The 564,624-nt window shown below is 39.1% G+C and overlaps 4 protein-coding genes, 3 long non-coding RNA genes and 2 pseudogenes across 92 annotated transcripts, besides 31 other annotated features; 5 read left to right on the top strand and 4 right to left on the bottom strand.

Moving 5' to 3' along the window:
* On the bottom strand, positions 3,218-87,949 carry GLS (glutaminase). 8 transcript variants are annotated; one of them, NM_014905.5, is made up of 18 exons: positions 87,300-87,949; positions 73,522-73,618; positions 73,045-73,166; positions 68,077-68,206; positions 66,744-66,823; positions 63,603-63,766; positions 58,449-58,507; positions 47,714-47,746; positions 47,567-47,625; positions 44,787-44,853; positions 44,177-44,227; positions 41,288-41,464; positions 38,202-38,333; positions 37,133-37,225; positions 15,144-15,205; positions 14,110-14,186; positions 13,952-14,015; positions 3,218-5,940 (listed from the first exon to the last, which is right to left on the bottom strand). In NM_014905.5, the coding sequence occupies exons 1-18, from the start codon at positions 87,683-87,685 to the stop codon at positions 5,784-5,786; spliced, it is 2,010 nt and encodes a 669-aa protein (NP_055720.3). In that variant the 5' UTR covers positions 87,686-87,949; the 3' UTR covers positions 3,218-5,783. The 8 variants fall into 8 exon arrangements, 7 of the variants coding, with proteins under 7 accessions (NP_055720.3, NP_001424211.1, XP_047299913.1 ...); NM_001437282.1 differs by lacking the exon at positions 13,952-14,015; XM_047443957.1 differs by lacking the exons at positions 73,045-73,166; positions 73,522-73,618; positions 87,300-87,949 and adding an exon at positions 69,565-73,038.
* Positions 85,826-87,025: an enhancer, noted in NCBI's record as "P300/CBP strongly-dependent group 1 enhancer chr2:191746471-191747670 (GRCh37/hg19 assembly coordinates)". NCBI's record gives its function as "activates an origin of replication core promoter dependent on BRD2, BRD4, P300/CBP, MED14 and CDK7 cofactors, with strong dependence on P300/CBP, by STARR-seq in HCT116 cells {active_cell/tissue: HCT116}" and the evidence as "EXISTENCE:reporter gene assay evidence [ECO:0000049][PMID:35650434]".
* Positions 86,472-86,661: an enhancer, noted in NCBI's record as "active region_16868". NCBI's record gives its function as "activates an Ori minimal core promoter by ATAC-STARR-seq in GM12878 lymphoblastoid cells {active_cell/tissue: GM12878}" and the evidence as "EXISTENCE:reporter gene assay evidence [ECO:0000049][PMID:35858748]".
* Positions 86,782-92,434, top strand: LOC124906110 (uncharacterized). Its single transcript, XR_007087791.1, has 2 exons — positions 86,782-86,857; positions 87,202-92,434. It is a non-coding gene; the product is annotated as an uncharacterized LOC124906110 (long non-coding RNA).
* Positions 86,982-87,291: a silencer, noted in NCBI's record as "silent region_12189". NCBI's record gives its function as "represses an Ori minimal core promoter by ATAC-STARR-seq in GM12878 lymphoblastoid cells {active_cell/tissue: GM12878}" and the evidence as "EXISTENCE:reporter gene assay evidence [ECO:0000049][PMID:35858748]".
* Positions 87,352-87,441: a silencer, noted in NCBI's record as "silent region_12188". NCBI's record gives its function as "represses an Ori minimal core promoter by ATAC-STARR-seq in GM12878 lymphoblastoid cells {active_cell/tissue: GM12878}" and the evidence as "EXISTENCE:reporter gene assay evidence [ECO:0000049][PMID:35858748]".
* Positions 87,492-87,551: a silencer, noted in NCBI's record as "silent region_12187". NCBI's record gives its function as "represses an Ori minimal core promoter by ATAC-STARR-seq in GM12878 lymphoblastoid cells {active_cell/tissue: GM12878}" and the evidence as "EXISTENCE:reporter gene assay evidence [ECO:0000049][PMID:35858748]".
* Positions 87,892-88,151: a silencer, noted in NCBI's record as "silent region_12186". NCBI's record gives its function as "represses an Ori minimal core promoter by ATAC-STARR-seq in GM12878 lymphoblastoid cells {active_cell/tissue: GM12878}" and the evidence as "EXISTENCE:reporter gene assay evidence [ECO:0000049][PMID:35858748]".
* Positions 88,422-88,561: an enhancer, noted in NCBI's record as "active region_16867". NCBI's record gives its function as "activates an Ori minimal core promoter by ATAC-STARR-seq in GM12878 lymphoblastoid cells {active_cell/tissue: GM12878}" and the evidence as "EXISTENCE:reporter gene assay evidence [ECO:0000049][PMID:35858748]".
* Positions 98,409-98,947: an enhancer, noted in NCBI's record as "OCT4-NANOG-H3K27ac hESC enhancer chr2:191734549-191735087 (GRCh37/hg19 assembly coordinates)". NCBI's record gives its function as "activates a minimal SCP1, AML or CMV promoter by ChIP-STARR-seq in naive H9 embryonic stem cells {active_cell/tissue: H9 hESC(naive)}" and the evidence as "EXISTENCE:reporter gene assay evidence [ECO:0000049][PMID:30033119]".
* Positions 98,948-99,488: an enhancer, noted in NCBI's record as "OCT4-NANOG hESC enhancer chr2:191734008-191734548 (GRCh37/hg19 assembly coordinates)". NCBI's record gives its function as "activates a minimal SCP1, AML or CMV promoter by ChIP-STARR-seq in primed H9 embryonic stem cells {active_cell/tissue: H9 hESC(primed)}" and the evidence as "EXISTENCE:reporter gene assay evidence [ECO:0000049][PMID:30033119]".
* Positions 114,540-114,709: a silencer, noted in NCBI's record as "silent region_12185". NCBI's record gives its function as "represses an Ori minimal core promoter by ATAC-STARR-seq in GM12878 lymphoblastoid cells {active_cell/tissue: GM12878}" and the evidence as "EXISTENCE:reporter gene assay evidence [ECO:0000049][PMID:35858748]".
* Positions 124,246-125,445: an enhancer, noted in NCBI's record as "P300/CBP strongly-dependent group 1 enhancer chr2:191708051-191709250 (GRCh37/hg19 assembly coordinates)". NCBI's record gives its function as "activates an origin of replication core promoter dependent on BRD2, BRD4, P300/CBP, MED14 and CDK7 cofactors, with strong dependence on P300/CBP, by STARR-seq in HCT116 cells {active_cell/tissue: HCT116}" and the evidence as "EXISTENCE:reporter gene assay evidence [ECO:0000049][PMID:35650434]".
* Positions 176,404-177,603: an enhancer, noted in NCBI's record as "P300/CBP strongly-dependent group 1 enhancer chr2:191655893-191657092 (GRCh37/hg19 assembly coordinates)". NCBI's record gives its function as "activates an origin of replication core promoter dependent on BRD2, BRD4, P300/CBP, MED14 and CDK7 cofactors, with strong dependence on P300/CBP, by STARR-seq in HCT116 cells {active_cell/tissue: HCT116}" and the evidence as "EXISTENCE:reporter gene assay evidence [ECO:0000049][PMID:35650434]".
* Positions 186,743-187,106: a transcriptional cis regulatory region, noted in NCBI's record as "candidate enhancer chr2.5899 targeted for multiplex CRISPR interference". NCBI's record gives its function as "positively regulates HIBCH gene expression with high confidence in K562 cells {active_cell/tissue: K562}" and the evidence as "EXISTENCE:mutant phenotype evidence [ECO:0000015][PMID:30612741]".
* Positions 207,762-208,961: an enhancer, noted in NCBI's record as "BRD4-independent group 4 enhancer chr2:191624535-191625734 (GRCh37/hg19 assembly coordinates)". NCBI's record gives its function as "activates an origin of replication core promoter dependent on BRD2, P300/CBP, MED14 and CDK7 cofactors, and independent of BRD4, by STARR-seq in HCT116 cells {active_cell/tissue: HCT116}" and the evidence as "EXISTENCE:reporter gene assay evidence [ECO:0000049][PMID:35650434]".
* LOC124907946 (uncharacterized) lies at positions 208,269-214,953 on the top strand. Its single transcript, XR_007087780.1, has 2 exons — positions 208,269-208,678; positions 213,643-214,953. It is a non-coding gene; the product is annotated as an uncharacterized LOC124907946 (long non-coding RNA).
* Positions 260,780-261,009: an enhancer, noted in NCBI's record as "active region_16866". NCBI's record gives its function as "activates an Ori minimal core promoter by ATAC-STARR-seq in GM12878 lymphoblastoid cells {active_cell/tissue: GM12878}" and the evidence as "EXISTENCE:reporter gene assay evidence [ECO:0000049][PMID:35858748]".
* Positions 263,804-263,873: an enhancer, noted in NCBI's record as "active region_16865". NCBI's record gives its function as "activates an Ori minimal core promoter by ATAC-STARR-seq in GM12878 lymphoblastoid cells {active_cell/tissue: GM12878}" and the evidence as "EXISTENCE:reporter gene assay evidence [ECO:0000049][PMID:35858748]".
* Positions 276,004-319,875, bottom strand: NAB1 (NGFI-A binding protein 1). 48 transcript variants are annotated; one of them, XM_047444447.1, is made up of 10 exons: positions 319,799-319,875; positions 318,788-318,939; positions 312,617-312,793; positions 308,775-309,612; positions 298,311-298,444; positions 295,618-295,669; positions 284,943-285,032; positions 283,132-283,294; positions 281,453-281,569; positions 276,004-278,525 (listed from the first exon to the last, which is right to left on the bottom strand). In XM_047444447.1, the coding sequence occupies exons 4-10, from the start codon at positions 309,591-309,593 to the stop codon at positions 278,437-278,439; spliced, it is 1,464 nt and encodes a 487-aa protein (XP_047300403.1). In that variant the 5' UTR covers positions 309,594-309,612; positions 312,617-312,793; positions 318,788-318,939; positions 319,799-319,875; the 3' UTR covers positions 276,004-278,436. The 48 variants fall into 48 exon arrangements, with proteins under 48 accessions (XP_047300403.1, XP_047300402.1, XP_047300415.1 ...); XM_047444446.1 differs by having other exon boundaries at positions 318,788-318,924; XM_047444459.1 differs by having other exon boundaries at positions 283,132-283,291; positions 318,788-318,924.
* Positions 289,983-290,032: an enhancer, noted in NCBI's record as "active region_16864". NCBI's record gives its function as "activates an Ori minimal core promoter by ATAC-STARR-seq in GM12878 lymphoblastoid cells {active_cell/tissue: GM12878}" and the evidence as "EXISTENCE:reporter gene assay evidence [ECO:0000049][PMID:35858748]".
* Positions 292,886-292,955: an enhancer, noted in NCBI's record as "active region_16863". NCBI's record gives its function as "activates an Ori minimal core promoter by ATAC-STARR-seq in GM12878 lymphoblastoid cells {active_cell/tissue: GM12878}" and the evidence as "EXISTENCE:reporter gene assay evidence [ECO:0000049][PMID:35858748]".
* Positions 319,177-319,776: a silencer, noted in NCBI's record as "silent region_12184". NCBI's record gives its function as "represses an Ori minimal core promoter by ATAC-STARR-seq in GM12878 lymphoblastoid cells {active_cell/tissue: GM12878}" and the evidence as "EXISTENCE:reporter gene assay evidence [ECO:0000049][PMID:35858748]".
* Positions 319,787-320,156: a silencer, noted in NCBI's record as "silent region_12183". NCBI's record gives its function as "represses an Ori minimal core promoter by ATAC-STARR-seq in GM12878 lymphoblastoid cells {active_cell/tissue: GM12878}" and the evidence as "EXISTENCE:reporter gene assay evidence [ECO:0000049][PMID:35858748]".
* Positions 319,985-547,349, top strand: NEMP2 (nuclear envelope integral membrane protein 2). 13 transcript variants are annotated; one of them, XR_007068185.1, is made up of 10 exons: positions 434,048-434,211; positions 443,392-443,507; positions 449,587-449,818; positions 449,962-450,034; positions 451,157-451,250; positions 452,386-452,500; positions 454,092-454,317; positions 458,233-458,409; positions 506,006-510,044; positions 513,199-514,678. XR_007068185.1 is itself a non-coding variant. In XM_047441958.1 (9 exons), the coding sequence occupies exons 2-9, from the start codon at positions 443,502-443,504 to the stop codon at positions 459,579-459,581; spliced, it is 1,047 nt and encodes a 348-aa protein (XP_047297914.1). In that variant the 5' UTR covers positions 319,985-320,550; positions 443,392-443,501; the 3' UTR covers positions 459,582-464,432. The 13 variants fall into 13 exon arrangements, 11 of the variants coding, with proteins under 11 accessions (XP_047297914.1, XP_016858589.1, XP_016858588.1 ...); XM_047441958.1 differs by lacking the exons at positions 434,048-434,211; positions 506,006-510,044; positions 513,199-514,678 and adding exons at positions 319,985-320,550; positions 459,458-464,432; XM_017003100.2 differs by lacking the exons at positions 434,048-434,211; positions 506,006-510,044 and adding an exon at positions 361,644-361,814.
* Positions 320,187-320,236: a silencer, noted in NCBI's record as "silent region_12182". NCBI's record gives its function as "represses an Ori minimal core promoter by ATAC-STARR-seq in GM12878 lymphoblastoid cells {active_cell/tissue: GM12878}" and the evidence as "EXISTENCE:reporter gene assay evidence [ECO:0000049][PMID:35858748]".
* Positions 320,317-320,366: a silencer, noted in NCBI's record as "silent region_12181". NCBI's record gives its function as "represses an Ori minimal core promoter by ATAC-STARR-seq in GM12878 lymphoblastoid cells {active_cell/tissue: GM12878}" and the evidence as "EXISTENCE:reporter gene assay evidence [ECO:0000049][PMID:35858748]".
* Positions 320,377-320,426: a silencer, noted in NCBI's record as "silent region_12180". NCBI's record gives its function as "represses an Ori minimal core promoter by ATAC-STARR-seq in GM12878 lymphoblastoid cells {active_cell/tissue: GM12878}" and the evidence as "EXISTENCE:reporter gene assay evidence [ECO:0000049][PMID:35858748]".
* On the bottom strand, positions 329,242-433,932 carry NEMP2-DT (NEMP2 divergent transcript). 9 transcript variants are annotated; one of them, NR_183903.1, is made up of 5 exons: positions 433,649-433,932; positions 400,495-400,697; positions 395,579-395,661; positions 395,351-395,412; positions 329,242-330,424 (listed from the first exon to the last, which is right to left on the bottom strand). It is a non-coding gene; the product is annotated as an NEMP2 divergent transcript (long non-coding RNA). The 9 variants fall into 9 exon arrangements; NR_183902.1 differs by lacking the exon at positions 395,579-395,661 and having other exon boundaries at positions 400,569-400,697; NR_183904.1 differs by lacking the exons at positions 329,242-330,424; positions 395,579-395,661 and adding an exon at positions 352,283-352,684.
* Positions 330,853-331,587: an enhancer, noted in NCBI's record as "H3K27ac hESC enhancer chr2:191501909-191502643 (GRCh37/hg19 assembly coordinates)". NCBI's record gives its function as "activates a minimal SCP1, AML or CMV promoter by ChIP-STARR-seq in primed H9 embryonic stem cells {active_cell/tissue: H9 hESC(primed)}" and the evidence as "EXISTENCE:reporter gene assay evidence [ECO:0000049][PMID:30033119]".
* Positions 331,248-331,317: an enhancer, noted in NCBI's record as "active region_16862". NCBI's record gives its function as "activates an Ori minimal core promoter by ATAC-STARR-seq in GM12878 lymphoblastoid cells {active_cell/tissue: GM12878}" and the evidence as "EXISTENCE:reporter gene assay evidence [ECO:0000049][PMID:35858748]".
* Positions 359,981-361,180: an enhancer, noted in NCBI's record as "MED14-independent group 3 enhancer chr2:191472316-191473515 (GRCh37/hg19 assembly coordinates)". NCBI's record gives its function as "activates an origin of replication core promoter dependent on BRD2, BRD4, P300/CBP and CDK7 cofactors, and independent of MED14, by STARR-seq in HCT116 cells {active_cell/tissue: HCT116}" and the evidence as "EXISTENCE:reporter gene assay evidence [ECO:0000049][PMID:35650434]".
* Positions 385,361-385,530: an enhancer, noted in NCBI's record as "active region_16861". NCBI's record gives its function as "activates an Ori minimal core promoter by ATAC-STARR-seq in GM12878 lymphoblastoid cells {active_cell/tissue: GM12878}" and the evidence as "EXISTENCE:reporter gene assay evidence [ECO:0000049][PMID:35858748]".
* On the top strand, positions 415,290-415,506 carry RN7SKP179 (RN7SK pseudogene 179; annotated as a pseudogene).
* On the top strand, positions 415,653-415,705 carry LOC124906136 (uncharacterized; annotated as a pseudogene).
* Positions 433,735-434,384: a silencer, noted in NCBI's record as "silent region_12179". NCBI's record gives its function as "represses an Ori minimal core promoter by ATAC-STARR-seq in GM12878 lymphoblastoid cells {active_cell/tissue: GM12878}" and the evidence as "EXISTENCE:reporter gene assay evidence [ECO:0000049][PMID:35858748]".
* MFSD6 (major facilitator superfamily domain containing 6) lies at positions 466,456-561,194 on the bottom strand. Of its 12 annotated transcripts, XM_047444825.1 has the most exons (10): positions 560,267-560,415; positions 553,357-553,478; positions 535,378-535,443; positions 531,209-532,793; positions 498,915-499,012; positions 479,952-480,113; positions 478,904-479,002; positions 471,051-471,331; positions 468,914-468,938; positions 466,456-468,755 (listed from the first exon to the last, which is right to left on the bottom strand). In XM_047444825.1, exons 4-10 carry the CDS (start codon positions 532,738-532,740, stop codon positions 468,745-468,747), a joined length of 2,208 nt encoding a protein of 735 aa, XP_047300781.1. In that variant the 5' UTR covers positions 532,741-532,793; positions 535,378-535,443; positions 553,357-553,478; positions 560,267-560,415; the 3' UTR covers positions 466,456-468,744. The 12 variants fall into 12 exon arrangements, with proteins under 12 accessions (XP_047300781.1, XP_011509670.1, NP_001362921.1 ...); XM_011511368.1 differs by lacking the exon at positions 468,914-468,938; NM_001375992.1 differs by lacking the exon at positions 535,378-535,443.
* Positions 539,748-539,947: a silencer, noted in NCBI's record as "fragment chr2:191293549-191293748 (GRCh37/hg19 assembly coordinates)". NCBI's record gives its function as "represses an EF-1alpha promoter that drives an FKBP-Casp9 reporter gene in an ReSE screen in phorbol 12-myristate 13-acetate-treated (for megakaryocytic differentiation) K562 erythroleukemia cells {active_cell/tissue: K562(+PMA)}" and the evidence as "EXISTENCE:reporter gene assay evidence [ECO:0000049][PMID:32094911]".
* Positions 559,795-560,834: a silencer, noted in NCBI's record as "silent region_12178". NCBI's record gives its function as "represses an Ori minimal core promoter by ATAC-STARR-seq in GM12878 lymphoblastoid cells {active_cell/tissue: GM12878}" and the evidence as "EXISTENCE:reporter gene assay evidence [ECO:0000049][PMID:35858748]".
* Positions 561,095-561,144: an enhancer, noted in NCBI's record as "active region_16860". NCBI's record gives its function as "activates an Ori minimal core promoter by ATAC-STARR-seq in GM12878 lymphoblastoid cells {active_cell/tissue: GM12878}" and the evidence as "EXISTENCE:reporter gene assay evidence [ECO:0000049][PMID:35858748]".

Genomic DNA, 564,624 nt, shown 5'->3' with positions numbered 1-564,624 from the left:
TTTGGTTCTTTGCGACCACAGCTGTCCCCAAATATACAGATGATTCAGCACTTATTTTAAAATGAATCTGGGTATTGCTAATACCCCCAAATTAGCAGTTTTTAATTTTAAAATACATGAGAAATGGGACTTTGTCTTGTCTCCAAAGCAGTCATCTAAAATCTACACCCCCACGATTAGATGAGTTATTACTGAGAAGTTATTGCACCCACAAAAAAGCTGCCATTTTTTTCCAAAGATGTCAAAAGCTAGAAGGCCAGGTCTTCTCAAAGTAAAATACACTGTGTATTGGGGAAAAAAGGGTAAGAGGCATAATTACCAAGTTAGGCATAGTCTGTCAAGTTGTATTTAGCTATTATCATGGAATAGTGTTATTCCCTGATAATGAATGTTGGCATCATAACCAGAATGATTATTCTCATCTCCATATCTTCGTATTTACATCTAGGAAATATAAAGCTTATTTATAGTGAACACTGAGAGTGGTCTCTCTCCAAGGAGTAAAGTAAATATGCCCTGGCTAACTAGTGTAAGTTTGTATTCTACATAATTAACCATTATAAGAAGTCACTGAGTAGATCCTAACTTAAGGGATATTTGTTTGTGTTTGAGTATTTCTCGTGTGGTGTTTCTAAGTTTGAAAAGTGTTTTATAAGCATAGAGCTTATGTGTGCTACTGGGGACAAATGTCTCATTTTAAAGGAAAGAGGGTTTTCTGAGATGGCATGAAATGAGTGAAATCTATTTATTGCCTGAAAGCTAAAGTGGAATATGAAGGCAAGTCTTTCTGAACAGAGCAGTCCTGTCACTGACTAACCCAGGGAAAGGACAGGAAAAAGCTAGAAAGTGTTTTGAAAACTCTTCTGCTTACCTTTTGAATTGGGACATTAACAAAGTAAGGACCATTTATGTGACTGGCTTCCTTTGGTTAGTTATGATTCATTCATTAATTAATTCATCAGATTTATATAGAGCACCTGCCATGAGCCAGGCATTATACTAGATGTTTGGGAAACATTGGTAAACAAAAGCAAAGATCCCTGCTTTTATGGAACTTAAGATATTCTGAGACACTGGATCATACATTCTAGTGCAGTCACCTTATTAAAACTTAAGATTTTGTGATGCAAACAAACAGCCAGAAGCTACAAATAATGTAAATGTTATATTTAAAAAATACAATTTCAAAGAAATGACATTTAAACCAGTTTTAGGAAAGCTGAAGACAATATTGCTTTTAGAGCTTTTTAAGATCAGTTTATATTGCTCTTAAATGATAATCCTCAGCTTCCAAGTTTTTGTGAACTCACTTTGGTTTATGTGTTTGCTACACTCACTGAGAAATTAAACACCTTGCTTGATTTATTGTAAAAAGGAAAAAACAACAGAGCCATACTTAAGCAGTCTTAAACTTATTTATTAACGTTATCTTGAGTCTACAGAGAACAGAAAGCTATCTAAGAGGTAGAAAGCTGTCAAATACCTATTATCAAACTCTGAATTCTCCTATAATATTTCATAAAGCTATTATAACACCTTAATACCTTACTGTCAGTGTCTGTTTGCAGCCTTTCCACATTTCTTCTACATAATTGAAACAGTCTTGATATTCTTTTGCCATTGGGACTGCTTGTCAGACACACTTCATTGCAGCCTTTTATTGGCTATTTGGAAAGGAAGCAAGGGGTACAGTGGGGGCGCACACAGGCCTGGAGTCTGGTTCATTCTCCAGAATAGAAATAAAACCCCCCAGTCTCTGCCTTTAATGCCTTCCATCCAGTTGTTTTGCTGTATCTCATGCCTCCTTTTTAAAAAACTGCCTTAATTTTCTAATCTTTCTCATCCCCAAACACATATAATCTAGTGAATCACATCATTTCCTTGCATAACTATAAAAGATTATCCTTTCCCAAAAAGCCTTTTTATAAGTGCCACCTAACACATTCATGGGCTGCTTCCCTGGGCCATCTGGTATATGATTTATGAATTTACTCATTTTACTATGAGGATTATTAGCAAGTAAAATTAGGAAGGTTATCCCAACTCCTAAAAAAGTTATACAAAAATAAAATGATCTTGTATCAAGAATAAAAATAACTATTCACTATTTAGGATTATTCACACATTTGTTGTGCCTGCACTGATATCCTGCTCCTATCCATGGATGTGTGTGTGTGTGTGTGTGTGTGTGTGTATATATATATATATATGTGTATATGTGTATATATATATATATGTGTATATGTGTATATATATATATGTATATATATAGCTGAAGTTGACTATATGTTGCAGGACTTTCTGTTGTAGCACTTAGGCCTCTGCCTAAAACTCAGCAGAGAAGAGGCCTTAGCTAATAGGAGATAGTGCATATGAATAAGCTAATATGTATATTCTATCCATACTGGGCATAATCAGTGTTGTAGGACGTAGAACAACAGCGCAGGACTAAGAGTTCTGTATCACAGCCCACTCTTGGGTCTCAGCTTCATCTATAAAAGAAGAGTGAGTTAGATTAGAGAATTTCTGATGTCTCTTCTAATCATTGTGGTAACCCCACTTGTCACCTTGCATAGTACCTGGCTCATCACAGTTCTACAATGCCAGTAATGCAGTGACTCTTCTAGCAAAGTAACTTACTTTGTGACAGATAACTTTGATAAATGAAAATGTAACAGTCATGGTGTTCATGTACTTTCTCTATGGTTGGAAAACTATACACTAACCCCTGGCCTGAAAGGAAAGAGTGCTCTGAAGACCAGGGATTTCTGGCATTGGAAGCGAATGCTATTCCCACGCAGAATAAATTAGGAGCTGAGGTGTACTGGCTGGTGACACTCAGATTCTAGTGTGGCAGTACTAGCTTCAACTCTCTAAATAAATTTCAAGGCTTTGTGAAAATAACCTCTCTTCTCATTCAAGGGTATGTTTACTGGTTCCATTCAACAAATATTTACTGAGCACTTCCTAACTGTAAAAGGATAGTGTTTGCATCTAGAGGACTAGAGACATGCCTGCACATCCCTCACCTTCAAAGGTGAACTCTACACAGGATTCTTGTCCTAGTCATTGTGGCAACCCCATCTGACACCTTGTGTAGTACCTAGCTTTATAGCAGGCATTAGAAATGGATTGGAACCTAACCAGAGATGGTCTGTATGCTCAGTGGAGTTCCTGGCTCTTAATTGTTTTAAGAAAATTCATTTTTTCCACACAGTTTTTTTTTTGATACATATATTTATTATGCTGTAAAAAGCAACACTACCTGATTGCATTTAAAATAAATGTTTCCCAATTTCAGAATACTTACAACTTGTAGTTTTAAGATTAGATTCACTTTGGGAGGTTTTAGAAGCAAATACATTCATAGCTGTGTAATCCCCAGGAAGAATCTAAATCTGACATCAGGTCATTCAGTCCCTGCCAGACAGACAACAGCATCAAATGGTCAACAGCTAATCCAGCTCTGCAGCTAAAGGGCAGTGTCGGGCAGCAGTGGGGTATAGCATATTACCAAAGATGAGACCAGCAAAAACAACAATGTGTATAAAGCTTTAAATTAACATGATCATATAGAGCGCTCAGGATACAGAAAAAGCACATATGATACTAAAGCCAAAACAAAAAGATCTTTGGAGTTTACTGACGGCAGCAGTTAATAGCACAGTCAACAGCATTTAAATCAAATATATTATTACCAGCCAACAGCAAACAGCCCGAGCAGGAATCGGCACATAGTCATAAATAACATCAGGGGTAAATAACGGCACATTTAATTAAACAACAAAGATTTTACAGAATGGTTTTGATCTGAAAAAAGATGAAAACTCTCTTTGTTCCCAAATAATGGTTAGAACCTCTTTTTATTATAGAAAAGCCTCAAAATCATTGGTAATCTTCAAGTCACACAATTCAACTGTCTTGTTTCATTTTAGTCACACAAAGCGGGCTGCTCTTTGAATAAAGTTATCTTGATTGATTTCAGTTAAAACGTGTCTACCCTGTAATATCTTTGGGGATAATGCTGCTCCTGTGCAGCATCTTACAAATGCTACCTGTCTCCATGGCTTGCTAGATCCACGGGGTAGGAAACTGCTCACTCAGCATCCTCCCCATGGAAGCTCAAGCATGGGAACAGCTTCGGGCCTGGTGCAGCTAAGGAACATTGGCCGTGGTTTCACCAAAGGAGGTGCCATCTAGGTAATGGGAGGGCAGTGGCAGGAGCCACTGGCTTAGACTGGAAGTGAAAATGAAAGCACCTGGAGGCTGCTGGAGTAAGGTGCCATCAGGCATGTAAAGTTTAGAAGCAGCAGAGTGTGCTCATAGAAAAAGAAAAAAAAAGGAATTTGCTGTATGTGATAACAACTAACATTCATGTACTTGAGCTCATTTCACTAAACACAGCTTCAGAGAAGTCCATTTGTGTGCATGTGTGTGTGTGCTTAATATCAGAACTCCTCACTAACATGCCACTTTATCTCGAGGTATGACAGGATAAAATGTATGTGTAACTCCTAGAAAATCCTGTTCTATCCGTTTTTTGAAGCCCCTTTTACCCACTTTCCAAATGAATCCTGAATTACCAACCCAAGACAAAGAATTATAGGTCACAATTTAAAATGAAATGGCCTTTTTCTTATTATTAAACTACAGAGCCCACCAAGAATTACACAATAGAAAAATCACAAGAAATCTGGAATGATCCAGTGGTCCCCCAAGGAGGACAAATCTCTTGATGCAGACTCTTAATGACAGGCTTGGAAACAAATGTTTGTTAGTTGTAGCAGTTCCCATACTTTCAGAATAACTTTGGTAGCTTAGAGCATTTCTGAATTTATCTTTACCCTAGAAGCTAAAAAAAAAAAACTTCTTAAAGAGCTGCAGTTGCACATCCCTTCGTTTTTTAGACTGATAAACTTGACTAATTTATACTTAGTAATTTTGTCTCTGGTTCGTCTTCTGTAGACAAATGGCAAAGTTCTGATGCCAGAAATAGGAGGCATTTTCTGACTTACTATGGAAAACATAAAAACTGCATAGTATGCCAGCTCTCACTTTCCCAGCTAAAGGAAAGAGGCAGATAGCTAAATGTCTGAGAAGAGAGGCTGGACTAAGGGGATATAGAAAAAGGAAAATTTTTCAAAAGCATTATAACTACATTCACACATACGTTTTGGTCACCAAACATATCTTAAACAGATTCCCTGATAAAGTCTAATCAGAATTGGTCTATCTTACTAACAGTTGTTAACTATTATAGTTTTTTAAGAGTCACATCATGAAGCTAGGGGGTGAGAGAGACATTTTAAACACACAACCGTAAGTGCATATAGTTGTTCAAACACTTAAACTAAATTTGTATTTGAAGTCTTGAAAATCACACTATTTGCTTCTAAAGGCAACCTTGACCCATTTGGACAGACTGTACAACAGAGCTTACTTTATAAATGCATATCAGCAGATCATCACCATAAATTGAAAATTCACAAAACACAAATAAATCATGGAAGACCACACAAGCTAGCATTGGTAACTATTTCTTTTACATCAAATTATACAATGCACGAGGTAATATTGCTCACATTATGGAGGGAGATTGTTTTATTTCTATTTTTTCCCAAAGAGATCAGATTTGTCCTGTGTGCACAATGAAGAAAACTCCAGTAACACTGAAATGACAAATGTAAAATATACATCACTACCAGATAGAAATACACATGTTCTTCATAATCATTTTCCACAATTAAATAGGTAAGTGATTTAAATCTTGGGATTTGAGACCATTACAACAATCCATCAAGATTCTTATGGACGGTTTGATTTTCCTTCCCGTTGTCAGAATCTCCTTGAGGTGTGTACTGGACTTGGTATTCTTGGAGAATTTTAAATACATCATGGTGTCCAAAGTGCAGTGCTTCATCCATGGGAGTGTTATTCCACCTAAACACGTAGCACAGCATGGACAGGGTCATTAGGTAATTTATGTACAAAGATGATCACCCCACATTCCTAGATTTTAAATGCAGGTTAAATGGCCAAATTTAGCTATTTTAGCAATTTTACAAATAAAAATTAATAATAGAAATGCAGAAAGGGATTTATAATTCAAAAAGTAGTCTCCAAGACAAGTTGGGATATGGAGAGGAAGAGAAAAAGATCTGTGAAAGGATCTTGTTTACACATCCAAGTGCTTATGGAGGGAGCTTTTTAAGGAAAGTCCTTGTGGTGACAGATATAATAGACTGCTCTAGGGTTCCAGAATTTTAGTTTCATGAAAAGCCCAAAGTATCTCTTTTAAAATAAAATGTTCAAAGAAAATTCAGGCATATAACATCCATCACTCTAGCCTTTGACAGAAAATTAGTGTTTGTGTCAATTCAAAGCCACAGTAAGTCTCAGAAGTCTAGAAATAACCATGACCTCATTAGGGCTAAAACACACTGGAGGAGCAAGATTGGCCCCAAAGGAATTGACATTTTTATCACCTCTGGTAAGGCTGGGAAGCCATGGACTCAATCGGACCACTACACCAGAAGAGTAACTCCCCTTTCCATACTAATAACTCCCCTTTCCATGCTTCTGGGGCTGTGCTGTTTAGAGTGATGTAGATGAATATTCAAGGATAAGAAGAAATGAAGAGTTGCCAGAAGTGGTTAATCACTTGCCAGAAGTGGTAAGTCTTTTGCAAGAGGAGACAGAACTACATAACTCACAGCCCTAGTCAATGACAGGGTACGATGGGTAGTTCCCTTACACTTTACAAACTGTGAAGCCTGTCTTCCTACCCAATCTCTCTCTCTACTTACATTACAAAATTCTCCATGGCTGATGATCTCTCTTTCTTCATCCATGTGCCACTGGCACCACCTTCCTAGTTTCACTTCTTCCTGTTTCCTTCTTTCCTTTCCATCTCTGTCCTGAACTTTTTACCCGCTTAGTGGAGTCACAATATGGAAACGAAAGGTTTTTAAAACAGTCTCATTTTTTAATATATTTGGATAAATTTTGGTAGCCTGTTTTTAAAATCAGGTAAGTAAAACTTTACATGTATCTTTGTATTTATCAAAAAAAAAAAAAAAACAGCTGAATTAAGTGACTTTGAATAGGCCTTCATTAGTTTAGGAAGTCAGTGGCTTGAAACAGACTTTTGAGTCATCCTCTACAGTATGTAATTATCTGTCTTTCTGGAAAAATGGAATGTCAACTGCGTGTTACCTTTTTTACAATTCTTCTGTGAATTAATGAAAAATATGAACTTTAAAGAATACACTAATTTCAGCCAGATACAGTGATGCCTGTAATCCTATCACTTTGGGAGGCCAAGGTGGGTGCACCACTTGAGGCCAGGAGTTCAAGACCAGAATGACCAACATGGCGAAACCCCTCTCTACTAAAAATACAAAAATTAGCTGGGCGTGGTGGAACACACCTGTAATCCCAGCTACTCAGGTGGCTGAGGCAGGAGAATTGCCTGAACCTGGGAGGCAGAGGTTGCAGTGAACGAGATCACGCCACTGCACTCCAGCCTGGGCAACAGAGCAAGACTCTATCTCAAGAATTCACGAATTCTGTGCAAACCTATTATAATTTAAGGTGACACTGATTCTATGAAATAGAGAAAAAGACTTGTTGAATGCCTAGTTATCAAGTTAGTTACTTAGCTCACTTTTTCTTATCAGGTGGGTACATCTACTTTCACATTCCTAGAGGCCAATTTAGGGCAAAAAAAATTAATACATATACAAAGCACAGTAATATTTCCAACATGTATTACATAGTGTTTTAGTTGGGATTATAAACACAGGAGGAAAATGCTCTTCAATTTTTTGCTTTAGAAACCTGGGGTGGGTATTAAAATTTGGGGAAAGGGAAGAAGACTGTCAACCTAACATGAGGTTTTAGAATACTGCCAATAAAGGAGTTTTTAATCATAGTGCTTTTTTACAACTATAGGAATAAAGTTAGATAACCAAAGTGTTAGCAAACTTACAAAATTGCTAACATTTGTCAGACACTGACATAACTTTTCTGCATTTCTTGCAAGCTAACAGCTGAACCAACAAAACCCAAGCCCTAATTTTAAAAAAGATAGTTGGCCAGGCTCAATGGCTCACACCTGTAATCCCAACACTTTGGGAGGCTGAGATGGGAGGACCGCTTGAGCCCAGGAGTTGGAGACCAGCTTGGGCAACATAGTAAGATTCTGCCTCTACAAAAAATAAAAAATAAATAAATAAATTAGCCAGGCATGGTGGTGTTTGCCTGTGATTGCAGCTACTCAGGAGGTTGAGGTGGGAGGATCGCTTGAGCCTGGGAAGTTAAGGCTGCAGTGAACTATGATCATGCCACTTGCACTTCAGCCTGAGTGGCAAGGCAAGACCCAGTCTCAAAAAAAAAAAAAAAAAAAAAATTGAAGCTTAATAAACAGAAACACAATACAGCTAAAGAGTAATCAACTTGCTCCAAACTTAATACAGCTCCCAGTTCTCAAATGAATCCAAACTCCTAATACATATCAAACCACCATCAAGTATGCGTTTTTTTCCCATTCTAAACTTTTATTCTCATTACTCATTGACTCATATACTCTACTCCAGTACATAATGTCCAAGGATATGAATCTAGAGTTTACTGTACATGTATATGTGTAAGCTGCATTCTTATCCCTTCCCTGACCACTTTGTTGACATCATTTGTTGCAGGATGAATAGCAGTTTGCTATGTCGACCAGGAGAGAGAGGAGAGGAGCAGAATATATTCTAGGCATATTTTTCCCACTATAGATAGAATGCCCTTCTTTTCATTCTGTGCCTTCAGTCTCGTCTCTTCCCTAAAGCACTGATTAAAATTTAACTTCATGAAGCCTTCTGAAACTGATTCCAACCAAATGCAGAAATTTCAACAAACTCCAATATATTCATTTTAGAGTTAACAGTTTTCTTATACATTTTAGCTTGTTTAGAAGCCTTCCCATTTTGTATGTCTCAATATTGTGAGCAAGTTTGTATGCTGATAAAATTCACATTATTATTAAAAACAACATCAGGCTGCATAAATGTCGAATCCCTGCCAGCAATCACTGTCCTCACCAATCACTGGCTTCTTTGCAAATCCTAAGAGAGAACATTCAGTGTTAATTATCATCTTAAAGTTTATGCTTCTCTAAAGGTTTGTCTTGTCTACCCTGGGTTGTTAAAAACTCCACGAGGGGTAACCAGCAACTGCAAAAACATACAAAATTGTAAAGACCATTGACACTATGAAGAAACTGCATCAACTGAAGGACAAAATAACCAGCTAGCATCATAATGACAGGATCAAATTCACACATAACAATATTAACCTTAAATGTAAATGGGCTAAAAGCCCCAATTAAAAGACACAGAATGGCAAATTGGATAGAGTCAAGACCCATTGGTCTGCTGTATTCAGGAGATCCATCTCACGTGCAAAGACACACATAGGCTCAAAATAAAAGGATAGGGGAATATTTACCAAGCAAATGGAAAGCAAAAAAAAAAAAAAAGCAGGGGTTGCAATGCTAGTCTCTGATAAAACAGACTTTAAACCGACAAAGATCAAAAGAGAAAAGGGCATTACATAATGGTAAAGGGATCAATGCAACAAGAAGAGCTAACTATCCTAAATATATATGCACCCAATACAGGAGCACCCAGATTCATAAAGCAAGTTCTTAGAGACCTACAAAGAGACTCAGACTCCCACACAATAATAGTGGGAGACTTTAACACCCCACTGTCAATATTAGACAGATCAACGAGACAGAAAATTAACAAGGATATTCAGGACTTGAACTCAGCTCTGGACCAAGCAGACCTAATAGACATCTACAGAACTCTCCACCCCAAGTCAATAGAATATACATTTTTCTCAGCACCACATCGCACTTATTCTAAAATTGGCCAACCACATAATTGGAAGTAAAACACTCCTCAGCAAATGCAAAAGAACAAAAATCATAACAGTTTTTCAGACCACAGTGCAATCAAATTAGAACTCAGGATTAACAAACTCACTCAAAACTGTACAACTGCATGGAAACTGAACAACCTGCTCCTGAATGACTACTGGGTAAATAACAAAATTAAAGCAGAAATAAATAAGTTCTTTGAAACTAATAAGACAAAAGACAAAACGTACCAGAATCTCTGGGACACAGCTAAAGCAGTGTTTAGAAGGAAATTTATAGTACTAAATGCCCACAAGAGTAAGCAGGAAAGGTCTAAAATTGACACCCTAACATCACAATTAAAACAGCTAGAGAAACAAGAGCAAACAAATTCAAAAGCCAGCAGAAGACAGGAATTAACTAAGAGCAGAACTGAAGGAGACAGAGACATGAAAAACCTTTCAAAAAATCAATGAATCCAGGAGCTGGTTTTTTGAAAACATCAACAAAATAGACCACTAGCAAGACTAATAAGAAGAGAAGAATCAAATAGGTGCAATAAAAAATGATAAAGGGGATATCACCACTGATCCCACAGAAATACAAACTACCATCAGAGAATACTATAAACACCTCTATGCAAATAAACTAGAAAATCTAGAAGAAATTGATAAATTCCTGGACACATACACCCTCCCAAGTCTAAACCAGGAAGAAGTCAAATCCCTGAATAGACCGATAACAAGTTCTGAAATTGAGGCAGTAATTAATAGCCTCTGAAATTGAGGCAGTAATTAATAGCCTACCAACCGAAAAAAGTCTAGGACCAGACGGATTCACAGCCAAATTCTACCAGAGGTACAAAGAGGAGCTGGTACCATTCCTTCTGAATCTATTCCAAACAATAGAAAAAGAAGGAATCCTCCCTAACTCATTTTATGAGGCCAGCATCATCTTGATACCAAAACCTGGCAGAGACACAACAAAAAAAGAAAATTTCAGGCCAGTATCCCTGATGAATATTGATGCGAAAATCCTCAATAAACTACTGGCAAACTGAATCCAGCAGCACATCAAAAAGCTTATCCACCACGATCAAGTCGGCTTCATCCCTGGGATGCAAGGCTGGTTCAACATATGCAAATCGATACACGTAATCCATCACATAAACAGAACCAATGACAAAAACCACAATTATCTCAATAGATGCAGAAAAGGCCTTTGACAAAATCCAACACACCTTCATGCTAAAAACTCTCAATAAACTAGGTATTGATGGAATGTATCTCAAAATAATAAGAGCTATTTATGACAAACCCACAGCCAATATCATACTGAATGGGCAAAAAACTGGAAGCATTCCCTTTGAAAATTGGCACAAGACAAGGATGCCCTCTGTGACCACTCCTATTCAACATAGTATTGGCAGTTCTGGCTAGGACAATCAGGCAAGGGAAAGAAATAAAGGGGCTGGGCACAGTGGCTCATGCCTGTAATCCCAGCACTTTGGGAGGCCAAGGCAGGCAGATTACCTGAGGTCAGGAGTTCGAGAGCAGCCTGGCCAACATGGTGAAACCCCATCTCTACTAAAAATACAAAAATTAGCTGGCTGTGGTGGGCACACGCCTGTAATCCCAGCTACTCGGGAGGCTGAGGCAGGAGAATTGCTTGAGCCTGGGAGACAGAGGTTGCAGTGAGCTGAGGTCTTGCCACTGCACTCCAGCCTGGCTGACAGAGCGAGACTCTTGTCTCAGAAAAGAAAGAAAGAAAGGTATTCAAATAGGAAGAGAGGAAGTCAAATTGTCTCTGTTTGCAGATGACATGATTGTATATTTACAAAACCCCATCATCTCGGCCCAAAATCTCCTTAAGCTGATAAGCAACTTCAGCAAAGTCTCAAGATACAAAATCAATGTGCAAAAATCACAGGCATTCCTATACACCAATAATAGACAAAGAGAGAGCCAAATCATGAGTGAACTCCCATTCACAACTGCTACAAAGAGAATAAAATACCTAGGAATTCAACTTACAAGGGATGTGAAGGACCTCTTCAAGGAGAACTACAAACCACTGCTGAAGGAAATAAAGAGAGGACACAAACAAATGGAAAAACATTCCATGCTCGTGGCTAGAAAGAATCAATATCATGAAAATGGCCATACAACCCAAAGTAATTTATAGGTTCTATGCTATCCCCATAAAGCTACCATTGACTTTCTTCACAGAATTAGAAAAAAAATACCTTAAATTTCATATATAACCAAAAAAGAGCCCACATAGCCAAGACGATCCTAAGCAAAAAGAAGAAAGCTGGAGGCATCACGCTACCTGACTTCAAACTATACTACAAGGCTACAGTAATCAAAACAGTATGGTACTGATACCAAAATAGATACACAGAGCAATGGAAAAGAACTGAGGCCTCAGAAATAACAGCACACATCTACAACCATCTGATCTTTGACAAACCTGACAAAAACAAGCAATGGGGAAAGGTATTGGGAAAACTGGCTAGCCATATGCAGAAAACTGAACCTGGACCCCTTCCTTTCACCTTATACAAAAATTAACTCAAGATGGATTAAAGACTTAAACATAAGACCTAAAACCATAAAAACCCTAGAAGAAAACCTAGGCAATACCATTCAGGACATAGGCATGGGCAAAGACTTCATGACCAAAACACCAAAAGCAATGGCAACAAAAGCCAAAATTGATAAATGGGATCTAATTAAACTAAAGAGCTTCTGCACAGCAAAAGAAACTATCATCAGGGCGAACAGGCAACCTACAGAATGGGAGAAAATTTTTGCGATCTATCCATCTGACAAAGGGCTAATATCCAGAATCTACAAGGAAGTTAAGCAAATTTACAACAACAAAAAAACCCCATCAAAAAGTGGGTGAAGGATGTGAACAGACACTTCTCAAAAGAAGACATTTATGCAGCCAACAAACATGTGAAAAAAATATCATCATCACTGGTCATTAGAGAAATGCAAATCAAAACCACAATGAGATACCATCTCACACCAGTTAGAATGGCGATCACTAAAAAGGAAACAATAGATGCTGGAGAGGATGTGGAGAAATAGGAACGCTTTTACACTGTTAGTGGGAGTGTAAATTAGTTCAACCATTGTGGAAGACAGTGTGGTGATTCCTCAAGGATCTAGAACCAGAAATACCATTTGATCCAGCAATCCCATTACTGGGTATATACCCAAAAGATTATAAATCATTCTACTATAAAGACACATGCACATGTATGTTTATTGTGGCACTGTTCACAATAGAAAAGACTTGGAACTAACCCAAATGACCATCGATAATAGACTGGATAAAGAAAATGTGGCACATATACACCATGGAATACTATGCAATCATAAAAAAGGATGAGTTCATGTCCTTTGCAGGGACATGGGTGAAGCTGGAAACCATCATTCTCAGCAAACTAACACAAGAACAGAAAACCAAACACTTCATGTTCTCCCTCGTAAGTGGGAGTGGAACAGTGAGAACACATGGACACAGGGAGGGGAACATCACACACCAGGGCCTGTTTGGGGGTCAGGGTAAGGGAGGGATCGCATTAGAAGAAATACCTAATGTAGATGATGGGTTGATGGGTGCAGCAAACCACCATGGCACTTATATACCCATGTAACAAACCTGCATGTTCTGCACATGTATCCCAGAACTTAAAGTGTAATTTAAAAATTTTTTTTTTAAAATCCATGAGGATAAAATTCCAATTCTTTCTTCCCAAATGCAAAAAAAAAATTGTTTTGTTCATACAGTGTATTGACTAATGGTCAAATCAACCTGAAAATTTCTAAATAAGACACCATTCTTAGATAAGAAACAGGATATGGGAGACAGAATTACCTATCTAGTAGAAACAAGGTTTATTGCCTTTATAAGATATCATAGCAGGTTCAAGAATGTCTTAGTAGGTTGAAATATTATCATCACTTGAATATTACAGTCCTGCATAATAAAATACTGACATATTTAGAAGGTAACATAAGTGCTCACCTGTCCTTGGGGAAAGGGTTTACTTTGCAGGCTTCCAGCAAAAATTTAACAACTTCAACATGACCTATACCGTCCCACCCCCAAAAAAAGAGCAGATTTTAGTACTAAGTAGAAATTAAATCTGGAAAGAAAATAGATAGGAGTAGTTCCTGTATTACCCTCTGCAGCAGCTACATGGAGTGCTGTTCTAGAATCATAGTCCCGCTGTTCCATGTCCATAGCTGACAAAGCAAATCTGAAAATGTGTAAGCACAGCTATTTATTATATATAAAGCAAATTTAATTCACACTGGTAACATTCACTCCATCAGTTCATTTAAGGCCCTGTCAGGTGCCATCCTTCATCAAGCTCATTAATGGGAACTACCGACCTTATTAACCAGTACACAGGTGTTTTGGGTAGATGCCACTTCACCTCTCTTCCTCAGCTTTGCTTTTTTTTAGGTAAGATTAAATGTTAACCATCTCTCACAGAATTAAACTTTATTACATTATTGTTCGCAACTTAAGAATTATGGCACAACTGTGTACCAAGGTTTATGTCTCATAAGGGCAAGAAACTAATCCCTATAGTAAAGTTGTATGTTTTACTAAGACTCCCATTCTTAAACATTTCACAGTCTACTAGTACTTGTCAGACTTCAAAACAAGGGGGGGAAGCACAGACATTTTTCCACTTTGAAAATCAGTTATTTGAGGTATTAATGGGAGAAAAAAAAAAGAAAATAAGTTACAACTCTACACAAAAGACCTTAGGTATACAGCAGTATATGGCCTTACTAATCCTGATGATCTGCCAGACACCAAACCCCCCAGCTGCTTCACACACACACACACACACACACACACACACACACACACACACACATATCAAAGATTGGGAATGGAGGGTAGACAGGGAGTGAGAAGGCACTGTCCAATTCCAGTAAGCCACTGGTACTAATTAGCCAGATTAGCTGAACAGTTACTACTTGGGGAAACAGAGATATGGTCTTTTTTATAGGAGGCAGAAAAGGACAAGATTGGAAAGCAGGCCTAAGGCACTGGAAGTGCCTATTTAATAAAAATTTTGTTGGGGTCATTTTTATCAAAGGGAAAGAAAAGTGAGACTTTAACCTTAAAATGGCTGCTCGCCCAGAAGCAACTTCATAAATATCTGTAAAGTGCATGCTAATCCATCCTGTAAACATACCTTCGAAGTGCAGACACATCTCCAGTATATGCAGCAAACAAAAGATTTATCACTGACTTTACCTGTGAAGAAAAGAAAGTTTAGGCATCCTTAGGAGAGAGAAAACACATACAACGTCCACCTGTCACTGGCAAGTGATTTCCATGTGCTTTGAACACTTCAGCTGAGTCACGTGCAAAAAGTGATCTCAAGGACACTTCCATAGCCAAAAGAACCCACGTGTGTGATACTTTCTTCTTTTAACAGTGGATTGTGAGGGAAAATTCAATAATAAAGATAAGATACACAAGGGAAGGAATGGAATAATATCACTTGGCAGAAGAGAATGGAATTTTGTGAAACTCATACAGTTGGGGCAACTGAAAATTGTTTAGAAGCCTTCCCATTTTCTATGTCTCAATATTGTGAGGAAGTCTGTATGCTGATAAAATTCACATTATTAAAAATTAAATCATGCTATATAAATGTCTAATCCCTGCCAAGAATCACTATCCTCACCAATCACTGGCTTCTTTGCAAATCTTAAGAGAGAACATTCAGTGTTAACTGTCATCTTAAACTTTACTTCACTGGAAAGACAGCCTTCAGTTCAATGCCCAGGTGGTACAAATTGGGTCATTCTCAGAACTTATGACACTGCTGTGTTTAAAAGTTTCTCAACTCCAAAATATTAAGTCACCTCTATTAAGTGCTCCAAGATTTCAAAGTGTATCTACTTTTGACAGTTACCCACTTTCCTTTTCTTATAGTTAAGAGGAAAAGTCTAGTTATTTGAAAAGCCATTGGATTTTGGTCTGCTTTCATAAAGACTTTATCCATCCCTATCTATGAGAAATTAAACTATTGACCATAGAATATTTGTAAATACTTCATAAATTCCCCATTTTGTCTTACACTTTGCAACTTCAACATTCATATTGATGACTCAACTGATACTGGACTCAATGGTAGAAAACAAGTTTAACTGGGGAATGGAAAGTAACCCAGCTCTCCACCAACAAAGCCACAGCCTGGAACTGTGCTTCAAGATCTTAACCCGGACATTCTCCCTTTCCAGTATGGCTTCCCCCTTCCAAAACCCATGAACCTTCCAAATTAACTGGAACTGATCATTGCTGCAGTTCTCTAATTCATCATTTTCAAAGTGTAATTTGCAGAAACTAGTCCGTAAGATGGCCCATGAAAATAAGGATCCTGTGTTTGTATATGATCTTAAAATATTCAATCCCCCTCTTGGAGATTCATGAGCATATGAAAGACTCTGTAAAGGTCTGCAGTACAGGAACTTAACTAGCTGAGCACACCCCCAAAATACTACTATTACTATTTGTGTTGATACCACTTCAAAAAACTTTCCACTTAGTCCTTTAGCTTCCCTTCCAGCCATCCTTTTCTATTCCTGCCCAGAGTCCAGAACAGTTTTCTTAATGGGGAATGGGGGTGGAACAAAGAACTGAAGAACATCACCCAGAATGTTCTAAAAACATACATAAACATCTCTCCCATTTCTTGTTGTCCTACTCCTACACCTCAATCCGATACATTTTAGGGAAAGGAGGTAAATGCATAGAGTTTGTTGTTTTTTATAGAGATGGGGTCTCACTATGTTGGCCAGGCTGGTCTTGAACTCCGGGCCTTAAGCAATCCTTCTGCCTTGGCCTCCCAAACTGTTGGGATTACAGGCATGAGCCAACATGCTCAGCCCATAATTTTGTTTAAAGTCTCCAGGTGACTTTGATATGCACTTTTCTGGGTTATAAACCACTGTTTCAGGTGTCCTTAATGTCTTTCTTTTTTAATGGGGTCAACTCTGAATTCTCAATTCCCTTTTTGCTCTTGGACCACAGAATACTGACTGGCTATTACAGATTATTCTCCATATTTCCACCTGGTCTCTCATTACTGCTTGACAATTTTTTTTTCTTGTTGGTTCCCGCCATACTTTCTTCAGGCCTTTAATACCAGTGGAGACCCCTAAAAACAGACAGAAGATCCTAACTACAACTTTGCTAAAAAGATAAAAACTGTTTTCATCGCTCAAAGTAAAAAGCTTCCTCATTTTTGAGACTACTTTTTATCTATTCCTTCAAACACTTATCCTCTAGATGCCCTGTTCTTGTTCCCTCACTGATCCCCTTTGTTTCTAGCATCTTTAACTTTTCCTCTTTCATTGGTTCTCTCAGTTTACCTTAAAACAGACACAATTTCATCCTATTTTTAAAAAGCAACACTTGACCCTATTGTTCTCCCTTCAGCGCTTATTTCCTGAAAGTATATTTTTAATTCCCTGAAAATTACCTTCACACTCATTGTTACCTCTAAACAGCGCTCTCCAAAGCTCCAGCAGCTTCCTAAGCCCTGATTCCTTCAGATCCCCCCAGCACCCTCCACCCTCTCACGACTTGCCTTCCATGCTGCTCCATCACCCTAATCTTCCTCCTGTTTGCTGCTTTGCAGATTCATTACCCACTTTCCACTGCCAAATACTACTCCCAAGGCAGTCCAATCTTCTTGTTTTTCAATATAATGTCCCTCAAAGAATTCATCTATTCCTCTGGGCACACTGACTTCCCCATCTTTAATCTAAATCTTTCTCCTAAGCTCCAGTCCTACAGCTCCACTTGATAGTCACTTCAAACTCAAAAACAGCAACAGTCCTGCCGGCTTCTCACCCTGGCTCCAGTTCATAGCCATCTGCCTACTTGACATTGCTTCCAGGACTTTTAATGGGCATCTCAGACTTATACCCAAAATGGAATTTGCTTTGCCCTGTCTTCTGCCACTCACAGTCAGCTCCTCTTCTAGTCTCCCCAGTTTGGGGATGACACTACAATTCACCCACTTGCTCAGGCCACAAACTCAGGAGTCATCCAGTGCTGCTGCATTCACTTATGCAGGTTGAGTCCTTCACAAGGATGCCTGGCCACAGGGCCAACACGGGTTACCAGCCCACGCTCTTCCCACCAAGGTGTCCTAGCACCCAGGTACATGTGCTGGGAGGAAGGGAGCTTCTTTACCCAGTGGTGCTGAGAAGTGCTTCTGCTTCTGGCCAGAGACAGAATTAGCTTTTTCTAATTCAGACAAATTCACCATACAGACCATGGGGGGTAGTCCTTGATTCTATTCTTTCTCTCACAGCCCACATCTAGCTCATCAATAAATCCTCTTTCCTGCAAAATATGTTTGGAATCCTATCACTTCTCACCACCTCTATCACTATTGCCTTAGGCCTCATCTGAACCACCACCTTATCACCTCTGCTGCCATAGGGATCTTTTAAAAACATCAAGGAACTCCCGTGCCTTTCCATCATATCTAAAGGAAAATCAAACTCTTTACCATGGCTTTCAGGACCCTAAAGGCTCTATTCCTGGTTACACTGCACATATCATTCCTACCACTCTTCCCTTTCCAGCTCTACTCCATTCAGAACATCTGGCTGGTCTCAGGCACTCAAGGCCTACAACTGGCTGCTAGAGATGCTCTTTCCCCAGGCTGTCAGGAGGCTCCCTCTCCCCCTCCCTTTGGGTAGGTCTCCATTCAAATGTTCTCTCAAGACTCTAAAACACTCCCCTCTTTTCATCACTCCTTATCCCTTACCTTGCTTTTCCCCTTCATATATATATATATATTGTATTGTTAACTATATCCTTTTTAACTATATTTGTTATATATAACTATATATAAAGTATATATATTTTTATATATACTTGTTTTTTGTCTCTCTCATTAAATATAGGCTCCATGTGGGCAGAGACCACTTGTCTTTCTGTTCCCCACCGTAAACTCAGTGTCTATCACACATAATAGGTGCTCATTAAATATCTATTGACTAAGTGAATATTCTCCCTCAAGGCATCAAATATTCAATTTTGGGTATTAAATTGCAAAATTAATTCCTCTATCGGCCCCCAACCCTGCATTTTATTTTTTTTGAGACAAGGTCTCGCTCTGTCACCCAGGCTGGAGTGCAGTGGCAAGATCTCGGCTCATACAACCTTCGCCTCTCGGGTTCAAGTGATTCTCCCACCTCAGCCTCTGGAGTAGCTGGGATTACAGGCATGTGCCACCACTAATCTAATTTTTGTAGTTTTTGGTAGAGACGGGGTTTCACTAGGTTGGCCAGGCTGGTCCCAAACTCCCGACCTCAAGCGATCTGCCTGCCTCAGCCTCCCAAAGTGTAGGGATTACAGGTGTGAGCCCCTGTGCCCAGCCCATCTACCTTAACTTTTACATCTTTGAATATCATTACAAGATTTATTCAATCATTAACTGATGCCTCTGCTTCTGGTCCTTCTTCCACCCTCCAAAACCTCTCCACATACTTCTAATCATATTCTCAAAACATTGCTCTAATCACTACAGGTTTCTAAGCAGCGGAGTATCAAGAAACCCAAAATCATTCCTGATAACATTTAAGTTCTTCAGCCTTGTATTCAAGGTTCTTCAGTCCAGCTAACTTAATTTTTCTTCTCAACCTCAATAGAGCAAAATTGGTCTTACTGCCCTTGTTTTTGTCTTGGTGTCTATGCTCTTAAGAACACCCAGATTCCTAATCAAATCCTTCCCTTCCCTCAAAGACTAGCCCGAAAGTCCCTTCCTTGCTGTCAGTCTTCCCCAGGCCATCCCAGCCCAGCATTCATTATCTATGTAGCTTATTGCCAGCTGCCCACACAGTGCCCTGTGACAGCATGTGCTAGGGACAGAGTCAATTAGATACCTCCACTCCCACCACAACCCTGGATCTACCTCCTGCTTCCTCCCACAGTGCATACTATTCTCCTGAAATCATTTTTCCCCACCCATTTCTCACTGATATGTTATTCTTACCCATTCCTGTGAACTCTGCTCCAATCTCTTAAATCAAAAGTAATCTCCGTCTACCTTTGCTGCACTATGGCACTATAACACATGACCACATGGAGCATTTGTGTGTCTTACTTCCCCCACCACTAAGAAAAATCCAAATTCCCCTGTATATACCATTAATATATTAATTACCCAGTTATTATTTTTAAAACTATGTTGGTACTTCTAAGCAATAAAGCCTCATCTGTTTCAGTGACTGGATATAAGAACTACACATTCCCCTTTAAAATTTTGAATTTAGACCATGCTCGTTTGAAGAGATTTTATTATAGTATGTGTGTAGCACTTAGTCACTTCATTATTCAACATTTCAAACGTTCTAAAAGTCCATTTCTTATTAATAAGGCCCAAAATAGAAGATTTTAGAATATACTTGGTTTATTCAGAGTATATTGTTATTCAAAAGCATGAGAAAAAAAAATCAGGAAACTTTAATGTACAAAGGCTTTGTAACTAATCAGAAGGGAAAAACACTAGCTCGCCTTAACAAAATTATTAAAGACTAACATGGAAGTTTGGTATTCTTCCCATGAAAACAAAAGGCTAGCTATGGAGCTGGATTTAGTCCAAACCAGAAGATAGGTGCTTGAACACAAAGTGAGTGTAATTCTCTCCAAAACAGAAAAGCACTAGGAGGCAGCCCATGCACAGGCACTATTTAAAAGCAAAACCACAAATTCCTCTTCTTTCTAGCATCAACAGCCCCCTATACTTTTAAGTTTACATAAATTATGAAATGAGCTGTGGGTAGAATGCCACAAAAGAAAATGAAACTAGTTTAACACTTTTGAGACAACAGATGGAGTATTTCATTTAGGGACAGTCTGCTTCCTGGTCTGTTAAAGAGCGCCACGAGTATTTCCAACTAAGCTGACACACCCTCTGGAATGCCTATCATAGCAAACAAACTGAAGGAGAGGGGCACTCTAGAAGATCAGTCATCCACCTCCACACCAATACTTGCAAAGGATGTAGGTGTGCTAACCATTGATCAAAGCTCATTCCCCTATTTCCCCACTGGATACTTGAGTTACATTGATTTTAAAATACCTGTCAAGGAGGCCAAAGTCCAGAAAATAATGGGTTAACAGTAAATGCCAGAGGCATGGAAGCTATGTTTTGATAAATAATTCCTTACTATAAAGAAACAGACTATACACAGCCGCAATAATAGCTATTAAATTAAGGGCTCTGATGTTTAATGTATACCTCCCCATGGCAAAGAGACACTGCACCTGGGCAGAGAGCCATTAAAATTTATAAATTAACTGTTAACAGTTTCCCCTTCATCTTGTAGATTTTCCAGCACTACTGCATTTTTCTTATCAAGTCTCTTTATCAGAATCTGCCCGAACCAGACAATCTTATCTTAGTTTATTTGTACAAAGTCATGACAACAGTGGGACAAAAAATGTTACAGTTCACATGAGTTCACTTAACACTGGCATGCTTGGCATAGCAAATCTCACTTTTTTCCAAAACAGCTAGAAGCAGGTGGGGAGTGTATCAGTTTTACACATCTAAAACATGGCATTCCTAAGTCTTTAATCCTATCATTATCCTACTCAGTTTGAGCTTGTTTAAAGGTTGAGTTGTGTGACTTCTGTAAATGCCCTAATAATTCTGTACTTATGAGTAAGTAGCAATTATTAGAATTATATACTCACATTACTCTGTATTTATATAGTGGATGACCCTAAAACATTCAACATTTTAAACAGTTATAGTTGTTTTTAAAAATCCCTGACAGGCTGGTTATAAAATATGTTGATAGATATATTTTATTTATTACTACCACTGAGATTAAGGACCCTGGCTCAAGGTCACACAGCATATGAATTAGTGATGGAGCTTGAGTAGAACTCAGGTATCTGGATTCCCAATTCTGTACAACTAGACCATGATGATGTGAGTCCTTAATAGATCTCAGATTGTTATCCAAAGCACAGAAGGAAACCAACGGATTAAATATCAATTTAGCTCTAATCCATAAAAGTTCTTTACTCAATATTGGAAGGAAGCCTAGATGGGACCAAAGCGGGAGGGGAGAAAAGGAAGAAAGGGAGAAGATGGAGGGAGGGAGAGACGGAGGAAAAATTGGTTCACTGGTTTTACACTTTACTTCAACTATTTAATTTCTAACTCCATTACCAACTGCCAAACCAAAATTTCCTCTGTTTTTCATCTTTAGTTTCTGTCTTCATATAAACATGAATTCAGCCTGTTTGGAACTGCTATAATGAAAAAAAAAAGCAGGTAACTGAAAAAACATCCTTCTGTTTCTACCACCTCTAGTTTGAGATAAGCTGCTCTCATTTCCAGCTCAGTACAGTATCTGTTGTCATGGAATAGATACTTTTCTTCAACTGTTAAATAAACCATCATGACTCCAGATCCAATTTTGTTTTAAAGGCTTCACTCCAACTTGGCAGATTATAGTCTTTAAATGAAAATAAGCTTTCAGCCTGCTTTTATATTTTCTTAAGGTCAAATTGAGGCATACTACCTATTATACTGTGGCTAAAGAAAAATTTTAAGTTGCCATCATATGTAAATTAATCACCTTGCCCAAGGGTAAAAGTAAACCTGTGTATTGTGTATGTGATTGAAGATATTTCCTCTTTCCTTTACTACTGAGCTTATTTAATATTTTTAAGGATGTGTAAAAAAAAATTATACTACTTTTGTAATTAGACAGTCTGAGTATGAGGCCACATATTCCTAAGCTTTCCAAAGATTTACTGAGACACAGTTATTAATATACTATATATAGACAAAACTAATCCAAACTGATATGATTCGGAGGGTTGGGGAAAAAATCTTTTATAGGAATAGCAATTCAATAAATTCATGCCCATATTTCCAAACTTACACAAATGCAGGAGGTTCTCATATAGTAATTTCAATAGAGAGGAATAAATCAAATAGCAAATTTTACTATAAAGGAAAGAAGCTCTGTTTTACAGAAATTTCACTTTAAAAATACAACCTCAAAATGGTACCTCCAAGAACTGCATTCTGTTCTTGACTTTGCTAAGTAATAAACTCCCTTAAAAGCATACAATTTTCAATTTTTTTTTCTTTTTTTTTTTTGAGACAGGCTCTCGCTCTGTTGCCTAGACTGGAGTGCCGTGCTGCAATCATGGCTCACTGCAGCCTTGACCTCCCAAGCTCAACTGATCCTCCCAACTCAGCCTCCTGAACAGCTGGGACCACAAGCATGTGCCACCAAACCTGGATGATTTCTTTGTTATTTTTTTGTAGAGACGGGGTCTCACTATGTTGCCCAGGCTGGTCTCAAACTACTGGGCTCAAGCAATCCTCCTGACACCCTCCCAAAGTGCTGGGATTACATGTGTGAGCCACCATGCCTAGCCTCAAAATTTTTCAATGACCAGTTTAATCTGAAATAATTTCACTCATTTGTAAACTAAAAAGTCATAATCATGTCAAAAAATCTGACAACCTATGAAGACAAAAAATTAAAGATTATATATTACTTACAACAAAATAGTTAATATGAAGCACCTACTCTCTCGACTCAGCTAAGTGCTCCAAATGTTATTTCTGTTATTAAAGGACAGGAAACATTTAAACAACTTCAGCAAGGTATCAGAGCTGGTAAGTGGAAGAACAAGGGCTCAAACCCAGTCTGGAAGATGCCAGGGCCAGTGCTTGCAACTACTATCTACTGGGTCAAGCAATTTCCTAACAAAACCTGGGACTTCCTCAATAATACAATACCAAGACAGAAATATGTTGTGATAGGAAATCAGAAAATAGCAACAAAGAAACAATTTATAGAAAAATCAGAGATATTAATTTTATATTGAGGTGCTACCCAAAGGTGTTTTTTAAATGAAGGGAAAATAAAAGAACAAAAGAAATAATTCAATTTGATAATATCACAAATGACAAATAGAAAAAGTTATTACCTTTATTCTTTGCATTTAAAACTTTAAAAATGAAATGTGAGTTGGGTGAATGTGAATAAAAGCAAATATGACTGTTACGCTACTGGCAGCAAATAAATAACTTCTTTTCTCAGTGGCATATTATTCCAGTAAACACCAATGAATGGTCTAAAAAGATACCAATGAGGTCATAAGCATCCCTCTTTATATATCCAATTATAAAAGTAGCTAACAATATATCTTTGTGTGGTCTGAAAAACAGCACTCCTAATCAATAAGCCAGAAAGCAGAAGAGAAGAAAAATAGCAATGAGCAAAGACAAAGACAGCTACTCCTCCAAAGAACAAAACTGCAGACCTTAAGCATATCTGTATTGCACAGACAACTATCAAAGTTTCTCATTCACTATCTTTCTGGTCTTCTCCCACTATTATACAAACAAGTTTTTGTAAAAGTTCATGAACATTAGTGAATATTACATTAGTGTGTTAGGATAGAGGACAAGGTTCCACATTTCTGGAATGATAAAGTGCTATATTTAAAAAACAAGTACATAAAACCCAAAAGTCAAAGAACTTAAAAGCGAATTTAAGACAGGAAGAGAAGACATTCATCACCAAATACACATATTAAACAAAAAAAAAAAATCCAGGCCATTGGAATCAAACTATTCTTACAAAGACACCATTTTGTGTAAATTAAAAATAAATAAATACAAACAAGGTCCCTGAAAATAGATGAGGTTCTCTTCCTGCTGTGAAACAACACGGTTTTAGCATTCATACAGGAAGAATTATGGTTTCAATTCAGAGTTTAAGGTCCTATTTCTCTTAGCATGCCTCAAATCCTGCTACTATAACAAAGCCAGGCACATGGACTTGAGTTTTCTATAGTTATTCCAACCCACAATACTAACACAATCTTTACTAATTGCTTTAATGTTAGAAAAGAAATCCCTCATTTTCACTGGTCTCCAGAGCCTTACTTAACTCCCTATATTCTTCAATGTTTATTTCACATTTCTATTGTGAAACGTTCAACATGTGTGCTTTATGGAGCATACTCACAGAAGAGGTGTAATAACAGTATGTTTCTCTAATGCTGTAACTTTTCAAAGCACTTTCATAGCCACTTTATTATTCAAATTACATAGCAGGCTCCTCCAACATATAATACAGAAAATTGCTGGAGAAAAGCATATTTTAAGACACTAAAAAATAAAGCAATTGTTCTATCTAAAAAAAATTTAGAAAGGACATCATGTAAATATAAAACCCTCATCTTACTAAATTATCTATGCTTTCATACAGTTCAATGCTCCAAACTCCTTAAAATACTCTTTCCTTGACTGCTGATATTGCACTATGCTGGATTTTCTCTTCTCTGGCCACCTTTCCCTAGTGGAAGCCTCTCCTACTCTATCTTACCTTTAAAATGATGGTTTCTTAGGGTTCTGTCTTTGATACACTTTCCTTATCACTTTATACTATCACCTTAAGCAATCTCACACACCACCCCAGCTTCAAATACTACTCTTCATACTGACCACTCACAAAATTATAGCTCCAACTTACACTGCTCTAAGTTTTAGGCCTAAATCTGACTGCTTACTCAACATCACTACTTAGATATCTCACAAATATCTCAAACATTAGCTAGCTTCTACATACTGATAGTTGTCTAACCATTATCCACTACCCACCCCTTCCATACTAACAGAACCTCTATTTGTTAAAGGTAGTATTGTGTCCAATTAAAAACACTTTCCCAGATTCCCTTGCAGTTAGTCTGGTCAATGAGCGTCAGGTGAGTTTCCAGTAAAGCTTCTTTCTTTAGATTTAGATATCACTCTTTTCTTTTTCTCCCACTTTGGCCATACAGGTGAGGCTAAAGATGAAACAGCCACCTTGCAACTCTAAGTTGATAGGCGTGATTTCTAAGATCAACACACTTAAGGCTTGTGTAACAGAAGTTTACCTTACTAATGGCACTAGCCCTGGTTGGTTTCCCTGATAGTCCCTGAGACTTTCTGTTATATTAGAAAAATAACCCCCATATGTTTAAAGCACTGTCAATCAACCTCCTGATATCCACAATCAAACAGATCCTTCATTGTTACAATAGCCAAAGTTAAACTAATTTCTTCCCATACTCCCAAGGTTTGCTTTTCCAGTGTTCTCCATCTTAGTTAATGCAGCAGCTTTGGCCCTGTTGCTCATACTAAAAACCTGGTAGTCAGCTTGATATCGCATTCCTTTTCACCCACCAAAAACGATCACCAAGTGCTGCCAATCCTATTTCTTAAACACATCTCTTATTTACCTATTTCTCTCACCTCTAGTCCAAGCCACCAACACATCTCGAGTCCAAAACTTCAACTTTCTCTCTCTTTAATCCATTCTCCGCAGAGCAGTATTTAAAAACCAAATCATTCTCTCCCCTTTTTTAAAGTCTTCAAAGTTTCAGCCGGGTGTGGTGGCTCACGCCTGTAATCCCAGCATTTTGGGAGACCGAGGCGGGCGGATCACGAGGTCAGGAGATCGAGACCATCTTGGCTAACATGGTGAAACCCCGTCTCTACTAAAAAATACAAAAAATTAGCCAGGCGTGGAGGCAGGCCCCTGTAATCCCAGCTACTCGGGAGGCTGAGGCAGGAGAATGGTGTGAACCCGGGAGGCGGAGCTTGCAGTGAGCCAAGATCACTCCACTGCACTCCAGCCTGGGAGACAGAGCAAGACTCCGTCTCAAAAAAAAAAAAAAAAAAAAAAAAAAAAAAGTCTTCAAAGTTTCACACTAAACTCTGAATAAAGTCCAAAATTCTTAATATAGCATATAAGACCTTTCAGAAATGTCTCCCAAACTGTGTCCTGAGGACAACCTACAGCAGAAGCACCTGGGGTGCACATTAAACATTTAGATTTTTGAATCCAACTGTAGGAATGGGCCCCAGGAAGCTAGCTGTATTTTAAAATTAAGACACTCTAACAATTCTGATGTACATCGAAATATGAGAAGGCCCACTCTACATAATATGGCCCCATCTCTTAGGAGTCATCCACAGCCAATCTCCATCCACCTCACCTCACTCTTCTTCAGCGCATTTGCCTTCTTCTTTCCCCTTCTCAAATGTGCTAAACTCCTTCCTGTTCTGGGGCCTTCAAGTCAGACTAGCCTATTAACACTATTCCATATTTCCTCTGACTCCTTCAAAACTTACACACTGTATTACCTTCCAGTGAAAACCAACCATATTTAACCACCCAGACAAAACAAGTTCTTATTGTACCCTCTCCTAGCATTTTTTTACTTTTCTATCATTATCATTATATTTGCTGAAATATTTTTTAAAGAAATGAAACATTAAAGATACAGCTAACCATGCTCTCTGCATCCATTCCATTCCCTCCTGGCAGTAAGCTTTATCTAAAGATTGGTGTTCATGTTCTTATAGTTTTATTAGTAACTACATTGCATATTTGTGTCTCATAAAGTTTATTATAGATGTACAAAAATAGCATCATATGGCATATACCATTTTGTAACTTATTTTGTAACATTTAAAATGAATTAGATCTACATGCATCAGTATTAACAAATCACTTATTACCATTTTAATTATTTTCAGTATTTATTCAGTACCTGTATCCCTGCTTAATTGCAAACACAAGTTGGATCATACTTGTCTCATTAACCACTCACTGCATATCCTAAACACTTCACGGTTTCTGGCACATATTAGGCAAGAAATAAACATTAGTTGAATAAGAACCTATCAGTGAATAATAAAGCACAGGAATAATGCTAAGGTTAATTTATATAGATCTGAATTGCACAATCAAATTTAATTAGCTAAATATCTTGAAATAATTCTGTTTGTGTGCTGTTTGAACAAAAACTAGTGAAATGCTGAGGGGGATGGTAATCTTTTTTAGTTCTTACTTGGTAGAAAAAAAGACCAAAAGAAAATAATTTTAAAGGTTATACATTTTCATTTATATAGAGGGATCTAATCTTGGATATTGGTTGGGTACCAGAAATGAAGAGAAGAAAACAACATGAGGAGAACAAAATTCCTATTTAGAAGGCATTAAAAAAAAAAAAAAGTTTGCTAACTAAGTAAAACAGGGATTGAAAATATTGAAATGGAAACCAGGAAGCCAGAAGAATCCTGGACTTCAGCCACTTTCTTAAGGTCACACAAGTGGGAAAGCAACTTCATAAAAGCAATGAGTTATCTGACTACAAATTTACACTTATTACAAAAGCAATTCTAGAAGAGAAGCAGAGCAACTTAAAGTGGGTACGTCTACAATAAAACTGCTAATTTGCCAGAATAAGGGCATTCAGATAGGTGGAAGTTATTTTTTTGGTTATCCTTTAACAGCAGAATTGTTTCTTCATAGTCCAGTAAAAAGAGACATTAAGGCAGAAATATTTTATTGGTATGATTAAAAAGGATTAATAGTATTAGTCACCATAGAATGTTAACAAAATCACTTGTACTGTAATTTCATCAGATGTCAATGAAGTTTCATTGTGCATTAGATGCAACGTTTATTCATCTCAATTCAAATATTCATCTCAAACAGTATTATTTAGTTCATTCTTTATTTACATTATAAATCTTGTGCATAGACCTGGATCAATGATGCATATACTTCAAGGATCTAAGTAAAATAATAAATAAAGAATAAGCTATATTATACTGAAGAAGAGAAATTTGGACTTTTACATTTCATGTGTGGTTTTCTTTCGAACTTTTTAAAGAAAATTAAACTACAATGGCAAATGTCAACATCAAAAGATTTGGAAGTGAACATATATAAAGATACGGAACTGAAAACCCATTTCCTGAGTAACTTTGATATAATTTTTTAAATTACCTCATTTTGGCCCAAAATAAATTATAATATGAAACAATAAAAAATAGAATATTTGAAATTTAGATAATATATTCTGAGTTTTTCAACTAAAATCTTTAATTTGGAATGACTGTGAGAAAGAACAAAACAACAGAACTTGGGTGGAATTCAATTAATAATTTATACCATGATTTTAGGTATCAATCTCATTTAATAGAAGAAAGTCAAGCCTTAAGGATTAAGCTTTAAGCTGTCCTCTCAAAAGAATCTTTGAAATTGCCCTTTTGTGATGATTTGTGAAATAACACAATATAAAACATATATAAACACATATAACACATATAAAATAACAAAAATTTATAATTCTCATCTAGATCTAAAAAGTTCAGCAAGAGACTGATTATCATAATTGAAAGTTGAATTTTACAATAAAATGGTTCAAATGTGAGTAGTTACATTTGTGTAACTGATACTAATATTTCATCATTTTTATTTTGGAATGCATAATATAAAAGCAAGCAGACTTTATATTGAATGAGTTTATACTGAAACTTGTAGGGAGAAGAGCTACTCAGGCAGTTTAAATTTTCAGAATTAAGAAACCAATACTATAATATTTTGAGAGCAACAATATTTAAGTTTTAACATTTTGTAAGTCAACAAAGCCTTTCAAAAGTTAACATATTTCAAGAACTCAATACACACAGTCCTTCATAAATATTAAAACTCCAGAACTATGAAATGGAGATTGATACTGAAGACAACATGTACTATAGACAGAGTAAATAAACAGACAAATTAGGAAACTTGGGGGCCACTCACAGATCCAAATGTCTAAAATAAACAAGGGAAGTAGCTAGATATTTTGCATGTTTTCCAAGAGCTAACATGCAAAGAAAACAAATTTTTCTTAAGAAACCATTTGTTTAGAACTTGACTAGTCTTCTATTTATTTAAAATCGTTTTACTTATATATTTAATCTAACCTCAAAGGAATTTATTTTAAAAAGCCAGTGATGTAACATTTATTTTTAGATTTACATTTCTGCTACAGTTTTCTTTCAAAGATTGCAGGGTAATGTTTTATTTTTAGAACTACTGTGTAACTTTAACATTTACTTCTAACTTTACTAATTTTTAACAACTGGGACATAAGACTGCTTACTAGAAAAATACAATTAGTTTTAATAAATGCTGATGGTACCATCTGCCAAATAACTTATAGTCACATTAACTACTGCCAATTATGCTTCTCTCATTAAAACTAAACCACAAACAGAAACATCTACAAACAGAAAGTCCATCCTAACAAAACACAAAACAGACCAACCCCCTCAAGAGAAAAAAATCTAAATATGCTAATAGAAAAAGCAAAGTGCTAGGAAACCTGGAAAAGGGGGCTGAGTGGGGTGGGAGTCTGTACCAGGTAACATTTAAGATTACTTTCAAATTCAAATCTGTGATTCTAAAAAATATATAAGATTATGGTAAATAAAAGTACATCAAAATTCTAGAAAGGTTGGACTATGTTTTAAAAACAAAAGAAAGCCTTCGGCTGTTTTACAGAATATAAATTTAATTATAGCTCAGGATTCCAAATATAATTGCTGTGCAGAGGAGATTTTCATTATATAAACATAAATCACCAGAAACATAATATGAAAATAGAAATTTAAAAACTACTTTGGGTAAGAATTTTTTCTTTCAAAAGCTAAGCCTTCCAAATAGATAATTTTAATTATCTGTGGTTTTAAGGCCTGAAAGTGTTTCAGCAAGGTAAATACCTAATGAAAAAATACCATTATTTTTAATCATACTATGTACAGAAAAATCATATCCTCAGATATTGAAATATGGCTTAAAAATAAATACAATGAATTATTCTTTGCCATTGAGATGTGGTATATAATTTTTCTTTAAAAAAATTCCATAATTAGTAAATGAGATTTAGAGTTAAATGTATAGTAAAAATGTTACAAGATTAACCGACAGAAGCAGTTGGCACCAGCTCACCTGTTTCTAACGCTTGCCTTTTGAGGGCAAGATTATAACTTTTGTTTTAAAGCAATACATGATGGTTTTCAATAATAAGTATTCTGTAATTTACTGGTGAATGAAATTTACAAAAAAAAAAAAAAAAACCCACAGATTCCGCCAAAAAAGCAATGCAATCCAAGTGCTAATTAGTATCCTATTCATTTTGGTTAAGGGTTAATGGATCAGGAAGCCATTATAAAGTTTTTTATGAAAACAGGTTTTCTATACATGGCATATTTAAAAAATCTCTATTAGCTACAACTTACAAAAATTACTAAAGTAGATCTACAATCTACAAAATAGAAATGGCAAACAAAGTCAACTTAAATTCTCTTCCTCTCCTATGTTCATAAAATAGAAAACATTTTAAGACCATAGTAACAGAATCACTTTGTTAAATAAGCATTTATAATCAGTCTACTTAACATACTATTTTAAAAATAAGTACCTTTTCTATTACTATTTAAAAAGTTAAGAACTCTACGAAACATCACATTTTGCCCGCTGTTTCATGTTGGATAAATATTGCCTCAGATCCTCTTAGAGTAGTTTTCTAAATTTCTCAAAGTCATGTGCATTTTATGGTATTCAGATTAATAAACTACTAGCTGGAGGTTGGGGTATAAAATAAAAGAACTTCCCCCAACCCAATTAAATTCCTTCCATTTCTAATTAAATTCCTTCCATTTCTAAGCAATGTTAACAAACAAAGGTTTTTAACTTTGTTACAATTTGAAATAAAAGAAAAATAGTTGAACTTGGATATACTTGAGTGTATGTTTATGTATAATTTTGCCCTTGAACTACATGACAGAGAAAAGACCGAGTAAGGTAAAGTCCATTCTCAGTAAGTCTAAATGAAAATCTGAGCATAAGGCCATCATGCATGGTAACAAATTTCCATTTATGCTACATCTCCAACATCTGGTTTTGGTTTTATTACACAATGCAAATACAACATTAAATATAAAATGGTAGAGAAGTAATTGAGAAGAAATCACACGTTAAGTATTCTGATCGTATACCTTTAAAAAATGCTTTCTAGCATTTTCAAGGCCATGTAGGAGAAAAACCAAACTTTTTACAGATGAATAGTAAAACAGATTCTTAAAACTAAAAACTGTACCACAGTAACTAAATAAAACTGTTCCATAAACTGCTCAATATAAGTGCATTACTTCTTTTAAGTCAAAAACAATTTAAAAAATACAATCCTTCCTTATAATACATTTTGGAAAGTGCTTTAAATTCCACATGAAATCTAATATTCTTGGTTTCACTTTTCCAGAGTTCCCCCAATATTGTTAGTTACTCTCTTACCCTGGCAGTCCTGGTAGTGAATGGGAATGGTAACAGAAACCACAAATCTTTAAAGTCAAATTGAAGAAGTAAAGTATGTTATACTTTACCAATTCTAGGGCAGCAAAAATTTTAGGGGTTCTTTTGTGTCAAAGCTTGGAACAGGAATAGATCAATGAATAATTTATACATAGTACACAATGTGAAAAGAACTGCTCATCATTTTCAGAATATGAATGGGTAGATTAAGGTACATAGATAAGGAAATCATATATATGTATGCACAAACGTATATACATATGCACAAACATATGCAACCCACACATTATATATAAATTATCAGGATATAGGCTGACATATCAGTATATTTCAGCAGTTCTTTCCACATAAATATATGCCTATTAAATATACACTGTCAGATCAAGATCACCAGGTATTTTAAGTCTCCTCTCTCTTTACTTCAAATAAATTTTTTAAAAAAATCTTTAAAAGCAAGTAATCATAAACTGTTACATATATTGAATATATCATTATACTGGAACTCCTTATTAACTAATTCTAAAAGAACTTCATTTAAAAATCCCACAGATTAATACAAATTCATGTAAACAACAGTATTTCCCCTTTCAAATAGTTTTAAAACTTCTACAATATATTCAGGAATCTCCAGAATATGAATGGCAGATTTAATTAAACATAAAAATGTAAAGTACTATATTTGACCTACAATACATGGAGCCTCTATAATTTGTACTATAATTTGGATCATGCTGTGGAAATATACAAAATTCCTTCTGAAAATGTAATCCCCTCAGAAACCAGTTAAGGTGAATTTCTGTATCACTGTCATTCTGTTTAATATAAATTCTACTGAGATTAACAGTTTTATTCTAAAGCAATATGATGATACTCTTCATTTGGTTTAGCAATGTTTTTCCTATTATTTAGGCAACAACAGATAAAATGAGAGTTACATAGTGAATAACAACAATATTCCTCCTCAGAAAGCAGAAATAACCTACAAATAGGGTTGCACTTTTTTTAAAGTTACCAAATGGAAAAACCACCAAAAAAATTGAGAGAAAAGTTTTTATTCAAATACTTCTAGTACAACCAATAAGAAAAGTCCTCCTCCCAAAAAAACCACTAATGCTATATTGCATTTTAAAAAATCAAATAAAGCCCTTTTGAATATTTCTAGTTTACTTTGAGGCAGCTTCAGAATAGCAAACACTTTAACAGTATCTTCATAAAGAATAATTTTTTCTAAGTTAAAATCCCAACTGTATTTGTACTTAAAATGTTGAAGTTGCTTTTATAAAAACAAAACAAAACAAAACAAAAAAAACAATAAAATCAGCTTAAAATAAATTTATTGTGCAATACAAAATGTAGGCATACTGGAAAATAAAGGTACATTATTAAATATACAAAGCAAATGAAAGCTAAACAACACAAATGTTTTCATCCAAACACTAAGATAAAATGCACAACATTTATGCTAAAAACAAAGTACTTCAAGAACAATATGCATTTCAAATGAAATGTTAATGATGCCAAAAAAAGAAAGAAAAAAGAAAATCAAATATGCTACATTGTAAATGCTTGAATATCAAGAATCAATAATGGCATAAAACAAACCCAATAATAGTGGGTACTATCAAGAACTTTGTTTAAAAAGGTGTTAAGAATACTGAAAGAATCAAAATATGTCCTTAAAACTGGCAAAGTTTTTTCTTTTTTAAGTTTGAGGGCCTATTCGCAGTATCTTATCTCTTCTTCCGTTTATACTTTTCTATAAAAATTTCTGCTCATTCTTAACATTTTCTAAACACAGTAGCTTAGATAACAGTACTTCATTTTTAAGTATGCATTTAAAGCATTACCAACACAAAAATAGTAAGTGACACAAATTAACAACCTAATTTTGAAATCTATACAGCTATGTATACGATATGAAAACTAAATCTTCATTTAATAAAGTAAAACCAACTTCGGAATGAAATGGTAAAATGTAACAATTTAGATCATAGGGGAAACCACAATGCCTTTTTTCCAATTAAGGCATTCGGTTGCCCAAACTACAAATGGCCCTGGTGCAACTAACATAAATATGCAACACAAATATGCAGTAAGGCCTTGAGAAGCATCCAGTTAGGATATGCATCTGAACATTCAAAGAACATTCAAGTAAGCATAAAATCCTTGGGAAAATCCTCTACAACTTAAAATATAATTATTTAAATATATAAATTTAATACTTAAGTTAGCCCAAAAGGCTTTTTGGCCAGCACCTCTAGAAGGGAATTTCTTTTCTTAATATCACAGTTCCCAAACTTAAGACATTATGATCAAGATTTTCTATCTTTATTTGCACTAGTATCTAAAATACTCAGTGAAATCTTTTTTGCTACACTATATTTACTTTTACAGACTTTCCATTACCACATACATACACCATCATGCTAAGAAACCACCAAGTTTTTCTTCTAATCCCCCACTAAAATTAACAGGTTTCAACAAACTTGAAATTATAGGGGAACTATGGGGAAAACCAGAGAAGTATATGGAAGAAGGAAGAAGTGTGAATAGGTCCTACAGAATTTTACAATCACTTTGCCAAGACAACTATAAATACTATGAATAATTACTTGAAATCAGGTTGTGTAGAATCTATAGTTCTCTTAAAAACAAGTTTTGATTCTCAATATTGCATTTTTATACCAAATAAAAGGATTTAGATCTAACGTATTTTAGTAGCATACTTACTACCTGCAGACTAAATTCATTTCTCAAGTACTCTAAAAAACTTCAAATAGAACAAACTTTATGAGATGCTATAACTTATCACAAAAGAAATATTAGCATTTATAAAATTAAGATAATAAAATGTAAAAGCTAAAAACCAAAATTTGCCATTCATATTTAAATATAACATAGAAAAAGTTATGTGGATAATATGAAAATAAAATTGTTTAGGTGAACAATTCACTTGAAGACACTCACTGTTTCTCCTTCTGAGTAACTAACCATTATAGCTTTTTATTGATGAAACATCATTATCTCACATCTGAAATTCTTTGGCTGGAATGTTTTAGTAACATAAGACACTCCTGTATATAACAACTCTGACAGAACAGAGGAGTTGCAAAATAAAAAAAGTAGGAGTCATATTTTAAAGCATTTGATAAATTTTTAAATAAATTTTTTAAAATGTAAAGCCAATCTATCACCAAAAATGGCATAAATGTAAACACAAGCTAATTTTATAATCCACTGCTATTTTAAATAAAATAATTTGGGGTTCATTATTTTGCCTTTTTAGTTTTGTATTTAGCATAGAAGTACCTTCTATTGCCACTAAAGACATCACATTAGTTTTAAAAATGGAAAAGAAAAAACAAAATGCAACAAAACTTATGAGTTTAATTTGTGAATTTTAGAACTAAGAATTACAATTTTCTGTTACTATTGTAAAATGGGATTATCTGACCACATAGTTAACATTTTAATTACATCAAAAAAAATTTAAATTTTTCCTTTTTGTATTTTTAAAAATAAAGCAAATTTATGTACTTGTAAATACTTTTTAAAGACCAACAAATGCACTTCTTAATCTACTGCCTTTATACAAAGATTAAAAGGAAAAAAAAGCTTTATGGCTCCAGCACCCAAGATTGAGAACAAAAAATACCTCAAATAAATATTTATAACTTGCAAAAAAAAGCTAAAGATGTTTGAAAGATTAAATGAAGAAACATTCTGAAACTAGAACCCATTTCTTTAGCTTTTCTCTCCCAGACTTTCCATTCTATATACTACAGTTGTAGAGATGTCCTCATTTGACTCAGGTGACACTTTTTTCCATACTGTCTCTTTTAAAGCAAGTTCTTGTTGGAGACTTTCATAGTCCAATGGTCCAAAGGAATGCTAGTTGTTCAAGCAACATACATAATTTATTAGTGCACTTGAGTGAAGAAAGGTCCAAGCTATAAAATGGTATTTTTCAATGAGCATTATTAAAATGTTAACATTTTAAACCACCACCTCTGACATTTTGCTTCATGTTACTCAGGTCGACTCCCATGGAAGTTTCTATTCTGTTGGTTTTGCATAATTCTTACATAGTAACAGAAATTAATTTGATAAAAACTAACAAAAATTTAGTTTAGCACTACAGAAAATGTACTTAGTATGTATTAAAAATATTTTCTACTTAGAAGTTCTTCATATTATCTTGAGGTCTAATTAGGTAATTTTACTACAAACATTTTCAATATGGTACGCAAAGAAACTGAATCAAAATTCTCAGCACAAGCCCCTTGGTACAGTGAAAAACTATATAGACCAAAAAAGTTAAGTCCTGACTCTTAATACTACTTCTAAAAAAAGGAATATATGTGTACAATAGTATGAAGCCAAATAAACTCGTAACAAACAAATAGGACCGTAAGATTATTAGGAATATTGCATTAAACACGGTGGAAAAAAATATTTCATCTACAGTGACTTATAAAACTTTTGAGGCTTCATACGGTCTCTCACTAATATGATAATCCTTTTCCATTTACATATCCATCTACACAGTATGCAAGAAGTTAAACTTCAATTTAGGACGAACAAATATTAAAACGATGCTTTCTTTATAGCATGCAGCACATTCCAATGTTTTGTTTTGTTCTTTTTTTAACAGAATCAATTCTAAAAATCTTGCTTAAAATAGCAGAAAATGGAAGGGGAAATCCCTGACACTAGGCTAACTAGTTTCAATTTAAATAACAAAACAGCAATATTTAAATATCTGTATCTATTAACTATCTATTAAACAATCTTTAAGTATTTAATACTGGTGATCCCGGATTTATATGTCAACAATTTGTTTACACTCATTTATGATTAGCAAAGACCCGAGGCCACTAACAAACTAAGATTTTATTTATACAGGCAAATCTCACTTTTTCTCTTCTTAAAAATTTTATATACTTATCTAAATAAGAATTTTGCTTACCCTTTGATCACCACCTTCTCTTCGAGGATCAAGTTTTTTTGCAAAGTGTCTCAAATTATCATAGTTATGGAAATTACACAGAGAAACAAGATCCTGTAAACAGTTATACAGAGCAGGTATAAGAAATTGGCTATTCATTGGTTATATATATCCATATTTTAACAAACTCTGCTTATATCGTCCAGCCTAGAAATCATCACTACATGCTAATAAAGTAGTATAATGCATCAAGAAGAGAACTAAAATCAGAGTAAGATATGGATATAAGTTTTAAGAACACTGCTTACTAACATGATCCTAGGGCTCAGCCAATCAAATCATCTTTCATCTTCTACAAAATAGGGTTTATAACCGGCCCCATGAAAGAATTCTTCTATCAAATAAGTGTAAAGCCACATTAAAATATAAATAAGTACTCTGGTTACAATCTACTATATTTTATATGCACTCCAAGGTCATACTCTAGTTTTTGTAAAATATAAAAGACTGGAAAATAAAACAATTTTAATTGAGTATGGTACTTAATATGAACTCAAGCAAGTAATCAATGTAACTAAAACTAGAAGCTCAAACATTAGCAGGAACTGGGTAACAACAAAATACAGAACTATCAAGAGCAGTAACAGTTTAAAAATGGTTTAATCTTTTTTTAATTTTCAGTGCTTATTTCCTCAAAAAAATGTTTAAAGGTAGTCAATGGATAAAGATATTTAACCATGCAGATTAAAGATATAATAAACCAAAATAATTCTTAAGATATACTGGCTTTTAAATTACTTCTCCAAGTTTAATACCTTTTGTTGAGCTTTTGAAAATTCATACTAATTATAACCATGAAAATTAAAATATTAGCATCTAACAAATATAATCTGTGGGAATAATTAAATGGGAGCTGTCTGACAGAGACAACTTGAAGCTCCTCTGGGAGTATTTCCACGGCTCCCTAGTAACTGGCACACTATAGGCGGAGGGCCAAGAGTTAATGAACTATGGAAAATGGGTTAAAAAAAAGAATCATTGGATGGCTCAACTTGTAACACCATTATTTACATTAAGAAAATATGCTTACGTGACAAAAGTGAATTCCCTTAACACTGTTGCCCATCTTATCCAGAGGAGGAGACCAGCACATCATACCCATAACATTGGGGACAACTAAAAGAATGCCCCCAGCAACTCCAGATTTTGCAGGAAGACCAACCTAAAAATAATTCAGTAAAAGAGTATTCAGGTAAACATTTTAAAATAAGAAATGTTATGTTCAACAATAGGGAAACTGGGGCTGGGCACCATGGCTCACTCCTGTAATCTCAGCACTTTGGGAGGCCAAGGCAAGCAGATCACTTGAGCCCAGGAGTTGGAGGCTAGGCTGGGTAACACAGGGAGATCTCGTCTCTACAAAAAACAGTGAGACATGGAAGTGCACACCAGTAGTCACAGCTACTCTGGAGGATGATGTGGGAGGATTACATGACCTCAGGAGGTCAAGGCTACAGTGAGCCATGATCGCACCACTGCACTCCAGCCTGGATGACAGAGCAAGATCCAGTTTCAAAAAAAAAAAAAACACAATTGGGAAATTGGTTTAAAAATTAAAAATTATCTCCTGACCTTGTGATCCGCCCGCCTCAGCCTCCCAAAGTGCACGCCTGTAGTCCCAACTACTCGGGAGGCTGAGGCAGGAGAAAGGTGAACCCGGGAGGCAGAGATTGCAATGAGCTGAGATCATGCCACTGCACTCCAGCCTGGGCAACAGAGTGAGACTCCCTCTCGAAAAAAAAAATATATATATATACATACCATAGAATTTCAACATTAAAAATATTGTAGATAAATTTTTATCAACATGTTTATAAATAAAGTTATAAGGCCGGGTGCGGTGGCTCATGCCTGTAATCCCAGCACTCTGGGAGGCCGAGGTGGGCAGATCACCTGAGGTCAGGAGTTCAAGACCACCCTGGGCAACATGGCAAAACTCCGTCTCCACAAAAAATACAAAACTTAGCCGCGTGTGGTGGCAGGCACCTGTAATCCCAGCTACTCGGGAGGCTGCGGCAGGAGAATCGCTTGAACCTGGGAGGCAGAGGTTGCAGTGAGCCAAGATCGCACCACTGCACTCCAGCCTGGGTGACGAAGCAAGACTCCATCTCAAAAAAAAAAAAATTATGAAACAGTTTGGGATAGATATGAATATAGAAAAATTGTTTAAAGATACATTCTAAGGAATTATAGCAGTTACATCTAAATTGTGAGGCTATGGATGCTTTTATTCTTCCTGACTATATTTTCTAATTGTTCTAAGATAAACGTATTGTTTTTAAATATAACAAATTATTTTTTAAAAATATTTTACAACTAGAAAACAATAAAAAGTTATATATTCTTAAAAGATTTTCTAAAATGGTAATTTAAATTACTCCTCCTCAAAAAATTTAAGTTACATTAGCAAAACTTGACAAATGATAAAAAAAAAAATTAATGTCATTAGAGCAGTGTTCATTAATTGCTTACTAACATTCAGTCAGTCAGTACCTCTGGATAGGAGAATTGCTAGAACCCAGGCGATGGAGGTTGCAGTGAGCCGAGATCACGCCACTGCACTCCAGCCTGGGCGACACAGTGAGACTCTGTCTCAAAATAAATAAATAAATAAACAAACAAAAATAAAAGAAGTATACCAATAAAGTACTTTTACACAAAACTAAACAAAACAAGCAGACCAAAAAAAAAAAAAAAAAAAAAAAACACACCTGAATTGGATCTACAAATTTATAGGAAATACAAGGGACAATGGAACAGAGGTAATCAGCAATGTAGAGACAGTGGAAAACTGTATAGACTAAATTACCCAGTTTTTCCAACCAAAAATAACAAGAAAAAAAGAGAGACAGGTCAAAAGAAGACCAATAGATTTAAAAAAAAAAAAAAAGGAGACAAAACCCAATCATAATGTATGCACCTCATCTGTATCCTAAGTCAAACAAACTATAAAATAATATAATAGGCCAGGTGCAATGGCTCACACCTGTAATCCCAGCAATTTGGGAGGCTGAGGCAGGTGCATTATTTGAGGTCAGGAGTTCGAGAACAGCCTGGCCAACATGGCAAAACCCCATCTCTACTAAAAATACAAAAATTAGCCAGGTGCAGTGGCAGGCGCCTGTAATCCCAGCTACTCGGGAGGCTGAGGCAGGAGAATCGCTGGAACTCAGGAGGCAGAGGTTGCAGTGAGCCAAGATCGTGCCACTGCACTCCAGTCTGGGCAACAAAGTGAAACTCCGTCTCAAAAAAAAAAAAAAAGAAATAATAATTTACAAGATAATCCAGGAAATCTAAACACTAACTAAATATTTTGATATTCAATTTAATATTGATATTAATAATGATATTAAAGTTTTGATATGTAATATTTAATTTTTATATGTAAAAACTGTATTATTGTTATGTTTTGTTAAGGATCCTTATTTAGAATTACATACTGAAATATGACAAGGATAGGGGAAACAGATGCACATACAGATGAAACAAGATTAGTAATGTATTCATAATTAATGAAGCTGAGTGATGGATAACATTAAATGTATCTCTCTCTCTCTCTCGTTTTACATGTTTGAAAATTTCCAAAATAAAAAAAGCTTTTAGAAGGGCATTATGACTTGACATGAGCAGAATGAAATAAAAAAAGTCTATATACTTTACAAGTGGCAAATGCACAACAGAGCTTAAAGCAGTACATTTTTGTTAAGTTTTAACTTTAATACACTTTTAGTCCTTAAAACAGCTATGGCCGTAACCAAAGATGTGAAACGTCACATCTTTGCAATCTTTCTGAACTTAGAGAATTCTTAAGATACATAATCATAATGCTAAACATTAAAAACAAAAAGTAAAGAAAGACTGTACTAACCTTGTACACTGGATTGCCTTAAAAGCAGAAGGGATGAGGTTCTATAAATCAAACTTCCAAGTTCTTAAGAACATCTGGTAGACCTTATCTCTATTCCTTACTAATCTTGTAACAAATTAACCTTGAAAACAAGCCTCTCTCTCAAAAATTAATATACAGCTTTAGAAGCAAAGTTCAAACTGCATTTTTAAAAGAACCAGTTCAGACTAGTTTCTTGCCAGAGAAAATAAGATTAAACAATTACTTACATGGAAAGCAAACTGCCCTGAGAAGTCATACATGCCACAGGAATGCATCAAACTCAATGTATTTCGAACTGCTTCAGGGCTCAGTACTCTTTCACCAGTAATTGGGCAGAAACCACCATTAGCCAGTGTCGCAGCCATCACACTGGCTGATTCACAAGTCACTTCAATGGAGCACAGCTAACACAAAGAAAAAGCAGAATTCTCATACTACTTTTAATATTACTGTTCACTTTTAAGATAATCTATTTTATTTGGTATTTCATACAGATCTGAAATATTTCTTCCAAAGAGATTACTTTAATATAAACTTGAGGACATTCTGAAGATTTTAGTTGACCGAAGTCCTACCCACTTTTAAGATTTACCCTGATTTGGCCAAAGATACTCAGTCTTTTAATGGCAGAACTAGACTAGGAAGTGCCAGCCTCTAAACACTAAGATTTGTTATTATCCCATGTGATATTCAAATTTGCTTAAATATTAATACTTTCTGTGGAATACACAAGCATAATTACTTTTAACTCAACAGAAAAAAAAAGAGCCATGAAATATTTTTAAGATAAAGCACCATACATGAAGATTATGATAGTGTCTACATGAGAAATCACCATTTTAGAAAAAAATGCTACAGTGCCTGACATTTCACCCATAACAAAGTTCGGCATCCCCATCTATATGGTAACAGGCAAAGGAAAAAGGGGAAGAAAAATATAAAGCAGATCTGTCTCAGATGCTCTGTAAGCCTAAACCAAAATGTTATCCTTTAGACCATTTATTAATATTTATTTGATATTTACTATGGGTGCTAAGAATACCCTCTAGGATAAAATTTTTGCATTTAAATACAATCAAAATAATGAAAATAGTTCACCGTACCAAACCCAAATTTACCCATAAAATGAAAATAAATTTTTCCACATTTTATTTTTAGCTAATAGTAAGCAAAATTGGGATGAGACGGGGTCAAAAAATAAAGTGGATAGGAGAAGAATGAGTTCAACTTATAAATTTTCCTCAGCCATACTCCAAGATCTACAAGAGGCACAAAGGGGTTTGGAAATAGCAAGGAGGAAAACTAAGTACAGTGAATTAGAACATTGTGTGTTTAACTTTGACTACATTGCCTATTTATATAAAAAATCTCTTCCCTATTTCTCAAAAACGACAGAATCGACTTGCAATACTGCCCCAGATAGCAAAGATTTGTGATAAGGTCGACTTAATCATGCAAGGCTTTCTGAATTCCAATGATCATTTCCTAATTTATACTTAACATTAATTGGAATTTTGTTTGTCATAAGGCAGCACATTCTTAATTTGCCAAATGCCAACTCGGGTACTCTCCTGCTAATCTCAATGGCCGTTCAATTTGATGCAGCCCTTCTCCAAAAAAGTCAGTACCACTTCTATGGCTGTTTCTTGATTTTTGCAATGAAGTATAGAAATGTCACATTACAGTAGATTCTATAACAGCCAAATTTAAATATGTATTCCAAAGGAAAAGAAACTTACGGAAAAAATTCATACAGACCAGGGGGAAAAAAAAGGCTAGTTTCAAAGGAATTTCACATATCATCTCATGTTATCTTCCACATAATATGGCAAGGCAGGTGACGCATATACTACACATAAGGAAACTAGGGATCAGTAACTAAAATTAGGTCACATGGCTAATAAGTGGCCAGGCTAGACCTTAAATTTTATATTGATGGTCTGGATTCCCAATTTACGGTTTTTCACATTGGGCCGATGAAAAGCTGCAACCTGGACATCTATCAAAATCTAACTCATTATCAACCTCCCTTATATATTCTCTAAGATTACTGAAAGGTTAAAATTAAGGAACCTTTAATAGTAAAGACAGGCAAATGTAAGGTGAACTAGAAATTAACAATAATGTAGCCTCCTATGTGGCTTCACATTACAGCCCCATCAGTGGCACCAACTGTGTTAAATCTGTAAGAATAAATTGAGCTGAAAATGTGGGTGAAAGAAGAGATCTCCAGGAAGGCTATTCTAAATTGAGTTCTATACCATAGCCCATTGTGCGTAACACGGTCCCTCTCGCTCAACCCCACCCCCTCAATATTGAGAGCTACTCTAACTTACAAGAAAGCCCGACATATGACACTGCAGAAATGAACTAGCACCAGTTAAGCCAGGATAGAGTAGTAACAAAGAAATTACAAGATACCAAGTCAGCTGAGACACTGACACTTTTAAATGCTGAATAAGAGCCCTCTGATTTAAAAAATAAAAAAATAAAAAATAAAGCTTTTCCCAAACAAAATGTAAAAGCTACGAAAAATTTAGAGCCCAGTTTATAATTAAGAGTGCCAATTTCTGGGAGTGTTCATTATTTTTGACAATTCTTAAATATGTTTACAGAAAAAATTGTCCCCATTACATTTTGAGGCATGAATTTTTAGGCAACATGCATGGACATGAGACTGCCTTTTATGAAGACATTTTTGAAAGTCAATGGAAAATGTATTTTCTCATGGCCTAGAACCAAGATTTCTGAGACATCTATATTTTGCATAATGTGACACATCCATTTATTTATTTTGAGACGGAGTCTCACTGTGTCGCCAGGCTGGAATGCAGTGGCGTGATCTCGGCTCACTGCAACCTCGGCCTTCCAGGTTCAAGGGATTCTCCTGCCTCAGCCTCACAAGTAACTGGGACTACAGGCACACACTACCACACCCGAATAATTTTTGTATTTTTAGTAGAGATGGGGTTTCACCATGTTGGCCAGGATGACCTCTATCTCTTGACCTCATGATCCACCTGCCCTGGCCTCCCAAAGTGCTGGGATTACAGGCGTGAGCCACCGTGCCCAGCCGACACATCCATTTATATATACGATTTACATAATTAGATTACCTGGAAGTAGAAGTCTAATATACCAACCATGTCTGTGCCTTCTGGAAAACACTAAAAAAACCAGAAAGGCAATTAAAAATTCAGGCACACAGGAATGCACATAAGTAGAGAAATATATGAAAAATTTCAAATGTACACAAGTGTTTCATTTTAATTAATAAAATAGCATGTAACTTCTAAAAGAGTATAAACATGAAATAAAAAAGCAAAATTTTATCACATCATGTAAGTTTCTAGATACTAGTTTAACTGACAATGATAAAATGATTCATGATTTATAAATCAAGTTACTAGACCAGCCACTTAAAAAAATCAAGAGTAGTTAACAGTAATCAGGCATCATGCTTTTGAAAAAATAGACTAAACCTCAAACAAAATTTGTATTAATAAATAATATGAGTCAAATATTTAAATGCTGCCAGATACAAATCAAATTAACAATAACATTAACAATTTGATAACACTGACTCACGAGCACTCTGCAAAAACTTCTGCACCTTAAATAGTAATAGGTAGTTGCTTAAAGGCTATTGTTGAATTCTTAGCATACATCTTCATGTATTTTATTAAATGAAAGAATAATTTGAAATAGAAACAAAAATTTAAAAACCTTCTTTTCTTTTAAGTAATATCCTATTGCAAAATTTCGATCTCCACTTTCTCTTTCAGACTGAAACCTGGAAGAAGAAAAAAAAACATTTGCTCTATGTACTTTCTTTAAAAGTGTGATTGTTCATAATTTCATTTGCATAGCAATGTACAGCATAAAGAACACTGAACTAAGATTCAGGACTACAGAGTTCCAATCAATTCTGTCAATAGGCTATTTGTGTGACTTTGGACAAGTCATTTAAGTGGTAATTCTTTCAATCTTCATTTTCTTGGCTATAAAATGACTGAAACGAATTCAGGTCCTTTCTAGTCTTCATATTTTGTAAACAAAAATGCTAATTTTAAAATTCTCAAATCTTCTACCATTAAAATACACTGAAAAACTGCAGAATCCTCTGGCTACCCAAAAGTACAATAAGAGTCCATTTTAATTGACATAATCAGGGAACTTGACATAATCATGGAACTTTCACTGAGAGTGGGAAACACAAAATGGATCTTGCAGGACTCAATGGACTAATAGATTTCAGGGTGAGGCCTAGGCACTGGCAAATTCCATGCATCATGAACGGGTTAGAAAAGTATATAGACAGGGCTCCACTGAAGAATGGCAAATATTCTGATGTAACTGGGGAATGGCACATGGAGAGGAGTGGGAAAACATCAAACAAACAAAGGAGACTGGGACCAAATTATCAAAACCAATAGATGCCAAATAATTAATAGCTCCTGACTACCCACAAAACAAAAGCCTGAGGGCTTACAAAGAAGTTACCTAATCAGATCTGCATTTTGGAAAGATAACTCTGACATCAGTTTGAAAAAGGGGAAAAAGAAGTGATGACTGATCTATTAAGAGAATACTGTAATGAGAGCTACAAAAGCCTGAATTTAGGCAGCTGTGATAGGAATGGAAGGAGAGGTATGATCAAATATGCAAGTAGTTGGATAATCTTCCAACCTGATGAGAAAAAGGAGAGGCAGAGTAAAGACTGATACAAAGCCTGAATTTCTAACATAGCCTGAGAGGATAATAATATTAACTGATACAGGGATCTATCTCTAGAGCAAAGAGCAGTTTGGAAAGAAAGAGAATGAGTTTTGATTTAGACAGATTTAATTTGCGGTATATTTGAGAATTGCCCTACAAGTCTAAAAGGGCTGCTGATATTAGAGGAACTGTGGTTAATGTTCTTTATATCACTGAGGTGGACAGCCCCTTCTAATTGCACATTTTAACATTTCAAATTCTTATCAATTTGCCGTACTTTTAAAAAAAACATCAACATAGTTTAGATAAATGACTAACTAGTCAGCAGTTATCACAGTGACTGACACATAGTTCTTCAACACTATCTCAAGTGCCTATTATCTGCCAGATAACAGGGATACAGAAATGAACTGGAAGACACAACATTCCATCTAGGTCTTAAGGAGGGCAGAGTCTAATGGTGGTTATGGGGCAAAGAGAGACATGTAATAAGTTTGATAAAATATGGTAACAGAAGAGCACAGAAAAGAGGCAAGTTGAGATTCATGGAATACTTCCTGGAAAAGATACTTAAGCTGATGAATTAATGTTGGGAAGCCATGCAACCTGAAAATGTTTACCCCTGAAATGCGAAGCAGGAAGTGCAAAATAAGAATAAAATAGTAGTATACATGCTAAAACTGTTTAACATAATAATATTACGATAACGTTTAACATTATAGTGTTTCTAATGACAAGGAACCAGACAAATACAAAATGGGAAACATCCACTATACGGCCTGCTGCCTGTTTTTATAAAGTTTTTTATAACACACCCTCATATTGTCTATGGCTGTTTTCTACTAAACAGCAGAACTGAGAAGTTACAACACAGACCGTATGGTACACAAGCTTAAAATATTTACTGTCTGGTCCTTCAAAGAAAAAGTCAGCAACCCCTGGTCTATAAAACAAGCAGCCTGCACTCTTTAAAAATAAAAGCCATTTAATAAAATTTGTGAAAGCAAGGGCACGGGGACTGTTCTAAGTAAAGAGACAAAACAGACATCGTAATAAATACAATGTAAGAACCTTGATTTGTTCCTGAATCTAAAAAATAATAATAAAAGTTGTAAAAGACATTTGGGGAAGAGATGGGGACATTTACATATTGATTAATGTCATGATATTTTAAAATTAACGTTAACGTTCTTACATGTGTTAATGGTATTGTGGTTATGTAGGAGAATGTCCTTATTCTTAGACTGTATGTGCTTTCTTATCTAAGGGTGAAGTATGATGCCTGCAACTTAATTTGAAATGGTTTAGGGAAAAAAAATCTATGTACATATATATTTACATATTTGTGTTTAGAGGTATACATACATATTTTTTATCTATCTAAAGAGACAGAGATTGAGAAAAAGCAAGTAAGACAAAATATTAGAAAATATAAGTAAAAGATTCCAGATATTTATTTTTTCAACTTTTCTATAGACTCACAAATTTTAAAATAAAAAATTGGGGTAAAAATCCAGATAGCCTGGAACAGAAATAGAAGAGAGGTAAGACAGGTATTACAAGCAAAGATAAAACTGAATAAGCACCAGTAATTTGAGATAAACTTGGGGTCTCTTCTGATTGTATGATTACCTGTAAGAAATTTGTCAAAACTATTTAAAGTATTTTTAAGTGTTTCTGTCAGGTAATTTAGAAATCATTCATTTCCCTCCAATGAAAAGAGAGTGGATCAATTCTAAATACAGTTGTGTGTTTTTACGTAACAAAACAGTATTTAAAACACTCACGTTGCATTACTGAATCCAACATATTCATTACCAGCCATCTTATTCAAAAACTGCATGACCTAGAAACCAAAAGTAGGGAATATTAGTAATCAAAAAACAAATATATAGAGAATGTGGCATGAAAACTGAATGACATGTTGCACTTACATAGTCAAATTTTTCAGCATTATTTACTCCTTGCTGCAAAAAAATAAGAGACATAAATACGTTAATATAGGTACCACTACAGTTAAGTTTCAAGCCAATATCAAAATTTCAAAGCTACTATTATAATATACTGCATTAGTATTTTTAAATCTAGGAAATAGTTCTAAAGTAATTTAACATTTATATAAACTTTTTTTCATGTTATTTAATACCCATATGTTGAGAATGCATTAGAATTACAAAGGGAATGCTTTATTTTAAGTATATCTTTACCCAACCCAAAGTTACAGAATTTTAAATACAAGTTACCATGAATTCCCTTATCTTTCATGACAGCACATAATTTGCTAAAATGTGTTATTTATTTAATCTTATATTTAAAAAAACTTAAAATAAAGTTTCACCCTTCGAAAAGAATTAAGTATATATAAAATATTTCAATTAAGAACAATCTACTTATATTTTATTAAATCCTTAAACTAATATCAGAGTTAGAAAAATGAATTATGTTGCAAAACTAATCTTTTAATTCCAGTATATGCAAACATTCTGGTTGCATTTTACTACTGCAGAGAAAGCTCTATTCTTAATAGCTCTCACTTGCTATAATATACTTGAACTAAAAAAAATTATATTTCACAGTCTCTAAAAAATTAGCTTCTGTTGTATTTAGCATTATGCCAATTCAGAATATGGAAGATGTATTGTTTCATCACTTTCATTTCTGACATGTTATCTACTGCAAATGTCAATAGGAAAAATCTATGTAATGTAGATCAGTTCAAGTAGCCAAATGGTTTCATTTTACCTCGGCGAAGTTTACAAAGCAGTAAGTTGTAGATCTGAAATCAAACGTATTAATTGGTGATATGCACCCAAAAGAAACAATACATCTCTAATTTCTAAAATAGGCTTAAAATAAAATAATTTGACAACTAAAGTTTTTAAAACATATTTTCTTTTACTTTACCCTCAAAAAACCCAAAACATTGTACTTTAAAATATTATGGGAGGAAAACCTGTACCAGAGAATTATTTAATTGAATAAAGCCAGGTTCATTCTTTACAAGAGGATTAGAGTGTGGCTGACAATATGTGAAAACCTACAAATCCACTTTTTTAAGAAAGATGTGCAATCACATATATACAATCAGTAGCTGGAAGGAACACCATACTATTTCATCAAAATTAGGCACTAACAAAACTTCAACAAGATTAAGGATAATTTAATTACAGCCATATTGTAATCACTATCTATGTATTTTCTCTAAAGTATCCTTTGACATAATTTTTTCTTTCCTTATAATATACCAGAAATCAAAATGTAGAAATGTAACTCCAAAGCTGTTCAATGAAAAATAATTAAAAGAAGAAATTACCAACTTCATTGAACTGTTGCAGTTGTCAAAATATTCCATAGATCCTAATGCTGTAAAATATGTAACAACATTTAAACCACAAAAACCTTTGTAACCTTAGAAAAAGCACAAAAAAACAACTCTTTTGGAAATGGATGTCAGCATTTGCATTGGGATGTCATATGGATAATTACTGGTTAAACAATCAATGTAAAATAAACAAGTTATGTTGAACTTCATTCTGTGACCTAAACTGTACCCTATAAAACTCTTACAAGTTTTCTTCATTGGGCTGTCATGTTTAATACACAAAAATAAAAACCATTCAACTCTAGACTATGGTCACATAATTGGTCTATTTTGTGACTTACTAAATTAAAGCACAATTAAGTTTTGCTCTTAACGTTGTTTTTAAGAAACAACTGGTATTTACCAATGTCTAGCATTATACAGTATAACATTTTGGGTACTCAACATTCTCTAGACAGATTATGTAAATAGAGCAAAAGAAAATACAGGCACACCTCATTTTATTGAGCTTCACTTCATTGTGTTTCACAGATAGTGCATTTTTTAAGAAATTGAAGGTTTGTGATAACCCTGCATCAAGTAAGTCTACTGGCACCATTTTTCCAACAGTATGTGCTCATTTTGTGTCTCTGTGTCACATTTTGATAATTATTAGATGTCTTATGGGGATCTGTGATCAGTCATTTTTGCTCTATTACACTTGTTTTGGGGTACCACAAGCCATGTCCATATAAGATGGCCAACTTAACCTATAAATGTTGTATATGTTCTGACTGCTTCACTGATTGTTCATTCCCATCTCTCTCCCTCTCCTTGGGGACCCCTATTCCCTGAGACACAACAATATTGAAAACAGGCCAATTAATAACCCTACTATGGCCTCTAAATGTTCAAGTGAAAGGAAGAGTTGTATATCTCTCACTTTTAAAAAGCTAGAATGATTATTAAGCTTAGTAAGAAAGGCATGTTGAAAGCCAAAACAGACCAAAAGTTGAGCCTCTTGCACCAAAGTTAGCCAAGTTGTAAATGAAGTTTCCTTTGCATTTCTTGAAGTTCTTGAAGGAAATTAAAAATGGAACTTCAATGAACACGCAAATGATGGAAAACAAAACAGCATAACCGGTAACATGGAGAAAATTTGTGTGGTCTAGATAAAAAAAAAATGAAACTAGCTACAATTTCCCTTAGGCCAAGGCCTAATTCAGAACAAGGCCCTAACTCTCTTCAATTCTATAAAGGCTGAGGGAATTGAGGAAGCTGCGGAAAAGGGTTTGCAGCTAGCAGAGGTTGATTCATGAGGTTTAAGGAAAGAAGCCGTCTCCATAACATAAAAGTACAAGGTGAAACAATGGCAAGGGCTGATGCAGAAGGTGCAGCAAGTTACCCAGAAGATCTACCTAACTTCAGTGATGAAGGTGACTACACTAACAACAGGTTTTAAATGTAGATGAAACAGCCTTTTATTGAAAGATGACATCTATGACTTTCATAGCCAAAAGAAGTTAATGTCTGGTTTCAGAGGACAGCCTGACCTGTTAGGGGCTAAGGCAGCTTGTAACCTTAAGTTGAAGCCAATGCTCATTCATCATTCCAAAAACCCTAGAGTCCTTAAGAATTATGCTAAATCTACCCTGCCTGGGCTTATAACAAGCCTAGATAAGACCACATCGGTTTACAACCTTGTTTATTGAATATTTTAAGCCCACTGTTGAAACCTACGGCTCAAAAAGATTTTGTTTTTTAATAGAGATGGGAGTCTCACTATATTGAGCAGACTGGTTTGAACTCCTGGGCTCAAGCAATCCTCTTACCTCAACCTCCCAAAGTGCTGAGATTACAGGTGTGAGCCACCATGACCAGCCAGAAAAAAAAAAAATATTTCTTTCAAAATACTACTGTTCACTAACAACACACCAGTCACCCAAGAGTTCTGATAGAGACGTACAAGGAGCATAATGTTGTTTTCATGCCTGCTAACACAACATCCATTCTGCAGCCCATGGATCAAGGAGTAACTTCAACTTTCAAGTCTTACTATTTAAGAAACACAGTTCATAAGGCAATAGCTGCAATAATAGTGATTTGTCTAATGGATCTGGGCAAAGTAAACTGAAAATCTTCTGGAAAAGATTCACCATTCTAAATATCATTAAGAACTTTCATGATCATAGGTGGTCGAAATATCAATATTAACAGGAGTTCAAATGAAGTTGATTCCAATCCTCATGGATGACTGAGGGGTCCAAGTGGAGGAAGTAACCACACATGTGATGGAAATATCAAGAGAACTAGAATTAAAAGTAGAGCCTGAAGATATGACTGAATTGCTGCAATCTCATGATAAAACTTCAACGGATGAGGAGTTGCTTCTCATGAGTGAACTAAGAAAGTGGTTTCTTGAGATGAAAACTACTTCTGGTAAAGATGCTCTGAAGATCATTGAAATACAACAAAGGAGTTAGAACATTCCATAAACTTAGTTCATAAAGCAGTGGCAGAGTTTTGGAGGACTGACTCCAATTTTTAAAGAAGTTCTACTCTGAGTAAAATGCTGTCAAACAGCATTGCATGCTACAGAGAAATCTTTCATAAAAGTAAGAGTCAATTGATGTGGCAACTTCATTGTCGTCTTATTTTAAGAAATTGCCACAGCCACCGCAATCTTCAGCAACCACCACCATTATCAGTCAGTAGTCATCAACATCAAGACAAGACCTTCCACCAGCAAAAAGATTAGAACTCACTGAAGGCTCCGATGATCCTTAGCATTTCTTACCTATAAAATATTTTTTAATTAAGGTATTCACACTGTTTTTTTTTAGATGCAATACTACTGCACACTTACTATAGTATAAACACAACTTCCGTATGCATTGGTTAACGAAAAAATTGGTATGACTTGCTTTTTTGCAATCTTCACTTTAGTTAGGTGATCTGCAATATCTCTGAGGTATGCCTGTATTGAATAATTGCATTGACTAAAGAATGTTTCTCCCCCATACTTCCTCATTTAAATGTAAAGGCATTTGATTATTGTTTGTTCATATTATTTACCCTGGAAATGGCATTTAACTTAAGTCAATAAACTATATCTGCTTGTGTATCTCTTGGAACGACTCCATGTACCCCAAGGATAGATGAGATCTAATAATCATTAACATGTCATATTAATTCTGAAAAAGTTACAGTAAAAAGTTTATTTGCAAAGCTCTTAGGAAAAGCACATGCCTACATATACAAAAGAGAGTAAACCACCCCCAATGCAAAATCAAAACTAAAAATGATAAAAAATCCATTATCTTTATCATTATGGAGTAGTGGGGTGAGCTGGGTGGAGAAACAGATGTTAACAAAAATAAAAGCTAGGCATGCATAAATGAGAGCTGGTCATACTCGTGTATTTTGTATGTTTGAATTTTTTCACAATAAAAAATTAAAGGAAAAATATTTATTTGCTAATAATTTCCCATACTAATTTGTAAGATTTTCCTTTTGAGTATTTTTCTTTCCCATTTGAAACAGTAATTGATTTTTAGTTCATATATCAGTGGATATCTTCTATTGCTAGAATGAACTCAGGACTAATTCTCTTCCGATTTTTAATTTTTACAGAGGTGTGAATTGCTTATAATAGACAAGTAGATTGAAATTTTAAAAGTTTTATTATAGCAATGTTACTCAGTTCTTTATATGCCTCCAGCTCATTACATGCCAAAAGTCATACAGTACTCTAGCCTCAAAAATTATGCTAATGCTCCTATTGACTGACAACTTAAGATTCCCTTTCGATTTTGCTGAAACCAAAGAACTGGAAACAACCTAGTATATAACAGGACTTATTACCAGTTATTACAATGGTTCACACCCTTAATAACACTGACTCTAATATTTCAAAATGTCCTCTTTTGCTGGTGGGCTGAGGTTTTTACAATGTGAAGCAGTGCACTGTACTAAAATTTGAAAGACATGAGACTATGTCTTTCTTTTGGAAAATAGGAGGACACCTGGACTAAAGGCAGATTAATTTTTTAAAAGGCGCATCTAGAAACAGATTTTGAAACTGACTTATCTTAAAACTGTCAATGCCCCTTTATTCCTTGGAAAGAATTCCAAGTATGGAATCCAAAGATATATTTATCCCAGTTTGAAGATCACTGTACAAGCATTATTAGATACTGTATTATTTTTGAAAAAGCTATAATCATTTGTAGTAAATACAGTAGAAACATTTTTAAAATAAACCAAATTGGAAGAAATATACTTATCAAAATTTCTAATCCACTCACCAAATGATTTTTAAAAAACAAACCCATATGGGTTGTTTGAAAAGGGTAATCAGATTCTGGTACCAGAAAATTATACAAATTTAGGCCGGGCGCGGTGGCTCACGTCTGTAATCCCAGCACTTTGGGAGGCTGAGGGAGGCAGATCATGAGGTCAGGAGATGGAGACCATCCTGGCTAACATGGTGAAACCCTGTCTCTACTAAAAATACAAAAAAAAAAAAAAAATTAGCCAGGCACAGTGGCGGGCGCCTGTAGTCCCAGCTACTCGGGAGGCTGAGGCAGGAGAATGGCGTGAACCTGGGAGGCAGAACTGCACTCCAGCCTGGGCGACAAGCAAGACTTCGTCTCAAAAAAAAAAAGTAAATTATAAAATTTTTCTGTAAATATGCCTGTCAAGTTACAGAATTTACATTCCTTTGAAGAATACTGTATGAATGAAAATTTGATAGAGGCACTGAGTTTTAACATTATCTATTAAAAAATTAATGTAACTATATTGCAATGTTTTATAGTTTTTACAACATATTTATGAATTGATTCATGTATTATACTTTATAACAGGTGAAAAACACTGTTAACAAGGACATCTGCCAATAAATTTAATAATAAAATGGCTCATTTAAAATCAATGCATCAGAGTTATTTTGTAAGTATCGCACTTGATTCCATTCATAAAGTATGGAGGTGCAAGCCAATTAAAAATTAGAGATCATAGAGGAAAAAGGCAAAAAGAGGTAACTAAAAACGATTTTGTGAAATACTCTTAATTTAGTCTTATGATAGAAAATGGTTTAAAGCTAAAGAGTATTAGGAAAATAAAAAATAAGACACTCCAGGTAAAAAAGAATGTTTTTCTAGATCTAGTATTTTCATAGATCAACCCTAAAAATAAAGTAACAGAACAATTTTCAGTTGACAATAAATGCTCTACCTTTCATTAAAAAAAAAAAACTAAAGCATAAACTGATATAAACAAGAAGTAAATAAACCAATATAATCCTGTCTTCTGAATGTTGCAAGTCCAAGGCATCATGCATTACTCTGAGAGTCACAAACTACTTTAAAAACCTGTCTTATAAGCATGCCTAACAGGTTATTGCTAACATAACCAAACTGAACATCACATATACATTAACTAAGCTTGTCTTGATTTTCAATGAGTATGATTACAAATTGTTTAAAGAGAAAGAAAAAAAACCCTAATTTTTAAAATTCAAAAATACTTTTGATTAAAAAGAAAATTGAACTTCTTTAAATGACAAAAACTGGAAACTACCACTAGAATGAGGCATGCCAAGTAGAGTGGCTAATGCCTGTCATCCCAGCATTTTGGGAGGCCAAACTTGGAGGATCACTTTAGGCCAGGAGTTTGGGACCAGCCTGGGCAATATGGCAAGACCCTAGCTTTATAAAGAATTAGCCCTGCATGGTAGCCTGTGCCTGTGGTCTCAGCTACTCTGGAGTCTGAGGTGGCAGGATCACTTGAGCACAGGAGTTTGAGGCTGCAGTGGGTTATGACTGTACCACTGCACTTAGACTGGGCAACAGAGAGAGACCTTGTCTCTAAAAAACAAAAAACAAAAAACTCTGAGAGGTAAAAACATAGAAGACAGTGTAACTTTTACTATTTCTAACATGAAAAAGCATTAAGTGTGGCAATTATTTTGCAGTATGTTGTCCTCATTTTCCTATCCTAACCCTTAAGTTATCACCAGATCTTAACTTTTAAACTAAAACTACGTGAAATTTTTACCAGTGAAAAGAAAACAAATACGTAAGGATACTGCTACATCATATAAAAATAACTGTTCCTTTCAAATTTATTTTTGTTCTTTCCTTTTAATCAAGCAATCACACATTATCACAATCCCAAATAAAACAGATTACAACAAAAAGTATTCCTTTAAAGTTAGTAGCTACCACAGAGAAAAAGAGAGGAAGTATAATACCCTTATGATTTTTAAAAATTATGTGCATTTTAAGTATAAAATTACATTTGTTTTTAAAAAGGTATTTACCTATATAGCTTTGTTTAAAATTTTAAATATTGGAGTTTTCCTATAAGCTTAGTAGTTAAGAATTTATGCAACAGGCTCCTTCTGTCCAAATTCTCCTTTTTTCCACAATCTGCTAATCCTTTTGAACATTTGCTCTGCCTCTTCCCCCATTTCCTGAGGATCACCACCAATCCTACAAGGAAAAAATATCAATACTACAAAATTATGAAATCAAGAGTCTTACTAAAGACTCTACTTAATTTTGGGGTGGGGGGATTAACATGAAGAAAATGATTTTAATGGCACCATGATAAATTCCTGAATTTTGAAAGAAAAAAAAAAATCACAAATAGCCTTAAGGTCATCAATTAAAAGAGCTAAAAACAGAATTCACCTCTAGTAGCCATGGTGAAATATCCGTGGCTTTGGGTACTCAGATGCAAGCATCTTGGAAAAGGGCCTGTTTCTTTACTGACTAATGTCCGAAGAATGACTACGTAACACTTGCTATCAAATGAGATACAACTTTTAAACCAATAAATTGTTATCGTTTGAACCAGTTCAAATTAAGGAAATAGTACTTCTGCATTTGGGGCAATATAACTATGCTAACTAAAATTAAAGATGTCATCAAGAGAAATGGCAAACACCTACGTTAAATATGGCAGAGTGAATTGTAATGAACAGCACATTGAGTATCAGGAGATTTAGTTCAAGTCCAATTCTACTGCTGTTACAACCTTGCCAGGTTCTCAGTTTCCTCCGTTATATAAAGTAAGAGAACTGGGTTTGACAATTTTTAAGGCCTTTTGGCTATGGTTTTATTACCTAAATTTCAAACCAATACCAATTTATAAATATTATGTGATCATACAATTTGCAGAGATCACATTATAGATATTTATATGAATTTAATCCTTTCCCTAAAAGATCCTAAGAAAAATATTACATATTCTGGGGCATTCAATTTTACATAGGGTTATATCAGGCTTTGCTCTCCAAGATTTGTATGAACTTCATAAAAAAAAAAAAAAAAAAAGCACTTGTGAAACACATGCTAAAAACAAAACAAAAACTCAGGAGAAAGTGACCTTAAATATAAACCATATCCTGAAGCCTCATTTCCAACTTTGCCTGTAAATTTAAATTTTTATGAAAATCACTGATCAAATTTGTAGGTACAAGATGACTCAATTAAATTTTTGCACTGTTGAACACTGAACCACACTTATGTTGTATGTATCTTTTAACTTTGTTTATAATCACTCATACTAAAATGCAGCTCAATGTATAGTTTATGACTCATGACTAAACATGGCAAGTGAAACTAATGAAATGATAGTGTGATATGATAACCAGACATGCAATTCCCACATGCAGCATTTCGGTGTAGTCTGTTAAACCCATGAATCATTAAATGAAAGATTTTTAACTGTGTGCAGTGAAGGAAGTCTTCTATTAATTATTTACATAAGCCCTTTTGAGACTATGCGTAGTGTATGTTAATCTCTCTTCAGTTTAAAAGTTCTTAAACTAGGACCCATGGATCAGCCTCGAAGAGTAGTGAACACCTGAAAGTTTATGTAAAATTATGGTATGTGGATATTTTTCTGGGAAGAAACACTTTTGGTGTTTTTGTCATCAAGCATTAACACATACATTATAGTATGTGTTTCCTTATTTCTACTTTAAGTTACTTGTTCAAATCTAAGCAATTATTAATGAGGCTTTTCTCTCATCACAGCATTTATTGAATTTTCTTATAAGGACCCATTTACTTTTGCATATCCCACACTACAAAGTAAGCTACCTAAAGCTAGGACTGTGCCTTGCAAATAATCGCATTTTCAAGTTTCTTTCAGCTCAAACTGACAGCTTTCTCCATATCCTATTACAATTAGTTACATTTTAAAAACACTTGGCTATAACATCTACTTCATTAGAGTTATAAGAATTAAATGGGCCAATACTTTCAAAGAATTTGCCTTGAAGTAACAAGTAAACATATAGATTCTTAAGATACCAGCCTTCTATTTTAAAAGCTTTTTCTCACAGATATAAAACTCTTAAAAGTTAAGAAAGGCTTTCTAGTATACAAGTTAGATGAAATTTTGTGAACTGGGCCAAGGGTATCATTTATACTCAAATATCCTTCATGTAACCAGGGTACCTTATCCACAGTAATGCATTTACAAGGCCATGTAGTTATGCTTTCCTCTAACTTGGAATAGATAGGCACAGATTTACCAAAGAAGTATACAAATGTTCCAAACATAAATAAAATTTATTTAAATATAAATAAAATTTATAATTAGAAATTAAAAATCTGAAACATCTAAAATCGTGTGGTAGATTTAAAAATCTATCACACAGGAACCATTTTCAAATACTTATTTTAAAATACTAGATCTTCCAATTATTAACGCAAACCAAACACTAAAAAAAAAAAAAACCCTTACAATGCAAATTTCAAAGCATAAGAAAATATAACTCCATAATTGGAATAAGCCTTATTTATTTTAATTATGGCATGATTTAAGTAAAACCAAATGAAACAAGTTCCAATAAAAACTGTGATTTCAGCTCATGAGAGTATCAAAGACTTGAGAATATTTGAGGGTAAATGTACTTTGTCTTAAGTACCAGAACATTTGTTCCCACATATACTAATAACAAATATACAGTAAAATGCCTTTAATTCTATTTATAACTGTTCATTCTGGAAGAACCAAAAGGAAACGAAAGGAAAAATATCAAAACTTTAAAAAAAAAAAAAAAGCCTCTATGCCTTTCTTCAGCAGACTTTAAATATTTTCCAGATCTTCAAGTCAAGAGTAAATGACTGTTGGAATTTACAATGAGTCATCTGTTTTAATTTTGCCTTGAAATGACTACATCATTTATTTTGAAATAAAGATCCTAACACTATACCATAAGACAAATTTCTTAACACCAAGAGAAAATTTTTCATAATTCTACATAAATAATCCCAGATTCATCTTTATGCCTTAGCTGTTAAAAAAAAAAAGTTTTACTAGGTTAAAATGAAACATCAACATTTTACCTTTATTAGTGAAGTCACAACAATTGCTCCAGCATTTACCATAGGATTATGTGGTTTATCTGTAAAATATAAAAGCAATACCATTATTTCAAATACTTAAACACTTGAGTAATATTACTATACTAAAAATGACCTTGGAAAAAGCACAGCTAACGTACTCAATTTTGCTTTTTTCTTAGTGCTTTATTTTTATCTTTATATACAAGCACATACACAGAAGGATTTCAAAACACAAACAAGTGATTTACATAGAATAATAAAATTATAAGGGATTTTTTTTTTAAGAGCCAAAGTTTCAGACTGTCGCCCAGGCTGAAGTGCAGTGGCACAATCATGGCTCACTGAAGCCTTGACCTCCCAGGCTTAAGTGATCCTCCAGCCTCAGACTCCAAAGAAGCTGGGACCACAGGCACATACCACACCTGGCTAATGTTTTATTTTCTGTAGAGACAGGATCTCCCTATGTTGCCCAGGCTGGACTCAAACTCCAGGACTCAAGCAATCCTCCCGCCTTGGCCTCCCAAAGTGCTGGGATTATAGGCATGAGCCACCATGCACAGCCTATAGGGGATATTTTTAGGCTTTCTGTATTTCCTGACAATAAAGGTATATTTGTATTTCTTATATAATTTTAAAGTTACTTAAAACTTTACATTAATCCAAACTCCTATTTCTTCTCCTAATTCTTACAATAAATAAGAATTTCAAAACTCAACTGATTATATTCTCATTCACTGCATGACACAAGCACCAAAAATAAAATCTTGGGGACAGTGAAAACATCTATTTACAAGCGAACCTCAACATCTTAATTTATCTACCTGGTGGTTACCAGAAGTGGGGGAGGGGGGAGAAGGGATTGCCAGATGTTGGTCAAAGGACACATAATTTCAGTTACACAGGGGGAATAAGTTCAAGAGATCTATTTTATAACATGATATAATTAATAACAAGTATTATATGTACTTGAAAATTGTTAAGAAAGCATACTTTGTCTTCTCATTACAAATAAATATATGAAGTAATGTATGTTACTTTGATTTAGCCATTCCACAATGCATATATATTTCAAATCACTATGTTGTATACCATATACACAATTTTTATCTGTCAATTAAAAATAAATAAATAAAAAGAAAAATATCCTACATTTTGGGTGTATTCATAATGCCAAGTTTCAAAAGTTAAAATAAAATCTTTGTGTTATATCTGATTATTACAATCAAGATTTGCCTATCCCAAATTAGTTTAAATTAGTTTAAATTAGTATAAATTAGTTTATACTTTTATTTGTATGGATGTTTATTATCTGTCATTTCAGAGCTTTTGACATTATCAGGCTTAGACTCTACAGTCCTAGAAGACTGCTAATCTATGTACTCCAAATGGTATCACATAAATGTGAGTATTAAATATTTTCCAAATGATAAATACTCTGCAAATGCTACATATACTACACTCAAGATGTCTTAAAGAACACTAAATCATTTTAAGGCATGACAGCCCAATTTTCAGATGTATGTAATTGCTCATTCTGCCTTTGGCTCAAAAGCCAGACATCTGAACATCCGGAAACCCGCCAGAGAGAATGTAACACACCACCAGCCTAACTGCAGTATAAAACCTCGGCCTAAGACCTATGACCGTGAAATTTTCTTGCTTCCCTGCTCTGTCTTAAGGTAAGATGGAGTTGATGGGTTTAATTTAGAATTTTTAATTTAAAAAAGTTTTGAATGGCAGAAATAACCTACAACACTAATAAAGGCTATCATTTAAAGTAACGAAATATCAGAGCGTGTTATACTGACAAAATGGACATGGGTGACATCTGAAATTTATGAACATGCTTTAAACTATAATGCAAAAAAAGATCAATTTTAACAAGTATTTATTTTCCCCAAAGGCAATAAAATACACAGCATTCTTTCATATTATATCAAAAGAAGCTTTTCAAGCTGCTAAGCATATGAACCTTACAAGGGTTTTGTTCACAGGTGAGGCTGAGGCAAAGTTTGCTAATACATATACTAAAGAACGAAAAATATTAAAAAGGATTTCCAATTTAATTTGGATATTTATATTTTCGGTATTATATTGGAATTTTACAGTGCCAAATAAAAACTGGAGTTAAGGAAACTCAATTATCTGACATTACACACATTTACAATATATTCTCTAGATATAGAGAAAATATTCTCCATCTGGTTGGGATATATATGGTTACGAAGAATGTGCAGTGCCCATTGAGGATGGTTGGAAAAAATGTGCAGTGCCCTCTCACATTCTTCCCAACCATCCACAATTCATCCTATCAATTCAGTCCTGTCATCCTCATGTAAATTAACTCAACTCCTCTTTTTTCTCAATCCTCCACACATATAATCAGCACATACATTTTGGCACCTGTCAATTACATACTTGTAAGATAATACAACTAACAGTATTCAATGCTTAAGTATGTCTTCTCCCATTATGTATTAGAAATATGTAATTGCCTTCTGTATCCTGTAGTCAGAAAAGTTATTCCAAGAAGCAAGGCCCATGTACCCTCCAGAGCTGTTAACAATACAGACAAGGAAAGCTATATAAATAATTTGTTGATTAACCCGATCACTACAAGGTAGAAAAAGACTTCCCTGGGAGATGGTAGTTTGCAAAACTGACATCTCCATAAAGTAACTTGTTTGCTCACTTATAATGATAAAAAATATCAGCCACCTCCTACCAAAACTTTCTATGTTGCAAACATTTTAAAACTACTGTTATTGCCAGGTGTGGTGGCTCACGCCTGTAATCCCAGCACTTTGGGAGGCTGAGGCAGGCAGATCACCTGAGGTTGGGAGTTCGCGACCAGCCTGACCAACATGGAGAAACCCCGTCTCTACTGAAAATACAAAATTAGCCAGGGTGGTGGCACATGCCTGTAATCCCAGCTACTCGGGAGGCTGAGGCAGGAGAATCGCTTGAACCCGGGAGGCGGAGGTTGCGGTGAGCCGAGATTGCGCCGAGCCGAGATTGCGCCACTGCACTCCAGCCTGGGCAACAAGAGTGAAACCCCGTCTCAAAAAAAAAAAAAAACTACTGTTATTAAAAACTACTGCCGGGTGCAGTGGCTCAAGCCTGTAATCCCAGCACTTTGGGAGGCCGAGGCGGGCAGATCACGAGGTCAGGAGATCGAGACCATCCTGGCTAACACAGTGAAACCCCATCTCTACTAAAAATACAAAAAATTAGCCAGGCGTGCTGGCGGGTGCCTGTAGTCCCAGCTACTCGCTGAGGCAGGGGAATGGCGTGAACCCGGGGGGCAGAGCTTGCAGTAAGCCGAGATCATGCCACTGCACTCCAGCCTGGGGGACAGAGCCAGACACCATCTCAAAAAAAAAAAAAAAACTACTACAATTTCTCTATTTACCATATCCCTATTAGTCTTAATAAATCATCACAATCTTATAAAGCTGGTGTAACAGTAATATATTTATTTTTTAAAAATTTATTATTTTAGATACACACATATATACATACACACACAAAAAGTGTATGGTTTCACCAAAAATCTACCCTTGCAATTTTAAATATGAACGAGATCTTCAAATTGTTTTTGCTGGGCTAAACTAAATCAGGACTCAAGAGCACAGGCTCTAATCAGAATTCAGGAAGGTGTAATATAGTGAAGCCTGTATTTACTGTTACTTTCAAGACTCAGGGTGTTGGCTCAGGCTTAGAAAACGTCTATGAATATCGAGGCAAAATCTCTTGTTAAACTTTATGTTTTATTCTTATTATAAACAATTCTAAATCTCTGATTTGTCATTTTTTCTTATATAGAATACAGTATCAATAATTCATGATTCCTAAAACCATAAATATATATGGCAAAAAAATTCATTACTTATACTGTTAATTTCATTTGCTCCAAGCCCATTTTGTTTTTTTGTTTCTGAAATCCTCTAAACATTCAAATTACTATATTTGTTTTTTCTTAAATATCTCCCTCGAAATCCATCAATTCACTAGACATGTCTATTCTCCTTTGCTGTTCATGGAAAAGTATTAAATTTTTCTTTTAAAATATTTGGTATTTTTAGAATAACAGTATTAATTCTTTCAATATTAAATCTAGATGTCAATGAGCTTAGTAAATAAAGTGCTTCTGCATATGATGTCCTTATTGAAGTTGTTAATTTACAGTAATGTCCATAAAACCAAACGTAGCATCAGAATAAAAAGGTTACGGTAAAATGGGAAAGAAAATGTAACTGCTCTCAAAATAAATAGGATGAGAAGCATAAGAAAATACCAGTCTTATGACTTCATCTTACAAACTAATAAAATAATGAGTATAAGGCACATTTCATTTTTTATACAGCAGAAAAAAAAAGTACAAAAGTGTATCTCTCACAGCCATTACTACAAACTTCGCTCTCACTTTCTTCAATTCTATATCTTAACTCATCAATCAGAAACACAGCATATGCTTAGAAGATTAAAAAACAGAAACCAAACCATGGGACTAGTTTAACTTAGTTTGCACTCAGCTAAATGATGTTTAGACTTAAAATCTCTATCAGATCAAACTAACTACTTTTGTCCTCCCCTTTTCTTTTGAATTCCTGTAAAAAGATTTGTTAACCAAGCATTAAACACAAAGCATTTCTTTCAAATTTTTTAATGTTATAAGGATAAAAAGTAAAAACACTCACTGAAAAATAATAATCCTCACTATCTCAACCAGGGCCACAATAAAACTTTCAACTACTATATACAATATAATAGATAGAATAATATACAAACACCCATGCACCTATCATTTAGCTGCAATAATTACCAACATATAGTAATAATCATACCCAGCACTCCCAGCTGCCTTAACTAAATTATTTTAAAGCAAATCTCATGTATTTTGAGATTTCGCTATATTTCCCTAAAGGTGGTTATGAAGAGAGAAGTTCATGTTCTCCCTAGCCCACTTCCCAGTGGTATGAGATGCCTAAAATAATCATTTTTAAAAGTAGGTGATGAAACTCTCTCAATGGATTATATAGAAATCACATGACAAATACTTTTAATTTTAATCAAAAAATGTTTAAAACGACTTAGATTTACATAGGAAAATGAGACATTTCTTTTTTCAACCAATGTTTATGTAATTCTTACCATCTTCATTCAAAAATAGTTTGTTGAATCTTAGTCCACTCGGCTCTTTTCCAACATATCGATGCACATATTCAGTTCCAAGATCATTAACAGCAATGGCATATTTCAAAGGTTTTACACAGGACTGAAGACAGAAGGGAACTTTGGTATCTCCAGTAGAATGCCTATTTAAAAGGAGATTTTTAAAAAATAACATCAACTGGGAAAAAAATGTAACTGCATAGTTGGAATTATTCTTTTTACATGTTAACAATTCCAACAAAAATTTTCCCATAATTCAACCACAAGTTTATGTCAAAATTACAGAATAAATTTAAGTACAGTCATCCTTTGATATCTGTGGGAGGTGGATTCCAGGAATCCCTGTGATACCAAACTCCATGGACACTCAAGTCCCTTATATACAATGATATAGCATTTGCATATAACCTACACACATCTTCCCATGTGTTTTAAATCATCTCTAGATTACTTATAATACCAAATACAATGTAAATGCCATATAAATAGGTGTACTGTATTATTTAGGGAATAATGACAAGGAAAAAATGTCTGTACATGTTTACTACAGCCACAACTATCCATCTTTTTTGGCTCAAATATTTTCGATCTGTGGTTGGTGGAATCCATGGGTGCAGACCCCATGGATACAGAATTGACCTATGTTTATTTTAAGAGAAATACTGTGAAAAAAAGCAAAAGCATGAAAGTATTCACGTAACAGAATAATGGTTTTAAAGTAGATAATAAATATGTAATGTGGAAATTTTCCTCTGAGGGCAAGAGAGTAAGAGCATGCTCCTCCTTACTCCCACGTGTATTCAATCACATAAAATAAACTAGCCCTTTTAGAAATTATTCACCTTTTTTTCAACTCAGAGCTGTAAGCTGTGACTAAACCATGGTTAAAAAGTTAAACAGAACTCAGTTTAGATTCAATACTATTCTCTGGGACCCTGTCTACAAATGCCTCATATTGCAAGCCACATCCACTCACAATCCTGGGCCCCATTAAAAAAAAAAGCATCCAGTTTTATAAACATGACAGAGCTGGCACTAAGTTCAGTAGGCAGTCATCATTACCATGCAGATAAATAACAGAGCAAAAAGAAAGCTTTATATTACCACCAAACTGAGAAGTACATGAAGTAGAGAAAAGATTTGGGAATGAAAAAGTTCTGGCCAACCCAATTATAATGTAAGCTTCACAAAGGCAGAGATCTTTGATTTACTTACTGATACCTCCCAGGTTCCCTGAACAATGTCCCAACACATCACAAAGCATTCATTCATAGTGAAAGTCATTCATAATGAAACTGGGCACTATATTTTTTTCCTATCAAATTTATTCATGTGTAACTATAATCTTAAACTATATAGTTATACTATATAAGATTGTTACTTCAAACTTGACAATCATTCTAAAAAATGATTAAGAGCTTGTCTTACTACCTTTGGATTTAAAAATACATATGTTCTAGTTCTGAAGTCAACTTTCTGAATTCTCTAGATAAAAAAACTAAGAGACATAGAGAATGTTTAAGAAGAGAAAAATCATATTCAATATTACATGATAATAATTTTCTTCAAATTCAAAGACTTCCATTACTTGATAAATTATTTCCTAAAATGCAAAAACAGGAATACCATTCCCTACCGGAATTTGCTTCAAGGGATAAAGTCACCATGCCTTTTCATTTCATTGTGTCCCTTCATAGCACACAACATTTAATTCAACACATGGTGACTGCTCAGTACATTTTACTGACCCAAATGAGGATAAAGGCATATAATAATGAAAGAAAAAATAGACTAGAAGTTAAGAGACCTAGGTGTTCATTTCACCTTTGCCAATATCATGTCAACTATGGTCCTCAGATTCCTTACTTTCAAAATGAATGGGCTAACCCATATATTTTTTACTGTAAGTACTTGAGGATAATTAGTAAAAAAAAATTAAAATCACCTAAAATGAAGGTCCTTACGAGTCACAGATTTTTGGCTGGGGGGCAGGGGCTCATGCCTATAATCCCAGCACTTTGGGATGCCAAGGCAGGAAGATCACTTGAGGCCAAGAGTTCAAAACTAACCTGGGCAACATAAAAGATCAAATTTTCATAAAAGGAAAAAAGGTTTTTAATTGCAACATTATCTTGAAAAGTAAAATCTAAAATTACTAGGTTAAACGGCTTTTAGTAGTTTTAACGAAATTTAGGTAAAATTACAACTCTGATATAAACTTTTCAAGCTGTGTTCACTTACAAGTTGTACATCTTATGTAAGTTCTATTTTGATAAAACAGAAATACTTTAATAAAAAAACAAAAAACAAAGGAATATATCTCTGAGCTAAGTCTTTAAAAATGAGTGAAAAAAGAATATTGATTTTTCTCTTTGGCGTAATTTTCTAATAAAACCAAATTATAAGATGATAACAATCTTTATGTCTAATTCCCAGCACAATGAACACGGTCATTCTTGAAAAAATATTCTAGAACTTTACCATTTTCCAAGGGCCTCTCTTAATTCTTTGATTTTTAAATCAAATCATTCTTTCTAAAGCGCCCTCACATCACTATCCTTTTTATAATTCTGCAAGTTCCTCATCTGTCAGCAGCTGTGCCTGCAATGTAAGCAATTCCCAAATGCTGCTTTCATGGACTTCATGAAATCCTACATGTTTTGCAACTGACTTTTAACTTTGGGATACGTTATGTTGCACTGTCTTAATTCTCATGCTAATTTTATCAGGAACACAAGGAACAAAGACAACGACAGATGGGTTACCAATGTTAAGTTGAGAAATAGGGACTAATTTTATTAGTAGTCAGTTCATTAGAGAATAGTGTCATGTTTTGACAAGCCTGCTTTTCTGAAACAAATTGGTAACTGCAGGTATTTGAATAATACTCAAAAAACAAGACTACAACTGTGAATAAAATAGATGTCTCATAAAACTTAATATAATGTTACTGTTTGAGTTTTTAAAAATTACATTAAAATTTAAATTTATTTACCTTTTGAAATTATATCCTGTTAGGACTAATTTCCATTATAAAAGATGATCTTCTCCATGTCATTCTCACCATTATACAAAAGTTAAGGCTTAGAGTTGGTTTTCATGAATTTGAAATAAACTTACCTCTGTCCATCTACTGTACAAACAGACACACCCCACAAATCGGGACTGAATTTGGCCAGTTGAGGAATATAATCTGCAACCTATCCAAAAGATTGGAAAGAAATGAATAGATATAATATTGACAAATAATGTATTTTCTTCCACCAACAAATTTCTTATCTCATTTTACCTTCTACCAATGACTAGTTATTCTACAACACTCAGTGGCTTCATAGTCTATCTTCTGTAACAATGCTCATGAAAACTAAAGGCAAAACAGACTTGAGAATTATGAGATCTAAAGTGACTTTTCTCAGTCTCTATTATTTCTTATTTTCCAATGCATTCTTTCTTTCTCATGTTTAGCAGGAGAGTCTAGCAGAGGAACTTGAACTTTTTTTTTTTTTAAGCAGGAAAAAAGTAAATTTATTTAATCAGGGTCATGGGTGCTAGTAGGGTTTCACTAAAACATTAGGAATCAAGTATTTAAAAGTAAGTAGTAAGTATTTACACTGAAGTTGTTATACACTTGAATCTTGAACATGGATTTAAACTTCAAACAGTGCAATTATATGCAGATTCTTTTCTGCTTCCGCCACCCCCAAGACACAAGACCAATCCCTCCTCTTCTTCTTCAGTCTAAACATGAAGATGATGACAATGAAAACTTTCATGGTGATCCACTTCCACTTAATAAACAGTAAATATATTTTCCTTATGATCTCAATACCATTTTTTATCCTCTTTATTGTAAGAATTCGGTATATAATAAATATACAAAATGTGTTAATAGACTATTTATGTTATCGGTAACGCTTATAACAGTAGTTATAAGTAGTTAAGTTTTAAGGGAGTCAAAAGTTATACTCAGATTTTTGACTGCGTGTGGGTTTGGCATCCCTAACCCCTGCTTTGTTCAAGGGCCAACTGGATTATACTAAAGCTACCCAAAGTTAAAACAAAAGAAAATGAAAACTTTCTATATGAAAATCAAATAGTTCCTAGTATTATTTACAGGATTTTAAAAACTAGAAACATTTCGTTTAATACTGAAGGATATCAGATCTGCAGAAATTCTGAATAAGATTTTTTAACTTAAAAATTTAAAATCCATCACCATCATCTGAAAATAAAAAATTCTTACCCTTAGATTTCTCTTTAACCAGAATAACAAAGTTAAATATTTAAAATACCGTAAAAACACTAAATCCAGTGGCTTCACTTAAATTTCTTAAGCGAAGCTAAAGTGTTTTCTTTAGCAAAACACAACTACACAATTTACTCTCTAGACCTCAAATTAAGCTGAATTTATTAAGTGATTCGGTTATGAAAATATGTACATCAAAAGCATTACCTTTCCTCCAGACTGCTTTTTAGCACTTTCATATAACTCATCAATGTGTGAGGTAAAAGACATAAAGTCAGGAATCACAAACTTTCTTCTAAATGCTTGTGTCAACAAAACAATGTTGCTCTGAACACATCTGTAGAATGTAAAAAGATAATTAATAAACTGGGTACATTTCAAATATCAGAACTTGGTAATAACAGTAATAATTAGGACACTATTTAAATAATAGATAAATTTATCATTTTATACAACTAAATTCTATAAATTATGCTTTCTACATTATCTTTCCTTCTAGCAGTCTTTCAAGTAGTTGCTTGTAAGCTGTTGAACGTGTAAGAGATTAATCTGGATGTGCCTAAAATTGTGTCACAAATTAAGACAAGGCGTTCCACCAGGTTTAAGTATTAAGACCATCTGAAACAAGCTTCTTACTCAATCAGAGTTGGTAACATTCAGCATGACGACATCTGGTTAACAAAATTCAGACTGCCAAGGTTGAGATCTTGTTTATTTACCAAGTAATCTCAGAAATACATCTCTTAGTTCTTATATAACTATTACTAGCATTTCATTCAAAAATTAAACATTTTGCATTATAACATATTTTCCTTAATTATATCAACTTTGTTTAGTCAGATTAATTTATGTCTTAAATGAAATGTCTGTTGATATGCTTGTAAAAATAATCTCTAATTTGAAATAAAATTTCATATGAAGTAGTGTAATAATTAATTTTATATTATTTGAGTCACCAAAAATGTTATATTACAATATGCTATTTAATGTAAGATATGTAAATATAATGCAGAATAAAAATGTTTCACTGTTAAAAAAGTATTTTAAAAATATAGTAAACCAAGTGGATGGGAGAGCATGATATTCTGAAATCTAATAATTTGAACTGTATTCTGCTTTTTGCTAAAAAGAATTTAAGCCAGAAAATCAGTATATTAACGTAGCCTTTAAAACGTTTTGCAAATGGATTACAGCCAATTGTATATTCTGAGCTTCTTAAGTCTCTGTAATGCAGTAATAGAATATTTAATTAATATTTAATTAACAAAGGAAGACTTGCTAAACACGGTGTTAAGCCATAATACCAACGATAATAAATCTTAAGAGTAAGATACTCTCAGTATTTCTTGTTTAGTCTGTAATAAATGAGAAATTTTTAAATGTCAATATTTTAATTCAAGTTGTTCTAGATGAAACCAAATTAAAGCTAAAAGCCAGGTTTCACAGTTTAACTATTAATAAGAATTCAGAATAATATATACTCATTTGTTCAATATAAAATTAACAGTTTAAAAATAAAATCCTAATAGAAATGACTATTGTTTCAGTCATAAGGATCCCCCTATTACAACATTAAAAAAATTACAGTCCTAATTTCCATAACTTATATAGTATTGACACCCCAGAGCTAAGAAATATTTACTTCAATAAGCAATCATTTTCAGATAGTTTCAATATTAATCTCAAAAGTATTACCATTATTTTAATATTTTTAATGTTTCAAATAGCTTCTAAAATCCAACTTCCAAGTATCAGAGTTGCAAGAGATGTACATCAAAGAACACCTTTCTCAGAGGAAAGAAAAATAGAATTCCTGATCTTAAACCAGTATTTATATCTACAACAAATCAAATGCACTTCCTCATTTTTCAAGAAGTTATAAATGCAAAAATGAGAGCTGCTGAACAAATTTAAATTATTAACCTACTACCATTTAACTATTTTAATCAGTACCTTTAAAAGAATTTATAATTAGCCAGGCACGGTGGCTCACGCCTATAATCCCAGCACTTTGGGAGGCTGAGGCAGGCAGATCACCTGAGGTCAGGAGTTCGAGACCAGCCTCAACATGGAGAAACCCTGTCTCTACTAAAAATACAAAATTAGCCGGGCGTGGTGGTGCATGCCTGTAATCCCAGCTACTCGGGAGGCTGAGGCAGGAGAATTGCTTGAACCTGGGAGGCGGAGGTTGCGGTGAGCCAAGATCGCGCCATTGCACTCCAGCCTGGGCAACAAGAGCAAAACTCCATCTCAAAAAAAAAGGATTTATAATTAACAAAATTATACACTCAGTGAAACTTTACAAATGTTCTGCTCTAGCAGAAGGTGCTGGTAAAGCTGTTCCAACAGCCTTCACTGGTAATATTAACAGGCTGACAAAGCCAATTTTGCCTCTCAGGAGAGTATCTAACTGCATACCGATCACCATTCCAAACAGTAAGGTTTTTCTTGGGAGTTATTTTAATATAGATACCATGAGTCTAACTAGGAAATGAGAAGTCATATAAAATGAACTCTGAGGAGGTGCTTATGCTTTTCAGCAAGTTATATATATCTCTGTCCTTTGTTCAGTTTTCTTATCTGTAAGCCGGGAATAATCATTTTCTTTCCTTAAGTGTTTATAACTAAAAACTAATGCACAATGATTGACAAAACATTTCTCACAAATAATTTTTCATTTGTAAAATAACATAATAAATATGAAATTTTTAAGAAAATCAAACATACAAATGAAAGGCTACCATTCACTTTCTTGCAAAACAAAAAGATCAAAAAATTATGATCATACAAAGAAAGTTTTAATACCTATAAAGTTAAAAATGCACGAATAAAGAAAGGATTAGTTTTCCACACAAATATTTTTACTTGTATTAGTGTTAAGATTTACTAGCATTAAAAACAATTGACTATCAACCTGGGTACAGGCAGTCTCCAACTTTCGAACAGGTTTTACTCCAAAAAGTATGCTTAGAACGTATTTTCCCAAGTTAAAAAAAGTCACACATAATAGTTTTCTCAGATTACCGAAAAAGTCTAAAAATATTAATCTACAATGTATTTTAGGTAAAATATTAACACACTGCTTCAACCAAACCTACCCACCTTTATAAATTATTTCTCTGGGGAAAAATGAATCCCATGTTTTAACATCTCCTCCCTAGCTGCATGAAAGGGAGAAGTTTATTTCTGGCAACACTAACTAGGTAACTTCTTATATTTGAAAACAGAGAAAAGAACATCTCTGAAGCAATCACCTTTCCAGGTGACTGAAAGCTATTAAAAGGTTAACAGTTGGAGGTTTTGAACCACCTCATTCTAAGAATAAAGAGAAATAATTATGCCCTAGAGACTTGTACTTTTCTACTGGTTGCTCATATAGACCATAAAACATTTGTCAAGTTGGAAACTGCCTGTATTACAAGCATAGATTTTTAAAAATTGGATTAGTGTTTAAAACAATAATTACTATCTCTTAATTGCAGGCAGAAAATTTAATGTTTGCAGTTCCCTGGCTTAATAATCAGAGGATTTAAATTGTTTTTAATTTCATATTTAAACATAACAACATGTTTACAAAACATAAATATTTTTTCAAGTATTAAAACCGTGTAACTTTAGGAGGCCGAGGCGGATGGATTACCTGAGGTCAGGAGTTCGAGACCAGCCTGGACAACGTGGTGAAACCCCGTCTCACTAAAAATACAAAAAAGCCAGGCATGGTGGCAGGCGCCCTTAATCCCAGATACTTGGGAATTTAGGTGGGAGAATCACTTGAACCCGGGAGGCAGAGGTTGTAGTGAGCCAAGATCATGTCACTACACTCCAGCCTGGGCGACAGAATGAGACTCTGTCTCTTAAAAAAAAAAAGTGTAAAATACTGCTTCCACTTAAAATTCCAAAGCAGTTCCCCTACTGATTATCAACAGATCTACCAACCATTACTCTAACAACTTCATTCACAGATACAACAAAATAATGCCCACAGAAAGCACTTTAATCAGAATATTGTGCAGACAGTTCATGAACACGAAAAATAATCCTTACCGCAAAGACACAAATAAATTTAGAAATGATGTTTTTCTGTCTCTTAAAAAGCAGGTTCTGGAAGTCAAAATTCCTAATACCAACTGCAACACGGACCTAAAGTCTACACTTTAAGGTCAGCTAAGTTAACAGAAACAAGAACCTCCTCGTGAAAAGATAAGAAACCCAAGCTGTCAGCAGTGCTTCACAGCATGCCAGGAAACTTCAGAGAACCACAGTTAAATACTTATACCTTCAGATGACTTCATACTCCAGGAGACATCTAGAACAAATCACCCAACCCCCAAAAGAAGATAAAACAAAAGTAAATACAACCATACATAACAAACTTTCAAAGTAGATGCAGAAATTTTTTGGATCCATGTCTGGAAAAAGCCAATGTCTTATAGTAGTATTTACAGTTTTATACTAGTTTCTACTTAAATAGTAGTAGTTTAAAATACTATTTGATTCTTTGGGATCCATTACACACATGTCCATTAAATCTTTAAGTAATCAAACTAATAGAAACACATTAATGAAGATAAATAATAAATATATGCAAATACAGGAACATCAAAGTAAAAATTCTCATTCAACCAAATCAAGGCTTTAATCGCCAAAGTTGCCTTTAGTTCTTTACTGTTTTGAAGAAAATGAAAATAGCCAAAAGCCTATGTATCAATATGTCTGAAGAGAGGAGAGGAGCAGACAATGCAGGTATGTAAATGTGAGGAACACAGGTCTGTCTGAAGCCCTCTCATTTTATGATGTCACCTAAATCACCTTGTGGAAAAGAACTAGAGACCATGCTGAGAAAGCGTGCAAGTCATGCAGATGAATTGGGGATCAATATAAGCAATGACAGGACAAAGGATGTGCTCTACTCAAACTGAATGCAATCTCCAAGTACTGTAAACTGGAAACATCGGTGGCTAAATTTGCTTAGAACAGATTTAAAGAAAGAATACTCTTAGCCCGGTGTATTATAGAACCTAATATGTACCAAGTTCTTCAAACAAATGATGTTTATAAATCCCCTTTTTCCATTACACAGGAAGCAGTGGCCTTCAAAGATGCAATTTTGTTTTAAAAGCAGAATCACCGTATAGCATAGCAAATCACCATTAAAGGTTTGGCAGAAACTTTTACTTTTTAAAAAGATCTTTGTCTAGCATGACACCATCTGATGTTGTTTGAAGAGTTAATCTTAACATATCCATACACTCTTTCAACCTGGGATCAGACGTTCGCAATCCTGTAGATTTGAGTGCCTGTTTTTAAAAAAATAAGAGTTTGTAAATATATAGTGCAAATAATGTATATGCTTATACCAACTATAAGATTTTATTCCTGTATATAAAAACTTCTACCCAACACTTGAACATGAATATGGCATCTTAGTGTCACTATTACCCACTTTCTGGACAAGTTTCTCATTGTTTCTTTCTTTTTCTTTCACTGATTACCTTGAAATGAGCATGACAAAAATTTGAAAACATAATAAGAGAAATATTGTCAGTCAGAATCTACATGTCAGACGACCTTTAAGACTATATTTCAATAATACTGTATATATTTATTATTATTGATTTTTTTAAGTTAAGATAGAAAAATATAAAAACTTACTGTAATAAATTTATGAACAGGTATTTTCTCTTGTCCTTCAGCAATTGTATAGAACAGCAAATCTTCCAAGCTAGGTAACAGACCCTGTTTTATTTTACTAAAGAGGTAGAAAGAACACAAAATTAATCCTTGTATGAACATTCTACTGGATTTTTAACTAAATCCATTGTTAAATAACCACTAAACTAGACTACAGCTGAGCTCATATACTCAAGACTACAGTCATAATAAATGTTGATTTACCAAAATCAAATCAGTACCACTATAAACCACACTGAAAAACAAGTAGAAAAAAAATCATTAACACATTTTTTAATCCCAGGTTTTGAAACCCTGATCATCAACTCTAGTTGTGCTAATGCCCAGCCATCCGTTATGGTGATGCCTTCCTATACACCCCAGTACAATCACCCAATACAAATTATAGAGTTCAGCAAACGTTCCGATAAGACTCAACACTCTGTTCAGTTGTTTTGGGGATTTTCTAAATATGATGACTATATTTACATATTATTCAAATAGTTAACCTGATTATAAAATCTGGGAGAGATAGCAATTAACTACTACACAGTAGTTAAGATCAAGTGCACAAGTTCTTGAATCCTGGCTGTAATACTATAGTTGTGTAACCTTGGGTAAATTAATTAACCTTTCTGTGATCCAGTTTCCTCATCTGAGAAAGGGAATAAAACAGTGCCTCCCTCATAGGGTTGTGGTGAGGATCAGTTGACTCAATACATTCAATATCTTTAGAACATGTCTGGCAGAGAGTAAGACTCCACTGACAGTAGTTGTAGTTATTATTTCTAAAGTGATCTAGGTTTACATATCCTAGTCAGCCCTTTGCATCCATAGATTCAACCAACACGGATAAAAAATATTCAGAAAAAAAATAAAAAAACGTACATTCAAAAGATAGTATAAGACTTATTTACATAGCATTTACATTTTATTAGGTATTATAAGTAATCTAGAGATGATTTAAAATATATGGGAGGATATATGTAGGTTATAGGCAAATATTATGCCATTTTACATAAGAGACTTGAGCTGTGGGGGACCTGGAACCAATCTCTTAACATATACAGAAGGACAAGGCAAGACTGTATACATCAAATTCTACAAATCATAAAGACTATTAAAAGAAAAACGTTACCAATAAGTATGCATTAAAAATCTTAATTAACTAAACTAGTGTAACACTAAAATGCTATGATTAACCAAACTTTTAAATACTGAATGTCACACAAATGTTTTTTAAAAACACATAGCTTTATCATTAAAATATTTAATGACATATCCTGATACATAATTATTCCCTGAAACTGTTTTTGCTCTTAGACAACTTCTAAAAATGCATTTGAAGCTGGGCGTGGCAGCTCACGCCTATAATCCCAGCACTTTGGGAGGCTGAGGCAGGAGGATCACTTGAGGTCAGGAGTTCGAGATCAGCCTGGCCAACACGGTGAAACCCCATCTCTACTAAAAATAGAAAAACTAGCCAGACGTTGTGGCAGGCGCCTGAATCCCGGCTACTTGGGAGGCTGAGGCAGGAGAATAGCTTGAACCCGGGAGGTGGAGGTTGCAGTGAGCCAAGATCGTGCCACCACACTCCAGAGTGGGTAACAGAGCGAGACTCTGTCTCCAAAAAAAATACATTTGGGATGTTTTAGTAATAATAACTACAATATATTGATCACTTACTTATATTCTACACACTGTGCTAAGTGTTTTACATGCATTCTAACTTAATCCTCCAAGGATTTTATGACAGAGGTACTACTGTTATCCAAAACATAGTATGATTTCTGGTACATACTTAGAAGCTCAACAAATTTGTTATTTGTTCAAAAAAATGACTACCTCTGTCCCCATTTCACAGATTAGGAAACAGAGGCTCAGAGGTTAAGAAGCTTTCCAAGGTTACACAATGGCAAAGATGGATTTTTCTGAATCCAAACTACTGCTACATTATACTGGCTCTCTAACTTACTAGCTTGTTATTACTTTTATAAGGTACAAACAAGTTTTCTAGGTCTTATCCTGACCTAATACCATTAAACACAGCTTAACAATACTCACCACCTAATATTCAAAGAAAAAACTGAACCAGCTGTCAAAAAATCAGTGGATAATAACATACCAATTATTTACAGCAAATGGTTGGTCAAATAAACTTCAGATAGTGGTAGTTTGTCACTTTAAAAAACTGCAGAATAAGCTTTCTATGTATTTATCACACAAGTAAATGGTATTTGCTTTGCCTAAAAGCTATGTAAATAACGTAAAATATACACTTTTTTAGCTTATGGCACATAGTGAAAAAAAATTAAAATGACCACGTTATTGCCAAAGCTAGCAAAAAAAGACAAATGTTTACTTGCTTTTAAACAAGAAATTAATTTTTATCTATAGGGGAAAGAATTTAAGCCAGCCCTAAAAAATAAGCTCACAAAATAAGCTGTCAAAACTGATAAAAAGAAATTACTACCTATTTCAGCATTTGAAACCTCAGATTTTGATCTGAGAATGAATTCGCTTCAACAGTCTGGCGAACAAACATACTCAAATATTCTCCTCAAACTTTCCACAAGGCAGAAACTACTCAAGATCATTCATGCCTTAACCCCCCTTTTCTCTCCCTAAATTAATTCTTTCTGGTAATTCTTCACAATAATGTATTTTTCATTAAAATTCAAAAGCTAAAAACTATAGCTTTTGGTAACTATATAGTAACTAGGAAATCCTTGAGAGAAGTATTTAAGTTTTAATGACAAATAGGATTATAGCAATCTTTCAAATCTTATCATCAACAATTATTAATAACCCAAATGAATCCTCCAGATTCCCCTGAAGAGAAAAACATAAAATGGTTATGATATTCAGCAATTCAAATAGGATATAACAGAAGATAATCTGAAGGAAAATCCTTATTTCTCACCTTTTTACTTCTTCTCCAACTTATACTGTCTCTCTCGTTTCCTTTCTAAATGCTGCCTTTAAGATCATCTTACCATCATATTGTTTCTTCTTTTACCCATTCCTTCCCCTACTTTAGCCTTTAACTGTCTTAAAAAATAATTTCTTAATGAAAAAGAAGAAAAATCCCATGCCATGTATGACATCATGTTAGACATCATTTACAGTCTAGAAGAAGTAGGAGACATGTACATAAAATGAGGAATTACAAGAATAGATCTATGACATCCAGACTTTGGAAAACTACTTCACTGTGGTCTAATAAGGTCAAGCTTTTTTTTAGATGAGGTGGAATCTGAGCTAAACCTGAAAGATGGGTAAGAGCTGGAAGCATGGCAACAGAAAAAGATTTCTGGCAAACAGACCAAAGGGATGAAAGTAAGCATTCACTTAGTGTTTATAAAGAACAAAAAACAGCTAGAGCACAGAATGTGTGAATTAAGGTGCCTGTTTCTACCTATAGGCTATTATATGAATACTTAATTTTTTAGTGTTGAGAATATATATATTCTGAATATATATATCTGAGGTAAATGAGGAGACTACCTTCCAAAATCTACATTAAGTTTAAATGCAGGGCCAACTTCTGCAACATGAAAAGAGGAACTGTCTTTGCTTACCCCACTGACCAAATTAGTTTCCCCATACCAAAGGGGGAATTCATACTCCTCAGTCTGGTATGCAGTTCTCTATAAATTAGTTTTACACTATTTATTCCTAACTTAATCCTTATAATTCCCCAATGTAATTGACTAGACTCAATGACCTGTAAATAAGTGCTATCTCATCTTTTTTTTTTTTAACCTATCATGCCTTCTGTGTAAAACCTTCCTCTCCCTAAATCTTAAGCTATCAATGATCATTTCAATTGTTTCACAGGACTTTGCCCCCACCAGATTCTCTATACTCTTTAGCATTCTCTGGTATCACTAAGTTTTGTCCTTTTCTTGTACCACTTATTATATGCCAAGCAATAGCAATAAAGATCCCTAAAGTAAGGTTGTGGTCTAGGAGAAATATGACTAAAGCCATGAGACAAATACTATGGTAGAAGTGTTTTTCAAAAAGTATTTTATTAGCAAGTACAGATGAAGTATTTAATTTTGCCTTAATCGGTAGGGGAAATCAAGAAAGTTTCTAATCTGTAATTAGGAGCAACAAGGCAAACTCATCTTCATCAGTTCAAAAATCTTATAAATAAAAAACTATCAAATGAAAGGAAGAAAATAAAAAAAAAATCCTTACTAAGAACTACAAAATGAACAGAGGAAAATAATTGAAACCAACTGTATGGTCTTATTTTGTTAAATAACATTTCATATTACCTAACCTCCCCAAACTATAAAGCTTCAAGGCTGGGGTCAAGTCTTTCTTATTTTTTTTTTCGCATAACTCTTAAAACACATAGTATAGTATGGTAAACCTATGAGACAATGAAAAACTGTCTTTTCAAGTGGGATTAAAAAAAATGAGGCCTAATAATAACACAATACAAAAGGATTTGCTAGTCTTTATGCCTTCATTTAAGAATAATGATCCTTCAGATGATAATTCAGGGTTGTTTTAAAATCAGTGTATCATTTTGAATTTATAGTGAGCTGACTGATAACAACCGTCTATCAACACCAGCAAACTGGCAGATTAATAAACCTGTTAGATAGAAAGTTGAATTGATGGTGGCTGACCATATAGTAAAATAGCATATGAGAATGAATGTTAAGTCTAACAAATTGACAAATTCTAGTTATCATCCAAGTGATTTTGCCCCAAGGCTAATCATTGGTTGAATTTAAAAATAAAAACTTACATCTTTTAAGGCTTTACTGCTAAAAAAGGACTCTCACTTTCTATCATATTAAAACCCTATGAGGTAAATTAAGGTGGGTTAATTGTCCCCAGTGTACAGATAAAAGAGAGTCCTAGAAGAGTGTGGTGGCATGCACCTACAGTCCCAGCTACTTGGGAGACTGAGGCAAGAGGACTGCTTGAGCCCAGGAGTTCAAGGCTGCAGTGAGCTATAATGGCACCAATGTACTCCAGCCTGGGTGACACAGCAAGATTCCATTTCTAAAAAAAGAAAGAAAATGTTAATTTAAATTTTAAATTTAAAAAAAATTTTGTTTTAAGAGTATCCAAGTCAAGCAGAATGTCCAATGTCACATAAATCTTAAGTGGCTGGACCAGAATTAGTCCTACAAAGCTCATCCTTTGTTCCCAGTTCCAGACTCTTCCTGCTCTGCCACCTCATGCTCTCAGTGGTTAGCACTCTATTTTAGGAATAATATCTGTAATTCTTAAACAATAATAAATTTCTAACCAAAATGCACATAAGAGAACTAAACTGGTCTGCCTTGATAAAACTGCATCCTGTCAAAGCAAAGATGAGATTATATTCAATTAGTGCTGCTGTTTTGACTGGACTTTATAGCACAAATTCATTTAATAGCACACCAAAGTAAAAAGCACAAAAGCCACTTTATGTGAGGAAATGGTCAGGCTGCCCCTGTCAGCTCATGGTAATTTGTCCATACGTTTGCACAACTTCAGAAGTTTGACCCAAAAGGCAGTCTGGCTGTCTCGGGTGGGAAGACTAGGATCTGGGGAGATCAAGTCTATAACATCCAACTCTGTTAGTTTTTCCAATAACTCATTTCTTCAGCCAAGTATCCTTTAATATATCAGTCTAGATGGAATAATACAGATACTATATGAATTCTGTCACTGCAATCACTCTGATACCACTATAGACAACTTGTTCAGAATAACTAACATATATAGGTAGAAGTTAATGAAAAACTTCAGCCACACATAAGGAAAAATGAAACAGCTATGAAAACGGAATGGGCTGCCTTCTAAGGGAGTGAACTCCCTTGTGAAGGCAGTATTCAGGTAGAGATGAATAACAACAACCTATAGGGAGTATGTAACAGAAGAGAAGAAAGCAGCAGCTGGGGAGAAGGGTTTGTAAGATCTCTTATAATCCTCAATCTAAAAAAATTAACTCTATAAATTGAATTAGTTTGCTGCTAATAGATGAAAAATAAAAAATCAAAACAAGTCCTAATACTGTCTGAACTTGTTTAGGTCATTTAATATCTGCGGGCAGCTTATATAATACGTAAAATGAGCTGGAATTAAATGTTCTTTAAAGTTACTTCCAAGCTTAATTCTCAGTTTTTGAGTTGCTAAAAATAGATGTCCTCCAAATCACTACACTAAAGTGAGATCATAAACTTTATTCACTCACAACTTACATACTTTTATTTTACACATTAGCATATTCATCTGGGTTCTAAAACTAACAGAAGTATTTAATGCCACTGAACTAGGGAACTTAAAAATGGTTAAAGTGGTAATTTTTATGTTATGTATATTTAACCACAATTTTTTGAAAAAGCTAAGCAGAACTGGATACAGAAGGTAAGAGTGAAGGAGGATAGCTAAAGTAGAGACATGAAGAACAGTCAACTGATACAAGATACAAAAATCCACAAAAGAACAAACCCACCCTTAAGAGTACTGGTTAAAGCAGAACCAATCAAGGCATGAGAGAACTTACCAATAAATATATTTTAGTGTAGGGCTACGCAAACTACAGCAGGGACCTCCTCTTTTTGTAAATAAAGTTTTATTGGAAGACTGCCACATCTATTTACCTATTGTTTGCAGCTATTTTGCTACCACCACTGAACTGAGAAGTTGTAGTAGTGACTAGAGAACCCCAAAAGCTGAAAATATTTACTATTTGGCCTTTCAGGGAAAGTGTGCCAGCACTTGTCTTACAGCATCACTGTATTACAGTGCAGTATAATAATGCATCCTTAAAATACACATAAGTTGAACAAGAAATGTTAAACTCTATTGATTACAATGTTTTAATATGGCAGAGAAATATGTAACATTTACTAGGGAGATATATCAAGCATAGTTTTAAATTTTTAAAGTTTGATGTTTAAGGGTACCAGTGAATATGATTAGACAATGCTGATAAACAGGAGCTGTGCAAATTCATACATAACCTATTTTCATACTTTTCTTTCAATGTAATGGTGCTTACTGTTCTTATACAACCAGAATCAGGATATTAGAAGAGTAGACAGTAGAGATTTACAAGTTCAAAACTTAACAGATGTGGTTCCTTTGATTTTCAAAACTATGGAATGTTTTTTACTGTTTTAGACGTTTCCCACTTATAATGGGGGGGAAATCTTAAAAGTAACAAAAGGAGGCAGGAAAAACAATGCTCGTTCTCATAAACCACAACTGCTAATGTCATTTTGGCTTATTTCCTTCTATTACTTTTTCTGAGCTTTTTAAATAGCTTGAGATCATACTGCATAGAAAATTCTGTATTCTAACTTTTGGCCGTTATAACATTACCTTATATCCTAAAAAGTACCTGCAAACATTTTAAATGACTAAATAAGAGACCCTCATATGAATGTACCACAATTTACTTAACTATCCCACTAATGTTGAACATGCGTTTTTCTCCATTTTTCTCTAGTATGCATAACACTGTACCAAAAATAATAGGAAATAAATCTTTCTAACACTTCAGTTTATTTTGTGAACTTAGATTCCTAAAAAGGTATGAATACTTTGTAAGTTCCTCATAGAGCTTAAAAATTGCTCTTCAGAAAGTTTACCATCAAGAATTGAAGGACGGGTCTATGTCACTCAAAATATCCTCATCAAGAAGACAATTTTAAAAATCTTTTTTAGAAGCCTGTACCAGAAATAAATAGGCAAAAATATATTTCTTAATCCTGAAAGCTATCAGTTTTATTCATTATGCAACATCTACAGTTCTATGTTTCGAAAGTAATGCTTTTACTATAAACATTTCTTTATAATGAATTTAACATATCAAGCAGAGGACACTCCCAAATGGAAGTCAAGGTACATTAACATTTTGCTTCTACTACGTTGTAGGGGGTCAGAAAATCACTAAGTGCAGTGATGACTCACAAGTAATGTGTTTCATAACCAAAGCAATTTTGCACCTGAGTAGATTTCAGGGTAAAACTGTACTAACAGTATCTCTATGTGAAAGCTATGTACCTCACTGAGAGATATCAGTAATTAATAACTATTTTTATAAATACATCTGTTTACTCACCTTTCTTAAGCATTTCTCTTACTAGCAAATGACTTAAAGGTGAAAAGGCACAGACAGGCAACTATAAAATATAACCTTAATTTATATAGGATTTAACATGATTGAGCTCCCTCACACAAATTCTATAATTAGGCTTTCAGCTTATATGGTCATAATTTTTCTTCATTTCAAATATCACAAGAAGGAAGTAGTACAGCCTTTTACTATTACTTTCTTTTTTTTTTTTTTTTTGAGACAAGAGTCTCGCTCTGTCACCCAGGCTGGAGTGCAGCGGCATGATCTCGGCTCACTGCAACCTCCACCTCCTGGGTTCAAGCGATTCTCCTGCCTCAGCCTCCCGAGTAGCTGGGATTACAGGTGCCCGCCACCACTCCTGGCTAATTTTTGTATTTTTAGTAGAGACAGTGTTTCACCATGTTGGCCAGGCTGGTCTCAAGCTCCTGACCTCAACTGATCCACCTGCTTTGGCCTCCCAAAGTGCTGGGATTACGGGCATGAGCCACCACGCCCAGCCTGATTTCTTTTAAATAACTTTTTAAAACTCAAAGAAACCCACAAATATCTTCAGCAAATTTCTTTCAAAGTGACATTTATCTTTGGACTAAAATAGTGCCCCCCCTCCCTTTTAGCTGGCCTACATATTGCCTCATAAAAAAGGCTGAATTCTATTTGGTAGTCATTTCATGGATTAGCTGACTTTGAGGTAGGTAGACTTCTCTATAAAAGAGTAAGGTCTGGAAATATGCAGCTAAAAGTCCAGGAGACTAAACCCCTCAGAATCTAATTCTTGTTCTTTCAGTGAATTTCATCCAAATATTAATAAAACTATAAATTAACAGCATGAGTTTGTTAATTACAGATCATGGACAAAGTTATCAATGACTGATGCACATTTCAATATAAATATTAGGTCACAAAAATGTTATGACATATAGTTATTGGTACCTTTTTCACTTGCTTTTAAAAAAACAAAACTGGGCTGGGTGCAGTGGCTCACGCCTGTAATCCCAGCAATTTGGGAGGCCGAAGCAGGCGTATCACAAGGTCAGGAGGTCGAGACCATCCTGGCTGACATGGTAAATTCCCATCTTACTAAAAATACAAAAATTAGCCAGGTGTGGTGGCACGTGCCTGTAAGTCCCAGCTACATGGGGGGCTGAGGCAGGAGAACGACTTGAACCCAGGAGGCAGAGGTTGCATTGAGCTGAGATCACACCACTGCACTCCAACCTGGGTGACAGAGTGAGACTCCACCTCAAAAATAAATAAATAAATAAAAATAAAATTTAAAAAAAAAAACTAAAACTCACTGATAATCATCACCTAGAAAAAAATTTTTAATAATGAAGAAATCAAAAATAACTAAGGGGCTGCCTGAGAAGCCCAAAGGAAAAAATTAAACATACTTTCCACCTTGATTTTAGCTTAAGTGAATTGTAAATATGTTAGCTTTTAAAATTAAAACCAAATGCAATACTGAAGGATCATAAAAACATGTGCCCCCATTTTAACAGAGGTTTTGTCATTCAGTTCTAAAACTTAATATTTATATCTGCCAAATACTAACTCAACTTCCTTACTAGTATTGTTCAATCTACCCAATTCAATGTTCGCTGAAATTCATAAGCATTTCATCTTACTTTGAAATTCAATGTTCAGACCAGGTGCGGTGGCTCACGCCTGTAATCCCAGCACTTTGGGTGGCCACAGCGGGCAGATCATCTGAGGTCAGGAGTTCAAGACCAGCCCAGCCAACATGGTGAAACCCCATCTCTACTAAAAACAAAAATTAGCCACGCATGGTGGCGGGTGCCTGTAATCCCAGCTACTCGGGAGGCTGAGGCAGGAGAATGGCTTGAACCCGGGAGGCAGAGGTTGCAGTGAACCGAGATCACACCACTGCACTCCAGCCTGTGTGACAGAGCGAGACTCCATCTCAAAAAAAAAAAATTCAATTTTCAGAGTATACACCTCGATGATTTTCTTTGCCCTTCATTGTCCATAACTATCAAAACATAAAGCTGAACTATCAAAACATAAATCCATACTAACTAAAGCTAGCTGAAATCATTTTTGCTTGCATTTTTACTTTTAAATATAAATATATTTTAAAGCATGCTTATTTGTGTAATTACAAATATTTCTGAATGCCACGACTTCATGTAGATATGCAAACATCCAACTACCACATCACAGCTATGCAGTTTTTAACAGAAACTACCAAACTGCCTAAAGTAACTGAACTAATAATTTATACTTCTACTAGCAATGCTAGAGTTCCTATTTTCCCAATTACTTGATTTAACATCTGCCAATCTGAGAAGGGGAAAGTGACCTCATTGTTGTTTTAACAGAATACTTTCAATATTGCATCCTGTATGAATTATCTATTTTCTAACAACATACATATGCTGGTATTTTTCCAGCCCAATTTCTGTTATGTATCTCTTTTCCTTTCTCATTAAAAAATAAATGTCCAAATAAAAAAACTTAATAATGCCCCTTACCTCTATCCCTCTGACTCTTCCTAGGGACCATTCACTAAGATAGGATACATACTTCTGGACTTTATGGAAATAAGTATAACCAGCTTAACAGAGAAAAGTATGATAAAAATGTCCATATGGGCAAGTGCTGGCATAAACCATAACATAGTTTGTGACTTTAATATAATGCTCATTCCAGATCCTGCTGGTTTTCTGGAAGAGAGTGCTATTTTCAAATTAAAACTCTAAAATTACTCTCATAACAGTACGCAAAATAGGTTGAATTGGAGAAAAGAATGAATATCAGGGTACAGACTTAAAATTTGAAGTCATTGAATATGTGGCGACAAATTTAAGAACAGAGCTTTGGATTAAGAGGTGAAGTATTACCTACACAAAGATGAGAGTCAAAGCTGAAAGAAGGGATACGCTGTTGAGAAGGCAGACAAGTGGGAAAGGGACAAAGGCCTCAGCCTCAGGGTTTTTACCCAGTGAGGAAATTCAAAAAGAACTAGGAAAGAAGAGAGAACAATTTTGAAAACGAAGAGAGGCAAGCAAAGTTGGTTTTCAAGATAACAGAATGAACCATAACAAAATTAAATAAGATCACTAAAGACAAAACTGAGCAAAGATCATTAAATTTTTCTATGTGATATTAAGACGTTCGTATCCTAAACCACACTAAAGTTGCGTGATGGAAACAGCATAGTCTAAAGTGACATTAGTTCAAAGAGTTTGTGAAAAAAAGGTAAAGTAACTTGCTTATATCACGCCTCCTTCCAGAATATAAAGTAAATAAAATATAAACTCAGGACCAAGGAAAGGAGGAAACGCAGATATCCCAGCCATGTGAACTGATGAAATTGGTGTGGTTAAGCATTAAATTTACTCTGAACTTATTTATCAGCAGAGCAAAAGGTAAACAGTGCAACTCACATAGTTTCATATAAGACAGATGTATAGCAATTTCTCAAGATAAACATTTTTGTGGAAACTAAAAAAATTAAAAACCTTCATGTGCAAGCCTGAAATTCCAAGGCCAATCTCTTTAACAGGCTTTACAATAATGAAGAAGCAATGTTTTCTCATTTATTTAATAAATAGTTATGTGTCATTTAACACACGCCAAATATTGTTCTAAGCCTTTTACAAAATGTTAATTTAATTTTCTCATGGTTATTTCTTTTAATAATACTACATAAAATCTGGCACAGTCCTGAGTGAGTGCTAGCATACCAGGTGGACTGCTGACTGAGGGATGACCTATGCTTTGCAGGCTAAGCATTAGAAAGGATAACAGGATCAACTGGGAGCTTACCTCCCAGGATAAGAGAAATGTTTGTCACATAAAGGCAAAATGAAAGGAGCCAAAGAGGGAAAGCTACATTTGGAAACCAGATCATTAAGGAAATAGAAACTTTAACCAAATTAAAAAACTTTCTTCACAACCTTGAGGCCCTTGCTAAAAGGTGATTTTTTATTAAAAAGGCAATGAAACCAGAAACTTCTGGACAAGTGAATCACAGAAGAAGCTCAATTTCCTGTTTGACAAAAGAGGAAAAAAAAGAGAGGCACTAGAGCCACTGCAGAGACACAGACCTGAAGACATAATTTTACTAGAATGCAGTTCCCATCTTGTAGCCTTTAAGATGAACTTTTAAACGGTTGTGACTGCATTTTGCAATTCTGTACCTTGGGCACTTGCATGTAAACTCGTTACTTCCTTGGTAAACCGGATGATGTTAAAGTAAAAGTGAGTCCCAGATGAGATTAAATTATCATTCTAGTCCCTAAAACATGAGAGAAGTACAAATTTAACAGAAGTATAGCTTTTTAGAACTTGAAAGGATTTAAGTCATCTAACCCAAGATATTAAATAACCTGTCCATGGTCAGGACGCTATTTTGTGGCACAAAACCAACATCACAAAATACCACAAATTTCGCCCATCATCAAGTGATTTTTTTCAAATAATCTTTTTCAGTCTGGGAGAAGAACTTTAGAAAAGTTTCTGGAAGGTCCCAACTTCAATTACAGGAAAACATCAAGCAGGCGTGAGATTGAAATTATAACAATGTTCTCACTTTCAGTTTGACTTAAGGAACTCTAGAGCTGGAAATAGCAGCAGAAATAAAAGGGAAGCAAAACAGGTTAGAGTGTCAGCGTACAAAGCCAGAAAAAGAGTAAGGTATAATGAAAGCAGATCCGTAAATTTTTACCCATTTTGGGAAAACAAAGTGGTCCATTTGTATTACACAAGACAAAAATATATAGGAGACTGCTTTGCATATTGTTTAAGAAAAACCAGTTTTGCTTTAAGACTAAACTACTGTGCCGTACACATACAGGATGAGTCAACATCCTATCACAATGAAGTCACAAAACCTACTCAACTCAGATTTTTCACTGAGTTAGTGTATTACGTCACATTTCATCTTGGCTATTTAACTTTTATTTCTAAAAATCTCCCCATCTCACGGAAGACCTGACAAGCCAAAGCTGGTCCCTTATGCAAACAGGTGGTCTATACTGCGTGCCCCATCTTCTCGGCCACATGACCGGATTCCTCCTAATCTCACTTCTGAAACATTGTTTCCGGTGCCCCAGATGGCTCTACACGTGCCTGAGGTAGCCACTCCCGAAATATAAAGAGCTCTCTGTCACATCTGGCTTCCAACCGGATGATGGCAGAAACCAAGGGAGGGCAGGCAGAGCGGAAACGAGCCAGGAAAAGCGACAAGTCAGGAAGGTAAAGGCTCTGCTGAACGCCCAACTCCTAAATGTCACTCGGTGGAGATGTTCGTGCAGCATCGCCCACGAATGGCTGGGGCGGGCGGCCAGGCGCTGCAGCCGCAAGCCAGGGAGCTGAGCACGCAGCGCGGGCAGGGGAGCGGCCTCTCTGGCGCTGGGGACGCCAGGCGAGCCCATCAGGCCCCACCGCGGCCCCACCAGGGCGACCCCCGCCGGGGGCGGAGAAGGGAAGTGGGTGCCTGGCGGAGGGTTGCGGGCGGGGAAGGCGCGGGCGGGGCCGGGCCTAATCACATGGCGCAGACGGCGCAGGCCGCCCGGCACCTCTTTCTTTCTCTTTTCTAGACCCTCGGCTCCTATCCCGCCCCACCGCAGGGCCCCACACAGCCTGAGCCCGGGCCCCGAAAGGAACGAGGCCTCCTGCGCCTCGCGGAGACACTCACTTTTCACCTGAGGCCACCAGCTCTTTGCCCTCGCTGTTGCCAAACGCGTCCGTCTCCCCGGGGCCGTCCTTGGGGCCGGGCGCCGCCGGGGCAGCGGGTGGCGACACCCCGGGCTGCGGATGCGTGCTCCCCTTGCCCAGCTCCTGCAAGATCTCCGAAGGAGAGCTGGACAGGCCCCGCGCGAGGGGCTCCGCCGGCCAGCCGCCCCCGCCCCACCACGGGTGGAGTCGCGCGGCGGCAGCCGGGCCCGCGGCCGGCCGTCCCCCGCCTCGGGGACGCCGGCACAGGGTGACCAAGGGCTGTGCCCGCCGCAGAGTCGCGCTCACGCCGGCGGGCGACCGCAGGAGCAGGTCCCGCAGCATCCCCGAGCCTCGCAGCCGCATCATGCCGCCGGGTCCGTCAGCGCCCGCTCAACAGGGGAGGATGCTCCGGGCGTGGGCGGCCGGTTTCCTCGGGGAACGCGGTCTGTGGTGGGGCGGTGAGATGACAGAAGAGGAAAGGGCAGCTACTTGGGTGTGGTTCCGGCTCGGACTCCCGCAGCGGATGCGGGTGCTGCTGCTGCTGCTGCTGCTGCTGCTGCTGCTGCTGCTGCTGCTGCGCGCTAGGATTGCCGCGACCGGTTCTCTTCGCTCCGCCTAAGGCTCCGCACTGAGGCTAAAGCGCAGGGGAGGGCTAGAGACCTTCAGCGCTCGCCGACGGCCCGCCCCTTTCGCCCGCTGCGATTGGCTCAAATCCTCGACCTCTCTTTTGATTGGCGATTAGGGCAGTCAAATTTCTCTCGGCTCTGGGTGCGCGGAGAGTAGGGCGGGGGATTGGTGGGGGGCGGGGAGAGGAGTCAAACTGACGTGTGAAGCGGGTGAGCCAGGCCCGGCTGCTCAGTAGCCACTTTCTGCACGCCGTGCCAACTCCGAGGCTAGCCTAGTTGGGTACTAGGGGCTCTGGGTTCTCGCATTTATGAAGCAGTGGGCTCCTCCACTCTGGGAATTCGAGCTGTTGGGGAGACTCATGGGCGAGATCCCCCGCAGCCGAGGGCAGTGAGGTCAGCAGGTTTGGCAGGGCTGAGTCTGGCCGAGCTGTCGGAACTCAGCCGATCCCAGCTCGCATCTGGCCCCCAGGTCAGGGCGTCTGGCGACTCCTCCGAGAGCAGCCCCGGACAAGCTTCATCCCTCTCCCAAATGTAACATTTGCTTGAAACTTTCCATGATTGGCTACTACCCAGACGTGAAGTGTTTTGGAAAAAATGAGCAAAATCCTTTCAGCTATGCGACTTAAGCCATGGGAGGGTGGAGGTGGAGGGAGGGCGACGAGTGGCGAGGCGGGGTGGGGGGGTTGCGGAATCCAGAATACGACAGCTTTCTTTTTTAAAAATTATTTTTTTTAAATGTACACCGATACTTCAAAAATAGTTTTGAATAGCAATGATTCCGTTAACGCTATTTGCTTGAAAGCAAAACTGTAGATACTTTTCTATTTTAAAAACTGCTTCACTGTTTTAAAATAGAAGCGTTGGAATACGGGTTCTCTAAGTTATTTCAGCATCACTTTATCCATTTATCCTTTTGGACCTGTGGAAAAACAGCCAAGAACCTGATAAACTGAGTTATTCCCTGAGGCTACATACACATTACATTCCAGGACAAAAAAATGTTTTTAGACTATTTCCTGAAACAATTAGGTTTAAATGGAGTAGATCCACAGAGTTTAATAAGATGTTTTGGGGGTTGGTGTGTTGTTACTGTGTTGTTGTGTGTGTTCGTTTTGAGAAAGGGTCTCACTCTGTCGCCCAGGCTGAAGTGCAGTGGCGCGATCACGGCTTACTGCAGCCTTGAACTCAGGGGCCCCGGTGATCCTCCCACCTCAGCCAGCACCTGCTTTTTTTTTTTTTTTTTTTTGTATTTTTGGTAGAGACGGGGTTTCGCCAGGTTGCCCAGGCTGGTTTCGAGGGATCTGCACCCCCTGGGCCTCCCAAATTGCTGGGATTACAGGCGTGAGCCACCACGCCCGGCCTAATGAGGTGATTTTTATGAAACTAGAAGGGTGTATGTCAGGTGCATCATTAATTGATAACCGGATTTAGTAATCTAGTGAACTGTAAAATATTTCAATAGATTAATAATTAGGAAATCTGGCTGTACCTACAGGTTATGTGACCTTTGGCATGTTACAGCCTTGCCGTGTTTTAAGTTTTTTTTTTCTATCTGCTCTTTAACCAGAAGAACATGGAAAAAACTATCATGTGTAAAACATAGTCACCTTTTTTATTTAAAAAAAAAAAAGCAGGACAATGGGAAAGTACTTAGATAGCTTTTATTACTAATGTTACTTGTCCAAAAATGTTGATGAATCAAAGTAATGATATATTCAGGAATAGAGACATCAAGTTTCAGAGGAAAGGTAACAAATATTACCCCTGCCTAACCCTGACTTGTTAATGACTTGCAGACTTTAATATTGTCCAATATATTAGCTGCAATTAGTTATCAATTTTAACTGCCTCTTTTTTCTCAACAACACAAAGCAACTGACAATCCAGTTACTGTTTTCCTCTCAGTTTCTCCCTTAATTTCTCTGAGTTTCTTATGAAAATTGTTTTAGATATTTAAAGGTTTAAAGGCTTTATAGTTCACTTAACAAATAAGAAAGCTAACCTAGTAACAGATTATTTTCTAGAGTTTCTAGTTTCTAGAGTTTTATTTTCTGGTAGTTTCCAGACTTTCTGCTTTTGGTGAGAATGGATAGATATTACTCCCAAAATTTGGAAGAATTGAGTCCACTGAAATTTAACCCCTTGTTTGAGAAGGCTAATGAAAAGGTTATAGACAGCAAAGAAACTATTATAAATAGAATAAAAATGTGACTCAATACTTTCATTTGATTCTTTTCTTCATCTTATATAATTTTTTAATCTTTAAAGATATTTTTATCTACAACTTTGTAACCATTACACAACTTTGAAGTTTCAGTTATGTTAAATTGAATTATATCATTACATAAACTCATGTAATCATCATGTAAAAAGTATAAAAACATTTGTATACATACAATAAGTAGTCCACCAAAATATCTACAAATAGAAAAATGCTCTCCACATTAACTATGGTTGGGTTGTCAGATCTACTCTTCGACTTCCTTTTTGCTCCTAAGTGCAGCTACACTACAAAGAGTTGCTGTCCCATAGCCATCATCAGGTAATCAGCCATCAAAAGGAATAATTGGAATTTGTGCACTTTGTGTCTGTTCTAACTTGAAGAAAGGTTCCTGTGCTTCTATGTTCCTGAGCTTCTTTGTTCTGTCGAAGATTACAAAAGGCTAATGTTTCAAGATCATAATAAAATCCATATATAGGCCGGGCGCGGTGGACTCACACCTGTAATCCCAGCACTTTGGGAGGCTGAGGCGAGCAGATCACAAGGTCAGGAGATTGAGACCATCCTGGCTAACACGGTTAAACCCCATCTCTACTAAAAATACAACGATTAGCTGGGCGTGGTGGCACACACCTGTAATCCCAGCTACTTGGGAGGCTGAGGCAGGAGAATCACTCAAACCTGGGAGGCCGAGGTTACAGTGAGCCAAGATCGCACCACTGCACTCCAGCCTGGCAACAGAGCGATACTACATCTCAAAAAATAAAATAAAATAAGATAAAATAATATATATATATAGAAATTCCAGATTGCGCCTTCACAAAAACTAGTAGATTATTTGTTGACCTAGAACTAAAAAGAAAGTAATTTTCCTTTGACTAACAGCTTAAAAGAATTGCCTAAGCCTTTTTTTGAAATTCTTCTGTTTGGAGAATAGAGTAAGGTTCAGGAAGCCTCTAAACAAGCTTCTGCTACTACTTCCCTTTCTTCTGTTGGTTTCCTGCTTTAACTGGCCAAATTCCTAGCCTCACTGATAAGCCCTGCCAAACATGGCTTATTTTTCCAATACTGAATATAGATGTGTACCAAAGTAAGTATGGTAAATCCCTCATCTATAAAAAGGGGATAATATGGCCAGGCAAGGTGGCTCACGCCTGTAATCCCAGCACTTTGGGAGGCCGAAGCAGGTGGATCACCTGAGGTCAGGAGTTCAAGACCAGCCTGGCCAACATGGTGAAACCCCATCTCTACTAGAAATTCAAAAAATTAGCCAGGCATGGTGGTGCATGCCTGTAATCCCAGCTACTCGGGAGGCTGAGGCAGGAGAATTGCTTGAACCTGGGAGGCAGAGGTTGCAGTGAGCCGAGATCTAGCCATTGCACTCCAGCCTGGGCTATGAGAGAGCAAGACTCCATCTCAAAAAAACAAAGGGGGGCGGATAATATTGGTACTTATAGGGTTGTTGTGTGGAATAAATAAACAACACATATAAAGCACCCAGAATAATGACAGTAGCACTCTGTAAGTGTTATAGCTGTTATTATCAAACCATAGGTGAATAAATTTTGACATGCAATGTGATCAGTTTTTACACTTATTGTTGAAAAGCCAAACAATTGTTTTAAACCATCTAATAATAAAATACCATTTAAGGGGAACCTAGAGATAATTTACTTACTTCATTTTTAGAAAATAAACCAATAATTTTCAAAGTATCTTAAAATAGAAAAAGATAAAGACAGTCAGATTAAGAAAAGCTGGGCTCAGTGCCCAAAGTAACAGCTATTCACAAATAGCTAAAAAAAAAAAAAAATTCCAGAGAAGGAAGAATCGCTAAGAAAGCAGTCCTTGAATATACATGTCATATACAAATACCTTAACATATAGCAATTAAATCTAAAAATATATCATTTGCCATCTATGTAAATGAAAGTATACCTCTGTTCATTGTGACATCATATAAAATGACAAGAGATATTCATCAAATTTGAGCAGCATATCTGAATGATCTGCCTTAAAATACTAACTATATGAAGTTCTTTTTGAGAGTTTCCTGATGGCCGGAGTGGGGGTTGGGTGGGAATCAGTTATTTTTCTCCACTTAGAGTAATATGATAAAGATTTCAATTAGTGGAGTTTGTAAGGTAATATTGTTTATATTTACACCACCATTATATTTATGGGGCCTCCAAATATTAATTTTTTAAAGTGATTTTAATGCTTATTTTTCTGTGGATTCATATTAAAAATAAATCAGGCTAAACCCCAGCCCAGAGTTAAGAAAGTCTTTCTTGTATATTAGCAAAACCTAAAAAAAACTGATTTTGTATATAGTCCAAAAGTCAGTCAAAAGGATACCTGCTTGAGAATGAAAACAACCTCTGTGGTAGATTATACTACTATTCCCAAATATTTTTGTCCCTCCCACTGGGCAGACTTTACCTCCTCACCTTGGATGGCAGTCTTGGCCTTGATTTGTTCAATGATATGTGACAGGAAGTGGTATGCCACTGCCGAGCATAAACTCACTTGGTTCTGTCATCTCTCTTTTCCCTTTTAAACAAGAATGGCATGTCCCAGAGAGGGGACGCTTCTTTCCCCCCACACCCCACCACAGTTCATTGGTTCTAGTCCAGTCCATGAGGGGATGCTTCTTTACCTGGGTCCCAGAATTATGGAACAAAGCTGACAATGGCTTTGGCTGACAAATAACATCAAGAGAAATAAGCCTTATTTTAAGTCATTTAAACTTGAGGGTTATTACCATAGAATGACTTAGCTTAAGCTGACTGATATATCGTCCAATTTGAATGAAGAAGACGTGGTAGCCAGGATACAAATCTGTATCATGAAGAAGAACATTGGCGAACTCTAAAAGATAGTCAGTCAACCTACAGAGCAGTTGAAAGAGTACCACTAAGTGGGACTGCCTGTCAATAGGCATTCTTTTCCAGGTACAATTAAAACCAAAGCTCAGGTAGGAGACATTTAATTGATAGTTTAGTATGTCATATGCATTTGGACATGTTAAGTGGAGAAAATTAGCAGTGATTTGAAGTATGAGCCCTATACAATTATGCTGTGGTTGGTTTTATGCTGTGAAATCTAATGGTGGTTCAGCAGCTAACATTTGTCACATTTTACAAGCCCTGAAAAAGAAAAACGAGCCAGGGCTTTTATCTATTTATGCTCATCCAATGGTAAAATCATATTACCAATTCAGAAACCAATTACTGAACTCCACTGAAATCATTATTTATGGAGCTAAATATAAAATTCAGAGTCTACAATAATGTATTTTGATGTACCAGGTTAAAGAGGAATCAGTATTCATCCTCTGGAAAGCACGGGTTCCTTCAAACTATATTTTCACTTTTCAAGCATCTGACATTTACAGTAAGCATCTGGTTCCCTCTATCCATTTAGAAGGTATTAGAAACAATGCTACAAATCCAAGGGTTGGTTTGTGACCGAGCTGCTTCTCATAGAGATAGCACCAATGTGTGTTCTGAGGCAGAGCTTTATTCACATGTACCCTAGATAGTACAACAAACAGTACAAACAGTACTATATATATATATATTTTTTTTTTTTTTTTTTTTTTTTTTTGAGACAGAGTCTCACTCTGTGGCCAGGCTGGAGTGCAGTGGTGCGATCTCAGCTCACTGCAACCTCTGCCTGCTGGGTTCAAGCGATTCTCGTGCCTCAGCCTCCCAAGTAGTTGGGATTACAGGCACATGCCACCACACCCAGCTAATTTTTGTATTTTTGGTAGAGACAGGGTTTCACCATGTTGGGCAGAATGGTCTCGATCTCCTGACCTCATGATCCGCCCACCTTGGCCTCCCAAAGTGTTGGGATTACAGGCAGGAGCCACCGCGCCCAGCCAGTACAATGTATTTTGAAAACTCTGTAGAAACAACCTAAATGTTTATCAGTAGAAGAATGGATTAACATAACATGGCACACATTATGTAATGCACATTATTTAAAACTAATGATCCCTAGTTTCCTATATTAAGTGAATAAGTCTCAAAAACAATGTCGAAGGGGTAAAAGTTACATATGGGTGTATATATATTATACTACCTTGATTTTTTTTTTTTTTTTTTTGAGACGGAGTCTTGCTCTGTCACCCAGTCTGGAGGGCAATGGTGCAATCTCGGCTCACTGCAACCTCCGCCTCCCAAGTTCAAGCAATTCTCCTGCCTCAGTCTCCCAAGTAGCTGGAACTACAGGTGCCTGCCACCATGCCTGGCTAATTTTTGTATTTTTAGTAGAGACAGTGTTTCACCATGTTGGCCGGGCTGGTCTCGATCTCTTGACCTCGTGATCCACCTGCCTTGGCCTCCCAAAGTGCTGAGATTACAGGCATGAGCCACTGTGCCCGGCCTTATAATACTATGATGTTAAAACATGCAAAACAATATATTATTTATAGATTTATACAGATTTTGTTTAAATGTTTAAAACATGCACAGGAATGGCAAACATCAAATTCAGTATAGTGATTATTGTTTCTAAATATGTAATGGAGAATGGCATTGAAGAGTTGTACACAGAGAGTGAAAACTGTATCTGTAATGATTAACTTCATTTTGTTTGTTTTTTTGTTTGATAGAGTTTCACTGTTGTTGCCCAGGCTGGAGTGCAATGGCATGATCTCGGCTCACCACAACCTCCGCTTCCTGGGTTCAAGTGATTCTCCTGCCTCAGCCTCCCAAGCAGCTGGGATTACAGGCGCATGCCACCATGCCCCACTAATTTTTGTATTTTAGTAGAGATGGGATTTCACCATGTTGGCCAGGCTGATCTCAAATTCCTGACCTTGTGATCCACCCACCTCAGCTTCCCAAAGTGCTGGGATTACAGGCATGAGCCACTGCGCCCGGCATGATTAATTTCTTAATAATTTTAAAAATCTGAAGCAAACAGGCAAATATGGTTTGTTATGTTCCCTTTTCTGTGTATTTGAAATATTTTGTGATAAAAGAAAATAAGCTTGGCCGGGCACAGTGGCTGACGCCTGTCATCCCAACACTTCAGGATGCCAAAGCGGGCAGATCACGAGGTCAGGAGTTTGAGATCAGCCTGACCAACATGGTGAAATCCCGTCTCTACTAAAAATACAAAAATTAGTTGGGTGTGGTGGTGTGCGCCTGTAGTCCCAGGTACTTGGGAGGCTGAGGGAGGAGAATTGCTTGAATCCGGAAGGCGGAGGTTGCAGTGAGCCGAGATTGCGCCGTTGTACTCCAGCCTGGGCAACAGAGCGAGACTCTGTCTCAAAAAAAGAAAATAAGCTTTATTTCAATGTTGAAACCCATTACAGCCCTCTAACAATTATTATATGTGTAGAAAATATTACAAATTCTATGATACATTTTAATGGCTCCTTTTAAACTTAATTTCGCCTAACCAATGCTGACTGATATAACTAGTAAGCAATACAGCTACCCTGTAAATTATTTTTCAAAAGGACAATCAAGAGTTACTACCCCTGAAATAAAGGTTTTATTAAAGATAAGAATGACATATTTGACAGAAAAACATTAAAATTATATTTTTTTACTATCTCAGAGATAAATATGAAAGCAATTACTTTACTAATAACATATGAATAAGAAATATATTCTTCCTTCCTTTGATGTTAAAGAGGCTATTTATGTTTGTAACATTTCTGTTGGAGACAGGTGTTGATATGGTTTGGCTGTGTCCCCACTCAAATCTCATCTTGAATTCCCATGTGTTGTGGGAGGGACCTGGTGGCAAGTAATTGAATCATGGGGGCAGGTTTTTCCTGTGCTGTTCTCCTGATAGTGAATCCGTCTCATGAGATCTGATGGTTTTAAAAAGGGGAATTTCCCCACACAAGCTCTCTTCTCTTGTCTGCTACCATGTGAGATGTGCCTTTTACCTTCCGCCATGATTGTGGGGCCTCCCCAGCCGCGTGGAACTGTAAGTCCATTAAACTTCTTTCTTTTGTAAATTGCCCAGTCTCAGGTATGTCTTTATCAGCAACATGAAAATGGACTAATACAGGTATCAATTGCTAAATGTTATGGCTAGAGATATTATAAGTTAATAAGGTCACATGGCTAATTAATAATAGAGTTGCTGAAAACATACCCTTCAGCTAGATCTGGCACTTATCCTCATTTCTTTTGAACCATCAGTGAAATGCCCACCCAAAGACTCTGCTGTGGCTTGAATGTCCTTGACAAAACTCACATTGCAATTTAATTGGCCAGGCGTGGTGGCTCACACCTGTAATCTCAGCACTTTGGGAGACTGAGGAAGGCAGATCATTTGAGGTCAGGAGTTTGGACCAGCCTGGGCAACATGGTGAAACCTAGTCTCTACTAAAAAAAAAAAAATTAGCCAGGTATGGTGGCACATGCCTGTGGCATGTGGTGTGGTGGCACATGCCTGTAGCATGGTGGTATGGTGGCACATGCCGGTAGCATGTGGTATGGTGGCCTGTAGCATGGTGGTATATGCCAGGTATGGTGGCACATGCCTCCTGAGACCCAGGAGGCTTGAACCCAGGAGGCGGAGGTTGCAGTGAGCTGAGATTGCACCATTACACTCCAGCCTGGGTGACAGAGCAAGACTCTGTCTCAAAAAAAAAAAAAAAAATTAATTGCCATTTTAACAATATTAAGAGGTAGGGCCTTTAGGAGGCGATTAGGTCATGAGGGCTCTGCCCTCATGAATGGATTAATGCCATTATCATAGAAATGGGTTAGTTATTGCAGGAGTGGGCTCCTGATAAAAGATTAAGTTCAACTCCCATTTGTTCTCTCTGACTCACACTCATTTGCCATGTGATGCCTTCCTCCATGAGATGACTCTCATCAATTGCTGACACCATATTCTTGGACATCTTGGCCTCCAGACCATGAGCCAAATAAATCTCTTTTCTTCATAAATTACCCAATCTGTGGTATTTTGTCCCAGCAGCAGAAAATGGCCTGAGAGAGAACATTGTTATTGAGAAGTGGAGCTGTTGCTATAACAAATACCTGAAAATATGGATATGGCTTTGAAACAGGGTAATGGGTAGAGGCTGGAAGAATTTGAGGAGCAAGCTAGCAAAGGCCTAGATTGTCCTAAACAGAGCATTAAGGGTGATTCTGGTGAGGGTTCAGAAAAGAAGAAATGCAGGGAAAGTAGGTGATACGGTTTAGATTTGTGTCCCCGCCCAAATTTCATGTCTGAATTTTAATCCCCAGTATTGGAGGAGGAGCCTGGTGGAGGGGATTGGATCATGGGGACAGACTACCTCCTTGCTGTTCTTGTGATGGTGAGTTCTCATGAGATCTCATTGTTTAAAAGTGTGTAGCACCTCCCCCTGCTCTCTCTTCCTCCTCCTCCGGCCATGTAAGACATGCGTCCTTCCTCTTTGCTTTCCGTCATGATTGTAAGTTTCCTGAATTCTTCCCATCCATGCTTCCTGTACAGCCTGGGGAACTGTGAGTCAATTAAACCTCTTTTCTTTATAAAGTACCCAGTCTCAGGTAGGTCTTTATAGCAATGCAAGAACAGATTAATACAATCTGGCACTTCTTAGAGATTACTTAAGTGCTCACAGCCACAATGTTGGTAGAAATATGAACAGTAAAGGCCATTCTAATGAGGTCTCAGATGGAAATGAAGAAGGTATTAGAAACTGGAGTAAAGACCATCCTTGTTATAAAGTAGCAAAGACCTTAGTTGAATTGTGTCCATGCCCTAGGCTTTATGGTATGCAGAACTTAAGAGCAATGAACTAGGATATCTGGTGGAAAAAATATCTAAGCAGCAATACTTCCAGGCTGCTGGAGCTACCTTTAACTGCATACAGTGAGATGCAAGAGGAAATAAATGACTTAAAAACAGAATTTATTGGAAAACAAAAATAAAATTCTAGCCCCAAACCGACTGAACAGACCTCTTTCTTGACCAAGGAGATTTCAAAGAAACCTGAAAAACTAGTTCAGACCATGCTTCATTATACTCCCTTCCATTTTAAGTTTAGATACAACTAATCAGCATTAACAATAAAGTAGAGATACAGCTGGGTGCAGTAACTTATGCCTGTAATCCCAGCACTTTGGGCAGCTGAGGCTGAGGGGATCACCTGCGGTCAAGAGATTGAGACCATCCTGGCCAACATGGTGAAACCCTGTCTCTACTAAAAATAGAAAAATTAGCTGGGCGTAGTGGCATGTGCCTGTAATCCCAGCTACTCGGGAGGCTGAGGCAGGAGAATCACTTGAACCTGGGAAGCAGAGGTTGCAGTGAGCCGAGATTGCATCACTGCACTCCAGCCTGGCAATAGAGTGAGACTCCATCTCAAAAAATCAAAACAAAACAAAAACACATTAAAATAGAGATACTAAGACTGACCAAACAGAGTTTTTGTAGCACTAAGATACCAACTCCAAACTGACTTTGGTTAACATCATATGACAGATTGGGCCCTAAAGGAAATCAAAGTATTTTACCCCAAAATATATTTCTTTGACATATTTTGGAATGATCCTACAAAGGTGTCTCTTGTAGGGAAAATTTACACTCTGTAGAGATTCCCCTTCCCGTTCCTGATTCAGGGGCAATTTAACTAAGAGTCTGACACCTCTTAAAGTCTCATAAGAGACATTTATCATCTATTCTCTCTGAAGCTTGCTACCTGGGGGCTTCATCTACATAACAAGAACCTTGGCTTCCACAAACACCGTATCTTAAACCCAAGAAACTGCTAATTTATTCCCGCTGACTTCAACGCTTTAGGCAAAGCTTAACTCTTTTAACCACTTGCCAATAAGAAAATCTTTGCATCCACTATGACTTGGAAGCCCCCATTTCAAGATGTCCCACCTTTCTGGTCCAAACTAATGTACGTCTTACATGTATTGATTTATGTCTTTGCCTGTAACTTCTATCTCCCTAAAAATGTATAAAATCAACTGTAACCCAACCACCCTGAACATTTGTTCTCAGGACCTTCTCAGGCTGTATCATGGGTGATGGTCCTCATATTTGGCTGAAAATAAACTTCTTCAAATATTTTACAGAGTTTGGCCTTTTTTTTTGGTCAACATTAAAATTAAAAGAAAGACTACATGGAAAGATTTGAAAAATTTGCAGTCTGGCCATATGAAGAGTGAAAAGTCATATTTAGGAGAACAAAGTGGCCACATGCTAAAGGTATTAGTATAGATGAGAGCCAGATGCTGTTCATCAAGACAATGAAAGACTCAAAAGTCATTTCAGAGCTCTTCTGAGGCTGCCCCTTCCATTGCAGGCTCAGAGCTCTAGGAGGACAGAATGGTTTCTGGGGATGGGCTCAGGGTGCCCTCCACAGGCTCACAGCCCAGGGCCACTTTGGGACTCTATTCCCTGCATTCTGGTCCAGTGCTCCTCAGCTATCCTAGCCGTGACTCAAGCAGGCTCAGGTGTGGCTCAACCTACCATTCTGGAAGGTTCAATCCATAAACTTTGGTAGCATCCATGTGGCACTAATTGTGCAGGTGTGCAGAATGCAAAGAGCTGCGTTGGTGTGGCTTCCTCCACCTAGATTTCAAAGGATGTCGCAGACAGCCTGGGCACCCAGGCAAAGACTTAATCACAGGGGTGGAGCCACTGCAGAGAACCTCTACTGGGGCAATGCCAAGTAGAAATGTGGGATCAAAACTACCACAGAGAGTCCCCACTAGGGCAATGCCTAGTAGAGCCATGAGATTGGGGCTAATCCCAAAACCCAAGAACTGTAAGGCCACCAGCATGCAATTTCAGCCTAGGAGAGCTACAGGCATGTGATCCTAACTTGTGAGAGCTTCTGGGTGGACTGACTCCAGCAAAGCCATGGGGCAAGGGCTGCTGGGTTTTTAGGAGCCCATCTTCCACCCCAGTGTGCCCAAAATTGGGGACATGGAGTCAAAGGAGATTATTCTTCAGCTTTAAGACTTAATGTTGATTAGCCTGTTGGATTTTTTTTTACTTATTTGGGGCCAGTTACCCTTTTCTTCTTGCCTATTTTACCTTTTTGGAAAGGGAATGTCTATCCTATGCCAGCCCTGCCATTGTATTTTGGAAGTAGATAACTTGTTTGATTTTACAGTCTCATGGCTATAGGGAATTTGCCTCAGGATAAATCATGCCTTCAGTCTCACCCATATCTGATTCAGATGCAACTCTGGACTTTGGGCTTTTGAGTTGATGCTGGAACAAGTTAAGACTTTTGGGCTATTGAAATGGAATGAATGAATGTTGTTTGTGAGAAGAATATGAGTTTTAGGGGGCCAGGGGCAGAATGTTATGGTTTGAGCGCCCTCATCAAAACTCATGTTGAAATTTAATTGCCATTGTAACAGTATTAAGAGGTGGGGCCTTTAAGAGGTGATTAGGTCATGAGCGCTTTGCCTTCATAAATGGATTAATACCATTATCACAGGAATGGGTTAGTTATCACAAGAGTGGGTTTCTGATATAAAGATAAGTTCAGCCCCCATTTGTTCACTCTGTCTTGCACTCATTTTCCATGTGATGCCTTCCACCATGAGATGACGTCCACCAGATGCCAGTGCCATGCTCTTGGACTTCCCAGCCTCCAGAACCGTGAGCCAAATAAATCTCTTCTTTATTAATTAACCTGTCTGTAATATTCTGTTATAGCAGCAGAAAACTGCTAACATAGGCTCTTAAAAATTATTCTTTTAGAGTAATTTCCTCAAATGTGGGACTAGGTAAGTAACCCGAGTAAAACAGACCAGGTGTAATACATTAGGGAATTATGAGACTCCAGCACATTGGAATTGGAATGCACCATCTGAAGGGGCAGTAACTAATCCATTCCAGCCAATTTTAGCTAAGTGAGAATGCAGGCAGTTGGCTAGACTTTGAATTCTTCAAGATGACCCAGAAATATGATTTTTAAAAATAAATCTTATGAACTTTCAATGTAAGCATCTCATTCAATTTTTAAAAAATACTATACCAATCAAAGCATCTGCAAGAACAATTACATTTCCTACTTTCCCCTAAACGATCAGATGATGAAAGTAATATAATGTTATTTGAGATTTATTCCCCAGAGCTGATTCTACTCCAGATAACTAGTCCTAGCCAGCCATGAAAAGTTCATTCTCCTTGAAACTGCTTCAACCCTCTTGCTGCTAGGAGGGGAGCCAGCCTTAAGGCAAACATAACACACCAAGGCCAACAGAGTGGAGAGAGAAAAAAATAAACCCTGGAAACTCCATGACATTCTTGAACTACTGACTCAATCAGTTCTGATGCCTGCTCTATTCTGGTGCTCCTTGTTACACATTAAACATTTCTTTATCATTTAAATCATTTCAAGTTCTTGTTTCCATTAAGACGTCTTAACTGATTCAAAGCCACACTATAGAAGTTTCTTTCTGTGTCTGTATCTTTTTATTTGCCCCAAGTACAATTTATTGTATCCTTTTTCTCTCATTGTTTTAACATCACTAAATTGGATAGCTATGTTTTAACCTATTTATACATTATATGACTTCCCAATTGTTGGAAGGGCCGTGTATGATAGCTTTGCATCATTTAAAAATAAAAGGATGGAGTTGGACTTAGAGTTGGAGATAGTAAGCACTAAGAAGCTTACCTCTAGGCCGGGTGCGGTGGCTCACTCCTGTAATCCCAGCACTTTGGGAGGCCGAGGCGGGTGGATCACGAGGTCAGCAATTCAAGACCAGCTTGGCCAAGATGGTGAAACCCCATCTCTACTAAAAATACAAAAAATTAGCTGGGCGCGGTGGCAGGCACCTGTAGTCCCAGCTACTCAGGAGGCTGAGGAAGGAGAATCATCTGAATCCTGAGGGTGGAGTTGCAGTGAGCCAACATCGTGCCACTGCATTCCAGCCTGGGCGACAGAGTGAAACTCCGTCTAAAAAAAAAAAAAAAAAAAAAAAAAAAAAGAAGCTTACCTCTAACCTTCAGTTTGGACTCTGAATGATTTCTATAACTCCAGATTGCTTCCTTTCTCTCCTAACAAAAAATATTGGTTTGGCACAGTGGCTCACACCTCTAATCCCAGAACTTTAGGAGGGTGAGGCAGGAGAATAGCTTGAGCTCAGGAGTTTGAGACTGCAGTGATCTGTGATTGTATCATTGCACTCCAGTGTGGGCAACAGAGTGAGACCCTGTCTCACAAAATATAGACAGACAGACAGACAGATAGATAGATAGATAGAGATAATAGACAGATCCATCCATCCTGAGACAACAAGCTTTGCCCTTCTGCTATAAAGCAGACCTCTATGCTTGTGCCTAATATATTAGTGTTTGAACCTTAATTTGCTTTCCTTCATTTTTGCCAGAATGATCAATTTTCCTTTACCTAACCAACATTCCTCCTTTCCAACTTTCCTCTTTGCTTATGCCATTTTAATCACTTGTGTGACCTAAACCTCTTCTCCACCCTTCAAAATTCCACAGATCATTTAAGATCTCTATCTTATGTCTTCATGATGCTCTCCCATTTCATATCATCTTCATAACAGTCACTTGAGATGGGCAGGTAGGTGCAATCTCATTTTTAGGTGAGGAAATTGACAGAAGCATTAATCTGCTCAATATTTCAGTTACTTGCCTTAAAAGTATCACATATTTCTTGACTCTGGCTTATGCCTTTACCATCACCCACTTACCATTCTCATTTGGATGTACCTTCTCTTTCCCAATCAGTGAACTCAAGTAAACATATTCTATGCTTTTTCTATTGAATGTCATTTCTGACTAGCTGTTTTTATTTCCACAACTAACTCCAAAGTTAAGAAATGTAATTTGAGTCAAGAAAAAGAAGACATCTTCACAACCCATCCTTTCTTTAATCTGATGGTGGCATAGTCACTGACCCATGTGTTCCAGATGGGAAAAAAAGTATCCAGAGGCATCTGCAGCCTCAGTAGATATTGGCTAGACTTAGTATTGAGCACCAGATACTATGACATTTCTCATGCAAGAGGCATGATACAAAGGAGAATACAATTCGGAGTCAGGCAAATTTAGATTTGAATTGCAGCAGACAGTAGTGCCTTCCTAAATTTTACCTCACAGGTAATACTGATTGCATTTTAACAGGGTTTTCAAGAATAAAAAGTCTTAATCCCAGAAAGTGACTGAAACAGGGAGGAGTTGATATCTGGTACTAGGCAAAAACAGGAGACATTTTTGTTGATTAGCACCTGAGCTGTGTTAATATTCTCCTGAGAGAAGGACCTAAGAGAATAGTATAGACAGTATAGGTAAGTTCATGTAGGCAGAGGAGGAAATGAGGCAGGGAAAGCCTAGACATGAGGGTAGTAATAAATTATAAGCATGTAAGGCCAAAGGCCCATGAACAGACTGGGATGCATATCTTTTTTTTTTTGAGACGGAGTTTCAGTCTTGTTGCCCAGTCTGGAGTACAATGGTGCGATCTCGGCTCACCACAACCTCCACCTCCTGGGTTCAAGCAATCCTCCTGCCTCAGCCTCCCGAGTAGCTGGGATTACAGGCATGTGCCACCATGCCCAGCTAATTCAGGCTGGTCTCAAACTCCCAACCTCAGATGATCCACCCGCCTCAGCCTCCCAAAGTGCTGGGATTACAGGCGTGAGCCACCGCGCCCAGCCATAACTTTTAAGTCCAATTCAAAAGAGTAAACTTATGTTTATTTATTTAAAAGTTTAATACTATATGTAGTTCTTTAAAACTTTTCTGAATAGAGAGTTAGGAGACTGGAGTTCTAGCTCTGGCCTGGCTATCACCTAGAACTGGTTGACGTGGGCAAATCCCCTGACTTGTCAATGTCTCCCTTTCCACATTTTTAAGTGGAAGTTTGGCCTGAGTGACCTCAAAGGTGCCTCCTGGGTCTCAACTGTGATTCCAAGCACTGGCTACAGTTGTGGCTTTTATTTGGAGGTTATTAAACACTTACTGATGAAATCTCATGTCTATTTTTTTCCAACAGATACCATGGGAATTCTAAGTGAATTTGGAATACTGGAAATACCAAACAAGGTTAAAGAATGTTTTAAATGCAGTGACTAGACAAAAGCTATAAACAGCTTAGCACATGGCAGTTTTGCAAGAGCAATAAAGAGTACACATTTTTAGATTAATAATCATAGATAATGTTAAGGGATATGTGAGAAAGGGCAGGGGGATACACAGACCAGGGGCCCAACACTATCTTGATAACCTGAGGTCCTGGGCAGGAACTTGTCCCAGGTTGTGGAACAGTGTCTCTGTAGTCTGGTTGGCAAAACTTTAATCTCAGTAGGTTTTCCCTCAGTGGTAGGCATTATCAGAATATAAAGACAACTGTATCCAAGAGTAATTCATACACTGTGCAGCCAGCTAGCACTCATGCTTATGGCAAGAGACTCTTCAGCCACTGCGAGTGCACGTGCTCACTGTCATTAGAGTCAGCTGTTGGCCCTGAAGAGCCCTGGCAGTCAGACTCCTCCAACAGCCTCCAGGATAGTGTTTTGGTGCAAACCTGAGTATGTGCTTTCAGAGTCATTAGAGAAAGGAGATAACCACAAGTAAACAGAAAGCAGGTGGACTGTACAAACAGTGTCGCAAACATAATTTTCAACTCAATTACTATAAGGTTCTCTTTTTATGTTCTTTTTAAGTAGATGGAATATCTAGGCTCCACTTATCTCTAAATAATAAAACTCTTTCACTCCTAGCAACCACTTCCTGGAAAACAACCTGACAAAAAGATGAAAACAGTGAAAAGAGGTCTTTTGCACATTTAACAATGATAAGAGGGATTTTTAAGAGTGAAATCCCATAATAGCTTCAATCATAAATGGCTATATCCAGTATCTCTCAGATGAGCAGCCAGGATCATGAACTTCCTTGTTGCAAAATCATGTATTAACCCTTCCCTGATCACTGCATTCTGGATATGACAATCATCTACCTACAGAATTTTACAACAAAACCATCACTGAGATTTTACTGGGTGTATGGTATGCCCCATGCATTAATTTCACATTAATAGAAGGAATTGTACTCATTTTCTTGCTCCTCCTTATGTTCCTCTGGACAATTTATATAGCCTCAAAGGTCTTCGTTTCCTCACTTATAAAGTGAAGATAATGGTTCACACTTCTCACAACTATTGTGAGAATTAAATGAAGTAATGCATGCATATTGTTCAGGGATAGGCACACACAGAAACTCAACAGATGTTAGCTCCTTGTCCCTTGCAATCCATTTCTATCCAGGAGCTATAGTGATCTTCTTACACATAAATCGGATCATGCTACTCTCCAGCTTAAAACCCATAATGGCTTCCCATTACATTTAGGATAAAATTAAAAATTTGTAATATTCCTACAATACCTCTCTGGCTCTGCCTAAATTTTAGGTACATCTTCAGCCAGTCTACCACTAACATTCTATGCTCCAGCTAAAATTACCTTCTTTTGGATCTTTAAATATGCCAGAACTATATCATGGCCCCTGCATGGTAGCAGCACAAGGGGAGATTTGGGTGTCTTTATTCCTTATGATATGCATGAAGTCCATCCTTTATTTGATATGCAAAATTGATATATTATGAATCTTATATAGAATGCTATGCACAAACAGCTTCTAGCCCACCACTGAGTCAAATTGCTACCTCTAAGGCCCTCCTAAATTGTCATTTGGAAACTGTCACTGTTCTTGCACATGCCATTCGTTCTGCTCAAAAAAGCCCTTATCTTTTCTCTTTGCTACTGGTGAAATCTTACTGACTCATCAAGTCTGAGCTTGAATAATCCTGTGTGTCTATTAAGGTAGAGAAGGGCAAGGATAGTGTGGCTGCTTCTCTTAATGCTGTGGTCTAACATAAAGGGAGGCAGGAAATGCTTGTTGTTGGAACTCAAGGTTTACTAGATTTTTTTTTCTTTTTTTTGAGACTGGGTCAGTGCAGTGGCGCAATCTTGGCTCACTGCAACATCTGCCTCCCAGGTTCAGAGCTCAAGGTTTACTAATTGTATTAGTCTGTTCTCACACTGCTAATAAAGACATACCTGAGACTGGGTAATTTATAAAGGAAAGAGATTTAATTGACTCACTGTTCAGCATGACTGGTGAGGCCTCAGATTGAAACTTACAATCATGATGGAAGGGAAAGCAAACATGTCCTTCTTCACATGGCAGCAGCAAGGAGAAGTGCCAAGCAAAAGTGGGAAAAGCCTCTTATAAAACCATTAGATCTTGTGAGAACTCACTCACTGTCATGAGAACAGCATGAGGGTAACCACTCCTATGACTAAATTACATCCCACTGGGTCTCTCCCATGACACATGGGGATTATGGGAACTACAATTCAAAATGAGATTTGGGTTGGTGACACAGCCAAACTGTATCACTAACCAATAAAGTTTACCTGAATATATATATAGTGAAAGATCTGCCCCTGCACCCATGAAAAACTAGAGCATGTTACACCAGCTAAATCTGATGACAAATTTTGAGTCTGTCTTAAGCCAACATTTAGGAGTCAAAGAGAAAGAAAATGCCTCCATCAAAGACTGTGCCTTTGTATCCTGGCCTTTTCCTACGTCTTTTTTTAATTTTTATTTCTTTTAGACAGAGTCTCGCTCTGTTGCCCAGGCTGGAGTGCACTGGAGTGATCTTGGCTCACTGCAACCTCCGCATCCCAGGTTCAAGCTATTCTCCTGCCCCAGCCTCCCAAGTAGCTGAGATTACAGGCGCCCACCACTACGCCCGGTAATTTTTTGTATTTTTAGTAGAGACGGGGTTTCTCCATGTTGGCCAGGCTGGTCTCAAACTCCTGACCTTGTGATTTGCCGGCCTCAGCCTCCCAAAGTGCTGGGATTACAGGTGTGAGCCACCGTGCCCAGCATCCTTTTCCTACTTCTTTAACTCACTTCCTTTCTACTACCCTGACCACTGCATTTCAACATACACAAATCAATCTGAAGCAGAACTAAATTTTACATAGAAAGAGGGGTTTGAGAAAGGGAAAAGCGAGTGGCAGGACTATGAACAGAAGAAATAAAATGCAAGTACAGCCTCAAGGCATTCTTTCTCCTGGGCTCTCAGCAGGGAAGTTCCTGCCAGGCATATCTTTGTACCACACTTCTAGTCTGTCTTACATTCCTCTGGATCATTTACCAGTGGCCTAAGCTGCCTGCTTTACTTTCCTGTCCTGAATCATGTTTCTGCATTGATCTCTGATAAAAGATCCTTTTCTGTTTGGATCCTCAGTTTGGTCCCATTTGTCTTTTAGTTGTAACAGGGCTAGCTTTTTAATCACCTTTCAACAATTTAGGAAGCTTTTACTAGGAATCCCAGTCTTTCTTCCACAAATATTTATAGAATGTTCCTAAGTACCAGGCACTGTGCTAGGTTCCACCCCTTCTGCATTCTCCGCTTCGGTAGACCATCTGGATTGAGGGTTTCTCTTGAATTTTTTTGTCTACTTTGACTCTCCCTTTCTACTTGGCTTTGATTTTTCTTAAAGGGTCCTCTCCCTAGCCGGGCTTCTCATCCTCCTTTAGAATATCCCTGTTCAGAAATTCACAACTTCTATTTGCATGTGAAAGATAACTCACAGGGAAGTTCTCGGAGAAATTTCCATGTGTGTTTAAACATTTATTTGCTACTTGACAGTCAAATGGAAGCTGCCTCTGAGGGGCGGGGGGGGGGGGTCTGTGGCCATCCCTCTGAAGTAGGAGAACGAAGTGGCATCTGCTTTGTTAGGGGGCTGTTGTCCTTTAGGTTTATTCAGAATTTCTATCCTTCCCTTAGTTGAAGCTGCCACATAATCAGGTCTTTTTCTCTAGAATTCTATTGTGTGTGTTGCCTCTTGAATAAGATAAACAGAATAAGACAGTCGTGGTGCCAAGGACCTATTTTTATATTCCCTAGTTCATTTGCATTCCCCCCTCCAACTTTCTATGGCAATTTTTCCTGTCCACATTAAAAACAGCTTTCTGGAAATTTTTATGGAAATCCTTTATATATGATATTGTGAATTTAAGGAAGCATCTTCCAGGCATCTTAAGTTTTTTTCTTTACAGAATTTGAGGCTTCGTCACTGCTCCTGTCCCTTAACCTCTGCACAATAGTTTCATACAGAAATGTCTTGTTCACATAAAATCTGCCATCTCCACCCATAGTGAGCCCTGCCCTGTTCTGATGTTCCAAATCTTCCCCTTCCATTTTTAAGGCTCACCTCAATCCTCAGGGCACATTCCTTCTCTTCTCCTATTTTCAGAAACTACCCACTTCAGTCCTAATCTTGTAAAACCAAGCAAACTACTCCCAGAAGGTGACAATGAGGAGGGACCATACACTAGAGTGTAGGTTTAGTGAGCAAAGAATAGCTCCAGGAAGGTACCAAAGCTGCTATACTCACATTTTCTACATTTTAGCATAATCTTTCATCTTGGAGGATCTTCAGTAGAGATAGAAAGATGCCAAGAAATCTCTCCTAAATTCCATGGATTCAGATATACTATATTTAATCTTTAAAAAGTGCTGAATCATAGAGTTGCAGAGGTGGAAAGGAATGGACTTTAGAAATCCAGTCCATTTCCTCAATCTGTTTATTAATTTCCTCTATAACATTCCTCAAAACTGGCCATCCAGCCACAGTTTTTTTTTTATTTCTCTTTAAAAAATATTGTTTAAAGAATAATGAGCCTAATTCCAAAGACTTAATCAGTATTTCTTAAAGAATGTTCTGCAGATGACCTGCATCAGAATCACCCGGCATGCTGCCAAAGGGTCCCTGGGATCTACCCTAGATAGACAGAATCCTAGAGCCTAGGGGTGCAGTCCAAGACTCTGCACCTCCAGGTAGTGCTTGCATATACTAAAGTCTGCGACCCTGTATTCTAACAGGGATCAGCCACAGCTGTACGTGGACAGACTTCCTCCCCATATTTAACAGAGCAGGAGAAGGCCATTCGTGCCTTGAGAGGAGCAGTCTACGCTTGCCGGTATTTTTACAGGAATGTGGTAAAACAGCTGCTACAAACCTACCCCCAACATTTTTTTTGGCCACACCATACCCAGAGCAGCCAACAGCATTACTGAAGCTGGCAGATGCATAACTCTCTGCTTCCTGATGAAGATGAGGAAAAGAAGTGCCTTCCTGGATCAGGGAGAGGGAGATGAGCTGAATATTAATATTGCACTTAATACTGGTGAAATCATGATCCAGGCCCTCAGGCAGTATATCTAGGCAACTACACTAAGGGAAAAAGTTTGAACATTAATGAAAATCTGGAGAAACTGATTTATGTGGAAGCCTAAATAAATAATTCTAGACTATAAGGAGCATATAATAATTTGTTAAAAGATAAAAAACTGACGGTGGAAAGATGGACCAGAACATAGGAAGTTGAAAAGGAAAACAATGAAAAGAATTCAGGTACAATTCAAGCTACAATGAAATGAGACTTAATAATAATTTAACCATTTTAACCAAACAGACAGCATATTTTTAGAATCAGGAGGTCTGTGCAATGTTTAGGCAGCCTGTGTAACTCTCCTTTTAAAAGAGGCTCACGTTAAGCATTCCAGAAAACCACGGAGACACTGAGCTCAGTGTACAAGAGTCGACTGTGTTGAAAATGCAAGAGCCAGAAATGACACATACCTAGAAAATGACCAAAAACTAACCAAAGGCAGGACAGAGAAATCCATTCTTCTTTCTCCTACAGAGGAAAAAGTATCCAACTACAGTACACCTCTCTCGACCTCCTTCCCCGTCTTTCCCCCGAAGAAAGAGCTTTACACTGGGAATCAGAAAATCTAGATTTCTAACCCTGGCTCTGCTATGACCTATGTGATTTTAATTACCAAACAAGCTTAATATTCTGACTAGATTTCTTCACCTATATGTAATAGGGTATCTTGCCTGAGGTTGAACTTTAAAACTTGTGAATTTTTTTTCTGTTTTTGGTCTCTTCAAGTGAATATTTATTTATCTTTATTTATTTATTGTTTGTTTGTTTGTTTGTTTGAGACAGAGTCTCACTCTGTCCCCCAGCCTGGAGTGCACTGGCACCATCTTGGCTCACTGCAACCTCTGCCTCCGGGGTTCAAGTGATTCTCGCGCCTCAGCCTCCTGAGTAGCTAGGGTCACAGGCGCCTGCCACAGTGCTCAGCTAATTTTTATTTTTATTTTTTTAGTAGAGATGGGATTTCACCATGTTGGCCAGGCTGGTCTCAAACTCCTGACCTCAAGTGATTTGCTCGCCTCGGCCTCCCAAAGTGTTGGGATTACAAGCATGAGCCCCTATGCCTAGTTTATTCATCTTTAATGTAAATTGTTACTTCATTTTAGGAAAAAAAAACCAAAAAAACAAAAAACCTACCAGAATAGTTTCTGTTATTTACACAAATATAAGGCAAGTACCATTAATATAAATGGGGTATTTTTGTGGTTTAGCAATGGAAATGAATATCTGTGTAGTTTTGGGCCAGACCATCTATCTCCAAGTTCCCTGTGTGTGTGTGAGTGTGTGTGTGTGAGTGCTTGCTTGTATTTTAATAGTAAACAAAGAAAACATTTTTTCTTAGATGTATATAAACAGGAGGTAGAACACACAGAGAACTGTTGTTTCTTATTACTGTTGGGACAAGTTTTTGCTTATAGATGACAAAGAGGAAAGGAAAATCTTGTGAGAACACTAAGTGGTAGCAATGGGGTCTTGGAGTGGAGCCAAGGTGGCTGCAGAGGGGGGCTTTCTACCCATCTCCAGAAACTCAGCGAGGTGAAGGCAACTTAGGCAGAATTAGGGGTGGACATTCTTGGCATGAATGGATGAACTGCTTGCCAGACTTATTTTTAACAGTGGTGGCAGTAGGTTCTTTGAGGGAGCTTCCATTTTAATTGCATTAGACATTGGCAAGAGGGAATCCAAGTAAGAGAGGAGAGACTTGATTGGCCTCTACATGTGAGACGCCCCTTCTGTCACTCTCAGAAATAACAGGGAGAAGCTTTCCCAGTCAGTGGGAGTGCTGTGTGAAGTACACTTATCATACAGGAATTGTATTTGGGACAGTCAAGGTAAAAAATGTGTAGGCTCAGCAACACTGCTCAATATACCCTTGCTGGCCCCCTGAACAGTCATGAGCAGTGTGGAGTTGCCCAAAAATAACTAGGACCTGGGGACACAATTGTTTGACATCCAGATGGGATGGTTTTGCTCACCTTTTATAACTTGCCTGCCTCTGGGAATCCAAAAACACCAATATATAAATTCTATCATTCTCCTATCATCATAGGATTAACAAGATCTCCAAATTCAGATAACTGTTCCTGCTTCCTTAAGTTCTACCAGTTCCTGCCTTGGTACTTCCTCTATTATAGCCCATTTACCATTTAATAGTGATTGGAATAGTGTATACACAGCCCTCTCCCTCACTAGAGGGCAGAAGCTTATCTTATGGAAGTCTCTAACCCTACCTCCTAGCACAGTGTCTCACTCACAATAGGCATTCAACAAATAGACCCAGTTCTTAGAGACCTGGATTTTCATTTCAGTACCGCCTCATCTGGAGCAAATTGCTCACCCCTCTAAGGCTCAGTTTCTTCATCTGAAAATGTTGATACTAATACTTGTGAAGCTACAAATAATAATATTTATGAAGTTGGTTTAATACGTAAATGAAATAATGGCCATAATGTGCCTTACATACAATAAATGCATAATGATGAGAGTTGTTATTGTTAATGACCACAGTGTGTTATGTCAAACATGGTTCATGGAGAGAATCACTAAGGACTGTGGCTGTTGCATTAGCAGAAAGGAGTGAATACTTTCCAACTTACCTACCCTTTCAAGGACCTCCTACATGCTACACATTGTGCTCAGAAATGGGGGCTAGAGAGAGCCATTTCTATATGGCTCCTGCATTCCTGGAACTCCCAGTAGAGTAAGTTTATTTTCCTGAATTGACATCTGACCAACTCATAGGTCATTGGGAAGAAATATAATTGACTTTCTTACCAACATAACTAAAAATTTAACCACCTACAGCATACCTAGTCAGCATCATTATGTACCAAATATTCAATATTTAAAATGAAAGCTGATCTTAATTCTTACTTTGGGAATAAACCTTTGATATTGCTAAAACATACTGATACTCTCAAAAGCCATGACCTTACCTTTATTTACTCAAAGCTTCCACAGATACTGTACATTTTACTTTTTAAATACATTGCTTTAAAAGTTTTCTCCATATTATTTTCCTGTTAATCATGTTCTTTGAGCATTATTTAATAGACTAGCACTGTTGACATTCATTCTTCTACACAAATATCTTTTTTTTGTTTTTTTGAGACGGAGTCTCGCTCTGTTGCCCAGGCTGGAGTGCAGTGGCACGCTCTCAGCTCACTGCAAGCTCTGCCTCTTAGGTTCACGCCATTCTCCTGCCTCAGCCTCCCGAGTAGCTGGGATTACAGGCACCTGCCACCACGCCCGGCTAATTTTTTTTTGTATTTTTTTAGTAGAGACGGGGTTTCACAGTGTTAGCCAGGATGGTCTCAATCTCCTGACCTTGTGATCCACCCGCCTCGGCTTCCCAAAGTGCTGGGATTACAGGCATGAGCCACCGCGCCCGGCCCCACAAATATCTTATCTAAAGGAAAACAAAAGGACTTTACTCCCTGGATGAAACTCTTTATGGCCCCTGAAACTGTGATTTACTCATTATAAACTAGCAATACATTCTGTTATAATGACATGTAGTTTTTCTTCTCACCAGTATCTTAAACACGTTTAATCTCAGGTTCATGAAAAATTAATGAGATTAATGCAAATGGACTCACTAAAATTTGTGTCAAGCAAGAAAAATTTTTTTAAAAAATAAATATTTTAGTGTGTTACCATGGCATGAGAGGAGACAGGATTGTTTGACATCTAGAAGGGATTGTTTTGCTCACCTTGTATAATTTGTCTGCATCTGGGAATCCAGAGAAGGCAACATATAAATTCTATCACGTTCCTATCACCATTGGATTCACATGATCTCCAAATTCAGGTAATTGTTCCTTCCTCCTCAAGTTCTACTGGTGGCTGCCTTGTTACTTTCTCTATTATAGGCTACTTAATAATGAATGTTTGGATGGAATGTTTACATGGCCATCTCTCTCACTAGAGGGCAGAAGGTTATCTTATGGAAATCTCTAACCCTACCTCCTAGTCAGTGCCTCGCTCATAATAGGCACTCAATAAATAGCTGGTAGTGGTACCATTCCAATTTTTCCTTATGTGTGATTCTTTTAAAATGATCTTTGATCATGCGATATAATGTGACTCTAACTTTAGTTAGATGAAAATCTGAAGTCGTGCTATCCTCAAAGGGAATAGCTTCTTTAAGGGATGCTGTCACAATATTAGGAAGATCAATGTCAAACCACCAAACGTTTTCAGTCAGCTGCCATCTGAAGAAAGCCTTTACTTTCAGAAAAAAAGCCCCATTCTTTTAGTCTGCACTTCTGAATCATGGTAAGATTGTAGGCTAGAATTGGTTTATGGATGTTAAAGGGGAGAGTTTATGTCTGCCTTTTTCCACACATGCACTGTATTCCTGAACCTGGTCAGTGGAGATCCAAGGCCACTCAACCTCTTTCAAGTGAGGCTGATGGAACATATGGTGCTTCCTGCAGAGAAAAGGTTCTAACTGGCTCTAAAAGGAATGTCCAATAGTTCTCACCAGGGTTGTTCCACATATTTGGAAATGTGCGGGAGTCATGTTGGTTGTCACAGTGACCAGACAGACAGCAATGAGGGAAGGGAGATGCTATTGGAATTTAGTGGGTTGCAACCAGGGATGCTAAAATGTCCTGCCATGTATAATACCATTATGAGAAACAAAGAATTGTCCTGCTCCATATGTCACTTGCACATCTTTTTTGAGAAACGTTTTTTTCCCTGTTAGGAGTTGTGGAAAACCGGGCTGGGCTTGTTGAAGCAAAGGACCCTGCAAAGGTGTGGACGGACCTACCTACCTCTCCTGGGTTTTGGCAAGCATGATATTAGGAACTCCTCCAAGCAATGAAGATTTAGCCCATTTATTTTCTTCCCCACCCTCAGGACAGGGAGATAATGTTGGCAGCCCTTCAGATGATGTATTTGGGGAACACTGAAAGGCCCATCATGTATGCAGAAATCCCCACCATTAGACTTCTATGCATTAAGACATTGTCTCTAAAAAGACAGTTAAAGTGTAATATGTTACTTGAAGGGATAAAAGTAGAATGTACCTTAGCATGGATTAGTTTACCAGAATAGCTAGCTATCACTTTGGCAACAGGTCTTTAAGAAAATAGATTTAAGCAAGTAATTTTGATATAAGCATAATAAAAGAAGGAAGTGAAAGGAGGAGGACTTTTGGAAGTGAGTCATGAGGGACTCTGAGAGACCAGGAGAGGCTACTGGGTGCCAAAAACAGACGAAAACAGAGAAAGCAGCTACACAAATTTGCTCATATTCTACCCATTTTGTCTCTGCTGTAAGCTTTCTGAAAAGAAAGATTTCAATACCAAAGTAACCTTATCCTTATGAAGGCAGAAACTGTATCTTTTCTTTTATCTGCTTAATTCCACAATGCTTTGCACAATGAATACTCAAATTTTGACAGTTAAGGAATCACAAAAATACTGTATCTTAGATTGCCTTGCTGGAAAGCTGTCAGACTCTAGGTTCAATGAAAGACACACCCGTACAATGGTTTGTTTTGTGTTTTAGGTTCACAGTACAGTTTTTATGAACATGAGTACATAAACTGCTTTATTTCATTTTTTTTCTCTGCCCCATATGATCTGCAGGAATAAGTTGCTTTCTTTTAGCATGAGGGATTCTTCCAGGTGTTTTACAGGAAATTTAACCTGGGTAAAGATGAAGTGGACTTTAAACTCCACATCAGCACTCTGTATTAGAAAAGATTAGGCAGCTTTCTTCTATTTTATGTAGAGCCATAAATTTTAAGACTTGAAACAAGTACATGAGAATAATCTTGTTCAAATAATAAATGATTATGGATCACACTGAAACTTGATGTTTTTCTTGCATAATATGATAATAGTCGGCTGGGCACGGTGGCTCACACCTATAATCCCAGCACTTTGGGAGGCCGCAGCAGGCAGATCACAAGGTCAGGAGATCGAGACCATCCTAGCTAACACAGTGAAATCCCATCTCACTAAAAATACAAAAAATTATCCAGGCATGGTGGCACGCACCTGTAGTCCAGCTACTTGGGAGGCTGAGGCAAGAGAACTGCTTGAACCTGGGAGGCAGAGGTTGCAGTAAGCCAAGATCGCGCCATTGCACTCCAGCCTGGGCGATAGAGCAAGACTCCATCTCAAATAAATAAATAAATAAATAAATAAATAAATAAATAAAATGGATGTGTCACATTATGCAAAATATAGATGTCTCAGAAATCTTGGTTCTAGGCCTTGAGAAAATACATTTTCCATTGACTTTCAAAAATGTCTAAATAAAAGACAGTCTCATGTCCATGTTGCCTAAAAATTCATGCCTCAAAATGTAATAGGGACAATTTTTTCTGTAAACATATTTAAGAATTGTCAAAAATAATGTACTTTTGGATCCAGGGACACAGATATCCTATGCAGTGTTTTTTTGCTAATTGGAAGAAGGTGGTCATTTGTAGAGGCAGATTAAGCCTCCCTCCTGCTCCAGGGCATGAGGTTTGACGAGCGAAGTTGGGTCTGGGCTTCGGTACCTTGGCTGCTCCAGTAGGTGTCTGTGTAATGCTCTCACTAAAAACCTGCCTGTGGCAGCCCCACTGGCATCTCATAGTCGAAATCTTCTCACCTCTAAGGTGGACCTGCGATTTCTACTAATCCATATATTTGCTAAACTCTGGACTCGCTAGCTAGCGTTCTTGTCCTGCCCTCTTTTACTCACTTTCTACACTCTCACCTTCACCCCATCCTGCTTTCTTAGAGAGAGACCTCCTTAGAGCCAGAGGGGACTGACAGGCACTTGTTAGCAGGAACCATGGCATTTCACAGTGGTCTTCCCAGCATCTAGTCAGTAGCCGGCATGTAGAAGAACTATGTAAATGAATGAGTACATTTTAGAACTATGTGTGACTATCTCACTGGTTAAGCCATCCAACTTTATGTCATTTGATTAGGGGCAAATTTGATATCAAAACCTTGAAAAAAAGTAATTTCTATACTATTGTTCTGATAGATTATCTGTGCTTAGTGCTTCCCAGCAATGCAACAAAATATGTTTTGCTATGGTTTTATTTTGAAATCCATAGATTTATGATTACATAGTAAATACAATGTAAGAAAAGTTATATTGGGTCTATATTAGTTGACATTTTAACTAAGAAATATTCTGAATCTGAAAGACTGATTATTCTATTTTTATAATCCTGAACCATTCTCTCTCACATTATAACACCCAAATTTTAAGTTTCATTATGGTTGAGCTGATAGAGATTGTATTCAAAAAGCAATGTTTCTAAGGTTCACGCTCGAGAGAGAATGAAATAGGTAAGAAGTTGAGAAACAGCATCTAAGTAAATTTGTTATGGCAACTGTGCCATTCTTGCTTTTACCTGCAACTAAAGCAATGACCAGATACCTAACTGGTTTGAGTTAACAAAATATACAGCATCTTTAGGAGGGTCCTGACGCCTCCAGAATGTGGATCCAGGATGAATACAGAAATTTCTGTTTCAGTCAGAGGATAAGAACAGAGATAGAATAAGTTGATTTAAAGTAATTAAGCATTAGTGAAAATATATATCAGTATCAAAAGTTCGATCATTTTAAAATACCTTAATCTCATCTTAATGTTTAATGTTTGTATTACTTGATGGTGCAATGTCCTTTTGTTTTGTTTTGTTTTTGTGACGGAGTCTTGCTCTGTTGTCAGGCTGGAATGTAGTGGCAGGATCTCGGCTCACTGCAACCTCTGCCTCCTCAGTTCAAGCGATTCTCCTGCCTCAACCTCCCAAGTAGCTGGGACTGCAGGTGCATGCCACCCCACCCAGCTAATTTTTGTATTTTTAGTAGAGATGGGGTTTCACCATGTTGGCCAGGATGGTCTCCATCTCTTGACCTCGTGATCTGCCTGCCTCAGCCTCCCCAAGTGCTGGGATTAAAGGCATGAGTCACCACACCTGGCCCCATTTTTAAATAACCAAGTTAACATTTTTAAAGAAGTCTAGAAGGTTAATGCAATATAATCTACCTTGTAACCATACTTCTTGCCATAGCCTGATTGGATAAGAGGTTCATCCACTCAAAATGCCACAGAGGCCAGGTAGGTAAACTGAAGGAGGCTGGATGTAAGCACACGAGCATAGATGTACATTGAGTGCTGGAAAGTGCCTGGCTATTTAAGTGGGGCAGCTGGGTTCAGCTATAGCTAATGGTTATCTTGAGGGAATGAAGAGCTAGTAATTGCTAGATCTTCTGATTTTTCAAGAAAGACTGAAAATCCATATTGTTATGTGGGCACTCCTGATTATTAGCTGTTGGCTTAAATTTAAAATGAGCAAGACCATCCTGGCTAACACGGTGAAACCCCGCCTCTACTAAACAAAATACAAAAAAATTAGCCGGGCGTGGTGGCAGGCGCCTGTAGTCCCAGCTACTCGAGAGGCTGAGGCAGAAGAACGGCGTGAACCCGGGAGGCACAGCTTGCAGTGAGCCGAAATCGCACCACTGCACTCCAGCCTGGGCAACAGAGCGAGACTCCGTCTTAAAAAATATAAATAAATAAATAAATAAATAAATAAATAAATAAAGCAAGCCAACAAACCATTTGAATCAAACCAAATATGGCTGCTGGCCACTCATTTATTTCTGGTCTGACCATGTGATATTTATTGCCCCCTGGTGGTGGCTTTCCTCAATTCTAGCTTTAATTTTAAGAGATGTGACAACGAATTTTGGTGTTTGGCTAATTTGTGAAGGGGCATAGTCCTGCTGGGTGGGCGAGTTGCCCACTTCCAACATCCGTGCCAATGCTTTCTTAGATTGGCACAAAAGGCAAAGTGAAAATAAGCTCTCAAATGATAGTTCATGAGTCAAATACCAAAAAGAAATATTCACTAATACAGATATTGTATGATAATAAGTACAATATGGAGGTTTTTGTTTGTTTGTTTGTTTTTGTTTTGTTTGTTTGTTTTGAGACAGAGTCTCGCTCTGTCGCCAGGCTAGAGTGTAGTGGTGCGATCTCCGCTCACTACAACCTCCAACTCCCTGGTACAAGATATTCTCCTGCCTCAGCCTCTCAAGTAGCTGGGATTACAGGCACGCGCCACCACGCCCAGATAATTTTTGTATTTTTAGTAGAGATGGGGTTTCACCAGGTTGGCCAGGATGGTCTCGATCTCCTGATTTCGTGATCTGCCCGCCTCAGCCTCCCAAAGCTCTGGGATTACAGGTATGAGCCACCGCACCTGGCCCCAATATGTAGTTTTTGAAAAGCATATATTATCATATATTCAGGATGCTTTCTGGGCACAGTTAAAGCTAGGGGTGCCAAAAAACATTGGATCATTGTCTTGGGCTCTGTGGCTGCAGGACTGAGCATCTGGACTGTGACTCACTCAGGCAGTTGGCCAGTTCCCCAACTGGTGCTAAAGGAGACCTGAAATACACTTTTCTCATCTGTAAAATATGAGGATAATAATCCTACCTGGCTCGTGGGGTTATAAGACTCACTGTCCTCAATATGTGTTAGGGGGAAAATTCCTACAGATATATTAATATATGCAGTAAGCTCAACCTACTACCCTTGGTCATCAAGACAGGCAGGTAGGACTCTCTTGTCTTCTATGCACACCCTTGGCCCATACTGGGTGTGGTTCTTTTGGGACTTCCTCATTCTCTCCTTTAAGGTTGATTTCTTTTAAACTGATGTTCCCATATAAACATGTTTGAAGCAGAAAATGGTAGATTACAGCATGATTTGGACTGTCTTCCACTCTCACGCCAAGGTCTATCCTGTATTTAGAGCATATGAAAGATGTGTCTGCTTGAAAGTAACTTGAATAGTAATTTGTGGCGGAAAATTACAGGAGCCCATCAGAAGGGGATTATTATAAAGCACCACCTTTCACATGGGAGTTAAGAATGCCTTCATATGGACTTCGTTTGCATTTTTAAAAAATTGGAACACTGAGGCAGCAGAAAAGCCTCTAAGTTTCCAAACAAGTAACTTAAAGCCATGAATTAATGGGCCCAGGAGTTTTTTCTTTTTTAAATATAATACCAGGCCGGGCGCGGTGGCTCACACCTGTAATCCCAGCACTTTGGGAGGCCGAGACGGGCGGATCACGAGGTCAGGAGATCGAGACCATCCTGGCTAACACGGTGAAACCCCGTCTCTACTAAAAATACAAAAATTAGCCGGGCATGGTGGCGCGTGCCTGTAGTCCCAGCTACACAGGAGGCTGAGGCAGGAGAATGGCGTGAACCCGGGAGGCGGAGCTTGCAGTGAGTCGAGATCGCGCCACTGCACTCCAGCCTGGGCGACAGAGCGAAACTCCGTCTCAAAAAAAAAAAAAAAAAAAAAAAAAAAATATATATATATATATATATATATATATATATATATATATATATAACCAGAACTTCCTCTAATTAAAAAAAAACTTTTAGACGTTAACTTCCATATTTTTCATATTTAAATGTGAGAACGTAATGAAGAAAAAGTTGCTGCTGAAAGTTAAAATGTACTTACTTTTGTCATGAGAATTATGAATATTAAAGTGAGAAAGTTTTATTTCAGAGAAGACACAGTATAGCATATTAATACCAAGAATGAAGGAGATGATAAAAAGTGTGCATGGTTGTGTAAGTGAATACTACAGCATATATATTCAAAGGATTCAGCAGAAAAAGTTATGTGCTTGTTTCAATGCTACTGCCATGGTTCAAAAGGCTTTTGGAGTTCCTTTCTTTGAACTATCTTCAAATCCTGTTCACTTTGAAAATTACTCACATTGGTTTATAGTCATGCTTCATATTCAAATCACTTGGGTAATGGTTAGGCTTTGGGTCTGATCATTATACAAACTAATGTAGGGATTGAAGAAGGTTTATCAGGGAAGCAGAGAAATCAGATGGAGACTGAGACTCTTCAAAATCAACGAATCATAGCGTTTAAGGGGCCGGGCATGGTAGCTCATGCCTGTAATCCCAGCACTTTGGGAGGCCAAGGCAGGCGGATCACCTGAGGCCGGGAGTTCGAGACCAGCCTGACCAACATGGAGAAACCCCGTCTCTACTAAAAATAAAAAAAAATTAGCTGGACGTGGTGGTGGATGCATGTAATCCCAGCTACTCGGGAGGCCGAGGCAGGAGAATCGCTTGAACCCGGGAGGCGGAGGTTGTGGTGAGCCAAGATTGCGCCATTGCACTCCAGCCTGGGCAACAAGAGCGAAACTCGGTCTCAAAAAAAAAAAAAATCATAGCATTTAAAAAGATATATAAATTATAAATATTTATATAGCCATAGAGATGTCAGGAAGTCTTTCTTTGTGACAAAATATTTTCTCTATCCTAAAATAGCACTGTAAGCAATATAGCAGAGGGCTCATCCTTCATATAAGTGTGGTATTTTAATAAAAGAGGGAAATGAGAAAAATAGTTGATCTTATGCAGAAACTCCAAAGTCCTCGTTGAGAAATATGGAACAAAGTAGAGCAAGTTAAACTATTAGAGAGAACAGATGGAAGCTTCCTCCTGAGATAATCATGAGCAGAATTCTTAGTACCTTCCTGGAAAATTTTGAATACATCCATCTTCTCAATTTTTTTTTTTGAAGAGGGAAATATTTATGAAATGAGTTTGTACAAGACTGGCTGCAGTTCAAGTTTTGCAGAAACAAGCTGCTTATCTAATTCCTGTCTGAAGGACATTTATTTTTATTAGCAGAAATTGCACCAGCTATCCAATGCCTCCCCTCTTCAATGGGAAAAAAAATCTTGAGAAAGTCCTTTGAGGACTTTTAATTACACCTCAAATAATTCCATATTTGTATTATCAACTGTACACACACACACCCGATTGAGAGAAAATACGTAGATAAAGATATACACACATCTTAATAGAAACAAAAAGGAAAATATATTTGCATATTCATACTAAAGACCTTCTAAGTAGTTCTGTACGAAGAATAATAAATTTATGTTTGAAAAACTTACTTTATTTACAAATAGACATGAAAATGTTGGCTGAAGGTAAATTCCTGCTATAAAACATGGTCCTGAAATTTGGTTTTGAAATTCATGTACCCTGTCCTTCACTGAAAAACAGAATGACTTTAATGAAGATAAAGAACTTTAGTTCAAACATGCATTAATTTAAAAAATTCCAGTAACATATGAACTGTAAATAGGAGCCTTGTTTTGTATGCAAGTTTGTACCTTTCTGAAGCCCATCTTTCCAGAGGATCATGACTGATACCCAGGAGACCACTTCCCTGAGAATTACGTTTGGATTATTTGTCCTGAAAGCATCTGCTCTCTTGTCCTTGAACACTCATCTGCCACTCTTCTGCCCACTCACCCAGCCTGGTGAAATCTTCCTGCAGTTTATTCTATTGACTTGGCATTTTACTAACTGGAAGTTTCGTGTCATATGCCACTTTGGAGATTTCACGCATATGTTCACCTGTGAATCATTTACCAACCTGTTTCATAAGGATGCTTTAGAGCCAATCTCTGATATGCCTCGCTGTTTAAACCTCTTCATTCAAGCGTAATGGAATGTTCAAGTGGAAGTTTTGGCTGATGTCCTAATGTGAAACGTAACGGGTACCCAAGAAAATTGTGAATTTATGAATTTTAGAGTGATACTAGTAAAAGTTACAGTACTCTTAGAGTCCTTACTCACATCAATGGCATGAAAGGGTGTTTTTACTAGGCATTTGTAGAAGTGATATATTTTTTAAAAGGGGACACCCACTTCACAGAATCTCGAACTCACTGTGAAGGGAGTATCACCTCCACTTTTATCTCAAGTCAAGGGAGAATCTTAAAGTGAACCAACAAAGTGAACTCTTAGTATATAAGGGTAAGAAGAAAAGTCAAGTTTCTACAGAGAGGAAGGGGAAAGCAAGACCCACTGAATAAATTTAAGTTAGTGAGGGAAGAGAAAAAAGAAAGTTGTTTTTCTGATTACATTGCACATGTTAGTGCTTGTTCAGTTCACTGACTACACATGCAAGCACCATTTAGCCTATGACCTTATGGTTAGTGTTTTTAGGGCAGTTTTTATCCATTAAGTATTTTTCGTGGTGATTTCTGTTTTATTAAATTGTTTTTAGTACAGAATCCTATCAAACACTTCCAAAAACATTATATCTATTGCTATGCTTAGCAAGACATTTAGTTTTTTTTGTTCTCTAAGAAGTCTAAAATGTTATTTAGACAGGATTTCCCCCGATAAAATAAAATATATTTTCTACCAACATTAAGTGTGTACAAGTTTTCAATGATCTTTTATTCCACAGTAGATGCCATCATTAAACCTTAGAAAGAGATGAGACTGCGCCGCTCCCCTGCCCTTTTAAAAAATCAATAAAAGACAGAATAATAAGCTGAGAAAGAGAAGTCAGAGAGGTAGAACTCTCCAAAAAGCCAGGGGAAGTTTAAAGAAAGAAGGTCAATAGAGTCAAATGATGCAGAGATGTCAAGGATAGAAACAGAAATTATTGTGATTTAGTGAGTCAAAGTGACCTTTTTGTGTCTTTGAATCGAGGGGTGAGATGTAATACAATAGTGCAGAGCGTGGAGGAGTAAATGACAGGTGAGCAAGGGAGGATAAAGAGGAGCAGTGCTTTTTCAACAAGTTTGTGGAGGGAAAACTTTTGTGTTTTTAAAGTAAGGAGACTTATGTCTCCTTGAAGGCTGAGGAAGACAAAACATAGAAAGTGCAGGACTAAAGGGGTGAGCGTGTAAATGGGGTATGGCTGGAACCTGGAGGATAGAAAAGGAGAGGAGGATGGGGTATGTGTGGAAAGAATCACACAGCAGAAAACACGCAAAGATAGAGGTAAATCAAAGGGGAAGACAGAAGCTGAAGGAGTTTGCCACTCTTGGTCTCAGTTTTCTATGTGGGGTAGGTGGTAGTTTTATTTGCTGAGTGGGTATGTGAGTGGAATAAGGTTGCCCCTTCACAAGGGAGAGTGGAAGCTGAAATTCCCAAGGGAACATCTTTTTCTATTTCTTACAAAGGCACCATAAGGAGTAGCTATGGCCTTTGGTAAGAACTTTAATATTAATAAAAGTGGCGAAATATTGGAAAAATATCTGTTTCTAAGGAGTCGTTCTATAAATGGTTAGCTAATTCGTTGTAGATGACCTAAGCATGATCACAATTTGATCTAATTCCTCTAATTTGTTTTTGCAGAAGCAAAATGTGGCTTGGGAATCCCCTGATCCTCCTAAAGCAAGACATTAAATTTGGGCTTATTATATTTCAACTGGACTCTACCATTTAGTGATTTTAGAGTCTTCTAGTATTCATTTTTGAGTCCCTCAAGATACTCAAGTATACTTCTTGAGTTTTTTTTTGACATGTCTAAATTTTAGTTGATACATTTAACACATGTGCTTCTGTGATACCTTCTTACTTTTTGAAAATTGCCTTTCCTTGTATAGCATTGTTCTTTATATTACCAGTCTCATTTAGCCTTTTTTTTTTGGAAGAAACTGATCTGATCTTTTTATTAGTTTTTTTTTCCCCCTGCGGGTTAGGATTCTTTTAATGGTCTATTATTTTAATTTTTTCACTTTTCTCATGGACAATCTCCACATTTTATGTCATTTCTTTTTCTTGAAGTAACTAACCTTGAATGGAAAAATTGGTATTTTTCTTTTCCCACCAGCATGTTGAATCATCCATTTGTCTGGTAACTTGAGACAGCCGGTAGAGGAGTCACAAGAGTAGGTACCTTTCCATGAGCTCACCTCTGTTCCACTCCCATCTCATAAAGGGTGTGACAGATACTTCACAGAAGGCAAGGAGAAAACAGGTCAGAAGTATGTTATTGGGGGCTTAGCACTGATTTTGGTTCTGACAAGCTGGCCACTCAGAGACAGCAGTAGCTATGTCTGTCTCAGTATGTGGTAGACCATGCTGTTGGGCCCATATATATATAGCCTCCATGCCTGCCACTGGGGCTACTTCATTCACGTACCCACTGTGTCAGTTCTGGGATGACTAAAATCAACTGGGTGAGTCATTTTGTCTACTTATCTGTTGAGTACTTTTTTCATGGTAGTTGCTATTTGCTGAACATTAAGGGACAATACAAAAAATCTTCACACTTCATGCCCCCTCCCATGTTTGTTCACAGATTCAGCAATTTGTCTTTTACTTTGGAGGTAATGGCCAGTGGACTCCTAAATATTTCACTGTACTAGCAGGTCCTGAGTCTTTGTAGAGTTCATCTTCCACCCTTTGGAGCATGTATCTAACCAAGGCTTCTAGCATACTGGCCACCTCTTCCTCTTTTGTCCAGTCATCATGATTTTATTGATGTGATGAATCAGGGTGGTGTTCTGAGGGACTCATAGGTGATTCAGACCTTTTCAGACAAAATTATGGCAAAGGGTAAGAGTGTTACCATAGCCCCAAGACAAAATCGGAGATCAATATTATTGTCTATTTCATCTGAATTCAAACCTTTTCTGATCTTCTTTCCTAATTGGAATGGAAAAGAATATGTTGTCCAAATCAATGGCTAAAAACTAGGTACCTGAAGTTTTATTAATCTGCTTAGCACAGTATCACATCTGGCACAGTAACTATAATCATCAGGTTTACTACTTGATTAAGTCTGTAATAGTACACAGTTATTCTCCAGGACCCAGCTGGTTTCTGCACGGACCACATTGGTGAGTTAAACAGAAATGGAGTGATTACTACTCCTGCATCATTTAAGTTTTTAATTGTAGCAATCATTTCTACCATCTCATGGGATATGATAGTATTTGTTTGTTTGTTTGCTTGCTTGTTTGTTTGTTTTGAGACAGAGTCTCGTTCTGTCACCCAGGCTGGTGTGCAGTGGCGCCATCTCAGCTCACTGCAACCTCTGCCTCCCGGGTTCAAGCAGTTCTCCTGCCTCAGCCTCCTGAGTACCTGGGATTACAGGCACGTGCCACCACGCCTGGCTAATTTTTGTATTTTTAGTAGAGAAGAGGTTTCTCCATGTTGGTCAGGCTGGTCTTGAACTCCCGACCTCAGGTGATCCGCCTGCCTCGGCCTCCCAAACTGCTGGGATTACAGGCATGGGACACTGTGCCTGGCGATACTGTTTTTTTAATTTATTATCTTGGCTAGGGTTTGGGGACAGTTTCAGAGGTTTCCACTTAACCTCTTCCCCTATGATAGCCCAAGGACCGAATGTGGGAGTTATTCCAAATGCTAAGCCAATTCCAATGATATTCTCAGGAACTTGGGAAATGACCACTGAGTCGATTCCTGAATCCAGTGGGTGAAATTTTAGCCAACTCGTTTATTACCTGGCCCTGTAGACCACCACACTAGTGGAGGTGGAGGGGACCATAACCATGCTTTGAATCTCTAGATATCAGTATTATCTCTGCTTCTGACTAATAATCCTAAAAATGTTTATTTGTAGGCACCATCCACCCTCCCCATGCATTTTAAATGCCTGCATCATCATATTTGCTACAGCATTTTACTTCACCAGGATATTTTTCCAGGTCATCATGAGTGAAGTCTTGAGCCACTGAGCCACTACCACCTTGTGCCAAATACTATCTGTGCCCTGCCTGCCAACCAGGATGACAACCCTTCACCTGCCAGGTGGTGAGTGAGCCAGTCCCAAATTCCTACTTTGTCACCTGTTTTCTCAGCCCATTTCTCAACATCAGTACCATTGGTGTTGACTTGGGTCCTCCAAGAGTCAGGCTTCAAGATAGGATAGAGGAAAAAGAGGTTTGTTAGGGGCAATGTCTGTGAGAGAAAAATAAGGTAGGTAGGGGGTAGAAAATGAAGGCCAGGAGAACCGTCAGACTGCACAACCCAGGCCTGACCTGGTTGGATGAGTGAAAAAAAGGAAGAGAATTGGGAGAATCACCCTAGACTTCAGTTTAGCTCTAAGAAAGTTTGGCAAATATTGGGAAATCTTAGAGTCAAAGTTGCCTATCAGAGGAGCTCTGTGACTCTCAGAAGCAGGTCTGCCTTAGTATCCCTATATTGCTCAGTCATTGGCTAAAAGCAGCCTGTAGGAAGCACGAATTTGGCTCAAATACAATGATGATTTCAGAGCACAGCAGCCAAGGGTGCCCACAGGCAGAAATCTGAAAGGTGCATTTTCATAGTTACCACAGATCAGAACAGTTGGAGGATCGTGAAGAAGAGCAATAATTATTTTTGTAGGCAAATAATAATAGATAACCGGTATGCAAGAAGAAAAGATGATCTTTCGTGAAACAAGGTACATTCTCTCCTCCTTTGGGTTGACCTGTCAGTTCACTGACATGAATCTATTGGTTGAAAGCTGATTAAGCAGCAAAGGTCTACACACAGTACGAATACCCAGAAAGAGCAAATGTAGATCATTGCAATGTCCTTGAGTGACAAGGGGGTGGAGGCAGAGAGAGAAGCTCTGCTGATTCAGACTAGAGGGAATTTTCCACCCATCACAAAGGTTTGGCTTACATTCTAGAATCTAGACAGTGACTGAGCAACATATGCTAGAAAGTTGGTGCTCTGCTGAAATTGGGCCCCGAGATATTTTTGGAAACTTTGATGCCCATGAGGAGGGAAAACTGCCAATTTGAAGTGAGAAGAGTGTTTTCGTGTCTCTAAATGTAGAGTTTATGGTTTAGTTTTTGAGAAAATTACTATTTCGAAAAATAATCACTGTGTTGGACACTTAAGAGAAATTGAGCAGGACCCAATTTGGAATTCAGACAATTAAGACTTTGAGGAGTTAAACTATGAAAATTTGTCTCCATTGAGGATGGAGATATATTTCTGTGGATTGTGTCCTTTAGGAGAATGTTTCTTTTCTGAACAAGGAGTTAAATTTCATTGTGTCTGAAACTATTCTTGAGTGGTGCTTTTGTGTCATCCTGGGTGAGCCTTCAGAAAGAGGAGGTAAGGAGTGGAGAGCCACTTGGGCAGAAGCGATATGGAGGTATGCATTTATATTATGCTGGAGAAGAGACCCTAAAGGGAGTGGACTGGGTTTGCAAATTCCCATGTTGGACCAAGCTTTTCTGATGTTGTTCTGAATTATGTAACTAAACACCTACTCAGTCTTTATTAGTTTGTTTTAGAAAAATAAACCATTTTATTCAATTGCTCAATTATTATTGAAGTCCTTCTAGGCTCAGGCACTATTTTAGTCACTTGGAGTATGTCAGTGACAAACACAAAAAGCCCCTGCCCTGTGAAGCTTATTTCTTATCCCTTGGATGTTCTATCACTGGAAAAGTTAGTCTTGGGTTGGAAATGGGACAAGGAGAAGTAATTTCTTCTGTCTTGGCCTTGGGCATTAGGGCCTCCGTTCTGGGAAAGGACAATGTGCTCAAGAAAGCGCTCAGTGGAAGAAGTGAGCCAGCCCTGTAACATGTTGGCTGGCTGGCAGCCAAAGTGAGAGACATCCAACTGAGGACTGCTGTGGAGGGTCCTTGGCTTGTGGACTCTGAGAACTACTATATCTGGCATAAGGTTTTAAACTATCAGGGAAGTTCCCTTCTGTTACCTACCAACCCTTCAGGGAAGTCTTGTTAAGGAATACAGCCTGATCTTAGCTACCACTGTGGGGATTTGAATGCCTTTGACCTCCATGGGGGTGAAGTGGTATGAAAGGCCGTTCCAGTGTCTGGCAGTAATGAAATCTGACCCTCAGAACAGAGCAGCAGTCCCGAATCAGCTGATGGGCTGAGGTGGCAAGTCATTGTGCCTTTATCAAACAAGGGAGCCCTTCCTGGGAATTTCCTGAAATACTTGGGAAGTAGATCCTGGTAAAAATTGGACTACCTGAAGTTAAGTTTGGACTATTGTCAAAATCCTAAAGCCAAGTGTGACTTCTAGGCTGGAAAAGCTAGGACTTCTGGGTTACATAGCACCTGAGGGCTTCAGGAAGCACGAAAGATAGGATTTGTGTGCAGGTTCTAAGTTCTAAGGTCAGAGCCTGAATCATGGAGTAAAATGTGAATCAAAGTTTTCAACAAGGATATGTTAAGTAGGGTTTTACATTAAGGCCACTCAAGAATAATTCTGTGTCTAAATTCATCTATACATATTCTTGTCAATAATTGATCTCTGTGTTAGTCATTATTTCTATTGTCTTTTTTTCTGAAACTTCATAGCAAAAGCACATCTAACATTTCAGATCACTTTAAGGATAAGATGGGGTGAAATAATACACCCTCTGGAAAGCTAATTTCTCTGAAAAAATGCACAGACCTTAAGAGAAATTTGCAGGTATGAAAAGTGATCATTGGTAAGTTATGCAGTCTCTGACCTTCATCCATTCTTTCTTACCTCCCAAATAGAGGTTTGTGAGAATAATAACATATCCACATATGTATTGCCACAGAAACAAATATACCAAACATGTAGTCATATACATTAAACAAACTGTGTCACCCAGGTGATAGGAGTAGGAAATGCTCAGAATCTCCTAAGGTGTGTTATTTAGTATTTAGCATTTTACATTTATCTCATTAAAGTTTTGTGCTATATTAGAGCCTATATGGATCAATAAGCACTGCCAAACTGCTGAAGGCGATACAACTATTGAAATGTTTAGCACAAAATTTACAATGCTATAATCTCACATATTATAAAACCTAAATTCTGCAGCAGAGGGACCTGGACTCCTAGACTTCAGCTCTGTTTCTATTGCTCTTTCTATAATTCTTACTATAATTACTATAATTTCTGTTGCTTTTACTATAATTCAAATTTATTGTTTTTGATGTCAGAGTCTTTCCTAGAAGTTACATAAAACTCTGAAATTGGATCAGGCCAGTTGGGGAGTATTATGATAGGCGCTAGAATAGTGAAATTCGACCAAAGTTTGGAAAAGAAAGGACTGAAGAGAAGCGGTCATCTTCTTTCTCCCTTCTCCCTTCCTGTGGTTGATTGCAAAAATGGCTGCAATACTTTGCAGCTCCTTCCAGCAAGAAGTGGAGTCTATTTCCCCACCCCCAAGATCAGGTGGGCTGCTCTTGAAACTTGCTTGGGCCAAGAATGTGATGGAAGTGATAGTTTGTGTGTTTTTTATTTTATTTTTTTATTATACTTTAAGTTTTACGGTACATGTGCACAACATGCAGGTTTGTTACATATGTATACATGTGCCATGTCAGTGTGCTGCACCCATTAACTCGTCATTTAACATTAGGTATATCTCCTAATGCTATCCCTCCCCCTCCCCCCACCCCACAACAGGCCCGGTGTGTGATGTTCCCCTTCCTGTGTCCATGTGTTCTCATTGTTCAATTCCCACCTATGAGTGGGAACATGCGGTGTTTGGTTTTTTGTCCTTGTGATAGTTTGCTGAGAATGATGGTTTCCAGCTTCATCCATGTCCCTACAAAAGACATGAACTCGTCATTTTTTATGGTTGCGTGTGTTTTGAATCCAGGTGTCAAGAGACCTCAGAGCTTTCATTCCTTCTGATCTCAGACTCCTGCCCAACATATCTTGGGCATCAAGGGAGACCGAGAGGGGCAGAAAGCTGCAATAGTTGAACAGTCCTAGACTAACCAGCCCTAGCTAACCCACCAGCTGCCCACGGATACATGAACAAGTCCAGCTGTAAGATCATCTTAGCCTGTACAAAGCCAAACCACCAAGCTGAGCCCAGTCCAAAATGCCAAACTGCAATTTGTTTTGAGTCACAAAGTTTGGGGGCAACTTTATGAAATAGCAAAGTCTGATAGCTCTAACCACATCTATGAGTCACACAGCCTAGAAATGTTATCAAGTAAGTATTTTCCTCAAAGTAAAAGTTTTATAGAGTCACTTAAATCAGTGCTACTAAAAGTGCTGATCCAGAGAGACAAAGAGCTTGCACCAGAATGTCAATCTGTACACTTCTTCCCTCATCAACAAAGTCTTGCTGCAAAAATCGTGTCAGCTGAATTAAATGGTGTGCATAGTTGACATATTTGGTTTATATTCTTGTGCAAACTGAAAATACTCAGATAGTAAGAATTTAGGCTTTTCAGGCCATACAGTAGTTGTCACAATTTTAGGCTTTGTATACCGTACAGTCCCTGTCAACTTTGTCAGTATAGCACAGAAGCAGCCATAGGCAACAAATAAATGAATGGGCATGGCTATGCTTCAATGAAACTAAGAAGCAGACAGCAGTCTGGTTTTGGTTTGTGGGCCATAGCATGCTGAATCCTGAATCCTAAGCCATTTCAGCAGCTCATCCCGTCAAAGCTCATTATCGTGTCTGCTTTTATAATAATGTCAAAAGAATGTAGGCAAGAGCAAAAACAGAATTGGAGATATCTTTCCTTAGAGACCAGAAAACCAAATGCCTGAAATAGTTGTTTCAGATGCCCCAACATGGAGATAGAGGGATAGAATGAAATATGGAAAATTGTACATAATTATTTAAAATGTATATGAGTAATAAAGTGCACAAGTACTGCCAGTCAAGGCCCTGGGCCAAATTTGGAAAAAATAAATATTCTAAGAAGGTTTCATTTCAAAATGTTGATATCTCAACATTACTGCTTAGCAGTAAGGAGTTGGAATATTCCTTCCCTCATTTTTTTTCTTCCTCCTTTTCTGTCTTCCTCATCCTTTCCTTTTTTTCCTTTCTCAACCCAGAGGAAAAAATTTCCAGGCACCATTGAAAACCAGTATTACATTCCTGAAGAGTAGGTTCATAGAGCAGCAGTTAAAACTTGTGGTTTTGCCATTTAATTTTCTTTCAGTGGTTGCCCCATTTGATTTTCTTTCAGTGTAGTTTGGAGACAATACATTTCTGTCTCATTAAAGTATGAGACAACAATGTGTCTTTAGATTCACCCTGACAATGGGCAGGGTGTGCCCCTGTGAGGGAGTGTTAGGAAGAGGCACAAAAAAAAGAGATGCCAACAATCACTGTCTATTTCTCAGAAAGCACACTGGGCAGATTTCCAAATTCCCATTACATTCTGGGATTTTTTTTTAAATACAAAGATGATTAGTTGCTTTGACAAATATACTCCTCCCCAAATAACAACTGCTATCAAAATCATTAGAGTAAAACAAAAATCTCTAGAACTACATGTTCTGTTTATTTTAATGAAATATGAAATCTATATCTTAAGAATCTCAAAGCTTCTTAAGGTCGAGACCTCTTTTAAAAGAAGGTGAAGTTTGGGTTACCTTTTCAAATGGTTTCCCTTTTTTTGTATTTAATATTTTCTCTACCTTTTGATTAAGCCATTGAAAATCCCTGGCGGAATGCAAATGTAGGAAGAATAACCCACTAGGAATCACAGCCATTGTCAGTCACTAACAATTTTTCTCAGACTGGTCAAGCATATTTTCCAGAGAGAATAAACATGGTGTCATGGCTACTAGGGAGGGTTAGGCGAGAATAAGTCCCAGAGAATGGAATGCCAGGATGCCTTGATGGGGTGCCACAGCTGCAGAGAGGGTTGGGGTAATGGGGAAAATTAAGGGGCAATGGGGAAATTAGAGAACTAGAGATGGCAGCAGAGGCTGTAAAAAGACGATATAGATACATGTTAAATTTTGCCTAATTCCCAAATTTCCTTCAGGATGGCCATAGCCAAGAGAGCCAAAAATTACTTGTCATGGCATGAAAAGGTGCTGCTTATTTCAGCAGGGAGAAAAGGCCTAGTGTCAACGGCTGAGCATCCTTCTTCAGCACATCTGTAGGCTGATCTTCATCTGCTAGGATGCCATAAAACCTCCCAGGAGGCTCTTGGTGCTCTCTTCTTGACCACAGATTGATAACTCCTAGGGTCCTCTAAGCATGACTCTCTTATCAGTGCATCACAAACATCATACATATATAGGTCTATGTGTATATATGTATATATATATGATGTTATTTTGTGATGGCATGATATATATATCATTATATATGATATATATATCAAGATATGTATAATGCCGTTTATATATGACTCATCCATTCTGTCTTCTGATGTTTACATTCTCATACCCATGTTCTCCACTACTTCTCTCTTCTTCCTCCCCTCCAATAATCAAATGATATCCTTTCCACTTCCCTATGTCTCCTCTTTTCATCAGTATTAACTAAGTCTTCAGATAGGGCATTGTGAGAGCCAAAAGCTCATTGCAATAACGTTTTACTTTTCTCTTTACTGTTGTAGTCAGTAGTCAATACTTCTTTTTAGTCATCCATAGCAAACTCATCCTCTCAAGGGGACAGATGAAGATCATAGCAAATTGAAAGCTGAGAAGTACTACTTTAGATACAAAAATACTGTCGTCAGTCGCCAAACACTCCATTCTCACCCCCAAAGCTGTCATATGATTATAAGAACTGAATAGAATTATAGAATCTCAATGATTCATAAATTGATTCATTTATTCACCAAATATTTTTTGAGCAACTATTATAGGAAATACTCTTCCAGGTTCTGGTGATACAAAGTTAAGGCATGCTCCTTGCCCTGGAGGAGGTTATCATCTAGTAGGGGAGCCAGATGTGTAAGCAAAAAATTACAATAGAGAGTGATAAGTGCATAATGGAAGTAGCCACAAGGTATCATTTTGTTCAGTTGAGGTAGTCAAGGACTCTGCTGGGTTGGACTAGAAAAACACTTCCCTTAGGAAAAGATTTCGAGCTGAGCGTTGGGAAATAATTTACAATGATAGGGGAAGCAGGACGAGTGACTAGTAAAATTTGCCTTGAGCATCAAGTTCATGTAGAAAATTGGTAGGAGATTTTAGCCCTAGGCAGTGGAGCTAAAAATGATAGTGGATAAATGTGTGAAATGTTGAGGAGGTAAAATGAGAGTTAGAGTTTAATAATATGAATGAAGAGGGAGAAGATGTTATTTTGCCCACTTCTGGCCTGATGCAGAAGTCTGGCCCTAGCATTCCTGAATGGTGGCTCACCAGGCTCTGTTGGGACCCTTCCAGGAGTAGTAGCTGTCTGCCTCACAGTACAGCAGCCTGTTCTAGTCCAGACAGACTGGATTTTAGAGAGAGCTTCTTTATATTGATCTGATATCTGCCTGCCTTTAAATTCCACCCCATCTTATTTCTTTATTCAACAAAGACTAGGTCTGTTTTCTTAGATGTAGATCTGAGACATCAAGATACTTACAAATGGTCATTTTTGTCTCTCCTTGGTCTTTTCCAGTCTTCTTTACTCAAAACATTCCCAAGGATTCAGGAAATTTCTATCACTATCTATCTATCTATCTATCTATCTATCTATCTATCTATCTATCTATCATCTATCATCTCAGCTACTCACATTTCTCCAGAGGTTGGATTTGGTGTCACTAATGTTTAGTGTCATTGCCTTAAAATATGAAACTCAGTGACTGAGGCTGTTATCATATCAGCCTCTTGAGTAGCCACAGTAAAATAATAAAAGGACAAAACAAACATGGGAGAAAGAATAGTATGTCTCAGCCAACTTTGGGCACACTGCCTGTGAGTTAGCCCTGCTCCACGAGGAGCAGCAGAAAGAAAGAAAAAGAAAGAAAGAAAGAAAGAAAGAAAGAAAGAAAGAAAGAAAGAAAGAAAGAAAGAAAGAAAGAAAAAGGAAGGGAAGGGAGAAAGAGACAGAGAGGGATGGAGGGAGGAAGGGAGGGAGAGAGGAAGGGAAGAAGGAAGGAAGGAAGGAGGAAGAAGAAGAGAAAGAAAGAGAAAATAAAGAAAGAAAGAAAGGAAGGAAAAGAGAAAACAAATTACGTTTCCTTAAAATATCATTCACTAAGAGATTGCCACCTCTTCCTGGAGATAAATGTCCACTGCCTTAGTCATTTGAAGTAACCATCTCATTTTGTTACTGTAGAAAAAAATATAGCTCATTGCAAATAAACCCAACATAGAGACTAAGATAATAAAGTAATATAAAGCTAAAAGTGAAGTTTGAGATAATCTTATCTAATCCTTCATTTTACAGAACAGAAACCAGATGATTACTTGGTGATGAAAACAAGTAGTAAAATTACTTGTTAAAGCCATTAGGAAAATAGTTAATTAATAACTCGACAATCTTTTGGCACCAGATTAACACCACATAAATTACTTTCTAATCACAAAGGAAAATATCACTGAACAATGGGGGGATCTAATGGTCATGACACTGAATAAACAGTTATTTCTAAAGGTGGTTCACCAAGGTAATATCTTCTGATGGGATTCAAAGTGGAGTGTCTAACATCACCTATGATGTAATGTGGTCAGAAATATCTAATTAGAATACAGAAAGTTTGACAAACGGTGCTGGAACAAATGGATACCCCCATGCAGAAAAAAGAACTTGAACCTCTTCCTGACACCACATACGGACATTAACTCAAAGTAGATCAAAGACTTAAATATAAGAGCCAAAACTATAAAACTTTTAGAAGGAAGCATAGGTGTAAATCTTCATGACTTTGGATTAAGCAATGGTTTCTTAAATATGACACCACCCAAAGCACAAGCAACCAAAGAAATAAATAGATAAACTGGTCTTCATAAAAAATTTTTTTGCCGGGCGCAGTGGCTCACGCCTGTAATTCCAGCACTTTGGGAGGCTGAGGCGGGCAGATCATGAGGTCAGGAGATCGAGACCATCCTGGCTAACATGGTGAAACCCCGTCTCTACTAAAAATACAAAAAATTAGCCGGGCGTGGTGGCAGGTGCCTGTAGTCCCAGCTACTCGGGAGGCTGAGGCAGGAGAATGGCGTGAACCTGGGAGGCGGAGCTTGCAGTGAGCCGAGATCGCGCCACTGCACTCCGGCCTGGGCGAAAAAGGAAGACTCCGTCTCAAAAAAAAAAAAAAAAATTTTTTTTTGCATGAAAGGTCACTATAAAGAAAGTGAAAAGAAAACTTACAGAATGAGAGAAAATGTTTGCAAATCATATACCTGATAAAACCTTGCATTCAGAATATGTAAAGAAGTGGCTCAATTTAAAAATGGGCAAAGGGCTTGAATAGACATTTCTCCAAAGAAGATACACAAATAGCCAATAAGCACACAAGAATATGTTCAACATCTTTTGTCATTAGGGAAATGCAAATCAAAATCACAATGAGATACCATTTCATACTCACTAGAATGAATATAATTTTAAAAAAAACAAGTATGGGTGAGGATATGGAGAAACAATTTAAAAAAGAAAAATAACAGGTCTGGGTAAGGATGTGGAGAAATTGGAACCCTCATGCATGGCTGGTGGGAATGTAAAATAAGGCAGCTACTGTGCAGAACAATTTGGCAGAACTCTCAAAAAGAGTTTTCATATGACCTTACAATTCCACTCCTAGGTATGTATCCTAGAGAAATAAAAACCTATGTCCAAATAATAACATGTACAGGAATCAGGAATATTTGTTGCAGCACTATTCATAATAGTCAAAGAGTGGAAGTTGGCAACCCAACTTCCACTGATTCCTCCTTGTAGCTGGTATTTAACTGATGAAGGAATAAACACAATGTGGTACAATGGAAAATTATTCAACCATAAAAACTAATAAAGTACTGAATAAACCCTGAAAACATGCTAAGCGAAAGAAGCCCAACACAAAAGACCACATATTATATGATTTCATTTATATGAAATGTTCATGTAAGGTATGGGTCAAGCAAAGAAACCAAGGTACATCCATGCAAACAGAAAGTATATTAGTATTGCCAAAGGATGGAAGAAGGAAGAATTGGGAGATCCAGGGTTTCTTTTTGCTGTGATGGAAGCATTCTGGAATTAGACAGTGGTGATGGTTACACAGCATCGTGAATACACAAAAAACCACTGAATTATACACTTTTAACAATTAAAATGTTGAATTTTATGTTATGTAGATTTTATCTCAATAAACACTTTTTTTTTTTAAAGAATACACAGTTTTAGACACGACTTCTATTTTACAGTTGATTCAAGCAATAGGGAAACAAGTTAAATGATACCAGGTGAAAGCAACCAGACAAACCCAGAAGGTGGACCAATCTATAGGACAACTGGACTGGTCTTTTTAAAAAGACACTAACATAAAAGGCAGATTGTGCTAGCCTTTCAAGTATATGTCAGAATACCCTAAGAGGTATGTACTCTTAGACAGAAAGAATAAGACATTTTAATTGTTTTATTAATTAGTATTTTATTATTTTCCTCCAAGCATATATACTGCTTCTCTAATAATAAAAAGTGTATTATAAGTATTTGCTTAAGGCCATTTAGCTAATTTAGAGAACTAGTAAAAACAATTCAGGAAGACTGAAAACCACCACGTGAGACTTATTCCTTAAATATTGGAGGAGGAAAAAAAAGGAGGAAGTTCCAAACAGCTGGGTTTGAAAGTGGAAATAATATGGATGTGTTGGTATACCATGAAGATTTTCCTGTTTGTCCCTAGATTTCTGTTTTTTTGTTTGTTTGTTTGTTTTTCTTTCTTTCTTTTTCTTTTTTTTTGAGACAGAGTCTCGCTCTGTCGGCAGGCTGGAGTGCAGTGGCACGATCTCGGCTCACTGCAACCTCCGCCTTCGGGGTTCAAGCGATTCTCCTGCCTCAGCCTCCCGAGTAGCTGGGACTACAGACGCCTGCCACCACGCCTGGCTAATTTTTTGTATTTTAGTAGAGACGGGGTTTCACCATGTTGGTCAGGATGGTCTCGCTCTCCTGACCTGGTGATCCACCCGCCTCGGCCTCCCAAAGTGCTGGGATTACAGGTGTGAGCCACCGCGCCCGGCTTTCTTCTTCTTCTTTTTTTTTTTTTTTTTTTGCTCCTTCACCTCCCCCCTACTCTTCATCCTTCATTTTGTCCCGTTTCTATCTTCAGGTGCCCAACTCATGTCCTTCTTGTTTTCTCAGTTTCTTTGGATGGCCCCTCTTTAAGAGTCTGTGCTTCTCTTCCCTGACATGTGTTCTTTACTCAAGGGAAAGCAGTTGTTCTCAGGATCAGATTCTAGTTTGTCTCTGGCACTGTTCACAAAAGTTACTCTTTTCAAGCACAGGCAGTGGAAGCCGGATTCACCCTCCCAGCCTTGAAGCCATCACGTTTGTAAGGGCACAGGCTGTAGGGGGTAGTGGCCAAAACTCCCGGCCCCAAGTATAGTTTAGATGATGGAAGCTTAAACATCCCTGGGAGAAGCGATTGAGGAAATTGGAGAAGGTGGATCCTTCCTGCTTTTTGTTTATTTCAAAATAAGGAGATCTGTGGCCATACAAGTAGAATTGGACTGGGCTAAAGGTTAGCTCCTGTGTTGATTCCGGCATTGTTTAATATCATAATCTCTTTACAACCTGTTCCAGCCTTTGAGAGCCTGTGTTCCAGGTCAGGACTCAGAGATGGAGGTTACAGAGACATGGAAGAACTCAGGAAGATTAATAAACTTTGATAACTTTTTTGGTATTATAAATAAAAACATTTTACAATTAATTATAAGATATATGGAAATTATTATATTAAATTTGTTGACAAATGTGTAAATTTTAAAAAATCTATTTCTTTAGCCACATAACTTGAGTTTCCCAAGGCCTCACCAGCCTATAGTGTATATAAATGAGTTCAAGTCCCCGTGTTCGCTGCAGCATTTTTCACAACAGTCAAGATATGGAAACAACCTAAGTGTCCCTTGAAGAATGAATGGATAGAGCAACAGCAACTGTGGTGTGTGTGGGGGTGTGTATATATATATTTTATATATATGTATGAAATATATATATATTTTAGCCCCAATAAAGAATGAGATCTTATTATTTGCCACAATGTGAATGAATCTAGAGAAGATTATCCTAAGTAATCAGACACAGAAAAATATTGCGTGGTCTCACTTATATGTGGAATCCAATAATAAATAAATACAAATATACAAAGAGAACAAAATAACAGGGGAAGGAACTAGGGAGATGTAGGTCAGAGGATATAAAGTAGCAAATATGTAGGATGAACAAGTCTAGAGCTCGAATGTATAGCATGAGGACTATAGGTCATACTTTTGTGCTGCCTTTGGGGTTCATGCTAAATAAGTAGATTTTAGCTGTTCTTGCCACAAAAAAAGGTAACTGTGTGAGATGAATATGTTCATTTTCTTCACTATAGTGTTGTTCTTACTATCTATATGTTCCCTTATTGGTGCCCTTAACATCATATTGTATACCTTAAATGTACATAATAAAATTTATTTTCGCCTGTAATCCCAGCGCTTTGGGAGGCCCAGGCAGGCGGATCACCTGAGGTCAGGAGTTTGAGACCAGCCCAGCCAACATGGCGAAACCCTGTCTCTACTAAAAATACAAAAATTAGCTGGGCGTGGTGGTGGGTGCCTGTAATCCCAACTACTTGGGAGGCTGAGACAGGAGAATCACTGAGGCAGAGGTTGCAGTCAGCTGAGATCGCACCACTGCACAGCTTGGGTGACAGGATGAAACTCCTCTCAAATAAAAAAAATTTTTTGAAAAAAATATAGATTTGGTATAGTTTGGATATATGTCCCTGTCAAATCTCATATTGAATCATATAATAATCCCCAATGTTGGTGATGGGGCCTGGTGGGAGGTGTTTGGGTCACAGGGGTGGGTCCCTCATGGTTTGGTGCTGTCCTTGTGATAGTGAGTCATGATTCGTGAGATCTGGTTGTTTAAAAGTGTGTGGCACCTCCCCCCACCCTCTTGCTCCTGCTCCTACTCTGTGACAGGCCTGCTCCCCCTTCACCTTCTGCCATGACTGTAAGCTTCCTGAGGCTTCCCCAGAAGCAGATGCCAGCACCATGCTTCCTGTACAGCCTGCAGAACTGTGAGCCAATTAAACCTCTTTTCTTGTAAATTACTGAGTCACAGGTATTTATAGCCACCCAAGAATGGCTGAATACGATATTGTATGTATTTTTTAAAAGTATATTACCAAGATTTACCCCTCTGTAGGACCTTAGATTCCGGAAACATTTGCCCTGAAGTGTTTCTGAGAATCTACAGAGTGTCCAGTCAGCTATAAGACATTCCTCCTGCCGGGTCCTTTCCTGGGCATGAAGGCTGTTTCTGCTAGCCTTGCCTCATCATCTGCCAGGCATAGCTGCCTCCCCGCTAGTCAGCACCACTGCTTCTCCATCACACCATCCTCTCCTAGTCAGCACCTGAGTCTCCTTCCTTGAAGGGCCACACTTATGCTATGGTCTGTGACAAAGTAAGGGAGAAAACCTCTCTTTACCTTAGCCTGTCCCTCTTATGAGAAGGAACTGCTCGTGCTAGAAAGTCATATGGCAGGTTAGTGAAAAACTCTTTTAGCTTTAACATAGGTATCTGAGGGGCTAGGCCAGGGATAAATGGCTTAGAATCACCTATTCCCTTGTTATTCCTCTTTTGCTGATTATATGTGAACATAGTAAAAGCATCAGAGTAATACGGAGAAAGTGAACTAACAATTTGGAGCATTTAAATGTCTATATAACCATGTATCTTTGTAATTTTTAAATAAATGCAATCATCATATTCTATAAACTTTTTCAAATATAAAGATCTACTTTCTAATTTTTGAATGAGGATTCTGTTGTTGGATGTACCATAATTTATTTGACCAAATCCTTTTTAATGGAGTTAATGTTGCTCATCGTCACCTAATTATCAACTAAGCTCCTTGTACACAAACATCCTTGCACATACGTCTATTATTCCTTAGGATAAATTCTTAGAAGATTTGGTGAATCAATGTTGAATAGAGTTACAATTTTGATAAATACAAAAGAGAATGCTTTCCACAGAGTTTGTAGTAGCATGGAGGACAGGTTGGAGGGTCTGAGGCCCTCCCATCAGCTGTGAATAAGGATAATCATTTTCCCTTACCTTCACTAGACTGGATATTATCAATCTTTTTCATTTATGCCCATCTAAAAGCTTTAAAAATTATACTTCATATTTGAATTTAAATTTTTTAAAATTATAGTAAGCATTCCATATTTGTTCATGCTTCTGTATTTTGCCTATATATTAAATATATATATATATATGTATCTATAGGCCATTTAAGTTGTGGTATTCAGTTTTTATTTGATTTATAAAGGCTATTTATATATATAATACTAACATATATGTCAATATTTAATATATACATCTCTACCCTTAATTTTCTTGATGCAGATATGATCTCTTCAAGAAGGTCTCATTCCCTCTGAACGAATATTTAGATCATTCTCAATGACTTAATGGGAGTGCCCATGTATGCCAAAATTTCTGCTGGGATCCTTGCTGGGTTTGAAATGAAAATCATGGTGTTAGAAATTATAGATTGTGGTCTAATGGAAAGGTATTACTTGTTCAAAAGAAGCAGAGAATGAGATATAAGGTAATGGCAGAAACAATATAGAAGAACGGCACATGTGTATAGAAATTTATTAGTCTAATCCTGGAACTTTGGTGGAGAGTCCTTAGATGAGATTTTCAAAAGTAAAAAACCTTGCACAATCTGTAAAGACCTGCCTGGCTCCTAGCCTCTCTAATCCTCCCTTGGTCACAGCTAAGAGTCTTCAACATTTGCCTCTAGTAGTGGTTCTTTAAGTGGCTGTACACTGGAATCACCTGGGGAACTTTAAAAACTACCAATCCCTGAGCACCACTTCAGAAGTTCTGAAGTACTACTGTCCCTCGGTGTCTTCTGGGGATTGGTTCCAGGATGTACCTCCCCATACCCTGTGTGGATACCAAAATCCGAAGATACTCAATTTCCTTACATAAGATGGTATAGTATTTGCATATAATCAGCACACATCCTCCTGTACACTTTAAATCATCTGTAAATTACTTACAATGCCCAATATAATATAAATGCTATATAAAAATTATACCATACTATTTTAACTTGTATTATTTTTATTGTTGTATTGCTATTTTTTCCAAATATTTTAATCCAAAGTGGGTTGAATCTGTGGATACAGAACCAGTAGATACAAAGGGCTGACTGTAATTGGTTTGTGGTTGGGATTTTTTTAGAGCTCCACAGGTGATTCTAACATGCAGCCAGGGTTGCAAGCCACGGACAGAGGGACTAAGCACCAAGACTTTGGGAATAATTTAAACTTAGAATAGAGAGCTATAGTGACCTCTAATTCAGAGCACATTAATCTTGCTTGTTCTCACTTCAGAGTACTAGAATGACAGAAGACAGAGAGAGGAGAAGAAAAATTATTGGAAGAAATGTTAATCTATACGTCCAATAAACTCAACAAACTCCAATTAGGATAAATACAAAGAAATCCACACCTAGACACATTGTAATCAAAATATTAAAAGCCAAAGATAGAGAAACTCTGGAAAGCTTTATGAGAAAACAACTTATCACATGCAAGAGAATCCTAATAAGATAACCAGCTGACTTCCCATTATAAACAATGGAGGCCGGAGGCAAGGAATGACATATTTAAAGTGCTAAAAATAAAAAAATAAAAATTCAATCAAGAATCTTATATCCAGCATGCCTGTCTTTCAAAAATGAAGGCAAAATAAAGATACTCCCAGATAAACAAGTGAATTCATTGCTAGCAGGCTTGCCTTGTGAGAAAGCTAATTAGGTAATTATAATATACAATATAATTGCATATTTCTTCTTCTCTAAATGATTTAAAAATCAATAGTGTGAAACTTAGAAATAGAAACATAAAAATCCTCAATGAAATACCAGCAAATAAAATCCAGTGACATACAAGAAGGATTATACCCCATGACCAAGTGGGTTTTATTTCAGGAATGATTGGGTTAACATTTGAAATCAATTAATGTAATATACTATATCAACAGGATGAAAGACAAAAATCAAACAAGTATCTCAATAGATGCATAAAAAGCATTTGATAAAATCAACATTCTTTAATTATAAAAGCACTCAACAAATTAGGAATAAAAGGGAATTTTTTCAATCTGTTAAAAGGCATCTACAAAAACCCATAGCTCATCATATTAAAATTAGGAAAGATACAAGGGTGTCCACTCTTGCCACTTACATGACATTGTCCTGGAGGTTCTAGTCAAAGGAATTAGGCAAGAAAAAAAAAAAGACAACTGGATTGCAAAGGAAGAGGGGAAACAACCTCTATTTGCAGATCATTTGATCTTTTTTTTTTTTTTAAGATGGAGTCTCACTCTGTCGCCCAGGCTAGAGTGCAGTGGCGTGATCTCGGCTCACTGCAAGCTCCACCTCCCGGGTTCATGCCATTCTCCTGCTTCAGCCTCCCGAGTAGCTGGGACTACAGGTGACTGCCACCACGCCCAGCTAATTTTTTGTATTTTTAGTAGAGACGGGGTTTCACTGTGTTAGCCAGGATGGTCTTGATCTCCTGACCTTGTGATCTGCCCACCTCCACCTCCCAAAGTGCTGGGATCACAGGCATGAGCCACCATGCCCGGCCAATCATTTGCTCTTAAATGTAAAAAATCTTACAGAATCTATTAAAAGAGGATGAGAATTAACAAAGAAGTTTAATAGGTACATCATTCCAGTAATTCCTTATCACAAACTGGGTATCCAACAATTCAATTCAATTCTGACACCAACTACCTGGAATTAGTGCAGACGCTACAAGTTAAGAGCTCAATCCCATAATACTACCTTCATTTTTAGATATTAACCCCAAGTGGGGTCCTAGGGTGCCCAAATTTCTTCCCAGCCAACTACAAATTTGGAGGTTCCTATGACCAGTCTCCCCTCATGCTTGATAATTTGCTAGAACTAGTCACAAAATTCAGGAGTGCTGTACTTACAATTACAGTTTTATTATAAAGGATACAACTCAGGAACAGCCAAATGGAAGAGATGCACAGGACAAGGTATGTGAATGGGAGTATAGGGCTTTCATGTCCTCTCCAGGAGCAAAAGTCTCTTGGTACACCAATGCATTCTCAAATTCAGAAGCTCCCCAAACCTCATTTTTCAAGGTTTTACCGGGGCTTCATTTTGTAGGCATGATTGATTAAATCATTGGCCACATGACTTAATTCAATCTCTAGTGCCCCTCCCCTTCCCAGAGGTTGAAGGGTGGGGCTGAAAGCCCTAACCCTCTAATCATGTCCTGATCAGCCCTTTCCTTGAAACTATCTGAGTGTCCACCATGAGTTACCTTGTTAGCATAAACTCAGGTATAGTTAGGAATAATGAAAGAACTCCTATACCTCAGGAAATCCCAAGGACTTTTGAGCTCTGTACCAGGAACCAGGGGCAAAGACCAAATATATTTTTGTATTATACCACAGGTAAGGAATTCATTAAAAAACTACTAGAATTAATAAACAAATTTAGTAGGGTTGCAGGATACAAGATCAATATACAAAAATCAGTTGTATTTTTATACACTAGCCATGAACGATGTGAAAATAAAATTAAGGAAACGATTTCATTACAATTTCATCAATAACAATAAAATACTTAGGTATAAATTTAACAAAATTAAGTGTATGGCGTGTACACAGAAAACAACAAAATATTGTTGAAAGAAACTAAAGATCCAAATAAATGTAAAGACACTCCACTTTAATGGATCAGAAGACTTATTGTTGTTAAAATGGCAAAACTCTCCAAATTTTCTACAGATTCAATGCAATTCTTATTAATATCCCAACTGGTTTTTTTGCCTACATTGACAAGCTTGTCCTAAAATTCAGAAATTCAAGAGACCCAGAATAGCCAAAGCAATCTTAAGAAGAACAAAGTTGGGATCAGGCATGGTGGCTCATGCCTGTAATTTCAGCACTTTGGGAGGCTGAGGTGGGTGGATCACCTGAGGTCAGGAGTTCGAGACCAACCAGACCAACATGGTGAAACCCCATCTCTACTAAATACAAAAATTAGCCAGGTGTGGTGGCACATGCCTGTAATCCCAGCTACTTGGGAGGCTGAGGCAGGAAAATCACTTGAACCCATGAGGTGGAGGGAGGTTGCAGTGAGCCAAGATTGCGCCATTGCACTCCAGGCTGGGCAACAAGAGCGAAAACTCCATCAAAAAAAAAAAAAGAACAAAGTTGGAGGAGTCACACTTCTTGATTTCAAAACATACCACAAAGCTTCAGTAATCAAGACAGTGTGGCACAAGGATAGAAATATGGATCAGTGGAATAGAAGTGAGAGCCCAGAAATAAACCCTTACATGGTCAATTCATTTTTGACAAGCATACCAAGACAATCCAATGGAGGAAAGAACAGACTTTTCAACAAATGGCATGGAAACAACTAGATATCCAAATGCAAAAGAAAGAAATTGGACTCCTACCTCACACCATATTAATAGCAAGGAATTACCTTGCCTTGATATTTTTGAAAATGCTACGTATGTTGGCAAAAGAAACAATTTGCACCTCAAACACATTTTGTGAATGAGCAATTTTTTTAGTTTTTGGCATCCCTGAGAAGTGCTAACATTATCCAATGTGAGTAACACTGGGCCAATTCTTTGACTTTTTTTTTTTTTTTTGAGACAGTCTCACTCTGTCACTGAGGCTGGAGTGCAGTGGCGCAATCTCGGCTCACTGCAACCTCCGCCTCCCAGGTTCAAGCAATTCTCCTGCCTCAGCCTCCTGAGTAGCTGGGATTACAGGTGCACACCACCATGCCCGGCTAATTTTTTTTGTACTTTTAGTAGAGATGGGGTTTCACCATGTTGGTCAGGCTGTTCTTGAACTCCTGACCTCGTGATCTGCCTGCCTTGGCCTCCCAAAGTGCTGGGATTACAGGCATGAGCCACCGCACCCGGCAATTCTTTGACTTCTATAGACTCTTCATCTTGTGTGTGAATAGAAGTAGGCACCCTAGGTAATCTCTATGATCTCCTCTTGTTCCAAATTGTTGCAACTAGCACCTTTGTATGCTGGTCATCATTCTGATAAATGAGCCAGCAGGAGAACTGGGGGATGTTAGAATCACCTAAGGGAACATCTTAGAAACAGATATACTAGGTCTCACTCCCTCAAATTCTAGTTGGGTGGGTAGGCCTTGGAAATTGGCATTTTAGAGGAGCATGCCACACAGTCAAGAAACACTGTCAGGTCCAGCCAGGCACGGTGGTTCACGTCTGTAATCCCAGCACTTTGGGAGACCGAGGTAGGTGGATCGCGAGGTCAGGAGTTCGAGACCAGCCTGGCCAACATAGTGAAACCCTGTCTCTACTAAAAATACAAAAATTAGCTGGGTGTGGTGGCACGCACCTGTAGTCTCAGCTACTCAAGAGGTTGAAGGCGGGAGAATCGCTTGAACCCAGGAGGCAGAGGTTGCAGTGAGCTGAGACTAGGCCATTGCACTCCAGCCTGGGTGACAGAATGAGACTCCGTCTCAAAAAAAAAAAAAAAAAAAAAAAAAAAGAAAGAAACACTGTCAGACATCCTTGGAAAACAGCCACCCCTAGAAATCAGGGACCCTTTTTCTCTCTTGTGCCTACAAAGGTAAGATAGACCTCCCAATTGGCATCTATTACTTCCATGTCCAACCCGTCTTGGCTAAACCTCTTTCTTTTAATCTTTTTAGAAGTTAGAAGTTAGTTAATATCTCCATCAATTTGCTTCTCTTTATATGCCAAATACATAGAGTGAATGGTTGGAATATTAAAAGATCCTGCTAATTCCACTTAAGCCATATGGGCATTTCTGATCAAAGAATAGCTGCAATTTAACTTTTCACCTCTGAATGGGAGTCACAGGAGATGAGGGAGGTGATCTGATCTGTCACCTAGGTTTACAAATCTGTTATATGACACTGCAGTTCTGTTCCTTCTGGATAGAAATTTGACTCTGAGGAAGCATGGCACTTTGGAAAGAGGTGTCATAAAGAGTTAAAAGGAAGTAAGGAGAGATACCAGTGATAATATTTCCAATGGCTAAAATAGCTTTCAAGCCTTAGGCCAGGTAGCCTTGTTCATAGGTCAGAAAAAGGCCTTACCAGAAGTTACTTACCTTAAAATGAGATTGTTTCATCTGAGCATTCCTCAAATTTGAAGAGAAGGGATTCAAGTTCTTATTGTCCTACTCGTATACCTTAACTGTAACTCACATGTTTACTATGCCCAAGGCACTGTTCTAAGAGCTTTAGCTACACAAAGATGAGAACACTGAGACAGAAAGGCTACCTAGATTATGAAGAGTATAAAGCTGGAAAGGCACTGGATCAGGATGTGAATCCAGGCAACAAGGCACAGAGCCCAGGAAATTTAAACACTAAGCTTCTCAGTCTTGTTCATCAAAGAGTAAACTATGAAACAGAATACAATACACTTCCCATTCCTGGCTTAGCAAAATCCTTAACCACAGCAGGGTAATATCGTTCAAATTTGTCTTTAATGAAAAGAGCTTAAGTATTGGAGAATACTTTAGGAGAACTGGTGAAGCATAATGCTAAATTTGTTCTATTAACTGAAACATTGTTCTCTGCAAAATACAGAGAAAAATAAAGCTCTGTGAGGAGTGAGTGACTTTAAGGAATGTCTTGTAATTGAACATTATTATCATCATTATGTGTTGGGAAGCTTTCCCTACTAAGTATTGATTTCTAGCAGAATGCATGTAACACTAGCCTGAACACTCCTGGTTTGAGTTATCTATCCCTACTCAGGGGCCCAGAGCTTCAGAACTGACCTGATTTCAGAAGGTGAATCCAAAGTGCTAGATATTTGTTTGCATTGAAATTACTACACACCAATTGTAGCAGACATTTTCACCTGGTGCCTTTCATTCAAAGACTGTTAAGAATCAGCAAGGTGCAGCACTAAAGATATAGTCTACCAAAGGAATATGTTACCCACCCATGTTTAATGTCTGAATGAACTCAATCATTCAGCAGGTATTCTTTAAGCAGCAGGTATTTCTTTAAGCAGAAATCAATATGGTAGGCAATATGAGGATATGAAGATTAATCTTGTCCCCAGACGGCTCACAGTCTGCCCAGGGAAATGAGCTTTAAAAAATATGACACATAGTAGGCGATGATAGAAGAGTAATACAACTAGTGACCATGGTTGTTCAGCGGAGGAGAACACAGGTGAGAAAGAAAAGTTTCTGGCTGATGGTCCCATTTGAGACAGCACTGAAGGTAAGATAGGATTTGGACACGTGGATGTGGGGAGGAAGACAAAACTCTTTTAACTGAATCCTCAGAGCAGATCGGAATCTCTGCAATAAGTGATTATAAAGCAGGAGTTTTGTCTTTTCATATTCCTATATCCCCATGCCTGGTGCAGACTGAAATGAAAGAGGAAGGAAGGTTAGAAAAAAAAAAAAGAGAGACAGAGAGAAGCCAGTCACTCTGATTTCTAGGCAAAGAGGACAAAGGTGCCAGCTGACCTGATGGATCACTCTGGTGACCTCACTAGGCCCCGTAGAGTCCCAAGCTCCGCACTTCACACAAAATGAAATACGGTCACATCTGATGAGTGCCAAAAGAATGATGCAAATGGCCAAGAAATCACCTTTTCCAATTGTGAATTGACACCATCCTCAAGTAGAATAGTGTCAGATATGTGTAAGTGTAAAAATTAAACAATAACATTGTCCAATGACAAAAGTTACCATTGTCTTGAAAACTGAATAAATTGTTGAATAATGTTCAAATAATAAGGTGTTGAAAGTAATGGGGAAAATGACAGAAATATTTTACTTAGATTATCTTTAAGTAAATATAAAGCAAAAAGGCTGTGTTCTCATAAAATGCATCTCCCTTTGTTCTTTTTAAAAGACCATAATAGCTAGATTGTGTTCACAGATCTATCCCAGGAGGCCATAAAAGTCCAAGATCCAAATCCAAGATCCAAATCCAGTATGGTTGCCCAAAAGGACAAGACTACACACTGTCTCTTATTCTTCACCCCCAGGCAAAAAGGCAAGAACTCTTCATTGAAAGCACCAAGGGAATTAGAAACTCATCTTTTCTCTTTAGGACACTGCTGTCTTTTTTTTTTTTTTAAAGTTAAAAATGGTAAACACTTTCTTTAAAATTCGATGTCAATTCCCACTAATAACAATACTTTTTTTTTTTAGCTAATAAAACAGTTGCTCCTATATTTTTGTACTATTGTTGCTTGTTTCTCCCAATGCTTTCTCTTGGCCATGTGTAACAAATGTGTTTCCAACCCTCCATACAGACATTTTTCACCTCTCTGCAAGCTGACTTTCTGGTCTCAGCATTTCCAGTGTTAACGTGGAAGCAAAAGGGGTCAGAAGTTTGCTATGAATTTTTTGGGTGGTTTACTATCGAGTAAAATACACACTGAGCGCCATCCTGGAGGCATTCAGGCATTTGTCTGTTAATCTTCTATATCTTTTTCTGAGAGAGAAGCTGTTCACTTGCCAGCATGGACACTCCTGAGTAAAAACAGATGGCCATTCAACAGCTGTGATTTGAGAAACAATGCAATATTCACTCCACCTAAGATTATTTTCCTTGCCAACCTCTTTTACTGCCTGGGATTTTATCCTTATAGACTCATTCCTATGAATTAACAAACATCCAGGCCAATCACCAGAAGAGTTATGACACATTACAGTGGTGTTGGTCATTACTCTTTGGCTTAGCTTAGCTTATTCATGATCTTAGTTCATCCCTGAGAACTCTCAGAGGTGCAGGCAGTTTGGAAATTAGAGGGTTTTTGTTGTTGTTGTTTTTGAGACGGAGTCTTGCTCTGTCGCCAGGCTGGAGTGCAATGGCGTGATCTCGGCTCACTGCAACCTCCGACTCCCTGGTTCCAGCGATTTTCCTGCCTCAGCCTCCTGAGTAGCTGGGATTACAGGCATGAGCCATCATGCCCAGCTAAATTTTTTTGTATTTTTAGTAGAGACAGGGTTTCACCATGTTGGCCAGGATGGTCTCCAACTCCTGACCTCATGATCCACCCGCCTCGGCCTCCCAAAGTGCTGGGATTACAGGCGTGGAAATTAGAGTTTTGATGGGTGGATGCTTCAGACACTGTCCATGACTGCACGTCTGGGTGGGGCATCACAGAAGACACAAGGACACTGGGTGACTAGGAAAACTAGGAGAGAACCTAGAGGGCATGTATTTGTTTTCTAGGGCTGCCATAATAAAATACCACAAACCGGGTGGTTTAGAACAACAAATTTGTCTCACAGTTGTGGAGGCCAGAATCCAAAATCAAGGTGTTACAGGATCACATACCCTCCGATGGCACTTGAGAAGAATCTATTTCAGGCCTCTTTTCTACCTTCTGACAGTCTCAAGTGTTCCTTGGCTTGGAGATGGCTGCCTTCTCCCTGTGTCTCTGCATGTCATCTTCCCTTGACCCCCAAATTTCCAGTTTTTGTGACACGAATCCCATTGGATTAGGGCCTACTCTAAGGATCTCATTTTAACTTACTTCTGTAAGGCTTCTATCTTCAGATAAGATTAAGTTCAGAAGTACTAGGGGTTAGGACCCCAACATATGAATAGGGGCAGGTGTGTTGGTACACATTTTATTCCGTAACAGAGGTGCTTGTGTGTGTGTGTGTGTGTGTGTGTGTGTGTGTTGAGCAAGGGTCTGAGGGAGGATGTATATAAAGATATAAAGGCACTTGAATATAGAACTCATCTAATTCTCATTATGCCTTATGCTGGCCATCCCCATTTAGTGACCTTGTGCAATAAGAAGCCTTGGCTAGTTCAGGTGCATCTTATGGAATCAAGAAATTTGCCTGATCAGGAGGACCAGTTGAATATCAGAACTAAGAGATTCAGGCAATAGTAATGTTCAGGCAAGAGCAAGCAGGAGGCCAGGAATCCAAGCAGATAAGACAGGTGGAAAACAGAGCTTTTAGAAACTATGACTAGGTAAGAGGTCGGATATCCAAAGAAATATTTTTTTCTCAAATTTTATTATAAATTTTTTTATTTTATCATAAAAATTATCAGACATACAGAAAATTTGAAAGAATTGTACAGTGAAGCCAGTTTACCCAACATCTAAATTTTACAATTAACATTTTGCTTTATTTGTTTGATCACGTATCTATCAATCTATCCATTCCTCTATCAGTATTAATCATGACTTTTTATTTTCCATATTTCTAAGGTGTTGGCATCTGGGGCCTTTCCTTGCTGACCTAGAGGGACTGCCCCTCCCAGGACTAACCAACTCCTAAAGATAATAAAAGACTTGCCTGCAATCATGCCTTTCACATGCAGACTAACCAGTCCAGGTCTTATACCCCATGACTTCTTCTATGGGGCTGTCACACTCAAGGCCACTATTCCCCTGTCCTAATCTCCCCACAGCTAGACGTCAGGCAACTAGAGAGGGCCACTACACCCCAGAGCCAACTGAAATTATTCAAAATAACCAATCCTAAACCTGCTTACCTTGCTTCACGTGTTCCTTCCTAGGGAAACCACAATAAGAGCTCTTCTCTATGTTTTCCCCTTGCTCTCTCTGCCTCCTAACCAACCCAGGTGCTTCTCCATGTGGCCCTGCGTGGTGTGGTATGTGCCCTCTCCTCTTGGGAACTGTGAGTAACAAACAGTCATTTCAATGGCAAGCATATCTTGATCTTTTGACCTCACCATACCTGAATAATAATTAAATCTAAATTTTAAAACACTATTTAACAATCTTTTCATTTGACACATTTGCTTGTTTTTTAAAAAATCATCTTCATTAAAGTATAACTTACCTGTAATAGAATTCACCAGTTTTAAGCATACTATTTAGTGAGTTCTATATAGAATATTTATATAGCAAAACTGAAAAAATTTTCTCATTTTCCTCTATAGTCAGTCCCATCCTCTCCACCAGCCTCTGGAATCCATTGAAAAACTTTCTGTCACTATAGTTGTGCCTTTTCTAGACTTTGATATAAATGGTATATCTCTTTGTGTCTCACTTCTTTCACTTAGCACAACATTTTTGAAATTCATCTATGTTGTTGGTTGTATCAGTAGTTCCTTCATTTGTATTACTGTGTAGTATCCCATTGTATGGATATACCACAGCCTACTTCTCCATTCACCTGTTGATAGATATTTGAGTTGTCTCCAGTTTGGTGCTCTTCTGAATAAAGCTATGATGACCATTAAAGTACAGATCTTTGTATGAACATATTTTTTCTTTTCTCTTGAATAGATACCTAGAGTAAGATTGCTGGCTTAAACAGTAGGTATGTGGTTAATCTTATATGAAACTGCCAAACCACTCTGCATCATTGACAAGACTTGGTATTATTTGTCTTTTTAACTTGGCATTCTTATGTATGTGCAATGGTGTCCCACTGTGGTTTTAATTTTCATATCTGTAATGACTACTGATGTTGAGCATCTTTTTATGTACCTATTTTTCATTTGAATATCTTTCTTTGTGAAATCTTTTGTCTATTTCTTAATTAAGTTGTTTGCCTTATTGAGCTATAGGAGTTCTTCATATATCCTGGGTAGAAGTCCTTTATCAAATATTTGTTTTGCAAATATTTCTCCCAGTGGAGAAACAATTTTTAAGTAGGAAATATCTGAGTTCAGGGGAAACAAACCGTCCCAAATTCAGGCAGTAAGTGACTCAGGTCAGTATGTCAGCAATGAGTACTAAAGTATGAATCTTATTCTAAGGCAGAAATGTTAGTCCAGCCATGGTTAGGGAAGAACTACTTGTAGTGCATAGATATATTACAGCCACTGTGCAGAGCTCCAAAGTGTATCTGTCTAGAAAAAATAAGAAATTATATGGAAAGGAAGGCAATGCCAATTCTAGTCACCAGCAAAGAGACAGATACACTTTTATGACATTTGCCACAGGGCATTAAGGGAGCAAGAGGGAAGAGGAAGCAAGTCAGGAGAAAAACGGGGATAGCAAGAAACTTAACAGGAACTTGGTACAAATGGGCATGGTGGCCTACAAGTGGAGAAGGTTTGCTTTCAGAGAGCCAGTCCCAACAAGAGAGTAGTAAATTCAGACTAATTATGAGTAGACATTGGTAATCCAAGGAGAGGCTAAATTCAAGGTTGGCAGGATGGTAAATGATGATGCATGTTCAGAAGTCTAGAGCAGACAGTATGGAAGAGTCAAGCAGCACAGGACATTTCCAAGAAATCTTTGAGAAAACAGGGCAGGAAGACAGGGAAGACCCAGTGCCAAGGGACTACAACGTTGATAAAAATAAGAAATGGGGGCTGGACATGGTAGCTCATGCCTGTAATCCCAGCACTTCGGGAGGTCAAGGTGGGTGGCTGACTTGAGCTCAAGAGTTCAAGACCAACCTGGGCAATATGGTGAGATCCCATCTCTATAAAAAAGAAAAACAGGAATGAAAAATGGAAAAACACATCAGTCAAGAAGAAGTTAAAGAAGAGAGTTCCGCCACTGCACTCCAGCCTGGGCGACAGAGCGAGACTCCGTCTCAAAAAAAAAAAAAAAAAAAAAAAAAAAAAAAAAAAAAAAAGAAGAGAGTTCCTCCTTGAGTACCTGTGACCTTGGGAAAGACAGAGAAACCCCTGGCAGAAGATGCCAGAGAGGTAGCTCATCTTTCTCACAGTGATATTAGGGTAGGTGAGGAAGACTGTTTTTCAATGATCACAGATGAGCGTAATTATTTGCAAACGCCATTGATGTGTGAAATGAAAAAAGATTATTAAGGCAAATGTATTGACTATTTTTTTTAATTCCAGGAGAGAGACAGCAGCAGGCTAACTAGTTGTCTGTTAAGAACATCCAGAGCAGGACCAGAATCTGGGCCAGGAACTGAGAGACAGATTGGGACAACGGAACAAATCTACCAGGGTATGCTGGCCAACTTAGTCTTCTATTATGATCAAGGAAGGATGGCGCCTGAGAGGTCATTACTATGTGACTGGTCTTCATATATTGCTTCTATGTTTGATTCTTCCTCCAGAAATGTTTCAATAGCAAACTCAATGAGTTTACGTAGCCAGAATCTTAGTCAATAACCTACTCTGCAGTATCTTAGGGCTGACTTTGTACATATGGAAGTCAGCCAGATCTCATGAGTGGATCATTAAGCTAGAATTATTTTCTTGGCACACGTTACAGTAAGGTAATATATGACCTAGGCCTAAGGCAGGCCATCAACCTGTCAAGAGTAATGACCCCCAGGGGTAAGGCCTTGCTGTCTCCACCTCAAGGATGGGTCTTCAAAGTGGAGACAATATAGTCCCTATGGTTTCTACATGCTTAATGAGTCTGTTATGTGAATTATAAAGATAATATCTATGGGGACTTTGAGCTCCTACAATAAAAATGTATAAATATAATCCAAGAAATTCTGGTAGACAAACATTGTAATAATGCATATCAGTCTTTGTATCTCCATTTAGTTTTTTTAAAACTTGGCTTGTGTCCAGAAGTATGCACAGATATACATAGCAAATGCTCAGTGCTGAATGTTTAGCTAAATCCTGTGCTTCAAAGCAAGGATGAATAGATTTTCATCAGAGCTCAGGACCTGAACTGTAGGCTTCCCTCACAATGAGAAGTAAAGCTAAGTATAGGTGAATCCTGAGTGGCACATATTCTATGAGAGTTTTATACATAATTTGAATGATTGATATGCTGCATCTTTCATTGAAATGATTGTCAACCAATATTATTTCAAGTGTTATTTCCATGCTATTTCTAGTTCTGTATGTTTTACGTAATTATAAATGGCTTCATATTTTCATGTAACATTGTATGATATGATTTGGGTTCTAACAGGTTATCCTTGACACCAGTATAGAATACCCAGAATTAATTTAAGGTATATTATCAAACCACTAAAATTAGGATGTCCATGAATTCTGAAGGAGAAAATATCATTTAGATTGTGTGTGTGTGTGTGTGTGTGTGCGCGTGTGTGTGTGTCCTCTAAGTTTTAAACATGAGGTGGTTATATAAAGGGGACTTCTAAATTGGGAGAGGATGAAAATGGGCTAAATATTTCAAACAAACTTCAGTGTGAAATCAGTAGTATATTCAGTAGAGGTGACAGGGAAAAAAGCTGTGGAGGAGAAAAGAGAACAAGAAAATCAGGAAGCAGTAAAAATGATGACTGAGGTCAGGTGGTAATGGTAACATCAAGAAACTTGAATCTGATGGAAAAAAACCACGGGTAGCTATAAAAGGGGCATTCGAAATAGGAAATGATGTGAGAGGAGAAGATAATTTTAGTATAGTTAAAGGAGGTAGCAGCTATAGGTGTGAAGAGAACGGATTAATTTTAAATGTGTCCCAGAAGTAAGAGAAATATTTTTTTGAGGAGTGGGGGAGGAACAATGAGATAAACCTGGTTGAGTGTTTTATGGTTATCTCAAGTAAGAGTCCACTTGGAGTATTATGTCCATTTTTGGACACCATACTTTCATAGGCATGTTGATGAACCAGGTCATTCAAGACACCAGGGTAGTGAGAAGTGTGTTAATAGTGCTTCTACCAGAGAGTTAGAGTGACATGGCAGCTGTCCTCATATCTATCGATCTGTCATAAGGAAGAAAGATCACATGCCTCTGCATTGTTTAAAAGAAAGAAACAGACCCAAAGAAAGTCAGGAGGCAGATTTTGCTCAATATAATGATCTAACAATTAGATGTGCCCTGTAACAGAGTGCGCTATTGTAAAGTAATGTTCTCCCATCTTTCCAAGTATTCAAGCAGAGAATAGTCAATAATACAACTAACGACTGGAAGGGTTTCTTTTATTCTAAGGTACTATCAGATGGAGGAACATGTAGTTTGTGGTCAGTGACCTCAGGTTCTCACATTCACGGTGCTGCATCCTGGTTTTCATTTGGGGACTGTTTTCTGGCACTCCCGCCTGTCTGGAGGTGAGATATGCTTGTTATGACAACCCTTCTGTCACAATAAATTGGCTGGTGCATTCAGTGTCATCTATGGCTTTTTACTTCTATTAATTCATTAATTCCGGGCCCCCAAGCGAAAGTTTCCAAAGGCCTTTTTTCTTCTTTGTTAATTATAACATGATATCAATCAGCACCCAAGCAGAAACTAGAAGAGTATTCAAACTAGGTAATTTGAGGAGAGTTTAATAAAGCAACAGCTTACAAAGATGTGGACAGTGGCTTAAGGAAGCCACTAAAGGATGGCACAGTCCTCCAGGCTTGTGATCAGGGGAGTCATTACCATCCCCCAGCCTGAAGATCAAGAGGCTGGAGCTATTTCCAGACCCTGAAGAGGGTGGTTGTATGGAGAGGACTATCTGAAAGAAGAGGCTGTAGCCAACACAAGAAAGCCAGGGAATAAATAATCCATCCTCACTCTCCTGCTGTTGCCTCTCAATGGCCAAACCCAACCATGAGCTGGGCATGAAGGGAGCTAGCTGACAGCTATATGGCTCAGCTTCCTGGGGCCCAGAGCAGAGTGGAGCTGAGAAGAGAGTGAATCTGGAGGGGTTAATGGAAGAAACCACAGAAAGCAAATTCCTCCCTGAGATACAGTTGGTGCTTAGGCAATATTTGTACTGACAGGAATGTGGCCACATATTTTGGAAAAGCTCAGGGACTCAATCCTCTGCTAGCTGCTTTGAGGCCATGTCTGCCGAAGTCACTGTCCTCTACAGGGTTTTTTCCTCATGTTCAGTGTTTAGTCCTTTCCACCTTCACGAAAACGATGCCTACTTAATATACAGAAAGGAGGACATACAGAAATTTTTCATCTTAATTGGATATTACAGTTGCCCCACTTTGGAGCCAAGAAGAGCTGAATAAAGCTGAGAAACACCTAAACAGAAAGGCAAGTTTACCATGAAGTAAGAAACGTAAGCTTTGGACCCCTTAATTGCTTGAGCCTCCGTGAGTATTGGGAGTTGGTGTGGGTTGTAGAATGTTGTCAGTAGAGAGAGAAGTCAGATTGCATTTCTATGTAAATATTTTGGGTAAATTGCTTAGAGACATGTCAGAAGAAAGGGACCTGGACTCTCAAGGCTCCAGTAACTTATTATGAATCCTTTTCTTATCCTTAATAAATATTCTTTTTTGTACCTAACTTTATATTTCTAATTTTATGTTCTTTTTCTTGAGAAGGATCAGCCAAATAATATACGTTTTAGCCCCCACAAAACCTGGATCACTCAACCTACATGGAACTTTAATCATACTCAAACTAGGTCAGCAGTCAGTTTAAAGTGTAGGGGTAGGGGACAGTAAAAGGGACTTTATATGGAAGCCACGGAAAGTTTTCATAGGAGAGAGAAAGAGTGCATGTGCATGTGGTACTAACATGGACTCAAACTTTACTCCTGGCCACTGCTCCATTTCTTTCTTGTATATTTGTGTTCCTTGAACATATACTTTATACTAAATGCATCTACTTCTTAACCACATATAGGACATTGACTTTCTTTAATCAACTTTGTTCTCCTTCCCCTTGTACTTCTTCTATCCCTAGAAGCTGCTACCCTCAACTAGGATATTTCTGGCAACTTCAGGAAAATTGAAAGGACAATTTCTAGTGCCATTATCTTTGCAACCTTTGACTGGATGCCACCAGTTCACCCTTTTCAACTGTAATTATAATGACTTCCTTAAAGTGTTGTCACTAACTCTGGCTTCTATGACTTCATTTGCTATTTTACCACTTTCTGGTATCTACTGGCATTCTTGGGTATAATCTAGGAATTAGTGCCCTTCCATTGCAGTAGGTCCTGCCCATCCTGAGACAACACACATTTCCCTTCAATCTTTTCCCTTGGTCTGTTTTCATGTTGTTAACCTTCTTTTGCTGCTTCTTGCTGCTTTCTTCTCCCTCTAACTCATCTCTCTGTTCAATTCATACAACTGAATCTTCTTCCATCTGGCCTAGTGAAACAAGCTCCTGGTAGGGCCCCCTTTCCCAGATCTAACCTTCTTTCATCATTGCTCAGAGTGACTGTGACACAGGCATCTCAAACCATCCGACATACCCCTCCACTCCTTAGGACTCTATGGTGGCATCCCTTAGCCCCAGGAAGCACAGGAGTCACATCACTTTCTCATTTAAGATTCACTTGCTCAAATCTTCTTTTGTCCAGTTCCACCCTACTTTTTCTAAAGCTGCATGATGCATCTGTAGGCACTCCTTTGTACCACTTACTATGTGTCAGACCTGGTATCTTGATTTGACCTCATTTTGCTTACAGCAACCATGTTTTTGTTTCTTGCAACAACCAAGTTTCTGTTTACTTACGGCAACCAAGTGATTTCTGTTGTTATCTCTATTTCATGGGTGAGGAAATCGAGCATTAGAGAGGGCAAATAAAGTACCCAAAGTTAGAGATTCGGCAAGTCTTTGGGTTCATAATATTTGAACCCAAGCCCTCTGATCCCATAGTCCACATTCTTAACCACTGTACCAGTGCTTCTCAAAGTATAGACCACTGACCGTCGGCACCAGGGTCACTGGGTGCCTGTTAAAGTGCAAATTCCTGGGTCCCATTTTCTATCTACTTACCTGATGAAAAGGGATCTGGTGAAAGAATATTCAAGGCAGAGAAAACAGCAACTGCTGAGGTGGGAATAAGCAAGGATCAGAAAAAGGGTGAGAGAGGCTGGAGCACAATGAGCCCAGGAGGGTGGTATGAGGTCCGGAGGCTTCGGATTTTGGATCTCTTTTCTTCTTTTCCTTTCCTTTTGCCTTTTGCCATTCCTTTTGCCTTTTGCCTTTCCTTTCCTTTCCTTTCCTTTCCTTTCCTTTCCTTTCCTTTCCTTTCCTTTCTCTCTTTTTCTTTCTTTTTTGAGAGGGTTGCACTGTGTCACCCAGGCGGAATGCAGTGACAATCACAGCTCACTGCAGCCTTGACTTCCTGGGCTCAAGCATTTCTCCCACTTCAGTCTCCCAAGTAGCTGGGACTACAAATGCATGCCACCACACCCGACTAACTTTTGTGTTAGGGGGTGGTCTCCCTGTGTTGCCCAGGCTGGTCTCAAACTCCTGGGCTCAAGCAATTCTCCCGCCTCAGCCCCCCAAAGTGCTGGGATTTTAATTTTTTATTTAGTTAGATGGGAAGCTCTTGGACAGTGGTAAGCAGGCGAGCGATAAGACCCACCTCACATTTGAACAGATGGCAGCTGTCACTAAAGAGTTGTAGAGTTGTGGAATTTTGGAGTTGTAGAGTTATAGAATTGTGGAGTTGTGAAGCTGTGAAGTTGTTGTAGGGAAGCAGCTGCCCAGCCAGCGCACTTCCTTGCATCTAGAGATGTCATAGATGAATTCTGGCCATTGGAAGGAGAGCAGAAGTGATTTATGGGTGACTTTTGGGCAGAGGTATTGAAGGAGCAGATATGCCTGCTTCATGTTCTCTCCGCCCTTCTACCAGCTGGGTGTTGATTCCATGTATTAAGATGACTGGGCTCTCCCTCTCCCAGCCTGGCATTGACAAGGAGTCCCCACATGAACTATTCCCTGAGCAATAAAAAATGGAACACAAAATGTGTATTATTCAAATGTGGGGATTTCCTTGTTACAGTAGCTACTATTACCTTAAATGATACATGACTCATGCTTTGCCAACATCATTTTGGCTGCTATGTGGAGGTGGAAGGGGGTGGCAGAGAGACCAAGGTAGAGGCTACTGCAGAAGTTCTAATGGGACTGGGGGCTGGCATAGATTACCTGGGTGGCACTAGAGTGGTGGAAACTGGAGATACTAGATATATTTTGGAAGAATTTTCCCCCAAACCAGCAAGATGTGCCATTAGATTAAATGGGGATGTGACAGGAGAGATAAATCAAAAGTGCAAGGTTTTCAGCTTGAACTCACTGAAAATACAGAGATGCCATTTTCTGAAGTGGGGACTGGAATATTTGAAATCTTCTCCTGCCTGCAGTTCTCTCACTCTGCAATTTGCCCTGAACAACCTCCTAGTTGTGGACCTTAGACCACATGATTCATCCCCTGAGGCCTCCTCCATACCCTACAGACCTCACGTGTACTTCACGTGTTCACGCTGAAAGAAAAATTTGTCCTACACTCTCTCGGCCTGAACAACTGACTACTTGATAAAATAAGATTTGTAAACATAAAAAAAAAAGCAATTATAACCTCAAATGGGTTTAAGTTGCTTTCCCATTCTTACCAGGCCAGAGCACAAATAGAGAAGGAATGTGTCTTTCGTGTTTGCAATTAGGAAGTGAAGGAGATGGTGCTAATCATAGAGTTTCTGTTAGTTCTGGGCTGACCTTGTTTGAAGTATGGTTGCAACACACTTTATGACCCTACCAGCTCAATGGAATTTTTGTTTATTGCTTCCTCTCCTCTCTGTGTCCTCTGACTGTGGGTCTACTCAGTATGACAGTCTCTCCAGGGCAGGATTGTGTCTGTTTACCTTGTTCTGCACTGGACTTCACTTACCATGGTGGCTGTGGCAGAGCTGGGTCATTAGGACTCTTTGGAAGATAATGCCCTGTGAAAGAGGAATGGGGTATAGGAAAAAAGAGGCAATGGGCATGAAAGATGTGAGAATGGATGGGAAAAAAAAGATATAATAATATAAAATAATGTCATATATGAAATAATATAAAAAATAAATTGAGTATTTGTTTTTCAGTTAACCAATGTCAGAATATATATTATTCTAAGACCCTCACTCTACTCTGTTGTCCTAGGAGCTCTGGAGGGAAGCATTAGATATGGCTCTTAACCTCAGGGGGCTTACAGTCCAATCAGGAGACCCAATGCAAATGGAACAATGAATCAAGATACTATCTAACAGGACTAGACCATGCCAGTAAGTGCTGTAGGAGTTTAAAGATGAAGTAGCTCTTTGAGGCTGCAGTAGTCTGTTGATGGTGCTTCTCTCAGGAGGTCCCAGGAGGGGTGACTGTTCTTTCTGGAACATGGTCATGGGAAAATCCCTCATACCTACTTTAAGCCAGTAAAAGAGAATGTCCAGAAAGGCCAGGTATTTGGAATTGGACCTAAGTGACAGGCTTCATATACAAATATGCATTGGTTTACGGACAATTGTATAGTTTTTTTCTTCACTGCCACCTAAACCATCATTATCAGCACTTGAGTCCTCTGTGACCATCACTGCTGTCCATGGGCAGTATGCACAAGTGGAACAAAGCCAACGCCTCAACTGTGAGACAGTTTGTCTCTTAGGGTTAGGGAAGATGAGGGCTAAGGGTGGAGGGAGAAGGTACAGCATGGCGAAGCTCATCATAGATCCCTTGGAACACTATTCCTACTGATTTGTTACTCCCTTTTCTCCCTCCATGCTTTGTCTTTCCCTGTTACACACACACTGTTATTCTTCATCTGTCCGCAGCCCAGTCATTGGAACTTGGATGTAAGTGGCTTCTACAACCAAGTGAGGCAGAGAAATGGGCAGCAGTGATGACTCTATAAAGACTTTTGTCCTTTCATTCATTCAAGGTGGTGTACAACCCAAAGATGAACACATGACCCTTGTCCTCAAGCAGCTCAATCTGTGAAAACTATCATATGAGTTAATGTGGTAACAGAAGCATGCGCACAAAGTACTCTGGAACAACAGGCAGGGACCATTTAGACCTGCTGCAGTGTGTGTGTCTGTGTCTGTTTATCTATGTATTATATGCAGGCAGATTGTGAAAAAAGACAAGTTTCACAGAGGAGATGATACATGATCTTTTCTAATTCACTGAAGCATACAGCTATCAAAGGCCTGAGGACTCTTGAAAGATGAGCAAAATTTCATCATGCAGAGAAGGGAAGTGTAAAGACAGGAAACAGCATGTGAAAGGCATTCTATTCTATTTAAATCTAGGAATACTGTCTTTAGGATGTTCTTGGCTGATTAAATCAGATGCATCATCATATTATACTATCATGATTTACCAATACTGGTTATTGCCTAGATTTTATCCATGGACTCTCCATTGGCATCATTAGTGATGAGAGCTGGAAGCTTGAGCACACCCTGCCATAAAGTTGTTTGTAACAGAAGACATAGTTTGTACTTTGTTTTCTCTGTTTCAGTTTTGGTTTCCACCTCTAATTTGATATATACCAGTTATTAATCTGGTTGATTTGCTACAAATGAAAAGTTTAAAAAATTAATGACAATCTATACAAAACTCACATAAAACCATTTGAGTCTCCCACTAGATGGCACAGGAAGAATATGGCATATCACCTAATTCTCAGGCTAGGCTAGATAGAAAATGTCTATTCCTATGATCACATGACTCTGACTACTTTCTCTTAAAAGTAAATATAAATAACATCTCTGTAATTTTATTTTTTCTTTAACAATAATTTATCTTAAAGTAGACAGAAAAATGCATGTGGTTTAAAATTCATAGTAAATAGGAGAATATTATAAAAGTTTCTTAAGGCCAGGTGCAGTGGCTCATGCCTGTAATCTCAGCACTTTGGGGGTCCGAGGCAGGCGGACCATGAGGTCAGGAGATTGAGACCATCCTGGGCAACATGGTGAAACCTTGTCTCTACTAAAACTACAAAAATTAGCTGGGCGTGGTATGCTCCTGTAGTCCCAGCTACTTGGGAGGCTGAGGGAGGAGAATCGCTTGAACCCGGGAGGTGGAGGTTGCAGTGAGCCGAGGTCGTGCCACTGCACTCCAGCCTGGCAACAGAGTGAGACTCTGTCTCAAAAAAAAAAGTTTCTCAAACCATTTTTAACAGATTAAAACAATTCTTTTTTTATCAAACTATTTTTTTCATTAATTCTTAGTAGTCAATAGTTCTGTTATTGTGACCCTGGAAGACAAGGCACTGTCATCTGTCTCCTACAGATTTTAGAGCAATTAAAAGTGAAGCAATCCATATTCATTGATTAAGAGGGAACTATCATGTAACCTGGGTAAGTCAGTCCATATCACTTTAAGAACGCTAAACAGTATTGCTCAAGGTTAAAAAAAAAAAAAAAGGAGAGAGAGAGAGATCTAACACCATTCTTTAACGCCTGGCCACTAAACTAATGACCATCAATGACAGAACCTGCTTAATCCCCATATAATTATCCAATATATTGAATCCTAATTTTTTTTGCTCTTCACCCCAACCTTGCCCAAGTGCCAGTGTAGCTCTACTTTAAGAATATCAATAGAATGTGATTTTTCACAAGCTGCCATAAGTAAATGGTGGTAAGCCAGAGTTATAATCTGAAAATGCAGCTAGTTTTTTGGGGGGCACATTAGGACTCAAACTTCCTAAAACTCCTACTCCTGAGTTACCTGGAGAAAAGCTACAGCAGATGGGCATCCAGTGCTTGGAAGGGCTGCTTGGTCCTCAATACAGGGCCCAGTAAATATATCTTTCAATTAAACTCCAACCTTTGATGTAACTGGTATCGTGGTGCCACAAGGATTCTGTTCAATATATATTTACTGAATACCTTCTTTGTGCAACACTCTGTGCTGGACCCTGGGCTAGCTTAAACAACCTGATTTGATTCATGGTGGGCAGCAGATAAGAAGGCAGAATTAGTTCACCCTCATAATGGTCTTTTACTGCAGCAATGGCCAATAAACCACCGAGTTTGCAACACCAGAACCCTAAGGGCACACTTAGCTTGAATCAGAGTGTCTCCTGGCAATCATAACTGATATTCAATCAGAGTTCCCACTGAGTATAGATGTACTACTTGACTCCATTCCAATAAGTGCAGCAAGCTGGAGCAGAAAAACTAATCTTTGCTGGGTCTCTCAACGCATGATTTTTCCTACATTGTGCAACCCTTATATGCCTTTCGTCATTCATTCCTATCAGAATCTCCTAGAGTGCTTATTTTAATGCAGATTCCCAGGCCCAATGTAGATCACTGTATCACATCTCTGTGATACAGGAGGCCATAGTGAAAACACAAATGAACCTGTTGCCAGCCATCCATGAGACCACCACGGATGCCCCACACATCGCCAGGGTGATTTGAGGGCCTCAAGATGTGAGTTCCTTAGCATGGTTGGGGGCCAGAGACGCCACAGTTTGAGCTTTGGCATTAATGTGCTCTTCCTTTCTGTTGCTTATCTTAGGTAGGAACCAGTTGACAAGTGTCCTCTCCCAGCACAAGGAACTGACTCTGGGCACTGAGTATAGATTTTACTTAAAAAAATGTACAATTTTACTTACAGAAAGTTACTCAGCTGGGATGTTTCACTTCATCATTAAGGTTTTCTTGTTTTCTTCCTTCCTTCCCTTCCTTCCTTCCTTCCGTCCTTCCTTCCTTCCTTCTTTCCTCCCCTCTCCCTCCCTCCCTCTCTCTTCTTTCTTTTTCTTTCTTTCTTTCTCTTTCCTTCTTCTTTTTCTTTCTTCTTTCCTTTCTTTCTTCCTTCCTCCCTCCCTCCCTGCTTGCTTGCTTTCTTTCTCTCTCTCTCTTTCTTTCTTTCTTTTTTTTGTAAGAAACAGGGGTCTCTCTCCCCAGGCTGGAGTGAAGTGGCACACAATCATAGCTCACTGTGGCCTCAAACTCCTGGACTCAAGAGATCTTCATGCAGTCTTCCCAGTAACTGGGATTACAGGCACGTGCTACTGCACCCAGCTTTCACCGTATAAGTTAATTGTTAACTTCACATAAGTTTTAATACCTGCAAAAATTATGTGACTCTTCCAGATTCCAATCTTTTCTAATTTGCTAAAGCATACAGCCATCAGAAGTCAACATGCAGAGAAGCACTAACACGGAGTCTCTGCATGTCTTGATAAATGTTGCTTTGATGCAGAATTCAGTTTGGGCAACTTGTGTAGAAGGATGGTCAGAAAGTAATTTTCTGTTTGTTGGGGTGTGTGTCTGTGTGTGTGTGTGTATGTATGTATGTATGTATGTATATGTATATGTGTATGTAAAGAACACAGGTTCTGCAATTAGTCCAGTGTTGTTGTTCTGGGAATTTAAATGTTTTCATTCTCAAAGCAGTTCTGCTGAGTAGAAATTTTCACGTTACCCCATTATACAGACTGAAAACCTGAAGCTTGAGTAGTTTGCCCAAGGTCACATAGCAAGGAAGATCACAAGGCAAAGGAAGATCTTGAACCCTCTAAAGTTCACGATGTTTCCATTATGTCATGCTTGTAAAAAACATGAAAAGAAATGTTTATAATAAAAGATATTAAGTGATAAAACTTCCTTAACAATTTTCTCCTTTGCAATATCAGAAACCTCCAGCAGGCTGTACCCCTGAATCAGTTTTCTAATTGAAGCCATTAAACAATGATTTTCTCAGTGCTTCGGTTGTCGTTGGGTTTTTTGGTATATTATTTTAAATTAAATCTACAACAATAATTTACAAACTTTCACAGGTACAACTGAAAGTCAAAAGAAAATATTGTTTTTGATGCATTGTTTTTAGGTACTTAACTGATTTCTTACGTTAAAATACTGCCCTATTACAATTGGTTGTGAAAATTACTGATGCTTCCACAGCTAGGAATAGAGTTTTATTTCATTCTACTATTGTCAAAATCTACGCTTCTTCATTGCAGGCTACCACATAGACTTAACCTGATTTGCAGAAGTGTGATTAGTTTATCAATATGTCTTCAAGTGTAGCCAAGGCACAATTATTTTAGAATTACCTAAGACAGTTGTTGTGAAAGCATGATCCTCAACCAGCATCATCAACATCAGCAGAGTTCTTGTTAGGTAAATTCTCAGGCCCTACTCCAGACCTACTGTAACAGAAACTCTGGGAGTGGGATCCAGCAATCTGTGTTTTAACAAGTCCTCAGGGTAATTCTGATGCACACCAGTGGATAAGACCCACTGACCCAGGATATTTATTAGAAGTATAAATTTCTGATCCTCACCCATATCATATCAGAATCTCTGGGGCCTAGGAAACTATTTTTTACAAATATCAAGATGATTCTTAGGCACATAGAAGTTTGAGAACCACACTGGTCCATGTGGTATGATTTGAGGAGACAAGGAAGGATCCTTCTCTGAACATTTCTCTCCATTTCTTGATCAAAAGTCAGTTAATTTTGTAGAATTAAGCAAGAACGTCCTTATTAATTTTTAAGTTCATTAATTCACAAATATTTTAGGATGATTTATTTTATTAAACAGGTATTTCACTCTCAGGGGAGAACAGAAGAGTGGACAATTAAAAGGGAGGGACATTACAAACACAGACTACAAAGGCCTAATTTACATATTTTACCTTACAGTCACCCAAGATCTGATTTGCATATATTTCACCTCTTTCATTAGGGAGTGTATCATAATTTTACTATAACATGTTGAGTCTAACATCCTTTGGCCAAACCTTTCCCCTTCCAAAGAAGACCTTGTAAAATCTACTTGGCAGTAATCAAGCAATATGCATAGAGTGTAGGTAATAATGTATTGTAGCATTTATTTGTTGTGTGTGGGGTTTTTTTTAGTGTAAATAGAATCTGTATATTCAAGACATGAGTCTCATAGGATAAATAATCTCATTACTTTGCAATATCACTTAAACTTTTTTCAAACAGTATACATCCAGCTTATTGACCAGACTAGACACCAGATAATTTCCTATTGCTTTAAAATAAATACAGATACAACATGGATGAGCCTTGAAAACATGACACTAAGTGAGAGAAACCAGACACGGAAGGACACATGTTGTAAATTCCATTTATGATAAATATAAAAAATAGGCAAATCCAGAGAGGTAGAAAGCAAAGCAGTGGTTAGCAGGGGCTAGGAGGGATACTGTGAAGTGACTACTGCTTAATGAGTGAGTATGAGGTTTTCTTTGGGGGTGATGAAAATGTTGAGGAACTAAATCATGGTGATGGTTGCACAACATTGTGAATGTACTAAATGCCTCTGAATTGTGCACTTTAAAATGGTTAAATTGGTACATTTTATATTGTATTTTGTGTATTGTGTATTTTACCACAATTTTTACAAAACATACATACACAAAATAGAAAATAAAATAGAATAAAATTAAATCTCCTTTCAAATAATGAAGATTGATAGTAGTCAGGATATAGAAAATAATGTGCCTCAGGAATTCTAAAAGATACGCCCCAAAATATTCCAAGAAGTGACACTAAAGTGGGGGATATGTCAGGTTACAATTTTTGAAAGCCAACACTCACTTTAGATATATGCTTTATGTTGCCAGAAAAACAAAGCAACAGCAACAACCCCCCGCCACACACAAAGACACACACACACACACACACACACACACACGCACATGCCAAAAAACAAAACCAAATAAAGCCAAAGATCACTTAAAATCAGACAACCAACCACAGAGCTGCATACATAATTGTGATTGACATATTCACAGTCAGGCCAGTCAGAGTCCCAAGAGATCAACTGGGAGGCGGGGCTTCTGCAGCAGCAGTGCCTGGTTAGGGTCTCACACATCACCACAGAAAGACATGGATTGGGGTCTGTGACTTACCCATATAGCTTGACACCCCCAAAAGCCACCAAGCCCCCAGAGTAGATATGGGTCTCTCCTATGAAGTAATCTAAGATTGGGGATTCATTTTTATACTTGCATTAATTTAATGACTCTCAGTGTCTATATCACTATACATAAAGGCTATTGTTCTCATTTTACTCCTTCAGAGAAGGAGATATGTACAGCTATGATCTCAATTCTTGCCCGTTTCTATTTTCCTTCCCACTATCTAGAAATCAAACTGCCCTCCTAAAAATTCATCATATCCCAACGGGTTAGGTAAAAAACTTTGTGTCCGAAAGCTTCCATAGAAATCCTGGAGATGGTTATGAGCTGCTTTAAAATGAGATAAAATGGTATCTGCTTTGCCTTCTGAAGGGCTGCTCTTTGTGTGGGTGCTTTTGTGAAATTCTGTGTCACCCACGCTACCCATTACAATGCTCACAACATTCACATATTTGATCCGGAGGAAATGTAGCTGGCACTGTTTTTATTCCTGTTACCTCCTGTCTTGAAGCAAAATGCCAGTGCTTCATGCAGCGTGGAGTGGTAAACATCAGCTGGGGAGAAGCCTTTATTTAGGGAATTTATCACAAAATGGCTTTCTGAAGATTAATACTGAGAAAGTGGAAGCACGGTTTAGTAAGTATAGCATTGGTGCAAGCAGATATTTCCAATAGGCAGTTTCCAGTGCATACATGAACATCATCTCTACTGTGGTCTCCTATCTTTGTGTATAACACACAGGTTATTCCGCTTTGTATGCCCACCAATGTATGCATTCATAAAACAGATCTTTATACTATTAAGGAGACACAATATAGGCCGAGGATTTAATATAGTACTCATAAAATTTGAATTTTTTGAAACCTGCCAAATGGATAAGATGTTTGCTCTATATTAGTGACTATCATTTTGATGTGAAACGTACTTTAATGAATACCTGACAAAGAAACCTTTTAAAGAAATGATTATCTTTGACATGAATATATTCAGCTCGTGTTTATGCAGTGAAATCTTAACTAGCTAGTAAAAATGGCACAATATTACGACGAGTATAGAAAATACTACATAAAGAAAATATAAAGGCTGCCTGAAGAGTTAATGACTAATTCTGTTATCTGAATTGGTGCTTCAGTGACGATTGCTCTGAGAAAAGCTTATGTTTAAGGTATTGTGGGTGCAATCTGTACATCTGAATTACACCCAGGGCCTTATTAATGCTATGTGTGAAATTATGGAAATTACCAAAGCAAAAAAGCTTTATGTTTGCATTCTGCTTTCAGATATAAGGCAAGGTAATTATATTTAATAACCCAGTGACTACATTTTATATCTTAAAATTATAAAGTAAGAAAAAAATGGAAAGTGCTTGCATGTGAATGTAATCATACCTTAAAATGATGACCTCAATCTTAAGCAATGCACTTTTATCTTTAGATAACATGTTAAAGCAAAGGCAAATAACTATTCTATCATACAGTGGTCTAATTGTGTTCAGAGAAGAAGAATGACAAATATACAGCAAATGGTTATGAGACGTAGTTTATAATGACAACTTATTTATTATTAACCTGATGAAAAGAAGGCTTAATTGTGAATTTGTGAGCCTTCACAACTAAACAAAAGATCAGTAAGCAAGCAATTCATGTATTGTTCTCCATTTCCACTGAAGACAGCAGCTTAAATTAGTTAAACAAAAGAACATTCTTAACAATATGGCTAAGAATAATAAAAGTAGGAAACACTTCTTGGAGATTTTGGCCATAGAGGGCATGAATCTATAGGTAAAGATTTCTCAGGTGGCTGAAGAATAATTATATACTTCTTGCTGATCATGTGATTCTATGAAAACCTATTGTCTAAATTAATGCAGTAGTGTTTTGTTCCCAGTGAGGGATAATGTCTTTTGCATTTAATGTAAATTCAGTGTTGTCAGCATTGAACTTCACTAATTTAGAAAGTTCCCACTGGTCATTAAGAAAACCCAAATGAGGAACTCTATGTTCTTTGTGACTGCTAGTCAATGATGGAATGGGGTGTTGGGGAGAAACTAGGGGATGTAGATAAAAGGATTGGAAAATGGATAAGAATTAGTGAATAAAATTAAAATAATTTTAATTTTTAAAAGTTAATTAATTAAAAAAATTAAGGACAGTGATTCTCAATCCTGGCTGCAATTAGAATCATGTAGGGATTTTTTTTTTTTAATATCAATCTCCGGTTTTGAAATACCAGTACTGGCCTAGGGTGGATCCCTGGCATAGGTCTTTTTCCAGCCATGTTTGAGAACTGCTATTCTAGGACTTTTAAGGATCTGCAGTGCTCCTAAAATTAAGCAGAGTATGATGGTTAAAAAAACAACTCTACACCAACTATTGCTGCAGAGTATTTTTTTAACATAAGATCCAAATAAATGTTATCAACTGCCCATCAATCCATGGATCTATGAGTGGTGTGACTTAGTAGAAGCATATGTTGTAGTAACAGAAGAGCAATAGATCACTACAGGGAGGTTGTGAAGAATTTTAATAAACTTCTTCAAATAAATGTCTCATTTCTAATCCTTCTAACATCCAAATAAGAGATTCAGCCACCTTAATGAGATAATCTCACATTATCTCATTTAATAATCACAACAACTCCTGAAGTTTATCACAGAATTTCCATTTTATACATATAGAAACCTAAGTTCAAGGTAAGTAATTCAAGTTCACAGATTAGAAATGAAAAAAAAAAAACTGGATTTGAATTCAGGTGTATTGCTTCTAGTCCATTCATTGAGTGAACAGCCACTGAAGTATTAGCTCACAATTTCTCCTATTAAAACTGCAGTCCATTCAACCCATTGTTGAAATACTGAGTCATGTGAAGACAATTACTTGGAAAACAGCCCTATTATTGACTAAAACCATTTTATAAACTGAATTAAAAGTTTTCAGTATCCAAATAAAGACTTGTTTAGGGATTGTGGTTGATTAATTAAATACTATGTCAACTTGTTCTATTCTGAGATATAAAGAAGGGTTGATTGCCTTTAGAAGCCTCAACCACTGAAAAGGCTGTGACGCCTCCCCAACAGCCTCTCATATGTATTTAAAAACAATTTTTGTAATCTGAATTATAAGGCTGGGTGTGGTGGCTCATGCCTGTAATCCCAGCACTTTGAAAGGCTGAGGTAAGGAGGATTGCTTGAGCCCAGGAGTTTGATACCAGCCTGGGCAACATAAAAAGACCCTCATTTCTACCAACAGCAACAAAAAATCAGCCAGGAATGGGGCTCACGCCTGTAGTCCCAGCACTTTGGGAGGCCGAAGTGGGAGGATTGCTTGAGCCCAGGAGGTCAAGACTATTGCACACTGCACTACATAGCCTGGGCAACAGAGTGAGACCCTGTCTCAGAAAACAAAACAAAACAAAAACCCTGAACTATAAAATAAGTGCGATATTGTTCATTAAAGTCTGCTTTTCCCTCTTATAGCTACTTAGGCGGTTTTTGGCTTTTTATGATGCCCTAAGCACATACTTAGTTTGCTCTTTGCTTAGTCTAGTCTGCGATACCAAATGTCCATCTGTAAATTTTCTTTGGCATTGTGCCCTACTTGTATACTTTTCAGTTGATTTGAAAACCAGTCATCAGTTGATACACTAACCTTCTAGATGACAATTGTGATTCGGTTCTCAAGTGGAGAGAGGTTATATTCTCCTGACCTTCAAAGGGAATAATACAAGCTACAGAAGGTTCCCTGCTCCTACCCCAGGTGGGTAGAACAGTTGGTATGGAATGGGATGGGATGGGATGTAACTCATTATGCCACTAGGGTGCATAGAAATCTTGTTCAAAAATTGTGATCTGTGTATTTTGGTAGAGGAAATTTTAATGCTTTTGAAGAGAAAATATTTGAAAGAGTTCTTACTGCCCCTAATAAGCCCAAAGTTAACATTTTTGAAAGAGTGTCCTCACCATTCTGAAACTTAAGCTTTTATTAATTATCTTTAAATCAGTGGTGGAAACTGTGTAATCTTATAATTGTAACCTACCATAAAGTTCGCCACCCTTTTTAAAGAAACATATTACAAGCAACTTGAAATATATAATTAATTAGCAATTAACTAGAAAGGCTGCTAGACACCTAATACTCTGTTGCATAGAAAAACGCAGATAAATCTTGAGTTACAAATTAAGTCTTGTGTTAAATTTCTTTTCTTCCTTGAGGGTACGGGGAAATCAGAACACATAAATATTTTTAAACATCAGAATTATATACTGTGGAGGCAAGGAACACAGATATTTTCCTGACATTGGACATGCAAAATTCGATTTGAAATACTCTGAACTTTGTGGATACCTTTTGTGAAGATAATGTTCTATGGTTTAGTTGTTTTTTGTTTGTTTGTTTGTTTTTGTCTTTTTACTTTCTTTGTCAAAAATCCTAATGACAGGGAAGTAGAGAAGTCATTTGACTTTTGTCTATACCATTTTCTTCACCTATAAAATAGAATCCACATACACACACACACGCGAGATATATGCATATTTCATAGTGATTAAATCTTATACACACACACACATACACACACAGGGATATATGCATATTTCTTTTCTTTTTTTTTTTTTTTGAGCAAGTCTCGCTCTGTTGCCAGGCTGGAGTGCAGTGGTGTGATCTCGGCTCACTGCAACCTCCACCTCCCTGGTTCAAGCGATTGTCCTGCCTCAGCCTCCCGAGTAGCTGAGACTACAGTTGTGTGCCGCCACACTCAGCTAATTTTTGTATTTTTAGTAGAGACGGGGTTTCACCATGTTGGCCAGGATGGTCTCGATCTCTTGACCTCATGATCCATCCACCTTGGCCTCCCAAGATATATGCATATTTCATAGTGATTAAATCTTGAGCTCTGGAGTCAGATAGGTGTGGGCTGCTGTCCTGGCTCTGCCATTTTCTAGCTGTAAAACCTTAGGTAAGTCAATTCTCTAAACTTCAGTTTCTTTTTCTCTAAAACAAGAATAATAATAGTAATACCTACATCTAGGGTTCTGTTAAGAATAAAGTGAGATAATGCAGTTTGAGACATAGCATAGCGCTAGCACCTTGGACATTGTATATATTCAATAAATACAGTTATTTATTTTACAAATTCAGAGTGGAACCATCTGTCAAAAGTGAGATTCAAGTGAGATCTGTCTCTTCCCCCACAATATCAGAAGTCATTGCCCCCCTCCTCAGACTTCCCACACAGCACTTTTTTTTTTTTTTTTTTTTTTGAGACGGACTCTTGCTCTGTCGCCCAGGCTGGAATGCAGTGGCGCGATTTCGGCTCACTGCAAACTCCGCCTCCCGGGTTCACGCCATTCTCCTGCCTCAGCCTCCCGAGTAGCTGGGACTACAGGCCCCCGCCACCGCGCCCGGCTAATTTTTTGTATTTTTGGTAGAGGGGTTTCACCGTGTTAGCCAGGATGGTCTCGATCTCCTGACCTTGCCCACACAGCACTTTATTCACCTTAGAGTTTACCGTCTGACTTCAATAGTCAGAAATGACTATGGATAGAAATGTCTGAGCCTGTCTTTCCCATTGGATTATATATTCTGGTGGGTAAGGTCCATATTATTTTATATAGTCAAATCCCCAGCTGTGATTACTTTGTCTGCAGATGGTTGCATTATCTGCAAAGATAAAATTTTAGTCAACAGTTCATCCTTGCAATCCAGACATGCCACTGAGTTGTACAACTGAAAATCAGGGAAGGAAGCTCTGCTTGACCTGTCTCTAGTCGGGGGCCTAGCCATCCTAGGGTGAATGCTAGTGTGCATGCTCTATAGAGCTGCAGTGGCTTCAGGGTGACAGCCTTCAAGGGGTGGGATGAAGACTTTAGTTATGATGGTCTCTGGGAGGAAAGGGGTAGCTGGGACTCCTTTGTTAATGTGGTTACTGAGATCTTACGTCTTAGAGATGGCCATCATATTCCACTTTTCCTAGTCTCTGTCTGCTCTTTCAAAGGATATTTATGATGGGATTTTGGGCCCTGAAGTTTTGGTTATGAGTACTACTTCCGGGGGTAAATCTTCCCTTCTAAACAGGTTCACACACACACATGTGCACACATAACCACACACACAATCTTCCTCATTCAGTGTTAGTTTTGACCTGAACTATAACTGGGCTCTTTATAATACCACTTTAATAGTGTGAAACTGAATGTAAATAAAACTAGAAAAGCCTGTCATGTGGTGTGTTTACTGTAATGCATAAGTATATCCATTTTAGAAGTGGGTGTTTTTTACATGACTTCTTTGTATTACTTAAGGATAATGATTGCTTGAGTTTTTTTTTTTTTTTTTTTTTTTTTTTTTCTGATTTCTCAATAGTGTTCTGGAGAGAAATTTTAGACTTAAGATTAAGTCATTTAAAGATCTGATCACAATTCAGTCAATTCAATTCAATTCACCAAATCTTTTATGAGCTTCTATTACATACAAAGCATGGAGCTAGGCAACATTGGGAGTACACAAAGGAGTAACAGGACATGGCTCCTGGTCTTTAAGGAGGTTACAATTTCGCATTATTACTATTGTCAAAGTGTATTTCTTAATGATTCCATGATATGTGATATGCTTTATGGGATAGAAAGCTGGTTAAACAAACATCAGAGCATCAAATCCTGTTTTGAAAAAGACAAAGTATATATACGAATAATAATATGCTAGGTCCCAAGACTTCCTCTTGACAACACAAAAATTAATAATTATGAAATATATTCAATTAAAAATTATAGTGAAGCCTAATTTATCCAATATTATCGAAGAACAAAAATGTTAATATCTTCTCATTTTTCTGATCATGGAAACTTGTATTCCTTTTAAAGCATCTAAGCAATTAAAATATTAACCAGTTTGAACTGTATCTTTCTAAAATGTATGATCTATTTTCCCTGCCTATCATGAATCAAATTTAACATTTTCTTAACGATACTAGAACATCATTGTGAGCATCAAATAGTATGCTATATTACAAATACAAAACTTTTCAGGAACAATATTGAGGTGTGCAGGGCTATTTTTCCATACCAAATAACCCAGACTATATTTTTGTATTTTTGACTCATCTGCTTACTTATTGTAAGTATTTTCAAAATCTTGTTCCCTTAATGTTTTCACTGTCTGAGTCATTTACTATTGCTATATAACAAACCACCTCAAACTTAGTGGAATTTTAAAAATTGTATTATGCTCTCAGGTTCTGTGGATCAGGAAAGGGCACATGGGGACAGCTCTTCTCTGCTCTGTGATATCTGGTGCTTCAGCTAGGAAGACAGATAGCTGGGAGTGACTTCAATGGCTGGGTCTGGAACATCTGGGACAGGACAAGCTCCTTCCATAATGTGTTTCATTCACCTGTCTGGTGCCTGGGCTGAAATTGCTAAAGGCTGGGCTTAGCTGGGACTATCAACCAGAATACCTACACATGGCCACTTCACGTGGCTTCAGATTTTCACAGCATGATGACTAAGGTCCAAGATGAAAATCCCCAAGAGGGGCTTTCCAAAGGCAAGTGTTCCAAGAGTAATAGGTGGGAGCTTCGAGACCTTTTCTTGTGACATCAGAAATCATACGGCACCATTCTGTTAGTAACAAGCAAATCATAAGGTCAGTCACAGATTCAAGGGGACAAGATTTAGACTCCACTTCTTGCTGGGGAAGTGATAAGGTTCCTCTGGGGAAGAGCATGTGGGATGGGAGACGTTATTGCGACCATCTTTGGAAAACACAAAACGTCAGCAACCATTTCTTATTGCTATTGACCTGTCTGCCTCCTCTAAGCTTCCCACACACTTACGGTACAGTTTTTGTTTTAAAATAGCAGCACAAATACACTTCCCTCCAAAAATTGAACATAAAACCAAAATATGCAGTCATTTAGGTGAAGCCTAAGGATTTTCTTGTGAAGGAGGTGATTGAGTTTTAAGGCAGAGAGCTTATGGTGGCCATAGTGGCTGCCTTGAGGCTTTTACTCACTCTTTTCCAAATAAAATAGGTGGCTGGATGTTAAAGACAGAATTGTGTTCCCCAGAATTTATATATTGAAGCCCTAACTCCCAACTTCACTGTATTTGGAGATAGAGCCTTTAAGGAGTAATTAAGCTTAAATGAGGTCATACGGTTGAGGTCCTAATTCCAAAGGACTGGTGTCCTCATTAGAGGAGTCAGAGTGCACAGAGGAAAGGCCTTGGGGGGACATGGCAAGAAGGCAGCCACTTACAAGCCAAGAAGAGAGGCTTCAGGAGAAACCAAACCTGCTGACACCTTGATCTTGGGCTTCTAGCATTCAGAACTGTAAGAAAATAAATTCCTATTGGTTAAGCCCCCCATTCTAAGATGTTTTGCTATGTAGTCCTAGCTGACTAATACACTGGACAAATGACTTCTTGGAGGATATGGACTCAGTCCTAATTCTCTACTACTCTTATGTATGCTCACGTTGCAGAAAGTCACATGTTTTTGTGCTGTTGCTGATCCTGTTCGTTCTATCTAGAAAATTATTTTTCTCCTTGTCTAGGCCTATTAACTCATCCCTTAAGTTTCAGTTCAAATGTCGTCTTCTCTGTGTTCTACTTAACCAACCACCCAGGCAGAATTAATCACTCCAACCCTGCACACAAACCTTGATCTTTTCATTTTTCATACTGAATGATAATTAGCCCTCTTTGAGACTTATAGAATGAGGTGGTAGAGGGAAGGCCTGCACCCTGGTCCCCCCAGTTTCTGGCCAGAACCTCACATTTAATAGGTGCTCAATACATGCTTGCAGATTTCATACGTTACACTTAGAAACCCATAAAATTTAAGACCTGGAAACCACCTTAATGATGATCTAATCCAGACTTTCATTTTACAAGTGAAAAAAATGCAGCCTGAAAAGGTTGTTTCAGGCAGATATTCCAAAGGAAATCACCACCGCTCTCCCAGTTAGAACAAAAAGGCATGTTGAAAGGTAGTAATTTTAGAGGATGATTGAACAATTGAAAAGGCATGAGCTCATAGAACTGAGAGGGGGAACATGCCGCAGACACTGGGTGGGGCATCTGAGGTTTGGAGACGGGTGGATGGCTGAGTAGAGCACCGAGCTGGTATGTCCATATCAGGACTTTGGAGCTCATCTTTCTCACATAAAATGAGGCGTTGGGCCTAGTGTATCTCTCTTTCTTTTTTTTTTTTTTTTTTTTGTTTTTTTTGAGACAGAGTCTCACTCTGTTGCCCAGGCTGGAGTGCAGTGGTGCAATCTTGCTCACTGCATCCTCTGCCTCCCAGGTTTAAGCTATTTTCCTGCCTCAGCCTCCCAAGTAGCTGGGATTACAGGTGGGCACCACCACGCCCAGCTAGTCTGTGTATTTTTAGTAGAGATGGGGTTTCGCCATGTTGGCCAGGTTGGTCTCAAACTCCTGGCCTCAAACGATCCACCTGTCTCGGCCTCCCAAAGTGCTGGGACTACAGGCATTGAGCCACCGCGCCTGGCCCAAGTGTATCTCTTTTAACTCTAAGCTTCATAACAAAAGGAAACCCCATCAGTGATCATTTGAACTTGATGTCTTCTTTTCTTTATTTGCATGTTGGGGGTAGCTGTGAGACCTGTATGCAGAATCTTCATGAGATAATAAGGAATGACTTGTCCTGAACATGCGGAGAAATATGTCTTCATACATGGATACCTCCTGACAATATTAGAGTACTTTAAGTAAAAACCACATAGGGGTGGAATGTTTAATGGTGTCTTCATGGCCTGGGCTGGTATCAGTACAACATATCTGTGGGTTGATCAGAGCTAGGATACCTGCAGGTGTCAAATTCTAGAGCCCTCAGCTTCCCATACTTTGTATGCCTAAGAAAAAAGAGAGGCTCTAGGGTTAGCAATTTGAAAGGACTTAATTATAGCATTAAAAAAAAAATCAGGGAGAGTGGAATGTTGAAAGCAGAAATGTCAAACTGTAAGTTGATTGTTTACATTGCCCAGGCCTGGGACTTCCTTTGTCTCTGCCATGGTGGAAACTTCCAAAGTGACTCAGTTTCATCTTATGTATGTTTTAGTGAAAGTGATAGATTTCCAGTTTCTCAAATTCTACTGTCCCCCTAAAGTACACAAGAATTAATGGGTAACTAATGAACACAGATTCTATGGTGCATCAAGCACAAATCATCCTCAGTGATGAGAAGAAAATTAAATTCCATAAGAATTACGGTTTTTCTAAAATTTAAAGGGGATGTAATAAGGAATGAGGAAAAAAGCTTTGGAAAAGCAAGAATGTCCCTCTATAAAGGGCATTGAAGCGAAAAAGGAAATGGCAGTGGGAAAGGAAGGACGGGGGTGGGAGCTGATGATTCAGCCTGAGGGGGCTGGGGTGAGTGCTGTGGGCAGGACTGCCTAAGTGTGAAGTGGGCGGGTGGTTATGACTAGCATTGAATGGGAGATAATTAAGAGCAAGTCGGTACCAGTAACTGCCAGGAAAAGGAAGGGAATATGTCCAGAAAAAGCAACTCTTTATTTCCATGCTGAATTAAAACACCTACCCATTTGGGGCTTGAGAATTTCACTCTGAAATGAAAAAATATTTGCTGTAAACAGAATGCAGATGATTGTGAAATTTTCCATGCTTTCTTCTAATGGTGTGGGGAAAAACAGATTCAAAATGGAAAACTGTGCAGGACGTGCTTTCTTAGAAAGAAATACATATTTTAAAATATCAGTTATTCTATAAAGGAAAAATTATTGCTGTTAAAAGTCATGCGCAACTTATCAAGTTTCAATTTGGGATCAGCTACAGGTACAAATATCTGGATCGTCTGTGAGAGAAAGAACTGAAAATGCACAGCTTCCATCGTCCTTTAAATAGCTTTCTGGATTGAAGAGCATTATAATTAAACCGCATCAAGTGTCACTGCAGAGAAGCATGTAAATTATGGGTCTGAGTGTGGGCAAGAAATGTTATTTGATTGCTTGACAATCAAAACCAGAAGATGTTCACATATGCATAACCCAGATTTGTTGTAATTATATCAGATGCAGAAGAAGTGGGAGGAATAGGTGTAGCTTTGAATTTAATAATCACTTGTTTATCTCTCTTTCAAATAAAAAAACTGTTTATAAATACTATAGGAACGCATATTCACAGAGTGGTTTTGTATAAGAAAAGATATATTAGCAAGCAATCAGTCCTTTCAGTGTATGTCCCAGAAATAGGTTGTGAAAAAAAAAATGGCCATGGATATCCTACAAAGACCCTCAAAATGCAGAAACTAGTTCATTTAACTGTCTGTCAAGTACTTTGCTTCAAACATCATGTCAGAAACGATGTTCACAAGGGCTCTGAAATCTACTTGTTTCAGTATTTTGCACTTCATTTTACCCAGGTCTCGGCTCTCCTGAAACTCCCCTTTCTCTCAAGATGAGAAGGAGTAGGTAGGAGATGCTCTCGGAATACTGCTCAGACAATTGAGAACTTTTCTTGCCTCTTAAAGAGGCCCAGAGGATGCCTCTTGGAAAGAAGCTGAGAATGTAATACCTTTTCAGCACCTCTACAAAGCGTTTGATACCCTCTTAGATAGCACATACAAGAACAAGCATAAACACTTGACTAGGAAACACACAAGCCTGAAAACTGTCAGGTTGAAAATGAAGACAGCACATTTTTTTACAATCCTTCCCCTTGTGAATACTAGGATCATAAATTATATACAATGATACGTGTATTATCTATGTAAATAAAATGATCCCATCTTCTGCAGCCCTCTTGGTTGACCTTTCCCTTAGCATTTAACTAAAAACTAATAGTAGTAGTAAATCTACTTAATAGATTTACTTAGAATAATACATCTTGCTTAATGAGAAATTTTCCTCCAATCCCCAGATTTCTGGAGGTTTTCCTTCCCTTGGGCATGTTTCATTCTAGATGCTTACTCCTGGCTTTGTGTAGCAGTTAACTTTCCTTTTTTTTTTTTCCATGGATCAGTGTGTAAAATATAGAATATATTTCAGAAAACTTAAGTAGTTTAAGAATGGGTTTGAGTGACTTTTCTAAAGTGGGAGATTTCTAGACAAATTTACACAAAGTACATCATCCCATAAAGAGGACCTCTAGATGCCAGTTGTAGAAAGACACTTTTCATCGCAGTTAAGGGGAAGATATTTCTATGGGTCAGAGATATCTAAGGGTGTTGGGATGCAATAAATCTCTCATTTCTGGGGGTGTTCTTAGCCACATGAATTTGAGATCTCCCAGAGGCAGCCCCTGAGATGAAGATTCACATACAAGTAGATTATCTGGCAGCTGATTTCAGGAAAGGCTGCAGGAAATGGGGAAGAGAGATAAGGAAAGGATCCCAGAAGTACAGGATATATGGTCAAAAGAGAGTCCACTGTGGTAACAGGAACCCTAATCCCACTTGAGAATTCTGGGGGCTGGTGTAAAGTACAGTCTTCTCCCTGTGGGTGGAGGGAGCTGGAATATTTATACACAAATTTCCATCAGTTGAGGAAAGCTGCTCTAGGAGGGCCATTTTAATCCCCTGACACTTCCTGCCTCCCCAGTGAGAGTGCACTAAAGCAGGAGCTGAGTGTTCAAGAAATCCTATAGCAAAGAAACGCTATGCTGCTGGCAGTTAGAAGCCAGGCTGGTACCCATTAAACTGGTGAGAGTGGAAAGACATGGGCCAGGGTCTCAGGAGCACCTGTTATAGTAGTGTAGCTGAGCCTTTATTATAAAGAGCATAAGATGTTTGTTTTACTTATTTCCTATCCCCCTTTTCCTTTTCTTCCTCCATGAATGCTTGCTTGTACACAGTCACTTTGGTAGAGGGTAGTCACTAGTAATTGATTAACTTCCTATGCTAATCCCAGGGCTGCCCATGAGATTGATGAGTTTGTTTTTCTTTGTCTTTTTCTTTTTTTCTTTGTTTTTTTTTGAGACGGCTTTTCTCTGTTGCCCAGGCTGGAGTGCAGTGGAGCAATCACAGCTCACTGCAGACTCAACCTCCCAGGCCCAAGTGATACTCCAACCTCAGCCTTCTGAGTAGCTGGGACCACAGACATGCACCACCATGCCTAGCTAATTTTTGTATTTTTTGTAGAGATGGGGGGTCTCATCATGTTGCCCAGGCTGGTCTCAAACTCCCGGACTCAAGTGATTCTCCTGCGTTGGCCTCCTATAGTGCTGGGATTACAGGTGTGAGCCACTGTGCCCGGCCTGTTTTTCTTTTAAAGAAAAATGATTCTTAGGTTATGCAGACCTCCTTGATGGTGTCCTTGGCCTGATCAAATGCAGACAACTTTGAGCATCAGAGATCCCACCTCCCACATACCAACCTTATTCATAAAATACCTCAGTTATGTTCAAGGCAGGTCAGATTTGAGAGACTGCCTCTCCTGCCCTCTCACTTTGGCTAAATCGAGTAAACCTTTCTCTCTGCTCCTAAATGCTGATGTGTCAATGTTAGGCTTACTGTACATCGGGTACACAAACCTAGATTCTAGGCTTCACTAACACTAGCTCAAAACCTGGGAGGACTAACATAGAAAGAGATTTTGGTATGATGACTCAAGGATTGAATCAAGCCCAAATATATGTGTTTATTGATTTTTCACAGCATTTGTCTTTAAATTGAGTTTGAATGACCATAGGCACTGTCACACTGTCTCCAGTTTGCCCCTGGTCCCATCACTTTCCACTGGCCAGCTTTTCGCATTTATCTAGCATGTCTGCTCTGGAGTTTGCCACCAGCAGGGAAATTCAAATCTAAGATGTTGAGCAGGTCTGGATAGTCTTGAAGACCATTGTCAACTGTGAAATTCTATGGCGTGATAACTAAATCATCACTAAAACCTCTTTCAGCAATAAAATACTATGATTTAATTGTATACTGTCTTTGTAATATGTTTGCAAGTTCCTTAAGGACAACAGTATAGGCCTATAAATAGTCTTGATTGATTAAAATGAAATTATGTATTTCTAAATGTTAATAAGTAGAACAATATTAATTTACACATTTACTGTGACTTCTATTATCATTTGCACTGTACAAGTGTAGCTTGAGCCAACACATCAGAATAGATTACAGAGAGAAACTGCTTCGCATTTCACAGGTTTGATTTAGGGTCTACAGTCATACTTCAGTGAATTTGTTAAGACAAGCATGAACATTGGTGCTCATCCATTTTGCCTTAGATTTGAAGGAAAGATGACCTTGGCAGAGAACATTTATACTGAAGCTTTTAAAAATTGGCCTTGCATTATGCGAAGTGCAAGAAGCCAGACACAAAAGGCAATCTACCATATGATTCCATTTATGTGACATTCTGGAAAAGGCGGAACTAGAGAGACAGAAATCCTGTCAGTGGTTTGCAGAAGGTGGGGAGAGGAGTTGACTACAAAAAGGCACAAGGCAGCTTTCTGGGGTGGTGGGAATATTCTATGCCTTCCTTGTGGTGGTGGTTATGTGACTGTATGCATATGTCAAATCTTATCAAACTGTAGACTGAAAAGGGGTAAATTTGCTGTATGTATGTATGTGTGTGTGTATATATATATGTGTATATATATGTGTGTATATATATATGTGTATATATATGTGTGTATATATATATGTGTATATATATGTGTGTATATATATATGTGTATATATATATGTATATATAAAACCTCAGTAAATCTGACTTTTTTTTTTTAAGTTTTTTTTAAGACAAAGTCTCTCTCCATCTCCCAGGCTGGAGTGCAGTGGTGTGATCTCAGCTCACTGCAAACTCCACCTCCCAGGTTCAAGCGATTCTCCTGCCTCAGCCTCCCAAGTAGCTGAGATTACCGGCATGCGTCACCAGGCCCAGCTAATTTTTGTATTTTTAGTAGAGACTGGGTTTCACCATGGTGGCCAGGCTGGCCTCGAACTCCTGACCTCAGGTGATCCACCTGCCTCGGCCTCCCAAAGTGCTGGGATTACAGGTGTGAGCCACTGTGCCTGGCCAATGACATTAAAAAAAAAAATGAAAACAAAACAAAGCAAAATAAAAATGCTCAGCCCTTGGGCAAGCTTCTTAACTGCTGCCACAGGGAAGTTTCCCCCAGCATCCTGGGAAAATCAGGTGAGGTTTAGATGCCCACTGAGATAAGAATGACATTTGGTTCTTCCTGCCTCTCAGTTCCTTCTTTTTAGCCATTATAAACCCTCCCTGCTCCTCAAATATGATTAAACAAGTCAATTGGGTGAAATATGATTCATTCTGTTGTTGCTCTCACCTTCCTTCAATGGTATCTGCCTTAGTCTTTTTACCTCCAGTATTTTTCCCTAGGCCCTATTTCAGAATTCACATTTTATTATTTCAACATATTTGTTCCTTTACTTGTTCAAAGAAGATTTACAGTGGCTTTCTATAATTTCCAAGCAAATTCCTAGGCTGTTAAGAACGATAATCTGATAAGAGAGATGGCATAGTTTCACCAAGCCTGCAGGCTTCCAAGATTCTACTTCAAAACCTGCAGGGCTTGTCTTCCCTGTCAAATTCATTTCTCTTTTCTTGAATTGCCTGTGCACAGCACATTCCTGAAGGACCTTGACCTAGATTCTCCCACCGTAGTTGGTAAGCCACTTTCTGGAAGCAGTAATATCTGAGGCAGCTGCCAAGGGCATGATCTGGGGGAGCAAGGCAGCACGACAGGGTGGCATGTGCCTTTTGCAATGTCCTTAGTTGACAAGAGAGAGCACTCAGGCTGCTCCATCCCCGGGGGTGGGGAGGAGGGGCGGGGGGGGGAGCGGGGGCTGGGGTGGAGGAGGGGAAGCATCGCTGCAGCATGATTATAAAAACCTGGGGCAGGGACGAAGTTCTTTACATCTCCGTCTCCCTGTAGCATCTGGCAGGTGCCCCTACCTCACACCAGGTGCTTGATGGTTGTTGGTTGATTATTGATTGGCCTCTACTCTTCTGTGCCTAGAAACTCCCTCCTCTGCTTCTTCCAAGTAACTCATACGCCTCCCTCATAATTCTGCTCCATATCCTAAACCTCCCAATTCAACCCTTCCCTCCCTACCACCCTGAATGTGTGCGCTAGGTATTCCTGCTTTGAGCTTCCCTAAGACCTTCTGTTTATAACTGTCATAGCCTAACCACTCTATATTTTAGTTGTATCTTGATTTGTCTGCCTTTTCCCTCTCCCATGCTCCATGCTACAGGAGGCTATGAGCCTATAGAAAGCAATAATTTTTTTTTATTTTTGGGAGATTTTTCCCCCTATCTGGAACATTATGTATGCTTTATAAATGTTTGCCAATGAATAAATAAGAATTTGCTCATGCTGCTTTTGGAAGTCTGCTTTATCAGTTGGAAATTATTTTAACTGCAAGTAAAAGAAACGTTTGCTAACTTCATATTGGCTCATACAGGCAGACATTTCTTTTTCTGGCCTAAATAAAAAAGGTTTTGTCAAACTCTACTGTTCACCTAGGCCAGTGACTTTACAGATGAGAATCAGGGAGGTTGCATGATGACTTGCACCTTAGTTTTAAAGGTGCAAGAGGTCAGGGCAGTGGCTTTATGATTCACTTGGCCTTTACTTTATAAGATAGTTTTTTAAGCACCTGACTTTTGAGATTAGGTGGAAAGGAGTTGTATTAGTTGCATTGGTTCTCTATTGCTGTGTAGCAGACTGCCATAAAATATAGCAGTGTAAAACAACATGAATTTACTATCTCACAGTTCTATAAGTCGGGAGCCTGGTCACTGCTTGCCTGAGTTCTCTGCTTAAGAAATCACCAGGCTGCAATCATGGTGTCAGCAGAAGCCGAATGTCATGTGAAGCTCAGGGTCCTCTTTCTTTTTCTTTTCTTTTCTTTTTTTTTTTTTGAGATGGAATCTTGCTCTGTTGCCCAGGCTGGAGTGCAGTGGTGCGATCTTGGCTCACTGCAAGCTCCGCCTCCCGGGTTCACGCCATTCTCCTGCCTCAGCCTCCCAAGTAGCAGGGACTACAGGCGCCCGCCACCATGCCCGGCTAATTTTTTGTATTTTTAGTAGAGACGGGGTTTCACCGTGTTAGCCAGGATGGTCTTGATCTCCTGATCTCGTGATCCGCCCACCACGGCCTCCCAAAGTGCAGGGATTACAGGCCTGAGCCACCGCACCCAGCCTTCAGGGTACTCTTTCAAGCTCACTGGTGGTTGGTAGAATTCAGTTCCTAGGGCTAAGACCCTGAGCTCCTAGAGGCTGCTTCAAGGCAATTGGAAAGATAGCTGCTTGCTTTCTTCCTGGAGGCCAATAGAAAATCATCTCTCTTTTCAAAGGCTCACCAGATTCTGTTAGGCCCACCCAGGATAATTTCCCTTTTGATTGACTCAAAGTCAACTGATTAGTAACCTAATGATGGGGGTGATATCCCATGGTTCTGCCATACTCAAGGGAAGGGGACTATATAGGACACACATACCCGGGGGCCATCTTAGAATTCTGCCAATACAGGAGTGATGACAGCTTCCCAGAATTCTCCTTTATAGAGTTCTGCTTATATCTCATTGGCCAGAATGAGATACATGAGATTACATGGCTGCCACTAGCTGCAAAGAAGGATAGTAAAGTGAATATTCAGCTTTCCCAACTTTTGTAGTGAAGCTGAGGACAGGAGAGGAGCTGGGAATGGGTGTTAAATTAGTCTATCAACAGAGTTTCCCACACAGTCAAATCCTTGAGACACCTTAATTATAGAATGGTAGATCTGAAAGAGGATGTGAAGTACATTTAATATAACTTTTCTATTTTCTAGATGATGAAGCTGAAAAGACCTCATGTGAAGTTCTTGAAATCACATTATTTGCGCTAAGCAAAATCTAGTAACACTAGAATATTCAGCTTCTCTGGTAGTTTAGTTTATCAAACCTCCAAGAGAAAAGGTATAAAAAGGTGTAACACAAATAGTAAGCTAATGAACAAATAATTTCTTTTGAAGTTGATCATGGATCTGTTTTTTTTTAATCATATAAAGCTGGTTTTTACATTCTAATCCTAACTGATGGTGCCATGAGCTTGAACAAGAGGGACAACTGGTAAAGCATAGGTGCAGAAGACAAGTCTGCATGAGTTCCGAGAAAGAAGTCACAACTCCCAGCTCAGGAAACCAGGCAAAATATCAAAGCAGGCCCAGAATTTGAGATAGGCATTAAAGGACAGATCAGATGTGACATAGGAAGATCAGTGGAGGATATTCCAAGTAGATGGAAAAATGGAAACAGAAGTAGATGTATTAAACTACAAAATGCATAAAAGCAGAGATCAACTCCATTCAACCAGGCTGGTTCCAGAGAAATCTCTTAAGGGGCTGCTTTACCAGTCTAGAACAGAGGTAAAGCTGGCTTGCTCTAGGAGGGTGACCATGGAAATGAAAATGATGACAGTGAATGTGGAAAGAAAGTTGTATGTGTTGATTGGACAGGACTTTCCACTGAGTCTGTAAGTACAAGTCTTACTCATCTCATACTCCCAGGCCCATATCCAGTGCCTGCACATATCAGATACTCAATAAATGCTTTGAGTAGAATTTATGGGTGATTTGGTACAGAACACAAAAAAATAGATCAAGGACTCTGAGTTGGAGCTCAAGAGTGAGTACAGAACTGAATAGAGGGTGTGGAGTTCAGTTTTAGACATGTTGAGCTCCAGGTAGCCTCCTGGATTCCAGGGATGATGTCTAGAAGACAATAAGGGAAAGACACCTGAGAAACAGATAGGTATGGAAATGTATATTTGCAGTCTGCAGCTGTGCAGGCAAAAAGAAAAGGCAGTGGAGAGCTTTAGGGAATGCATACATTTAAGAGGGAGGAAGAAAATGAGTAGATGGGGAATTGACTAGAGAAAATGGGCTGTGCGTCCAAGAAAACAAGGGATAGGAGTGTCTAGAAGCTAGTGACCAGCAGTTTCCGAGCACGTGGGCTCAGGAGAGAATGGGGGAAAACAGATTGCAAGAATTTCAGGAGTGAGTTGAGAGGGAGAGCCGACGGTTGGTATCAAGTTCTTTTAAAAGTTTAAGGATGGCTGGGTGTGGTGGCTCAGGCCTGTAATCCCAGCACTTTGGGAGGCTGAGGCGGGCGGATCACAAGGTCAGGAGATCAAGACCATCCTGGCTAACATGGTGAAACCCCGTCTCTAGCAAAAATACAAAAAATTAGCCGGGCGTGGTGGCGAGTGCCTGTAGTCCCAGCTACTTGGGAGGCTGAGGCAGGAGAATGGCGTGAACCTGGGAGGCGAAGCTTCCAGTGAGCGGAGATTGCGCCTTTGCACTCCAGGCTGGGCGACAGAGTGAGACTCCATCTCAAAAAAAAAAAAAAAAAAGAAAAAAAAAAGAAAAGAAAAAAAAAGTTTAAGGATAAGAGAAAAATCAGCAGTGACAGAATCAAGGGAAGGTGGTTTGGAGTATTTGCTTTACAGGATGAGGGTGACAGAGAGTATCTGCCTGGAAGAATTGGTCGGAAGAAAAGGGGAGAGTGAATATAAAAGAGGGAATCCTGCTGAGGGGTGAGGTGACAGGGTCTGAGGTTGCTGGAGGGTGGAGGAGGCACTCATTGTCCTCTGAAGTAAGAGGAGGAAAAGGGGAGAGAGAAGGAGAGGGAGGCTTTCTGCCTTGTGCTTTCTGTCACTAACTGGCTCTGGGGAAGCTTGGGTCATTATGTAACCTCCCTGAATCTCATCTGTAAAGTCATTGGCCTAGGTGAACACTGGAGTTGGACAAACTATTATCTTGCCTCAGACATTTTACTCGAGACTCCCTCCCCTCGCTTGCTGTCCTCATCCAATCAGTTACCTGTAATGGTGATTATAGCAATAATAGCAGAACCATTTATTGCATGTCTCAAAATATCCAATTGGGATGAACCCCCAAAAGCTACATGGTGAAGAAATTGTTCAAATGTAACTTGAAGGATAGTGTGCATGTGTGGTGTGTGTGTGCGCGTGTGTAAAATGTCTTAGTTCAGTTTATCTAAAATCTTATAGGAATGCTTATAATGGCTTTTCTATTCTTTCTTCTATTTCTTTCCTGAGTTCAATCAACTTTTATTTTATTTCTTCTTTTTTTATGTCTGTTTCTGTACCTAGTTTCTGAATGTGTAATTTGAAGTGTTTTTCCATGTTCCCAAGTGCTTGAGGACGTTGAATTCAGTTCAGTGTTGTGTTAGTTTTCTTCCACTTTGCCATTATTTGGGGGAGGAATTTTTCTCAGTTGAATTGCTTGGGTTCTTTTTATTCTGGTGATTTTGCTTAGATGAAGACTTTGATCCGCCTTTCTGTGGACAGGGCTGGAAGGGTTGGGGTGGTTGCAAAATTCCTAGGTCAAGAGCGCCCTCTTCTGTCAGTGTGGCAAAGTATAACTTCTTTTTCTTTCTTTTTTAAAATTGAACTTATTATTATTATTTATTATTATTATTTGGAAGGGGAATGATGGGAGAAGGGGCTGGGCTACCTTCAGTTTTGCAAGGGAAGAGATTCTTGCAGGTTCTTCAATTTCCCTCTCACTGCAAGATTTCCAGAGCTCGCCTCTAAAAGAGGGTCCCTTTGACCCTTTTTACCAGGATGCCTTACTTATCCTTCCAAGACCATCTCCTCTCACAAAAAGTGGGACAAGACCATCTCCTCGCATGCAGCACATATGGTTAAGTCCCTTCCCAGTAGTAAGTAGCCTGATCTACCAGTGTGCTTTTCAGTATTTTCAAACTTAGCGCCGACGTTCTCTCTCTGGTGGTTGTTTCAGATCAATCTAAGGTCCACCACTAGCTTCCCTCTTGTCTACTCTGCACGGATTTTCTCCAGCTGACTTTGTTGGTTCCTGAAGGGCTTGTATTAGGAGTGGAGGAGGCAACTTGCTGGGGTTTGGTGTTTATTTTTCTATTTACAGTTAATTTGAAATTTGGACATTTCATGTCTTCTAGTTATGTAGAAGACATGGGTTTTATGTAGTTTCATTTGATCTTCTTTATTGTTTTGGGAGAGAGTATGTTCAAACTCAGATTTATATCACCACCATTTTCTTGGCTTCTCAGAATTTTTCCATAACATATACTCTAAATTTGTCTAATTTGCCAATAAGATATATAGGAGTTCATTGACTCAAATTATCTCAGGGAGCTCTTTAAGCTCTTACATTAATTAAGAATTGAATTGAGCTACTGGTGAAGGAGATTCCCCTAAACAAATTTGGGGCTTTTCTTGTGTAACAAAAATTTCAGAGGTAGGTGGTAGCGGGCATTGGCTCAGCAGTGAAGACAGACCATGTTGATATCTCCATGACATCTTAACCTCTCCCTCACAGGTGCCTGTGATTACAGGAGGGTTGCTCTACCTCCAGTGTGTCATGGCTATAATCCAGTCAAGAAGAAGGGCAGAGTACAAAGGGTAAAAGGCACTTGTTAACTGTCAGCTCCATTTTAAAGGTCTTTCCTGAAAGCCCCATCCAAAAACTTTTGCTTATACCTGGGTTCAATGACAACCTCTAGCTGCAAAGGAGAATTAGAAATGTAGTTTTTGTTTGTTTGATTTGTAGTAGTTGATTTGTTTTTCCTGAGCACATTATAGCTCCCCCTCAAACACACACACACAAAATGGGGGAGATGTTAGTAAGGATAGGAGAAAAAAGAATATTGGATAGGCACTAAAAATTCCCCTCTGCAACTCTCCAAGTCCAGGAACAGAGAGTTTCTGGTCTCACATCATTGGCTCAGAGACAATATCCAGACCAATGATTACCAAACACCTTTGGGAGGTTCTGAGAGAAGGCTGTGTCACGACAGGTAAGAGAATTACTGGAGACTGACCAGCTGCATGGAAAAGGACTGAAATAAAACAAGGCTAAACACTGCCCCGGGTTGATTTACCCTTACTTTGGGAGTCAGCCTAAAAGCTAATAAATATGTTTTTTTTTTTTAAGCAGCGTATTAGGAATTCCCCAGTTTGTAAACAGGGACACAGTTCTTCTCTTTTCCCTTCTTTCTCTAAATGGAAATAATTCTATAATGAAACAAATTATTTAGGAGTTAAAGCCTAGTGGAAGATCATCTGTTCTCACCATGGAAAACTCTAGTGGATTAATTCATTCCCAAAACACTCAGCCATCTTACCTGCTACACAGACACACACACACACACACACACACACACACACACACACACACACACCTATAGAGACTTCTATATATGATACCCTCATTGATATATATCTGTTATAATTGTTGATAACTGTTAACTCAGCTATGTGAAACTAGTTTTGTAGTTTTGTAGGTACACCAATCCTTTAAGATTCATTTCAGAAAATAGAGAAACAGACACTTAAAAATCTCCATCCTCAAAGACAAGCACTCAAGTTTATAAACACACCAATTTATTTACTCCAGCAGACAGAATCGTGGCATATAATGATTACGTTTTGATCCACAGAAAACTCTCGGGAGATGTGAATGTCTGGCTCTACCCCTAGCTAGCAGTGCTATTTGGGGAAGCAACTTAATCTCTCTGAACATCATTTCCTTGTCTATAGAAGAATGGAATTTGTATGACTGTTTTTGTCAAGTTATAAGATCCTATCATTTTGGAGATTCTTATGTTCAATTAGCCTTTGTTCAGTGTCTGCTATGTGCTAGGCACTAATCTATGTACTATGGACGTCTTATGGGGTAGTAAAGCACAATGGGGAAGATTTCAAGCCAACTCAAAGGAGAAGGTGAATAAAATATCTAGGAAGAAATTTAACCAAGGAGATGTGCAACATGAAAACTATAGTTAATAACAATGTATTGTTTACTTGAAAATCACAAAAGAGTAGATTTTAAGATTTCTCGTTACAAAAGTAATTATAAATAGGTGAGGTAATACATATGCTAATTAGCTAGGTTTAGTCATTCCACAAGGCACACATATTTCAAAATATCATGTTGTACACTGTAAATATATACAATTTTTATTTGTCAATTAAAAACAAGACAAAAAAGTGCTATAAAGCAAAACAAAACAAAAATTTAATCAAGGAGGTAAAAGACTTGTACACTGAAAACTACAAAACATTGCTGAAAGAAATTAAAGAAGACCTAAATGAATGGAAAGGCATCCCATGTTCCTGGGTAGGCCAACTTAACGCTGTTAAGATGCCAATACTACCAAAGCAATCTGGAAAAGCTGATACATATGGAATTATGAGGAACCCTAGATAGGCAAAACAATCTTGAAAATAAATAACAAAGTCAGAGGCTCACACTTCCTGATTTCAAAAGTTACTATAAAGCTACAGTAATCAAAACAGTGTGGTACTGGTATAAAGATAGACACACATAGACCAATGGAGTAGAATTTAGGGTCCAAGTGGAAACCTGTATTTCTATGGCCAAATGATTTTTGACTAGGGTGCCAAGTCCAGTCAATGGAAAAACAGCAGTCTTTTCAGCAAATGGTGTTGGGACAGCTGGATTTTCACATGCAAAAGAATGAAGTGTGACCCCAACCCCACATCGTATAAAAACATTAACTCAAAATGGATCAACAATCTAAATATAAGAGCTGAAACCACGAAAGTCTTAGAAGACAACATAGGGGTAAATCTTCATTACTCTGGATTTGGATATAACCCTGAAAGTATGAGCAACAAAAGAAAAAATAGATAAGTTGGACATTCTCAAAACTAAAATGCTTCTTGCATTAAAGGATGATATCAAGAAATTAAAAAGACAACTTATAGAATTAGAGAAAATATTTATAAATAAAAATATCTGAGTGGGGCGGTTCCAAGATGGCCAAATAGGAACAGCTCCAGTCTACCGCTCCCAGTGTGAGCGACGCAGAAGACGAATGATTTCTGCATTTCCAACTGAGGTACCGGGTTCATCTCACTGGGGACTGTTGGACAGTGGGTGCAGGACAGTGGGTGCAGCACACCGAGTGTGAGCTGAAGCAGGGCGAGGCATCACCTCACCCAGGAAGTGCAAGGGGTCAGGGAATTCCCTTTCCTAGCCAAGGAAAGGGGTGAGAGACGGCACCTGGAAAATCGGGTCACTCCCACCCTAATACTGCGCTTTTCTGACAGTCTTAGCAAACGTCACACCAGGAGATTATATCCTGCGCCTGGCTCGGAGGATCCTACACCCACAGAGCCTTGCTGATTGCTAGCACAGCAGTCTGAGATCAAACTGCAAGGTGGCAGCGAGGCTGGGGGAGGGGCGCCCACCATTGCTGAGGCTTGAGTAGGTAAACAAAGCAGCTGGGAAGCTCGAACTGGGTGGAACCCACCACAGCTCAAGGAGGCCTGCCTGCCTTTGTAGACTCTACCTCTGGGGGCAAGGCATAGGCAAACAAAAGGCAGTAGAAACCTCTGCAGACTTAAATGTCCCTGTCTGACAGCTTTGAAGACAGTAGTGGTTCTCCCAGCACCCAGCTTGAGATCTGAGAACGGACAGACTGCCTCCTCAAGTGGGTCCCTGACCCCTGAGTAGCCTAACTGGGAGGCACCCCCCAGTAGGGGCAGACTGACACCTCACACAGCCGGGTACCCTCTGAGACAAAACTTCCAGAGGAACGATCAGGCAGCAACATTTGCTGTTCACCAATATTCGCTGTTCTGCAGCATCCGCTGCTGATACCCAGGCAAACAGGGTCTGGAGTGGAACTCTGGCAAACTCCAACAGACCTGCAGCTGAGGGTCCTGACTGTTAAAAGGAAAACTAACAACTGTTAGAAGGAAAGGACATCCACACCAAAACCCCATCTGTCCATTACCACCATCAAAGACCAAAGGTAGATAAAACCACAAAGATGGCGAAAAAACAGAGCAGAAAAACTGAAAATTCTAAAAATCAGAGCGCCTCTCCTCCTCTGAAGGAACGCAGCTCCTCACCAGCAACAGACCAAAGCTGGACAGAGAATGACTTTGACGAGTTGAGAGAAGAAGGCTTCAGATGATCAAACTTCTCTGAGCTAAAGAAGGAAGTTCAAACCCATGGCAAAGAAGTTAAAAACCTTGAAAAAATATTAGACGAATGGCTAACTAGAATAACCAATGCAGAGAAGTCCTTAAAGGACCTGACAGAGCTGAAAACCATGGCACGAGAACTATGTGACAAATGCAGAAGCTTCAGTAGCCGATTCAATCAACTGGAAGAAAGGTTATCAGTGATGGAAGATCAAATGAATGAAATGAAGTGAGAAGAGAAGTTTAGAGAAAAAAGAATAAAAAGAAACGAACAAAGCCTCCAAGAAATATGGGACTATGTGAAAAGACCAAATCTCCGTCTGATTGGTGTACCTGAAAGTGATGGGGAGAATGGAACCAAGTTGGAAAACACTCTGCAGGATATTATCCAGGAGAACTTCCCCAATCTACCAAGGCAGGCTAACATTCAAATTCAGGAAATACAGAGAACGCCACAAAGATACTCTTTGAGAAGACCAAAACCAAGACACATAATTGTCAGATTCACCAAAGTTGAAATGAAGGAAAAAATGTTAAGGGCAGCCAGAGAGAAAGGTTGGGTTACCCACAAAGGGAAGCCCATCAGACTAACAGCTGATCTCTTGGCAGAAACTCTACAAGCCAGAAGAGAGTGGGGGCCAATATTCAACATTCTTAAAGAAAGGAATTTTCAACCCAGAATTTCGTATCCAGCCAAACTAAGCTTCATAAGTGAAGGAGATATAAAATACTTTACAGACAAGCAAATGCTGAGAGATTTGTCACCACCAGACCTGCCCTACAAGAGCTCCTGAAGGAAGCACTAAACATGGAAAGGAACAACCGCTACCAGCCATTGCAAAAACATGCCAAATTGTAAAGACCATTGAGGCTAGGAAAAAACTGCATCAACTAACGAGCAAAATAACCAGCTAACATCATAATGACAGGATCTAATTCACACATAACAATATTAACTTTAAATGCAAATGGGCTAAATGCTCCAATTAAAAGACACAGACTGGCAAATTGGATAAAGAGTCAAGAACCATCTGTGTGCTGTATTCAGGAAACTCATCTCATGTGCAGAGACACACATAGGCTCAAAATAAAGGGATGGAGGAAGATCTACCAAGCAAATGGAAAACAAAAAAAAGCAGGGGTTGCAATCCTAGTCTCTGGTAAAACAGACTTTAAACCAACAAAGATCAAAAGAGACAAAGAAGGCCATTACTAATGGTAAAGGGATTAATTCATCAAGAAGAGCTAACTATCCTAAATATATATGCACCCAATACAGGAGCAACCAGATTCATAAAGCAAGTCCTTAGAGACCTACAAAGAGACTTAGACTCCCACACAATAATAATGGGAGACTTTAACACCCCACTGTCAACATTAGACAGATCAACGAGACAGAAAGTTAACAAGGATATCCAGGAACTGAATTCAGCTCTGCACCAAGCGGACCTAATAGACATCTACAGAACTCTCCACCCCAAATCAACAGAATATACATTCTTCTCAGCACCACACCGCACTTATTCTAAAATTGACCACATAGTTGGAAGTAAAGCACTCCTCAGCAAATGTAAAAGAACAGAAATTATAACAAACTGTCTCTCAGACCACAGTGCAATCAAACTGGAACTCAGGATTAAGAAACTCACTCAAAACCACTCAAGTACATGGAAACTGAACAACCTGCTCCTGAATGACTACTAGGTACATAACGAAATGAAGGCAGAAATAAAGATGTTCTTTGAAACCAATGAGAACAAAGACACAACATACCAGAATTTCTGGGACACATTCAAAGCAGTGTGTAGAGGGAAATTTATAGCACTAAATGCCCTCAAGAGAAAGCAGGAAAGATCTAAAATTGACAACCTAACATCACAATTAAAAGAACTAGAGAAGGAAGAGCTGTCACCTTCAAAAAGCTAGCAGAAGGCAAGAAATAACTAAGATCAGAGCAGAACTGAAGGAGATAGAGACACAAAAAACCCTTCAAAAAGTCAATGAATCCAGGAGCTGGTTTTTTGAAAAGATCAACAAAATTGATAGACCACTAGCAGGACTAATAAAGAAGAAAAGAGAGAAGAATCAAATAGACACAATAAAAAATGGTAAAGGGCATATCACCACTGATCCCACAGAAACACAAACTACCATCAGAGAATACTATAAACACCTCTATGCAAATAAACTTGAAAATCTAGAAGAAATGGATAAATTCCTCGACACATACACACTCCCAAGACTAAACCAGGAAGAAGTTGAATCTTTTACTAGACCAATAACAGGCTCTGAAATTGAGGCAATAATTAATAGCTTACCAACCAAAAAAAGTCCAGGACCAGAAGGATTCACAGCCGAATTCCACCAGAGGTCCAAGGAGGAGCTGGTACCATTCCTTCTGAAACTATTCCAATCAATAGGAAAAGAGGGAATCCTCCCTCACTCATTTTATGAGGCCAGCATTATCCTGATATCAAAGCCTGGCACAGACACAACAAAAAAAGAGAATTTTAGACCAATATCCCTGATGAACAGCGATGCAAAAATCCTCAGTAAAATACTGGCAAACCAAATCCAGCAGCACATCAAAATCTTATCCACCATGATCAAGTGGGCTTCATCCCTGGCATGCAAGGCTGGTTCAACATATGCAAATCAATAAACGTAATCCAGCATATAAACAGAACCAAAGACAAAAACCACATGATTATCTCAATAGATGCAGAAAAGGCCTTTGACAAAATTCAACAGCCCTTCACGCTAAAAACTCTCAATAAATTAGGTATTGATGAGGCGTATCTCAAAATAATAAGAGCTATCTATGACAAACCCACAGCCAATATCATACTGAATGGCAAAAACTGGAAGCATTCCCTTTGAAAACTGGCACAAGACAGGGATGCCCTCTCTCACCACTCCTATTCAACATAGTATTGGAAGTTCTGGCCAGGGCAATCAGGTAGGAGAAGGAAATAAAGGGTATTCAATTAGGAAAAGAGGAAGTCAAATTGTCCCTGTTTGCAGATGACATGATTGTATATCTAGAAAACCCCATCGTCTTAGCCCAAAATCTCCTTAAGCTGATAAGCACCTTCAGCAAAGTCTCAGCATACAAAATCAATGTGCAAAACTCACAAGCATTCTTATACACCAATAACAGACAGAGAGCCAAATCATGAGTGAACTCCCATTCACAATTGCTATAAAGAGAATAAAATACCTAGGAATCCAACTTACAAGGGATGTGAAGAACCTCTTCAAGGAGAACTACAAACCACTGCTCAATGAAATAAAAGAGGATACAAACAAATGGAAGAACATTCCATGCTCACAGATAGGAAGAATCAATATCATGAAAATGGCCATACTGCCTAAGGTAATTTATAGATTCAATGCCATCCCCATCAAGCTACCAATGACTTTCTTCACAGAATTGGAAAAAACTACTTTAAAGTTCATATGGAAGGAAAAAAGAGCCCGCATTGCCAAGTCAATCCTAAGACAAAAGAACAAAGCTAGAGGCATCATGCTACCTGACTTCAAACTATACGACAAGGCTACAGTAACCAAAACAGCACGGTACTGGTACCAAAACAGAGATATAGACCAATGGAACAGAACAGAGCCCTCAGAAATAATGCTACATATCTACAACTATCTGATCTTTGGCAAACCTGACAAAAACAAGAAATGGGGAAAGGATTCCCTATTTAATAAATGGTGCTGAGAAAACTGGCTAGCCATATATAGAAAGCTGAAACTGGATCCCTTCCTTACACCTTATACAAAAATTAATTCAAGATGGATTAAAGACTTAAATGTTAGACCTAAAACCATAAAAACCCTAGAAGAAAACCTAGGCAATACCATTCAGGACATAGGCATGGGCAAGGACTGCATGTCTAAGACACCAAAAGCAATGGCATCAAAAGCCAAAATTGACAAATGGGATCTAATTAAACTAAAGAGCTTCTGCACAGCAAAAGAAACTGCCATCAGAGTGAACAGGAAACCTACAGAATGGGAGAAAATTTTTGCAATCTACTCATCTGACAAGGGGCTAATATCCAGAATCTACCAAGAACTCAAACAAATTTACAAGAAAAAAACAAACAACCCCATCAACAAGTGGGTGAAGGATATGAACAGACATTTCTCAAAAGAAGACATTTATGCAGCCAAAAGACATATGAAAAAATGCTCATCATCACTGGCCATCAGAGAAATGCAAATCAAAACCACAATGAGATACCATCTCACACCATTTAGAATGGCAATCATTAAAAAGTCAGGGAACAACAGGTGCTGGAGAGGATGTGGAGAAACAGGAACACTTTTACACTGTTGGTGGGACTGTAAACCAGTTCAACCATTGTGGAAGTCAGTGTGGTGATTCCTCAAGGATCTAGAACTAGAAATACCATTTGACCCAGCAATCCCATTACTGGGTATATACCCGAAGTATTATAAATCATGCTGCTATAAAGACACATGCACACGTATGTTTATTGCAGCACTATTCACAATAGCAAAGACTTGGAACCAACCCAAATGTCCAACAATGATAGACTGGATTAAGAAAATGTGGCACATATACACCACTGAATACTATGCAGCCATAAAAAATGATGAGTTCATGTCTTTTGTAGGGACATGGATGAAGCTGGAAACCATCATTCTCAGCAAACTATCGCAAGGACAAAAAACCAAACACTGCACGTTCTCACTCATAGGTGGGAATTGTACAATGAGAACACATAGACACAGAAAGGGGAACATCACACACCGGGGCCTGTTGTGGGGTGGGGGGAGGGGGGAGGGAAAGCATTAGGAGATATACCTAATGTAAATGACGAGTTAATGGGTGCAGCACACCAACATGGCACATGTATACATATGTAACAAACCTGCACGTTGTGCACATGTACCGTAGAACTTAAAGTATAATCATAAAAAACAAACAAACAAACAAAAAATATCTGACAATGGGTAAATATCCAGCATATATAAAGAACTTAATAAAAAAAAGATAAGCCACCCAATTTTAAAATGGGCAAAGGATTTGAATAGATATTTCTCCAAATAAAATATAAAAATAGCCAATAAGCACATAAAAATGTTCTACAACAATAATCCTCAGGGAAATGTGAATCCAAATCACAATGAGATACCTATTTGCACTTACTAGAGTGGCTATAATAAAATAAAAAGAAAATAAAAGAAGTATTGTGAGAATGTGGTGAAATTGGAACCCTCATACATTACTAATGGCAATGTAAAATGGTGCAACCACTGTTGAAACAGTGTTTTGGTTCCTTAAAAAGCTAAGCCTAGAATTACTCCCTTTCCCAGCAATTCTGTTCTTAGGTATATACCCAAAAGAATTAAAAACAGGGATTGAACAGATACTTGAATGCCAATGTTCATAGCAGCTTTATTTACAACATCCAAAAGATGAAAACAACCCAACTGTCTGTGACCAGATGAATGAAAAAATTGAATGTGATATATATACACAGTGGAATGTTATTCAGCCAAAGAAATGAAGTTATGTACATGTTACAACGTGAATGAACCTTGAAAATATTATGCTAAATGAAATAAACCAGAAACAAAAGGATAAATATTGTATGATTCCACTTACATGATATATCTAGAATGGGTGAATTCATAGAGACAGAGTAGATTAGAGGTTATCAGGGACTTGGGGGAGAGAAGGAGAGGGAGTTATTGCTTAATGGTTTCAGAATTTCTGTTTGGATGTTGAAAAATGCGGGGAACGGTGATTGTTTGCCCAACACTGTGAATGTAATTAATGCTACTAAGTTGTACACTTAAAATCTGTGAAAATAGCCATGCATGGTGGTTCATGCCTGTACTCCCAGCACTTGGGAAGCTGAGGCAGGAGGATCATTTTAGCCCAGGAGTTCAAGACCAGCCTGGGCAACATAGTAATACCTTGTCTCTAAAAAAAAAAAAATTAAAGAAAAGAAAAAATTTGTTAAAAGAACAAACTTCATGTTATACATATTTTGCCACAATAAAATTATTCAGAAAGAAAAAAAGAGTAATATTAATAAGTGGAGCGATTTGGAAGCATACAGTCAAACTTTGTAGGAAGTGATCAGCAGGGCCTTCAGACACACATCCAGGTGTACTCATATGCAGACTCACACACAAACACCACCCAGGTCCCTAAAGCAGAGATACCCAGATCAACACACCTCTTGGCATGTTCATGCCTACATACATGCAATCTGCAGTGTGTATATACAGTGATTGAGTTAAAGCACCGTCAGGATTCAACTGTCCACACAGTAGAGGTACACACACCTACATGTTCCATAATGTAATAGTATAGCCACACAGGTTAACTGAAGAGCCTGCTCACCTATAGAAAAGCCTGTTCCAGATGCAGCAGTGCCTGCATGCTCGAGGGACATCCCATAGATAAGCATCATGCACATCATGCATCATGCTTATCTGTGGGGTAACAGTGAAGAGTTCAAAAGCATGGAAATGGGGTCACTGATTGGCAGGTGGGAGAATCAGGGTAGTGAGCCAAAAGATATGTGCTGGAGGCAGAATTGTATGAAAGGGAGGGATTGGAAGATGGCTGAGGGCTAGTGAGAACATGAGTGGGTGTATAAGAAAACATCAGACAGCTTCTTTGTCAAATAGATTCAAAACAAAATAAGTTTGAGTCGCTAAGTCTTACTCTTTTCTCTTGCCCATTACTGTTTGATCTCTGGTTATCAGAGAGCAAATTGTACACTCAGGTACCTCTACACTTGTGTTAGCCCCTCCCACTGGTCCCTACACGGTTGTAGGGTCGTTTTCAGGTGAGATCAGCAAGCTGCTTTCTCTCTCTGCTTTCTGCTGGTTGCAGCAAACCTGCCCCACACATCTATTTTCAGCCATGGAAAAGCACCATGTCCTCTGGGCAGCCAGCCCCAGGCAGTGGTTGAGGATGAAAGTCCCAGAATAACCAAGGTCTTTTACCAGTGGTTTGATGATGGAACTGAGGAAGTGAGATGCTGGAAATGGTGTGTCGGGAGCAGAGGATGAGCATTTAGAGCTGGCACTCAAGGGTAGTAGCCAAGGATGAGGAGACATAAAGTCTCAGAGAGGAGAAGTAACATTGAGGACTGAGCTCAAGGCTATCCCCAGAAGACACCTTTAGTTGATCCCGGCATCCTTCATGGTGGCAAAGGTATCTTAGCAAGACAGTAGCTTATGGAAACATACAGCCTGAGCCTAACCAGGGAAATGAAGGAGGCAACGGGTCCACCACTAGTCTCTTTCCTAGACCTTTCACCCCAACACTAGCACTTTATTTCGCCTCCCCTCAGGGACTAATTCTCTCTTACCCCCTGTTAAAATTCTGAGCGAGTCAGGTGACTATATGCAGACTCATACACAAACACCACCCAGGTCCCTAAAGCAGAGATACCCAGATCAACACACCTCTTGGCATGTTCATGCCTACATACATGCAATCTGCAGTGTGTATATACAGTGACTGAGTTGAAGCACCGTCAGGATTCAACTGTCCACACAGTAGAGGTGCACACAGTCACCTGTGCACAGTAGAGGTGCACAGCAGAGGTGACACTATAGTCACCAGCACCTATAGTCCCAGCCACTTGGGAGACTGAGTTGGGAGGATTCCTTGAGCCCAGGGGTTTGAGGCCATCCTGAATAACATAGAGGGCTCATCTCTAAAATAAATAAATAAATAAATAAATAAATAAATAAATAAATAAATCCTAAGTGATTATGAGAGTTAACATCTTATCTTCCTCTGTTGGAAGAGAAAATTCTCAACTTACTGCTAATCAATAAAATCAACAAGAGTTGCATATAATTATCAGCATTTCCTCTTTTTCATCCTGTTTGAAAAACCAAAAGGCAACCTAGGCAAGTATAGGGTGTTGAAATGTAGCAAACAAAGTGACATTTTGGTATGTTGTGTTTTGTCTTAGTTTTATAATAATTTTCTGACGAGTATACTGATTTTACACAAGTTGATTTTTTAATAGAGAACCAAGATTGGCTTTGATTTTTTATTGTAGATAATGTCTTTCAAAAAGTACACATCTTTTGCCAGGCATGATGGCATGCACACTTTAGTCCCAGCTACTCAGGAGGCTGAGGTAGGAGGATCACTTGAACCCAAGAGGTTGAGGCTGCAGTGAGCCATGATCGCCCTGTTGCCCTCCAGCCTGGGTGGCAGAGCAAGATCTTGTCTCTAAATAAATAGTACACTTCTTTGAATTAATTTGTGAATGAATATAATTTTAGCAGATGTGAACTTTGTAGCCGGGCGTGGTGGCACACGCCTGTATTCCCAGCACTTTGGGAGGCTGAGGTGGGCGGATCACGAGGTCAGGAGATCGAGACCATCCTGGCTAACACAGTGAAACCCATCTCTACTAAAAATACAAAAAATTAGCCGGGCGTGGTAGCAGGCGCCTGTAGTCTCAGCTACTTGGGAGGCTGAGGCAGGAGAATAGCATGAACCCAGGAGGCAGAGCTTGCAGTGAGCCAAGATCGCGCCATTGCACTCCAGCCTGGGTGACAGTGACACTCTGTCTCAAAAAAAAAAAAGAAAGAAAGAAAGTGTGTGTAGGTGACAGAGATGTGTGATTTTGCTGAGTTAAGTCTACAGTTCATAAAATCACTATTCTTAACACTGAAAGTGATTAAAATTTTGTCCCATCTTTCTGCTATTATAAATCCATATTGCAAGTAATTTGAACTATAAAGAATGTCTATTCTTAGAGGAAAGTATCATGTTCTAGCTCTTCATTTACTTTGAGTTTAACTGTGGTGGAAAAATTATTCTGTCTTTGAAAATAATTTAATTTTTGTAAGCATGCATGCATGGATAACTCCAAAAAGAATAGTGAACTTAAAAGCTGAAACCTCTTCTTACAGTAATTTGACTTATTCTGGGAGAAATTAAGAGAAATATCATAAGTACATGCCCGTTTTTAGGTATCATACTACAGACTTAAGACAAATATTCTTGACTTGGACCATCTGAGAAAGGATTCTGAGTGACTCTGCATGTGATTTGCATGTAACTCACATGCCTACACAAAGTATCACAAGCCAGCTGCCTCTGCAGGTTTCCTACTCAGGGAAAAGAAAGCAGACCATTGTCAGAGTGAGGGAGGTGAGGAATGAACAGCAACTATGCATGGACCCGACAATCTGCTTAAGCCCGGTGCAGAGACAAGGGCCCAGTCAAGAATATGGCATGTAACCCACCCCCACACACCCCACACCCCAATCTAGATTCCTCCAGGTGTTCAGGCAAGGTCCATCTGGAAGAGATGTTTGTTACCCTTTATCCAAGCCAGTGTGGGTAAGCAGGTGGTATTTTGTTTTGTTTTTCCTTTGAGATGTCTATGAGTTAAAACTGTGTTTTTGTTTTAAATATTAAGGGTTTGGGTTTTTTGCTTTAAAATATGAAAGATTTCTTTTTTAGACAACATCACCTGTTTATATGGAAAACACAAGTGAGCAAAAAAGGAAAAAAAAGAAACTCACCCAGATTCAGAATGCCCAGAGAAAAATAATTAGGTAAAAAATCATGCACACACACACACAAACCCCACACACACACACACACACACACACACACACACACACATATATATTCCTGATATGTGTGTGTGTGTGTGTGTGTGTGTGTGTGTAAAATCATCCTTTGAAAAACCAGAATGGGAATATTCCAGACATAGAGATTGTGAACTTGTATTTTCTCTTAATGTATAAGGAATATCATTCAATTTCACTAAATAGACACCTATGGAATCATTCACGGCCACATGATCTTTATTAAAAGTAGCATTATTATTTTACTTCCAATTGTTGGACATTTATGTCATGGAAGTGTTTCACCACTATAAGCAATGCTATGATAAATCCATACATCTGTTTCTATTACCTGCTTATTTCCCCAGGATAAAATTCTGGAAGTAGAACTGGTGACTATAGTCCTTTAAAGGTTTTTGATTCATATACACAAATTTCCCTTCAGTAAGATTATGTCAGTTTATATGCCAACCAGCTAAGTGTTATTATGTTCACCTTTGTATACTCTCAACAAAGCTGGATATTAACATTTTTAAAAGCTGGTTTTAAAAGAAAATGAAATAAACAAGTGAGAGACAATATCTAAGTATAAATGAAGGAAATAAGAACAATGCAATAGAAATAATGTTCTTTTCCTCAGACATATCTAACTGCAGTCAGATTCCTTAGTTCCTCTTCTGAGACTGTCACCAAACCTCTTCTTTTTCCTCCTGTGCACACAGACGACTACAGCTCCCAGGCTCCCTTGAGGTTAAGTGTGATCATGAATTCTGGCCAACAGAATTGTGGGTGGAAATGATATATGCTGCTTCCAAACCTGGCCCCTGATCCTTTTCTTCTTGGGTCTCTCTGCCTGATATAGAGGAACCAGCAGAGGACTCTGAAGGCCTGGGGGATGGCAGAGGAAGGAGGAGCCCATGTCCCTGAATCACCTCATGCAAGGCAGCTCATTGAATAGCCACACTGAACTATTACACGTGCAATTAATAAGTTCTACTGTCTTTTTTTGGTTTTTGATGCAGTGTCTCACTCTGTTACCCAGGCTGGAGTGCAGGGGCATGAACACAGTTTACTGCAACCTCTGTCTCCCAGGCTCAAGGGATCCTCTCACCTCAGCCTCCCGAGTAGCTGGGACTGCAGGCCACAGCGCCCAGCTAATTTTTGTATTTTTTGTAGGGACGGGGTTTCACTATGTTGCCCAGGCTGGTCTCAAATTCCTGAGCTCTCCCAAAGAGCTGGTATTACAGGCATGAGTCACCACACCTGACTTAAATTCTATTGTCTTAAACCCCTGAGATTATAGACAAACTATAACATGCAGATAAACAAAATAAAAAGTACCCAGAATTCTAAAAACCAGAGACAACTAATTGTTACAGAAATTGGCCTGACAAATCCAGGCATGTTGCTATTTTCAGCCAACTCAAATTGGAATTAATGGTTAAAAAAAAAAAGGAGGGCATGGTAATAGGGAGCAGATGCAGCTGCACGATGGCAGAACTTCCATCATCCTGAGTCCTAGAGTGGGGCCCCTCCCATCCATGATGAATATGTAGCATGAGCAAGAAACAAACCTTTCTTGTGTTAAGCCACTGTGGATTCAGATTAATTGGGTAACTGCAACATAAGTCTATCCTGCTCTGACTAGCACAAGGCTCTCACATTCTCTGTATCTTATTCATCCTCCACATTAAGAGCCCCAAACCTAGTGAAGGTTCACGGCTACCATTACTCATCCACACACTGGTTAAGTGGGATTTGACTTCCTAACTGTGACAGGGAAGGAGAGATAAAGAATCAGGACTTTAGAATAGAGGCGAGAACTTCCTTCTTATGAGTGCAGGAGTGATCTTACTAATGCACAAGAAGCAGATGCAATTGTTTTGGATTTTTCCAAGTCTAAAGTAGCTTGTGAAATAAATTTATATTGCGCTTACATTATGTGAAAACTAATAATAGTGCATGGCCATAAAGGGTAGTAGCAACAAAGAGTGAGCCAGGTCTCTGGCCCACTAGGCAAGTACACTGCGTGACCTTTTCTCCTCCAGTTAATGATGAAAAGTGATGTATGCCAAGGAGTGGAGAGGTTCGTTTACAAAGGAGGAATATGTAAGGAAGCCCTGATTCTTTTCTCCTTTTAGTGTCTAATGGCTTTAAGTGAATTTTCCTTACATGAGCAAATGATACTTTTCTATCATATCTGAATTTTTATGAGCGTGCATTATTTTTATAATTAGAAAAAATAGTTCTGCTTTGGAAAAAAATCACCATTGGTAGGTGAAGAATTAATAATTGCATCTTCCATTGACATCTGTGTAATAGCACTTAGTACAAACAGTGTCTATCAGCTTCTTTAACTGTTAATTCAAGGGTTGAGTTTTCTGAGGACAGGTGCAGGGCCGGAATTCTAGAAACAAACACGGGGAGGAGGCACACCAGACTGGCTCAAAACAGCATAGTGAATGATCCCATCTGTGCATATTGATCCATCACCTCTTTCTTTCTGGTGTTATTTGCTTTAGTTTCAGGTGAAATTCTGTGTAGCTTTGTAAACTCTCAACTTGCACATAAATTCAAACTCGCCATCATGGAATTATCAAAAAACAATGAGAATCTGGGAATTTCTTGTTAAATGGCGTTTCTACGCATAGACTCCATGTCATCTACATTATTCTCCCAGGTAAAACCAGGCAAGTAATTATATAGGCAATTCCCACTTTTTACATTTTTGTGTTGCCCAATTACTAGATGCTGGTAAGTGTATCAGAAATCATCTTGTTATCACTGTAGATAAAATTCTGCTTCTCCTATTACCCATTTTAGCTCTTTTTTCTTTGGCAAGTTATTTGCTGTCATTTCTTGGCCTATGAACAGCTGAAGGTCATTTTCTAGATGAGAAATACGCCAATTTATCTCAATTTTCTCATTTAAAAAAATTTTGACTGCTAAGAATGTAAGATAGGGTTTCATTTGTGATAATTACCAAATTTCAAATAAGTGGTAAATGAAAATTGCCTGGTATTGTATAAGGAGGGGTAATTTAAATTCTTTGCAGGAAGCAATTGGTATTTCAGGTAAGTCTGTAGACATTGTTTATCTAAAACTATTTTAAAGGGCTCCATAAAGCTCTATGCCTTTAAATTTATTTTACTATTATAGTCATTTTACTAGCTAGGAACTGCAGCCATCTATCTCTGGCTGTCTCTTTCTGACACCCACAGATGTATACACCCACGCTCTCACCCATGCAAACCTACACTCTGACTCATGTTCAGAAGGATTGTCAAAAAATCCCCACTCCCTGTCTAACTAAAGTGTTCCTTTCAAACACATGCTACGTATTTGATCTATTTCCATATATCTGTGAATCAGCTGGTCTTGTCTGATCTACCTAGTAGACTAGAGCCTACATGTATGTTTTTTTCATATGGGCTTGGTAAACCTGATACATATTCAAGAGTACTGAGAGCATAAAACCCAGGGAACATTTACTATAAATGAATCATTGGTTATCCAAATGCTGGCAATTACTTCTGGTTTAAATATTATTCTAGAACTGGCAGCACATCCAGGTCTATCATCTCAATTAGCCTGGAGAGTGAGAAAAACTCCAGTTCAACATCACATGCATCTACCTGGACCACCAGTGAATACTTTCACAAAGCAGGGAAGAAATGTTGGAAGTATTTTATTAAATGACAGCAGAACATCACTTCCTTTATCTATAACTCTTTTATCCAGTGACATATAATAACTAAAACATAGCTGAGATCCAGATAGAAAGAATAAGATAGAGACCTTCAAATAAATGCATGAAAGCTATATTCTTGGTACACTGCTCACAAGAGTGACCCTTTGGTATTCACTATATGCCCATTTAATTTTATTTTGTTTGCTTCTAAGAAGTTAGTTTATGTGACTTACCAACCACTTAGCTAATTAGGAGCATTAAATTAAAACAAAAAAAAATTCTTGCCAGGCACTGAGGCTCATGCATACAGTCCCAGCTACTTGAGAAGCTGAGGTAGGAGGATTACTCAAACCCAGGAGTTTGAAGCTGCAGTGAGCTGTGCTCATATCACTGAACTACATACAGCTGGGTGACAGAGCCAGCCCCTGTCTCTAAAACAAAATTTTTCTTAAGGGAGGCTGCTAAACACAGGCCAAATTCTGTCCATGTGGAATGACAGCTGACTATCTCACAGCAAAGCAAACAGCAGAAAATTTATGAGAAACAAATAAAAAATTTAAGGAGAGTTAGTGTAGGAATAAACCATTCCATATACTCCAGGACTGTTTGAGGGTGCCATTGCTTTATGGCATAGGGAGGAATTGACTTTTATAATGATGATGGTGAATCATCAAAATAAATCTCATTGTGGCTCTGTTTAGAAAGGCAACTTATATAAGTGTAAGTTTTGCTTACATGCTTATATACTTATACTTATGTAAGTTATGTATATACTTATATAAAAATGGTTTCAAGTAAACTTTTAAAATAGTAAAAGTAATACATATTAACTTAAAATGTATTCATACAGAAGAGCATAGAGAAGTTAAAGCTTCCACTCTTTTGCCCCACCCCCTTCTGCCATACTCCACAGAGATTCTTCCATTTTCTATGGTTATTTTATTTTATTATTTTATTTACATTGTTGTGCTTAATAGGCAAAGCTTCAGAAATCTGGGAAATCCAGTTATCCAGAGAACCTATTTTCTCATGATCTTGACTGAGGAAACAGGGTTGTATCTGTAACCATGGTCCACATAGACTCATCATATTTTTACAACAGAAGTAGATAACACAAGCCCCAACTATGCAGATCCAAAATGACATTATCTCTCCTTGACACTTGCATCTCTTACAGCCACCATCCTAAGTACTTTCCACTGGTTTCTTACATACAAGATAAAATTCTGAAAGAGTACTGCTTCCTACTTCAATGCTGAGTTCAATTATGGATAACTACATGGTTCAATATCCGTTTTAAAACATGCCAACAAACTCAAGATCCCCAGTAGAAGTCACAGAAAAAGGACAGAAAGCTTGGTTTAGCAGGAGGGTTTGCCCCTTGGCCTAATTACCTCCTGAATTTCTGATGCCTTTTCAAATGTGGACCAGATAGAGAAACACTAGCCTTCCACCACCTCCATCATCACCTCCTATTTGAAGACAGCTTCTAACAGGAGCTGACTTACCATAGGCCCCAGATCAGTCTGGGTAAAGGACTCTGGGGTTTCAAATTAGAGCCTGAGAAGTCTAAGCAAGAACCTGGAATGTGCCAAAAGTATGTGTTAGAATTAAAGCAAACAGCCATTCTATATTTACTTGGAGGACAAAGAAAGTCATTTAAAAAAATAGGCAACATCCTGGTGCAGAATTTAAATGTATACTTACATTACTTGAAGATTTCCTCATCAAGAAACAAATTTCCATTTCTAATCGCCCTTTTCTTGTGTCCTCTGTACAGATTGCAATTAAGAGGAATATCTACAGAAAACTTAAAATTGTCATAAGTAGCACATGTATTTTTGATGCATTCAAAATAGAGATAGTCCAGGTGCAGTGGCTTACACCTGTAATCCCAGCATTTTGGGAGGCCGACTCAGGAGGATTGCTTGAGGCCAGGAATTGGAGGCTGCAGTGAGCTATGATCACACCACTGAACCCCAGCCTGGGCAACAGTGCAAGACCTTGTCTTCAAAAAAGGAAAGAAAAACAGGCCGGGCGTGGTGGCTCACGCCTGTAATCCTAGCACTTTGGGCGAGCGGATCACTTGAGGTCAGGAGTTTGAGACCAGCCAGGCCAACATGGCGAAACCCCATCTCTACTAAAAATACAGAAGTTAGCCGGTTATGGTGGCACATGCCTGTAATCCCAGCTACTCGGGAGGCTGAGGCAGGAGAATTGCTTGAACCCAGGAGGCAGAGGTTGCAGTGAGCCGAGATTGCGCCACTGCACTCCAGCCTGGGCAACAGAGCGAGACTCCGTCTCAGGAAAAAAAAAAAAAAAAGGAAAAATAGAGAGAGGCTGAAGTTATCAAAATAGAATGATATCTCAAAATAAGAAGTACTGTTGAGAGGTGACAGTGTGCTGGCAGTTCTCACAGCCCTTGCTCGCTCTCGGCGCCTCCTCTGCCTGGGCTCCCACTTTGGCGGCACTTGAGGAGCCCTTCAGCCCACCGCTGCACTGTGGGAGCTCCGTTCTGGGCTGGCCAAGGCCGGAGCCGGCTCCCTCAGCTTGCAGGGAGGTGTGGAGGGAGAGGCGCGAGCGGGAACCGGGGCTGCGCGCGGCGCTTGCGGGCCAGCTGGAGTTCCGGGTGGGCGTGGGCTTGGCGGGCCCCGCACTCGGAGCAGCCGGCCGGCCCGGCCGGCCCTGCCGGCCCCGGGCAATGAGGGGCTTAGCACCCGGGCCAGCGGCTGCGGAGGGTGTACTGGGTCCCCCAGCAGTGCCGGCCCACCGGCGCTGCACTCGATTTCTCACCGGGCCTTAGCTGCCTTCCCGCGGGGCAGGGCTCGGGACCTGCAGCCCGCCATGCCTGAGCCTCCGACCCCCTCCGTGGGCTCCTGTGCGGCCCGAGCCTCCTTGACGAGCGCCACCCCCTGCTCCATGGCGCCCAGTCCCATCGACCACCCAAGGGCTGAGGAGTGCGGGCGAACAACGCGGGACTGGCAGGCAGCTCCATCTATCTGCAGCCCCGGTGCGGGATCCACGAGGTGAAGCCATCTGGGCTCCTGAGTCTGGTGGGGACGTGGAGAACCTTTATGTCTAGCTCAGGGATTGTAAATACACCAATCAGCACTCTGTATCTAGCTCAAGGTTTGTAAAAACACCAATCAGCACCCTGTGTCTAGCTTAGGGTTTGTGAATGCACCAATCGACACTCTGTATCTAGCTACTCTGGTGAGGCCTTGGAGAACCTTTGTGTCCACACTCTGTATCTAGCTAATCTGGTGTGGACTTAGAGAACCTTTCTGTCTAGCTCAGGGATTGTAAAGGCACCAATCAGCGCCCTGTCAAAACAGACCACTGGGCTCTACCAATCAGCAGGAAGTGGGTGGGGCCAGATAAGAGAATAAAACCAGGCTGCCTGAGCTAGTAGTGGCAACCAGCTTGCGTCCGTTTCCATGTTGTGGGAGATTTGTTCTTTCGCTCTTTGTGGTAAATCTTGCTACTGCTCACTCTTTGAGTCCACACTGCTTTTATGAGCTGTAACACTCACCGGGAAGGTCTGCAGCTTCAATCCTGAAGCCAGCGAGGCCACCAGCCCACCGGGAGGAACGAACAACTCCAGACGCACCGCCTTAAGAGCTGTAACACTCACCGCGAAGGTCTGCAGCTTCACTCCTGAGCCAGCGAGACCACGAACCCACCAGAAGAAAGAAACTCCGAACACATCCGAACACCAGAAGGAACAAACTCCAGACGCGCCAACTGTAACACTCACCGCGAGGATCCGTGGCTTCATTCTTGAAGTCAGTGAGACCAAGAACCCACCAATTCCGGACACACTGTGAGTCAGGATCAGTCTTATTATAGCTAATTAGAGCAACCCCATTGCTAAAGAGTTTAGAGCCTGGGTCAGACTTCATGGTAGCAAAGCAATGTTTTATTGTAATAGTGTAATTAGGAATGTGTGGCAATATTTTAACCCCTCCTCCCAAGAGTTCCACAATGCTTTCTTAACATGTTTATAAATATTTGCTTTTGTGCCATTTTAGGGGAGCTTTCCGTACAAACATTTGGCTTTTAATGAGTCATCCACACTCTGATTCATACCCATAAGCTTCCTGCTTTGTTATCAGTGAATATTGGGCTCAGTAACTGCCTTACTTTTATAATTTACATGAATGAATATGGAAAAGGTGGTGGAGGTAGAAAGACATATTCAGGTAAATATAAAAACACCCTGGTTTCTTTACAAGAGATTGACAAATACGGCCCAATACCCTATCATTTAAAGTAAGTGCCAGAATTGTGATGGATTTGTGTTTGGCCTTAAAAAAAAATAAAAATAAAAATAAAAACAAAAACACTTGGATAATTCTACCTGATGTTACATTTTTCTTTTTTTTTTTCTTTTCTTTTTTTTTTTTTTTTTTTGAGATGGAGTTTTCCTCTGTCACCCAGGCTGGAGTGCAGTGACGTGACCTCAGCTCGCTGCAACCTCTGCCTCCCAGATTCAAGCAATTCTCTCTCAAATTGCTCAGAAGCTGAGCAATTCTGCCTCAGCTTCCCAAATAGCTGGGATTACAGGTGCGTGCCACCAGGCTCAGCTAATTTTTGTATTTTTAGTAGAGATGGGGTTTCACCATGTTGGCCAGGCTGGTCTTGAACTCCCGACCTCAGGTGATACGCCCGCCTCGGCCTCCCAAAGTGCTGGGATTACAGGCATGAGCCACTGCGCCCAGCCTGATGTTCCATTTTTCTAATCACCAAGTGTATTTATTAGCTAAGGGTATCCCAGAAATTAAATTACCAACATAAAATTTTACTTGTGCTATTATAATTTAGCTATTAAATCCTAAAATTATCAACTGAAAGCTACTGGAAAAATAAATACTTCTCTTTCTTTTCTCCATATTGAAAGTAAAGAGAATGAGGATCCTTAGCTAAGATTTTAATTAAATCTTTTCTGAGCCAGAATTGCAAAGCTTTTCTTTGTATAAATAAGGACTCGAGTTATAAAGCATAGAACTAGCAATGAGTCTATCTTGGTCCATTTGGATTGCTATAAAGGAGTACCTGAGGCTGGGTAATTTATAAAGAAAAGACGTTTATTCGACACATGATTCTGCAGGATGTACAAGAAGCATGGCACCAGCATCTGCTCTTGGTGAAAACTTCAGGTGGCTTTGACTCCTGGTGGAAGAAGGGAAGTCTAGCTTGTGCAGAGCTCCCATGGCCAGAGAAGGAAGGGGGGTTTGAGGAGGTGCCAGGCTCTTTGAATAGAGCGAGAACTCACTCATTACCAAGAGAAGGCACCAAGCCATTCATGAGGGATACACCCCTGTGACCCAAACCTTGCCCCCCTTCCAACATTGGGGCTTAAATTTCAATGTGATGTTTAGGGGTACAAACATCCAAACCACAGCAGAGAAATACAGAGTTCTGTATTTCTATTCCCAAAGGGCAAAATTTGGGAGGTGAATGGGTCTATATGTGTGTTGGGGGGAAGAAGTTAATATGAAGAAAAGAAACTAAAGTGCTTTACATAATAATGAGAATTACAGATTAAAAAATCTGTAATCTTTCCCTAAAAAGGGAAAGAAGTACCATGCAAATTATGAGGTAAGTAGACTATATGACTTATTTATTTTTATTAGGTTAGAGCAAGAATTGCAAACTCAAGGTCCTGACTCCTTGAATTGCACTCTATGGACCCAGTCATACTTCATTTGCATATTATATATTAAATGCTTTGGCATGATCTTTGCTCCCCCTTACATCCTCAAAACACTCTTTTTCCATTTTTCTTAAAATATATGTTCCTCTTTGTCTATATTTTATTTTTCCAACTTTGAAAAGGACTTACACATAAAAATGGTATCACTTTCTTCTTAACTGTAAGAAAAATGGTCTCAGCCATACATTGATGAATGGCAGCTGTCATTCAGCCTCAGTGTGAAGGAGACAACAATGAGTGGTGAGGACTGTAATAAAATGGAAAGCACATGCCCATCCAAAAGTGAGCATTCACTTCTAGGAACTAGTAAAAATGGTAATAGCCAGATCTTTCTATTTTTTCACAAGAAGCCTGAAAGTATTTAAATATTTTATGACTAATTCAAATGCTTTAAAAATAAGCAATTTGATTCTAGGAGGCCAAACTAGTTGCTATCTATGATTTAAACCATAGTGTCTTTCAGAATTAATGTATGTCCTTGGCGGGTGTGTGTGTGTGTGTGTGTGTGTGATCCCAAAACACCAATAATTACCAGTGAAAAATTTAGGAGATTAAATATGTGTACTTTAATCCACATTGGGGGAAGAGAGAGATATAAAAGGTGCTGAGAACCTTGAAGTGGTGCCCCTCCTGATCTGCCTTCTACCTCTTCAACATACGTGCTGTGCACCATGAAAGACTTGAAGTGCAATGGCAATCTGTGATCCTTTGTGGAAACCTTTCCCTAATTTGCCCCAGAGTGAATGTTTCACACTTGGATTCACATTTGCTGAGAGAGGCGGAAAAATCTTAGGGACAATTAGAACAATAATAACAACATTCATATTATTATTCAATGACAGCAACATTCATATTCATTCTTTCATTCAGCAAATATTTATTGCACACTTGCTATGTGCTAGAACTATAAAATGGCAATGATGTGTTAGGTAATTTGTAATCATGGGGAAAAAATCAGTTAGGGAAAGACAAAACTGCCTTCCCTTATAGAGATTATATTCATTGAGGAGACAAATAATAAATAAAATGAATAGTGTAACATAGGTTAGATAGTGACAAGTGCTATGGAGAAAAAGAAAGTAGGAAAGGGTCATTTCTCTGGTTTCCTGATGTGTAATTGGAATAGATATCCTTGGTAGCTGGTAGAATCTCTGCAGTGATTCCTTGTACTGTGGGGTAAAAGCTATGTTAGCAGGGGAGACCAAGAGGAATAGCTGAAACAAAATTCACTTTCTCAGTAAGATAGTAAATAAGAAAGTGATATTGCATCCTGGGAAACATGGCCGAGATTAGTGCTTCTCTTTAAGACCTAAAGGATGCAGAGTGATGGCCCTCACTCATCCTCATTTAATTCACCTGTCAGGCCCTTGCAAAAATTGGTCTGATCCTGGGGGATAATAAACTCAACCAAATAGTTGCCCCAATTGCTTTTGTTATGCGAGATATATCTTTGCTAGAACAAACTGATTAACCTGGCCTCAGGTACCTTGCATTGATTGGCAAATGTATTCATTTCTATTCCTGTAAAGAAAGAGAAACAAAAGCACGGGAATGACACAGACTTTTACAGCACTGAGCAGGGCTAATTCTCATGCCCTCTGTCATAATATAACCTAAAGGGACTTGGACTGTCTGGATACTCCGCACATCAACACCATAACCCACTATACTGATGATATCATGTGTGATGGTTTTCAAATATGCACACAAATTTCTGATTCTTCTTTCTTCAAGAGGTGGAGCTTAATTCCCCTTCAATTGAGGGTGAGTCGGGCATAGTGACTTGCTTCTAATTAATAAAATATTGCAGAAGTGATGATGTGGTTTTTCTAAGACACTGCAACTTCCTTTCCTTGCTCTCTCTTGAATAACATGCTCTGAAGGAAATCAGGTACTATGTGATGAGGACATTCAAGCAATCCTAGGGAGAGATTCATGTAGAAAAGAACTAAGGCCTCCTGCCAAAAGCCATTTGAGTCAGCCCTCTTGGAAGTAAACCCTCTACCCCTAGTAAAGCCTTCGGATGACTGCAGCCCTGGGCAGCATCTTGACTGCAAACTCATGAGAGACCCTGAGCCACAATCACCCAGCTAAGCCACTCTTAAATTCCTGTCCTATACTGTGAGATAATAAATGTTTACTGGTTTCAGCTGAAAGGTGACAGAGTGGGAGTCATGTCACCATCTCTGGCTGTACACGGAAGAATTACAGTGAGTGACCTTTAACACAACCCCTTAGTGCTCCTTCGGTACCCAGTAAATGAGGGTTATCATACAACTATGATTATAGAGCAATAGATCTGGCTTATTCATGAGACACTTCTGAGCAGTCATAAATTAAAGCATGCATGCAAAAGCCCAAGATATGCCGTTAACAACACTGGAACCAGACCTCGGTTTTCTCACTTTATTATCTGTTCTCCTCTTCTTTGGTTTCTTTTTATTTTGTTTTTTTCCATCATTGAATGATGGTGAAGTTAATAATGGAAAAGAGGGAGGGAAGAAGAGAAGAAAGGAAGTTGAATATATGAAGGACCAAAGAGAATATTACCTTCCTCCTTCTCGGGTGTGCTTAGACACAAAACCTAACATCCAAATAAACCAAGGTGTCATTTGGATCTCTAATGGAGATTGCCAAGAGTTCTGTATGAGACAGATTCCTATTAAAGTCTCAGAACACGTTCTGTGCAAGATCATCTCTGGAGAGCATATATGTTGGGAAACCCTTTTCCCTCTGCCTTCCCTAAATTTGGTCTGGAACACTGTTTTGGGGTCCACACATATCCTTCAACCCAACACAATCTCAACACAAGAAGAGATCAGGGTAAATGGGGATCAGGAAGGAATATGTATCCTTCTTCCAGTCATGAATGAACTTAGATATCAGGGGGACAAATTTCTGAGTGTTATTTCTCCATGGCTTCCCCTGATGTGGCCTAAGTGGGTGAGGAGGCATTTTTCCCAGCCCTTATCACCCAAGTCTTTCTATTCTGGCCCCTCAGATAGAGACTTGGTAATACATCACTTTTGTTTTGGCTGCCCTGCCTGACCCACCTCTCCTCTTTCTAACAGAAAATAGCTGCTGCCCCACTCCTGTGCCAAAATCTGCTCCAAGGGATCCTATCCTAGTCAGAAGGCTGTACTCTGAATGCTGATATTAGCTACAACACCAAGGCTTCCCACTATACAAACTGGATCCTCAAAGTCATCCACACCAAATGAACTCTCTATTCTTTCTCCCAGTAGCCTGAGAACTGGGTTTACCAGCCTTGGCCCTTCCTTTCCTTCTAGCCTCAAAACAGGATGGGAACAGAGTCTTTGGCTGTGAGAATGGGCTCAATAACAAAATAAAGATGACAGAAGAGTCAGTGACTTCAATGACAGAGCGATAGAAATTACCAATATAAACGGAGAGAAAAGAGATTTTTTAAAAATGAACAAATCCCCAAGGACCTGTGAGACAATAACTGTGTTAGGTTTTCTAAACTTACAAGTGTTTTTATTTATATATGGTAAGCAACTATGCATTATTTGTGTCAGAATTATTTTTTGTATATATTTAAGGTATACAACATGATGTCTCAACATACTTATATGTAGTGAAATGGTTACTACAGTCACCACACTTATTGTCTCACAGGTTATTGTCTTCAGAAGGAGAGTAAAAAGAATGCTGGGTAGAAGAAATACCTGAAGAAATAATGGCCCAACCTCAAATTTGGTGAAAGACATAAACTTACAGATTCAAGAAACTGAGTGTTCCCCAAACAGAATAAACTTTAAAGAATCCACACTCAAACACATCATAATCAAACTTCTGAAAACTAACAACAAAGAAAAACTTAAAATCAGCAAGAGAGAAACCACACATTATCAACTGATGAAAAGTGACTCAAGTGACAGCAGATTTATAATCAGAAACTTGAAGGACAGAAGGAAGAGGCAAAACATTTTGAAAGCCCTAAAAGGAAAGAACTGTCAACCCAGAATTCGACATCCAGTAAAAATATCCGTCAAGAATGAATATGAAGGAAAGCTAAGAATGAATATATCTTCTATTTCTTTGCTAAATTTTTCTACTTTTTCATTTGATGTAAGAGTGTTTATAAGTGCTTATGGAGCATTTTTATGATAGTTGGTTTACAATCCTTGTCTGAGAGTAGCTATGTGAGATGACGTATATAGTAAATGGTGACTGTAGTAACCATTTCACTACATATAAGTATGTCAAAACATGTTGTACACCTTAAATATACACAAAAAATAGCTCTGACACAAAAAATGCATAGTTGTTATTACCATGTATAAATAAAAATACTTGTAAGTTTAGAAAATAAAATCATTGTCTGATAATTATCTAAATAATAAAGTCCATCTGTGTCATCTTGGTGTTGGCATCTATTGATCATTTTTCATTTGACTTGAAGTTTTCCTGATATGGTGAGTCATTTTTGACTGTATCCTGGACTTCTGGGTATTATAAGACTCTAGCTCCTATTTGGAACTCGTATTTTATAAAGTAGTTAACTCTGTCTGTTCAGAATGCACATCCTAGCTGACTTTTGTGGGCTGTGATTCAAATGTTAATTTAGTTTATAAAACTTCTTCTACAGTGCCATTCTGTAGGGGTTTATAGTAGACAAAATAATTCCCCTCAGCCTAGAGTTCTATACATCTTAATCCCTAGAACCTAAGAATCTGTTACCTTACTGGTAAAAGGGACTTTACACATGTGATTAAGATAAGGATCTTCATATGGGAAGGGTATTCAGGTAGGCCCAATGCGATCACAAGTGTCATTATAAGAGAAAAGTAAGACAGTCAATAGAAGAGATGAGATGTGTTTACAGAAGTAGCAGTTGGAATGATGTACTTTGAAGATGGAGGAAGGGGCCATGGGCCAAGGAGTACAGGCAGACTCTGGAAGCTGGAACAGGCAAGAAAATGGATCATCCCCTCAAGACTCCAGAAAAAATGCACCTCTGTGTGCACCTTGATTTTAATCCCATAAGACCCCTTTTGAACTTTGGATCTCCAGAAGTGTAAAATAGTAAATTTTTGTTCTTTTAAGCCACTAATTTTTTGGTAATTTGTTACAATAGCAACAGGAAATTAATAGAGGAGTGAAAGCCAGAGGCCCACGAACCAACTCTACTACAATAGTACTAGTGGAATGAGGGAGGGGCATGGCTTTTTTTCATAGTGTTTGTCTCAAGTACAGGCAAATTACCTTCCAAATTCCCTCACATTGTTGGCAGAATTCATTTCCTTTCAGTTATCAGACTGAAATCCCCATTATCTTGCTAGCTGTCAGATGGGGACCACTCTGCTCTTAGAGGCCACTTTCAGGCCCTTGCCAAATGGACCCTTCTATCTTAGCTCAAGAAAACCTTCTTCATGTCTAATCTCTCTCATTTTGAATCTCCCGACTTCCTCTTCTGCAAGTAGCCAGAGAAAACAGCTTTTAAAGGGCTCATGTGATTAGACCAGGACCACCTGGATAATCTTCCTATCTTAATGTCAACTGTACCATATAGCGTAACCTAATCACAGGAATAAACTCCATCGAATACATCGTTCCAGGTCGAGGCATGTACATCAGTGATGAGAAATCTTAGGAGACACCTTAGACTTTTGCCTGCCAAATATAGTTAAAAGGTTTTTGTCTTGTTGGGCTGTACCTTTCCCAGTATTCTGGCTAGAAAGAGGGGGATTTAAGGGGGATGGGGGAAGGGCTTTTTTTTGTCTGTGCCCATTGTTGTTTCCAGGTTGCAGGCATCTCTTGCACACAGGCCTGTATATCTAGGAGGTGAGAAAACCAAGAAACTCACTGTCAGGTCTCCAGTTCTTGTGTGATATATATATATACAATATGTACATATATATATAATATATATAAAATAAAGGGACTCTTCAAGTCCCTAGTTCCCTAGTGTGAAATAATAAGAAATAAATATATAAATAATATATATATACACACACACATATATAGTATATATATACGCACACATATATATACACACACACACACATATATATATATACTCTCTGCCCCTGGTTTCTGATACTGAATTTTTTTTTTTTTTTTGAGACAGAGTCACACACTGTTGCCCAGGCTGGAGTGCAGTGGCATGATCTCAGCTCACTGCAAACTCCACCTCCCAGGTTCACGCCATTCTCCTGCCTCAGCCTCCCGAGTAGTTGGGACTACAGGTGCCCACCACCACGCCTGGCTAATTTTTTTGTATTTTTACTAGAGACGGAGTTTCAGCATGTTAGCCAGGATGGTCTCGATCTCCTGACCTCGTGATCTGCCTACCTCAGCCTCCCAAAGTGCTGGGATTACAGGCGTGAGCCACCCGCGCCTGGCCCAGTTTTCTGTTCTTGTGTTAGCTTGCTGAGAATGATGGTTTCCGGCTTCATCCATGTCCCTGCAAAGGACATGAACTCATTCTTTTTTTATGGCTGCATAGTATTCTGTGGTGTATATGTGCCACATTTTCTTTATCCAGTCTATCATTGATGGGCATTTGGGTTGGTTCCAAGTCTTTGCTATTGTAAATAGTGCTGCAATAAACATACGTGTGCATGTGTCTTTATAGAATGATTTATAGTCCTTTGGGTATATACCCAGTAACAGGATTGCTGGGTCAAATGGTATTTCTGGTTCTAGATCCTTGAGGAATCACCACACTGTCTTCCACAATGGTTGAACTAATTTACACTCCCACCAAAAGTGTAAAAGCATTCCTATTTCTCCACATACTCTTCAGCATCTGCTGTTTCCTGACTTTTTAATGATCGTCATTCTAACTGGCACGAGATAGTATCTCATTGTGGTTTTGATTTGCATTTCTCTAATGATCAGTAATGATGAGCTTTTTTTCATATGTTTGTTGGCTGCATAAATGTCTTCTTTTGAGAAGTGTCTGTTCATATCCTTTGCCCACTTTTTGGTGGGGTTTGTATTTTTTTTCTTTTTTTCTTTTTTTTGAGACAGTCTTGCTCTATTGGCAGGCTGGAGTGCAGTGGCACGATCTCAGCTCACTGCAACCTCTGCCTCCTGGCTTCAAGCCATTCTCCTGCCTCAGCCTCTCGAGTAGCTGGGACTACAGGTGCGTGCCACCACGCCCAGCTAATTTTTGTGTTTTCAGTAGAGACAGGGTTTCACCATGTTGGCCAGGATGGTCTTGATCTCTTGACCTCGTGATCCACCTGCCTTGGCCTCCCAAAATGCTGGGATTACAGGGGTGAGCCACCACGCCTGGCCTGTTTGTATTTTTTTTCTTGTAAATTTGTTTAAGTCCCTTGTAGATTCTGGATATTAGCCCTTAGTCAGATGGATAGATTGCCAAGATTTTCTCCCATTCTATAGACTGCCTGTTCACTCTGATGATAGTTTCTTTTGCTCTGCAGAACCTCTTTAGTTTAATTAGATCCCATTTGTCAATTTTGGCTTTTGTTGCCATTGCTTTTGGTGTTTTAGTCATGAAGTCTTTGCCCGTGCCTATGCCCTGAATGGTATTACCTAGGTTTTCTTCTAGGGTTTTTATGATTTTACATCTTGCGTTTAAGTCTTTAATCCATCTTGAGTTAATTTTTGTATAGGATATAAGGAAGGGGCCCAGTTTCAGTTTTCTGCATAGGGCTAGCCGGTTTTCCCAACGCCATTTATTAAGCAGGGAATCCTTTCCCCATTGCTTATTTTTGTCAGATTTGTCAAAGATCAGATGGTTGTAGATGTGTGGCATTATTTCTGAGGCCTGTGTTCTTTCCATTGGTCTATATATCTGTTTTGGTACCAGTACCAAGCTGTTTTGGTTACTGTAGCCTTATAGCATAGTTTGAAATCAGGTAGCGTGATGCCTCCAGCTTTGTTCTTTTTGCTTAGGAGTGTCTTGGCTAATGGACTCTTTTTTGGTTCCATATGAAATTTAAAGCATTTTTTTCTAATTCTGTGAAGAAAGTCAATGGTAGCTTGATGGGGATAGCATTGAATCTGTAAATTACTTTGGGCAGTATGGCCATTTTCACAATATTGATTCTTCCTGTCCATGAGCATGGAATGTTTTTCCATTTGTTTGTGTCCTCTCTTATTTCTTGAGCAGTGGTTTATAGTTCTCCTTGAAGAGGTCCTTCACATTCCTTTTAAGTTGTATTCCTAGGTATTTTATTCTCTTTGTAGCAATTGTGAATAGGAGTTCACTCATGATTTGGCTCTCTGTTTGTCTATTATTGGTGTATAGGAATGCTTGTGATTTTTGCACATTGATTTTGTATCCTGAGACTGCTGAAGTTGCTTATCAGCTTAAGGAGATTTTGGGCTGAGACGATGGGGTTTTCTAAGTATACAATCATGTCATCTGCAAACAGAGAAAATTTGACTTCCTGTCTTCCTATTTGAATACCCTTTCTTTCTCTTGCCTGATTGCCCTGGCCAGAACTTCCAATACTATGTTGAATAGGAGTGTTGAGAGATGGCATCCTTGTCTTGCGCTAGTTTTCAAAGGGAATGCTTCCAGCTTTTGCCTATTCAGTGTGATATTGGTTGTGGGTTTGTCATAAATAGCTCTTATTATTTTGAGATACGTTCCATCAATGCCTAGTTTATTGAGAGTTTTTAGCATGAAGGGGTGTTAAATTTTATCAAAGGCCTTTTCTGCATCTATTGAGATAATCATTTGGTTTTTGTCATTGGTTCTATTTATGTGATGAATTACATTTATTGATTTGAGTATATTGAACCAACCTTGCATCCCAGGGATGAAGCTGACTTGATTGTGGTGGATAAGCTTTATGATATGCTGCTGGATTCAGTTTGCCAGTATTTTATAGAGGATTTTCGCATTGATGTTCGTCAGGATATTGGCCTGAAATTTTCTTTTTTTGTTTTCTTACACTGAATTCTTAAAACCCTTATAATTTCCTAAGCAACAGGGGTGCTAGAAGCATCTTTTGTTTTATTGTTTGGTCTTTAACCCTGGTTCCTGATACAGAGCTCCTAAACCCCTTGGAATTTCCTGGTGATAGGAACATCTTTTGTTGTAATGAGGCAATTCAATGTTGCCAGAGAAGTCTCGCCATGGCTTGAAACTTCCCAGCCTCACTCTCATCCTCCAGGAGGGGAGGAACTGGAGATTAAGTTAATCCATCATGCCCTATATAATGAAGCCACCATAAGAATCCCTGAATTATGGGGTTTAGAGAGATTCTGGGTTGGTGAGCACATCCACATGAGGGGAGGGTGACACAGCCTAATTCCACAGGGACAGAAGCTTCTGCTCTTCTGTCTTTACCCTATGTACCTCTTCATCTGGCTGCTCATCTGTGTCCTTTGTAATATCCTTTATAATAAACTGGTAAACATAAATAAGTGTTTCACTGAGTTCCGTGAGCCATTTTACCAAATGATTGAACCCAAGCAGGCTGTTGCAAGAGCCTGATTTATAGCTGGTTGGTCAGAAGTACAGGTCACAACCTGGACTTGTAACTGTTGTCTGAAGTGGGGGCAGTCTTGTGGGAACTGAGCCCTTACCCTGTGGGGTCCGCACTAACTCCAGGTAGTAGTGTCCGATTAAATTATGAGATACCCAGAGGTGTCAGAGAATTGGTTGGTGTGAGAAAAGTACTATGCATTTTGGTAAGCAGAAGTGTTGGGAGTATAGAGAAAAACAGTTCGTACTCAATACAACTTCTTTTATCCACCTTTCAGGATCTTCTGGTAAGTGAGTTTTGTATTTTGTCAAGGGCAGCTGTTGATTTAAAAGGAAAATTAAAATGGGATGCATTTACTCCATCTTATTTGGAACTGGACCCTGCCTTGTACTTCAAAACAAGGTATTAGAAAGATGAATGGAAAGATTAAGGTTAAGAGGAAAGACCAGTGAACTAGAAGGTCAGGAGACCTAGGTTCTGGTTCTGATTCTATAATTAACTAGTACAGTGGTTTTCATATTTGTATGCATGAGCCCCAAAAGTATGTGGTGTTAAATATTAGAACTTCTATTTGTAATTACTTTGGCTTATCCTTTTAAAATTTCAGTTTTGGAGTATGTTTTATAATGCACACATTTTAAAATTTTAGTTTTAGTGTATGTTTTATACATATTATAAAATATATAATAGAATATATTTTATAATAACATATATAATACCTCATATATATGTTAGTGCATACATATATATTAATACATAAATATACATATATTGGTGATGCATGCTCAAAAATGTTTAGGAATTAATGACAATATCAGATATCTAAAATTGAACTGCCCCAGATTTTCTGGGACTCTAACTGCCTTAAACGTGTCATGTCTGAATTGGGACAACTCCCTTCAACATAGAACAGATTGTAAGTATATTTATCAATTAAGATCCTTTTATATGTCTTTGGTTGGAAATATAATTCTTAGCTCAAATAAAGCTTCCTATATTCTTTAGCACTTTTACATGAAGAAACGTTTGAATGAGGGTGAATCATTCCTAGAGAAGTAACATTGAGAATGAAATCAAATAAATAAAATTTAAGTTCATGGTTCTGACATCATAAAATTAGGTGGGCTGAGATTAAGGAAATAGGTGTTTTCTAGAATGCATGTAAGATCCTTCTTAGTCAATCCACTAGTCATCCAGTCTCATTAATCTTCTTGTCTTTAACCTTAACATGGAGAGGCTCATTTACATACAACACTTAAATATAATTCAGGGTCACTTCTATGTTGGTTTTTTACTGGCAATGATGCAGAGAAAATGAGGCAAAGTTTCCTCCAAGGTTCCAATGTCTTTGACTTCACATGGCTGCATGTGACAGAGACTGCTAATTGATCCCCTACCTCCAGTCCCCTAATGTTTCTTTTTTTAGTGGACCTTTCCAGTATCCTAATCTTTCTTTTTGTTAGTGGAATTTTATCTGGCATGTGACTGCCTTGTTAGAGGCATTCCTTGCAGCTTTTTGTAGCCAGTTGACCAAGTTTTCCCCAAGGGGATATAAATAGAAGAGAGTGTGTAACATCTGCATCACATTCTTAAGAGGAAGCTGCTTGCCCTGCATATCTTCCTGCTTCCTTTGGGCTGGAATGCAGTTGTGATGGTGGTCAGCAAGCTTCGATCATGCCCACGAGGAAAACAAGGAGAAGCTGGAATAAAAAGGAAGCTGTGTGATCTACAGAAGCAGAGTGCCTTCCTAACAAGCACTGTCCAGAAGCTCCAGACTGCTTCATGAAAGAGAAAGAAACACCTTGTTTAAGCCATTATTATATTTTGGAGTCTCTTTGTTGCAACAGCTTACTTATAACCTAACTAATATATCTAACACCTGTTTGTTCATCATGCATTAACTTCCTACTGTGTGTTAGATACTGTTCAGATACTGTTCTAAATTCTAGAGATTAAAAAATAATAAATTAGGCATAGACATACTTCCTATTCTGAAGAACTCCCAACCTAAGAAAGGAAAATTTGATTGGAAGGGAAATGGGAAGATAATTCACATTTATTAAACACCTATGTGTTCACACACTGTCTCAGGCTGTTTGGACTGCTATAAGAAAATATCATAGACTGGGTGGCTTATAAACAACAGAAATTTGCTTGTCATAATTCTAGAGACTCGGAAGTCCAAGATCAAGGTGCTGGCAAATTTGGCATTTCTGATGAGGGTCCACTTTCTGGTTCATAGATGGCTGTCATTTTACTGTGTCTTCACATGGCAGAAGGAACTAAGGAGTCTCTCGTGTCTCTTTATTTTTTTATTTTTTTATTTTTTGTGATGAAGTGTTCTGTTGCCCAGGCTGGAGTGCAGTGGTGCAATCTCAGCTCACTGCAACCTCCACCTCCTGGATTCAAGCAATTCTCGTGCCTCAGCCTCCCAAATACCTGGGACCACAGGTGTGCACCACCACACATGGCTAATTTTTTGTATTTTCATTAGAGAAGGGGTTATACCATGTTGGCCAGGCTGGCCTTGAACTCCTTGCCTCCCACAGTGCTAGGATTGCAGTGTGAGCCACCTTGATTTTGTGCCTCAGCCTCCCAAGTAGCTGGGACCACATGTGCGTGCCACCATACCTGGCTAATTTTTATATTTTTAGTAGAGTTGAGGTTTCACCAGGTTGCTGGTCTTGAACTCCTGACTTCAGGTGATCTGCCTGCCTTGGCCCCCCAAAGTGCTGGGATTACAGGCATGAGCCACTGCACCCAGCCCTCGTACTTCTTTTATAAGGGCACTAATCCCAATCATGAGAGCTCCACCCTCATAACCTAATTCCCTCTCAAAGTGCCCACTTCGTAATACCATCACTTTTGGTGTTAGGATTTCAACATATGAATTTTGAGGGGACAAACATTCAGACATTGCACTGGTTTATTAATCCATGCATTGGTTTATTAATGCTCACCAAAAACATTGCATGGTGAGTGGTATAATTGTCATTATACAGCCACTTGATGATTCGGGGGCACATCTGCCTTGTAAATGGTAGATGTACTATGCATTTTTATCAGTGCCTTTAATCTAGGGCTACTGATTTTGATGGAGCCAGTAAAACCATCTCTCTATGGCCACAATTGAGATTCCTCCTATAGTAGGCATATGTGGTTTGTATTCCACAATCCCATCCATTCTCTGTCTCCGCAGCAGCTCTCAATATTCATACTGAGTTTTACTCCTCACCCATTCACTCCTACTCTCAGTCCATTTGATTAAGACTACACTTCTGTCGTCACTCAAAGGCAAAATATATTCCTTAAGCCAGTCAGTCCATCATATTCCCTTAGCCACTGCAATTAACTCAGTGGTAAGTACAAGGCTAAGTCAGTAACTCTGAGATCCTGGGGAAGCTGACTTGCTTTTTCTCGTTTGTCTTGAACCCAAGAGGATGGAAGGACTGGAGCACGACCACAATGACCCTGATACTGAAAACATACAGAAGGTGGAATTATAAGATGGAGAGGAACCCAATTACTGTTGAATTGTTTAGCTTGAGTCCAGTTATGCTTGAAACCTGGGCGCTACAATTAGGCTTTTCAGTTACTTGTGCCATGAAATTTTCTTTTCACATAGTTTTGGTTGGGTTTTCTGCTACTTGTGACCGAAAGTATCCCATTCATCCCCTAGAGTCTTAGCTTGTATCAGAGGTGAGCTCCTTCTACTCATTAGTGGAGAAAGTATACATCATTCTACTCTGTTTTTCATAAGTTTATTGCTTTTAAGAACCTCCAAGATTCTTGATAAACAAAAATTTACCTTATAAAACACAAGATGCTTTGTCAGCAACAGTAATATATAGTAAATTACTGCTGCTTCAGAGAGACTTTATAACACCTATCTTACTCAGTAACTTTGGATTTCCCACAGTTCCTGGCTGGTGTATTTTCAGTAGTAGCATTGATGATTTTTCATATTCATGTACATTAAAAATACAACTTTTGATCTAATTGTATCCTCCTAAGTCTAAATATAGTGCAGAATCAGAAAGACTTTAAGCTCCAAGGCAAAACTTTAGTGAGTTAAATTTAATCTTCCTGCAACATAAAAAAAAATTAAACTGTTATTTCTTCTTTGTAGGACTATTAGAGCTAATTCAATAGCACTGTCTTATATCCTTTTTAAAGAAATCTTTGATTATTGTATTTGCTCGGAAACATTGTGATTAAAAATGGATCAAATTAAACTCTGCATCATAATCTTCACTTTTAATCTCATGAATTTGGCTGGAAAGAAGTGGCTATATTTTCATTAATTCTACTGAAACTAGATTTTTATGAAATAAATTAATACTATTTATTTCACAGGAGGTTTTTTTCCATAGGTTTTGTGTAGTACACCCATTTATACATTATGCATCTGTGCTCCTGACTTTCATTTATCCTTCACGCTGTCTCCCCGAGATGAAGGAGGTAGAACAAATGTGTCAGAGCTCTGTGAGGGGAGATGAGAGGCTGAGAGTGGAGGTGTGAATGTGGGAGTGTGTGTTTAAGACAGCATCTGTTGGTGTGTGGGAGCAAAGGTTCAAAGAGCAAAGATGTGTGTTAGAATTCAGAGGCTGCTTAAAACTGCTGCTCAAATGGCTTTTTTTAATGTCAAGTTTCAATTAAAGCTCTGATTTTTCAGTTTTTGAGAGAGAGAGAGAGAGTACTATAATAGATATCAAATTAACATGAAGCAGAACTCTAATAGAATCCATGAAATTTTAGAAAAGGGCTACATAGACCTTGATGTAAGGTTTCATCTGTCACACTTAAAACGTAACCTGTAACATTTTACATCCATATTACCACTCTTTAATATGTTTATGTTCAAATGACTTATATTTTTCACACATTGGAACTAGAAACTGTCCTTAAAACTATCACATACACATTTGCCCCAACATACCCCTATTCTTATAACAAATTTTTTTCATCTGAATTTTGAAGCTATAATTTTTTGAAAGACTAATTTTATAAATGCAACTGAATTTTTTTAAACTCTGTTTTTGTTTTATGAAAATACAAAATATTGAGGGCACCTGTGTAAGAATTAATATTCTTGGGTTCTACCTCTCGTCTTGGCACTAACCTGGCACAAAATCCTGGGCATATAATCTCAGTGATTCAAGACTCAGACTTCTAATGTAAACTAAGGTGGTTTTATCAGATAATCTCCAAGATCTTTTCAAGGTCCGTAATTCCCTAAAATAGACATGATTTATAAATCACAAATATTACCGTTGTGATTAATAGGAAGGAATATGATGTACTTTTGAAGACTTACTCAGTTATTTAATCGTAATTCTAGATAACAGATTTACATTTTTAGTCAGGAATAAAATTGCTTGAAATTACCCATGAATCTTGTCCTTCTTTTGTCTGAATTTGGGACAGCCTTAGAATACAAAGTATCATAAATAATTATGAAGCAATAAGCTTTGTACAGGAAAGGACTTTGTTTTGTCACTGCTAAATCCCCAGTTCCCAGAGCAATGCTGCACATATGGGGAGACTTAAAACTTGGTAAATGAATAAATAAGAAAGTACTGGGGTACAGGGATTTATAAAACCCAATGGGAAAACAAAGAGTGAAGGCTTTGCAGGAGGGATAATAAATGAGCTGGATCTATAGGGGTGAACTAGAGTTTGCCAAGCAGAGAAGGAGGAAAAGACATTCCGAGCGGAGCAAAGTATACTGTGGCAGATACTGCAAGTCATCTCCCAATAGCCATCCTTCTTCCTTCCCTAGGAACACAATTCCTGGCCCAGGAATGAAGACTATATTTTCTACTTCCTTTATAGCTAAGTGTAGTCACTAACTGACTAGGTTTCAGTCAATGGGGTTAAAGTAGAAGGTATCCCTTTGATGAAGTGTCCTTAATTAGAAGAGGGTGAGATCTTCATTTCCTTCTTCCTTTCCACTGGCTGAACTACAAACATGATGGTGTGTGGTGACTAGATAACATGTCCATTTAGCCAGGCTGAGCCACCTTTTCCAGAGTTCTCTTTCCTGTATGTTTCCACTGAGAGAAGGCCACAGGGAGATTCTTGTAGGAGAGGTAGAGGGCTTCAGCCATTTTGTAGCTCTCACACCTTGTCACTGATCTGCTGACTCACCTCAGTGCTGTGAAGCAGCAACTGCTCCATGTTCCCCTGGATTTTCCTTCAGCTTCTGACTCCTGGGTCATGTGTGTTGTGTTTGGCTGTGACAGTGAGCCTTGGCTTCTGCAAGATACTCATGCTACCATGGTTAGAGGCATTAATAACTGGCACAGGTTTCAGTCTGTCCTCATGGGGCTATTAGTTCATTTTTGTGCTCATGTAACATAATACTACAGACTAAGTAATTTATGATGAACAAAAAGTTATTGGCTCACAAATATGGAGGCTGGAAAGTCTAAGATCAAGGGGCTGGCATCTTGTGAATACCTTGTTGCTGCATCCTCCCATGGCAGAAGGGCAAAGCAGGGAGACAAACCCAATCCTGTGAAAATGAACCCACTCCTGTGATAATGAACCCACTCCTGCAATAACAGCATTAGTCTATTCATAAGAGTTGAGCTTTTATGACCTAAACATCTCTTAAAAGCCCCACTTCCCGATACTGTCACAATGGCAATTAAATTTCACCATGAGTTGCAGAGAGAGCAAACATTCAAATCATAGCAGGCTTCAATCTCATGCTTATAGGTTCTTGTTCTAGATCTTCATTATCCCTTTCTTGTTCTGCTTGCCTTGTGGACTTAAAGCTCCAGCATCAGATGTGAAGACAAGAGACTCATAGATAGTGTTTAACTAGCTCCTGCAATTAAGGACAATCGAAACCCTCCCTGCCCCGTGTGTGTGTGTGTGTGTGTGTGTGTGTGTGTGTGTGTGTGTGTGTAGTATTTCTTCTTCTCTGATTGGACCCTGTGCTGAAATGGAATGCTGCCATAACAAATGCCTAAAAATGTAGAAGTGATTTTGGAACCAAGCAGTGGGTGGAAGCTAGAAGGATTTTGAGAAGAAATGTTACAGAAAAACCTAGATTTCTCTGAATATACTGTTAGTAGAAATCTGGACTTTGAGGATGCTGTTGGTAAAGACTCAAAAGGAAGTGAGGAACCCTGGAGGAATGGAGATCTTTGTTAGCAGTGGCAAAAGTCTTAGCAACACTATTTTCTGCAGTTATGTGAAAAGCAGAGGATATGCTTAATGAACTTGATAATCTATCTAAGGAGATTTCCAAGCAACGTGTTGAAGGTGCAACCTAGTTCTGTCTTGCTGCATATAGTAAGATTTGAAAGAAAAGAGAGAAGTTGAGAGAAAAAATGTTAAGTTGATGGTTTTGAAAACTCTCAGCCTCTCCAGGCAGCAAAAGATGATAAAATTAAGACATGATTTTGAACCAAGTTTAAATCCAGGGCACTGCCAGGAGAGAAAATCTAAAGATGAAGCCAAGAGTATAATTGTAAACTCTTTTGTTAATATCTTCCAAGATAAAAATTGGTTCTTTGGAATACTATTCAGTCACATAATTGGCCCTTTTAAGTAATTAAGAGTAGGTCTCACAGATCCTTTTGATCAAACACTAGGGCCTCAAAGAAATTTAAGAATGTGTCCCTCAGTAGTCTCTGCAGGAGCACAGGGTAGAGAAGAGATTTTGCAGGTGTGGCTTTTGTCTAATGGCATGAACTCCAGAGATTCACAAAAGATCTACGAAGTTTTCAAGAGATTTATTTCTGCTAAGACACTGCCAGTTTGGAATGAAAGAGACAAAAATAGTACAAAATGATGAGGCCATTGGACCCCTGTATTCTACTGGCAGGGAGCATGCTGAAAGACCACTCAGTTGCAAACACATTCTACCTTTCATGATAAATGAGAGATGTCTTTAGAGAATGGTTGCTCTTGGAAGTAGATCCTTTCCTAATTGAGGCTTCAGATGAGAATGTAGCACTGGAGGATTCTTCGATTGTAGCCCTATGTGAGACTTTTAGGCAAAGACACCCAGCTAAGTCATTTCAGGACTCCTGACCTACAGAAACTGTGAGATAATAAATGGATGCTGTCTTAAGTAGTTCAGTTTTTGTTCCACTTCAATAGATAACTAATACATGGTTTGAGCAGCCCGCTTTGATCATTAGTTTAAGTAACAAATTGAGGATGGCAGAGTGACAAGACATAAACAATGTGGGGACCATGGAGTTACCACACCAGGCCTAGACTGCTTAGTTTTGAACTTTACTTACATGAAAGGGAAACATATTTCTATCCTGTTTAAACCATTGTTATTTTGTGTTCCCTTTCATTTGAAGCTGATACTAACTGATAGACAGATACATAAAAGAACAAAAACACAGATGAGAAAGAGGTTTTTCATGGAGAGCCTGAATTAACTAAGTCACTGGTTTAAAGTTTATTTCAATTATAAAACACTTCCTACTAGAAGTAAAATGGGGAAAAGCACAGCAGCCCTGATTATGTATAGTTTTAAATATTCCATTATATGAATAACCAGTTTGTTTGTCCATTCACCCATTGAAAGACATCTTGTTTGCTTCTAGCTTTTGGCAATAATGAATAAAGATGCTATAAACATTTGTGTGCAAGTTTTTGTGAGGTCATACATTTTCTTTTCTTTCTTTTTTTTTTTTTTGAAATGGAGTCTCTCTCTGTTGCCCAGGCTGGAGTGCAGTGGCACGATCTTTGCTCACTGCAAATACATTTTCAGCTCATTTGGGTAAATAACTAGGAGCACAATTGCTGGATTGTATGGTAAGTTTATGTTTAGCTTTGTAGGAAACTGCCAAACTGTCGTCCAACATGACTACCATTTTGCATTCCCACCAGCAATCTATGAGAATTCCAATTTCTCTACATTTTCACCAGCAGTAGGTAATGCCCGTCTTTTATATTTTAGCCATTCTCATAGGTGTATAGTGGTATCTCATCATGGTTTTAATTTGCATTTCTCTAATGGCTAATGATGTTGAAGGTCTTTTTACCTAATTAGTTGCCATCCATATATCCTCTTTGATAAATAATTTTAATTGCGTTGATATTTTCTTATCCTTGAGTTTTTGTGTTTCTCAACATAAAGATCCTGTGCAGGTTTTGTTAGATTTATATCTAACGATTTCATTTTTTTGGAGCTCCTTTCGATGATTTATTTTCTTAAATTATGGTTGTCAATTTTCTGGTACTAGCATATTGGAGTGTGATTGGTTTTTGTGTATTGACCTTGTATTCTGCAACCTTGACCAATTTATTAGCTTTAGAAACTTTTTCTGTAGATTCATTGGAGTTTTTTACATAAACAATCATGTTATATGTGAACAGAAACAGTTTCATTTTTTCTTGTCCACTCTATATGCCATTTATTTGTTTGTTTCCTTATTGTACTTGCTATATTTCCTAGGATGCTCAATAAAGGAATGTAGAAGAATGTTGGGAGAGAAGCATTCTCACCTATTTCTGATCTTAACAGGTAAGCATTCAGTCTTTCATCATTCAGTATGATGTTAGATAGTTAATTTTGTTTTGTAGATACCCTTTATTAGGTTGAAAAAGTTTCCCTCTATTCCTAGTTTTCTGAGACTTTTTATCATGAATGGATGTTAATTTCATTCAAATGTTTTATCTGCTTAAACAGATATGATCATATGATCATGTGGACTTCTTTGGACTGTTATAGTGGTGGATTACATTGATAGATTTTCAAATATTGAGCCAGACTTGCATTTAGGATACATTGCCCTTGGTTGTGATGTATTAATCTTTTTATATATTGTTTAATTAAATTTTCTAATATTTTGTTCAGAGATTTTGCATCTATGTTTATGAGGGATATTGATCTCATGGTTTTGCTCTCAGGGTAAGGATGGGCTAATAAAATGAATTAGAAAGCTTTCCCTCCTCGTCTATGCTCTGGAAGAAATTGTATAGAATTGTTCTTAATTTATTTAAATATATGCTTGAATCTGTCAATCATACATTTGGTTTAAGTGAAGCCACTTCAACCTGGAGATTTCTGCTTTCAAAAAACTTTTAAGCTACAAATTTAATTGCTTTAATACATATAGGACTATTCATATTGTCTATTTCATCTTGGGTGAGATTTGGTAGCTTGGGAATTTTGAGGAATTGATTCCTTTTCTCACAGTTGTCAATTTTTGTGTCTAGAGTTGTTCATAGCATTTTCTTATTATCCTTTCAATGTCTATGGGGTTTATAGTGATATCCCCTTCTTTATTCCTGATATTAGAAATTTTTGTAACTTCCATCTTTTTCTTTTTGTCAGTCTAGCTTGAAGTTTATTAAGTTTATTGACTGTTCCAAAGAACTAGCTTTTGGTTTCATTGAATTTCTCTTTTGTTTTTCTATTTTCTGCTATATTTCATTGATTTCTGCTGTTATTTTTAATATTGCCTTCTTTATCCTTGCTTTAGGTTATTTTACTCTTCTTTTTTAGTTTCTTAAAGTAGAACCTTCAGTTACTGATTTGAGACTTTACTTCATTTTAAAATAAACATTGAATACTATAAATTTCCCTCTAATCATTGCTTTAGTTGTATCCCACAAATTTTTGGTATGTTATGTTTTCATTTATGATCAGTTTGAAATATTTTCTCATTTTTCTTGAAACTGCCTTGTTGATCTTTGGGTTATTTAGAAGTGTGTTGTTTAGGGCCAGGTGCGATGGCTCATGCCTGTAATCCCAGCACTTTGGGAGGCTGAGGCAGGCGGATCACGAGGTCAGGAGATTGAGACCATCCTGGCTAACATGGTGAAAACCCATCTCTACTAAAAATACAAAAAATTAGCCAGGCGTGGTGGCGCACGCCTGTAGTCCCAGCTACTCGGGAGGTTGAGGCAGGAGAATAGCTTAAACCCAGGAGGCGGAGGTTGCAGTGAGCCGAGATCACGCCACTGCATTCCAGTCTGGGTGACAGAGCAAGATTCTGTATCAAAAAAAAAAAAAAAAAAAAAGGGGGTGTTGTTTAATTTCTAAATGTGTGGATATTTTCCTATTATTGATTTCATGCTATAATACTCAGATCACACACTTTGTATGATTTCAGTTCTTTTAAATTTGTTGAGGTTTGTTTTGTGACCTAGGTTATAGTCTATCTTGGTGGTGTTTTATTTGCCCTTGAAGAGAATGTGTGATCTTCTGTTTTGGCATGAGTTGTTTTCTATAAATGTTAATTTGATCCAGTGGGTTGATGATGTGATTCAATTCTATATTCAGAGTCAGCAAACTAAAGCTTACCAGTAAAATCTGGCTTATAGCCTGTTTTTACACTGCCCTTGAGCTAAGAAAAAGTTGTAAAAAAATGGAGAATTTGTGACAGAATATATGTGCCTGGGAAGCCTAATGTGTTCACTCTTTGACCCTTTATAGAAAAATACTTCCCAATCCTACTGTATATACTTGCTGATTTTCTGTCTATTAGTCCTATAGATTACTGAAAGTGATGGTGTTAACATCTGCAGCTATAATTGTGAATTTGGCCATTTCTCCTTTTAATTCTGTTAGTGTTTGCTTCATGTACAATCATGCATCACTTAACAACAGGAATATGTTCTGAGAACTGTGTCCTTAAGGCAATTCTGTCATCATGTGAACATCTTACAGTGTGCTTACACAAACCTAGATGGTATAGCCTACTACACACCTAGGCTATATGGTATAGCCTATTGCTCCTAGGCTACAAACATGTACAGTATGTTACTATACTGAATACTGTAGGCAATTGTAACAAAAGGTAAGTCTTTTTGTATCTAAACAAATCTAAACATAGAAAAGGTACATTAAAATATGGTATTATAGGCTGGGCGCATTGGCTTCCGCCTGTAATCCCAGCATTTTGGGAGGCCAAGGCGGGCGGATCACCTGAGGTCGGGAGTTCGAGACCAGCCTGACCAACATGGAGAAACCCTGTCTCTAGTAAAAATACAAAATTAGCCAGGCGTGGTGGCACATGCCTGTAATCCCAGCTACTTGGGAGGACGAGGCAGGAGAATCTCTTGAACCCGGGATGCGGAGGTTGTGGTGAGCCGAGATTGCGCCATTGCACTCTAGCCTGGGCAACAAGAGTGAAACTCCATCTCAAAAAAAAAAAAAAGATATTATAATCTTATGGGACCACTCCTTTATATGGGGTTGGTTGTTGATGGAGACATTGTTATGCAGTGCATGACTGTACTTTGACCCTCAGTTGTTAGGTAAACACACATTTAGGATTGTTATGACTTCTTGGTGAATTGACCCAATTATCGTTATGACATGTCCTTCTTTAGCCTACTAATTTTCTTTGCACTGAAGTCGATTTCGGTATTAATACAGCCACTCCAGCTCTATTTTGATTTGTGTTTTTGTGGCATAGTTTTTCCATCCTTTTGGCTTTAACTGACTTATATTTCAATTAAGTATATCATAGATAGCATATAGTTAGGTCATGTTTTTGTTTTGTTTTTAATCTATTTTTATGATCTCTTCTTTTAATTGACATCTGTATTAATAGTTTTTCTCCATTTGTCTATGTTAAATGGACTGGCCCATTTTATAATAATTCCATTGCTGGATATGTCACCTAAAACTCAGCGTTCGCCGTCCTCCTTCCGTGTTTTTTTTCATGTGTCATTATCTGTATGGGACCAGCCCACAAAATTGCTTTTGCATTGATTCTTATCTCCATGTTTGCAGGCATTGAAATTGATATTTAGTATTCATTTAATGCATGCACCTAATTATACATATTTTCTGCTTCAATTTCCCAATAACAGACATGACATTATTTTGATAGTACAGTATTAGGTGATATGTCTTCAAAAATACCCAGTACTAATGGTTACTTAAAAAATAACTTACTATGAAAATCAAAATCTAACAAACCAAACCCACTTTATTTATTTTAGTTTAATTTATAAAAAAGGGAATTAACAGTAGTTGCTGTAACAATTAAATGAAAACATTTGTCCAATATAGAACATTTTATATGCAAATAGTATTCAGTGAAGTCCCAAACCACTCTATCCTGACTCCCATACTGAATGTCCTTAATGAGTTCAGGGAGGGTCTGAACTGGGAGTCAAGAAACTTGGATTCCAGGCCTACAGACCAATCAGCACTGTAACTCTGGATATTTCCCTCCTTCTCTCATCCCCAGTTTTCCCACCTGTAAAATAATGATGATCAGTGATAATCAGCCCCAGCCCAGGATCCATTATCTGACTTTGCAATATAGTTTAAAGTGTAATTCCAGAATAAAAAATTATAATGCTGCCTTTTGTAATCTGCTTCATAAGCATACCCATATACAGTCATGCCCTGCATAATGACGTTTCAGTTAATGACAGATCACGTATATGACGGTGGGCCCATAAGATTATGATGAAGCTGCCCTATTCAGTGTATCATTTTTTATATTGTATTTTTGCTGTACCTTTTCTATATTTAGATATGTTTAGATATGCAAATATTTATCATTGTGTTACAGTTGCCTACAGTATTCACTACAGTAACATGATGTACAGGTTTGTAGGGTAGGAACACAAACCCATACCGTATAGCCTAGGTGTGTAATAGACTATTTCATCTAGGTTTGTGTAAGTGCACTCTGATGTTTGCACAGCAGCAAAATTGCCTAAAGATGCATTTCTGAGAATGTATTCCCATTGTTAACCAATGCATGACTGTATTAACATTTTAGTGGCAAAAAAGCCAAGTCATTTGTTTTATTGATGTTTTTCGATTCAGTGAATTGGATAATGTAAGTCCTAAGACTTTACAGTTCTCCATGAGACCTAAATAATTATTTTCCAGTTGGAAGGGGTGAAACTGAAACCTATAAACACATTTATATTTCTTTAATTGGCACTTAAGGTTTTCTCACCTCTGGACTCTCTCTCAATGATGCCTTTGAATTATAACATTGTATGGCTCTATCTGCAACTCTGACTTGAGACTGGGTCATCTTTCCTTATGGTCTCATGCTTCAGGAGCTATTTCTTGCCCCACCTGAATAGTCCCTTTATGCTTAAATACCTTTCTGCACCTCTTCAATTTACTCAAGGTGTCAGAATGCACCTGGGCAATCTGGCTCACATAATGGCTGGGTCATGTTATCATAGCTGAACTAACCCCGCAATGGACCTAAGCCAATAGTTGATTTCAAGGATGAGTAGGTCCACTGGCAATGAGGAGACCCCCTCACTCCTCTTCCTTTCACTACCCAGCACACTTAAGTACATATACTGTGGAAAATGCAAAAAATAAAATAAAATAAAATACCCTTAACTTGTCAGTCCATCATGCAAATTACCAAGTTAACATTGGCCTTCTGTGATTTGTAATACCTTTAAAGAAGCCTTTGGTCATATAGGTATATAATAAAAACTGTTGGCTTTCTGGGGTAATCACTTTGTGATTCTCCCCATGTATACACATTAAATAAATTTGTATGCCTTTTCTCTGATTAAAAAAAGTATTGGCTTTCTGAAGTGGTTTCAGATAGAGGATTAGGACTTATATAAATACAGAGGAGTTATACCATATGCACACTAAATTTAGCTACACATGAGAGAGGAAAAGAGAGAGAGAAAGAACAATTTGCACAGTGAGAACAATTCCTCTCTCCACTTTTCTCCATATGCTTAGGCACCAGAGTGACCATAATGTAAGAAATGATTTGAGCTATGCTTCAGAGTGTCTCTGTTTTCACAAGTTGTTGTAGTGTGGACAAAGCTCAAGTGTAAGCTAAACTAAGTGTGATCCTAGTACTTAAACATACATCTTTCTTGTTTAATATGGCTCCAATACACAACTTCATGAGGTCCCCAATTGGCAATGATCAATGATCCATTCCAAGCCTGGATGATAAACAGACTGTAGACTATATGTTATGGCTATTTTAGGGAATTTTAAAGATAATTCAGACTATTGTGCAAGTTTCTGCTTAATCTATTACTATTAGAAATTACCCCCAATATATATGGGCAAATGACACAGATAACATTTACAACACAATGATCCAAATGAAAATATAATTTGGTGTCTAATTTAGGCAGGAAAATGCCATTTGACATTCCTAAATATGCTTAATTCGTTTTTAAGGTTAGACTTTTTTCATGTCTGTTTTCCACTGCTCCTTGAATCATGGTTGATCTGTTCCCCAGAGAATGATTTCTTTCTTCTCCATTAATATATCTTGAGATTGTCATTCTTCCCAGTTAGTCCAAAACCTCACTTTAACGGGTAGTATATAAGACCTTTGAAGGTGTGATCCGCACCTGATTCATTTTGTGTGCCCAAAACAGAACCCGACAAGGTATCAGTTACACAACACGTGTTTGTTCATTGTTTAGTATAAGAATGGTGACAATGGCTATCAATATGAACCTGACACAATCTCATCAAAACAGCTATCTCATGAATAAGGAATCACCATATTGTTATCTTAGATATTGTGTCAGTGAGGAATTATGTTTGACTGCAAATAATAGAAACCTGAAACAAAGGCTTAAACAAATTAGGAGTTTTTCTGACACATTAAAGAGTCTGGAGGAAGGTAGTTCAGGCTGGGTGATTTAAGATGTTGCCTGAGACCCACAGCCATTCTACTTTTCACCCAGCTTTCACACCGTCCTTACAATGAGACCTTCGTTTTTACACCTTGAGATGATTCCCAAAGCTCTAGCCATCCAGTTTGCACATATTTCAGGAGAAGGAGGACCTGAAAATTGCACCTACCAGTTATACACCAAAATGTTGATAGTGATTGTCTTTAGGAGGGAGGATAATAGGAAATTTAAATTTTATTTGCTTTCTGGGCTGTTCTGTATTTTCCAGTGTTCAAATGACAAATATTACTTTTGTTTTGAGTAGGCAAATGCCTTGAATTTTTTTTTTTTTCCCATGGAGTCTCACTCTGTCACCCAGTCTGGAGTGCAGTGCTCCGATCTCAGCTCACTGCAACTTCTCCGCCTCCTGGGTTCAAGTGATTCTCCCTGCCCCAGCTTCCTGAGTAGCTGAGACTACAGGCACGCACTACCACGCCTGACTAATTTTTGTATTTTTTTTTAGTATAGATGGGGCTTCACCACGTTGTTGGCCAGAGTGGTCTCAAACTCTTAAGCTCAGGTGATCCACCCACCTCAGCCTCCCAAAGTGCTGGGATTACAGGTGCAAGCCACCATGCCCGGCCTAAATGCCTTGAATTTTATTTAAAAATTGTTAGTTCTGTTTCAATAAGGGAGCAGTCTAAGATAAAACCTAGCCATCTTTTTTTGTAGCAAACCAACATGAAGTGCCTGAGTATTTTTTCCTAAGACTGCATTTGTTTGGTTATTTGTCACCAATCTATTGGAAGGCATTTTTATTTATGAATTGTCAAACAGGGTTCTAAGTCTATAAATAAAATAGAAGAAAGAGTCACGTTATGATAGTCACTACTGGTTGCTCTCCTGACTTTCAAACTTGGTGTTCTTCCAGTGGTCTCAAAATTTGTACAATTAATGAGCTACTGGTATACTGTGAGCGGGTATCAAATGCTTTATGAATTTAATTCTGCCCACTGAGGAAAATTAAGTGTATTCATTATCTATTGCTGAATAACAAATTAGCCTAAAACTTGGCAACTTAAAACAGCAAGCTTTATCTCACAACTTCTGTGTCGGGAACCTGGGTATAGCTTTGCTAAGATTCTTTGACTAGGGTTTCCTACAAGGTTGTAATCAAGGTGTCAACTGGGCTGCAGTCATTCCGGCTTCCACTGGAGAAGGATTCAGTTCCTCCCAAGCTTTTGGCCTAAGGATTGCAGTTCTTCTCTGGCTGTTGGCTGGAAACCTCTCTCAGTGTCTTACCATGAAGGCCTCACCATAGGGTAATTCATAACATGACAACTGGCTTCAGTCAGTGAACCAGTGAGAAACCAAGAAAGGGCAAGCAAGTTAGAAGCTAGAGTCCTTTTGTTGCCTAATATTGACTGTGACCTCCCATCACTGTGTGCCATATTCCATTCATTAGAACCAAACCACTAGGATCAACCCACACACAGGAGCACGGATACCAGGAGATGAGGATCACTGGGAGTCACCTCAGAGCTGCCGACCACACTGATCAAAGGATAGTTTTTCAGCAGTCTTACTCAAAGTTGCAATACAAAGTTCTGCTAGAGAGATATAGAATTCTGTTCAGAATTTCTGTCAAGGCACATCTCTGTATAATGAGAATGAATATAGGCTTTTACAAATCAGTGAAAGGAGGTTTTGGGGGAAATTTTTTGTTTGTTTCTTGTTAGCTTTTTTGCCTCAAACTACAGCCTCAAACTTCTGGGCCCAAGTGATCCTCCTGCCTCAGCCTCCTGAGTAGCTAGAACTATAGGCACACACCACCACACCTGGCAAGTTTTTTTTCTTTTTTTTTAGAAATAGGATCTTGCTAGTTGCTCAGGCTGGTTTTGAACTCCTGGCCTCAAGTGATTCTCCTGCTCCAGCCTCCCAAAATGCTAGGATTACAGGCATAGGCCAGTGTGCCTGGCCTGTGAAAGGAGTTTTAAGCAGAACTAGACTCAAATAAACATTTGAAACCCACAGTAGGCAAAATTATATAGTTCTTGCTGGTTTTGAGGGTAGAGCTCCCCAAATTTATAAAGTAATTTATAAAGAAAAGAGGTTTCATTGGCTCACAGTTCCTCAGGCTGTACAGGAAGGGTGGCTGGTGAGGCCTCAGGAAACTTATAATCATGGCCAAAGCAAACGGGAAGCAGACATGTCTTCACATGGCCAGAGCAGGAGGAAGAGAGAGAGGGGGGATGTGCGACATACTTTTAAACAACCAGATCTTGTGATAACTCACTCACTATTTGTGTGCCACAAATGGATGTTATTGTATTGTGAGATACAGATGCCTTAGTGGAATGAGGTGTGATAGTAAGCCCCAAGATACTTGCAGATGGCAAGCAGAGCAAGATCCTTTACCCCTACTCTGCCATGCTGCAAGGATTGCAGTCAAGAAGGTGCTTTACTACCTGGCACCTCTGTCAGCAGGCCACTTAGAGCACACCAACAGGGACTCAACATGAAGAGGGAGTCTGTGTTCTGTTGGGGGAGTTTGTGCTCTGGGTGCCCAATGGGTAGAGAGAGTGGGACTGGGGAGCCTGAGCGAGGACTGCTGACTGTTGTAGCTTCTGACCCAGCATTAGCCCTTAACCTCTACTTTCACATTTATTCAATCTGTCCATCTGTTTGCAGCCAGTGGGTCCTTTTAGGAACACCTAAGCTAGCTGCAGGGTAACTATGCTGACAATGTGTATATGATACAAGCACACTGACTGGATTTGAAAATTTTCACAGAATTTAAAAATCATATCCATCACAAGAAATGTAAACATTATGTTTGTCAAAGAAGAAAAGAAGGGCTGTTCACCTTTAAATACAATTTAAATGGCAGTAAATTTTTAAAGTGTTATTTTTAAAAGATTTTACTTTTTCTACCACCACTTGTAAACCATCTCTCACCCATAGTGACTATGAAGAATTTGAGGAGCTCTTCATTGAAGAACACATAAGAATGATACATAGCCATTCCAAGCACAAATCACAACATAAAAAGTTAGGTTTATGGGAGCAAGCTGAAATTTATCGTTAAAATTTCAAAATATTTTATTTAGAAATTTCAGACAAATTTTATATCAAATGTCTTCCTCTCAGTATTATATTCATTCATCATAGTTATAAATAAAATGCAGTTGATGGTGCTGTAGTTTAAATGATGGTGTCCTCTCCAAAATTCATGTTGAAACTTAATCCTTGATGTAACAGTATTAAGAAGTGGGGCCTTCAGTATGGGATTAAGTCATGAGGGCTCCATCCTCATGAATGGGATTAGCGCTTTTTGAAAAGGGCTTGAGGTTGAAAGGAGCACCCTCCTTCCCTTTGGTCCCTTCTACCATGTGAGAACGTAGCATTGCTCTGCTCTGCAGGATGCAGCAGGAAGATGCCCTCTTGGAAGCACAGACAAGGCCCTCACCAGACACTGAACCTGCTGACACATTGATCTCCAAAATTGTGAGAAATAAATTTCTGTTCTTTATAAATTACCCAGTCTCCGGTATTTTGTTATAGCAGCACAAATAGACTAAGACATATGGTTTTACCAAGCCCCACATTCCTCCCAGCTTATCCCAATTAAAATACATGCTATGACCTAAAAACAAGTTGAGGAAGCTTTGCTTTAGAGCAAATGTCTGACTGTGTTGATTATGTATCTATTGTTTCTCAGCTTTATACTTAACCATTTATAATTTTCTCTATATTGCTTAGGACTGGAAGTCTGCAGATTCCCTTTCTTAGACTCCTTGACAGTGGCTTCCTGTTCATATCTATCAAATCTGTCAATGGCAGGCAGGCATTGGGAAAGATCAGAAAGTTGGAAAAAGGGAAAAACTTTCTATTTCTAAATTCAACCAGAGCTACTGTAGCAGCAGAGGGGCTAGTGTAACTGCAGACACTGGCAGCCCAGGCAGCAGCACAGTCTCTTTCTTGATTACAGCCTGAGCCACGGAAGGACAATTTTGACAGTTCCAGTCCCTGAAGTGCAACATCCATAACTCCCCAGTACCAAGAGTAGGCTCATGAATGCCAGCCTAGGAACATCAGGAGCTTTCTATGTGTATCACCCTTTCTTCCTTTTGCTCCTTCAGCTCTTCCAACACCTTTGTAAACAATTCCCTGTATTAAATCCTTTGTGTTTGAAATACCTACCATGGTTTCAGATTTCCTGACTCAATATAGAATAATATATTGACTTTTATGTGAGGAGGAATTATTTTTCTATTCCCAAAACCCTAACATCCCCTAGGAAAGGAGATGTGTAGATTGGGTTCAACCAGTCTAGGTCCATGGGGAGTGTATCAGTCCATTCTTGCACTGCTATAAAGAAATACCTGAGACTGGGTAATTTATAAAGAAAAGAGGTTTCATTGGCTCACAGTTCCTCAGGCTGTACAGGAAGCAATGCTGGTGAGGCCTCAGGAAACTTACAGTTATGGGGAAGGCAAACAGGAAGCAGACATGTCTTCACATGGCCAGAGCAGAAGGAAGAGAGAGAGGGGAGATGTGCTACATACTTTTAAACAACCAGATCTTGTGATAACTCACTCACTATTCAGAAAAACAGCACAAAAAGGGAAATCTGGCCCCACGATCCAATCACCTCCCACCGGGCCCCCCTTCCAACGCTGGGAATTACAATTTGACATAAGATTTGGGCAGGGACACAGACCCAAACCATATCAGGGAGCATGTGAAGGGGAGCCACTTCCAGGTGGTCCTCTCTTTCCTGAGAAGAAGCCCAGTAAATTATGAAGAGAGGGCACTGAAGATAGAGTGGATGAAGAAAAAAACACAGTAGCAGCAAATGGCTTACAGATCTACTGAGCGGGCCTTTAAATGCCACTGGCAAGTCCTGATTGATTGAATGAGAACTCCTGCTTCAAAATTTACCTTAGTGTCAGAAAAAAATATTCCTTTATTGTCGATCTATTTTAGTTGCATTTTCATCTCTCAGTTACCATCTATACTTCCCTTTGGTCTCTCCTTACTTGGTATTATTAACAGCTTCGCATCCCATTGAAAAATTATTATATCTGAACAGCATACTCAATCCATTTATCCAGACACCTAGCCTAAATTACAAAGATCAAATATTACTATTTCCCTAGAACTAGAGGAAAACTCATAAATCCTCGTATGTCCCTTTTCTTAGCTCACCAGCTATTGAATAAGAGAGGTGCTTTCTGCATCCCATATTTGACCTAAGATAAACAGAAAAAAAGATTAAAGTGCTCACTATACAAAAACAGCTTCTTTTTTAGACACTCCTTCTGTATTAACTGACTAATTGCATTCCAAGATATCTGTACCATTTCCAGGAAAGTCAACTATTGGATAAAATATCCTACAATTTATATTAAATTCTTCAAATAGTGGCAGAAAAGGCAAATAGACCTAAATTAATTACCTGTACAACTTGATGTACATTTGTTTATGTGCACCAAGTTGTTCTGTGTGAGAACACTGCAAACCAGCAGCCTTCCTTGCACCCCCATGCATTGCATCTGCTACATTATCAACTGGAGTGATTGTTAAGAGTTTGACAGGCTTTTCTCCACTTCCTCTCTGCCTCTACCTCCCCGGGAACCGTATGAAAATGGAACAGTGTGCGAGGCAAACACTTATGCCTGGAGAACCCAGGTAGGCATAGACAATACCAGCACCACTGGAGAGAAGATAGCAATTTTATGCCCTTTCTCTCTCTCACTTACTTTGACCTTCATTGAAATAAGTGAAATTTCCCCCTGAAAAGGGTGTATTTTACTTTAAACCTCAAACTGTCCATTCTTAACAGCGGGCTACTGGTTGGGTTTCAAACATGCTACTCAGAGCCAAAATGTGAACTGTAGCCCATCTTAACCTCCATTTGTGTGGGGTGTGTGAAATGGCAATTGGTGCCCAGCTTGCCTTTCGGGGTCATATGGTATCTATCTGTTTTTAATGACTTTCAATGTAGTGGTTTCCAGTAATACTTGTTTGATAAGCTGTGCTGCAGAAGTAGATATTGATATTAATCATAAATATAATTACATGAAAGTCAGTGGGGGAAGGGTTCCAGAGTAATACCCAACAATTTATTGTACGACAACAATTTTCCATCTTTCTGGGCTATCTTTCCTTAATACTTCAACTCAAAGATTTCATTAAATCCAAAGTTGTGCACATGTTCATTTGCAATACGCCTTCTTTCTGTGCCTCATCCTATGTCATATATTCAAGTTTATGCTTGACATTAATAGGCATTTGACCATATTTCCCAAAAACCTTTCTATAGTTATTTTTATATCACCCTCCTTTATATATTTCTTGTATCCTTGTTTTTCTTCTTGATTTGTTCAAGAGTCTGTTGTCACAGCAGAAGTGAGCTGACAGCTTCACATTTTTAAAGGTCATTTCCACTTAAAGTTCTCCATTATCAAGCTGGATCTGTCATTACTTAGGGGAGAAATATTTTGCCTCAACCTGCCTACAGCCCAGAACAGACTTTGAAAAGTCTTCCTAATCATGGAGCATATCAGAGGGTGTGATTTAAACACATAACCACCCAACAACAGCAACAACAACAATCAAAGTCTTTAGGGACTGTCTGAATATCCCAACTTTTTAATAAAAATAAGACTCAGATTCCTTTTGGACGATCTCTGGCTATGAATGGAGCAATTAAACCACAAGGACCTTGCTCGGTTTGTGAAATTCACCTTTCCCTGGAAAAGGATGACCTCTTTTTGCACTCTGGCCACAAAGACGTTAATATTTCCTAGTTTTGCTCATAGCATAACTGAGAAGTCTTTTGCTTTGAGACAGGAAGGTCACAAAGGGGGAAAACTGGATACAGGGTCTTCAAAGTCAGAAGCAGAGTTCTCCACAAAACAGTGCACACACCTCAGTATAAGGGGATTCACTGAGGTGTGGAATGAAAATATTAGAATTTTCTGTATCTATTTTTTATCTCATCCTTTGAAAATTACCATGTATGTATGTGTTCTATAGTGTACCTAAAATGCCAGTATAATGTACATGTATATAATATGTAAATAAATACACATAAAGTTGGAGACTCATGTTCAATTTTTTTAGGGGAACATAACTCAGAACGTTTGAAGACCACTGATCCAGAGTACACAGCTTATAAACTACAGCTGGTTCCCTATCCTATGGGAAGAAAAACTCTTGCCCAAGAATTTCCTTTAGCTCTTGTTTAGACAAATCTTTTGCTCCAGCTGAATGGAGAAAGGAGGGGAAACCTTGTTATTATTTTTAGAGACACACATTCAAAGGGCATAGGAGACACAGTAACCTATTTTTACTGTGGAAGAGTGGAGGCCAAGACTTGAATTCTTCCAGAGATGGAGTGGGAAGCTTTTATAGAAAAGATTTCTCAAAAGAAGTGTGGCATGGAAAGCACTGATAAACTCTTGATAAGAGAAGATGGGAAAGGGACATTTTGAAAAGAAAGAAATAGCATAAATAAAGGAAAAAGGAGGCAAAAATGCAGGGCTTGTATGGTGAATAGTGTGAGGTTCCATATGGCTAAAAGGTATAGTACAATGGGTAGAAGGGAAAAGACAGGCAGAGTGGCTGAGGCCAGTTTATGGAGCCCTTGAATGCCTTGCTAACTTTAACATTATTTAGAAAGCAATGGGGAAAAAAACTGAAGTTTTTGGGTTTGTTTTGGTTTTAAAGCTAGAAACTCACTTTTTCCAAGATTTACACTAGAAAGATTAAATTGGCCGCATTGTGTGTCAGTGTAACTGGGAGAAGAACAGTTGGGGCACTGATGCAATTGTCTAGATGGAAAACACAATGGCCTAAATTATGGCAGTGAGATGGCGAGAATGGAGAGCATGCATTCAGAAGACATCATGGAGACACATTTGGAAGGATTTCTCAATGGGATGGGAAGGTTTTGAGTCTAAGATTCTAAGGTTGGGGGACTGGAAGAATGGTGGCACTATTAATTAAAATTGAGTTGTAAGAAAGACAGTGTTGGGTAAGAGGTGAGGCGGGGAGTGACTTAGGTCAGGTTTTCTGAGATGATGGAGATTTGCATGCAGGCAGTTTGTTGGGGAGTTAGATGATTCTGTAGGAGGACTCAGAGGACTCAGCATATAGTTGTACTCACAGCTATAATTTATTATAGCAAAAGGGTTTTGAGAGAAACAGCAAAGAAATCAAGAGGAAATCAAGCACAAGCTTCCAAGAGTTCTTTCCCACTGGGGTCACCCAGGACATGTGTGACAACATGTATGAAATGCTGTCTATCGGGGAAGCTCAGCCGAGACTCTATGCCCAGGGTTTTTATTCAGGGCTGCCCCTGTAAGTATCCTTGGCCTAGCATGTAACAAAATTCCAGACTCATATAAGAAAAGCAGGTGTTTGCCATAAACCACTTTGTTTTAACAAACAGTTTAGGCACAGTGAGCTGCTTTTATCAATTCTGGGAATGGTATGAACGCTACTGAAATCCACGTTCCTAGATGCCAGCCAAGGGCCAAACTTGTAAGCTTCTGTTTCAAAGAATGGCAGTCCTGGGCAGACGTGCTAACTCTTAGCATGGGCATGCTCCTAGGAACAGTACCTACGTGGAAGAAAGGGAAATAGGACAGGGCCAAGAGAAATTTGCCAAGCACAAAGGAATCTGCCCCACTGCCAAGTAAAGGTAACATCCTATCCTATTTGCAAGTAATTGTGCATACAATGATATTTTGTTTGACACCTTGGTTTTCACATCTCTTTTAAAAATATTAGGTCTTATGATCGCATGGAAACTCCAACGGTATGTGTTAAAATTCTTTTTTAAAAATTTATATTAGATTTATTGTTTTAGAGACATAATCTCACTCTGTCACCCAGGCTGAAGTGGTACAGTCATAGCTCACTGCAGCCTCAAGCTCCTGTGCTCAAGCCATCCTCCTGCCTCAGCCTCCCACATAACTGGGACTACAGACATGCACCATGACACTCAGCTACGTTTTTGAAATTTTTTCTAGAGATGGAGTCTCGCTATGTTGCCCAGGCTGGTCTCAAATTCCTGCCTTAGCCTCCTGCCTTGGCCTCCCAAAGTGCTGGGATTAGAGGCACCACTTCACCTGGCCTAGAATTCTTATAATTGAGAAAATTTAGACTTAGAGGTTACAGGATGAACACAGGGACCCTCTGCCAGTAAGCAGCAGATCCAGGGCTGAGTTCCGGCATCTAATCTCCAGCGTTCTTCCCACTCCCCTACAAACGTATCTCTGAGTCACTGTCAAATCCCTCTCCTAGAAGACAGAATCAGGGCCCTGGGTGTGCTTCAGGGAAACTGGAAATTCTATTTTTTTTTTACTTTAAGGAATTAGTTTTTTTAAAAAAATTCTGTGTTGTTCTATTTGTGACTGAAGTGCCAGAATCACTAGCAAATGAGAGACTAACAGACATAAACTTAATGAACAAGGAGATTATGAAGGTCTGCAAAGAGCAATTCCTGCTTTGGGAATTCAAGTATTCTGCTGTTTGAGAGAGATTCTGTTGATTTTGGAAATACCGTGAATCATTTCCTGAAAGAGCAAAATAATGGAGGCTTTTTATTCCAAGTTTCCAAGAAATGTTGTCTAAAGGCAGAAGACTCTTGGGAATAGCAGGCTATGTGTGTAGAGGCCGTTGTTGTGTCCTGGTCAGGATTGGACCCTTCCTCTTAAACACCGGACAACTATTGGAGAAGCATCTATGCCCCGGCAGGTGCTGCCTCCTGAGTGGTTGTGCAGTTAAGGGAGAAGGCTTATTTCTCTTTGTGCGTTTTAGTAGGTTACATTAGTCGGGAATGCTTACTTTGATGATCAATGAGCGATATCAGAGCCTGGAGACCCAATTTTTAAAACTGCAGTAAGGGTCTTTTCATCAGGGAATTTCCAGTGAAGTCAGCACTTCTGCTGTCTTTCTCATCGAGAAGCCCACAAGAAACTCAAAAGTTCAAGATTCGTGTTTGTATCTGTGAGATTAGTAGAGTAGATGCTTGTCAGCACCGGTAAAGCCAGAAAGCAGTCAGTATTTCCACTCTAAACCTCTCATGTTCCCCCTCAGTCTGTTAGCCCTTTGTAATTCAACCATAAGAATTCACCACAAGTTGAAACTGGCAGCCGATTTTTTTTTTTAAGGCTGGGAACATTTTTCTCAAATGATAGAGTTGACAGCAGTGGACCATCCCCAGGCAGCAGGAGGGAAAGAGTGTGGCGGTGAGACGTAGGACACAATGCAGGATTCTCCAAGACTGAAACTAGGTTGGCATTGTGTCTCTTAGAACTGTCTTTCTGAGTTTTACCCAGAAGATATAAAAAATTATGGAGATTCTGTAGAACCCAGAACAATTTTTTTCCCCAGAACTCCTGGAGCTGCCTAGAAGCAGGTAACAATTGACAAAGACAGTCCTGAAGTGAGTTGTCAAAGACAGTCTCCAGTCTGTCATGTTGCCTTTGCAGATGATCAAAATTTGCCTTTTCAGTTTGAGTCATATTATCTATTTGGTATTTCTATGCTAGCTTCTTGCTGGGGGAGAAGACAAAAGGTTCAGCTGTACTGATTACATTTGGCGGTAGCCCATTTTAAGCAAGTGTCTTAGACAATGTGGGATCCTCATTTCTTTTTGAACAAAAGAACAATGGGCTGAATCATAGGATTAATATGGCAAAAGGTCATGACCTCTACAGTGGAAGTTGTTCAAAGGTAGAACCTAAGTGTTCAGATGTGCTCTAACATGACTATGTTCAGATGTGCCTTTTTATATTGCTGCTCATCTGTGTCTCACTCTGAGTGGCAAGAAACCTCAAACTGCTTTTTCTATTCTCTCCCTCAATAGTAACCATCAACACAGAAGACTTCTATGACCAAATGAGTGGGGGTTTTTACCCCCATACACCAAGTAAGCAATCAATCCCACAGCAGACACCATCCTCCAATTCAATTCTGACACTCTCTACCTGGAAATAACGTCGTATCTCACAGGTGGAGAGCTCAGTACCCAAGACTGTCTCCCACTCAGAAACAGGTCACAAGTCTGAGCCTCCGAAACTTCTGATGACCAACTTCAAGTTGGGGTTCCCACAACTCCCTCTTTGGGTTTGATTAATTTGCTAGAGCTGCTCACAGAAATCAGGGAAACACTGACGTTTACTGATTATTATAAAGGATATTACAAATAATAAAAATGAAGAGATGCATAGGGTGAGGCATAGGGGAAGGGGCGCAGAGCTCCCATGTTCTCCCTGGGCGGCCACCCTCAGGGAACCTCCATGTGTTCAGCTTTCAGGAAGCCCCCTGAACTTTGTCCCCATGGGCTTTCATGGAGACTTCATTTGGAGAGGCATGATTGACAACCTTGTGGAAATGTAATTGGACAAAAGGGGTATGATCCAATACTAATAGGCTGGGAAGGGAAACTTAGCAATGCCTGTCTGTTCAGATTCTTCTTGGCCTCTCTGTGCAGCATTTCTTCCTCCAGGGTATGGCGTAGACCCCATCTGAAATGGGGATCTTGTGACCCACATTCAGACAAAATAGGTCACATAATTTCTTTATGGCCAGCTCCAGGACAGGAAGGAGGGAAAAGACTCCTTCCTTGGGCTGAGAAAAAAGCAGGTGAAAGGAGTGCAGGAAAGGCCGGGAGCAGAGGCTCACACCTGTAATCCCAGCACTTTGGGAGACTGAGGCAGGTGGATCACGAGGTCAGGAGTTCGAGACCAGCCTGACCAACATGGTGAAACCCCGTCTCTACTAAAAATACAATGTCAGAGACAGAGGTTCTATTTTCTGAAGCCTGAATCTGAGGCCAGAAGTACCCAGCATTGTAACGAGGGCTATGGGAGTTAGAAGCCAGGAACTATGGGCGAAAACCAATATATATGGATAATAATACACACACACACACACACACACATAATAATATCACACTCAAGCACCAGGAAGATGTCTAAAGAGAGGATGCATGGGACTAGTGCAAGTGTGTCAAGATTTCTACAAACACTGAAAATGTCTTTGGTGGCTGATAAGGCAGGCTCTCAGAGGCTTCTGACTAAGCTGCTTACCTATATCCTCGAAGCTAACTGGACCTTTGTTTCTTACAAGTGATACATCTCTGAGCTTGACAGTTGCATGCAAACCAGTGAACTGGTCCACAGGGTATTAGAATCACAAATAAATACTCTGTCCACACATCACAAAACTGAAAAGCTTAATTGGCACTATCATAAAAATCACAGGCTTTGATTGTAACACCCTGGCAGTGTATTTGTGAAAAGCTGAGTACAATAGCAACTTTTAATTAGGCAACCTGTTTTTGTATGACACCAAAGCATTTTACAAATCCATTCATTTCAAGAAAAGCCAGGTAATTAATAGAATTATAGATTCTTAGTGTTGAAAGGAAACTATATAGCCTCAAAATGTTGGGACATTCCTCTAATTCCAATGACCCTTAGCACTTGTTCATTTCAGGCAGCATTGCCAGCCATCACTCCATGGATCCTCTCATCTGGAAGTGCTCCACTTCAGAAATCTTAGATTCCAAGATCCACTCTCAGAAAACAACCTCCAGACATTTCTGCCGTCCACACAGTTGCTTCTTCTCCCTCTGGCGCACGGCCACCTGTGCTATCTGCAGCCTCACCGGCATTCCCTGGCCTCGCCCTCTGCACTTCATCCTGACAGGCATGGAGTCTCCTCCTGTCACCCCAGAGCTATGTGGTGTCTTGATTAGGTGACTTTGCCCATGTTGTCATTCAACTTAATATTTATTGATCTATCTCTGTGAGAATCACTTGGCTGGCCCTTTCGTCTGGAGTGTCAGCCTCCTCTCACCTGCCCCCAGGAGGCTTCCTCCTTCTTCTTTTAACTGCTTGCACATCTTTAAGACTCAGCCTTGGAGACACGTCTTTTAAAAAGCCTTGAATGGGCCTGGGAAGTGGCTCACACCTGTAATCCCAGCACCTTCAGAGGCCAAAGTGGGAGGATCACTTGAGGCCAGGAGTTCAAGACTAGCCTGGACAACATGGTGAAAGCCCGTCTCTACTAAAAACACAAAAATTAACCGGGTATGATGGCACACACCTGTAATCCCAGCTACTCAGGAGCCTGAGGCATGAGAATCACTTGAACCTGGGGAGGCTGCAGTGAGCCAAGATTGAACACCACTGCTCTCCAGCCTGGGCAACAGAGCAAGACTCTGTCTCAAGAAAAAAAAAAAAAAAGATACCTTCTCTGACCACTCCCTCTATTCTTCCCTTTCCCATAACACTAAGTCATATGCGCCCAAAACAATTTGTGCACATCTCCATCAGTGAGTGGTTTTCCATGATGGTCATCCTCCCCGACTAGGCTGGTGTATTCTAGTGTGCTCACCTTTGGGGGTCTCTACTACTGATTATTTGCAAGACCTAAGGCAACTTATTTCACTTTGTAAGCTTCTGTTTCCTCAACTACAAAACCAGGTTATTAATAGAAATTGTATGTAAGGAACCTAGCACAATGCTTGATATACAGTAAGTGCAAAGTATGTTAAATGTTTAATAAATTAATGTCATAGGAACACCATTAGAAAACTCCTTAAAAGAAAAATATTTATTTTTTAAGCACTTGTAGGGACAAGGAGCTTGTCCCCTTGTTTGATAATTCTATTTATAGTGTAACTGAAGCCATCGTAGTTTGACTCACACTAGTTTTATTGACAAAAATGAGTGCCCTCTGCCCCTACTCCCAGTGTCCCCTGTTCTGCTAAAGAATCTTGAGACTCTCTCAAGGTGCTCTGTCATGTGTATTCAGAAACTGGTCCCTCTGGGGCAAAGCTGTTCTCAGCTGGTGCCTGTGGCTGCCACCACTGCTGTGGCCTGAGGACAGAAGTCATAACCCTCCTCTGCTTTGCCTCAGGGGTTGGTTGTGGACCTTTCCCCTTAATTCCTCTCAGGACATCAGAAGTCAAAATATTTGAGACACTGATCAGATCACAATAAAGGTTCAGGGACAATGGAAAGGAAACAGAAAACAGAGAATAAGTCAGTGCCAGGCACAGGTCCTTCCCCCTCCAGGAGGAAGTGCCCTGGGGACTCAACAGTCACCTTTCCTGGGAAATCCAGTCAGACTGACTCTAGTCCCAGCATTCTGATTTCCCGCCCCATGACTGACCTCTTCTGAGGACAGCTGGCAGTGAGCAGTTCCAGTCCCTTCAGGGGAAACCCCACCTGCATAATCTCAGGGTGATTCATCGCCAGTGCAATTCCCCAAAGCCCCATCATTCAGTCTTGCCTGTTGCCACTCTGTTGATCATGAAAATCGTGGCTACCACATCTAGTTTACTAAACAATCCTTGTTCGTAGGAAGTACAGGCGTGAAATAATTTATTTTTCTACAGTCACTTGCCTTCAGTTCTGCCATGTTCACGATCTCTCTGCTGAGTTCCCTGACAATATCTTGGTTAGATCTCTAGGGTTCCAGTCACTTTCAAAGATTAACAGCCCGATTCGGTATAGTCTGTGAACGCTGAAGGTCTGAGACAGGGCTCGGTTAATTTAGAAAGTTTATTTTGCCAAGGTTGAGGATGCACCCATGACACAGCCTCAGGAAGTCCTGAAGACATGTGCCCAATGTGGTCGGGGCACAGCTTGGTTTTATACATTTTAGGGAGACATGAGACATCAATCAACATATGTAAGAAGTACATTGGTTCCATCTGGAAAGGCAGGACGACTTGAAGTAAAGGCAGGAAGACTCGAAGCGGGGAGGGAGCTTCCAGGTCACAGATAGCTGATACACAAACGGTTACATTCTTCTGGATTTCTGATTAGCCTTTCCAAAGGAGGCAAGTCAGATATGAATCTATCTCAGTGAGCAGAGGGGAGACTGCGAATAGAATGCGAGACACGTTTGCCCTAAGCAGTTTCCAGCTTGAGTTTTCCTTAGTGATTTTGGAAGCCCAAGATATTTTCCTTTCGCAAGTCCAATTTAAAGCTTCCGTCTGGGTCCAATGCAATGACCAATGTCCACTCCGCCAGCCCTGGCCAGCCCCCACCAGAGGGACTCAGGGTGTGGAGTAGCACACCTGCTCCGGCAGCATCCTCCTCTATTCTGTGCAGTCCTCCCATCTGTGTGGACTAGTGAGGAGGAACAGGAGAGACAGACAAGTGTTTCTCACCTGCCTGGCCAGGGCTGGCAGCTGGTGGCAGACATCCAAATACTGGCTTCCTCACTGATGCTTATGTGAATTTTCCAGAAGCCCCACAGATGCCTCCCACTTCACAGTCTCTACCATCTGCTCCTACCCTTGGTGATTCACCCCACTGGTTTTTATTGTTGTTGTTGTTACCAGGGTCCACTTTCCTGGCAGCCAGTTCTCTTGGGTGGGATATGGGTGAGACAGGCTCAAGGCTGGCTGCTTTCTATGCGTTCCTTTGATCTGTGAAATCACACTTCCATCACCAAATGCTAAATGGTAGGCATGGGAGCTGCAGCACTCTACCCTTTCTCTCTGCCTCCTTCCAATTCTCTTTTCTACTTGTCACATTGGACAGAGGTGGGCCAGGCCGTCTACGTATAAGCAGACATCAAATTGGTGAGTGAGGAGGGAGCAGGAAAAGCACCTCCTCACTCTGCAGCCCCCCCAAGGAAGCAGATGACTCACCAACAGTCTCTCCTCTTGCCCCGATCTGTTTATATGGACTGGAAGCAGGTGGTAGAGATGAAGATTAGGGAAGCAGAGGAAGTTCAGCCACTTCTTAACCAGCCCTGAAAGGGATTCCTGATCCCCATTCATTTACTTTTCTTAATTGTTTGCTCCTTGACACTTCTTTGCCTCAGCTTTGGATTCCAGTTGTCAATTCCAGAGCAACAAGAAAAATGCCGGCCGGGCGCGGTGGCTCACGCCTGTAATCCCAGCACTTTGGGAGGCCGAGGCGGGAGGATCACGAGGTCAGGAGATCGAGACCATCCCGGCTAAAACGGCGAAACCCCGTCTCTACTAAAAATACAAAAAATTAGCCGGGCGTAGTGGCGGGCGCCTGTAGTCCCAGCTACTTGGGAGGCTGAGGCAGGAGAATGGCGTGAACCCGGGAGGCGGAGCTTGCAGTGAGCCGAGATCCCGCCACTGCACTCCAGCCTGGGCGACAGAGCGAGACTCCATCTCAAAAAAAAAAAAAAAAAAAGAAAAATGCCTACCAGTGTTGTGTTGTCACTATGAAACCCTAGACATTGTAGTAGGGCCTTTATACACAGAATCTCTATGTAAGCCTCAAAACCTTATTTTTTGCCCTAATTTTGTTGGTTAGGAAATAGCAACTCGGATAGTTCAAGTACATTTCTCAATCGCACAGTTAATAGTGGTAGGCCCAGGACTTAGACCCAGTGTATTGGACTGTAAAGACCTTCCACCCCTCTCAACTGTCTCTCATAGAAATTTCCTCTTGTGGTTGAGCTGAATTCTGCACCCTTGGAACTTTAAACATCCCAGTCCTAATTCTGTCTCTAGAGTAACACTAAAGAAGTCTAATGTGTTCTACCTGCCAAGAGTTTTGGATATTGTTTGCTCTAGAATCTGGCATGTGGCTGGCATTATTAGGAGATTAGGTCATTCTGGCTTTCCATTCAAATATTGGAAGACAGTTACTGTCCCTATGGTTTCTTTTCCCCAGTTAAGCACCCCTATCTCCTTCATCTGATTTTCTCATGCTTCCAGACCCTAAGCAATATTTTACAAACACCTTTAAAGACAGAGAGAGCCCTTGCCTTTCCATAGCTCTTGCTATTTCCTCATGTTTCCTTTTCCCTTCTCCCTGTCCTACCTTCAGCTCCTATTTTCTTCCTACTCTCTCTATTCAGCTCAGACTTGGTGGCGAAGACCTTGAATGAAATCCTCCTTTCAGGCCTCCAAGCTTTCAGATGGAGCCCAAGATGGAGGTCAGTGGACTACTATTTGGAGGTGAGCATGGAGGGCTTCTCAAATGTTTTCACCATGATTCATTTCTGATCCTTCTTTTCCAGAATGAGTTTGCTGAGCCTACTCATTAACTGGGAATACCACCATACTGGCTCTTCCTTCTCTAGGCCAGTGGCCCACAATCTTTTTTTTAAATAAGATGCCTGGGCTCGCCCCCAAAAGATAATAATTTAATTTGTCTAGGATAGCCCCCCAGGCAGATATAGGTTTGTGAAGCTCCCCAAGTGAATCTAAGATGCAGCCAGCATATCTGAGATACAGCTTTAAATGAAATTCAGCTTGTCTCATCCCACCACACACTCCTGATGAGGGTCTATTCTGAAAGCTTGTGTAGTCTCACCTAATTTCCACAGTGGACCTCAAGCATATTCTACTTCAGCCCCCTCTTGAAATGCCTCCTAGTCTCTGGGTGGAGAGAAATTCTAGTTCTCCATTAATTTTCAGGGCAGTAGTGAGTGGCTTACTCTGAGACCATGGAATAATCAAGTTCTTCCTGACTCCAGCCACCAGCTTTGTTCACTCTCTCAGACTCTCTTTGGCCATCCTTTTAGGCAACCTTCCCCCTGGCCTCTGCCTTTCTGGAAGGGTCTCCCTGAATGTCCTCATTAGTTATAAAACAAACACGTTGGCTGGGTGTGGTAGCCTGTAATCCCTGTAATCCCAGCACTTTGGGAGGCCGAGTTGGGTGGATCACCTGAGGTCAGGAGTTCAAGACCAGCCTGGCCAATATGGTGAAAACCGTCTCTACTAAAAATACAGAAATTAGCTGGGCATGGTGGCAGGTGCCTGTAATCCCAGCTTCTTGGGAGGATGAGGCACAAGAATTGCTTGAAGCCAGGAGGCGGAGGTTGTAGTGAGCCGAGATCACATCAGCCTAGGCAACAGAGTGAGATTCCGTATGTATATATATAAAAATTCTAAAACCCAAGAAGGCCAATTCTCAGTGTCCGCACCTACATACTTCCTTCCCACAATCATGCTAGACAGTACTAATCAATCAGGCACTGGATTGTTCTGAGCCAAGTCATGGCTTTGGCATCCTACTCAACCCAGTGCTCCAGGCAGGCACTATTAGCCAATTAGAAGAGGCCTTGAAAATGAAACGTTAAACACTCAGGGAAAATGGCTGTAATAATATCCAAGAGGGGAATATGAAAAGTGTCCTCCTTAGTAACTCAGATCCTATTTTTACACCATTCTTATAAAGGGGCCCTCAAAACAGAGAGATATAGGGACAACATGATCTGTGATAACTCATGTTTGAATGTGATGTGACTGGTGACTGTTTCTTGTCTTCTATTTTGGACTCACCCAGTTCATTCACTAAACACACAATAACTGCCCTACATTTTACTTGATTAAAAATTTTAGCTTCTTGAGAAAAGTGTGGTTCATTGAATGGCTAGAGAAATGAGCAGGTCTCATCTAAACTGGATTATAAATTCCTTGAGGGTGTATCTTTCCAAGCACACTTTTTGTCATTTTCTGTAATTTTGAAATGAGTAGTACTAAATTTAAAGCCAAGAAATGTACATGAAATGCCTATTCTGCCATAGTGCAATAATTGTACTCTCTGGACAGCTCACATTACCAAAAAATTTATTATAAACGTAATTGTTTCCATGGGTGATGCGGTTAGGATCTGGAGGGTCTCTAACACAATTCTATCACCTTCATTGTTATTATAGACAAAACGCAAAATTGGTATAAGGAAGAGATAAACAAAAGCAATCAGAGTTAAATGAGCAGCCAGCCACACAGCAAAGCAGTGATGTATTCCCAGACTGTGCTAGCCACAGCTTTTTCATTTTTCTTATTTTGGTGTAGTTCTTGATTGGAATTGTTATGATCAAAGATATCTGTGTTATGCAAAACATGCTCCCTAATTAGCCAATTGTCTTTCAAGCAATTCATGTTAAGAAAACTTGTTTTGAGGAAGAATTGTCTGTACTTAATGCCAATAAATGAAAGTGTGGTTCACCTCATTCTAATCTTTTAAGAGGATGCAGCCCATCCTCCCAAGCCCTTCAGAGCCTCTGATTTTGACTGTTCATCCTATTTTGGTTCCCTATCTTGAGCCTCAGTCTCCCCTCAAGCCCCTGGTTAGGCATCCTGATTTCAGACTTAGCACCTCAGAAGCATCTCCAGGAAACAGTCTCAGGTACTCCACCTAGCCTCAAGCATCCTAACCAGGGATGAGAAGAGATCTGTCCCTGAGCACTCGCCACAGCCCCTGAAATCTGCCAGTCTTTGCCCGATTCTCACCTTTTAGGGGAGGGATACTGTGTAGGTGTGACCTGTAAAGAACGCTCACCAGCATTCTCAATTCTTTTCAGACTAATCTGCAAATTACTCATTGATCTGAATGATTAGAACAAGACAGATTCTTGTCCCTCTAGGAGGTTTGATCCAATCTAGTTTAGAAGAAAAGATTTGCACTAGACTAGAATTTCTTCCCATCTGGTGATTCCATAACCTATTCTTATCAGTGCTTGCAACTAGAGAACCAAGTTATTTTGGGTGAGGATTTGTGGTTTACAGCTCAATTCCTTCAGTGTGAACAGCAAGGCTATTTATAGTTATCTCATTTTATTGCTTTAATTTATGTATCTGAAAGAGTCTGCTCTAATTGTGGGTGATTATCAGAAGGGAAATGTGCTCTCATGCACCTCAGGGGATTGTTTGTGGGCCTATGGTTTTAAATAGCCCATTTATTCCCTAGTGGGTAGAAAATCAATTTTATGGATCTTCAAACATATATAATAACCATCATAAATAGAAAAGTTAAATATTAAAGTGATATTAGCATATTGTACATTTGCTTTACTGATTTTTCCTTTTGGTCTGTAAACAGCTACCTATGTTTCTACTATGTATTTCCAAGGGTATTTCTAGTGTAATACAAAACAGAGAGATTTTGCCCCCTCTGTGGATTGCTGGGAGTAGTTGAGATCAGCTAATGGCACTGATGTGGAGACCCAAGGCCTCAAGCAACAAAGAAGAAGACTCCCCAAGGCATAAGAAAAGTAGGGTTGAATTTCTACTTGCTGCAGGTGGCCTTATGGAAATTTGGTATGTCCAAGCAAAGCTCAGCAGCCCTGTCAAGAAGCATTTGATATGTACACCTTTCCAATCTGGTCTTCTCACTGATACTAGAGTTGTATTTCTCAACCAAAATTTAGGTGAGAATATTATTCTGCTCAAAAACTGGAATGCATTTTTGTTCTTAAATTCCTAGCAAGATTCTTTACCCATACTGTTTCCCCAACAGTGCCATATTCTCCAACACTCTAGGCCTTTCTTATGTAATTTCATCTGACCCTAATGTCATTGTCCCCAATCAAAACCCTACTCACACTGAAGGATATTAAATGGCATCACATTCAAGAAACCTTTTCTGATCAAAGTCACCCGTCCCCAATCAAAATCAACTCTCCTCCATCCTCATTTGCAACCTCTTAGTTATTTCATTTTGTACTTCATGACTAGTTGCTGACATACTTACCTTGCTCGTTAGCTTGCATACTTCTGAAATTCAGATTATCTCATTTCTTTGTGTGTGTACCATAAGGTTCACAGGTATCTTCTGCATATAAGTTGTGAAGGAAAAGTTAGTAATTGCTATCTGAGCACAATACTGAGAGGTGGGATGAACTAGAATATCCGTCTCATTGTTCTAACCCTATAAAAGGGAAACTTGGAATTTAAAGCTGATGGAAGCCTGAGCCACCCCTCTCGGACAGCTGGTGTGGTAACCTATTAAAGAAACAAGTTCAACTGGGTGCGGTGGCTCATGCCTATAATCCCAGCACATTGGGAGGCCAAGGCGGGAGGATTGCTTGAACCCAGGAGTTCAAGACCAGCCTGGGCAACCATAGAGAGAGCCTGTTTCTTAAAAAAATAATAATAATAAAATTAAGTAGCTGGTTTTGGTAGCTCACACCTGTAGTCCCAGCTAGTTAGGAGGCAAAGCCAGGGGGATTGCTTGAGCCCAGGAGTTTGAGGCCGCAGTGAGCTATCATCATGCCACTGCATTCCAGCCTCAGCAGCAGAGCAAGACCCTATCTCTAAAAAGAAATAAAAATAAAAAATAAAGAAACAAGTGCTTTTTGACACAACAAACAGTGAGTTCCATTTTTCTCAAAAGGGTAAGAGAAAAGCCAAGTTAACCAAAGAAATAACCTTTTTTAGATGTGAGTTTAGACGGTGTTCTCTTAGGCAAAAAGGTGAGAACTTGTTAGGTAACCAGTGAGGAAATCAACTGTAGCTGTCATGGTGGGGAGACTGAACAGCCACTTTCATCCTCATTCAGGGGCCTGGAGCCCATCCCTCCCTTCCAGAGCTGACTGAATAAATAGCAGTGCCCCAGAGAACAATTTGTCAAAGCCTGAGGACCTCAAGCTTTCAAGACTCAAAAAAGGTTTCTCTGGACAGAGCTTCCTCTTCCTTACGTGGAAGGAATTTCCCCAGTTACAGGATGGGGCCTTTAATGGCAGTGCAGAGAGATGGAGGGAAGAAAGCATGGAAGGATGGATCTCCAGAAGGCATTTTCCTTTTAAAGCCCAGGTCAGGAAGGACCTCTCCTCAGGTGGAACAAAGGAATGTGGATAGAGCCACAGCCAGCACTTCTCACACTGCCTTGAGGACAGATCCTGAGATCTGACCCTCCCTTGGGAAAAAGCAACAAAAACACAAGAGTTCCCACAGTCACTGAGGCTCCATTTCGTTTGGCCAAGTGGAGACTGACAGGCCAAAAGGTTGGGCAGAGACAGAACTGGAGGGAACTTTGCCCCCAAGTGGGTTACCAGAAGGGTCCTACCTGGTAATGGCAGTAATGAGGAGACTCATGGCCCACAGAAGCAGGGAACATGATGAGCCATAGAGATGGCCACGCTGGAGTCCTTGATTGTGCCATGTCAGCAAAGAACAGCCTGAACAATTTAACAGGAGGGGCCTCGTCATTCTCTGGTGAGGAGGACTAGGGATTCCGATTTAGGGTACCACAGTTAGACTATTTGCTGAAATAAATCATTTGTGTAATGAGAGAAAGCAAAAAATATCTATGGGAGGCCATACTGAAGAGAGCACTGCAGACTGTCTGATCCCCCTTTCCAGCCTGCTAGTGCCAGAGCATTGTTCCTCTGCTGTGTTAAGTTTGTCAGGGGATGTCACAGTCTGCACTGTATGAAGCTGGATTCCAAAGGTACCTTTTTAGAAGCCAAGCAGGTGCCCAAAATCACTCTCAATCTGAAGGGGCCAGGAAATAAGAAATCTAGGGATGAGGCGGCTGGGCATAGTGGCTCACACTTGTAATCCCAGCACTTTGGGAGGCGCAGGTGGGTGAATCACCTGAGGTCAGGAGTTCAAGACCAGCCTGGCCAAGATGGTGAAACCCTGTCTCTACTAAAAATACAAAACTTAGCTGGGCACGGTGGCGGGCACCTGTAATCCAAGCTACTCAGGAGGCTGAGGCAGGAGAATCTCTTGAACCCGGGAGGCGGAGGTTGCGGTGAGCCGAGATCACGCCACTGCACTCTAGCCTGGGCGACAGAGCAAGACTCCGTCTCAAAAAAAGAAAAGAAAAGAAAAGAAATTTAGGGATGAGGCAGAATAGGACAGAAGGTTTGAAGTGCCGGATGGGGGATGCTCTGAGCCAAAGCATATACTTTGTTTTTCCGGTGAGCCAGGGGCTCTGGAATCTGGATAGAGAGAAAACTCAGTGGAACTGACTTAGCCTGAAAAAAATGCTGGCCTAGGGAATTTGAATTGTGTTCTATTAGCAGTAGAGAGTTGTTGACATTGCTTGTTGTATTGTGTTTTGTTTTTCTTTGGCAGAGAAAAGTAGTGTTGAGAGAAAATTTTCTAGAAACAATATACAGAATGGAGTGGAAAATAGAAAAAAAGAGAGGTTGAAAATGCATGAGATGAAAGGGACTGAACTAAGGAATGATGATGGGACTAGAAAGAAATAGGAGTGTGTGTGTGTGTGTGTGTGTGTGTGTGTGTGAAAATACAAATGAAGAATTAGCAGGCCTTCATATCTGACTAAGCATGAAGAGAAAGATAAGTTTCAAAGATGACTCAGGGTTCAAGTCTGAGTGAAGACAAAAATCTTGGCACCATTTAGGAGTAAGAGTAGTTGGTGTTTCTATCGTCTCCTCCCTCAAGTTTACCCTAAACATATGTTGGTGGGAACAGCTCATTTTATGAAAGTTGATAAGCTTACAATTTTTGAATCAGACCATTGAAGCAGGAAAAAGGAAAGAATGAAACTTTTTCTTAATTACAAAATTCTTCCAACTAGATAGGGAAGATAATGTAAGTGGAGCCCAACCAAGCTATATATCATCCATTCAAGCCAATATTACTTAAATACTCTTTCATATGTTTAGAGGGAAAAATGAATTTTTATTAACAAAAGTTGTATACTTTTTTATGTTCAAAAGAGTTGATTTATTATTTGAACTGTAGCATAAGATTTTCACATTTCAGTTTTTCCGTCACTCATGTCAATAATATCAATCAAATTTTGTTTCACTGAATCTGTGGCATTTACTTCATTTAGAAAAGAACATTTCCAATTTCAATCAGCTTTCAGTTACACAGTCATAAAAGTAATTATTTGTCCCAACAGATATCCAACACTGCTTTATTTGATTTTTCTATATCATAATCAGGAAATAAAACCTATTTTGTATAGGAAACTTGTTATTTAGACAGAGCCTTGCTCTGTCACCCAAGCTGGAGTACAGTGGCACAATCACGGCTCACTGCAGCATTTAACTCCTGGGCTCAAGTGATCCTCCCAAATAACTGAGACTACAGGCACCTGCCACCACAACCAGCTGATTTTTATTTTTATTTTGTAGAGACAGGATTTTGTCATGTTGCCAAGGCTGGTCTTGAACTGTTGGACTCAATCAGTTTTTCCACCTCAGCCTCCCAAAGCACTGAGATTGCAGGTATGGGCCACCATGCCTGGCCTGTAAAGGAAACTTTTGGAGAAACAGGAAAAAACGCATTCATTTAGTGCTTTACTCCTGTAGCCCAATGTCAAAACTAAAAAAAAAAAAACGGCAAAAATTATCTAATTTTTCTATAGATTTTTTCCTTCTCTTTTTTTTTTTTTTTAGTAGGAAACTTCTTGGGAGTTCTATTACAGGTTTAAATTTTAGACTGAAACAAATTACTTGTTTTGTGTATGTGGCACAGTGTCATAATAGTAGCTGACTGAGACCTCAGAAGACTATCAGCTGATCTCACATGATATGGTTTGGCTCTGTGCCCCAACCCAAACCTCATGTTGTAGCTCCCATAATTCCCAGGTGTTGTGGGAGGGACTCAGTGGGAGATAATTGAATCATGGGGATGGGTCTTTCCCATGCTGTTCTCTGATAGTGAATAAGTCTCATGAGATTGATGGCTTTAAAAATGGGAGTTTCCCTGCACAAGCTCTCTCTCTTTGCCTGCCACCATCCATGTAAGATGTGACTTGCTTCTCCTTGCCTTCTGCCATGATTGTGAGGACTCCCCAGCCACGTGGAACTGTAAGCCCATAAAACTGATTTCTTTTGTAAATTGCTCAGTCTTGGGAATGTCTTTATTAGCAGCGTGAAAATGGACTAATATATCATGATTGAGACCCAACTGATAGTTGCAGTGTGCAACATGCATGTGTATGTTGAAAGATACTCTTCAGAGATTTTTGTTTGGTATTTCTTCTCAAGAACACAAAGGAGCAGGACAGCTAACATTTTTCCCATTATGCAAGGAATTCATTAACTAGCACAATATTCTCAATTTGTTATGGTGTGTCCATATGAATTCTTAAAGACTGGGGTCCCACCAGAGTAAAGAAACTACTTACCTTTTAAACCAGCTCTGAGTTTAAAATAATTTCTTTTGTGGGAAATCCTCAACAATTAAACAGTTAGTTGGTATGTTTCAGAGAACTTTGTTAGGAAATCACATGAAAATGTGGCCAACGCACTACCTATGAGGCCACTGGTCACCAGCTGAGCTGAAGGTGGAGCTTTTTCTTCTGTTCTGTTGCTTTACATGGATAAAACCAGTGTCTTCTCTCTGTCCGTAAGAAACTACATTTGTAACTCAGTGAATCTTTTAGTCCCTGATATTAGGAAATCCATAAAGTACAGAGATCTAGAAAGTTCCTTCAGAAAACAGTGTTCTGGTGAATTAGTTTGCTGAGACTGCTGAAACCAAGTACCACAGATTGGGTGACTTAAACAGAAACTTATTTTCTCACAGTTCTAGAGACCAGAAGTCTGAGATCAAGGCATCAGCAGTGTTGGTTATTTCTGAGAGCTGTGAGGGAAAGGTCTGTTCCAGGTCTCTTTCCTTGGCTTGTAGATGGTCTTCTTGTGTCTTCACATCGCCTTCTCTCTGTATGTATCTATGTCCAAATTGTCTTGTCTTCTAAGGATATCAGTCATATTGGATTGGGGCCCATCCTAATGACCTCATTTTGAATTGATCACCTCCTTAAAGACCCTATCTCCAAATATAGTCACATTCTGAGATCCTTGGAGTTAGGATTTCAATATATGAATTTGGAGAGGGACACAATTGAGCCCATAATATCTGGATACAAAGTTTTGTGGATCTTAAAGATCTACTCACTTTTAGTCCCTGTTTGAGTTACTGCAGGACCTTGTCCTATAGGGCAAAATGAGTCCTAAATGTGTCCCCACACCACAACAGCACTGCCCATCATGCACCGTAACCTTTCTTCTACTTTTACTTCAGCTTCGCTTCGTCCCATCAGCTCCTCACAAGGCTGCTGGGAGAAGAAGGCTTGCTGTAGCCACCAGCCTCCAAGAACTCCAGAGTCCTTGTCCAGGGTGCAGGGCCCATGCCCATGGTTGCTGGTCCTGGGGGTGTCACAGCCGTGCTCCCAACCACACCTGTCACCTGAGCTCCTGAATCAACTTGGCCTGTCCTCAAGCCTCACAAAGTTCTCTGAATAACTCATCCAGCCCCAGGCTCCAAACCCCCACTGCACAGAGGACCCCAAACCTGCCTAGACTTGGAGAAAAGACTCCATTCTGCCCTGTCTAACCTCTCTAACCTCTCCTCCCTCTACTACAGCCTGTCCATCCTACAAAACATCCTCTTTCCTCTCAAGTTCAAGACAGAGACTTTAATCCTGAGCAGTAGAGACAAGCAATTTCCAGTATGTGAATCTATGTCAGGGTGGGGGTGGGAGACAGTGTGGGTGGGTGGGGGCATGCTGTGTGGTGAGGAGGTATGTGGCATGTTTGCAGGTATAAAAGGTAATTTTAGAACAGAATTTGATTTTTCAACACGAACTCCGAACGATCAGCCTGTAGCCATGAAGGGGAGGGAGGCTCCCCCTTAAGTTCCTTTTTGTCTGGGCCTGAGAATTAAATTCACACAAGACAGATCAACTGGAGAAAAGCATACAAATGAATGTAACAGATGTGTTACATGGCACAGGAGCCTTGTAATGAAATGAAGACCCAAGAAGAAATTAGAGTCAATTACTTATATACTGAATTGGCCAAAGATTGGACCAAGCAAGTTTTGAAGAAGCAACTAGAGTTCTGGGAAGACTTAAAAAAATAAGAGTTATTTTAACAAGGTCTGTACAGAATTCTCTTGGTCTCAACTTCTCACCCTTGGTAATAAGAATGTTGCCTTTTCTTCTCATATAGGGAGGGTGTCTTTCACGTGGGAATTTCATCTCCTACTTTTTAAAAACAGAAACAAAGTCAGAATGATCTACTTGCACCTGCTGATTTTCAAGTGCCTTTAATTCAAAATAGTCAACATGTGAGAGTGGCATATTTTTAACTCCTTCATCATCTACAGATATGGTGAAATGAAGAGAATCACAGAATCTGAAATAGTTATAAGAAATCCTAGAGATACTTTTACCAGTATCTTTATAGTTTAAGTAAAGAAACTGGGACACAGAAATATTGTGTCCAAGTTTACATCATAGTTTATAAAAGATTGAATACTCTAAGTCTAAAAGCTAAGACGTGCAATGGTCTGATACTACAGATTAAAACTGTGGAAAGAGTTCCATATGAAATTGTATTGGGGCTGGGCACAGTGGCTCATGCCTGTAATCCCAGCACTTTGGGAGGCCAAGGTGGGTGGATCACTGGAGGCCAGTAGTTTGAGACCAGCCTGGGCAACATGGCAAAACCCACTCTCTCTACAAAAAATATAAAAAATTAGCTGGGCGTGATGGTGCACGTCTGTAGCCCCAGCTACTCAGGAAGCTGAGGTGGGAGGATCACTTGAGCCTGGGAGGTTGAGGCTGCAGTGAGCCATGATTGTGCCATTGTACTCCAGCCTGGGTGACAGAGTGAGACCCTGTCTCAAGAAAAGAAAAGAAACTGTGCACTGGAGTATCTGTCCAGTTCATAGTGTCTTCCTTAAAGTTCCCTCTTCCCATGCCCAAAGTGGATCAATCTCCATTCCACTTTCCACAGTTGGCTGAACTGGACTGGACACCTGACCCAGGATAAGTCAATCAGAGTCCCTTCTCAGGGAATTTGGAATTAGGCTTGGAGATAGACAGTGGCAATTGATGTAGCTAGACCCAGTGACAAGGTCAGATTCGCCGCTGTCCAGTGGTACCCAAGCACGAGGCAGTGGTACTCTTTCGCCACAGCACTAGCCCTGCTCTGGGATGAGGCCCGCCCTCTGTTGGGGAAGGCTTAGGAATGTCCTGCTCTGTTCAAAAGGCTGCTTGTCCACTATGGCCTGAACAGATGGAGATCGCTAAGTCTTGAGTCCAGGAAGCCCTTTTTTTGCTGGCCAAGGGTATGTGCTGGCTGCTGCCTGTGGAAGAACTTGTATAGGTCACAAAGCAACAAAACCCAGATAACTGTGGCACCTTGGCAAAAAGCACCAGGGGCAGTGTGGGCTCACTCCACAGTGCTCCTGGATCTGTAGGTCTGGCTAGGCTCCCCCATGTGGCTCCCAGCCCTGGGGAGTGAGGTACTCACAGTCTCTGGGTGCCAACTCTGCCTCCATCCATACGGCTTCCCTAAGATCCTGTTCCTTTATCCCCAGGGCTCCACTGACCTGACCTCTCCTACCCCCTGGGGAGAGGGTGGTCATAGTCAGGGTCCTCCTGCAGCTTCTTTCTAATGTATTATTGTTAGGACAGAAATTGTATACCTTGTTTCCTTCAAGATCTTCCCTCTCAATTCACAATCCTTTCTTTCTTTCAACAAAACCCACCTCATTCTTCAAATCAAAAGCTTTGGCTTTCAGAGCTATTATTTCTGATAGGTTCTTAGAAAAGAGTCTGTTTTGGCCGTGTGCAGTGGCTCACGCCTGTAAACCCAGCACGTTAGGAGGCCGAGGTGGGTGGATCACTTGAGGTCAGGAGTTTGAGACCAGCCTGGTGAAACCCCGTCTCTACTAAAAATACAAAAATTAGCAAGGCCTGCTGGCCCATGCCGGTAGTCTCAGCTACTCAGGAGGCTGAGGCAGTAGAATCACTTGAACCTGGGAGGCAGAGGTCGCAGTGAGCTGAGATCGCACCACTGCACTCCAGCCTGGGTGACAGAGCGAGACTTCATTTCAGAAAAAAAAAAAAAAAAGCCTATTTTGTAACAGCCCCCCACCACCACCAACAAAAAAGCATTGGCCGTTTCTTTATTTTTGCATACTAGCACTAGCTAACCACTCTAATTCTCTCTTTAAGTCAATGTGGATGGCTCTGGGTGAGCACAAGGAAATGCAAAACAGAAACACACACACACACATTAATATTTTAAGAAATTACTTTGCTATGTGGGTAAACTCACTATTGTTGGCAGTCATATTCCACCTTGTAAATTAGGGAGAGGGTATAAGCCAGTTTGCAGAGATGATCATGAAGCTGACTCACAAAGAGAAACAGAGGAGATGGTGAAGCCAGGAATAGTGGCTCACGCCTATAATCCTAGCACTTTGGAAGGCTGAGGTGGGCGGATTGCTTGAGCTCAGGAGTTCGAGACCTGCCTCGGCAACATGGTGAGTCCCCTGTCTCTACAAAAATAAACAAAAATCTTCTGGGCATGGTGGCATGTACCTGTAGTCCCAGCTACTTGGGAGGCTAAGGTGGGAGGAACCCTTGAGCTGGGGAGGTCGAGGCTGCAGTGAGCTGAGATCATGCCACGACCCTGCAGCCTGAGTGACAGAGTGAGACCCTGTAACAAAACAAAACAAAAACAAACAAACAAGCAAAACCAGAGGAAACAGTGGAAAGAGGACTGTCTGGGTTCCTGACACTTTTTAAATTCCAAGTTTTAGTCTAAATAGAGCTGTCCTTTTTCTCCATATCCTTAAATATCATTCTATTCTTAAAATAAATTTATAATTTTTCTTAAGCTAACTCGAGTTTATACTTTTAGCAACCGGAACAGTGCTAATTAATACAGTTTCATGGTTGCAAAGCTAAGCTACATTTTCCCAACTAACTTTAAAAATCGTTATAGAGATTAACACTAGTAGTTAAATGGTCCTATAACTTTTGTTATAAAAGTTGGTATTATTTATTGCCCCTCTAGTTAACATTTCCCTAATGAAGTTTTCAGAATGTGGTTGCAATTAGTCTCAAATGTTGGTATCCATCTGGAAAGAGATATGACCAACATAGACTCTCTCTGCCCCTCTTGTTAAATGGTAGTTGCTATGCCATGGGCGTCTTCCCCAGGTAAAGACTTCCTCTCTGTGTGTTCGGACCACGGGAGCAAGCATCAGAGGTCCGTGCTTAGCCGGCTGCCGTGACGCTCCTGATGCCATTGACTCTCTCGCTTTGATTAGAGGTCTGCCACATGCTAGGGAGGAAAGTAATTTCCTTCTCTATTATTTTCACTCTGCCCCGATGCTTTCTTTTTAGGGAACCAATACAAGCCTGCTTCTTGGGAATTTTGCTCCCGTGGCTCCTACTAATCGCTAGCAGGCAGTGATGCAGCCAAATTTCTCCCAGCTCACTGAAACGTATTCCTGCCTTAAACTGGAGCAGTCAAATTCTCCCTGCAGATAATTTGGAATTGGGCTTTAGAGACTCCGGTCAGTCTTGATTGGGGTCTGGATAGAAAGTTATTGTCGGGCTGGCCTGGGCAGCCATGAGCATCTTGCAGCAGACATTGCTGGTCTGAGAGAGACAAAGCAAGTGTGCAAAGGGAAGGGAGGATGAGGAAACACTCTGCCTCTCAGAGAGGTATGCAGAGGACCACCTTTTCTTCTGAATTCCCCAGCTTCTTGGACTCCAGTTCCTCCTGAGGCTGGGCTGTACTTCCTGCCCTGGGGTTCCTTAAGATGTCCTTATATTCTTCTCGAAAACTTCCCTGTGCTTAAGCTCATTTGAATGGGCTCTATGCCAGTCAATCACAGAGTCTTGCCAATAGCTCACTATAGGGGTCAGTCATTACATAATTGATAGAGTATGTGACTGTCACTCATTCACGTGATTCCCAAAACAGGTTTCATTAAAGAGAGAAAAAGAACACAATTTAAGTTAATTTCTTCCCTTTCCATTTATCTCTTCAGAGTAGAAAATGGCATCTGGATGTATTGACTTTCCTTTTTAATATGAACAGAGACTTTAGAATTCATTTTACAAAATTGTATTATATGGCCAGGCACAGTGGCTCACGCCTGTAATCTCAGCAATTTGGGAGGCCAAGGCAGGTGGATCATTTGAGGTTAGAAGTTCAAGACCAGCTTGGCCAACAGGGTGAAACCCCGTCTCTACTAAAAATACAAAAATTAGCCAGGTGGTAGTGGCGTGCACCTGTAATTCCAGCTACTAGGGAGGCTGAGGCAGGAGAATCGCTTGAGCTTAGGAGGCTGAGGTTGCCATGAGCTGAGATCACGCTGCTGCACTCCAGCCTGGGCGACAGAGTGAGAAAAAAAAAAGGTAGCATTATGTATTAGTTGTAAGCATAAATGTGAGAACCAAAAAATTATCAGCACTTAATATATGGGATGACAGATTCAGCAGTCCTGATTTTAAATAATATTGAGGCCATCAGATCCTTTCCCTCATAAATGTCAGCTATTTGTGGAGTGACCCTGTGCTTAGTAGTGTTTCAGAAAGCTCCTGACAACTGGAGAAGTTGGGTTGAACTTTAATGAAGAAAAAGCTAACTGAAAATGGAATGTCATCTTTGTCCAAAGTAGATACAGTTTGGCTGTAGCTTTCCTAGACGATTAAAGCTAGAAGAGATCAAATAGGGCCTCTTAACCTCGATTTTATTATGTTTTGGGTGAGGCTGTGGACCCACTGAAATTTATGCAAAAGTTGAGGTTAAGTGCATGCACTGTTATAAGGAAAGGAGTAATGTGTTTCATCAGCTAACCAACAGGGCACATGACACAGGAGTTAACAACCAGTTAAAGCCCAATCCCTTTTTAACAGAAAACTGAGGCACGGCAAAAATGTGATTTGATAAGTCACACATAAATACAATGGTCAAGGCAAAGACTGAAATCCACACATCCGGAACATTATCCAGGGTTCTTCTGCCGCACGACAGTGCCTCCTGAGTGCTCAAATAAAAGCCTCTTTAACGTGGGATTGTAATGAGCAGGCAAAGCATGCTCTTCAACGGCGAGACAAAGGTTGCTGACTCCAAGAATTTGTTTTCCTCAGTAAATATTAGCAATAACTTAAATGTTTATAAGATTCATCTCATGGATTCTTGGGGATATGCATGGAATCAGGTGAGAAAGTACCCCCTAAAAATCTGCACCCCCTAAAAAGGCGGTGACAATTTTATAGCATCTTTATGTCTTGTGTATGCCATGATTTCACCACAATCTCAGGATTTGGAGGGCATCTTTTATGATAACCTCTTACAAATGAGAAAACTGAAGCTCAAAAAGCTTGAATGACTTGCTTACAGGTCTCATCATCTGAAGATAAAACTAGTTGTAAAATGAAGGTTTTTTGACTCCCCGTCCTTTGATCTGTAGCACATGGCTTTGAACTTCCAAAGTGCTCTTCTCTGGATAAGAAAAATGCAGCTATAGATATGGGGATATAAAATGATTTGATGGCAGTCAAATAAATAGTGGATGAGCCAGGACTCAAACTCCTGTTTCCTAAATTATCTCTAACCACTAATAGTAAAAATTTTGTGTTTATATTGTTGTTGTTTGTTAAGTAATAAAAATCTCACCTAGCAGAGAAGAAGGGTGCCGCAGGGAAATGAGACCTGAACTAGGGAAACAGAGACCTGGGGTCTCTGGCTGTGTCACTTGTTCACTGTGTGAGAGCTTTGACAAGTCACTTAACAGCTGGGCCTGGATTTGCTTTGGGAAATGGGACAGGTGACCTCAACATGCTACACTCTTTCAATAGAACAGGCTTTTTTGATTCTTCTGTGTGTGTATCATAGCCCATGTGATAATGTGGCAGAATTCGCATTCTGGTGCCCTATCTGCAGTCAAACAAACAAAATGGACATGCTGTGAGATGTTTTTGAGAGAATGAAGTGAATTTTGAAAGCCATTTTTATTAAGCTAAAAGTAGCAAACTACGAAGGATGGGAACAATTAGTCTAATTTCTTTAACTCAGGAGTCTTTATGAGTTAATTACCTTGCAACTTAGTTCAAGAGTAGTGTATTGTAGGCTACTAAAATTTTAAAATATGATAGCTCTTTACTTCCAATTCCAATTTGAGTTTTAGTGGATATTTTCTTCCCCAAATATGTGGTTGAGCACATATTGTTTTCTAGGATTTCTCGTGTATAAATTCACTCTCTTTGATGGGAGAAGCTAGAAGCAGATGTAGTTTACTTTCAAGGAATTAATGTCATCAAAATTCATCATTTCTGTGAGATCAGGAAGAATATGTTTAGGTTGAACTACTGCTATTAAAGTGTTCTGATCATAAGTCAAAGCTGCTCTTAACAGGAGAAAAATAAATATATTTTAGAGGCTTAAACATATTTCAAGTCCTTTTTTAAAAAATCATTAGTGAATTGTTACTGTTGCCTTCTAAAACTTCTCTTCATGCCTGCTTTTCACTACATATTTTTGAAGCCATAACAACTACAGATAAGCAGTGATAAGATAAGCAAAGTGTTTTAAACCAAAGAAACATGGGCTAGTATATACAGCCAGATGTCAATGAGGGTACCCTGGTATCCTGGGTCAAGAGTCATTAATATATTGCAGTTAAAAAGTCATTTTACTGAAATTTATGGAAAAACAAAGAAAATAAAAAATGTTTTCTTTTACATTAATTTGCTGTGCTGTAAATTTTAGGTGTTGCCTGATTAGTTGTTCTATGGGATTCTTCTTTGACCTTTTTAGGTACAGACAGTGCAAAGGTGGTGTGCCTAGTGAGCTTGGATGTATCAAACAGCTGTAAGAAAATCTCTCCAACCTTCTCTGAATAAAGGAGGAATGTGGTGTTTATTGAGGAACAGGCAACCCTTACATTTGAATAAAAGATGCCATATAGTGAGTCCATTACTCATTTTCATATTCTTCCTGTTTACTTCTGTCAGTATGCTGTGTTTTACTTTAGTAAATTAAACTATTGCATCAATTATTTTTCCCAATTACCCTGTTTGGTAGCACTCTCTTAACGTTCTTAAAGTTAACTGTAGCCTCTTTAATAATCTGCTTCCACAGCCTGTTCTCACCCTGCTTGACTCTTACCTAGTTTGACATTCCCAATACCCTCTATTCTGTGGCTTCCTGCCTGTTCTTCTAGGATGTTTCTTTCTCTCCGTTGTCCTCCCATTTCTCTGACTGCTCTTTCTTGGTATCCTTGGTGGCTTTTGTTGTTGTTCCACCTACCCCATATAGTTAATATTTCCCAGAGATCTAGCCTTACCCATCTCCTCTTTTATTTTCCTGTTGTCTCATTCACTCCCGTGGCTTCAGCGGCCAATTAGGAGACTCCAATGACTATCAAATCTAAGATCCCGGTCTTGACCTGAATTCCAGGCTTTCCTGATCTCCAGACTTTTGTCTCCAAGTAAATCCTAAGTAGCTCCACTGAAATAAACGGAAGGCCTCTCAAACTCCACAGGTCCCAAATAGAATTCATTGTCTCCCTCATTGTGGAAGGCAGTCTCCCGGGTGGCCCCTAGTGGTACTGATTTCCCGGTATGCATTCATGTCCTGGAGTGGGAGCAGAGAATGAGTCTGGGTAGTGGGCAGTTTATAATGCTTTATTACATTCTTTGTATTTGTTCAGGATAATGGTTGTCTGTTTTAGATTACAACTCTTTCAGGCTCAAAAATCATATTTTAATTTGTTCTTATGGTCACCTTGTCCTTAGATGTGCCTAAAAATGTTAATGAGGATAATTTTTTGTTGTGTTTAGGAAACTTGAGTTTTTAAAAACATTTTCCCCATCTTTAAAAAAGACAGTTGGGAGCCATTGTGCCTAATGGCCAGGCACAATGGCTCCCAACTGTAATCCCAGCACTTTGGGAGGTCAAGGTGGGAGGATTGCTTGAGCCCAGGAGTTCAAGGCCAGTCTGGGCAACATAGTGAGATTCCATCTCTAAAGAAAATTCAAAAAATTATCCAGACATGGTGTCATGAGCACCTGCAGTCCCAGCTGTTGAGGTTGGGGTCACAATGAGCCATGGTTACACCACTGCACTCTTCAGCCTGGGTGACAAGTGAGACCCTGTCGCAAAAACAAAACAAAACAAAACAAAACAAAACCAAAAAACCCTCAATTTAAGACACAGGTAAAATATAATACTTACATTTAATTTTGAATTTCTCTCAAGTCATCAGTAGCTATGCTGCTGTGCTGCTGCTTCCTCAGTCCCTGCACAACTGTCTTATTAGGGCCCTCACACTAGCCCACATCAAGGAGCTGGAGAAAACCTATATTTTTAAAATGCACAATCTGATTTTTCCTTCTCATTACAGACAGAAACCAGAGCAAAAATAATACTTATCACCTGCAAACTGATTTCTTCTCTAGGTATCAATGAGTTCCTAAATTTCTTGGTGCAGTTTCTCCTTTATAAGATGAGGATAATAGTGCCAAATTTGTTGGTTTGTGAAACGGATTAATTAGGTCACAACTAATGATAAAGATAGCCTTGCAACCTTTAAATAAAGGTGTTATTTCTAGAATTTTCCACTTAGCGCAAGAAGGGAGAATAGTCTAGAGTTCACTATTGTAAAATTGACTTGTCTCCTTTGTAATTAATAAATAATTTGTGAGTGAAATTTGGAGATGCAAATTAAGTTAAACCATGGTTTGAAACCTAGCTAATTTGTGTCCCTAAAGGGCAGTTCCTAACACTATGCCTGGGCATTTTTAAGCAGGTGGCTTAACAAATGCTTGCTAAATGAATGAATAATTGAATAATTGCATATCCTTCACTCTTGTTCCCCTTGGTCTTTATTGTCACTGCTCAAGTTTGACCACCTGAAGGGTGAACAACCGCAACAGCTTCCTAGTCACTGCCTCCACATAACATAGCCAGAATCAAGCCCTTTGGGGGCGTCTTGGAACAGCTTATAAACCTTAAAATATTAGCTGAGCATGGTAGCGCACACCTGCAGTCCCAGCTATTCAGGAGGCTGAGGTGAGAGGATTGCTTGGGCCCAGGAGGCAGAGGTTACAGCAAGCCAAGATTGCACCACTGCACTCGAGCCTGGGCAAGAGAACAATACCCTGTCTCAAAAAACAAAAACAAACAAAACAACTTCTAATTGCTTCCCAGATTGAATGAGAACTTTGTATGAGTTTCAAAGGATTTCATTTAGTAGGCACTCTTTTCTAGATGTTTTATATCTAATTAAACTTTTATTTGAATTTTCTGCTTTAGTCCATTACATTTTCCAGTGGTATTGGAATGTAGCTTTTCTGCTTCCCAACCTGGGCCTTTCAGACATGCTAATTCCAAAGCCCTGCAATGCCCTTTCACTTCTCCGCTTCAGTAGCTGCCTTCAGAAAGGCTTGATGTTTACTTTCTTTGGGAAGCCTCTGCTGCAGGCTAGACACCACTAACAACCAGCTGATCAGTACTCACATATGGCCTAGTTCTTTCCACATGTGTGTATTCAAGCTTTATCTATAAAGTGTTTACCATGTAAAATGTCTACACATAGTACAGGCCACTCAGTTCAAAGGATATTTGACAGGATCGGGTGCTCATGAACAAGTGACTGGCTTAAGTTCCTACTACTAGTTGTGGAATAACTATTATCTCTTGAGACGTCTGTTTTCTCATCTGCAAAATGGGGGTGATAAGTACCTCCTGGAGTTGCAGAGGATTACATGTAAAGTAGTTGGCCCAGTGCTAGGAAATGGAGGATTTTTTATATGGCACTACCTACCAGATTAAGAATATAAGCCTGAGTTTTAAATCTTTTGCTTTGCAAGGCAGAACTAGATCCTGTCTTTTAAATAAGAAATCATAGAAAAAGTGACTTCCCTTATAAGCCAGCTGTCACATACCTGTGACATGAAATGGAAAAGTCTTGAGAAATGGAATCCTCTCCTCTCACTTTTAAATATTAAAATATATTAAAATTGTTCTCTCTTTGAATAAATTACATAACCTCTAATTAATTTCCCCTTTAATGTTAATTTTTTAAGTGGAAATTGCCTTTTATTATCCTAAGAATTGGAATCAAGTACCTGGCTGTATCTGCGATGTCCCTATCTCACTATACAAATTTTTCTGTTGCCTTCTCACCAATAAAAATCAGAAAGATGTGCTCCAATTTGAAAGTTAGCCAATATATGCAAAAGAAACTCATAAAAGTCAATGTATGAGCATTTTCTGATGATGGAGACATTGGTTGAATTCAAAAAGAAAATGAATGACCTAGTTCATTTTAACTGCTGATGAAAAACATGCTTACATTATGTTGTCAGGGATCTGGGGATGGAAAATACATACTTTTTGGGGGAAAATAATGAAAACAATGAGACTTTGAAGAGCCTACAGTGTAAGAACATGCTACCAAAAAAAATCACTTTGTCTTTTGGGAAGGATAATAGCAGGGTATGGTGGGTGCTAGACCACAGACGTTTGGTTTAACAGTTCACAGTCGAAGACGATAGGTAGTCTCAGAAAATTATAAAATGTCTCTGCTGAAACAGTTACCAGTAAGATGCCACCTACGTATGCACTACTTAACTAGCTTCCTACATACTGCAGCCTAAGTGACCTGCCAACATAGGGTGTCTGTGACAGTTACGAGAGAATGGCCATGCTTGCTTGGGATTATGTGTGGGTGTTGAACATGGCACTTGGAACAAATTTATGAGGTGCAAACTTCTAATGCAAAGATGACTCATAAGGTTTCAGAATGTGTACATATGAAGCACATTCTAATTTATACCATCACTAGTGCTCACCCACAGCAAAACTAGGCTAGGTTGATTACCAAATTGTTTGGACTAACAGGAAATTCACAAAATTTGTCACTCTTAGTAAGTGAGAAAAATTATTGGGTTCATGATTTTAACATGTGTGGCACTACCATCTTGAACCAATGTGATGTACTTAATCTACATTTTGCAACATTATGTTTTGATGTCAACATTGAACTATCACTACTTCTCAGAGACTGAAGAAGCTGATTCTTTTAATAAGTTAGAATGGAAAACTTAAATAGAATTGTATAATAAAGCAAACATTTCAATAGAAACTTCTAAAACTTAAAACTGTATTTAGGTAGGTTTCTCGATTTACATAAATGTAGCATAATGCTCTGTGCAGAGGAAATTTTTTAAACATTTTACTGAAAGTTATTCTTAAGATATTTAATAACTAAATTGACTAAAGTGCACTAAATATAAAGTCAACAAAAATTAGGAGAGGTAATTTCCCACTTCAGTGTCTTGATTGTGGTAATCAGTATACAATGTACTGGTATAAAAAACCATCACACTGTATACTTCAATATCTTTTTGTCAAATATTTTAAAATTAAAAGAATAAAATGGAAAAATAATGGTAACTAAGGATTTCATATGGATGTTGAAATAAGAACTAAGATTACTATTTTATGTGAGTCTGATGTTCCTTGAGGGTTTTACCCCAATTGCTAAAAAAAAAAAAAACTCATTAAAAATTCCTTTAAGATGAAGTGGTAGAAGCCAGACCTTTAACATTATTGGAGCAATACTTTGAAAGTAAATCACTTAGCAGTCAGAATAACAATTTGGAAATTGTGACCAAATAGTCAAACACAGCTGGGAGACCTAGAATTTAACAGGACATCGTTTTAACACTTAAGAATTGTGTGACCTAACAGATGGGAAGACTATAAAAGAGTAAGGCTTAATTAACCAACTTTGTAAACAGAACCAGTTCACAGTTCCCTTAAAAGTGATTACGATTTGCTAAACTTAGAAAGTAAAGATTTGTAAGCTGAACTTAACCTTAAGCACAATACATTTTTGCATTCTAATAAGTTGATTATGAACTTAAAAAATAAATTTCTGATTAGGCTTTTCTGCACAAAAAAAACACCTTTGAGGTGATCACAAAAAAAAAAATGTCATAGGTCAGCAGAAACAGATGCCAAAGATTTTTTTTTTTGAGACGGAGTTTTGCACTGTCGCCCAGGCTGGAGTGCAGTGGCATGATCTCGGCTCACTCCAAGCTCCGCCTCCCGACTTCACGCCATTCTCCTGCCTCACCCTCCCGTGTAGTTGGGACTACGGGCGCCCGCCACCATGCCTGGCTAATTTTTTTCTATTTTTTTTTTTTTAGTAGAGATGGGGTTTCACCGTGTTAGCCAGGATGGTCTCGACCTCCTGACCTCGTGATCTGCCCGCCTCAGCCTCCCAAAGATGTTTTAAAGGTTTAACTGTTGCATACTCAGAAAGTAAGAAAAATCCTAGCTCCAGCATTTTGCTTTTGATCACTTCTACATGAAATAAAAAATTGTCTTACAGGATCACTATGGACATAGTTAACAGTAAGATTTTTGATATTAAATTGTATTTACAATAAAAATGTCAGGCACTGGATCATTCTCTTATTAACTTTGGAGGCCTACTTACAAATTTCATTTATGAGGACACCCACAGATAAGAAGCTTGCATTCCCTGAAACACCACCCATGCACAGCTGGACCATATGGTGGCTTTTAGTAAAAGAGCAACTACTGTATTTGGTCATTCAAGCTGTTACAAACATACAAGGTTTGTTCAATTCTAACTTCAGCTACTTACTAATTGAATTGATTTCCTAAAAGAGGCAGACCTTCTGGCTTCATCAGGTTGGTTAATACCTTGGTTTTCTTTTGAAGACTTGATGTAGTACATTAAGTCACAAGCAAAATGGGCATTGTGTTAATAATACTTAACTATTTTGAGACCCAAGTGGACAGACCATAAGTTAGGAAATTCCCTGCATACTTATTTAGCTTTTAAGTCTTAAATAGTGTCAACTATAGTTGTAAAGGTACACTAGGTGCTAGTAGTCTCATAATTACCAAATCCTAAAGCTTTTACCCAAGTGGTTTCACTAATTAAGGACAGATGAAAAGCACCTTTCCCCGCTGCCTTTTGACAGATTTAGTGGATCGTCAAAGGAATGATTACCCAGGCAAGCAGATCTAACTGCCATGCAGTTTCAAAATAAAATTGCAGTAATTTAACAACAACAACAACAAAAACAACAACAAAAAAGCAGCCTCAAAGTGAAATGTACTGCCACTATGGCTTTTTATCAAACTCCACCTCTGAATGTTGATTTCAGTCCTGACCGATCTCTTCTGAATCTCACTCACTGAATGTGCTTTCTCTCACCTGTGAAGTGCCTGCTACCACAATGTCTGCCTAATACAGAATGCACTTAAATGTCAGCTCCTCATCCCAATATGTAAGGCACTGAAATTTTTATGTGAGTGGTATTAGTTCCTACGCAGCTAGGTTTTGGGCAAGGATCATATATTTCGTTTGTGACCTTTACCTCTTCCCTGGCACCTAGCACAGTGCTTGGCACACTGATGATCTTCATTAATCTATAGAACTCATCAATACTTGCTGAAAGGTTCTTCCTGGTTCTTTACTACAGGTTAGCTCAATTTCATATAATTAACCCATAACACTGAACCCAAATCACATTAATATTATACATATATGTATTATAGATGTTAAATCCTAATGTTCCTTTTATTAATATTTAGAAATGGTGAAGTTTTAAAAACGTCTTCATAAACTTCTACATAAATGAGAATATAAATTGACCTCTCTCTGCCAGACAAGAGTCTACTGAGAACCTGTTTACCAAATCATTTTTTAGAAATGACGGTAGCTGACAATATTTAGTCCCAACCTAAGACGTAAGTTCTTGTCCCTTAATACTGAAACCCAGCTTAAATAAGCAGATAAGCGAGGTAGAGTGGGTTAATATTAGTCACTGGAAAACTTCTATGTAGAAAATGCTATAAACATAAATGTGTGAGGCACAGAAAATCTTTATTGCCACAGGAAGCAAGTGCATTCGTCCCACCTCACCAACAGCTTGAAGAGTCACAAAAACGTGGACATCGCACAATAAAGTGTAAGAGACTCGGGGAGAAATGGTCCCTTGGACTATATTGGCTGTAATACTGAGGTAACCAATTGACCTTGTTCAGTGAAAATACCTCTAACAAAATGAAAAAATCAACTAATTATAACTTCCAATTCACATATACAATTCAAATAAAAATATATATTATTTGCTTTAATGTATAGCAAGTTTAATACATTAGTGTTTACAAAATAAAAACTGTATTCTACTGAAATTTTTCTTGTGCTTCCACCTTATCACTAAGCTTGAAAGACTAGAAACATAAGATAGTTAAGGAAACTTATTATGAATTTAAAGATGCAATCTGTGGGTCCACAACGAATGGATAAATATTGGAAGTTGGAAGATTACTGCATCTTTTAAAATTGTGGCTTATGAAAATCTACAAACTTGACTGTAAGACACAATTAAAAAAAAACAAAATGTTTCAAAATAGATTAGAATACAGGAAACGTTTCATGAAACTACTGAGATATACTAACCAGTGCTATGGCTAATATTAAAAACTGAACAGTCTATTGAAATCGTACTCATACTATTTCTACACACAGTGAACAATACAACCACAATAATCAACCTCAAGCTAGCAACAAAGTTGCAAGGTCCATAAGAAGCTTCTTCAGTGAGCAAAACACTATGGTACAATTAAAACATTTAGGAAGGGGAAAAAAGCCTTTTAACAGTATAAAAGTTGTTTACTGGCGTTTCCTACTGTAAAGTACTTCTACAAATTAAAATGAAGAAGCAATTTATATACGTGACAGTGATCTGAGACTACAGTGCAGACATTTCATCTAACATTTGGCTGACAAATTTTAGTGTAACAGATTATGACTTAATATTTTTTACAATTATGATCTAGAGCAGAACTAAAAACAAAAAAACACATACTCTCTTACACTCAGAGTCAATACACTCTTCTCAGTAATATCTGGGTTTAGATGCATCTGTAGGAAGTAGGTAAAGCTGTCAGTTATCTTCTCTTAAACCAACAGAAAAAACGTATATTGGCAGATGTATGTTGTTTTACCATTATGAATTCCAATGTGAAATTCTCATAAGTATGCAAGTAAATTATTAACATGTAAGCACACTCCCATATATATGCACATGGTCCATTAATTAAATTGGGGGAACTAAAAACATACTGTCAAGTTAAAATAAATTTTAAGAAAAAACTGCATTCATAAATCTCAAAGGTGTAGAAAAATGAAATTGTAAAATAAATAATGAATATAGCTGTCAATTAAACTTCCATAGAAATATGCCTACAGATGTGGATGCAGTGATTGTCCACATTTGTGATGGCTGGGTGGGAAGACATTCCCTAGTGAAAGCATCTAGTCTCTCTGACTTCTCTACATAGAGAAGACTTTCTGGATATAAAATAGTACTTAATCTGTTACAGCCTTTGTTAACAGTCGCCATCTTTATAACATGTAGGGTTAACTTACTGTGTCTTAATCTATTTAACACATTCTGAAATATCAATGTTTAAGTCAAAGCTTTTATACATGGGTCCACTTATTTCAAGTTCTCTGTCCAAGCAATAGCTTCCTATCTTTGAAACATCTTAAGTAGCTATTAATACAATCTAGGTCAACTAGTTTAAGATATATTTTCTACTCTATTGCTCATCTTTTTAACTTTCCTCCACTCAAGTATTTATTGTGTAAACGTGCATTGATAACCAGATGTTATATGACTGAATGCTAAAAATTTCCTGTTAAACAAAATCAGTTTTATCAAATATTAAATCCACAATATTTTCCTTGGCTTAAACTGAGTATTCGCTTTCTATTTTTCCATAATCATTGCAATCTTGCCAATAACTGCATCACTTAAGCTTTCTTTTTCACAACTGCAGGCAGATTCTAAACTCTGACATATATTTACGTTAAACACACAAAGTAGACAACAAAATTTCAAGTAAAATAAACTGTATCCACATCTATTAGACCAAACAGGTCTCAACATCTAGATTTTACTTCTATAAATTACACAAATACATTGTACATTCTTAAATAATGAATGCTTACAATATTGATTTGTAAGCCTTTCCATATAAAATGACTTAACACAGGAATGTGAATGAATCAATATTACTGTTATAGATTGCAACACTCTTGATTTTCTCTTTTGTGGCTGTTGTTTTATCTTCCTGGTTTCCACAGACTACCGTACCAGTCCTTTTGCTTTGGCTATGAAATCTGTTTGAGCTGAATGAGGCAACACTGGTTATTAAGGCTTATTTCTATGATGGAGTATTATCCTTAAATCTGATGCCATTTCCAGAGAACGGTGAGAGAAATCACAGCTATCTTGAATCTTCAGGCTCTGTTTTGATGACTTTCTTTTCTAAGGTAAAAGCTGAATGAGGGTAGTCTTTTAAAATCCCAAGGCTCTCTACATAAAAATGGAAACAAAGTGAGTTGATATTTTAATCAATGGACTACAAAAATCAAACAAAGTTTTAAAACAAACCCCCAAACTCCATATCAAATAGTATCAACTATTCATGATTCTGTAATTCCATGCAAAATTTTTGTTCATAGAGCTGTTAAGAGCTTGGATTCTGGATTTAAATTTCAACTCTGCCAATTACTAGATGTATACATATAGTATACATATATGTATAGATGTATACATCTCTGGGCAAGTTATACACCTCTCTAAGCCTTAATGTCTTCATTTATAAAATAGGAATAGTATCTACATAAAGTGGCACGAAAGTTAAATAATGAAATGCACATAAAACATTTAGCATATAGAATATATTAATTTTTATTTAATGCTTGATCCAACATGATAAATATATAAAAGGAAGCTGATTATTCATAAATAACTGTTACTGGTTAAAATATTTACCATCAATGAAGGAATCAGACTGAAAAATATCTTCATAACCTTGGAACTATTTTTTAAAGTTCTTCCGACAATGACATATTAAGGTAGGGGAAATAGGGATAAAATAATGAACACTATTTTCATGAGAAATCATTCCATGGAGTTCTATGTGTACAGTTATTTCAACCATACACAAACACTACAGAATAACAATCAAATGTAACCTTTATGTAAAGTACAAATACTGGGAGATATGTACACACACATATACATGCAAACATCCACATCACATACACTCACACCTTGGATTCTAGAAAGTAATCAATACTAATAGCTTATCTGAAATTAAATAGCTCAATTTATGAATCCTCTCTATCTAAACAGAAGGGGATTTTAAGTTCCGCGTAAGAGTAGTAAAAAAAAGTAGCTACTATTTATTGAATTCCTGCTGGCTGGAATAGATAGTGTACGATGCAGGTACACTATCTTGTTTAATCCTCCTAACTACCCTACGAGGTAGAAATTACTTCTCTTTTACCAATGAAGCAACTGAAGGACGAGTACTTAAGTAACTCAGTCAGGGTCACTCAGTCAAGTATCGGTGCTAAGATCTGGACCCAGGCTTGCACTGTATGAAACCTGTATTATTCCTATTCAGTTAAAAATAAAGAATAAGGTGGCCGGGCACAGTGGCTCACACCTGTAATCCCAGCACTTTGTGGGGCCGAGGCGGGCGGATCACAAGGTCAGGAGATTGAGACCACGGTAAAACCCCGTCTCTACTAAAAATACAAAAAATTAGCCAGGTGCAGTGGCGGGCACTTGTAGTCCTAGCTACTCGGGAGGCTGAGGCAGGAGAATGGCGTAAACCCGGGAGGAGGAGCTGGAGTGAGCCGAGACTGAGCCACTGCACTCCAGCCTGGGCGAGAAAGCGAGACTCCATCTCAAAAAAAGAAAAGAAAGGAAGAAAAGAAAAGAAAGAAAGGAAAGAAAAGAAAGGAAAGAAAGGAAGGAAAGAAAGGAAAGGAAGAAAGAAAGAAAAAGAGAAAGAAAGACGCTTTTTCAGGCATTTCTTCATTCGGTTCTACCTAAAAACCTAGATCAATTATATCTCTATGTAATATATCTCCATGAAATATGTAAATATGCCCCATGATGAGACACATGATCAATGTAATTGGAGTATTCCTGTTACATAGAGTCTTCTAAGGAATATAAATTGGTAAAAAGTCGTTTTTTGTTCGTTTTTGAAAAAACTTTAAAGATCACTTTTTTTGTGTTATGGAAAACATGAGACCAGGATGTCATCTTTTTAGGATAATTTCAATTTCCCAACCTCCCTTTGACATTATTAAAATGGCTACAATCAAGTATGCAATAGCATGCTTTAAAGTCACAGTACCAGAACATTATTTAGAACTCGTCTTTTTAGCATCTGCTACCAAGAGTATGATCTAAAATTGAAAGACATAAATGCTCTTGATAACACTTTTTTTCTAGTAAATACATAATTCATTCTATCTAGATAACAGATGTAAAGTCAGGTTTAATCCTAATGCTTGTAAAACTACATTTCCCGCTGACTTACAATGCAAATTTGGAGCTATTTATTTGGCTTTAGCTACCTCATCTATAAAATCAGTGACGTTGATTAAGTGACTCCTAAAGTTACTTTAACTCAAAGACTTGAATGATAACAGATTCTTTCAAATTGTGCTGGTCTCTAATGCTTTAACTAGGTCTAACTCACTTTACTTGGATAAAAATATGTAAATATCTAACTATGATAAGGAGCTGCTCATCCTTTTATGGAATTCAGTTTACTTCTGAAATATGAGTATCACCTCCAAAATACATCTGCATGAAAAGTCTAGATTTTGATACACAAGGTTTTCTCACTGTCAAAGCAAACATGTAGTCCATCAATTTCATATTATGTTATTGCCAAAAAAGGTAGTAACACAACTCAAACCAGCTATTTATTATTAAACTTTCATATAAACATCACCATTCATATAATGGCTAATCAAAGTAATCTCAACTTTCATGAGTTTTCCCTGTCATTGTTCGGAATATGAAGTTTGCAAAAAGACTAGTGAGAGCAGCCAGTGTTATGGCAATCTACCACTTCCAAGGGGAGAAAAACTGACAATTGAGCATCCCTTATCCAAAATGCCTGGGACCAGGAAGTGCTATGGATTTTGAGCTTTTTCAGATTTTGGACTATTTGCATTACACCAAAGGTTCAGCATCCCAAATCTGAAATGTTCTAATGCGGGTTTCCTTTGAGTGTCATTCTGACACTCAAAACATTTTGGATCCTGAAGCATTTCGAATTTTCCAGTTAGGGATACTCAACCTGTAGGAACACTGTCAGTAATGACTTTTTTTTTTTTTTTTTTTTTTTTGATGGGGGAGGAAATAGAACAGAATTTAAAGATGCTTTTATTCAAGTGTTACCCTCTCATCATATAGCACGTTCTCACCTGATGAGTGGGACTTTGCCTCACTGGGGTAAAGTCTGCTCAGCTCCCCATCCACCACAAAATGATGGGGTTGTCTGTTCTGTAAATTAGGCATTCGGAGATTCAAAGGTCTTTCTCCTAATGAAAAGAAAAAAGAAATATGCATAATATTAAAAACATACCATGGTTTTTCTTAAAAATAAATTTTGCCTGAACACTCCTTAGGAAAAAAGTGAGGAGAGTCAACGAGCACTGAAGAATTTAAATAAGACTTGGAAAAAACATTTTAAATAATAATTTAAGAGGAAAATGGCAAGTCATTTCATGCCAGTCCCAAGGTTTACAATTCTGCCAGGATATTTTTAAGAGCTAAACAAAAGACTGAGAATTCCTGTGAGCATTCCAGTTTTGGCATATAATACATCTCCTCTATAAGGCATTTTCTTACTAGAACAACCATTTTACCAAGGCATGTCATTAATCATATAATAACAAGTACTAGAAAGACACAGAAGGCTTCAAGCCAATTAAAGATTAAAAAAAAAAAACTACAGCAAAATCCGTGAAAAAACAGATTTAGCACAAATATGGGAAAAAATTATACACCCAATCATGTTGTCATGTACTGAAATCCATCACATTAGCAAATTGTCACCCCACACTGAATTATCCTGGTGTCACAAATTAGAGTCACCAAATCTTTAATAATTGCCTTTGCTTCTTAACTGTTAAGGATAATTGGAGAAGTTAAACAAGACCTCAACTCAGAGGTTCCTGTAATATTTTTAAAAGGAAGAACTTTCTTCTCTTCCAGTACTCTGATGTGTTGACACATGTAATATTTCAGTCCATGGCTGGAGAATCCTTGTTAAGATGGTATCCTTACCTAGGAATCCTTTTATTTTTTTACAATAATAACCACTCTCTAGAAAAGTATAACAATAATATATAAAAAGGAGGCACTATAAAATTATTTTTTTTCTTCAAACACTTATTACTATTTGAAACTAGAGGATATATAACCTGTACATCTCCCTCCACTACATGTAAGCTCCAGGTAAACAGGGATTTGTTCCCTGCTGCATCTTCAGTGCCTAGGAGAGTGCCTGGCACATAGGAATTGCTAAAAAAATAAAATGCCTGTTGGTTGGGTGAATAACAATGACTTGGGATTTTCTTTATGTGAGGATGTGAAAAGAATGAAGTACTTTTTAGAATGGTAAAAACACTCACGAATCACATGGCTTTCTAAACCTGAGCTGTACTCTGTCATAACACTTTAGATGCAGTCACCATATTCTTTTAAGAACCAAATGCTGTAAATTTCACAAACTTGTTTTTGAAGTCTAAAAAAATATGAAGTTTTGGTCATTTAAAAAGGATAAACATCTCTCCCGGAATCTGCTTCTTCGGGGAAAATAATCTGTACTGTTGACATCTCACATTCCCACCAACCCCTACAAAATAATACATGTCAATCTCAGGTGCCAACTGCTTAAAGATTAAAAAATTTACAAATTAAAATTTGCAGGATAAATTATCTTTTTAGAAAAATGAAGAATTCAAAAAATAATTTTGATAAGAGAACCTGTAAAATAATCTCTACAAAATATCATAATTTAAAAATCAGCCACTGTCTTCTGTTTCTCTTTGAAGTGCACATAGTGGCCCTAAAGGCATAGGATATTCTAAAGATGTACCTTGTCCATCTGAGTTATCGGAAGTCAAGCCGTTAGGACTGTGCTCTTCTGAGCTCTGCCTGTAAAGCCCTGCAGACAACCTCCTCTCGGCATGCTGCAGTCTCTCATAGCCAGCTTGGTTGCAAAGGAACTCCATCTGCTTTGCCATCACCTTTTCAGGCTGCTAGTAAGTAAAGCAAAAATCAAATCAGTAACTGAAACATTCTAGATTTTTTAATGGTTTAAAGATGCCAATTTCAGACTCCAGCAAATATATTTAGTATTCATTAAAATTAGTTCACACTTCATGTGGTATACAAATTCCATAAATATGCATAGATGTCTATATCATCATGTTAAAACATAAAAGGCTGGATATTGTACAAAAGATAAAAGCTTTCTTCTCAATTCTTTCAAGAGAATTCCATGTCAGCTCAAAAGCAACATAACCTTAGCTTTGTTTTCCAAGGTACTAAGTCCTTTAAAGGATTTTTTAAAACAGAAATCTAAAAGCAACAGCAACATCTGCTATAAACTACTTCTAACACTTGGGGCGAAATCTTGGCATTTTTATTTTAGGATCTGGCAGTACACAGACTCTGATATGATGACAATATGTTTGGGGGAGAAAAGGTGTAAAACGGCTGTCTAGAAGAACAAGACAAATACACTTCCCACTAAAATTAAACAATGTAAATTATGCAGAAAAACATCAGTGCCAATAAGCATCTTTACCTTCATCATGAAATGAAACTGCAGTATTTCCCAACCAATCATAAAAAGGCATATTTTAAATATACAATTAGTCAACTGACATATAAATTTATCTCTGTATGTGTTTTATAAGTTCCTTTTCAATGCACTGCTCTAAATTACTTATATGTGATATTCAGAGCAGTGTATTTGTGGTATTTTGCCAAGGAGATAATAGTCAAAATGCACAGATATGAATCACTACCATGCTATATAAGAGAGTAGGACAAGAAAGCTGCTATATAAAATTGGTTACAAAATGCCCTGATTCACAATGTAAAAATCAGTAGGTAAAATATATTAATTCACAGAATAAACATGATAAACACACTATTTTTCTGAGTGCATATAAACCAAATCAAAAGTAACTACAACTTCATTTCATTTGAACTTGTTACTAAATTGACAAAATTTAAATAAGCATATCTGAGGTAAAAAATGTATTTTTCATCCTAACATGAAAAAAACAAAACTTAGCAGTACTAAATTTGATCAAAAGCAACTTATTACAAAGAAGCTGTTCAATAGGAATAAAAGTTTACAGTGCTTTCTAAAAGATGATGTTTGCAGAAAGCATTTTAAAATTTTAATTTCAGTATACAGACAAAATTAAATAACTTAATGGCAAAAGCACCTGAAGCCACATATTCATTTAATAGTTTTTCAATAAATATGAATTTAAAAGATTTAACAATAATTACAATGTTGACTATTAATATTTTATTGAGAACTAGTATTATTTTATCTCAGAGTTGCATTACACACAGCCATGGTCAACATGGCTGGTTTTCCTGATTATCAAACTGTTTAAGTTTTCTTGAGCAGAGAATCTGTCTCACTTCCTACAAAACTACAAGAATAAATAAGTAGCACCATATCAGATTCCGTTCATAAACTGAATCAAACCAAGTTGTTATTGCTCTCATGTTGATACAGCTGTGGCTCAGATGACGTTTTAAAAAACAAACGGAAATAAAAAGTCAGGCCTCAGATACTTAAAACTGAAGCTAGTTGAAGTAGTCATTTATTTTTTAACCTTCAGATACTATCATGGAGTAATAACTGGGAGTTTATGTTACCTGTGAACTAAGAGCTGCAAGTTCTTCACTCTTAGCTCTAGCCTGCTGGAAGAGTGTTTGCACAGAATCCTGGAAATCTGGAAACCCATCCTGTGGGTCAAATAAGAAGTCCTTTATATTTAGAGTTTGTAAATAATAAAATATTATCAAAAACTTGAAAATAAAGCAAACTCTTAATCTCACTACCTGAATAATCATGATTAAGATTTTAATGGTTATAAAATATTTCATTTCAGCCTTTTATGAAACATACATTATTTTCTACAGCTGTAACCTCAGTAGAAACATAAATAAGATGAAAAATGTCATCATTCCTATTGTTTTACACTGGAAAGAAGGCTTTATGATCATTGATAATAACGGTTATATAACATTTCACCTAGGCTGGGTGCAGTGGCTCACGCCTGTAATCCCAGCACTTTGGGAGGCCAAGGTGGGCAGATCACCTGAGGTCAGGAGTTCGAGACCAGCCTGTCCAATATGGTAAAGCCCCATCTCTACTAAAAAAAAAAAAAAAAAAAAAAAAAAAATTAGCTGGGAGTGGTAGCACACGCCAGAAATCACAGCTACTAGGGAGGCTGGGCAGCTACTTGGGAGGCTGAAGCATGAGAATCGCTTGAACCCAGGAGGCGGAGGTTGCAGTGAGCCGAGACTGCACCACTGCACTCCAGCCTGGGTGACAAAGGGTGATAAAGTGAGATTCTGTCTCAAAAAAACAAAAACAAAAACAAAACACATAAAAAACATTTAACCTAGTGGGGGGTTTGATTAGCCACTATCCTCGCATTGGACATTTTTTATTCTTTTCCTAATTTTTGGTTTTATGAAAAACACTGCAAAAATATTTTCATGGAGATAGCATTTTCGATAGCTTAGATTATCTACTACAAAAGATTCCCAGAAGCAGAATTACTGCAGAGATGATATTTTTGTGCCTTATGTACTTTCGCTAAACCTATAGAGGGCCTTTACTAGTTTATCATACCACAAGCAATACATGACAATTTCCTTGTCAGCACTAAGAATTCTTGTTTTCTTAATTTATGCCAATTTATCTATACTTTTGATACTCAAAAATCATTTAATTTTTATATGCCTGTTTTATATGCTATAGTTGTACATACTTTTATTTTGTGATTTCAACTGTTGCTATAAAGTTTAGAGAAATTCTGCTTCAGAAATTTGGTTCAGTACTTAAATCTACCCTCTAATTTTTCTAAAAGTTTGATTTGTTTTTTAAATTTAACCCTCTGACCTATCTGAAATTAATTTTGTTACATGAAATGTGGCTAACGATCCAAACTAAATGTTCTTTAAAGTGCTAACCGATAATCCCAACCTGAATTGCTCAAGGATTCCTTCATGTTGGCTTGCGATTTCACCTTTATCATAACCTATGACAGGAAATGGAGCTTTGGAATTCGAAAGGCCTGTCACCACTCACTAGCTATGTGACCACCGGATGAGTAACTTAACCTTTCTGAACTTCAGTTTCCTCACAGGAAAATTGAGGATAGGAGAACCTATCTATTAGGATTGTTGTGAGGACCAAATGAGATAAAGCAAGTGAGATAATGCCTTCAGCATGTAATAATTACTAAATAAGTAAGTATATCAATACATACTAAATTCCCATAATAAATAGGGCCTATCTGGGGGCACTGGATAAAACTTCAACTTAAATTACTTCCATTTTATACTTGGTATTCCACCTACTTTTTTCAAGGTTTTCTTTTTTTGACTGTTTATTGCTCATGATCATTATAACTACAAAATATCATGACAGCATGGTTTTAGTAACTTTAGTGAAACCTCCTAAAGGACTCCTCACAGAAATTAGCATTTACAATTAAACTCCAAAACATTATTTCTCCCCTTCTTTGATAAGCTATATATTTGCAGCAGAGGGCAAATCCTTAAAAACCAAAGTTCTTACAATACACAGCAGAAAAAGATGGAATAATGTAATAATAACAAAATATTTTACCTTATTTGGGATATAAGATAGTGGTTCAAAAATTTTCCCCCATCAGGGTCTTTTCAATAAATTATTTCTCCACTGCAGATTTCTTTCAAATATTTTATCTATCAAAATACATTCCCCAAGTAATAACTAATTTGCTATTTTTAAAATTCAAAGACATGATATAGAGCCAAGAGCTAATAAACTTAACGTCTTAAGATGGTCCTATGTAGCTTTATCATGGGCCAGTATGTAATTAGCACTTTTGAAGTGTTGAAAATAGCCACTCTTCTAGGTTTCCATGTTGGCTCACAGATGTGTATGGAACATAATCATAAAATAAGCTAAAATGAACTTCATATAAGTGTATACAGTCCAAGCTAAATCCAAAGTTCCCTTTTTCTTAGCCATTCCAGTTTTCTTATAAATAAGTTTTCTATTTAGACTGAAAAATCCAACTTTCTCTTTAGCAAACCCCCACCCCACTGGAACTGCTTAAGTTCTCAAGTTCAGTGAGGTAAGCTAGTAGAAGAGTTAGAACAACTTCAATATAAGCGGTTATCATTTTCCAGGGGTCTACAATATACCAGTCCCTATGTTCTATATTTTATGTTCATTATTTCATTTAATCTTCATCACAGACAAGACTGGGTTTCCTTTTTTTTACAGCTACAACGCTAGCTTCAAAGCCTATGCTCAGTCCATAAATTCAGAGTTACTACCTTTATGAAACTCACAAAAACACAGGCATTTCTATAAACAGAAATTATAGCTCTGTTTTTCATAAGCTGGACGGGCTTTAACTATATGACTTGCAGAGTTCAAAACCCAACTCTACTACTTATTTGCTGTGATACTGGGTAGATTATTTCATCTCTCTGTGTCTATTTTCTCATCTATAAAATGGGGATAACAATAGTACTTAACTTGCAGAATCATTTTAAGGAAGCAGAAAATTCATGAAAAATACTTAACACAGTGCCTGGCCCATAGGAATTACTTGATAAATGTTTGTTACTGATATCTGTTAAGTTCATCCAAAAAGCCACCAGATTTAATCAGAGTAAAGCATCATACTGGGGAAAAAAGAGAAATTTTATGGACAATTACAAAGTACAGACATCTTAGAGAAGGAAGAACTCAACATTTAATACTAAAATCAACCAGAGAATATTAAGCACATTCGTGGGGAACTATCTCAGTGAAAAGAACACTGGAAATCTAGAAACATGTGTTTATACATTCAACAAAAATGTCGCATCCACCCAGCTGATTCATACACTGTACTCAATATGGGAATACAACGTCAAACAAGATGGCCATGCCTCAGGCGCTCCTGACAACACAGTCCAGGGAGGGAAATGGACGGAGACCCAGAGCACAGCAGAGGGCGCTGTGGCAGAGCAGGCATCCCAGAGGCCAGGGTGTCTAGGCTGAGAGTTCCAAAAGAAAGCAGCTGGTACAGATGCCTGGAGGCAAAAAGAACAGGGCACACTCTGGGAAGCCGGAAAATATTCAATATACACTGAAAAAGAGGGAGTGGTGAGGGAAGGTGGAAACACAGGGCCAGATTCTGTAAGCCCTTGTAAGCTATGTTAAGAATTTTAGATCTTATCTTAAATACAAAGAGAAGCCATTGAAAGTCTCAGGGAAGAGACTGATCGGATTTGCATTTCAGAAAGCCCATCACATGTGAATGTGATGGGGAGAATGTACGCGGAGGAGGGGAGTTCAGGGTGGTGACAGGGACACTGGTTAGAGGGCTGCTGGTGAAGGCCCAGCCCTGGACAGTGGCAGGTGCCGCAGAAATAAGGCAACTGAGAGTTTGGTTATGACATTCTCTAGAATAAGGAACTCAAGATCACGAGGTCTGGGAGGGGCCAGAACACTGATGAATTCGGTTGAGCTCATTTGCTAGTGAGACCTCCGTGTGTAGATAAGCCAGGTAAGCAGGGGCAGTGAGTTTGGAGCTTGGGGTAAAATCAAGGCTGGAGACCCAGATTAGAGGGTTATCAGTTCATCAGCAGAATCTGAGTGGAGTGCACCAATCAGAATCCCCATGAGCCCCAATGCCTCAATACTGTTTCTGGAAGAACTTGCAGGAGAAAGGTATGATCTAGGCATTTCACATTAGGAACCAGCTGTGTGATCTCAGGCAAAAAAGTAAACCTCATTATTTCCAGTGATCCAAATTTTTAAATTAGGATTACACCACCTGTGTATCTGCCCACTGGAAGTTTGTGGGGATTAAATAAAGTAACGCAAATAAGTGAACCTTGGAAAAGTACACATTGCCATACAAATACCTGGTGGCACTAAAGTCAGGATTATTCAACCATGAGAATACTGAAAAAGCTGGATGGGGGAACCTCAAACTCTACATGTGAAAGTTGCTAGAAAATGGACACTATTCCACCATTAATAAAGATAAATAAAAGCCTAAAATAAGTAATAAATAACAATTATCCAAAGTAATCAGTGATCTCTCTGCAACTGAGCACATTAGTCATTATTTACTCCTACAGTCTTGACAGTTCACTGTGGATGGAAAAACTACAAAATCGAGTAGCTATCACTGCATGTCACATAAAGTAGATTTAAGGTCCCCAAAATATATGACTTAGAAATAAAAGTAAGAACATTCCCAAGAAACTGGTCTCTTTCACATTATGTGTGGTGCACAATTTCGTTATGTCTCGTAAGCTTGTTTCCCAGGCACCAGCTAGCTGCACCATACTATGAGCAATCTATCTCCATGTCATATTTTTGGCTGATGCCATTAATCACAGTGTTTCCTTGCTGACGAGACTCTGGGTCTGATCACTGAGAAAATAAAAGCTATGGGACGGAGGCTGGTGCATGACCTAATTACTCTCATCCCATTGGTCTCCATCCCCATGCCTCCTCATCCTTTCTGCCGAACACTAGCAAGCTGCTTTAAAGCCACTGCTTAGCTGTCTCTAGATGACTTGTTACAGCAGATGTTCTCAACCCCACATGTGCATTTTCCTTTTTTCTAATCACACTTTCTGTATGAATAGCATATTGTAATGCTTCTGTTTTTTCTGATCCAGAGGGGAAGAGTCTACGTCAAATTAGACCAGCTTTCTTTTCAACAAGCTTAGTAGCAGCGTAGGTGGATATTCTGAACCTCTTTCCTCCCCCTTCCTTGCTCTCCCACCCCCACCTTGCTGGAACTGCTAGCAGATGTTTCCTTTAGGTCTTTCTTCTTCAAGCCCCAGTTCTCTGACTTCCTGGGCTCTATTAACAAACCTCATTTCTTTCATCCACTTATCTCTGAATGCTTTGCACCTCTGACTCCCACAGGGTCAAGAATGCTGTCATTTCCCATCTCTGCCCAGTCTCCAGCAATTTCAGCGAATGAAGAAAACTCAAATGAGAAATAGCACTCAGTCCAGTTAGTCAGCTGCCATCACCAGGTCTGAGACTGTAGCTTTATATATCCTTCCTCCCTTCTAAGATGTTACTTATAACATTGGAGTTAATAACAAATTTGTTCATGGAACTGAATGTGTTCTTAATGAAAAAGAAAGGTTACCAATTGAATTCACTTTTAACTAACATTTAAAAAAATTTAGGAGAAGACAAGAGAGCCAGGGACTTTGGCTCTTGATTTTTCATCCCCTTGAATGAGCTGTCAAGCCACCTTAAATATGTTCTTTCATAGGTAGGACATAAGGAAATCAAACTAATTTTTCTGATTTACTCTGTGTATCTTCCCAACACAAGGTTTTTACTCATAAACAATCAGCATATCAAATGAAAATTTCTTATATTTAAATATTTTGTAATTTACATTGTTAAATTTTCTACTCAAAACTTGTAACTGTTTACTACATAACATTTCTTGGATTAGAAAATAATAACTGCCACCATCCACCCTTTTCAAAGACTACCAGTCCTGCACACATTTCGCCCTTCACACGGTACTAGGAGGAAAGGTATAACCCCAATAGTGTTTTTTTCACAGGTAAGATGCTTTGTGAATAATCATTAGCACCTAGGAAGGTGGTACTGCTTTGACATTCAGGAATCAGACATAGATAGGAAGCCCCGGCTCTGCTACTGGATAGCAGTTTGGCAACACAGGTGAAGATACTGAGCCTGTCTGGGTCTCTCCTTGGCTGTAAAATGGAAATCATAAAGCCTCCACATAGGTTAGACAAGAATGTTTGTGATAATGAATTCCAAATGTCTAGTAGGGACTGACACAAAATAAAAGCAATACAAAGTAGCGATTTTTACAATTGCCCCAGAATGAGAAGATTTAATTAGATCTAATTCAAAAGATAAGTAAGAATAAACAAAATCTATTTTCATTTCAGCTGAAAGTGGACTCACAGAGGGCTGTGTTCCAGTGGACATGTTATTCATTCCGTCTAAGCAGAAGGATTCCAACCTCACTTACTAACTAGCTGAAGAAACGTTTCCCTAGAGATTTCATTCCAAATGGTAGGTTCCTTAAGGCACACCTAAGCTAGCAGGCGATCTTTTTCTCCATGTCCATCTCATATATTCTAGGAATTAAAGTTCAAAATCTGTTTTTTAATGTTTAACATACCCTGTAAGGAGGAACACTATTTAAGGACAACAGATTATCTTGATTACTTCTATGCAATGTGTATACTGCTATTTTTTTTTTAAATCAAATAAGTAACTATCCTTTAAGGGGGAACAACCTACTACATAAATAAGAGCTTTCCAGGTAGAAAAATCAGACAAGTCAATGAATTATAACTTCATTCCACCCAAGCCTTCATGTATAGATCAGGAAAACACAGTATTTAGGAACGAAAGATCTTACTGAGCTTGAACACAGCACTACTTGTATTAGTGTACCCTAATGCATTAATAATGACAAGCAAAAAAATGTTTCTCTTTCCTTTACATGTCAAATTATTTTGATGTTATTTTATTTTATCTGCTCAACATTACATTTCTTTTTGTTCCCTGTAAAAATTATGTTTTTAAGATGGAAAAAGCCAGCAATGTGGCACATATGCTTATTGTTATAAAGGATTTTAGAACACTTAAAGATTTGAAAAAAGAGAAAAACTTGTCTCATTAGTTTGGGCCTTGTAATTAGAAATCTGTTACACTATAAAATGGGCTAAGCTTAAGTTTATTTGTACGTTACTTAAAAACTTTTTTTCCTTTGTTTGAGACAAGGTTGTGCTCTGTTGCCCGGGCTGGAGTGCAGTGGGGCAGTGATTCTCCCACCTCAGCCTCCTGATTAGCTGGGACTACAGGCACATGCCATCATGCCTGGCTAATTTTTGTAAGGATGGGGTTTTGCCATGTTGCCCAGGCTGGTCTCAAACTCCTGGACTCAAGCAATCCATCTGCCTCAGCCTCACAAAGTGCTGGGATTACAGTCATAAGCCACCATGCTCAGTCTTGTATATTACTTTCTTTAAATAGAAAATAACAAGCTGAGAATCACAAGAGAAAGACTCAAATGAAATAAGAGAAAAAGTATGTTAAAAGAATTCTAAATTCTTTCTAGTTTTATTTATGAGGTCCTTTGTGTCAATCACATTCCCTAGACAAACTTATTGTTCTCTGAACATGCTTAGTATTTTCTTACCTCTGTCTTTGCCCATGCTAGTCTATCTTTATAATGCCACCCCAATCCCCTCCCCACATCGCTACCTTTTGAAATTCTACCCTTCTTTTAAAAACCCAGCTCAAATTACACCTTCCCAATAGTCTCCCCTGATCTCTTCTCATACCAGAAATTCTCCCTCTCCCCAGAAGCCATATAGAAGGTAGACATAAAGCACCAGTACTTGGTGAAAAGTTTTAAGGGAGTGGTAACTTTATACAGCCAGTACTATCTACCTCATAACAGCTTCCGGAAATAGTTCTGGTATCTCAAATTTGACTTATAGTACAGCACAGACAAGGATTCATACCAATACTATATATTTTGCAAAGGATTACACCATCTACATGTGTAGGTATACATACACACAAGACACACACACGTTCAAGAGATACTGATGACCTGCAATACACAAGTGCTTTTTAAGAAAGAGGAACAGAACAAAATTAAAAACAAACCAACAACAAAAAAGTGAGCCACTGTCCTAAATTCAAAGGTGTAGTTACTACTTATTTCTGGGAAACAAAATCAAAAGTCTAGTGTCTATAAAAGCATTTAAAGAAGCCTGGGGCCGATTGTCGCTTGTCTTATTTAGGAAGGGTTAGAAGAGTTATTCACAGGGAAAAGTAACACTGATTATCTTAATTTTGAATCCAGAGCTGTTCAAGTGGCTTTGTGACCTCCAGTAAACCAATAAACTAACCGTATAGAACTATAACTCAAGTATCTCTAGTGGAGTATATTTAAAGGAACAGAAAGGTCATATCTAATGTTACAGCCCAACACTTTGTGCTTCTAATAAGAAACTGAAAGCACTGTAATGAAATACAAGGCCTCTGAGAGGGTCAGAAAGACTTACCAATAAAACTCATCAAGAAACAACTGCAGCTCAAACAGTCCATGAGATTCATGATCACAAATTTCAATATTTAGTGACCTCTAAAGCTAGACAAGTGTGGCTTAAATGTGAGCAGCCTGAATCATGATCACACTTAGGGCCAATGGTGAGAAATAGATAGAGACATATTTCTAGCCTAGCAACTAATTTTTTGGCCCCTGGGTAGTTTCTGTGCTTTCTTTCCTCTCAATCCTCCAATGGCACATGCCTTCTTAGCAGTTTCTATGTTCACCTGCCTTTCCCTTTCAGTGGCAGTGAGTCATTAACAGCCAAATCCACAAGGACCCTCTGTTACCTGTTATCTGGGGGAGCAAGAGATAAAACATCTCACTAGTTATATCATCTTTCAATGTAGCCTTTTAGATAATTTCAACATTTTCTGAGTTAACCATCTTAAACATTATTCCAGAGCTAACAGTGAGGTAGGTTACAAATATAAGTACTTTTTTGGGGGTAGAGACAGGGTCTCCCCATGTTGCCCAGGCTGGTCTCGACCTCCTGAGCTCAAGCAATCCTTCTGTCTTGGCCTCCCGAAGTGTTGGGATTATAGGTGTGAGCCACCATACCCAGCCCACATTTCTTTTTTTAATGTGGCTTTTTGTTTTTGACAAAATACTTCTCTTCCTTGAGAACCACTGCTTTCAGATAAAGTGTTTATAAGTCAAAGATGCTTATCTGCAGCCATTCATTATTTCATTCTATAGATTTTATTAAGTGCCTATTAGGTGCAAGGCTGTTACAAACTCTAAGTATACAGCAGCAGATTCACAGATAAGAGACCTATTCTCATCTAATGGGGCAGACTGATAATAAATTTAAAACAAGTAACTAACAGTTTCAAATACTGGCGAATGCTATGAAAACAAACCAGGAGAATAAGCCTGAGTGTGATTTTGGGGAGAGGGTGCCCCTTTAGAAAGGGAGGCAGGGAAGTCAGGGGAAACTCGGCTGTGACTTGAAGCCATCTAAAGAAACAGAAGTCTAGGTAGGGGGAAAACAGTGAGTGTTGAGGCATAAATGAGTTTGGCATGTTCAGGAACAGAAAGTCAGTCAGTGCGGCTGGAACACAGTAAGAATGGAGAGTGTGGCAGCAGACAAGGTAGGAGATGCAAGCTGCAGTCAGATCATGTGGGGTCTTAGATCCTTTAAAAAAAAAGTTTAGATTTTATTCCAGGTACAGTAGAAAGCCACTGAAAGGAGTTAAGCAAGAAAGGGATTTATGTTTTTATAAGATAACTCTGGCTTTGATATGAATAAAGGATTACTGCCATATAGATACTCTGTAGATATAACTGATGACAGAAATTTAGGGTGGTCAAGCATAGATTATTTGCTTTAACTTGAAATTAAATAATAGGATGGCTAAGAGAACACTGACCTCCATCCCCTGCCTAAAACAAAAAGAAAGGAAGGAGCCACCTGACCAGATTTCCACTCTGCTGCAAACTAGACTTTTTAAAAAGTATTTGTAAGAAACAATAGTTCTGAAACCATTCTATAGTTCGGAGAGTCCTAAGTATGTTTTTCTTAACTCCCACCTTACCACTTGCAAATCTAAAATCAAAAGAGCAGCCTCAACCGTGACACTCTAAAAGAGGCTTTAGTTACAGTAAAGTCTCTGTAATTTATAGCTACTAAATTATCATTTCCCTTAGATAGTTAATATAAAGAAACGAAAAGTTAGCTCCTCTGTATTTGATGACTAATGATGTAAATACAACTATGAAAGGAATGGTTTAACCCGTGAAGTTTTAAATCTGTAAGAAACACCGATTGCAAATCAACCTTTGATAAATTGACTGGACTAGTCACCACAGTTTTCTTTTAAGAATTTCCTGGGACTAGGCATGGTGGTTCACACCTGTAATCCCAGAATTTTGGGAGGCCAAGGAGGGAGGATCACTTGAGCCCAGGAGTTTGAGTGCAAGACCAGCCTGGGCAACATAGCGAGACCACATCTCTACATGAAAAAAAAGTTTAAAAAAATTTTCCTTGGTCTGCTAATTCAAATTACTGTAAATATTGTATTTCAAGGTAACAAAATTCTATATTTTTAAAAGATTTATTGAAAGCCATTTTTCACTAGTTTATGGGACCATCTTTTTTGTCTGAACTAGTTAAGATTTTGCTTGATCTTAAAACAAAAGCAAACATTATCAGCATAAGAAAATGTAACATATGACCATACCTCCACTTTAATTCTCTTTGGGGATAATTCATCTCTTTCTCCACATTTTGACCTAAGGGAAAGGGGAGAGAAAAAAAAAAAAAAACTTGAGAAAGTAACTGATTTTATTCCAAAGGCATCTCAGCCTATAACCTTCCACCAAAACATATACCCTGAAACTCCAACACCAGAAATGACATATTCATAATGATCATTAAAATAATGAAGAAAAGATCTTTCATCATTTCCAAGTTAACACTAGGGGAAGGTATAGATACAATTATACATTTTAAAAGGCCACTACCTAAGAACTCACCACCTCTGGCTTTGGTATGAAAGCCACTCAATAATTTTTTTTTTTAAAGATGGGGTCTCACTATGTTCAACCCAGACTAGCCACAAACTCCTAGGCTCAAGTGATCCTCCCACCTCAGCCTTCCAAATTGCTGGGATTACAGGCGTGAGCCACTGTGCCCAGCCTAGCACTTAATAAATATTTAATGATCATCACATAATGAAAAAAAAATCAAGGAGGATATCCCTTTATGGTTCAGTAGGAATAATTTAGGATAAAATGACTAAAATGACCACTTAAGATGTATGTTTATGGCTACATGAGATTAAAATGCATTTTGTCTATCTACAGAAACTACAGATGTATTTACCCTGACCCAGCAATTTCTCTGCTGGGAAAACCTATCCCAGTGGTACCTACATATATATATATAAAATGATGCTCCATCAATGGTAAGACACAGAATTATTTCATGTACCACTATGAAATTAATTAAACTATGACAAGCCATCAACTACAAGTTATACTTCAATATAAAAGATTTGTTAAAATGTGAAAAAGTACATCTCAGAATCAACAAAACATATTATGTATGATGTTATTTATTGTGGTTTTACAATAAAAGACTAGACACAACCCCAGTAGCCATCAATAGGGGCTAAATGAATCACAGCACATCCACACAATTCAATACCATGCAGCCGTAAAAAAATAATGAGGGCACCTTAGGAGTCCAAGGTGGCTTCTAAATTATGTAAAAGTGTTAACATATTTTAAGGTACATTTAACTTTAAAGGAAAGGTGAGCCTAGGCACAGTGGCTCACGCCTGTAATCCCAGCACTTTGGGAGGCCAAGGTGGGTGGATTACAAGGTCAAGAGATCGAGACCATCCTGGCCAACATGGTGAAACCTCGTCTCTACTAAAAATACAAAAATTAGCTGGGCATGGTGGTGCACGCCTGTAGTCCCAGCTACTTGGGAGGCTGAGGCAAGAGAATCGCTTGAACCCAGGAGGTGGAGGTTGCAGTGAACCAAGATCGAGCTATTGCACTCCAGCCTGGTGACAGAGCAAGACTCCGTCTCAAAAAAAAAAAAAAAAAAAAAAAAAGGAAAGGTGAAGGTAAATACTAGAGGAAATGGCTAAAAATCGGTGAAGGCAGTTGCCTCTGGAACATGGAACTGAGAAGCGGGAAGGCAGAGCACAGGAACCGTTGAGTTTCATTGTTAGCCTTACATGTTATACAACTTCTTGAACTGTGGACATGTATCACTTTGATTAAAGAAAATTATTTAAATAAAGTACTCAGAAAGAAAATAGTGTATAATACAATGAAGAAAATTAAAAATCAGCGAATCAGCTCTTGATTATCCAACTCCAAAAAAAAAACCTTATAAATAATCCCATAGAATGTTGCTGTATATTCTTACCCTGTTCACTTAGTCTACATGATTTTACTTGTCAGTTATAAATACGTAGGTACTGACGTAGGGCAGAAAATGAAACTGCTGTGAATTAGGAAAAATAATGGTAATGATGGCAAATGCCTATAGTGCTGGTTTTCAAACTTAGGATGCACAAGAATGCTCTGGGATGCTTGTGAAAGTTCAGATTCCAGAGTTCCATCCCCAAAGAATGTGATTGATTAGGGCTGGAAAGGGTGCTCAGAATGTGAATTTTCAACAAAAACTTAGAGTTACTCTAATGCAGTGGTCATCTGCATCCAGAGAAACAGTGGCAGGCACAACACAATGCGGGCTGGAAATCGGGGTCTGTGTGGAATCAAGTGAACAAAATCAAATGGTCCTATCCTGTAGACAATGCTTATGGCTCAAGTAAGGATAGGGTGAAGAAAAATATGCTGTGTTTACATTAAATTTTGAAACCACCATTGCTTTTTAACATCACGTTTTATTTCAAACTTGTGTTCCATAACCCATGTGCTAGTAATAGAAGTATCTTTCAATTTTCCCTTAGATACTAGTCAATAGAGTCGTTTTACATATTCAGCTAATCTCATCAGATTCAAACACCTTGCAAAAAGGACCATTCTATTTCCTCAGAGTTCAACAAGTTCACGTAGTTAGCGGGTGTACAAATACGTCTATAAATGCTGTCTGACTAAATCCCCTCGTCACACTCAAAACCAAAGTGTGTGTATGAGAGAAGAATGTTTAAAACCACTACCAGAACAATGCTATAGTAACTAGAGAATGATGCCTTTCAAAAGAGAACAGTGAGAATTAAACAACAAAAATCACCTTGGCAATGTTTTCAAAATCACTGCATTGTTTAGTTTCATAGAACAATAATCATACTTCCACTTTTTCAGAAATGCTTATATTCTATCAATAGATGATGTTTCGAACTCTACTTCTCTCAAGCAATGCAAAAATAATGACGATTAGTTAAATACTTACTTGGTGGTTCTGTAAGTATATTTATAGGTGACTTCTCGAGAAATCTGTCGAGCCAAGGCAAAAAGCTCATCTCTTCTTGTCAGCAGGGCATTATCCTTCACACAGAGTTGAGCAGCCGCTTCATTAACAGTGAGCTGGATATCCAAAACAGAGTTTCAAAATTAAGAACATTTTAATTTCATCAAAATGCAAAAGGTTTCACTTAAAATATAAGAATGTTACACCATTATATAATGGAATCATTATTCATAAAAATCAGAATGGTATTTATTCCTAATTATTCCTAATGCCGAATTTCAGAAGAAAACCAACTCATCTGCCATCTCACAGAGCCCAAATTAATCATAATAGTCATCTTGATTTTATTTATTTATATCCTTTTTTTGGTTAGATAGGAGAGTTTATAGACGACAAGGAAAATAAAAAGTAAAAAATATTCTGCAACTCGCTTATAAAAAAACCCAAAATATTAGAATACAGGATTTGCTGACACCATTTCTCTAACCAAAAATGAATGTAGATGGTCTGACAGATTTTTTATGAACTGACATGAAAATTCTTAAAAAGGAATCAAGACCATATGATTTTAAACATTTATCAAATCACTTAGTAAAAAACAGAGTTATCATATACTAGGGCTATATTGGAAAATCAAGGTGTTGGACTAATCTCTAAGATCCATCTAATTCTACCACCCTTTCATAATTCAGTAATTATTAAATATTGCCAATATAGAGTTGCTAGTTGACCAAACACTTTGTACTAAAATTTTGTTACCCTAAACACAAAATCTGTAATTGTTTAACAAACTAGAAATTTTTTCACATAATTTTGTCAATAGATATAGGAAACTGTCAAGAGGTATATCAGACTTTTTTAATATGCAAAAGATGTACTTAGCCAAGGCATGATGATTAGCAAAAAGAAAATGGGACGTGATGGCAGACAGACCTGAGGAGAGTCCTGCTTCATCATTTACCAGCTGTGACTCTGGACATGCAAAACTTTTGAGAGGCTTGGTACTTGGTATTCTGAGAGGCAAAATGGGATAATATCACTATCCCAAAAGGCTCTAACAAGATGTAGATGAGGAGACACACCTGGCATAAGGTTGTGGTTAGTGTTAATTCTTGTTTTCTTTTCATAAGAAATCAGGTACGGCAGTACCCCCTTACCCACAGTTTTGCTGTCTGAGGTTTCAGTTACCTGTGGTCAACTGGGACCCAAAAATATTAAATGAAAAATTATACAAATAAACAATTCATAAGTTTTAAACTGTGTGCCATCTCACTCTGTCTCATCCAAGTGATGAATCATCCCTTTGTCCAGTGTATCTACACTGTCTATACTCCTGGCTGTCAGTCACTTGGTGGCCATCTCAGTCAACAGATGGACTCTTCTGATATCTCAGTGCTCATATTCCAGTTACCCTTATTTGACTCAACAATGGCCCCAAAGTGCAAGAGCAGTAATGCTGGCATATTGTTCTAATTGTCCTACTTTATTATTATTAATAGTTATTGTTGTTAATCTCTTGCTGTGCCTAATTTATAAGTTAAACTTTATCATAGGTATGCATGTATAGGGACGAACAGTATATATAAGGTTTGGTACCATTTGCAGTTTCAGGCATCCAACTGGGGGTCTTGGAATGTGTCCCTCACAGATAAGAGGGGACTACTGTAGTCACCCTTTCTCCCTACCCAGGCATCTCATCTTTATTTAGAATAATTTTTCTTACTTAAAATTTTTGAAAACAAAAATAAATAGCATGCAATCATTCCATCCAGAATGACAATATTCTAATATACATTATTCCAATATTTCAGTGTACATATAAACATTAAGTATATATGTACATACAAATTTGTAATCTACTTTTTTCAGTTACATATGCTATATTTTTCATTTCTACCGATGTATTAAGGCAGAGACGTGGCTTGTTTACATTAGCATCTGGCATGGGCTGGAAGTTCAATATATATCTGTTGACTGACGAATGAATTGAAAAATCCTTTATAATATCACTTTTACTACCCACACATACAATATTCCATTGTAGAAAACAACCATATATTATTTAAACTACCTTCACTCTGGACATCAAACTACCTCCAGTTTTCCATAGACTATTTAAAAAAAAGCTGCATAAGAGATTCTTAAATGTGTACCTTTGCACACATATCCAATTATTTCTTTGCAATAAATTCCTACAAATAGACCAGTTAGGTCACAGGGTATACTAAAATTTTAAGAAATTTATACATTCCACCTAACTACCCTCAGAAAAGTTTCTCTAAATCATAATGCTGTCAATAATTACATGATGAGTCCATTTCCTACAATCTTGACCAACACTAGTTATTATCTTTTTAAAACTTTACCAATTTTATATTTCTAAAACAGCATTTGGTTGTAATTTGCATCCCTTTGACTATGAAACTAAAGGTTTTTCTTACATCTTTGACTCATTACAATGTTTCATGTTCTTAGAACTTCAGGAATTCTTTATTAACAGCATTAACTCTTCATCATATGTAATGGGATTTTTTTTTAAGTTTGTCATTAGCCATACAGTTTCTATGCCTTGGGTGACAGGCAAAGAAAATCTCTTCCTACTCTAATAATATATAAATGTTCCATAATTTAGTCTAATCGTTTTACTTTTCCCACCTAAGTATTTAAACCATCTAGAATGTGTTATGGTACATGGTATGATATAGATATTTAACATCCTCCTCCCCAAATTTATAACTGTAATTTATATTAATTTGTTCTGAGACAATTAATTTGGCCACTGACAGCAAGTTATAATAATAAACCCAGGTCTCCTATTTTAAACCCATAGCTGAATATGAAAGCATAATTGAAGGAAGAATTTATTTTCAGCCTTCTCCACTCCTCCTAAAGAGTCATCAATAGATAAATTCCTCCCCTAAGTGCCTTTGAAAGGCACAATGTTATTGGAGTTAAAAGTGAAATGTATACTTTAAATAATGATATTCAAAATAAATCAGTTTCAGCATGGCAGTAGCTAAATGACCTTGAAGAGGATTCTCAAATAGCTTTTTATGTAGCGATTTATTTTTCATATTAATAAATCTAAATTACTAAGGAAACCTCTGATTTTCAGTAAGATGTTTTAACTGACAACATTTCAGAGGTACTAGCTTATGCACAAACACAGAAAATAACTTTTCAACATAAACTGAAAACAATATTCTAGTATTCCTTCTCTTACCTTTCCAGAAACCAAGAAAAATAAACATAATGCATTCATTGTCACTGAATTCAGGCTCCCACAAACCAAAAAAGTAGACTAAACTCCAGGCCCTCAGGGAACCTGGTAAAAAACTGAGGCTGGAGAAGTAACTCTAGCTCACCCCCAAGTTGTAATAAAAAGCTGATTCATGAAGCCTCTCCCTTAAAAACACGTGTTCTGTCAGAGTTACCTAGATTTCATGCTCCCTAGCTGCTAATAATGAACACATCAATAACTATCATGATATAATTACAAAAGAAAAATGAAAATATTCCCAAGCAGTTGGGAAAATATGAAAATATTCCCGTCACTTGCAGCAGCACTGTTAGCTTTTTCTGAATGCCAATACTCTAATTTTGTTAAAAGGATAAAGTAACAAGATATTCTCCCTTACTGGTTTACTTATTTCCTCCATTTCCTCTTTTTGTGGCCCAAAATACCAAAATTCCACCATATCTTTATGTGAAAGATTTCTTAAAGTTCGCTTCCTTTTTCTTTTTTTTTTGAGATGGAGTCTCACTCTGTCTCCCAGGCTGGAATGCAGTGGCGCAACCTCAGCGCCCCGGGTTCAAGCGATTCTCCTGTCTCAGCCTCCCAAGTTACTGGGACTACAGGCATGTGCCACCATGCCCAGCCAATTTTTTTGTATTTTTAGTACAGACGGGGTTTCATCATGTTGGCCAGGCTGGTCTCGAACTCCTGACCTCAAGCAATCCACCCACCTTGGCCTCCCAAAGTGCTGGGATTACAGGCGTGAGCCACCATGCCCGGCCTCTTAAAGTTAGCTATCTTTTATAACCGGACTTAAAAACTGGACTTACTACAGTTATCTTTATCCTTAAGAAGAGTGGTTTACTGATTCCTAAAAAAACTTTCTTTACAGGTTGTTAAAATTATAATCTCCAACAATTAAATGATTGTGACTTTAAGTACTGTTGGCACAAAAACACTGTGAACAACTGTGTGATAGGGAGGCTCAAAAGGCAATCAGGACTTTCATTTCCAGCACTGGGAGGGCTAGGTACCATTACTGGCCCCTCTCAGAAAAAAAAAACTAAAAATGTTAAATAAAATAGGGAGGGGATCATCTTTTAAATGCTCAATGAGCTGATGAGAATAAGGACATTGAGGCCAAAATTAATGAGTACAGTACCTCAAAGAAGTTTAAGTTAGGGACAGTCGCTAAACTTGATGAGCTTGAGTTTCAATCTTCATGGCCTCATGGGGTTGAGGAGAATGGGAAGGAAAAAAGAGGCAAAGCCCACAGCCCATCAGAATTGAAGAGTCTAAGATGCCTCCTCCATAAAGCTGAAACCTCACCACACACACCCAATGTAAGGCTGAATTAGAAATACGTCTGTACCCCCAGGAGAATGCAAAGAAAATTATCTGTCTTGAACCCTAGTAATGACTGGGAGAGAACAGAAGATACTCTCTTAAGATTTCATAACCCCCAATCAACCATAATTCACACTAAGTGGGCTGAGAATTTATTTTCATAGGGTCTTAGATTTGTAATGTCCCCAGATGCCCAGTAAAAAGAAAAAGCAAATAACCTCTAGGGAATTCACTTTCTTCCCGGGACTCCAAATGTTCTCACAGTTAAAGTTCCAAGAAATATGAATTCACATAAATCATAAAACATCAAAAGAAACAAGGCAACAAAAGTGAACACTAGTAGAAACAACAGACAGCAAAATCAGACCCTCAAAGACTTCATTTGAAGAAACAAAGGGATTTGAAAATACGACTAAAAAGCAGTACAGTAAAAATAACCACGAAACTTGAGAATCAGGAGAGGAGAATTGGACAGAAACAAGATTTTAAAAGTACACAATAAATAGCAGAATAACCACTAACTTTTTTTTTTTTTTTGAGATGGAGTCTTGCTCTGTCGCCCAGGCTGGAGTGCAGTGGCATGATCTTGGCTCACTGCAAGCTCCGCCTCCCAGGTTCACGCCATTCTCCTGCCTCAGCCTCCCGAGTAGCTAGGACTACAGGTGCCCGCCACCACGCCCCGCTAATTTACACAAAGGTATCTTTAATTACTAAGGGAAAACCACTAACATTATAGAATTTAATACCCCAAATAAATAGTAATTAAAAATGAGGGCAAAATAAAGATATTTTCCAGTAGGTAGGGAAGGACAGAGTTTGCCACCAGTAGGCCTTCATTAAGAAAATCCTAAAAGAGCTTTCGATAGAAGGAAGCTAATCCCAGATGATAAATCTGTACAGAAAGTATATCAGGGCTAGAGGGGAGATACAAATAAAATAATGGAAAAAAATCCAAAATATTAGTCATATAATAAATGTACATGGACCAAATATTCCAGTTAAAAAACAAAGCATGTCTGACTGGGTTCTTTAAAATCCAACTGATCAGTATTTATAAAAGATATATATAAAACATGGATTCAGAAAGGCTGAAAATAAAAGGATGATATAAAGATATAATAAGGAATAGACCAGGTGTGGTGGCTCACGTCTGTAATCCCAACACTTGGGGAGGCTGAAGCAGATAGATCGCTTGAGCCCAGGAGTTTGAGACCAGCCTGGGCAACGTGGAAACCCTGTCCCTACAAAAAAAAAAAAAAAAAAAAAAAAAAAAGGAAAGAAGAAAGAAAGAGAGGAAGAAAGGAAGGAAGGAAGGAAGGAAGGAAGGAAGGAAAAAAGAAAAGAAAGAAATTAGCTAGGTGTGGTGGCACATGCCTGTGGTCCCAGCTACCCAGGAGGCTGAGTGGGAGAATCACCTAAGCCTGGGAGGTCGAGGATACAGTAAGCTGTGATCTCACCACTGCATTCCAGCTAGGGTGACAAAGTGAACCCTGTCTCCAAAAAAAAAAAAGATATAAAGATGTAATAGGCAATGACTAACAAAAAGAGAGCTCATGTATTTATATCAACATTAAAGAAAATAGCTTTCTAAAGCAAAATACATTATTAAAGGTTAATAAGATTACTGCGTAATACAAAGAGAAACAGACAACACTACAATCAGTAAAATTTTAGTACACAACTCTTTTTACTGACAGAGCAAGCAGACAAAATAATAGTTAAGAATATAAGATTTGAATGACAGAATTAATAAGCTTGTTAGAACAGACACATATAGAACACTCTACTAACAACTGCTTAAGATATCGTTTCCAAACGTAAAAAACACAGACCACAAAATGAATCATAACTAAACTCTCAACAAATTTTAAAGGGTTGGCATCACACAAACCATGTTCTCTTGCCCTCAATGTAATTAAGTCAGAAATCATTAGGAAAAATAAGGAAAAAAAATTACTCATATTTGGAAATAAAGAAACACTTTTAAATAACACATGGTCAGAAATCATAAAAATAATTAAAATTGAAAAATAATAAAATAACCTCATAACAAAACTTTGGGAATAACACTGAATCAATACATAGTGAAAATTTATACTTTAATTGCTCATATTAGAAAAAGAATGACTAAAAATTAATGAACTAAGCACCCAAATTAAGTTAGATAAGAACAATAAAATAACTAAGAGAGGAGACAAATATATACACGTGTACAGCACAAGCAAGAATAGCAACTAAGCCCAGAGTGGCTTCTTCAAAAAGATCAGAGGTTGGCAAGCTTTTTCTGTAAAAGGCCAGAGAGTAAATATTTTAGGCTTTACGGGCCAAACAGCCTGTGTCACAACTACTTAACTCACCATTGTAGCTCAAAATCAGCCACAAACAGTACATAAATAAATAGGCCCAGCTGTGTGCCAATAAAAATTTATTTATAAAAACAGGAGGTGAGTGAGACTGGGCACACAGACCCTAGTTTGCAGATCTCTAAAAAAGAATAAAATTGGCAAACCTTTGGCAAGGTTGGTCAGGAGCTAAGGAGAGATAAGTGTACAATCAATATTAGGTCAATATTAGGTCTTAAAAAACTATAAATAACTTTACGCCACTAAGTTTGAAAACTCAGATGAAATGGATATTCTTAGAAAAATGTAACTTACCAAAATTGACTCAAGAAATAGACTACCATAATTCATTTTTAAAAATCATCAGAAGGAAAAGTCCAGCATTTCAAGTGTTAGATGCTGAAATCTATGAATTCTGAGATTGAGAGTTCAGAATAAAACAAGCTAACTTAATAATGTGACCACGTTTATGCGGTTCTCAGATTCAGCATTCCTCCTCTCTCAAAGGTGAAATTGCTGGCCTCCTCTGAAACACTCAGCCTTGACTTCTCAGCACTATAATGGAAACTGACCTAAGCTTGGCATCACTGTTTATTCTATAGGCCTGGGTCCTTATCTTGGTAACCTGCTCAGCACCCCAATTCCTGCAGAGTTTCTTCTGCTCAGCTTACAGTTACCCGCTGACTACATTCTCCTCTTCTCCTTCCTATCTTTCTAGAGCTCTTTGACTGGAAGCTGCTATCTGCTGACAAATATTCTGTAATGCCAAATTATCTACCTGCTTACATTTCTGAGTATTACAAGTTTCTACATTCTCTATTGCCTTGCTGTTCCCAAGTTTTAGTTGCTCTCTCCTCATCCATTCACTGATTTAACATTAGGGGTACACTGCTTGCCTAGTTTACCACCTACTATCTATTAACACCCCTTATGATAGATGCAACATTGCCTGCTGGCTTTTTTCTGATATCGCCTCTGGGTTTGTCCCTTGGCACCTGCCGAACACCAGCAAGGTGTGTGGTTCTAAGCTTCAGCCCTCACTCTCTTCACAATCTGACACCTATAAAACAGACTGTACTTAGCCAGGCTGTAGGACTATTGCTGATTCTTTAGCTTAAAAAAAAAAAAAAGAGGGGCTTAACAATAAGTCATTCCATAATTCTTTACGGTGTACATTTGGAAACAAATTATGTTATTATAAATATATAAACAAATATTTTCTTCTTCTTACAAGAAAAATAATCTTATGTACTTGAACAGTTGAAAAAAACTTACAGGTATAGATAGCTTCCTGAATTTCATCCACCAGTGACCTACATACAGCTCTATGTCTTGAAAGATTAAGAGAACAGTATCCACACAATTTATATGAAGAAAATCCTCAGAACAGTGAGATTAAGCCAACAATGAATTAAGAGTAAGTCATGTATTCCTTATGTGGAAATTGAGTACAAACTAGCAACATTCTTTAATCTCAGGAACTTAGAACTAAAAAAACTTCTGCTAATTTTAAATAATCAGGAGAAAAAATACAAAATTCTCATAATACCTAAAAGATATACCTAATAGTACCTTCTTTCAATTCCCCCAGGATTCTGTAATTTCTTCCAAGATCTTGGATAGTTACTAGTTTTAAGAAAGCTTCCTGATTCACAAACATTTATCCTAAACTATATTATTGGACCAGATTCACATACTGGAGTACAAGTAACAAGAAGGCCTAAGTTAAGTTTCAAAAACACAAGCCACAACTTCCAAAGCCCCCACCCCCACATTTCAGCCTACTGGCATTCATTTTGAGTATTTCCTTATTTTGTGAAATTCATGGTCTCATCACTTAAATATCATATGTACCTACTTATCTAAAGAGGCAAAGAGCCCCTTAGCAAAAGCTAAGTGTAAAATAATTCTTTTTACATTTTTTAAAAGTAGGGTATGATTTTTTTTTAAGTCAGGTTAACTAGGTTTGTTAATCTTTTAGAAATACTTTTACTTTGATAAAAAACACATGTATTTCGACTCAACTTTGTATTTCATCTGCTATGTTTTAAAAATTATAAGAAAACTAGGTTAAAGCATGAAACTAAAATTGCCAACACATTTTGCCTTTTGTTTTTCTACTAATGACAGCCATATAGCCCTTTTAGTGGATTCCTCTACTGGTTCAAAGGATACTCCCAAAATAGATCAAGTCACAGGCTGGCTATGACTTAAGTAATTCTGCTAACCAATTATCTGATCTCAAGCTCCAACATTCATGTCTAAAATCATTTATTTAAAAAGATCAGGCTAGGTACAGTGGCTCATACCTGTAATTCCAGCACTTTGGGAGGACAAGACAGTTCTATCAGTTGAGCCCAGGAGCTTGAGACCAGCCTGGGCAACAATGGAGAAACTCCCATCTCTATGAAAAACTTAAAAAATTAACTTGGTGTGGTGGCACACACCTGTTGTCCAAGCTACTCAAGAGGCTGAGCAGGGAGGACTGCTTGAACCCTGGAGGTCCAGGCTGCACCCACTGCACTCTAGCTTGCGTGACAGAGTGAGACCCCCATCTCAAAAAAAAAAAAAAAATTAGCTATGACATAGTCTTTTTAACTTTTGAAAACGCATTTATTTTCCAAGCACTTATTGTGTACATTTGACTCTGGGGATATAAAGATGAAGGAGACATTATCTCTGCCTTGAAGAAACCCAGAGTATACTGTGAAGCACAGACCAGTATACAAATAAGTACAATAAGAAGTTAAAGTTATTGTGACAAAAGTATATGTAGGGATAAAAATGGAAAGGAACGGTCATTCTACTTGAAGGAAAAGATTACAGAAAACACAAGCTTATTCTTGGCTGAGTTTTAAAGATATGTGTTGACCAGATAGACAAGAAAAGGAGTAAATGCCAAAGTTTATACACACACGTGAAGTATAATGTTATATGGACAAAATGTTATATCTATACACACATATACACACACATGAACTTAAGCAGACTATGTCTAGAGTACTATAAAGATAAAATAAAAATGTTTAATGCCAAACATCAAACCAAAACAATGTTCAAAGTGAGAATTCTTCCAACATTCATCTAACTGTTTTCTATGCTAGCTGAGAATTGCTTTAAGTTCTTGCTATTTTTATGAAATTTTTTCTTTAAAAAAAGCCTACAAAAATGTTTTTTAAAAGTTATATTTAAAACCTAGTTTTATTTTTTAATTAAAAAACAAACAGCCTTACAAATGCAAAGACTTTACGCTTTCACTGCTTAAATTCTGACATTTTTCTAAAAGTCACCTCGTACTGTAGTTCCAAAGCTCAAACATGTTCAAGTTCAATACAAATATACCCTGAACACAATAAATATGGTCTATTTTCACAAAAGTGCTACATGTTGCTAACACCTCAATGTTTTTAATACTGCTTTCAGGTAGTGTATCACATTTGTGGCAAACTATTACCAAATTTATCTCTAACGACTAGCAACATGCCACATACACACACAGAAGGAACAACGCGGGCTTTGTACCTCATGAAGTGTGAGATGTTTCCCATCCTTCCTCTTTGAGTCAAATCTGCCATATATTGCACTGTATTTCCGAATTTCCTCCTCTTTGTGTGGATCATCATCGTTCATCTCAAAGATGTGACCAATCATTTTGGCCAACTTCTTGTTGGTTTTTAGCAGCTCTTTCACTTCATTCAAGTCACTTTTTGGCAGTGTGGGGGCCATCCGCTCCACACACTCAGCCACAGAGAGCGCAGCAGCAGCATCCAGCGCCTCACTGCTCTCCTTTGGGGACGCGGGGGAGCCCAGGTCTGCTGGGGAGAGGCTGTGCTCGCTCTCAGTGGCATGGTGGCCTTGCCAGAGTCTGGACTCACCAACACTCTGCAGTGCTAGGCTCCCAACCACATCTGACTTCCCCTGTCCCAAGCTCTGCACACAGGTGGTGGCAGCACATTTGGGGATTTTTAAATGAGGTTCCCGGGCATTGCTACTCCTTTCATAACTACTGCAGGATATTCCCAGCCATGTTGGTGATCCCTCTGGTAATTTATAGATGGGTATGCTACTGACAGGAAGGGAAGTCAGTGGCTGATTGAAAAGCCCAGGGTTTGTGACCCAGTCTCTCAAAGCCTTCTGCAGCCTTCTAACATGAAGGGGCTTGCTAGCCATGCCCACGAGTGCCATGATTTCCAAAAACTCCTCTTCTCCTGCTTCACAGAGTTGCTGGACATCATCACCACCTTGTTGGATAAAGGCATCAAAATAAGAAAGTAGATTGGCTTTTTGTAATATTCTATACAGCTGCAACTCCCCCAGGGTCCTGGGTAAGGCCGCAGCCATTACTCTGGATGGGTTTAACCTGCCAAAAAAAAAAAAAAAAGTAAAAACTCATCATACTTGCTTCAAACTCCTTACACCAAATAGGTTACACTACAGGTTTTAAGAACAAAAACGAGAAGCATCTGCATCGTGACTGCCTGTGAAGGCAGCATTCTCTCTACATACTTTATCTCATTCTGAACTCCTAAAAACCTTATAGGTCAGTAACTAAACTGACGTACTTTCCCAAAAGAGAATAAATGGTAAGCAGGAATCTGGAGGTTCAAACCAAGGATCAAACCAAAGGTTCCATGTCCCGTATTTTTGGCTATATACTTTGCTACTGCCAAGGTTTGGACGCAGGTGGAGTGAAAGATAGTCAAATTTAGCAGGAGGTAAGAAGCAGAGTATGCTAACCATTTGCTGAATACTTACTTTGTGCCAGGCAATACAATAAACACTTTACATTACGTATGTCTAATTCTCACAATGGCCCTGTGACACAGGTACAGTTATTCCCATTTTATAGAGAAAAAATGAGCAAGATGAGTCTGGCAGGCAGAGGAAGATAGATTTCAGTATGAATTGGAGGTGAGAAATAGAAGGTGTTAATTTAGGAATCAAGAAAGAAGAGGTAGAGAAAAGTCAAACAAGTAACTGACAAGACTTGGTGATCACTTAGATCTAAGTGAGGAAGGAAGTTACTCTTTATTGACATTTATTGATGAAGAAAACAGTTACCATTTATTGACACTCTGTGGTTTAAGGGAAGAGTTACAGGTGACTACGAGATTACATCTGAGAGTTCAGAATTCTAACAGGCACTGGAGACACAGAAAAATGAGGATGATGGGATTCCCTTTCAAACACATGGCACTCGCACATGGCACAGGGTAGAAGGCTTATGTAGAATGGCCCTGCATGCAAAATAATAGACTAGAATCTAACTACGTATCAGGGAGAGGGCTGTAGGATAAAATAAGGAGGGTGGGTGATCACTCCAAAGCAGCAGCAGAAAGCCTAAGACAGAGCCAAGGAAGAAACATACTTTTTGAGCCCAAGCAAGACAAAGAAGTCTGTTTTTAAAGAGACAGAACAAGACTCAGCAAAGTACTTCTTGACCTCTTAGCAGCCTTTAAAAGTTGTTCACAGTTGCCTGGAGACCTCCCACATACAAAGAGGAGTTGGCCAAGTACTTCCATTTAAGAGAAACAAATAAACTTGTTGTAATCAAATGCACCCTTAGGATTAAAAGTACCCTGTAGCCCTCTATGGAGAAAATAACAGAAGGCTAAAAGAATATGTGCATCAGAGAAAAATGGAAGACCCACTCTCAACTCTGACAGTATGCAGCAATAGTTAACTGGGACGTCCCTGAAAGCCAAGAAGTCACTGAACTTGGGACTTTTGTTTTATGCCACCAATCAGAATGCTACACAAAATTCTAGTCTCAGTCACTCCAAGCCAGGAGAATGGGTGTCCCTACCACTCTAAGCACTGACTACCGGAAGTCCCATCTCCTGGAACCTCTGTGTCATCCACATCTGTTTTGACTTCCGCAAATTTTATGTCTCTTTCTTTGCAAGGGCTAGTATGGGCATAACCAGGTTACCTGATGACTTCCCAAAAGACAACAAAGGCTGAATTAGGGCCCAGTAGCTTCTACTAAAACCCAGGAAATCACCTGGGGTGCTTTTGAAAAATACAGTTTCCCAGGTGCCTGAGATGCATCTCAGGAGACTTCCATGATTAGGCAAATATGACACACTGCACAAGATTCCTACTTAATAAATCCTCCGGGCACCACAAACTCCTACAGGTACTGTGATGACCCAGGTAATTCTTTAGGTCAACCTTCACATTCATGCCACCTCAGTCCTCTGGATAAAAACGTTCTTGCATCTTCTAAATCACCTAAAGGAGGCTCTGCCTGTCCTCCCACTCCAGGGAGAATCTATCATCCACCTGGGCACTAACTCACAAAAACAGAGCTCTCAGGAGTTACAGACCCAAGTTTAGAGCTATATTAAACTACACTATACCAAATAGAAGGGCTGCTATAAAGTGTTGGAGGTGGAAGAAAGGACATTTACTTTCCTATCATACACCTCGTGCAATTCCTCCATAGGCTTTCAACGCAATACAGAAAAAAAAAGTACATGTGTAATGTGTATATACATACACATGATCAAAATAGACTGTGGAAGACACAGAAGCTCCAAGACATGGGGCTTCTCAGTAGTACACACACTATCTTTTTTTAATAAGAGGACTGTAACTTTGCAAGGTTTACAGGGTGATCAATTAACTCAGCATATGTGCTCCTCACATTATGGAATAGAGCAGAGATTACATGAGGAAATCTGGAAAAATACTTTTAAATCTTTTTATGAGCAATAAGAAAAAATATATGTTAGACAAATACAAAAGAGAAACTTAAGAACTAAAAGACTCAAGCTTATATTTTATTCTTCTGAGATAAGGCAATGATTTTAGAAAATAATTTTCAAGTTTTATCCTTTCTCATCTTTACCCACTTAAAAAAAAAATGAAACCCCCTAGTTCTTAAGAGAAAGCCCTCTGCATGGGTAAGAAAGTAGTTATGAATATAATATCTCCATAAAGACTGATAGGACCAAGTCTACATTTGCAAAGCCAAGATAACAGATGCAACATAACTAAGTAACCAATTCGGTCCCTGGAGGCTTTCTAGAGGCCCACACTTACTACTGGAAAAGGAGTTCTCCTCCTAAGCTTTTGCTTTAAGAGAATGTTTCAGTTTCCTTCCAAAGCCGGCTGTGATAATTTAAACACCCACCCCTTCATACATGAACTTGATGTGATTTGAAAGAAAACTTTTACAAGATTTTCTGTTTTCATAAAATCTATAACCATTAATGATTCAACATGAAGGTCAAATAAGTCAAAAGAAAGCTTCTACCTGCCTCTCTCCAATCTGAAGTAAATATAAAATGGGTCCTTAACACGTTATATACAGGTAGCTTAGAGTATTGTAAATCCACTCAGCTGAAAACTACTGTTACCTGGGCTTTTCAAGATATCCTGGAACGACCACTCGGAGTCTGACTTTTCAATGAATTCCACAGTTAAGAGAAACCAGTTAACTGCATTCAAAAGCTAACTCGGAGGCCTTGCTGCCAATGTACAGCAACTTCCACTTCCACTTCCATCAGCTTAAATGTTCCTCCCCCTGCTCAGTCCTATAAAAAGAATCCCAATGATGTTAGGGGAAGAGGAATTAAACAATGCATTAATTTAAGACCATTTGTTGTTGTTATTCACTGATCTTTTAAACGGTAATCATTTGTTCCAAAACTTTTTTTAAAATTCACTTTGGCTCCTTACAGGGTAGCATCAGTCACCTGCCAGATTCCAACTGTGCTAAGTGAAGCAGGGAGCTAGTCTGGCCCACAAAACTACCGGTCAACTCCTGTTTCGCTATGGAAAACAAAATTTCCCTGACAGTCTCCAAGCTGGGATGTGAGGATTTTTTGATAGGACAGAGGGCTTTAATTGTCACTAGAGAAAAGAAGAACCATTCCTTCAAACCTGACTCAGGCCAGCTTGTTTTCTGGGCTCACCATTCTATCAAAACTCTGGGCCTCTCTCTCATTAATCTGTCTGCTGCATGGTATCACTCCTTGAGATGCTCTTCACCTTACTTTGGTAATGCTATATTATTTGTTTTTCCTTCTTTCACCTATTATATTCTAAGAATTCTCCAAATTTTTATATTACATCTCTTTTCTATTGTGTGTCCATAATTTTCTTTTGATGATCTCACCCATTCCCAGGCTTTAATTATCACTATAGGCAGATGACCTCCAAATCTGTATTTGTAGCTTGGACAAGAGCCATGGAGTCACTCCAAGTGTTCTCAAATCCAAATACACACAAAGCACCAACTGCTGAGTGAAAAAGATGCCTCTCACACACGTCTACTTTGCAAATGAAGGTAAATAGACACTTCTGTTATTCAGTAAAACTCACTTAACAGTATAGCTGAATTTTTGTTTTGTCTTTACATGTATTCTCAAAAAACAAATACTAAAAGTAGTCATAAATATTTGCAAGTTTTTATTTAAAAAGCTATCCTCACACCTGAAAAGTTCAGAACCATCAGCCCAAACTGTTCTTCTGAACTGTAATTTGGCATTCCACCTGGGCATTGTCAAAACCTCAAATTTGATGTGTCCAAAATCAAGTACATTCTCTCATTTTCTGCCCTTCTTCCAGATTCCCAAGTCTACTCTTTCCAACTCTCTTAGTTCTTTCAGTTGCACCATTGGTCTTTCAGTTTCCCGGATTTAAGTAAGTTTGGATTCCATTTTTGCTTTTTCTTCTTTCTTCCTCAAATCTACATGTCCTTAGGCTACACCACCACTTCTTTCTCTGCCTCAAAAGCACCAAATTCTAGTGTTCATTGCTTCTTGCCCCAATTTTGAAAAAAGCTCCTTCACCTTCAATAGATCCCACACTGCAATGCCAAGTTTACAGATTTGCGAACTTCTCCACCAGTGCAGAGAAAGAAATCCAAACTACTCATATAGGCATCCCAGACCCAAGCCTATCTTTCCAGCCTTCTCTCTGTTCCTTAACATGCCCATATACTTGTGCCAAGCAGATACACTAGGCATTCCTCAAATATGCCTTCCACTTCCCTGCCCCTGTGCCAGGCATCCTCTCTCCCTCCAACCTTCACAGCCTTTCCCAAAATGTCTTTCCCACTACCCCTGGCTGCAGCTGTCATCTCCCTTCTCTGAACCCCGCAACACTTTGTCTCTCTTACATTTTGAACTTATTCAAATAACACCAACAACTAAGCCAGTTCTGGGGAACAGAGGAAAGACAGTCCTTCATGGAGAGTCAGTTAAGAGCAAGGAGAGACAAGAAGCAGAGACTTAAACAATGTGGTAAATGCTGTGCAGCTGTGAAGGAGTCATGGCACAAGGAAGGCAACCTGCCTGGCTCTGCAGAACAAGTCACTGTTAGGTTATAAGCACCCCAAGGGTAGGAATTAGGTTTCATTACTCTTTTATCCCCATTTATTCCTAGCAAAGTTTCAATGATGAATAACATCTCTGGAAAGGTTGCTGTGCAATGAAACCCAATGTCTGAGTCAGAATCTGATCAGCAACCTTTCATATTCCAAAGGGGAGGCCTTCTGTGTAAACCAGTATCTCAATGAATTGCCAATCCAATAACAGGGCATCCTGTTACTTTACCTACAATCCTTTTCATTCTCTCATCCTTAATACTTCTTCTTTCTTAAAAAGCTATACGGTGCACTCCTATAACATGGCTATTCTCCCAAGAAAGCAAAAGTTCCTGCCAATACAGGAACTACAAGTGGTTAGTGTTATACATCATGCAACGAGTCCGGCCCCAACACCTGCCTTTTAAGAATTCAAGTTCAGTCATGAGATCCTAGGTCTTTTTCTTCTCTGTTCCTATAAATTAAACACGGTGTAAGTTATCATCAAATATCTATCTCATTAATGATCCATACACTCAAAGGGATTTATAATCACTATTCTTGCATCTTCTCCCCTCCATGCTATGGGAATCATTATTAGATACACATACACAAACATATATAGCAATACACATATGAACACACTTCCAGGAGTGGGAAGAAACCACGGGCAAAATCCTAGTAAGGCCTGACTTATTTATGCATAAGACTAGAAATTCCTTCCCCCAACACAGCCTGCAATTTTTACTTTAAAATTATCTGAGTTAATAGCAACCTCTTACAGACTTACAAAAAATGTGAAAAACCTTGGGAAGAGTTAAGAGCTCATGAGTCATTTACAGATAAAGGTAAATTAGTTCCATCAGATTGTTTTCTTCTTAACATCTAGACAAGATCTGATGCACATTAATGAAAGATTGAGATGGGAAATGGGGACAATGAAAATAGGAAATCTGAGGACAGAAAGACTACACTTAGAGCCTCTGAAGTATTCCAAGTTCAGGAGAGTATAGCTTGAAGGTACAGGGGCCTGAGAGAAGGGTGAAATGGGTACACGAGAGGCTGAAACAGAAAAGGTTTATAACAAACAAGAATTTGATTTAGGGAAGGATGAGCCTCTGTGTCAGGGGTGTCCAATCTTTTGGCTTCCCTGAGCCACACTGGAAGAAGAATTGTCTTGGGCCACACAAAAAATACACTAACGATAGCTGATAAGAAAGTTTATGCATTTGTGTTGGGCCGTATTCAAAGCCCTCCTGGGCTGCATGCAACCACAGGCCTCGGGTTGGACAAGCTTGCTCTATGCAATTAATTATTTTCGCTTTTATTCTCATCCTAGACCCAGAACTCAAGCTAAAATGATTAAATATAGTTCAGCTACACTTTATGGGTTACTTAAGATTGTAGGGTTGGCCTAGGTACTAACTCCCATGTATGTGTTTCAAGCTTCCAGTGATTTACCTAGGCACACATATTAGTAAGCATTCAGTGGTGTACCATATAAGTCAAGATACTTCTGGATCTTAGCTATGAATTAAATATATACCTTCTAATGAATTGACTGTAATTTGGGAAACTTAAAATGTTGTCTCTTATTGATTCGTTTCTAAATTCTGAATGGAATGAATGAAGCTGGAAAAAAATTTTAGAGACACCTTAAAATTTTAATAAAAATATTCAGTGTGAGGTTAAATTTACTTGCCAAAATTAGAAAAAACTAAACCAGATTTTGCTAAATGATAACTATGTATTTATTCATTTAACTATAGTAACAATAGGCAAATACTAGCATTTCGTACAATGGCTGGAAATTCTTAACCAACCAACCATCAAGTCATTCAACAAACATTAAGTACCCACTGAGCACAGAGTATGCAGGCAATATTTATAAGTTTTTTTCACCTTTTCAGAAGTTTCTCTGTAAAAATCATTAAATTAATATACCATGCAAATTAATGGGTCACCCCCTAAATACAATGTATTGAGAAATGACAAACTCTTTGAAAGCTTAATGGCATGTTTTAGCTGTGTGAATTCTCACAAGATGAGGATTACTATTTTTTCCAAGCATCAACTTGTCAAATTTCCCACTTGCTCCATTATTAAGTTTAAGGAGTATATTCTACTGTTGTATGAGTTATTGAACATGTCAGATCAGAAAGGGAATTTGCACTTAATATAACAATTGTACCATTCTTCATTCTACTGTTGAAAAGGATAAAAGAAGCAGGTAAGATAAAAATAAATCCAAAGCAAAGGGTCTAGCAATCTTCTATTATGCTCAAGTGGGTATTATTTATGCTATAATATGTTTAGCAAATTCCACAATGAAATATGCATAGACGGGTTGATTATACATTAGCATGATCTTAAACTGTTCAAAACATATTATAAAATGGTCACTTCCATCCAAAACACAGCTTTGCATTTAAAGGTAAATTTTACAAAGATTTCATTTCCAAAAATGTACATAAATAGCACTCACAAAAAACAGCTCCAGGCTTGTTATAATGGAATAAATGAGTCCTAAGTCTTAGGCCAATGAAACCTGACATAACTTCGGAGGCTAAGGTGGGATAATCCCTTGGCCCCAGGAGTTTGAGGCCAACCTGGGCAACACAGCGAGACCCCATGTCTATATTTTCTTTAGAAACTGACATACTTCTGTTTTCATCCAACCTGAACTTTAAATATTTAAAGTTCATTAACAAATTCATCAAAGATGTCCCCCAGTTTATAATTTCTTCTTTCAAAGAAGCATCCACAGTGCAAACCCCCAAAATCTTTAATAAACCAATAGGTTCTTAGCTATACCGTGATGAAAATACCTAATGCTTTCAGTGTTTCTCTAACAAGGAGAATAAACATCTATTAACTTTCTCATACGACAGTGGATGTTATTTGCCACTTACAAAAAAGAGATTACTCAACTGAATAATTTTGAAATAAGATGAGATAAAGTATTTTTTAGATAGATCAAGTTATTTACTAGACATATAAGCTTACTAAATGTCCTTGTAACAACCATAGTAATCCTAAGAATTTCTGTCATTTGAATTACATCCATAATTAGCAGGCAGAATAAAATAAAAATCTACAGTTCCTCAATGTTGTCATTATTACATTATTATTGATACCTTCACAAGTAACAAGAGACCATCAGAGTCGGGAAAAAAACATTTTTAATCTCGAAATGGCATATTAACTTTAGTGCAAAATGGTAAAAATAATAAAATTGAAACAAGAAAGCTTCTTCCAGAAGTTCCTTGAAATTTTCTTTCAAGACCTAATGTTCCAATATCTAATACCCAAATCAGGGATAAAAAAGGCTGACCTAGCCAGTCATCTACAAAGACTCAAGAAAACCCTTATTTGTATGTTAATACCGATGAAAAAATATAATCTTTTAAACTTAAAGATAATATTGTATGTCTTAAATGACACCAATATGGAGAAGAAAAAGCCTTTCATCTAAGAGCCACTTTTACTGGCACTCAGATTAGATCAGAAGCAGCTCTTTCAGGTCTTCAGGAAAAGCTCAATCTCCACCCAAAACAGAAAAAGCAAATCCTATGCATCCTCTCTCCTCATACTTCTTATAACCCACACACAAATTATGAAATATCATAATTCAGTATGTTGTTCAGGGAAAAATTTTCAAAAAAGTGAAAACCTAGGAAGGTAAGTCATTGCGTGAACACTTTTACAACAGCTAAGCATTTCCTACGTGACTAATCTATTTTAAATTCGGCTCCTCTGTTCCTATGCAATCTCATATTATCTATTAAAACTGCCAAAATATTTTTAAACAAGATCTGAGAATTCCTCTTTCAGCTTCTGATCTTTGCACTCTTTGAGTTGGCAGACACGTCACTGGCAAACCAACTGGTAGTGACAAGTTACTCCAAATCGACTCTTTCAGATGAAATTTTAAATTAACAGCCATCCCAAAATTTTCCGTGCCTCCCGAATCTCAGGGAGCGAGGTGTAAGTACATGCAAGTCTACGATTCCTCCCGATCACTCGCTGCAAAGCTTGGTCTGCAGAATCGACAAATGTATATTCCATCTCAACTATCCCTTTCCCCGAGATCCTGCAACATTCAGGCTTAACAGAAGTGTCATTTCCTATCTCAAGCTTTGGAAGCTCTGAGTTTGCAGACCACAAAGATTTGATAGTATTTTCAGTGTTTCTCCATGATAAGGTCACACACACACACCTCTATATCCAACGCTTGTATGTCCCACATGTGTTTCCAAATTCCTCATCGGCCTTAGAGACACAAAGAGTTTCTGGCTTCCCTGCACCTCAGCGCCAAGTTTCTGTAAGCCACTTCCATGTAAAACTCTCCTTCCGCTTTTAAAAAGAAAACTACATTCGGAAAGGGAAGATACCCAAGAAGAAAATCGAGACGGTAAGTGCAGCACTTTTATAAAGTAAACAAACAAAAAGACTGCCCTGACGAAGGTGGCTGCAAAACTCTGGGGCCGGCGCGCACAACCCACATCGCACACCCCCAGAGCGCCGTGTGACGCCCCCAGCCCCGTTAGCAAAACGGACTCGGCACCCCAACCTTTCTCGGAGGGAAAATGCACGAGTCAGGGCCGCGCTCCCCGCCGCCCTGGCACACAGAATGTCTCCGGGAATCGCCCACACGAGCCCGGGGCCGCCCTCTCCTTCCGGCGGCGGCCGCGCGGAGCCCGCTTCCCCCGGACACCGCCCCCAAAGTGCCCGCGTGGCCCCGCGACTCAGCCGCCCCAAGTTCGCCCGTGGCCGCTCAGCCGCGAAAGTGTCCCGCACTTGGCGGACCGGGAGTGGCGACCGTCCGCTCCGGTACGTACTCAGCCAGCGGCTGCAGCGGTCTTGGCGCGCTCTCCCCGAGGACTGCTCAGCCCCAACTCCGAAGCGACGGCCCCCGGCTCTCCCTCCTCTGGCGGCTGCAGGAGCCGGGACGCCCCCGCTCCCATCGAGGGGGGAAGGGAAGGTGGTGGGCGCGCTCTCTCTGCTCCCCCCCACCTCGGGCCCGCCGCTTCTTCCCGCCCACCCGCCCCGACGGCGCTCGCTTGGCCGCGGCGGCGGCGGCGGCTCCTCCAGGCTGCGGCGCGCGGGCGGCGGCGGCGGCGGCAGCGCCTCCCCCGCCGCGCCTTGCCCTCCCCTCCCCTGCCTTCCCCGCGCGCGCTACACCCTCCTCCCCCTCCCCCGCCCGCCTCCGCCGCCTCCACTCCCCCACCCCGCGCTGTCACATTGGGAGATTCCGCTCTTGCTACATTCGCCGCTCCGGCTCCCGCCCACGCGCGGCCGAGTGACGCAGATCCCGGCGTGGGCCGCCGCCGGGCGGGGGCGGGGGCGGCCGCTGGGCCCGGGGCTCGGCCCCTTCCCGCCGCCCCCTCCGCGGAATCCGGAGGACGGCCCATTCACACGGCAGCTGGGAGGAACCAAGTGGGCGCCGGGAGTGGGCGGCTCCCGCGAGTCCCGCTCCGGGCGCGGGGAGGGGACGACAAAGAGGGAGACGGGTGGGGAACGCCGCCTCCGGCCTGCTCTCCAGCTGCGGAGTGAACTGGGAAGGTTTGCAATTAAAAAAAAAAAATTATGTGTGAGGTTCCCGATATAGTATTTCAAAGAGCACACCCGCCAAATCCAACATCCTCTAGGAGGCTGACTTTAAAAAAAAAAAAAAAAAAAAAACAACAGCGCGCCGGGCTCCCCTGGCCCCCGCAGGCTCGGGGCAGAGGCGGGGAGGCAGGTGGTCCAGGTGCGCCCCTGCCCGGGGGGGCGAGGCGTCCGGCGGGAAGGCTGCAGCGACCGCATGGAGGAAGGGGCGGCAGGTGCGCGGCGCTGGAAGAACCGGCGGCTGGGAGAGCATCTCTGCCTCGCCCATCTTGCCCCCTCCCCACCTCCGCTCTGGCGTTGGGACGGGAGGAGGAGGGAGGAATGGAACCAGGGAGTCCGAAGTACAGCTTTGACAACTGTCGCGCTGGCCGGGTAATTTAATTCCAACCTTTTTAACCTCCTGAAAATCTGCCTTTTATTTTACTGTTTAATGTTTTTTGTGTCCATGGTGTAGAAAAACTACGGCGCTAGTATAGTGCTGGTGTGTGCTAAATTAGAGTTCCCAAGGCACAATATAGAATTTTTTGGTTTGCATAAACTTTGCTAACCAAAGTATTAAAGCACCTTCAAAAATGTACTTAGGCTGGCCAGGGCTCACGCCTGTAATGCCAGCACTGTGGGAGGCCGAGGCGGGCGGATCACCTGAGGTCCGGAGTTGGACACCAGCCTGGCTAACGTGGTGAAATCCCGTCTCTACAAAAAATACAAAATTAGCCGGGCGTGGTGGCGCATGCCTGACATCCCAGCTGCTTGGGAGGCTGAGGCGGGAGAATAGCTTGAACCCGGGAGGCGGAGGTTGCAGTGAGCCAAGATCGTGCCATTGCACTCCAGCTTGGGCAACAAGAGCGAAACTCAGTCTCAAAAAAAAAAAAAAAAAAAAAGAAGAAGAAGAAAAATGTACTTAAGCTATTGCCAAAAAAATTTTGGAAGTCTGTTTTTTAAATCTATATTTCAATTCTTTGCAAAAAGTGGAAAAATTAAAGAATTTTAGCATTGTGTTCTTGAAGATTAGAGAGCATTCATTAATATAAAACTACTGCAAAGACAGGTAGAATCCCATTTTAACATACACATAAAAATCAAGTTTTATAGGAGGCCATTCCCACACCCTGGCTGGCCTCCCAGAGTGTGCCTACTTCGCTGATGGGGATACAAGGCATTCTTTGAGATGGGAAATTCTTCAAACCACATCTTTATGTTGCAGCAAGGGATAGGATGATGATGATGATATTGAAAGAAAAAGACTTTAATAAAGTACAGAACCTTTTTTTTTCTTTTTGCGAAATCATGTTATAGAAATGAGTAATGCCGCAATGGAATACATATAATTAAAGTTAAATCTTTTTCTTCAGTATTAGTGACAGGTTTTGTCTGGAGTAGTTGAGTTGATATTTCAAATGAATAAGTCTGCTTAATTCCTGAAATTCTTTAACTGCAGAAATCACTGCTGGAAGTTTCTCTTAGTCTCCCTAATTGTCACGGTTTTTGCAGCTGTGGATCCTGTTCTACTAAAGAGAAAGTTAGATGGTCATGTTAAAGACGATTTAGGCAATTTCTTGGTTGGTGGGGAAGGTAATGTTCAGGCAACGAAATCTGCAAAATTCTCTTCTAATTCCTCTATGGAATCTTGATGTTTTGCAAACACTCTTGGTTCTGAAAGCTAGAAAAAAAGAACTTTTTTCCGTAAAGATGTATAATCACGGATTCATGAGTCACGAAATGAGTGGTCTTACCTGAACTATTGAGCCTTCTAGTGGAATTGTTTCCAGAGTTGGAAGAAACAACATTAAATCCTCTTCCCAAGCTTGTCTGTGTCTGGCTGAACATGATGCTGAAAAGGAAATGTGTCAGGACAGATACTTTTTCTTCTGAGTTGTATCTGGTTTCTACAGTTAAACAGTGGAATCTATCCTTGTTTGTTTTCTGGGCACATTTAGATAGTGTATTCTTCCCACATTAAGAATGGCATTTTTGGCCCACTTTACTTTGCCTTAAATGCCCTGTGGTGCTGGGGGAAGTGGTGGGAGGAAGGAAAATGAAGGAAAGATAAAATTTTAAGCTTTTAAGCATCCAATTCTGTATGTCTGTATGACAACACTGTAGTCAATATGGTAGCTCAAAAAGAACTGAAGCATTCGCCTGTATCTGAGTCAAGTCAGACGATGGATTCTTTTTTTCCACCTTACCAGGTTTTGTCACTCATGCCATCCCTAATACCTCCTCCCGACTCCAGCACACACACAGTCTTCTCCCACTCCCACGCCCTGAGGATTTGTTAGAGGAAAGCAAAGAGATTCACATTCCATCCTGGAAGGTAACAATTATGGTGTCTGATTATCCTCTGAAGGCCCTCTGGAAGAGATCAAACAGTTTCAAGGCTTTAGAGTGTTCTTGGAGGCATCCCAGACAGGTGTAAGAATGTGCTAACACAAATAGTTGCCATTCAGACCACTTTGGATATCTTTTGTTAAACGTCCATGCAATAGTTTTGGTTTCTCCTGGTGTGATTTTATTATAAATACCTGTATATTGAAATTATTCATTTATTCAGTACAGCTTGTTGAGCACCAAGAATGTGCCAGGTTTAGGGCTGGATGCTTGGAACACAAAGACAAGTAAGTCATGGATGGTTCCCTGCCCGCAGGGCTTTGCTATAAAACAGTGAAAATAAGGAGAACAGAAGGAAGTCTAAAAGACAAAGGAAAATGTTTTGTCTCTGTTTATAGTTTTGATTGTCTTTTCATGCACTCTAAAAGATGAATATAAAAACTACTAAGGAATGAGACTATATTATTTTTGTAATACTTCGTCGAATGCAAATAGTAAAATAAAAATAATTTTCTTATACATGGAAAATCACATTTCATGTTACATTTCATTAAGAGCCTAAAGGACATGAGTGTAATTTCCAAGAGGCAGAATTTTTTATTCACTGCTGTATATTCAGTGGCTAGAACATTGGCTGACGCATACTAGTCACTTAATAAATATTTGCTGAATAAATGAAATGGAAAATATGAACTAGCAGAATTTTGTATTTTGTAGATGTTATTAGTATGAATTGTATTTCCTAATAGAAGTGTCTAAAATATGTGATGCCTACTTCTGATTAAATATATAACATTTTCAATAAAATATTAAGAGTTAGAATATGTTTTGAAGCAGTGTGTAAATTGTGAAGTAATTTTAGAATGTTCCTAAAGTAATTCATATTAGATTTTTAGGCACAAAATTTATTTTTAAATAAATTACAAAGGGTTAATAAATACACCAGATTCTGAATTTTTAACACCATTTGGAAAGTGGTATGAGAAATATATCAAATTCTGTTTTTTTATTTATTATTCATGTGTTTATTCTTAACTCTATCTCTTGCAAATATCATCCCAGGCTTATTCCTTATATATAAAAGTAAGGGCAAGACAGAGCTACTTCTGATGTCTTAAATAAATATCACTTGTATGGTTTTAAATTTTGAAAACACTTTTTAAAAAATTTGAAAGCCTTCTTGACTTAGTTTTTGTTTTTACCTGTTAGGAGTAGATTTGGGAGAAGCTTATTTTACAGGCGTGTTCATAATTTTAATCCGTGTTGTAGAGTGTGTCACAGTATACAGCCAAATCACCAGGTTTATTTCCCCTCTCAGAAAACCAGATTTCCTCTCTCAAGTTGTGTGTGTGTGTTTTTTTTAACTTTTATTTTAGGTTCTGGGGCACATGTGGTTTGTTACATAGGTAAACTTGTGTCACTGGGGTTCATTGTACAGATTAATTCATAACCCAGGTATTAAGCCCACTACCCAATAGTTGTCTTTTCTGCCTCTCTCCGTCCTCCCACCCCTCACCCTCAAGTAGACCGCGCTGTCTGTTGTTTCCTTCTTCGTGTCCATGAGTTCTTATCATTTAGCTCCCACTTGTAAGTGAGAGCATGAGGTATTTGATTTTCTGTTCCTGTGTTAGTTTGCTAAGGATAACAACAGCCTCCAGCTCCATCCACGTTCCCACGAAAGACATGAACCTGTTCTTTTTTATGGCTGCTCTCAGGTTTAAAAATTAGAGAAAGAGAATAATTTTTTTTGTGCTTCTGAATGGAAGTTGTAATTCATGGAAAATAGAATATAATGTATGCCACTGACAATATACAGTCAGTATATATGACACACCTTTGAACACAAGACCAGTCAATGGTAAATGAACACTGCTCCTTCACATTGTCTTCTGATGGCTCTGTCAAAGTACAGAAGCATGCTGAGATGATTCGAGATGGAAGATGCACGTTGGCATTAAATAGCAGTAAACCACATACTGAACAAGCTATTCCCTTTTCAATTCTTTCAGTCCTTCGAAGGAGGAAATTTAAATTGGTGCCAGTATGTCTGTAATCCTTCTAATACTTGCTGAATTCTGTTTTTTGTTTTTTTTTTACAATGAGGAAACAGGCTTCAGCTCAGAGCCTTGGCAGGCCTCAGTATATAGCTAGAATTTAATAGCACTGTTTTCCTTGTATTTGTTTTTATGGTTATCTTCCATTGAGGCAAATGAGATTCATTATGCATTTAGAATAACGATCTCAAAATACCTTTTAAATACATTTCCTTGAGCAAAGACCCTTAATTTTAAAATGAGGACTATTAAGTAAACTCTCTTTTTTGTTGTTTTTGTTTTTGAGACAGGGTCTCACTCTGTCACCCAGGCTGGAGTACAGTGGCACAATCATGGCTTTCACTGCAGCCTCAACCTCCCAGGCTCCAGTCATCTTCCCACCTCAGTCTACTAAGCAGCTGAAACTATAGGCGTGCCACCATGCCCGGCTAATTTTTCTATTTTTTATAGAAACAGGATTTCACCATGTTGGCCAGACTGGTCTCGAACTCCTGGGCTGAAGCTCACCTCCCAAGGATAAATGCTATTTTAGTGGTGCAAGAAAATAATAACTAACATGTATCGAGTACCTAATAAGTGCTGGTAGCACTTTATCAGTATTAATTCATCTGATCCTCGCAACAGCGCTATAAAGTATGCACTATTATTCACTTCATTCTCTGGTAGAACTGAGGAAACTGAAATATGGGGTACTAAAATTACCTGTTTAGGTAACATGGGAGAGCCAGGCTTTGAGGCCAAGATCTCTGTCCCACAGCCCATGTCTGGACCATTAAACAGATAGCTCTAAGCAGCCAAGTCAGTGCTGGAGGTTTCAGAAACACTGACACAAGTGTTTCTCCCATCTTTAAAACTCCAGTTTAACTTCCTTGAAGATCACTGTGAGCTCCACTTCCCTCAGTAGCTTCTGCTTTCCCTAACTCCCATTCCACTTCTCTTTGGTACCACATGGAAGGCTTATAGTTATTTATGCATCTTTAGTTACTTAATTATGTTCATCCTAAGTATACAGTAAGCCCCCTTGGAAGGAGCAACTATGTGTTATACTTCTCTTGAATTCAGTGAATATATGTTTAAAAGGGGTTTTAAGAAATTGTTATTAAAACTGCTCAATGATTAGTGCATTATTTTAGCATTTGCAAAAATAAGGGATTCTTTTGACCCAAAAAAAAAAAAAAAAAAAAAACCTTAACCATTTCCACTTTGTGAAACTAAAAAAAAGTTTTCAGTGAAAAAAAAAAAATGTAAGAAGTTGGTAGTGATTTTGACATTTGAATGAAAATTTCACTAAAAGAGCATTAATTTATTATTTTCGGAAAGATTTCTTACTTTAAAATGCTTCAGTAATTCCAAACAAAAGAATAGATTTAAAATGTTCTTAGAGGAGAGGAAGAATAACATTATGGCTTATGACCTACAAGATCTAAGGTATAATATAATTCTCGTCTATTATTGCCTCAGAACAATTCTATACTTAACAAATTTTCCACTCTGTGTGGTGGTAGCCCTACAATTAACTGAGTCATGTAGAATATTCATATTACCAGAAATATAATTAAAATTTCCCTTATTTTGCGATATGAAATTCAAAGCTTTGGAAGTGTATTGTAGACTAAATAAACTTTTAAATGCATGGAAATTTGAGTATTTTTAAATATATAGAGATTATAAACAAGTTTCTTAAAGACAAGTTAATAGGAATATATAATAACTCATAATTTCAAGAGCCACGACTTTAAAAGTAGCTGCTCTTCTGAAAAATAAGCAAACCTTTATCCATTGTATTTTATTACAAGATACTATAGAATTTTAAGGTATAAAGGATTATAAAGTTTACCTAGTTCATCCTCTTTTGTATATTCAAAATATATTCAAATACCTTGCAGAAATTCATCATACAACTAGTTTAGTTTCCAATTGCTTATTTCTTTATAAGTTGGTTATTTTGAACTTATAATGCAATCTCTGTTGTAAGAATAAAACAACAACAACAACAAAAAAAAAACCCGAGATGGTTAGGTTCCCAGGATGAGCTACCAGTGCTTATAAAATACAAGTGAAAATACAAGTGTTACAGACTTTGGGGGGATTAGGTGGGATCCTAGAAATCATCTAATCCAATTGACTTCTACAGATAAGCAAATTTATACTACACATTGCTTATAGAAAGAGCAGAAAAGTATATTAGGCAGTAAGTACAACCAAACATTTAATTGACTGAATAGTAATTGTGGTTAAAATTTGTGTTTAAGACAGAAGAAATGTAAATGGAAACTTTTGAAAAGACTTTCTTAAGAGAATTTCGGGAAATTTTTTAAGGATTAGAGCCTTGTTTTTCTTTCTCTTCTATCCCCTATCTTTGGCAACAGTGGTTAAAACTCCGCAACTCTATCTTCTCTTCCCACTCCTTCCCTTTTCTCCCAGCATCCACTGTGCAGGACTTGTATAGTTAACTGATCTGTAACACTGTTTTAGGTGTCAGCCACACTGGCTACGGTCCACTCATTCCTGGCCATTAATAATTGTCTGTTAACAACACAAGCCAGGGTGGAGAGTAGGTTAAAGTGCTCTGCTCCCCATCTCTGGAATGTATTCAAACCGTCTTCCACTGCACACTGCATTCTTGGCCACCCTGTTCCTCACAGTCCCAGCTTTGGCTTTACCCTTCTCCACCCTGTTTGCTGAGATGAATGTCAAGTCTGTGCCCACTCTCCCAGCTCAGTCTCTGGGCTTCTCTCTTCCTCTAGGTCTACACTGCAGCCAAAGGACCCAGCAGCTGGAGTACCCTCCATCATGAGGGTGGATGGAGGATTTTGTTTGTTTCCTTGACAAAGGTGTGTGACTTGTCAGCCAAGATGTTGGCTTTTTCATGAAAGGAGCAAGGAAATAGGAAGAGAGCATGTTAAGGAAGAGAGCCCTTCTTGAAGCAAATGGGCAAGAATTGGAAGGAAGTGGGGAAAGAGGATGGAGATTACAGAAGATGTGTCTGTACTTATGACAAGTAACTAAAGTAGATATAACTATTTTGGGAGAAGTGAAAAGCCAAAGAAAAAGTACCAAGTACAGGGCTCCCCTAAAAAAAATGGAAAGAAAAGGCAGAGGGGGCAAAGAAGAGATCATCCTCACATAAACTCCTCTAAACCAGCCTCTTGACGTGGGACAGATGGGAGTGTTGGGATGGAGTAGTTGGGACAGATCTGCAGGGAAAAGGGGCAGAGAAACAGCAGCCAGTCTTCTCTCTTCGCTTGGATTGCAAGAGGTAAGTGTCAGGAAAAGGAAAGAAAAGCAGAATGGGTTCAAAAACTACCCCAGCACACCAAATACTTTACTATGCTGATTCAGGTAGAATCCTGAGTTGCCATATCACCCATCTAGCTAAAAAAAAAAAAAAAAAAAAAAAAAAAAAAAAAAAAAAAAAAAAATTGAATGTGTTAATATTGATGAGTTGGCGAATTGTCACAACAAATTACCACAACAAATTACTCAACACTGCCTTCTAGGAGCGGATACTTTGAAAGGACAATGCATATATCCTACAATGAGAGACTTTTAAACTACTGAAATACAGATAAACATAGTTCCGTTTGCATATAACTGCAAAGTTACATCTTTACAGTTTGAATTATATTGTCGTGTACCTGGACTTATACATCATGACTCAGCTTACCCAGGACTGGCAATAATATGTGGTAGTCAAAAACTTTAAAGTTTTCTATCTATTATTGTATTTTCATTCCTTACTATAAGTTTCTCATAGTGGCAGAATAAGGGTTTTTTCCAACTATAAATTATATTCCTTAAATAAACTGTTCCAAATAATCACAGTGTTGCAGAGGTTAGGGGCTCATCATTGCTGGTAAAAAAAATAAACAACCTTTAGAACAGTAGTTTGGCAAGTCGAACCAAGAGTTGCAACATGTCCATATGATTTCAGCCAACAAATTCACTTCTAAGATATTATGCTAAGTTTATACATTTTTATTACAACATTATTTGTGAAATGGAAAAAAATAAAAAATAATGTATTAGTTAAATAAGATATCTATATGATGGAATATATTCAATTAATATTTAATAATATTGAGAAATGCTCATAATGTTATGGGTAAAAATAGAACAGAGCAAAACAACCTGTAATCTCTCTACCTAAATAAACATGGAAGGAAATTTACTAAATGTTAGCAGTAATTATCTCTGGGTGATGGTATTATAGATAGTTTTTATTTTCTTCTTTATGCTTTTTTTCAATTTTCAAAAATTTTGGCCAGGCACAGTGGCTCACGACTGTAATCCTAGCACTTTGGGAGGCCGAGGTGGGCAGATCATGAGGTCAGGAGATCGAGACCATTCTGGCTAACATGGTGAAGCCACGTCTCTACTAAAAATACAAAAAATTAGCTGGGCATGGTGGCATGCACCTGTAGTCCCAGCTCCTCAGGAGGCTGAAGCAGGAGAATCACTTGAACCCGGGAGGCTGAGGTTGCAGTAAGCTGAGATCGTGCCACTGCACTCCAGCCTAGGTGACAGAGTGAGACTCCGTCAAAAAACAAAAACAAAAAACAAAAAAAAAAAACTCAACAATAAACATGCATTACTTTGAAAATCAGGAAAAAAATAAATGTTACTTAACAAAGATCCTGCTTCAAAAGCAGTTTACAAATAAAAATGAAAACCAAATTGTATGTATTTATGCACTTGTTTGCAGAGGGCAACAAAAACCAGGAGGTCAACAAAAACTGCGAGCTAAAAAGTATGTGTCAAGCACTTAATGTCATCTGTCCCAAAATTGTTTTTATCCACTTGTTTGCAGAGGGCAACAAAAACCAGGAGGTCAACAAAATCTGGGAGCTAAAAAGTATGTGTCAAGCACTTTAATGTCATCTGGCCTGTATAACTACATGTCTTGAGGGTCTACCATCTGACACATGGTAGACCCTCAAGGCATAGATACCCCACCACACCAAATTCTTTGACCATGCTGATTCAGATGCCATCCTGAGTTGCCTTATCACCCAACTAGCTACAAAAAAAATTGAATGTGTTAATATTGATTTTATATATATTTATAGATATAGAGCTGGCTTGAACTGCTTTAATCTGATGTCACAAATAGTCTCTTTTCCTTATTAATCATTCAAGCATGTATCTCTTTATATCTTCTTAAGGATCCTCCTGTTCCAGGGACCTATGCAGTCCCAGAGCTTTTGCAGTTCAAAATGTGACGTTCACTGGGCTTTCACACCCAGTGACAGAACTGGCATCTGGGCCACATCTGATGCCCTGTTTGTTTGTTCCGGTCCTTGTTTAGCTGCAGAAAACTGGCCCACCAGGTGCCAAACTGGTCCAGTGCTGCTTGAGACCCATCTGCTGCTCTGGTTCCTTAGGGGAGGAGAGCAGAGCCCACTTTCTCTGAGACTGCAGTTCTTTCTTCATTTTGCAGATGCAAGCATCTCCCAAGTGTGGGCTCCAGACCTGCCTTGATCATCTCCACTCAAAGCTGCCCTCACCCCTTCCCCAGGTATCAAACCACCAGTGATGGCTGTCTTTCAGACCCATACAGTAGAAGGGGCCAAAATTTATTAACTACTTTTTGATTTTAAATTTTGCTTTACAATATCTTTTCCGGCATCAGTAGATTTCAAGTGATGCTCATTTCTGTCCTTCCACCCTCTCAGTTTGCCCAGCAGTCAAGGTTCGTTTTCGTCAGGACTATTGACATTGCTGTGAAGTTTCCTGTGGCAGGCTGCCCAGATGCTTCTGTCCAGATCCTCTGAGCACCAAGCAGTTACACAAGGCCCCTCTGTGTGGCTTATTGTCGCCTTCCACTCCCACTCACATACTGTGGATGGATAGGAGTTTTGATGCTAGGGTCAAAAATAGGCAGGTTACTTACTTAAAAGGTGGCATTTTGCAAGCAGAATGGATACTCAGAGAAGAAGATGGACAATGTGAGGACAATCAGAGGCAGGAAAAGATGTAAGGAATTTGGAACAGTCCAGGCTCCCCATGTAGCACAGTGGTCTGACAACTGGGAGTCCTCTCTGAGAAAGAAGGGAAGGCTCAGTGCTGCCGGGAGCACTCTGATTACTCCTTGCTCTGTAGGCTCTGGCAGCCCTTCAGACAACATCACTAGCTCCCCTGCTCCCGCTCCTGCAGTGTTTCATCCCTCTTTCTTCACTTACTTTCACCTCCCTCTCGGGCACCCAGTGTGTTACTGATGTCTGCATTTGTTTCCTGACAAGGAAGAACGTGATCTGATCCAAATATACCCAGAGGTATTAAGGTTGCAGTGTGCTACTTTTCCTAAGATGTTTATACCTGGAGACTATTTGCTTGTTCAACAATTAAGCACTGACTGAGGGATACACACTAAGCCTATAAGCACAAGAAAATTAAATCTCTGCCCTATTTCCTGGTCTAGAAAGCGGAATACACATGTAAACAAGCACTTGCACACATTATAAGATGTTCTTAGTCACACAAAGAAAGAGTGATGGTTCTGGTTTGGGTAGGGCAGAGGGGTGAAAGTCAGTAGGCCTTGTAAGCAAGCAACAATTGGACAGGTCTGGAAGGATGAAATTAATAGACTCAGGAAGTGCAGGCACTCCCCAGCAAGTACAGAAGCACAGAGGCAGTGAGGCAGCATAAACATGAGCAGTAACTTAGGGAAATTATTGTGAAATGAAGCATAACTGATTCCAAATGACTTGAGAATTACATGTGAAGAGGGCAGAGGCAGAAGATGAAATTGTAGAGACCAAATTGTGCAGGAGCCACCTCTGACACGCTAAGCAGTGTGGACTTTATCTTGTAGCTGTAGTTCTCAGCACCAGTGAGTGCAAGAATCAAGCTGTGAGTGTCAGACATGAGAATAGTAGATACAACTAAGAGAAGAGAGAAATGATTGAAAGGGGAACAAGGGGGCTTCTGAAGTGCTGGCAAGCAAGGCCCTCTTTCTTGTTCTGGACCATGGTTATGTGGATGTTCACTTTGTAATCATTGAACTGCACATTTATGCTTTCTGTACTTACTGTACACTATACTTCTCAATTGTGAAAAAGTATTTTTAAGAAAATCAAGCTGGATTATTTATTGAAAACAGATTCCAGGATCTCCCTGTCAGACATACTGATTAAGTAGGCCTGGGCTGGCACTTGGGAAATCTGTACTTTTTAAATGATTACCTTAGTGAAGGATCTGAAGCCAGAAGGGACCCCTAGACCACACTTGGAGAACACTGCTAGCCCTTTTGGGGAGCCATCGAAAAGATTTAAGCAAGATGCTAAGAACAGAGATTTGTCTGTCTGAATGTTCTGGATAAAGGGGGAGGAAGAAGTTGAGGGTGGCCTCCACCTTATGCCTTATTAGCACTTGCAGGTTCTGTGTCCCATTCCTTTTGTGTTTTTAAGAGATGTGACAAATAAGGTGCTAATGACTTATAAGTACTAAATATGATTTTTGAGATGTGTTTTCTTTTGGAGTTTTCTTAAATATGAAAATTTTGGACTTCAGCACTTTAGTAGCTGAATTTGAGACATGGAACAAGCCCCTGGGGTAGATATTCTGGGGTAGGGAGCAACTTTGTAGAATTTCTTAAATGAGGGCATTCTCAGCCTGTGAGTCATAGTTGTTCCACTACTGACCTACCGTCATTACGACATACGCTTAGTGATGATTGATTTGCATGGATGCAGTTAAATTCATTTTCTTATGCCCCTGTATAATCAGAGGGATATTTTTGAGACTTAAAGCCTCCAATATGGTATTCTTCCAAACTTTAATCCTTCTGAAAAAAATATAACAAGTTTTGTTGCAAAGTTTTTCCTTTGCTGCTGACAGTGATGGAAATAGAAAGAGGAAACCTTACTTGGCCTTAAGCAGAGAATGAGAAAATCCAAAAATCTGACACAAAATTTGCACAGATTTTTTTTCCTCATAATTAAAGTACTAAGGAAATGCCATAAGATGATTCTTTGTGAGCAGAGCTCATCCATTCATCAGATCAGTAAAAATTTTAAAAGTCTGACAGCACAAAGTGTTGGCTAGGATTAAGAACATAGAAACTGCCTTTAATTCCAATATTTTGGGAGGCCAAGGCAGGAGGATCACCTGAGTCCAGGAGTTAGCAACTAGCCTGAGCAATATAATGAGATCCCGTCTCTACAAAAAATAAAAACTTAACCAGGCATGATGGCACACGCCTGTGGTTCCACCTAGTGGGGAGGCTGAAGTAGGAGGATTGCTTAAGCCTGGAGTCCAAGGCTGCCGTGAGCTATAATCATGCCCCTGCACTCCAGCCTGGGCCGCAGAGTGAGAGCCTGTCTCAAAAAACAAACAACATAGGAACTTACTTCTGTTAAGAGTATAAATTGGTACAAACACTTTGGAGAGCAATTTGGTGGTATTTAGTTAAGTTAAAGGTGTGCATACTCTGTGACCCAGAAATTGCACTCCTAGGTGTAGTCTCTGAGAAGCTCTCTTACCTGTGCCCAAGGAGATACATACAAGAATATTCACAGCAGCATAGAAAAAATTGGAAATGATGTATATTAGATCAACAGAAGAATTTATGGGTAAATTGTGAAATATTCAATGAATATAGCTCTGAAAATGAATGAAATAGATATGCATATCTCCCATGGAAGAATCTCACAAACAAGATGTTGATCAAGTTGACCAAAAATCAAGTTGCAAGACCAGACGCAGTGGCTCATGCCTGTAAATTGGGAGCACTTTGGGAGGCCAAGGCAGGAAGACTTCTTGAGGCCAAGAGTTTGAGACCAGCCTGGGCAACACAGCAAGGCCCTGCTCTACAAAAAATAAAATTAGCCAAGCCTTGGTGGCACATGCCCATGGTCCTAGCTACTCAGGAGGCTGAGGTGGGAGGATTCCTTGAGCCCAAGAGTTGTAGGCTGCAGTGAGCTATGACTGCACCAATGCACTCCATTCTGGGTGACAGAGCAAGACTCTTGTCTCTTAAAAAAAAGATTGCAGATGAATGTGTAGAATATATTTCTATCTAGGTTAAAAACTTGCAAATGCTATTGTTGTGTGGGAAACAACAACCATTGTTGCTGCAATGGTAGCCTGTAAGTACACTAACAGGCAAGCTATTCAAGGGATCACAGAACAAGAAAGGCTTATGGACCAAAACAAAATCCTCAAATCACGTGGCTTATTAAATCAATTTAAAACACACCATAAGAAGCTAGGTGAAAGACATGGAGGGGGTTAACACATTTAAGATGTGTCACAGGAGGCAGGGTGGAAAGATGACAACACCTGAATCCTCAGTCCTGTCTCTCCCTGCCACATCAGCCTTCCTAACCAAGTGTTTGCTTGCAAAGATCAGAGTTGAGATTTAACCAAAGCAGCCCAACAGACGGGTGTTTAGGGTCAAAACACACAGTTGCTCTAAAGTCTTGGGAGCAGAGTGGGTCTAGCTGACAGCAGTAGCTCATCAGTTAACCTCATGAACAGCTATGGATTTTATTTATATTTCTTTTGCAGAGGATATGAGGAGCCAACGGTTGGCCAGATTAAAACCTTTTGAATAGGGAATGCCTGATATGCCTTAAGTATCTTCAGTGCGTCATGAAAGTTGGATGATTCAGGGCCTCACATGTATCATGACTATTAGGTGTTTCTTGTTCTTTCCATCTCTTTCTAATTATGTTCATTACGCAAATGCACTACTACATTTTGTAGGAATTTTGCTTGTTTCATAAGCTACTTGCTTCAATTCTTAGTTTCATTTTTTTCTCCCTATGTGTTTGTTTCTCTTATTTTGTATAGCAGAATTGAATATTCTTAAATAATTAAACAAACACACATTATAAATACATATGTAATATGGTTAAAATAAAAATAAATGCTTAGAAAGATTAATCCCCAAGTTCAGGATTTGCCTAACTATGGTAGAGGCATAAAGGGGTGCATTAAGGATGGAATTTACAGGACTTCAGTTATATTGGTAATGTTTTGTTTCTTAATATGGATGCTGGGTATGTGGGTGTTTATTATATTATTATTTATAATTTTATGCATCTGAACTTTTTAAAAATAAATTTAAGAAAAGTTTGAAATAGTAAATACCTGGAGTCTTACAACAGACATTTGATACTTTTCTTTTTTTTAAGACACAGAATCTTGCTTTGTTGCCCAGGCTGGAGTGAAGTGGCACAATCATAGCTCACTGTAACCTCAAACTCCTGGGTTCAAGCGATTTTCCTGCCTCAGCCTCCCGAATAGCTACAACTATAGGCATGTGACCACCATGCCTGGCTAATTTTTTAATTTGTTGTGGAGACAGGGTCTTGCTTTGTTGTTTAGGGTGGTCTTGTATTCCAGGCCTCAGGTGATCCTCCTTTATCAGTCTCCTGAGTCACTGGGATTACAGGTGTGAACCACAGTACCTGGCCTTATCATTTTTTATTTTAATAAAGTTAAAGAATTTGACTAGGCCAAGTTAATTGATATGTTATCTCTCTATTGCTAGGTACACACATGTGTTTTTTAACAAACATTTGCTGAGTACATACTATTTGCAAGGAAGGCATTGTACCAGTTGACATGGGAGATGAAAAGTTGAATATGGGCTGGGCGCAGTGGCTCATGCCTGTAATCCCAGCACTTTGGGTGGCTGAGGCAGGTGGATCACCTGAGGTCAGGAGTTTGAGACCAGCCTGGCCAACATGGTGAAACCCCGTCTCTACTAAAAATACAAAAATTAGCTGGGCATGGTGGTGGGTGCCTGTAATCCCAGCTACTCAGGAGGCTGAGGCGAGAGAATCACTTGAACCCGAGACGCAGAGGCTGCAGTGAGCCAAGATCGCGCCATTGCACTCCAACCTGGGCAACAAGAGCGAAACCCTGTCTCCAAAAAAAAAAAAAAAAAAGGAAAAGTTGAATGCAACAAAATTCTTACTCTCAAGTAGGAATTACTCTCAAACTTTCAGTTTAGTCGTGGAGTTGACACTACTGCAACAATTAGTACAGTTCAAAGGCATGATATATGTGCCTCAAGTAAAGTACAAATTGTGGGTGGTCCGAGTAGGTGGAGCTTCATTCAGAGGGTGCAATCAGAATGCACTTAAGAGGAAAGTGACATTCGATCTGGACCTTAAAAGAAGTAGATTTCAACAGGGAAAAATAGGAAGGCATTGCAGGACAAGGAAATACAATGCACAAAGAAGTAAAGAATGGAGTGTTCAGAGCAGCAACGTGTCTAAATTGTTGGATGGGTATGGAAGAGTACTGCAACGGTGGGTGGGAAGGCAAGTTAGGACAAGAGTCCTCTACAGCATTAACAGGTTATCTGTGGATGGGATTATGAAGGATTTTTATTTTCTTTGTAATATTCTGTATATTCTATAATGACCACATATTACTGCTTGGTCATGGATTTTTTTTTAATTGACATAACAGGATTTCATTTGTCGCCTGCCAAGTCATTCCAGTTGCCCCCCTTAGTTATGGAAATGTTGGGAATAGAGTTTACCCATCCTTCTGGTATTATGCCATTCTCTGAAACCCAGGGTAAACAAAGTTGGTCCCTGATGAAGTGGTTGGATAATATGAGGATGGAGCCCTGACCATCTGGAAAGGCAAGGACACATATTCTACCCTGCTCTTTTCAAGATTGATCAGGGTAACCTGGCCAAGGCCCATTATCAGAGAACAGTAATGAGGACCTGAAATAAAATTATCATTAGGAATCAGCAAACCTAAGTTGACATCCTGGGATAAATTTAAGGGCTTAGGCATTCTTGGAGGAAGCACAGCATGTGGCTAAGTTAGAAGCTTCTTGGGATCCAGCTACTTTGGTCCTATGCTGAGAATACAGGAAATGGTGACTATCATTGACTGAGAGGGACTCCAAGAGACCTATAATTGTAGGACCCCAGGTTGGGGCCCTACATGGCTAGGCAGGGCCAGATGCAGCAAGGGCATTTGCCACAGCATGGACCATGCAGGACCATACTTCCACAGAGCCCTGTGAGGCTGCAAGGAAGGAGAGCACTAGTGAAATGGTCAAGCTTCCCACTTCCCTCTAGACCTAGCAATGGAAACACAACTCACCCTTGTCACTCTTTGGATCCAGTAAGACCATAGTGTCTTTTTCTTTTCTTTTCTTTTCTTTTTTCTTTTTTTGAGACAGAGTCTTACTCCAGTTGCCCAGGCAAGAGTGCAGTGGCGTTATCTCAGTTCACTGCAGGCTCTACCTCCTGAGCTCAGGTGATTCTCCCACCTCAGCCTCCCGAGTAGCTGGAACTACAGATGCGTGCCACCATGCCCAGCTAATTTTTGTATTTTTAGTAGAGATGGGGTTTTGTCATGTTGCCCAGGCTGGTCTCGAACTCCTGGACTCAAGCAACCTGCCTGCCTGGGCTTCCCAAAGTGTTGGGATTACAGGCATGAGCCACCATGCCCAGCCCATGGTATCTTTGGACAATTTGGGGAAAGTCTATATTGGACTGTCTCCTGATAGGGTAAGTGAGGATTTGAGAAATTAATTACAAAAATAAAAGTCATGACTATAACAATAAAGTGGTTTTGTGGATTAGGTTATACAGTATTGATCTATATTATCCAAATATTCTGCAATCAACATGTGTTAATATATAATCTGAAAGAAGTTGCTTTTATAAGTCTTATTCTAAATTACCAAATTAGCTTTAAAATATAACATATGCTCTTTGGTACATATTCAAAATAAAAGTAGTAAAATATTAATATAAAGTTTTTTTTACATTGATCTTATAAAACCACTTGATCTTGTAACTGGTCTCTGACAATGTCTAAGGTTTGTTTCCTTGACCAAAAGGGCTTTGCTGTACTGTCAACACTGAGAGCCTAAATAAAAATGCAACACGATTGTAGCAAAGTTGATGGTGTCCTGTAAGGCCCATTCCACACAACCAGCAAAGTGAAGCTATGTTGTGTGATCATCCTGCTGTTTTCTAATCTATTTCCTTTGGTTGGATATGTAAGCATCTTGGAAACAGTTTCTTCCCCATCTAGAACTCTGCAAGTCTCATACAACATCTTCAAATAATTTAAGTTGGTCATATCTTTACAATTCTTGAGATTTTTGTAGCTGATACGCTTGGCCTGTTGAAATATTAAACAGATAAAATCTGCAAAGTAGTATTATCATTTTTTATATTTGTTTTTCTGCTGTGTGACTCAGATCTTTTTTTTTTTTTAATTAGAAACAGGGTCTCACTATGTTGGCCAGGCTGGTCCCAAACTCCTGGCCTCAAGCAATCCTCCTGCCTCAGCCTCCCAAAGCACTACGACTACAGACATGAGCCACTGTACCTGGCCAATATTATGATTTCTCGAACAACACTGAGATTTAAACTGAGTGAAGTTAAATTAGAAAATTCTGTTACTAGTTCAAAAGGTTCATGAAAAAACGGAATTAAAAGATAAAAATAAAGTATATAAACTTCATTTCTCAACATAAACTCCAACAGGTTCAAGACATTTTTATAAGTGATAATAGCCATTTAGTCCATCCCTAAAGAACTGAGGGTTCTATGAAATTAACCAGGTCAATGTAGTCTTTTTCACATTATTAACTGAAAAAAAAAGATTTAAGGATTTTTTTAGGAAACAAAAAGTCAGAAGGAGCCGTATCAGGACTGTAAGGTGGATGCCTAATCATTTCACATCAAAACTCAAAGTATTGCCCTTGTCTGGCAGGGCAGGGTGTAATCCCAGCACTTTGGGAGGCTGAGGTGGGCAGATCACAAGGTCAGGAGTTTGAGGCTAGCCTGGCCAACATGGTGAAACCCCGTCTCTACTAAAAATACAAAAATTAGCTGGGCGTGGTGGTGCTGGCCTGTAATCCCAGCTACTCGGGAGGCTGAGGCAAGAGAATGGCTTGAACCCAGGAGGCAGAAGTTGCAGTGAGACGAGATTGCTCTGGGCAACAGAGCGAGACTCCATCTTAAAAACAAAAACAAAAATTGCCCTTGTCTGATGAGAGGAATGAATGAGCAGGAGCATTGTTGTGGTGGAGAACTCTTTGGTGAAGCTTTCCTGGGCATTTTTCTGCTAAAGCTTTGGCTTTCTCAAAACATGCTCATAATAAGCAAATGTTACTGTTCTTTGGCCCTCCAGAAAGTCAACAAGCAAAGTGCCTTGAGCATCCGAAAAAATCCTTCACCACGACCTTGGTTCTTGATGGTCTGCTTGTGCTTTGACTGAAGCACATCCCCCTCTTGGTAGCTATTGCTGTGATTGTGTTTTGTCTTTAGGATTGTACTGGCGAAGCCATGTTTTATTTCCTGTTACAGTTCTTTGAAGAAATGCTCTGAAATTGTTGATCCCACTTGTTTTAAAATTTCCGTCAAAAGCTCTCCTTTTGTCTGCAGCTGATCTGGGCACAACGGTTTTGACACGCATCAAGTGGAGAATTTGCTCAACTTTAATTTTTCAGTCAGAATTGTGTAAGTGGAACCAACTGAGATGTCTATGGTGTTGGCTATTGTTTCTGCTGTTAATCATTGGTCCTTTTCAATTAGGGCTCAAACAAGATGAGTTTTAACTCACAAATTGACGTGGATGGTCTGCTGCTCTAGGCTTCAGCTTTAACATTGTCTCACCTCTTCTTAAAATGAATTATTCTATTTATAAACTGCTTAGTTTTGGGGGGCATTGTCCCAATAAACTTTTCATTAAAAGTTAATGATTTCATCATTCTTCCAACCAAGCTTCACCAAAAATTTAATGTTTGTTCTTGCTTCAATTTTAGCAGAATTCACGTTGCTCTGATAAGGGACTCCTTACAAACTGATATCTTAGTGCCTCGAACTAGATCCTTTTCAGACATGTTATAACAAGTTAGTACAAGTTTATTTTGGTGCAAAAAATTTTTGACATCTATGCATAGTTTTTTCATAATACGTATTTCAATGAACTTTTTAAAGACCGCTTGTGTAATGTGTTTTACTTGTCTAAGTTCCCTACTAAATTGAAAGCTCATGGGAATCGGGCTGTGTCATGATGGCTTCCAAAACTTCAGCATTTGACCTGGTGCAGAGCATATAGCAGCTGCAAGATAAATCTGATGAATTGTTTTTTGAGGAGGAGTTAGTGAGCAGGGCCAGGCGCAGCTAGGACTGACGCTCTGCACAATTCTGGACCAAAAACATAGCTTTCACTATTTGGATATGTCATCTGTCTAATTCTGGGTTCTTAATTGAGTTTGAGATTCTTGAGATTTTGGATAGTTAAACTCAATGAAAGAATTATGATTGTGCTTTGTGGTCAGAAGCCTTATGGAGTCAACATCTGAGGAGAGGATTTTTGTTGCATGGAAGAGAAACTAACTTCAGGCCAGGCGAGGAAGTAGCACAATCTCCTGGGGGACTAGAACCAAGAGCCAGGAAGCTTCTGGGAAGCCGGGAAGCTGGCTTTTTCTCATGTCTATTTTTCTCACTGTAGATTTATTTTTCTTTCTCTCTCTCTTTCACTGCCTGCAGGATCAGCAGATCTGTTTTCACTACCTCAAGGTACACAGCCCCAAACACTGCCCATCCCCAGCTCCCCATGCACATCTTTCCTGTTGGAGAAACCAGGAGAGAGATGAGCATTTCTGTTCCAGTTCCGAACTCCCCAGAGAGATTCTGATGGGCCCAGCTTAGGTCAGGGGATAGTCTTCACTCAAGAGTTCCTGAGATAACAGAGACTGGAGTAGCAGGCATTGCAGAACTGATTTTATAAAGGAAGAACGTGTACCATAAATATTGCTAGTTAAGAGCATGTATACTGTTGAGTTCTACCTCCTCAGAAGTCTAAAAGGTTTCCTTCCTTTGAGGGTGAAGAAGCAGTAACAGGCGTCCTCCATCAGACCCCTCTCTGTGGGCACCTAGAACACTTCCCATTGACGTCTGCTTCAAGGGGAGGTCACTAAAAGTGCCCCACATGATGCAGCAGACATTTCGCTGGTCCCAGTGCCCTCCCCAAGACCTTCCAGATGGTGAAGTGTTAAGAGTCTAAAATGGAGTAAATGATCTGCAGAAATTCAGTGGTGTCAGAGGAGCCAGTCCAAAGTCACTCGGCTCTAAACGCTGCGATTCTATTATTTTAATGATGCCCAGGAACACAAAGAGGCACGACAGACCCAGAGGCAAGTGTGCAGCTGCCAGGGGAGCAGCTGGAGGGACTGCGGGGGGCTGCTGGCCGGCCAGTTCCCAGTGGGAGGAGGGACGCGGTAGGCGCGGGAGGAGGAAGAGCGCAGTGCGAGGGCGGAGCCGCGGTGGCCTGCGCGATGCAGTCTGTTGCGCTCAGCTTATTAGCTTGGCACACGGATAGAAAAATGTACGTTTGAATCTATTTCTGGCTTTCAAATGTGTGAAGAAAACACATAACTTTATTATTTTATTTTTGTAAAGTTAGAGACAGATGCCCCTAAAGCATATGCATTCTATAAGAAATTCCTATTCTTTGGTGGCACATCTTTGGAAGCAAAAATCAAGGACAAATAGGTCATCTCTAAGTTTTCTGCAGGAATATTGGCAATAAAAAGAATAGAGTCAACACTGGTAACTAATGGAGATGAGGGAAATACAATCTGGGAAGATGTTAAGGTTTTTTTTTTTTTTCCCTAAGAACTTTTAAAGGAAAAACAATGAAGTAAGTGTTGATGTAATATGAATATGTTATTACTTGTTAAGTGCCAAAAATACTGCAGATATAAATAACCTTTTAAAATGTAGTCAAGAAACATTTGAACACTTATAGAAATTCCCTCACCAGAGGTGTTTGGAAATCTTCAAATCTTAATATCCTTTTGTGAATGGTCAGAGTAAATCAGAAATGAAAGAAATCTGGAAAAATAAAAACACATTATCTGTGCAACAAAAGCATTCCTAGAAGGGGTTGTTATGATAAATAGAACTCCAACTGGAGTGCCATATAGTCAAAGAAAAGTCTTATAAAGCAAAATACTGCAAGATTTATTTATTCAAAAACTGTTGTTGAGCACATTCTATGTGCCAGGCACAGTGCTAAGCTTGGGACAACACGGGAAAATAAAATGGACGTTGTCCCTGCATGCATGTCCCTCCCCAGGCTTTTGGTGTGTAGAGAAAGTACCATAACTGCCAAATAAGTAAATAGTTGAATGGGGCCTTAGAGATCAGTGTGACAAAAAACAAGTGTAGATGTTAATCCATTTCAAAATACTCTTCACAGACTTTCAGTATTCCTATGATTTTCTGGAAATGAGACAGGAAATCAAATAATATTTTTTTGAAGAGCTGAGGTCCAATTTTCAATATGTAATCCAGTTCTTTTCAGGAAGTGTTAATCATGTGATTCCTATTACCATTAAAAACCGTCATCATCCTGTAATACTGACCATCTGTTTCAGATATGGCACGCACACTTGGGAAACCCAGAATAATGGGAACTCAAAACTGTTATTCATTCGAGAGCTCATCAGTCCAAGAAGATGCCACCTTGGTCAGATGTGGATGAGGCATGACTGGACCGACCCTGTGGGCTCGGCACCCACCTGTGCTATAAACTGTTCATGTGAAAACTGTGTGCCCCTGGGTTGTCTGACCTGCAGCTGTACCGCACTTTTAGTACAATGCCTGCCACCCACAGGAGTGTTGTCACAATTGAAGTGAATGCTATAAAGCATTGTGAGCAACTCAAAAGAAGGGTGCTGCTTAACTACCCAAAATTACTATACACCCACAGGTAAAGCTCTCTCTCTCTCTTTCTCTCTCTCTCTCGACACTCTTAATATGGTAATATAAAAGGGCATTCCTCAGGGTACATTTAAATGTCTGTGTGTGTTTCATTCCATTTGTTATTCATTTTAACTTTTAAATTAATTATTATTTTCAGGATGTTATCCTTGCACTAAAGGAAACCTATTAATTTAATGCTTCTATGTCACTACTATGGACTGAATATTTGTGTCCCCCCAAAATTCATATGTTGAAATCCTAACCCTCAATGTGCTGCATTGGGAGGTGTGGCTTTGGGGAGGTGATTATGTCATGACGACAGAGTCCTCATGAATAAGATTAGTGCCCTTATAAAAGAGACCCAGAGAGCTCTTTCACCCCTTTCTGCAATGTAAGGACATAGTCAGAAGACCACAGTCTATAAACTGGTAAGCTGGTCCCTACCAGACACTGAATCTGCATCTTAATCTTGGACTTCCCAGCCTCCAGAACTGTGAGAAGTAAGTGTAGTTTAAGCCACCCAGTCTATAGTATTTTTGTTACAGCTGCCTGAATGGAGTAAGACAGTCACCATGTTTGAAAAAGAGACATATTTGGGTCTCTAGAAGCTGCCTGTCTGTTAATTTATGACTAAAATTAATTTGGTCATGATTTCCTCTCTAAATCTAGATTATTTGGCCATGTGTCAGAAACACATGTTTGGGAATTTATTTGGCTAGATGGCTTGGATTGAAGCCTCAAATTTTAAAAAGAAAGAAAAAAAGCACAACTAAACAGAAGCTAATCAATGTAAATACCTGACAGCATTGAAGCAGCCAGGGACGATGGTGGCCTAAAGCATCATAGATAGCTGTTTAGCTATCTTTTTCTGTATAGCTTGCTTTTACTTTTCCTTTCTTTCTTTTATAAAATAACAGCTTTATTGAGATGTAATTCACATATCAAAAATGCATCCTTTCAACGTGTGCAATTCAGTGTTCTTAGTACATTCACAAAGTTGTGCAACCATTGACACTAGTTCCAGAATATTTTCATTACCCGAAAAAGAAGCCCTATGCTTATTTGCAATTACCCCATTCCCCCTTTCTGAGGCCCCTGGAAACCATTAATCTACTTTCTGTCTCTACAGACTTGCCTCTTCTGGACAGTTTATATAAATGGAATCATACATTATGTGGATTCTTTCATTCAGTATAATACTTTCAAGGTTCATCTATCTTTTTTCCTTTTTATGGCCAAATAATATTCCATCGTATGGCTATAACACACTCTGTTCATCAGCTGATGGACATTTGGGTTGTTTCCACATTTTAGCTACTATTAATCATGTTCTGTGAACATGAGTGTACAAGTTTTTGTGTAGACATGTTTTCAGTGCTCTTGGGTGTATACCTAGCACTGGCATTGCTGGGCCATATGGCAACTCCATGGTTAACTTTTTGAGGAACTGCCAAGCTGTTTTCCAAAGTGACTGCATCATTTGCATTCTCACCAACGATAAATGAGGATTCAGATTTCCCCACATCCTTGTCAACACTTTTTATTGTCTATCTTTTTGATGATAGATGATTTAATGGATGTGAAGTGGTTTCTTGTGGTTTTGGTTTGCATTACCCTAATAACTAATATGGTTGAGAATCTTTTCATGTGATTACTAACCAACCTTTCTTTGTCTCTCCTTCACCCCTACTATTCCCAGCCTCTGGTAACCATGAATCCACTCTCTACCTCCATGAGATCCACATTTAGCTCCCACATATGAATGACAGCATGTGGTATTTGTCTTTCTGTGCTCAGCTTATTTCACTCAACATAATGACCTCCAGATCCATCCAAGTTGCTGTAAATGAAAGCATTGTATTTTTTATGGCTGAATAATATTCCACCGTGTATATGTACCACATTTTCTTTATCCATTTATCCATTGATGGACACATAGGTTGATTCTATATCTTGGCTATTGTGAATAGAGTAATAAATATGAAAATGTGGATACGTCTTCCATATACTGATTTTCTTTCTTTTGGATAAAATGGATTAAAGACTTAAGTCTTTAGCAGTAGGATTGCTAGATTATATGGCAGCTCTATTTATAATTTTTTTGAGGAACTTCTATACTGTTTTATAGTGACTATACTAACATTCCTATCAACAATGTATGGGTATTCCCCTTTCTCCACATCCTCACCACCATCTGTTGTTTTTGTCTTTTTGATAAAAGCCATTTTAATTAGGGTGAGATGATATCTCATTGTGGTTTTGCTTTGCATTTCCCTGATGATTACTGATGTTGACCATTTTTTTAATACCTGTTGGCCATTTGTATGTCTTCTTTTGAGAAATATCTATTTGGGTCTTTTGCCCCCCAACTCCTTTTTGGAGATAGGGTCTCACTATGTTGCTCAGGCTTGTCTCCAACTCCCTGGCTCAAGCAATCTTCCTGCTTCAGCCTCCTAAGTAGCTGGGATTACAGATGAGTGCCATGTGCCTGGCTCTGCCCATTCTTTAATCAGATTGTTTTTTGCTATAGAGTTGAATCTTTCTATATTCTGCTTATTAATTCCTTGTGAGATGGATAGTTTGCAAATATTTTCTCCCGTTCTGTAGGTTGTATCTTCACTTTGCTGATTGTTTCCTTTGCTCTGCAGAGGTTTTGTGTTTTTTTAAAACTTGATATAACCCCATTTGTCTATTTTTGTTTTGGCTGCCTGTGCTTTTGAGGTCTTTTCCAAAAAATCTTTGCCTAGACCAGTGTCCCGAAGCATTTCCCCCAATGTTTTCTTCTAGTTGTTTCATAGTTTTAGGTCTTAGATTTGTCTTTAATCTACTTTGATTTAATTTTTGATATGATGAGATATAGAGGTTAGCTTCATTCTTCTGCATCTGGTTATTCAGTTTTCCCACCACCATTTATTGAAGAGGCCATCTTGTCTCTGATATATGTTCTTGGCACCTATGTTGAAAATGGGTTAGCTGTAAATGCATGGATTTATTTCTGAGTCTCTACTCTGTGCCATTGGTCAGTGTGTCTGTTTTTATGCCAGTAGCCTTTCTATTGGCTACTATAGCTTTGTAGTGTATTTCAAAGTCAGGTAGTGTGATGCCTCCAGCTTTGTTCTTTTTGCTCAGGAATGGTTTGGCTATTTGGGGTCTTGAGTGGTCCCATTAGAATTTTAGGGTTTTTTTTTCTATTTCTGTGATGAATGTCATTGGTATTTTGATAGAGATTGTATTGAATCTGCAGATTGCTTTGGGCGGTATGGTCATTTTAATGATATTAATTCTTCCAATCCATGAGCATGGAACATTTTTCCCTTGTTTTGTCCTCTTCAATTTTTTCATAAGTACTTTATAATTTTCATTGCATAAATCTTTCACTTCTTTGGTTAAATTTATTCATAGGTATTTTGTATAGTAAATAGGATTGCTTTCTTGATTTATTTTTTAGACTGTTCACTGTTGGCATATATAAATGCTACTGGTTTTTGTATGTTGATTTTATATCCTGAAACTTTATTGAATTGGTTTGTCTGTTCTAGTTTTTTGGTGGAATCTTTAGATTTTTCTAAATCTAATATATTGTTTGCAAACATTATAATTTGACATCTTTATTTTTAATTTGGATATTCTTTATTTTTTTTCTAGCTTAATTGCTCTGCTTAGGACTTCCAGTATTATGTTGAATAAAATTCTTTGGCCATTTAAATTGTTTTTTAATTTTTGATCTTATTTTGACTTTTAAGAATTCTTTATATATTCTGATACAAATTCCTTATTAGATAAGGGTCCGTGGTGTGTCTTTCCCTTTATTGAAGCACAAAAGTTTTTTATGGTGATGATGTCCGATTTTTGTTGTCGTGCTTTGGTGTCATATCTAAGAAACCACTGCCCAATCCCAAGTCACAAAGGTTTACTCTAATGTTTTCTTCCAAGAGTTTTATAATTTTTACCCTTACATTTAGGCCTTTGATTTATTTTGAGCTAATTATTCTATAAGATGAAAGGTCAGAATCCAACTTCTTTCTTTTGCATGCAAATATCTAGATGTCTTAGCCTTTAATTTTTTTTTTTTTTAAGAGACTGCACTCTAGCCTTGGTTTTTGTCTGTCACCCAGGCTGGAGTGCTGTGGCATGACTATAGCTCACTGCAACCTCGGCCTCCTGGGCTCAGGAGATCCTCCCACCTCAGCCTCCTGAGTAGCTGAGACTATAAGCTCACACCACCACACCCAGTTAATTTTTTAAATTTTTATTTTCTTGGAGACAGGATCTTGCTATGTTGCCCAGCTGGTCTTGAATTCCTGGCTTCAAGTGATCCCCCAACATCAGCCTTCTGAGTAGCTGAGATTACAGGTATGGGCCACCACACCCAGCTTCTCAGCACTTTATTTATTTATTTTTGAGACAGAGTCTCACTCCCCAGGCTGGAGTGCAGTGGCATGCTCACTACAACATCCACCTCCCAGGCTCAAGTGATTCTCCTGCCTCAGCCTCCCAAGTAACTGGGACTACAGGTGAATGCCACCCTGCCCAGCTAATTTTTATTTTTAGTAGAGACGGGGTTTCACCATGTTGGCCAGGGTGGTCTTGAACCCCTGACCTCGGGTGAGTCACCAGCCTCAGCCTCCCAAAGTGCTGGGATTACAGGCATGAGCCACCATGCCCAGCCCTCAGAAGTATTTATTAAAAAGAATAGTCTTTCTCCTTGAATTGTCTTGACAGGTTCCCTTGTAGAAAATTAATTGACCATCATGTGAAGGTTTCTTTCCAGACTCTCAATTCTATTCCATTGATATTTATGTCTATACTTATGCCACTACTGCACTGTCTTGATTATTGTAGCTTTGTAGTAAATTTTGAAATAGGGACATATGAGCCAATTACTGCAAAAAAAAAAACCCAAAGACAGATGGAATTTTTTATATGTATTGCATTGAATATATAGGTCAATTTGGGGAGTACTATAATCTTAACAATATTAAGTCTTCCAACCCATGAACATAGGATGTCTTCCATTTACAGTCATGTGCCACTATAATGGCATTTTGGTCAATGACAGACCACATATATAATGGTGATCCCATAAGATTATAATACCATATTTTTACTCTACCTTTTCTATGTTTTAATATGTTGAGACGCACAAATGTTTACCATTATGCTATGGTTGCCTACAGTATTCAATGCAGTAACATGCTGTACAAGTTTGTAGCCTAGGAGCAATAGGCTATGCCATATATCTGCAGAGTGTATAGTAGGCTATATACAATCTAGGTTTGTATAAGTACACTCTGTGATGTTCGCATGACAACAAAATCACCTACATCTAACAACACATTTCTCAGAATATAATCCCATCATTAAACAACTTATGACTATATGTAGATCTTCTTTAATTTCTTTCAATGGTATTTTGTATTTGTTGGTGTAGATCTTTTAGATCTTTTACTCATTTTGTTAAATTTATTATTTTATCCTTTTTAGTGCTACTATGAATGAATTTTTGAAATTTCATTTTCATATTGTTCATTGCTAGCATATAGAAGTATATTGATACTTGCATTTTGATCTTGTATCTTGCAACCTTTCTGAATTTAATACTTCCAATAGTTTTTTAATAGATTCCTTAGGATTTTCTGTATACAATATTATGCCATCTGTAAATAAAGATGGTTTCATTTTTTACTCTCCAATATGGATGCTTTTTATTTCTTTTTCTTGTCTAATTGCCTTGTCTAGAGCTTCTTGTACAGTGTTGAATAAAAGTAACAAGAGTGGGCCTTCTTGTCTTTTTCTGGACAAGGAAAATCATCTAGTCTTTCACTATTGTGTATGATGCTAGTTGTGAGGTTTCTGTAGATGACCTTAATCAGTTCATTAAATTCCCTTCTATAACTCTCTTTAAATGCCATTCATGGTCAGGGCTGAATTGTTAAAACAAATGAGATCTGAAAGTTCATTTGGGATTTTATGTCCTTTTCATTATTTGTAATAAGGTATGGAAACAATGCCCACTAGAGACGGATTCTCTGTTTTTTTGTTTGTTTTGTTTTGTTTTGTTTTTGTTTTTTGCTTTTCCTGGAAAAGGCTGGATGTTGCAGAAGAAACTTTTCTCTCTCTTTTCCTTTCCCCTGAGCATTCTTCCATATCTCCCACCACATGAGAGCAAACAACTGATTGGGGTAGGTAAATATAATAGCTTATTTCCATTCTATCCTTATGCTTGTAGTATGCAATATGTTTGTGCATGAATTTTGATAGTGCATATGCCATGCCTGTTATATAAAATAGACAGCAGGAAGTCAGTAAAGGTGTCAACTCTAGAAAACTGTCTCGACAAACTTCTAAGAAGAGAAGACATTATCACATCCAACTGAGAGCTTAGTTCCCCAGGGAAAATTAAGCAAATTAGGACATGGTCTGCATCCTGGAAAAGAATTGCTGATTTGATGACAATGATGATACAGCATCGATTTACAGAATAAGAACCACCAGGTGCTAAGTGGTACCTTTAAGAAGCTGAGACCCAAGAGCCAATGCAGGGCTGGCCACCGAGGTAAAAACAGTCTGAGCCAAGGAAAACACAGTATGGCAGGATTCATTGAATGGCTTTGGAGACCATTCTCCAACTTTCTGTTACTTCATAGCTTGCCATTTTTCTCAGTGGCCTATATTCATCTCCCACTCTCAACTTTTGGCACTTTGCCTTTAGTACTATATAATGTCTAGGGGCCAATAAGTTCTGCCCCTGGCTGCCCCATGAGCCTGTCCCTTAGATAGCAGAATGAAAAATCATGTATCCTGATTTTTGGAACTGACCATGCACATACCCCAGGTTTGACTCTGCTCAGCTTTGCATTATTTGTATATAACAATCACAACTGGAAGAGCAAAGCATAACATTTAAAAAAAATCTTTTAACTTCATCTCATGATTTCAGAGCCAAGTAACAAATGGGTTGCTATGAGTCTTTTTTTTTTAATTTTTTTATTTTTTGAGACAGGGTCTTACTCTGTCACCCAGGCTGGGGCACACTGATGCAATCATAACCCACTGCAACCTCAAACTCCTGGACTCAAGGGATGCTCCCACCTCAGCCTCCCAGGTAGCTGGGACTATAGGCTCACACCACCACATCTGGCTAATTTTTTTTTTTTTTTGTGGAGACAGGTGTCTCCATATGTTGCCCAGGCTGGTCTCCAGTGATCCTTCTGCCTCAGCCCCCAAGCAGCTGGGACTACAGGCATGCACCACCACGCCCAGCTAATTGTTTATTTTTAGTAGACACGAAATCTCACTATGTTGTCCAGGCTGGTCTCAAATTCCTGGGCTCAAGCAATCCTTCCACCTTGGCCTCCCGAGTACTGGGATTATAGGTGTGAGCCACCACATCTGTCCTACTATGAGTCTTAATAGCAAGTCCAATTCTGCTGTATGAGTTGAGAAGTAGCTTTGCTCTCTCTGATAGAAGAGAGATTATTCTCTGCTTATTTCCATTTCACCAACTTCAGCATTTTGGGCAAGAATTACAAGTTTAAAAAAACAATTTTAAAAGAGCAAATAATCTTCTTTCATTTCAGATGACACAATAATGCAATCACAGAGTACGTAAAAAGTTAGGCCGGGTGCTGTGGCTCATGCCTGTAATCCCAGCACTGGGAGGCCAAGGCAGGGAGATCGCTTGAGTCCAGGAGTTCAAGATCAGCATGGGCAACATAGTGAGATCTTGTGCCTATTAAAAATCAAAAACTACTTGGGCTTGGTGAAACGTGCCAGTAGTCCTAGCTACTTGAGGGGCTGAGGCAGAAGGATTGCTCGAGCCCAGGAGATCGAGGCTGCAGTAAGCTATAATCGTGCCACTGTACTCTGGCCTGAAGAACAGAGTGAGACTTGTCTCAATTAAAAATAAAAAAAGGTAGATAATGGGGAATTATCTCCTTTGTCCAAAGATAATATCATCTATCCCTAGCTAATAATTTATCTTTGGTCGAAGAGCGGGAAGGAGGGATGGGAGAAGCAGAAGGGATTGAGATACATGAAAAGTCACAATAGTGCTCTACCTTTTTTAAGTTTTGGTGGGAGAGTTTAGGTGTTTCTCATAAAGTGTCATTGATCCTTGTGAGAGATATACTGTAGTGCTCCATGCTGACCTTGAGAGTCCAGGAACTGCTAGAAACTGACAGTGAGAGGCAAGAAACTGCTTAGAACACCTGGCAAAGGGGAAGAACTGATTGACAAAGGAAGATAAGACTTGATTTGTAACTCGGTCTACACTAAACAAACAATGAGGCAAACAGCCAAAAGGCAGGATGATTTTGCTAAGGCCTTGATGAGTTACCACACTGATAAGCTGCAAGCAAAGTAGAGAACCTGCTCAGGTCTTGGGCTTCTGAGCCAGCTCTGTAATGAGATAGAATACGTTCAGAGGTCTCTCCTACGCCCCTCTAAGAATCCTGGGAGACTGATTTTCCATTTAGCTACTTGATAATAAAATTCAAGTCCTCATTTTCAGGCAGTTTAAAGAATGGGCAGTAGCTAATGTCATAGTAAAAGCCTGAAAAATGGAAACAATTAAGGAAATGATCATGAAACCGTAAAAACCATTTCCAAGATTGAATCATAAAAATGTAGGCTAAATACTTAATAGCAGTAATCGTGGTGATAAGGTTAAAAATGACTACTGCAACCAAAGAAATTTCAATTCCTACATGGATACCCTAAGAAAAATGAGGCTTTAGCCCAAAGGGAATATCAAAACTTGTTTTTAAAATATATAATCTTGTTAAGTTATTTTCTAGAAAATTTGTGGGTTTATTCTGAGTAAATTTCCCCAGAGAAACGTCTGAGGATTTAGACAGTATAAATAGGGTTGGAGCAAGAAATGAAAATGACACTCAAATTAAATAGGGGTCAAATGGAAACTCTCTGCAGGCAAAATCTTTTTCATTCCATTGGATATTCCTAGTTTCTCTGAAAGGAGTAATTTAATTTTGGGCAGGATAATGTGGGAGGTGGAAGGGTAGGGGTGGGAGAAATCCTGGTATTCTTTAATGAGGAGACTAGAAAGGGAAAGGAAGAATATAAAATCCAACTTTTGTTCCTCCATTTTGATTGTCCTAAAGCATTTCCAAATAGATAAGACCTTTTCAAGAATACTTCTCAGAAAAAAAATCACTCAGCCTTCAAATAGACCTTGACTTCAGATGACACAAAAGCTTTGGGAAGACTCTTGGGTAGTGGACTTTAATGAAAACTGAAGTGTAGTAAGTTATCTATGGGGTAGGAATAGAAATTTTCATAAATTCAATGATGTAAGTATTTTTTAGGAAAATTAAAAATTCAATATTTCAAATATTCTTTTTTTTTTTTTGAGACAGAGTCCTGCTCTGTTGCTGAGGCTGGAGTGCGGTGGCGCGATCGGGGCTCACTCCAACCTCAACCTCCCAGGCTCAGGCGATCCAACCCCGTCAGTCCCGCCAAGTAGCTGGGACTACAGGTACGAGCCACCACACCTGCCTTTTTTTTCCTTTTATTTTTCTTTTTAATTTTAGTAGAGATGTTATGTTGCTCTGTTACCCAGGCCAGTCTCAAACTCCTGGGCTCAAGTGATCCTCCTACCTCGGCATCGCAAAGTACTGGGATTATAGACATCAGCCACAACACCTGGCCTAAATATTCTTTTTTTCGGGAAAAAAAAATAGGAAAAAATGTTATAAAACATTACTACAGTATAGCAAGAAGACTATTAAAGAGAAATTTTTATGAGAAACAAGTCTTAGAGTTTAGGTTAGGAACTCAGCATGAGTCCTGTATCTGTGAGCCCCAAGGGAAGAGAGGGATCCAAAGGTATAGTTTCCTTCTATTCAAAAGAGGATACATTGTAGTGAGCATGCCCTCTGATGTTTTGGAGTGTGAGCACATCTCCATGCTGTGTAAGCCACTGTTTATAAAGCTTATTATTTGTTATGTCAGAGTTTACTGTTCTAATCAAATACAACTTGAGAAAAATTTAGTTTTAATACATTTAAGTTTTATTAACACATTATATATAGAAATATACTGCATAATAATTAGACATAAATATTAACTCTACTAATTTTTCTATTCATTTTGTCATTTCTTCAACATCTAAAACCGAGGTCAATTTTTATGATGTCCCTAATTCCAGTACCATTTTACTGTCATCCTTTTTTTTCTTCACTTTCTCATCATATAGGTGCTTCTGGTTCAGGTTTTGCCCCTCAGTATTTGGGCCCATGCCCCTGGGCTGGGGTTTTTCTCTAAGTATTTTATCCCAGCATCCCTCCTCACTCCATCCACACATACTGGAGAATTTGAGCAGCTGCTTTCTCCCTTTGCTGCTGCTCATTGTCTCAGGTGGTGAAGTCTTGAAGTGGCAGGAACTCGGGCCTGAAATTAAACTGCAGACTTTTAACAGAAGGGCAACAGTTACATGACAAAGTTGTAGGTGAGGAAGAGAGCAGCTAGGGAGGCAGAAAGGAAAATGAGGAGGGAAGGAGGGAATGGGCCTGGTGAGAATAGGCTGGAGCTTCCTGGAGACCTTAGATTCTGCTCTAAATTATATTAAAGTGGCAGTGACAGCCCAGCACCAGGAGACCAAAGCAAGCAAGAGGAGATGTGCCATAATAAGAAATAGATATATTTGGTCTCTCCTCCTATTTCCTGGCTCGAGGCTCCTAAAATGCTTGGACTCTCCTAAGTGACAGGTGTCTTTTTGTGTGCTAATGAGATCACTAGGGGGTCCTGGAAAGCTTTGGGATGCTAGCTGGTTGCCACAGGAACCAACCTAGTGATTACAGGTTTGGAAATTTCAACCTCATCCCCTCATCTCTCGGGAGGGGAGAGGATAGGGGCTGAAGGTTGACTCAGTCACTGATGGCCAGTGATTTATCAATCATGCCTGTGTAGTGAAGCCACCATAAAACCTCCAAGGATAGGTTTGGAAGATTTCCAGGTTGCTGAATATGTGGAGGTGCAGGGAGGCCGGCACACCAGAGAAGGTGTGGAAGCTCCGTGCCCTTCACATGTGCCCTGCCCTGGGCATCTCTTCCATCTGGCTGTTCATCTGTATCCTTTGAAATATCCTTTATAATAGACCAGTAAATGCAAGTAAATATCTCCCTGGTAAACTGGTAAACATAAGTCAATTTTTCCCTGAATTATGTGAGCCACTCTAGCAAATGATCAAACCTGAGGAAGGAGTCGTGTGAACCTCTGATCTGTAGCTTCTCGGTCAGGAGCACAGGTGCCAACCCGGAGCTTGTGATTGGCATCTGAATTTGGGGGAAGTCTTGTGGGACTGAGCCCTTAACCTGTAGGACCCAAACTAACTCCAGTTAATGTCAGAATTGAGTTAAATTGTAGGACACCTAATTGGTGTCAGACAATTGGTCAATGTGGAGAAAACCCCACACACATTTTGGTGACTGAAAATGTCCTGTGTGTTGAGAGCATAGTAGGAGAAAACAGTTTGCTTTCCTATTGTTCAAGATACCTCTTTGGAACTGTAATGGATGATGTTATATGTCACCCAGATCTCCTTCACGGCTTAAACCCCATTCCCTCCAGATGCCAGGAGATCAGGAGCAGACTCACTCAAAGGGTGAGTTAACTGGGTTGTATGCTGGGAGCCTATTGTTTTCCTATCTGGCCTTGTTAAGCCATTTGTCTGGTACTGCTAAGGGAAGCCATAGGGCTTGCTCATACACCTGCTTTGCATTTTGGTTAAGATCATGTTTTGAGTTGGTTTTGACTCTGTTTTGCCTAAATGCACTCCCCCTTGTGTTGTTCAAAATTTGCCTCCACTTATTTGTGTATCTGTCTTATTCCCTTTCATATCACGTAAACTTGAAAATGGGAGGTATTGGGTCCATTCCTGTTGAGAGGCCTCTGGGAAGGAAAAATATTTTTTAGAAGCTCAATGATTGAGAGTCAGCTTAACTAAAAGCTAACATCCAAGATATCTTTATGTATGTGTGTATGTGTGCATGTTTGTATTTAAAAGGCCTTCATGTTTTTGTTTTTGTTTTTGTTTTTATTTCTCTCCTAGGATCTTGTCGTTTTGAGCAAAAGTTTTTATTTTTCTTTTCAGTTGACTGAATTGTGTTTTCTTCATTAATAGCTATTACAACAGAAGCTACTCTGGGGTTTTTAAGAAAAAGTGTAATTTAGACACTTAGAAATGACTTTGTTTGGAAAAAAAGGTTTTTTTAAGTGCACTGTAAAAGCACCACATGGTCTAGCCCCATAATAATTCTCCCTTTTTGCAAACCCAGGATTCAGTGTTGGCTCTGCCCAGAGCTCAAAGATCCAGTTAAAAGATAGGGAAAAGGAGGTCTTATGAATCTATAAAATGTACTTCTATTGGCATGCCTAATATGTCTATGTATTTATGTCTTGTGTACACCATGTTTCACTACTGAAAATATATAAAAGAGTTCTAATTAATTGGCTCAAAGAAAAATAAAAGTGCTTAAATACTTCAACAGAAAAAGGAAAGACTAGTCAAATGCTTTCTCAAGTTTATATGACTTAAGTAAAATCTTTAATGAATAAGCTAGCTTTAAAAATTATTGGTGAAGTAATGGCTGGGCACGGTGGCTCACGTCTGTAATCCCAGCACTTTAGGAGGCCGAGGCGGGCAGATCACCTGAAGTCAGGAGTTCAAGAGCAGCCTGGCCAACTTGGTGAAATCCTGTCTCTACTAAAATATTTTAAAAATTAGCCGGGCATGGTGGTGGGCACCTGTAATCCCAGCTACTTGGGAGGCTGAGTAGGAGAATTGCTTGAACCCAGGAGGCGGAGGTTGCAGTGAGCCAAGATCTTGCCACTTGCACTCCAGCCTGGGTGACAGAGTGAGACTCCATCTCAAAAAAAAATAAATTATTGGTGAAGTAATATTAGAAATGTCTTAAGAGTTGCCAGCATACATTTTTGTTTGCATTTATTGATCAAGCAACTTTGTACTTAGCTCTGTCAAATACTATAAGGTGTCAAAATTTGGCGTAGAGGCTACAAAACTATAACTCAGCCCAAAACAGAATGATCTTTGCTGGTTTTTAATAAATAAAATGTTTTTTAAATAAATAAAACATTATTTTATTTATAGCTTGTTTTTAATAAATATAATGTTTTTAATAAAACATTAATATTGGTTTAATGAAGATAGCTACATCTTGAATTATTTAGTAAAATACCCTAATCTTGTGGCCTTAGGCAGTCTATTCCACAGACATAAAGAAAGTTCATCCTGGGAAAGGACTGTTATCATCTCTGTTTCAAAACTAAACTATGACCTTAGTTAATGAATAAGAATAGCTTTAAGGTAAGAAGTAAGATGGAGTCAGTTAGGTCAGATCATTTTCACTCTCTCAGTTATAATTTTGCATTGGTGATTTCATAACTTTTAATGATGACTATCACAGTTTTCATAAATAACATAGGTAAATGATTAAAATAAATAATTAGATAAATGTAATGGGACAAATATTTGCAGAATCCAAAGTTATATTAAATTAAACAACAGATATTTCATTATTTAGGTATTTTCCAATTAAAATATATTGTAGGAAAACATTCATTCTAAAAATTGTGTCCTTTTTAAAGGGTAAATAATTTTTGTCTAATTCAAAGCTTATTTAAAGGTTTTTTATATATAAAACAAGGTAAAAGGAACCAGGAAATAAGAGAGATATAAAGTAAGTTGTAAAAATAAAGAGAGTTTTAAAGTCTATTGGTAAAATAAAAATATCTTCAAAAATGTAAACATTTGGTCTAAATTATGCAGGTCAAATATTAAGTTTGCTAAATGCTTTAGGTCATAAACTTTTTTTGACTTAAAAAATTGTTCAATTTATTTTGGAGTGTTAAATTCTAGATAAGCCCTCAGGACACATGAAATTAGCCATGCCCCTAGCTATGCAAAAAGGTATTAAAGAAAAGATATTTTATATAATGAAGGATCTTGTGTGGTAAATTCTTGTCCTAAAGTAAAATAACTGGTTGTTTAAAAAGAGGGATGTGGCCGGGCGCAGTGGCTCACGCCTGTAATCCCAGCACTTTGGAAGGCTGAGGAGGGCAGATCACGAGGTCAGGAGTTTGAGACCAGCCTGGCCAATATGGTGAAACCCCATCTCTACTAAAAATACCAAAATTAGCTGGGCGTGGTGGCACGCACCTGTGGTCCCAACTACTCAGGAAGCTGAGGCAGAAGAATCGCTTGAACCTGGGAGGCAGAGGTTACAGTGAGCCGAGATCATGCCACTGCACTCCAGCCTGGGTGACAGAGCGAGACTCCATCTCAAAAAAAAAAAAAAAAAAAAAGAGGGATGTTTAGGACAAGTCAGAAAGTCAAGTCAAGGCATGTCATAGCTTGTCTGTGTAGTCATGAAAGAATTTATGAAAGGGAATTTATGAAAGGAAAGAAATGTACAGTTTGAAGGTGATTAGGCCTCCTGAATGTTTTATAAAAATGCCACTAAGACTCTTAGCTGTACAACTTGCCTGGTGTACAGCTAGGTAAGGCCTGGGACACATGGAGTTTGAAACTGGAATAAGTCGGACCTTATCTGCATTTCTGCCTAGGTCCAAGGCTCCACACCTAGTACATAATTAAAATCCCAAACTTACCAAGGTTTTCACCAAAAGTAAAGGTTGCTAAAAGTTAACAGTGTAACATATATTTAAAACTATTGAAGAAACAGTTTACATGCAAGGTGTGTAAGGAAAGCAAAATATACTTCTAGTAAAAAGATTATAAGGAGTCATGAGAATGTGGATTTTTGCCTAGATTAAAAGGTTAAAGGACTGTTTTAAGTTGGATAAAATAAAGAGGAAGATTTAAACAAGTTGTGGAAGGTTGATTATAAAGGAAATTTTGTGTGTAAACATATTGGCCAAAGTTAAAGGGGTATCATCCAGTTTTTCTGTAAATTGAACATTAAAATAAAAGCACAGTGGGTTTCTCTTAAAGCACTAACCTGCTCTTTAACAAAAATTGTAAAGGGTTATAAAAGGTCTATACAAAATCTTACCTTATGGTCAAACATTAAAATTGGGTAAATCTGTCTATAAGGATTTGTTAAGAATTGGGTTTAACATTAATAGCACACTAACGTAAAGGTGAAATTTGGTTTATTTGGTATAAATATTATACAGAAAGCATTGTCAAATATGAAATGGTGTTTGGCTTTCTTTGGGCTATATTTGTATAAGTATGTTATTTGTATGTGTTCCAAAGTTATGGGAGACTCCTATAATTCTGATACATCTTAGTGTATGTTATGAGTAATAATTATAATTGTTGTGTTAAATTATTGTGTGCCACAGAGGTAACAGATATCCTTGTCAATTGTGTGTTTAACTATGGCTACCCTAAAACTTTTTGTCATCCATAATCAATTGTTGTCTTGTTTTGGTCCTCTGTAGAAGGTGATTTTATAATCAGCTATAAAGCTCTAACAGGTGCTCTTGAATGCAGGTTTCTGATAACTTTGGAGATGTGACATCAGAATAGAGGAAAAACGTTCAGGACTCTTGAAGAGTTAAAATATTCATTAGTATCAAGCAGGACAGGAATTAACTGCATGAACTGAACTAATAGGAGACTGAAGTGATCTTTTTGACTTTTTGCTTAAAATGTTGCTAATCCTTTGTTTTGCTTTTCAGAGTCAAGGAGACTTTTGAGCTATTGACAGCTTTTAACAATTAAGTAAAGTATACTCCTATGAACAAAATTTGGAGCATATTTGTTTCTCTCTACCTGATTCCAAAATTTGGAAACTATTTGCGAGTATTCTTAATTTATGGCAATATAGTTATTTGCATAAGTGCAACAAGAATCTGTTTTCTTTCGTAAGAGGACACAGTTGGAAAAACTGGTTATTTTACCAAGGGCTTTGACTGGAATGGTATGCTCTCCTTTAAGGAATCAAACTTGACTTATGGAGCCAATAAAGCCCTTGGAAAACTGGCCTCATATTTTGCATACACAGTCCCTGTACAGGGTTTCTGATCTGTGGTAAGCAAACAATGTCACTTTCCAAGAGGCCAGGAACCCCAAGTTATCTTGGAACCTCAAGAGGAGAGGAATTCACCCAATTCATAGGTATTTGATGGTACAAATCCATGGCTGGGCTTGGCTTTAAAAAGGTCTCATCTTAGATTCCTTCTATGGAACAAAGTTCCATCAAAGCCAATATAAAAGACCTATGTGAAAATAATTATTCTTGCTGCACTTTATACAAATAATCTGGCCAAATATAATAAAGCATACCAGTCCTACCATGAAGAGAGAAAAATTATGTTTCAAAACTATAGTATACCTGTTAAATTCTAGTCTTGCCTGATTTTTTCAGTTTTTATTGTTTTCTACAGTTTGGATTAAATTCTAATTTTTTGGCTACAGGTCTCCAAAATAATGTTTTCAATTTTTCCCTTTTTCTTTTCCTTTTCCCCCATTCTTCCTAATTGGAAATCACTGAAACCTGAGCTGTGCTTTCGTAAAGCCCTGCAAACTTAAGACTAGACAACTTAAACTTTAGAAGAAAACAGCAGCAACCTCTTTATATGTGTTGCTGTTGCATACTATTCTAGGCCCCCGAAATAGAGCCAATAGAGGGAACAAATCAACCACCTCCACTCCAGCACTGCATTCAGTCCCCATAATGATGACCCTCTCTCAGCAGGAAGTAGCCAGAAAGATTATGATGCCCCATATCCCTATGATCTTGTGATAAATAAATATACAAGCATGATAGAAATCATGCACAAATTGACAGTGGTGATTGTGGCAGGCCAGGTCTCACTAATGCAGGCCTGCATTACAACAACTGTCCCAGCTCTGACTGAGTAGCTAGGTTAAACATTAAAAGCTGATTGAGCCAGTGCCCTTATACAAAGGCTGGAATGTAACAAAGAGCCCACCAAGAGTTTTGCCTAGGCTTTTCATGGGCCTTGAAGTTTGACAAGATAATGAAGGAATTCTTAACAGGACCCTTTTAGGATTAAACAAGTTTTATTGGGGGGTCTGAAGAAACTCCTCGGGCCTCCACAAACAAGTTTATTGAGATCTAAAGGAACTCCCCAAACCTCCATGATTTAGCAGGAGACAAGATAAGGGTAATCACCCCAGCACCTAGACCCATTTAGATTAAGTAAACTTACTGAGGCTCTAGAAGGTCTTCAGGACTCAGACCTTAGTTATAGATTAAAAGAAGTTAATCACTTATGTCTTTAGATTAATTCACTCAGTTACACATAGACATATAGCTTAGAAGGTATATAAGCTCTGGAAAACTTTGTAATTTTGAGTTGGTCTGGCAATAATTTCCAGGCCTTCTCCCTGTAACTGGTTACAGAAATACTCTCTTCGTCCCCAGTTCATCTGCATCTCATTATTGGGCCACGAGAAATAGCAGCCCAACCCCCATATTGGTTCAGGAACAATGCCAAGAGCATGCTGTAATCCCCTCTATACAGTAGTCCCCCTTATCTTCATAGAATACATTCCAAGAACTTCAGTGGAGCCTAAAGCTGCAGATAGTACCAGACCCTATATATATTTTCTTTTTATACATACGTACCTCTGATAAAATTTTTTTAATAAGGTTCAGCTAACAGATTAACAATAATAACTAATAATAAAATAGAACAATTATACTACAGTAAAATCATACGCATGTGGTCTCTCTCGCTCCTTCAAAATATCCCATTGTTCTGTATTCCTGTGGCAACAGCTTCTTCATTAGCAGACACAGCCTCTCTAGTAATTTATATATTTTTCAGTCCAAACCTATTCCTGAATCTGTTAACTATCCCTTACTTGCAATAAATGGCTTGGTGTCACTCGTTTCAGGGGATCCCTTGCTGTAGGGATCAATGCTTGTCTTCATACAGGCTCAATGCTTTCTGGTGCAACGTGTTGCCAATCAAAACACATTTCTTTTAATGTCTCCCACCTGCAAACTGAATGCCTTTTTCATCTTAACTAAGCACTTATCATACTCTATGGCCATGACGTTTACAGTTTGAGGTGCTGTAACCAGCACAAATATATTTTTCTTTACAAATTCACGGGTAAAAGATTTGTTCTTATAAATTTTGTTAATTTCAGCAATTTTTTTTTCTTTCCTTGTTAAGTCAAGAACTTTCACCTTTTCACTTAAGTGAAGCACTTTATAGCTTCTCTTTGGCATATACGAATTGCCAGCATCACTACTCTCGCACATTGGGACCATTATTAAGTAAAATAAGGATTACTCGAACACAAGCACTGCGATACTGCAACAATCTGATAGCCAAGATGGCTACAAAGTGACTAACGGATGGGGAACGTGTACGGCGTGGGTACGGGGGACAAAGGGATGATTCACATCCTGGGTGGGACAGAGCAGGACAGCTTGAAAGTTTACACCCTACTGAGAACGTCACACAATTTAAAACTTATTATTTATTTCTGGTGTTTTCTATTTAATATTTTTGGACTGCAGTTTACCATAGATAACTAAAACTGCAGAAAGCAAAAGTACCAATAAGGAGTGACTACTGTACACCAGTCTTCATCTCAGAGTCTGTTTCCAGGGAAGCCCACCCTGAGGGAATGAGTGTTCACATCTATAAAATACAGGGGTTATGCTATCAGAAGCATGAGTCAACAAAAGAAAAATAGATTGTACTTCAAAATGAAAAGCCTTTGTAATTTTACCTGGAAATGGCTGGAGGTGATGATTGCACGGCAACTGACTGTACTTAATGCCACTGAACTGTGCTCTTGAAAATGGATAAAATAGTAAATTTATGTTATGTCTAATTTTACCACAATAAAAATTAATTAATTTTAAAAATACAGGAGTAAGGTTGGATGTGCTTTTGGTTTCCTGCCCATGCTAAAGGTCCACAATTACTCTGAGTTACTTGGCAGCCAAATCTGGGTTGGTGTGATTTCAGGGGCTAGACTGTAGCATTTCTCAATCTTGGCTGTGTATTAGAATCACTTTGGATTTAAAAAAAAATGATGCTTCAGTTCTGCCCATAGTAGTTCCTGTGTAATAGTCTAGGGTCATGGCTTTGGTATTTTTAAAAGCTCCCAGTGATTCCAGTATGCAAACGCAGTTGAGCCTTACTGGGCTAGAAGAACCACAGCCCACTCCTTACCACCCACTTGCTGTTGCCCCTGAGATTTGGCCACCTGCTTATCCTTCCAGCCTCATCTTTCTGACTCCCTCCTACACATACCCAAGCTGCAGCTGAACCAAATGACTTGTCATTTATCCTCTCCTGTCAAACCCTGACTCCTATTCCCTTGCTCATGTTTCCGCTGACAAGATTACATTCCTCTGACTGATTCCAGCCCTCGTGAACCCCTTCTTGGGAAACTTGCCTTCAGCACCCGCCATGGGCTGTTCAGATGCCTCCACTCTGAACCCTGGAAGTGCCTCACATGTCAGCACCTATACTGAGGACTCTGGATCAGCACACCAGAGCAGGGATCAAGTCTTCCTCCCTGCATTCCCGGTACAAGGTAGGAAGCCAGGCACCAAGGAAGCTGCCAGTAGGTCTTATTTGAATAAGATTTCTTTAATAAGAGGTCATTTGCTCCACAATTAAATAGAAATTCTTAAAGTAAATGCATTGGGAAAAATTAGCATATCTGTATAAATAAGGCATTTTTAAAAAAAATTAATTGAGCTATTATTATATGCCTGGGATTGTGCTAATGCTTTACTTGGAGTTTCTTGTTGAATTTTCTTTTCTTTTTTATTTTTTTGAGTCAGCGTCTCACTGTGTCGCCAGGCTGGAGTGCAGTGGCACGATCTTGCTCACTGCAACCTCTGCCTCCCAGGTTCAAGCAATTCTCCTGTCTCAGCCTCCCAAGTAGCTGGGATTACAGTCCTGCCCCACCACACCCGGCTAATTTTTGTATTTTTAGTAGAGACGGGGTTTTGCCATGTTGGCCAGGCTGGTCTTGAACTCCTGACCTCAGGTGATCTGCCTGCCTTGGCCTCCCAAAGTGCTGGGATTACAGGCGTAAGCCACCATGCCTGGCCTCTTGTTGAACTTTCACAGCAACCTTAGGAGGCAGATACGATACTTTTCATGTTCGAAATGAGGAACTAATTTCAGACAAGTGAACTTGGCCAGGATCACAGCTAGTGTGCCGCAGAGCTGGGAGTTTCAGTTGGTACACAAGTGATGTTTCCAGAGCCTTCCTGATTTGGGGAAGAGGACAGGAAAAATTTAGGTCACTGGGAATCTAAAAGGAGGAGAGGGGCTGTAACTAGTAGGAAAAAGGAAGTTAGAAAAAAAGGCCACTGAAAGAAAAGACAAACTGTAATCTTCCCTATTTTGGTCCGGCCTTAGCTTAACTGTGAGTGAGTATTTAAATCACAAGCGCAAGACTGGAAGGTGGACACTGTGAAACTCTTGTTCCTCAGATACATTCCATTGAATTCAACCCAACAACATTTATTCAGGATCTATGGTGTGCCAGAAACAGTGTGAGATGTCTGAATTCCAAGTACAGATAATATAGATCTTTGCCCATAAGGAGTTCTCACTTTAGTGGGGCCAAGAGGTACACTGTCAACAGACACTCCAAGCACAACGGTATGTGTTCTATAATCTAGGTATGTGTTAAGAGCTGTGAAAGTGCAGAGAAGCTAAGTTTCCCAGAGAAATCTGAGAGGGTTTTACAGGAGAACTGACATTTGAATTTGGCTTTGGCACATAGAAGATGGCCATGTGGAACAAGAAATGAAAAGTTGAGCAGCTGCAAAAGCATAGACTCAAAAGACATGGTAGGGCTGGGTGCGATGGCTACACCTGTAATCCCAGCACTTTGGGAGGCCAAGGCAGGCAGATCGCCTGAGGTCAGGAGTTCAAGACCAACCTGGCCAACGTGGTGAAACCCCATCTCTACTAAAAATACAAGAAAATTAGCTGGGTGTGGTGGTGGGGGCCTGTAGTCCCAGCTACTCCAGAGGCTGAGGCAGGAGAATTGCTTGAACCTGGGAGGTGAAGGTTGCAGTGACCTGAGATTGCGCCACTGCACTCCAGCCCAGGTGACAGAGCGAGCGAGACTCCATCTCAAAAAAATAAATAAATAAATAAATAAAAATTAAAAAAATTAAAAAAAGACGTGGTAGATTGGGAACAAGCAAAGGAGTTGGGGTCATGGCAGGGAATAGTGGGGCGGGCAGGGGAGGGTGGGACAAGATTGTGAGGTGTTGGTCCTCTATACCATGCCAAGGAATTCTGACCTTATTCTGTGAATTTATAAGAAAGAGAATGACGTAATTAAATGTGTATCTTAGAAAAAATTACTTTAATGTCAACATGGGGGTTTCAGTGAGAGAAAAGTTAGGATTCTTACAAAATGAAAAATGAGAGTTCAGGGGTAGACGTGCACTGTATATGTATGTGTTTATGTTTATGGATATGTATGTGTGAGAAATAATCTGTAGGACTTGGCAACCAACTGAAACAGGAGAGCATGAAAAAGGGAAAAGTCAAGGGTCCCAGGCTTCTGGTTTAAGCAACTAGGTGACTTAACTGAATTAACAAAAACTGGGAACACAGTTTTACGTTCGGTTTTGGTCACAAGGCATGTGAAGTGCTAAAGGGACATTTTTGTGGAGGCAGAAATGATAAGAAATGATACAGGAGGCATGACAATGTGACCCAAGAAGTCAGGTTAGGGAGAGAGCTGAATAACAATATTATCATTTTTTAAAAAATGAATGCTGGACTGCTGGACAACATTAAAACACATCTGGGAGGCAGAGTGGTGCAGTGGACATGAGCTTTGGAGCTGAAGAAACCCAAGCTTCTTGACTTTGCTACTTAGTGCTGTGACCTTGAGAATGTGACCTACCCTCTCCGAATCTCACATGTGAAATGAAGGCAGTATTAATCTGTCTTCAAGGTTGTGTTCAGCCTAGCAATAATGTATGCAAACTCCCAACGGCACTGGGCTGAGTAGGCACATTGTGGTTTCTGTTGTTCAAGCGCGCAGATGGAAAGGGTTGGGTTAAAGGTGAGGAAGCCGACTCACCTGTGTTCAGTAGAAAGAAGGGAAGAGACTATTTGCCAGAAGTACCTGTAGTAAGGCAAGGTGCTGTTACTATCCCTAAAGAAAGGGATCTTCAGGTCCCAGAAGTAGGTGTTGGGGTAGGAAAAAGTCCATACCACCTTTTCCATTTGATCCCTCTAGTCACCCTCAAACGGATGAAATCATTGTACTGTTCGGGTTGGTTTTCAGGGTAACCCTGTCTATGCCCTTTTCCCACTCACTCTCCAAGAAAGAATAAAGTGGGGGAGAGAAGGAAGGAGGCACCTATCGATGGACACGTAGACCATCCCTAGCTGCTTATTCACAACTAGATTCCCTTTCAGGTGCGACACATTCTTTCATTTTATAATAGAGAAAGAAGTAAATGACATTCATTGATTTCAAATTATAATCAGTTCATTAAGTAAAAATGATTAAAATGAGGTCCTTTCCTACTTTGATTAGAAGAAAGAATGAAAATGGTAGAGGAGATCTGAATATGGAAAATGTATGGATGGTTGGGAGGGTTGTTTTAAAAAGGTGGGGGGTGTAAAGAGTAGGAACACAGAAAACATACTCCAGAGTTTGCCCAGTGTTGGTTTCCAATATTTGACAGACATTAGCTGCATGTAAGATTTTTGTTGTACAAAGCTGCCAACAATGGCAACTGTGCATCTAGAAATTTGTGAAGCTGTTGTTATAATTGTTGTTGACTTTGTTCTAAGAGGCTTTCTTCTCTGAGAATCTACAGAACTATCATAGCACTCTCTACTTTCCTAAATGCCAGAGCTCCCCGGGTGTCAACGTTCAGTGCAATTCAGCACACTCTGATGCATTGCATACTAGATGCCAGACACTGCCCCAGGAGTAGGATGGATAAAAGGGAGCCACTGTCTCAGGGAGCTTCCAGTGTGGAGAGAGTGGAAGCAGCTGTGGGGATAGGAGAAGATGAGGATGAGGGAGGCAGATGAACAATGGCTACGGAAACAAATATATTTATTATTTCCCACAAATGACCCGGGCCTTGACCCATTTGCAACCATTACGTAATCACTGAAACAAGTTCAGCTAAATTATTCAAAAATCTCTGAATGTCAATTCCATTTAATTTTAAATAAGAAGCATCTCTGAGAGGGATGATTTTTGGAAGAATGACTAAGGGAAAATATTTTTCCAGCAGGGTTTTTGCACAGGAAAAAATTCATTGCTTCCATCCCCACTTCCCACACCCCACATTCCATACCCCTTGGTGTAAAAATATTTGTATTTAAATAATTTTAAATGTCATACATTTATAATTAAAAGCAATTCTGTGCTCAGAGGAACAGAAATTACTGACTTTAAATCAATGAGAAAAACTAAATTTTCCTCAAAGGAAAATTTCATGAGATTCAAAGTGGTTTAAATCAAGCTAATGGATATAAGCCCATCAGTTACATATGGTCTCTGGTGACCACTGATGTCACTGCCCACCTCCAGCAGCAGTATATAAGGCATTCCAGCAAGGACTCTTCATTTCTCCCAGTCTCTCCTTGCTCCCTCTTCCTTCCCACCTTTCAGTATTCCAGGGCTGGTTTTGCACAAAATGTTTTTGTTTCCTTCAAAACTATGCTTGCCTACAGCTCCTGATTTTGCCTGCTTGACATCCCTTCTTCTAACACAACAGCCTTTCTCCCCATTCTCTGCCCCAGCCAGAAAACTGCACTCCCTTGGCCACAATGACTGGTTCAGCCATGGGCATGTACAGGAAGACAGGGCAGTCACAGCCTTCACCGAGGAAGAAGTAGAGTGGAAAGATGGGGAGGGGTAGATTCCTGGTGACTGAAGGGCACTCCCTGGGTTCCACTCAACCTGTCGTGGTTAACTCTGAGTGTCAACTTGCATAGGCTGTGAAGCCCAGTTGTTTGGTCAAACACCAGTCTAGATGTTATTGCGAAGGTATTTTTAAAAGATGTGATTAACATTAAAATTAGTAGATGTTGGGTACCCGCCATAATGTGTGTGGGCATCATCCAATCAGTTGAAGGCGTTAAGTACAAAGACTGATATTTCCCAAAGAAGAAGGAATTCTCCTCCAGTCTGCAATACAGAAATGCTGCCTGCGTTTCCAGCCTGATGCCCTGCAGAATTTGGAGTCATGACTGTAACGTTAACTCTTACCTGAATTTCCGGCCTGCCAGCCTGCCCTACAAATTGCCCCCACGATCATATGAGCAAATTCCTTAAAATAAATATCTTTCTTTATGTCTATTTCTCCTTCCTTCTCCGCCTCTCTCCCATCTCCCTATCTCAGTCTCTCCTTCCCTCACTGTCTCCTACTGGTTCTATTTCTCCAGAGAACCCTGACTAATACATTAATAAAATCATATTTTCATCCTCAAATTAGTCAGGGTTTTATCTGTGTGTTCATTTTAGCCAGCTTGAGTTGTATTTCCATCACCTGTAACTAAGAGTCTTCAACAGTCCTCGGTGTAAGTGGATGGAATTCCCTATAGGCTAATAAGTGAAAGATTCTTCCAAAATTCTACCTTTCTTATTATTTACTATGCAGCAAGCTACTTAATGGCAGGGATTGTGTCTGATTTTTTTTATTTCTACTGCCGTTGCTTAGAATTCTTAGTACTTGGTCAGGTTAGTAAACATTGGTTGAGCTGAGTTATAGAAGGAGATGGCCTGGAGTGCTTAGCTCCTGGGATTGCCCTGGTACCTGGAGAAACAGATTCTTTGGCATATAAGAAGCCCAACAGTGACCACAGGTTTTTATCATTTGCGTTAAGTATCATAACAAGTAGTTTCAGCAATCATTATTTTCATGGAGTTGCTCGGAAATTATATTTTTATTTCCTTATATGTATATGTCTATTATCAACTTACATAGGTTTCATTCCAGATGTTTGGATTTGGACAGTACACATTTCTTAGCACCATCAAACCAGCACCCTTCCAGGAGCTTTGAGTCAAGACCAACGTAGGCCTGCCATTGCCACATTGTTACACAGCATTAGTTTCCTAGGGTGGCCATAACAAGGCACCACAAAGCGAGCGGCTTAAACAACAGAAAGCTATGGTCTCATAGCTCTGGATGCCAGAAATCTGAGATCAGGGTGCAGACAGGGCATGCTTCCTCCGAAGGCACTATGGAAGGATCGTTCTGGGCCTTTCTCTTAGCTTCTGGTGGTTCCTTGGCTTGTGGCAGCATAACTCCAATCTTCACACAGTGTTCTCTCTGTATATGTGACTGTCTCCAAATGTTGCTTTTTATAAGGACACCTGTCATATTGGATGACAGGCCCACCTGACTCCAGTATTACCTCATCTTAAACTAATTACACTTGCCATGACCCTATTTCCACATAGGGTCACATTTTGAGGTACTAGGGGTTAGGACTTCAACATGAATTTTAGGGAGATACAATTCAACCCACATCAATTGTTTGTACTTGCTCAGCTTTCTGAGCAGCCTTCTCAGGAAGGTACTAGCACTGTGTGACAAGTGGGCAGGGATGCTGGCCGCCAGGGCTGGGGAACACACCACTAAGACCTGACCACATGTTGGGCCATGGCTGCCACCGCACATTCCTGCACTGTCTGAGTCTGTTTTGTGTTGCTATAACAGAATACCTGAGGCTGAGGTAATTTATAAAGAAAAGAGGCTTATTTGGCTCACAATTTTGATGGCTGGAAGGTTCAAGACTGGGCATCTGCATCTGATGAGGGCCTCAGGCTGCTTCAACTCATGGCAAAAGGTGAAAAGGGGGCTGGCACGTGCAAAGAGATCACATGGCAAGAGAGGAAGCAAAAGAGAAACCAAGGAAGCCAGACTCTCTTTAACAACCCAGTCTCTCAGAAACTAATCCATTCTCCAGGAAAGCAAGGATTCACCCACCCCAAGGAGGGCATTCTTCCCTGCATAAAGAATCCACACCCATGACCCAAACACCTCACACTATGCCACACCTCCCAACAGGGCCACACTGGGGGTTAAATTTCAACATGAGTTTTGGCGAAGACAAATGACATTCAAACAATAGCACACGCCAGACAAATAATTTCTAGTCTGGCAGCACTAGCCTCATTCTAAGACTAACACTGATAACCCTCCCCTTGTACTCTACTCTACTGAGTCCCCTTTCCTCCCCCAGTATCTTCTAGTTGGGTTTTAACCTATTTCTTCCTTCTCCTTGAAGAGCCAATAATCAAGCAATGAGAGTTAGAAACAACAGGAAAAGGAATGAGAGGAAGAGCAAGAGGGAATGTTTGTAAAATACCACTGCTAAGATGGCAAGTGTGTTGTGTACTGTGACATACAGAACTAAGATAAGAAACCTTCGAAAACTAATTTTCTAAGGTTCTAGTTGCTCTGTACCGCTCAGACCAGTGAGAGATGTAGGAAGTGACACACACAGGGGCAGCTAGGATGGCACTGTACAGCAGGAGAGTGTGTGTGAAAGCCGCTGTGCTCCCATAAACTCTTCACAGCAGTGCAGGAAGAGGTCATTGGATCTGACTCTTGCCAAGGATAGTCCTCCCAGGTGAGGGAGAGGGAACATGATTGGGATGGGGGGATGGGGCACTGCAAGGTCGGTGAGTTTGTGAAGATGACTTGCCTAAGGGACAGTGAAAATAGGCCCACGTGCCATCTTTGTCATCCCTGCTATAGGTAACAGACACCTACTCTTGGAAAGCTTCCAGTGTAGTTTCGATGCATAGCGAGCTGTGAACACCTGGCTTATATCATTTGGAAATTTTTACATAACTCCTACACAGCCAAGTAAACCGATTCCTGACTAGGGGCACAGCACCTAAAGTAAAAGACACAGAATCAAAAAGCAAGTAAAAATTATAGTTAAAATTAAAATTTTTAAATGCATTGGCAATATTAATACTATTCCTACTGACTGATACTTAATATATTACTAATCAGTAGCAAATATGGAAAAATACAGTGAACAAATTATAGGCCAGAAAGTATATATTTTGTCCATAACTCATCTGAAGTTATAGACATTTCAAGAGTTTTACCTGTGATGTTCCTCGAGGCCTGCCATCTATCCAGATGAAAATAAAAGTTTAGCCCAAAAGCTTCAGCTTTTTTTCATCTACTTGATGCCAAGTAGTAAATAGTGACAGGAAACAGAATTCTCACCACATCTTTGAGTCATATAAGCTAGATGTGTAGTTTTGTACAAATCTAGCCTGCCTTTTATAGCTTCTCTCTTCTATTTCCTGATTTCTGTCCTCTATTTATAGATGGAGAAACTGATAACTTTTGCAGTAGTTAACCTTCACTAATATCAAAATAATGGAGAATAAATTACAGCATGATTTTAGAAGAAACACATCTGATTTTATGACTAAAATCTGCTTAAAGTTGGCACAAGTCCTGGCCCATACTCCTTGTTTGATAAATGTTGGTTGAAACAAATTGAGAAAAAGGGGCCTAGAGAGCCACTAAAAACAAAACAAAACACCATTTGCAGTGTTTTTCTATTATTTGGAGAAAAATATAAATCAAGATAAGATGTAAATGCTGAATAAGGGAGTACTCTTAAACTTCAGATTAAGGTATATTAACGTTAGTCACTCAAGATATGAGGTTTGGTCATAAGGTTATTTGGCAAGGTTAGTATTATATGCAAAGTACAATTTCACTGGTAGTAAAATATTTTAAGTCTGTGCAGCAACATGGCAACATGGATCTAGGTAACTATTACATTCCAATTTAAAATGGTTGCTTTGCTAGCTAGTAGATAAAATGGGTTCTTAAATTTGAGAATCGCAGTAAAGCCTAACTTATTCCACTAAAATGTATTTTCAGCAATGCCTCAAAGTAGTTTGCAAAGTTTTGGGGATGAAAGCAAAACACGACTTGATGCCATTCCAAGTGGAAGGCTGGCAGCGCCACAAGTTATGAAAACAATGAATGAATCAATAGCATTCTTTAAGACAAAGGCTTATATCCATTAAGAAGTGTAGAAAAGCAATTATAAGTTACAGTTTAAAATAATATTTGTAATATTGGCTTGCCTTGGAATAAGATCAATTTCCTAAAAACACTTGTAAGCATCTTTGAGTAACTTCCATAAGTAGAAGAATTTGGAGAATAAATATCTGAATTCTGGAGGAAGCCCTCATTTTCCTTATTCTCCCAAGAGTCTTCTCTTCCCTCTCACTAAAGGTCTTCATCTCAGCCTTAAACAGTGGTTTTCAACCAGGGGTGATTTTGCTCTCCCCTCCCCAGGAAACATTTGGCAATGTCTGGAAATGTTTTTGTTTGTCCTATGGGGGTTGTCGGTAGGGAGAGAGGGAAGGTGCTACCGGCATCTAGTTGGTGGAGTCAGGGATGCTGCTGAACATCCTACAATACACAGGATGGCCCCACAACGAAGAAGACAATGAAGAGGAATCTGTCCCCAAATATCAATAGTTCAGAGACTGAGAAACACTAGCCTAGAGGTATAAATGGGATAGGTGTGTGTATGGTATTGGAACATAAACAAGTAGAATATTTTCATAACTGAACTCTTAAAGCCCTTTGAAACCCATGTAAACTGGTGGCCTTACAAATCAGCAGTTCCAGTAGAGAAATTCCACTTTCAAATTGGATGAGCAAAGAATGCTCAGAGTTGTTTTTTTTTTAATTCTTTGCTCACCCCATCTCCTCAAATAAAAGTTCTGAAGAAAGCATCGTGATAAATAATCAGAGGCACTGTTTCTTTTATTCCAAGGTTTTAGAACTGTGGCTGTGCCTTAGCCTGGGATTCGCAACTACTGTGTTGGGCACCTCCATCAGTTTGGTTTTTATTCTGTCCTGGAAGTTTTTACTGTACATTTTAACATTGATTGCTACACGGACATTCTTTCTACTACCCCTTTCAGTTAGATGCTCTTTTTGTCTTCTCATTCTCCAGGCCCTCATCAACACAGCAAGTAATTTTCAGGTAACATTTTTTTTCCAAGAAAGTTATTTTGTGGATAGTAATGTAGTCTTTATTATTCACAAGCTCTAAGAGACTTCAGCCAAAAGTACAAAAACTATATTTATACTCAGACTTTTCCAATTCTTTTCCCAGGGCTTTTTTTTTCTCCCCTTTATCTCTTAGCCCAAATTCCTAACTCTTCACACAGTCTATTTTAGAAATTAGAAAGCTTTTTTTTTTTTTGGAGACAGAGTCTTGCTGTTTCCCAGGCTGGCGTGCAGTGACATGATCATGGCTCACTGCAGCCTCAACTCCCCAGGGCCCAAGCGATCCTCTTACTTCAGCCTGCTCAGTAGCTAGGACCACAGGAGCACACCACCACACCCAACTAATTAGAAAAATTTTTTTGTAGAGGTGGGGTGCCCCTATGTTGCCCGGGCTAGTCCTGAACTCCTGGGCTCAAGCTATCTCCCTGCCTCAGCTTCCCAAAGTGCTGGGATACACGTGTGAGCCACTGTGCCTGTCCAGAAAACTTAAAAGAAAATGCAAATAATCCTTTTTAAAAAGTTGTAAACACCCACAACATTTTTATGCTTAGTGACTTGATGCCAAATATATATATTCATGGGTGAATGAGTATGTTGGGATGTATAAATGTCATTTGTATATTTATATGCATTTGTATACCAGATTTCCAAATCTAGTTGTTTTCTCTTACTACCCAGAGACAGCAGCACCCCTGACATCACCATACAATTTCATCAGAAGAGTTGAATTATACACAAATTTATAGTAAAGGTAAAAATATGTATCTTGATAGTTTCCTTCCAATAATATTCACCAACCTTTGCTAGAAGAGATGAAAAGACAAGCGACCAATGTTTTTCTATGGGAAGAAAGAAGATTTAGATCTAAGTAAAAATAAGTAGCATCACAGACTTGACAAACTTTTCTAGAGAATTCATTTTCCCCTGCTCTGCAGAGGGCCCCTGACATGGGGCACAGGTCCAGCTGCTGATAGATATGTCCATGCAAACCTTATTCTGTGCTATAATCACCACCTAAAATATGTAAGTGGTGGTGCATACAACCTAATTTTTAAATTATTATTATACTTTAAGTTCTGGGATGCATGTGCAGAAGATGCAGATTTGTTACATAGGTATACACGTGCCATGGTGGTTTGCTGCACCCGTCAACCTGTCATCTACATTAGGTATTTCTCCTAATGCTATCCCTCCCCTAGCCCCTGACTCCCTGACAGGCCCCAATGTGTGATGTTCCCTTCCCTGTGTCCATGTGTTCTCATTGTTCAACTCCCACTTATGAGTGATAACATGCAGCGTTTGGTTTTCTTGTCCTGTGTCAGTTTGCTGAGAATGATGGTTTCCAGCTTCATTCATGTCCCTACAAAAGACATGAACTCATCCTTTTTTATGGCTGCATAGTATTCCATGGTGTATATGTGCCACATTTTCTTTATCTAGTCTATCATTGATGGACATTTGGGTTGGTTCCAAGTATTTGCTATTGTGAACAGTGCTGCAGTAAACATATGTGTGCATGTGTCTTTATAGTAGAATGATTTATAATCCTTTGGGTTTATACCCACTAATGAGATTGCTGGTTCAAATGATATTTCTGGTTATAGGTCCTTGAGGAATCGCCACACTGTCTTCCACAGTGGTTGAACTAATTTACACTTCCATCAACAGTGTAAAAGCGTTCCTATTTCTCCACATCCTCTCCAGCATCTGTTGTTTCCTGACTTTTTAATGATCACCATTCTAACTGGTGTGAGATGGTATCTCGTTGTGGTTTTGATTTGCGTTTCTCTAATGACCAGTGATGATGAGCTTTTTTTCATGTTTGTTGGCCACATAAATGTCTTCTTTCAAGAAGTATCTGTTTATATCCTTCGCACACTTTTTGATGGGGTTGTTTTTTTCTTGTAAATTTGTTTAAGTTCTTTTTAGATTCTGAATATTAGCCCTTTGTCAGATGGATAGATTACAAAAATTTTTTCCCACTCTGTATGTTGCCTGTTCACTCTGATGATAGTTTCTTTTGCTGTGCAGAAGCTCTTTAGTTTAATTAGATCCCATTTGTCAATTTGGGCTTTTGTTGCCATTGCTTTTAGTGTTTTAGTCATGAAGTCTTTGCCCATGCCTATGTCCTGAATGGTATTGCCTAGGTTTTCTTCTAGGGTTTTTATGGTTTTAGGTTTTACATTTAAGTCTTTAATCCATCTTGAGTTAATTTTTGTATAAGGTGTAAGGAAGGGGTCCATTTTCAGTTTTCTGCATATGGCTAGCCAGTGTTCCCAACACCATTTATTAAATAGGGAATCCTTTCCCCCATTTCTTGTTTTTGTCAGGCTTGTCAAAGATCAGATGACAACCTAATTTATTTTAATGTACATCTCCATACTTTAAAATAAGCATTATTTCTTGGCGAGTGTACTCGGCAAGCTTTCTGTTTAAACTGCATATATGATATGATACCAATTTTTAAAAATTGTATGTGTGGATGCATATAGGAAATAAGTCTATATAAATACTTACCAAGATGTTAATACATTTGTATTTTTATTTGGAAGTGGAACTTTTCTTTATACCTCTCTGTATTTTTTACACAGCTTATTTACTTTAATATTCAGAAAAAGTAGTAATTAAGCACAAAATGTTTATGTAAAGACTTCTCAGATGGTACTCCTTGTCCCTCTGATTTACTGGGATTTGCAGCTAACTCTATTCGTTCAATAAACGTTTATTAGCCGGGTGTACTGGCACACGCCTGTAGTCCCAGCTACTCAGGAGTCTGAGGCTGGAGGCTCTCTTGAGCCCAGGAGTTCAAGGAGCTGTGATCACACCACTGCCCTCCAGCCTGAGCAATAGAGAAAGATACTATCTCTAAAAAGAAAAAAACCATTAAAATATAAATATTTTTTGAATACCTACCATGTGCAAGGCCCTGTGCTAATGGCTGTTAGATAAATAGTTTTGCCATTTTACAGAGATCAAACCTTTCCATTAACAGATATTCACCAAGTGCCTATAATGTGTTTAGAGTTGCTGGGAGTTCTAGATAGAGGGTCAAACAAGACATGTTTCTATACTATAGACATGTAAACCAAATAATAATAATGATCATGATGTATGTTTTAAAGGAGATACTTTTGGGTAACATCATGGATGGTGACGGGGGTGGGTGTGTGGCTGCTTTAGTTATGGTAGCTATGAGAAGTCCTTGCTGAAGAGGTTACCTTGGGGTTGAGGCCTGAATATTAGAAGAAGGCAACTTTGTGAAGATAGGACCTCGAGTAAAAGGGATAGCAAGAGGGAAAGACCCAAGATGAGTTCAAGCTCACTATATTCAGGGAACAAAAGCAATGACAAACAAACGAAAGACAGTGGCAGAGAGCAGAGAAGGAAGAGAAGTAAGCAGAGCCAATAGGGCAGCCTTCAGGCCACGGCAATGAGTTTAGTTTGATTCTCATCACATGAGAAGTCATTGGTGAGTTACAGGTGGAGAAGTGATGTTGCCTAGTTTACATTTAATAAAGATCCCACTGGCTTCTGAGTTAACAGTAGATTTTGGGGAAACAAGAGTATAGGCAGGATGCCAGTTGGGAAGCTGTTGAGGTCACAGCTAGAAGCTACCATGTAAGAAGGATGATAGTGGGAGAGAAATATTAAAAACTTTAAAATTGGAAAAATACCTCCCAACTGGGAACAAAAAAGCAAGGGTGGGGGAAGTTCCAATCTTCCATTATATAGCAACAGTTCTGTTTCAACTTTTGTCTTAGAGGGAGTGGCTGAGATTACTATCTCTCAGTGTCCATTCTTTCCTGACTTTTGTACTAGAACTCTCTGAGTTCTAGCTAGACACATGGCCATTTGGTTATAAAGGAATGATCTTATGCCTAAGCACAGACCATTGGGAAATGAAGACAAGTAATGTATGCAGCTTCTTGGTCATCTCCTGAGGGACACAACCACAAGAGAGAAGACTCTTCACTCTTCCCTCAGGCTGGAACTCAGACATGGCATCAACCCAACTTTAACCAGAAAAATACCCTGGGGCATGGTGAAGAAGATAGAGGCACCTGCTTTTCTGAATGACCGCATGGGACAGAGCCCTCTGGCTGGCCTCCATTGCTCACCTTCAATCTGTATCACATGATAAAATGAACTTTCTTTTTCAAGTCATGCTGTATTCTGGGATCTTTTGGTTAGAATCACTTCTTATGTACACTAAGTAATATGGGAAAGCCAACAGAAGCATCTAAGCAGAGAAGCTAGGGCATGGCAGATGCCTTTGCGGCTGATCGGGAGTTTTACAAACATAAGCAAAAAAAGTCTTCTTTTCAATGTCCTTTTGCCTGAGATAGCATAAGACATAGCCAATTGAGAGAAAAACTATTTTGATACTAATTTTGTCAGGAGCCTTATGGCCATACCCAAGCCTTGGGAGAGTTCTGACCCTCAGCTAAGACTCAGGATGAGTAATAGAGGAACAGTCTGATCGTGAACTCTGAATAACATTAAGTTTGTGAAAAAGAAACTAAAAGATAACAGATTTATTTTCTATACCAGTTATTTTTAAGAAATTTTACATTTTGAATTAATTACTCTTAATACAGAAGTATGTCTTCACTATACAAATGTGGAAAATATACCAAGCTCTAAATCAATCAAGCACATTTATGCTAGGCTTTATTGCTCCATCTGTATTGGGTGGATACAGCCAACTATTCTCATCTGGTTGCAGTATACTGAAATTTGGGAGCCTTTCTAACAAAAAAGAGCCTGTCTCTAGGTTTTGGAGGGTAACATACACAACATAAAATGAATGAAGCCATACAAAATATTATAGTAGGTAAGGAAATTATCATCAAATATGGGGAAAACACTATCTCCCTTATGAAGTTTTTGTGAAGATAAAAAAAGAGAATATATGTAAAGCCCCCAGCAAAAAGTGTTGTTGTTATTACCCTTAGTTTCTTTATTTCCTGTACTCAGTCAATTATTTGGCTTTCACATTCCAAAATACTCAGATCTGCCTTGCATCCCCTTAAAGAGCAATCAGGTGATTATTCCCAGTAAACAGATGACTTGACTTTTCTACATCATTCAATGTAGGGATGAGAGTGAAGTGTAGAGAAGGGAGAACAACATTTATGGAACTACTATACATACACTTTAGATTGGTTATCTCCTTTGATTTCCATAACTCAGTGAGGTGATACCATTTCAACGGTTAAACTGGATTTCAACAGAGGTTAAACTTGGCAGTTACATAACCAGGTCATTGTTAATGGCAGAGCTGAAATTCAAGCCCAGAGCTATGTGTCTCCAAAGCTTACTTTTCCCCCCTGCACCTCTGGGGGAGGGGTCTGAGCCTCACAGTGCATAGAATACAGGACTATATGCAACACTCTTAAACACAGTAGAGGACCCCAAAAGCACTTTGCATTCTCAATTTTCTTTTTTAATTGCAAGAAGAATTAATCATTTCCTCCTCCATATTCCCATTTAACATTTTGTAGTTCTTGGTTTATAGGCCTATTTATGATTGCCCCCACTAGCCTGCTAGTTTTTCATGGGCAAACATTTTAGCATCTGTGTATCTTAGTGTCCAGTAAAATACCTGCAAATAGTAGACACTCAACAAATGCTTATTGAATCATCCACAGATTCCCTAACAACAATAATGTGTTATGTCCAGTTGCTGGCCTGCTGGCCATGGCAATTTTCAGGTCTGTCTGTGGGCTTTCTTTAGTCTCCAGGCCCTAATCCTCACAAGGTTTCCATGAGCAGTAGCTATCGCATGTGTGTGAAGACATGTGAAAAACTGTATATCAGAACTGTCACATATTGACTAGTATGAATAATCACTTTTGGAAGTCATGCTTTATAGTGACCACAGAAACCTTTGTTAACAAATGAGAAAACAGCTCTTTTACTTTACCTGAGTTTGAGTGCATGAAAAGGTTCTGAAGGGCAGCACACACACACACGCACACACACGCAGAGCAAGCTAGCATTATCCCTACAGTACTAGGAACCTTCTGAACTGTAATCTCATTGCATGGAGGTGGAATCACAATAGTAAACATGAGAGGTGCTTTCACAACAAATTCTTTGAACATATTCATAGCTATCAGCAATGATATTAGACTCAATTAGGCAACTCTGATTTGAGCTGCAGACAATCTTTACTGTAATTAGTTTCTTTGTTGTACACATTGTCACCACTGAGGAAGGGTCATTAAGTGGCACACTCTCCTATAAGTCATCACACCCTGGACCCTCTAAGTATGATGGCAACTGGCAAAGAAAACACAAAATTTCTCCCCCTGCATGGCAATACAAGGGGGGAACAAATAGTGCCTGAATCCTACTTATTTCCTTTTTTTGTCAAAATGTTCTTAGTATGATCTTGCTGAGTCCATAAGAGCATATGTCACAAAGTTATCACTGTCAGTTTGGGCACACTAGGCAGAAAGGTAAAAAGCAAGCCTCATTCTGTACAGCTGTGTGCTGTACATGTTTTATAATCCAGGCTGTTCTTCATTGTGGGAATATAGCCAAGAACTATGAAGATCTGATATTTTACCCTACTTGCAAGCTAACAAGTTAGCCTGCCATAGTTTTATGAATTCTGGTAGAAGAAATAAGGAAATAAGAATAAGAATCTGGTTAAGACAAAAGGCTTTATTACTCACAACAGTTAGCAGATGAACCAACCAGACTGGCTTGGAGTTGCCATTAGGAGAAAAATAAAAACATCATGCCCAGGAATATTTGGGCAGAGTCCTGAATTTTTAAAATAAGTCTATATAACTCTCACCTCTTTGCTCCTAATCATTACTCAGGAAGCAACTGAGAGTAAATGATCCCTTCCCAGTAAGACTGGCATTGAATGATCAATTGTCTTACTAAGGTGTGTTGATCAGGAGAAGGTGAGGGAAGAAGAATAGGAGATGTTAATGAGGAGACCATTCCAATGTTCCACAATACCAGATGCCCACAGATGGCTCAGTTGACGAGCATGGAAGGTTCATCAAATAACTTCAACATCAGCACACTGTTGAATGACTTTTGTGATAAAAGGCACACTAGTGTCAGACTTCAGATCATTTAGACAGCCCAAAACATGGCATGGATTAGTTTCAAATGCCATAATGGTGTGGCCAGAATTGGATGATCAACTGGAACAAAAACACCATAATCTGGAAAAGAGTCCACAGCAGTGAGGTCCCATGGACTGTCGTGAGAGGGAATCAAAAGTCAAATGTCAATCTGCCATTGCAGGTGGGTCAATGCCCAATGTGATGTGTCCTCCCTTTGTTGCAACTTTTGGCAGAAGTTCCAAGTCTGGCATGCAGTCATAGCATCTGCATCAGGAGCATAGAGACCTTTACTTTGTGCCCAGTCTGTGACCATGGATGTGTTTCCTTGTCCATTATGGTGATGGACCCAGGCAGCAATGATGGCAATCTGGGCAGAACAGGCTTAATCAGCAACCTGAGTCCTGGTACTCTATCAGAGACTGGATTCTTGTCATAGGCTTCATCCAGACAATTCCTTCAGCAGCCACAATTTATCTCCACAGTTTGCAGCCCTAAATAGGGGTATTTGAATTGGCCAGTCTTTAGTTTCTAAGTGGCAGACCAAACAGGTAGGCCATTGGCAATGGCTCGAATCAGTAAAAAATATAACAGGGTTCTTCAAGGATAGCATTGGCCAGAGCCATGAGAACAGCTTGAGTTCTGTCCATGGAGTGGAGCAACCTCCTTCATTTTTGGTTTTGTGTTGCTGACACTGAGGTTGAACAGCCACAGCAGCCCAGTGAATACCACCAGGTTTTGGCTTAATTGAACCAACCAGGCCCAGGATTCTAGGGAAACTGCTGTGAATTGAAGACCTTGTAGAACCAGTGACATTGCTTCAGTTGGCAGTGTGGATAGAGTATTCCCCCAAAGCAATAGGTACCAATCTTACTGGTAAAGCCTAGATGCTACTGAAGTCATGCTGGTTGTGTTCTTAAATGTGACATTTTCATCACATTTGACTAGTGAAGCTTATTGGGTCCTTCCCCACTTGTCAGTCATTGAATCCAAAAGACTCACCCCAAAATAGGAATATCACGTCAGAAAGGCACAAGGCTTCCAAGGGTCAGGCACTCAGTGTTGACAAGAGCACATAGCAAGCTAATAGCCACTTTTTCAAAAGGGGCATTCCTGGTAGCTGCATCAGGGAGGTGATGAGTCTAAAACCTCAAGGGGGAATCTCTGGGTAGAAATGACCTCCTTTTGCTAGAGGCTCCAGTCAACAAAATCATCAGTCAGAGAGACTTGTAGTCCAGAAGGGTCATTAGGGTGATGGGGCCCCAAAGTACAGAGTGTGTTATAACTTGCAGGATAGCTTCCAATGCAGCTTATTCATTTGGGTCCCACTCAGAAGATGCTGATTTGAAAGTTAGCCCATATAAAGATATTCAAATAGAATTCTCTAGTGAGGTACATACTGTCTCTAATACTTGGTAGTAGGGATCAAAAGAGAGCAGTTTTTCCTTGACTACGAAAGAAATTGAGTGATATGTATCCAACCACATAGTACTGAGAAACTTTTCTTGGTCAACAGGCCCGTGAATTTTGTCAGAGTTTATCAGCCACCTCTGATAAGGGTGACTAAACTGAGGCTTCTGACTTGCCAATCAACAAGCTGTCATCTATATAATGAGGGCTTTGGACAGCTCTTCTCAATTAGGATAATCTCTTTTCTGGCAGTTATGGGACAGGCAAGTACAAGCATCAATTCCTACTTACATTGTGATGTGGAAGCAGCAGTAACAGCACATTGAATTGGCCCAAAGGACCCCATCCACAAGGTCAGGCTAGCTTTCTTTCCCCACTATGAACCCTGCCTAACCCCACTAACTGAATTTGCATGCCTTTTCCTCCCACAGGTCTAGGTAGGTTCTGTATTCAACAGAGTCATAAAAGTTTGATTCTCTCTCCAAGATTCCCCGCCATACTGGGATGAATGTGTATGGTCTTTCATTCCCCTTGAGGACAGGAAGACCTTGGCCCCATCTCTAATCATTTTTCCTTAACCTAGCTTAGGTCAGGGGAAGAAAGAGAAAGAGACAGAAAGATTGAGAGATTATTTTCTCATTATCATCCACCAACATTTTATAATCTAGGCCATTGAAAGCCTGGATCCTAGTCAATGCCTCATCTCTGGTTCCCCACAGGAGTTTTTCTTTTTCAGGAAAATCTTCCAAAATAGGCCAAAGTTCCCTTTTAGCCACCAGGTCCCACTGCAAAAATGTCTGAGACTTTCTACTGCCATCTCCAACTGGATTTAAGATCTGCGTTAGAGATTACAGGAGGTTTTGAGCTATAAAAAAGCCCAACTTTTGCCATTTTTTCTTAATAAGCTTTACTTACCCAAAGCCTCATCTGCTAAGCTAACCAGCCAAAGTTCCAATGATTTGTCTGGGTTTTGCCCACACTGGTAGGTAGATTTTCCTCCTTTCATGCTCAGTGTAGATGTGTGTCTCTAACTTGTCTGAAAGAGAGGAATCTTAGTGCTGGCTGTTACAGTGGGAGAAATTTGAGGTTGACCCCTCGGCTGGTGAGGAAGTTCCCTCACCCAGAGCAAAGTTAGCAACAAGCAGCGCACTATTTGAACAACTATTTCGGAGCCTACTTCCTGATACTCAACCTGCAGTTCCTACAATTACCTTCTCAATTCCTTCTCACTAGCAATAGCAGTAAAGTAGAGGACAATTTATTCCCCAGCTGGCCATACAATTTGGTCAATTCACTACTAAGTCCTATGAACGTCCCCAAATCCTATTAATAGGCTTGTGGACTACTCATCTTTCCTCTTCCAGAAAGCCATGTCTTTGTCAGCATCTCACCATCATTACCAAACTGTGAAGAACTGTGAAGAGTCTGACCTTTGCCCTACTTGCAGACCAAGAAATTAGCCTGCCATAGTTTCATGGAAAACCCAAGATTCCAAGATCAGCGATGAAGAATGGCTTATTACTCACATCAATAGCAATAGCCAGAGTATCCGTGTTTTTGCCTTTGTTCCTCAAGTCCCAATTCCAACAGGTGGCACAGAGGGTCAGGTGACATCATCCCTTGCAGCAGCTTGGGTTACAGGAGGAGAACCTGAGCTTAGGGAAACTGAATCTTTTATAATGGTCAGTAAGTACGCCTGCCCTTTGCTCCAGAGAGAGACACTAGCTCCAGCTTTCAAGGCTCTTCACTATACAAACATCCTTTTACAGGAAGAAAGAGCAAGTTGGTGCTTTGCTCACAGGGTGTGCAAAAATGTGAGAGATCCACAGAAAAGTGTCTCGATCAGGACAGAGAATTATCTAGCAGCAATGTGGGAGTGGCACTTGAACAGCCGGTGACTGGGAATTGAATTAGCATCTCATATCATTGTGTGTACGATGTACATGGAAGTGGTGGGAACTTATGTGATTACATAAATAAATTTTCAACCTTCCACAAGAGATGAAAATGAAAATTCTCACAAGAGGAGAAAGAACCCGAAAATTTCTACCTCAGGAGGGACAATAGAAGTCAAGGCATATATTTTTTAAATAGATTAAATTCAAGCGCTATTGATAATTGTTGAATCAGGATGATAGGTATCTGTTAGTTCCTTTTACTATTTTTAACTCTATTTTTATGTGTTTAAAATTTTTTCTAATAAAATTTTAAAACATTTTTAACTAAACAATTTGAAGTAACAGAATTCTTCATTGAAGAGATGGTGCTTAGGATAAAAACCTCTTAGTTGGGGTTGGTATTGAATGTTTCTCTCCCCGAAAATCTCTACTATAGTAGAAGGAAGAAAAATATGTAAACATTTTATCTACTGATATAACCAAAACTGAAAGTTTTGTTTTAGAAATACTTGATGTATTTTAAATATGGGGACAAAGATCTGAGATGAAAGAATGTTAGACAATCACATTAAATTTCACTAGATGACTAAGTGCTATACTCAACATGCTAAAAGGATCTAATACATGATCCATGTATCACTCAAGTTCCAGTGATCACTGAGAGAACAAGGAGAATGCAGGTCTTGCAAATGTTTACAACAGACTGTTTATATATAAACAAAAAACAAAACCAAAACGAAACTGACTTCGGGGGTACTTAGCCATTCATTCATCATTGAGTATCAATCACATGTCAGACACTGTGCTGGGTGAGTGAATCTAAAAAGAATAGGGTTAGACTTTATTAAAAAAATCATGATCTTCAGTATTTTTTAAAAGTTGTATTGTCCTTATATTATTGCTAGTTATTGTATGATTTAGGCATTGAATATGTTTTTGAAAGGGGAATACAGAACGAATTCTGATAGGTGGCAGTTGGTACAGTTCTGAACTGATGGAGAGAAAATGAAGAAAAACCTCACCAAGCTTAGACAAGGGATAGAAAAGTTTCCAACAACTCTCTGTGTGGGCAATAAGCAAACGGTGTGTCTAGGGGACATTAACCTAAGCTATGATTATAAGATGATCCTCTCTGGGTTATTTGTTTGAAGCTCTACAAATGGAATCCATTATTGACTGGTTCCTCTGGCCCCTGTTTTGTAACTGCCCTAGAGCCCAACAGCCTGATGACTGTCGCTGGATCCAGAGGGTCCCAAGGAGAATGCAGAGTGCCTGGACTGCTCCTCAGCCTGAGCCCCATATCTCGAGGAAGGCAGAGAAGGATCAATAGGATCGAAATTAGGAATCAACAGAAAGACTATGATCCTTTAGGGAGATGATACCTGAGAGAGGATATGACCAAAACTCTATACTCTTTGTAGGACCTCTATGGTGAGGCCTGGCTGCTGTATATGGCTGTACCAGTTGTACTTTGCAAGGGCACCTAGCCAAGGGCATGACATGGGGGTGGGGGACTAGACTGGGGTTGAAATCTAGCCCATGCTCCTCTCACTGAGCCATGCATCTGGCATAAGGCTGTATCTGTCCGAAAGAGGGAGCACCCATTCTAAATTAAGCACCCAGAGTGGGTGCTGTTTCTTATCTGCATAGAGGCCTGTATGGGCTAGAGGCAGCCCTAAAGTGAGAACATATTCAAATCCTGGAATGCTAAAATTCAGGGGCACCCATTGAAATTCTATGTAAGTAGTTTAAAGATAAATAAAAGATGGCATTACTTTATACAGTGGGTAGTAAACATATGGAACTCATTATCCTCAAGATGTTGCATAGTCCACAAATATAAATAGGATAAAGAAAGATTTAGATAAATTCATCCTTGTTAGATTCATATGAGCTGCTAGAGCATTGTTAGAAACACACAGGGAACGTTTCCAAATGCTTTCAGGGAAAATACCATGTTTGTCTTTAAAATGTCCTGCAGTGCCTGTGCCATGGACTGAACACAGCAAATCTCTGGTTATCCAGGTTTCTCAGGGATATCAACATCTACAGTAACCAAGCTTTCCAACTGACTGGAAGTTAAGCTAGTACATTATGTCTCTTTCTTTCTTTCTTTCTTTCTTTCTTTCTTTCTTTCTTTCTTTCTTTCTTTCTTTCTTTCTTTCATTGTTGTTTTTTGTTTGTTTGTTGGATTGAGTCTTACTCTGTCACTTAGGCTGGAGAGCAGTGGTGTAATCATAGCTCACTGTAACCTTGAACTACTGGGCTCAAGCTATTCTCCCACCTCAGCCTCCCAAGTAGCTGAGACCACAGGTGTGTGCCACCACACTTAGCTAATTTTTAAAATTTTTTTTGCAAAGATAGGGCCTTGCTATGTTTCCCAGTCTGGTCTTAAATTCCTGGCCTCAAGTAATCCTCCTGCCTGGGCCTCCCAAAGTGCTGGGATTATAAGCATGAGCCACCATGCCTGGCCATATTTTCTTTATATTAACAAATTGTGTAAAAGTCTTTCTCAGCAGTGGCATGAATTTTTATGTGCTCTTACACAAGTTTGACAAACTTAACATTTTCTTGAGGACTTGGAGCTATCATGATGAACACCCATAATTGTACTGAGTATGATTTCTTAGGAGAAAGTGATTTCTTAGGACCCAGGACATCAGCTGAGATTTGCGGCACTATTTGACCATGACCTGGTTCCAGGGAGCTATGGTGGATTTTTCCTTTGATTTCTTTCAGTGTTTATGCTTGCTTCAAAGAAAATTTTTGGTCTTCCATGTTCTTCAGGCTTCCATATTCCCTATTGTGAATGTGATTGCAGAAAAAAACCTTTCACTCTTAATTTGCCACCCTACCTCTTTGACCTCAGAGGAAAGCATTCTACTTTCCACTTTGTCATGTCATCTCAGTGTGAAACAGACCTTCGCTTACTTCATTCTAGCCCCCAGAGACAAAGTTGCACTTTTAACAAGTTTAACTGAAGGCTGGGGAATAACAGAGGGGAAGCACATTTTTGTACTACTACTGCTAGCTTACTCCTGAACCCAGAGAGGCTGGAACCCACTCTCAGTCCTCAATAGGGATATGCCTGTTTAGTTCCCATCCCTATCAACCCAAACTTGGAAGCAGGCCAAAGATATCCATAACTCCAAGCACAGATCCATGGCCAGGCGCCAAAGAGGGAATGGCCTACTTCTTCACTTATCATTTATTGGCACCAGCATCTTAGTACTTTTCCTAAAATTACAAGACCAGTAAAACCATGAACATGTCCCATGGCACCCATTAGGACAATGCGTGAAAACACAACAGTCCAACATCAATACACTGTAGATGATTCAACCTGATGTGGCTCTCAGACATTGACAGTCCAGGCCTGGTTGAGCTCTACCAAGTCCAGTTCTGCTCTTCTGTGTGGTCTGTCTGATAGCAGGAGATGCAAATCTTGCCTGCACATCCTACATGAAATCGCCAGATTTTGCTTCTAAGTAAGAATATACACAAATCTCCAAATGAATATGTGATACTTTAAGTCCCAGTATAATCCAAATTTACACTTTGAAGACAATCAGTATTTATCTAAGGAAGACGCAACATGCAGAGATACATTCCTGTAGATTACAAAACAGGCGTTTAAAATCTGTTGAGTTAAAATACAGATGTTAGCCACTCAGAGTCACCCTGGCTGAAAATCACCAATTCAGAACAAGGCCTTCATTTATGTTTGAATACCTAAATGACTCATTCTGATTGTTTTCTCAAAATGAAAGAACAATCTTCCCTAAAAGTGATTGCCAGCTGTCATCTCTAGGGATTAAAAAAAAAAAAAAAAGACCTATGACTTTCAAATCACAGAGGTTGCCCTCTCTCCTTCTGCCCATCAAGTTTTTAAAAATCGTTAAGGCTGCATTTCAGTTCAAGCTCCTCTTAGGTAAGTATGACATTTAATAGATTCCAAAACACACTCTATTTTTACATTTCAACATCTCTGACTTCAGGATAGGTCTTATAATCTATGACTTCTCACAATCACATCTAGCCAAGCAGCATTCATGAGATAGTTGCCTCTTAGTTATATGAGAACTTGGTCCATTAAATAACAAGCTTGCTGAAAACGTAGTGACTTGGCTGTTAGTGTCAGGGCCTGACCAGACAGCTGCAAATCTGTAAACAATGGAACTTCTGAGGCCAATTGAGGAAAAAGTGAGGATCTGTTATTGTTAGAAAACCTCCACGAACATCTTCATATGATCGATAAAGCTCCAGAATTAAAACTTGCATACTGTGTGACCATGGTTTAGACAAAAGTCTTAAAGACTATCACAGAGCACTCTTTTAAGAAATGCTTCCTCACCCCTGCTCTTGCTCGTACAGAGTCTGATGCTCTGTAGAAAAGCACATACCAGCAACTCTGAATCAGAAGCCAACCTTCTTCAAATGTGCAGAAGTTTTAAAGAACACTTCAACTAATTTATTTTGATTAATTTACCTTCTTTGGTATGCAAAAAAGAGATAAATGATTTTTTTAAGGTCTATGTCCAAATATCTAATTCTAAGAAAGCCTTACATCATAGTTTAATTGATAGTGGGTTTTTATTCCTTAGAGGCATATAAAATAATGGTGTATATGTAAAAGGAGTATCAGTGGTCTCCCAATATTCCATCTGTTCCCTCATGTGTCCCGGCGCTCTTATAGGTAGGCTGAGCTATGTGATGAGTTCTGGCCAGAGGGATACAGGTGGAAAATGAATTATGTTATTTGTGGGTCAAAGCATAGAAAAACTAGCTCTTGATTCCAGATGTCTTTGCTCACACCACAGTAAACCCTGAAGCCTCTTATAGAGATAATGGAGCCTCTATCAGCTTATGGTTCCCGAGTGACTAAGTAGAACAGAGGCCTCAATTGACTCTCATTGCAGCATAAAATAAACTTTTGTTGTGTAAGCCACTGGTGTTTGGAGGTTATTTTTTATTATAACACACCTCTAGCATATCCTTACTATGATACAGTCCATCCAGCAACCTATGACCTCTTACATTTGATAAAGTATAGGAACACTCAGTGGAATGCTGGTAAATGCCGCACTACCAGCTTTCAGGGAGTTGGAGGGAATCCCCGATTTATAGCATTTGCCTATTTTTGTGGTGTAAATACTCCCATCATGGCCAATTTCAAGTTACCAATATGACTTTTTAGGAATTGCAAAATTCCTAAAACTTTAACAGTCATCTCTTGGGAACCAATATAAATGGGCTCCAGCACGGCACTAGACATGTACTGCAAATATCTCCCCAGTTAACATTTTTCCCATAGAATATTTATTGGTTTTTAATACCCAACTTCATAGAACATATATATCTCTCAACATATCATTTTTTGGCTATGTTTTTATAGGAAAAAATGTATATTTGCATATTTATAACTCAATAGAACATTTTTAACAAAGCAATACATAAGAAAAGAAATATAATTTGTAGAATGTCAGAATCATGTGCACGCACTTTAAAAAGTGTACATTATAAACTAAGGTAAGTTTTTCTGTCACTGGTACTAACAGAGACATCACAGCATATAAAGTAGCTATTAACTGTATCAATCCTTAGATGATCAGCAAACATGGTTTGATCATTTTACATAATAATATGGTAGTTCGTTACTTACATATACACACTTTTCTGTGTTTTAGTTACTTTTTAAGAAATTTGTTGGTTTAAAGCTGATGTGTAACACATTATATTTTTTTCCATTCCAAATAATGGGAAATAGTTTCTGGTCAGCTTTTAAAATGTAGAACATCTGATTTTCAGTAATGGATTACTGCCATTAAGTGGGAAATGTTGATTATATAAATACTAAAACCTTGAGCTCTTATGAGCTTTAGTGCATGAATTTAAAATGACATCTATTTTGCCTACTCAGGGAACTTTTTGCATAATTCCTGGTTTTTAGTTATGTTCCAGATGGACAACACTGCTGGTGAGCTAAGTTGTGGATGGTTGAAGCAAGTAATTCTTATATTCTTAGTATAGTTTAAAATATATGGTACAACATTAGTTACTATCTGTTCTGAGAAGAGAAACAGGGTGGAATCCAATTATTTCTGATTCATTGAAGTAAAATAAATAAGCGTTTGGAGAATGGTTAACAACCTTAGCTACTCCATGTCCTCAAATGTCTTTCCTTTGCACCAATATTTTAATCCTGCAACCTTCTCAATTCTAATCAGTTAGAATGAGATGGAGACCCTTCTTACAATCCTTCCCAACACTGACACTTCTCCCCACTCCTGTTATCCTGGGTAATGTCAGTCTGTGGAGGAATCAGAAAGCTATTTAAGCAAACCCGCCCATCACAATATTTTTCTACCTGTCACAGTTTGGCATTTTGCTGATAGAGCTTTATCCTGTAGTGTCTTGAAAATTTGGAGTCTTAAAGACTTCCATGGGAAAGGCCACACCTTAAATTCCTTCCCATCTGATTCTGTAGAGGAAATTAAGGCAATTTGTTGAGGTCTGTCCTAAAGAAAAGATTACAGTTTCCTCTTAGGAAAAGTCATGTTTTAAGAAGTGTGAGATCAGCAGGGAAGACGGGACCAAAACAAACTTTATCTACTTGACAGCAGAACCTGGAATTTCCAAGAAGTCCCTGACATTTACCCTAACAGACCATATTATCACCACCCTAAGGAGACTCCAGTCCAGCCCACACAGAACTCTTATATTCGCCACTAAAGAGCCAAATGATGGTTTTTAGATGGCATCACAAGGCTTCTCTCCTTTTATACTCTTAATTTTGTGATTCTGTGGATGGGGTAGTATTGATCTCATTCCCTTGATGCATTGTCTGCCCTTGCCCAGGGTACCTAGAGTTTCCTATCTGCTTTCACCTACAGCCTTGCTTCTGTGAGTGGCCTGTGGACACGCATCATCAGCCTCTCTTAGAAGTGCAGAATCTTAGGCCTCGCCCCAGGCCTACTGAATCAGAATCACTTTTTAATAGATCCCCACGTGATTCAAAGTACATTAGACTGAATGAGAACACTAAGACTCAACAAGACTGTTGAGAAGTCTTAACAGCCTTTGGAAAGCTAAGGAAGTTCTGAGGACTCCTCTACCATCTCTCAAACGGAGACCTGGGATATGTCTGAACTGGGTGGTCAACAAACATCTGAAAGTTTTTAATCACTGAAGAAAACACTTCTAGCATTCTTTCAGTACTCCACTAAGTTGGACTGGATCTCTCATAGAAATAGATAGAGGCTATTCAGGAACGACTGATAAGAGTTTCAGCCTGTTTTTATTGAATACTTTTCCCTGCTACACAACATAGCCTTCTTTCTCTATATTTAGTTTGTTTTGGGGTTACTGTGGAAGACTTGGGCCCCAAGTTATTTCTGCATTTATATGCCATACATCTTGGTTGCCCAATAAAGGTGCTAATCATGCAGTGGACATTTTGTTCCTTGGTCATTTTGTGTATTGATTATTTCATATTTATAACACTTAAATATTCAAGATAATTCTGTATTACTTAAGCACACTATAGTCCTAGAATCATAACATCTCAGAGTTTTTGCATAATTCTTCGGGCATCTTAAGTATACTGTTATTTGCTGCTGGAATTCCCCCTAAACACCCTACAACTGGTCATCTTCGCTCCACTTGAATATGTAGAATAATATGACACATATCACATTTTATGCTAACCTCTCCTAGTTTTGAACAATTCTAATTAGTAGAAGTTATTTCTCATACTAGATTAAAATCTGTCACCCATGTGTCTTTAAAATTATGTATTCATTGCAGTTATTAATTCTACACTATATTTCCTTATCTAGCTGATGTTTTCTTTCTTGTTACTAGAAAAATTGGGAACCAAGGCACAGAAGTACTATCGTAGGGTTTCAAAGGCCATCAAAAAGGACACACACACACAAACCAAGACTGGAAAGTATTTATTTCTAACTTACAGTTCTATTCACTAGACTGTCTGCCAAACAATGCTGCCCTGTGACCAACACTATGATAATATATAAGCAAACACATCAGTCCCTGGGAAAGAGCACGCATCAGGGTGTGGTAAAAATCCAGAAACTGTGTCCCTCCCTTCAGGGGTCAAATATCTGGCAAACATCCTGGGGTCAGATCAGAGGCCAGAATCCACTGTGGGGAGCTGATCCGTTCCCACAAAGGAGATTTGACTTGCTGGCAGCTGGCAATTTTCCTTTGTGAAATGGGTGTTCCTGGCACTCCATAAAAGTCCTCCCTCCCTCCGCTTTTTTTTTCCCTCCACCCCTGCACTCCACACCCTGCTGTACACACCCTCCCACTCCTATACCAATAAAACCCCTCCCTAACACACATTCTGCACACACACATGCCCCCACAACTTCCTCTGCAAACACACCCACATATCTCTCAGATACACGCCCAGGCAGTACAGGGCTTTCTGTCTCATGCCCTCAGTCTTCTCCTAGCATCTTAACACCATATATACTACCCCACACTTCCTCTTCTTTTCATTATCACCCGTACTTATTTTATTTTATTTTAATATTCCTTCACCTCATCCCGGCCCACCTGCCTTTGCTCCCTGGGCCTGGGAATGCTGGCACTGTAATCTTGTTCTGCACATTTGTAATCTGGAGCTGTCACAAGCAGGAAAGTCATCAGCCTGCATGTGCCTGCCTGTTCTTCTCCTGCAGCTAGGCTAAGAGGGAGGATGGAAGGAAGCTGGCAGGCAGTTCTATTTCTGGAAACTACAGAAACTCTTGTTTTCCCTCCTTAAATTCCCAAGGGAACCATTCCAGGCTTTGCAATAGTCACCATCATTTCTTCTTTCCTCTAATTCTGTTGCAAGTTTTCCTCTGTCCATTCTTCAGATTTACAATATGGTGTCTGTCTGTGGTAGCATCCCTCACATCCTGTCCATTATGACAAGTTACACAAGCCCAGGAGACCCCACAGAAGATATAAAGGACAATGAAAGAGAAGGATAAGATTGTTTATGTCCAACTGGAAAGTTAGGTAATTTAAATATATGTTAATCCCCTGGGATCTGTCTGTAGACAAAACATTGAAAAAATGCTGTATCAATAAAATATAGAATGTATTGGTTTATAGCATTTCCATGCTCTCCAATACCTGATAGCTTCACTAAGTTTTTTGTTTTTGTTTTTGTTTTTGTTTTTAAGATGGAGTCTCACTCTGTCACCCAGGCTGGAGTGCAGTGGTGCAATCTCGGGTCACTGCAACCTCCACTTCCCAGGCTCAAGCGATTCTCCTGCCTCAGCCTCCTGAGTAGCTGGGACTAAAGGCATGCGCCATCACACCCGGCTTTTTGTATTTTTAGTAGAGGTGGGGTTTCACTATGTTGGCCAGGCCGGTCTTGAACTCCTGACCTCAGGTGATCTGCCCGCCTCAGCCTCCCAAAGTGCTGGGATTACAGGTGTGAGCCACTGCTCCCAGCTTCACTAGGGTTTAAAAGTGATCCTCTTGGGCAAATAATTTGCCACAGTTGCCCAGCTTTCTTGTTATTCCTTGGTGAGGAGGATGATAGTTTAGCTAAATAAATATTAAGAAAAATGAGGGTCCTTTAATCATTCCATAATAAGAACATGTGAATTTTTAAGAACAGCCATTATTTACGTGAACCTAAATATTACACATAATCTATGACATTGCACTGGACATTAAGCGAAATAGATACTGTTTTTGTTCACTGAAAATGTACCATCTAAAAAAAGATACCAATGGGACCAAAAAAATGTGAATAGCCAGAAACAGATTTGATTATTTTCTTTTAATGTTAAAAAAAATTGAGTAAGTCCCCACTTTCCAAATAATAGCATCCTAACATATAAATTTTGCATTCAAAAACCTAACAATCTGGCTCCAATACACCTTTCAACTCTGTATTCCATTTTTCCCCACTAACGCTGTCATCTACACACTGGACTTACTGATTCCCGAACACAGTCTGTGCTTTTCAATGGCATCTTAAGACCAGGGGCCCTGTCTTTCCAAATTGTATCCCTCACAGTTCTCAGCCCAGTGTATTATGCATAATATTGTACCTGGTGAATAAACAGTTGCTGACAGTGAACTTCATGAGAACAAGGCAGTTATAATTAGGGTGGAGTTAGAATTTGCAAAGCTCGTTGCATACAGAAAAGGCATGTCCTCTTTGCCTATAAAGTGCCTACTTACTCCCTATATTAACACTGTTTTTCCGTTGCCATAACTGCCCAACAATGTTAATGTATTTCATGGCTCTAGGACATCCTTATTCAGCCTCACGTGTCCAGGCTTCACATATCTTTGGACTGGGTTTTACCAGAGACTAACAGGTTGCTATCACCACATGTATCCAAAACACATACGAAACAAGTCAGCACAGCACAAGTGGAGAAAAGAACCAGATCCCCCCCCGCCCCACCCCGCTCCATAAACTAGTAAATTCACCCTCAATTCAGTATGTTGCAGAAATACCATCTTCAGGGATACATTAAGATACACATTTCATTAATTTCTTCTCTCCTAGGGAAACTTTTCTCTTTCATTTTCTTAATGCTTAGCTGCATTTTGATGTTTCCCGTTTCATTTAACAAGTTACATTTATTAGCTTAAGTACTCTCTTCCATCAACAAACCTTGAAAGCTGATGCTAGTTCTAGAAATCATTGTTTCCAACCATACGGTTCAGATAATTTAAGAGTCTCATAGTAACAAATACAACCTGATTCAAGTTGTCAGTGATTTTCCACGGCAATAAACATTACAAAAAGTAATGCAGGCAGGGCATGCTGGCTCACTTTTGTAATCCCAGCACTTTGGGAGGCTAAGGCAGAAGGATTGCTTGAGACCAGAAATTCAAGACTAGCTTGGGCAGCATAGCGAGACCCTGTCTCTAGAAAAAAAATTTTAAAATAAGCCAGGTGTGGTGGTGTGCACCTGTGGTCCCAGCTACTCAGGAGGCTGAAGTATTAAGATCACTTGAGCCCAGGAGGTTGAGGCTGCAGTAAACCACGATTGTGCATTCCAGCCTGGGTGACAGAGGGAGACCCTGCCTCAAAAAAAAAAAAAAGTAAACCAGAAACATTTCACAGTACTCATGAATATAGGTCACTAAAATTCACAGATGATCTGTAATGTTCTTTTTAACCATTCATTTCTTTTTTTTTCTTTTTCTTTCTTTCTTTTTTTTGTTGAGATGGAGTCTTGCTTTGTCACCCAGGCTGAAGTGCAGTGACAGAATCTCAGCTCACTGCAACCTCCGCCTCCCTGGTTCAAGGGACTCTCCTGCCTCAGCCTCCCAAGTAGCTGGGATTACAGGCGTGCACCACCATGCCCAACTAATTTTTGTATTTTTTAGTAGAGACGAGGCTTCGCCATGTTGGCCGGGCTGGTCTTGAACTCCTGACCTCAAGTGATCTGCCTGCCTCGGCCTCCTACCTTTCCTTCAAGCAATATCCTTTAAAACCCAGAGTTGTATGTGAGAGCAAATTTAATTTAATCTCATCTATTTGACTACTTTATATTATCAGAAGTACTAACAAGCTGTGAAATGGCTCAAAAGAGAAAATGAAAGAGAGGAAAAGATTTTTTTAAAATGCCACAAACTGGCTAATCAGATCATGAACAGATGAGAGCTTTAAAAAGAACACACTTTTTTTTTAACCTTTAGTATTATACTACAAGGAATTTCTAAGTTTAGCAAAGTAAAAAAAAAAATTAGAAAAAAATAGTCTATTATATCAGATACTTTAGAATTTGAGCTTTGAATTAAAAATAATTGAGCAAAGCTTTGCAGAGTTAGGAGTGGGACTGCAGTGGGAGGGAGGAAGAACCACTTGTTGGGGATGGTGGGAAACTGGCATTCTGGGAGCTCCTGTAAAAAGAAACAGAGTCGGCTGGGCACGGTGGCTCACACCTGTAATCCCAGCACTTTGGGAGGGCGAGGCGGGCAGATCATAAGGTCAGGAGTTCGAGACCAGCCTGGCCAACATAGTGAAACCCCATCTCTACTAAAAATACAAAAAAAGTAGCCGGGCATGGTGGTGGGCACCTGTAATCCCAGCTACTTGGGAGGCTGAGGCAGGAGAATCGCTTGAACCCAGGAGGTGGAGATCGTAGTGAGCTGAGATCGCACCACTGTACTCCAGCCTGGGCGACAGCGTGAGACTCTGTGAAAGCAAAGAAAAGCAAAGAAAAGAAAAGAAAAAGAAGGAAGGAAAGAAAGGGGGGAAGGGAGGGAAGGGAGGGAAGGGAGGGAAGGGAGGGAAGGAGGGAAGGGAGGGAAGGAAGGAAATAGAAAAGAAAGGAAGAGAAAGAAAGGAAAGAAAGAAAGAGAAAGAAAAAAGAAAGAAAGAAAAGGAAGAAAGAAAGGGAAAGAAAGTAATTAGCTACCTAGGGTTGGGGGACAGGTCAGGTGATGAGAAGGTTTGGGAGTGTTGGTTGAGGGATATAGGCTTTTTTTTGAGATGATGAAAATATTCTATAATCAATTGTGATGATGGATACACAACTCTGTGAATATATTAAAAGTCATTAAATTACATACTTTAAATGGGTGACATATGGTATATGAATTATATCTCAATAAATCCATTAAGAAAGAATCTGTAAATATTAGGGCTTGAGAATTTATGGAATCTAGCTCATTCTAACCTGACTCACTCCACTCCAATTGTGAAACACTTTTTTTTTTCCATTCATAAGCACATATATCTTAACTGCTTTCAGGCATATTCAAGCCAAGAAAAATGAAAAAGGTGCTTGAGTTCATGAACTTTCTGGAGCAAGGGATTGAATTGTAAGCTACTGTACCTTTGACTCAATTTATTTCTGTTCATCTTGCAATAAATTTAAGAAAATAGAGGTTTTGTTGCAAGAATAAGTGTGAATTTCATAAACAAATGTTGCAAAGGAATTCACACAATGATGTAAATAGCAATAAAATAAAACAATGACATAAACTTCCAAAGACAAGGAAAAAAGAGAAAGAGGGGAGAAACGCATGAGGTTTGAAAGCCAGCTCTGCAGCTTCCTAGCTGGATGACATTTGGCAGAATGCTAACCATTCCAAGCTTTGTTTTTTCTCCCTTATAAAATGGAGGTTTTTATAATATTTCAAATTTATTCTGAAGATTAGTGATAATGTACACAAATGCCTGGCATATGGAAGGCATTGAATGAATAAATTGTATTAATAATAACTCTGAAACTAATGGCAAAAACCACAATTACTTTTGCACCAACCTAATATTATTGCAAAAGGACCCATAAAAATGCTCTACCATTAGTCCAACATCTTATGCATATTATCTCATTAATCTTGAGAAAACCTGCAGCAGTCAGGGTAGGCTAGGTTACGTTTCAATAACAGACAACCTCAGAGTCTCAGGTGCTTCAAAACACCCAAAGATTTATTTCTTGGTCTATTTACATATCTGTCACACGTTGGCTTGAGGCTCCACTCTGCCATCTTTACTCTAGGACTCAGGTTTAAAGAGCTGGTACTATCTGGAACATTTCCAGTCTATTAAAAGGAAGAAGTGGGAGAAGGGGAGGGAAAAGAGACAAACCAGGCATACGGCAAAGGGAGAAGAGTAGCAAATTACACACAGACTTTTAAAACATATACCTGGAAATTACAGGTTACTTCTGCTTCCATTCCACTGGCTAAAGCAAGTCCCAAGGTCATATCTGTCTTCAAAGAGATAGGAGATTACATTTTTAACGTGCATAGAAGATGGGAAAACAGAGTATTTGTCAACAGCCTTAATGATTAACACACAACTTTATGAGGGAATTACTTGTTTCCTCAACTTTAAAATAAGAAATCAGAGGCATAGGGAGAGTAAGTACTTGCCTGCAGCTATATAGCTAGGAAGTGACAGAGCAAGGGATTCAGACTCAAGTCCTGTGCTGCCTTGTGCTGTTTCTAGCCAGATCCTGAAAAATGAAAACAACCTACCTATAGGGATGTGTGAATGTGTCTTCCACCCACATTTATAAGAAAATGTCCACATTTTCTTTTGGGAACAAATTGGTAACTGTCTTCTCAGAAACCAATTTGGAACAAAAACATTAAGATTCATAAAATGTTTACACACCCTTTGACCTAGTAATCCTAGTTCTGGGAATTCATCCTAAGGGAATTATTCCCAAAAGATAAAATATATACATATATATATATATATATATATATATATATATATATATATATACTCATGAAAAGATCTATTGTGACGTTGTTTGTAATAGTGAAGAACTGGAAAGAATCTATACTTTTGACAACAGGAAGAATTAAATAATTATTGATTATACACTCAACACATCATTACAAAGCCACTACTTTATAATTCTGAAGACCATGTAGTAACATGGGAAAAAAGCTCTTGATATAATGTTAAGTAAAAAGCAAAATAAAATTATCTTACTATATTGCAACTGTGTGATACATTTGTGTGGCAAAAACTGCTAACATGCTCCATATTTGCTCTCCCTTCCTCCTCTTAGTAATAGAGTTCCTACCTACCAGGGATGCCCAGCTATGGACTACATTTTCCAGCCTCCCTTGAATCTAGTTATTGCCACATGACTAATTTCTTGTCAATAGAATATGAGCAGAAGGAATGTGTGTAACTTCCCAGTTTTGCCCAGAAAAAAACTTGTTGAGGCACATGTTCTATAGGCCTTATTTACCCCTACCTCCTAGAAAGGAAAGAGCAATAACTGAAGCAGTTGCCTTAGGTCCAAAGATGAAAGTCACAAGTTAATGGAAAGATACATTTTTTCCTTTTTTTCCTGAGATTTCTTTATTCTAACTTTTATTATTTAAAAAAGCTGAGAAAATATACTAGCTATAGTTTAAATGCAACTAATCATCAAAATTTATCTTAAATATTGCTTTTCTGGAAGGAAAACAGACCTTCTCTATTTGTGGGAACATTTGAGGAAACTTTAAAAAAAACCCCAGAAAATAATAAAGCAGCACATAGAAATGGCTTTTTGAATGGCCCCAATTTGGGCAATTTCATCATTTTGAACAGCTAGAAATGATTAGGGAGCATAACTGAGAAGGGCTCCAGGCAAGGCATGCTGTAGTGCAGGGGATGGGGAGGGGAGAGGTGGAGAGGGTAGAGAGACCAAGAATCTATGCAGCCCTGGGGCAACAGGAAACTCAGACTGTGTGTGTGGAGGGCAGGGAGGTGATCTCATTAGTACAGTCTATTAAAAGGAAGAAGTGGGAGAAGGGGAGGGAAAAGAGACAAACCAGTTATTGTTCAATTTTGCCAATGCCAACTCCTTTCCCTTTCATAATGCTACTATGGGATACAACATTTATTAGCTCAAGTAAAACCCTGTGGTTTGACTCTAGGGATCAGCATATCTACAAATGCAAAGCCAAGAAAATACTGCATACCTGGAAATTCGTAAGAGAGTGAATCTGATTGTCACAGCTACTTATGAGTCTAAAGGAAAAGGTTTATTATTATTATTATTATTATATTTTTTGAGACAGAGTCTCACTCTGTCACCCAGACTGAAGTGCAGTGGCGGGATCTTGGCTCACTGCAACCTCCGTCTCCTGAGTTCGAGCGATTCTCCTGCCTCGGCCTCCAGAGTAGCTGGGATGACAGGCGCCCACCACCACGCCTGGCTAATTTTTGTATTTTTAGTAGAGACAGTGTTTCACCATGTTGGCCAGGCTTGTCTCAAACTCCTGACCTCAGGTGATCCACCTGCCTCAGCCTCCCAAAGTGCTGGGATTACAGGCGTGAGCCACCGTGCCTGGCCAAGGAAAAGGTTTTAATTCAAGAGAAAGATGTATTAGTAGCTAAGTCTATTTTAAGTACTTTACATGTACTGTATTAACTTATGTAATCCTCCAAAATTCTATTAGATGGGTACAATTACTATTATCTCCATCTCACAGAAAATAAAACTAAGGCACAGAGCATTCAAGCAACTTTCCCAAGGTCACACAGCTAATGGATGGAAGCCAGGCAATCAGCTTCAGAATCTGAGTTTTTACCCTCTATCCACAGTGCCTAAATCATTAATAAATCCAACAAAAATATGTAATCGGGACTCCAAACAATAAATTTGCTAACTGGTCTTCCTTAATGCTTATGTTAACCTTTCTAGCAGTATATATAAAATGACTAATGGACAGATTGTTTTTGTTTGAAGTGAATTACATGGCAGTTACTAAAACATGTAAAGACATGGGTGCCTACTGAATATCCCTTTTCCCTCTTCTCTCTCAAACTAATAGTACTGCTATTTTAAGCTGGACATAGCACTACCCCACTAAAAGAACACATTTTGCATCCATGCTTACAGCTTTGTGTGGACATGTGACTAGGGAGACCCAAATGGAAATAGAATGGTGATTTCTGGGAATTCCCCCCTGGAAAAGGGTGCACTGTTCTTCTCCTCCTCCATCCTGTTGCTCCATCCTCCTGCTTCATCCTGTCTTTGGGGTGTGGACATTCTGGCTCCCAGCTCCGAGGAGGAGGCTTAGCTTCCTGCTAAGAAGATTACCTTGGCCATGTAAGAGCAAAAGCTGAAAGGAACCAGGATCCCTGAAGACAACGAGGCCACCATGCTACCCTTGGGCTGGCTTTCTCCAGAGTTCTTTTTACAGGAAGGAATAATGATATAAATTGTTTCAACTATTATATTGGGGTCTCTATTAAGTTACTTGTAGTTGAACTTTATTCAAACTCATTCATAAACCTAATGTTACATGTTTCCACTCAGATTTGGAAACATCAAAAACTCATTTAAAGATATGCAAATTTTCTTATACATTTTGTAAGTAAACAAATGAACAAGACTTTACCTAAATGACTATCAGACTATCAGTCCTTATAAGGGATTTTTATGGCAACTGTTCAAGGCAGTGCTTCCCAACCTTTTTTGTGATATGGCAACCAAAGACAATCATAATTGTACAACACTGGGTAAAACAATTTGGTTGCTCTTGTCCAGAGGCTACTGATCCAGGAGGACTGCCTACCCCAAGAGCTGTGGGGATCAATTTCTCAATTCCCTACTCCTAACCCATTCACCACAGCCCAGCTCTGATGGCATTCCACAATGAGTGGATTGTTTCTAATTACTGTTAAATAAAAATGGAATCTGCTGTAAATAAAAATGGAATCTGGGACTCATTCAAAAATCATTAAAGCTTGAGAAAAGTCATGTGAGTAAATTATTTATTGCACTTTATTGTTGGAGAAAGGGTCTCATTGCAAGACTAGTTGAATTACACAGAGGTAATTTCTTATTTCACATAGGGCATTTTAAAAAATGACTTAATTATTCACATGTACACTAAGTATTCCTTTTATATCCAAGATGTCATGGAAGCACCCTTGTGAGTCTAGGAAAAGAGGTGGGTTTTTCAAAGATTGAGTTTATACTATTGAAAACCAAGTTTTATCTGTAAGAGGAAAGAAGGGAACCTCCCTTAGTTATTTTCAGTCTACCAAGAGCTTCCAAATGTGTTCTCTCATTTACTGCTTATCTCCTGGTATGGAAGATGTTAAAGATTTTTAAAATTGGGAAACTACAAGCAACAAAGCTAAAATTCAAAGTTCTTAAATGTCCTCATGCCTGAATTCCTTCCTGGACTTTCCTTTTTTTATTTAAAATTTGTCTCAAGGTAATGGCCTCACAACTCTATAAAATCAATGGCTTAGTAATAATTACAGTGAAAATCAACTCCTGTCCTGCTCCCCAAAAGAAACCACTCTCAAGCTTTTCTCTTTTTAGCGTTTAGAATGTTTGCCTCCATATCTCAAAAATACATATATTGTCATTTTTCTTTCTAAAATTGTTTATATTTTCCATCTAAGTTATAAATGCACAGAGCTTTAAAAGCCAAATAGCTCCTCAAAGTCTAAAAGACAAAGAGCAGCCCTTTTCCCTGTACAACCTGCATGTTCTAATTCCATTTCCATTCCCAAAAGCAAACTTGCTCAAGTCTTTCAGTGTGAGCCACCACACCTGGCCTCAGCTGTTTCTTTTGGTGTTTATCTCCACATTTTAAACTGCTGTTTCTTGATTTTTTTTTCAGTTCCAGATATTATTATCTATGACTCCCTTCTGTGGGAGATACGGATTTAGTCTCTTACATTCTCTTCTTATTCTTTCAATATAGTTATATTACAGTGTTTTTCTCTGATAATTATTGAGTTTTTTGTTGTTTTGTTTTGTTTTGTTTTGAGATGGAGTTTTGCTCTTGTTGCTCAGGTTGGAGTGCAATGGCGCAATCTCGGCTCACAGCAACCTCCGCCTTCTGGGTTCAAGCGATTCTCCTGCCCCAGCCTCCAGAGTAGCTGGGATTACAGGCATGCGCCACCACGCCCAGCTAATTTTGTATTTTTAGTAGAGACGGGGTTTCTCCATGTTGGTCAGGCTGGTCTCGAACTCCTAACCTCAGGTGATCCACCTGCCTCAGCTTCCCAAAGTGCTGGGATTACAAGCGTAAGCCACTGTGCCCGGCCGATAATTATTCAGTTTTTACATAATTAAAATGACAAATATTATTCAAAACTGAGGCATATATATATAAGATTATATTGACACTTTTGGTACAAATTCCTATTTTCCCAGGAGTTGATTATTATTTTATTTGTTTGCATAATTTTCTACATGCCTATCACAAATTCATTCCCTATTCTTCACCAGAAGTGTAAACCTCCTCTTACTGCATTGATTCATAAAGTATTCTACAACAAATGATTTTAATTTCCTTAGTGACATCCTTACTAGAGCTGTGTGTCCTGTATTAATCTCACTTGTTGCTCTCCAGGTTTCCTGCAGAGCTGCTATGCTCAAATCACCTTCACAAAGATCATGTAGATTCTCTTTTCATCTGTAAGGTGATAGATCCCCCATTTCTTGGATCCAATGTCTTCCTCTTTCTTGTTTTCTTCCCCTTATTTTCTTAGATTATATCCTGCAGTAGCTTCCTGTAAAAGGATACATGAGACATAAGTTTTCTGAATTCCTCTGTTTGAAATTATCTTTATTCTGCTCTCACACTTCATTGATAGTTTAGCTGGGTATTGCATTCTAGGTTTAAAAGAAATTATCCTGGCTGGATGCAGTGGCTCACACCTGTAATCCCAGCACTTTGGGGGACCAAGGCGGGCGAATCGCAAGGTCAAGAGATCGAGACCATCCTGGCCAACATGGTGAAACCCTGTCTCTACTAAAAATACAAAAATTAGCTGGGCATGATGGTGCATGCCTGTAGTCCCAGCTACTTGGGAGGCTGAGGCAGGAGAATAACTTGAACCCAAGAGGCAGAGGTTGCAGTGAGTCGAGATCATGCCACTGCACTGTAGCCTGGTGACAGAGCGAGACTCCATCTCAATAAATAAATAAATAAATGAAATTATCCCTCATAATTCTTAAGGCATCGTTCATTGCTTTCCCTAGTCCAATATTGTAGTTGAGCAAGCAGTCTGATGCATTCTGATACCTACTCTTAGCATAAGACTAATTCTTTTTTCTTCTTCTGAAAGCTTTTGGGATTCTCTCATTATTCCCAATGGTCTGACACATCTCAATGATGTGCCTTGGTGTGGGCCGTTTTTTATTTGTTGTGTTGAGTACTTGGTACCTTCGATTTTTAGACATAGCCTTCAGTTCTGGGAACTTTTCTTGTATACTTTTTCCTCCATTTCTTCTCTTTCTTGAGCTCCTTGTAGTCAGATATTGTTCCTACTAGATGGATAGTCTAAGTCTCATACCTTTCCTTTCTTATTGTTAATCTACTCATCTTTTGGTTCTATTTTCAGCAGACTTCCTCAACTTTATCTCCTACTCCTACTACTGAAGTTTTTAAAATTATATTTTTAGTTTCCAAGAGCTCCTTCCTTTTTTATCTAATTGTTCTTTTATCATCGCATTCTGCTTTTATTTTATAGATACAAATCTCATAATTTTTCAGGCTATAAATTAGCATTTAAACAGTATTTTTCTATTTTCTATAGTTTCCCTTTATATTCCATTTTCTGTTTTTCATGTTTCCTCCTCTCTTTTAGGTTAGAGGTATGATTTACATGCCTCATGGTATTTTTTTGCCGACTTATATTTAAGAATAGAGCACTCAAAAGCTGACGAAGAGCTCTGTGTGGGTAGACGGTGTTTGTAGAGTGATGGGTTTCACTTTTGTATGGTATGGAAAACCTGTTATCTGTTGTATATTTAACTTTTTTGGGGAAAAAACCCCCTATATTTCCTAGGTGAGTGACTTCTGAATCTTTCTTTCCTTCCTTCCTTTCTTTTTTTTTCTTTTCTTTCTTTCCTTCTTTCTTTCTTTTCTTCCCTCCTTCCTCTCTCCTTCCTTCCTTCTTCCTCCCCTTCTCTTCCCTTCCCTTTCCCTCCCCTCCCCTCCCTTCCCTTCCCCTTCCTTTCTTTTTTATTTTCTTTCTTTTCTTTCCCGTTTTAAGACAGAGTCTTACTCCTGTAGCCCAGGCTGGAGTCAGTGTTGCAATCACAGCTCACTGCAGTCTCGACCTCCCATGTTCAGGTGATCTCACACCTCAGCCACCACACCCAGCTAATTTTTTGTACTTCTAGTACAGACAGGATTTTGCCATGCTGCCCAGGCTGGTCTCAAACTCCTGGGCTCAAGTGATCCTCCCACCTCAGCCTCCCAAAGTGCTGGGATTACAGGCATGATCCACTGTGCCCAGTAAACCTGACAGTAAGAAATTCTTTTTCATCAAGTCCCAGTCAACACACTCACATATATTTATAAAGACAAAAATGTTTTGTGAAACAATATTTACTTTCTCTTCATAGAATGCTCTCTGACATTCTCTATCTAGTCTACTGAATTTTATTTTCTTTCATGTTTGTGATGGACCATTATATATCCATTAGATACACTGCAATGAAGGGACTAGTTGCCCCAGACTGTGAGATGGCTGCTGGTGGGGACTCTTCAGTTGTTGGCCTTTTCAGGGATTGCTTCAGTGCAGAGCTGCCTTGCCCAGGGTCATACTTCCTGTGGCCATATCCAGTAAGGGTTGGGGGGTGGGGGGAGATATTAGTTTTCTAGGGCTGCCATAACAAAATGCCACAGATTTAGTGGCTTAAACAACAGAAATTAATTTTCTCACAGTTCTGGTGGCTGGAAGTCTCACTGTTCTTTGTACATGTGGGTGTCCCTGTGTGTCTTTCTCTTCTTATAAGGACACAAATACTCCTGGATTACTGCCCTATCCTAATGGCTTTGTTTTAACTTAATCATCCTTTCAAAGAGCATATTTCCAAATAAGGCTACATTCTGAGGTTCTCTGTGTTGGGACTTCAACATATGAATTTTGGGGAGATGCAATTCAGCCTATGACAGAGAATAAAGTCCTGGACATCTTGGCCTGGTGTGGGACAACTCTGAAAAGCCAGTCTAGCTTCAGTGCTCCTCGTGGGGCTGGGTGAAATAATCATTGGGTCTTGTATCACAGCTCGCATTCTCTTTTTGTCCAATTCTGTATCCTTCCACAGATATTGGTCCCAAGGACAAACCCTAATAAATGTTCTGAACTCTCAACTCCACCTCAAAGTCTGCTTCTCAAGGAACCCAACCCAAGAAAATGTTGGTTATGACCCATTAAACAGATTTTATACTCCACTAATCATAACTGAGTTCATAACCCACAATTTAGAAACATTGGCCTAGGGGTTAGTTCCCTGATTAATAGTGCTTTCATTGTGTAGGAGGGGAGAGAGCACAGATAATCCAACCATTCCCAGTGCAGACTTGCAATTCATTTGATTGTTTAGGTCCTCCTGCCTTCTTTCTTCTATCAGGCTTGGTTTTTCTGATGCTCAGGCCATTCCTACTGGGTGTCTCTTGATTAAAAAAAAAATTCGTATTTCCTCCTGGAGCAGGAGGGAGTAGCTTGGCTGCTGATATTCTGTATCTGGGGCACAAGAGTAGTTGACTGTTCCATACATAAGCTTTGAACTTATCTCAAACTTTGCACTCCGTACCTCACCCCCACTCTCTGCCAAGACTGATGACTCCAAGTCTTGAGCTTCCTTCAGGTCTTCAAGGTGAAATGTCTTATTTATCTTCAGTACACCCCACTGCACACACTTTAGACTATGGCTTTCTCTCCTTTTACATCAGTTAACCTTCCTCCATTCTCTTTCCAACAAATATTTATGAAATGTCTCATCTACTCATCACCCCTCTCCTGTTCTCTATTGAGAGAAGAGATATAAGAGATATGCCTGTGTTCATTCTGCCATCTTTAGCGAGAATCCAGCAACTAGAAACTTAGTGGCAGTTCTATCACCATGTGGCAGTTGAATGAGCCAAGAGGTCCTTACTTGTCTCTTGCTTTTGCACCCAGCTTGCACCTTTTTATATGTGGAGATTTTTACGTGAGAAGCTTTGCTTTAGGTGGGGATACAAAGTTAAATCATATAGATCTGCCTTAAAAGTCCTATGAGCCATTAAGAGCTTTAAGATTAAATATGATTCAAGAGAGAAAGTGATAAAATACATAAGAGGGCATAGCAAATTTTTGTGGAAATTTAAAGGAAAGAGTAGTTGTATTCAAAATCAAGAGTAAAAGACTGGTACATATAAAATTGAATAAAATTGGCCCTAAAGCTTAGTGCTGACAAGATAAAATGCCAGGGATCTGAAGCAAGTTTCCAGCCATGGATTGAGTGCTACTACATGTCAGGCACTGTGCTACACCTTGGAGAGATAAAAGAGAAGGACAAATGGTTCCTGGAGTTCACATTAGTTATGATATTTAAAAAGCAAAAAATAAATAAATAAGTAAACACAAATTCAGTAGTCCACTTCTTAAAATCCACTATTATACACATATTTCCTCTTCAAGATTGGATTCATAATATTGCAGAATAGATTCTGTTCACACCATGTGGCATATGATCTGAGCTCCTTGAAAGGATAAAAATAGTTGCCATGAATGGGAAGAAACTGCAGCAATATCTTTCTAATTCTTCATACTCTAAATACTCAGAGGACTCAGGAGTGACTTTAATTCTGGAACATTAGGATAGCAACATTAGGGTGATTCAGGGAAGCCTTTCTAGTAGCCTTAAAAACATAAACAAGTAGCAGAGGTTGGCCTCCCCGCCTCCCCTGGGGCCAGCCCCACAGAGTAGGGAGGCCTTGGCAGGGCTTTGATGAGTGGGCTGGCCCTTGTTTCTGGTATTGGCTCTGGAATTGCTCTGGCATAATTCACAGCCAATTAATCTTGTCAGGCAGCCTATTGATTCCAGCTATAGCTCAGACACCATCATTACAAATAACCATCCCAATAAGCCATTATCTCATTGGTGCACCCGTTCACTTCAAAATGTGAGTGAAATATTTCAATTTAGACAAAAGATGGGGAGTGTGTTTTCACTGAAACAAGTTACAATGCTCAAAGTGTATACATATACGTTGTGGTAGAGTTTTCAAAAATAGAAAATCCAATTATTGAGTAGAGGAAGTATTGAAAAAATAATCTAAGCATAAAAATGACTGTTTATCAACTACTCATTTGTGGATAAACTTGTTGATCAAGGAAAAAAACATAATGGTCATTAGAAAAAAATTATTCTCCCTCACCCCGCCACTACCGCCCAAAGCACATTCTTGAGCTTTGTCTGCTGAGCAGTGGGAGTGTGAAAACGTCTACCTGCGTGAAGGAGAGAAGATGAGTGGGTGGGTTTGTGGGAGAACAAACAAGAAGGTGGTTGAGTGGGTGCCGGGTCACTGGGCCTGTGTGGGAGGAGGCTGGGCCGCTGAGTCAGCGGGGAGCAGGAGGGCAGGTGCGTGTGGGTGATGAGTGGGTGGCAGGAGAACACAGCACAAAGCCACCTTGCATATGTGAATGTCTCAAGGAAACATTCCACAGGGCTGTATAAAAGAGCATTAGAAAACAATTAATTAGAAATTCTAGTCAGAAGAGGAAGAGCAAAGCTTTGCTGATAATGCTATCATACAGATAGTCATTTTGTGTTTATAAAATTTTGCTTTTCAGAATTATATTTGTGTTTTATAGCCTGATCACTGGAGGAGAACCTGCCACTGACATTGATAATGAATATTTCAGCTTATACATAGTTTTAGGGTGATCTCAGAGTTACCTCTATAAACAAGAGTGGCCCAAAACAGAGCAGGGGAATGAGTTGAAAACTCAAGGTTGAGGTAAACTCAAATTTCCCATCTAAAATAAGCCTTAAGACCCTAGGAAGAAAAGGGTACTTTTCTTTCCCTATGTGTTAGTCGATGGCATTTATAGTTCCTTTTGTAGCTATACATGATATTTAAAAAAATATGCCTTAAAATCTGAAATTGTAGCATAGATTTATATAAAGTTAGGGCAAAAAAGAGTCATAGAGACCATCTTCCCATATTTTACATATTTTCCCATATTTTGCAGAATGAATTAACTGATACTTAGAGAGCTTAAAAGGACTTGTCCAAGGGGTGGGATAGGAAATCTGTAAAGTCTGATCAATCAATTGATCCATCAATAAGCAAACATGGATGGAATGCAAAGGTGCCAGCCCCAACCCATGGCAGCCTCCAGGGAGAGATGTAATGCAGAAACTTGGAGGAAGAAGCTAGGGAGTGCTTAATGCTCCATGGAGAAGTGAGGCACTCTATGGGCTGGCACAGCTGGTTGCAGAATAGAAAGAGCCCCACCGTGGTGCTGCTGTACATATCTATGGGCAGATGGGAGGGACTGGGAACACTTAGCTCACTGTGTAACAGTGTGAGCTTCCTGGCTGGGAAGTCACTTTATCAGACCAGAGCTTAGCTATGGAGTTCACACCCCATTTCTACTGGTCTGTTTTCCCTTTGAGCTAATTCAGATGCTGAGCTTACTTCTTGGTCGACTACCCAAAGAGGGAAAAAACTATTTGGATTTTCTCTTTTCAGTCATCCAGGTCATCCTAAATCAAATATTTCTGGTTGCTCTCTTCCTTTTTACCAAAGTCCTTTAATTACCCTTTGAAAACTAGCTTTTCATTTACATTTCTATGTATTAAGAATATCCAGTCAAGGGCAAGATGAAACAGATGGGCAACAGTAACTACATAGTAAAATAAAAATTAAGATCCTCTTATTTTAAAAAATTTTAAAAGTTGGTAGCCTCTGAGACTCTTCCAGGGGCCATTAAAATAGAAAATCCACCTTTCTACCATGCAATTAAGCAACTGAGCTCATTATGTTATGAGAATAACTGTGACATTAATTGCAGTACTGGTATTTTGGCATTTATTTTGCAGAATATATAAATGCCTGTATTTGATTTTTAAAAAGATAGACATATATGGTGTTATGGACTGAACTCTTCCTACCTCTCCCACCAACCTCCCTCCCCCATCCCCTCTGCTAAAAAGTGTATGTTGAAATCCAAACCCTAGGACTTCTGAATGGGACTATATTTGGAGACAGAGCTTTTATAGAGGTAATTAAGGTAAAATGAGGTCATTAGGGGTGGGCCCTAGTCCAAACTGACTGGTTTCCTTATAATTAGGACATAGACTTGCATAGAAAAAGACCACGTGAAGACAGAAGGGGAAGACAAGTCAAGGAGAGAGGTCTCAGAAGAAAAACCTGCTGACATCCTGATCTTGGACTTCTAGCCTCTGGAAGTGTGAGAAAATAAATTTCCTGTTGTTTAAGCCACCCTTGCTCGAGCAGGCCAATACACATAGTTTTCATTATTTGCTACACATTGTCCCCAGGTGTTCCCTATCTGAGACAGGGTTAAGGTCCAAGACAGGGGTTTCTCTCTCCTACTTCCTGACTCTTCTCAAGTAGGATGATTGGAGAAGAAGGGCCTGTTTGAAATAAATTACTCTAGGAGAGGAGGGAAGGCCACAGAGAATGAGCGGTCCTGATGGGAGCAGACAGCATCAAGCCCCAGCATGGGAAGGTAGTAATGGGGCCTAGGAACCTCCTTCCCACTGCTCCATATCTCTCCTAGTCCTCGAGGAAGAAGCACTGGGCACACCTCTGCTCCACGTGAAATATTAACATAGTGTATAAATTCTCTGAGTATTTCTCAAAACATAAATGGTTTTGATTTCTGATGTTAGATATACTAATCTAATGATATTGTACCAACAAATACAGTATTTTGATATTTAAAAGTAACCTGAGATATAAAAACTGGTATTTGTATTTCTAATTCTACCCAGAGCTCAGCTCATTAAAGCTTACAGTTTACAGGATTGAGTCAAAGTGGCTAATCTTCCTACACACCTTGAGGATGTTATATGAATGAACCAAATGCACAATAAGTCGATGGCACTTCAAACAACAGACTAATTAACATTTTTTGGTTAGAAGTTAATAAATTCCTTGTCCAGAGTAGGCTCTCAATAAATATTTGTTGAGGTAAAAAAGAAGGTATCACCTAAGATCAAGTGGCATATTGGTTCAGATGTACAAAATTTTAATCCAGATGCTCAGTTTGTTTTTAAAAGAAGGTGATCCAAAATAATTAGGACAAATGTCATATTTTCTTTAATTTTACATTATGTATGCTGTTAGAGTATAATTTTAAAAAAGATAAAATGACTAACATGCAAGTAGAAATGAGTAGATATAGAAATTGTATTTAACACACTGAGATGAGAGAACAATGAGATGTTAAAACCGATGAGCATTTGAGAAGCTAGTCATATAGGCAGTTGAATAAAGAAAAAAAGAAGTGTGATCTAGTGATGAACACCAGCCTGGAGACCACTGCATTCATGATTTGCCTCTGCCTACTGCTTTCAACCCTCTGAAGCATTCCTATCCCAGCAGCAAAACTGCTTGACTCCCACCCACGGGCTCCTACCTTAAATCAGTCCTCTTTCCAGGCTGAAGAAATGGAAGTAGTTTTTATCTCTAACACAGCAACTCACCTGGCTTCTCATTTTTGCCCTGATCTTCTGCATCAGTACTTACAAGTGGTCTTCTGCTTTATGTCCTGAGTCTGGCCCACACATTGCACACCAGAGCTGATACCAGCCTAAATCCCTGTGCATCAGCTGCAGGCTTGGAGACCTGACCAGAACTGCCACCCTTTTAGGACTGAGCTTCTGCCTCACTCACCTCCTCCTTTTAGATACTGCCTATCTGCATCTGAATCCCAGAGCAAAGCTTGCAACTCTGCAATGGCTGACAGATTTCCCGGGTGCCAGCTACCTCCCTGGAGCAGCCAAACCTCACCTACTTCTGGACCTGCTGCCAGGGGCCAGGATACTCCTCTCCACTCACCTCCCAGGACATACCTGCTATGTTTACCACCCTTCTCCTCACAACTGCATGCCTAAACCACCACCTCTTTTTGTTGCTAACTCTGAGAATATAATAGCTTCCTAATTGCTAGACCTTGTCTTACCAGACCTTCCTCTAGCATTGGACACTGCTGACTGTTCCCTCCTGAAACGTCCTCTTCTTTGGCTTATGTGACACTCTACTCTCCTGGTTTGCTTGCCCATTTCTGTTGCAGGCTCTTCTTCTTCATCCTCTGAAGTGAAGGTGTTCTTCAGGGTTCTCTCTGTTCTCTCCTTGGCCTTCTCATTTGACTCTCTACACTCACCCTGACAACCTCATCTCTATTCCCTTGGCTTCCATCAGAACTCATACGCTCAAGGGTCCTGAATCTTTCATCTTTCTCTCCCACTCACACCTTCTTCCTGAGCTGCAACTCTCCTATCCAGTTACCTATTAGAGGCTTTCCATATACTTCAAAATCACTTCCAAATGGAAGTCAATTATCTTTCTTTCCAAACTTACATTTTCTGCTTTCCTAGTCTCCAGTAAATAGAATGGCCATTCAATCAAGCCAGAAACCCAACATTATCTTCATGGATAACTGGTAACCAATTCCAGTGGATTTTAGCTCCATCCCACTGCCACTGTCTTGCTTTATATTCTATTATTCTGGCCTATCTTCACTTTGAATGTTCTTGCTATTTCCCTTCTACCATCCTTCTTACATACTGCCACCAAAGTAAGAAAACATTGTGAAGTGCAACCAATTTAGTGAATCACATTAGCTTTTCTAGATGAAATAGATTAAAATGGAAAATGCGAGGGTAAAAAAAGTTTCATCATATTTTCTTTACATATAATATTCATATATACACATATATATATGCTATCCATAATCTGTGTATGAATTAGCATGCAAAGTGTCTTCCTTATTAATAGGTGATGGTGATCAAAGAAGTTCAAAAGCCATTCATCTAAAACACAAATCCTATCAGTTTACTTTATTTTTTGAAATACTTCATCGGCTCCTCTTTTTCCACATAATAAAGCCCAAATGTTTAGCAGAATCTTCAAACTCCTATGATGAGTCTGCAGCCTACTTCTCTTCACTCCTTCTCTTGGCTTCCACTTTAGGGTTACATGGTGGTATGCCAGAAGGTACTAAGAGCCACTGGATAAACCTGTATTATTACCAGCTATAACAATTTTACCTGCTGGCAAGTAGTGCAAAATATTCTTTTAGTATCTAAATAGCACAGATATATTACAAAATAGAATTTAAAGTTGGCATGAATTTTTTTTATTATCCTTTACGTTCTGGGGTACATGTGCACAACGTGCAGGTTTGTTACATAGGTATACATGTGCCATGGTGGTTTGCTGCACCCATCAACCCGTCATCTACATTAGGTATTTCTCCTAATGCTATCCCTCCCCTAGCCCCTAACCCCAAACAGGCCCCGGTGGGTGATATTCCCCTCCCTGTGTCCATGTGTTCTCATTATTCAACTTCCACTTATGAGTGAGAACATGCAGTGTTTGGTTTTCTGTTCTTGTGTTAGTTTGCTGAGAATGATGGTTTCCAGTGTCATCCATGTCCCTGCAAAGGACATAAACTCATCCTTTTTATGGCGTCATAGTATTCCATGGTGTATATGTGCCACATTTTCTTTATCCAGTCTATCATTGATGGGCATTTGGGTTGGTTCCAAGTCTTTGCTATTGTGAACAGTGCTGCAATAAACATATGTGTGCATGTGTCTTTATAGTAGAATGATTTATAATCCTTTGGGTATATACCCAGGAATGGGATTGTTAGGTCACATGGTATTTCTAGTTCTAGGTCCTTCAGGAATCACCACACTGTCTTCCACAATGGTTGAACTAATTTACACTCCCACCAACAGTGTAAAAGCGTTCCTATTTCTCCACATCCTCTCCAGCATCTTTTGTTTCCTGACTTTTTAATGATTGCCATTCTAACTGGCGTGAGATGCTATCTCACTGTGGTTTTGATTTGCATTTCTCTAATGACCAGTGATAATGAGCATTTTTTCATATGTTTGTTGGCCACATAGATGTCTTCTTTTGAGAAGCATCTGTTCATATCCTTTGCCCACTTTTTGATGGGGTTGTTTTTTTTTCCTTGTAAATTTGTTTAAGTTCTTTTTAGATTCTGGATATTAGCCCTTTATCAGATGGATACATTGCAAAAATTGTCTCCCATTTTGTATGTTGCCTGTTCACTCTGATGATAGTTTCTTTTGCTGTGCAGAAGCTCTTTAGTTTAATTAATCCCACTTTCAATTTTGGCTTTTGTTGCCATTGCTTTTGGTGTTTTAGTCATGAAGTCTTTGCCCATGCCTATGTCCTGAATGGTATTGGCTAGGTTTTCTTCTAGGGTTTTTATGGCTTTAGGTCTTACGTTTAAGTCTTTAATCCATCTTGTATTAATTTTTTATAAGGTGTAAGGAAGGGATCCAATTTCAGCTTTCTGCATATGGCTAGCCAGTTTTCCCAATACCATTTATTAAATAGGGAATTGTTTCCCATTGCTTGTTTTTTGTCAGGTTTGTCAAAGATCAGATGGTTGTAGATGTGTGGCATTATTTCTGGGGCCTCTGTTCTGTTCCATTGGTCTACATATCTGTTTTGGTACCAGTACCATGCTGTTTTTATTGCTATAGCCTTGTAGTATAGTCTGAAGACAGGTAGCATGATGCCTCCAGCTTTGTTCTTTTTGCTTAGGATTGTCTTGACTATGTGGGCTCTTTTGTGGTTCCATATGAAATTTAAAGTAATTTTTTCTAGATCTGTGAAGAAAGTCAATGGTAGCTTGATGGGGATAGCATTGAATCTATAAATTACTTTGGGCAGTATGGCCATTTTCATGATATTGATTTTTCCTATCCATGAGCCTGGAATGTTTTTCCATTTGTTTGTGTCCTCTCTTATTTCCTTGAGCAGTGGTTTGTAGTTCTCCTTGAAGAGGTCCTTCACATCCCTTGTAAGTTGTATTCCTAGGTATTTTATTATCTTTGTAGCAATTGTGAATGGGAGTTCACTCATGATTTGGCTGTTTGTCTGCTATTGGTGTATAGGAATGCTTGTGATTTTTGCACATTCATTTTGTATCCTGAGACTTTACTGAAGTTGCTTATCAGCCTAAGGAGATTTTGGGCTGAGACAATGGGGTTTTCTAAAGATACAATCATGTCATCAGCAAACAGAGACAATTTGACTTCCTCTCTTCCTAATCAAATATGCTTTATTTCTTTCTCTTGCCTGATTGCCCTGGCCAGAACTTCCAATACTGTGTTGAATAGGAGTGTTGAGAGAGGGCATCCATGTCTTGTGCCGGTTTTCAAAGGGAATGCTTCCAATTTTTGCTCATTCAGTATGATATTGGCTGTGGGTTTGTCATAAATGGCTCTTATTATTTTGAGATACGTTCCATCAATGCCTAGTTTATTGAGAGTTTTTAGCATGAAGAGCTGTTGAATTTTGTCAAAGGCCTTTTCTGCATCTATTGAGATAATCATGTGGTTTTTGGCATTGGTTCTGTTTTATGTGATGGATCACAATTATTGATTTGTGTTTGTTGAACCAGCCTTGCATCCCAGGGATGAAGCCAACTTGATCATGGTGCATAAGCTTCTTGATGTGCTGCTGGATTTGGGTTGACAGTATTTTATGGAGGATTTTCGCATCAATGTTCATCAGGGATATTGGCCTGAAATTTTCTTTTTTTGTTGTGTCTCTGCCAGGTTTTGGTATCAGGGCGATGCTGGCCTCCTAAAATGAGTTAGGGAGGATTCCCTCTTTTTCTATTGTTTGGAATAGTTTCAGAAGGAATGGTACCAGTTCCTCTTTGTACCTCTGGTAGAATTCAGCTGTGAATCCATCTGGTCCTGGACTTTTTTTGGTTGGTGGGCTATTAATTGCTGCCTCAATTTCTCTGTATTTCCTGAATTTGAATGTTGGCCTGCCTTGCTAGGTTGGGGAAGTTCTCCTGGATAATATCCTGAAGAGTGTTTTCTAACTTGGTTCCAATCTCCCTGTCACTGTCAGGTACAACAATCTAATGTAGAGTTGATCTTTCACAAAGTCCCATATTTCTTGGAGGCTTTGTTTGTTCCTTTTCATTCTTTTTTTTTAGCATGTCTTCTCGCTTTATTTCATTAAGTTGATCTTCAATCTCTGATATCCTTTCTTCTGCTTGATCAATTTGGCTATTGATACTTATGTATGCTTCATGAAGTTCTTGTGCTGTGTTTTTCAGCTCCATCAGGTCATTTGTGTTCTTCTCTAAACTGGTTATTTTAGTTAGCAATTCTTCTAACCTTTTTTCAAGGCTATTCGCTTCCTTGCATTGGGTTAGAACATGCTCCTTTAGCTCGAAGGAGTTTGTTATTACCCACCTTCTGAAGCCTCCTTCTGTCAATTTGTCAAACTCATTCTCTGTCCAGTTTTGTTCTCTTGCTGGCAAGGAGTTGTGATCCTTTGGAGGAGAAGAGGCATTCTGGTTTTTGGAATCTTCAGCTTTTTTGCACTGGTTTTTCCCCATCTTTGTGGATTTATCTACCCTTGGTCTTTGAATTTGGGGACCTTCAAATGGGGTCTCTGAGTGGATGTCCTTTTTGTTGATGTTGATACTATTCCTTTCTGTTTGTTAGTTTTCCTTCTAACAGTCAGGCCCCTCTGCTGCAGGTCTGCTGGAGCTTGCTGGAGCTTGCTGGAGGTCCACTCCAGACCCTGTTCGCCTGGGTATCACCAGCAGAGGCTGCAGAACAGCAAAGATTGCTGCCTGTTCCTTCCTCTGGAAGCTTTGTCCCAGAGGGGCACCCACGAGTTGCCAGCCAGAGCTCTCCTGTATGAGGTGTCTGTCGGCCCCTATTGGGAGGTGTCTCCCAGTCAGGATACCTGGGTGTCAGGGACCCACTTGAGGAGGCACACTGTCCCTTATCGGAGCCTGAACACTGTGCTGTGAGATCCACTGCTCTCTTCAGTGCTGCCAGGCAGGGACGTTTAAGTCTGCTGAAGCTGCCTCCACAACCGCCCCTTCCCCCAGGTGCTCTGTCCCAGGGAAGTGGGGGTTTTATCTATAAGTCCCTGACTGGGACTGTTGCCTTTTTTTCAGAGATGCCCTGCCCAGAGAGGAGGGAACCTGGAGAGGCAATCTGGCTGCAGAGGCCTTGCTGAGCTGCAGTGGGCTCCGCCCAGTTTGAAATTCCTGGTGGCTTTGTTTACACTGTGAGGGTAAAACCACCTACTCAAGCCTCAGCAATGGTGGACACCCTTCCCTCCACCAAGCTCCAGAGTCCCAGGTCGAGCTCAGACTGCTGTGCTGGCAGCAAGAATTTTAAGCCAGTGGATCTTAGCTTGCTAGGCTCTGTGGGGGTGGGACCTGCAGAGCCAGACCACTTGGCTCCCTGGCTTCAGTCTCCTTTCCAGGGGAGTCAACGGTTCTGTCTCCCTGGTGTTCCAGGCGCACTGAGGTATGAAAAAAAAACTCCTGCGGCTAGCTCGGTATCTGCCCAAACAGCTGCCCAGTTTTGTGCTGGAAACCCAGGGCCCTGGTGACGTAGGCACTGGAGGGACTCTCCTGGTCTGTGGGTTGTGAGGACTGTGGGAAAAGCGCAGTATCTGGGCCGGAGTGCATGGTACAGTGCCTAATGACTTCCCTCGGCTAGGAGAGGGAGTTCCCCTGACCCCTTGTGCTTCCCGGATGAGGCGATGCCCCACCCTGCTTCAGCTCGCCCTCCTTGGGCTGCACCCACTGCCCAACCAGTCCCAGTGAGATGAACTGGGTACCTCAGTTGGAAATGCAGATATCACTCGCCTTCTGCATTGATCTCACTGGAAGTTGTAGACCAGAGCTGTTCCTATTCAGCCATCTTGCCAGCAATCTCTCTCAGCATGAATTTTAAGGTAAAAATATTAGAATGTAATAAAAGAGTCCATGGAGATGTAGGACAGGATCCTCCTCTCTGCCTCTCGGAGCACTCAGGAGTAAATGTTTGAGAAATGCTGCCACAATCACCAGAAATGTTCTGACATGGTCCTCTCACACCTATCATGAATCAAAGCTACTCATGTTCAGCAACACGCAGATTTTGTGATGCCACCTGGAGCTGCTCAAGCTACAGGCTCCACAAAGCTCTCTGCTGAAGTGGATGTTAGCTAGCACGAAAAAGCAAACCAGAGGATTTGTAGTCAGAAAACCTCAATTCAAATGCCACTCCTGTCACTTACAGGCTTTAAGGTGCTAGACAAAGCTTTTAGCCAGACCATGAGAGTGATCTGCCTGCAGCACCTGTCACCCTGTGGGTCCTCTGGGAGTATATGACTGATAGAGCTGACTAGGCAGGTTTCTACTTCTTTCCACATGCTACACAGGGATCTCACCAAAGCTGAGCCCTTGGTGGAAAAGTGAACACTTTGCAGGTAGAGGTGGTAAGAGTCCTTCTTGCTACAATCTTAAATCAAGTCATTTGAGTTCTCTAAGTTCAATTTTTTTTTTCTGACGAAGAATGGAATGCATAATAACAGTATCTCCCTAAGAGGACTATTTTGAGGATTAAATGAGGTAGTGTATGTGAAAACACTGTGTAAATAGACCTCTTCCTCTACAATAATAAGAATTGTTGTTTTTTAGTGTTACAGCTCTTTTAGAATTTGTCTAGCAGCTTTTCCAGGAAAACCCCTCACAAAAAAAAAAAAGAAATTGTTATTTTTATAATATTCTGCTTACGAACTGCTTTGTACCAAAGTTTTGTGTAAATTTGGTTTCCATTAATACTTGGAACACTTAATTTTTTTTAACTGGTTCTAGGACACAGATATTTTCTCTCTTTAACCATACCAGCAGTAGACTGAAAAAAATACACTGCTATACAATTCTTAGAGGATTTTATAACATTGAGAACACATTCCCTAAACTGTTGAAGTTACAATTACATTATCAAAGCTTAGAAAGTTAATACCAATTTACCATTTCTGATTCTTGTGAAAATGGGGATTCTACGTAGCAAAGAGAATTTTTTTTTTTTTGAGATAGGTTCTCACTCTATTGCCCAAGCTGGAGTGCAGTGGTGGGATCATAGCTCACTGTAGCCTCGAACTCCTGGAATCAAGCAATCTTTCTGCCTCAGCCTCCCAAGTAGCTGGGATTATAGGTGTGTGCCACCACTCCTGGCTATTTTTCTTTCACTGGTAGAGATGGGGTCTTGGTATGTTACCCAGGCTTGTCTTGAACTCCTGGCCTCCTGCCTTAGCCTCCCAAAGCACTGGGATTACAGCAGGAGCCACCTTGACCAGCCAAAGAAGAGAATATTTTTAATCTATTCAGTGGGTTCTGGGAAGATGACAGTGGCAGCAGTATATTTTAAAATCCAAATCTCAACATAAAAACAGAGTAACTACTTAACAAAATAAAAAACTCAGAGACAATATTTATAATGACTAGTTACCAGGCATCCACACTGATGAATGAAGACGAACCACCAAACAGCCACAAGACCTGAATTATATCAGCATCTGAGCAGGAGGAAGCAAGGGGGGAAGCAATGAAACTTGACAGACTTTGACAGACTTGAGAATGAGGGAAGCCCAAAACAGCAACAGCTATTTACTGGGAAACACGTGGGTAGGTCTTGCCCAACCCACAAGTTGTGAGTGCAAAAGGTCTGCTACAAAGACTGAGAGTGCTTAAGCAATCTAGATCTTACGATTTCTCTCTAGAAACATGACCTGCCCGGGCTCCCTTCCAGGATTCCCTTCCAGGACTGGGTCACACTAAAGAGAAATACCAAGTGGAATCAAAATGGAGCTGGACAGAGACATGGATAGCAGAACAACTGATAAAGGAGGCCCAGATAACGGGAGAGGAGGGAATAGAACCAGGAAATCTTATACGGCAAGCTGACTCTTTTTAATACATAAAAACAACAGAAGAGGGAGTTTGTGTGAAGTTAGAGAAGCTACCCAAAAATCACGAATCAGTCCTACTAACAGTTATGGAAAGACACTTTCATGTAAAAATTTAAAACAGAAAAGTATTGAGGCGAAATCTCTTGCACTTATTCCTAAGGGGAAAAAATGAGCAGAAAAATCCCTACACAAGAAAGACATGCTCACAGAACAAATCTAAACTATAACTTTCTATTTCAAAAGAAGCTAAAATACATTAAGAAAATGATACAAGAAATGAAATGCAAACATTAATCCAAATTTTAAAAACTCAGAATTGAGGTGGCAGAACTCAGGGGACAATTAGAAATAAAATAAAAATTATTTCAGAAATGAAACTATACTAGGAGAAACAGAAGAGCAAAGAAAACAAAACAAACTTTGCCCTAGGAGAAATAGAAAATTGAAAAAAGAAGAAAAAAAAATTAAATGAAAAAGAAATAAAGAAAAAGATTAAAACCATTAGAGAGAAATTGACAAATATTGAAGATGGATGAGAAGATTCAACCACAAATAACCAGAATCTATGAAGAAGAAAAGTAAAACAAGGGGACAAAACAAATATTTAAAACTATAGTTGGAGAAAATTTTCCCTAAACAATAATATGAAACTATATGTTGAAAAAGCACACTATGTAGCTGAGAATATTGACCTACAACAAATAACACCAAGATGTATTTCTAGTAAGATGGATGAACTTAAAAAAAAAAAAAAAAAGTCCATTGGCTATGAAGTCAAAACCAGCAAGTGATTTGTAAGGGTAAGAAGATTAGATTACCATCATATTTTTTACAACAATACTTTATGCCAAAAGAAAACAGAATAACATACTAAAGAGACTCAAGGAATACAATATGAACCAACATTAAAATGCTCAACTATAAAAGCCACTGAACAATATTTACAATGACTAGGTTACCAGGCATCCACACAAACGAGTGAAGACAAAAACTTTGAGAATACTGTTTTTTAGCCCTTCCTAAAGATTCTAGTGAATGAGTTTCAGATCATTAAAAGATATATCAACATGAGGACTGATGGTATACATTAAAGACAGTTACCTGAAACTAATAATAAGTGTGAGTTAAGAGAGAGCATAACATGTAAAGGCTACATTTGTACAAAATGCAGATATAGCACTGCTATTAAAAAATAGAGAAGGGAGATGATATGAAAAAAGTACTTTAAGCTGTATTTTGTTCTTATGCTATTGGTAGTAGTATGTGTATTATTATTCTGATCCTGTTGTGTGTGTAACGTGGAATAAAGTTAATGAGTAATTATGAGATATTCTAATTTCATCGCTATGGTTTGAATGTTTGTGTCCCCCCAAAATTTATATGTTGAAATCTTAACCCCCAAGGTGATAGTATTAGGAGGTAGGGCCTTGTCGGGGGATTAGGTTGTGAGAGCAGAGCCCTCATGAATGGAATTAGTGCCCTTATAAAAGATGCACCAGGTAGCTTGTTCACCCATTCCACCAGGTGGGGACATAGTAAGAAGGAGCCACCTATAAACTGGGAAACAGGCCCTCACCAGACATGGAATCTACCGGTATCTTGATCCTGGACTTCCCAACCTTCAGATTTGTCAAAAATAAATATCTGTTCTTTGTAAGCTATCCAGTTTATAGTATTTTGTTATAGCACCCCAAACAGATTAAGACACTGTCATCTACTGTATACCTGGGAACTAGGAATCTTGATATGGGGAAAAGAGATGCAATGTAGTATAAATAAAGCTATGTAAAAAACCCCATAGTCCTGAACTTTCATTAGAAATATCAGTGTGATCATTAGATATTTTATTTGTAGAGTTATATCAATATGTATACTTATCAGTAGACAGGCTTTCTAGTTCTGCTACTGAAAAGTTGCAGAAACAATAACCAACCAGGTAGAACCAAGCATTAATGCCTGGACTGTAGTCTTGAAATTTTATTTCCCAAACGTTTTGCTTTGAAATCTAATTTCAAATATATCAGGACTTTTTGGAGACATGACGGATTCCATGTCTAGGGAAGGAACCATACAAATGATCCTGGAATATCTGATATCAGATATCAAAGAAACTGGCAAAAATTTACTAGGATATGTCAAAAGGGCTCAGGAGCCAACTTGAAGAGAATCCTATTGGTCGAAGATAGGACAATTTGAGCTTCAGGAAAAAAAAAGTAATAATTGCTATTCATCGAAATCTTATTAAATATATAGAAATCCATGAGTTCATGATAATATTATTCAAAAAAACAAAGAATTGTTCAGCTTCAGAGGATGAAAAGGAACCAATTAATTATCTTGAAAACTGGTAAATTAGGGGAAAAGAACCAATCACTTATCCTGCCTTTTCTACATGAACTGCACCATTGGGTAGCCAAATAGTAGATGAGGAGATCCATTTCCTTATAAAAGTATTCCAACTAATATATGAAAAAGAAATCACGGAATTTGAGTGTCAACATTTTGCAACCTCCAATGAATTAGTGGATCTAGATATCAATAGTTCCTAATGTCACAAAAAGAGAGTCAGTCAGACATTTTATGAAAGAACACACACAAAACCTATAGCCTCACTGAAAGGGATAAAACCCAAGTCTGCGGAAGCCTTTGAATCCAGTTGCCAGTTTTCAGGAACAGAGAACAGAGGCACATGCCAAACTGCACTGTAAGTATGAAAACAGTGATACTCAGCTGTGGGAAACTACATATCAAACAGCTCTAGTTTTTCAATAGATATATCATAAGGAAAAGAGAAAGTGGAGGGGTGAACAGGTGGATATGAGAGACTTAAGGGACAACCAAAACAATTATTAATGGGCAAAAATATAGTGTCTATGGATGTACACTTGGTTCATACAACTATAAACAAACACATGAAAGTGATTATTATAAAAATCAGGATGGTGGATATTTTTGGAGTAGGAAGAGGTTTGAAATTGGGACAAGGCACATGGAGAGCTGGAGTAGCTGGAAAATTCTACTTCTTGATTTGGGTGATGGCTACCAGCATGTCTGCTGTATAATAACCCACTAAGCACACATTTATTTTTGTATAGCTTTCTAAATCTGTTTTACTTCATGATAGATATAAAGATTAAGAGTAACAAAAATCTGTTTAACATAAAAGATCGCTATCACAACAAAGAATTTTAACAAGATTCTCTCATTGGTATTACTCAAGATTGAAAAATAATGAAAAGTACCTATAATATTTCAGTACTTACTATATACAGCAAAAAGTAGAAAGAGGGAAAACTAGGAAAAGGCAAGAATCAGGTGAAACAGTGAAATGGAGGGGAAGGAGTAACCTCTAAATCTTAAAACAAATCCAAGAAAATTAGTATGTTTAGATGAGCTGTTTGCCCTAAAGTGGGCTTAGATTTTACATAGAGGAATACATATTTATGAAGCCCTCATTACTTAGGTCTGGCCCTTTGAAACTCAGGGTATAAAATTTTCCTTGGCCTATTCTAACCTTGCTTTAATTATTGCTGAAATAAGTTAAGAGGCTTAAATTTTAAATGGATTGTTTTAAACATTAGTGTTAGGCAAATTATCTTTAAGTGAAAAGAAAAAAAAAAGGAGTGCCATCAGAATCCTAATGCCAAGATATATGAACATGTAGTTCCAGGGACACAACCACAATGTGGTTAGGAGAGACAAATTCTAACCTGCAGAATGCATGCCTGAAAAAGGAGTCTACATCCTCCCTCTTTCCTTCTATTTGCTCCACTGTCTTAATGGCTTATCCTGCCTGTCATTCCAAGTGGCAAGTGACCTAGTTAACCCAGCTTTCTCACACTGGACCATCTGGATTAGTCACTGCTCTTTCCACCCCACCTCTCCTTTTTTATCTCCTCTTTCTTTTTCTGCCATTCCTATTATCTTTTCCTTACTTTCCTCATGATAACCCATCCTCCTTTATCGAATTTTTCTTATTTTATTATAAGAATAAGAAGTATTTGTGGATGGGCACGGTGGCTCACACCTGTAATCCCAGCACTTTGGGAGGCCAAGGTGGGCGGATCACCTGAGGTCAGGAGTTTGAGACTAGCCTGGCCAACATGATGAAACCCCATCACTACTAAAAAATACAAAAAGAAAAAAAATTAGCTGGGTGTGGTGCAGTGCACCTGTAGTCCCAGCTACTCAGGAGGTTGAAGCACGAGAATCGCTTGAACCCAGGAGGTGGAGGTTGCAGTGAGCCAAGATGGCACCACTGCACTCCAGCCTGGGTGACAGAGCAAAACTCCATCTCAAAAACAAAAGAATAAAAAGTATTTGCAATTTTGCTATTTAGGAAATTGAATGATTTAAAATAAAGATGTTATCTCAATCTACTCAACAGGATTAATAGGGGAAAAATACATAATTGGTGCAGAAGCAACTCCCATTTTGAGTCAGTGTGTATATTTCAAAATAGAAAATACATTTGTCAAAGTTTAGAATAATGAATAAAACTCATTTATTAAGTCACCATAAAGTTTCAGATTACCATTTTCACACATTTATGAAGGCTCTGGGGAGCTGTCAAAAATATCACCATAGTGATTTTCTCCACTGCCTATTACTATTCCAGTTTTTGTCTTCTATGAAACCACTTCCCACTATAAAGTTTAAAAATACCAGACACTCGCTCCACCGCTTTTAGCAAGGGTATAGGCTACCAAAATACATGGGACCAGAAAGTCTGAGGAGTCTGACGAGAAGGTGAAGATGAGAGCTTTCAAGAAAGTCTTTTCTTCCCCATTCAAGAGATGAAAAGGGAGATAGTCCTCCCTATATTTGGTTGTGATTGTGTGAGAACCCAGTGTCAGCAGCAAGGACGGCCTTTTTCAATTATGAAGGCAAAAGCTTAAGGACAAAGTCCAACAAGTGGAGAGTGGTGGAAAGAAGCTGAAAACAGCCTGGGTCCTTGGGAGCATGCTTAAGCTACTGAATCAACTGGCTTTGAGACTTCCGTGCACACAACATAATAAATGTTTTGTTTAAGACACTTTTAGTTATACATTTTGTTACTTGTAGTTGGAAATATCCTAGCTAATATATACCTCAACAATACAGGTAGATTTCTTGACTCTATTGCTAAGGACAGGACCTATAAATCACAGTAAACAGATGTAATAAAATGGGGGTGGGGGTAGGGGAAGTAACTGAAATGTACCAAATAATAATAATTATTCATTTTCATCTAACGTTAGAGACTTTGCATAGTGTAAGCAAAAATATATCTAATTTCAGGTAGATGGACTTTATTGGCAAAATATGATTAACGACATTAGCAAAACTTAGAAGTATAGTCGTCCCTCAGTATCTGTGGGAGACTTATTCCAGGACCTCCCATGATACAAAAATCCAGAGACAGTCAAATCTCTGATATAAAATGTTGCAGTAAGTACTTGTATATAGCCTACATTCATCTTCCCATACACTTTAGATTAGCTCTAGTTTACTTATAATACCTAATACAATGTAAATCCCAAGCAAATTGTTGTTATACTGTATTGTTTAGGGACTAACAAGGGAAAACAGTCTGTATGTGTTCAGTATAGATGCAGCCATCTTTTCTTTTTTAAAAAAAAAAATTTTCTGTCTGTGGTTGAGTAAGGCCATGGATGCGGAACACACAGATATGGAGGGGCTGACTGTGTATTTGTTGAATTATTTATACATTCCACTTTCCACGGTTTCTTTTGAAACATGACTAATCTAGAAATTGTGATTTTGTTATAGAAACAGTGTAGAACAAATAGATTCTATTATGTCAATTTTCTTTGTAAAATAAAATACTAGGAGTATCTAGATTATAAATTTCTTTCCCACACTGGGTTGCGTTTTCTTTGACATTCCACTCCTATGACCAGCAATAATGTGCTAGAAAAATAGGGAGTGAAAGATCTGTATAAAAACTCTGTAACATACTTGAATGTAGCCAGATACGGAGTACAAAGAGACAGCAATAATGAAAACAGAGGCTCTGGAGAACTGACTTTAAAAAAGAAAAAGAAAGAGAGGGAGAGGGAAAGAGAGAGAGAGAACATAGAAGCAGAACAAAATCTGAGACACTGTTATATCTCTGTTCCCCAACCTCCACCCACCCCTTTTTAAAAATATTTGAGTTCTTTCCAAAAACACATGAAAGAAAATAGATTGAAGAATTTTCTGCATAGATTGTGATTGCTGGGGATATTCTGAAGTGCATGATCAAGAACTGAAAGCTAGAAGAGACAATCCCGATGTCTTAACTGAATTGAAAGGTTCCTGAATCATACATAAATCTCTTTCATTATCAAAAAACGACTAAGAAAGGCAGTTAAGTAACTTAAACTAAACGGATATCTGCTGTTTGTAGGTTTCCTTGAAAGAAAATAAACTTTGAAATATAACTCATCTTCTCTCACTGTAAATCATCTTAAAAGAAATTACCCCAGTGGGGGGAAAAAAGAGAACGCTAGATAGTAGAGAATGGCTGATTGAAAAAAATGTTTCCTAATGGTGTGTTAGTTGCAAAGAAAACTTTGGCAGAGGCTCCTTAGGAATCAAGTGAAGTGGAGTTGGTGAGATCGGATGGTGTCAAAGCAAGAGACAAACTAGAGTCCCAATGCTGGGAAATTTTATTTATAGTGTAATCCTAAACCTACTAACTGAAAAATAAATCTTTTTTTTTCTTACTTTTTTGTTTTATTTATTTACTTACTTTTGAGACAGGGTCTTGATTTGTTGCCCAGATTGGAATGCAGTGGCGTAATCATAGCTCACTGTGGCTTGAACTCCTGGCTCAAGTGATCCTCCTACATCAGCCTCCTGAGTAGCTGGGACTACAGGTGTGTGCCACTACACCCAGCTAATTTTTTTTTTTTTTTTTTTTTTTGCGGGGGTAGAGACAGTGTCTCACTATGGTGACTAGGCTAGTCTAGAATTCCTGAGCTCAAGTGATCCTCCTGCCATGGCCTCCCAAAGTGCTGGTATTACAGGCATGAACCACCACACCTGGCTACTTTTTAAAAAAATAATAAATAACTGGTGACCAGTTTCCTGTATCTTAGTTACCTTAAATGTACTCTTAGATGCACTGTATTTGTTCAACTTTGCTTTTTTCAGATTAACTGATTATACTATTTTTCCCATTAATACTATTTTCCAGCCATGATTCAGTAATCACCAATCACTTTTGAGTATTTTTTCTCACCACTAATACAGTATAGTCAAAAGAATATTTGCTTCAGAATCATAAATGTAAATCCCCAAGCTATATATCAGACCTACTGAATAAGAATCTTTAGAGATGGGACTCTCATTCACACCAAAATTTGAGAATCACAACTTAAAAAAATTCCACATCTCTCAACTTACAGGAATTTAACCAATTTTTTTTTACCAAGAGCTTTAGCAATTTATTATAGAGGACATATTACCTTTTTCTTAATAAATTATATTTATTCTAATCCTATACAATATCATTTATTTTTATTGAAATAACCTATTTATTAGTTTTGACATGACTTATTAAAATTACTGAACTAGTATATGGCAAGTCAATTTCAAAATATTTTCTAAATGAAATATGCTAAGAAAAACGTGATACAACAAATCAACTTCTATTTTTATTCTTTTATGGAGAAGTCTCAGATACTCTGTCTTTTAATGAGTAAAATTCTAAAACTGGGGATTTTTGAAAGAAAGAAATGATGACACATAGCCTCTGTAATCTTTATGGCATTGGCTGGTATTATTGCAGTAACAGACTAAATTTTTCTTTATCAAAGAACCTAAAGTAGTAGAACTTTGCCATTTTCTTTTAACTTAATTAAATGTTCTACCTAAAAGCTAAGTGAAAGCTCCTAAATAATTTCTCACATGAGCTGAATTTTACTTCTGATTCATAGTGACTGATTATAGCCCATGACAGTTACTGAAAATTAATTAGTTATAAAGAGCAAGAACCATAGAAATAAAAAAGCAGAGGCTGAAAATTGAATTGTCATCTTTTTCACATCACATGGAAATAGTCTAATGGAATTAAAGAATTTATGAGACTTCTGGTTCCAAAATGGTGGGTTATAAGCAAGCTGGCTTCACTTTTTTTCTACAGAAACCCAAAAACAAATATACAGCCCCTAACATTATCACCAGCAAAATTCCTGAACTCCAATAGGAGGATGAGACAGTTCCTGAAGCCACAGAGAAGTGAAAAAATTACAAGCAGGTGGTAAGAGAATTGAACTTACATATTTACAATGCACCTCTCCTCAATCTGCCTGTCACCAAGTGTGTGGTATTTCAGGCACTGCTGATGCTTCCCAAGGGTTGAGGCAGGAACAGGACTCCTGCCAGGGAACCCAAGATGGTGAGAAAGCTGATTGTCCACCTCAATCTCACTTTTCCAGTGTAAAAACTGTGAGCCAGGGAGAAATATCCTTGAGAACAGCCAGAGACAGGGGCAAAAAGAGAGGACAACCATCCCACCTAAAAACTCTGCTCAGTGACTTGGCCAAAAGAGATATCAAATGAGAGTGACTGTTCATCAGCACTGTGCTGTCGGAGGTTTGTTCCACAGGTACCCTGGGCACAAACTCCTAGCCAGCCTTTTCACAGTAGCAGGCTACCCACTTTGGGACCTCCCTCATTTGGGACAGGTGGCACTCTGGTTATTTATTAGTGCCAGGCAAACTGGGCTTAAGGCACCATCCAGGGCTGAAAAGAAGATAGCAGCCTAGTCACGGGTGGAGGGAAGACTATCAATAAATAAATTACAAAGAATCTGAGCAAACATGTACAGTAAAAACCCAAACAAGCCAGATAGAGAAGACTGGAATAAGTAACTAATTCTTCATTACAAAGACATAGATATAGATTCACAAGAAACTATAGTAAACAGGGAACCATGACCTCTCCAGACACACAAAGCAAAGAACCAGTGACTAAACCTACAAAAACAGTGCTATGTGAACTTTCTGACCAAGAATTCAAAACAGCAGATTTAGGGAAACTTAGTGATCTCTAAGATAACACAGAATAGCAATTCAGAAATTTATCAGAGAAATTTAACAGAGATTAAAATAATTTTAAAAATCAAATAGAAATCTTAGAACTGAGAAACACATTTGCTAAACTGAAAAATTCATTAGTGGTTCTCAACAGCAGAATAGATTCAGCAGAGGAAAGAATCAGTGAGCCTGAAGACAGGCTATTTAAAAAGACACAGCCAGAAGAAAAAAAAAAGTAAAAAAACAATGAAAAGGAAGATCACCTACAAGATATAGAAAGTTACCTCAAAAATCAAATCTCAGGGCTGGACACAGTGGCTCACACCTGTAATCCCAGCACTTTGGGAGGCCAAGGTGGGCAGATCACTTGAGGTCAGGAGTTCAAGACTAGCCGGGCCAACATGGCGAAATTTTGTCTCTACCAAAAATACAAAACTCAGCTGGGTGTGGTGGTGCACTCCTGTAGTCCCAGCTACTAGGGAGGCTGAGGCAAAAGAATTGCTTGAACCTGGGAGGCAGAGGTTGCAGTGAGCCAAGATTGCACCACTGCACTCAAGCCTGGGCAACAGAGCAAGACTCCACCTCAAAAACACAAAACAAATCTAAGAATTATGTGTGTTCAAGAGGGAGTTGGGCAAGAGCAAGAGGTAGAAAGCTTATTCAGAGAAATAATAACAGAAAAATTTCCAAAACAGAAAGAGATAAATATCCAGGTACAGGAAGGTCAGAGAACACCAAACAGATTTAACCTTAGTAAGACTACCCCAAGGCATGTAATAATCAAACTCAGACGACAAAGAGAGGATCCCAAAAGCAGCAAAAAGAAACAAATAACATATGAAGGAGCTCCAATTTTTCTGGCAACAGACTTCTCAACAAAAACCATACAGGCCAGGAGGAAATGGGACATTTTCAAAGTGCTGTTAGAAAAAGAAAAAAAAAAACTGCTATCCAAGAATACTGTATTCTGCAAAGCTATCTTTCAAATATAGAGAAGAGATAAAATCCTTCCCAGAAAAATGTTCACAGAATTCAGCACCAGCCCCATCTTACAGGAAATGCTAAAGGGAGTTCTTCAATCTGAGAGGTAAAAACACTAAGTTGCAAATAGAAAATATTTGAAAGTTTAAAACCCAGTGGTAAAATTAAGTATGTGGGCAAACCCAGAATACTCTAATACTGTAACTGTGGTGTGCAATCTACTAACAGCTTTAATATGAAGCCCAAAAGACATATCTATGAAAAACAATAATAGTTACATCAACCTGTTAAAATTAAACAACTTGCTTCCAAATGACCAATTAAGAAATGAACAAATGAAGAAATTAATGAAACAAGAAATTAAGAAAGAAATGTAAGAATTTCTTGAAACAAATGAAAGTACAAATACAACATACCAAAATCTATAGGATACAGCAATAACAGTAGTAAGAGGAAAGTTTATAGCAATAAACATCTATATCAAAAAGTAGAAAGACTTCAAATAACCTAACAATGCCCCTGAAGGAACTAGAAAGGAACTAGAAGGAACTAGAAAAACAAGAACAAACCAAACCCCAAATTAGTAGAAGAACAGAAGTAGTAAATATCAGAGCAGAACTAAATAAAATGGAGACCAAATATATATATATATACACATATATATAAAATGAAATTGTTTTTTTGAAAAGATAAAATCGACAAACTTTTAGCCAGACTAATTCAGAAGAGAAGACCCAAATAAATAAAATCAGAAATGAAAAGGAGACATAACAACTGAGACCACAGAAATACAAGGAATCATTAGAGACTAATGTGAATGAGTATTCACCAACAAATCAGAAAACCTAGAAGAAATGGAAAAATTCCTGGATACATAAAACATGCCAAGATTGAAGAAATTAAAAACCTCACCAAACCAATGATGAATAATGAGAGTGAAGCCATAATAAAAAATCTCCCATCAAAGAAAGGCCCAGGATCTAATGGATTCACTGCTGAATTCTACCAAACATTGAAAGAAAAACTAATACCAATTCTACTCAAACTCTTTTTAAAAATTGAGGAGGGAATACATCTAAACTCATTCTAAGAGGCCACCATTACCTTGACACCAAAACCAGATAAGGACCCACACACAAAAATGAAAACTACAGGCCAATATCCCTAATAAACCTCAAACCCAAAAATGCTCAACAAAATACTATCAAACTGAATTCAACAACATTTAAAGATCATGCATGCTGGGTATGCATGCTGGCTCATGCCTGTAATCCCAGCAAGTTGGGAGGCCAAGGCAGGAGGATTGCTTGAGCACAGGAGTAACTCAAGGAGCCTGTGTAACATAGTGAGACCCTATCTCTACCAAACATAAAGTAAAATATATTATCTGGGCTTGGTGGCATGCGTCTGTAGTCCCAGCTACTCAGGAGGCTGAGGCGGGAGGATCATTTGAGCCTGGGGGGTTGAGGCTGCAGTGACCCATGATCGTGCCACTGTACTCCAGTATGGGTGATAAAGTGAGGTGCTGTCTCAAAAAAAAAAAAAATCATTCACTATGATCAAGTGGAATTCATCCAAGGAATGCAAGGATGGTTCGACATATGCAAATCAATGAATGTGATACATCACATTAACAGAACCCAGAACAAAAACCATATGATCGTTCCAATACATGCTGGAAAAACATTCAATAAAATATTCATCCCTTTATGAAAAAAACCTTCAACGAACTGAATATAGAAAAAACATCTCAAAATAATAAGGGCCATAGATGAGAAACTCATAGTTAACATTATACTGAATAAGGAGAAATTGAAACCCTTTCCTCTAAGATCTGGAACAAGACAAGGATGTCCACTTTCACTACTTTTAGCCAACATAATACTGGAAGTCCTAGCAAGAGCAATTAGGCAAGAGAAAGAAATAAAGGGCTTCCAAATTGGAAAGGAAGAAGTCAAATTAGCCTTATTTGCAGATAACATGATCTTTTACTTAGAAAAACCTAAAGATTCCACAAAAAAACCTGTTAGAAGTAGTAAATGAATTCAGTAAAGTTGCAGGATACAAAAATCAACATACAAAAATCAGTTGTATTTATATATGCTAAAAGCAAACAATCTGAAAAAGAAATCAAGAAACCAATCCCATTTATAATAGCTACAAAGAGTATAAAATACCTAGGAATCAGTTTAACCAATGAAGTGAAAAATCTATGTAAGTAAACTATAAAACACTGATGAAAGAAATTTAAGATTTCATGGATTGGAATAATTAATATTATTAAAATGTCCATACTGCCCAAAGTGATCTACAAATTCAATACAACCCCTATCAAAATACCAATGACATTCTTCACAGAAATAAAAAAAAATCCTAAAATTTGTATGAAGCCATTCAAGATTCAAAATAGCCAGAGCAATCCTGGGCGAAAAGAACAAAGCTGGAGACATCATACTACTTGATTTCAAAATATATTACAAAGCTATAGTAACCAAAACAGAAGGGTACTGGCATAACAAAAGACACATAGACCAATGGCACAGAATACAGAACCCAGAAATAAATCCACATGTTTAGAGCCAACTCATTTTCAACAGAAGTACCAAGGACATACAATGGGGAGAAGAGAGTCTCTTCAATAAAATGTGCTGGGAAAAATGGATAACCATATGCAGAAGGATGAAGCTAACCTCTATATCTTACCATATAGAAACATCAACTCAAGATGAATTAAAGGCTTAAATCTAAGACCTGAAACTATGAAACTACTAGAAGAAAACGTTTCAGGACATTGATTTGGGCAAAGATTTTTTGGTAAGACCACAAAAGTACAGGGAACCAAAGAAAAAATAGGCAAACAGAATTACATCGAGCTAACAAGCTTCTGCATAGCAAAGGAAATACTCAACAAACGGAAGAGACAACCCATAGAATGAGAGAAAATATTTGCAAACTACTTGTCTGACCGAGATTAATAACCAGAATATATCAGGAACTCAAACAATTGAATAGCAAAAAACCCCAAATAATCCAATTTTAAAATAAGCAAAAGATCTGAATAGACATTTCTCAAAAGAAGACATACAAATAGCTAACAGGTATACGAAAAAATGTTCAACATCCAAAATAATCAGGAAAGTACAAATCAAAATCACAATGAGGTATCTCACTTCAGTTTTTTTTTTAATCAAAAAGACAGGGAATAACATATGCTGGTAAGGATGTGGAGAAAGGGGAATACTTGTGCACTGTTGGTGGAAATGTAAATTAGCACAGCCTCTATGGGAACTATATGGAAGTTTCTCAAAACTAGACCTACCATATGATCCAGAAATTCCACTACTGGGTATATATCCAAAAGAAAGGAAATTAGTATATCAAAGAGATATTTGTATTCTCATGTTTACTGAAGCACTATTCACAATAGACAAAACATGGAATCAACCCAAGTGTCCATCAATGAGATGAATGGATTAAAAAATGTGGCATATATACACAATGGAATATTATTCAGCCATAAAAAAAATGAAATCCTATCATTTGCAGCAACATGGATGGAACTGGAGGTCACTATGCTAAGTGAAATAAGCCAAGCACAGAAAAACAAATATCACATGTTCTCATTTATATGTGGGAGCTAAAAAAAAACTGGATCTTATGAAGATAAAAAGTAGGTTGGTGGTTACCAGAGGTAAGGGGATGGTGGGAGGGGTTGAAGAGAGATTGCCTTTTTTTCCCTGTTTTAGTTTGGAATGCTAGAGTGGATTAGTCACTTTAGACCATCATGAGACAGGTTAGCTTTACCCTACTGTTGATGTGTTGTTGCCATGGTAATCCTGCTCAGTATAAAAGGAACCACAGTTTCAGACATTTGTTGTATGTGCTTGGCTGAGGAGCCAATGGGGTGAAGTTTCCTAGGTGCAGCCCATGATACTATTTTTCCCTCCTAGGCCTCTGAGCCTGTGATGGGAGGGGCTGCTGAGAAGGTCTCCGACATGCCCTGGAGACATTTTCCCCATAGTTTTGTTGATTAACATTCAGCTCCTTGTGACTTATGCAAACTTCTGCAGCTGGGTTGAATTTCTCTCCAGAAAATGGGTTTTCCTTTTCTATTGCATCGTCAGGCTGCAAATTTTCCAAACTTTCATGCTCTGCTTCCTCTTAAATGCTTTGCTGCTTAGAAATTTCTTCCACCAGATACCCTAAATCATCTCTCAAGTTCAAAGTTCCACAGATCCCATAATTTATAAAGGAAAGAGGTTTAATTGACTCACAGTTCTGCATGGCTGGGGAGGCCTCAGGAAACTTACAATCATGGTGGAAGGGGAAGCAAACATGTCCTTCTTCACAAGGCAGCAGGAGAGAAGTGCTGAGTGAAGGGGAAAAGCCCCTTATAAAACCGTCAGATTTCATGAGAACTCACTCACTAGCATAAGAATAACCCCCATGATTCAGTTACCTCCCACTGGGTCCCTCCCACGATGTGTGGGGATTATGGGAACTACAATTCAAATGAGATTTGGGTGGCGAGACAGCCAAACCATATCGACCTATATTCAAATTCACCGGTTCTTTCCTCAGCTATGTCCAGTCTGCTGATAAGCCCATTGAAAGAATTCTTCATTTCTGATACGGTGTTTTTAATTTCTAGCCTTTCCATTTCACTTTTTAAGTAATTTTCCTCTTTCTGCTGAAATTCTCTATATATATTCATGCATATTGTTCACCTTTTCCACTAGCTTTATAAGCATATTAATTCTAGCCCAATATATGGGTCATTTCTGAATCTGGTTCTGTTTTACCTCTTGATTTTTTCTCCTCTCTGCTTTTTTGGGTGTCTTTTAATTTTTGATCAAATGATGGATATCACATGTAGGAGAATAGTAACAACTGAGGTAAATAATATTAATGTCCAGAAATAAACATGCCTCTTCTGTCCAGTCAATAATGTGGGTAGTTGAGTCAATCTAGTCAGGAGTTGTGCTGAATTTGGGTTTTGTTGTTGTTATCCTTGCCTTCACTCTGTACCACAGGCTTCATTCAGATTCCTCTAGCAGGGGGTTACTATTGCATTGTTTTAGTGTGGAACCTAGAGTGCTGGGGAGTTTTTCTCAGTGTCCCTCACTCAGCTTTTAGCAGTGTTTGCATGCCTGTGTTACAGAGAGGTCTCTCCCCACTCTTTTTCCTCCTCACTAGTTGACTGGTGTTGTCACTGGTGCTTGGCTTGTAGTGGGGAAAAGGGGTTTTTCACACTCCTGGTCCTGCCTTGGTTTTAGGCAGGCCCTGTGCACCTGAACCTTAGATGTGGGGCTTTCCCAGTATTCCTGACACTTTCCCATTGCAGCCAAATCCTTCCTTTATCTGTGGTGAGTCTTGAGTGAGAGAGGGTTTCCCAGCAGTAGCCAACTTCAATTTTCTATTGGTTCAGGACACAGAGCCCTAGTGTTTCCTGCTCCTGCTGCTCCCCAAAGGGCAGAAGGTTTGTGCTTCTATCTCTTCTCCAGAAGCAGGGGGTCTTTGCCAGGATCCTGTTGGTGGTAAAGCTTCCTGCCCTTCCCCCAGTGGATAAGGTTTTCATACAGAAGAAAAGTTTGGAGAGGTTAAGTGGAATTTCATGATTGTCCCCCAGTGACAGAACTATCACCTCCTAACATTCTTGTTATCTCCGGAAAAATATTTATTGCTTATAGAGAAAAATGTGGTGTTTCAATATAGCTTCTTTACAGATATTTACTAAGGATCTGTGATATAAATAGCACTTTAAATATTTAGTACATTGCTGCCTGCCCTTTTGTTTCTCCACCAGATATATCTGTAGAAAATACATTCATCATTCAACAACCCACCTGTTTATTTTAGCTACTTTCCATAGTGCCATCCAAAATTAAACCAAATCAAAATGAATGTGGTTAGGTACAAAAGCTGTCTTGCAAGAAGCAAGTGCACACCGCACCTGGGAATACAGGAAAGAATTGGATCAGGGCTCTGCTGTTTCTCTGAAGACAGGCTTCACTCAAGTAATGATGGTTTATTTTTAAAAACCATCCCTCTGAAGAGTCCCTTACAAGGAAATTTCTTAACTTTTTAAAAGCCATACATGGTGTACACATGGTGCCAAGTGCTTAAGGGCAGTTGGTTAAACCTTTCTTTGAGGGCAAGGAAAGCCTAGTCCATCCTACTCAGACTTTTAGGAAAAATGAGGCTTATCTATTTTTAACAGGATAATTTCTGTTACTTTGGGTTCTCTAAGATATCTCACCAAAAGACCAGAATTAGAGAAGACTGTCCTAGTTAAGTATGGAATATTGAGTCAAATTAATGGGTTCCAGGTCCTGTGGAGGGAATGTTCTTTAAAATATATGTATATCTCCTAATTATCAGTATTAAGATCATTCAGGTTATATGTTAATTTAAAAATATATCTATTACATTAAGAAACTTTTTTTTAACATAAGGTAATTTTAAGAGAACCTTGTCATGTTGGTGAAGGAACATTTTACGAGCCCCTCTGTACTCTGAAATGCCGTGTCCGAGATTAGACATACAAGTCAGTGTTACTTAAGCGGCCAAATTTCCAATTTGTTATTGCTTGTTACCAAATGAAAGTAAAAAGATAAACAGAAAGGTAAAATAAAGAAACTGGCTTTTATGTATTTTATTCACAAAAAGGGCGTTTGCCGAAGGACCTTCCCATTCACGGGCTGTCACTCACAGGTGCTCGGAGAATTCAGCCTCCAAATCCGCAGGTCACAGGTCAGCCAAGTTTTAAGAAACACTCCGGGTTAGCGACTCTTCCTCTCTGCAACTCCCACCCCTGCGCCGAGGGCAGCGGGACACGGCCGGGCGGTCCCCAGGGGAAGATGAGGCCCTGGACGCCCCGCGTGCGCTGGAGGCCCGGAGGCCAAGGCCGAGGCCGAGGCCGAGGCCGGGAGCATGCCAGCGGGGTCGCGCCACCGAAAGCTCCTCCGGCCTGGGCCCGCCGTGCCCCGAGGCCGCGGGCGGAGGCTGGAGCAACGAGCCCAACTCTCCCTCCGCCCCGGGGAGGCGGGGTCTCCGCCTTTCCCGCGTTCGGGCCTCACCGCCCCCTCCGCCTTCTCTGAGCCCCCGCGCCACTTCCGCTCCTCGCAGCGGAGCCGGTCCCCTAGGGCTCGGGTCGCACGGAGCTGACCCCTAACGAAATGGGGCCGCGCCAAGGGCGGTGGTGGCTGCTGCTCTGGCTGCCGCCCCTGGCCACACTGCCCGTGCGCGGGGAGGCGGCGGCGGCAGCGTTATCAGGTAACCCGGGACCGGCGGCGGCGGCGCGCGCGTGCGTGCTCGCTCCCCGGCTTCGCGGCTGCCCTGAGGGCGCGCTCTTTGGCCCGGGCGGCACCGCGAGGCCCACTGGGGCGGGCGCTCCCTTTTCTCGCTTTGGGGTCTCCCGGGCAGGCCCCGCCCGCCCTTCCTGTCTTACTGGGCTTCCGTAGTCTCTCGCCTGGCAGTTGGACATTTTGTAATTTTAGAATTAGAAGCAACCGCGCGATCCAGTCGCCCAATTCCCTCGTTTTACAGAAGCAACCGAAACTCAGAGAGGTTTTGATTTGCCCAGGGTCACACAGCTTGTCACTGGCACAGCTGACCCTAGTCTCCAGACTTTCAGCACACGGCCTTTTGTACAGTACATCAATGCGTGTTGAAATCCTTGTTATTTCACTATCTCGCATTCCTTTGGTCTCAAGACTAGAGAAGGTAACAGCTTCAGCTTCAGAATCGGAGCGAAAATTCTTCTGCCCCTGACTGTTGTGACCTTGAGCGAGTAAACATAACGGTCCCACGTGAGCGGCAGGTAATGAGGCCTCACAAGGTTCTTGTGGTGTTCGTGTGCACAATGCCTGGCACACAGGAAGCAAGAACTGGTAGCGGCTGCTAGCTGTAGGGGCTCGCCACGGAGTGGGCTTAAGATGCTGGCACACTGGGGAAGGATCTGGGAAGGACACCTGGGGAAGTCAGAAACCTAGAGTTCCAACTCCAGACCTGCCGCTAACTTACCATGAGCTTCACATTTCTGTTTCTTTTTTTTTTTCCCCTCATAAAATCTTTTAAAAGATTTCCTGGGTGCACTGTCTACCAACTTCCCTTCCTTGCTTTGGCTACCCTGGTTTCAAGGGAGGCTGCCAAGTGTATTCTTTTAGCTGGGCATGGCCCTCCCTCCGGTTATACCGCGGTTTTTTATCTAAGGATGAATGAGAGACTGGATGTTGATGAGGTCATTATCAGATTCTGCCACAGCTCCCAACTGAGGGAATCTTGCAGTGAGTTATATGTTGGGGAAGTGTTGGATTCCAGTTTTCATTGAAGAGAAATTTTTTGAGTGTTCAGTATGTGCTAGGCAGTGTTATAAGTGCTTTAACTGCAGTATCTATCATATTTAATACCCATAGAAGCCCTATGCGGGAAAGCACCATTTTATACCCATTTTACAGATGAGAAAACGAAGGTTTGGTAGTAAGAAATACAACAATTTTATGCTGGTGAAAAAATAAAACACAAATCTGTCTAAGCAGGAAGGTTTCTGGGCATGGCAACAGCGAGAAAATTAGAAGTAGCCTTAGACCAGCACCCAGCACCTTGGGTTCTAGACCACTCATTCCTTCAGCCACAACTTGTGGTATAACCTTGGTCCAGGCACAGAGTCTTTATGGACCGTAGTTTTCTCTTGAGTAAAATGAAGATGTTTTTACTGAAGAGTTTCCAGTATTTTCCTCACCTCAGTGAACCTGGTGTTTTTAAAGTTTTTATGTTACCGCATTTAGTATAATAGTAACAGCCTGCTTCTCTGCTTTGTTAATCAAAGACACACATAAATACTTATTGGAGCTTCTGTTCTGCCTGAGACATGCAGGATGCCCACTGACTTGATAAAACTAGTCCACAGCTAAGAAGAATGGCAACTTTTGTAGCCTTAGAGGGATGCCTGCCATTCCGGTAGGCTTTCCAATACGGACTGTGAAGCGCCCAGCATCTGGTAGTGTGCCAGTGACACTGTTGGCAGCCCTGGATTAGACTAGGCTTAAGAACCATAGCTGCTCTTTAAAAGTCTATGGTTTCTTGAGGACCCTGAGAGGAAACAGCTGGTACTTCCTTTAAGCGAGGGGCTTGGATTAGTGATACCTAAGGTGCCTTCCTGTTCTAAAATTTTGTCTTGAATAACACACACTTCAATGGAATGGAGAACATTCAGACCAACCCCAGCTTTCTGTCACTCTATTTGGAGGAAAGTCAGAGACAGTTGACACAGGAGGAGCAGGTAGTTGTCTGACTGAGAGGAGAAACTTCAAGAGTTTCCCATAATTTTCACCCAGTTAGTGAGGTCCCTAGAAACCATGTGTTGTCCTGAGATGAAGTTCAGGCCCTGTCAGTGGCTTTCCAGGCTTAAACTATAACAGTCCATTTGACACCACAGCTTTAAGATTCATCTGTGAAGATTTGAACTTGAAGTTAAAGACCTGAGTGTGCATGAGTATATACTAATTCCAGTTTCATTCTCATATTCTTGGAGAAAGAAAAAGATGAATATTCAGGTTAAAAAAAACTGAGGTTAAGAGAATAGTTACCTTTATCACTTTGGTGCCTCACGTTAACACCTTTGAAAATGTGTATTTACAAAAAACAAATAGTAAGAAAAATCCTGAGTCCATTTGACTTCTCACAAGTTAAGACTTGTTGGTTTTTTGCTTTTTGTGTTTCCTACTCTTCTCCCTCCCCTTCCTTGTCCCCAAAGAAAAACAGTTATAGGGAAAATGGGGAAATTTGTCATATAAGTTAATAAGTGTTTATATTATGATTCCATTCTAGTTTCATCTGAAGATATTTTTTTTCCCCATATGAGGGCCATGTCAGTTTTCAGGAGGAACATTGGTGAGATATTTTTGTGTTGGGAGTTAGGTTCTGCTAAGATTTGAGGTGTTTGTGCTTTTTATTTTTAGCATATTCTGTAAGTAGGTTTAAGTACTGCCTGCTCTTTTCTGATGTTTTGACTGAGGTTTTTTTTTCCGTATATATGACTCAACTCTTTAACTTAAACATATACTTACATTTAGGAAAACTAATAAATGACAAAAGTACTACAAAGGAGATAATTGAGCTTATAATTAGGTGATATGTAGCTGTCCCTTTTTTATACTAGATATGTAATTCTAAAATTAGATTAATTGAATATTCATAAATTGAGTGGTATTTAAAATGAACTAAGGAATCTATCTCATTGGTTAAGGGAACCCTGACTTTCTGAATCCTTTGGTAATGTAAATAATTAATGCCTCCTGTAACATCTTAGAAATTTGGGCACAACTATCCAGAAATATACTGTTCTCTAGAAGTCAGGTTAATTGAAAGCATCAAAGAGCCTGCTGAGGATTGCAAGAAGTTAAGGAAAATGATGCCCTTCCAGGCTTAGAAACCTGTCTTTCCATAGTAAGGATGGCATTCAGGGTTGATCCCACAGATACTCCTCAGTCCTTGAGGGTTGAGGCAAACCTGGGATAGCCTACACTTCCAGATCTTTCTCCCGATCTGATTCAGGCTTGAGGAAGTGATTACCTAGGTTATGGAGCACCTTCCAGGGTACGGACATATTAAATACCTCAGCCTCAAGTAGAAGCAGTAGCTTTCCCTAGGCAGGTATTGTTCCCTTTTGACCAAATGAATGATTATTGTTAGATTTTTAAAAATTCCTAGAAATTCTGTTTCATTTCCTGGATTGCATTGTAAGGGGATTGTTGTTGTTTTTGTTCTAATTTTTAAATGTTTATTTATTTTTGAGACTGAATTATGATCCTGGCCAATTTTTTATTTTTGGTAAAGACAGGGTTTCACCATATTGCCCAGGCTGGTCTCAAATTCCTGGCCTTAAGGGATCCACCTGCCTTGGCCTCCCAAAGTGCTGGGATTACAGGCATGAGCCTCAGCACCTGGCCCGTTGTTGTTTTGATACATTTGAGTTTGCCTACATCTGCTACCGGAGGTTCTATCCTAGTAGAATTAACCAGCAATAACTGGGGCCTCATGAATAAATGAAACCCGCAGACATGCAGGCAGCTTCATAGCCTTCAGTGTCAGGGCATAATCAGCCATAGAGTTCAAATAAGCAGTCAAACTGGCTCTGTTTCCTGTTTCCATTGGACATGATTGAAACCGAGCAGTGAAATGGCTCTAGAAGAAGATTGCTAAAGGGAGGAGAGACCTAAGAAAGATACAGCCTTTATAATCAATCTAAGATTGGAAGATCTGTTCTCTCTAGAGAGAACAGTGGGCCAGCTGTGATAACAGTCTTGTGACAATCACTGTCTTTTGCCTAGTCCAAATAGCCCGTGGCTTAATGAACTGACTTGAAGCTAGGCTTGTGGCTTCTTATGGCTGAATTTATGGTCCCTTAGATATTTAGGAATTCCTGTGTGGGTTGTTTGAGACTCATTCACCTCGGGAGAGAGGTGATAAGAAAAAAGGGCAGCCAGAGGACACCATGAAGCACTGACACTTTGTGGAATCTCATGGATTGTGTAAATTCCACATCAGCTTCACCTCAAAAGCCAGAGGCCACTCTGGAGAATTCGAGGGAAAACACTGCAACATGCTTTTACTAGCGTGTCTATAGGCATGAACAGTCAGGACAACCTCCTTCCTTCTATGCTGTCCTTAATCTGGTTGAAGACTGAGGGGAAATGCAGAACAAGTTCTTTTCCTCTAACTGGCAGATCCCTTACCCAGAATACACTGATGTATCATATATGAGTCAAACAAAAGAAGCTTAATGCCACCTATTCTTTCTGACCTCCTCTATCCAGTGAGGGGCAAGAAGATGATCCCCAGTCCAGAGGATGTTAAGGGTTACAGTACTCAACCCTCTAGCTATGGATGTATTGGCCATGGGGTAGGGCAAGGGGGAAGTGCAGCCTGTGGCTTCCAGACTGGCCCTCATGCTTTGTCAGTTCTGTAAATGGGATGGCAGTGGCACAGGCTGGCAAGGGCATCCTACTACATCAGGTGGTTTCAAGGGAGGGCCAGAGTGCACCTTCTTTTACGGTGCTGACTATTCCTGGCCAGGCTCTTACAAAGATTGGCTGGACTTCCATTGGTAGGCCACACATGCCTAAATAACCCACTAGTCCTCTTGAACCACAAGCTACACACAAAAGATAAATATTTAAGTTCTGGGGGTTACAGTGATAAACATGCAATGTCCCTGACTTCATGGAGAGACAGAGTATAAGCTAATAAATATATATGTAATATGAAGAAAGAATAAAGCAGGTGGAAGTGGTTGGGGTGTGTTTGTTTAGACAGTGGGGTCAAAGAAGGCCTTTCTGAGAAGGGAGTGTTTGATAGAGTATATCAGTGATTGGAAGGGATGAGCTCTGCCAAGATCTGGGAGAAGAAGGTTGCAGCAGACTGAGGAAACTTTATGTGGGGGCTCGCTGGCATCTTGAGGACAGGAAGGCCAGCTGTGGCTGGAGCAGTGGGCTGGGAGGGAAGGTGGAGGAGGGAAGGTCATAGAGGCACTCAGGTCCCTGGAAGGGAGGGGGATTTTATTAATGGTGTAAAAGGAAACCATTGGAGGGTTTTAAGCAGGTAAATGATGGGTTCCCATTCATGTTTTTGTTTGTTTGTGTTTGTTTTTGTTTTGAGACAGAGTCTCACTCTGTCGCCCAGGCTGGAGTGCAGTGGTGTGATCTCAGCTCACTGCAACCTCGCCTCCCAGGTTCAAGCGAAATTACAGGCATGAGCCATTGTACCCGGGCCCAATTCATGTTTTTAAAAAGATCTATTTGCTAATTGAAAAGTGTGTTGTAGGGGAAAACATGGTAGTTGGGGGGCAGCAATTCTGGAAGCAGGGAGACCAGCCAGATAGAAGGCTATTACATCATCCTAGTGCAAGAGGAATGTGGCTTGGGTAAGAGAGAAGCATTTATTCCTATGTTGAAACTGCAGTATACACTATACTTAAATTGCATCATCTTGCTCTTAAGAGCTCCAGGTTTGGAATGATTTAGGAGACAGTCTTAGGATCAAGTGGAAAGAACCTTATTTGAAGAGAGCATTTGATTGCAAAACTCAGGCCCCACCAAAAGGTTATTTCCTCAGACCATTAACAAAAGGGAACTGTTCTATGAGAGTTGATTTAGCCCTTGAAGTAGCAGCACTCACTAGAAGAATTGCAGTGAGGGACCTTTGGAGGCACCCACAAGAAAAGCCCATCTAGCATTGAGCACATGGGTGGTGAAGAAAGACCTGTCTGGAAGTAAACATTATTATCATAGTTTGGGCTGCTGGGTCCGTGTACCTGAGACTTCATGCTCTTCACCTGCCCTGCTGGAATGCACTCCCTTTCCAACGATAGGTAGGAATCACTTTTGTTTGAGGACTCCCAGTATAAAGTTATTAACTCTAGCCATGCTTAGAGACCCCCCCGAGGAGGCTGTGCAAAGGCAGAACATGACAAGGTGAATCCAGAGATCTGATCCCCACACCTCTGCTGCTTACTAACTGGGAGCATTTAATGTGTTCTCATGTCTTCTCATTGCAGTTGCTCAGGATCTTCCAGGTTATATACTACATTCCTTGACATTCTTCTTTTCTATAGGTAGCTGCCAGCCCTTTGATATCCCTGGGACTGCACTTCCCCCTATGCTGCCCTTGGCCAGAAGTCATTTGCATCTCAGATATATTCAAAAATGTGCCTCAGCATTGGTTGCTTTGTGTATTCATAGCCCTGGTTGTGAATTCTTCTTTTGGCTCTTGTGCATGGACACACCATGCAGGAGCATGTTTTTCATTTTTAGTATCCTGTATTTAACAGAGAGCCTGTAGAACAGCAGTCTTCAACCTTTTAGCAACAGGGACCAGTTTCATGGAAGACAGTTTTTCCACAGGATAGGAGTGGGGTTGGGGTGGTTTTGGGATGAAACTGTTCCACCTCAGATCATCAGGCATTAGTTAGATTATCATAACAAGCATGCAACCTAGATCCCTAGGTTGCTCAGTTCACAGTAAGGTTCACGCTCCTATGATAATCTAATGCCACTGCTGATCTGACAGGAGGTGGAGCTCAGGTGGTAATGATCACTCGCCTCGCGCACCGCTCACCTCCTGCAGCCCTGTTCCTAACAGACCATGGACTGGTATTGGTCCTTGGCCCCAGGGTTGGGGACCTTTGCTCTAGAGGTTCCTTCTTGTGGTTTTTACTGGCTTTTCACCTGGATTCTTGTATTTGCATCTTGGACTCTCAAACTCTGCAAATTTCTTGATATATTTAGAAACATATGCATTTTATCATAATGTGAAGAGTAAAGATGACTGATTTGACTGTCACAGTTGAATACGTTGGGTCCTTGTGTAATTTTGCTGCTTCGTGTGGCCACCGGAAAACCCTCCCTTTTATGGAGTTGTGTTCTGGGAGATGGCGAGCATTCCCAGGATCCTTTCCCCAAGTCTGTCTTCACTTTTCTCCAACTTAATGCTAAGGATATTTCAGGCCAGGACCAGGGCCTTGTGTGAGCATATTCAGTATTATTCCCTACATGGATGTGATTGTTTACTAGTAGTTACTGTTTACTCAGTCCTTCCCCAACTTTGGTGTAGCAAGTTGTTCTAGCTTCATTTCAGGTTTTTCAGGAGGAACAACTGACCACACTTTCCTTAAAGGAGTCAGGGGTTGGATGTAAAGCCCATTTCTTTGTGTACCCATAAGTGTTCCTTGTTCCTGTTTCCTAAAGAACAGATGTGGAGGTGACACTCTATCTTGAATCCGGAAGAACTTACGACTTTCATTCCACTTCATTTCAAATCCAAATACAGCAACGACCACAGAAGAAAATGAACATCATTACTTTCTAGTTTTCTTGTGGCATTTTACATTAGCCCTCTGTAACACAGAGGGTTAATATATATCTCTCTTTCTCTCAGTTATGTTGAGTTGTATTATACATTATATATAGCATACATATATATTTAGGTATCTACATCTGTCTCCAGCCAAATTTCTCCTTGCTGGAGATGTGAAGATCTGTCCATCTTCACAGAATCCCACCAATGAAAACTCAGTATATCCGAAATTGAACTCACCCCCACTTCCCTGTACAAACTTGCTTTTTTTCTAGTATTTCTTATCTGAGTAAAGGGCCTCACTATCTCTCCGCTTATCAGAAACCTTTACATCATCTTCTTGTTTTCCTTGATAAAATGAATCTGTAAAGCCTGCTGATTTAATTTCCTAATCTGTTATTTCTCCCGCCTCTCTTAGTCCATTTCTTGTTTAGATTGCTTCAGTGGCCTCCTTAGTGGTTCTTCTGCTTTCAGTTTTGTTCTTTAATATTGCACACTACTTACAGAATATTCTTTCTAAAATACAAATGTGTTTCTGTCACTTCCTTATTGAGCTGGTATTCCCTGTTTGTTGGTGTAGATCTATTCTCAGCCCTTCTCTTCCCCGCTTAGTGCCTGGAAGCTAACCTCTGTGGACTGCATTATATGGGCTTCATTGCCCTCTGTCTTCCTGTTGGGTTTGGCTGATTCAGGGCACTGAGGGGACAGCAGGAGAGACAGGTTGAGGTACCCATACCTTCACCCTGCATTCCACGGGAGTCCTGGCAGTGACTGCATTCCTTTAGACTACTGTCTTCCCAGTTCCAATGACTCCAGTAACATGGGATCCTCCTTGCCATTTTGGGACTTGGGCTGCTAAAAGCTTCCTGCTCTTGTTGGTGCCTAGGAACTTCATAGTGCCTTATTGTTAGTGCCTTATTGTTAGTGCCTTAACCCTGTCCATATCTTTACTGAACTATTTTCAGTTAAATCCTTTTGAGTGTCAATAGTTTCTTGCTGAGACTGATACTTACCTAAAATCCTCCAATGCTCTGCTTTCAAGATGGAGTCCACATGGTATAGTAGTAGCTATGGTTTACCACTCCAGCTACAGGTGTTCAAATGTCTTCTTGTATCCCTATACCTTCCATCCATGCTCCCTTACCAATATAAGAATCCAATATCTCTAAACTGAATTAATTCCATAATTTATCTCATTTTCATGATTCTGTACATACTTGCTGGTTCTGCCCACCCCCACTCCCACCTCCTAGTTTCTGTCTTATTGCCTCTACCTTGCCCTTCAGCCCTTTACTCATATTTTTGTCTTTTCTGAGAAGGTGCCCATAATTCTGCCTTCTGCTTCAGAATTGAAGAAGTACTTGTTCTCTGTGCTCTTATAGTGCCCTCCAATGTCATAAATATTGACACTTGGGCTATCGTATTTTCTATCTGTCTCCTCCTTGGTTGGAAACACTGAAGGACTATAATTATCATATAGGAGAATTTATTGGCCATAGAACGTTAAAACTGCTACTGTTACCTCCCTGCAAACTTTTTTTAAAAAAGATTCTGGGCAATTAAACAGTTAGAAAATGCATTCCCTTTTCCATCTCTCAGTTCGTAGGTGTAAAGCTTTGAAGGAAAAAGATTTAATTAGAACGTCTGAGTCAGACTGTTACTGCTACAATCAAAATTCCCAAGTGGAGTGGAAATACATATGGTCAACTATGCAGGTAAGGGCCTACTTTTAACTCATGTCTTAGGGACAGAGAATTACCATGTCCTGGGGACAGGAAATGTACCACTTCAGGAATAGAAAGTATTTTTGGTATGACACAGATCTGTGTATCACTATGAAAGCTGACTTGAGGATCACACACAGTGGTTCAATGGGTGAGCAGTGTGAGAAGAGGACACTAACTCCTTCATATTCTCCCTCAGCCCCTCCCAAGCCACTCCCAATGAATATACTATCTAAATGTATACAGCATGCCTGCTGTTCAGGCAGTCTTAAGACAACATGTTCCTCCTACTTTCCACAATTGCTATCCAAAGCCCCTCCAAATAGAAATTCTGGAATAACCACTTATCCCAAATATGGCCAAGATAGCAGTTGCTCTTAATTGCCTAGTACTTTCCTTCATTCAGCATTTAACAAATACTTATTGAGTACCTACCTTATAAGTACCAGGAACTATTTCTAGGCTCCTAGGATACATCAGTGAACAAAATAGATCCCTGCCATTGTGGATATTTACATTATCTAGGGTGGGGAATAGTAAACAATAAATAAAATAGGGATGAAAATGGTAAAACTAGTAAGTACTATGAAAAAAGAAAATGTAGAGTAATATCAGTGGGATGAGAGAAGTGGGAGCAAATTGGCCAGGGTAGTTCTCGTTGAGAAGGTAACATTTGAGGAAGATTTCAGTGGAGTGAGTTAACCAACAAGGTACTGGGGGGAAGGGTGTTCTAGGCTGAGAGAATAGCTGGAACATTGTATCAGCAAGCATTTGATGTCAATTGATACCATTGCTGATAATATGCACCACTTTAATCACATGGTTAAGGTAGTGTTTGTCAGGTTCTTCCACTAAAATTACTGTTTTCTTCCCTTTAATGAGTATTTTGAGGTGATGATTTGAGACTGTGTAGATAACCTCTTCCTCATCAAACTTTCTTCCCTTAGTTTATCATTCATTGATGATGCTTTACTGAATCAATAATCATGATGATATTTATCAAATGTTGATTTTTTATATCTGTCCTGTTTTTTTTGAGACTGGGACTCACTCCAGTTGCCCAAGCTGAAGTGCATTGGTGCGATCTTGGTTCACTGCAGCCTCAACCTCCCGGGCTCAGGTGATTCTCCCACCTCAGCCTTTCAAGTAGCTGGAACTACTTGAAAGGTGTGCACTGTCACATCTGACTTTTTTTTTTTTTTTTAGTATTTTTAGTAGAGATGGGGTTTTGCCATGTTGCCCATGAGTCTACTGAACTCCGGGACTCAAGCAATCTGCCTGCCTCAGCCTCCCAGAATGCTGGGATTACAGGCGCAAGCCACTGCGCCTGGCACCATTATTCCATTTACATTCATTGGCATTCTACTATAAAGAAGAGATTTTCCTCCTCCCATGTATTTATTTATATCCATATAGTCTCACAAATTGCCAGTTATTTCAGGAAACTACAATCCATTACTCTCATTATTTATTTTGATACTCAAATTGTCCTAGATTTAGCCAGTCAGGGCCCCTTCAAACTAGCTCCTGTGTCCTTCTGCCATGTGCCTAGCATTTTTGAGCACTACTTTACTTTCTAACAAACAAGATGTTCTAGGCGTGTGTAATTTCATAGACTTAGCTCTGGAATCATAACATTTTTTTTCCAAGGAACAGTCAACATTAGGTGTGTTCATTGCTACTAGCATATCATCATGTGTGTACAAACACATACACACGCATAGGCCTGCACATACATCTATATCTACCTATTAGAAACCGTGAGTTCTGAGATCTCCAATACCACAGGGTTCATGCTAGTTTTCCAGTTTTCGTATTTGTAATTCCCTTCTCTGATAATGAGAAACTTAGTTCCCATTATCCTCAAATATATTTATTTATTTGCCTAATCCCAGAATACACTAAAAGTAGTTACAGAATTGGTAAGTCATACCATTACAAAAAACAAACCTAGTAACAGGAGTTCAATATTTATTTATAGTGTTTTTTTAAAATCTTTTTCGGAGGTTGTGTATTTTAGGTTAATTCATCCCAATCCACTCCCCCTTCAGTCTGGTTATATTATTCATTCAAAATATAGTTTGTTTTTATTTGTTTCAATTTCAAGGTTTTCCCCCATCATGGTCAATTTTATTATCATTTTTATTTTTATTTTTTTAGTTTGTTGACAAAAAGCCACTCTATAAAATATTTGAAGAGATTTATTCTGAGCCAAATATGAGTGACCAATGGCCTGTGACACATCCCTCAGATTCTGAGAACATGTGCCCAAGGTGGTCAGGGCACAGCTTGGTTTTACATATTTTAGGGAGACATGAGACATTAATCAAATACATTTAAGGTATACATTAGTTAGGTCCAGAAAGGTGGGACAACTTGAAGCAGAGAGGGGTGCAGTGTTCCAGGTTATAGGTAGATTTTTAAATTTTCTGATTGGCAATTGGTTGAAAGAGTTATTATCAATAGAAAGGAATGTCTGGGTTATCATAAGTAATTGCGGAGACCAAAGTTTTATCATGGAGATGAAGCCTCCAGGTAGCAGGCTTTAGAGAGAATAGATTATAAATGCTTCTTATCAGACTTAAGGTCTGTATTGATATTAAATGCTGGTTGGTTTTTCCTGAATTCCAAAAGGGAGGAGGGCATAATGGGGCATGTCCAACCCCTGCTTCCTGGCATAGCCTGAACCAATTTTTCAGGTTAACTTTGGAGTGCCCTGGCCGAGAACAGGGTTTCATTCAGATAGTTGGCGGGGTCGGGGGTGTTAGAATTTTATTTTTGGTTTACAAGTTTTGTTTACCTTTTTATTCTCAGAAAAGATCATAGTGGGTTTTTTAAGTGAGATTTTGTTTTTTTAAAAAAAACCTTCTTAATTTTTAATTTTTTAGATTTGGGGGTACATGTGCAGGTTTGTCACATGGATATATTGTGTAATGCTGGGGTTTGGGCTCTACTGAACCCATCCCCCAACTAGTGACCATAGTACCCAATCAGTAGATTTTCAACCCTTGCCCCTCTCCCAACCACCTTCTGAAGTCCCCAGTTGTCTGTTGTTTCCATCTTTATGTTTGTGTTATTATCATTATTTATAAGTATCTACAACATTAATATGGCTTAAAAGTTAAAACTCTATACAAAGGTATTTTCAGATAAGTGTCACTTTCCCTCCTCCCTCTATTAATTCCTATCCAACCCTTGTAGACAATCAGTTTAAGTAGTTTCTGGTATATCTTTCCTGTGTCTTTTTTTGCAAAGTAATTAGCGATGCATATTTATATAGATGGTGCCTAAAGCCATGAAACTGAGTGAGTTTAGATGGAGAAGAGAAGAGGACCAATGGCTAAGCCTGGGTCAGTCTTATATTAAGAGTTCAGGGAGAAGGAAGGAGCAAGCAGAGGAGAAATAAAAGGAGGGACAATGAAGATGTCCTGGAAGCCCTAGGGAGAAGTATAATAAGGAGAAGGGAATAATCAGCAATGCCAAGTGCTGTTGACAGGTCAAATAAGATGACTGAGAATTAATTGGGCATTTGAGTTAGCAACATGGAAGCACCAGTGACCTTGTCAGGGTGGCCTTTTAGGAATGAAATCCTGATTGAAGTGGATTAAAGGGAGAATGGAAGGAGAGGAACTAGAGACTGCAGGCACAGGCAGCTTTTTAAAGGAATTTTATTGCAACAAGAAGCAAAGAAATGGGTGGTAGTTGGAGGGAAAAGTGGAGTCCACAGAAGGTTGTTTCTTCTTTTTTAAATGTTGTATGCTGAGAGAAATAATCTCGTAGAGAGGGAAGAACTGCTGCTGGGATGTCCTTGAGTAGGCAAACGTGGATAGGATCCCGTGCCCAAGTCGGGACTTACCTTTATGGAGCCTGTAAATTTCCTCTGTGGAAGAAATTTCCTCCCCACAGGCAGGAAGCAGAGCATGTGCCTGCAGGTGCTGACAGGTAGGTGGCTTTGCAGATAGGAGCTGGTGGACATTCACTTCTGATTTCTTCCATTTTCAGTGAAGTAGGAAGGATCAACAGTGGAGAAGAGGATGGGGAGAAGGTGTTGAGTATTGAGGAAGAAGTTGTGAAATCCTTTGTTGCAGAGGGTGGAAGAATGAATGAATAGTAATATGTGGTATGAATGACTGCAACTTTCATGTCCCTCTCTTAAGTTCACAGTCATGGATTTGAAGTGAGACCAGTGTGCACTTCTCTAGCACACTGGTGATGCAAATGCAGGAGTAGAATGCTGGAGAGTTGGATTTTGCAAGTGAGCATGACAAAGCAAGAGGGGTACAAAGGAGTCAAGGGTATGTGCCAGGGAATGGTGTATAATAATTGATCATGGAGTTTAGGTGGCTAAAAAGAGATTGAGGATATTAGGAGGGTAAGGAGCAGGAGAAGGATGTTCAGATCCTTGGTGGGATTGGGGCACTAGATGGGTACACTGGAAAGATAGGAGATGGTGGTCACACAGTGAGATGAATGAAACACAATGTATGGAGGGGCTGCAGTCTGGTACTGACAAGGTCCAGGATATGGCCATGGAGTGATGAGCTGAGGTAGGGAGGACAAGAGCATAAGAGGAAAGGAGTCCCAGGAACTGAGAGGTCAGGATACTGGAAGGATTGGTGTGTATATTGTACATACTGAAATACCTAAGAAGAATGACAGGAAGTGGTATTGAAGAGAGAGCCACAGTGAGCCAGAAGCCAAAGTCAAAGAGAAATGCAGGGGTTGGTAGATAGATAGTGAGTGATATTACCTGATGCCTGAGATTCAAAGCTGGTGCTCTTACTCCCCTTTTCAGGGTTGCCCTACTCTTAGAAAAAGAAGAGGAATAGAGAAAAGGACAGACAAAGGCAGCAGCAAAATTGTCATTTAATGACCACTGGGTTGTCACCATCGGCTTGTAGCTAGTGCTTTGTTCTGTGATGTGAATAGGACCTGAGGTTGGGATCTGGTCCTTTAGCAGGCATGGTGAGAGAAGCCTGAATTACAGATGCTCAGCTGATCCAGAGAAAGGAAGTGCTTTTTCTTAATCATAGTAGAAAATGGTGTAAATATAAACCCTATTTTCAAACTATGCCTACTCATATAGTTTGCCACTGATTACAGGCATACTTCAGAGATAATGTGACTGTGGGTTTGGTTCCAGAACACTTCAATAAATACCCCATAAAGCAAGTCATACAAATTTTTTGGTTTCCTAGTACCTATAAAAGTTATGTTTCTACTATACTGTTAGTCTATTAAGGGTGCAATAGAATTATATCTTTAAAAAAACCCTACATACCTTAATTTAAGAAATACTTTATTGCTAAAACATGCTGACACAAAGACATGAAGTGAGCACATGCTGTTGAAAAAATGGTGCCAGTAGATTTGCCTGACACAGAGTTGCACAAACCTTCCGTTTGTAAGAAATGCACTATCTGCAAAGCACAGTGATGTAAAACAATAAAATGGGTATGCCTGTACATTCTTCTTATCCTTTTTAATGTCTCTTGGCCACAATAACTTGCTAGAAGAGGGACTTAAATCAGCCACAGCTTGGAGGGAGAAGCATTCACTTTCAATAATGTCTGTGGTTCAGCGTGTGTTTGGACTAAATACAGATCTCTTGAGTCCACCTCTGGGATCAGAACATAGAACTCTACCCTGCGCATTTGAGTATTCTTTTTTCAGCTGACTTTGAGTTATCTTTACTCCTCTGCTCATGTTTTTAAGAAGCTTTTAAGAAGTTTTGGCTGGATGCAGTGGCTCATGCCGGTAATCCCAGCACTTTGGGAGGCTGAAGCAGGCAAACAGCTTGAGCCCAGGAGTTCGAGACCAGCCTGGGAAACATGGCGAAACCTCATCTCTACAAAAAATACAAAAATTAGCTGGGCAGGTGGCATGTGCCTGTGGTCCCAGCTACTTGGGAGGCTGAAGTGGGAGGGTCACCTGAGCCCTGGAGGCACAGGTTGCAGTGAGCAGAGATCCTGCCACTGCACTCCATTCTGGGCAACAGAGGGAGACCCTGTCTCCAAAACAAAAAAGAGAAGTTATTCTGTTTATGGATTTGCTTGTTCTTGTTTTACAGGTGAAAATTACCAGTCCAGGCCTGTTCAGAATTGTATATATCGCAGAAAGACATAATTGCCAATATCCAGAAAACATTCTATCTTTTATCAAATGTGTGATTCATAACTTTTGGATACCAAAGGAATCTAACGAAATAACCATAATCATCAATCCATACAGGGAGACTGTGTGCTTCTCTGTGGAGCCTGTCAAGAAGATATTTAACTATATGATACATGTGAATCGAAACAGTAAGTCCGATTTTATTATACTTGACTTTCTGGATTCAGTTTTTCTGGAGTAACTTTTCAATAAATTGACTTTTTTCTTCTTTTACCAACATTACATTGATAAAAAATCTTTGTTATGTGTTTGTGTGTCTTTTTTACTCCAGTCATGGATTTCAAACTCTTCCTTGTGTTTGTGGCAGGAGTTTTTCTTTTCTTTTATGCAAGGACCCTGAGTCAGTAAGTATTCCTTTTTATATTTTTAACTTTGTGAATGAAAAGGGATTTAGATCATTTTTGACCACATGCTAAGTATTTTCACACTATTGTGCATTTGTAGTTCTTACTTTAGGTTTTGCAAACAATAGGTCTGAAGATGGTATTGGAAAGGCCTTTGAAAACAGTAACATTTATTTTTATCGTGTGATATGTATATGTTACAAAGTGCTTTCACATATTTTATGTATTAACATTTTATTAGATCTTGATAACTATGCAAGCTCTGTATTATTGTTCTCATTTTATAGATGAGAAAAGCAACATCCTTCATCACACTACTAGTTCTTATCAGGGCTGGAGATTTGTTCCCTGGTTTTCTGGTCCACACACCTTGCTCTATTACATTAGAGCCACCTACTAGATTTATGACCGTGATACAGAAGGCTGAATATAGCAAATTTCTGACTCTTAGAGAAACATTATCATTTTCTTTTTTATTACTGACAAGTTCTCATCTGAGAAACATATTATTCTGATGTTTTGCTTCTTGGAATTCTCTCATGAGAAAGAAATCTTTTTTTCAATATTTTACTTCTTAGCTTGTAGATTCTAGGTTAGTACCCAACACTCGTCAGCTATTCTTAACATTGTTCATTTTGAAGCTTTTCCTTATAGTATTACCAAGTGTGTTTAATGTCATCCATGAACTTTAGAAACCAGATGATGCATACATAGCATGAAGAATAAAGCCTGGACTCTGACGAGCTGGGCTGTAATCCCAAATCCTCCACTGAGCAGATACTGACTTAGGGAAGATTTTTTAACTTTTTGGTGCCTTAATTTTCTCCTTTCTAAAACCTAGAAAAGTGCCTGCTACATGATAGGTGTTCAGTAATTATTGTCTGATCAGATCCTGAATATGAAAAATACTTCAGACATTCTGTTTTGAGTTAGTGGCAAGCAACTTACCATAAATTTCAAGTACCCATTTTGTTTTTTAAGAGTATAGGATGTAATGAGAGCTGCCATCTGAGTTTTCTGTTCTTAGTGTTATTTATGACTGATGTTGCCAGGTTAAACATGTTTTTCATACTCAAAGTGCTTTTTGGCATTTAAATAGCTTTTATCTGCTTATCTTGACAGAAGCCCTACTTTCTATTACTCCTCGGGAACTGTGCTAGGTGTTCTAATGACATTAGTCTTTGTCTTGCTGTTGGTGAAAAGATTCATTCCGAAGGTAGGCATACTATGTGAAAATGAGTAAAAAATGGAAATCATGATCTTACAGACATGAAAAATTAATCAAAATTAATTCACATTATGATAGGTTCTAATTTAAATTATGTTTCTTCATTATGTAAACTGGCTCTAAAATGTATCTTTTTCTGGAGTTCCTGATTTTATTTATTACTATATGTAGGCTTAGCTGAGTATTAAGTTTTCATGATACTTTTTTTGAGACCCCTTTGCTTTCTCGGTAATGTGTTTTTCTTGAGTGATAGGAAGCTATTTCTATATTGAGTGAAAATTTCTATTATCTTTATAGAGCTGGGAATCTCATGATGCTGAACCATTGGGGCCTTGAATAACAGCACTGCTACATCTGGGAATTTCTTTATTATTATTAGTTCCCCAACCCACCTTCTTTTTTTTTTTTTTTTTTTTTGAGACACAGTCTTGCTCTGTTGCCCAGGCTGGAATTTAGTGACATGATCTTGGCTCACTGCAACCTCTGCCTCCTGGGTTCAAGTGATCCTCCCGCCTCAGCCTGCCCAGTAGCTGGGACTACAGGCACACACCACCATGCCCAGCTAATTTTTGTATTTTTTGTAGAGACAGGATTTCACCATGTTGCCCAGGCTGGTCTTGAACTCCTGAGCTCCAGCGATCTGCCTGCCTTGGCCTCCCAAAGAGCTGCAAATACAGGCGTGAGCCACCGTGCCCGGCTACACCTTCAATAAAATAACACACTGAACTTAGTTGAGGATAAATAATTCATGTTGGTAGTGTTGCAGTTACACTGATTAAAGTTTGCAACAGCAGCATTATTTTAAGATAAATTTACTCTTTATAACAGTGCTTATAACTCCAACTTCAGTGTACATGCAAGCTAGATGGGAATCTTGTTGAAATGCAGGTTCTGATTTAGCAGTCTGCAGTGGGGCCTAGGACTCTGCCATCCCAGCAAGCTCCATGTGATGTCGGTGTTGCTGATTTGTGGACCACACCTTAAGACCCTAGGGAGTTTCTTAAATTGACTTCAAATCAGTTTGATGTAGGAGTTTCTAATACAAAAGGTTTATTTGTTTGCTTTTATTTTTATGAGAGTGAATGAACCAAAAAATGTGTCATTTATTTTCTTCCACACACAGTATAGCACCTTTTGGGCTCTAATGGTTGGTTGTTGGTTTGCCTCAGTTTATATTGTATGCCAGTTGATGGAAGATCTGAAGTGGCTGTGGTATGAAAACAGGATATATGTATTAGGTAGGTAAATAGAAAAACAATATGCTCTGTGATTGGTAAAACTGAGATGTACAACTAGAGGCCTTCTTTTGATAGATGTTTCTCTCCAACATCTAAATTTTCATTTTGAACTAACGAAAGGTGCTACTAAAAATAATATTTTGTTTATCTTATTCCCATTGTTGTTGATTTCAGTTCATTTAGATCTCATTTTAGATGATTTCCCTATGACATGTTTCTTAGTTTTCTGTAGTAATGATCAAAAGAGGAAAAAAAAGTGTTTGTCCCTTTTGAATGCACATGCTTCTGAATTGTGGTTAAGCTCTAACCACATCTAACTGGTAATGTAAAAGCTTCTCTGAAAAGTGGCTGTTTCTTTCTTTCCCGTAAGTATTCATTAGGAAAGGTGAGAAATCCTAACTATAAATTACTAATGAAAACTTGCCTTTTCAGAAACACAGAGGCTAAGAAACCATTTATTTTCCTTGTTTTACATTACAAAATAAATGTTTTTATTGTTTATTTTAACTAGAAAATAATGGACAATGAGAGAATCAATTTTCTCCTAACCTTTAGCACCAAATTTCTCACATAAGTTCACTTCCCTCAAAACAAAAGCAATTAAGTTGTTTTACTTGAAAATTGTATATTTTTAGCTCGTTCTTCTTTTTGTGCTACTTTTAAATTACAGATACCATGGTATGCTCCCCTGAATACTGCACTATTCCTCTCTGAAAAACAAGAGGCTTTTCCTATATAATCAGTTAATTATTATCTGAAAAATAATTACATAAAATCATCTATTACCCAGGCCATGAAAAAATTTCCCATTCTTGATGGCTTATATAAACTAGGATATGGTCCAGAACCACATTTAGTATCTGTTTTGTCCTGTAAATTGCTTTTAATCCGTAGCAGTTCTTTTTTCATCATAGTGATATGCTAAAGAAACCAAGCTTGTCCTGTAGAATCTCCACCTTCTAGATTTATCTGATGACCCCTTTATGATAGAATTTAACATATTCTTCTCTTCTGCGTATTTTCTGTAAACTGGAAATTAGACTTCAAGGCTTGGTTAGATATAAATTAAACACTTAAGATAGAATACCTAAGAGGTGATGGGCACTTCACCTTGGATCATACCCAGAGACACAGAATAGCTTATAGTCTCACCATCGTAATGATGAGACTGAACATTGGATTCAGAGGGTGACTCCCTCCACTGTAAAATTACCTTTTCCTTTCATGACAAGAAGGTAAAAATAAAAAATAGGGTTTGTAGCCAATGGTGACATACAACTGTGACTTCTTCCTGACCAAAGTAACCATGATAACATTTTAGTCCAGCCAGGGTGCTGGACTAAAACACAGACATACTTATGTATCATCATAATAATGAGTGTACATCCCAAATTATTGCGAAAGTCAGCCTAGTATCTCATATGGAAGGAATAACACCCTATGTGCATTTTTCAACCTTACTTTATGGGGTAAAAAACACAAAAATTAAGGTTCTCTAATAGTTTTTACCTTTAAGTCAAGGCTCTGCCAGGTTTTTCACATAATGTCTCAAATTCAAATTTATATTATTTTACCTCTTCCACTTTTCCAGGCTATGTCTTGATAGTTGGATTTTTCAGCTTTGTTGTTTGTTACAAGCATGGGCCCCTTGCAGACGACAGGAGCAGAAGTCTTCTGATGTGGATGCTGCGACTCCTCTCCCTGGTTCTGGTCTATGCTGGTGTGGCCGTGCCTCAGTTTGCCTATGCAGCCATAATCCTCCTCATGTCCTCCTGGAGTCTGCACTACCCACTGAGAGCATGCAGTTATATGAGGTGGTATGTATCATTTTTTTCCCCCAGCAAATTTGACATTTTGAGCTCTAGTTTTATTATTTGGGAGAGTGTTTGCACACATCATGTTAATCTCATAATTACATTTGATCTGGAGATTTCATTCTGAGCAAGATTGGGGGTGTAGGGGTAGAGAGCTCCAAGCATCTGATCCCATCTTCATGGCTAGTCTTCATTAATCGTTGAGAGCTGTACCACCAATTACCAGGTAATTAGAGCTCACTCAGAATTCACTAGAGTCAATGGCAGAAGTACTTGGACTCTGGGTTACCTAAAATATCTTCTTTTATTCAACATTTTCTTTAATTAGAGTCAAAGACTGCTTTAGTGGTATCAGCTGTGCTTATGAGATACGAATTAGGAAACAGAAATGAATCATAAATGACTGAAAGGTATTATTTGTATTTAGGACTTTCTTTTCTCTTAGGTTTTTAGTTAAGGCTTATGGCCTTTGGAGTATAAAAAGAAAAATGAAGTAACCTCTATTGTGACAGCTTTGTTATGTTTCTCCTCAGTCATTGAGTCTGAGCAGCTGTTTTCATGTCAGGTGCACAGATGGAGATGGTTCTTGCCCTTGAGGTATACTTGCTAGACATAGGCATACATTTCTATCTCTTTTAAGTATTAAAATGGAGACTTGCCCAGGAACTAAGGGTATATAGAGAAAGCCAGGAGAGCTTTCCTGGAGAGATATTACTACGCTGAATCTTAAAGAATGAATAAAAATAACCAGACGAATAAATGCGGAGGGCTTTCCTGATGGAGAGAAAGCCCAGTTTGGTACCATCAGGAGATAGGCAGTGCTGTCAGTGCAGCAAGCAAGGTGGGCATGGGCCAGATGCATGGCAGCCATGCTAAGCAATCTAGTCCAGTCCTGTACACAGTGGGGTTTAACCATGAGACATTTTAGTTGGTCCACTCTGACTGCTGCCTCTACAGCAGTTATCAAACCAGTTGCTTAGGACCCAGGCAGATACTATGGTGAGTGATGCTGAGCAGGGGTAAGGCAGCAGTAACCAGGAGGACTGTGGGAAACTCTACAAAGCAACCTCATTGAAAACGGGGCTGTTACCACTCAGCTTGAGCTGATTGCTCATGTGTGGGAATATGAGTCCTGTATTGCCAGATCTGCTGGTTTTCTAGAAAAATTGGAAATGGGAATTACGATTAGAATGTGAAATCTCAGGATTTTTAAATGTTGGCATTTAAAAGTAAAAATAATTAAAAATAAAAATACATTGAACAAACAAAAATCACACCAGAGACCATAAATACTCATTGGCTGGTGGGATGTGGCCCATCTGTCTTCTGGCACAGCAGGTGGATATAAAGGGGAGGCCCCTGTGGCAGGAGAACAGTTATCAGACATCACAGTGGTCCAGGCGAGAGCTGATGAGGGCCTAGGGTAGGACCATGAGACCAAGGCTAGAAGAGGGAGTGAATAAATGTTCAAGAGGTAAAATTGGCTGTGAGGAAGGACACTATGGTGACTGGTAGTTTATGGAACTGGTGACTGTGTGTGTGTGTGGCAATATCACAGGGTTAAAATTGCACCATTGACAGGACAGGGAGCCCGCACAGAAGATGCTGGCGGGGCTGAAAGGCAGCAGGGCAGGGTTGGAGGGTTGATGCTGACTGGGTCTCTCTTTGCCCCATCTGCCCGAGGCAAACAGTGACTCGGAACACCAGAGGTCTTTTGTCAGTGAGGCTGGTCCCCCAACATCTTCCAGGTCCCTGGCCCTTTGCCAGGCTTGTGGCCTGAGGAACTCAGGATAGAGTTCCTTCTTCCTTCCCTTTAACCATCCAGCTCCCTGCCAAGAGCAGAGTGTGTTCTGCACAATGGTTCTTTTGTGCACTAGCTGTGTTCTATAATAATCAAAATGTACTATAACTTCCTCAACTTAAAATTTTGCTAGTGAATAATTATATAAAGAATTAGGGGATGAAACAGGAACTTATAGGTTAAATAACACACCAGAGAAATAATACCTTTATTTTGTATAGTACTTTCTAGTTGCAAAGAGCTGTTTACTTATATTTTAATAGTATATGGTAACTACTCTTTTGATTATCCTTATTGAACACCTACTATAGGCCACTTACAGTGCTAAGAACCCTACACAAAATATCTCATTTAACCTGTACAGTGACCTATGAAGTAGATGAGGGAGATATTATTGCTTTCATTTTAATTTTTTTCATATGAGCAAAGTGAGGCTCTGAACTGTTAAGGAATTCCCCAAGTTCATATAGTGAATAAATCTCAAAGCCAGGACTATGTCCAGGTCTTCTGGCTTAGCATCCAGGGTTTTTCCTTCAGGGAAACCATGCACAGGTATTCAGAAAAGCAGAAGGAGATTATATCACTGTTTCCTTGATCTAGCTCATCAACTATAAGATCTTTAAAAGATAATAGATTTATCAATCCTAACCCTCAAGAAAAAATATATATATACTTAAATATATATTATATAAATATATCCTAATAATTCTGATGCTCATTTATATTTCAAAATCTCTGGTTAAATTTAAAACCACCTCAAAATATTTTTAAAAACTCATTATAAATAAAACAAATGTTTTAGGCCGGGCGCAGTGGCTCATGCCTGTAATCCCAGCAGTTTGGGAGGCTGAGGTGGATGGATCATGAGGTCAAGAGTTTGAGACCAGCCTGACCAACATGGTGAAACCCCATCTCTACTAAAAAATACACAAATTAGCCGGGCGTGGTGGCGTGCGTCTGTAATCCCAGCTACTCAGGAGGGTGAGGCAGGAGAATTGCTTGAATCCCAGAGGTGGACATTGCAGTGAGCTGAGATTGTGCCACGGCACTCCAGCCTGGGCAACAGAGCGAGACTCTGGCTCAAAAAAAAAAAAAAAAAAATTAAATTTAATTTAAAAAATAAATAAAACAAATGTTTTAAAAACCTTATTATTGTTACTATTTTTATGAGAGTCTTAGATTCCTAAATTTTTAGATTCCTACATTTTATGAGATTTAGGATTTTCTTGGTTGGAAAAAGAAAGTTCTAATCATGATCCACTCGTCATGTAATACAGGAAAAATTACTATAAATTTTGTACAATATTTGCTCTTTCTCTCTAGGATTAGAATCACCACCACTAGGTGGAAGTGATATCCCACAAATCCTCCCAGGTTCTTGGTGTGGAGAGTAAATGGTCAGTGTTCTAGAGGGTCTGCATAAAAGGACATCTCAAAAGCTTGCTTCTATTAGTGCCCAAGAAAATCAACAGGCCAAGCATAAAAAAACAAAACAAAACAAGCTTTTAATTGCCTCTGTGATTAGAAATCACCGAGGAAGAAAAATACAATTAACATCTGTATCAGAAATTGATTCTCAAATACCTTAGGACATTATTTATGATAGTCCAGGAAATGGGGAAATACACTATTAGGCCCAAACTACATGTTCTCTATACCTCAGTCATGATAACAGCAATAAAAAAGTATAGATATGATATAGAGGAAGTTAAGAAGTATTATTACTGTTACCATCTAAGAAATGTATTTTTGTAAATCTTTTTTTTTTTTTTTTGAGACGGAGTCTCCCTCTGTCGCCCAGGCTGGAGTGCAGTGGCGCGATCTCGGCTTACTGCAACCTCTGCCTCCCAGGTTCACGCCATTCTCCTGCCTCAGCCTCCCAAGTAGCTGGGACTACAGGCGACCACCACCATGCTCAGCTAATTTTTTATATTTTTAGTAGAGACAGTGTTTCACCTTGTTAGCCAGGACCGTCTCAATCTCCTGACCTCGTGATCCGCCTCCCCAGGCCTCCCAAAATGCTGGATTACAGGCGTGAGCCACCGAGCCTGGCCTATTTTTGTAAATCTTAAGGATTGAATTAGGAAGTAATCCTGCAACCACATGCCATGTTTTAGGAAAATGGAGCAGTGGTTTACATCAAAAGAGCTGGTGGTGAAATATCTTACGGAAGACGAGTACAGGGAGCAAGCTGATGCTGAAACGAACAGTGCTCTGGAGGAGCTACGCCGGGCCTGCCGAAAACCCGACTTTCCCTCATGGCTGGTCGTCTCCAGACTCCACACTCCTAGCAAGTAAGTCCCGCTCTGCTGCTCGGACCATAGTTTAGTTCAGAATGATTTAAAAAATAATATGATGGTTTGGTACAGGCACTTCAGGGTAGAAATAGACTGTTTCCCTGGATAACAGATGATGTGGAAGTTGTCAGAGGTCCCTTTTCTCAGTACTGTGACTTTGCACAGTAGAACTGCTGATGTCAGAATAAATATTTATCTGATGTTTTATAGGGAAGGCTATAAAGATAACTTCCCTATGCGAAGGGAAGGTGGAATAGGATGTGTGACCTGCTTCTCACCCTATTGGTGGGGAAAATCTTTTTTGTTTTGTTTTGTTTTAGATGGAGTCTTGCTCTGTCACCCAGGCTGGAGTGCAATGGTGCAATCTCAGCTCATTGCAACCTCCGCCTGCCAGGTTCAAGCAATTCTCCTGCCTCAGCCACTTGAGTAGCTGGGATTACAAGGCGCGGGCGCCACCATGCCCGGCTAATTTTTGTATTTTCAGTAGAGATGGGGTTTCACCATGTTGGTCAGGCTGGTCTCTAACTCCTGACCTCGTGATCTGCCTGCCTTGGCCTCCCAAAGTGCTGGGATTACAGGCATGAGCCACCGCACCCAGCTGGAAAATCATTTTTAAAGTTCACTAAGAAAGACGTCTGTCCCAAAATTTTTCCTTATTGCTTTCTCTTCCTCATAACTTTATCCAAATAACAGTGCCCTCAAATTAAAGATGGAAGGGGGAAGTATTTGAAACAAAATAATGAATAATAATAAATTCAAACTAATAAAAAATAGAGACAAGAAGGAATTAGAAAACAGGAGTGAGTACATTTGGCTTACTTAGTGCTTATATATCTGCCCTAATTCTCTGCCCTTTCCATGAATAGCTGTTTTTAGAGGGATCACATAAGCCATTCCCATTTTTACACCCACTGTGTAAATGCCACCCTGTATTGATGCAAAGTCAAATTTAATTAAAGGGGATAAATAGCAAGGGAACATGTTATCTTTCAAATAAACCTTCCTGAGATAACATTAACTTTATTTAAAACAAAAAACTTGTTAGATTTGCAGACTTTGTTCTTGGAGGAAGCCACTTGTCACCTGAAGAAATCAGTCTGCATGAAGAGCAGTATGGCCTTGGGGGTGCCTTCTTGGAAGAGCAGCTCTTTAACCCGAGTACTGCCTGACATGCGACCTTCAAGTTGACTTCATTCTGGACAAGGAAGTGGGCAAAGGGCAGGGATTCTATTAAAGTTAGGCAGAACTGTTCTAGTGAACGGTGGCAAAAACATTTGCTGTGGAGAAAAACAAGTCAGTCTGGAAAGGGAAACCAACCCATTTTGAAGATAACTTAGCATTCTTGGTGACTTCTGCTACTTATTGTACTGTAGGTGGATACCAAAATTCTGTGACAGCCACTACCACTTACCTTGAATGAAGGCTTTCATTAGGAACAGGGGAATGGCGTTGTTCTTAAGGGGCTAGTAAGCATGAACAGGTGCTTTGTCGACACCAGGGCACTAAATCTGGTCTTAATCCCCTGAACCTGTGTCAGAAGACTCTGCAATACTCTTCCTATAGTTCGTCAGTATAAGTCCTTAAAGAGACCTGAGACATGCTGGACCAGTGTTTTCCAAAGTACAGCTCACAGGCTACTACCAAGTGTTGGTCAATAAAGGTATTCTGAGGTCAACTAAGATTGATATAAAGTTAAACTAATGTATTTCAGTATCTCTCAGAGGCATTCATAATGCTCGTGTGCACTGTGAATCTCCCAAAGGGGAGAAATTGTGTGCTGCAGTTTCTTGCTTAATTTGACCACAGAACTCTTTTTCATGAGATTAATATTCCTTGGAACACGTTTGGAAAATGCTAATGGTGGTGGAACTGAGCTCATGAGAGGTTAAATAACTTGTGCAAGACCACACTGAGATGCAGCACTGGTAGAAATCCAGCCCTGATGTATCCTTTGACTCAGGTAGACAAGATCTTCAGGTGCAAGCTTAGGAGCCATCTCCCTACAGCCATGGGCCTCACAATGTTGGTGGCTTTACTTTTTATTTTTCAATAATGGCCAACTTGCTATTTAACTGTGATAAAGGGAAATGTTTCTGAAGACATTTTAAAGTTTTTTATACATACGTAAGATTTTTATATACATACGTAAGGATTAGATACTATGATTACTTTTTTTGTATTTTGAAATTGAAGGCACTTAAGCTCTTGTGATATTTTGAATTGACTGATCCATTTAAAAAATTGTTTAGCTATAGGTGTTTGTAACAATTTCTTATAAAATGATTTTTTTTCTTGATTCATGATATTAAACTCCAGATTGAAATGAGGGGCTATGAGCTTTGACCCTGAGGAAAGAAGGCCAAAACATAGATCTGAGGAAAGATTTGAACATGGCAAGACAATCTCAGGGTTAAGATGTTGCTAAGTTGATTCTGAGAATCAAAATCAGGCTTTTTTTCCTGTGATGGGATCATAAAAATAATCTTTTTATCAGGACAAAGGTTATGGGCGAAGGATAGACAGAATTTTGGCACTGCTGCTTTCCTGAGCCAAATTAAGTAGTTTTTCTAAATCATGAAAAAAGAGCATGACTATCCATCTGGAACTTCCTAGATTGATTTTCAAATGATAGTTCCTCTTTGAAGTATTTACAGGTCTGTTTTTGCCAGACATCTTTTCATACTGGGAACTTTTTTTTTTGTAATATCCACTAAAGTTAATCTGCCTTTATATAGACTTGGATTTTTAAAAAACCAAAGGATATATTTTCCATTCAGATTTATGGTAACTATTTTATGAGTAAATAGAAGTTTGAATATTTTTCTTATGGTTTAATCTGTTTTTTTAAATTATATTTATTGGTGATATAAATGTATCAGATGTATCAGTGCCTGTGCTCACCAAGTTCGTCTCCTAAGAAGCAGTTTGTGTGCTACAACGTATGCGTATGAGTAAATAACACATGAACAATCTGCTGGGGCTGCCAGGTACATCCCAGCCAGGACAGCCGCTGGGCCAGGGGGAAGAGGTACTGCTGAGGGAAGGAAGCAGCTCTTCATGGGCAGCTAGCCAGGTGTAACCATCACAGTAAAAACAGCCAAAGAGAGAAGAACAACAGCAGTCCTTGAGGATATTGTTTTCCATGTTTATTTTTAGAGGAAATCATAGGTTTGTCAGTTTCTGCTTTGTGACTACTGTGAGAAGCTAAACAATTAGAAGCATTACTTGTGATATTTTTAGTGTATTTATGTTGTTTTCATTTGATTTGGGGGTGTATTATAGTACTGATCACAATTCTAATCCCCATCAAGCAATGTACAGATAACTCTTCCAAGAAATGTTTCCCTCCTTTCTTTCCTCCCTTCCCTTCTCTTTCTCCCTCACCTCCTGTCTCCTCTCCTCCTCCCTTTTTAAAGGCCTTTGAACAGTTTAAACGACCACTCAATAAAATGGCTCTGCCCTTCACAGGTGGTTGGAAGTTGGCTTTGTGCCTCACACACCATAGGTGTATAATTATGGAGCCTAACAGATCCCTTTGTTATTTTACTGCTTATGCTTGGTGCCTACAAAAGCTTACTGTTGTTAGCAAGTTGAACTCTTTGACACCAGATGTGTGGGTGAGATATAGTGTAGGTGGCTATGCTTAAACAATCGTATCATTCAAGTGTTATTTTTAAAAGGTTTTAAAACACATTTTACATATCACAAAAAATGCTTTGTGAATTAGTTGTATGGTTTGCCAGTAATACCTAGGGCTGAATTACAGGGGAATGTCCATCTGACATGAAGGACAATATTTCAATTTATGACTTTTTAAAAAAATCTGGAAATTTCATATATTTAGATTTTAAGAGGGTTTGGAATAGATGATGGATTACATAAAAATATCTAAATATGTGGAGGAATTAAGATCCTGAAATGATGTCAACTAAAGAAATGCTCTCTTACATTATGCTATGTGTGATTGTTTCCCAGAGTGAGAGATGTACAATTTTATAAATTAGCTTTTCTTGTCCAACTGAAAGCAAGATAGACAACATAATGGATGTGGAAGTTTGAAGACACCTGCAGGAAGACAGAGAGGTACTTTTAGGTGACAACAGGAGCAAGCTGCCTTCTGAGAGAGCCTGCTGGGTGGCATGACATTGAAGAGTGAACTATTTGGGTGTGACTGTTAGCCTTATTGACTTAGAACCCTGCTTTTTGTTATTGCACCATAAGACCTGTCTCTTGTTAGTCAATTCATATAGTTGGTACAGGTAGTGATTCACAACCAAAAATATAACTAGCATAAGGATAAAAACACTTGACTTGATATGACCAGCAGATTCTCTCTCAGAAGACAGATTTACAAGGGGTCAAATTATAATAAGGTGGCTACTTGGTGAACTGAAACAAAACAAAGGGAGCTTGTTATATAATTCACATGGTTAATGTCATGAGGCCAAAGAGTTTGATGCAGATGCCACCCCCCACCCCAGTGGGGCTAGCCTTGTTAATGGGATGAGATACCAGGTCTGTTGACAAAGACCACGCCTTCCTTTATGCAGGTCCTGCCAACTTTTTCCTCTCTGTGACTGCTGTTTTTCTAATCTTCATTATTGACAAACATCCCACCCCCTCTGATGGGCATATTTTTACTCAGATGTGTTAAAATCTTTAGTCTTTCTCTGGCCTAGGAGTTGGATTATCTTTTAAAGGTAACTGTATTTTTTTTGTTATGATCCCTGAATGTGAAACCTTAATAGGTCACCAGAGATTTGAAATGAATACTATACTTATCTAATATAAATCTTGGAAGATACAGTTAGTGGGTAGCTTCTCTATTATTTAAATAATTTGAGGCATCTGTTTTTTTAGATTTGGTCGTTTTTCCAAAAAAGAAAGACTGATTGAAAAGAGAAAGGGAAAGAATACCAACATTGACTAGAGATCCATCAGGCACTATATGAGGCACCTTCGATACCTCTTAATTTGCACCTCATGACCACTCTGTGATATGTTTTGGTATTTTCATTTTACAGATGAGGAAAGACCCAGAGAAGGTAGGAGAAAGTTGCTGAAGGACACATATAGCTAAAGTGGTAGAATCAGAATTCAAGCCCCCATATGTCTGCTTCCAGGGCTCATATTCTACTTCCTTTATTTATTACCATCTTTTTAAGAAAGTGAAGGAAATGACCCCATGGATAAGGCATTCAAGAGGTGACTACATCTGCTGATGTTATACACATACCAGTCATTTGTGCCCCGCAGCAATGGACACTGTAGTCTGCGGCTCTTGTCAGTGCTTCTCAGACTGTCTGGGGTGATGGACCAGTTTCCCTCTAGTTCATCACTAGTAATACTTTTGTAAGATACACTAAATTATTAGAAAAATGAAATAATCTTTGAAAGAAAAGACATACAGAATATAAGCACGATGATCATGTCATGACAATGTCAACTTGCCATACATATTTTGAAATGTCTAATTTCTATGTTGTCACATACCAGCAGTAGTTTGACAGCACCAGTCATTGAGCACACTTTGAGTAGCACTGGTCTACATGTTATTTTTCTAAGATGCCAGTGATCTTTTCAGGAAACAAAAAAAATCCGACCTTTTTTCAAATGTAAGTTTACAATTTAAAAGAATAGCATCCTACACTGACTATTGGAGAGAGTATGGTATATAATTTGTTAAATGATTATAAAATTGTTTACTTTTGTTGACACCTTTAAGAAGAAAAAGAAAAATGAAAATTATGAAACTTATAACCTCTCTCAGCAGACTTTTGCACTTTATGGAATTGTCACCATCATCACTTTTTTCCATCCTCTTCAACTTAAGTTTTGCTTAATTTTGTCTCTTAACTAACTCATATCCCCAACCACTTAATGTTTACAATGCATGTTGGAATTGAATGCCTTACTGTACAGCTTACTAGATATAGGTAAATATGTATAGTATGGCACTGTAGATTGGGAGAATGGAATATGATTATAGATTTAAATGGCAATAAAATAATAGAACTAGACCCTGGTTGGGGAAATGAGACAGCGCTCCTCCTGCCCCGGGCTCTTTGCTGCACAACAATGGCAGTATTTATGGAGCACACACTGTATGTCAGATAACTCATTTTAAACATCAACCTGTTACATACCTACTGTAATCACTTCCGTTTTACAGAGGTGGGTCCTGAGGCCCAGAGATGTTCTATGTGTGTGTAAGTTCTCACTGGCAGAGCTGGGACTCAAATGCAAACAGTGTGACTCCAGGGCGCACACTCCTAACCCCAACATTGTAAGGTCCTTGGGTTGCCATCTAAAAACTGGGACTTTCCTGGAGCCACAGTGGGGGACAAGTGGTCCTATATTAGCTGCTTGAAGCAGATGGCAGCTGGTTGAGAGTTAGGTACACAGCTGGACTGGCACTTAGCCGGACTGGCTCACTTTCCCCCCATGTTAGACATCAGCAAGTTTCCAGTTACTCCCTTATAAGAAGCCACAGTTTGTCCTGGCATAGTGTAAATTACTTTCTGAGATCTGACAAACCACTCCCCCTTTCACCCCTTTTCTGTCCCCACCTAGGCACCAGCCTCTCTCCCAACTGCCCCATGGTTTGGAATTCTTAAGCCAGATATTCTCAAGGCTTTGCTAAACAAGCCCAGGAGTGGTTTGGGGCTTCAGAAGTAGCCTTTGTCTTGTCTCCATGCTCCAAAGGGCTGAAGAACTTCCAAATGGAAAATCACCTCTTTCTTCCCTACAGTCACTGTCAAAGCATACCTTCATTTTCATAGAATCAACATAACCTTAAGCTCTAACCTCTCACACTGAAGCTGAGGAAACAGGCCCAGAGATCTCCCGAAAGGATCTCTTCCTGTATACCCGTGCTGTCCAGTATGGTAGCCTTGAGCCACGTGTGGCTATTTAAAATTAATTAGAAACCTAATTCCCCAGAAAATTAGCCACATGTCAGTTGTTTAATAGCCACATATGGCTTATGGTTACCATCCTGGACAGTGTAAATAGAGAACTTCCCATCTTCCCAGTAAGTCCTACCGGACAGTACAGAGCTGTGGGTGTGTCTGCTTTCCCTTCCTGATTTCCATGGCCCTGGCCAGAGTCCCTACCAACCTCTGGGTTTCCTGTGCAGTTATCAGTCCAGCCAACTCACCTGCAGAGTGTAAAGGGTCTGGTGTACCTACATTTCACAAAGCATCAGGAATTTGAAGCATTTCTAGGAATCTAGGAATATCTAGAAATCCTAAATGGAAATACAACCACACACATACACATATCAGGCATGTATGGTAATGGTTCAGGCTGGGCTGCTTTATGGCTTCCTCTGCCATAACAGATGCAGGGAATGGCCTCCCTGCCTCCTGGGGTGGGGTAAGGTGCTAAGCGGACCAGGGCTTTGACATTAGGAAGATTTGAGTTTGAATCCTGGCTTTGTGACCTTGATCTCATAACTTAAACTGTTAGCTTCAGAATTCTCTTGTTTAAAATGGGGATAGTGATAGGAACACCTCCAGTTTTTGTTAAGGGCAAAATGATAATCTCATCAGCACACTACAAGCACCCAATATCCACGGATGTGGTTCCCTTTTCCTAGATTCCCTGCTGAACTCCAAATTGGCAGAGAGGAATATTGCCTAAGTAATGGTCTCAGTACCTCAGCAGTACTGGAAGGAATTGCCAATTAGAGGGAAGCTATTAGCCAGCTATCCACTTCATGTGACCCATGGCAGGATTAATAAGCCAGTAAAGCAGGGTTGCTCTTCCTGTGAATTCCTTAACACTTTTCATGAGGTTTACTGCCTGCTGGACAATGTATGTATTATAATCTATTCCTAAAACTTGAGGAATAGTTCAATAATTAGCAGTTAACCACTTTGGATCCACACAAGCTCAGCACTCGGTAATTTACTGTTTCTACAACCATAGGAGAAAGAGTAGGAAGTAAGTCATTAAGGCAGTGATTACCAGCCTGGGCTCTGTGACACCCCTGTGTGTGTTGAGGGATCTCAAGAGGGGTTACAAAATCTCAAATCAAAATGTAATTTGAATTCACTTTAATATTTTTTAAGGTAGCATATGGCACTTTGGGGACAGGAAGAAAAAGTCACAAAGTCCACAAACCCATGAAGGTGTCAGCTCACAAGGCTGGAAATGACTGCATTATCGATTCTGCTGTCACAGTAAATGTTCCATAACAAAGGCATGTTGAATTTGGTCTCATTCATTAGAGTATAGGACTTTTGTTTGGTCACATCTTTATCATTTAAGAAACATTTAAAAATGGTATTCATTTTTATTTCAACATGTCAACTGTGCATTTCCAAAACAGCAGGCTTTTCAAAGGAATAAATCAGAACTGTAAACACAAGATACAGTACAAGTTTTTGACTTCCTACAGTCAGTTTCACAAATCCACATACTGTACATTCATAGGTGAGGTTAAGCCTGTCACCCATTTCTTTATTTCTATAATTACACAAGCATAATAAATACATCTGATTTTAAAGGTCACTTAAAATGAGTCATAATTTACAGTACAGTACGTTTCAGTTCAAGTGCAAAAAATAACTATTTGCTGAATTCTATTTCTTTCAGTTATTTTATTTTTAAGCTGTGTTTTATTGTGAAGCGAGACATCCAAGTGTAGAATTTCTTATCCCAAATGCAGTATTGGGCAGAACTATGGTGTCATGGAGAAGCCCTCACTTTACAATTGATCCTGTCTAATCAGGGTCAGAGGGTAAGGTGAGTTGCTCATTTCGACTGTTCTTTTCTTTCCTCTCTCTCCTGTGCTCATCCACAGCTATTATAAATTATATAATTCACCTTTATTCAGCTAAAACAGTTTTCCCTTTTCCACACTCCCCCCAGGTTTCCTGTTAACCTCTGCTTTGATTTTTAGTGGCAAGCTTTACGTGCGATCCACCCAGCCATTGTTCTGGCTGCAGTTGTAACGTTTGCAGTTGCATACATTACATTGTCCAGTGTCTGACTGTGTCTTCATGAGAACGAATATACTGAGATTTTCTTTCTTTAGTCATTGGAAAGTATAGTTGCTACTTATTGCCATCCTTCCCATTCATGGTTTCCTATTTACCACCTTTTCCTCACCAAAAACAAAACAAAACTGACCCAATATGTAATTTCTAAAAATTGTATCCTTCCCCCAGGCACTTAAATCTTATACTGTGATTTGTAACTAGTACTGCTTATTTAAGGAACTCTTAGGAATTCAGTGATTTTTGTGTGTTTCATTCCCTCAGCTAATTAGAGCCTGAATTACTATAAGATAGTAAATAGCGAGAGAGGCTATTTACAGTATCAATATATTTAGTAAACTCTTGTCTATCAAAACACAGGATACTGAGTTGGTTGGTTGATTTGAAATAATCGCTTGTTTCTGTTTTTTTTCTCAAAGCCCATTTAAAACAAAAGGCATTTTTAAGCTCGGCTTAGCTTGCAGTAGTTAATAATAGCTTCTGTTGCTCAAAGAATTATTTCCATTATATGCCATACACATATAAAAATATATTTGCTAAAGATATGTAAAGTTTCTGATGAAACTTTTAACTTCATTTTTTAACTTTAACTTTTAACTTTATTTTTAACAAAAGCACATGTGCTACTTTTATCTGGTTACTTTTTAAATATATCTTGTAATTTTTTAAACGGTTCTCTCCAAGAAAAAAGAAAGTATAGATGAATTCTATCTCTTCCCAGTTTGTGTTAGGAACCAAATAAGAATAAATAATCAGAAGAGGGAAATTATATCCACATTCACCTCGAAACACTTTCATTCCCTCCACTTACTTAGTGTAACTGCCGGTTTCAACTCTTACTGCACTGGCAGAGAAATTCTATCATCCTTAACCTAACCAAGCAAAGAACTGAAAGTCCTCATTGAACTCCATTTCCCTGTTGTAATTCCAATGAGATTACGAAAGTTTACCTTTTCCTGCCAATATGTACTGTAGCTCCTGTGTGTGTGTTTCCATGTTAATGAGTTTAGATATTTAGAAGCATATGCAGTGCTGTGCTCCTCCAGGGGAGGCATATCCTGGCTGGGGGGCCTCACCCTGTGTCCTGGCTGAGGAGCCTGATTCCATGCAGGGTGTGAGATGAGCAGGATGCCCTCAGTGTCCTCCCGCGGCCAGCTGAGCCTGCTGCTCTTCACTCTCCTCTGTGCACGGGTCCACACTGGGGTGAGCGGGGCTGGTCTGCGTCTGAGATGCTGCTGCGTCAGGGGATGGCTGGTTTCTAGATGGGTCAGAGTGAGTCTCACATGGGACAGGCTGGGCTCTACCAGCAGGAGAATTTTCCCTATTCTCATTGGTCCCCTGGAGGTAAAAAACAGGAGATGCCCCATGATCAGTGATAGCAAATAAATCCAACTTTTTATATATGCTTTCAAGTAAGACAGGAAACATGGGGAGATCATCCGGAAGTGCCCATTTCAGGGACCAAGTAATAGAGGAATAAGGATAGAATGTCTTACCTTTCATCTCCTTTCCTATGTGCAACTGCCAGAGCCGCATGAAAAACACAAACACTATAAGCAGACGTGTCTTGTGGAAAAAGGAACATTACTACCAAAATGTCTGTTAGTACTTGGTAAACAGTTTACATCAGCAAATATTTACTGAGCCCCCCAAGCCATGTGGCAAGTCGCTGGGCAAGCACTATGGAATAACTGAAACTCAGGCCGCTTGCTAAGACCACAGAATCCAAGAGCCAGAAGACACTTTGTCTAACAGGAGGTAAATAAGGGGTTCTTATCCTTGGAGGCAGAGCTGGGAAAGAATGTCCTGTAATTAAGAGTCCTGATATATATTTGGTATTTCAAAATGTGCACCAAAAGTTAGATAAGACAGAACATCCACATAAAGAAGTGAATGTAAACAAGCACTTGTGTAACCAACTGTAAATAACCATGAGTAGAACATCACCAGCAGCAATTTCCATAAATGCCATATTGGTTGTACAAATAAAAAAAAATTTAAATGGATTCTCCCCCAAATTAGTACCCATCACTTTTTGGCTGAACACCCAAATAAAAATGTTCATTTCTGTGATTCTACAATGAAAGAAAAAGAAACTTAGTATAATGACTTCTAAGAATAACTACAGCATACCTGCCAGTTTTTATTAATCCTAACATACCAGAAACATTTTATTTATTTATTTATTATTGTTATTATAATTTTGAGACGGAGTCTCACTCTGTCGCCTAGGCCGGAGTGCAGTGGCGTGACCTTGGCTCACTGCAACCTCCTCCTGCTGGGTTCAAGCAATTCTCTGCCTCAGCCTTCCATAGTAGCTGGGATTACAGGCACCCGCCACCATGCCCAGCTAATTTTTATATTTTTAGTAGAGACGGGGTTTCACCATCTTGGCCAGGCTGGTCTTGAACTCCTGACCTCGTGATCCACCCACCTCGGCCTCCCAAAGTGCTTGGATTACAGGCATAAGCCACCATGCCCAGCCCAGAAAAAAATTTATTAATCCTAACATACCAGAAAAAAAGCGCCACATCAAAAATTTTATGTGGCTTCTGTGAAAATGAGGATGAGTACACAAAGTAATGAAAATATTGCTACTCAAGCAGCAGATATTAAAATCATCCTTTCTCCTGTTTAGTCTTCTTGCTTTAAGGTATTAAAATCCTCCATATGCATCTCCCACCACAATATCTGGTTCTTGACTGAGCAGAGTAATGATGTGAGTTTATTATCTTGATAAATTAATAAATAGGATCATGCATGGACTAGCATGCATATGGTTATCAGTAAAGAACCAGATTTGGTTAAAATTTCACAAAGATTTTATGTTAGCTTACAAAGTGAGATTAATTAACAGTTCAACAAATTTTCTGAAAGGGGAATTACTCAAATGACCCTTATTTTTAAATCTTTCCCCTTTATTTTTATGTGTCCTCTGAAGCTACTCCAGACAAAGCTGACGTGACTTATCAAATAAAAGGGAGTGATTATCATGAGATGGGGGAACTGAGCCTATTTCTTTGGCTAAATTGTTTATAGAAGTTACACTCATTTTCCAAAGTCGGGATACACCTGTACAATTATCCACACTTTTATCAACATGCTTTAACTTTACTCAGGAAAGATCACTCCTCTGGGGACAAGAAAAATCACACTTTTAGACTTATTTTTCAGGTGAGGCCACCTGCATAACCATAATTCCACTGAGTTAGGTGTCCTATCAGACCCATACAGTGGCTCAGATTAATTAATTCAACAAATATTTATTGTGGTCCTATAATATAATGCCCCCACTAGAATTTTGGAATTACAGAGACAACCATCAATACTGAAATTTAAAACAAATATACAATGAAAGAATGGATTAATTTATTTTATTTCTTTCAAGAAGTGAAAGAATCATAACCTCTGAAGTTTTCCTGAACTCCATAAGGCAGAATATTCTCTCTATGGGACCTTGTATACACCCTCTTTAACTCAGTGCTCACAGAGTACTGAAATTGTTTGCATGTCTATTTCCCCCACCAGACTTTCAATAAATCTTGTTGAATGAAAAGTGAGTAATTAAAACTGAGCCCAGTTAAGGTATCTTGAGTGACAGGTAATATTGCTAGCCCAGCAAAGGAACTGTACCTGTAAAGGCTGTATCTCAGAAGCACGGTTGTCTCTTGTGAGTTGCATCATCTCTTTAATTTGGTAGAGTGCATAGACAAAGGTCACCCAGGGAGAAGAGCTGACTCCCCAGGCTGGTTTGTTCACATCTTCCTGTTCTTCCTGGTGCTTAGTTTTCTTGGGTGGAAGTCTGGGCTCAATGCGTGGCATGACATCTTCTGTCTGTTGCTGTACCAAGTCGATGGTTGCTATAGGAACGGGACTGGAGGGAACAGGAATTCTTTCTGCCAACATTGTCTTGTCTGGAGAGAAAAGAATGTTTAAACTATTTTTTCAGCATTTTCTACATATTTGAACAAAGGTAAAAATAAATAAATAAACCAAGAATCCCATATACCCATTCCAGAGTGCTTGATAATATTAATAAATTGCTGGTTACCAATGACTTCATTACTTGGTGTAAGTACTGAATCAATGAACATGATGTTTATCTTTGGGTCTCTTTATAGGCCTTAATAGACATTAGCATATATATTTAAGAAATATATTTTTCATTTAACTTAGAACATCAGTGGGGCATAGGTTATAATGAGTGTTGCCTTAGGCCCATTTACAGGATTATGATTAAAAAGACGTCAAAACAGGAAAAGCCACGTGATAGTTATTTTTTAAAAAATGTTTTATTCCCACAGGTTTTTGGGGAACAGGTGGTATTTGGTTACGTAAGTTCTCTAATGGTGATTTGTGAGATTTTGGTGCAACCATCACCCAAGCAGTATACAATGAACCCAATTTGTAGTCTTGTATCCCTCACCCCTTTCCCACCCTTTCCCCTGAGTCCCCAAAGTCCATCATATCATTCTTATGCCTTTGCATCCTCATAGCCTAGCTCCCACTTATGAGTGAGAATATACGATGTTTGGTTTTCCATTCTTGAGTTGCTTCACTTAGAATATGGTCTCCAGTTCCATCCAGGTTGCTGTGAATGCCATTAATTCATTCCTTTTTATGGCTGAGTAGTATTCCATTGTGTATGTATGTATATGTGTGTGTGTGTATATACACACACACATACACACACATATACACATATACATATATATACACACATATACATACATACACACACTACAGTTTCTTTATCCACTCATTGATTGATGGGCATTTGGGCTGGTTCCACATTTTTGCAATTGTGATGCTATAAACATGCATGTACAAGTATCTTTTTCATATAATGACTTCTTTTCCTCTGGGTAGATACCCAGTAGTGGGATTGCTGGATCAAATGGTAGTTCTACTTTTAGTTCTTAAGAAATCTCCACACTGTTTTCCATAGTGTTTGTACAGCTTACATTCCTACCAGCAGTGTAGAAGTGTTTCCTTTTCACTACATCCACACCAACATCAATTATTTTTTGATTATTTGATAATGGCCATTCTTGTGGGAGTAAGGTGGTATCACATTGTGGTTTTGATTTGCATTTCCCTGATCACTAGTGATGTTGACCATTGTTTCATGTTTGTTGGCCATTTGTGTATCTTTGCTTGAGAATTGTTTATGCATGTCCTTAGTCCACTCTTTGGTGTTTTTTTTTTTCTTGCTAATTTGTTTGAGTTCGTCATAGATTCTGGATATTAGTCCTTTGTCGGATATATAGACTGAAGATTTTCTCCCACTCTGTGGGTTGTCTGTTTACTCTGCTGACTGTTCCTTTTGCTGTGCAAAAGCTCTTTAGTTTAATTAAGTCCCATCTATTTATCTTTGTTTTTGTTGCATTTGCTTTTGGGTTCTTGGTCACGAAATCTCTGCCTAAGCCAATGTCTAGAAGGGTTTTTCTGATGTTATCTTCTAGAATTTTAAGTTTCAGGTCTTAGATTTAAGTCCTTGATCCATCTTGAGTTGATTTTTTTATACGGTGAGAAATGAGGATCCAGTTTCATTCTCCTACATGTGGCTTGCCAATTATCCCAGCACCATTTGTTGAATAGAGTATCCTTTCCCCCTTTATGTTTCTGTTTGCTTTGTCAAATATCAGTTGGCTGTATTTGGCTTTATTTATGGGTTTTCTATTCTGTTTCATTGGTCCATGGGCCAGTTTTTATACCAGTACCATGCTGTTTTGGTGACTATGGCCTTATAGTATAGTTTGAAATCAGGTAGTGTGATGCCTCCAGATTTGTTCTTTTTGCTTAGTCTCACTTTGGCTATGCAGGCTCTTTTTTGGCTCCATATGAAATTTAGGATTGTTTTTTCTAGTTCTGTGAAGAATGATGGTGGTATTTGATGGGAATTGCATTGAATTTGTAGATTGCTTTTAGCAGTATGGTCATTTTCACAATATTGATTCTACCCATCCATGAGCATGGGATATGTTTCCATTTGTGTATGTCATGTATGATTTCTTTCAGCAGTGTTTTGTAGTTTTCCTTGTAGAGGTCTTTCAGCTCCTTGGTTAGGTGTATTCCTAAATACTTTATTTTTTGCAGCTATTATAAAAGGTGTTGGGTTCTTGATTTGATTCTCATCTTGGTCACTGTTGGTGTACAGCAGAGCTACTGATTTGTGTACATTAATTTTGTATCCTGAAACTTTGCTGAATTCATTTATCAGTTCTAAGAGCTTTTAGGAGGAGTCTTTAGGGTTTTCTAGGTATACAATCTTATCATCAGCAAACAGCGACAGTTTGACTTCCTCTTTACCTATTTGGATGCCCTTTATTTCCTTCTCTTGTCTGACTGCTCTGGCTAGGACTTCCAGTACTATGTTGAATAGAAGTGGTGAGAGTGGGCATCCTTGTCTTGTTCCAATTTTCAGAGGGAATGCTTCCAACTTCTCCCTGTTCAGTATTATGTTGGCTGTGGGTTTATCACAAATGGCTTTTATTTCACTGTGTTATGTCTCTTGTATGCTGATTTTGCTAAGGGTTTTAATCATAAAGGGATGCTGGATTTCATCAAATGCTTTTTCTGCGTCTACTGAGATGATCATGTGATTTTTGTTTTTAATTCTGTTTATGTGGTGAAAGACATTTATTGGCTTGCATATGTTAAACCATTCCTGCATCCCTGGTATGAAACCCAGTTGATCATGGTGGATTATCTTTTTGACATGCTGTTGGATTCGATTAGCTAGTATTTTGTTAAGGATTTTTGCATTGATGTTCATCAGGGATATTGGTCTGTAGTTTTCTTTTTTTGTTATGTCCTTTCCTGGTTTTGTTATTAGGGTGATACTGGCTTCATAGAATGTTTTAGGGAGGATTCCCTCTTTCTCTATCTTGTGGAATAGTGTCAATAGGATTGGTACCAATTCTTCTTTGAATGCCTGATAGAATTCAGCTGTGACTCCATCTGGTCCTGGACTTTTTTTTGTTGGCAATTTTTTTATTACTGATTCAGTCTCACTACTTAGTTGTCTGTTCAGGGTTTCTAATTCTTCCTGATTTAAGCTAGGAGGGTTGTGTCTTTCAAGGAATTTATCTCCTCTGCGTTTTCCAGTTTATGCATGTAAAGGTGTTAATAGTAGCCTTGAATGATCTTTTGTATTTCTGTGGTGTCAGTTGTAATATTTCCTGTTTTGTTTCTAATTAAGCTTATTTGGATTTTCTCTTTTCTTTTCTTGGTTAATCTTGTTAATGATATATCAATTTTATTTATCTTTTCAAACAACCAGCTTTTTGTTTCATTTATTTTTTGTATTTTTTTTCCTTCAATTTCATTTAGTTATTCTCTCATCTTGGTTATTTCCTTTCTTCTGCTGGGTTTGGTTTGTTCTTGTTTCTCTAGTTCCTTGAGGTGTGACCTTAGATTGTCTATTTGTGTTCTTTCATACTTTTTGATGTAGGCATTTAGGCTATGACCTTTCCCCTTAGCATTGCCTTTGCTGTATCCCAGAGGTTTTGATAGGTTGTGTCACTATTATTGTTCAGTTCAATTTTAAATTTCCATCTTGATTTTGCTGTTGACCCAATGATAATTCAGGAGGTTATTTAATTTCCATTTATTTGCATGGTTTTGAAGGTTCCTTTTGGAGTTGATTTCCAGTTTTATTCCACTGTGGTCTGAGAGAGTACTTGATATAATTTCAATTTTCTTAAATTTATTGAGACTTGTTTTATGGCCTATCATATAGTCTATCTTGGAGAAAGTTCCATGCACTGATGAATATTCTGCAGTTGTTGGGTAGAATGTTCTGTAAATATCTGTTAAGTTCATTTGTTCCAGGGTATAGTTTAAATCCATTGTTTCTTTGTTGACTTTGTCTTGATGTCCTGTCTAGTGCTGTCAGTGGAGTACTGACGTCTCCCACTATTATTGTGTTGCTGTATATCTCATTACTTAGGTCTGGTAGTGATTGTTTTATAAATTTGGGAGCTCCAGTGTTAGGTGTATGTATATTGAAGATTGTGAAATTTTCCTGTTGGGCAAGGCCTTTTATCATTATATAATGTCACCCTTTGTCTTTTTTAACTGCTGTTGCTTTTATGTTTGCTTTGTCTGATGTAAGAATAGCTACTTCTGCTTGCTTTTGGTGTCCATTTGCATGGAATGTCTTTTTCCACCCCTTTACCTTAAATTTATGTGAGTTCCTATGTGTTAGGCGAGTCTCTTGAAGGCAGCAGATACTTGGTTGGTGAATTCTTATCCATTCTGCAATTCTGTATCTTTTAAGTGGAGCATTTAGGCCATTTACATTCAATGTTAGTATTGAAATGTGAGGTACTATTCCAATCATTGTGTTATTTGTTGCCTATATACCTTGCTTTTTTTTTTAATTGTATTTTGTTTTATAGGTCCTGTGAGATTTATGCTTTAAAGAGGTTCTGTTTGGATGTGTTTCCAGGATTTGTTTCAAGATTTAGAGCTCCTTTCAGCTCTTGTAGTGCTGGCTTGGTGGTGAGTGGCAAATTCTTGTAGTTCTGGCTTGGTAGTTCTTGGAGTGCTGGCTTGGTAGTTCTTGGAGTGCTGGCTTGGTAGTGGTGAATTCTCTCAGCATTTGTTTGTCTGAAAAAGACTGTATCTTTCCTTTATTTATGAAGCTTAGTTTCACTGGATACAAAATTCTTGGCTGGTAATTGTTTTGTTTTGTTAGCATTGCCTTTGCTGTATCCCAGAGGTTTTGATAGGTTGTGTCACTATTATTGTTCAGTTCAATTTTAAATTTCCATATTGATTTTGCTGTTGACCCAATGATAATTCAGGAGGTTATTTAATTTCCATTTATTTATGGAAATTAATTATGAGGCTGAACATAGGGCCTCAATCCCTTCTAGCTTGTAGGGTTTCTGCTGAGAAATCTGCTGTTAATCTGAGAGGTTTTCCTTTATAGGTTATCTGGTGCTTTTGCCTCACAGCTCTTAAGATTCTTTCCTTCCTCTTGACTTTAGATAGCCTGATGACAATGTGCCTAGGCAATGATCTCTTTGCAATGAATTTCCCAGGTGTTCTTTGGGATTCTTGTATTTGGATGTTTAGGTCTCTAGCAAGTTTTCCTTGATTATTTCATCAAATGTGTTTTCCATACTTTCAGATGTATCTTCTTCCTCAGGAACTCCAATTATTCTTAGGTTTGTTTATTTAACATAATCCTAAACTTCTTGGAGGCTTTGTTCATTTTTTAAAATTCTTTTTTCTTTGTCTTCGTTGGATTAATTCAAAAACCTTGTCTTTGAGCTCTGAAGTTCTTTCTTCTGCTTCTTCGATTCTGTTGCTGAGACTTTCCAGAACATTTTGCATTTCTGTAAGTGTGTCCTTTATTTCCTGAAGTTGTAACTGTTTCTTATTTATGCTATCTATCTCATTGAAGATTTCTCCCCTCACTTCTTGTATCATTTTTTTGATTTCCTTAAATTGGACTTCACCTTTCTCTAGTGCCTCCTTGATTAACTTAATAATGGACCTTCTGAATTCTTTTTCAGGGAAGTCAGAGATTTCTTCTTGGTTTGGATCTATTGCTGGTGCTAGTGTGATTTTGTTGGGGCAGGTTAAAGAACCTTGTTTTGTCATATTACTAGAATTGTTGTTCTGGTTCCTTCTCATTTGGGTAGGCTATGGCAGAGGGAAGGGCTGGCACTCAAGGCTGCTGTTCAATTCTTTTGTCCCACAGGGTGTTCCCTTGATGTAGTACTCTCCCTGTTTTCTGAGGGATGTGGCTTCCTGACAGCCAGGCTGTAGTGATTGTCATTTCTCTTCTGGATCTAGCCCACCCAGCAGGGCTACCAGGCTCCAGGCTGGTACTGGGGTTGTCTGCATAGAGTCCTGTGATGTGAACCATCTTTAGGTCTCTCAGCTGGATACCAGCCCAATATTTGGCCTGTCTCTCAGGTCCTCCAGGAGCAATATGCTTCCTTCAGAGGGTCTGTGTATTCTCTCAGCTTTCCTGGTATATTCCTGCAGTAGTTCTGGAGCAAAAGCATGATGCAAGTCTCCACATGCTACTCGGTCCACCTGAGTGTGAGCTGCAACCTAATCCTGCCTCCTATCTTGCCATTTTCCCAATAACAGTCTCTCCAGAACACAAGTATTTTAAAAACTAACCCAGTACCATATTCTCACTAATCAAAGATGAGTTAAAATTTGATTGCTTATTTTTATGTTTCTTACATTGAATGTTTAATTAATGATTTTAAATTTTTTTGTGATTAATAGCAAAGATATTCAAGTCCATACATTTTTCTCAAAATACAACTTTAACTACATCTTATAACTTTGGGAGAGCCATGATAGTTATTTTTATTGGTCTTTTACATGAGGCATGGACTGAGGCTGTGTAAGAGAGAGAATCCATTTAGGATTATAAAAGAACAAAAGTAAGAAAAAACAGTATTGCTCTTTCTGAGTAACTCATTGAGATTAAAATCTGTCTCTGAGGCTTCTGTAACAAGCAAGTTTTTCTCTTCACAGAAGCATTTCAGGGGCCTGAGGCTAATGCTCCGCAAAGGATAGGACACCCAAAGAAGATGAGCTCTGTTCTGGGACCAAAAAACTGAGCAAAAATATTTTCATCCTCCTGGTTGACCTTTTTCATAAAAAGTTGAGTCAGCTCATTCTCATCTACATATTAATATTTGATATAACCTCCTTTTGGTAGAACAATCTTAATAAAGGCATCCCTGGTTCAGAGAAAACTTCAGATTTCAGGTCTTGACATTTTTGTCTTTGTTTTTTGTTTTTTTTTTGAGAGGGAGTCTTGCTCGTTCCCCCAGGCTGGACTGCAGTGGTGCTATCTCGGCTCACTGCAAGCTCCACCTCCTGGGTTCACGCCATTCTCCTGCCTCAGCCTCCTGAGTAGCTGGGATTACAGGCGCCCACCACCGTGCCCGGCTAATTTTTTATATTTTTAGTAGAGATGGGGTTTCACCGTGTTAGCCAAGATGGTCTTGATCTCCTAACCTCGTGATCCACCCGCCTCGGCCTCCCAAAGTGTTGGGATTACAGGCGTGAGCCACTGCACCCGGCCATTGTTTTTTTTTTTTTTAACAAATGAAGGTAAGTCATAGAGAAGATTACCACTCACTCCCTATCCCTAGTAGCAAAATGACTGTATAGCCTTATATGTATTTGACTTAAATTTGAAAAACCTTTAGAATACCAGAGAAATTGAAAACTAATACTTCCCTAGTACCTTGTATTATAAAAGAAAACAAACAAACAAAAAACAAGAAAACCCCAAGCTACTTAAAACAATATTTTTTCTGCATAGTAGGTGGATCTCTTTAACAATAGTCCACATGAATTCATCGATACGCCACTCAGAAAATTGAGCCAAACAGACCTGTTGTATACTCTGTACCACTTCTAGGCTTCTCGGGGCATTTGTTGACTTCCCATGGCCTGAACTGTTAGGAATATTAAGAAAGAATGGAAATAATTACCTTCTTCCTCATCTGGCACTGCCAGCCACTGGATCAGGGCAAAGAGCAGTAGGATCACCAAGCAGGCCATGCCAATTCCTCGGAAGGTTGCAGCAGCCCCTATAAAAACAAACAGCACTCTATAGAGTAATTCCAAGAAATGCAGATAGCGCTCATCTAAAACCATCAGTTTTCTAAAGATCAAAGCAAAGGAAGCACAGCTTGAGACAAACCAGAGAAAAGTAGTTGGGTATTAGCTCCACATAATGGAAAAACACAGGGCTGGGTACGTGTCAAGAGACCCAGGGCTGATATTGGATCTGTCATTGATCGATTATAAAACTGCATTTATATAGGATTATCTCTCAGTGCCTTTCACCATGACTCATACAATTCAATGGTGCTCTCCTCTTCATATGAAAAGACCATTTACCCAATTATTAACTAACAGCACTATTAATCTGTAGTTGGAACAGCAGTGCTCAAATAGTGCTATAAATGCACGCATTTCCTGGGGCCCACCTTATATATTAATAGATGACTGAGTAGTTAAGATTCCTGGAGCAGAATAATCTCATTCCTATTTCAGCTCCTATGTTTCTAATAAGGAAGATATGACAAGACAGACAGATATTGTTACCATAAATGTAGTAGCATTACCAAAGCCAGCATATGGTTAGATTCTTCTGGTTCAAAATCTCCTAATGGAATAACAATGATGAATTTTATTTCCTTTAGGGTTATTATCAGCAGGTTTAAGGTACCTTATTTTAGACCAAAAGCACTCATGCTAATTCATTTGTTTGGCTCCTTTGAGGGATCTCTGTAGCATCTCATTAAGCTGATTGTCAGAGGAGTGTGCACAGTTACAGGCTGGCTCAGATCAGCTTAACAACGTAAGCACACTGCTTTACAATTATGACTACCATGAAATCTAGAAAGAGATTATGAATACTGGAATTTAGCTTTGGGCAATCTTCAGTAATAATTGGATTGTTTATTGAGGTATTGCTGGAAAAAATCATGTTTTAATAATAGAAAAGAAAAAAAAGGAGAAAGCCATTCTTACCAAAATAATTGACTAACACGCCTCCGATCATGGCACCACATCCTCTTCCCAAACCCAGGTGAAGGCCCTGCAGGATGCCCTGAGCAGATGTCCTCAGCTCAGGGGGAACGGCTGCACTGAGGTAAGAAATGCATGCTGCCCAGATGGCCGCGTGTGTCACTCCTGGAGAGGAAGAAGAGCAGGAGGGATTAGTTGGTTAGCATTTCTTAGGCTACTCTGTTTTGAAATGTGAATTATTTAACTAGGCACCTATTTTTAAGATTTGTTGTGGGAAAACATACATTAAAAATTTACCATTTTCACATTTTTAAATGTACGGTTCAGTGGCACTGAGTACACTCACAGTGTTGTGCAGCTGTCACCACCATCCATCTCCAGAACTTTTTCACCACCACAACAAAAATTCTGTACCCCTTAAACCATAACTTACACTCACCCCTTGTCCCATCCCCTGACAACCACCATTCTACTTCCTGTCTCTTGAATGTGACTCCCATTCATTTTGTTCATCTTTTCATCTGTGAATAGACATTTGTTGTTTCCTTCTGCTACTTTGATTAATGCTGCTATCAACCTGGTATGCAAGTATCTGAGTCTTTGATTTAAATTCTTTTGAGTGGCTGGGCGCAGTGGCTCACGCCTGTAATCCCAGCACTTTGGGAGGCCGAGGCGGGTGGATCACGAGGTCAGGAGATTGAGACCATCCTGGCCAACATGGTGAAACCCTGTCTCTACTAAAATACAAAAAATTAGCCTGGCGTGGTGGTGCACGCCTATAGTCCCAGCTACTCGGGAGGCTGAGGCAGTGGAATCGTTTGAACCCAGGAGGCAGAGGTTGCAGTGAGCCAAGATCACGCCACTGCACTCCCCAGCCTGGCAACAGAGCAAGATTCTGTCTCAAAAAAGAAAAAAAAATTATTTTGACTAGGTAACTAGAAATGCAATTGTTGGATGATATGGTCACTATATGTTTAACACTTTGAGGAACTACCTTTTTTCCAAAGTAGCTGTACCATTTTACATTCCCACCTGAACTGTATGAGAGATCCAATTTCTCCACCTCCTTGCCAGAACTTATATATATCTTTTTAAAATAGCAATCATAATGAATGTGAAGCAGTTTCTCATGTTGTTGATTTGCTTTCCCCTAATAGCTAGTGATGTCGAGCACCTTTTAGGTGTTTATTGGCCATCTATATCTTCTTTGAAGAAATGTTTATTCAATTCCTTTGCCCATTTTTTAATTGGGTTGGTTTTTGTTATTGAGTTGTAGGAGCTCTTTATATATTCTGGACATTCATCCATTCTAGGGCACCTACTTTGACATTAAGATTATTTCTACTTTTCCCCATTATAATTAGCATCATGGTTAACATTGCTTTTTACATACCTTAGATTATTTACATTGGCTATAATTCCACAAGTGGGGTTAATGATTCAAAGGATATAACAATTTTTATGTTTTGTTTTGTTTTGTTTGAGATGGAGTATTGCTCTGTCACCAGGCTGGAGTGCAGTGGCACGACCTCAGCTCACTGCAACCTCTGCTTCCTGGGTTCAAGCGATCCTCCTGCTTCAGCCTCCCAAGTAGCTGGGACTACAAGTGCCCGCCACCACCCCCAGCTAATTTTTGTATTTTTAGTAGAGACAGGGTTTCACCACGTTGGCCAGGATGGTCTTGATCTCTTGACCTCGTGATCCACCTGCCTCAGCCTCTCAAAGTGCTGGGATTAGTGAGCCACTGCACCCAGCCATGCTTCTTAATATATAGTTCAGTTAAAAAAATGAGTGCAGAAACAATTTACCATGTCCCATTACCAGTTTTATATCTTCACCATTTATGGGAATGAGAGGAAGACAGAGATAACAGGTGGAAAAATGGTCATTATCTTATTATGTAGTAACTGCATTGTCTGAATTAAAACCTTCATTAAGACACTGCTTTAAATGTAAAAACCAGATATTGTCACAACAGGTTTTATAGCTAGACGAGATTAAGAAATCATCTGGTTCCATCCCCTGAGAAATAGTCTCATTTGGAGATAATATCATCAGAGACTCTTAACTCGTATTTTGGAAAATTAAACTAAAAGATCAAAATTCTTTTAAAATTTGATCTGACAGTAGTCTGCCTCTGCCAGAATGGAATAACAGGGACTAAATTTATTCTCCTTCCTCAAGTAACTAAAAAACCGGACAAAACATATGAGACAGTGGTTCCTGAGGGACATCAGCAACAAGGACAGTGATCCCTGAGAGATGGGAAGCAAATGAAAAGCTTTAGTTTACTGACTGATGAGAGTCTGAAATCTGCAGGGCAAAAAAAGAGAACTGCCAAGTTGAAGACTCTAGCCAAGAGTCTAGGGAGCCAAGGTGGCTAGAGTTCCAGGGCAGAATGCCAGAGAGGAGATAGCATCATAGGGAGAAAACTCCAGAGATCTATAGAGGGCTCCCCTAACGTATTCAGCAGAGTACTGATCAGCAAAACATGTGCAGACACTATTCAGAGTGAGGGAATGAACTACCCAAAACCATTTCAGAGAACAATACCCAGAACCCACACAAGGCGGGGAACACTTCTTCCCACCAGCCAAACTGGAACAACTCATGATTCCTAGGATTGGTAGAGTACTCAACAAGGTCTTTTGTTAGTATTATGAAATAATTAGCCGTAGGCTAAACACTGCTCTGGTCTCATCTACATAATCTTAAAAGCAAGACCCAAAGGATCACACTATTTCCAAGTAACTTAGCTGTGACCCAGAACAAAGCTCAAGAATATTTATAGGAAGACAGAAATAGCCAGCACCCAACCAGGTACCATTCACAATATCTGGCATAATAAAAAAATTATCAGGGATGATATTACTTAAGTCAGTCCATAATGGAATAAACACTGTTTTTACTGGGTACATTAGATTGTATGCCTCACAGTTGACTAAGAAACATTAAAATAACTTTCTTAGGTTTTATATATGTTTCAGTCATCATTTTAACTAGGTTTTTTTTTTTTTTAACTAGTAAGATGGACTAGATGATTAGCAGTAGCATACACAGTTAATTTCCTAAGAAGTCAAATAACGTGTTTGCTTTATCTGGCAAAACAATTGCAATACCCTAGATAATGCCAGCTTTCTCAGAATTGAATAATGCCTGGATAGTCTTAATTATGAGTGTTGACACCATAGTACCTAATGGGAATAATTGTAAGTATTTTCATTTCTATTATTAAAGATGATGCTAAGTCCATTTCTTTTCACATATGCAGATTTTTTTTCATTAACCACACTGGGGGAAAAACTCAAAAATATTCCAAGAAATAAATTAATTTATTCAAAATTAATTAGATTCAATAGCAAAATCCAACACAGATTTGGAAATCATTTCTTAAAGATGAATTACCGAAAACCTGAAAACACATCAAATGGTAGTAGGTTAACTTTAATGCTGACGCCAAACCTCTTGTTATGTGTATGTCTAAGCAATCAATTGCAGGATTTACAAGCAACCAAAACATTAAAATATATTTATTATAATTCTAGATAAAAAACAATTCTAGCAGTTATTCTTTTAAGTGTGAAGGCTTGGACACACACAAACTCTTCCAACCACAGGGTTTGTATCTATTTTCCCCCTCTCAGAAATTCTAATCATTTTCTAAAACTTTGAGTGTTCTAAGATAATTAAAGCATTTTCCAGTGGGATGACTTAAGTCAGGATGCTTTTAAACTATTCTTAGAATTTACTGACTAGTATTAAGTGGTAGTTGTAAAAGATTCTCCACAGTTAGACTTCTAGTTTCTATATTGCTTTTGAGACTGATTAGATAATTGGGAATTACATTCTTTAAATTAACTCAGGGAATTAAGTGAAGGAAAAAATAGTAAAGCACAAAAACAAAATTTCTGATACTAAAAGCAGAAGAATGAAAGCCACTCTGCTTGTATGCTCTGATGTTTTCCAGGGCAGATACAGGATTAAAATTGATTTCCCTAAAATAACTTATTTTAAGATATCGTATAAGTGAAGAAGCAATTAAATTCATCTCATTTCTTAGATAGGAAACCAGCAAAATGTAGCAATCCGTAAGAAGGGATTAAATTAGAACATCATCTGTGTATACAAAAGACAGTGGTGGAGCTGCAGTTCTCGTTCATAAACTGGAACATGCAACTTTCTAGTAATCTTAATAATCTGAAGCTCTTGCCAATGTTTTTACTACATTTGTGTTCTGATTCTCTCGTTTTAAAATAACAAAAAAAGCAACCTAGAAACTTGAAAACCCTCCGCCATTTCCCATATTTGTAAGACAAGATTTAGGAAGTCTTAGGAATTGTGCTACCGAAAACGACATTCCTGTAAAGTAGAGGGGACAAAAGATATTATAAACTAGAAAAAGAAAATGCTTCTACTTTCTTAGTTATTAGAGAACTGTGAAAAAGCAGTAGATGATTATTCTTTATGTGATGAAATAAGCACATTTACTCAGTGGCATGGGTAAATGTGTTTACACTAGAATTACAAATTTTTAAACCTTTTTAAGTATGAGATAACAAAGTTGGTAGATCAAACAGTCAAAATACAAGCTATTACTCCCTGACTGACAACAGTAACAAGGGCACAGGAACTGACTCTCCTTGCAATGTGTTAACTCTTCCATGGCTGCTTGTCATAAAACCACTGAGCCTTCAGTGACAATTCAATACCAACTCACATAACAGGTGCTTAAATATATTGATTGAGAATGAATGACTCTCAGAGACCAAGTAGTCCACATAAACTTAGTTTCTCAGTCCTTCCTTACCTTTACTGGGATCCCCCAGGATTGGCTTTGAGGCACAGTAAAAATCAAGAGATATATCCACACTACCTACTGCCAAGACTTTACTTGGGATCCATTACATTTGAATAACCTAGAATCATTAAAAATAATTATGAGTAACATTAATTGTTTTCGTTAACTTTTTTTTTTTTTTTTTTTTTGAAAATGAGTTTCACTCTTGTTGCCCAGGCTGGAGTGCAATGGCGTGATCTCGGCTCACCGCATCCTCTGCCTCCTGGGTTCAAGCAATTCTCCTGCCTCAGCCTTCCGAGTAGCTGGGACTACAGGTGTGTGCCACCACGCCCAGCTAATTTTCGTACCCTTAGTAGAGACAGGGTTTCACCATGTTGGCCAGGATGGTCTTGATCTCTTGACCTCGTGATCTGCCTGCCTCGGCCTCTCAAAGTGCTGGGATTACGGGCGTGAGCCACTGCGCCCAACCCTGTTTTCATTAATATTATCACATCAGCTTACTCTACAAGGAATTGTGCTAAGTGTTTTACACAGATTATTGAATCTATTCCTCCAATAGGTACAGTACTATTTTTTCTTCATTTTCCAAAAAGGAAACCAAGGCACAGAGATATTAGATGCCTTGTCCAGAGTCACACAGAGAAGAGAGTTGTTGAATAGGATTTGAACCCAAGGTGTCCAAGTTCAGAGCTTAGGTGCTTAAATATTACACTATATGTTCTCATAACAATTGTTAGAAGTATTCTATAGTAAATGTAACTATCTACTTTGAGAGATTTTGTTGTTAATATCAAACATACCCCACAAGCTACCAGTTTAAAAGATGATAGTCGGCCGGGCGCGGTGGCTCACGCCTGTAATCCCAGCACTTTGGGAGGCCGAGGCGGGTGGATCACGAGGTCAGGAGATCGAGACCATCCTGGCTAACAAGGTGAAACCCCGTCTCTACTAAAAATACAAAAAAATTAGCCGGGCGCGGTGGCAGGCGCCTGTAGTCCCAGCTACTCGGGAGGCTGAGGCAGGAGAATGGCGTGAACCCGGGAAGCAGAGCTTGCAGTGAGCCGAGATTGCGCCACTGCAGTCCGCAGTCCGGCCTGGGCGACAGAGTGAGACTCCGTCTAAAAAAAAAAAAAAAAAAAAAAAAAAAAAAAAAAAGATGATAGTCTTAATAACTCTTCTCCACCCTTTCTGAAGAGCTGACATGTCATCTATATTGTTTTTTAAATGCCCCAAATACCTTATAACACTCAACACTGGTATCTGATTGTACAACATGCATTTCAAAATTGTTCAGTCTTGGCCCACAAGAATGCTCTACTGAAATAAATGGCATGTATGAGCAGGAAAAAAAGTCCTTTCTTCTTAAGGAGACAGCTGCTCTTTGTAAACTGTTGCTTGGCTTGGGGAAATCACATTATAATGGCTGGGAGGAGTGAGAACTGACACAGTACTAGGGAACTAGGATTGTTTTGTTTTTCTTCCTTCTGCCACTGACTTAAGCTTACTGAACAAAACATAACTATCCCTTTAGCATTGGCACACAGAATCAGCTGTGACAAACCTTTCCCATGAATAGACCAAAGCATACATTTCAATTAGTTCTGGGATTAAAAAAAAAAAAAAAGGAAAGCTTCCGAAAGGTCAACTTGGTGAAAATCAGTAAGAGACTATTCTTCCTAAGGAAAGGCCTCCATTGGGCAGGCAATAAAAGAAAAAGTCTATATTGGAAATCTTAGTGGTTTCACACATTAAATGTTTTCTTTTCTTGCTCACACAAAGTCCAATGAACAGGAGACAGGAGTAGTAGCAGCTCTGCTCCATAGTCATTCAGGGATCCAGGTTACAGAGAATCTGCCATCTGCAATGCCTGGTTACCCTAGGTATCAATATCCAGCTGACAGAGAAGGGAGTGACACACCTCTGCACCTGACCCATACAATTTCCCACGTGCTATCCTTTCCTCCTATCATTTCTGCTTTTATTCCGCTGGCCAGAATTAACCACATGGTCATACCTAACTGCAAGGGAGGCTGGGAAATAGAATCTAGCTGCATGTCCACGAAGAAAAGGAAACAGAGATGGTGAGTAGCAAGCCAGTCTCTCTGTCAGAGTTGGGGCTACTAACAGCAATACACCTTCCACAAATGGCGGAGGATCCTACAAAGAGCAATGGACTTAGCAGCAGCAGCAGCATGGATCTTCTGTGTGCTGCACGAAAGAAAGTTTATATAAGACATGCAACAATTTGTGTTAAAAGCCAACATTCCCACACCTATTGATGTATAGGACTGCAAGAATCCCCTTCATGCATTCAACAGTATTTACTCAGCATCTATATTATGTGCCAGATAGCCTGCTAGGCTTTGAAAATATGACAATATGCAAAATAATGTCCCCAGCCACCAAGGAGCTTACAGTCTGGCAGGTGAAAGGGGGCAGGATTTATCTAAAGGGGACGCAGACTGAGCTCCTTGAGAACAGACATATCCAGCACCCAGCAGAGGGCTGACATGTAACAGCAGCTGAACAAAAGGACATTGAACTGAAACAGGGTAGGCAGTGGTCTACATGTTGGGATATGACGAAGAAAGCATTTATGGATAAAAGGTACCCTGGGTAAGGTTGGAGAAAACTTCCAAATCCCATATATAAGTAAAAGTGGACAGAGGAAATAAAATAGTAGATCTCTTCTATAAGCTCTAGCTTGCAAACTTAAAAAAATATATGAGTTGCTTAAAAAAAGTCTATAACTGATGTAACAATGTTCTAGGGGGCCCTCGTGAATTTTTACATGCTGGCATTATGCCTTTGGCATACCTTTAAGCAGGTTTTAGGAGACTACCACCCAAAACCCAGGGAGTTTAATGTTAAGACTTGGCAACATTATACTACACGCCCAGTGTTTTCCCACCTGAAGCCACACATGAGAACTGCTTTTCTATCAGCCAATAAAGATTTCACTTATCTTCCTCAAAGATAACTTTATTAATAGTGTGCACTGACTAGCCACATTTCCCTTACGCTTTGGTCATTAGGCTTCAGCTTAATTCATAGCCAGGCTTTAATGCATAATTGAAGTTTAACTCCTTAGAATAGGATCTTTTAAATTATATTTTCTCTGATCCTGATTTATATTTATTTATAATTTATTTTACTTTTTTGTATTGTATGTTTTCTAACATTTATTAGAAGCTAACTGTGGGTCAGGTACTGTGCTAAATACTTTGCATGGATTAGTGTATTTAATACTCATGTCAACCTCTCCTATAACTCAAGAGTCTGTGGCTTAGAGAGATTAAGCATTTTGTCCAAAGACACAGAGCTTATAGGTAGGGGAGTTAGAATTCAAACCCAGATAGTCTAATTCAAGCCTTAGCACTTTATGGTTTCCGGATTATTGCATATTTTGGTAATCTGCCTCAGCTAACTTATAGAGTGAGGTGAGGGTATAAGTACTAATTAAAATACATGGGTGATTTTACAGATGTGTTATGGATGGCAAGATGTCATCCTAGGAAGAGCTTTCATAATGAAGGTTCAGCTTTAAATTTAATTTTCAAATTTTCTTCAGATACTTAATAAGTTTTTGAGATAGAATTTCTTATATCATTCAAAAGATATAAAAATTATAAACTACTAACTATAGTACATGATACAGGGGGCTGAAAAATGAATTAAACAACAAGCATTAATAGTGTATCTTCCTATATGTACATCTCTTTGGAGAACTGAAAAAGTATAAGCATGGCCTTTATGTTCAAGGGTTTAAACTAAGTTAGACAATAAAACTAGTATTTCTTCCCCATGCTCTTGCAGAGCATAAGAGGAGGAAAATGTGCTTTGTTTGTTTGTTGTTGTTTTGAGACAGGGTCTCACTGTGTCACCCAGGCTGGAATGCAGTGCTGCAATCACAGGTCACTGCAGCTTCAACCTTTTGGGGTCAAGCAATCCTTCCACCTGAGCCTCCCCAGTAGCTGGGACCACAGGCGCATGCCACCATGCCTAGCTGATTTTTAAATATTTTGTAGAGACAGGGTCTCCCTAGGTTGCCCAGGCTGAAAACATGTTTCTTACTTGGCTGAATAAGCATGCTAAATAAGACAAACAGAATAACGCTTTATAAATGTCAGCTCAAGTCCCCCTAACTGATGACATTAAAAAAAACATCTTTCATCAAAATCTTAACCCGGCTCCCACTGATAGAGCATCCTACAGAGAGAGAGCTGACCCAGACCTCGTTTTCACTCCTCAGTGCTGGAGTCATTAATTCAAGTAACTCAAAAGTACCTCTTTAGTTATAGCAGCCCCTAGGTGAGTTTTACTCTCATCAGATACATTTTAATAGCAAGGATAATTCTGATTCTTGCTCAGAACTAACACTAACACTCATCTCTGAGTTTTGCAAGGATTTGCAACCAACACCCACAGAGGAAGGAGAATAACAAGTTTGGGCTTTATTTTAATCAAATATTTATATTCTTGATCAAAATCATGAATGTTTAATTGTTCTTTGTACAAAACAAAAGGAGAAAATTCCTATGGGTTTTTAAAATGAGGTCTTGAGAAATAAATATAAACTATTCACCACCACCACCATCCAGCAATGCTTTTAGGCACGTAGACTCCCTGTCTCTTTTTTAAATACACTGCAGATTTCTTATAGGTAGGAAATATGTTTTCTGCTTCTTTATATGGTATTACCAGTTGCCTACTGAATAACATGTTTGCTGCAAATGGTAGCTGAATTGCTAAAAAGATATAGCTGCAAGAGAATACTTACTGAACATGAGAAAGATCATGGGAAAGAAATAACCTCACAATTCCAAACAGCATCCAGTAGTCTTACCTTGATCCCCCAATAAAGGCTTGAATAGCCTCCTTCCTATAGGCCTGGGGAAGAGGAAATTTGTTTCTTCACAAACCCATCTGCTAATTATTATGAACATGGCCTGAGAGGACAATCAAGAAACTGCAAGACTGAAGATAACAAGGAATCCTCCACCAGCAGTTACATGCAACCCCAAAGAGGAAGGGCTGGGTAGCGGGGGCTATAGAATGAGGCACATCTTTTGTCTCCTCCCTTTCAGCTACCCTCTAGATAGTACTAGACAGTACTAGTTCTCGTGGTGTTTTGGGGATAAAGCAAGGGTGGTAGGATAAAGAGACAGACTTTGCTTATTTTTTTTTTAAGGAAGACCCTCTTGTATGGTTCTGGCTAGGAACCAAAAAACGGAAGTGCTGATTTTTCAGAGTCAAGATGCCCAATGATGAAAGACAACATCCCATTCCCCAGCCTTCCCCTTCCCCAGACTAGGTCTTTGGCAATCAACAAGTAACATTTCCAGTCAAGGAATTAAGGGCTATATATTGTGAGAGTGGGCTTGTCCTCCAATGAAATCATTCAGTGATTTGTTTTAATCATGTCCTGCCTTACTGCATCCTAAATAGAGTCTCCTTTAAGCACACGGACTTTAAAGCCATTTGGACGAGCCTTGTAAAGGCAGACGAATCCAAACTAGCAAAACAAACCTCTTCAGTCAGAAATGTATTTCTGTGATGCAGGATTTTATTCCACATGAATAATCTACTGTTTTCCATGGGGTGGGCATGGGTCAAACAAAGGCAAGGGATTTTGATTTTGTTGTGCAGTCAAAATACTCAGCACTCACTTCTGCCAGGGAATGAAACCATCTCCTCCAGCATTAGAAACAAAGAGCTCTGTGGAAACTGGCCACAGAGCCCTCTGTTGCACTAGGAGGCTGTATTTACAGATCCTCTTCCCTGGCTTCAGACCAGTAGCTAGGTTTCTACTGGCATAAGGGAGAATAAAATGAAACACAGAAGTATGTATCGTAGCCTGCCCTAGGAAGCAGAATTCCTGTTTAGATTCAGAACATGGCCAGCTCCCTAAATCCTGGGATAATATCCCTGAGGTGCATACAAGTATTATAAAAACATGTCCTGGGTTGGCAGCTTGAGATGATAAATGCTTCAAGCCCTAGCCCCGGCACACCACTTATGCTCCCTGAAGAGGCCATTCTGTTCTCTTCTGTGCCTTCGCACACAGCTCTTCCCCCATGCTGGAATGCCTACTCTCTTTAGACCACCTGGTAGATTCCTATTCGCCCTTCAGAATCTAGCTTATGTGATTTTTGTAGGGAATTTTTCAATACAGTCTTCATCCTCCCACTCCCTGCTTCACAAAGTTAATTATTCTCCTTAGGGTAAGCTCCTTATCTGCTACCTAGCACATTTTTCTATGATTCCATCTAACATGCTGTATAGTTATTATGTGTTTACACATCTGGCTTCCAGAACAGTTGGTGAGACCTTGTGGCCTGAGTTAATATATGTATATATTTTATTACATTCTCAGCACCCAGCATGCTGCCTGGCTCTTAGTCACCATTTAATATATCTTTAATAAATTAACAGGAAAATGCATTTTTAAATTCACACAGCATTTGTTTTTTCCTCTTATAAAATTATTCTGTTGTTCTTTAACCGTTTCATGGATGTTCTCTTTTCTTGGGTCACTTATGGAAACCGTCCTTTTCCACCTAACTCATTTTAAACTAAAAGGATAAAAAAGTTATATGCATGTATTATTATAATATATAGTCATTTCTTTTCTGTAGGTATACAAATCTTTATTTATAGAGTCTGCACACTGTAGCATACCAATAAATAAAGCAATTAAGCCAGGTCAGGATAGAACAGGAACCAGAGGTGGGAAATCCTAAGAACTGTGTTGCATATTACCTTGTTATTGAATCATTCTTACCTGCAGTTCCTGTTTAATGCATTGTTATTATTATTATTATACTTTAAGTTTTAGGGTACATGTGCACAACGTGCAGGTTTGTTACATATGTATACATGTGCCATATTGGTGTGCTGCACCCATTAACTCGTCATTTAACATTAGGTATATCTCCTAATGCTATCCCTCCCCCCTCCCCCCACCCCACAAGAGTCCCCAGTGTGTGATGTTCCCCTTCCTGTGTCCATGTGTTCACATTGTTCAATTCCCACCTATGAGTGAGAACATGCGGTGTTTGGTTTTTTGTCCTTACAATAGTTTGCTGAGAATGATGGTTTCCAGCTTCATCCATGTCCCTACAAAGGACATGAACTCATCATTTTTTATGGCTGCATAGTACTCCATGGTGTATATGTGCCACATTTTCTTAATCCAGTCTATCACTGTTGGACATATGGGTTGGTTCCAAGTCTTTGCTATTGTGAATAGTGCTGCAATAAACATATGTGTGCATGTGTCTTTATAGCAGCATGATTTATAATCCTTTGGGTATATACCCAGTAATGAGATTGCTGGATCAAATGGTATTTCTAGTTCTAGATCCCTGAGGAATCGCCACACTGACTTCCACAATGGTTGAATTAGTTTACAGTCCCACCAACAGTGTAAAAGTGTTCCTATTTCTCCACATCCTCTCCAGCACCTGTTGTTCCCTGACTTTTTAATGATTGCCATTCTAATTGGTATGAGATGGTATCTCATTGTGGTTTTGATTTGCATTTCTCTGATGGCCAGTGATGATGAGCATTTTTTCATGTGTCTGTTGGCTGCATAAATGTCTTCTTTTGAGAAGAGTCTGTTCATATCCTTTGCCCACTTGTTGATGGGGTTGTTTTTTTCTTATAAATTTGTTTGAGTTCTTTGTAGATTCTGGATATTAGCCCTTTGTCAGATGAGTAGATTGCAAAAATTTTCTCCCATTCTGTAGGTTGCCTGTTCACTCTGATGGTAGTTTCTTTTGCTGTGCAGAAGCTCTTTAATTAGATCCCATTTGTCAATTTTGGCTTTTGTTGCCATTGCTTTTGGTGTTTTAGACATGAAGTCCTTGCCCATGCCTATGTCCTGAATGGTATTGCCTAGGTTTTCTTCTAGGGTTTTTATGGTTTTAGGTCTAACATTTAAGTCTTTAATCCATCTTGAATTAATTTCTGTATAAGGTGTAAGGAAGGGATCCAGTTTCAGCTTTCTATATATGGCTAGCCAGTTTTCTCAGCACCATTTATTAAATAGGGAATCCTTTCCCTATTTCTTGTTTTTGTCAGGTTTGTCAAAGATCAGATAGTTGTAGATATGTGGCATTATTTCTGAGGGCTCTGTTCTGTTCCATTGGTCTATATCTCTGTTTTGGTACCAGTACCATGCTGTTTTGGTTACTGTAGGCTTGTAGTATAGTTTGAAGTCAGGTAGTGTGATGCCTCCAGCTTTGTTCTTTTGGCTTAGGATTCACTTGGCAATGCGGGCTCTTTTTTGGTTCCGTATGAACTTTAAAGTAGTTTTTTCCAATTCTGTGAAGAAAGTCATTGGTAGCTTCATGGGGATGGCATTGAATCTATAAATTACCTTGGGCAGTATGGCCATTTTCACGATATTGATTCTTCCTATCCATGAGCATGGAATGTTCTTCCATTTGTTTGTATCCTCTTTTATTTCATTGAGCAGTGGTTTGTAGTTCTCCTTGAAGAGGTCCTTCATATCCCTTATAAGTTGGATTCCTAGGTATTTTATTCTCTTTGAAGCAATTGTGAATGGGAGTTCACTCATGATTTGGGTGTTTGGCTGTTACTGGTATATAAGAATGCTTGTGATTTTTGCACATTGATTTTGTATCCTGAGACTTTGCTGAAGTTGCCTATCAGCTTAAGGAGATTTTGGGCTGAGACGATGGGGTTTTCTAGATATACAATCATGTCATCTGCAAACAGGGATAATTTGACTTCCTCTTTTCCTAATTGAATACCCTTTATTTCCTTCTCCTGCCTGATTGCCCTGGCCAGAACTTCCAACACTATGTTGAATAGGAGTGGTGAGAGAGGGCATCCCTGTCTTGTGTCAGTTTTCAAAGGGAATGCTTCCAGTTTTTGCCCATTCAGTATGATATTGGCTGTGGGTTTGTCATAGATAGCTCTTATTATTTTGAGATATGTCCCATCAATACCTAATTTATTGAGAGTTTTTAGCATGAAGGGTTGTTGAATTTTGCAAAGGCTTTTCTGCATCTATTGAGATAATCATGTGATTTTTGTCTTTGGTTCTGTTTATATGCTGGATTACATTTATTGATTTGCATATGTTGAACCAGCCTTGCATCCCAGGGATGAAGCCCACTTGATCATGGTGGATAAGCTTTTTGATGTGCTGCTGGATTCGGTTTGCCAGTATTTTATTGAGGATTTTTGCATCTATCTTCATCAGGAATATTGGTCTAAAATTCTCTTTTTTGGTTGTGTCTGTGCCAGGCTTTGGTATCAGGATGATGCTGGCCTCATAAAATGAGTTAGGGAGGATTCCCTCTTTTTCTCTTGATTGGAATAGTTTCAGAAGGAATGGTACCAGCTCCTCCTTGTACCTCTGGTCGAATTCAGCTGTGAATCCATCTGGTCCTGGACTTTTTTTGGTTGGTAAGCTATTAATTATTGCCTCAATTTCAGAGCCTTTTATTGGTCTATTCAGAGATTCAACTTCTTCCTGGTTTAGTCTTGGGAGGTTGTTTGTGTCAAGGAATTTATCCATTTCTTCTAGATTTTCTAGTTTATTTGCATAGAGGTGTTTATAGTATTCTCTGATGGTAGTTTGTATTTCTGTGGGATCGGTGGTGATATCCCCTTTATCATTTTTTATTGCGTCTATTTGATTCTTTAATCTTTTCTTCTTTATTAGTCTTGCTAGCGGTCTATCAATTTTGTTGATCTTTTCAAAAAACCAGCTCCTGGATTCATTGATTTTTTGAAGGGTTTTTTGTGTCTCTATTTCCTTCAGTTCTGCTCTGATCTTAGTTATTTCTTGCCTTCTGCTAGCTTTTGAATGTGTTTGCTCTTGCTTCTCTAGTTCTTTTAATTGTGATGTTAGGGCGTCAATTTTGGATCTTTCCTGCTTTCTCTTGTGGGCATTTAGTGCTATAAATTTCCCTCTACACACTGCTTTGACTGTGTCCCAGAGATTCTGGTACATTGTGTCTTTGTTCTCGTTGGTTTCAAAGAGCATCTTTATTTCTGCCTTCATTTCCTTATGTACCCAGTAGTCATTCAGGAGTAGGTTGTTCAGTTTCCATGTACTTGAGCAGTTTTGAGTGAGTTTCTTAATCCTGAGTTCTAGTTTGATTGCACTGTGGTCTGAGAGACAGTTTGTTATAATTTCTGTTCTTTTACATTTGCTGAGGAGTGCTTTACTTCCAACTATGTGGTCAATTTTGGAATAGGTGTGGTGCTGAAAAGAATGTATATTCTGTTGATTTGGGGTGGAGAGTTCTGTAGATGTCTATTAGGTCCACTCAGGAAAGCTGAGTTCAATTCCTGGATATCCTTACTGACTTTCTGTCTCGTTGATCTGTCTAATGTTGACAGTGGGGTGTTAAAGTCTCCAATTATTATTGTGTGGGAGTCTAAGTCTCTTTGTAGGTCTCTAAGGACTTGCTTTATGAATCTGGGTGCTCCTGTATTGGGTGCATATATATTTAGGATAGTTAGCTCTTCTTGTTGAATTGATCCCTTTACCATTATGTAATGGCCTTCTTTGTCTCTTCTGATGTTTGTTTTATCAGAGACCAGGATTGCAACCCCTGCCTTTTTTTGTTTTCCATTTGCTTGGTAGATCTTCCTCCATCCCTTTATTTTGAGCCTATGTGTGTTTCTGCACGTGAGATGGGTTTCCTGAATACAGCACACTGATGGGTTTTGACTCTTTATCCAATTTGCCAGTCTGTGTCTTTTAATTGGAGCATTTAGCCCATTTATATTTAAGGTTAATATTGTTATGTGTGAATTTGATCCTGTCATTATGATGTTAGCTGGTGATTTTGCTTGTTGGTTGATGCAGTTTCTTCCTAGCCTCGATGGTCTTTACAATTTGGCATGTTTTTGCAGTAGCTGGTACCGGTTGTTCCTTTCCATGTTTAGTGCTTCCTTCAGGAGCTCTTTTAGGGCAGGTCTGGTGGTGACAAAATCTCTCAGCATTTGCTTGTCTGTAAAGTATTTTATTTCTCCTTCACTTATAAAGCTTAGTTTGGCTGGATATGAAATTCTGGGTTGAAAATTCTTTCCTTTAAGAATGTTGAATATTGGCCCCCACTCTCTTCTGGCTTGTAGAGTTTCTGCCCAGAGATCACCTGTTAATCTGATGGGCTTCCCTTTGTGGGTAACCCGACCTTTCTCTCTGGCTGCCCTTAACATTTTTTCCTTCATTTCAACTTTGGTGAATCTGACAATTATGTGTCTTGGAGTTGCTCTTCTCGAGGAGTATCTTTGTGGCTTCTCTATATTTCCTGAATTTGAATGTTGGCCTGCCTTGCTAGATTGGGGAAGTTCTCCTGGATAATATCCTGCAGAGTGTTTTCCAACTTGGTTCCATTCTCCCTGTCACTTTCAGGTACACCAATCAGATGTAGATTTGGTCTTTTCACATACTCCCATATTTCTTGGAGGCTTTGTTCGTTTCTTTTTATTCTTTTTTCTCTAAACTTCTTTTCTCACTTCATTTCATTCATTTGATCTTCCATCACTGATACCCTTTCTTCCAGATGATCAAATCAGCTACTAAGGCTTGTGCATTTGTCACCTATTTCTCGTGCCGTGGTTTTCAGCTCCATCAGGTCCTTTAAGGACTTCTCTGCATTGGTTATTGTAGTTAGCCATTCATCTAATCTTTTTTCAAGGTTTTTAACTTCTTTGCCATGGGTTTGAACTTCTTCCTTTAGCTCGGAGTAGTTTGATCGTCTGAAGCCTTCTCTCAACTCATCAAAGTCATTCTCTGTCCAGCTTTGTTCCATTGCTAGTGAGGAGCTGCGTTTCTTTGGAGGAGGAGAGGTGCTCTGATTTTTAGAATTTTCAGTTTTTCTGCTCTGTTTTTTCCCCATCTTTGTGGTTTTAACTACCTTTGGTCTTTGATGATGGTGACGTACAGATGGGGTTTTGGTGTGGATATCCTTTCTGTTTGTTAGTTTTCCTTCTAACAGTCAGGAGCCTCAGCTGCAGGTCTGTTGGAGTTTGCTGGAGGTCCACTCCAGACCCTGTTTGCCTGGGTATCAGCAGTGAAAGCTGCAGAACAGCGGATATTGGTGAACAGCAAATATTGCTGCCTGATCGTTCCTCTGGAAGTTTTGTCTCAGAGGGGTACCCGGCCGTATGAGTTATCAGTCTGCCCCTACTGGGGGGTGCCTCCCAGTTAGGCTACTTGCGGGTCAGGGACCCACTTGAGGAGGCAGTCTGTCTGTTCTCAGATCTCAAGCTGCGTCCTGGGAGAACTACTGTCTTCAAAGCTGTCAGACAGGGACATTTAAGTCTGCAGAGGTTTCTGCTGCCTTTTGTTTGGCTATGCTCTGCCCCCAGAGGTGGAGTTTACTGAGGCAGGCAGGCCTCCTTGAGCTGTGGTGGGCTCCACCCAGTTCAAGCTTCCCAGCCGCTGCTTTGTTTACCTACTCAAGCCTCAGCAATGGCGGGTGCCCCTCCCCCAGCCTCACTGCCGCCTTGCAGTTTGATCTCAGACTGCTGTGCTAGCAATGAGGGAGGCTCCGTGGGCGTAGGACCCTCCAAGCCAGGTGCGGGATATAATCTCCTAGTGTGCCGTTTGCTAAGACTGTTGGAAAAGCACAGTATTAGGGTGGGAGTGACCCAATTTTCCAGGTGCCATCTCTCACCCCTTTCCTCGGCTAGGAAAGGGAATTCCCTGACCCCTTGTGCTTCCTGGGTGAGGTGATGCCTCGCCCTGCTTCAGCTCACGCTCACCGCGCTGCACCCACTATCCTGCACCCACTGCCTGACAATCCCCAGTGAGATGAACCCGGTACCTCAGTTGGAAATGCAGAAATCAGTAGTCTTCTGTGTCACTTACGCTGAGACCTGTAGACTGGAGCTGTTCCTATTCGGCCATCTTGGCTCCACCCTCCTGTTATTCTTAAATGACACAAAACTGAGATGTGTGCCTCCCCTCAAGACCCTTCCAGAGTTCTAATTATTAGAAACAATAATTTCTTATTATTAAAGACCAAGTTTCCATTTTCTATATATTTGTAAACAGAATCTCCTTTTACTAGCTACACCATTGCATCAAATCTGAGAAAAGCATCTTAAAGTATATATATATATACTTGAATTTTATAATTATAATGTGAATATAAATTATATCTCCTTTCAATTAGGATAAGTTCTTTTTTCATTGCTATGATGAATTTGATGAATGAGCTGGCATTTTGTACATTCTGTTTAGATGTATAATTATGAATCTTTCATTTTAAAAGACTGAAATTCTCAATCTTTCATCATGACAATTAATCACATTGATTACACCGCATTTGTCTCCTTAGGGTAAGGGAAAATGATAATGGCAATCTATAAAGCTAATGAAATCGTATATAATCAAATCACAGACTGTTTAGTGCAATTAATGATTTAGTAGCCTGGACCGTCACTCAACTCCAGCGATCTTGTCCTGAACCTTTATTTTAATCATGATGCCAATCAGGACTTTTCAGGATGTGGTCAGTACTATATGAGCTAACATGGCAATGAGCTTTGAATAGTAATCCATTTTTTCAGCACTCTTCAGCTACATGACAAGAGCCTTCTAGAAACTTTTTCAGTTGTGTCTTGATGGGAGACAGTACACTGAAGCAAAGAGAACTCAGGGCAGGACATTTGAGCAGAGATTTTTTAAAGTTCATGGAAAAACAACGGTGTGGCTATAAAACTTTAGTTATAAGTCACCAGATGTGATAAAAATAACTGAAGAGATAAAATAATTATGACAACAATCTTTTTTTCAGTAACTATAGTTAACCTACAAAACTAAAAACACCAAAAACTTTAAAAGATAAATATTTTTATATCTTAAAACCACCCTTGGATGTCCATGTCTAATAGTTGTGCACAGGAGTTTATTCTAGAGTTCCTCTTCCTTTGTTTAATCACAAGGGTGTGGATCAAGTCCAGCTTTGTTTGGCTCAACACAAAGCAGCACTCAGGTAACCAAGGAACCATCCCTCCTGATGTCATCTCTTCCTTAACAACCACTTCAAAATCACATGAAACAGTAGGCCTGCCCTTCCTTTATAGAATCAGATGCTGAAGGCCACTGGGCTTTTAGCCACAGCTCAGGGAAGGCAGAGAAATAATTTCAATCCCAGCTGTTAACTTACCTTGAAGAACTTCCATGGGGAGAACAGTCCAGGCATTCTCCAGGTAGGAAATATAAATATAGCGAGCCGTATTGCAGGCCAGGCCAATGTACAGAACCCTAAAAAAAAATAAAAAATAAAAATAAAATAAAAAAAAGCAAAGGAAAATAAACTGAGTCCCTAATATACAATCTAATATGTGTACAAAACATGCAAATATTACCTACCTTTTCCTTCCCCAAACCACCCATCATCCAGCAGACTCCAAACTCAGGAGTGGGAAAACTGAAGGACAATTACATTTAAGCATGAATTTAGGAATAAGAAGATGGCTTCTAACATATCTGCCCTCAGCCTTTTCAAAATGCTTGTTAATATAAAAGTGAACATCACCCTTCCTGAAACTTAATTTGTAGCAGAGATGATGCTTTTTTAAGATAGTCTGGGCGCACTGCCATCAGTAATGACATTACTGGCTTCCTTCCAGGTGGCTGTAGGAGAACTATGCCTGGGATTGTAACCACTTCACTACAATGGGGGAAGGAAGGATAAAAATGAGAATATGTAAACACGAATGTGGCCTTGCTCATAATACCCAAGATACCAAGCAGTTTCACAAGGAGACTCTGAAGGTCATTGAAAACTATCATTCACTAACTACTATAAACTATTTGGAAATCAAATAGTTTCTCCTATCAGTTCAATGGATACATGTTCATCTTTTAAAAAATTCATGGTATCATATGTTTACAAAACTAATAAATATACACCAACCTCTTGCATTCTCTCACCCCCACCATTACCGCTGCCAAAAGTATAAGTAGAAAGAAAATAAGCAAAGGCCTGAAGTGGTGCACCCAAGCATAAGGTTTCAGTCTCTCGTTCTGAACTGGATGGGCTGGTTTGGAAGCAAAGAGTGGCTACTTCTCTGCACAAAATACACCCTAATGGTAGGGATTTATCTTTCTCCCTTGTTTTCTATTTTCTGTTAATTTTCCTAACCTTAATGCTCTGTTTTCTGAATCCAATTTGATGAAAAGTAAAAGGTAAAAGAAATAAACCAACACGATAATCAGTGGTATTTTCCTAATCTTGCTTTTTATGTTAAAATCATTCCTGACTGAGTGTATTGACTCATGCCTGTAATCTGAGCACCCTGGGAGGCTGAGGCAGGAGGATCACTTGCGCCCAAGAGTTCAAGACCAGCCTGGGCAACATAGTGAGAACCTGTCTCTACCAAAAAAAAAAAAAAAAAAATTAGCCAGGCTTGGTGGCACACACCTATAGTCCCAGCTACTTGGGAGGCTGAGGTAGGAGGACTGCTTGAGCCTGGGAGGTCTAGGCTGCCCTGAGCCATAATCCCACCACTGCACTCCAGCCTGGCAAACAGAGCAAGACCCTGTCTCAAAAAAAAAAAAAAAAATTCATTCCTATAAACACTGTTCCCTTTTTCCCAACACTGAATCAACAAAGGGAAATGCTCTCAGACACCCAGCTATCACTAATCTCACATATGGAAAAGAAAGATGAAGAAAAGACAAAAAAGAAAAAGTTGAAGGGTGTGGATGAAATAGGCAACAGATATTAGAGGGATTTAGCAGATTCTCAGTGAAGTATTACAAAAAGTCTGGGTCATCTTGTTCTATGGACATTATGTTCTTTGTACTTGTGTGTTTGGAGGAGAAAAGTACGTTTCAATCTGCCTTAATGAAACTTTTATTGAACAAACTTGCTACAGATTCATCAGTTTCCCTCTGCTAGGGAAAAAAAAAGCCACAGGAAATTAAAATGCAAAATATACTACATGAACACACAAGTTAAACAAACCTGTGCCTCCTTTTACAAATTCTAAGCCAGCCCTGTGGGTGGCCTCTCTTTACCCTAACTCAGGGGTCAGCAAACACTTTTCTATAAAGGACCACACATTAAACAGTTTAGGCTTCACGAGCTACATGGTCTCTGTTGCAGCTCCTCAGCTCTGCTGCTGTAGCATGAAAGCAGCCACAGGCAATATGTAAATGAATGAGCATGGCCATGTTCCAACAAGAGCTGAATTATGAACACTGAAATGCAAACTTCATAAAATAATTTTCATGTGTCACAAAATCTTATTCTTCTTGTGTTTTTTTTCAACCATTTAAACATGTAGAAACTATTATTCTTAGTTCACGGGCCATATAAAAACAGGCAGCAGGCCAGATTTGGTCAGTGAGCCACAGCTTGCCACTGACCTGGCCTCGCTCCTTAATTCTTTTTCTTTTTTTGAGACAGAGTCTCGCTCTGTTGCCGAGGCTAGAGAGCAGTGGCACGATCTCGGCTCACTGAAACCTCCGCCTCCCAGGTTCAAGCAATTCTCCCGCCTCAGCCTCCTGACTAGCTGGGATTACAGGAATGTGCCACCATGCCTGGCTAATTTTTGTATTTTTAGTAGAGACGAGGTTTTGCCATGTTGGCCAGGCTGGTCTCAAACTCCTGACCTCAGGTAGTCCGCCCACCTCGGCCTCCCAAAATGCTGGAATTACAGGCATGAGCCAGCTCCTTAATTCTTAACCTTGGCTGGACATCAGATTTACCATGGTAACTGTTTACAACTACAGATGCCGAGGCCCACACCTATCTCAATAAAGATCTCTATGGTTGAAACCCAGGCATTTTGAAAGTTCCCCAGGTTGTTCTCTTACTGAGCCAGGGTGGAGAACCAGTGGTCTAACTCATTCCAAGCTGTCCCCAGTAATACTGTAATATAATCCCATCATAAAACAATGTTGGTAATCCACTTTCCTAGTGTTCACAAATTGTCTATCCTGAAGCTGTCTTTTGAGCCCACCTCTGAATCAGGGTTGCCATGACAACTGTAATTCAATCCAGGCCATAGTCCAAAACTCCTGGCTTAAAATAACCCAGTGTCAATTGATCCAGTTTAGGAGGTAGATTGTGCTTTGCCTTCAAACCTCTTCCCAGATGGAATTCAGTCACTGGAGTGACCGGTTCACAACTTCTGGGACCCTTAGGTCTCAGATTGCCATCAACAAGCTGAGTGGCTATGAATTTGATATAGCCTTCCCTTCTTTCCCACATTTCTACTTTCACAATTGATAGTCCTTTAGGAGCAAACAGGTACCCTAAAAAAGAAAACACAAAATAAGAAGTATCCAGGTCAAGGTTATTTCATCTCTCTGAGCCTCAGTTTCCTCATATATCAAGTGGGGATAAAAACATGTATTCTGTAGGTTTGTTGTGAAAATGACGACACAATGACTTGCCCAAAATAAGCACTCAATAAATGATTCATCATCATCATCATCATCTTAAGGAAAAGTATCCAAGTAAATACTCTTTGGTTTCTGACAAAACTTTTATCCCAGAATTCCAAAAGACAAGAGCATTCGCATTCCTTCCTCACCAACCATTTTGAGGAAGCCAGTGGCTTCAAGAAATCAGCAAGGGTAAAATTGTGAGCAGAAAGAAAGACAGCATTTGGATCTATGAAAAGGCAAAGAAGTACACGTATATTTACTGAATAGTCACTGAAAAGTACTTCAGTATCAGAATAGGATATTTAAACTGCCATAGTATGCACTGTTATGACTGAACCATGTGTTCCCCCAGTTCATGTGCTGAAGTCTTAAGTTCTGACCCCCAGTACCTCAAAATGTGATTGTATTTGGAAATATAGCCTTAGAAGAGGTAATTAGGTAAAATGATGTCATATGGATAGGTCCTAATCCAATATAACTGGTGTTTTTCCAAGAGATTAGGACACAAGCAGGCACAAGGGAAGAAATAAAAACTCTGGAAGAAAACCTAAGCCAAAGAGAGAGGCCCTTGGAAGTAACCAACCCTACGGACAATTGATCTCGGACTTTTTGCCTCCAGAACTGTGAAGAAATAAACTTCCGAGTTTTTTTGTTTGTTTTTTGCAATGGCATGATCTTGGTTTGCTGTAACCACCGCCTCCCGGATTCAAGCGATTCTTCTGCCTCAGCCTCCCAAGTAGCTGAGATTACAGGTGCATGCTACCAGGCCCGGCTAATTTTTGTATTTTTAGTAGAGATGGGGTTTCACTATGTTGGCCAGGCTGGTCTTGAACTCCAAACCTAAAGTGATCCACCTGCCTCGGCCTCCCAAAGTGCTGGGATTATAGGCGTGAGCCACCACGCCCGGCCATAAACTTCTGTTTTTTAAGCCACCCAGACCGTGGTACTTTGTGGTAACCCAAGCAAATGAACACATTCACTCTAATACAGTTAGGGATTTGCTAATATAAAGGAATTTAAAGCATATTTTACTGGATCATTTTCTAGACAATCAAATTCTTTTTTATGCTGAATATGAGCATATGTTCAGGGTCCTAGAATTTTTTTACATAAGATTATACATAAGATTACTGATGTATAATCAGTAATCTTATGGGCACTGATGTCTGGAAATACAAGACACTGAAAAAAAAAGTCTCTCCACGAGATATAGATACCTACTGAACACCTATAATGATAAAACTCAAAAACAGCATGACTGTCCTATTTCAGAACAGGAAGTCAGTAGTAATAAAAATAGACAAGAAACAAAGGCAATTTTAGAACAGGTGGTTGGTAAACTGAAGTTATCTATAAAGAGGAACACAATTGATAAGAAGCAAATGATGCAGCAGAAAACACTACCCTGTGGAAAACCCAAATCACCTGCCACTCGTTTTTTATCCTGTATTTGAGCAAACTACAAGAGTAGGAGAAAAAAATTGTTACAGATTCTAATTTCTTATATAAGCACAATTCACAGTATTAGCAGTTTAAGCTGATTTGTGGTTATCTTATAATAAAACTGGTATTTTTTTCAAGAGTGTTCAAGATATAGATACAATGAATTATGAGTCATTCTGTAATTCCTAACAGTGTAGTTAGTTGTGAGACCCTACTTTTCTAAATTTAACCAACTATAATATGGCTAAATCCACCCTCCCCCACCCCCACCAAAAGCCACTAAAAACCACAGTGAACATAAATTTTGCTCAATAAACATTTATTAAGATGCCACTATCTACCATATACTGTGAGGGGAGTAAAAATGAAGAGGAAATCTACTTGGTCTTCAAGGGACTTACAGCCTAGTTGGGAAGACAAACACATAAACAAATAAGTTAAATATAATATACTAAGAGATATCCAAAGAGTGCAATGGGACCACACAGGAGAGACCCTTAGCCAACCCTGGGGGTTGAGGCCACCTGAGTTAGAAGTGGTTGGCCAAAGAGGGCAGAAAGAGCATCACAGGCAGAGGAAACAAAGCGAACAAGGGTTCACCATAGAATCTCAAGCATCTGTGGCCAGACAGGGTGACTGAAAGACACAAGAAGGATTACAGTCTAAGGATTTTTGAAGAAAGAAGTGAACTTTTCCAGTCCAGATACAGTCTGGATATTATTCCAGAAACAACACAGGGTGTGAGCAGCAAAGAAAGACCTAAGTGGAGTTATTCTACAATGCCCAGATCTGAGACGCAAAAGAGCAGCACCACCAGAGAACCCCTATTCACCTAATGACTGATGGCAACAAGCATTTTGCAAAGCCCCTGGCAGAGAAACAAAACTTCCCAAAATAATTATAATAATACACTGGATACAAATGAAAGACCCCAGATGAAGATTGTTTTTTATCACTTGGAAGTTCAGTATTTGCCGTTAGACTGACACTTGTCTACAGTTTGTGTTGCAAGCCCTCACGCAAAGATGCACGCACACCAATGCATACAAGGTTGCTCGAGGCCAGGGTGGGAGATGAAGACAGACCAGCAACAAACCAAGATTCAAAAAGCAATGTTTCAGACAGGTCACAGACCACTTGGGCAATTTCCTCAGCTATACCTGGCTGGAGTTTTTACTAGATTTCCTAATGAAAAGAGCTGGTTGTTGACACCAGATCCCTGGAGCACAGTCTACAGTCTGCCTCATATATAAACTGGATTACGTTTTCTGTATGGTAGACAGTATATGGTGCGCCCTTAGATTGGGCTCCATCATTCTCAGCTTTTTATTTTTATTTTATTTATTTATTTATTTTTGAGACAGGGTCTTGCTCTGTTACCCAGGCTGGAGTGCAGTAGCGTCATCACAGCTCAATGCAGCCTTGACCACCAGAGCCCAGGTGATCCTCCCACCTCAGCCCCCCAAGTAGCTGGGACTACAGGTGTGCACCATCACGCCAAGCTAACTTTTGATTTTTAGTAGACACAAAGTCTCACTATGTTGCCCAGGCTGGTCATGAACTCCTGGGCTCAAGCAATCCTCCTATCTCAGCCTCCCAAAGTTGCTGGGATTATAGGCATGAGCCATCCACCTGGCCCCAGATTATCCTTTTATGGTCTATATAAACTTGTCCCTAAAAAAAATTTTTTTTTCAGAATTGTTATAGATGTCTTCCTAGAGTAGGCAGAGTGGCAGACATCAGCTGCTGATTAGAGTGGAGACTCCTGTGCTCAGCACAAGCACTTGATGTGCCCTCCTCCCCAGGAATGAAGCTTATTTCTACATAATCACTGATTCACACTATTGACCTGAATAAGATGATGTTCTCTATTGTCAGTTTAAGAGAGTAAGAAAATATATATCCAAACTCTTTAGAAAATAACTAAAATATAAAGGATAGGCCTTGAAAGAATTAAATCTTAGTCTAGAAAATTTGTTTTCTCATAACTGTCCCCCTCCTCCCAGCTATCTTCCATGATATGCTACTGTGGATATCTTGCCAGGATTTCTGTGTCCCTCACTAGCAGAATAGGGTTTTGCTGTAACTGTCTGGAATCTCTTGTCTTCTCTCCCCTTTTTTTGTCCTCTCCATGGCATCTCCTGCATCCTGTGTCCCACTCCAGGACTGGCTGGTTTGAAAGAACCACAGCTGGCATTCCTTGGGATTCCCATCCCAAGAAGGTGGCCTGAGTTACATCATGGTACCCTCCTCTAGTGCTAGAATGGTGGTAAGAGTGGCCAGAGAGGAGAGGAGACAAGGCCACAGAATCAGTGACCTGAGCAACAGGCAGGAGCTGCTACAGCTCATGTTCAGACCAAGTGCTTATCTAGAAGTAGCAGGGCTGACAGTATCTCTCTCCCTTTTTCCAAGATATGACTTGGGGCACTGGTACCTCTGATTTTGAGAGTCCCACTGTTGAAAGGAATCATCCCTTCCAAGAAGCCTCCCAAGATGTCTCCAGGTATAATTAGTCCTCCTGTCCCCCGCTGTTCCTCTGCTACACTCTTTGTTTCCATTAGAGGACTCATCACAGTCTGTTGCACACTGAAGACTGAGACCCTGGGAGACAACGGCCATGTCTTCTTCCTCTTTGTACTCAAAAAGAGCCTGCCTTGCTCAGGCACTCCATGAATCCATAACATCATTTAATATAATCTTATGTAAACTGATAAAATATGAGGGCAAAAGGAAGCATTACTCTCATGAAAACAGTATTTCTCAACAAGCTACTGTCATTTTGGATGGTGCAATTCTTTATTGTGTGGGATCCACCATTCACTGTGGGATGTTTAAAATCCCTGACGCTTGGGTGCTAAATGCCAGTGTCTGAAACACTAAAATTTGTCCTGTGCACATTTTTAAATGGCTCCTGTTGAGAACCATGAGGTAAATCTCTTAAAACAATGGTTATTCTGTTCCCATTTCTCCATAAAATGTCTGTATGTGTACTCAATATGGAATCAATTCATATCCATATTCACATTATATTAATACAAAAACAAACCAAGAAGGAGACAGACAGCAAATCACGAACAATGATTATCCTGGAAATCTGCGATGATAGGGCCCTTCATCGCCTAAGGAGTATATTTCTGTAGATTTTGAGTTCGTATAGTGAGTTATGTACTTCCTAATAATCACATAATAATAAAGATTTAAGTGGTAGGGAAAAAAGTACTGTCAAATTAGGCATGGGAAAGGCAACCTTTAAATTTTTAAATTAAAAGACTTCTGCTCTCAGATTGTTCTGAAAGTATATTAAGGTTCATGTTCCACACTAAAAAAAAAATTAAAACTGGTAGAAATCATAGATTGTAGATACTACAGTTTAAATGTCTGTATACCCTCCAAAATTCATATGTTGAAACTAATTCACCAATGTGATGATAGTATGAAGGAGGTGATTAAGTCATGAGAGTGGAGCCCTCATGAGTGGGTAAAAGAGGTGTGAGGGAGCTGTTTCCCCCTTTTGCCCTTCTGCCTTCTGCCATGAGAGAACACAGCATTCAAGGTGCTATCTGGGAGGCAGAGAACGAGGCCTTTACCAGTCACCGAACCTGCCAACACTTTGATCTTGCACTTCCCAGCCTCCAGAACTGTTTGGCATTTAAAGCAAGGTAAAAGACATTGCAGAATATTAAGTATAGTATTGTAATATTTATGTCAGAAAAAGGAAGTGACACATACAGCTACATACTTACATATGAACAGAATATCTCTAAAAGGATACAACACTAGAACCTCATATAATGGATAGTCTCTAAGGAGAGGAATTGGGGGACTGCCCAAGGGGTGGGAGAGAGACTTTACTAAATACCTTTTGAATGTTTTTCCAAGTGCATGTCTACTTTCTCAAAGAATGAACAGACATCAAGTCACTGTGTTTCATGCAGTAGAAACAGACCCATTAAATGATGTGTGATGTCTGACCCATGGTTCTCAACCTGAAGGGATCACTGTCTGGGTTTCTATTTTGGCTTCAAAACCATACAACATTCTAGCTAAGTTCATATTTAAATTATTCCTTTCTTTTGAAACTCTTGGGAGATTGGGTGTGGGTAAACCATCTAGTTGTCCAAAGAGTTAAGAAAGACATAGGAAATAGTGTTGCCATAATCATTTTCTTCCTGGACAAAGAAATGGTGTTCTGTGTCAGACTTAACAAGAGTGCTTGTTTGCTTCAAGAGCTGCATGGATCATCAGAAAGTCTACGTAACACAGTAGGAACATCTGCATCAAAATTGCTGATATGAAGAAGATTCTATTATAAAACATCTTTCCTTGTCACCTTGTCTGGCACAACACTGCCTAGCTCTCAGTCCTCCCACTCGCAGGGATGACAAATGGACTCACTCGGCCACCATCCCCACCTGTCTCTGTGTCTTGATATTCTTCAGCTCTCACCCAGCTCCATCTCATGCCTGGTCCATTCCCTTTAATATGTGATTGCAGCATCACGTGCCTCTCCTCACAACACTTATCTTGGTTGTAACAGTGCACCTACAACCTGACTGCATTCTGCATGCAGGGTGAGGACTTTCATATTATGCTGGCTCATTTTTATCCCCAATGCTTGACACATACCAGGCACTCAGTAAATAGTCCGGAACGGAAGAGAAAATATGAATACTTCAAATAGAATATCAATTAACAAATACTTATTGAACATACTCTATGCTAAGTGCTAGGGATATACACTATGCACATATTATACATGTGTGCATACGCGAGTGTATGTATGATTAAGATATCTGATTATGGTATAGGAATAAGTGATGGGTATGTGAAAGAATGAATGGACTTAAAAAAGAGGCCTAGAAATATATTTAAAAAATAGATGTCTATATTCTGCAACATTTTTGACTAACATTAATAGGCTATGGTTGAAAATAAATATTTTTATTTATGTGGACAAACAATAAATAGCTCAATGAGTAGCTGATTACAGTTTGTTTATTTGGAGCATCCTGACGCACTGTGCAATGGAACTTCAGCACATGCTCTGAGCAGATAACAGGGTTCTGCTCACCACAAGCCTATCTCACCAGAAGAGTAAGAGCTAGGATATAAGCCACAAAGCTCAGAGTCAGTGGTAGTCCCACAGCATAGCTGAAGGGACCACCAAGGAGATCCTGGGAGCCACCAAGCTTCTATCAGCCAGCAGGTATGACTGGCCACTGACCCATCCTTGTAGAACAGAGCATAAGAATCACATTGTATGTCAGAGAGTGAATTAGAAATAATATTTAGCTGTGTATATTTTCTGCAGCTACTAATACTTCCTTCTATTGTTTCTGCTAGAAAGAGAAAAGGTAAAAGTAATTTGGGTCTGAGTCTCTACTAGCTGGAAATCATTTTGTTGTGTTCAGATTCTTCCCTCTAAAATGACTGATAAGCTAAGAGTGTAACTATGGTCACCATCAGCAGGATCACTGTGCTGGTCACTGTGCTGTGACCATGTTTATATCTCTCCATTGTTATTTTAGTTTATCTGTTTTTTTCTTAAGTTGTGTGTATCTCCAGGTAGAAAACTAGAGATGTTTAAAACAAAAGAGAACCTTGATTAATGGAACCCAACCACTTAGAAGACACAATATGCTGTTTTGTTGTTATATTTTTCTGTTTAGTCAAATGACTGAACATATTCACACACACACCCCCTACAATTTTGTTTAAAAATTTCCTAGGATATGGCTTAAGGTATACATATGACACAAACACTATAATTTCCTGAGAAGAATCACTGACATTTGGCATAGCCGTTAATTTTAAAAAGGCCTCAAGAGTTTTACTTGACCCTAAGCTAAATTTGACGAAGCTGAACAAGTTCATCGAAACTCAGGTTGAAGCAATGTCATGACCAAATCAAAAGCAGATACTAATCCTGCTGTTCCTGACTGTGGTGAGACACAGCAGGAATGGGTACAGTTAAGGGCATCACATCTTAAGAGATCACTGACGAAAACAAAAGAGAAAGGAGCCACAATATGGAGGGAGGAAAAAAGGAGTCTTGGATAGGATGTTCTGGGAGAAACCCCTAGGGAGTTGGAGAAGCAAAGCTGCAGGTGAGACTCAAGGATGGGAAGGGCTTTTCTACTGAAGAGGGGATGGACCCACTCTCTACGTCAGACTTGGGAGCAGTCAGTACAACAGATGTTCTTGTTTTACCTTCTGCTAAGCAGAAACTAAGCATGATTCTCTGTTCTCAGCTGAACTTGATCCTAGAGCTGCCTGGGACCTCTGGCGCAGGCCTTATGAGTAAGCCTGCCCAAAAGGAGACAGAGCTAATAGAGGGAGAGATGCAGGTTCTGATCGCGTCATCTGAGACCTGGTTAAAGCTACACCTCTGGTCATTTGCTGGACTTCTCAATTGGACAATACAGTCCCCATTTTACTTAAGCTTCTCTGGGTAAGGATTTTTGCCACTTTCACTGAAAGAGTCTCAAGTGACCTCCACTGCCTTTGGAGACAGCAAGTTCCATATCTCTAGAAACGGTCAAGCAAAGGCTAATAACCATCTGTCAAGCACTCGGGGGGAAGGGAATCTAAAACTGGGGTGAAGCTAGGCCTACAGGACTGTATTAGTTTGCTAAGGCTGCTGTAACAAATACCACAGACTGGGTGGCTTCAACAACAGAAATTTATTTTCTCACAGTTCTGGGAGCCAAAAGTCCAAAATCAAGGTGTTGGCAATGTTGGTTTCTCCAGGGCCCCTCTCGTTGGCTTGCAGACAAGTCATCCTCTCCCTGTGTCATCGCCTATCTTCCCTTGTGCCTATCTGTGGCCCCAATCTCTTCTCACGAGGACACTGCTCATAACAGATGAGGGCTGACCCTAATGACCTGATTTTAATTTCATGACATCCTTAAAGACCCTAACTTTAAATATGGTCACACTCTGAGGTACTGTGGGTTAGGACCTCAACGTATGAATCTTCAGGGGCCACAATTCAGCCCATTAAAATGCCCTTCGAGGTCACTTACAACTCCAACATCAAGCAAACTTGAGTAAAGAATGCCAGTATTTTTTTCCAGAGCCATTTCCTCCCTAGACCAGCAACAGAGTGTGTGACACCGCTGGCAGCTTCCTCGGGCCTCAACAGTCAGAGTGAGGCTGTATCCTTAGAGGAGGACTCTTCGCATTTTGTACAACCTAATCTGACCATATTTACTCATTTACTTTATTTCATGAATTGCTATTTGCTTTTCCAGTGGTTGAGGTCAAATGAAAACCTTTTACAAACAGTGCTAATTAATCTGGTTTTAAAATGGGCAGCATGGCGGGGCATATGCTGCACGCTGGCCAAGGTGGTGGCATCCAGGGCACATGCATAGTTGAGGTGGACTTTCTCAGGAGTGGTCATAACTGCTTTGGTTATACTAGAGTTTTGAAAAGATTAAACAAGCATGTAAAGAAAAACTGCAAAACACTGTGCAAATATGTAAGCTACCATTAAATTAAATGCAAATATTTCAGCAATAACAGCCACATCTTTTACAAATTCTGCCTGAGCCAGTACATGCAGAAGTGTCTGAGATTTGGGGTCCTAACTTCCATTCAGGTCAATTGGCTTCAAGGAAATAAAATTCTCTATGTAGATCCCAGCAACTGCTATCATAAAACACATCCCCTATCACTGGCTAGATGGTCTGTTTGAATGGCTTTGTGCACATTTTTGACTTGTCAGCAAAAAACACGCAAAGTCTGAGTCCTGGGGGTAGGGGGCCAACAGGAAGAAGTGGGGTCTGCTAGGTGGTTTTTTTCACATACTAAAACCAGCCAAAGAAGAAAGTTAGATCATTAGAGTCAGAACTGAAAGGAGCCATAGCATCCAGCTCGCTCTTTTCACAGAGACAAGGAAGGAGAGGGCCACAGGGGTGGACCGGGGCCACAAAGTCGGTTGGCCAGTGGAAGTCAAGGTCCCCATCCCCCTGCCAGACCATGCTCTTTCAGTAGGTAATAGCAATGTGCTATTTTCCACACTCCAAGCTCCCTACATGAAATCAAACCTAGACAAGGGCTTGAGGAAATACCTCTGGATTGGACCATAAGAAACGGACTAGCAGTGTTAGTGTAGATAGACTTCTGGACTTCTGAACTCAGCTGTGCGCGCGGATTAAGGAAGCTGGATGAACGTTTATGTTGGCATCAGAAGACGGTTGACATTTTAAACTTTGACGAGTCATTGGGAAGACTGGGGTAAGAGGAAAGTAGAAAAGCAAATGCCACTCAACAGTTGTCCAATATCCTAGATCAAAGGAGAAAAGCTTACCCAGAAGCAAAATTCTGTGTTATGAGAAGAAATGCGCTGAAAGATCATTTCTGCTGAGGTAGCCACAGAAACTGCAGGTATCGATGCTGAGGCAGGACGAGGGGTGAGCCAAGGTTTCCACCTCTTACCTGCAGCTGGACATGAGCTGTATCAAGCAGGCAGACTTTAAATAATCAGAAGTGGATGCTTGCCTTGTCAGGGATGGGGCACCATACACAGGATTGTGAAAGGAGAGGGGTGTGAACAGGCCACAGAGAGAATGGCAGGGACAGAGCTGTCCAGAGTCTCCCTCTTGGGCTTAGGCCATGCCATCAGCCCTGCAGGTTCCTAGAGCAGCCAGGGAGTTCCCGGAGTGGGGCTCATATCACCAGCGGGTTGAAAGGAGCCCCGATCTTTTCCATTCCTCAATTCCTGATGCGGCTCCACAGATCTCACAACGAAGAGTCTGAGCCAGGCCAGAGGCATCACTGGCTTTAGGGTCATCTCCCTCTCTGTCATTCCTGAACATTCACTAGCACTCAGACTGAAGTCAATGCAGTTCCCACTCACCATGCTAAACACCTTCTCTGTCTGAAGTGAAATTTAAGTCATGGATTTTTCAAGTAAGGAAAAAAGTAGAGCAGGCCAGGCATGGTGGCTCACACCTGTAATCCTAGCACTTTGGGAGGCTGAGGCGGGTAGATCACCTGAGGTCAGGAGTTTGAGACCAGCCTGACCAACATGGTGAAACCCCATCTCTACTAAAAATATAAAAATTAGCTGGGCATGGTGATGCATGCCTGTAATCCCAGCTACAAGAGAGGCTGACACAGGAGAACTGCTTGAACCCAGGAGGCAGAGGTTGCAGTGAGCCGAGATCATGCCGCTGCACTTCAGCCTGGGTGACAGAATGAGACTCAGTCTCAAAAAAAAAAAAAAAAAAAAAAAAGCAGAGTAAATACAATTACAGTAGACTCCTTCCTACCTCAAACCTGTCAACTTGAACTTTTATGGCTAGAAATTTTGCTCTATTCTGTTTTTAAATGAGGAACTGTAACTGATATAGTTTTTTCCAACCACTCATGTCCTTTCTTTTGTGACAGGAATCACAAAAAAAAAAGGAAGGGCATCAGTTCCAGCAATCTCTGAGACCTCCGCACGATGCCCCTGCACCGTGCCCACCCTCCATACTAACAATTCTATAATGTTCTCCAATTTTTAAGCATTTTTTTCCACTTCATATCTCATGTATTTCTGCCCATAATCTTCTGAAACAGGAAGGATAAGCGTTGTTATTAATCCTCTTTTACAGCTGATGAAACCAAGGCCCTGAAAGGTTCACCAAGTTGCCAGGGTCGTGCAGATCAACAAACTGCAGAAGCAAGACTCAACCAGGTCTTCTGCTGTCAAATCCTGTGCCCTTCCCATGGCCAGCAGAGCCTCCCCCAGCTGGATCAGAAACCTTTCAGGGAAATTTAGAAGGTGCTTTCTTTCATACACACAAAAAGTAGTGATCACTTAACCTTAAAATCTTGTTTCACAAAGATGTTGTAATATTATACCTATACTTAAAACGTTAGATTTCTAATAAAATTTAATTAATAGAGCTATGAATAACTTAATAGTAATAATGAAAGTCATAGTAATTAATAGTAACTTAATAAATAGCAATAAAATAGCAATGATACTAGTCTCTATTTTGATGATACCAATATTAGTGTCTAATGTATACAAAAGAGCATGGGATTATAAACTAGACAACCTGGGCTAAAGTCTCCAACTCCACCACTCAGAAGGGACTTTGGGCAAAAAGCAAATCTGTTCCTTTCCAGGCTTGCATGGTGGATCTGCTTACCAACACACATATACATATACATATACATTATACATATACATATACATATACATATACATATACATATACATATACATATACATATACATATACATACAGAAACCAGGAACACATATACATACAGAAAAATACAAGTTTGCCGTTGCCGGACTCACTCCTACCATCATCCCACTATGTTAGGCCATAGGTCCCTATTCTAGTGTCTTCTGACTCTTAGAATCTTTGGGGATCCCATCCCTCTATACCTGCCTCAGGCTCTCCTTACTCTATTTAGACACATTATTAATTTGCTCGGGCTGCCATGACAATATGCCATAAACTGGTGGGTTAAGCAATAGACATTTATTTCTTATAGTTCTGGAGCTGGAAATCTGAGAATAGGATACCAGCATGTCTGGGTTCTGGTGAGGGGTCTCTTCCTGGCTTGTAGATGACCACCTTCTTACAGTGTCCTCATATGGTAGAGGGAGGGCGGCAGAGGGGAAGAGGGAAGGGTAAAGAAAGAGAAAAAGAGTCGTACACAAGCAAGCTCTCTAGCATGTATTCTTGTAAGGGCACTAACCCCATTATGAGGGCCCCACTCTCATGACCTCTAAACTTCATTACCTCCCAAAGATCCCATCTCTAAATAGCATCACATTGGGGGTCAGGACTTGAATATATAAAGGAGGTGGGGGACACCATTCAGTCCATAGAAAAATGCTTCTTATCTCTATCTTTAATACCTTCACTCTCTAACACAATTGGAAACCTCCCCAGGGGCTCCATGAACCGTGGCTGCAGGCTCTCAGGTACTCTATCCCAGGACCACAAGGAGTTAATTTGATATTTCCACCAATGGAGGGTATCAGGCTCTCATTAAGCCATTGTAAAATGGATGTAATAAAACAACTGTTTTCTAAGATTACTGTAACAATAAAAATATTTGTTAAAACTATAAATTGCGAGGCCTACAATAATTTTACTGGTGGTCAGGAAACTAAAACAAGGACTGATTTAGTCTAATTAGGAAATTGAACATAAACATTTTCCCTATAAAAGATACAAGAATCTTCTCTGTGAAATATATTCCAGTTACCAGTAGCATTTCTGAGGTAAGGCAATATAGAACAATGCCACTCTCTGACATGTATGATAATAATTGATTTGTTTGCTGGTCAAGTCTTGTTTTCTTTCTCAGTTTACATTGCACTTACCAGATAAGCCCAAGGCACAGACAGTGACACCTAAGTCATTAGGCTATTTGGGGCAACATATTCTCTTCCGTTCTGTGCTTCTCCAGTCCCACAGAAATGCCCAAAGGGAAAATGGAGGGTCTAGGATAAAAGCCCTTGAGTTTTCAGTGAGTAACATTAAAAGAATATCAGTGATATCTTCATCCAACACTTCAGGTTCTGACATTAGGATGTAATTTTTATGCCCACGTTAGAAGCACTGAATTTGTCTCTTCCCAACAGTCCTGCTCTATGGCACTGCTTCCAGAAGTAACACTGATAACGGCATGTTCCTTCTTTGATGAAGAGTTCCCAAAATGGATTGACCAGGTGAAAATAAGAAAGGGGAATAGAGAGGAGGAAGATGGAGCTGTTCTCTACATGCCAATGTTTCTGAAAGACATCTCCAACTTCATCCTTTCTCTAAATCTGGGCTTATCAATGCAACTTTCCAATGGGCATCCTCCCCATCTCATAGAAATTCCACAAGTTCCAAACTCCAGGATCCTCTTCCCCTACCCAGAGCCCACACCTCTCTTCCTGGGTTCTTCTCCTTGGTGAGTGGCACCAGTACTCATCTGGTACCTAATCTGTAATATAACTCCTCTCCTTCATTCCAGCTATGCAAGGTCCTGCTCAGAAGAACTCTGGCTTTTATTCATTTTATATCCACTCCCAATGTCATAGGCACCAAACCTAACATTTCTGTAGCATCTGACATTTTTCTTTTCTGTTTTACTGTCTTCCACCTCCAACAGAACATGAGCTCCATGACACAGGAATATGTCTGTCATATTCAACACTGCAACCCTAGAACAATCACTGATCATTTAATAAAGTCTCCTTTAAAGAAATATTGAATGAGCACAATATTTAATTGTGAATTAATTCTTCCTAAATGATACGTGGTCATCATTAGAAACATTAGTTTTTGCCACTTATATTCAGTACAAGTTAGTTTAATCACATTACTCTCATCCTAACACTGCTAAGAGGAGCTAACCCTGAAGGAATAAGAGTTTCACTCAGGATAAAAGGAATAATTTGGGGACGTGGGGGCACTTTACAGGGATGGAGATCTCACCAGGAAGAGACATAGGAGGGTGGTTGAAACCATTGAAAAAGTGATACCAGGCATTAGTCATTCAAAGCAGAAATGAGGAAGACTAAGAGGTGAGACTGGGTTGCATAAAGGAACAAAACAGTTGCTAATCTAACCCTGTGCCTATGAAGCTATAAGGTAGCAGCTGAGAACATGACTTTGGGGTTTAAATCCTATGTTCATTATTTACTGGCTGTGTCATCATGGGAAACTTAATCACTCTACAATTCTCATCTCTAAAATGGACATAACAATGCCTAACTCACAAGACTGTTAAAAAGATTAAATAGGGCTTATAGGAAAAGCATTTAGCACGATGCTTTTGTAACTTTTATATGTAATAAGCAATCAAATGGTAGTATAATTACTATTTTTAAAATATTATCCCATAATTATAATTTTTGTTAAGATTAGAGTTTTGTTATTGTTGTTGTTGTTGTGTTATTGTTGTTGTTTTTGAGATGGAGTCTGGCTCTGTCTCTCAGGCTGGAGTGCAGTGGCGCAATCTCGGCTCACTGCAACGTCCACTTCCCAGGTTCAAGCGATTGGAGATTTTTAAACTTATTTTTGTTTTTTACTTTTCATCTAGATTATTTACCTATTCTGATATTTTTGAAGTTGCTGAAAAAAAAAACAAAAAACTTTCATCTGGATTGGTAGAAATCACTAAATCAGCAAAGATAGTACATGAATCATCAGCTGATGACTCAAAAAAACAGCACAGCTTGTAATTTCTCTAAAACTCAGAGAATGAAGAAAAATGGACCTTTGTAAAGTAGGGTGAGATAAATAATAATAAGAAATCCTCTGCCCAAGCAATTGCCTTCAAAAAACATAAAAGCAGAAATCAGTTATATCACCTCCTGCTAAAACTCAGCTTCTCTTAGAAAAACATTCCAATTCTTAGTATGATGCTCAAGCTTCCCAGGATCCTTGTCCAGTGCACTGGTGTCCTTTTATTACCCTCTCCCTGGCCATTCACATGTGTGGTTTTCTCTGTCCCCAAGATCTTCACTGGGGGCTTCCATTCAGGACTCTGCTCAAATGCCACTTCCTCAGGGAAAGTCTCCCAGCCTAACCGAGCTGAAACAATTGCTTCTCCTCAGTCACTCTTAGGACCCTTCACTCTGTCTTACTTTTGCCCTAAATCACCCATCATTATCAGAAGTAAAATCATCTACTTACTGTTCACTGTCTGCCCCAGTAGAATGTGAGTCCCACGAGGACTGACCTTTATCTTTCTTATTACAGATTCCATATATCCCTAGATTATAGCACAGTGCCTGTCACCCAGTGTGTTTAATAAATACTTGTTGGAGGAATGAATTAGTAACAATACTACCTACTGTTCATAGTTGAGGACTTATTATGTGCTTGCTAGCATTATCTCATTTAATCTTAAGGACAATGCTATGAAGTTAGGTATAATTATTGCCCCGTTTTACCAATGAGGAACCTGAGGCTTAACAAAGCTAAAATTACTGACTTATCCAATGTTAGACAGGACTAAGTGTGGGATTTGAATCTAGATCAAATGCACACATGTACATATACACACACATACACTTTTTATAGGCAAATTGGCAAAAAGAAGGAAAAAAGAAAACAGGGTAACTACTACACTACTCAACGATCCTACCAGGGCTTAGGATGATGACTGGAGTCAAGCCTAGACCAACTTGCTCTCTTCTCATTCTCCTCAATGGAATGAAATGCTTGGCCAATGGTTATAACCAAGGACCACTGGCCAACACTGCATCACTGAGGATTCCTCACTGTACTCAGCAACCACAATGCGCAGGAGATGGTCCAAAGGTATAGTACACCTGGACAAATGTAACCGAAAGTTTATTCTTCTTTTCAATAATGTCAGAGCTTCAATCTATATGTTAACTTTTTAAAGGAAAGAAAAACTCAGTGGCTGGGCACAATGGCTCATTGCCTATAAACCCAGCACTTTCGGAGGCTGAGGTGGGCAGATCACTTGAGCTTAGGAGTTTAAGACTAGCCTGGCCAACATGACAAAACCTCGTCTCTACAAAAAATACAAAACTTAGCTGGGCATGGTGGCACATGCCTGTAGTCTGTGCTACTTGGGAGGCTGGGGTGGGGGTATCATCTGAGCCCAAGGTGTTGAGGCTGCAGTGAGCTGAGATTGCATCACTGCATTCCAGCCTGGGAGACAGAGTGAGACCCCTGTCTCAAAAAAAAAAAAAAAAAAAAAGGAAAAAGAGAAAAAGAAAAAGTTAGCAAGTTACTGTTTGTCTATAGACTACTATTTAAAGATGTTTTCAGCAGAAAAAAAGGTAAGAATTGCTCAGTATTTCAGAAATAAGAATGGAATTGTTACTTCTTCAAGTTGGAAAGGCTTTGGAGAGGTATGCTATGAAGTAAGCTTCTGAGAAAATTTATTTTCTTATCCACTCTTCCAGACTATCCTTCAAAATTATATAATTGCAGTCTGCCAGATATTTCCATGTATATGTAGAAATATAATTAGCCCAATTAGTTAAGACTTTTGACTTGTACAATAAAAACGCAGTAAACTGACACTCTATTACTCAAGATAACGAAACAGCTGGTACAAACACTCATACCTGCACTTACTGCCAGTAATAAACTTTATGAGCTTTGGGACATCACTTGGCTTTTTGGTATCTTGATTTCTTTTTCTTTTTTTTAATTTTATTTTATTATTATTATACTTTAAGTTTTAGGGTACACGTGCACAATGTGCAGGTTAGTTACATATGTATACATGTGCCATGCTGGTGTGCTGCACCCATTAACTCGTCATTTAGCATTAGGTATATCTCCTAAAGCTATTCCTCCCCCCTTCCCCCACCCCACAACAGTCCCCAGAGTGTGATGTTCCCCTCCCTGTGTCCATGTGTTCTCATTGTTCAGTTCCCACCTATGAGTGAGAATATGCGGTGTTTGGTTTTTTGTTCTTGCGATAGTTTACTGAGAATGATGATTTCCAATTTCATCCATGTCCCTACAAAGGACATGAACTCATCATTTTTTATGGCTGCATAGTATTTCATGGTTATATGTGCTACATTTTCTTAATCCAGTCTATCATTGTTGGACATTTGGGTTGGTTCCAAGTTTTTGCTATTGTGAATAGTGCCGCAATAAACATATGTGTCATATGTGTGCATGTGTCTTTATAGCAGCATGAATTACTATTCAAATCAAAGTTGTTGGACACAGTTTGATATTAATTTTTTTTTTTTGAGACGAAGTCTTGCTCTGTCACCTAGGCGGGTGTGCAGTGGTGCCATCTCGGCTCACTGCAACCTCCATCTCCCAAGTTCAAGTGATTCTCCTGCCTCAGCCTCCCAAGTAGCTGGGACTACAAGTGCCCGCCACCATGCCCAGCTAATTTTTGTATTTTTAGTAGAGATGGGGTTTCACCATGTTGACCAGGCTGGTCTTGAACTCCTGACCTCAGGTGATCCACCTGCCTCAGCCTGCCAAAGTGCTGGGATTACAGGCATGAGCCACTGCGCCCAGCTAATTCTTAACAACATACTATGCATTTGCACCTGATCTCATTTTAAAGAGAAGAAAATAAGACCTGAAGCCATGGTTGTTATACAAAATAGACTTGTAATCATTTATGCCATTTAGGGCAAAATATAGACAGACAATATGCATATTAGGGACACAAAATCTCAATGTTTACCTGAGGTATTTGGATAAATGTTTCTTTAAAACATATACAGCTATAACTATGCACACACATGCATATGCATATACACATACACACATTTGGCTCTTCTACAGGAGGACGGTTATATTGATCCACTGTAAGGACACATGGGTTTCAAACTATTTCCCAGTAGAAAATACCAAAAAAAGGTAGAGACTGTCTAGCACCAAGAATGGAAAATTATGAATATTTTGCCATTATTTCCTTAAAGAAAAAAATATTACAGATAATGTAGAGGTCCCCTTTGTTCCCCATCCAAGTCCCTTTCTCTTTTTGTCCTGTCCAGAAAGCTAGGGCAACTGTGAATTTAGAGTGTATTATTCCTCTACAAATTTAAATGTCTTTATATATATGTAAATCCATAAAAATATGCTAAACTTTTAAAATTTATCGTTAACATTTGTATAACTGTACTGAATTGTGTATTATTTTGAAACCTGCTTTTTTCCCCAGTCAACATCATAGTGTTGACAGCTTTCCATGTTGGCATATTGATCTAGTCTATTTCTTTTAACCCCTGCATTAACATTTCACCTTATGACTATACCATATTGAATGTATCCATTCCTCAATTGATGGCTATTTAGACTGTTTCTCTTTTTCACTGTAAGAAAGCCACAAGTAAGCAACTAAGCATCCTTGTACACATCTTTCTGCATGTGTATGAGTTTCTCCAGGGAGGTATTTATCTAAAAAATGTAATTTTTAGGCCATAGGGAGTATCTAGCTTGAGGCTGAGCATAGAGTGCTAAATTGGTCTCCACAGTGGTTGTCTAGGTAATGGAATTTGCAGGAACCATCTTTACTCTTGTCTACCATACACTTTGACCATCACCTCAGCCTGTTAGAGGGTGGCAGTCTAAGGGCAGTCTGCAATCACAAAAGGTACAGTACACATGGTGTTTGTCCTGCTCTCTTTAACTCAGCAAGTACCTCAATCAACCCAGCCACTGAAGATGGAAGAGAAAGAAAACCATGTGATGCCAGTAAAAGCCCTGGATCCATTTATACCACTTTGCAACAATGGCCTTTTCTTCTTAACTATGAATAGCTTGATTATAAGTAATGCTGTTATTAATAAGTCAGCCTGGTAGCTATATTACATGGTAAGATATTTCTTTGCAAAGATGTTCTTTTCAAGGGATGATAAAAACCAAATGATTATCTTTCAATTCCTGATCATAAATTCTTCAATTTTTGAGACTCCATAGCTTACAATGTGATAATGAGAACCTGTATTTTAAATAGCTCCAAGGGGCTTTTCCTCCAGAAATGGGTATCAATGTCTTTGGAGGTAAAATGTGAAAGGAATAGGAAAATAGAAATCTACCCACATATAAATAATAGCTGCAATTATAATTTTCATATTGCCAGCTATTATGAAGATAGTAGCTTATAATGCCTAAAACGTGGCACTAAGAAGTATATAAGCAATTTATTTTTTAATGTGGCTTCTTTATATCACTAGGTAGGTCATTTTTTCATATGTGCTATGACACAGACTATATGTATAAGATAGGGCCTATGTGTCCTCCATATATTAGCAGAGGACTTAGCAGTACAGGAATAATCCATAAATGCCATATTTTAACAAATCCAAAGCTCTCTAGTTGGCACAAAATTAAAAATGAAATCCACTGGTGATGGACTCACACTGACCTAACCTCACAGTTTCGCTCAATCACTCATGTCTAACAGAACATTGCCAGCTGTCCTTTTGGCTAAAAGCAAAACAAAACAAAACAAAATTGAAATCACTAACTTTGTGTTCTCTGATTAGAAAAGCTCTAATTAGCTCCATTCTCTAATACTCATTGTGTTAAAATAATTCCATGTCAGACACCTTGAGTGCGCTAATATTTTTATATTTTGTGTGTCAAGACATCCTTTCAAGTTTTTTTTTTTACTGAGCCTATGAATCAGAGAGAGACTGCATATTTTTAGTTTTCTCTGAAACATTTAGGATTGTGCTAAACATGAACTCTCTGGATAAATGTTTGTGGTGATGGCTTGTGACCTGTCCCAGCAGCTGGCCCAGGCCTACCATATTTTCAGAGCAGTGCACTGGGAGAGATCCTCAGAATCCCTAAGTCCCTCACCCCTGAAATTTGGCCTGTTCTAAAATAGAATCAGTACAGTCTTAGATGGCTCTGAAGGAGGTTGACATTTAAGCTCAGCTTTAAAGCCAGGGTATAAATGCAAGGAGACCAGAACCGAGTATTCATCTCTTGTATTCCCACCAGTATGTAGTTTTGGGTTGAGCAGACCCAGAACGAACATCCATAAATGTCTAGCTACTGTAGATTCCCTATCTCTGGCCAACTTGGAATTTCTAGTTCGTAGTCCATGTTTCATTAGCTTCTTTATAAATGAATGTGCCTTCCTAGTTCCTCCCTCTCTCTGATCCCCCAAATTTTAAAAACTTCATGACACTGCCAGATAATTTTTTTCCAACTCAGATCCCAGTGAGTTATTAGGCAGATTTTACTGCTAACACATAGCTCTCCCAGTTTAAACTACTTTTCAGTTGGGTTTTTCAAAAAGCTAGGGAGCTGTAGCAGTTGGAACTATAGGATTTAGCAGAGTAAAGTGCCTGTGCCTTTCTGTCGGACAGAACACTCTGGCAGGCAGTGAAGAGATCTGGGGGAACTTCCCAAACTGTGCAGCCTTGGATACACCCTGCGTCCATCCACCTGGCTTTTATGTTGTGAAAACAGCATACTCTTATAATCTCAAACTCTTTCAGAGTTTGTAATAATTCTATGATTATTAAAACTCAGATAAAGTTCAGCAAGGCTTAATCTCATTTTGGTCTTAGGAAACTAAACCTCACCACAAGACAGGGGAGAATCCTGAAGATCATTTGATGGTGGCAAAATCATTCACTTTTGGAGAGTGCTATTGTTTGGGTAGGATTTTTTAAGCTTAATTCACAAAGACATTTTTTAAATATTAAAATTCATGCCCTTTGATTGATCAAGGAGGAGGCAGGATAATGTATTTTTTTCCCCTCGTACCAGAGTTTAATACAGGCTATATCTCCTTTGGCAAATCACCTATCCCGATAAAAAACAAAACTGTTTTTAAATCTCAGCTCTGTAATCCTTAGAGCTTAAAGATAAAGGAAAAAAAATGACCTTCTTTTTGTCCATTAGTCAATTACAGGAAGCATTATTCTTTCCATATTACCACGTTATGAATCTGATTTCAAAGTAAGTATTCTAATGAAAAGAGAAGCACTTAACTTTTTAAAAAAATTCCAACTGACTCTGCAAATGAAATTTTTAAACCAAGGTACCAGGAGAGGAAAAAGACCTTATGTTCTAAAGCCACCATCATATGAAATAAATTATTCTGTCTTTTATGTATCCGAATGGTAGTAGTTATATGCCATCCTTGGGAGAACTGAAGAAATGGTCACTCAAGTCATTCTGTATGTTTTGTGTTTCTGAGGAGCCCTCACTGAGAAAGGCTGGCAGAGTCAGAAAAAAAAAATTCGTGTTCTTTAAACAGGGTATAGTCGGGGTTTTTTTTTTTGTGATTGGGGCTTTTTAAAAAGAGAGGTACTCTGGAAAAGGAGACAGAACATATTTAAGTCCTACTTTTAGCATGTGAAGGAGCTAGATTCTACATTTTCTTAAATACTCTGATGAGTTAAATGGAACTAACACTCAAATGCCACCAAATCCCCCCACCACTGATAGTTAACAATGACAGCATCTCCGACTGCTTCTTGCATCTTTGCTATCTGCCTGACTCCATTCTGAGTGCTTTGCATCAATTCTCCTGTAATTCTCTTTAATATGAGATAAGTATCCCCAGATTTACAGATGAATAAAACTGAGACTCAGCTCACACAGCAGGCCCAAGATTGTCCAGTTAAATAAGGAGCACAAGCAGGATGGAAGCCAGGCCAGTTCAACTCAAAGGGCCTCACTTAACACCAAGGCCTACTCTGAAGGGTGCAAGACTTCAGGCTTGTATCCTCAGGTGGGCTGTAAAATAAGAGGCCTGGACTACACTAGCTCTAAATTTGTTACCCAGTATGCTACAGTTAATTTACCAAGATACATAGTGCAAAAACAAGGAAAAAGATTAACGTCACTTTTTACTATGATTTTGTATAAAATAATTGGAATTTAAAATAGGGCACAAAACATTATCTTTATGAAACACTTGTTTCTGAATGAAATGGAGGATGGTTTTAGCACCCTAATACTCAGTTTCAAAACTGTAACAATAAAGTTACACAAGATGATATAAATTCTAACCCCTGTAGAAATGTTGGACTGATTATCCAATTTCAGGAGTTACAGTGTGGCTTTATGTTTGTTTTCTTTAGTGCTTTGCCATGGTTTTTATATAATAAATGAAAAACACAAACAAAAAACACAAAACTGAGTTGTGGAGAATGATGACTTCGATGGAACCATAAAATCTCCCCTACACTAAAAAGAAAAGAACACACAGCCACTTTACATCTGCAATCCACCTTCCTCAGACCTTGTGAGTAAACTCCTGTTTCACTGCTACAGAGCACTCATTTATTTCACATTTTAAAAACTGACACTGATATTACAGTAGAACTGATGTTGTGGCTAAACTATATTCTACAGTGCCTATAAGTTGGCTGGCAGGATTCCACATGGAATCTTCGTACCTCTGTGAAAAACTGGGCCATGACCAAGAATACTCATACACTGGGCTTAAAGCCACAGTCAATTACTTGTACTGCTCTGGCAGAGAAAACACAGGCCAAACAGGTCTCATTTCACCAGTGCTAAGAAAAGTTATTACCTTTTATTTCATTAACTAGTCAGATGACATCAAATCAACAGTTTTTTTACACATATCCTACAAAATTGAAAGTATAAAAGTACTTCATTTTCTAGTACTGATTAACTTAATTAGACTACTCATTTTTTCTCCTTTTCTTTTTTGAAACAGGGTCTTGCTCTGTCACCCAGGCTGGAGTGCAGTGGTGTGATCACAGCTCACTGCAGCCTTGACTTCCTTTTGGGCTCAACAGATCCTCCCAGCTCAGGCTCCCAAGTAACTGGGACTACAGGCGTGTGACACCATGCCCAGCTAATGTTATTTTTTGTAGAGACAAGGTCTCACCATGTTGCCCAGGCTGATCTCGAACTCCTGGGCTCAAGACATCCTCCTGCCTCAGCCTCCCAAAGTGCTGGGATTATAGGTGTGAGCCACACCCAGACTAGACTAATCTTTAAGAAGACAACCTTTGTTTATAAGAGCAAAAGATTCTATTATATAAAGGCTGTATCAGGAGTGCACTTCCAATTTGATATAACTCCATTTCATTTGAAAATCTATGGTCATCAGAAATTTGGGGAGAAAAATTTCAATTTGACTAAGATGTTTAAGGGGGAATGTTAGTTATTTTGAAAATCATAAACATCTTGACTTTGCAGGTTTAATCATCTGTACACTTCTGATATTGTACTGTCAACTTGTATTTTTATCAACTTCAATGGGTCTTGTAGTTATAAACAGCATAATATATCAGACTGACAGAAAAAAAGTAAAATAAGCTGAACTCCTAATCTATGCTGGTCATTGTTGAAGCAATTGCCATGTTTTATCTCATCTAGTCTTCATAAAAAACCCTAAGAAGCAGGTACTAATAATATCCCTATTTATAGATAACAATACAGAGATGCAAAAAGTTCTGTAACTTGTCCAAGGCCATATAGTTCCAAGTTGCAGAGCCAGGCAATCTGACTCAGCCTCTGCTCGTAACCACCATACAATCCTTAAAGTCCTGTTCCTTTTATTTTTTTTCTCCCTTGCTTATGTCTTAGGCCCACCTAGGAACACCCACAGAGGGTTCCTGGCTCAGGTGATGATATTGGGGGGTGCTCAGAAAGTCCATTGCTGCTAAAACAATATATAGAAACAGGTTACGGTAATACCATAATGACAGTTCCATATAACACAAAATATTCTCAAGCATAAGGATACTTACTTTAAGCAATAAAGCACAGACCAACATTTCAATAAATCAGAAACTTGAAATACTATCTTGGAGACAATTATAATTGATTTTCCTCAGCCCATTTCTCTTCTTAGACGACAAGATTTCCTTGTTGATCTTATCCACATTCCCGATTTTCACTGCTGCAAATCTGCATCCCGTCCTAACCTCTCCTATAAGCTTCAGACTTACAATATTGTGTCAACTGCCTGCTAGACATCCCCATCTAGATGTTTCAATTTCAAACCAAACAATCACACCCCCACCCCATTCTACATCTCCTTTCTGAATTTCCTATTAGATTTTTGGAATTACCATACCAAGCTGGAAATGTAGGGGTCTCTACCTCACTTCCACATCCAAATAATTCTGTCAATTTTACCTCCCAGATCTATTCCTTCCCTCAATTTCTGTTGCTACTGCTGCAGTTCAGGCCTGTACCGTCTCTTACTTGGACTATTTTAAGAACCTTCTCAGTGGGCTCCTGGCTTCAAAGTTACCCTGCATAGCAACATTCAAAGCAGGGAGGAACATATGAAAATCTATGGTCCTCCCTGCTTTGAACCTTGCTATGGCTACCTACTGCCTCCAGATGAAATTCAGGTTACTGATCCCAGCATCCATCTGGCCTCAGTCTCTCCTGTTTTTTCCAACACGCTTCCCTTTAGTATTCAGCCCCTGCATCTTACTAATCTGAGGCTCTTTGGGCCTAAATAACTGTTCAACTAAATTGAACAAATGTCTAGGATTTTGATTTTTAAGTAATATAGAATAATACTTGGTCCTCTAGAGCATGTAGAATTCATAATTCCAAATTTACTATGAGAATTAAGTCATCTTTTAAAACATTTTTATTGTGGTAAAAACCATTTTTAAAGAAGAATTAATCCTCCCTTAAGGAATCAGAATGGGGAAAAAGTTATTTAAGGTCTACCATCTTTTTGCTTTTTAATCAATAATTGAGTTATTCTATTTGTATTCTGTTTCTTCACAGTATCAATTGCCATCAGGAGTCTTTGTAAGTAGTGAAGAGTGGTGGATCAGGATCTCATCAGAGGCAGGCACCAATCTGACTTAATTCAGGGACTTGGTTAGGTAGGTGACAGAAAAGCTGGGAAGCCAGACCACTGTGAGAACCACAGGCAGCCTCTCCACGGCCTTGGGCAGAAGAATAAAGAGAGGAGAGAATGTTGTTGGAGCTCAGGGCCACCCACAGTGGGTGGGGCATAGGTGAGACGCAGCAGCTCACAGAGGTCTCTAGAGCTGAGGAGACAAGGCTGAGAGTCTGGGAAGCGGGACAGAGTACCCACGTGGAGAAAGCTACAGAGAGAGAGGACTGTAGAGATCTGTAGCTTCCCTAGAGTCTTCAGCTGAGTACTGACCAGCACATGTACATAAGTAAACTACAAGAGGCCAGAGAGAGGACTAGAGGGAACCATCTCCAAATCTTACACAAACATGCTGCATGAGCTGGAAAGAGAAATATAAATGCCCTGCTTTCCCCCCAACCCCCGCCCCTCCTCCTTTCCTGTAATCCTCCCCTTACCTATGCCTCCCATTAGCCTGGTGGTTCTCAACCTTGGCTGCACAAACTAGAATCAACTAGGAAGCTGTAAAAACGTTGAATGCCTCGGTACACCCCTAGAAAGACTGATGTAATTGGTCTGGGTGCAACCTGGGCATTAGGAGCTTTAAAAGCTCTCTTGGTGAGTTGAGAACCAATACATTAGCCGAACCCAAGTAGAAGACACGAGAACAGACCCTGGAAAACATAGCCTACAGAAATCAGCACCCTTTCATACGGGGCAAGGAGAGGATCTGAGAGCCTGTGGGCCTAAGATCAGCAAAGATGGCACAAAGAGATGGGTAGAAATAAGATGATGAGAAGAAGGAGAAAAAAAAGTAGGCATGATCTTCCTTAAACCCTTCAGTGGCCAGCTCACATTGAACACCCGGCTGCAGAGTTTCTTCCCTCTTATAATACTTACTGCTATTCCTCCAGTGACCAGACTATCATGTGCCACCTCCCATGTGTCCTTGGCTGTGCTGAAGCCCAGCATCTTGCTATCTGTTCTGGTTCATCCTGCAGCATCCCATCAGGAAACCCTGGTGTTCCTCCTCTTACTAGCTGCATCAGGTATTTTCTTCTTTCCCAAACTGACTGGCTAGTTCATTTGTATATTTTGCTAATATTAAGTAGTAATTGATGGCTAATAATAGGTAATGTAACCCCCCCGGATAATATTTGCATGGCAAAACAGACCTTGAGTGTAAGAATTTCAGGGCAAAGTCACAGATTGATTGAATAGATTTTTCTGTGTCCCTTAAAATGTAAATAAATTTAAATCAAATAACATAGGGGATGGCCTAACATTGGAAAGTAATGATTTACAAATTTACAAATGATTTACTGCAATGTATTTTGATTATAATCCTACTCATAGCTGCTAAAATGTTAAGCAATGTGAAGATACCTTAAGATACATTTATATCCTGTTAATCATTTATAGCCTAAAAATATACTTGCTGTAAATTCCAAAGTCTTATGATTTTGGATCAAAAGAAATTTATTTTTAAAAGTGGAAATATTTAGCATTATTATCCTATTTGCCTGAGAAAGTCACCTTCCAGAGAAGGACAAAATCCAAGGTCAAAATCAGAAATCAGATACTCTATGTGTGTGTGTTTAGACTGACAGGTCAGTCCCTGAGAAACTGGTTGTATATTGTGAAACTGTTAAAATACTGAGTTCAAAACTGGACATGCTATTTTTAAAAAACTATTTTCTGGTATGAATCTTTCTTATTATTACTCTAGATGAAGAATTTGTGAATCTCCACAAATATATGGTAGTGCCAACTCCTAAAAACAAACTTCCAACAGGACAACCACAAAGTACTGAAATAATATACATGCATGCATAAAGGCCATGGGCAGATCTACTTCTGTGATCCTACAAGCAACACATCAAGGCTCATAATTCAGAGATCATTTCTCTTCACCAACTACTTAATGAATGGTATTCTTCCAGTGGAAAGTTTAAATCCCCAAATCACAACCAATACCACCTGACTGAGCTCCCAAAATTATCACTAAAAGGAACAGATCCATTCTACCTAAGTATGTGGACATATTCTCATTTTAGCTATCAGACTCTTTTAAAAGCACTTGAAATAATTAATACATTTTAATGGACAGAATGAAAATTCAAAACAGGTAAATGACCACATACTGATGGAATTCCCACAGACTCTTGGGAGCAATATGACCATAACAGCCATCTTCTTCCATCACATTATTAAACAAGAAATGGAAGATGCTTTTTGTCCGTAAAAACCAGAAAATTAAGGTTAAGTGAATTTTGAAATGATGAGTAACTAATACTACACAGGAAAGAAACACACAAGTCTAAGCTTACCAAAGGAGTAGTAAACCCACTAGGATTTTATCATGAAAATGCTGCATATGTCTCAGACAAAAGGCAAAGGTAGAAGAGAACCATCTTTTCTTAGCATGTGGAAATAACCTAACAATTCCTTTGAAAATAGAACCTATCTATACACATGCAACAAATCTGCACGTTGTGCACGTGTACCCTAAAACTTAAAGTATAATAAAAAAATAAACAAATAAAACGTGAAAAAAAAGAAAATAGAACCTAAACACATACTCTGTACTGAGTCAGTGTTCAACTCATGCTATTGACTTATTAAATAATGATGTCTAAGAACTCCACGCATTGGTAAGACCTAACTGGGTACCTTTCTGGGAATGAATAACAGTGATTTTAAAGACATTATTAACTGCAGTGAGATTTGCTCATCTGCCCAAGCTGAAGGGAGGCATCTGATTCATCTCGGTCAATTTAAACAGCTCAGATAATCTAAACATGGTGTGGACAAAATTAAAGGGCATTCCGAGTCCTTAATATTATGTGGGCTCTCTTTCAGAATGGTCTTACAAAATGTGCCTCAGGGGTTCTGTGGGTCCAGGAAATATCCACACAGTCCCTGACTTTGGTGGTGACAACAAAGGGATCGAAGATCTGAGAAAGGGAAGGAACAGAACACCACCTCCCGAAGCAAAACCAAACCAACAAGAAAAAATACTCACAATTGCTTAAAGAAATGGTTGATACTAGGTTGAAACTTTAAATTAGAAAATATTTTCTTCAGTTAATAGAAAGGAAATAAAGGATTGTCAAATCTTGTCATTGTCTATTTCTCCTCTTTAATTTCTTATAGAAATAGCAGATTTAAATACACACAAACACATACGGTTGCTTTTAGTTACAGCAACTTCACATTTTAGGAACAGACATGTCGTACTTTTCTGTAAGGCAAGAATGCTTAAGTGGAGTTGGCTCCACATTTAGAGCCAACAGAGCAGAAAGATCTCTAAAGAGCAAGGTGCACATTAATGGTGAGAAGAAATAGTACACAACAAGAAACACTAGGCACTTACAGGGTGTTCTCTTTTTTTAGATGGAGTCTCACTCTGTTGCCCAGGCTGGTGTGCAGTGGTGTGATCTTGACTCACTGCAACCTCTGCCTCCTGGGTTCAAGTGATTCTTGTGCGTCAGCCTCCCGAGTAGCTGGGACTACGGGTGCGTGCCACCATGCCCGGCTAACTTTTGTATTTTTAGTAGAGATGGGGTTTCACCATGTTGGCCAGGCTGGTCTCGAACTCCTGACCTCAAGTGATCCACCTGCCTCGGCCTCTCAAAGTGCTGGGATTAGCAGGTGTGAGCCACTGTGCCCAGCCTATAGATTTTTTTTTTTATAACTAAAAGAATTACATGGGAAATTTTAGGTGGAAGAAAGATTTTCAAATATCCTATGTCTTCATGGTGGACAGAAATGCAGGGAGTCATGTAATAACCCAAAAAAAATACTTAAGAACCTCATCCATGTAATATCATGGAATTAGGGATTACGGTGGGTTACATCACAGTCTTATTAGATATAATGGACATCTTTAGATGCCATATATTCAGGCTCTATCTATGTCAGCAAGTGGCTGAGAATAAAGGCTTAAAAAAGTCCACTTTATCTACTTAAGCTCTGGTTCATAAATGCCTAGGACAGGTGGACCCTCCATGGAATAATATGTTCACTAAGCTGGTGTTCCTATACCTGAAAACATGTACTGTGAGAGTCTCTTAGCACACAGCTAGGTAGCCTATAGGTCTTTTCTGTGGGGTGGGAGAGCAGAGGAAGCCATTCTTTGTTTATTTGAGATAATCCAACCAGGTTCATGACTTCCTTTCCTTTGTTTCTATTTTAAGGAGGAAAAGAAACAGAAATCCCCATTTCCACTCCAACCCTATCCTCAACACAAATTATAATACCTTAAAATTGTAGTAGAAGGAGCTATAAACCATAAAAAGATAAAGTTCAATTGCTGAGGGGCAGCAATCGTAAGCATGTTCTTACCTGATGTGGCCGATCAATTCAATAAGCTTGTGACTAAAAAAATATGCTGTCAGCTCAGACACATGACTCAGGACTGAACAGACCCCAAAGAGGGTTGTAGTTCCATTGAGGTCTTCCAAATGCCAGTAGAGAAAGGTGAACACGAAGCCATATCCAAAACCCATGAACCAAGCCACAAACAGCACTGAGCCATACTGCACGCTGCAGAGCAGCTTGATTAAGTCCCAAAAGTTGAAGGCCTGCGAGTGGCTTGTGGTGGTTGGTGTCTCCTCAGAGGACTCTGTAGAGTTGTTCCTTTCCACCTGCGGGATCTCCACCTCTTTCCCTTTAGAATCATCGTTTTTGAAATGGTTGTAGCGGAACCGGAACTGAGTGGCAACGATCAAGGCCATGGTCATGAGAACGCCGAAGACGATGAAGACGATCTGGTAATTCCTGTACTCGGGGGGCTTACACCCCTTTCCATCGATGAGCACTTCGATGTGGGTGTAGTCGATCCCGATGCCCACAGACAGCATCGCCAGGCCCCAGCCCAGGGAGCCCCACATGCGCTGCAACCCATAGCGATCTCTGTGTTTTCCCAGATACTGGAGTGTGACCGTGTCTACGATTGTGACAGAAGAGGCACTGAAAAATTCTCCTATTATGACAACTACCAAGATCACCAAGAATATAGCTTCAACTTCTTGTTGATCATAAACAAGCATGACTTGGTCAGAAGGTAAAGATTTGGTGGTGGTAACAATAACAGTGGTTGTCTCCTTGGTTACGCTTCCTGGGGAGACAGGGGTTGCTGTGCTTGAGTTCAAAGTCAAGTCCATCATACGGTTAGTAATTTCACCTGTCTGGGGCTGCAGAGTGGGTTCACTGTTCATGTTTGGAGCTGTTGGCAAAGTAACGGTGTCTGAGACATTGAGCCTTGTTTCCAAAAGGTTTCTTTTCTCACGCATTTTTGGTGATATGGTGAGGAAAGAGGTAAAGGAAGAATTTGTTGGCAGGATAGTTAACTGGTGACTTGCATTGGTGGGGTGAGTTGTTGGGCGAATCTTTGGTACACATCTCAAGGTAGCAGGTTTGACAAATCCAATGCCCAGGTTGAATAAAACCCAACACAAAAGAGAAAAGAGGAGGACAATTTTGCCTTTTTTAAAGCGGTCTGCAACTACACCCCAAAAGGGGGCACTGCAGAATTCAATGAAGTAACGAATACCTACTAGTAGTCCACTCTGGCTTGGAGACATTCCCAGCTGTTTGTAATACACAGGCAAAAGGGGATAGAGAGAGCCATAGGCAGAGTAAAAGAAAAAATAAAAGACCTTGGAAATTAGAAGATCGTTGTTTATCTTAACACAATGTTTCTCTATCCAGTCTATTTCCTCCTCAGGAATAGCAGATGTTTCTGTGGAGGAAGGTGTTTCATTCGAAGGTGGTTCTGGTTCCCTGGAAATACCATTAAAGGGATCTGCAAGCACATACTTTCTCTTCTGTTCCTCTTCATCATCCGTTAAGATAGCAACTTTATCATCTGCCATGGCTTACCACCACCATCAGCAAGTTTACAAACTTCAGAATTTGTACTGTTGATCTGTAAAGTAAAATTTAAAAGATGGCTTAGTAATGAAAATCATAACATGTAAACACAGAACTTCATCTTGCAGGAAATTAAGCAGTTACAAACTAAAATAATAATTGCAAGAGAGAATTCTCATCATTTATCACTTGCAGCCACACAATACCGGTAAGGAAAAATAGCTTTTAAAAAAATCGAATACTCTTTATGGCCACTGACTGACTAATTACATCTTCCAATGGCAGGTTTACAGCTCAGATTCATTCCCAGTCTTTTCATTGATTCCCAGGGAAAATGTACAAATAATAGGGATTATGTCTAAACCAAACACAGAGAGTTGAAAATAAACACTGTTTATAGTTTCTTGATTTTACTGTTCAAACAAATCCACTACATTATGAAGTCTAGGATTCTTTAGAAAATAAAGGTAGCAAAACCATTCTGTTTCTAAGGAAAAATAGGTTGCACTTAACCACAACCACAAATGTAATGAGAAAGAGGAAGCCGATGGCATTGTTGCAACTATAGTGCTCACTGGAGCCATGACAAAGATACCCTGGTAATGAAGGAGTCTTCACATTGCATATATTATGTACAGTCCTCCAGATGTGCTTTATAGATAGCAGTTTAAGAAAATGGCAAGAAAAAAGAGCAGATAATACTTATTTAGCACTCTGTATCAGATAAGATTAAAAGATCTTTACATGTATTCATTCATATTCATCACAATAGCCCTATTATCTTGTCCATTTTACAGATGAGAAGAATGAGGCATGGCAGGTTTAACTAATAAGAGGCAGTGCCAGGATTTGAACCCTGACATTATGGCTTCAGGACACATGCTCTCTACGATGGTAGTCCCCAACCATTTTGGCACCAGGGACTGGTTTCATGGAAGATAATTTTTCCTCAGATGGAGAGGGGGGTTGGTTTTGGGATGAACTGCTCCACTTCAGATCATCAGGGTAATTCTTAGGTTCTCATAAGGAGCACACAACCTACATCCCTCGCATGCACAGTTCACAATAGCGTTCATGCTCCTATGCAAATCTAATACCTCTGCTGATCTGACAGGAGGAAGAGCTCATGTGATAATGCTTGCTGGCCCGCTCTTGCTGTGCAGCCCAATTCCTAACAGGCCACAGAGTGGTAGCGGTCCATGGTCCAGGGGTTGGGGAACCCTGCTCTAAGACACACTAAACTGAAAAATAACACATTTTAGATAAGATGCCAGTAAACTTTTTTGAAAAACAGTGTTTTGGCCGGGCGCGGTGGCTCACACCTGTAATCCCAGCACTTTGGGAGGCTGAGGGGGGCGGATCATGAGTTCAGGAGATTGAGACCATCCTGGCCAACATGGTGAAACCCCGTTTCTACTAAAAGTACAAGAATTAGCTGGGCCTGGTGGCACGCATGTAGTCCCAGCTACTTGGGAAGCTGAGGCAGGCAAATTGCTCGAACCCAGGAGGCGGAGGTTGCAGTGAGCTGAGATTGCGCCACTGCACTCCAGCCTGGCAACAGAGCGAGACTCCGTCTCAAAAAAATAAATAAATAAAATAAAATAAATAAATGTTTTTCATATACGATATTAGCAATATACATTTATATAAATTTATAGGAACTGTGCCAGCATCCCATCAGAATTTCCCTTTCTTCTATTAAAGATTGAATGATTAAAGTGTCAAAAGGTCTTGTGTGCATCAAGAATTATGTTGTTCCAATGAACAGATTCTGATGGTAGGAAGTATATACATTAAATATGTGTTAATTCCTTTCACCTTCTTTTCTTTTTTTTCTTTTTTTTTTTTTGAGAGACAGGGTCTTACTCTGTCACCCAGGCTGGAGTGCAGTGGTGTAATTATGGCACTGCAGCCTCAACCTCCCAGTCTCAAGCAATCCTTCCACCTCAGTCTCCTAAGTAGCTAGGACTACAGACGTGTGCCACCATGCCCAACTAATTTTTGTAGAGATGGGGTTTTTGCCATGTTGCCCAGGCCGTTCTCCAACTCCTGGGCTCAAGTGATCCTCTTGCCTCAGCCTCCCAAAGTGCTGGGATTACAGGCGTGAACCACTGCACCCTGCCTCCTTTCACTTTCTTTACTAGAGAAAAATATCAGTTTCACTTGCTACCCCTTGGAATAGATCTTGCTCTTTGTTTTCCCAAAATGAATAACATTCTGAAAAACCTTCTAAAATTATACTTGTAAGCATTTTTTAATCTCTACAAAGCTCCTAGGTAGACAATGGAACACAACTTAAGGAGACCTGTGTAAGGAGTCAATTTATCTGTTATCCCCAAAAGCCAGATGTCAATGTAGCTGTAAGCTTTGAAAATGTTCATGTCGGTTTTTTAGGTTAAAAAAAATTTAACTGAAGTGAAATTCACATAACACAAAATTAACCATTTTGAAAGTGAACAATTCAGCGGTAATTTACTATATTCACAATGTATATGGCCACCACCTCTATTTAGTTTCCAAATCAGGTTTTTCTTAATAGTGAAAGAAAAACATTTTTTTCCTCCTAGAAAATGTGAAGGTTAAGCAAAATCCAATCTTTTGCTGCTTAGCTATACATGACTTTCTTTAATGTTCTATACCTATTTTTCCTTCATCATTAGTGCCTTCACCTATCCAGCTCAGCGGCTCCAATTCCATTTCATCATCTGAAAAGAAAAAATAATTTGCCCTCAAATCTATTTTCTAAATTAATTTAATTCCTGAGCTCAAAATTCAAAGAAACATTTCTTGTGTTTCAAATGTATAAAATTATGTGATACTTCTGGGTAAAGAGAGCAGATTAAACACATGTAGTTTGAATCCTTCCCTGAACCCACTAAAATGACAATAAACACACACACACCCAAACATACACACACACTGTAAAAGTCATAATTCAAGCTAGAAAGATTAAAGGGCACATAATAGCAATAAAATAAAATTACGGAAAGCAGAAAGTAAACAATTGGTAAAAGACTTGGTAGATCTGAGAAAACTAAAACCTTGGTTGATTATAGGGAAAGCCAAGAACTAATAAAATTTACTACTCGGAATCCCTGAAAGGCTCATGAGTTAGCTATATTAGATTTATATGCAAGTAAGAGAAAGAGTGTATGTGTGAGTAAGTGAGTGAAAGAGAGAGAGAGAGAGAGTGTGTGTGTGTTGGGGGGCGGGGGTGGCAGGGGTTGGGGAGGTGCTCAAATAGAGCTGACTGAAAGTCTAAACCCCAAACAAATGCAGGTTATTTTCCTCTGGAAAGTAAAACACAGAGATTTTGGCCAGGTGCGGTGGCTCACGCCTGTAATTCAAGCACTTTAGGAGGTTGAGGTGGGTGGATCATTTGAGGTCAGGAGTTCAAGAGCAGCCTGGCCAACTTGGCAAAACCCTGTCTCTACTAAAAATACAAAAATTAGCCAGGCATGGTGGCAGGTGCCTGTAATCTCAGCTACTTTAGAGGCTGAGGCAAGAGAATCACTTGAACCCAGGAGCCGGAGGTTGCAGAGAGCCGAGATCACGCCACTGCATTCTCCAGCCTGGGTGACGGAGCAAGACTCTGTCTCAAAAAACAAAAACAAACAAGAAACACAGAGGTTTTCTGGCCATAGAGCACCAAGCAGAGTTGTAAACGGTGCCATGCTGAAAGCAGGGCATCAAGTGAACATACACATCCTGGATTCTGAGCCTTGGCCCCTTTCCCCATCCCACTTTCTTCAGGAGGTTCCCAGAGGCTGGCAAGACTTCCATCCTCTAGGCAGGAAAGTTAAAGCCTCTTCTCTAGAAAATCTGGTTAGCCTAAGAGGAATGACTTCTAGATGCTTATATTGAAACCTCTCCAACTAAACAACACAACCCAATGACCCTACACAGGAACTCAGAGTTATCAAGACCTTCCACTAAATATGAGTAATTACCAAGGATTATAAGACATTTGAGGAAAGTCTGTTACATGAAAAACAGAACCAAAACAGGAAACACTATCAGTCCAGAGAAATCAGAAGCCAAGTAAAAAGGAAAATACTTTTGAATATATGATTATCTTCAGAAATAAGAGAAGATTATGCAACTATGAAACAATACCAGAATAATGTATATTTTTAAAGAAAAAGGATGGACAGATAAAAGGAATACTTGAATAAAAAGCTCTGGAATTTATAAGTATTATAGCATAAATGAAAAATTGAGATGATATGAAAGAAAAATTTAAGGCAATTTCTTAGGAAAATAAAGAACAAGATGCTCATGCTCCCTCTCCCTCTCCCTCTCCCTCCCTCTCCCCACAGTCTCCCTCTCCCTCTCTTTCCACGGTCTCCCTGATGCTGAGCCGAAGCTGGACTGTACTGCTGCCATCTCGGCTCACTGCAACCTCCCTGCCTGATTCCCCTGCCTCAGCCTGCCAAGTGCCTGCGATTGCAGGCGCGCGCCGCCACACCTGACTGGTTTTCGTATTTTTTTGGTGGAGACGGGGTTTCGCTGTGTTGGCCGGGCTAGTCTCCAGCTCCTAATCGCGAGTGATCCGCCAGCCTCGGCCTCCAGAGGTGCCGGGATTGCAGACGGAGTCTCGTTCACTCAGTGATCAATGGTGCCCAGGCTGGAGTGCAGTGGGGTGATCTCGGCTCGCTACAACCTCCACCTCCCAGCTGCCTGCCTTGGCCTCCCAAAGTGCCGAGATTGCAGCCTCTGCCCGGCCGCCACCCCGTCTGGGAAGTGAGGAGCGTCTCTGCCTGGCCGCCCATCCTCTGGGAGGTGAGGAGCCCCTCTGCCTGGCTGCCCAGTCTGGGAAGTGAGGAGCGCCTCTTCCCGGCCACCATCCCATCTGGGAAGTGAGGAGCGTCTCTGCCTGGCTGCCCATCGTCTGAGATGTGGGGAGCGCCTCTGCCCCGCCGCCCTGTCTGGGATGTGAGGAGCGCCTCTGCCCGGCTGCGACCCCGTCTGGGAGGTGAGGAGCGCCTCTGCCCGGCCGCGACCCCGTCTGGGAGGTGAGGAGCGTCTCTGCCCAGCTGCCCCATCTGAGAAGTGAGGAGCCCCTTCACCCAGCAGCCGCCCCGTCTGAGAAGTGAGGAGCCCCTCCGCCCGGCAGCCACCCCATCTGGGAAGTGAGGAGCGTCTCCGCCCGGCAGCCGCCCCGTCCGGGAGGGAGGTGGGGGGTCAGCCCCCGCCCGGCCGGCCGCCCCGTCCGGGAGGGAGGTGGGGGGGGCGCCTCTGCCCGCCCGGCCGCCCCTTCTGGGAAGTGAGGAGCCCCTCTGCCTGGCCACCACCCCGTCTGGGAAGTGTACCCAACAGCTCATTGAGAACGGGCCATGATGACAATGGCGGTTTTGTGGAATAGAAAAGGGGGAAAGGTGGGGAAAAGATTGAGAAATCGGATGGTTGCTGTGTCTGTGTAGAAAGAAGCAGACATGGGAGACTTTTCATTTTGTTCTGTACTAAGAAAAATTCTTCTGCCTTGGGATCCTGTTGATCTGTGACCTTACCCCCAACCCTGTGCTCTCTGAAACATGTGCTGTGTCCACTCAGGGTTAAATGGATTAAGGGCGGTGCAAGATGTGCTTTGTTAAACAGATGCTTGAAGGCAGCATGCTCCTTAAGAGTCATCACCACTCCCTAATCTCAAGTACCCAGGGACACAAACACTGCGGAAGGCCGCAGGGTCCTCTGCCTAGGAAAACCAGAGATCTTTGTTCACTTGTTTATCTGCTGACCTTCCCTCCACTACTATCCTATGACCCTGCCAAATCCCCCTCTGCGAGAAACACCCAAGAATGATCAATTAAAAAAAAAAAAAAAAGAATGAGGACTATGCAGCCATAAAAAGGATGCGTTCATGTCCTTTGCAGGGACATGGATGAAGCTGGAAACCATCATTCTCAGCAAACTGACACAAGGACAGAAAACCAAACACCACATGTTCTCACTTATAGGTGGAAATTGAACAATGAGAACACTTGGACATAGGGCAGGGAACATCACACACTGGGGCCTGTTGGGGGGTGGGGAGCTGGGGGAGGGATAGCATTAGGAGATATACCTAATGTAAATGACGAGTTAATGGGTGCAGCACACCAACATGGCACATGTATACATATGTATCAAATCTGCACATTGTACACATGTACCCTAGAACTTAAAGTATAATAAAGAAAAAAAAAGAACAAGAGCAACAATACACAGATATATGTATCTGACATCATATACAAAAATGAATTCCAGGTAGATTATAGGTTTAAAAGTCAAAGATTAAATAACATAGCTTTTAGAAGAAAACATAGAAAAATATCTTAAAGATTTATAGATAGGAAAATATTTACTAAATAAGACACAGAGTATATTAAACATTAAAGAAGAAAAAATAATTGAACTACATTAAAATTAAGAATTTCTGGCTAGGTGCAGTAGCTCATACCTGTAATCCTAGCACTTTGGGAGGATCACCTGAGATCAAGAGTTCGAAACCAGGCTGGCCAACATGATGAAACCCCGTCTTTACTAAAAAAATACAAAAATTAGCTGGGCATGGTGGTGGGTGCCTGTAATCCCAGCTGCTTGGGAGGCTGAGGCAGGAGAATCGCTTGAACCCAGGAGACGGAGGTTGCAGTGAGCCGAGATTGCACCACTGTACTCCAGGCTGGGCGACAGAGTGAGACTCCATCTCAAAAAAAAAAAAAGAATTTCTGTTCATAAGCTACCATTAAAGATTGAAATGGCAAGTCAAAGAGTGAGAGAAGATATTTTGGTGATATATGTATACACACACACACACACACACACGTAACAAAAGAATTATACAGATATATAAAAATTTATTCTTTAAAATCAATAGAAAAAAATCAGTAGGAAAATATCAGGTAACCCAATAGGAAAAATAAGCAAAAAGCTTGAATAGGCACCTCACAAAAGAGCCTATACAAATGGCCAATAAATATGTAAAAAGATGATCAACTTGATTAATCGCCAGTGAAAGCATTAAAACCAGAATACAATAATGTAACATACTCTAAAAATGGCTGAAATAAAAAAGATTGAGGCTGGGCATGGTGGCTCACACCTGTAATCCCAGCACTTTGAGAGGCCGAGGGAGGTGGATCACTTGAAGCCAGGAGTTTAAGACCAGCCTGGCCAATGTGGCAAAACCCCATCTCTATTAAAACTAAAAAAATTAGCCAGGCATGGTGGCAGATGCCTGTAATCCCAGCTACTCGGGGGGCTGAGGCAGGAGAATCACTTGAACCCAGGAAGCAGGGTTGCAGTGAGCTGAGATAGCACCACTGCCCTCCAGCATGGGTGAAAGAGTGCAACTCTGTCTCAATAAATAAATAAATAAATAAATAAATAAATAAATAAGCAAGCATCTCTAAATGTTTGAGTGCCAACATGATACTCAAAGGAGATGCACATTGTAGCATTTTTGATTTTTGGATTTAGAAGGCTGAACAGGTAAGTATAAAACAAATATTCTAAAATTTGAAAAAATTCTAAATCCAAAATACTCCTGGTCCCAAGCATTTTAAATAAGGGATGCTCAACCTGTAATATCAAATGTTGATGAGGATGTGGAGCAACTAGAACTCTCATAGATTGCTGGTGGGACTGTAAATTGATACACTACTTTAAAAACTGGGAATAGCTACTAATCCTGAGTGTAAGACCCTATGACAACCAAAAGATATGTATATTCACCGAAAGACATCTATAAACATGTTCACTGCAGAATAATTTTAATGGCTCAAAACTGGGAGCAACCTGTCTACAGCAGATACATAAATTGTAGTATTTCCATCCAAAGAAATACTGTGCAACAGTAAAAATGAACAAACTACAACTACATGCAGTGACAAGGATGAATCTCACAAACATAATATGGACTAAGAGAAGCAGGAAACAAAAGATCACTGAACACATGATTCCACTTATGGAAAAATAATAAACAGGCAAAACTAAGTTATGGTATTAAAAGTGGTAGACATGGCAGGGCACAGTGGCTCACGCCTGTAATCCCAGCACTTTGGGAGGCTGAGGCAAGTGGATCACCTGAGGTCAGGAGTTCGAGACCAGTCTGATCAACGTGGTGAAACCCCATCTCTACTAAAAATACAAAAATTAGCTGGGCATGGTGGCAGGCACCTGTAAGCCCAGCTACTCAGGAGGCTGAGACAGGAGAATCGCTTGAACCCAGGAGGTGGGGATTGCAGTGAGCCAAGATTGTGCCATTGCACTCTAGCCTGGGTGACAAGAGTGAAACTCTGTCTCAAAAAAAAAGAAAAAAAAAAAGTGGTAGACTTCTTTTCCAAGAAGATGGAGTAGACACAATTTTCTCTATCACTTCTGCTAAGTACAACTAAAAACCCTAGACAATAATATATAAAGTAAACATAGAAGACTCTGAAAGATAGACAAAAAAAGGCAGACCAGCTATGGACCTTGGTACCCAAGGAACAACACAAGTATGAGTGGAGCTGAAGAACCAAGAAATACTGATGGGTGAAGATAGGTGCAAACAAAAAGCCCTAACAAGTGCCTGCTTGCTATCTAATGAACCAGGAAAGGGGCAGTCTAGAAAGACACAGAACTTTAGATAATAACTTCGACTGCAGCCAAATACCACAGAAAAAATGATCATAACCCTATTCCCACTCCTGCCCACACCATCAAAGGCTGAGCAGGGAGCCTACAATTCTGCCCTCACCAAGCTATAATGGGGAACCCCCAACCCCTCAACTAAGGTGGGATCAGAGAAGATAAAGGAGCAAGGACTTTCATCCCTGCTAGGCAGTAATGAGGCCACAGTATCAGTGGAGATTACATGGGAAGCCTGGACTGCCAACCCACCTGTTGGTAACAAGGCACCCTTACCTTTCCCCACTGGGGTGATGTCAGGAGTTACAGTAGAGAATCAGGACTTTCACCACTGGCCAGCAGTAAGGAGGTCCACCCCTCACTCTCAATGGGTGTCACTGAAGGCCATGTGAGGAGGCCTACTGGGGAGCTGAAATGCCCATCTCCACTTCACAGTAATGAAAAGTCTTTCACCTTCAGGTATCCAAAGAGGCTGAGTGAGGAACTTGGACTTCTACCTCCAGCTGGCAGTAATAAAGCAGCATCCTCCCTTCTCTTGCCAGAGCAGTTTCAGAAAAAGTCAGCTAAAGCAGAAGGTCTAAATAAGATCCACAGTCTCATAAAATAATACCCAAAACATCTTGCTTTCAATAAAAAATCATTCGTCACACCAAGAACCAGGAAGATCTCAAACTGAATGGAGAAAGGCAATCAATGGATGCCAACATTGAGATGACAGGAATGACAACCATTTTGAAAACAACCATCATTTGGAAATAATAGACACTGGGGACTCCAAAAGTGGGGAGAATGGGAGGGGGATGAGGGCTGAAAAGTTACCTGTTGTGTACAATGTTCAATATTTGGGTGATGGGTACAGCAGAAGCCCAATCCCCACAACTACACAATATACCCATGTAACAAACATGCATTGTACCCCCTGAATTTAAAATATTTTTAAAAAGCCATCCTAAAAATGCTTAGATAGGCAATTATAAACATGCTTGAAACAAAACAAAAAAAACAGAAAGTCTCAGCAAAGAAATGGAAGAAAAAATGGAAAACTTATAACTGGAAAATACAACCACAAAAATAAATCTTAATGGATACACTTAATAAAGCAGAATAAAGGGGACAGAGGGATTAATGAGTGAATTGGGATACAGAACAATAGGAATTACACAATCTGAACAGAGAGAAAATAAAGTGAAAGAGCCTTAAGGACCTATGGGACTGTAACTAAAGATCTAATGTTCATGTCATCATAGTCCTGGAAGGTGAGGAGAAAAAAAGGGAGTGAAAAAGTTGTCAAAGAAGTAAAGGCTAAAAACTTCTCAAATTGGCAAAAGACATAAACCTACAGATTCCAGAAGCTGAGCAATCCCAACAGGATAAAACTAAAACAAAATGCCCACACCAAAACTCATCAGTCAAACTTCTAAAAACTAAAGGCAAGGAAAAAAATTTTGAAAGCAGAGAGAAACAACTTACCAATGGGAGAAAAACAATTGAAATGATAGCAGATTTCTGAGAAACCATGGACACTGGAAGTGGCACAATTTTTTTTAAGTGCTAAAAGAAAAGAATTGTCAATGCAGAATGCTATATCCAGAAAAAAAGACTGTCCAAAAAAACAGAAAACTACTAATATCCCTGGTAAATCTAGATACAAGAACCCTTAAGAAAATATTAGAAAAGAGAATTTAGCAACATATAAAAAGAATTATACAACATGACAAAGTGTGGTTGATTCCAAAAATACAAGGCTGATGCAATATTTCAAAGTCAGTCAATTCAATCTACCATGTTAATAAGCTAAAAAAGAAAAATTACTTCAGCTTACCAATCAATGCAGAAAAACACTTGATAAAATAAACATTTGAAAAAGTCTCAGAAAATAGGTTCTGAGGTAAAAGTCTCAGAAAACTAAGAACAGAGGGGAATGTTCTCAATTTGATAAAGATCACCTACGGAAACCCATGGGTAACACTGCACTTAATGGTGAAAGACTGAATGCTTTTTCTCTAAGATAGGGAACAAGGCAAGACTGTCTGTTCTCATCATTCTTATGCAACACAATGCTGGAAGTTCTCACCAGTGCAATAGGAAATAAAAGAAAACAAAAGACATACAGATCAAAAACAAAGAAACTGTCCCTATTTGCAGTTAACATGACTAGGTAGAAAATCCCAAGAAACCTATAAATAAACTTCTAGAACTAATAAGTGAGTTCAGCAAGTTCACAGGATACAAGATAAGCATACAATAATTAATTGTATTTCTGTATACTAGCAATGAACACATGGACACCAAAATTATAATACCATTTACAGCTGCTTAAAAAAGAAACACTTGGGTATAAATTTAAAAAATGTGTACAAGGCCTTATGCTGAAAACCATAAAATGCTGATGAAAGAAATCAAAGAGCTAAATAAATGGATCCATGTTTATGAATTTCAATTCTCCTCAAATTGATATACAGGTTTAACACAACTCCTATCAAAATCTCAGCAACATATTTTTGTAGATATAGACAAGATTTTAAAATTTATACAGAAAAGGAAAGAAACGAATAGCTAAAGCAGTTTTGAAAAAGATCATATAGCTGTGCATTAAGACCGTGTGGTATTAGCAGAAGGACAGACACATAGATCAATGTAACAGAATACAGAACCCAGAACAAATCCACCCAAATATGCCCAACTGTTTTTTAACAAAGATGCAAAAAAAATTCAATGGTGGAAAGGTAACCTTTCAACAAATGGTGCTGAGGTAATTAGACATCCATGGGCAAAAATAATGAAACTCGGCCAGGCGCAGTGGCTCACGCCTGTAATCCCAGCACTTTGGTGGCCGAGGTGGACGGATCACCTGAGGTCAGGAGTTCGAGACCATCCTGACCAACATGGAGAAACCCCATCTCTACTAAAAATACAAAATTAGCTGGGCATGGTGTCATGTGCCTGTAATCCCAGCTACTCGGGAGGCTGAGGCAGGAGAATCACTTGAACCTGGGAGGCGGAGGTTGCAGTGAGCCGAGACAGAGCCATTGCACTCCAGCCTGGGCAATAAGAGTGAAACTCTGTCTGAAAAAAAAATAAATAAATAACCTCAAACTAAGTCTTATACCTTATACAAATATTAACTCAAAATGGATCATTAACTATACAATTTGAAACTATAAAACATTTAGAAAAAAAAAAAAAGAAGAAGAAAATCTTTAGCCTCTAGTGCTAGGCAGAGTTTTTAGACTTGACACCGATACCATGATCCATAAAAGGAAAAACTAATGTTAGACTTCATTAAAATTTAAAACTTTTGCTCTTTAAAAGACTCTGCAAAGAGGATGAAAACACAAGCTACAGACTGTGAGAAAATACTTGGAAACCACAAATCCAGCGAAGGATTAGTTTCTAGAATATGTAAAGAATTCTCCAAACTCAACAAACAATCCAATTAGAAAATGGACAAAAAACGTGAAGGGACATTTCACTGAAGAGGATAGACAGGATATATAAATGCATAGATACAAATGAAAAGATGTTCAACATCATTAATGATTAGGGAAATGTAAATTAAAACCATGATGCTATATCACTACACGTCTATAAGAATGGTTAAAATAAAAATAGGGATAACACTGAATTCTGATAAGGAGGCACAACTACCAAATTACTCATATACTGTGGGTGGGGATTTAAAATGGTACACCACTCTAGAAAGCAGTTTAGCAGTTTCTAATAAAACTAAATACATGATTACCATAAAACCCAGTAATTACACTTCTGGGAATTTATTCCAGATAAATGAAAACTTATTTTCACACAGAAACCCATGCATAAATGTTTATAGCAGCTTTCTTCATAATAGCCAAAAAGTGGAGACAACCCAAAAGCCCTTCAAAGGATGGAAGGACTAATTAAACAAATTGTACTACAGCTTTACTATGGGATATTATGCAGCAATAAAAAGGAGCAAACGATTGATACATGCAATAAACTGGATAAATTTCCAGATAATTATAGAATGAAAAAATCCTATCTCAAAACATTACATACTGTATGATTCTATTCATATAACATTCTTGAAATGACAACATCATTGAAATAGAGATAGACAGGTGATTGCCAGGAATTCACTAGAGAGTGGGGACAGGAGGGAAGTAGAGGTGGCTATACAAGGGCAACATGAGGGACCTTGGTGGCGACAGAGAGAAATGTTCTGTATCTTGACTGCCTCAATGTCAATGGTGCTATTATGCTATAGTTTTGCAAGATGTTATCACTGGGGAAAAGTCAGGGGGTACAGGATACATGGGACATTGCTCTATTATTTCTAACAACTACATGTGAATCCACAATGATCTCAAAATAAAGTTTAAAAGAAGTTAGGATAGGGGTTACCCTTAAGGGAGATAGTGACTAGAAGGAATTTTGGGGTGCTGATAATGTATTTTCTTATCTAGGGCTTTATTTCATGAAGTGTTGACTTTGTAAAAACTCACTGAACTACAGTATTCTACAACAAAAGAACTTAATATGAAGAAAAAAAAAGATGAAAGTAGGAGAGAAAAAATGAGACAGATATAGCATCTCCCAGGAAGTCAAACATCTAGAAAATAATAACTCCAAGAAGGAAGAAAAGAAAAAAATTAAGGGAAGAAAACTTTAAAATTTCAAGAAAATGCCTCAAAACTGAAAGATAAGAGTTGTCTGAGTGAAATGACCCACCTAGTACCTAACACAATGAATAAAAATGGACACAAGCCAAAGCACATCATCGTTTCAGAACACTGGGACAAACGAATTACCTTACAAACTTTCAGAGTATAAAATATTTCACATAATAAGCATCAGGAATGAGAATGGCTTCAGATATCTCAACAACATCATCACAATCTATATGTAGCCAAATTATTACTTGAGTTTATGGGTGAAATAAAGACATTTTACACATGCAATTTCTCACAAAATTTATCTCTTATGTACCCTTTCTCAGGTTGTGTTCCACCAGAACAAAAGGATAAATCAAGCGAAAGACAGACAAGGGATACAGGAAATAAGAGATCTAACATGGGAGAGAAGCAACAGGAATACAGGGATGACAGAACTGGAGATCCCAGGAATGACAACTTTGAAGGGCAACCAGTCTAGTGGGAATAGGACTGAAGGTTTCAGGAGAGACCGTCAGAAAAATGACACTGGTAGAATACCAATACACCTGAATGTCCTAAGAGGAAATTTAGATGGCTGGTGAAACATTCAAGGATGAATAACTGATAAATACAGAGAAAGTTAAATAAACAGAACACTACAAGAAAACAAAGAGTTGCACAGAAAAAGAAAAAATGCAGTTTACTACATGTCTCTGTTATGATTACACAGTCATACAAATACAAACATGAATACTGAACTAACCAAAATTGCCTTATAGCTACATTGGGAAGTCAGAGAAATGAGAAAGTTAGGCTTTCTCATTAGACAGTCAGGAGCAGAAGAGAGAGTTAACTTGGTTTCTTCTATAGTGGGAAGACACTAGATATTATCTAGTGTCTTTAAATAAAATTAAAGTCAAGAAATACAGATACAAGAATTTTATTTAAAGACATACAGGTGATAATCCTACTATTTTGGGAGGCCAAGGCAAGAGGATCAATTAAAGTCAGGAGTTCTGGGCAACATAGTGAGATCCCATCTTTAAAAAAAATTTTTTTTTTAAGTTAGCCAGGTATGGTGGTACATGCTTACAGTCCCAGCTACTTGGGATGCTGAGGTGCCCAGGACAGTGAGCTATGATCATACCACTGCACTCAGCCTGGGTGACAGGGTGAGAACTGTCTCAAATAAATAAATAGGTGAATATCAAAATAATTGCAGAAAAAGTAGTTGCCTCTGGGAAGAGAAATAAAAAGAGCACAGAAGTCTGTTTTTTTGTTTTGGTTTGTAACCTTGTAAACATGTTCATTTTTTTAACTTCATACATCCATAACTCTCACTTTAAAAATAAAAACTGAGAAAGAAATATGGAGTCATGTGGATTTTGTCTTTACAAACGACATTAAAGCCAACTACTAACACCCTTCTATCACTGACTAAACATTTTTCAGAGTTGTACAGAATGTCCTTCCACATCAATTCTAATCAGGGGCCTTAGAGTGAACTTTAATTAATTATTCTACATAAATCATCTGCTGAATCTTCCCCAGGTAGATCAGAGAAGGACACAAAGTCCTCTTTAATGGGCATAATTTCCTGAATTGTCCAAGTGATTATGAAGAACTGATGCCCATATGCTAATTCAAAAATGGAAATATCTTACATTAAGATATTGATGTAAACCTTGATGAGTGACTTTCTCCCAAAATATTATTTCCTCTCCACCATATGCAAATGACTTTTGAGTATCATAAGGTTACACAAGGTTTCTCTGGTTACATAAGTCCAGATGTTAAGTAGTTCTCACAGTATCAACAAATACAAAGTCGTTATGGAAATGTTTCTGTAATATGACATTCAGTATCCCATATATAAATGTCATAGACAGTAACTTTTATATGAATTTCAAATCTTAAAAGACAAACAAAACTGTTAAACTCAGGTCATTATTTTTTTTTACTCAATATTTTCAGGTCATATTTAGATTTTGGTAAAAAGGAACCAAAACATGGAGAAATCACATTATAAACACAGTTATGAAATAAAGCATAATAAATAAAGTGTAATCACAGGATCAGGGACAAAAAGAAACCAAAAACAAGTATATCCCAATGTAGGGCATCTTTGGCTGAAGTGGATTATATTTAATTTGTCTTAAGGAATGACAAAACAAGTACAAAGAGTAGTAAAAATATTTATATGCTGGATGAGACAATCTGTTTATAAAGTGAAAGGAGATTTTGTTTATTGAGAGGTTGATATGGGCTAAATGTCTACAGCCCCTCCAAAATTAATAAGTTGAAGCCCTAAACCCCAATATGATGGTATTTGGAGGTAGCCCCGTTTGGAGGTAATTAGATTGAGAAGAGGTCATGAGATAGGACCTTTTTGATGGGATTAATGCCCTTATAAGAGGAGGCAACTCTCTCTCTATCCACATAGCAAGAAGGTGGCTATCTAGTAGCCAGGAAGAGGGCCCTCAACAGGAACAGAGTTTACTTGCACCTTGATGTTGGATTTCTCAGTCTCCAGAACTGTGAGAAATAAACTGTGGTTCAAGCAACCCTGTCTATATATGGTTGCTATATATATATGCTATATATGGTTGCTATATATTTTGTTATAGCAGCCTGAGCAAACTAAGACAGTGGGCAATGAACATGAATCAATTCAGTTAATATTTTGTTTTTAATGTCTGAGTCTTAATGCTTTTTTAAAAAAAGAAACTTGAAAATATAGAGTTAAGAAGACATTTCAAATTATATACAGAATTAACTTTATGATCTTTTCTGGGAAATATTCTCTAGTGCAGGTTTGCAGTTCATCCTAATCAGATAAGGAAGGCTTTGTTTACTTTTTAGGAAAGCAGAAGTCTTCTCACCTGGCACAGTCTAATGATAGTAATCAATACAACTATTGTGAAAATATAACACAGACTTCTAAAACCTGGAAAGCTATGCTACCAGTACCTACACTGAGTCATTCAAATAGCAGGTATTTCTGAATTATTGATGAGAGGCAATGAAATCATTCTTATTAAAACTGATAGCTTTCTTCATTATGTATTTGAATTAAAACTGTTCAAACATATATTGAGTTATCCGCAAATATATGAGAGTATGAAAATGGATTCAACTTTTGAAGAAAGAAACCCTGAGATCGAATACATTATTTGGAATAATTGCCAAAGGTTAGATTTACAAACATGATAAGAATGTGTGCTATAACATAGCAGTGACATAATTATCAGTGATGGAGAGGAAATAGTCCCTGGATACCACAGAAGGGACACTCTTCCTTGTGCCATGGCCATCATAACTCAGTGTTGCCTAGTGATGAGGGCTGAAGCTGCGAAGCAGGGAAATCAACTTTTCAAACCCTTGCAGCCAGCTCTGTCTTGTCAACTGTTATTGGCCAACATTCTCAATGGCTTTGGGAAATGTGAGTCCCAGAGCTGGACTCTAACATACTGCTGCAATTATGACCAGTATAGACACAGGGAAACTACTGTAAAAGAGCGTTAGAATCTAGGTATTCACACACCGCACTCAAACATTCAGTTCAACCCCCAGCTTCTTCCAGGATAGAGCTTTTTCCAGAGACACAGTGTGCGAGGTCAATTCCCATAGATTTTTTTTTTCCATCAGGATTGCTTTAGCATCTGCTAGACATTTAGCCAATGTCATGAAAAAAATATATAAGGTTAGTTTTATAACAGTCACACAGGCTACAAGGGCACTGATCTGTGCAAAGATGAATGACTATTTTGGAATCTTCCTCTTCCTTTCAGGGTATTGTGACATGGTTCCTTTATGGCAAAGCCAAATGATGAAAGAAACAAAACTGGTCTCAGTCCTGTCAGCCCAGTTTCCAGCCTGAGCCCTCCAGGCACTCAGCACTGCCCACGGGCTCCCCAGAGCTGCTACTAGCTCCCCAGAGCTGCTACTAGCAGCATTCCACTGGGATTGAAACTCCTCCCAGAAACTAGAACCTGGCACCCTTGTCATTCTTTTGTTTTGTTTTGTTTTTTTAGATAGGGGCTCCTTCTGCCACCCAGGCTGGAGCGCAGTGGCACAATCACAGCTCACTGCAGCCTTGACCTCCTGGGCTCAAGTGATCCTCCCACCTCAACCTCCCAAGTAGCTGGGACTACAGGCACACACCACCACTTTCAGCTATTCTTTTCAGTTGTTTGCAGAGACAGGGTCTCACTATGTTGCCCAGGCTGGTCTTGAACTCCTGGGCTCAAGTGATCCATTTGCCTCAGCCTCCTAAAGTACTGGAATTACAGGTGTGGGCCACTGTGCCCAACCACCTTGTCATTCTTGGTGGGCCTTTCCAAGGCTCCTAGTAAAACCTGACTGCTAGATCATAAGCAAGCTGATTCACAACCTTGGTTGCCCCATCTTGACAACATATTTGCACTTCAACAGGGAATCAGTGGATTATACTATCATATTATTACCAACTACAATACAATAACACTTAAGTAACACTTGCTATGAACCTAGCATGTATTAACTCATTTAATACTCACAACAGTTCTCTGGGGTGGAAATGATTCCTTTCCCAGTTTTACCAATGAGGAAACTGTGGCACAGAGAAGGCAAATAACCAGCCCAAAGTCACATAGGGAATGAGTAGCAGTGCTGCTCTTAGCAGGTACTGACTCTCAATGCACTGTGCAGCTATGAGACAGGGATCCCAAAAGTTAGGTCTTAGGCCTCAAAGACTTGCTTTATCATTGACAAGCAATGATAAACCACATCTCTCTCTCTCTCACATACACACACACACACACACACACACACACACACACACCACTAAAGGGTTAAATGAAAAGTCAGAATAATAATGGAAGAAAAGCCACATAGCCCTATATAATTTATTAACTAAAAGATATTAGGGACAATAGGCATGCTTCTGGAGTTCCAAGTAGGGTGTCCATACTTCAGACAGGGGTTGTCAAGAAAACGAGGGGCTTAAATTGAACTCTGAAAGATGGGCAGGATTCACAGGCAAAGATGAGTGGGAAAACTATTCCAGGGTAGAGGAAAGAAAAGGCAGCAGAGGATCCGTAAAAGATTTATCCCAAGACTAAAGGGCACATGAGGCCACCCAGACAGCAACAGATGGCACAGGGCCTTGAATACCAGGCTGAGGGACGACAGAACACAAAATACAATGGAATTATACTGAAAAAAAGACATTCATTTGAACAACCAAAAAAACCCTACAGCTATAGATCGAGCACCCACTAGTAGGTAGGACACATGCTGGAGGCCACACAGTCCCTGTCATGACACCCAGAGGCGAGAAGAAGACGGGGGCACACACAATCACAACACCTTATGCTAAATGTTCAAACAGGAGCAAGCACAGGTGATGTACACAGAGGGTCTGTGGTGTGGGGCCTCGAGCCAATCTTAAAGGATGAATAGATTGGCAGGGTTTTGCTACTGTGACCTTGCTAAGGATTTCCCAACATTTGAACTTTTATTTTGGTGTGCTGATCTTACCGCTAATGATCCAGTACTGAAGTCCTGTGATGGTATCATTTCAGAACAAACAGTACTTTATGAATTCACTATATCTAATGGGACCTTTCATAACATCTGGAAATAGAATACACTTGAAACATTTTCCTCACTCCTTCCTCTACTTCTAGAGATTGTTCTCACATCTACTGTAGGATTTATAGGTAATTTTATTGCTATCTTTTTACAGATATCTCGTTTGCCCAACAAGACTGTATACCCCTCGAGGGAGGAATCTAGAACATAACATATTGCCCTTTACCCCTGTAAGCTCTCAATACTGTTTATTTTGACAAGCACCTGATGACAATAAACATATAAATTTTTATTAAAGTTTAATGTGATCAAAAATTCATTTTAGGAAGTAGAGTCAAAAGAAGTCCCAGTTGCATCCCCCTGGCTTTGATAAATCAGTGCCTCTTTAAGCCTCCTTTTCCATACAAACTTAAGTCAATTAACTCCCAGAAGGATTCTAGAGCTTAAATGAAATAAAGTATGAGAAAGCATTCTGTTAATCTAAAAGCAACATATGAACATTTGGTGTTGCTGGTAGTTGTAGTTTTATTCCAGATATTTCATTAAAACTCTGGGTCTTATTTTGCAATTATGCCAAAAGCACTTTTCCCAGAATTATTTGGCACCACCCTTGAACTAGGCTAGTATTTCATCCATCTGTGCTCATGAATTTATGTTCATGTCTGTTTTCATGTCTACAGCCTGATGGGGGCCTGTGAGGCACTGGTTCACTGGAGAACACACTATTGTAATATGGACTGGAATGATAATTCATTATCTCCAGGAAAGAAATAACTATTCACTTAAAATAAAATATTCTGTAGAAACATTTTACTTATATTTGTAACATCATAAATCTGAAAGAAAGGACCTGAAATCCTCTCTAACATTTCCTTTCAACTTGCTAACAGGGTGAAAAAGGAACAAATTATTTTGATCTCTTAAGGGTTGGAGGAAATAGCTTATAACCATAAAGATGACTTTAGTAATAAAGACCAACTAGATTTTCACTTTCACTTTGTGGAAGAAAATAATCAAATGTCAATTAAAAATTTATAATTTAGGTTCCTCAGACCTTATCAGCCATCATGAAGCAGATTCCTACTTATTAGTTTTAGACTCCTGATTAAATATTGTGCCAATATAGCATAATTTATAATATAAATTTGAAGCAGGCCCCAGAACTTCATTTCCTTCTACCTTTCAAATAAGCTTCCTGTCTTAGAACAAGCCCAGCGGGAGGAAAAAGTAACAGTTCACATTACAGAGCTATTCTAACACTATTAGACACTGAGGAAGTTAAGAGGGTTAAATAAAGCACAATCTATACACGAGACAAGGCAGTTTAAACAGAAATGTATGGGTGCTTCTTTCTCAGACCTTTTATGAGTTTACAATTGAGACCAGAATATAGATCTCAAGGTTTATAATACATTTTCCTATAGCCCTGGACTATCATCAGTTATTTTTACTTACATCCCCTAAATGTGCTATAGTCTAAAAGAATAATTTATATCCTTAGTACCTTCCCATATATGTAATCTAAAATTGTTTTATTTTGCTGTTAGGGTTCTGATAACTTGAGAATTACCATAAGCTATCAATTCTAATGATATAATTAGTTTCAGAAAAAGGTTTATTACTTAGCCCATAAAATAAAAAAGTGGCTGAGCACAGTGGCTCACATCCGTAATCCCAGCACTTTGGGAGACAGAGGCGGGAGGATCACTTGAAGCCAGGAGTTTAAGACCAGCATGGGCAACAAAGCAAGATCCCATGTCTACAATTTTTTTTTAATGAGTCAGGCATGGTGGTTCATACCTGTAGTTCTAGCTATTCAGGAGGCCAAGGCAGGAGAATCACTTGAGCCCAGGGGTTCAAGGCTGCAGTGAGCTAGGATCACGCCACTGCACTCCGGCCTGGGTAACTGAGAGAGATCCTGTCTGTAAATAAATAAAAATAAAAAAGATAGATACTTTAACATACATACCATACCAATAATTTTTAAAATGGAAATATTCAATGCTGGTGAGTATGAGAATTGACAGGCATTGTCATTCACTGAGAGTAAAAACATAAACTTTCTGAAAAGCAAAGACTTAAATGTAAAGATTTTTATTGCAACACTTTTCACAACAATCACAACTGAAACAAAGTAAGTGATCAATAATAAGGACAGTTAAATAAGTTATGGTGAAAATAGGTAAATAAGCTATAGAGAAAAATAAAATCTTATATCCATATCATGGGAAAATAGAACTTAACTACATGGTAAAATGCATCATGTTAAATGAAAGAGCAGGACACAAACCTCTCGATATAGTACAGTTTATATTTGTAAATCTATGTAGCTCAAATAAAATGTATTTTAGAAAAAGACTCGATAAAAATGACACCAAAGTGTTATCAGGGATTATCTCTGAGTAGTAAAATTAGGACTTATTTAATTTTTTTCTTATACTTGGCTGGATTTTTAAAAAATCATTATTTATCACTTTAAAAATACATATTTAAAAAGGAATTATTTTAAATATAAAACATTTGAGTGACAATTAGGATGTCCTTGTTCCCGGAGTTCCTGAAAAATTATAGAGTTATTAAATTGAGGTCTGATCATTCATCTAATGCCTTGTGCTTCCCAGTATACGGAATTGAAAGGGACTGTCACAAGGACTTTGAGACACTCTTAAAAGATATGCACACCTTTTACAGGGAGCCTCATTACACAGAAAATAAAATTGAAATGTGTCATGTTTACTCATTCAAAAGAATCATAATAAAGTCTTTTATTTAAACTCCCTTATAAATGTGAATTGGGGCATATTTGTTCATTAGTTAAACACAATTGCACAGGCATGATTTTGAAATAGAATTAAGAAAGGCACTCCATAATAGCTAAAGAAGCTTGCCTTTGCTGGATTGGAGCACGTTAATCAAGAACACAGCGCTTCTTTATTTTATGTTCCAGGACACATGTGCAGGACATGTGGGTTTGTTACATAGGCAAACGTGTGCCATGGTGGTTTGCAGCACCTACCAACCCATCATCTAGGTATTAAGCCCCACATGCATTAGTTATTTATCCTGATGCTCTCCCTCCCCCTGCCACCCAACCCCCCAGACAGGCCCCAGGAACACAGTACTTCTTAAAAGTCATAGGCAGCATGCATGTCACTTTGTATGATTCTGCTTTATGTGTTTGGTGTGGTGCCTTCCTCCTTTGCTCTACCTTGAGCCAAGTACCTTGAGGCCAAGTATGTTCTACCTTAACTTTGTCCCTAAAAGTGCCCTGAACAGTTAAGAATTCCCAGCGTGACTCACAGGGACCCACTCCTGCCACTGCTCCAGTGCTCAGTTTCTCCTGGAATCCTGGGCCCTGACTGCCATGTCTCCTCTTCACCCCACAGTATAGCAGGGCTCATGGTACATTGGTTTATTGGAGCTCAGAGAGAGCAGGCCCCGTGCAGAGTGGAGTGCACCTGCCTGTGGAACAAGGTCTCTCTACATAACCAACACAGACTGCTAACTACCAGTCCAGGCTCGCCACTCACTTTCCTTTGGCACGGTTAACCCACACATCGGGCTTGTTCAGGCAGCACCAGTTCCTCCTTTTTATCCTCCTCAAAGCCACACACCAGAGCTCACTCTGCCCACTGCTGATTCATAGTGTCCCTGTCTTTCCCTGTCTTTCCCCCATCCCACTCTTGGTCTCAGATCAAAATGCTTCCAAACATTTCCTCAGAGTCATTCAGAGCTGGCCTTTCCTGTTTTGTACTTGCCAAATGTTTCCTGAATTGGTCTCCCATTCTAAAACATGCCCCACAACAAATGTCAAAGAAAGACATCTCTGCCCCCCTTAATTCAATTTTTTTCCACATCTCTTGAACATGGTTTTTTAAGGGTCTGAATTTCTTCCCATCTTTGCCCTATTCTCCCCCATTCTACCCCGCCCCTCCCATCCTAAAATGCAGCAGGACCACCAGGTCACAAGGTAATACAGAACTCTCACTCACATCTCTTCAACATAATCATCAACACGTGGCTCAGCTAGATTTACATCATAATGGATCAAGGCAGGGAGAGGCTACTTTGAATACATACAACATTGGGATGTAGTTTTTGTTGGTGCTGAGGTAGAGGTGGGGGTTTGGGAGGGTGTGCTCTTTTTAAAGCCATAACATAGCAACCAGTAACTATAGCAGACACATATTAACATATAGGCTCAAGGTTTAGGTGTTCCACGTTTGTAATTATTTATTATTTGGTTGGCTTTTCTGTTTTGGCCCCTGCACCAAACATCACTTGTCTGAACAAATGACTGGTAGATTCCAAAAGTTGCCCAGCCAACTTGAGACAATGCCATTTTGCAAAAACAGTAAATAAATATCATCCAAATGTGGGCAATCAAAAACAGCTACAAAGCAAATGTTACTGAATCCAGCAGTGGGGCTAAGTACTGGATAACGTATCATTCAGAATTTAGGAAAACAAATCAGGCTGACACAAGCCCCTCTCACCCCCAAAATGCCAGTAGAGTAAATGGGAACAGACAGCTAATGTTGGATAATTAAACATGGAGGAATTATAAACTCAAAGGAAATGTTCTTGGTGGAGGCATTAAGGTGTTTTCATTGCCCCACACAGAATTGACATCAGATGTGTTTGTTTGCTTTTCCCAGGAATCAAAAATGCTATGCCCAAGGAAATGCCATGTTAGTTGAGTTTGAGGAAGAAATTTTACCCAAACTGGCCTTGTAGTAGGGTAGGACTTTGCACTTGATTTCTGCCTTTAAAGATAACCTATTGAACAAAGTTTCCTAAATTAAAAGATGGAGATTTCCTTCTGCCTAAAACATAATTAGAACCCAAAATGAAATGTTGGATAATACCTAAAATTGTGAGAATATCTCTTCTGTAAAATACTTTTACAATTCCCTCTTTCTCAAGATTACCTACTACCACAATGATAATTAACCAAGTTTAAGCATGTGTTTTCTTGATTCTGAAAAGTCTGAATGTATTATGGCTCTGGATTTCTAAGTCTGGAAATGTATTAATTTTTAAGGATTCTAAGCAGTGGTTTTAGTTAATTTTACATAGAATTGGATAGAACTATGGGACTGTATTTAACAAGTACATATGCATCAGATTAGTTTAACTTTATGATAACTTGCTTCTCCTAAATTGTTACTAAAAATAATTATACCTAAAGTCATCCAGAATGCCATAATTTCATGAGATGACACAGCAGGTAAATTGGTTTCTCCAACTCCTACCTTCTACCAGATTGTTCTGTACAGAACAATCATGCTTCCAAAGACAGCCACCACTAGCAAGACCAGGAAGAAAGAAATTCTTATCACCCCTAATCAAGCAGATAAATTGTGTATGCTCCAAAGCATTCTTATTGAGGAGGAAAACTGAGGAGTTGTAGAATATGCTACAGTTACTATTAGAAAAAGTAAAAGCCAGTCACCTGAGACTCTTTACCCTTTGCCCCCCAATTCTCAGTATGCCACCTTTCACTTTGATCTCCTGAGTCTCATTTCACTTCCCTAACATTAGAGTTTAGGCACATTCAATTTTATCTTACTTTGGATTGTTATAAAATCAATTAATTCTAGTCTTCTTTTGTTTTCCTTTTTAGTTTATATAATAAGAGAACACATGCTTGTTCCAAAAACAAAATTTTAAGCCCAAACATAACTTTATAAGGTAAAAAGCAAAAACATCCTCTTTTCTCCATCTTGTCTCACTTCCTGAAGATAGCCACTGTCGGCTGGGCGCAGTGGCTCATGCCTGTAATCCCAGCACTTTGGGAGGCCTAGGCAGGGGAATCATGAGGTCAGGAGATGGAGACCATCCTGGCCAACATGATGAAACCCCGTCTCTACTAAAAAAATAAAAATTAGCTGAGCCTGGTGGCATGTGCCTGTAATCCCAGCTACTCGGGAGGCTGAGGCAGGAGAATAGTTTGAACCCAGGAGGCAGAGGTTGCAGTAGGCCGAGATCGAGCCACTGCACTCCAGCCTGGTGACAGAGCGAGACTCTGTCTGAAAAAAAAAAAAAAAAACTACTGTCAACAGTTTGGGGACAAAAAGGCGTATGTGTGCCTGTATGCAGGTTTAAACAAATGTATATAAATTTCTTCTGAAGCTAGTTTTTTTTTTTCTTTTTTTTGAGATAGAGTCTCGCTCTGTTGCCCAGGCTGGAGTGCAGTGGCGCGATCTCGGCTCACTGCAACCTCCACCTCCCGGATTCAAGCAATTCTCTACCTCAGCCCCCTGAGTAGCTGGGATTCCAGGCGCCCGCCACCACGCTCAGCTAATTTTTGTATTTTTATTACAGGTGGGATTTCACCATCTTGGCCAGGCTGGTCTTGAACTCCTGACTTCGTGATCCACCTGCCTCGGCCTCCCAAAGTGCTGGGATTACAGGCATGAGCCACCTTGCCCAGCCATTTTTTTCATTTAATATACAGCATCTTGATTTTTCAGCCAATGTGCAAAATAGCTAGCAGACACACATTTTTTGCATTTCTTCCTTTCCCTATAATGAGATTGCCAAATTAAGATTTGCTGTCAAAGGAAGTAAAACAAAGAAACCTGTCAGCTTCATACTGCCTTCAATCTACAACTGGTGAGGACAAAAGGGTAAACATACACACATTAATATACATACGTAATAAATATATAAATTATCCTACATGGCTAAATGTTAACATAAGTAATACATGTACATTGAAATCAAGTTAATTTTCAAAGGCACGAAGCTAAGGAAGACATCTGCGTAGGTGGAGAGACTTAATAGGTTCTGATTAGGGAGGGACACCATGTGGAAATTTCCTGGGCTTTGGAGCCAGAAACATGAGGTCAAATTTAACTCTACCTCTTACTGATTATGTGGTTTGTGTAAGTTGCTTAACCCTTCTGAGCTTCCTTTTTGTCATGCACAGAACTAGGGGAAAGATTTATCTTACAGAGATTGAGATACTAAATGTTTACAATGGTGTCTTGAACATAATAAGTACCCAAAAAAATGCCTTAATACTGTTAATAGTCCAGACACTATATATGATGGAATTGGTGATCCAATACTCACACCACCAAATACCTGTGAACTCTGCTTTTTGTCTTTGTGTTTTATTTGCCTTCACGCTTTTATATTTATTTGTATAGAGATGGAAAGTGCCTTAGAAATAAACTGCTGTAAACATGAAGGACACACAACTACTTAGTAGCTTTAATGCATTATTGAAGTGATGTTCTCTCCTCCTGTTTCCCCAGAGCATCCTGCACTGGGCTCATTAACAATGTCCCATCCTTCCCCTAAGCAATCCTAAATTTTACTTACACCTCGTGATAAATACAAGCCATCTGACTATCACTAAACAGCTGACCATATCCTGCACCTCTGCTAGCAGCTTGACGTGTCAAAAGCCAAGCTTCCCAAAGAGGAGGATCCTATCCTTTTACTTAACAAGGCTAAAACAGATGCATACACTTTTAGCTGGCTAGTGCCCACATCTTGGGGAAAGGACCTACCAAGTACACATCTCCTTTTATTACATATTTTAGTCAACTGTATGTCCACCCACCCTTCACATTCATCTATACTTAAGAGGTTAGATTTCTAGAAAATCATGGACTTCTAGAAGGATTAGGGGAAATTTTGGCCACTATAATATCCAACCATCCTCTTTTCCATGTGAGAAAACTGGGGCTCAGGAAGATGTGACATGCCCAAGCACACACATCTATTTAAATACCAGTTGGGATTAGAACCCCAACTCTTTAAGTCTTTTGCACACTAATAAGCAAGGTATTATATGTTCCAGTAGTTCTGTGAGGTGCTTATTCAATCTTTTTGGGATGAAAAGAAACGTCCGTGGTTGCGAATGCATAAAGGTAATTAACCCACCTGTCTGTCCATGTGGGGATGGGATTAACGAGGGGGAAAGTTGCGTTTGTATTTTTCCACCATCTTACCTAAATTTGCAGGAAAATTGCTCTATGGGCAATAAATATGACCCAGAAAGACTAGCAACCCCCAGTAGTATCTCAAAAGGGCTCCAGAGACATGTTAGACCAAGTGGAAGTAAAGCACGAGGTGGGGGATGTCTGCTAGGATGGTGGCTGGCAGAGCAGAGGTATTTTTTTTTCCGTATTTATTAACCTGGGAGGGCAGACGTTGTCAATTTCCTCCTCCTGCCACACAAGTGGCCGCGTCCTTGTCACTGGGGCTGTGTGGAGGTTCTCACCTCCTCCTTTTTCCCAGGGATGTTTATGGCGAGGGCGCGGGTCGGCCCGGGCGGAGGAGGACCCGGGCATCGGCGCTCACCCTCCGTCCCCACCCGCGGCAGCAGCTGTGGGCGCCCGGCGAGGGCTCCCTGGGCAGCGCCTTTGTTTTCCCGACTCCAGTTACGTTTGCGGAAGTGCTGCCAGCACGGGGCGCGCTGGGGGCGCAGGCGGCAGCCTCCCCCAGCACCCCACAAAGATGACACCCGACACGGAAGCCGGGGGAGGGAGGGAGGGAGGGAGCGGCGGGCGAGCGAGGCCCGAGCGGAGACAGCGGCGCACGCTGGGCTCCGAGCCCCGGCCCCGAAGCCCCTTTCCCGGCAGCAGGTGTGCGCGGCTGAGGTGCCTACCCGCCCTCCGGCTGGGCCCGTGCGGGGCGGGGGAGGCCAGGGCGGGTCTGCGAGCCCCTTCTCCGCAAGCCGGGCCCGACTCACCTGCTGCGGCGGCGGCAGCGCTCAGCTGCGCGGGGCGCGGGGAGCCCTGTCCCCGGAGCACGGGGCGGCGGCTCGGGGCGCCGGGGCGGCGGCTGTCGGGGCAGCGCGCACCATCCCGGGCTGCTCGCGCGCTCCTCCGGGGCTGCGACGGGCTGGGCGGGGCGCGGCGAGGCGAGGCGAGGGATGCGGACCGGGTGGGGCCACGGAGGACGGAGGCGGAGGGCCCAGCGCTCCCGCCGGCGCGACCTTCTCTCCCGCTGCGGCTCCTCCTCCTCCCCGGCCCCGGCCTCACAGTCGCCGCCGCCGGTCACTACCGGCTGGACCCGTTTCAGGGCCGGGCGCTGAGGACCGGCCGCCAGGTGCAGCGCTCCGCCTCCTGCGGCGGCGGCGGATGCGTCGACTGCCCGCTCCCGGCCTCCAGCCCGCCCCGGCGGCCCGGAGGGACACCTGAACCCAGCCGGGCCCGGGGAGCACGCTGAGGAGGCGAAAGCACTGGGCGAGGCTCCATCCCTACCGCACCCTCCACCCCCCCGCACCCCCAAGCGACTTCCGCTGAGCCCCCAGGCAATGAGTGCGGGCCAGGAAATGTGGGGGAAAATGTACTAACATCCCTTATTCCTTGAGCGCCTTTTAAGTGGCACACACAATGCTAATGCTGTCAGTGCGTTATCTCCGCGTCTGTCCCAGGTTGACCCGGGAGGGAGGAGCCGGCGGGGTGCGGGAGACAAACGATCTGTGAGTTTCGGGGCTCACCAAGAAGGGGGAACACTGAGACGAAGGCACCCTTTTTCAGGAAGCTGCTACTGGCATCTTGCTGAAAAGCCAACCGTGTGTGTCGCACTAAGAATATAATTAAAGTTGTATTTCTAGTTAAACACGCAGAGAGTTGGGGGAGAGTGGAGTATTCACTTGGCAAGTATGTCTGTGTGCCTGTGATGGGCTTTGGGGGATGCCACATCCTGTTCTTAAGGAGTTTATTGTCTTGTTCTGGCAACAACGACAAGAGTGACAATGGTAGCTAACGGCAACAACGACAAGAGTGACAATGGTAGCTAACGCTTATAAACATCGATTATGTACGGGGCACTGTGTAGGTACTCTTTGAGCCTTATAACCCTATAGGTGTAGGAAACGTTATTCCCATTTTACAACTGAGGAAAGCCGAGGCTGAAAGTTAATGTGACCCATCCAAAGTTACTAAACAGCGAAAGGGAAAGCAGGCTTCTTTTGTCTCCAGGCTTTAAGCTCTTAACCGTGAAATCATACTGGTAAGAATTTGATAGGCCCTGAAGTTTCTGAATTTTGAGTCCCTCTTTAGGAAGAATAAAACAATTACAAATACGAAGTTTCTAGGGCCCCTTCCTGAGCTTATGAAGGGTCTCTGAAGCTTAAACTATAGTAGCCTCATGCTAAATCCACTTTCAATATTGACGTAGATATTCAATCATTTCTTTCTCCAGGCATTTCTTTCTCCTGTCAGGAACACGAGACACTGGTCCCCTCCTTGAAACTCTTCCCTTCTCTTCTTTTGGTGCTCCGTAAGTGTTGGATTTTCCTCCTTGAAACTCTCCCCTCCTCTGCCTTCTGTGACCCACAAGTCTTGGGTTTTCCTCTTCCTCTCTGGCCACTCCCCTTTGCTCCACTTGAGTTTTAGTTTTCCTTGGGTTTTGTTCTAGGCTTTCCTTTCTTCTGATTCTGTTTGTTTCTGCGAATTCTCTCACTCCTTGGCTTCAATCACAGAATATTTGAGGGTGCTCCAAAAGCCCTCTCTCGGGGTCAGCTTTTCTCCTGAGGGCCAGATCCTTATGGCCAGTTGTCCAGTGGGATGTGTCACAGGCACCCCAACCTCACTAAGTGCCACGTCAATGTTTCTTTACCTTCTGTTCTTCCCCTACTCGTTTTTTTTTTTTAAGATGGAGTCTCACTCTGTCGCCCAGGCCGGATTGCAGTGGCGTGATCTCAGCTCACTGCAACCTCTGCCTCCCGGGTTCAAGTGATTCTCCTACCTCAGCCTCCTGAATAGCTGGGATTACAGGCATGTGCCACCATGTCTGGCTAATTTTTGTATTTTTAGTAGAGATGGGGTCTCACCGTGTTGGCCAAGCTGGTCTCAAACTCCTGACCTCAAATGATCCCCCCACTTCAGCCTCCCAAAGTACTGGGATTACAGGTGTGAGCCACTGCACCCGGCCCCTCATTCACTCTTGCTTCTGGGTTCCCAGACTCTGGGGTCCCAAACAGCCATCCACCCAGTTGTACAAGGCCCTTCTTCTCAATGCTCCTTTCACCCTTATACCCATGCCCAGTGTATTAGTTACCTATTGCTGCTGTAACAAGTTATCGTAAACTTTGTGGATTAAAACACACATTTATTATCTTACGATTCTGGAGGTCAAGAGTCCAAAATGGGTTTTAGTGAACTAAAACCAAGGTGACTACAAGGCTGTATTCTTTCTGTAGGCTGTAGAGAATAACCCATTTCTTTTACCTTTTCCACTTCTAGGGGCTGCTCACATACTTTGGCTCATGGACCCTTCCTCCATCTTCAAAGCACACCACTCTAACCTCAGCCACAATCCTCACATTGCCTTTTCTGACTCTGACCCTCATTACATTGGGTTCACCTTCATCATCTAGCGTAATCTCCTCCTTTCAAGAATCTTAATCCCATCATCAAAGTCCCTTTTACCATGAAGCATATTCACAGGCTCCTGGGATTGAGACATGGACATCTACAGCGGGCCATGACTCTGTCTATGACATCCAGTCAGATGCCAAACTCTTGATTCTACCTTTTCAAATATCTCTAGCACCTGTCCTCTTCTCTCCATCCCTGTGCTATCCTAATCTCTGTTATCTCTCCTTTGCCTGCAAAATTTCTCTGGTCTCTCTGCCTCAAAATGTTCTCTCATCCAATCAACTTTTCACTTTGCCACCAAAGTAATCTGTTTTCTTTTCTTTTCTTTTCGACAGGATCTTGCTCTGTCACTCAGGCTGGAGTGCAGTGGTGTGATCATAGCTTACTGTAACCTCGAACTCCTGGGCTCAAGGGATCCTCACACCTCAGCCTCCCAGGTAGCTGGGACTACAGGTGCATACCACCATACCCAGCCAATTTTTAATTTTTTTTGTACAGGTGGAGTCTCACTATGTTTTAGGAGAGGAGCAATGTTGGCTGGTTGCACAGCTAGGAGGTACAATACAATGTGAAGGGTGCCTCATGGTGTTGCACAATCCTATGAGACAGCAAAGAAATTACATGGTAAGGTGTTTGTAAAGATTCTTTTGGTGTTGGGCGTAGTGGCTCATGCGTGTAATCCCAACACTTTGGGAGGCCAAGGTGGGCGAATCACTTGAGCCCAGGAGTTTGAGACTAACCTGGGCAACATGGCAAACCTCATCTCTCAAAAAGTACAAAGATTAGCCAGGTGTGGTGGCATGCCTATAGTCCCAGCTACTAGGGAGGCTAAGGTAGGAAGATTGACAGAGCCCGAGAGGTCAATCTCCCAACCTTAGCAGTGAGCCATGATTACACCTCTGTACCCCAACCTGGGTGACAGAGTGAGACCCTGTCTCAAAGAAAAAAAAAAAAAAGTAACTGTAACCAGTAGCAAGGAGAAAGGTTAACAGTGGCATGGACCACAGTGGTAGTGGCTGGGATGGAGAGAAACAGATAGATTTGAGAGTTTGGGGAAGTATATGAGCATACTTGGTGATATGTTGCATGTGGGAGGCAAGGGAAAGGAGGTGTTAAGAATGACTCACAGGTTTCTGGCTTGAGCAACTAGGGAAGATTGTGATAACCTTTACTGAGAGGGAGGAGACTGTGGGAGGAGCAGGCTGGAAGGAAAAAAGGAAGAATTCACATTTGACTCAGTGAGTTTGAGATGCTTGTGAGCCTTGCAGGTGGAGCTGTGAAGTAGGCAATTAAACTTGAGTCCACAGCCCAGAAGAAAGGGCTGGATTTGGCAGTCATCAGTATTGAGGTACTATTTACAGTCATTGGACTGAAGGGGATTACTCAGGAAGAGAATAGACTCAGAGAGCCCAGAGAAGGGCCAACATTTACCAGTTGGTATAGGAGAGAAAACCAGGAAGGATCAGTCAGAAGTAGAAGGCAATTCAGGAGGATGTTGTCACTGAAGACTATAGAAGAGTTGTTTCAAGCAGGTGTAAGTGGTTTGCACTCTCTCTCTCCTCCATATCCTAGACAAAGCATTATGTCCTCCATAGACTGGCTTTATCGCCCCTCGGTGGCTTCGTTTACCATGTGCCTTCTCTATCATGGCATCTATCATATACTATTGTAATCATTTGTTTAACTTCTATGCTAGATTGCAAGCTCCTTAAAGACAGGG

Source organism: Homo sapiens, chromosome 2 (assembly GCF_000001405.40).
Source record: "Homo sapiens chromosome 2, GRCh38.p14 Primary Assembly".
NCBI lineage: Eukaryota > Metazoa > Chordata > Mammalia > Primates > Hominidae > Homo > Homo sapiens.
Note: the sequence above shows the minus strand (reverse complement) of the source record. Positions and strands in the feature narration are given on the sequence as shown.

Bases quoted from the DNA above. Each gene is read 5' to 3' on its own strand.
- MFSD6 (XM_047444824.1), bottom strand. From the start codon at position 532,740: ATGGCAGATGATAAAGTTGCTATCTTAACGGATGATGAAGAGGAACAG. The intron at 499,013-531,208 runs GTAAGAACATGC...ATTTTTTTTTAG, and splicing joins GAATTGATCGGCCACATCAG to GGTTCTGTACATTGGCCTGG. The intron at 480,114-498,914 runs GTAAGTTAACAG...CTTCCTCTCCAG, and splicing joins CCCCATGGAAGTTCTTCAAG to GAGTGACACACGCGGCCATC.
- NAB1 (XM_047444447.1), bottom strand. From the start codon at position 309,593: ATGGCTGCGGCCTTACCCAGGACCCTGGGGGAGTTGCAGCTGTATAGA. The intron at 298,445-308,774 runs GTACAAAGCCCG...TTGGATATCCAG, and splicing joins AACATCTCACACTTCATGAG to CTCACTGTTAATGAAGCGGC. The intron at 281,570-283,131 runs GTACATCTTTAG...TCTTTTCATTAG, and splicing joins CGATAACTCAGATGGACAAG to GAGAAAGACCTTTGAATCTC.
- NEMP2 (NM_001142645.2), top strand. From the start codon at position 434,115: ATGGGGCCGCGCCAAGGGCGGTGGTGGCTGCTGCTCTGGCTGCCGCCC. The intron at 452,501-454,091 runs GTAGGTAAATAG...CCACTTTTCCAG, and splicing joins AAACAGGATATATGTATTAG to GCTATGTCTTGATAGTTGGA. The intron at 458,410-459,457 runs GTAAGTCCCGCT...AAAACTTGTTAG, and splicing joins AGACTCCACACTCCTAGCAA to ATTTGCAGACTTTGTTCTTG.
- GLS (NM_014905.5), bottom strand. From the start codon at position 87,685: ATGATGCGGCTGCGAGGCTCGGGGATGCTGCGGGACCTGCTCCTGCGG. The intron at 63,767-66,743 runs GTAAGTTTATTT...CCTTTTAAATAG, and splicing joins TGTACAGTAGATGGACAGAG to GCATTCTACTGGAGATACCA. The intron at 47,747-58,448 runs GTAAAATGTTGA...ATTTTTTTGCAG, and splicing joins TTGTGACTTCACTAATAAAG to CAAGGAGTAAATAATGCTGA.